General features: G+C 45.0%; 4 protein-coding genes, 1 non-coding gene and 1 pseudogene across 12 annotated transcripts; 3 read left to right on the forward strand and 3 right to left on the reverse strand.

The window, feature by feature from the left end:
- Positions 1 to 3,245: 3,245 nt before the first annotated feature.
- Positions 3,246 to 313,025, forward strand: MCC (MCC regulator of WNT signaling pathway). 8 transcript variants are annotated; one of them, XR_005986779.1, is made up of 19 exons: positions 3,246 to 3,780; positions 156,860 to 156,973; positions 176,690 to 176,832; positions 186,653 to 186,795; positions 209,879 to 210,042; positions 212,266 to 212,472; positions 231,738 to 231,884; positions 232,838 to 232,927; positions 234,026 to 234,174; positions 239,640 to 239,780; positions 243,462 to 243,565; positions 246,638 to 246,821; positions 264,969 to 265,203; positions 272,437 to 272,670; positions 277,369 to 277,469; positions 287,916 to 288,038; positions 289,589 to 289,888; positions 303,456 to 303,516; positions 311,128 to 313,025. XR_005986779.1 is itself a non-coding variant. In XM_041748456.1 (18 exons), the coding sequence occupies exons 4-18, from the start codon at positions 176,708 to 176,710 to the stop codon at positions 289,767 to 289,769; spliced, it is 2,328 nt and encodes a 775-aa protein (XP_041604390.1). In that variant the 5' UTR covers positions 3,246 to 3,780; positions 15,673 to 15,707; positions 156,860 to 156,973; positions 176,690 to 176,707; the 3' UTR covers positions 289,770 to 292,171. The 8 variants fall into 8 exon arrangements, 5 of the variants coding, with proteins under 5 accessions (XP_041604390.1, XP_041604391.1, XP_041604387.1 ...); XR_005986780.1 differs by lacking the exon at positions 311,128 to 313,025 and adding an exon at positions 310,250 to 310,988; XR_005986781.1 differs by lacking the exon at positions 311,128 to 313,025 and adding an exon at positions 307,488 to 307,551.
- On the forward strand, positions 14,058 to 14,185 carry LOC121488402 (annotated as a pseudogene).
- LOC121486951 (copper-transporting ATPase 2-like) lies at positions 193,719 to 198,664 on the forward strand. Its single transcript, XM_041748459.1, is given in 8 exon segments — positions 193,719 to 194,159; positions 194,161 to 194,257; positions 194,260 to 194,659; positions 194,662 to 194,787; positions 194,790 to 196,444; positions 196,446 to 196,689; positions 196,897 to 197,133; positions 197,136 to 198,664. Coding segments are annotated over 8 exon segments (4,236 nt in total). The 5' UTR covers positions 193,719 to 193,833; the 3' UTR covers positions 198,287 to 198,664.
- On the reverse strand, positions 296,263 to 344,795 carry DCP2 (decapping mRNA 2). The gene is made up of 11 exons (XM_041748458.1): positions 344,528 to 344,795; positions 330,653 to 330,804; positions 327,375 to 327,502; positions 326,834 to 326,932; positions 313,585 to 313,737; positions 313,352 to 313,464; positions 313,144 to 313,251; positions 311,071 to 311,206; positions 307,509 to 307,619; positions 305,399 to 305,450; positions 296,263 to 303,755 (listed from the first exon to the last, which is right to left on the reverse strand). Exons 1-11 carry the CDS (start codon positions 344,578 to 344,580, stop codon positions 303,592 to 303,594), a joined length of 1,269 nt encoding a protein of 422 aa, XP_041604392.1. The 5' UTR covers positions 344,581 to 344,795; the 3' UTR covers positions 296,263 to 303,591.
- LOC121488484 lies at positions 310,205 to 310,311 on the reverse strand. The gene has a single exon (XR_005987109.1). It is a non-coding gene; the product is annotated as a U6 spliceosomal RNA (small nuclear RNA).
- Positions 344,796 to 524,973: 180,178 nt separating the features above from the next.
- LOC121486998 (guanylate kinase-like) lies at positions 524,974 to 536,195 on the reverse strand. Its single transcript, XM_041748482.1, has 3 exons — positions 536,105 to 536,195; positions 535,665 to 535,868; positions 524,974 to 525,657 (listed from the first exon to the last, which is right to left on the reverse strand). The coding sequence occupies exons 1-3, from the start codon at positions 536,193 to 536,195 to the stop codon at positions 525,092 to 525,094; spliced, it is 861 nt and encodes a 286-aa protein (XP_041604416.1). The 3' UTR covers positions 524,974 to 525,091.
- Positions 536,196 to 574,524: the final 38,329 nt, after the last annotated feature.

Raw genomic sequence — 574,524 nt, forward strand, 5'->3', positions numbered from 1 at the left:
AGAGACACAGGCAGAGGGAGAAGCAGGCACCACGCAGGGAGCCCGATGTGGGACTCGAACCCGAGTCTCCAGGATCACGCCCTGGGCTGAAGGCGGCACTAAACCGCTGCACCACCGGGGCTGCCTGGCATTGCCCCAACTTAATTCAGGCCTTTGTAGCCTATTGCGGGACTACTGGCATAGTCCAATCGGCATGTTCAGTTACCACTTTCAATTACCACCTTACCACTGTTGCCAGACTTCCGTGGAGTTGCAGCTTCTGTGGTGGATAAGTATGAAAGTCATGGTTTAAGAAAATATTCCATATAGTCAACATTACTCTTGAAAATGCTTTATATTGTTCACAAAGTAAAATCTGCAGTTATGCTGCTTCTTAAAAAGTTCAACAGTGCCAGTTTTTTCCTCTAGTCTTGGAATAGGTCATTTTCTTTTGGTTGAACACCAGATGAAGTCATCTGCTTGGCTTTAGGGGCCATCTAGTATAAAAAAAAACAGTTTCTTTAAACACCAGAATCACACTCAACACTAGTCTATTTGAATTCATGTGAGTTACTCATGAGTGTGGTATGGATCCATTGGAATGTCTCAAAGCATAGCTCTGATCCTATTATTTCTGTGCTCAGAAACCTTTAGTGGCTCTTTATTGCCTATCAAAAGTCCCATTTATTTAGTCTGGTACTCAAAACTGTCCATGATCTGTCTTTAACTCATCCACGTTCCACTTTAAAACGGAACACCTGCCATTTTCCACACATGCCTGGCACATTCCTCCACCATCCATACTTTCTCTCACAGTGGTCCCCTTTATGGGGTACCTTCATCTAATTCCTCATTTTTGCTGGACTCATTTATTCTTCAGAAATCAACTCACATGCTGCCTCTCCTAAGATTCCTTCACAGTTCTCCTGCAGTTAAGTCCAGCCAAAATCCTGTTTCCTCCTCTGAACTGTAATACATCTTTACTTGTATTGCTTTCATGGGAAGTTCCATTTTCTACCTAGAACTGTCATTTTCTTTATGTTTTATGAGACTATAAACACTTTATGGGTAGGGTTAATGCTTGAGTCACACACACACACACACACACACACACATATATATTTTAAGATTTTATTTATTTATTCATGAGAGACACAGAGAGAGGCAGAGACACAGGCAGAGGGAGAAGTAGGCTTCCCGCAAGGAGCCTAATGTGGGACTCGATCTTGGATCCCAGGATCATGCCCTGAGCTGAAGGCAGATGCTCAACCGCTGAGCCACCCTGGTGTCCCTCCTTTATATTCACCACCATCTGTACGTTAAAGCACACACTCAGTTCTCAATATGTTTTTTAAATGATTTTAAAGATTAAAAAAAATTTTTTTTTAAGATCTATTTATTTGAGAAAGAGAGTGCATGGCCCTGGGCATGAGGGAGAGGAGAGGCAGAGGGAGAGGGAGAGAAAAATTCTCCAGCAGATTCCCCATTGAGCATGGAGCCTGACTCTGGGCTCCATCCCACGACCTGAAGACCACAACCTGAGCTGAAATCAAGAGTCAGACGCTCAACTGACTGAGCCACCCAGGTGCCCCTAAAAATTTTATTTTTAAGTAATCTCTACACCCAACATGGGGCTTGGACTCACAACCCTGAGATCAAGAGTTGCATGCTTCACCAACTGAGTCAGCCAGGCTCCCCAGTTCTCAATAGGTTTATTTTTTTACTTTAAAGATTTTAATTACTTATTCATGAGAGACACACACAGAGAGGCAGAGACATAAGCAGAGGGAGAAGCAGGCTCCTAAACACTCTTAGGGACTCTATCCCAGGACCCCAGGATCATGACCTGAGCGGAAAAGGCAGTCATTCAACTGCTGAGCCACCCAAGTGCCCCCTCAATAGATTTTAATGAGTAAATAAGAAAAAAAAAAAATGTGGCTTCCTAAGCCCTCCCCATGCAGAAGTGTTTCTCCCAGTGTGTTCTAGTCTGGCAATGCCCCAGAACTTTGGACCTTGTGCTCCCCCAAAGCAGCAAACTCTTCTTTATCTCAGTGCCTCTATCAGGCAATGAATGAACTCTCCAGGAAAGCAGCTGGGTAAGAAGATAAATGCAAATGATCAAGCTCTTTGCTCCTTCTTAAAGAGCAAAATAAACATCCTATTTGATTAAAAAAAAAATCTTGAAAATTAACAATACAATGGCTTTTTCATAGAAGGCTCTAGGAAATGCCAAATCTGTCACTGGGGATGGAGACATTTTGTTCCCATTGTGTAGAAAGACTGTTGAGGCCTCATAAGTAATCCCGCAGACCTACCGTTTTAAGGATCAGAACATTTTTTCAGTGTATTTCAAGTTCAGTGGGACTTTAAGCCTTATGGAGAGGAAAATTCTTCCCCTTCCCTGGACAGGGATGCTTTTACCTCAGGGAAACTCAAAGATGAAGGGAGCTCTGGTTCCAAGAGTTGACTGGATATAACAGGCTCTTGAAATCATTTCTGGGCCTCCTGGGTGGCTCAGTGGTTGAGCATCTCCCTTTGGCTCAGGGTGTGATCCTGGATCCATCCGGAATGGGATCCGGAATCGAGTCCCACGTCGGGCTCCCTGCATGGAGCCTGTCTCTCATGGATAAATAAATAAAATCTTAAAAAACCAAACAAAACAAAAAAGAGAAATCTTTTCCGATTCATACTCCAAATCCCAGAAATACAAACCTAACTCTGCTCAGGTAAGCAGTAAGATTTTTAAGGAAGAGTATGGGAAATGTAATATTTAAAAGGACTGCCTGGGGTTGAGGAGGATGAGAAATTGAAACCTATTTTCTATGTTTCAAGGGATGGGGCATCTTTATTATGGACGTGCAGAAAATGCAATCCGCCCCAGCGACAGAGAGGGAGTTTGACAATGAATTTACACCCTCGGTGTCGACTTTAGACCGATCAGGGAAGATGACCTCTCCCACTCTTGTAAAATCTTACTGTGCCATGAGAAGCGTACGGCGCTGCCTGATGTAGTGTTCAGATTTGTCTTGACCTTATTAAATCATGGAAAGTGGCTTCAAGGAGGAATCAAAAAAAATTTTTTTTTCCTGCACAATTACTTAGGTGGCTTTCCCTGTTCCTCCTCTTCCTCCTGGTCTTGGGTCCCGTAATCGCTCTCGCAGCGAGCTGGCAAGGTGCCTGCGCCCCCCCGCCCCCGCCCCGCCCCCCCCGCCCCCGCCCCGCCCCCTCTCCGGGCCCCGCCTCCGCCTCCGCCGCCGCCCGCCGAGCGCCGTGTTCCATCCGGAGCCGCTTACAACTCCGCACGGCGCAGAAGGGAAACTTGGCGGCGGAGCGCGCCCCGCGCCGGCCCTCTGGCTCTGTGTCCTCCCGGGGCCCGAGGGCGGATCCCCCGCGGCCCGCCGCCCTGCTCGACCTCGGGAGCTCGCCGGAGCCCTCCGGGGTGCCAGGTCCCGCCGGGAGGCGCCCTCCAGCCGGGCCATGAGGGGCGGCGGGGCCCCCTAGGGGCGGCGAGGCGGCGGGGGTGGCGGCGCCCGGATCCCCGCGGCTCGGCCGCTGCAGCCGCTGCCCCCCGCCCGGCCCCGCGGCCCTCGGGAGACCCCGCGTCCTTCCGGGGGCTTCCTCGCTGTCTTGGCTGAAGATGGCTGTGTAGACCGGACTGTGCCGGAGGGACCAGGCGGCGGGCGCCGAGCAGCTGAGGCCGGGAGGCGGCGAGGGCGGAGGAGCCCGGCGCCGGGGAGCGCAGTCATGAGTTCTGGGGTCGCCGCGAGGCACGGAGACGACCCCGCGGCCGAGCTGAGCGAGGTAAGGACGCCGAGGCCGGGAGCGCGCTGCTCGGGCATCCGCCCCCCACGCCCCCGCCGGGCCCTCCCCCGAGCTCTCAGGCGGGAGGTGGCGCAGTTCAGGATTCATAGGTTTGTTTGCATCTTGTTCTAACTTGTGCTGCTTCCGACCTGAGCGGGCCTGACACCGCGGCCCGAGACAGCGGCTCGGGGGAGACGGGCTCCCGCCGCGTCCAGGCGCCGCCCCGCCCCGGCTCCCCGGTCACGGGCGCTGCCCCTCCGTAGCCGTCGGGGACCCCGAACCGAGCCGAAGCCGCCCAGTGACTAACTCGGCGGAGCCGGGGAGCCCAGCGGACGGTCGAGTCTGCCGCTTGGCGCCCTAGTGCGGTGCGTTCGGGTCGGTCCGGGCGCGGCGGCCCGTCCCGGCCGAGGCCCCTCCCCCCCGAGGCCCCTCCCCCCGAGGCCCCCAGCCGAGGCTCCTCCCCCAGGCCCCCCCCGGCCGAGGCCCCTCCCCCCGAGGCCCCCAGCCGAGGCCCCTCCCCCCAGGCCCCCCCAGCCGAGGCCCCTCCCCCCAGGCCCCCCCAGCCGAGGCCCCTCCCGGCCGAGGCCCCTCCCCCTGAGGCCCCCAGCCGAGGCCCCTCCCCCGAGCCCCTCCCCCCGAGGCCCCCAGCGGCGGCCCCTCCCCCGAGCCCCCTCCCCCCGAGGCCCCCCAGCGGCGGCCCCTCCCCCCGAGGCCCCTCCCCCTCCCGGCCGAGGCCCCTCCCAGCGGCGGCCCCTCCCCCCGAAGCCCCCCCCCCGGCCGAACCCCCCCCCACCTCCGCCCCCCCCCCCCGGCCGAGGCCCCTCCCAGCGGGGACGGGAGACCCGCGCCGGGGACGGAGCGCACCGAAGCCGCCCGGAACTTCACTTCCTGCCCGGAACCGGACTCCTGAGTCTTTGAGGCAAGATAATGTGCGATTCCCGTTTCCCACGGTAACAGAACCACTCGAGTGTTGGAGACTAGCTCTGAAATTAAAGCTGCCTCAAACGGTAGGCAAATACGTGAGCGGGAAGATGCTCAAAGCCGCCTTCTTTGGTGACTTTAGGGATGCCTCGGGCACATCGCCCCTCCCCCGCCGTCCCCAGCTTTGAATACCTGAAAAGTGGCCGCGGAAAAACCTACAAAACTGGATGCCCAAAAGAGAGGAGGGAATCTGTGGGACTCGTGTCTACAGCAGGAGGGTCGGCGGCTGTGGGGTCTCCCCATAGCACCATCACTGAGCTATTTATGGGCAAAAGTAGAAATAGTCTGTGCTTCTTGAGCACGGCTGAAGAACGTAAAGGGGAGGAAAAGACCAGTGTAAAAACAGCCGGAAGGCAGATAGGGGTGATGTCAGATTACCAACGGTGAAGGGAAAATGAAAGGATAAAGCACCCGCTGGAAGGGAGAGGGCTGGAGGTGGGGAAGAGAGGGGGTGTAGATGGGAAACCCGAGCGGGCCTGCGGCTGGCATCCAGCAGTGGTGCCCTCGGCCCCAGCCTGGTGCTCTGTGTCTTGCTGCTGCGCTGTTCCTGCTCTGGGTTTGGAGTAGCATTTTGAAGTGTTGGTGAATGAGGTAGAGGCACTTCCTAATCCTGGTGGTTTCTGCAGTGATGCAGATGGTGGGGAGATCCTAAGCGAGGGAGGGCGTAGCCTGAAATCAGGGGAAGAGACAGGAAGACCTAAATGATTTTTGCCAGTTTTACAAGCAGGAAGAGGTTTCACATCTAAAATAGGACCTGGGACCCTGCTCCACTGTACACGCTATTTAAGGAGAATCCTGTGACTTACCTTGTAAGATCACTTAAAAATAAAAAATGGAAAGGTGTTTATCTTGCAGAGAATCTTCCCCTCGTCCTTCATGTTGTTTATTTCTATGTGGCAGCTTTAACTCCCCATGGCCTAAAGTGTGTTTAGTTGCCTTTGTTTTAAAAATGAATTCCAGGTTTGGGATGAAGGTTTCTAGAATGCTGACTAGGGAAGGAGATGGAGTCTGGGCTGACTTGCATGGTACTGGTGTAGTAGTGAGTACGTTAGATGAACCCAGGGTATCAATGAAAATTCAGGTAGGAGATTCTTTGCCTGGTTGTTTGTATCCATTCCTTGTGTACTCCTTAGAAGACTTGTGGTGGAAGTAAAGAATGGAGGGTGCTCCGTGGCCCCTGCATTAATTGGAGCAATCCTATTTGGGCATTGTAGGGCATAGTTTTTTGTCTCCGAGGAAGTAAGTTTCTGGCCAATCATGTCCTTTGACCAAATTTTCTTTACTTTTTCTCAGTGTCTGCTCATCATTTCTTACCTTCTTTCTGGCCTTCTTTCTGGGTTCAGTGATTTAATTGGCCCTCCTGTTCCACCCCCCCCATCCTAGTTTCCCTGCAGATGGGGGTAGTTGCAATAGTCTATAGGGTAGTTAATTATTTTTTGGACATACTTTCAATTAGGATATGTGCAAGAGAATTTGTAAGGCAAGGGGGTGGTGTGTGTGGTTCATACTTGTGGACCTTGAATCTCAGGTCAATCAATCATGGGTGATAGTTGTGGGACTGACCTTTTCTATATTATCCTCCAATCTGAATACAATTCATTTGTATTTCTCACAACAGGTCTTTAGTGTAAAAGAGTTTCTGTCACAGTCATTTTTCTCTTAAACACTGGTTTTGCTTTAAGGTCTTTTTTTTTTTTTTTTTTTTTTTTAAGAGAGAAAGAGGCAGGCAGAGACCCAGGCAGAGAGAGAAGCAGGCTCCATGCAGGGAGCCCGATGTGGGACTCGATTCCGGGTCTCCAGGTTCACGCCGCGGGCCGAAGGCGGCGCTAAACCGGGTGAACCACCTGAGCTGCCCTGCTTTAAGGTCTTTAAGGACAAAATTGCCATCCTCCTTTGATGGTTGGTTCATCCTCCTCACCTGGAGGGTGAGGCTAATAAAACCCGTCAGGGACCTCTTTAGTACCATATTTCTTACTGGCTGGGGCTGGGAGCCTGAACACTGTGCAGAGGTCACTGTGGGGTCAGATTCAGCCTCTTGTTCACCAGGCATTTCAGGGGCAGGAAAAGGCCCAGCATCATCCTGGATGTCAGAAACAAGAGACCTCTCTCCTTGGTGTGGGCTTAAGAGCTAACCCCAGCTACAGAGGCCCTCCAGTCATAGGAATTGTTGACTCTTTGGCAATAATATTGTCACTGATTCCATAACATCCTGCATAGCAGGGAGTGACTTGAATCAATTTCTAGTTGTAATCTTGCCCCACTGGGTGCTAGCCCAGACAGTCGTAGCTGCTGGGGTACTGCCTTCCGTCTATGGTGTTCCAGGAATGCTTGGAGGGATTTGGGTGTGAGGGCCGCATGATTAGTAGGAGAGCTAGAGCTGGGTGTTGAGCATGAGGTGTTTTGCGTGAGAACTTTTACGATAGAAAAACAGGAAATTCACGAATGTGTCCCGTTTGTTTCTTAAGTGGGAACAATAGCTGTTTAAGATCCTGTGAGATGATTATAGGAGAGTAAAATTGCCTCTACCTGTGGGCATTCAAAAGTTTTTGTTGATCCATGACCACAAATGGCTTATATCAAGTCTGAATGCTTTAACCCAGAGCAAACTAATCTTTAGCATTAACCACAGTAGTGCCAAAGAAAAATCTGAAGTGTGATTTGGCTATTCTCTTTTCTTGGCTATTAGCTGTCCCTATCAGAGAACCAAAGGATGTTTTTCTTTTTCTACTGTGCGCATAAGGAAGGACTTCAGCACCAGCCAAATTGAAAGTGCTCAGGAGATCAAGTACAGTTTCAGCAGCACTATATTTGAATTCTCCCAAACTTTGTCAAGAGCAGGCTCTTAATTCTTCTTTTCATTGCCATGGATTTTTAGTTAGCACTCTGTTCTGTTTGTCTTTGTCTTCGTAAAACTTGTGGGACCAGTATGTAGTTTACCTTGCTTCACCATCACAATCACATCTCTTAGGGATGCCGGGGTGGCTCAATGGTTGAGCGTCTGCCTTTGGCTCAGGTGGTGATCCCTAGGTCCTGGGATGAGTCCCACATCAGGCTTCTTGCAGGGAGCCTGCTTCTCCCTCTGCCTATGTCTCTGCCTCTCTCTCTCTCTGTCTCTCTCATGAATAAGTAAATAAAATCTAAAAAAAAAATAAAAAATAAAAAAGCCCAAAACAATAACATCTCTTAGTTCTTAGAGTAATTCAGATTGTGGGAGGAAGCTATCTTCAGGTATAGTGTTACCAAGGTATAACTTAAATTCACTAACCTTTACAGAAGAGCTGTCTACTGGATCTGTTTGTCTGGTGAGAAGCTACCTATTTATGCAGCAAAATAAGAATTGCTCTTCAAGAGTTCTTTCCTGGTGATCATGAAGACCTCTGGGGATAAACAAAAAAAATCTTTCCTTAAGAATAATTTGTCTGAAGAAGTCAACTTAGATTTTTTGCCTTTTAAATATTAAACAATGGGGGATCCCTGGGTGGCTCAGTGGTTTAGCGCCTGCCTTTGGGCCCGGGGCGAGATCCAGGATCGGTCAGCATCGGGCTCGGGGCATGGGGCCTGCTTCTCCCTCCTCCTGTGTCTCTGCCCCCCCCTCTCTCTCTCTCTCTCTCTCTCTATATATATATATATATATATATATATATATATATATATATATATCATAAATAAATAAATAAATCTTAAAAAAATTTAAACAATGAACAGGTAAAATTCTCCTATCATCATTTACTCTGAAACCTTAGTTGTCCCTGAAAGTCCTACTTCTTACTCTTTCCGTATCTCTTTATTCAAAGCAGCTTTCATGAGATGATTCCACTTCAGAATAGTAGGCTATAGAGGCAGTGTTGAGTGCTTTCACCATTACCTTGTGCAGTTTCTGTAGCTACTCAGCATTTTCATTAGGAAGTCACTTTATATAGGAGAAAATGGCCATCTCACGGATGTACGTAGGCTTTATCGTTAGGTTACAAAATACCAGGCCTGGGAGGGCCTGTGAGATCACCTAGTATTCTCACACTCTTTTATACTTTTTTTTTTTTTAAGATTTATTTATTTATTCATGAGAAACACACAGAAAGAGACACACACAAACACACAGAGACATAGGCAGAAGGAGAAGCAGGCTCCCAGTAGAGAGCCCGACGTGGGACTCGATCTCAGGACCTAGGGATCACGACCTGAGCTAAAAGAAGATGTTTAACCACTAAGCCACCCAGGTGTCCCGTGGTCACTCTTTTTTTTTTTTTTTTTAAAGGGAACTCTCTCTCTCTCTCTCTCTCTCTTTTTTTTTAAAAGATTTTATTTATGATAGACATAGAGGCAGAGACACAGGAGGAGGGAGAAGCAGGCTCCATGCTGGGAGCCCGATGTGGGACTCAATCCCGGGACTCCAGGATCACGCCCTGGGCCAAAGGCTGGCGCTAAATTGCTGAGCCACCCAGGGATCCCCCCATGATCACTCTTTTGAAGGGAATCCCTAAGTTACTTGGTACTTCCTTGTAATAAGTTGTGTAATGTCTGTCTCAGCTGTAGACCACTGGCACCAGAGGGGCAGTGTCAAGACCTATCACAGAGTATGGCATGTAGGTGTTCTACAAGTGTTTGGATGAATGAATGCCTTGCCTCTTCTCTCCCTTTTGCTTTATAAACATATAGAAATTCTATACACTTATAGAATTGCTTTAACTGTTTTGTCTGAGGCTTTTTTTTTTTTTTACTGTCTGGTTGTGCAACAAACTGCCCTCCAAATTTAGAGGCTTAAATCTTATTTGTGCCTGATTTTGCAGTGTTGGGCAGAGTTCAGGGGGGAAGACTTGTGTCTATGACTGGAGCTAGAAGGTCCTTTTACAAAATGGCTAAATCACACAGCTGGCAGACCAGTACTGGCTGTGGACTGGGAGATCACCTCGAGTCTCTTCCACACGGGCCTGTGCCTGCTTGGGTTTCCTCTCAACATGGCAGTTGGGTTCCAAGAAGGGAGAAGTAGAAGCTGGCAGTTCTTTTAAAATGTAAGATTGAAACTGGCAGAGTCACTTTTATGTGTCTGTTGGTCAAAAACAGTTTATATGCTTAGCCCAGCTTGAAGGTGGGGGGGATATAACAAAGAATTTACAACCATTTTAAATCTACTCCTGAGGCCATAAAATGACAGAACCTTGTCTAAAACCCTGGTCTCAGGGTGGCTAGGTGTCTCAGTCTGCCTTTGGCTCGGGTCATGATCTCTGGGTCCTGGGATCGAGCCCCACATTGGGCTCCCTGTTCATCAGGGAGTCTGCTTCTCTCTTTCTCCTCTGCTCCTCCCCACTGCTCATTCTCTCTCTCTCTCATAAATAAAAAAAAATCCTTAAAAATAAACAAAACCCTGGTCTCTTAATTCTTGGTGCCTGGCAGTAGTTTTTGTTATTTTGTGTCTATTTTGTTATTTTGTGTCATTATCCAAACCCCTATAGAGACATTTTGTTACCCTCATAATATAGGTGTGGAGATTGAGGCAGAATGAGGTGAAAACACTAACCAAGGTTTGCCAGACTGTTAGTGGTGGAATCAGGATCTGAACCCATGTGGTCTTTCCCCCAGGTCCTTCATTTGTACATGGCTTCCTTTCATCAGTTTCTCTTACTCTCTCAGCTTTTGATTGCATGTTCCTAGGAGCCTATTCTGTATAATAGGCCTGTTTAACTTGATTGGTATTGTTATCTCTATGCAATACCCAGATAAAGGTTATTGATAAAAATGAAATGGAGGGCAGCCCTGGTGGCTCAGCGGTTTAGCTTGCCTTCGGCCTGGGGTGTGATCCTGGAGACCTGGGATCGAGTTCTGCGTCGGGCTCCCTGCGTGGAGCCTGCTTCTCCCTCTGCCTGTGTCTCTGCGCCTCTCTCTCTCTCTCTGTGTCTCTCATGAATAAATAAATAAAAATCTTTTTAAAAAATGAAATTGATATGAAGGTGATGGCAGTGACCATATCCCTTTAAAGTGGCTGAGGAATTCTCGGCATCGTTCTTCCTAAAAGCACATCTGTCAATAAGGCATAGGGTGATCCTCATCCGGGAGAGCCTTCCCTTCTGTCCTTGTCCCTTGTTTATGGCTAGGGAGATAGGGGCACCGTGACTTCTGTCCCACTGCCTGTGTACTCGGGCATCTGAGGGGTTAGCGCCACTAGGTGTGAGGTGTCAGAATGAGCTTAAGGCTTCCTTTGTCGTAAGAATTTGCATTCTCCCACCCCTGCAGGTGGGGCGCTAGGCTCCTACCACCGCTGGCTACATCACTGTGGGGCTGCAGGGGGCTAAGGTTGGTGAAGAAAGCCAAGGAACCCAGTGATGTTGGTGGCCAGGGCTGTGTGGCAAGGCAGCTGAGGAAGCATAAGCTGAATGTGACTGTGGGGCCATGAGTCAGACCCAGCTGGCCAGGGCAAGTAGGTCAAATGAGGCTGGGACCAGGTGGATGTCAAAATAACAAGAAAAAGGAGAAATACATTTTGAGAGGAAGAGGTTATTAAAGACCAGGCAGGTGCTTGGGACTGAGGTGGCCACAGATGTGAAAACTGGGAGAGAACCTTGGTTCTGGGGTGGCTTTTGTCTAATTGAGAAGTCGTAAAATAAATTCTGAGACCTCTTCATATTAAAGAAGTACTTACAGGAATGTGGCTACCAGATTTGAGGTAGAGCTTTGAGTGAGTGGAGGCACCCATCTAGGATAGGAAATGTGATGGCAGCACTCAGGAAGTGAACTCAAGGGTGCTGCTTCCACAAGTAGGCACAGGCCCGTGTGGAAGCTAATTTGCCCAACGCAAGTCACATGAAACACTTCCTCCAAAATGAGACTGGAACTGGAAGATAAAAGCTGCATTTGTGGCAAAATTAAGAAGGCATTGATGAACAAAGACTTCAAATTTAGGTTTGATCCAAAGAATCAAATTTCAGAAAACCAAGATTATTTAAAATGTAATCTCTCGATTCTGGGAAAGAGGTTCGTATTGGCAGGATCACAGAATCAGACAAGCCAAAAAAAAAAAAAAAGACTCTGAAAGCTGATAATAGTTAGGATGTGCATTTTTACATCAGGGAATGTCAGGGTAGAGATGAATTATGTCCAGTAATTTTCTCACCCCCCCGACCCCCTACTGCACCCAAATTCCTAACATTGGTATCTTTCACTTTTGAGAGAAACAAGGAGAGAATAACCTGGATTGCACAGATAAACTGAAGTTCAAATTACAGAGTAAATATTTATAGGACAACAGAGCTATTTCTAGCAAATGTCCCTTTTTCCCCTTGCTGAACAGAAATAGCCAAAATTAGTTCTTGGGGAGAAAAAGGACCCCTTTTTAAAGGTTTGAATTACCATAAGGAGTAACTGAGGTTGTAAAGTGCCTTAGCTATACAAATCTTTCAAGATAGTTCTTAAACTCAGCAAAGAAGTTGAACCAAATCAAGTCTAGGAAAAACAAAAATCCTGAATTAGCAGCTGTTGATTCTACTTGCTGTATAAGAAGCTATAGGTTAGGGTTTGTTAACTTTGTAAATAAGCAATAAAAACCTGTTGGGCTGGGAAAAATTGTGTGCTAAAAGCTACTTGATGCTTTGGCGGGTGGGGTATTTTGAGGCAGATCCCCTTGTCATGATGCGACATATGGGGCGAGAGATGGAAATACATTTTAAGCCAAGGCTATAGTGTTTGATTACCTGAAAACAGAAAGTTTCACAAAACCTCCGTGGGTGTGCATGCATGTCAGTTAATGATTCCAGCTGGACTTGTAAAAAAAAATATTGAAACAGTTGTCAAGGGAAGAATGCCAACATGGAAAGAGATTGCCTGGCAATTAGAAAAGCAGTGGAGTTCTCTGGTTGGTTGCATGATAAGAGTGGGAGTAATTGCTTGTCCCTGTTTCCTATGGGCTGTGTGGACTTGTCCACAGAATATGTGGCACGCTAGCAATGACTTCTTGCTTTGTCAGGGCCCCTCCTGGCCTCCCACATTGGTGGTTCCTTCCCTCACCTGTGTTCAGAACACTTATTATAATTATCTATAGTCTCCATGGGAGACCCTCAGATCTTTGCAGGCAGGGACAGAGGAAAACCCATCAGTATTGCCAGCCCCTGGTCTCTATGTGACATGGTAAGGCATTAGTAAACTTTGAAGTTACTTGCTTGGCCCAAACTGCACTTGACATTATAGCATAACAAATGTGTTGGGTTAACCACTTCTAGTTTGTTTGAAGGGCACGTTTGGGAATTTAGTTTGGTCATATTACCATAACCTCCTCTCTATTCCCCATTTGTTTATTCATTCAACAAATACTGTATGCCTTCCATGTGCTAGGTGCTGTTCTTAGGTATGGGGATATAGAAATAAAACTGATACGGTCCTTGTTTGAATGGATCCTACATCCTAGAAGGAGGCAGACTAGACACATGACAGATGTATGTCCAGTAGTGACATGTGCTGAAAAGAGAAAATACACAGAGAGTAAAAGTGGAGGATGCTATTAGAGTGATCAGGGAAGACCTGTCTATGGGAATCTTTGGATTGACCCTGAATGAAATGAGGGATAGAGCCATGCAAAGATGGGAGATGATCTTTTCACGCAAGGGAAGAACAAAATTAAGGTTAAGCCTTTGACTCTTGATTTCAGCACTGGTCATGATTTCAGGGTTGTGAGATGAAGCCCTCCCTAAGTTGGGCTCTGTGCTATATGCACAGAGCCCACTTGAGACTCTCTCTCTCCCTCTTCCACTCATGCATGTGCTCTTTCTTTCTCTGATAATAAATAAAATCTTAAAAGAAGGAATGGTTTAAAGAACTGAGTGGCACAGATATTGGCCATGAATGATCTGAAAACTGCCCTCCCTGGATGGTTGGTTCAGTGTTGACAGATGCTGATATATAGAATACAGGTGGGTTCTGAATTAGGAAAACTGGATTCTACTTTCCACTGTCACTTGGACCATTCTCCTTCAACTATTTAGAATCATTGACCTTATTGTTATGAAACTTAGTATCAGTTTATTGATTAGTAGCAAACATAGCTCTAAGGGGCTTGGAATGCTGACACTTGTTTTCCTATTGAGTTATCTGGCAGTCAGATTATAACCAGAAAGTTGTCTGGTGAGCCTGGAACTGGACAAAGGGATGCTTCCATTAGGTAGTATCATTAAGCCATTCTTTGATGTAAGGCTTCTCTTCTGCAAATTATTTGTATGATTGATGAGGAAACTGAGGTCTGAATAAGGCTGGCCAGGGGTGGAGGGGGAAGTGTAGAACACAAAGTTGTTGTTGTTGTTTTAACTCCAGGGATAGCTTTTGCGCAGTGGCAGTATTGTAGCCAATTAGGTTTGTCTGAGGCACGATTATTGCTAATTGAAAACTTTAACTCCAGGGATAATTTTTCCTCTTCCTCACATTCTTCTATTTCTGTATCACAGGATTTGCTTTAAAGTCTGCGTCTTGGGCAGCCCCGGTGGCGCAGTGGTTTAGCGCCACCTGCAGCCCAGGGCGTGATCCTGGAGACCTAGGATGGAGTCCCACATCGGGCTCTCTGCATGGAGCCTGCTTCTCCCTCTCCCTGTGTCTCTGCCTCTCTCTCTCTGTCTCTATGAATAAATAAATAAAATCTTAAAAAAAAAAAATAAAGTCTGCGTCTTGGGGCACCTGGGTTGCTCAGTATGTTAAGTGTCCAACTCTTGATTTCAGCTCAGGTCTTGATCTCAGCGTCCTGAGATTTGAGCCCCAAGTCGGGCTCCTTGCTGAGGATGGAACCTACTTAAGATTCTCTCTCTCTCCCTCTGCCTCTACTCCGTAACTCCCTCAGATCATGTATTCTTTTTAAAAATAAAGTTTTTTTTTTTTAAAGTATGTGTCTTGTAATATTCTGTACTTCTCTTAGAGGAAGCCTAATTCTTTAGTAAACTTGTTTATACATGACATTAATACTAAATTGCACTATTAAAATAATTAGAAGGATTTATTTTTTGTTCTGATCTTTTGGGTATATTGTAGTAGTCCGCTCTAGGTGGGTTCCTATTGGCTGAGATAGTTGGGGCTTAACAAGTCTTAAAAATCCAAAGGAGCAGGGACGCCTGGGTGGCTCAGTGAGTGGTTGAGTGTCTGCCTTTGGCTCAGGGCATGGTCCCGGGGTCCTGGGATTGAGTCCCACATCGGGTCCTCACAGGGAGCCTGCTTCTCCGTCTGCTTATGTTTTTGCCTCTCTGTCTCTCATGAATAAATAAATTCTTAAAAAAAAAAAATCCAAAGGAGCAGTTGTGTTTTGTTTTTGGTGAAATAATGAGAGATGGGCTTACTGTTTAGATGGTTTGCCGGCTGCTCTGTGTTGATGGTTGCATGACTTGGTCAACCCTACTGTCCTTTTTGAAAAACTGCGGTAAGCTATACAGAAGACATAATCTCCCATTTTAACCAATTTTAAGTATGCAGAGCTGTGGCATTACTACATTCACATTGTGTGCATCCCTTATCATTCTCCATCTCCAGCACTTTCTCATCTGCCCCAACTAAAATTCCGTATCCATTAAACACTAACTCCCCATTTCTACCCCAGCCCCCTTCCTGGCAACCACTCTTTGACTCTCTCTATGAATCTGACTAATCTAGATCCCTCACCTAAGTGTAATCATGACATACTTGTGTTTTTGTGACTGGTTTATCTTCCTAGCTATGTCTTCAACGATCATTAATACTGTAGCATGTGTCAGAATTTTCTTCCTTTGTAAGGCTGATTTTTTTTTCCATTTTGTTTATACATTCATCCTATTTTTTTTTTTCATCCTATTTTGTTTTACATTCATCCATCAGTGGACACCTGGGTTGCCTCTCCCTTTTGGCTGTTGTGAATAATGCTGCGACGAACATGGATGTACAATTAATTACCTGAGTCCCTGCTTTTCTGTTTTTTAGGTATACACCCAGAAGTGGAATTGCTAGACCATCAGGTAATTCTGTGTTTAAATTTTTGAGGAATTGCCTTCACATTTTCCATAGTGGCCTCTGTGCTTTACATCATCCCCCCCAGCAGTGCACAAAGGTTCCAGTTTCTCCACATCCTTGCCGACACTTGTTCGTTTTGGTGCTGCTTTGCTTTTGACCCAATAGCCATCCTAATGGGTGAGGTGGTAGCTCATCCTGGGTTCCATTTGCATTTTCCTAATGATTCCTAAATATTTAGGATCATCTCTTGTGCTTATCAGCCATAGCGGTCTTTGGAGAAATGCCTATTTGAGCCCTTGCCTGTTTCTTTAATTGAGCTGTTTGGTTTTTTTGTTGTTGTTGTACCATAGTTCTTCCTGTAGTTGGGGTATCCATCCTCTACCCTTTTTATCCTTTGTACTGGTCTCTTGTTATGTTCATGGTTGGGGCTTTGCAGGCACTTTTGGTATTTCCAGATGGAGCGACAGCATAAAATGAGGCAGGAGAATAAAGCGCTTCCCCACGGAAAACAAACAGACTCCGCCCAAGCCAGGAGGCTCCTTCCTCCACTGTGTCCAGGAAGAAGTGGTTTCCGAATGCATTGTGGGGCCAGCTTGTGCTTCACAGGCACATGACCAGCAGCTTTTCCTATGGAGCTAGAGCTAGACACCCCCTAGCAACATTGGGCATGCACCAGAGTTTTCTATTCACGGCAGTTGAAGAGTTACTTTGCACATGCTGTGATTTCACAGTATTTTTTTTTTAAAGATTTTATTTATTTATTCATGAGAGAGGCAGAGACCTAGGCAGAGGGAGAAGCAGGCTCCCTGCAAGGAGCCTCATGTGGGACTTGATCCCCAGAACCTGAGATCAAGCCCTGAGCCAAAGGCAGATGCTCAACCGCTGAGCCACCCAGGCATCCCGTGATTTCACAGTATTTAAAGAGGAGTTTTAGGAGAGGGTTTTAGCAAGGGGGTGGGGAGGGCTGTGGAGAGTAGCCAAGAAGTCTGAGGCTGGCCTGTTAGATTAGATAACTGTTACTTTATTTCTTGGTGCTATGAATCTAATCCTGGTTAAACCAAATCTAATTTATTTTCATGCTTGATTGGGAGCACTTTTGATTAAGTGTTTGGATGACAGTAAGCCCTCATATAAGAGGGCTAGTGTTGAGGAATGAGCTAGTCCAGAGGCTGCGGTGCCCCAACTGATGATTAATAGAGTAATAATAGTGAGCAGTGGCAAAAATAGGTGAGCTGGACCCCGAGACACGAGGAGTTTTTACTTGTAGCTTAGAAGGGGTAGATTTAAACTCAAATGTGGGATCCTCTTTTCAGGATACCTTGGTACATGTGGGGAGAAAGTAGTCCACCTTCTGCTGTGACTAGTAGGGCCTTCCAAGACTGGGTTTTCACTTGGGGCTTCTGAGTTGCTTATGAAAATGCTGTCTGGACACAAGTGTGATTATTGGCAAAGGATGGGTCTGATGCTGAGAAAGCTGCCTTCAGACCCTTCAATTCTCAAAGTGTGAAAGACAGAGCATCTATCTTACCATCTTACATTCAAAATGGCCCCAGCTAGTGATGGTGACATACAGGGGTTGGGGAATATGTCAAATGATGAGGAAAGGCTCTGGTGTTTTGGCACCTTCTGTACTACTCTACTGAGTCAGGTTACCTCCGTTGTCTGTGTGTGAAACTATGCTGTGGTGAAGCTGTTCACTCTGAAATCCTAGCTCTGCCTCTTCCTAGCTGGATAGTCTGATAATTGCTTTTCTGGGCTATGTGTTCCCTATTATAAAATGGTGGTGTTAGAATAGTATCACCCACCTTAGACAAATGTTGTGAAGGCCAGGAGATAAGCCTTGGAGCGCTTATCAAAGTGTCTGGTAAATACTATTCGTTATCTTGTGCTGCTGCAGTGATAACCCAACTAACTTGTCATTGTTTTGCTCCGATGGTGCTTACTTGCTACAGTGATGGTGCCAGGGAGAACAGAAGCACTTTATAAACAGAACATTAGGAGCTGTGGTTGGAAGCACTGGAATAATGTAAAAGAAGTTCTTAAGTGTAGATAGATAAGTCATGAAGAAAATATCTAGGGATCCCGCGTCTTACAGCCCCCTGATGATTTTGTTCTCTGGATCTGAATGCCAAAAACTCACTAGGAGGGAAACTGTTGTTGTTGTTTCTTTTTTAAATAATAAATTTATTTTTTATTGGTGTTCAATTTGCCAACATACAGAAAATAACACCCAGTGCTCATCCCGTCAAGTGCCCACCTCAGTGCCCATCACCCAGTCACCCCTACCCCCCGCCCACCTCCCCTTCCACCACCCCTAGTTCCTTTCCCTTCCCAGAGTTAGGAGTTTTCATGTTCTGTCTCCCTTTCTGATATTTCCTACCCATTTCTTCTCCCTTCCCTTCTATTCCCTTTCACTATTATTTATATTCCCGAAATGAATGAGACTGTATAATGGAAACTGTTTTTTCTAAATATTGGCAAGCCTTCGAAAAGAAAGGTGGTTCATTTCTTTTCTTTTTTTTTGGGGGGGGGGTGATTCTTGGAGCAGAATGTTAATGAGCTAACAAATGGCACGCAACACTAATTGCTTTCTGTTACTCTTTTGGTATATTAATTGTTTTTATTTTTGTCTGGGCTGTAGCGTCTTCAGTCCCTGTTGTGCCCAGTAGAACCACACCTATTTGCTGATGGAAAGTGGGAGAGAGAAGGGGATCAGCACCCCCACCCCCCACCCCGGCCCAGGAGGAGGATGCACTGCCAAGAAACAGATGGTGTCCATGTATTGTGTGACTCCTTATTTCACAAAGATGAGACTTTATCAGGGATGCATACTTGTGGATTCCCTTACAAGTTTTGATCTGGTAACTGTGGGGAGATAGCGGTGCCATGGGAGCTTTGCTTGAGCCGGCAAGAGTGCTGGAGGAGCCCCATCTGCTGGAGGGGAGACGCAGGCCTGGGTAAATGGGTCTGAGAGAGCTGGAGTGTGCCCCACAGCCCTGAAGGCGTTGCTGGTGCTGCTTGTGGCTGACATTTTCATTTGAAAGAAGGTTTTTGCTTTTTCTTAAGTGTGTTGATTGAGGTTTTATCTAATCATCAGACAGGAGGAAGTGGTGGAATGACGTCTCTCCTGCTTGGAAGTTGTTAGGTTTGGTCCTTTGCTGAAGAGTATGTGCCTGAGGGCCACAGGAAGGAGATGGCCAGGGTTGGAGGCCTAAATGAGCCTCAGGCTCTAAGTTTCACTTTTCTGGTCGTGAAGTGAAGTTTTGGACGCCTGAGCTTCCACCTCGGTAGACACCTGCAGTGATGTTGCCCAGTCCCATGGCTGAAACTAGTCCCAGGACACCTGGGTGGCTCAGTGGTTGAGTGTCTGCCTTTGGCCCGCATAGGGCTCTGCATGGAGCCTGCTTCTCCCTCTGTCTGTGTCTCTGCCTCTCTCTCTCTGTCTCTCATGAATGGATAAATAAAATCTTCTAAAAAAGAAAAAAAAGTCTCTCATCAGCTAAGCTGTGGCCTCCCAAGTATGTGTCTGATGATGTGAATATCCAACGTGGAAAGCTGGAGCACAGGTCTTAGGTAAAACCAAACATCTTGCTCCCCCCTTCTGCCCTTGCAAACAGAATTGCACACTATTCTCTCTTCCTGCTTTTCCTTCCATGGGGACAGCGGCTCATCTTAGACCCTACAACATGACACCTCCTTCAGGAGGCCTGTCTCAGCTTCCAGTCAGTGCTTGCCAAGTACCCCATGCAGGCTGGCAGCATGACTCATTTTACTGACTTTCCCCCAGCACTCTATCATATGACGTATTTATGTATTTCTCTGTCTTAGAAGCTTACCTGGTGGGGGGTGGCCCATGGCCAGAAATTTTTTTTTTCTCAGCATACTTCTAGGGTGGCTGACAAGATACATGACAGTTAATAATCAAGAAAAGCAGTTAAAAAAAATATACCCAAAAACTAAGAGGTAGAAAAAATACACAAAGGGCAACTACTTATTTATGACCTAGTGTGTAAGCCCTGCTATCCACGCTCGGGTTCCCTGTCCCTGCAGATAGATCCTGGCTATACCTCCCTTCCATCTTGTCCTGAAGGCAAACACTGAGTTTACCTCAGTAAGCTTAACCCAGTACGACTGGGGTTGGAGAGAGATGTTTTCATCTGTGTCTTGGGAGTATCTGAGGCTGGCTGGTGATCTCTCTTAAGAAGAGAGAGCAGAGTGGAAGCTGATTGGAAGTAGGTTCCAGGCCTGGGATGGTAGGAGTAGCTCCAGGAGCTGGAATTAGATGATGTTATTATATTAGAAATGATAAATGTGGACGACAACAATACTAAGATTTCGTTGAAATATTTCAAGTGAAGCAATTACTTCTGTTTCATCTTGCAAGTATTTTTTCCTTTATGCATTTCAAAGTCTAAATCTATACTTTCTAACACATGTCACTTTCATACCAGAAAAGTCATGTTCAAACGCATCCCATTAGAAATTACTATTGTCCATTCATACTGTAACCTAAAGTAAAATCGTAGAACTTGCAAGAATGGTTAACCTAATGTCTCTAACCTTACCAAGATTTTTTTTTTCCAAATTAGAAATGAGTGTGTGGTATTTAAGGATGAAGATGTGGAGGATAATTCTATATATAATTTTGCACCACATGCAAAATGACATCCTTTTCTACAGAGGTAGGGAAATCCCTGCATTTAAGTGTCAGTATTCATTTGCAAGTGGCAGATATATGTTAATTGCTTTTCTGGGGTGAATGATTCTTAATCTGGTGGGAAGGATAAAGATTTCAATTCATTTCACTAATTTTAAAAATTCCAGTAGTCATAGGTTACTATATGGAGCTTATAAATCATTCCAGTGAGGTCTGGGTTATTGGGTGGATTTCCTTGAAAATGTGGCATTCCTCAGTGGTAGAATGAAGTCTTCATCACAGCAGTCAGCAGACGATGCTCTGGGTGACTCTGAGTGCCCTGAATTGCTGGTGCTGATGTGGGATGGATGGGAAGATGGGCATGTATTATGCCTTGAAATGATGAGGCTGATGCAATATCTTAGAAACACTTCTTAGCACAGCAGTTGGAATTGGAAAGTTAGTATGATCAGTTACATAGAGTTCTGAGGTTTATGATAAAAAATTTATCTTTTCATTGTTCTTCTGTCAAAGAGCCCAGGTAAAGACTGATGGTCTTTTCCCCACCTTTAATTCACCAAGTAAATGGAGGAAAGAATTTAAGTTGCCTTTTCCCCCCTAGTAATCTCTATGCCCAGCATGGAGCTCAAACCCATGACCCCAAGACCAAGAGTTGCATGCTCTGCTGATTGAGCCAGCCAGGCACCCGTAAATTGTGTTTTAAAAATACTCTAACAGCAGCTCTTTCTGCCCATGGGGTCCTGTCTCTGTGCTTTATTACCTTTTATGCACTGAAAAAAAAAAAAACTCTAACATTAATTATTAATAGGAAGAGGCCAGCTTAAGAAAAAAAGACATTAGTTTGTAAACTTGTGGATAACATAAACCAGACTATATAGTGGTAAAAAGGAAGGCAGTTACATACAGTATTAAGGAGTAGCGATCAAAAGTGTGAAGCACTTTGCATGCATTTTTTTATGTCCTTTCCCAGCTTAAAACTCTTCATTTCAGGGTACCCAATCCCTTAGCCCCTGGTGACCCCTGTAGCTCAATCTCTGGCTGCCTCTCACCCTTATGTTCTAGTTTCCAACTCAATTACTTTTAGTAACTTGGAGGTGCCTGACTATCCCTTGGTCTCAGAACTTCACATCTGCTCTTCCTACACTACCCATATCTTCAACTGTTGTGTATCTACCTTATGTTTGTTTCTCTCCTAGGATTTAAGTGTGTGTCCTTTCCAAAGTCTTTCCCGATATTCCTACTCTGGTCCAGATGCTGTGCTGTCTCCTCTGCTCTGATGGCATTAGCTATTTCTGTGTTCTAGCCCTTCATATACTGCACAGGCCTGTGGACTTGGTATTTCCTACCAAAGTGGCTGCTATTCACCACTGATAACTAGCACCTGCATAGAACCTAGCTCTCTGCATTCCCTTTAGAGTGAATGACCTTAATTTAAACTTTGCAACAGCTCCATGATAGGATAAGGGCCCTATCTTTAGGGGTGTTTGTTTGGTAGTGAGCTGTTGGAAGCTCAGACAGATTAAGGGTCTTGCCCAAGACCCTACATCCAATAGGTGGCTGGGCTAAGTTTAAACTGGAGTCTGATTCCAGAATTCCCTGCTGTGTGTGCACAGTGCTTACAGCCTTCTCAGACCATGTGGTCATGGCCTTAAGAATGGGCATCTTTGTAGGAACTCGGATTGGTGGGGGTTGATAGGTTGTAGGGAAGGAGGGGGATTGAGGATGATATCCAAGTTTCTGAGAGGATTATGCTGATAAGTGAGGTTGGGGTTTTGTGGAAAATCTTAATTTGTAGGGAATGATGAGTCTGGATTTGAGCATGCTGAATTCGAGATGGCTGTTGGTCTTCAAAGGGGAAATGTGCAGTAGGCTATGTGATAATAGGGCTCAAAAATTGGTCAGAATTTGGGAATATTTGGCCTTCATGGCTGTTTGCTCCCAGTGCAGAGGAGCTGATGAGCTCTGTTCCAGCCACTCCCAGTAGATGCCTGTACCTCACAGAACACATAAATAAGGAGTAGAATGAAGCAACCAGATAATGTGTGTATTCAAATGCAGCTCAGAGAACTGTAGTCTCTGCCTTCTAGCATTGGATGTATATGTAATATACACATTGATGCCGTTGGTTCAGAATCAGCATTATAATTGAAATAAGTTATGTTTTTTAAGTTTTGGTTCTTTAATTTTTTAAGATTTTATTTATTTATTCACGAGAGACTCAGAGAGAGGCAGAGACACAGGCAGAGGGAGAAGCAGGCTCCCTGCAGGGAGCCCAACATGGGACTTGATCCTGGGACTCCAGGATCACGCCCTGGGTTGAAGTCAGGCGCCAAACTGCTGAGCCACCCAGGGATCCCCATGGTTCTTTAATTTTTTTTAAAGAAAAATTTGATTAGCTCATCACACATGAGCATTTCTGCCTTTGATTGTTTCTTAAAGAGCAGGGTAAGGAGTAAGGGGCATGTGGTTATAATCGTAAAAGTAATGCATGTATATACCAAATTTGGAAAATAAAGGAATAAACAAAAAAGTCTTATACTATCAGGTAACATTTTGGTATGTTCTTTTAGTAAAATTTCTTTAAATTAAAAAAATTTAAGTTCTTTATATTTTCTTTAAAAACACATTTTAATATAACTCTAAAGTTTTTTATGGAATGTAACACGGACTATTATTGAATAAATAAGTTTTCATTGTTCATATAGGTAATGTATCAACACAATTTTGTTTTCTTATATCTTTAGAGCAGATGGAGGGAGGAGCAAGATTGAGAGGGAGAAAATGTGTGTAAATGAAGAAACTGAGCTGTATATTGTGCAGTGTTGCTGTCTGATGTTAAAGAAGAAAAAAACAAAGGTGCCTTGGGGTCCTGGGATGGTCTTTGTAAAGTAATCCAAAGACTAAGAAGATCAGTGTAAACACACACACACACACACACACACACACACCCACGGTCTGTAATAAATTGGGACCATCTGTTAGGTTCTACCTAGGCCTGCTTGCTTAGTTTTCTGCCCGTTCCTTATTTCAGAATGCCTTTCAAATGGTGGCAGAGTGCTGGGTGTCAGATGGCACCAGGGATAAAGTGCAGCAAGGCCAGCAAGGCTGGGCAGCAGATCTGCAGCCAGCCTGGGTTGCTTCACAGTTCCTTATTAACTTTTGGGACCAACCTAACTGTGGCCACTGTGGCCTTGACCATCTGATCCGTGGGGCTGTAGGATGGGGATTATGGGGGAAGGGGGGTTAGGGAGTGAACTCACTTTTTTTTTTTTTTAAACCACCATGTGTGAAGCCAATTTTAGAATGCTGTTTTTTTTTTCTTAATTTTTTTTAAAATTTTATTTATTTATGAGAGTCACATAGGGAGAGAGAGAGAGGCAGAGACACAAGCAGAGGGAGAAGCAGGCTCCATGCACTGGGAGCCCAACGTGGGATTCGATCCCGGTTCTCCAGGATCACACCCTGGGCCAAAGGCAGGCGCTAAACCGCTGCGCCACCCAGGGATCCCAGAATGCTGTTTTTAAAGAGAATATTTCATGTGCACATCTAAGAATGTATTGCTTCCTTCTTACGTGTGTTGGTATTAACCTGTTTCTGCACAGTCTGCTACTAACCTATTGTTGCAGAGTTTTCTGTGAACCCATCTATTTGTAGGAAGCTTAATTCCTGGGGTCCCATGGAGTCCCTTTTTTTTTTTTTTTTTAAGATTTTATTTATTAGACACACACACACACACACACACACAGGCAGGCTCCATGCAGGGAGCCCAATGTGGGACTCGATCCCGGGTCTCCAGGATCATGCCCTGGGCCAAAGGCAGTGCCAAACCACCAAGCCACCGGGGCTGCCCAGTCCTTTTTTTTTTTTTTTTTTTAAAGATTTTATTTATTTATTTATGGTAGACAGAGAGCGAGAGAGGCAGAGACACAGGCAGAGGGAGAAGCAGGCTCCATGCTGGGAGCCTGAAGTGGGACTCGATCCCGGGACTCCAGAATCGTGCCCTGGGCCAAAGGCAGGAGCCAAACCGCTGAGCCACCCATGGATTCCCCCTGCCCAGTCCTTTTTAATTATAGGGGCTACTGAAATTTATTTTTTGGCCAAAGAGTGTTACATTATGAATTGCTAACTAGTATTTCTCAGTTTTAATGCTAACTTTCTATAAATAACAACAAAATTATTACTTGAAAACCTACAGTTAAAGGCTTTATTTAATTTTTGTTTAAAGTGGGTATGGCCTGTTGTGCCCAAGATAGCGAATCTGAGAAACCGCCAAGGAGCCGACACTGATGCAAACACACGAGGGTTTATTTACAAGCTCGAGCCTGGGTCCAAGTATACTGGATGCAGCGGAGCAGGGACTTGGACCCCGAGACTAAGAGGCTTAGGAACTTTATAGGGGCCAGTGGCCAATGGGATACGCAGAAAGTTGCAGTCATGCTGGTCCCCTGAGCCGGAGTTCCGGTTAGGGTGTGTCCTGGTCTTTGACTAGGGCGGGGCAGTGCCCTAAGTAATAAGCAGGTCAGCACAAGGCGGGTACAGCCCAAAATAGAGTCAGTCCTGCTCTGCTTGTCCAGGGGTAGGGGATTTTGTTAAATTTCCAGGGTCCGACATGGCCAAAATGCTAATCTAGAACAACCTCCTGGTTTACAAACTATGCCAGGTAATCAATTTAGCTCTTGGAATCAGCGTAGCTATTTCTTTTTTCAGAGTAACTATTTCTGTTTTTGAAGGGAAGAGGGCCTGCTTTGTAGCATCAGATTTTGTTTTTTGGGAGTTTATGGTCATTGTTTTTCATTTAAGGAGTTTTTTTTTTTTTTTAAGATTTTATTTATTCATGAGAGAGAGAGACAGAGAGAGAGAGAGAGAGAGAGAGAGAGGTGCAGAGACACAGGCAGTGGGAGAAGCAGGCTCCATGCAGGGAACCCGATGTGGGACTCCCAGTCTCCAGGATCAAGCTGTGGGCTGAAGGCGGCGCTAAACCGCTGAGCCACCCGAGCTGCCCATTTAAGGAGTTCTTTAACCCTGTGGCCCTACCCTGGATGACCTGTCTGGAGGCTGTGGTTGCTAGGATGGTCTCAGGTCTTTGCTGCTTTCAGGAAGTAAAGGGAAGGCCGAAAGCTGAAAAAATTGTCTTTGCTTTCCTCTGAACCCTAATCCCTCCCTTCTCTGACATGTTGAAAGCTAACCTGGGAACATAGGGTACAAGGAAGTGTCAGAGCCTGGTTTCCTGCCGAGAAATGTCATTGAATACAAACGTATTTTCTCAAGCATAAGCTAGAGCATTCATTCATTCAGGAGTAAGCCTGAAAATAGAAAGAGTTGGTTGTGGGAATTTGGATGGTGAAAGCCTTCATACTTGGTGATTCCAATAGCCCAGGATTAGGTCCATCAAAGGATTGTAGTAGAAACTTGATGGAATGATTGGAAATGTTTTCGGAGTGCTAGTCTGGCTTCCATTTCATTAGCCCTCAAAGTATCCTTAGTCAAAGTGAAGTGATCCCAGCTTACTACAGATCCTTCTCTAATGGTTTCCCTCTTTCCTGGGAGGAAGCTGGTTTGTTAAGAATTACCATTCCTAGCAAGGCAGAGGAAGGAACTGATTAGTTTCTAATCCTAGAATCTGCTTTATGCTCGGCTCTAATTGCTACTACACATTAGAACAAGCATCCAGGCCATCAGAGGATGTAGGTGTTGTCTGATAGTGTGGCTGAAGTAAGTCCCTGTGTGGCACTAATCAGTGACTTCCTGGAAGTCCCCCACCCTGCTTCATATGGCTGGTGGGTGTACAATGTTCAGAAACTTGTGTGTGTTGGAGAAACTGTATTTCTCTATAGAGAGCTAAAACTCTGCTTTCCTCTGTGTGTCAGTGGTACAGATAAACCTGAGAGCAGTCCATAATTAGTGGAATTTAGGGGCACAACAAAATAGGCAGAATTGGGAGGATGAAGAAAGAAATTGGGAACAGCATATTTTGGGGCGGAAGATTTTATTAACCTATCTATTCTTTTGATATCACTGTGTTTCTTTCATCACCCTGTTTACTATGGAGGAGTTTCCTGATATTTATTACCTTGTCCATTTGCACAGTGTTATTTGCATTTCTTAATCTGAATTAATCATGAAAATGCCCTCATTTGGTCCAGCTGACTCAGCTTGGCACCACTACATGCCTACTCTCACCCCTTTTCTAAAAATTCTATTTCATTTTAATCTCTACATGCACATGTTAAGTGGTTTAAAGTGTGTGGCCTCATCCTAACATCTCATGCTGAAGTTTTTCGTGCCCTACAAGTGTGGAAGCACCTTCAGCGGCTTGGAATGTCTGGTATTTTATGTGTTCTGCTGGAATGCCTAACACAATATGAGAAGATCAAAGAAGACTCTTTTGAAAGACTGTATGTTGAAGGCATGACTCTGAATAGTGGACAGAATCCCTGACTCAGCTTTCTGTGAATTCCCCACGACCTCATTGCTCATCCACAGGGATTTCCCTGTAGGTGCTTTTGGAAATTCTTGAGCAATTGGGAAGCCTCTGCTCCCCTTGTAGAGTATCCTGGAGCTGGTAATGGAACTTTGCCAAAAAGGTGAAGGACACACAGTCATGGCATTCCTCCTGTTTGCTAGAGACTATACATTGGTTCAGTCATTGGTAATGAATCACTTTTCTGCTTTGGAGGAAATTCTGCTTTTATTTTAAACTCCAAAAGTTTGTCCAATGTCACTTTTAGCCTTCCAGGAATTGTTCTGATAAATACAAATACAATAGATTCTTTTCTTTCTATTATCACGGAACTAATGGTTCTCTCTTCTTAGTTCATTAACGTTTTCAGATTGATGAAATGGTAGTACTAACTTTATTGCTTGCCCTGTTTCTGTCCTTACTCTTGCTGGCAGGAATCCACGCCATCTTGTCAACATTAGTACGTTTTTTGTGATGCTGTGCTGCCTACCCACATGATAGTGGGTTTTTTTTTTAGCTTGATGGAAAATTCAAATAAATAAAGGACAACACAGTAAAAGAGACATAGTCTATGATAGGAGAATAATGTCCCTTAATTCACTCACTGAAGTGTTTCCTTGCACTCCGTGCATTATCGTATTCATTTTTAAAGAATAATTACTGTGTTTTGTTGAAAGAATGGGCTCATAAATTCTAAGAAACTAATTATATTTTGTTACTGGTGTTGCTAGAATTCTAATAAGCTTATTCCTATTTCTAGTTTAGCTGTTAGAGAAGGGAACGTATCCTAAAGTGGACAAATGTATTTGGTAATTAAAAGTTACTGAGAGAGAAATAATGATATTTCGTCATTGGAAGAGTTTTCTAACACGTGGTTATGATGAGAGCAGCATGGTAGAACCTGATTTTAAATTGAAGAAGGAAATAAAACTGCATCTTCATTCTTATGTAGCTCTGTCAGAGGAGGAATTAAGTGAGGGCATATTAACTTGATCATACTTGTAGATTCTTCTGAGACTTAAGAAAAAAATCCATAGTATTTATATGGATGATGGAAGATCTCAAAAAGTTACCAGCAGAACAAAGATGGCTATACCACTAGGCTTCCAGTGTTAGAGGTGATAATGCTGACTGACATTTGAGTGTTTACTATGTGCCTGGGAGGGTAAGGAACTTGAGACCAAGGTGAAATAACTTGCCTAAGGTCACAGAGTAAGTGGCGGGGCCCCAGATAACTAAAGCCATATTTAGTTCCCTTAGGTGAAACTGAAAGAAATCAAGAAAAGGATAAAATATACACAAGCTAAAGCTAGTCAAGCTCCAAATTTCAATGCAAAAAAACTGAGTTAGTTAGTATATTCAATTAATCAGTCATCTTTGATTATCCAAATATTCTTATTCACTTGAATTTCTGTTAAGGTAACCAACTGTGTCATTAAGAACCTTTTTTTCTTTTTGTTTTTTCTTTTTAAGCTTGGTCTTGTACCTGTGGGTTGTATCTGTCTTCTGTTTAAGATTCAACCCTGGAGGCATCCCTGTACACAATGCTTAGCACTTGCCTAATTTGTGAATCCAGCATTCTGGGTGGTTGGTGGAAGAGATAATGACTCTGCCATTGTTAGTGATGGGGAAACTGAGTCAAGGAAAAGCAAAAATATTTCTTGCCATAGGAATCCACAGCAGTCAAGTCAGTAGCATTATATCCTGTGAGTCTGTGCTTGGGAATGTAAACAAGGACCTCTTAGATAAAAATATTTCCTTCTGTTAAAGTAAACTTGCTTGATCATTTAAGGGTCCGATTCCAAATAGTACTGCTGCAATCACTGACTTAAATTGCTTAGTTAAGCTAGATTAGCTGATCGAAAATTTAATGAAGCAAATATATTTTTGTCTTTCAGCAAACTTAATTTTCTTCAAGGAGGGATTAAATTTTAAGCCCATACATGCCAGCATTTTACTTGTGGATTTCCTTAGTTTTTGCAGAAAAATTTAAAGAGGTAAAGTGAAATAGTTGTCTCTGTGTCCAAGGCTTTTCTTAACACCTATGTTGGTAGCATTTGGGCCCTTTATTTATTTATTTTTTTAAAAGATTTTTTAAATTTATTTATGAGAGACAGAGAGTCACAGACATAGGCAGAGGGAGAAGCAGGCTTCCTGTGGAGGGCCTGATGTGGGACTCGATCCTAGGACCCTCAGATCATGACCTGAGCCAAAAGGCAGATGCTCAACTACTAAGCCACTCAGGTGCCTCTAGGCCCTTTAATTGAAAGAGCAAAGACCTCCCAGGCTACTTGGAAGACCACCTGCATGGGAGTTAGTGGGGAGTGCAGGTCACCTGGGGTTCCATGTTGGGGTTTCCCTTTCTCTGCTTTGGGAGCAGAGACCTTGTTACCATTTTCTCTGCTTCGTCTAGTAAGCTGAAGAGTTAAAATAGGCCTGTGTCAGAAAATAGGCCTGTGTTTTTATATCACAATATGTGGGGTAAAGTGAGTCAGGGAGAGATGGGGGGGAGCACTGCGGGGATAAGGATGACACGGACATTTTGGGAGTCTAGGAGCCTGGAATTTTCATTCTGTAAGAGGTCAGCCCACGGGGACTAGACTGAGTGCTTTATTTTCTTTATCTTTTGTTTGTATAGTTCTTTTTCATGACACTAGAAATGAATTTGATGTGTCTCCCTAGTAAATTTTGGAATTCTATCAGTGAAAAAGGCTAAGTCCAGCCTCTCAAATCAACACACATGCACGGGCTTCCCCTGCTCCCTCATTCTGTTGCACTTAGCTGAAGTGAATGCCTCTGGGGCTTGGATATCCAGACACCCATGACCTAAAGGTGAATAGCTGTATTATCCATTACTGACTCTTAAATGATTACCTTTGTTACCACTTCCCGTATTTAGGAAGGGATACACTGAAATGGCTGAAGAAGGAATCTATTTTTATTATGTCTTAGGACATTAAGTCATAAGCAGATTTTTCTTTTTCTTTCCAGAAGTGATTAAAGCAATGTAGATCTAGCTCCTTTAGGTGCCTTTTCCTATTTAGCATCCTAAACTTTGTGGTAGGTAGAAGCAAATTTTGTTAAACTGCCCTGCTCTTCCCATCTCTCTTCCTCCGAAACACCTTTTTTTTTTTTTTAAAAAATTTTTATTTATTTATGATAGAGAGAGAGAGAGAGAGAGAGAGGCAGAGACATAGGCAGTGGGAGAAGCAGGCTCCATGCACCGGGAGCCTGATGTGGGACTAGATCCCGGGTCTCCAGGATCGCGCCCTGGGCCAAAGGCAGGCGCTAAACCGCTGTGCCACCCAGGGATCTCTCCGAAACACCTTCTTATGCTCTCTTTCCTCTGTAGATAAGTTTCGCATACCCTGTGTGCTTAAAAATTTCAAAAATGTAATTGTACTTTAGACAAAATATGTAGTTAGGCTTTGGTGCTGAGCTCTTTGTACTTCATGGCCTTATCTCTGAACTCAGTCTTGCCACTGCGAAAGAGAAACACAAGCAGTCTGTCAGTGGGGGTACTCTTGCTACCCTGCTAGTAATCATCTTTATTGCCATACGTTTCTCCTGATTGCTGCTCTGACATTTCCATGCAAATTACCAAGGGCAGCTGAACTAGATAAATTAGGCCCTTTCTGACCGAATAAAAAACCATTGACATTTTGGCATTGCTAAACTCATTAACAGTATTAGCCAGGAGTCCTGCTTTTAGCAGAGCTCCATTCTGGGCATGTGACTCTAGGTTGGGCAAGATAAAGACCTTATGGCTCCTAATTAGCAAGTGTAATAAATGACAAACAGTTTGTGGGAGTCTCCGTATAACATAAATCAGATTTAGAAAGGGAATACAACTTAATAATTTGTGTCAGTGTCAACGTAACAAAACAGCATCCGAAAAAGGTGAAGGAAAGGCTTTTGGATGCATTATCCATTACAGTAGTTCAGTTCCAGTTTAACCACCTAAGCATCCCTTATTGTGTGGGCCTTATTCGAAAAGGCTGATGGTGAGGAGTGCGCTGGCCTCTGGTTCCCTGAGGTAGAGCCTGTCTGAGTCAAGGAGCCCCATCTCCACCTGGAGAGAGATTTTACGGCTCTGACTCTGACACCAGGAGAAGAACTTGCCTGCTGGTGTTTCCTGGGGTTTTGTAAGGCCAGAATTATTATGCCTGACTGGTCTGACTTGTTTCTTCATCCCTGGCTTCTTTGTCAAACCTCCGCCGCCCTTGGGCCACCTTGATCTTTCCACTGCTACCTACCCTGTTGTAATTTTTGCTGCCATTTTTCTTTTGTCCCCTTGGTTCCTATTGCTTCTTCCCTGCATCCCTTTGAGAAGCGAGTCTGACGTTTGGAGATAATACCAGTTGGTGTTAATATTCCTGTCATTGTGTTCTCTCCTAACCAGTCAGGATGCTAGTGGGTAAAATCGTTAGTTTCTCCGAGCTGGTGTGGCTTAGCTGATGGTTTCTCTCCCCTCAAGCCCAATGCTGGGAACCACCCTAGAAGCTGGTTAAAACTAGTTCCCAGATAACCAAAGATGAATGATGATTTTTTTTAAAAAACATCTACTTCCCCAACTAAGAAGTTTTTCTGTTGCCAACGGTTTCTGGAGTGTTCTATTAGACAGCAAATGGGTAACTATTTCTTTCTTTTTTTTTTTTTTAATTTATTTTATTTATTTTTTTTTTTTGGGTAACTATTTCTAGGAGTGCGCGGTATACTTTAATGGCTGATAAATGTAGGGACACCGTATGTAACAGTATTCCATTTTTGGGCTGCTGGGTGGAAGGAGGACACAGGAGATGCAATGCTAACTGCCTGAGCTGCCTTTTGACCCTCACTGGGAGATAGAACACAAGTCCCTGTTCTTCTGTTGGGTCAGTTATCAAGTGAGTCTTAGAGATTAATGCTAGGTGTTGAGGGAAAGAGACATCATGGTCTGGAATGGTCAAGGGAAACTGATGAAGGTGGTACATCCTACAGGACCTCCAGTCAGCAGGAAAGGGGGATTTTTGGGGGTACTGATGCTGTGAGAGTGAGGCTGAGAGAGACTCAGGCAGAGCTGAGGGGGCAGGCGTGACTAGATGGGACTCCATATGGAGCGGGAAAGCTGGTGTTCAGCCAGGCTCCCGAGGAACTGTACTTGATACCAGCACCCATTGGTCACTTCAGGAGAACCCACTGCGGAGCTTTAGCAGGGGAGTGGGGCTAAAAAATGGGGCTTTGTGGAAGATGACTCCTGAACGTCTTTGTGTAGGATTATAGGACAGGGAGATGTGATGTGGCTGGGAGGCAGAAGACTCCAGGTGTTGTCTCAGTAACCCATGCTTGCAGAGAGACTGGGCCTAGAGGGAGATGAAGAATTGCTGGGTACAAGAGTGACAGGATTGACTGGAGATTGTGGGTGAAAGGAGCAGAGAAGGGTGGAAGATGGAGCTGGGGTGGTGGGGGTGGCGGTGGTTGTCCACTATTCATTTTACTTTCTTTTGCTCTAAGCCTGGTTCTATTTCAGCAGACATATCTTATTTACAAGATGTACAAGTGCAGAACTTATTTTTAGTAGCTTTATTAAGATCTTCATATACCATACAATATATCCATTTAAAGTGTATAATTCGGTGGCTTTTAGATCCACAGAATATGCAACCATCATCACAGTCTAATTTTATAACATTTTCATCATCCCTGAAAGAGGAACCCCATTAGCAGTCACTCTCTCTGCCTTCTCACTCCTAGGTAACTACTACTCTACTTCTGTCACTGTAGATTTGCCTGTTCTGAGAATCCTACATTACGTGGCTTCTCGTGACTGTCTTCTTTCACTTAGCACAATGTTTTCAAGGTTTCACTATGTTATAGCATGTCTATGTGCTGCTGGGTTCTGATATGGCTGTTAGGTGGAGAAATAGTGCCCCAAGAGAGAGGCTTGGAGATTGAGTGGCCTGTTAGATGGGAGTGATAATGCCAACTTCTTTCTAAAGTTATCATGAAGATCAGATAATGTATATGAACATGAAATAATTTTATATAAACGGAGAGGTTTTTATGACCTGTTTTGCCAATGAGGCAGTGAACGTGAGGGGTGATGGGATAAAATGTAGCCCTCTTTACGTTTGGGTTGATAGCAGGTAGTGTGTGAATTGCCAGCCTGGAGAGCCTCTTGGGAAGTCATGTGTGTTGAGTCAGTGGTTAAGTTCATGCAAGCTGATGAGCTTCTCTTGGAGCAGAGGTTAAAGGAGTGCAGAGGACTGAGATGGGGGAAAGGCCTGTTGTGGGAGGGTGGGAAGCAAAAGCTGCAGAGAGAGAGAGAGAGAGAGAGAGAGAGAGCGCCAGTCCTAGGATGCATGGCAGTGTTAAACCTGTTCTGCTAAAATGGTTTCATCATGCAATCATTGCTCAGTTCTCTTAATTAGCTAACTGTTGGCCAAGTCATGTCTGTGCAGGATTCTCTGACCCAATTTATTATTGGCCCAGGCCCACATGCTAACTGGTCAGTAACTTAGGCCCTTATTTTATTTTATTATTATTTTTTTTTAGGCCCTTATTTTAAAAACAGAATGAAATAAAACAATAGAGTACCCTGGGCTGGAAATGTGACTGGATCCCAGAGCCAAGATTCTACTATCTAGTGCGTTGGCTTGAACTTGACACCCAATCACTTTGAGCCTTAGGGTTTTATTTTTTGTCTGTACATGATCATTGGATCCCTTGCTGGGATATTGAAGATCATGTCACATGCAACAGGATGTGCAAACAGGCCTTGAAAGTGCTAAGATGTCTTGAAACCTGAGGGACTGGTGCTGTCCCAAATGCTGCCCTACCCCTTCTAAATAAACACAAATAAAGCCAGATGTAAGATAATGGGAATTTCCCAAGGACTGACTGGTTGCGTTTGTGAGAAGCCCTCTGTATAACTAACATACTTGCCAGTGGTGTAATTGATTGCTGCTGGGTAAATACGAGTCCCACTACGAGATGGAACATCCAGTCTGAATATTTTTCTTTTTTTTTCTGAATATTTTTCTTATGTGAGGTTTCCCCCACTGCACCCCCAAGGAGAGGTGGTGATTCTTTTGTAGTGGTTGGTGGTAGCGGGTGGTGTGTGTGCATGTGGAGGGAGGGTGAGTGTGGACAGCGTGGAGTGGGAGGGGGAAGCAAGCAAAAAAGAAATAATGTAGTTTGAAGATGGAGGTGATCGTCAGCTGAGCTGGAAACCAAAAAGTATAGATATTTTTCAAATTTCTGGGAGAAGGAATGAAACAAAGGGGAGCCATAAGAAAAGAACATCCATTTTTGGGGCATCTGGGTGGCGCATTTGGTTAAGCATCTGAATCTTGGTTGCAGCTCAGGTCATGATCTCAGGGTCCTGGGATCAAGCCGTGTGTCAGGTTCTGTACTGGGGGTGGAGCATGCTTGAGCCTCACACTCCCTCCGCCCCTCCCTGTAGTATTTGAGAGATATTTTCTCTTTCAAATAAATCTTAAAAAAAAAAAATCCATGTTTGCTGGAGTTTGGCATGGGACCTAGGGTTTTAATAAAAGTTGCCTGAGACTGCCCCATACCGTGAGAGTCTAATTAGACTTGGCCTGGGAAGGAAATTTCTTAAATGAATATAGCTTGTCTCCTCCTGTATATTGGTAGGCAAGGTAAATGCTTAAAGTGTAGTTTATCTAGGTCTCTCCTCATTTTCTTTTTTTTTTTTTTTTTAAGATTTTATTTATTTATTCATGATAGAGAGAGAGAGAGAGAGAGAGAGGCAGAGACACAGGAGGAGGGAGAAGCAGGCTCCATGCACCGGGAGCCCGACGCGGGATTGGATCCCGGGTCTCCAGGATCGCGCCCTGGGCCAAAGGCAGGCGCTAAACCGCTGCGCCACCCAGGGATCCCTCTCCTCATTTTCTAGGAACCACCCTGCACTCATTTATACTACTACACTGGGTCCTGTGCTCAACCCATCTCCTGGGCATTTGGAAGCAGGGTATAATTTCACTTCTAACTTGATTGTCTCTGGAACAGAGGAGATGCAAACTCTGGTGGCTAATGAACTGGAAAGGGAGGGGGCTTAGTCTGCAGTGAGGGAAGGATGAAGGAGATGTGCACAAAAGAGCAGAATCAAGAGATGTGCTCATGTTCCTGCATGGTGCCCGTGAGCTCCTGGGGATCCCTGTATACTTAATGACAAAGGAAAAGGGAGTTGGTCTGCTCTTTTGCCTAAATTATCTCAAGTGGTATTGGGAACTTGCTACCAAAGGAGCCCTAATGAATACAGTGGTTAAAAGCAGTCTGAAATTTTTATAGCTGCTTTAAGGACCTATTAGAAGGTGAAGAGGATGTAGGTAGGGGGCTGAGTTACTGAAAAAGCGGCCCCATAGAGAGAGCTGCTCTGTCCTTCTGAGTGCAGATGTTGAAGTTGGAGCACTCTGTAGTCTTGCTCTGAACCGAAAGGAGAAGCATTTATTAAAGATAGGTTGGGGAGAGACTGTCACTTCACTGTGCTGCTTTTCAATAGAATTGTCTGTCTCCAGCATTAATTTTCTAAGGGTCTCCAAATGCTCAGAGGCATTTAGGAATTGGGCCCAGAGCAAGGCAAACATTTGCTATAGAGGGCCAGATAGTAAGTTTTTAAATTTTTTTGTGGGTCGTAGGGTCTGTGTCGCAGCTCTTCAGTTCTGTCCTCATTGGGTGAAAGCGACCATGGGCAACATAGAAACAAACTGGTGTAGCTGTGTTCCAGTCCCAAGATTGCAATTTCATGTAATTTTTGCTTGTTAGGAGATACTGGTTTTGTTTTGTTTTGAGAACCATTTAAAAATGTAAAGGCCTTTCTTAGCTTGTAGGTCACACAAAAACACACGGTGAGGTGGATCTGGCCCATGGGTCTGGCTATAGTTTACAGACTCTTCCAGCATGATGTGGAAGCAAAGGGACCCTTCTGTTACAATAGCTCAGGCAAATGAGAACAGCTTTCATCAAGAGTGAGTCCTGACTGTTTTAACCTTTACATTAACCCCACCAGATCTCTGTAAGATTGCTGGCTAGTGTTGTAGCCAACCCTTGAGATTGAGGGAGGAGTTTAAGTTCAGTGAGCTAGTTTTAGAACCGGGAGCTAATGATTACTAGGCCAGTCGTTTAGGTGCTTGACCCATGACTGAGACTCACTGCATTGACCTGGAGCAGATGCAGTTTCTTCATGCAAACAGAGAAATCAAGGCTCCTAGAAGATTGTGTAATGCTTTAGGTGCAGCCCAAAGCAGAATTACAGAGTTTATAGCTTTCTACTCTGTAGTTTAGCTGCTGAAATTCATGCCTTCTCTTACTTAGTAGCTGAAAGATGTAAGTATGTTGTTTTTTTTCAAACTGTTGATGTATAATTGACAATGAATTACATTTAAGGTGTATAAGCTGAGAAGTTTTGATATTTGCATACACCCATGAAACCATGACTGCAATCAAGATACTGAACATAACCATCATCCCCCAAAATTTGCCTATCTCCATTCCCCTTCTCTTTTTTAGACAACTGCCAATCTGCTTTCTGTCACCATGAACTAGTTTGCATTTTACTGAATTTAATGTAAATGGAATCTTATGTACTTTTTTGTGTCTGGCTTCTTTCATTTGGTACAAAGATTTTAAGATTCATCTACATAGCACATATCAGTAATTCATTCCTTGTGGCTGAGTAGTATTCCATTATACGGAATTTATCTTTGCCTCTGTTGACAAACATATGAATTGTTCCTACTTTTTGGACATTTCAAATAAATTTTCTGCTAACATTTGCCAGTAGGTCTTTTTATGGTGTCCTTTCTTTGGGGTAAATTCCTAGGAATGGGATAGCTGGTCACATGGAAAGTATATGTTTAACTTTGAAGACACAGACTGTTTCCTGAAGAGTTGTGACACTTGACATTCCCAGCAGCATGTTAGAAGGGTTCTAGTTCCTCCGAATCCTTGTGAACTGTGCTCGACTTAGGAAGCAGTGTTAGGGGGCATTTACCTGATAGGCTCTCTTAAATATAGAAAATCACATCCTGTGGATCACTTAATTTTTGTTTCCAAAGAGCACTAACATACAGCCTCTCTTTTTCATTCACAGGACATTCCTGTAAAATGAGCAATTTAAAGGAGCAAATAGGATGTGTGACTGAGGCAAAGTCTGATTGTTTGGCTTCCAGTCTGACCAGGGTGCCGGTGGTTCTTCTTTCTCCTTCTTCTTAAATAAAAGCCCATTGGTATTTACTTTCCTTTTTTAATCCCTTTGGTTATGTTGCTTTTGCCATGTTGATGTGTGAAATTTGTGTCTTGATCTGTGTGGAATTGGCATTCTCAAGTCTAGCTGTTGTCAGCCGCACAGTGGACGTCTCAGGAAAATTAAGATGCTCCTGTCGATAGTCCCTTAGGTAATAGCTGTATTACAGCTTTTACTTTCAGAATGGCTTCCCTGCGATAAAATTATTGCCATCTTTTTGCCCTGTCCTTGACTTATGTTACTCTGAGAAATGGAATGTTGCTGAAAAAATGTGTGCATCGCAGTAGGTGAGTTTTAAACAATTGGAAAGAGCCGTGTTGTAACAATGCCAATTCCGTAGCTCGCGAGGTGGAAGTTTGTCATGTTGGACCTGTAGCTCTTCAGCTGTCCATGTGAACCAGGGGCACTATTGATTAATCCATAGTAACCCAGCTATGATTCTTTAGTAGAACAGCCAGTATCTGATCCAGAGTCAATGTACCGAGAAGACATCTCCTCTTGTACATTTCCATTTCCTTTGTCTTTGGCCTTTGGCTTCCATTCAAGGGTCCTCTTAGATTTGCAGCAGTTCCCCCTAGCTAGTCAGGCTGGAAGGCTGTCTGCCCTCTGTGACTCCAGCAGACGCTGCTAAACTGTTGTTTGGTCTAGAAGAGACATCAGCACTTTGGTTGTTAGGGCCACTCTCTTGGAAAGTCTTTTCTCTCTCCTTTGGGGAGACCTGGGTATTTTTAGTTTCTTACCATCTCGGGGTAGGGAGGCGGGAGTAGTGGTGGTGGTTCTGCAGACTCACTGCCATGAGGCAAATGGAAACCTGAAGTAGATTTTACTTGAAGGGCATTAATAGGGAATATTCTGAAAAATATACAAGTAGGAAAAAGCATTTTTCAAATTGAATTTTGAAAAATGTCAGAATTCCCGAGGTGCCTGGGTGGCTCAGTGGCTCTTAAGAGAGCCACTTTAAAAAAGTGACCTTTTTAAAAAAGGTTCTTGCAGGGGACACCTGGGTGGCTCAGGGGTTGAGTATCTGCCTTTGGCTCAGGTCGTGATCCTCGGGTCCTGGCATCGAGTCCCGCATCAGGCTCCCCTCAGGGAGATCTTTGCCTCTGTGTCTCTCATGAATGTATAAATAAAAACTTTAAAAAGAAAAGTTTTCTCTCTTAAGGTTTTTCTCTATTAGACAAAACAGCCACAAAACCAAACCCAAAACTTTTTCCTCAAGCAAAGGAGGTATCTTTTCCTTTAAAAGAATTTACAAATGAGCACTCATTAATACCAAATTTTTACACTGATGGGAAAGCCTGACCAATGTTATCATCTTCAAATTTAAAAACAAAAACACTGAGTTCAACATCACTGACAAGCAAAAAAGAACGGATTACTATTCTGTTGTCCTATTCCATGCCGTCCAACAAGAAAGAAATGAGGCCTTGACTTTTGGCACAGGAGGTAAAAAAGAAGCATGCATTTACTTAGATGTTTTTTTTCCCCCAAAGACTGTTCGTTTGTAATTTTGACAGAACAAATGGGTTTTGTCCAAAATCCAAGACCTTTCTGCTAATCACTTCCTTTTACTACAACATCAACACAATGCTATAGAATTCCCGAAAGCTATTTTGGAAACATGATATTTGACACCATTTAATGTTACTGAAGTATGCACAAAGCTACCAGGTGATTTAAAAAAATTTGAAGAATCCATGTATCCATCTATCTGCTAATAAAGAACTGGTAATAAAGATTGATTAACTAATCCCTCACCAGCTCAAAGCATTACTATTTTCATGTCTGTCTGAGATTTTTTCAAAATACAAGGTCCATGCAAAATTAAAGACCTGTTCTCCTAGGATTCCCAAAAACAAAGGCACCCTCTGGGACACCCTGTACTTCCAAACACCTTCAATATTTTAGCACATAACTATGAATTGAAGCTCAACAGATTTCCAGCAAAAGTAATGTCAGCTTCATGACTCTAGAATCAGATTACTACCTGTACTTCAACTATCACATTTGCCATCAGATAGAAAGGGAGAAAGTAAAAAATATATCTTGGCTTGAATTTTATGACAAAGGTTACCTTTTGGGGGGAGGGGTGGTCAGATCACTTATAAATCACCTCTTTTTGACTGCCAGATTCAGGGCTGAGCCCATGTTTTAGGCCTTTATCTTCTCATTACCTATCACAACACCTTTTAAAAGATGGTACCTAAAACAAACAAACAAACAAACAAAAAGATGGTACCTGCAATTACTGTTTACTGAGCATTTATGTACAAATATTATCTATGTATGTTATATATAGATATATATCATCTTAATAATCCCCACAGTGACAGTGAAAGATAGAAATGGTTATCCTTTTTTTTTTTTTTTTTTATAGAAGGAAATTGAAGGGAAAGTAATCCCCAGTTAGCTTTTAGTTAACTAAGATGCAACCTCAGGCTTGGCCCTTACACAAGTGGTTCTCAAACTATGGTGTACATCAGAATCACCTGGAGAGCTCATTTAAAGAAAGACCTGGGCCCGCCCCCTGATTTTCTGATTCTGTGTGCCTGGAGTGGGGCCTGATAATTTGCAATTCTGTCAAGCCCCTCCCCCTCTGCTAATGCTGCTTATCCAGAGACCACACACTTTGAGAACTATTTTTTTTTTTTCCTTCTAACCCACGTTAGCCAATGTGACCTTGCAGAGGGTTCAATGTGCAGGCAGAAAGCAAATAAAGGGTAACACAGCCACAAAGTTTATATGGAATAAAAAAGTGGGAATTCTGACTTTATTTTAGATATTATTTATTTATTCACAAGAGACACAGAAACAGAGGGAGATGCAGGCTCCCTGCGGGGAGTCGGATGCGGGACTTGATCCTAGGACCTCAGGATCATGAGCTGAGCCAAAGGCAGATACTCAACCCCTGAGCCACCCAGGTGTCCCCTGCAAGAACCTTTTTAAAAAAAGATTTTATTTATTTTAGAGAAAGAGCAAGCATGAGTGGGAGGGGGGCACTGAGGCAGGGAGAGGGACAAGGGGATTCTGTGCTCAATCCCATGACCCTGAGTTCACAGCTTGGGCCCAAACCAAGAGTCAGATGCCCAACTGACTGTGCCACCCAGGTGCCCCTGCCATTAATTTGTAAGAAAGTACCCTGACCAAATTGCATGCACTCATCGGTTGTATACATTATGTACAGCTTTTGCATGTCAATCCTATTTGTCCATCCAAGTGGTTAAAAAAGAAAAAAAGAAATTACTACTTGGTGGATTTTTAAGGACATATGAAAGGACATCCAGTTATCTGAAAAGGCCATTAAAATACTCCTCCATTTTCTCACTACTTAGCTGCATGAGGCCAGGTTTTCTTCATGAACTTGAACCTACACAACGTGTTGCAACAGAATGCATGCAGAAGCAGGCAGAAGTCTCTGTTTCGTTAGTCCAGACATTGCATCTTTGCAAATTTCTTCAACACCATGCCATTCTTCTCACTGAATCTTTTTTTGGCAGATTACTGCTCATTAAAACTATTTTATGTTAATATGCAATTTAAAGTATTTTTAAATGAATAAATATTTTAAAATTTCCCCAGTTAATCTTGTATATGGTAATTATGATAGTCATAGCCCACATGACCATGGTCTTCCAGGGCCTTAGTAATTTGAGCGTTTAAAGATTCCTGAGACTAAAATGTTTGAAATCTACTGGGTTAGATGAATTTTTATGTTGAGTTTTTTTCTCAAAGTTGGAAGTAATTGATTGCCTGTTTCTACTCATGAATTTGTAATGAATTCAGGCCACCCTGAAAGATAATCTTCATTAATCAGTTAAATTACTCATCTTTTCTGTTTGAGAGTCCTTTTGTAGTGAGTGAGAACTTATTTATACATCTTGTTAGTTGAAATTTCACTTTTCGTAGAATAAATTTTTACCTGAGTGAAATACTGCATTCTGTGATAGCCAGAACAGTGTCACACATATGAAATAGCTTTTATTCACTTTTATTGTGATGATTAATGTGTGCTCAGGGTTGGAACCCTCCTCGATGGAAGAGTAATAGCCATGCACCCCTCCCATCCCCCTCCAGGTTTAAGCTGATTCCTGGAGATAAAGAAACAAGTACTTCACAGCTCTCTTTTCAAACGACTTTTGAAGTGTACTAAGAGCAAGATGCTTTCCAATTAATTTTGTTTTCCTGTGGTAAATGATAATGAGACATTAAATGACTTGGAGGTGGGAGTAGAGTCCATTTCAGGGCAACTTCACTATTTCGAAGGCTGGCTGTCGTCTTACCTGTGAAGTAGACACATGAATTAGAAGTCTGGACTGAATGATTTTGAAGGACAGCCTTGTGCTCTGAATAGTATTTGCTATTTGGCTAAATGAAAATGTTCATTTTTTTGGGCTGTTTCAGTTGGAATTCATCTATAATAATGGAGCATCTCTCAGATTATTAAGGATGGAAAATAAATGCATTTCTCTATAATGGAGTCATTTTTATGGTTCCTTTGAGGGTGGAGGAGTACCTTTCTAAGATAATTTATTTGGCTTTAGTTATTAGAAACAAGAACGGGGTTCTGTGGGGTTTTTTTGTCTTGCTTTTTGCTATTGTAGTTCATAAAATGTGGGTGGTTTTAAAATAAAACCCCTTTTAGATTTTTTTACTCCCAACACATGATATATCTTACAAGCTAAATAGATCACTTAAAGATATTTTGATAGAAGAATTTTAATAGATACCAAAGAGCATAATTATGTGGTCAAACAGAGGAGTTCAGTCCCTTAATTTACTGTCAAATTACCTTAAAAGTTTTAATTAGCATAATTAAGTAGAATAAGTTATAAGATCTATTACTTTATGTATTTTTATGTGTTCCCTCCCTGAGTCACTGCATGTAACAGGAGACTTTCAATTTAATTACCTTTTCCAGGGCAGGCTAAGTGTGAGGCACAAATGGTTACAATGTGGATGAGTGCATGTCATAAACGCAATTGTTTACAACTGCACTGAGTCCCCAGTGTTCCTAAGACATTCCTTCTATTTCAGCTGGTCTGTTGGCTTCTCAGTATTTTGATTGCCACCCAAAGAAAGAACACTTTGATACCAGGATTCAATATACATATAAATGTATTATATTAATTTTATTATATATAATGATTGCTTTTACCCTATATAGTGTACTCTCATCTCTTAAAAATGCTTTTTTTAAAAAAATAGTGGTTTCAGGCTCCCTTGCAACCAGCCCACTGAAAAACACTGCCTTGGACAACTGTCTCTGTCACTCATTGCAATGGTAACTTGCTATCTTTTCTACACTCCTGTGTGATCACTTGGGTCAATTTCAGCAGATGCCCTCGCCTCCTGCTTTACACAGAGCCATTGAGTAGTGACTTTCATCAGCTTGTCACCAACCTGTACATTCTGTGGTGGTACCACTGAGCCACTCAGGCATCCCAACAGTAACCATTTGAAGGCAAGTATTGTCTTATAGTCTAGAATATCCACAACATCTGGCAGAGCATCTGATCTAGGGGATGCTTACTTAATATTGTTAAATAAGCAGTGCTAGGATGAGGATAAGCTTGATTCTATTAAAGTGGTGGTGTCAGCTGGCAGCCTCTTGCATGGAAATGGGAGAACCAGGAATAACTCTAAAGAGAATAGGGTTTGGCACTGCTAAACATCATGCTGGCTTCTTTTGAGTTAGAATATTCCATTTGGGGATGCCTGGGGGTTGAGCAATTTGCCTTTGGCCCAGGGCATGATCCTAGAGTTCTGGGATCGAGTCTCCCATTGGGCTCCCTGCATGGAGCCTGCTTCTCTTTCTGCCTGTGTATCTGCCTCTCTTTCTGTGTGTCTCATGAATAAATAAACAAAATCTTAAAAAAAAAAAAAAAAGCATCTTCCATTTGGATTTAGTTTATTTGGGGTGTGGTGAATTACCAGAACAATAGACACCCAGTTTAAAATATAAATTTGTTAAAAAAAAAAAACATTATTTTTTGGGACGCCTGGGTGGCTCATGAGTTGAGCACCTGCCTTCGGCCCAGGGTGTGATCCTGGAGACCTAGGATCGAGTCCCACATCGGGCTCCCTGCATGGAGCCTGCTTCTCTCCCTCTGTCTGGGTCTCTGCCTCTCTCTCGCTGTATCTCTCATGAATAAATAAATAAAATCTTTAAAAAAACAACAACATTATTTTGGCTTTTCTGAGCCATTGTTCAGTAAATAAAGGAGAGTTTACTGGTGAATGAAATGTTGATGTGACTGAATCCGACCAAACAAGCACTCTTGAATTTGAGAATTTGCTATGTTTTGAAATATTACTAGATTGGTCTAAATTACTCCCTTCACCATGCTTGCGTAACTTAATCCCATACTCTGGCCATATTTTATGTGTTTGTAAACTCTGCTCCATTTAGTGGGGCCCATGAGGACAAATATGGTGTCTTGTCAGCTTGATGTCCCATATTCAGCACAGGAATTAGTCTGTGGTTGGGGCCAAGTAAGTATTTAAATGAAAAGCTCTGTGGAACGCTACACAACATCCTATTCTTTTTAAGGCTGAAGGTAAAAGATAGGGTCTTTGTGACTCTTTGTCCTTTGGAGCAAAGTATAAAGAAAGAGGTTATGTATTAGATCTTTCTGGTTTGCAGATGACAGAAACCCGACTCAACCTAGGTTTCATTGAAAATGGAAAATGATTCCTTGTTTCAACAAGGAAAATGTCCCCCAACAACAGACCTGCAACATCTAATAGACAGGAGTTAGTCTTCTATGACAAGGAGCCCAAAGGAAGTCCATTGAAGGCCAATAGAGGCACTCTGGGTGAGTTCTTGACTTTGGAGGTCATTTTGGACTCTTAGACCTCATGCCCACCGTTCTTTTTTTTTTTTTTTTTTTAAGATTTTATTTATTTATTCATGAGCGACACAGAGACATAGGCAGAGGGAGAAGCAGACTCCCTGTGGGGAGCCTGATACAGAAGTTGATCTCAGGACCCTGGGATCACAACCTGAGCCAAAGGCAAATGCTCCATCACTGAGTCACCCAGGCGCCCTTATGCCCACCATTCTTAATGTGTGGTTTTCATCTCTAGAAGCAAAATGTTGGGAAAAACAGGGAAGGGAAAAGGATAAGGCTTTCTCTTTCCTAAGTCTTGGCCTTTTATCCTAAGGGAAGCCACCCCAAGGACCTTGGCTTTAACTGTGGTCACACTGCAAAGGAGGTTAAGAAATCAAGGATGGGAAATGGAGGTTTTCTCAGCTGACTATCAGTACCTTTCACGCTTATACAGGGAAAATCTAGGAGATGGTTTACTTTTTTTCTTGGTTAGAGCCAGAGACTCAAATACCTCTATTAAAGTGATGTCCAAATCGATAAAGATAGAAATCTGTGTTACTATGTGTAGGTCACTTAAAGGGAGATAGTCTGATTATCTAAGTCAGATTCTTTCTTGAGGTGTAGTCAGTTGCTCAGGATCATGGCATACTTTTGTTTGCTTCATATATGGAACAGGACAGTCTTGTGTAGCCCTGTTCTTCCTGGACCTTCTAATTGCCTGTCTTTCCATTAGCAGAAGTATCATGTGTTTTCTTTCTCTTGATGCTAGAATAATGTGTTCTCAATGATACAACTTTTTGGATATTTTTTCTTTAATTTACTGCTTTCTAAGACTTGCTTACACAGCTTTTGTCCTGAAATTTATTTTCCTTTTTTCTACTTTTTCTTGGAGTCTATAGCTTCCTCTTATACTCCAGCAGTATTAAAAATATGTCTACTTTGAAATAAGTTGTCAGAAAGAGCACATGGCAACCGTACTTTGAACTTATGCTTATCTGCTCTCATACTTAATTGGTAATTTGGCTGGGTATGAAATGCTAAGTTGAAAATAATTTTCCCTAGCATATGAAAGGAATTTCTTTCTAGCAGCCAATGTTACTGAGTCCCATGCCTTCATATGGACTTTTCTTTGGAAGCTTAGAATGTTTTTTTCTAGATATTATGAACTTCCATGAGAATCTTTTTTCATGTATTCTGCTCAGTACTTGTGGGCTCTTCCACTGGGAAGATTGTGTTCTTCAACTCTTGGAAATCTATTTCTTTCATTACTTCCTTTCCATGATTCTCCCCCTGGGGGTAAATTCAGTCAGTTGACGTTAGATCTCCTGGATTAACTCTTATATTACCTTATCAAACTTTGTCTCCCCCTCCAGGCCCCCAGTTTTCTGGGAATTTTGTTGCCCTTTTATTTGGCCCTTCTATCACATTTTTAACTTCAAAAATCAAGTTTTAATTCTGTATTCTTTTCCTTTTCATAATTTGTTTCATGTATGTATTATGTGTTTTCTGTTGTCTTTGACTACACTCAGATTCACAACCCCCACTCCCCTTCTCTCTACTTATGGATTACAGTCTCTTTTCTCTGGATCAGTTCTGTTTCACACTTGTCTTTCTCTTTTGTTCCTTTAGTGTTCCTCAAATCTGATGATCTTTGGTTACCTATTTGTATTTGCAAATGTACCTTGTGGTTACAGGTAGCTGACTTACTCTCTCTCTTTTTCCAAACATATACCCATGCTGACCTTTTACTTTGTTGGCAGGGCTGACTCTGTGTTCTGAAACTGAGGGCACAGTATGTCAGAGAGTAGGTTTCAGTTTAGGGTGTATCAAGGTGGAGTCAGCAGGACATGTTGAGTTTCCCTCAGTGCCAGAGAAGAGGTCCCCACTGAGGGATGCTTTCCCTCCTGGCAGATAATTTGCTTGTTTTGGGAGCAAATGTCTGACTTCAGGCCCAGGGGATAATGCTGTCCTGCCCTGCCTTCATAGGCTAAAGAAGGCTCAAGTGAGGCCCCCATTCTGCAGGTGTGCTTCAGACTCAGTTTCTACATTTCTTTTTTAAAGATTTTATTTATTTATTTGACAGAGAGTATGTGCCCAAGCAGGAGCAGCAGACAAAGGGAGAAGGAGAAGGCTCCCTACTGAGCAGAGAGCCTGACATGGGGCTCCATTCCAGGGCCCTGGGATTGTGACGTGAGCCAAAGGCAGATGCTTAACCAAGTCACCCATGCGCTCCAGTTTCTACACTTCTAATCTCAGTTCCTGCCAACTTCCAATTCTACTCTTGCTTTTATCTGCTTGTGTCCCAAGCTCTCTGCTGCTTCATTTCTCATTATACTCTCATATCACTTACTAAATTGTTAGTCCATGGATATGCCCGTGTGTGTTGGGAAATGCCCTGCTGCTTAATCTAGAAGCCCTGCACTACTACATTTTTAAAGACTTATTATATTTTTGAGAAAATGATACCTTTTTAAAAAAGACTTTGACAGAGAAATAGCACAAGTAAGCAGAACAGCAGTGAGAGGGAGAAGCAGGCTCCCCACTGAGAAGGGAGTCTGATTTAGGGCTCAATCCCAGGATCCTGGGATCATGACCCGAGCTTCAGGCAGACACCTAACTGACAGCCATCCAGGCATCCCGAGAGGGCGATACTCTGTGGTGAAAACAAAACTCAAAAAGTGGAAGGAGGTGCAGGGGCAGGTCGAACTCCCTCAAGCCCAGGCTTTCTGTTGGTCAGGTCCCTCTTCTGGGAGCAACTACTGTTAGCAGTTTTCTTTCTCTACTTCCAGAAGATTTATAATATGTGTACTAAAGAAAAAATCAGCACTTCGGGATCCCTGGGTGGCGCAGCGGTTTGGCGCCTGCGTTTGGCCCAGGGCGCGATCCTGGAGACCCGAGATCGAATCCCACGTCGGGCTCCCGGTGCATGGAGCCTGCTTCTCCCTCTGCCTGTGTCTCTGCCTCTCTCTCTCTCTCTCTCTGTGACTATCATAAGTAAATAAAAATTAAAAAAAAAAAAAAAAAGAAAAGAAAAAATCACTTTGGTAGCTTTATATAGAAGGAATCAAAGTTGGAGAGAGGCAGGAGAGGGAAGCGGGAGTCTGGGGGTGCCATATTAGCTTTAGTGGTCCAGGCAACGGGTAAGGTCTGCACCGAGGTCTGGGGCTGGGAATGAGGGGCGGGTGTTTGTTGGTGCTAGCCACTGGTTGGGTATTGGCAGGATGTCAGTAAATGGGGGCATAGAGAGTAACCAAGAGGAACAGGCCTCTTGGTTGACTTTTGTAGTGGCTGAAGAGTGGGGTTTTATGTGCATTAACCCAGTGACTTTACAGAGAATGGGAATGCTTTCATTGTCCCCAAATCTATGAAACTTTAATAATTTGCTGTCTCTGCTTATGTTCCTATTTCTTTTACACATTTCTTCAGGCCACTGGAGAGTTTCTGAGACTAACCTTCTAAAGGAATTTTAACAGTATCCTAGTCACTGAACATGTATTATTCCCCCTTTCCGTAGTACACTGGACGCTCTGCAACCAAGGCTAGCCTATGGGCATATTTGGCTGGGCACAGTGTTTCATTTTCAACTTGAGTTGACATTTACAAAAAATTGAGACCTCCCCAAACTTGGATTTGTGTCTTCTCTTGACAAAGAAGATCTGGTTACACTGCAGTGGTCTTCCTCCTGGTAGTAATGGGCTAAGTCTTCACAGAGGCTGCCCTGTAAGATGGGCCATAGCTTCTCCACTTGGCCAGAGCCCCTACCACTCTATCTGCTTGTGAACTTGAGCCTGTAATCTTGACTCAGTTACCCACCAAGCCCCTGTGGTCCTGCATTAGTCATTCTGGCTATAAAGATACAGCTGTAAAAGATTCCAAACTATCAGAGAAGCTGTCTGTAGCTTAAACTTTTTGTACACTTTCTTGCAGTATTTTTTTTTTTTCTCTAAGCACAAATGAATGGGATCATATGGAAACTTCAGTTCTAAAAGTTGAAATCTAACCTGGGGAATACCAGTGTTTTTGTTTAAAAAGAAAAGAGTAGACAGCACTGATTAAAAGTTACTAAAGGGAATACGTTCTAGCTGGGCCAGACTGACATAACTATTCCTGATGATGTGGTTAGCACTTCTGCCATTCACAAAGGCAGCGAGGTGACAACTGGAATTCTCCTTCTGAAGTTCATAGGCTAAGAGATGGGATAACTTTATTTCCCTCAGGACAATAGTGATGTATTAACGTGGAAGAAACTGGAGCTGAATAAAATGGTTTTGATTGTATTGCTGAAGCAGTACCCTAAGGAAGCCTTCTGGATAAAATCTCTGCCCCTTAAGTTAATAAGGAAAAAGGTATAAATCCTTTGTTGCAGCATAGTAGTTGGAAAGAACATTGTCACTTGAGATCGTTTATTGGAATGATGTGCCTTAAATTTACCTCTTTTGGGGGCCACATTTCCTTAAGACCATCCTAGGGCGTTTCCTTTGTGTGTGTAGGTCGACCTTGAACTCACCCCAAGATTTCCAGTCACCAGGACATAGGAAGTGGAGGGAGTAGTAGTATTACATATACTTGAAACCTAGCCTATTAGAAAAAGCCACATACATTTTCCGGTGTTGGCCGTCTTTGTCTTCGGTTTTGAGTCACTCACCGAATACTTGATCTTGAATTCCCTATACTGCTTATATAAACAGTTCCAGGCACTTCTCAGGAATTGTGTGACATAACTTTGGGATTGATGTTAAGATTCCAATAGCAAAGAACACATGGTTACAGGAAAGGTCTGGTAATCTAAGTACCTTTGATTAATTTATAAAGGTGTGTGTCTCAGCATGTAAGAGGACAGACACAGGCCGTGTACTGTGGTAGTGGAATAAATTGGGTTGATGACCCAAAGAACATGGGTTCCAGTTCCAGCTCTGTCTCTGTCTTGCTGTGTGACCTTTGAGCAATTTCCTCTGCATCTCCTTTTCCTTTTTTATAAACTGAGGTGATTGAACTGACTGATAGTCTTCCAAGCAGTGTTCACATCTCCAACATTTGAGCAGTCATTTACTCTCATTATCTTTGCTTGAGAGATTAAGAATCCTGGGGAAGATGCTCCTCAGGGACTATCTAATCAGAGACATTGTTGGCCTCTTCTTCCCTGGGGTAATGGCAGAATGTCCAGTGTAACTTCATGGTGCGTCTTCATGACCAGTTTTAATGCCTGCTGTATGCAGTGCATCTTGGAAACACCGTGGGGAGCAAGACTGGCTTTGTGGGGAGATCATCTTTTCTCTCTGGGTTTCAGAATGCCCGGGCAGTTCTGTTCTTTCTAAATGTTTCTCTACTGTTTGGTAGTGGTTTCTGAAATTTAGCAATATTACTTTCTTTAATCTTTTTCCTCCTTCTTGAAGATTGTTTTGCAGTTTGAAGAGGCAAGTTATATGGCAAGACTTAAATCGTAGAGGATTGGTTTAGCAGATGGCAACATTGGAGTGTTGGGAGGTAGATGGGGACACCAGAATAAGGGACGATGAGTCAGAGGCCCTTTGGCACACTGGCCCAGGCCTGGTCCTGGTGGAGCAAGTATGGAAGTGAGCTGAAGCCTGCTGTTCTGTATAGTTCCACTTTCTGCTCCTGATGTCCAAGAGTGGTAGATGTACTCTACTTGCCCTGAACACACAGACACAAACAGAAGCAGCCAAATCCCCACCCCCTACCCCAAGCATGTCTGTGGGGTAAGCCAGGAGAAAGGGAGAGAAGATACAAAGGAGAGGGGATAGGTAATAGAAACAGAGCTGGGTGGAGGCTGGAAAGGATGGGATTGCAACATAGAGTGTAAGGGTTTATCAAATGTGACAGGAAGCCTTGTTATAACAGAAAGCTATGAAAGAAGAGAAGAGGATATGGTTTGGCCACTGGGGAGATGGGGTCTTGAGAATTGTTTATCTACTGATTTGTCCTCAGTAAAGTGGGGAAGTCTTCCTGCCCTCATCGCTCTGCTGACCTCCTCATCTTTCTCTGTTTTATTTGGTTCTGAGTGGATCTTTATGCTGTTGGGATTGGCATTCGGAGGAGAATAGCTGTAAACAATAGGGACTTGGCTCTGCTTTACATCTGCTAAGCATTCCCTTTCTGCGTCTGCAGTGTGGTGTCCAATGGGGCATTAAAACAAGGGAGGGATTGCCTCATGAGCACTGAGAACCAGAGTATTGTTGCCTGGTGCAGAAAACCTATCCTATGCCTGGTGCAGAGAACCTTTCTATGTTGGAACCCTCCTGTTAACTATGGAATAGGAAGGTGGTGACAGCTTTACCTTTTGGAACCCTCCTCGCTAAATATGTTGGCTCAAGAAAGCTTGACTTCTGTCCCTTTTAACATTTAGAAAATCACCAGTTTCGATGCTAAGGAAATTCAGGAAGCAGCCAGATCATCTCTTACACACTGTCCTCCTATTTCTATTTCACTTACATATAAAATTGATTTTTATGTTTAGCCGGGCCCTGAGGAATGGTCACACGTAATGAAACTGGGTATTGTACTTGATCTGATGAATATTCTCCTGTGTGACTCTGATGTATTGCTACTTGTTGAAAGCAAGGAGATGACAGGCTGAGGGTAAGCCACTCCTGTGGGCTCCTGGCTTAATTGTAGATAAAGCAGAGCCCTTTGTTGAAAGGTAAAGAAGCCAAGAAAGGGAAGCTGGGTGTTTAGGAAAGCCTTGGCAGAGACATCCTATAACATAGAGCCTGAGAATCTCAGAATGTTAATGCTGAAAATGTTACATATCAGCAAAGTCTAGCCATATTTTTACAAGTGAGAACACTGAAGCTCAGTAGACATGCTTTTGTCCGAGGCTACATAGTACCTGGTGGAGAAGAGCAGTGACTAAGGTGCACTTGAGGCTTCAGACTTAATAGTTTAATTAAGCTAATAGTTTATTAGCTTATGTCCTTGGTCAAGTTCTAGAACTTCTCAGTGCTTCATTTTCCGCAATTAAAAAAAAAAAAGAAGGAACTAGTAGGGTTTACTTTGTTGGCCTATTTTGGAGGTTGAGTTCATGAACACAGGTAAAAAGCTTAGCACAGCACATGGTAGCCTTTCCTGCTCAGCGCCTTAGAGCTGGTGATATTGTCAGAGCCCATTTCCTGAATCATAGTGCACAGAGCCTCCTGTTATATCTCCCTGCCTTTCAGATTTTTCTGATTTTATTATTTCCTTATAGATTATCAATGTAGATTGTTCAAGTTCCCATATCTCCTTTTGGACCATTTTATTGCTTAACATCAGCTTTCTTAACTTTTTTTTTCTAATACACATGATCTTCTAGTCACCCCATCCAATCAATGTGTTTTATCTGTGTTCATTGAATTTGATTCCTTGAGCATTTAATTTGTGAAGCTCCTGCCTGGCTTTCTTTTATGTTCTGTCTTCATTCTTTTTTCTTTTTCCGCACTGTCTTCATTCTTAGCCTCCTCTTGAGACTTTTCCCTCTCTGGCCCCTTTCCTGACTGCCTCCTAACAATGGCCTGTACCCCAGGCTGAGCTCTGGAATGCCTTGGATAACTCCTTCATCCTCAGGGGTTGGCTATTACTTTTCTATGATTCCTGACACTTTACTTCCTGGTGTTTTTCCAGAGCTGTAGTTCTGCACGTGATCTCTGCCTTTGGGATTTGTCTACCCATGTGACCACACTCTACCCCTGCCACCACCTGTCGGGGTATCCCTGACATCCTTCTCTCTTGTCATGGAGACTCCCATACCTGTACGTGAAGATTTAAAGCTTCCTTTGATTCCTCCATCTTTTATCCTACGCCACATCCAGTTGATGGCTGTATCCCATTGGCCGTTCTCTGAATGTTCTTTCTTATACCTGTTCACCCTTCTCTTCACTGGGCCCAACCACCTAGCATTTGAACTGCTGGCCTGCTCATAGATTTCCCTGATGCCAATCTTCCTCAGTCTGCCTTCTCCTACATTTCCAGCGCTGTTCTCCTTAAAATGCTACCTTGTATGCATCAGTTTTATTTTTACTAAAACTTCTGTCTGTACCAGCAGAAATTTTTATTGGCTGGTAAGGAAAGTTGCTGTTCTTTAGCCTGTCATGGAGGACATTCTATAGCTTTCCTACTTTCTTCTCATCCCTATTCCCATTGTTCTCTGTTTTCTGAAATCTGTCAAGAGCCATTCCAAAGTGTTGGGATGGGACTGTGATGGGACTGTAAGCCCACCATCCATCCCCTCTGAGAGTGCTCTCTTGTGGCCCTTACATATGGTCTACCTTTCCCACCAAATGTCCCCCAATGTCACAAAGCCTTCTTTTGCCCCTGTCCTGCCCTTGGCAAAGGCTCCCTCCTCTGGATCCCTGTAGCATTTTTGCTAACCATATTATTACCTATGTTTTCATGTATATCCCTGGCTTCTTTAGTAGTTGTAAACTGCTCCAGGGCAGTGATTATGTCCTAAGAATGTAACCAGAGCCCAAGGTGCGGGGACACCTGGTTTGGCCACATGACCCTGACAAAACCTAAAGGCCGACCAGTGGTGCTGGAACAAGAGAGGAATTTATTTCAGTGAGACCAACGCCGGGAAGATAGTAGACTTATGTCAAATGCTGTCTCCGAAGTGCTGGAAATACATCTAAGTTTATATAGGGAAAATGTGGGGCAAAGGTCCGTGGGTATGTGCAAATGAGTAGTAAAGGCCAGGTTGATCATTATTTTATAGTCAGTCCTATGGTGGGGTCAACAGTGGGGTGTGTGTGTGGGGGTCTTGCTGGCCCAGGGCAGGCATTATCACCTGAGGGGGTAGTTTGGGTTCCCATCCAGGGGATGATTTGCCCACCAGGTCTTTTGCCTGAGTTAAGCAATGAGCAGGAAACAACTTCATCAATTAGAAAGTATAGCCTGCGGTCAAAATGGAGGAAAAACCCTCTTTCAAAACTACATCTCCAGTGTCCAATACCTTCCTTTTTAACAAATAATTAGAGGACAAAAGTAGAAAGAATAGGCTCCCTAATGGACTGAACAAGAACTGAGTGAGGAAAACTGCATTAGCATCTCACTTGTGCTTCTAAAAGTCACCGAGAACCTTACATGTCTCCTGAGCATTCTGGGGCTCCGTTTTTACATACTTCAATATGAAGGGAGCAGAGGTCACTTCTTAGCTCCTAAACCTAATGGTACGTGAGTGGCTCCAGTGATTGGATTTGGAAACAATATCTGCATTGCAGCCTTCCCATCCCTGTTAGAAGTAAGCAGGGGAGTAGAATGGTTTACAAAAGCACTAACTTAGTAAAGACAATAGAGGAAGTTCCAAAATACAGTGGAAGGATTTTTCCTTACAGTCATAGAAAGTGATGAGACAACTTTCAGAAAATAATGAAAAGCCTAAGTGGAGACAAAAGACAATATCCCCTCTTAGGACTCATTTACTTGGCTCTCAGCCTTTCAGTGTCCTAAATAGGATTAGCTGCCTCTTCTTTCCATTCCTCGGAATTCCTGGTTGAATTGGCAATAGCAGGCACTTACCAAACCATTAACTTGGCCTTCCTGTTCTAAAAATTAAATCCACCCCTTCTTCCCTGACCCATCCCTCAATCTGGAAGACATAATCTGAATTCCTTTTAGTTCCATGGTACATCACTGCTTTTCTTTCTACTTTTCTTTCCCCTTTATATCCTTTTTCCTTTTTTTTTTTTAATATCCTTTTTCCTTTAAGTGAAGAAGAAATTTTTCACAAGAAGTTGCTCTTAGAAGAACGGATTTCCCGTTTACTAATGTAAAAATGTTTCAATGGGTAGGGATCTCACTATACAAAATTTCTAATGAGGGGCAAGCAAGTAGAAATATTTTAAACTGTCTCTGGAACTCTCAAACTTTAGAATCTGAGTTGTTTGGCATAGTCTTGATATTCTGGCTCAGTGCTCTTTCCTACTATTGTTTATCAAATTTTCTTCTAATATAAACCATCTTTGATAACTGAATCCAGATGTTTCTCTTTTCTGCTAAAACTTCATTCTTTTTTGCTCCCCATCTTCCCTTTGGGGAATATGTTTGGTTAGGGCCTTATCCCAAAGCCTTTTTAATAAGATCTTTTCCTAAAACCTCTGAAGTAACACTGTTCTCCTTGGCCTTGGTGCTAATGTGAAGCCCTGGCTTCCAGACATTTTCTGATTCCAATAGATGTTGATTACGTTGTTGGCCTATACTCCTGGTGACTTTTTTTTCCCCTCTAAGTGGCAGTTGCTGTGATTGAATGAGTTTTAAATTGTCTCAGTGGGAGTTCTTTATGGCTTGGATCCTTTCAGGTTTTCCATCATTTCTCAAGCAGGGGGATGAAAATAAAAGTATGAGGCTTTGTCAGGCATGTGTTACTGAAACTGAGAAGCTGTACCCCTTAGGAAGTTTGCAGGGTGATAGCACAGCTTCAACATTAATCACTAGGAGTTTTGTTTCTTACACTGGATTCCAAACCAACTATTATCCTCGTGGTACATATCTTGTTGGCCGTGGTCCTTGGTTGCTCCAAAGATACTGTGTGGCAAGGACTGAATTTAACTCTGCTAACCCTTCTCTGGCTAGTTAGGTTGCTGATGACTTCACGTTTAACTTAATCAACTTAAAATGTTCAATTGGGTAAAAAAGATCAGACAATTTGGAGAACACAAAAGAAAGAATATGAGAGATTTCTTTAGTTTGTTCTTCAAGGGTCTTTGGGTTGAAACTCCATGGAGGAAAAAAATTATGTCCTTTCCAGAAGCAAGAGCTATTCAAGTGACTTAATTGAACAGGTTTGTGTGATTTTTAAATTTTTAACCCACATTAATTAATGGATACTAAATTTTGCATACTTGTGGACAACATTGCTAGTTGAACAACAATTGAAGATTTTATCTGGCAAATTTATTGTTAGAGTGGACCTACACTTCATATATATTGGGGGAGTTCTACTTATAAGAATTTGTAGATGTGGTGTTTGGAGTATAGAAGTAAGGTGAAACATTGTTTTCTGAATTAATGCTATCTTTGCGTCAGTCTCTAAGAGGAGAACTCTGTAAACTCAGTGACATCATTTCTTTTTTTAAAAAATAAATTTATTTTTTATTGGTGTTCAGTTTGTCAACATACAGAATAACACCCAGTGCTCATCCGTCAAGTGCTGCCATCAGTGCCCGCCACCCAGTCACCCCCACCCCCCGCCCTCCTCCCCTTCCACCACCCCTAGTTCTTTTCCCAGAGTTAGGAGTCTTTCATGTTCTGTCTCCCTTTCTGATATTTCCCACTCATTTTTTCTCCTTTCCCCTTTATTCCTTTTCACTATTTTTTATATTCCCCAAATGAATGAGACCATATAATGTTTGTCCTCCTCCAATTGACTTATTTCACTCAGCATAATATCCTCCAGTTCCATCTACATCGAAACAAATGGTGGGTATTTGTTGTTTCTAATGGCTGAGCAATATTCCATTGTATACATAAACAACATTTTCTTTATCCATTTATCTTTCGATGGACACCGAGGCTTCTTCCACAGTTTGGCTATTATGGACATTGCTGCTATAAACATTGGGGTGCAGGTGAGTGACATCATTTCTTCAGTGGGAGAGTGGGTGTGGATTTGCACTAATTTTGTTTCCTTCCTTTTGAAGTCTGACATTTCATCTTTCAGACTAAGTAAATTCTTAGTCACAAGAAATACTCCTAGTAGCCAAATGCATGTTATTTAAGTTTTTTTTTAAGCTGAGATGACTAAAGTTTCATAATGTATAGGCAAAACATCAGAGCAGATGTTAAACACATTCTCCCTCCAGTTCTAGAGATTGTATCAAGTATTATATAACATGGAGTATTTCTTCCATTTACTCAGAGCATAACTATTAGAAGATAAAAGTATATCATGGTTGTTCCTACTGGCTTTAATATTTGTCTGCTTACAGATTACCTCACTGTGGGTATTTATTTTGTGTATATACAGTTGAAATATAAATGATTGTTCCATGTGTTAAAAGTACATCCGTAACTGAGACCAGAATTACATTAGAGACCCGATTGGGGGTGGGGGTGACAAAAGCATGTTCCCATTTAGAAATCTGTTTATTAAATAAGCCAAATCTGTCATAATCAATTATTTAGATTTAGATAATTTTGATATTTCCATATATATTATATAAGGAAATACCTGAATCAGATTTTTTTGTGTATTTACAAGGCATTCATCCTGGCTTATTCAACACTTACTAATATTAATATTAGTTATTAATAATATATATATTAACAAGGCATTCATCCTGGCTTATTCAACACTTACTAATGTTAATATTATTACTTATCTATTAATTATAATATAATTATATATAATATAATATATAATAATATATAATATATTAATAATATTATAATATGATAATACTAATATTAATCAGATCCTGTTACCTGTATACTGTTGCTGAGCATTTGGCATTCTGATCCACTACACGGCATCATGTATAGCATTCAAACGTGGGTCAGGCTGAGTGTTGGATGGCTGGGAGAGCAGAGGATGATGGTAGTAGAGCCTGAAGCAAGGAGAGGAGATAGGGAAATGCTGGATATATTTAGAAATACCATAGTGTTAACTCTCTGTGACATGGGGCAAATGGAGGGCATCTCTGAGAGTTGAGCCAAAGAGCCATGAATCCCATTGCCAAGGCTTTGAATGCCAGGCTGGGCTGGTAACAGTCCAGGAGTCAAAGGGAGCCAGTGATAGTTTTTAAACACAAAGAAGGGTAAAACAGCAGATGTGGCCAATACTCTTGAATTATGTTCCAGAAACCAAGGTTTGGCTTTCGTGAATATTCTACATCTGTTAAAGCTTTGTTGGCATGTGAGTTAATATATTTTTAATAAGTCTTTTTTTTAAACTTCCCTTTTATATGTGTTGATGTTTCATTATTGGAGAAGGGTTGATGTAACTGCAATAAAATTCTAGACCATGCCATTACTTGATACATCCTATTTAAAAAAAAAAAAAAAAAAGGAAAGACATGGTTATAGATAGCCATTTCTAGACCTAGGCTTCTGGAATATATTGATTGCAAGATGTAGGATGCAGAAGGTGTGGTTATTAGTTCCAGGATTCAGTAGATTGCTTGACTCGATGTTTTGGCTTAAATTCTTCATATAATAGGTAATTCACTAGAAACAGAAGAATCTCTCTACATTGCACCTCACTGTGAACTGGGTTTGTTTGATAATCCTAGTCTGAATGGGGGGAGTGGAAGCTGTCGCTACCACCGATTCTTCTAACTTGGTGTTTGCTGGTGTTGGTCTCATCTGATCCTTATTGTGAAGTCACAGCTTCACTTTCTCAATTTCCACAACACCATTTGCTATTCCTTCTGGTGAGATTGGAGAGGATGACTTTCTGAGCAACCAAAGTGGGAAGTGTACAATTCTTCATCCTGCATAATCTTGAGCCATGTCAATCTGGTTACATTTTCTAGTCATGTTCTGCTCTGTTCACCTTCTTGATGTGTAATGCCTGTAAATTACCTGGGCTAGGTCCAGCTGTGCAGTGCTGGTCCACAAAGTATTGGTCTTTTGGGCGACTGTTTTGTAGAAGAGGCACTGAATGTGCAGGAATGTGTAGGAAACTCAGATTCTTGAGGTTATGTTTTTCTTGAAGATTTCTTAATAATTTACCTATATTTGTTCAAATCTTCCTCTATTTGTATAACTTTTTAAAAATATGAATACAAGACAGTTTTTGATCCAGTCAAGTTGGTCCTTATCCTGCCTGTCACTTCAAATTCTGTTTGGGTGGCATCTTGGTTCTGTCAGCATGTTTTGGCTGTCCCAACTAGAGCAGTCATCTAAAGTTTGAGAATCATAGTACTGACATAATTGCCAATAGCTTGAGTAAGTGTTGAATAAGCCAGGATGAATGCCTTGTAAATATACAAGAGGTCTCTCATCCCCCAATTTTCATCTTTCAGCCTGGCCATCTCTTGACACAAGGAACTCAGATGATCTCCTGGAAGAATTTGTTAATACCTTGCTGAAGCCCAGAATATTGTGAATGAATCCAGGCATACTAGGCATACTGGTCTCCTGCAAGAGATGGTTATGGTGGGGTATTTGGTTAGCACCAGTAAGGGAAGGAGTGTAAGGGGTCATGGAAAAAATTAAAGACCTTATGAAAGGGAGAACTCTCACTTTACACTATATTACAAGAATTGGTCTCTCATTTCTGTTGAGGGTAATTCCTCAAATGTATGGTGCTTTTGGTCATTGGCTTTTGTTTAAAAGAATATGAAAAAGCTGATTGGAAGCTCTATGAAAGTAGGGTGGTCTAGCTGATAGGTGGTTTTCAGCCAACTGTTTTACCAGTCTGAATATCCATACAATAACTGAAGGTCTTGTGTGAATTTTTCCAGAGAAGACTCCTAGTCTTCTTTACTTTAGGAGTATCTGTTTGGCGTTTGACATTTGGAGGAATAAAACTTTGGAGAAGGAAAGCAGCAGTTGAGTCCCATGGCTCAGAATGCATATTGCTATTTAATGCCCTTTCTTTCCCCCTGATTCCAAGCCTTACTTGAGTTGCACATAAGTGCCTGAGGTCTGCAATCCTCAACCTTGCATTGTATCGGGCTTTCTTGTTGAAGGAATTTCGTCAAGGTGAGAAGACACCACGCCTGTACCTAGGAAGTGTTAAAGCAGAGACCTGGGCATCCAGCCTCTTTCTAAATGAACTTTCAAACAATCTCTAAGTTTCTAGTGTTGTCTCACTGCTGTCCTCCATGGTACACAGTGTCTCCAAACCCGACCCTTTTTGGGTTTTTGCGATGGCAAATTATTCTCAATATCTTCTCTGCAGGTTCTTTAGGCTGTAGCAGAGTTGAGGAAGTTAGGTCAGGCCTTGCTCTGTTTTGTCTTCCCCAAATTTCTTGGAATTAGTCTTCAGCTCTTTTCCTTCCTATTCTCTTGCCTTCATCTATTTCTTTTATATATATATTGAATATAAATATATATTATGTACATAATAAATATATATTTTAAATATATAATACACATAACTAATATGTAAGTAACATGTAAGCATATAATATATAAATATATAAGTGATAAATATATATAAGCTAAAATATATGTATATTTTGCATATAAACTAAAATATATCTATATTTTGCTTTACCATTACATTGTTTAGGTGACTTTGGAAAGGAAAGATGAATAGTGAGTGGTTAATCTGCCACATTCAACCGGAGGCCTCTATTATTACCTAGATAAGACTGGAAGTTAGTAGAGGTTTTTTTTTTTTTATTTTTTTTATTTTTTTTAATTTTTATTTATTTATGATAGGCACACAGTGAGAGAGAGAGAGAGGCAGAGACACAGGCAGAGGGAGAAGCAGGCTCCATGCACCGGGAGCCCGACGTGGGATTCGATCCCGGGTCTCCAGGATCGCGCCCTGGGCCAAAGGCAGGCGCCAAACCGCTGCGCCACCCAGGGATCCCAGTAGAGGTTTTTATATAGTTATATCAATATGTCACATAACCCACCCTATTATTACTATGAAATTGAAGATATTTCTAAATGACCTACTGATGTTCCTCAGTTTCTGATTTAACTGATTGATTGGGCAACCAAAGAATATGGCAGTATGTTGGTGCTTGTGTTCTAGAGGCTACATGATATCCTGGAAAAGCAATGGTATGGGAGACTAGACAAGGGTATCCTCTCACTTAACTGTGTCTAAGTTGAATTACTCCCCCTGTAGGATCCAGTTCCTAAATAAAGGGTCTGTTCCTCAAGATGACTTTAAGGGTAAACAATCTGTGACTCTCTATGCAAATGGCTGAAGGAGAGGGCAGTTTGTGTGAAAGTTGTGTATCTCCTGTGGGGTCTCTAATCTGGATCCAGAGACTCAAACCCAGAGGAACTGAAATCCCTGTGGAATGTCATTGCCTCATCTGTAAAGCAGAGCACAGGGGCCCACTCTAGTTCCCAGCTCTTCTGGTTCTGAGGCTTCAGTTCCTGGAGCAGATTCTGGTTGGCTATACTATAAAGTCCCATCTGTTCTTCTGTGGCAGCTGGTGTGTTAAAACGGTGTAAATGAAATCACCCAATTTGCTCTCTGTGGAGTATAGGCTAGAGAGCTAGAAACTGTTATACTCAGCAGTATACTTTCTGAGGAAGGTCAGTGTGATAGCGCAATCTCCATTGAAACTATCCTATAAATAGTCCTGCTGATATATTAAACAAGCTATGATAGGGAGGAGAGATGGATTGAGTATCGTGAAGCTATATAAACGAGAGGGTGGAATTTGGGAATCATGTTATAGTCTCATATCCTGTTGAGTTGAAAGATCTGGGCAGATTTGCTCTTATAGCCTTATAAATATGCATCTAATTAAAGGCAGGGAAGTTCAGTATGGTCTAAATTCTATGTTTATCTCAGAAGTTTAGAAACCTTTTCCAAACTGCCTGAAAACAACAACAAACAAAATTAGCTTACAAAAGTTACAGGTGCAGGAGGGATTTTACTCTCAGCATCTATTCATTGTACTTATGCATATTGACCTCCGGGAAGACTCAACTCACTTGGATCCAGTTCCAACTCCAGGCCACTCACTGTACTGGGGAGAGGATATTATGACTGTCCTCTCTCAGGCAGCAGACCTCTGGCAACCACACAGAGGGAAGAGGAGCTTTCCCCCAAAGGACCAGGGTGGGTAATCACAGCCCCTACCACTCTGTTTCATATGTGGAAAATACAACCACTTATGAAGATTTAATTGGTGGAACAGGAAATCAAAAAGCAGGATTTAGATTTTTTAAAAGTAGTAAGGAGCTTTTGGGGGATACAAATGATATATGAATCCTCTGATGAGATTTGTGTCTTAAAATTGGATCTGAGCCCTGTGTGGAGAATCCATCACTAAACAGAGTTGGAAATTAGGAGAGCAGGTAAAGATCAGAAACTGGTAGAACCTGGCACAGAACCAGGACTCTGTCTTTTTCAGTGTTAGGATTAGACCCAGAGAAGAGCTGGCAGTACCTTGTGGGAAACCTGACAAATGAGAAATGTGTGTGTGTGTGACAAATGTGCATATCTAGCATGGTTGACTATGATAAGCATCTCAGATTTGGGCTCCCTCCACACAAGCCATTTCCAACTGGAGCATTTGCCACAAATGTGCTGCACTTTGATGGATCAGACCTTAAGTCCCCACTCCATCGGCACTTTATAACTGAAGGTCTTTTTAGTTGTGGCCGAATCCACCTTCTGCTCCCCAGAATTATGGTTCCAGAGATTCCATGTGTGAGTTTCAGCAGGTACATCAATCAGACCCCTGAAAACATATGAGGAGAAGGTCCATTCTACTTACCATATTATTAGGGTGTTACACTGAAGGAGCTGAAGAACCACTGCTTTCTGAGAGTCGCCCTGGAGAAACGAAGTAGCCCAGCTTCCTCACAGAGCTCCTATTCTGGGATTCCAAACTCCCATTACTAAGTTTGTTTCAGAGAGAGCCCACAGTGTAATGGGATGTTTCAGTGATGGGATTTATTCACACAGTAATGGGATTTATTCCTGGGGCTGTCTGGGTTAAAACACAGAACGTGTTTTTATAAAGAGGTCTTGTTATCAATAGGATAGCAAACATGAGGAATGCTGGTGTTACTGGATAAGCTAATGGTCTCCAAACCTCTCTGTTTAAAAGTGAGAAGTTAGAACTTTTACAGTTTGTATTGCCAATTTCTGTATATTTAGAAATTGCTTTTCCCACTGTATTAATGTTATGTATTTTATAAACTAGGCATTAAAGAAAAAAGTGAGAAATGAATATTTTCACACTCCAGTGAATTGTCACAATTACTTTATCTTGGAGGACTTTGGTTTGAACTATATGGATTAGATTTTGCAGAGTAAACTGGAGATCTGCCCCAACCCGTTTCTTGGACTATTTCCCTGGAAAATGTGTGCAGTTTTTTTTTTCAATTTTTTAATTGAAGTTTAATTAACATACAATGTTATTGGTTTCAGGTGTACAACATCTTGATTCGACAATTGTATGCATTATTCACATATATAATTATATAATAAGTAGTCACCATAATAAGTCACCATAATAAGTATAGTCACCATCTGTCATCATACAACATTATTACAATATTACTGACTATATTCCCTATGCTGTGTACTCTGCATCCCTGTGACTTATTTTATGACTGGAGGTTTGTACCTCTTAATCTGCTTCACCTATTTTGCCCACCCTCCCCACTACCAATTTGTTTCCTATATATAAGAATCTGTTTGCCTTTTTGTTTTTTGTTCATTTGTTTTAGTTTTTAGATTCCACATATAAATGATATAATATGGTATTTGTCTTTCTCTGACTTAGTTCACTTGACATAATACCCTGTAAGTCTCAAATTGTAAAGTCTCATTTTTTTTTTATGGCTAATCCTCTGTGTGTGTGCTTGTGTGTACACGTCGTATCTTTTTTTTTTTTTTTAAGATTTTTATTTATTTATTCATGAGAGACACAGAGAGAGAGGGAGAGGAGGGGCGGAGGCACAGGCAGAGGGAGAAGCAGGCTACAGGCAGAGGGAGAAGCAGGCTCCACGCAGAGAGCCCGATGTGGAACTCGATCCCAGGTCTCCAGGATCAGGCCCTGGGCTGAAGGCAGCGCTAAACCGCTGAGCCACCTGGGCTGCCCCATGTAGTATCTTCTTTATCCATTCATCTATTGATGGATTCTTAGGCTGCTTCCATATCTTGGCTATTATGAACAATGCTTCAATAGACAAAGGGGTACATACGTCTTTTCAAATTGTTTTTTTTGTTTTCTTTGAGTAAATATCCAGTGGTGGAATTGCTGGATCATACGGTAGTTCTGCTTTTAACTTTTTGAGGCTCCTCCATACTGTTTTCCACAGTGGTTATACCAATATATGTTCCTACTAAGAATGCAGGAGAGTTTGTTTTTTCTCCACATCCTTGCCAACACTTGTTTCTGATACTGGCCATTTTGACAGGAGTAGGGTGATATCTCATTGTGAATTTGATTTGCATTTCTCTGATGATGAGTGATGTTGAGCATCTTTTCGTGTGTCTTTTGGTGATCTGTCTTTGGAAAAATGTTCAAGTTCTCTGTTTTTATTTTATATATATATTTTAAAGATTTATTTAACAGAGTACACAAGCAGGGGGAGCAGCAGAGGGAGAGGGAGAAGCAGACTCCCCACTGAGCAGGGAGCCCGATGCAGGGCTTGATCCCAGGACCCTAGGATTATGACCTGAGTTGAAGACAGATGCTCAACCGACTGAGCCACCCAGGTGCCCCTTTCTGCCCATTTTTAATCAAATAATAATTGTTATTATTTTGGTATTGAGTTGCGTTTGTTCTTTATATATTTTGGATATTAACCACTTGATGGATATATCATTTGCAAATATCTTCTCCCATTCAATAGGTTGTCTTTTGGTTATATTGATGGTTTCCTTTACTGTGCAGAAGCTTTTTATTTTGATGTGGTCCCAGTAGTTTATTTTTACTTTTGTTTCCTTTGCCTCAGACATATTCATAAATATGTTGCTAAGGGTGATGTCCAAGGTATCATTGCTAAGGTTTGCTTTTAGGAAATTTATGGTAATAAGAGCTCACATTTAGGTCTTTAATCCATTTTGAGTTTATTTTTGTGTATGGTGTAAGAAAGTGGGTGCCTAGTTTTCCTAGCGCCATGTACTGAAATGATTGTCTTTCCCACATTGTACCTTCTTGCTTCCTTTATTATAGATTAACTGACTATATAGATGTGGGTTTATTTTGGGGCTCTTGGAAAATGTTTTAAATTCTAAACAACCATTTTAACAAAAATGGGAGCTATAACTTTGTTATATATTTAAGACCCCAAGTATTTTCTTGCTGCCACATTGTATCACCCTAAGACTCTGGGGCAAACGGTGCTAAGGATGGGATTGCGTCCTCACTGTATCCCACTGCGGTGTGGGAGCGCAAACACGAATCCCCTGCCTTCTTCAAGGTGCTTACAGTTTCTTCTAATCTCCTGGCTCTTTGTCAATGCTTTAAACTCTGAGATTTAACAGCCTTTGTTTTTGAAGTAAAAACAAACCACCACCACCACAAAATCTTAGAGCTGGGAGAAATCTGTGAGCAAAATTTATTTTAGCTGAAATTACTGGGTGGTTTTGTTTTAACAGCTTTAGTGAAGAGTTTTCTGAGAAGACAGAATAAAATGCAAGACTTGGTTTCTTGGTGTTACCATGTTTAACTGCCAAATAGAGAAAAAAAAAAAGACTAGAATGAAATCTACAAAATGCTAACAATTAGTCGTGGATCGTGAGATCATAGGTGGCTTTTTTCTTTTTCGTTTCCCAGTTTTCAGTGATAAAATTGCTTTGTTTATAAAACAGGATAAAAATTCCAAATATTAATGCCATTCTAAAGTGCCAAAAGGCATCATTTTAGGACGTGTGATTTTAGGACGTGTGCATCAACAGGTGATGATAGGCATGGTAATATAAGTTGATATTTTACTGCATTTTGTATTCTAAACTCCCCAGGTGCCCCCAACCCTGAAGCTTTGTCATTCTTGCAGTGCCTCCTTTCTGAATGGAAGTGACCATAACATTAAGTGTGTGTGTTGCTGTGACTGCTGCTTACGCCATGTGGGAAACTGAATAGGGCAACATTCTTGGTCTGTTTGAGAATAGGAATATCAGAGCTCTCCATTATTGTGGAAGGAGGGAAAATCCATAAGGCACACTTCCTTCCTTTTGGAATTCCTGCTTCAGTTTGGCCTTCCTTCTGCCCACCGTACTCAATTCATGGAAACTATTTTTCTGTTGTTGCTGAAAAATAATCGTTTTGATAATTTTTTTTTTTTGTTATTCACTGCTCTTGCTGTAGAAGAAATTAGGTCACCTGCAATATTTTGTATCCAGCCAACATGCATCAAAATTCCCGTCTGTGTTTTGCTTTGAGCCTTGGAAATTTCAGAATCAGTTAGAAATTATAGTGAAGCTGAGACTGATCAATGAGGAAGCCCAGTGTTACTGTTCAAAACACAGTCTCTTGTGGCCGTGTATGTGTACAGTGCTTTCTGTAAAATACAATTAGCTCTGATTCCCTTACTTTTTTTAGACCTGAAGCCTTTGTGTTTTCCCCTGTGGCTCTTTGTTGGACAGCTGTCATTTTAAAGTAAATGACTCTTCTGTAGATTTGAACTTTACTTGGATTTTCCTTGGCATAAATAAGATTAGGTAATTTTATGACCACCTAATCCTAGAGGCACCAGTTTTCCTAGTTTGCAATTTTATTATTGGGCTTCTCCAGAAAAATATTGTAAGAACATTAAGATAAATGAGCTGTAGAAGCAGTTGGCAGTTGCTTTCCATGGAGCATGCCCGTTTATTTCCCCATCACGTGGCACATGATGTCAGTGAAAATATCTAAATCATATTAAAATATCTTTGAGCTATGAAACTCAAATTTCTGACTTAAAATATAATGGCCAAAACCCATTAACAAATAGAAATAAAATGTATACATTACACCTCAGTGATCTCAGTCTATTTATACCAGTTAAATATTTAACCTAAAAATAAACTGTATTTTGTGGTTACTATCAAGAAGCAGGATGCTTTAGTGAACTGTATATGCCAAGATTTTTTCCCTGAAGGCATACACATTTCCAACTTTTCTTTGAACAGACAAGTTGAGTCAATTAGCAAGTATTTATTGAATATCTTGAAGTACATTAGAAGCCCCTTTTACCACTCTCTTTCCAAATTTTAAAAAAATGTCAGAGTGAATACAGCTTAACTTTACGGTCTAACTTCTTTCTCTCTCTCCTTTGCTATATTGTCTTGCATTGAAGTATAGTGAACACACCATGTTACATTAGCTTCAGGTGTACAACAGTGATTCGACAACTCTCTATGTTCTGCTTTGCTCACCACAAGTGTAGCTACCAACTGTCTGACAAGTCTGTCTGCCACCAGCATTTCTGGGATTTGTTGAAATTTGCATTCCAGATTATTAGTGTCCTTTTTGGCTTATGTGATGAAGGTACAAATGTTTCAAACCTGGAAGTCAAGTATACCTCACCTTCTAACTGCCATCTTGTGCCCTCTTGGGAGTACATGGCTTAGTTGTTTGCATCAGAGGAACTTGAACAGGGGATACTGAAGCCAGCATCTTGCCATATTACAGAATTGCCACCTTGGAGGCACTCAGGGGTCTGACCTGAACATGGGGAATTCAGCCTAAGTAAGTTTAGGAAACCAAGGACATGGTAGCAGGAGCATTTCCAATGCTACCTTGGTCTTTTGGACTCCCAAAAAGTGTGGCAGACCCTGACAGTCTCAGGAGGCAAATTAGGCAGAATGTTCAGATTCTAGTTATTTCTGTTTTTGCAAAGTTAGAGCTGCAAAGCTGGATGTAATGAAGGAAAAGGATATCCCCTCAAAATGGTTTTGTTTTCTGAAGAACTGGAAGTTCTGGAAGTTTGTTTTTGTTTTTTTTGTTTTGTTTTGTTTTGTTTTTAAATCAGAATAGTAACTCTACTCAAGTATCATGCCCAAAGAAACTTCCTTACTCCTGTAGTGAAGATGTGCTTCTACAAGTTCTAAATCTCATTGTGTAGTTCTGTGATGAAAGGGGTGTGGATCAGGAGAGTGTTTCCCAGGCACTTTGCCTTCAGGTGGTATGATAGTTAAATCCACATCCACCATTTTATTATAACCCACCCCCTTCTTTATAATTGGATCTTCTTAATTCTCAAATGCGAAATTCCATTTAAATATACTTTTTCTCTGTGGCTCATTTACTTTTCTCATACTAAGTGGGTTAAAGAAATTAATCTATTTGCACAGCTGAATCAGATTTAAATTTATTTGGGAATTTCTTTTGGGAAGGAGCATGTCATGTGTATGTTTGGGTATTGGAATCTTTTTTTTTTTTAAATAGATTTATTTTTTATTGGTGTTCAATTTACCAACATACAGAATAACACCCAGTGCTCATCCCGTCAAGTGCCCCCCTCAGTGCCCGTCACCCATTCCTCTCCACCCCCGCCCTCCTCCCCTTCCACCACCCCTAGTTCGTTTCCCAAGAGTTAGGAGTCTTTATGTTCTGTCTCCTTTTCTGATATTTTCCACACATTTCTTCTCCTTTCCCTTATATTCCCTTTCACTATTGGGTATTGGAATCTAATAAGGAAACTGGTGTTTTTATCTAGAGGAAAATTTTTCTTCGATTCATTTCACGTGTCTACTGAAATCATACTTTTGGAAGAACCCAAGCTGTGAAGTGAAAAGAAAGATGGGAGTTTTTTGTTGTTGCCTGTATTGGTATATTTTTAAGTCAAACCCATTTTTATTGTGGAACAATTTAGGGCTTATATGGTATCCTTCATCTTGGGCAGCTCCTTGAGCAGAGTCATCTCATCTCTAAAGTTAGAGAAAATCTGTCAGGCACAGCCTGGGAGAAGCAAAAGAAGTTCTAGGGAATATTTTAGGAGTATTGTGGGTAAAGCAGCTGGAAATTAGCCAGAGCTTTGAGGTTACCATTTAAATCTGTGGTGGGGAGCTCAAGAATCCTAATTGGATCAGGGGCCTGGTTTTATGTCCTCTTATTCAGATATTTATGTCTCTTTCATCTATCTTTGAGCTGAATCGCTAGAACCCACGAGCTGGTCATTCTGTAAGGAACCTGGAGCTGCTTTTAGCAGCTTGGGTTTTTATTTGGAGTCTGCATATCCGGGATCCATGAAGTATAGTATTATGTACAAGGCTGGGTGGGGCTGTGAGTTTCCTTGAGGAAATGGGCAGGAAGAAGAGTACTATTTTAACTGGTTGTTTTTTTTTTTTTTTTTTTTAAGATTTTATTTTTCACACACACATGCAGAGAGAGAGAGGCAGAGACACAGGCAGATGGAAGAGCAGGCTCCCTGCAGGAAGCCTGATGTGGGACTCGATCCCGGGTCTCCAGGATCACGCCCTAGGCTGAAGGTGGCGCTAAACCACTGAGCCACCCGGGCTGCCCAACTGGTTGTTTTCTGTTTATAATATTTATGCTCAGTGTTGCTTTCTGTTTTTCTATCTTTTTGAAGGAAAATTGAAAACGGTAGAGATAGCGACCTTTTCTTCAGGAATTTTTGGTTTTGTAGAAAGCCTGAATAGGAGCACCTGTCCTGGCATCCTAAAGCATAATACTGTCCCACAGTACATTTCTCTGATCTGATGCAGAATCACTGCTTCTAGTCACATTTCACAAAGGAAGAAGTTGGTAAGCTTACTTGCATGTACTCTTAAGTGTTGCTCTCAAGAGGCCTCCTCTTCTTGGCAAGTTTGTAACACTTGATTGATTTCTTTTCCTTCCTTCCTTCCTTCCTTCCTTCCTTCCTTCCTTCCTTCCTTCCTTCCTTCCTTCCTTCCTCTTGACACAGAGAAAGACATAGGTTGAGGGAGAAGCAGGCTTCATGCAGGGAAGCCTGATGTGGGACTCCATCCCAAGTCTCCAGGATCATGCCCTTGGCTGAAGGCGGCGCTAAACCGCTGAGCAACCCAGGCTACCCCGTAACACTTGATTTTATCCAAACATATATTTATGGGAGATTTCAGACTTGTTCTAGCAATGTGTGTCAATGCGAAGAATTCATCTCCTGTATGCTAAATGTTGAAAGTGACCATGGGTCAAAGTAGCAGCTTTATTTAAAAGTAATTTTCAGTATTAAGACAATATATCTGATGGTTTCTTTATGTGTTTAAATGTCTTTTCCTCATCAAAGCAATGATTAGGCAATTTCATTTTCATGAGCTATCAGAACATTCCTGAAAGTAGGTCAGCACCACTAAATTCAGTTAGTCAACAAATATTGAGTGCCAATTATTCTTTTCAGCGCTAGTAAGAATGGATCTTTCTATTTACAGTATATGGTAGGTTTACATTGTTATGCCACGTGGCTCAGAACATTTTTCCCACTCATAATGGTAGAATGCGGAAGAATTTATTCTCCAACATATACTCTTTAGTCTCTCTTTCCTTTTTCCCCCCAGGGTCTCCCCATCCTGTGAATTCTCTTCCGTTTGGGAGCAGGGGATGATCTGATGAGCAGAATTGGTTCTGACAATCAAGACCTTCTTGGGTCACCTGTTAGTGTGACTTATTTCATAGTAGTTATATTTGAATATTATTTGTAATCTAGGGATTTGGGCAGCTAAATATATCTTAGGGGACTTGGGATGGATTTGGATCTAAGTCTCAAAATGTTGATTTAATGGTAAATGTTTCAGCCTTTCTACCCCAAAGTGGCAGACTACATCTGGCTAGAGTTGGGGTAGGGGAGACCAGAGGGAGTGAGAGAGAATGCACACACATGCAAGTAAAGCACCACTTCAAAACTATAAACCACAGGGAAATGGGTGTTTGAGCCTATTCTAAATCACTGGATAGTCTCTTGGAGTAACAAAAGACTTGTCACACCTGGAATTTCAGACCTACAAGTGGAAGAGACTTGACTGCATTCATGTTTGTGTTTGGAGACAGTAGCATGATTACTTTCGTCACTTTTTCTTTTTTTTTTTTTTTTTGGTCACTTTTTCTTAAGTGTGCCCCTTGAGGTACTTCCTAGTCTGAGCCATTGAGGGGGACATTTGGGATCTAAGTTTAATGATTTAAGATACCTACAGGAAAACAAGCAAAAACCCTTTTGGTCACTGCTTCCCCCGCCATGGGTATTTTCAGCCTTTACAACTCCTGTGGTACCTTGTTGTGTAAATAAATATTCCACATAGCCTCCAAAGTATTTGTTTCAGAGGTGCCTGTTTCCTTTGCTTTAATAGTTTTAGATAAAGTGAATGGGCTTATGCCACCCATTTACTCTCTTATAAAATTTTGTTTCATTGACATTAGTTTTTTTTCAAGTTTACAAAGAATTGGCTGCGTGCTCAGTGATCGGTCTCCCTCATTTTAAGTAAACAGGTTAAGAGTAGCTCATTTGCAAAACCGAAAAAGCATGATCCTTCTTCTGAAGGATTTGTATCTTAAGATTGGTTTTTTAGGTTGGAGCAAATTTACTGGTGATGTGTAAGAATACAATACAAGCTGAGCTCCTAGGTAAAATTAGAGTTGGAAATGTGACAGAATTTCTTTTTCTTTTAAAAATTTTATTCATTTATTCATGAGAGACCCAGAGAGAGAGGCAGAGACACACACAGGCAGAGGGAGAAGCAGGCTCCCCACAGGGAGCCCGATGTGGGACTCGATCCCAGGATCACGCCCTTGAGCCAAAGGCAGATGCTCAACCCTTGAGCCACCGAGGCATCCCATGTGACAGAATTTCTAAAGCAGAGAAGCTCTTTTTTTATAAGGAAATGGAGAGTCTCATGAGAAGCACTGAAATAGGAAAATGTTCCTATGCCTTACTCCATTAAAAAAAAAAAAAAAGACTTAATCTCTGCCATTTTCACCAATGACTGAAGGCTAGGCTCTTGAAATTTTTTCACCCCAAGGAAACATTTCTGGAATTAGATAAGAGTTTTGGAGAAGAGGGTTTACTTTTCAGAATGAGGACTTGGAAAAAAATTTTTTTAAAAGATTCCATTTATTTATTCATGAGAGACACAGAGAGAGAGAGGCAGAGATACAGGCAGAGGGAGAAGCAGGCTCCCTGCAGGGAGCCCAATGTGGGGACTCGATCCTGGGACTCCAGAATCACACCCTGAGCAGAAGGCAGATGTTCAACTGCTGAGCCACCCAGGCATCCCGAGGACTTGAAAATTTTGATTGCAGTGTGTAAATTCTGCAACCCAAGGAATTTCTGTCGCTGGAAAAGTGTGTGTTGGGCTCATCTCTTCAGAATTGGGAAATTCCTTGAAAGGTATAGGAAGTACATGGGAAGTACATGGGAACAGGCTAATCAGAGGGGAGACAGTCTCCAGATTTATTTATTTATTTATTTATTTATTTATTTATGTATGTATGTATGTGTGTGTGTGTGTGTGTATGTATGTATGTTTTAAAAAGATTTTTAAAATTTGTTCATGAGAGACACAAAGAGAGGGGGGGCGGGTAGAGACACAGGCAGAGACACAGGGAGAGGGAGAAGCAGGCTCCATGTAGGGAGCCTGACGTGGGACTCAGTCCTGGGCCTCCAGGATCAATCCCTGGGCTGAAGGTGGTGGTAAACTGCTAAGCCACAGGGGCTGTGCATTCTCCAGTTTTTCCACACCTGTGAAACTCATCTACTGGAAGAGTCAGTGCAACTCTAGTTTTAGTTTAGAGAAATCACAGTCAAGAGATGCGGTCCTATGGCCACGTTCATGTAACTGAGTGGAATGGATACCAGCATTTTTCCCTAGTTACACCAAATACTAGTATTTTTCATCTGCAAGTTAGTGATTTATGGTATTATAGTAATTTATAGCTGCCAAAGAGGAAGAAGAGTAAACCTTTTTCCAAGTTAGGCTACATTAACATGTTCTGTTAATGTTCTTTCTGCTTTGGATGGACTAGTTATTTAATCCTTTGGATGAGAGGCATAACTTTGCCAAATTGAAAAATTACTGTGAATTATTTTCTCCTTTTTAAAGGAAGAAATGTCAGGTGACTATAGCTTTTTTCAGTTCACTGGCTGGAAGAATAGTGAGATGGGCAATGTCACATACAAGAATTTGATTAGGGACCTTTTAACATTTGTGTTAGCAGATTGATTTGTTTTTGAAAACACAGTGGTGGTGGTATTTATGAGATGTGAATTCTCTGGCTGTGTCATCTAAAATTGGACTACCTCAAAGTCATTTCTCAAGTACATGGGTCGGTTAGCTCTCCTAAGTATCTTCAAGTTGAATTTTTAATGTAGATATTTTTAAATTGTGAAAAGAGGTTTTAAAATCCATGACCAGTATTTTAAAAATCCTATTGCTACTTTAATTTAGTAGGAAAAAGGATTAGATAGTTGAAATATTTAATAGACATTTTTAGAATCTGCTATATAACTGCTGATAGGGATTGAGAATTATTGAGGTGGTGTGAACACTGCAATTTGCTTTCCTCTGACTATACATCAGAGAGAATTCTTGTAGAGCAGAAATGTAGCGTATATAGTAATTGCCAAAAAGTTCTCTAGTTCTGTGGGTTATCACTACGTAGCCCGGCCTGGGGTATTGTGTTCAAACCTATATAGAGAGCATTAGAAAAGGCAGAGTTGGACCTGTGGGCCTCAGAAGTATCTGTTCTGCTAACTTGAGAATTTTTCATCTTTTTAAAAAGCCAACTTGTTGGTGTGTAAGTTAAAATCACTAATATTTTATTGGGTGCTCAGAAAAATATATAATTGTAATTTCTGGTTGCGGTCAGTCATCATGTATATAATTACAGAATATTTAACTGGACATTCCCTAAAAGAATAAGCAATTCCTGGAATTTTAAATTAGCTTTTAGTTCACATGTAGTACTGTGGCCAGGATGCTGTGTACATAGATGGGGGACCTTGTCCTTCCTTTTGCTCGGGCCAAAAGTGTTGAGCTTGCCTTGAATCTTCGTCCTTATGCCTCCAAGTCATTTAGCCTCTACTTCTAAAAACTATCTGGAATCCAGGTAGTGTGCATAAGCACAGCCAGCTCACCATCACCTGTGTCATCTGTTGCATTTTTTGTTTTTGTAACTTGCCTCTCTCTATCCACTGTTGCCTTTCTATAGTCTGATCTCACCACAGCAATGGAATGCTTCTTTTAAAATATGTCAGTTCATGGTATTCCTCTTCTCCACACCCTCTTTCCATTCACTCAGTATAAAAGCTGAAAGTTGTAAAAGTGGGCTGTAAGACCCTGTATGGTCACCTGCTGCCACCATCTACAATTTTCCCCTTGTTCTCCTGCTCCAGACGCAGTGGGTGCCTTGCTATCCCTCTGGCATGCTGACAGCGTCTCTCTCAGGACCAGAATACCCCAGATCGCCACATGATTTGCTCCCTCACTTCCTGGAAACCCCTTCTCAAATGTCACCTTAATAGTGAGGCCTTTTGGATCATCCTATAAATATGGCAACATACTCCCTACCCTCTGCTCCTACATTCCCAGCACCACCTGATTTTTTTTCAGTATGTAATTTGTTCACATACCTGTTTTTGTTTATGTATGTTTATAATTTTATGTTAAATATATTTATGAATACAAACATTTATAATAGAAACCTACACACACACACACACTCACATATATATATGATTTAAAAAACATAAAATCTTTATCATCCCCTGACTAAAAGTATAAGCTTTATAGGAGCAGGAACTTGTTTTGCATCCTACTGTGTTCCTGGCAGCCAGTATAGCCCCGGGTACATCATACTTAAAGATAATTAACAGAATGAATGGAGTTTGGGTCCTTCACCCCCCACCCTCCCCACCGCCAAAGTTGCAAGAATATATTTTATATGATTTTTGATAGAGAAAATTACTGATAACTATTTTCCTGAATAATTTTAATTTCTTTTTACTAAAAAGCCCTAGCTGTTCATATTATAGTTTTATTGAAAAATGTTAAACCTTGAGAATAGTTTCAGGCATAGTATAATGAACATGGGTATACCTTTCACCGATTCTAACATTTTGCCATTTGGATTCAATCCCTCTATCTATACTTGGGTTTATAAGTTATTTTTTGAATTTGAATTAGTTGTAGACATCATGACCCTTCATAACTAAAACACTTCAGGGTCTCTCTTCTAAGGACAAGGATGTTCTCCTACATATCTGTAATGTAAGTATCATTCCCCCAAAATTTAACATTGATACAGTACTACCGCCTTATATAGGCCATATTTAAATTCCCCTTTTGTCTCCATAATGTTCATTGTAACTGTTTTTAAACACCCAGGATCTAATCAAGTTTCATCAATTGCATTAGTTTTTATGCCTCTTAATCTCCTTAGATCTAGAACTTAGTTCCCTAGATTTTATTTATTTAGTTTTTTAAAAGATTTTATTCATTTATTCATGAGAGAGACACAGAGGCAGAGACATATGCAGAGGAAGAAGCAGGCTCCCTGTGGGGAGCCTGATGCGAGACTTGATCCCAGGACCCTGGGATCACAACCTGAGCCAAAGGCAGATGCTCAACCACTGAGCCACCCAGGCGTCCTAGGTCCTTCATGATATAACATTCTTTTAGAATCTGGGCCAGATGTTTGATAGGATTGTCCTTCAATTTGGGTTTATCTGATTGTGTAATCTGAGTCCAGGCATGAGAATATTTTCAGCAGGAGAATAACCCAGGAGATGTGGGTGCTTCCCAGACCATCGTCAGTAGGACATGTCATGTCATTTTGTCTCATTATTGGTGATGCCATCAGAGATTGTTGGTTTAAGATGGTATCTGCTAATTTCTCTCTTATAAAGATCTCCTTTTTCCTTTTGTCATGAATGATCTCTGAAGTGATATTTTGAGACTATGTGGTTTCCCAACAACCTTTCAAGCAGTGGTATCAATTTCTACTGAAGATTCTTGCCTGAAACAATTACTGTAGTGGCTGTAAAATGGCAATTTTCTTTCTTCTAGGATTCCTTCTGCATTAGTTGGTATTCTTCTCTAGAAAGCTTTACCCACTGTATCTCCCTTGTTTTAAATTTTGTTCAGGGGATTCCTAGGTGGCTCAGTGGTTTAGCACCTGCCTTCAGCCCAGGGCGTGACCCTGGAGTCCCGGGATAGTGTCCCACATCAGGCTTCCTGCATGGAGCCTGCTTCTCCCTCTGCCTGTGTCTCTGCCTCTCTGTGTGTCTCTCATGAATGAATAAATAAAATCTTTAAAAAAAAGTCTTAAAAAAATAAATTAAAAAAATCTTGTTCAGTATCAGAATAGTGAATTATTTTCTATCCTGTGTGCTATAATCATTACTATTGTTTATTTTGATACTCAGAATTGTCCCAAATTTGCCTAGGTGGAGTTCTATATCCCACTTTTGAAGAAGAAACTAATTGAGGTACCTTTTTTTCAAGATAGTTAGATATTTGAAGAGTAAAGAAGTCTACTAAGAATTGGATAACTTTGGGATCCCTGGGTGGCGCAGCGGTTTAGCGCCTGTCTTTGGCCCAGGGCGCGATCCTGGAGACCCGGGATCGAATCCCACATCGGGCTCCCAGTGCATGGAGCCTGCTTCTCCCTCTGCCTGTGTCTCTGCCTCTCTCTCTCTCTCACTGTGTGCCTATCATAAATAAATAAAAATAAAAAAAAAAAAGAATTGGATAACCTTGAAGGGAACAGGTATATGGTAGATTCCCCATGGGGAAAGTGAAGGAGCCTGAGATGTCCCAGGGTGAACAGCCTTGTTCAGCTGGCTTTTTGCCAAGTACTCTGTACATCCGGTCTGGCTGAGGCAGGTCTGGAAGTGAGCTGCTTCTCTCCTGGAGCCGTCCTTACCCTGAGTAGGGCAACTTGGCAGAGTCTGGGAAGGCCAGGATCTCTCACTGCAGCAGTCGTTTCCAAATGTAGGTGATCAACTGGAGAGAGATTCTGGCTGTGTTTTCTTTTGTCTTGTTTTTTTAGTGCAACATCTAGACCCATAGTGTCTCTTTGTATTGGGCTCCATACCTACTCTGTACATTTACAGGTTTTCCTTTGGTGATCTTCATATCTTAGGTTTGGAAATAAGTTTTTTTTTTTTTTTTCCTTTAATAGGGACATGAGTAATCATATTCTGGTCTGTGGGTTTCATTGACCTCCCAGACTCATTAGGGCTAAAAGGCATAACCTGTGGATTGATTGCAAGTGGCCTGGCATCGGTTCTGTTGTACTTAATCCCTTCAACTGGTTTTGGTTAGTCTGGACTGGCCTTTACCCCAAAGGATGTGTTGGCTCAAGAGAGAACCATGAGGAGCATAGCTGATAAGCAGTCATCCTTACAGATTTTTTTCCTTAGGATTTTCATGACAGGTGCTAAAAAGTGGGGAGTAATGGAAAGTGATAGATTTAATTGGGGCAGAGGAGAGAAGATTCCTCACTCTTCACTTATATGAGCAGAACAGAATATGTTTGACATTTGTCTCTCCTACTTTACAGCTATTATAGTTGTAGAGAAGTAGTATATGCCCATGAAAAATTTATAAGCAATCCCAGTTGTTTCCACCAGACTTACTTAAGCTTTACTCTCTGCTAAAACATGCAATTTGACCTTTGTTTAAGGATAGAAAAAAATCAGTGGGGTAGTATAATCCATATTTACTTAAAGCACAAGATTAGTCCATGAGTGAACGAAGCACCCCAGCTACAGGATTGGAACTGAAGTCAAATTTGGGAACCATGTTCCTACCTGGAAGCACCATATTAGATAACTTGAGTTGCCATAAAGTATGGTTCAATTCAGGAAATAAAGCCTTGGAAAGTGGATGTCTTGAGTTATCTGAGATATGGTTACATACTATATGATACATGATATTTATTGGTGGGGTTTCCTATTCTGTTATCTCTAATGTTTTGATGTCTTTTATAGCACCTGACACACCAGACTATTTGACAAAACTGAGCATGCTTATATTTTCTGGTGTATTGGAGAAAAGTGAAATTTATAATTTAAAGATAGTTTTGGGGGATCCCTGGGTGGCGCAGCGGTTTAGCGCCCGTCTTTGGCCCAGGGCGCGATCCTGGAGACCCGGGATCGAATCCCACATCGGGCCCACGGTGCATGGAGCCTGCTTCTCCCTCTGCCTGTGTCTCTGCCTCTCTCTCTCTCTGTGTGACTATCATAAATAAATAAAAATTAAAAAAAAATAAAAGAGAATGTTTCCTTTAAAAAAAAAATAAAGATAGTTTTGGGACCCGGGAGAAACTGATTAACCTGGAGATAATGTCAGAGACAATTGCAAGAAGTTAAAATGTGCATTAGAGCATTATGGGCAATTTTTGTTAGCCATCCAAAGTTTTGTAATGCTCTGATGCTAACCCAAATTACTTAATTTGTTCCTTTTAGAAGTAGGTTGTCCTATCACTTTGGTTGAAAGGTAAAATGAAATTCAAAGCTTGGTTTTGGTGCTGCTGTTAAACATATCTGATCTAACTGCATTGCTTTATCCTTAGCAAGTAATAGTATACATCCTTAATTTTCACAATATACAAGACAGGTGCAATTATCCCCATTTTCAGATGCAACAAGCAATATTAAGATAAATCCAATTGAAGTCACTCAGCTGCCTAACAGCAGAGACAGACTTTGAACTCCATCTCTTTGAGGCCAGGACTATTCTAAAAGACTTTTCCACTGATGACAAATAGTATTTATCACAAAGAAAAACATCGTAGTTTTCATATAATTTCATATCCCAGCGATAAATGCTTTTAATATTTGAGGGCATATTCATTATTGGTTTTAGGAAGTGTTCAATTAGTTTACTTAAAGCTTGTGAAAAAGCATATGGAAATTATTGAAATTATAACATCTTTTCTCTAACGGGGTTTAATAACTTAGACCCTCTCATTAAATGGTTACTTGCAAATGGAGCATTTAGACACAAATATAACTTAATTTGAAAATAAAAGCTTCATTTGAAAGCCTGATTTGTTCCATGCACAGTCTTCTCCAAACTTTCCTGTCATGTTGCATCCTTATACTGAAGTGTTTGTGGATTTCTCCTTGCCTGCAAACATCTGAGCACATCTCATTTTTTCTCTCTTCTGGCTCTTGCCTTTTCAGTGACGTTAGTCCCTTTCCAGGGACTCATAGTCACTGTTTTTGGTGCTCCCTGACCCTTCTTAAGTATGTTAGTAAAACTTCCCTCTTTGTCCTAACCCCAGGAAGATTTCTTGCTCAGCACAGACCTTATGGCCTGCTAGCCCTCACCTTAAGCCCAGTTGCTTCATCTCTATAGTTAAGGCATTAGATGAAGTCATTTAATACCCCCTCTAGCTCTGGCACTGCATCATTCTCACTGCTTCTGGGGTGACCATGATCATAGTCTGTAACTCTCCAGCACATGCCAGTGACCCAAGAACAAGTTGGTGTCTGTAGAGTTTCCCTGGGTTGTGATTCTCAACCTTTTGTTATAATTATGTGAAAATATCAAGGAGGTAAAGGACTCAGTGGGGCATGCAGTGCTCATTGGAGTGGAGGGTGGAGAGGGTGCAAGTATGCATCAGAAGTGACTAGCAGGATTGAGCCAGATTACATGCTGTTCAGTGAATGCCTGGAAGTAACTCTTGAGGCCCAAAGAAAGTTCAATAGGAATAAGGTGGGACAAGTGGAAGGTTGACCAGAAAGAGAATCTTGGTGGTGAGTGAGCTCTTAGAGGTAGAGCAATTCTAAATGGTGCCTGGCCTAAGTTGTGATTCCCTGAGGTGGAGTGGACTGGAGATCTTTAGAATGGCAGCTGTCAGAACACCTCCATGGCAAGTTTTAGAAGGAAATTGATTGATAATGTTATTCAGTGGAACATAGGGGAAAGCATATCAGGTTTAGTGTTACAGCTGGGTTCAGGTCAGAAACTCAGATAGTGAGCAGCTTAGTGACATTGGCATCTTTGACTCTGTATGAATCTGTAAATACCCATTTCAGAGGTTATCACCAAATCAGGCAGTATACCGAAAGGCCTTAGGGAATCAATAATGCACTATGTAGATCCATCCATCAGTGGTTGTTTGGTCCTTGTGGATGTAGCCTCTTTCTGAAGCCCCTTCCTCTCAGTTCTGCAGACTGAGTATAAACTGGGAGTAGAAGCCACCACTTCTACATCACTTATATCCTACCAACTTCTTTTTTTTTTTTAATTTTTTATTTATTTATGATAGTCACACACACAGAGAGAGAGAGAGGCAGAGACACAGGCAGAGGGAGAAGCAGGCTCCATGCACCGGGAGCCTGACGTGGGATTAGATCCCAGGTCTCCAGGATCACGCCCTGGGCCAAAGGCAGGCGCCAAACCGCTGCGCCACCCAGGGATCCCATCCTACCAACTTCTTTTCACTTTTCAGCCTATCTATACTATGTAATTAATTGATTTCTGACAAAAAATGTTCCTAAGGAGCCACTTGATATTCCCTGGTTGATTTTTGTGTCTGTGAAAGGGAATGTGAATTTAGATTGACCTCATTGTCTTTGTAAGAGATTTGGAGTTAGTAGCAACTGTGTATCACCATTGTTTGAACTTCGGAAGCTCCTTTTTATGACCTTTCAGTTGAGGTGTTTACTGTCATTTGAAGAGCTGCTGTTTGGATTAGTGGTGGTACTTTTGGAATTTACACAGAAGAAAACATACTGTTTACTGAGTCTGGGAGTCTTAAAAGGCTTCTGTACTTCCCACAGCGATGTTAAAAAAAAAAATTCAGTGTTGTGCCACCATTAGAAAATTCTTAAAGATAAGAATATTCCCTCCAAGGAAAATAAACATTTTTAGTATTGGGCTGCTCTAAGTCAGGCTTGGAATAGTAAAAAGAGCTTGCATGCATTCAGTATATAAAAGCAGGCTTTTTTAAAAAAAGGCAGACTTTTTAAAAGAGGGTGGAAAGGAGAGGAAACCATTAAGGGCCCAAGTGAAAAGATATTACACAGATGTGCCCCACATAAGGACTATCCCATTATAAAAAACTTGTGAACTTGGGGATCCCTGGGTGGCGCAGCGGTTTGGCGCCTGCCTTTGGCCCAGGGCGCGATCCTGGAGACCCAGGATCGAATCCCACGTCGGGCTCCCAGTGCATGGAGCCTGCTTCTCCCTCTGCCTGTGTCTTTGCCCCTCTCTCTCTCTCTCTCTCTGTGACTATCATAAATAAATAAAAATTAAAAAAACAAAAACAAAAAACTTGTGAACTTGAAAAGGTAATGGAGGTAGAGGGGAATTCACCGATCTATGAAAACAGTCATTAGTAATATTTCCAAATCTTTTTTTAGATAATTAAATTATTTAAATTCACGCTGGTGATGGTACAGCTTGAAGCCTAAATGTTAGAAGTGAAGATTAATTGAAGATCAATCAAAAGTAGAGATTAGGGGCAGCCCCAGTGGCGCAGTGGTTTGGCGCTGCCTGCGGCCCAGGGTGTGATCCTGGAGACCCAGGATCGAGTCCCGCGTCGGGCTTCCTGCGTGGAGCCTGCTTCTCCCTCTGCCTCTCTCTTCACTCTCTCTGAATGAATAAATAAATCTTTAAAAAAAAAAAAAAGTAGAGATTAAACATGTATGATAACTTCTTGTTTGGAAAGGCACAAGAATTTGGCCTGGATGTACTGGTTTAGGACCTTATCCATAGAGCAGAAGTAACTTGGAGAAGAGAAGCCTACAGGAAGGTGGGAGGCAGCTTGGGGTTTTTGAAGAATGTTCACATGAGAATGGTACCAGGTCTGTCTCTTGGAATTCATGGAACACTTGATCAAACTTTTGCAGGATCTATAGCTGTAAATTAGAAGATGGTAACTTAGGTGGTCTAGCCATCCAGCATGCTTGCAGAGTGAGTAGGCCACCGTTGGGCCTCCAGCACCCCCAGGCTACTGTGGCACAGCCAGTGGTGTGATACAAGGGGAAGATTCCAGCCAACCAACTTGGTTTTATAGGAAGGAAGTTGAGATCTGTACTTGAAAACAATTCTCCAGAACAGGTGCCTAGGAAGAGGTAATAAATGTGGAGATGATCAGCACATTAGCCAATAGAGTTGCTTTACATTCTGAGTTTTCAGAGTCTCCCAATTACAAATGATTCAGGTATAGGATAAAAAGTAGTGAAGAAAATATGGTCTACCTAGAATCAGACTGTCTAGGTTCATCTTTATCATCTCTTGGCTGTGTGTCTTTGGGGAGGTTGCTTAACTTTTCTATTTCCTTACCTGCAAAATAAAGATATCAACAATACCTACTTCAAGAATTGTGTATTACTTGAGTTATTGTTTGTGAAAGACTTTAAAATAGTGCCTGGCACATAGTAAGCTCTCTGGAAGTGTTGCTGGTATAGCTTCAGAACAAGGATCTTGAAGTTTCACGTAGGCCATCAGGAGTCCTTGGCCTAGAGACCCGAAGAGAAAATGCTAGTACGTCAGGGCTTGGAAGGAGTGCCAGGTGTCAAGCTAGATATACTGCAAGTGAAATACATGTTTGGTGAAGTGTCAAATCTCTAGACCAGTAATAGAAACAAATCATCCCTTGTTGGTGACTTTGCCATTGTGTTATCTAGGTTAGGAACCTTGACTCCACTCCCATCTGAATCACCATTTAATCTTTGCTTTAAAAAATTCTCAAATAATCCACCCTCTCCTCTTAATTCCTGCTTCCACTCCCCTTGCTGCCTCTCCTACCCTGTCCCTGCAACCAGTCGTCCTGTGCCAGGCTGAGCACGGCCACCGGGGAGATTTTATCTAGCACCTGGCTCCACACATTGAAGTGTGTTGGAGGACCCAGGCTGGGTTAGGGACCTTGGTGGACCTTGTTCCACAAGAAACAACATGGCTTTTTGACTCAGGGGGTCATGGGCTCCATGTGGCTAGATCTTTTAAACAGAAGCCAAAAATCCAAATTTGTATATAAATCCCCAGAGTTTTAAACTTTGGTAATTAATTCAAATGATTCACAAATAGAATATGCTTATGGGCCAGCAGGTCTGCAGCCACTAGTTTGTGAGTTCTCTCAATGTCCAGGTCTAGGCATGCAAGGCCTTCTGTGACAGCCCTCCTGCTTGCTTGCCGGTCCCACCTCGTTGTACTCCCTGTATCACACTTGTAACTGCCCTTAGAGCTGGTGGTGCTTTAGCACCTCATTGTTATACCAGTGTCTCTGCCCCTATTCGCGAAATCCTGGCTGCCTGGAATGTGTGTTTTGACCTCCTCACACCTGGCATGGCACATCTTACCCCCTTACATTTTTGGGAAAATAGCTGAACCCTAGGCACTGTGGTACAGTGATGGGTGGGCTAGCCCTTGCCCTGAGTGCCTTTGCCATCCCTGGCTCAGGTGTCATGCCCTCAGGGGATCTTCCTTGAAGACCCCTTCTGCAACCTACCCCAGTAAGGTTCTGCAACCAGTTCTAATGTGTGTGCATTTTCCCATACCGTCTTCAGCTAAGTTCTGATATTACTTCCCTGGAGATAGCTTCAGATCCTACAAGTTAAGAGCTGAATCCCACGAGACTGCCCTCCACTTCAGATACCAAGTTCTTTTTTTTTTTTTTTTTTTTAAGATTTTATTTATTTATTTATTCATGAGAGACACAGAAGGAGAGAGAGGCAGAGACACTGGCAGAGGGAGAAGGAGACTCCATGCAAGGATTCCAACGTGGGACTTGATCCTGGGACTTCAGGATCAGGCCCTGGGCCAAAGGCAGGCGCTAAACCACTGAGCCACCCAGGGATCCCCAGATACCAAGTTCTAGTCTAGGTTATTACCTGTACTTCTGATTGATTGGCTATAAATCAGAGGTTTCCATGATCCCTCCTTGGGTATGATTAACTTGCTATGGTGGCTCATATTGTAGAACCTAAGAAACTAGTTTACTCATTAGATCATTGACTTATTACAAAGGATCTCAAAAGATACAGATCAACAGCCAGATGAAGAGATACATAGGCCAGGCTGTATGGGAGGAGCTGTGGAGTTTCCATGTCCTCTGACCCTGCTGTTCGCCTCTGAATTTCCACATATCCATCAACCCAGAACCACTACCTACCCATTAGAATAGCTAAAAGTAAAAAGACTGAATAGAAAACGATTGGCATGAACGTGGTACGTTTGTAAAATCATTCACCCATTTGAGAAACCAGTTGGACAATTTTTTTTTTAGATTTTATTAATTTATTCATGAAAGACATACACACACAGAGAGAGAGGCAGAGACATAGGCAGAGGGAGAAGCAGGCTCCATGCAGGGATCCCGACGTGGGACTTGATCCCGGGACACCAGGATCACAACCTGGGCTGAAGGCAGGCACCAAACCTCAGGGATCCCTCAGTTGGACAGTTTCTTAAAACTTAAACATACACCTACTGTATCACCTAGCCATTCCAAACACACACAAACGTTCATAACAGCATTGTTTACAGCAGCCAAAACCTGGGGAAAAACCCAGATATTCCCATCAGCAAGTGAATGGATAAACAGACTGTTATATCCATTCAACAAAGTGCTCCACAGGGGCACCTGGGTGGCTCAGCGGTTGAGCATCTGCCTTTGGCTCAGGTCATGATCCTGGGGTCCTGAGATTGAGTCCCGCATCAGGCTCCCTGTGAGGAGCCTGCTTCTCCCTCTGCCTATGTCTTTGCCTCTCTCTGTCTCTCTATGTCTCTCATGAATAAAATCTTTTAAAAAATTTTAAAAAATAAAGTACTCCATGATAAAAAGGACATTGATACATACCATAGCCAGCATGGATGCATCTCAAAATATGCTAAGTGAAACAAGATAGAAAAAGTACAGAGCGTATGACTGCATTTATATGAAACTATGAAACACAAAGTAATCTACAGTGACAGCAGATCAGTGGTTGCCTGTGGTTGGGGAAATGGGAAGGGGCTGAGGTACTTCCTGAGGGTCACTGTCTTCATTTTGGTGATGGTTTCATAGGTGTTTCATTGGCCAAACTTTTCTGTCTACTTGGAATGTGAAGTCGATTATATGACTGCTATACCTCAAAACTTAAATCAGAAAGACAGGACCTATATTTATTTGATCTTATCTATTGTCCTAGAATATATCCTTGCTTATAATAGGTGCTTGTTAGTTATGTCTTTAAGTGAATTTTTTTGTTTTTGGAAAAAGTTGGATGTGGGAGAAGGTTAGGGAAACATGTAAGGAATCACTACAGAGTCTACAGTTGAAGCTTCATTTATTCAAATGAAGGCTGGCTAGGACCATCTTTCCTTTTAAAGTATTTGAGCATTTCTTTGATAGACTTGTTTCTGGAAGAAAGACTAAAACAGAGCTGTGTTTGGGGCATCTGGGTGACACAGTCAGTTGAGCATCCAACTCTTGGTTTTGGCTAGGTTCATGGTGTGAGGGTCATGAGATTGAGCCCCAAGTCAGGCTCTGTGCTCAAGGGGGAGTCTGAGATTTTCTCTTTCCCTCTACCCTTCCTGCTCATGCGTGCTCTCTTTCTCTCTAAAATAAATACATCTTTTTAAAAAAATTAAAATAGAGCTGTGTTTTAGGTGTGACAGAGCCTTAGACTTGTGTGCCTTTATGCTCAGGGGGGTCTGATGTACAGGAAGGAAAATCCCGTCTTTTATAGGTGAGTAGACTGGGCCTGAATAGTTGTAGAACATGGGCTGATATCACAGTATGGCTTTTACTTAAAACAGTTTCACTTTCATTAGCTCTCCTGTTCATTAATGAGTCCTGTATGGTGGATGCTTTCTCCAAGTCACACTGCCATGCCAGTTTGTTTTCCTGCCTGATTCTGAGAGAGAAGGATGTTCATTCTTACTTTTAGGAAACCTGAGTAAACACTGAACACAAATTATCCAGAGTCTGAGTCTCCTAAATAATTTACATACCCTCAGAGTTTCTGCTGGAAATGACCTTAGTCACTTTATCCTTGGATCCTTATACTGATGTTTTTAGAAATTCCAAGTGAAATGAAATGGAGAGAAGAGTTTCTGTTCAGCTGGGTTGGCTTTATTTGGATGGTTCCCCGGGAGAGTGTGATGAACCAGTTACTTGAACCTGGCTGGTCACCTGGGTGTGGGGCTGAGAAGGCTGTGTGAAGGACAGTGGGAGCTAATCTGAAGGCCAGTTTGGGTGGCTGGAGCAGGATCAGTACCCTCATCACAGCTGATCCAGACCTTCTGGACCATGTTGGAGGGACATGAAGTTTACCTTTAACTTAACATGTGTGTAGTCTGCAGGGATTGGAGACAGATCTTTGTTATGGAAAATTCCAGCCATATGTAAAAGTTGGGAAAAATAAATAGAAGGGGGTTCATGATATCGTCCCCTAGAGTGGACTTCTTACACAGTGGTTTTATTTTAAAAATTAATGACTACCAATATACTATTAATATGAGAAATGATTTACTCTATGAGACATTAATGTTTTAACCTCACACGTCTTTAAATAGACTTTTTTGAAAATATAAACACCATGTTAAAACCATTTGTAGATAAATTTGTGGATAAATAGAACAGTTGATCACTGTTGTTTTTTAATTGCGGATTCTTAATGCTAATAACTTAATATTGGAAGTCACAGCGGAGTTGAGGGCCCCAAGGAAAGGCCTCTGGAGTGAATTCATTGCCAGTGGCTGTTTCCTCAAACCTCCCTGCACACAGACTGCCCGGCACCTTCCAAACAATAGTTTCCAAACTGACTTGGCAACTGACAGCTTTGTTCAAATGAGATCAGCACCCCAACATTGAAAACAACCACAGGTCTAAAAGGAACGAACAGGTTATGTCTCCAGGCATTGACAGCAGGAAGCTGTAAACACTTGCAGGAGCCAGAAGACATTTTAGAAACAGTGGTCTTAATACAGTTCTCCCTTACACAGAGATTTATCTTAGACTCTATCCCTACTCCTGTTAAACACACACACACACACACACACACACACACACACACACACACACACACATTACATATTGTCAATAATATGTCGAGGATTTCTATGGATAATCTTGGTTCTAGATTATTTCCAAAGCTGCTCTTATTATGTCACTCCTATTTAGGATGATGGTTGTTAATTAAAGTAGCTAAACATTTAAAAGTGAGGTTTCTTCGTGTTTGAGTATATCTTGAGTTGCACAAAATATATTGCCAAACACATTGTGTGCAAATCAAAGGTTTAATAATTTAAAATGCCTGAGAGGATGTTGACATTCTAAAAGAATTCTATAGTAAGTTCATTTGTTATGTGAAAAAATAGCTTCCTAACTTATCTGAGGGTAACTTACTTTTGACCTATGTGAATCAAAATGCACCCACACTTTGGTGGTATGAAGTTCATTTCTACCTCTAGGCATTTTCTCATTAGTTGCCTATGTGGGATTCGTAAGAAAGAGGGGAAAAACCCTAATGCACTTAACTGATTATCCTGACCTACCTTCCTAGCCTCCTGGTTGAGTGGATGGTAATGTCAGTAATAAGGAGAAAGCAGAGGCACTCAGCATATCACACAGTGCCCTTTGCCCTTGTCTGACATTCACTCTGTTCCTGAAACACTGTTCTGCCCAACCCCCAGCCTTTTAGCTTAGTGACAGAACTACCAGCTAATCACGAGATGCAAATGTTGGAGATGCAGAAGAATAAAATTAATAAAAGCCAGGGTATGGATCCACCTACCCAGCATACATTATACGGGTTATTTATTATAGATGAAGCATTTATAAGCCAGTCTCTTTCACTTAGGTTGGTGAGTAAGAGAAGCTGGATAGGGACCTTTCCCATCCTCTTCCCTGCCTATCTTCTTAGGAACCCAGATGCTCAGGAGTTGTGGCTCCTTTCTGAGCTAAACCATTTACAAAGTCTGGTCAATAGAGAATATAGATCAAGCTGCAGAAAATACAAATACTGAAGAATTAGGTTTTGCATGTTTACACTATACTTCCCTGGCCCCCCAAAATGTGTTGTGTTGGCACAAGAGCAGAATATTTTGGCATGATGTGCACACAATGCACATGTCCTTTTTGACCCCTCAGTGTTTCTCCTGTCTCCTGGGAAGAGATAGGATAATACTTCCATGGGTAATGCTCAGTGGGCTCTGCCTGAATTCTCTGGTTTCACTCCAGAAGATAAATGACAGCTCTCTGGCCATCCATCAGAGTCACGTGATGCAACCGGAGTGTCAATTTAGGAGTATAGGCAGAGGGCAGAGCTTTTCCCCTAATTAGCTTAAGACTCCACCTTTCCCCCTAATTCCCAGCCTCTCCCAAATGTCTTAATATACTGATGAAATATCTGTGTATTCCCCTTTTGGTGAATTTATTGGTATTATTCCCTCTTTTTGTTTTGACTTGCGCCAAAGTCAAAAGTCAAAGTCCCTGCGCCACCCAGGGATCCCCGTCTTGTACAGAACTTAAATATGTCTGCCCCAACCCCATAGAAATAATCTTTACTTTTTTTTAAAGATGAACTTTTACATATATTCATTAATTTGTAAAAAGTGTCTCAGTAATAATGAGAGGTTAAAAATCACTTACTCAAAATTGTCGTTTTGAAAACCAAAATATCTACTCTTAAAAATTTAGATCTTGAATTCTAAGGCATGTGTTATAGCTAAGAAAAGTAATGGTAAAGTCAGTCAGGGAAAGACCATTTATAGAACGTTTTGTTGGGATCCCTGGGTGGCGCAGTGGTTTAGCGCCTGCCTTTGGCCCAGGGCGCGATCCTGGAGACCCGGGATCGAATCCCACATCGGGCTCCCGGTGCATGGAGCCTGCTTCTCCCTCTGCCTGTGTCTCTGCCTCTCTCTCTCTCTCTCTGACTATCATAAATAAATAAAAAATTAAAAAAAAAACACGCTTTGTTGATTCCACTTAGTATCAGCACTAATGTTTTGTAACTGATGAAGCTTAATGGAGGAGAGGCAAAAGCTCTGCTCTTAGAGTCTGATGTCTTATTTTTACTGATATAAGATCCAGCCACTTGTTTTTATAATGTTAAATCTGAACCAACCACCTGAACCTGGGCTCTTGCCATGAAAAGTTGAAATGTGCTGCTCTAACACAGATAACGCTAATTACAGCCATGTTCATTGCCAGTGTACTTGGAGCCTTAAACTAGAGGAATTTGTCCATAAAAATAACAGCTCCTCTTTATTGAGCACTGAAATTGCTTGACAAGGTGTGATGGGCCTTTTATACATATTCTTGGTTTCACAACCACCTAGTATCTCATCATCTTCATTTTATAGATGAGACCACTGAGACCTGGAGAGTAGATACATTAAAATCATACAGCTAGAAAATGGCAAATACAGGCTTTTAACCCTTATCTTGAGGAGAAATCCCCTAGTCAGAGTTTCCACCTTGTCACCTGTGTTGTCTAGAAACAGGTCAAAAACTGGTAACACAAAATTGAACTATTGTGTTTTCACCAGTGACCTTTCACCAGTGGCTGAACATTTTTCACAGCCTCCAGATACATTTATTTTTGAAATACCTTGTAAACACTCATCTGCCTTGAGGATATTGTTTAAATGGCTACTGTGTGCCTGTGCTGTGCTGAATTATAGCTGTAACTCATGGGCCTTGTCCTTAAGGAGCCTAGTCTGTCTGGGGAAGACAAGCTCAGAGAACATTCCACTGCAGGTTTGTGATGGAGGGATGTTTGGGTGCCATGGGAGCCACGAGGGAGGGAGAATGTGTCAGGTGGGAAGACTGCCAGATCCTGGGGACACCACCTTTACACCTTCACTGGCAACAGAATAACAGAAGCCTGTGAAGGCACAATCACCAAGGTAGGTAGGAAACCCATAGGAACAGTTATCATAAGTAAAGCAAAGCTTGGCAAACTTTTTCTAGAAGGGCCATATAGAAAATGTTACATTTGACCTCTGTCACAACTACTTTGCCCTTCTAACCGCAAAAGCACACCGTTGCCATGTCCATGAATGGGGATGATGGCTGGGTTCCAGTGAAAGTTGATTTATAAAAACAGGCAGCAGGCCATGTTTAGTTTACAGGCCATAGCTTCCTGACCCCTGGAATAGACTTGTTACCCAACAAGGTATGACAGAAAAGGAACAGCTCTGACCGAACAACAAAGAAATTGGTGACTACTTTGAGAGATGAGTATGGTTATTGTAGCCTCACCTGGCATACATTAGGCATTTAGTAAGTATTTGTCAAATGACTGAACTCAGGCTTCGAGTTTGCTTGCAGGCTGTAGGCAATATGGTAGTGAAGGAAGAGGAGAATGTGATAGGGAGTCTGATTCAGATTCTAAGTGAATTATGTCCAATTCACTCTATGTCTAAATTACTTGATGTTGTATTCTGAAGAAAAAATTAACGTGTTTGAAAGCTTATTCTTTTTTCTTTTAAGATTTTATTTATTTATTTATGAGAGACATAGAGGCAGAGACACAGGCAGAGGGAGAAGCAGGCTCCCTGCAGAAAGCCTGATGCGGGATTTGATCCTGGACCCCGGGATTACGCCCTGAGCCAGCAGACATTCAACCACTGAGCCACCCAAGTGCCTCGCTTATTCTTTTAAATGGATTTATGATGTTGGCCACCTGTTTTGGGCCCTGTGGGCATTCTGTTGTTTTCGGTTTTGTTTTTTTTTGAGGAGAAGAGGAAGTGCTGGTGTTTAGTGTCCGAAAATACTCAGCTAATGGATGCTGAAGAAAGTTTTGATCCCTTGTTAAAAAAATCTTAGGATCTGTCTCATCCACTGGGGCACCGTCAAAATTCTTGGAAATGACCGGAGGTTTGATAAGGCTTAACTGTCAAGGTGCCCGTTTATTTGTCGCATAGGTGACTTTAGCAACCTCTCAGTGATGTCAGAGCATTTGAGCTTCATTTCATATTATTCTTACTTCTGAACATCTATGATGATGTAACAAACTAGCTTTGTTGTTCCAGTTACAATGACAATAGTCATTCACACTTCAGTTGTACAAAATTAGTCTTAGTAATTCAGTTTAGTGATCTTTCGGGTGTACCCAAATGAAGTGTTTTGTCCCATTTTGGGGAAGGTGGGGCCTGTCTCTGGCACTCATGATTGATGTGGGGGCACAAGGCTAATAGGATAGGCTTTGCATTTGTTTTTTTTTTCCCCTAAAGATTTATTAGAGAGATAGAGAGAACACAAGCACATAGAAGGAGAAGGAAGGAGAAGCAGGCTCCCTGCTGAGAAGGCAGCTTGATGCAGGGCTCCTTCCCAGAATCCCGGATCATGACCTGAGCAGAAGGTAGACCCTTAACTGACTGAGCCCCCCAGGTGCCCCTGCATTTGTTCTAATACGAGGATCTTCCTAGAGTGACAACCGCTGACACCATAGTCACAACTGGGCCTTCCCAAACCTCAGGTGAACCATTTTCTTTCCTTCAGGACTGAGATGATCTCTTCCTGTGTGAGGCCTTCCACCAAAGCCTCCAGAATTTGTCCATAGTCACTTGCTTCTGTTAGGTACTATGCTAAAGACAAAGATGCAAAGGTAAACGGGTCCTGGTTCCTATCCTGGGATTCCTTATCCATAATAGGTATCAAGAGAGTACTCTGCACAAGGTTCTGTTCTAGTTCCCTTAAGTTGTTTGACATCTGATAGAGGAAAGAGGTATGCTACTAGGCATTTGTGTTCAGTATAGGTTTTACGACAGTAGCTTAAAGGAGAGGCACAGAGGAAATATCCAACCCAAACTTAAAGGCATGGATGCAGCTAGCCAAGTAAAGTGTGGGGGTGGGAGGGAAGATAGGAATTGTGTTCTGGATCGGGTGGAGGGTTTGTGTGCCGAGTCCAGGGGCAGGGTTGAGCATGGTGATTTGGAGGTACTGTGTTTCAGTATCGCTAAACCAGGGCCAGGTAGCTCTGTGACCTGGACTTTATCCTGATGGTAACGAGGAACCACTGACTGATATTTTTAAGAGGGCCCTGTATTGAAGCAGAGGTCTGAAAGATGTGCCTGGTTGCCAAGTGGAGCATGGCTTAAAAGGGGGAATGAGAGTAGAGGCAGAAAAAACCATCAGCAGGCTGAACTGATCCAGGTGAGAGTGGCCGGTGAACTGAGTGTTGAGCAGGGAAGTAGAAATTATACAGAATTTAGGTGCTGGAGTTGACACGGGTAGTGGGATAGACAAAGTAGGAGGACTCAAGGCACAGAGCTGGCTTACTCCCTGATCTCAGGTGCATCTCTATTCTAGCACGTCACATTTTATTTTTAAGTGGTAATTTTTAGGTTATTGAGAAGCTTTTGAGCTTCTCAAGTTGGCCCAAAGCTATTCAGGGATGTTGCATGCATAGGGCAATGTGAGCATGCAAAGTAACTCGGTTAATGGCCATGGATTGACCAGAAAGTTCTGTGGACAGGGCCCACAAGAAGGGACCCCTGAGCACAGACCTTTGAGCACCAGGTGGTGTCTCCCCATCCTCCACTCTGGTGTCCTTTGTGGGCTTTGAGACCATGCCTGAGGGGATGAGCAGGGGGCATGTTTGGGCTTTGGCCACAACCCATGGCACTTGTCAGGGCTGCTTGGTGTGGCTTTGTGCTTTTGTGCACTCAAACCATGGTGCACAGCCTCGTGTTTAAAGTCTGGAATATGGAGACAGGGTGGGAGGAGGGACCCAGAGAGACAATACCTCTGCAAAAACTGCCAATCCAGCAAATTCTGACTTGGCTGCCTGGTTCCCTTGTGCTGTGTTTTGTGTGCGAAGGGGACTGGGGGGAATGAAAGATGTGTCCTGTGGGGGCGGGTGGGGGGAGCTTTGGCACTCAGCGGGCTGTGGGTATAAGCTGGTGTGTCCTCTTCTGAACAGAGTTGCCTCTGACGAGGGAGTTACACAACTGTGAGTGACCAAGGTAACAAAGGGAACTGGCAGGTCCACTGTGAGTGTGTGTGGAAGATAGCACGTGTCTGGAATTAGAAATTGATCTTCACTTTTTTCGTTGAGCAGTTTCAGAATGGGTGAGCCCAGTTATGGTGCTGTGCTGAATTATAGCTGTAATGTATACATGTAATGTATACAATGTAATGCTTCCCTCTGTGCCTTGGGAAGGACCCGCAGCCTGCTCCCTTGCTCTCTCTCGCTTGCTTGCTCTCGCTCACATGTGCTTGCTCTCTCACGCGTGCTCACTCTTGCACTCTCTCTCACATGCTCTCTCTCCCTCATTCGCTCCCCCTCTCTCGCTCTCTCCCCTCCCCCGCCCACTCTTTCTCAGCCTCTGGTGCCCCCTCTCTTGCCCAACTTGAGCCCCATCCAGACCACTGGCGGCCTGTTGGTCTAGCTAGCCTGTTGCCCTTAGTCAGGGGCCTGTGCATTCCTTGGGTGCCAGTATTCTCCCTGTGACTGAATCTTTTTATTGGGACACTGCCTGTCACCAACTGCCGGAGCGGTCATGGCAGTAACGAACATCCAGAATGCTGTGAGCATTTGCCCATGACGCTGTACACGTCACAGCGCTTCCATAATCAGCTTTAGCAGATTTTGTTCACTCTGCCTTCCAAGCACCCCTGTGCTGTGTAAGTCTTAGGGAGGGCAGTGTGCACATGCCGTGTCCTGTGTCAAAGCCCCGTGGCCTCCTGTCTTATCAGCTGGCCACCCTGAGCTCCCAAGGACTCTGATTTTTCTCATTTCTTCCCAGATCCGTGAGTTTGCTTCCTCACCGCCAGAAGATCCAGTAGGTGTGGGGTGCTCAGTAGGGAACAGAGACCCCAGGAAGAAGTGGCAAATTGGAACAGTGATGACCTGGCACATGAGAGCAGCAATTTCAGTTCCTGCAATCTTCTAGAAAAAAGTCTTGGTTAGGTTATTCTAAAACACAAGTCAAGGAACCTTTTCACTGAGAAGGAAGCCTCACAGAATAGGATTCTAAAATGCAGAAAAACCAGCACACTTCAGAAGGAAGGAGGAACATGGCAAACACAGAATATGTGTTTGGAAGGAATTAAAGATGAAAATGGTTAGCAACAATCAAAGGTAAAGACAAATCAGAATTGAGTGGGAAAGAGAAGCAGTAGCAGGAAGGAGGGTAAAGCTTGGAGCAAAATGGTTTTTTTTTAAGATTTTTTTTTTTTTAAAGCAACAGAGCAAACTGATGCCATAGAAATTATGCAACCTGCAAAGTACAAAAATGTGTCCCTCTGAGCTCCATGCACACGGGAACGGCATTCTGTCTAGTTTTGTGTTCTGTGCCTGGGATTCTGTACCTTGGCATTCAGTGTGTGTTGGTGCATGGTTAGTAGAAGGAACAGTTTATCGGAGTAACGGGCTGGGAGTTGGGAGAATGAAATTTCCAGTGGTGATAAATGGTCCCTGAACTGCTGGAGATTTTGTGTTTGAATAATGGCAAGCTACAAAAAAAAGATGGTTATATTTAGAGGCTTATATTTTTGTTGTATATGTATAACAACTGCATGCTAACATAGCAAAGCTGTCTGTAGGGTGGGATTCTTTTGGTTTTAAAAGCTTAGGCTACATGTAGCAGTTCAGTGCTTTCCAAGAATGGGATGAAGCCTTTTCTCTGGCCTTCCTGGGAGAGGACTCCGGTCATAGAGCTCTGCCTGATGGTGGCTGTCAGCAACAAATGCCCATGTTGAAAATATCTAAGGATTTAAGATTAGTGAGAAGGAAATGTGTACCATGCTGCTTGGTCAAGAAAGGGGTCTGGCTGGTCTTTCTTCCTTCCTTCCTTCCTTCCTTCCTTCCTTCCTTCCTTCCTTCCTTCCTTCCTTCTTTCTTTCTTTCTTTCTTTCTTTCTTTCTTTCTTTCTTTCTTTCTTTCTTTCTTTCTTTCTTTCTTCTCTTTCTTTCTCTCTCTCTCTTTCTCTCTTTCTTTCATTTTTTTTTAAATAAAGATTTTATTTATTCATGAGAGACACAGAGAGAGGCAGAGACCCAGGCATAGGGAGAAGCAGGCTCCCTGCCAGGATCCTGATGTCGAACTCAGTCCCAGGACCTCAGGATCACACCCTGAGCGGAAGGCAGACATTCAACCACTGAGCCACTCAGGTGTCCCAAGGTTCTGGCTTTTCTTGCCTTTTTGCATGTCTCTCTCTCTCTCTCTGAATTAATAAAGATAGATTATATATGTAATTTATGTACAAACATAATTTTATTTACTAATGTATTCTTATTGAGAGATCTAGTGAGGTGTTAGTTATCAAATACCCACCGGTTTTTAAATGCCAGACATTAGTAAACTGCACTTTACTAAGTAAGCTGTGATCATTTAGAATCTTCTAGCATCTTACAGACATTGTCTTAGAGAAAGTGTGTAGTAACTAAAGAATTGTAGATACTTTTTTTTTTCGTGTTCAGATTCTGATTTCAGTGAGAATCCATTGTAGTTTGCAGTTTCTACTTTTCAGGCATGTCATCCATAACTACTCCTGTTTTTCATGATTTTGAAAATTTGGTTTTTACAATACGTTTGTTTCTAATACAACCTCTTCATTCATGTGGAATGATTCAAGAGGATAGATGAGGGATAGAAGTTTCATTCCTTCATCCCAGTGTAAGCGCAGACTCCTACTAATCCTGCCACATATGCAGACACTTCATTGCCTAAGTAGGCATGAAACAGTCACCATGTCTGTCCTCTGAACTTACAGATGCCCTGACAATACTTTATGTGAAAAGTTACTATGGAGCAAATGTGACTTTTCTGGGAGCAGAATCCTGTGAACCTAGTTGTGATCCAATGGTGAGAAGCCTCCAAGCCAGTGGCCATATGCAGGATTGTTCTAGAACTGAGAGGTGGGCACACAGGGCAAGGCTGGGCTTATCAGATTCCCTGGTCTTGTTTGTCCTCAGGTGGAGTGGCTTCCCACACTTCCAGCGCATCCGCACAGCTCACACACCACTAATCTTACCAATGAGAAATCTTCCCTGACCTCTGCTGAAATATCCGTCAGCGTTGACAGAGAGGTGAAAAGCTGAAAGTAGCTGCCTCTGCAGTGATACCTTTTGATGAGCAACTTGGAATGCTAGCCTCACATTTCTGGAGTATGGGAGTGTGTATGCCTTGTTAGTGTGGGTCCTGGCCCTTAGGGCTAGATTGAAACTCTACTCCTTTGGTCGGTGCTAAACTGCTTTAAATTATTGTTCTTACAGCTCTTCCCTCGCTGGAAATTAATTTCATCATTCAGGGAGCTGTCCTAGTACCAGTCCACCTTGGTTTCTCCTCATTCCTGGTTCACTCAGGTCAGGTGTTTTCTTTTTGCTTGAATAGTTTTCGTGTTCATGTACCCCTAGACGTACAGTTCACTTTCACCTCAGCAAATTCCACCTTCAGATTCCTCACCACGCTTGTCTTCCTAATTCCTGATGCCTTCCTGAATCCCAGCCACATGAAGTTTGGAGACATAAATTCATCAGATACACTGGTGGACTCATATCAGTTTAGGTTTTATATGTATGTTGTGTGGGGTGTGTGTTAGTCTTATATTCCTTGTATTCCAGACTAAAATAGAAGTTTTATGATTAGGGCCTCCTATGCATTTTCTAAACTACTCCCATTTGGATTTAGTAGAGCACCAAACTCTAATAGGTGCTAGATGAATATTTAAGAGAGAGATTTGGGGAGGAGGAAGAGATGATACAGGCAAATTATGGGAAGGTATATATTTAGATGCTCTCTAATGCCTGGCCAGTGTTATTTGTCTGTGGGAAAAAATGTCTATTTTATTGTTGAGGGCTTAACACTTCACTCATTCTAGCTACAGCTTTGTCACCACATTCCCTGTCCTAATTTATCCCTCTTTTAATCCCAAAGTATGTGTTACAAGGGCCTACTGAATGTACTAGGTTGTGGTGGTGGCTGTAATAAAAAGAAAAAAAAAACAAGTACTTGACCATATGTCCTTTAAGTCAGGTGGAGGCTGTATCTTACAAATCTTTTTTTTTTAAGTTTTTAATTTTAATTCCAGTATAGTTAACATATAGTGTTATTTTAGCTTCAGGTGTATAAAATAGTGATTCAACAATTCTGTACATTACTCAGTGTTCATCATGTTACATGTACTCTTAATCCTCATCACCTATTTCAACCATTTCCCACCACCCCCCTCCCCTCTGGTAACCACAAATTTGTTCTCTATAGTTAAGAGTCTGTTTCTTGATTTGTCTCTTTCTCTTTTTTTCTTTTGCTCATTTGTTTTGTTTCTTAAATTCCTCATATGGGTGAAATCATATGGTATTTGTCTTATTTTGACATATTTCACTTAGCATTATACTCTCTAGATCTATCCATGCTGTTGCAAATGGCAAGATTTCCTTCTTTCTTTCTTTCTTTTTTTTTTTTACAATAGAGTATTTTTTTTTTTAGAGACTTTATTTATTTATGAGAGATACAGAAAGGGAGAGAGAGAAGGAATGGCAGAGACATAGGCAGAAGGAGAAGCAGGCTCCCTGCAGGGAGCCTGACATGGGACTCCATCCCGGGTCTCCAGGATCAGGCCCTGGGCTGAAGGCGGTGCTAAACCACTGAGCCATCTGGGCTGCCCTCATTCTTATTTTATGGCGAATACTCCATCATATATAAATACATACGTACACACACACACACACACACACATCTTCGTTATCCATTTATCTATCAATGGACACATGGGCTGATTATGTAATTTGGCTATTGTATATAATGCTGCTATAAACACAGGGGTGCATATATCCTTTTGATTTAGTGTTTTTGTATTATTTGGGTAAATACCCAGTAATGCAATTACTGGATTGTATGGTAATTCTATTTTTAATTTTTTGAGGAACCTCCATACTCTTTTTTCCACAGTGGCCGCACCATTGTACAAATTCTCACCAACAGCATACAAGGATTTCTTTTTCTCAACATCCTTGCTCACACCTGTGGTTTCTGTTTTTGGTTTTAGCCACACTGACTGGTGTAAGGTGATATCTCATTGTGGCTTTGATTTGTTTTTCCCTGACGATGAGTGGTGTTGAGCATCTTTTCATGTGTCTATTTGCCATCTATATATATTCTTTGGAGAAATGTCTGATCATGTCTTCTGCCTATTTTTTAATTGGATTATTTGTTTTCTGGGTGTTGAATCTTATAAGTTCTTTATCTATTTTAGATATTAGCCCTTTATCGGATATGTCATTTGCAAATATCTTCTCCCATTCAGTTAGTTGTTGTCTTTTAGCCTTGCTGATTGTTTCCTTTGCTGTGCAGAAGCTTTTAATTTTGATGTAGCCCCAGTAGTTTATTTTTGCTTTTATTTCCCTTGCCTCAGGAAACATATCTAAAAAAAATATTGCTATAGCCAATGTCAGAGAAAGTACTGCTTGTACTCTCTTCTAGGATTATTATTATTTCAGGTGTCACATTTAAGTCCTTAATCCATTTTGAGTTTATTTTTGTGTATGGTGTAAGAAAGTGGTTGGCTTCATCCTTCTGCATATAGCTGACCAGTTTTCCCAACACCGTTTATTGAAGAAACTGTCTTTTCCCATTGGTTATTCTTCCTGCTTTGTCGAAGATTAATTGACCATATAATTGAGGGTTTATTTCTTGGTTTTCTGTTGCATTGATCTTTGTGTCTGTTTTTATGCCAGAACCGTACTGTTTTGATCACTACAGCTTTGTAATATAACTTAAAGACTGGAATTGTTATGCCTCCAGTTTTATTTTTCTTTTTCAAGATTGCTTTTGGTGGGGATCCCTGGGTGGCTCAGTGGTTTAGCGCTGCCTTCAGCCCAGGTTGTGATCCTGGAGTCCCGGGATCGAGTCCCACGTCGGGCTCCTTGCATGGAGCCTGCTTCTCCCTCTGCCTGTGTCTCTGCCTCTCTCCTTCTGTGTGTCTCTCATGAATAAATAAGTAAAATCTTAAAAAAAAAAGATTGCTTTTGGCTATTTGGGGTCTTTTATGGTTCCATGTAAACTTTAGGATTGCTTGTTCTAGTTCTGTGATAAATGCTGTTGATCTTTTTTTTTTTTTAAGATAGTTTATTTATTTATTTATTTATTTATTTATTTATTTATTTATTTATTTATGAGAGAGACAGAGACACAGAGACCAGGGATCCCCAGGGATCCTCAATGCTGTTGATCTTATATCTTACAAATCTTATCACTGCTGACAGAGATGGCTTTAAGTATGGACACATATTTATAGCAAAAATGAAACAGTTTTTAGACACATTCATTTACAAATTTAACAAAAGCATCCACTACTCCCCACTTCTACTTTGTGTGTGTGCGTGTGTGTGTGTGCCAGCTAGACTTAGTGTTTATGTGCTCCCCCACCCCCGAAAGAATAGATAAGATGAATATGGAACCTAACCAAAATATGATATCCCAAGAAGTAGATGATTCTATATAGGAATAGCCGTGGAAAGAGCGTGTTAGTAGGATCAGGTGACACCAGGAGTTATAGTCTAATGTTTGAAAGCAGCTCCTTTTCTGTTCTGAGTGCAGTAGTGGCTTTGAATGAGAAAAACATATCTTGCTTTTTGCTTGACAATTTAATATAAAACTGTTTTCCCAGAAGAAATTTCTGTACTGAGCCTTTATATTAAAATTATTGAAGCCATAAAGGTAGGCATGTACCCAAAGCCTAAAGGAAATCAGGATAGGTCTAAAATAACTATAGACATTCTGTCATCTTTCTATTTCCTTTGTAATCTTTATGGGCTCTGTTTGGGGAAACCCAGTGGAATTGCCTTACCCACAGTCTGATGTTTTCTTGTGTTGCTTAGGCAGAGCATGGCTGATTGGGAGCCATTGATATATGGCGATCAGGAACAATAATATTTTGGGAATGAAAATAATTTTTGAAGCCTTACTTCCTCTACTTCTAAAGCATTTTTAATAGGTTTGTTCTTTATGACTTGAGGTAAACATGTCAGGTAATCCCTAAAATCTGAATGAATTCTGTATCCATGACTTAATGAATGTCTTAGACATCAGTCTTGAGATGTAAGAGCCTGTCAGGAAAACCCAGACCCTTGATACAGAAAATAATCTTGTTCTGTTAGATATACAGCTTCTGTAAAAACCCTGGTTATAAGAGGTGACGTTAGGGAAGGTATCTTAAGAGGCAGTCTGTATCAATCCACTTTTTAAAGTTTTTTAGGATCTGTCCCTGGATAAAATTAGATCACTATAGGATATGGATGTAGTACACTGCATCCCTTAACCCTCACAGAATGATTTCAGAATCTGACCTCGATTTTAAGCCTCTGAATTTTATAGTGAGTTATATTAAATAGGAGCATTAAGAAACACATGTCTGTATTTTCGTGGCCATGTTAGTGACATTGTGTTTGGGTAATACAGTTGGGATCTCTGTAATTCTTCAAGCAAGAGATGTATCTTTAAAGAGCTGAATCTTTTAAGAAATAGATGTTCTTACTTTTTAATGTGGTGCTCTTATTAGCTAAAATTTCTGTGACTTCCCCTTTGTCTCAGTTTCTAATAAACTTTAAAAGGAAGGTGTTCTCTTCTTCACAGCAGTTGTATTTGTCTGTTATGGTTAAGAAACTTGTGGGTCGTTTTTTCTCCATTCTTTTTCACCTCACATTTCAGATGAGAATGAAAATCTTATCCTATTTCAAAGAATCAAGTTGAAGAAAGTTGCAAAGGTCATTATCCAAAGGACCTGGTCCCTCATTTTTTTTTTTTTTTTTAATACAGGGCAGCAGCCTGAGACAGATGCGAACCATCTGGGAGGCAGATATAAATAGCTTCTGGGTGTTGCTGAAAGGTGATAGTTTTCCTTCTGCATAAGATTAAGGAACTTTGTGAAAAGGAGTTAATCTTGGCCATTGGGATAAAGGACTGATAGATGCCAACGTCCTTACTCATAAAGTTGGCATTGCAAAAGATTGATGTGAATTATCCAACTTAAGAGTTATCATACTTTGTGACTTTGTTTTGTCTTTAGTAGCACAACCTTTTAAAAAAATTCATAGGCTAGCCCTTTTTGGCCACATCTTCGTTTCATCCACATTAGCTCCTTTGGATACCAGGAGCAGGTGAATTGAAAGGTTTAAATGGAGACGAAGTTATAATCATATAATCATAGTACAAAGTGGAAACTGTGGGATTATTATCTACATTACCTTTGGTAAGCAAATATTGCCTATGAGTAAGCAAGGTAAATTCTCTCCTTCAAATGGAAGGTGAAGTTCAAACATGACTGAAGTCTCAAACATCTTAGGTTCCACCTCGCTTATGAGAGGCCCCCAGGCCCCACTAGCTCCCGCTGGATGCCTTTTTGTTGCACTTAGGGCCCCTGGCGAGCCATTGGCGGGGGTCCTCCAGACTTAAACCTACCAGAGCATCAGCTGGATCAAAGCGACTCTGAATATTGAGGCAAATGCTAGGATCCTCATTCAGCTGGCCATTCGAATGTGAAGCTCTGCAGGGGTGGGGGGGTGGGAGAAGCATTTTTTGTATAGCTAACAAAAATCATTGTGTTGAGGTTCTTTTTATAAGTGTATTGTCTCTTAAGCTGTTACCACTGGCTTGGATTAGAATAGACCACAGCTATGCCTCATTTTCACCCAGTAGGTATAATTCTGAACAGTTGTGAGCATAACTCTTATATATGAACTCATATTTTAAGTATTCTAGGGAAATCCTTTATTCGAGGGAGCCTTGCTGAGAATCATTTTGTAAAGCACTGTGCTCACAGTAAGCACTGGATAACTACATGGATGGACAGATGAAAAGAAGGATCCTTTTGTATGAACAACCCTTTGATCAGAGCCATTGTCTATGATTCAGTTTCTCTAGAAACTCTGTCTCCCAAACGGAGTATGGATGTCGCTGGGCCCTGCTCCAGTAATGACCTTTGTATGACTATCATCATACTGTGTTAATGTTGATTAAAACAGAGTATACTTTCTGAATGCTTACCCTGAACCAGGCCCTATACTAAACTCTTTCATCTATTAGCTACTTTGATCCTCCAGGCAAGTCCATGAGATGAGAAAACCAGAGTTTAAAGATGCTTGGCCATGGCTTGCCACATTCACGTACCTGGTAAATGTTCAAATGTGAGTCTGACCCCAAAGCTTCTAACCCCTGAAGACATGTCTTTGTTACCCGTGTGTGTGTCCACTAGTTGCTAGCCCTCTGCAAATCTGAGCTCTGTTCCACGCACCTTTGTCCCACTGTGCCTGGTATATAGTAGGCTCCTAATGTGGATGAATGGAGAAGGAAGGACCAAGATTGTGGTTGGAGGACTTGGGTCCAACTCTGGTTCTGGCACCAGATAAATCATTTAACCTCCAGAGCACCACGTAAATTAGGGAACTAATCCCTGCCCTCCCTGTATCATAGAGCTGTTGTGAAGGTCAGATGAGAAAGAGCTTATGGAAACCAGAAGGAGCTATTTAGGAAGGATTCATAGACTAATTACCTAATTTACCTATTTTATAAATTCAAAACAGTTCAAGGCTAGGGTTCCTCAGAGCACCTGAAAGATTTAAATATTTGGAAAATGATTAAGGAAAGTATAGGGGGACTAAGATTTTAATCAAGCAGGAGGAGAAAGTGCTTTAATATAATTCAAAGCCTCATAGTGTATATACACATATTGGCAAATGAACAAACAATATGAATCCTGTTAGGTGACAAAAAAGCATCCCAGGACACTGAGTGGGGAGTCTGGGGACCAGGGTGCTCAGTAGAGCTTGGATGCTACCTTTCCCAAGGAACTGCCTTCATTTTGCGGCCAGGCCTCAGTTTCCCTATCTGTAAAATGAGATATTTGGATCAAATGACTCCAGGCTACAGTGATCTGTCATTCTAAACTTGGGTGTCTGGGGCAATCCTGGAGGACTGAGTTAGTTGTTCAGTTGTGTGGTTGTTCATGCTAGATGCTAGCACAGTGTTTGCTACCAGCTTCTGGCCTTTCTCCAGGCTGGCAAAAGGGCTGGATAGACCTTCACAGGCTGAGACAACAGAGAGGACCATCCCTGTGGTATCCTTCAGGTATCCCATAGAATGGTGCTGGATTCCACAGCTAGTCTGTGTATCGCATCAAATTAGGTTCCTCATTAACACCTTTAGCTCTATGTCAGTGGTCTTATTTGGGAGAATGTTCTATTCCCCTTGATACCCCTAATCCATCAATTTGAAACTGTTCAATTTCCCTTATTTAAAGCAAGTACAGTTTTTTTCTTAGGGTACAATATAAAAATGTTCTTTAAGACTTTTCTTTCAACCTTAGAACTATTTATACTCCTTAAAAACTTCAAGCTTTCAAGACTGATAAGAATGTGCCCTGTGATAGCATCTTGGGTTTTGTCATATTTATTTTCAAGCACATTGTTTAAACCTTTGTGTTGACACTGGCAGGTACACAGAGCAGGAATGACAATCCACATTTTACAAATGGCCTAAAAGGGGAAGGAAAGCACAGGGCACAAGGGACAGGGTGAGCTGGGGCTCAGGCTTTGTCTCCTTTATCCTGTTTAGTCCACCTTCTGAATGATGCAAGGCCACATTCATGGACCTGACAATGCAGGCTGCAGGTCATGCTCTTGTGACAGCTGAGAATATGAAGCCTCAGATCTCAGACTCCTTGCATACAGGCCTGGGGCTGGTGGCTATTCTGCAAACCCCTTCTTCTGATTCTTAGGGCTGGTCTTCTCACTACCTCGTTGATTTTCATTCAGCACTTCCCGTAAAAGCTTCAGACAGCACCTTCATCTCACCAGCATAAAACACATCAGGTTTTAGGGACTCATTGAGGAAAATGCTAGTAAAGCAAGAATCAGGAGAAGGGAAAAGAAGAAAACAACCAGCACTTGGACGGCCTGTCTCCTTATCCAAGAGTGGTAAGCAACCCTTATGGTGGAAACGCCTTCTACTTTGTCTATAAAACCCTAAACCCACCCCAGTCTCTCTGCTTCAGCTTTGTCATGCATTTAGGGAAAAGTTAACAGACATTTCCAGTTTTCATGCTAAGGACTTGTATATTTTTTTCTATTGCGAATTTGCATTTATCAGTTGCTTATATGTAAGACTTCAAAATGGATTCAATTTAGTTTCCCAAATTAACCCACCTTGAATTCGAGATCTAATATCCAACCAAATGCAAAAGACATTATGATCAGAAAGTAGTTGAAATTAGCTTACCTTCTGGTAACAATTGTCAGATAGCAAGCAAGCACCTTTGGGATGATTCTCCCACTTAATTTCTCCTTAATTTCTTGATGGCCGTGCTCTCTGCTCCCATTTTCCTGTCAAGGAGGGCTGTCTCTGCAGAGACAGCCCACAGTTGCTCTCTCCCCCGCCTGGCATTTCTCCTCTGTGGGCTTCGCTGCGAACCCTCAGAACTGCCCAACTAGTTGGAACAGAGACTTGAATAAACTTCAAGTATTTCAGTGGTAAAAGTAAATCTTTATTTGGTGCATATTTTTTATTTCAGTGTATTTCTGAGGAAAAGAGGTTGGATTTTGGTTAGCTATCATCACAGTTTTAAAACTAAAAACCTTTGTGTTCAAGATCAGTAAGTAGAGCTTCTCTGAGGAAGAGAGCTCTGTGTGCACTGGGCTTCATCTGCTGAGCTGGCTTCATAACTTAACATTGAGTGCTGGAAAAATCCTTCATGACTACTTTATATATGGCCTAGCATTCCTATTCTTACACGTAATGCTGATTAAACTGTTCTTACAAAATCTCAGGACTGCCTCTCCAGGCACGTATGTTAGTGGTTCTCTGGGAATACCCAGTGATCTCTCTGATGGTTCATAGGCTCTGAGCTTATCCCCCTTATTTATCTTATCTGCTTAGAAAGGCTGTGGAAGAGAGACCAGTGTTCTCTGCCAGCCATCATATTTCAAAAACAGGATAAAAATTGCTGCAAAAGATGAGGAAGTAGAGAGGATAGGTCTGTAGTGTATTTGGTTCCCTGGCACTTTCTCTCAGGTTTAGTTTCATTTACCTCTGTTAAGGAGCAGTTTCAACTAGATTGACTAGGAACCGATATTTGTAATTATTTTAGTCCTCTTAACTGTACTATAGTTAGTCTAGATTATCTGAGAATAAAATGCCATGTTGCTTTGCCTTGGACCTACTGGCCAAGAAATCTAATAGCAAAACCCATACATCTGGTATTTTTTGAGCTCATCTTACCCTGGCATTTCATATGCAGCCTTTATTTGTAAGCTTTTGATTTGGTGGTAGTGGTGATATGTATAGCAATGATACTCTACCATCAAAAACCTAAGAACGATTTTTATCACTGCATCTGCGTAAAATCCAGCCGACTTTTCTCATCCCGGTGTGTGAATTTTCTCATCACCTGGTTGTGTGGTTGAATATTGGTTGCTGAGTTGCTTTGTTAAAGCCACAGACTTTGGAAGTGAAATCATAACACCCAAGTGATCCCGGCTTCTGTCAATTCTTCTGTAAATAGCATGTGCCTGGGGAGTATTGTCTGGCCCCTGGGGAAGGTCAGCAAAGTGGTTGTGAGACAGGGTAATCTGGTCTGGGTCATGCTGAAAGCTCTTATTGATATGGGGTTAGTCTCGGTGGATAGAACACACTGTCACATGGTCATCGCTGTGATTGAGAGGAGTGAGATGGGAGGCCACTGGGGGGAAGGGGATGCTGCTGAGTCACTGAGTTCATTAAAAGGCTACTGCATGGCCAGGCAGCAAGACCAATGCCTGGACTGTGCTGCCACCACACCCACACTTCTGGGTTGGTTAAGACTCCACTCCATGCCAGGCAAGGACAAGAGCACTTGACAAGGTAGGAACCCAAGAAGCTGATCTCTCTCACTGGGCCCATATATCTCTCACACAGCCCAGAGCCCCTGGACATATTCATGGGGGTGGAAGAGTGAGACCCCAGCTGGATTGCGGGACCTCAGCCTCTGGTTTTTCCTGAGGGCAGGCTTCTCTGTGCAGATGCAAACGAGGCTAGCACTAAAAGATTTCCTGCCTTGGTGGCTCAAAAGTTCTGAAAGGGAAAAGAGGAACTTGTGTATGTGTTACAAGTAGCAAGCAGTCAAAAATACTATTTCTCCAGATTGGGCATAATTTAAAGTCACATTTAAACTTGGCAGTGAGCACTTGTTGTTTGAGTGGGGGAAAAACATGGTTGAGAATGTTAAATCATTGTTCTGTCATGTGTGCCATACAGTTAGTCTGGAGCTTCTTCTATACTACTAGAAAAAGTACAAAAATGACCAACTTTTGTCTGCATCAGGGGAAGTGGAGTCTGTTTAGAGTGGGGGCAGTGAGGACAAGTCATAATCTAATAAATGTGTCTCACCTCTCTTAGAAAAAGAGGATAGTTTTCTGATCTTTGCCTTAAATTTTGTTTGCAGCCTTATTCCAGTATGTATGAGTGTGTGCCTTATGCTAGATGGACGTGGCGGGTATGTTTCTGTGACCCTACCACATACACTGTAGGTGTATCTGAACGACTGCTAATAAATGAACGTGTCTAGAAAAGGAACTATAAAGATGAGTCTAGAGACCAGTTGTATGTGTATGTTGTCAATAAACACTGAAAATTGGTGGTGGCTGGAGAATGCCTTTCAAAGTAAACTCTGAATGATGGAACTCCTCACTGTCCATTATGAATCCTGGAGAATTGATTTTGGCAAATCTTGATTAAAAAATGGCTGCTTGGACTAGGGGAGTCTTTTTTGTAAGAAGTCATTTCCCCCTGAAGGTCTCTGTGCATTCAGGTAGAAAATAGGAGTTGCTTTATTTTTTTCAATTTCTTTCTTCTTCATCCCTTCCCTTCTTTCCCTTTTGCAAAGTTGAACATTGAGTTCTTTTCATCTCAAGTTGTTAAGAGGTGTCTAAGGCAAGGAAGGCAGACAGCAGATGTTTGGTGGCTTTGGTGAATGGGGAATTAGTAACGGAGTCTAGATATAGGTTGTGCAGGGTCTGGGAAGAAAGAACGCTTGTTTTGGTGCAAGAAAAGTTTGCTGTTTAATTGGTTGTGTTGGCAGCCAGTAAGGATTGGGAAGGCAAGAGAGCAAAGATGAAGAGAACCGGGTGTGTGTGTGGGGGGAGTCATTCCTTGCTCCTGTCATCTCTTTCCTCTTTCCTGGCTTGAGTATAGCCTGTCTGGCGTGTTGCTTGGATGACCCATCAGGAAATCACTTCATTCCTGGCTCCCCTGGTCTCAATTAGCTTGAGTGTAAAAACTTACTTGATTTAATCTGTCCCTCCAGCAGAATAAGACTTTCCCTTTTTAGAGAGAAAGGAATGTGTGTCTTGGGCATTATGGACCTCTATTAAACTAACCTTCCTGCATAATTAAATTACTTACTTTGAAGTGAAGGAACACCTAAATATTAAGGGTTGAAGTGGGATCCAGAACATGGTTTAAATATTTCTTTCAAATTTTAATAGAAGTTTTAAAAAGGAGAATGTCGAAAGTATCAACTGGGGAGAAAAACAAAACGTAATTAGTTCTTGAGTTTTGTAAGTCACCAGCAAGGTGACCAAATGAGGCTTCATTTAACTTGGGGCCCTTGGTTTATGGAAGGTGGAATTCTAGATTGCAGTGGGCCATTCATTTCTAAGTCTAGATCTGAACATCTGTGATGGCAGATTAATTTTAGAGGGATAGATGTAATGGCTCAAAATAAGAGTTTAAAGATTTATTTATTTATTTGAGAGAGAGTGTGTGTACACAGACAAGTGAGTGGGGGGAGAGAGAGAGAGAGAATCCCAAGCAGACTCCCCACTGAGTATGGAGCCTAACATGGGGCTTGATCTCACAACCCTGAGATCGTGACCTGATCTGAAGCCAAGAACTGGAGGCTTAACCGATTGAGCCATGCAAAATAAGAATGTAAGTTTGATCTCAAACTGCCATACTCCAAATAATCTGCAGATTATCCATTACAGAAGATGAATTGCTTATGTACTGCATGGTTAAGTTCGTTTGTGCTGAAGAAATGCACACTGAAAGATTTAGCCTGACAAACGTCCACTCCCTCTCTTGGCTTTATGGAGGACAGCACTGGTTCCCCACCTGGTAAGGGGTCTTCAGATCTCATCCCTGGACATGGCCAGATAGCTGTGGGTAATATCTAGCTTCAAATGCCTTCATTCTTCTGTCTTTCGAATTCCTCTTTGTTTTTGTGAATTGACCCTCTTGCTTATGAGGTTGACTAGATTTCTTTTTTCTTTTTCTTTTTTTTTTTAAGGATTTTATTCTTTTGAGACCGAGAGAGCATACTTGAGAGAGAGCAAGAGAGAGAGAGAGAGAGTGAGAACACAAGTGGGGGACGACCAGAGAGAGAGGGAGAAGCAGACCCCCCCACTGAGCAGGGAGCCCGAAATAGGGCTTAACGCCAGGGCCCTGAGCACATAACGTGAACCGAAGGAAAATGCTTAACCAAGTGGCCACCCAGGTGCCCCCCTTTTTCATTTCTTAAGTTTTATCTAACATTACTATTATATTTGAAAAAAGTAAGCTTTCTACATCATCTCAGTTTGCTCTGTAGACCCAAGGTCTAGACTGAGCGGAGCTGAGAAGCTAAGGATGGGAGAACATTTCTCTCAGTTGAACCACTGGGTTTTGGTGTTGGAAGGAACCCTGTTAGCCCTTCCTTTGTAGTCTTCTCTGTTCTAGTGGGAAAGGGATCTGTGGAGACACATACGGTGATGCATTCTTAGAGCAACAGGTATTTCACTGTGAAGTTGTTATCTTGATGCGGGGCTGCTCTCCTGCACTTTCCCTGGATGGCTTTCTTCAAACGAGATACCCCTTCCCATTGCTCTGAACTGCTTCCACCAAGGCTGTGCTTGTAGGAGATCAGCTTTCCTTCCTGAGTTCAAGTTCATGGTAGTGATCGCCCACAGTCTATGCATTTGTGATGATATTCTAGCTCCCTTTTATTCTTTCCTATTGGGTTTAAAACCCTTCTGTTTATTTTATTTTATTTTTTAAAAAATATTTATTTATTCATGAGAGACACAGGGAGAGAGAGAAAGAGAGAGGCAGAGACATAGGCAGAGGGAGAAGCAGGCTCCACGCAGGGAGCCTGATGTGGAACTCGATCCCGGGACTCCAGGATCACGCCCTGGGCTGAAGGCAGGCGCCAAACCGCTGAGCCACCCAAGGATCCCCCCCTTCTGTTTATTTATTCCACTTCCACTCTAGCTAGGTTCTAAGTTTTACCTAAGTGTCTTTCTCTACTTCCCAAATTTCACATTAAAACTGTTCACCTTAAAACAAAACAAAACAAAACAGTTCATCATGTCAGTTTGTCGTTGCAAAATTTTTTTTCACCCAAGTTCGGGAGCTGCCCTTTCTCCCCTGTTAGGGGGTCCTTATTCCTAGTGCCTTATATACTGCCTCAAAAATAAAAATTGTGGGCAGCCCAGGTAGTTCAGTGGTAGTTCAGCCCAGGTAGTTCAGTGCCGCCTTCGGTCCAGGGCCTGCCTGATCCTGGAGACCCGGGATTGAGTCCCGCGTCGGGCTTCCTGCATGGAGCCTGCTTCTCCCTCTGCCAGTGTCTCTGCCTCTCTTTCTCTCTGTGTCTCTCATGAATAAATAAAAATCTTAAAAAATTTTTTAAAAATCGTGTTTTGCATTGTCACAAATGTTGTTGCAATCCGTGTCCACCTTATCCTTAAAAATCCATGACCTTCACCTGGAGGAAGGCAGGAAAAGACTCCCTCGGGCTTCAGGACTGCCCTCAGAATGTCCAGGAAGTTTTAATGGTTGTTCCTGTATAAAAAAGCAGATGAGGAGAGGAGAGAAGAGGGTAGGGTCAGTGTTGGCAAGCTCTCGCATCCTTCTCTGTACTATGGGTCATTTTCTTCAGGAAGTCTGCATCTTTGGGGAGTCATAATCTCATCTGCAGGGATCTCCAGCTCCCCACTCCTCGAATTCCCCTGGATCTGCCCTGAGACCCTCTTGTGGCTCTGGATGCAGTCCCTGCTCTGTAGGGCTGTAGCCTCACTTCCTTCACTCTTAGCCTGCTTGTGACTCATGTTAGATAATGAATCCCTTCAAGAACCTGAAAGCTGCAAACCTTCCTCCTAGAGGAAAATGCACATGTTCAATTTATGTCCAGTTTCAGGGGATTCAGCATATCCCACTCAAGGTGTGGGCACTCTGGGTGAAGGATCCAGTGCATGAGCCATACACATTGTTGCTTTGAAACTTGGCAATTTCTTTTTACTGCAGTCTGTATTACAGATTGTTCTGCATGCTTTGTGGTTTTTTTTTTAAATTTTTTTTTATTTATTTATGATAGTCACAGAGAGAGAGAGAGAGAGAGAGAGAGAGAGAGAGAGAGGCAGAGACACAGGCAGAGGGAGAAGCAGGCTCCCTGCACCGGGAGCCCGACGTGGGATTTGATCCCGGGTCTCCAGGATCGCGCCCGGGGCCAAAGGCAGGCGCCAAACTGCTGCGCCACACAGGGATCCCTGTGGTTTCATTTATAATGTACTTTTGGCCTTGGTGCATGCAGTTGGGTTAATCACAGTTCATATCACCCTCATTACTGGTCCACACAGGGCCTTCCTCTGTCACTTTTATTTTTGTATAACAACCAACCCTGTGAGCCTACCCCCAACTCAGAAGCAAGAGCTTGGCCATATTAACCTCACCTGAGCAGTCCCGCCTACTCTAGCTGGCATCGCCTGCCTAATCTTAAACCAATTATTGCCTGGCTTTTTTCAGAAATAATTTTGTCACATTTCTACATCTATTTTTTCTTTTTTTTTTAAAAGATTTTATTCATTTATTTATGAGAGACATAGAGAGGCAGAGATATAGGCAGAGGGAGAAGCACGCTCCCTGCAAGGAGCTTGATGCAGGACTCAATCCCAGGACCCCGGGATCACGACCTGAGCTGAAGGTAGATGCTCAACCACTGAGCCACCCAGGCGCCCCATATCTATACATTTCTAAAGGGCCAGCTGGATACAGTTTCAGTTCCTAACTCCTCTCAAGAAAACTGTAAGGTCTCTGAGGTTTTTAAATCTAATATGTTAAATATATTTTAATATTTAAAGGAATTAACATATTTTAATATAAAATATTTTAGTATTTAGTTTCAAATATCTGAGTGCCCACTAAGTGTTAGGTACTGAATGGCAGGGGAAGGTGGAAGTAAAATGACAGCCCTCATGTGTGTCACTCAGCTCGGGAAGAAGATGCTAGAACCCTTTAGGCTCAAATAATTACACCAACAGAGACATAAATCAAACCATCTCCTGTGGGTAATGCCATTTCTGTACATGGTAGGAGACCTGTTTTTAGTCAGATGTATACATATTATGAGCAAGAAAATCTGCAGTGCCCCCACTTCCCTTGGATTTGAATTCCTGTCGGCTCTCAGCGTGGCCAGCAAGCCCCTCCTTCCATCCTCACACCTGTGCTGTACCTCCAGCTCACATGGCATTTGGTGACATGCCTTCATCTTCTCCTCACATGACTTTCCTTCCCCTCTCTTTCCACTTAGGTTTATAGAAGATGACATAGTGTGGTACAAAAAGCACAGGCCTTGGTGTCGGTGAACTTGGATTCAAGTCCCAACTTCCTGACTCTGGACCTTGAGCAGATGACTTAATGCCTTCCCCTCTCCTTCTTGAGGGCAAAGTGATGATAGTAGTAACTCCCTCATAAGGTGTGCTATGAGGAGTGAATGAAATCAGTGCCCTGAAGTCAAAGAAAACACATAAGACACAATAAGTTTTCAATAGTTCAGGCTATTTCTAATTGTTTGGGGCTGCCATGGTACAAGAGATAGCAGAAGGTGAAAATGATGAGAGAGGTGGGCTTTGTCAGGTGCAGTGTGAGACATTAAACTTCTGCATGCTAGAAGGGGCCTAATAAGAGCTGTTTTTGATAAGAAAGAAGCCAGTCACAGTGACCTCCAGCCCAGGGCACCCTTCTTCAAAAAGTCTAAAGTCCTGTTTCCACAGTATCAACATGGGTTACCATTTCCTGTTCCTGTTACTACATGGATGTGTTATGTGTCCAGAACTAGGGCTCAAGTTTTCTGAAGGTAGAGACTGTGTCTTTTATTGTCAGTGTTCCACACAGGATGGCACCCTTCATAAATAGTTGCAAAGAAAATCAGTGGAGGTTCTAGACCACTGGCCCCAACCAAGACTGGAACCCATAGACATGCTTCTGTTTGCCCACAGATATTTTTTTAAGTTAGCATTGGTAAGTAGCCCTCTCATATCAAAATACTTCACTTAAAAATCCAGATTTTTGGATTTTCTTACAGAATTGTCTAGCAACATAACATCCACATTCCCATCTGGCTGTGAATGCTGATGTTGAGAAGCACATACCCAGTGGTAAGCAGGGCCTGCCTTCTCCAGTCTGTCAGGGACCTCACTGTTCCTTAATGTTCACCTGGCCTGCCTCCCTTATCTCTCATCTGTCTGACCTCCTGGGCACTGGAGTTTGTTACCCTATCTCCAGTGTATAACAGGGAGGAAGGTTAGACATCCATTTAGTACTGCTTCTAAGACCTGACACTGGGTCCTGGGGCAGGGCAAGGAAGATGGGCATGAAGAACAGGATGAGTTGATACATAGCTGTATCCACAGGAGGACAGGTGGTTCATGTGCAGGTGTGACTGCAGTGGGAGATGGCATGTGCCCAGTGAGTGGGAAAGGACAGAGTTGGACAGAGGGGTGTCTGCTTCTGGGGGTCTCAGGAATGAGACTTAGCTCTTTAAGGATGACACTTTGCTGTTTCGGGGGAGAAAATGCCCTTCTCTCTGGAGGGAGTGACATATGCAGGAAAAGACAGCTGTGTCTTGACCAGTTTGACCCACACATGGAGGAGCAGAGGGAGCTGGAAAGGGAGGAGGGATCAGACGAGTGACCTTGAAGGCCAGACAGTGGCATTTGGAAATAGGCACTAGGGAATCACTGTAGATTTTTGAGAATATTGTGATCAAAGGAGCTTGAGAAATGAACATTCTTTTCAGTTGTCAGCAAACAAATGTGACATGTGTCACTTCATGTGCTTGGGTTTTACAAAAGGAGCCCTCTGTATGCTGGTTAATTTTGCCCAAGTGCTATTTCTGTAGTTGGTGCTGCTGCCATCAGGTGACCAGTGGTACCTGCAAACATGAGGTAGGAGCGACAGGTAGGTCGCTGGTCTTCAGGTGTGGGTAATGGAGGAAAAGCAGGAATAGCCCACAAAACATGCTTTCGGGGAAAGATAAGAAATATTACCTAAGCTTTGGTTATTATTCTTAGAAAAGAATGATTAGAGGAGGAATTCTTAGGTGTATAAGTATTGATGGAAGCAAATCTCAATTAGTCTGTAGACCTCAGTGTACAAATTGGCCCCACAAACAGGTAGAAATGCACATGTATGTGTGACTAAAGAGCATAAACTCTGGGAAAGTGGATCCCAAGCTATTAAGTGGTTTCCTATGAACAACAGAATTTGCTCTTACTTTATGTATCTCTGTATAGTTTGAATTGGTAACAATGAGTAAAATACACACAGATACAGGATTTGACAACAGACATGTTTCCTTTATGGAAAGAATTTAGACAGACTAGGGAAAATACTTCCAACAAATATGTTACTATCCTCAGATACGGTAGAAACATCTGGTATGCTGAAGAATCCCTAGAATTTGTGAATGTTACCTTACAAGGGTAAAAGGGACTTGGCCTATATGTTTAAGAATCTTGAGATAGGGTCACCTGGATGGTTCAGTGGTTGAGCATCTGCCGTTGGCTCAGGGCATGATACTGGGTCCTGGGATCGAGTCCTACATCAGGCTCCCTGTGAGGAGCCTGCTTCTGCCTCTGCCTCTGCCTCTGCCTGTGTCTCTGCCTCTCTCTGTCTCTCATGAATAAATAAATTAAATCCTGAGATGGAAGTGTTATCCTGGATCACCTGATGGCCCTAATATAATGAAAAGGGTCTTTATAAGAGGGAGGCTGGAAGATGGAAGTGGAAAGAGAGAGATGTGATGAGGAAAGCAGAGGGCCAGAGTCCGAACAATCTGAAGAGTGAGGCTGGTGGCTTTGAAGATGGAAGAAGGGCCCCGAGCCAAGGAATGCCAGCAGCCAGCAGAAAGCAGGAGAGGAAGGGACTCTACCCTAGCCACTCTGGTTGGATCCCAGTCCTGCAGACACCTGGATTTTGGCCCAGTAAAACCATTTCAGATTCTTGACCCCCAGAACTATAACATAGTAAATGTGTGGTTAGAGCAGCGATGGGAAACTAAGAGTCTGAATGAATGAGAAACTCCCCTGCTGTCACTCAGCAAGTGCTTCTGTGTCCAGTCCATGTCATGTGTCATCTCTCCTGAGCCCTCACAAACCTGTGGGGAAGGTGGTATAATTCTTATTTGCAAGCAAGTGAAGTATAAGGTTTAAATTGTATGTCACACAGTTAGTGTCAGAGCTAGGATCCTCTCTAGTCCACATGACCCCACAGCCCATGCATATGTGTCTTTAAACTGTACCTCTTCAGAGTTACATGCAAAGGACATGCTAAATTGTAAGCAGTGGTTGGGGTACAAGTGATTTTTTCTGCTTCTAGGGTTTTATTTTTTTTTTAAGTTAAAAATTTTCTAAGGAGAATATATAATCTTCCAGAGGTGGGTGAAATACTGGTCCTTTGCCTCTTACAGTTTATCATCAGTGACAACAAAGCCTCCCAGAGAATGTTTTTCTTCTGGATTAGAAACCCTCTCTGAAGTGGGGTTCAAAGTGTGCTTTGATCTAATAGTGTCGCCTTATCAAAACATTGCCAGGTTTTGTCCTGGGTGACTCTCAGCTGTGGGGTTGTGTTCAGGGCCAGGTGAGTGGGTGCCATGGTGATGGTGGGGTGCAGATGGCAGGGCACGTGGCCCAGGGCCTAAGCTAATGGGGAATGTGCACCACCAGGGACTTGGCACCAGCAGGCTGCTCGGCTTAGTTGCTCTTCTGTAATCAGTTGTGTCACTTTACTGTCACATGCAACTAAAACTCAAAAAGAAAAAAGTCACCCCATCCTTAGCTTTGTGACTTTGCTTCCTTTCTGTTCTTCTTCATGTACGCAGAGGTGCAGCTCAAGCAAAAGTGCTGCTGATGATAGGGAGGTAATCTCTGCCTGCATCACTGTGAGATCAGAGTCCCCATGGTTGTTATCTCCACATCCCATGGGTCCCCTTTTCCCCCTGACTGCCAGCCTTCCTTTTTCCAGCTGAGGTGACAGCCTGTCTCTGGGGACACAAGGCCCAGCAGTAAGGCCTTCTGGGTGCTCTCCAGATGCTGTGACGTCATGCTCTGGGACCAGCCTGTTTCCCCACAGTGCAATCTAGAACAGGGTCTCACCAGGATCAGTGCTTCTGCAGGGGTCAGGGCCAGAAAGAGAGGGGTTTAAAAAAGGCAGAAGGAGAGGTTAGTGGCAGGAGCAGAGCCGACTGGGTATGGGCTGCAAGGTTTGGAAGCTGACTGGGAGGCTGAGTGGGTGGAGAATGCGGTGAGCACCTCAAGGAATTCTCGAAACCCGAGAGGTCAGGAGAACTAAGGTTAGGAAAATGTGTGACCATCTGTTGTGGAAGCTGATAGGGGCATGCCAGCCTTCGTAACCCTCTCTTCTCTGACATTTCTTATGTCTGGGTGGGAAGAAATCAGTAGCATGGACAGGTAAACAGCCTCTAGCTCCTGCTCAGACATCCAGAATCTGTATGCAGTGTGATGGGTGCTTCTAAAAGACAGTGATTGTAGTTTGTGCATTTGATGCTTTGTTTTATTTATTTATATATTTTTTAAAGATTTATTTCTTTTTGGGGGTGGGGAGAGTGAGCAAGAGCAGTAACACGAAGTGGGGGGAGGAGGAGAGGAAGAGGGAGAAAGAGAATCCTTCAGGCAGACTCTCTGCTGACCCCAGATATCAATATGGGGCTCGATCTCATGCCTCTGAGGTCACAACCCTGAGATCTTGACTTGAGCCTGACCCAAGAGCCAGCCATTCAACTAATGAGCCACCCAGGTGCCCCGATTTCTGTTGTTTTAAAACTGATCTTAAAAAAAACAACAAAAAACCAAAAACCATCTGATCTGCCTGCTGTCCTGGTCCTGCCTGCTGTGTGCAGTCATGCCCCCCTCAGACTCCCCGCCCTGCTCTGGCCTTCCCTCCATCGCCCTCTCTTACTTCAGGGTACTTCTCTTTGGCCCTATGCGCAGTTGTGGATGTGGTGAGGGGATTTGTTTTCATGGGGCATTTCCGTTTCTATTCTGAAACTTGAGGAGTGTTTATTGTTCTTCTTTGCCTCTCAGGATGAGGCAGGCCCCCAGGAAAAGGAAAGGCTCTGAGGGTGCTTTCTCACACGGCCCTCTGCCTCTGCTGTGGGGTCCCTTGGCACAGCCTTTCCATGTTTCCAGATGCTGTAGTTCTCAACCCCTGAGGGCTTTCTGCCTTATTGTGCAGCCCCTGGTGAATATCACTGTACCGGCTCCTGCTTTTACCCTACCACCGCCTAGGCGTTGTGGTGGTTTTGTCTGTCTGTCTAGTTTCATCCACAGAAGGGAGAGCTCATCCTGAGTAGCTCTGTACTCTTCAGCTGTGATGCATGGACAAGTTTCCTCCCTGCAGTGGGGTTTTTCTTGGTTTGGATTCAGAATCATGTCTTTACTGTGTTCCAAGGGCCTCCTTGTCCTGTGGAGTGCCTCCCTTGAAGTTTTTTTTTTTCTTTCTTTCTTTTTTCTCCTTCTTTCCTTCTTCCCTTCCATTTCTTTTTTCCCTTGCCTTCCCTTTAGGCTCTCAGGGGAAGGCAAGGGAAGGGAGTGAGGGGTGCAGCAGAGGGAGAGGGACAGAGAATCCTGAGCAGACTTCACACTGAGCACAGAGCCTGACTTGGGGCCTGATTGCTGGACCGCCAAGATTATGACCCAAGTGGAAACCAAGAGTCAGATGCTCAACTGATTGTACCACGAAGTTTTTCTGACCTTAGAGAATTCCGATAGCCTTCCTTTTCCACCAGATTTTGCCCTTGCCAGGAAGGCCAAACAGCAGGATCTGGGAAGACACAGCTCTCACTTATTGGTTCTCAGTCTCCTTCCCTGTAGCCCATTTAGCTGCATGTGGAAATGGAGACCAACTGCTTACCAGAGCCTTTGGGACTTGAAGCAGCCTTGCAAATGCAAGCAGAAGATGACTAGCCCTCTCATATCTTGTCACCTGATCTGAAGCTGTGGAGTTAGGTCACTTGACTACAGTTTGGTGGGCAGGAAGTAGGGGACATCCTAGGGACTTTCACACATGATTGGATGCTCATGGAAGACACCAAGTGGAAGAGTGCTGGGCTGCATGGTGGCAAGGCTGGGTACGACTGGCTGTGTAGGCCAGGGTCTCCGTAGGGTAATGCTGCTGTCTTGGTAACCAAGCAAAGGAGGAACCCCAGGGGCTCCTCCTGCAGGAATATTCTACAGCTGTTGTGGTAATTATAAGGCTGCTTCTTTATGTGTGACTGTCCAATTAAGATTGTGGCTAATGAACGGAAAATGGCTAGCCTTGTAAAATCAAATTTGGTAGTCCTGTCCGTGTCCTTGAACACAAAGTACTTCTCTTAAAGCTTAGCTAGGATTGTACCAGACTCTGATCACTGCTTTAGCAGTTGGAGACTCTGGTTTGCTCAGGGGGTTTGCACTCACTTTGATTTACTCTCTTGTGCAGCATGAAATAGAAGGATGTGTATACACTGTGGCATAGTGATAGTTGGGAGTCTTGGAGTTACCCCAGTCCTGGCTCTGCTTTAGCAAGTCAGTAATCCTGGAGGATCAGTTCAGTTAACTCCTAGACTCCATTTTACCACCTGTAAAATAGGCTTGCACCTAAAGGGCAAGCTTTTACTTTGAGACTTTTTTGATGATGATGAGATGATGATAGTTAAGCACTTGCTATGTGCTAGGCGTATTAGGTGCTTTAAGTACACTAGTACAGTATTTAACCATAATAGTGCCTCCGGGGAAGATTCTGTTTTTGTTTTGTTTTGTTTTTAAGATTTTATTTATTTATTCATGAGAGACACAGAGAGGTAGAGACACAGGCAGAGGGAGAAGCAGGCTCCATGCGGGACTTGACCCCAGGACTCCAGAATCACACCACCGGCTGAAGGCAGGCACCAAACCGCTGAGCCACCCAGGGATCCCCAGACACTGTTTTTTTACCCACCATTTTACATGCAAGGTAACCAAAGTTTAGTGAGGCCAAAGAACTTTACTAATATTGCATGAACAGATTGCAGAGACAAAATTCAAAAGCATGATTCTGACTCAAAGGCTCAAATTTTCTAATCACATTGAGATGTGAATAGAAGTAAATGTTAAAGGAAGGTTTCCACACCCACCCATTTATCAAAAATTAAACTTCAATCATATGATTTGTCGTGGGATGAGAAGCAATAGCCACTCTCATTGCAGTGCTCAGGAGTATAAGTTGCTACTACCATTTATAAAGCATTTGGGCAACTTTACAGAAAACTGAAAGTAGTCTAACAGTTCTACTTATAGATGTATCTGGGAGATGCTCCTTCAAGCACAAGGAGACAAGTAGAAGGCTTTCCATCACCATGCTATGTATAATAGGAAACAAATTAAGGGCAGCTGAAACTTCTAACAGTAAGTAAATTGATGAAACATGGAATTATATGATGGGATACCCTACAGCAGTGAAAACAAACACCTTCTTAAGTTAGCCAAGGAAAAGGAAGCAGTTAGAATGAATACTTTATTAATTTGTTATATCAGTGTAGATTATTTTACTATGGCAAGTGGGAGCATCATGTTGAAGGCTGTGGATAAGAGAACACTATACATAAAATTTAAAGGAAGATAAACAAGTTTAGACACTTATGGAAAGTTATGTTACATGAAAACCTGGTAGGGCAGGTTCACACCAGCTTTGATGGGGTAGCTGTCTTTGAGGAAGAGAATGGGATCAAGGATGGCCAAAGAGAGGCCTTCTTCAAGTGTTAGCTATAACTTATTTCATTTAAAAAAATCTGGAAGCAAATATGGCCAAAGATTGACATTTATTAAATTGAAGTAGTCAGTACATAGTATCATGCTCTACTGTTCTGTACATCCTAAATATTCCTTGCAAAGATTGTCATACGTTCTTGCTTTGAACTTTCCTTAGTAGCCACATACCTTCATCCTTTGAGGGTAATTGGATTTTTTTTTTTTTTTAATAAAGGGCAATTGTCATTGAAAATGAGTGAGGTAGATAATAAACCAGGAGAATGCTGTCTTTTAATGGAGGATTTGGTGTGGCTGTCAGGGAGAGAGAGTAAATATCTGAGTGACAGCAGCGTTGGGAAAGCAGAGACCTGTCCTCGCAAGCCGACTTCTCTGGACAGAGTACATCCATATAAATGTGTGAGTTGGTCCTGCTTGTTAATAGGTCACCCTTGTTACTGACCTGCCTCACAGCCAGATTGTTGTGTTTTCTGATAGACCCTCATGGTCTGTCTCTGTTCCTGCCACCTGGTCCTTCAGGCCATTCTTCTCAGTTTCAGTGTAAAATTACATTAGAACTTCAAAGTTTTTCTCTCCTGTCTTGTGAAATCAGGGGATGGCCTATGGTGAATCCCTCTATCAGAGCATAACTGAGCCTCACACTGCATGGGACAGTTGATCCTTGGTCACAGTATAGGATGCCAGCCTCATCCAGAAAGGATGTCAAGTTTAAGGGCTGTGGCTTTCAGTAGGGCTCTCTGGTTTTGGAAGCCTTTGGAAGCAGTGGGCAAGTCTGAGGTGTTAGGGATTCTGTTCAGGTGTATCTTCTAGATGTGTTCCAGTGCTCTGCTCAGTGATTGCTTTTTATGGGACTTGGCAGACAGCCTGCCTCTTCCAAGGTGAAACTGTCTCTGGGCTTTGCAGTCAGAAAGTCTGTTGTGCAAAGTTTCACCTTGTCCTGTGGGGGGAAAAGCATTTCTCTTCTCACATTTACTTTTCCTTGTGTAGTATCATCTTCTCATCCACATTGTCTAATGCTGGCTTTTAATATTCTTTGCTCTGTTTTAATAGTTCATTGAACTTGGAATTTAAGTAAAAGGCATGGCTTTAGGGTCGGGCATTTTGATTCTTGGCTCTGCCATTGACTGACTAGCTTTGTGATGTTGGGTGCATTATGCAGCCTCTGAGACTCTGTTAAGTCACACTTAGAAGAACAGCAATAGCACCTTCCCTGAAGGGCCATTGTGGTGATTAAATGACCCAATGTGTGTAGAGTACCTTTGCGCATGACATTCAGGTTAAATGTTGATTGCCCTCTTGCTACGATACCCCTCCAAAAAATGTGTATGACCCCAATCTGGATTTCCCTCTCTTCCTCTGTGCTGTTGAGTTGTTGGTGATACAGTTTTACTTGATGATCAGGTTAATCTAAGGCCTTCAGCCTCTTGATCAGATTTACTTACTAAATAATATAAACTTTGCAACCATTCACATGCAGTCTCTGGGACAGTCTTCTTGAGACTAAATTGGAACTGCCAGGTATGCAATGTCAGAACACATGAGTCTGTGTTTCTTACCTGTTAGATGAAGGTGCCAGAATAATTTGAAACTTTTTTTTTTTTACCTCTTTTTGGTAAACAAAGATGAATTTAGTTTGTCAGCTGGCTTTTATCTTTTCATGAAGCTTGACCACATCCAATCGTGGCTATGATGAATTTATAATGGAAAATGGGGCATCCAGAAACAACCACAGGCTTAAATGTAATATGAACAAGCTGGCTCTGCTATAAGCTATATCTGTTATTTCAATTCCCATCTGAGGTTTCTACCTCCTTAACTCTAAATAATGCATGACCCCTTTTACATCCTCTTTTCAAGACCCTGGGAGAGAGAGAAAGGCTTCTTTATGGTTTGGTTTACTTGTTCCTACTTTTCCACGTCCAGAATGATAATGGGATCATGCTCCAGCAGGCCTGTGCACTAAATTTGTTCATGCCCCTGTTGTTATATCTTTGTCCCTCAATTTGTTCTGAGTACATGATAGAACTGGAAGGAGCCTGGCTTACAATGTGGATTCTATCTAACGTGCTGTGGCTCACATTTGTGAGAACTTACCTCTTTGAGAAAAGTTGAGTTTTTCTTTGTCATGAGTGCACACATTCACTTTTGGTTCTGTTAGTGTGTTTTATTGCAACATTCTCTACTAGACTAAAGGATACTTGAAGGTTGTTTGGGAGCTTGCTAAGTGTTTGTTACCATACAGCCTGCACAGCCAGTGTACACTCTAAATGATGTAGTAGTGAAATGGTGTTTAAAGATGTGTCATTCGTCAACTACGAATACCTATTTCAGGAATTCTGTAACACAGGAGGGACATGTGGACATAATGGGTCAATGGTTAATCTATAATTTAGGATTAGATACTCTTGGTGTCTTGCTGGATCCTCAGAGAATTCCAGCTCTGGGGGAAGTTGGCACTGTTTCTAAGGGACATGGGGTGCTTCTTGGGCTAGTGCTCTCTCTCTCTGTGCATGTGGGATACCTATATAAAGCACAGTGTCCTGCTGTGGTATTAAGAAGTGGGACTACCCTGAAAATATCTCCAGAATGCTTGGTCTTAGCTCTGAAATGTCTTAGGATCCTCTGATTATTCCAATATCCTAGTCTGTTGAGGGTGCTCTTAGGCCATTTTCATTAGGAGGAGGAAGAGGAAGAGGAATCCACGTCCTGGTGTGCCTGGGTGCAGAGTCCATGCTTTTAACTACCCACATTTATATACGGTCTTGTTGCTCTTCAGCAGTGTGGTGAGAAATAAATGAGATCATGTAAATACAGATTGAACCACACGCAATAAAGGCTGTCAAGGTTTTCTTTTAAAAATAGGAGAACTCAGAAGAAAACAGTCTAATTTGGCAAGGAAACCTTGGGGTCAGCTTCTGGGAGGAGGTAATATGGAGGGTAACCTGGAAAAGTTGTAGGGATAGAAGAGTGTGGCATTAATACATGTAGGGCTGGTGTGGCCACATTGTGTGTGAAGGGTGGAAGGAAGACTGGTAGTGACAAGACAGTGTGAAACAGAGGAGGAACAAGAGATGGAAGTTTCGATGTGTTTGGAATGGTTGGTTGAGGGCAGATGTTGAGCCTCACAGTGTCCTAAATCCCAAAGGCCAGCATTTTGCAAGCATTCCCCTAAAGCAGAGGCTCTCAGGCTCAGCATTTTGGGGTGGGTAATTCTTTGTCATGAGGGTAGCCCTGAGCACGGAAGGCATTTCACAGCATCCTTGTCCTCTTACATACTATGTGCCAGTAGCACCCCTCTTTGTGCCCCACTCCCATTGTGAAAAACCACAAATATCTATAGACATTGCTTGGGAATGGAATTGCCTCTGGTTGAGAAACACTGCCCTAAAATAAGGCAAGCTTAGGAAATGCCCACCTGTCAGGAAGCTGTGCACAGCCAGTGCTGACCTTCAGAAGGGTTCATAGCTAGCTTGAACGTTCAACATCTCAGGACTAGTAGAGGTTTTCTCTGAAAAGTGCACATGTGCTTTACTTTGTTCTTTAATATATCCATGTCAGTCTTAAAAATACTTTAAGTGACTATTAAGTCAAGTGAAGTGTTGCTCTAGGGCAGGCTTCCACAAACCCAATGCCAGGCTGGGTAGGTTAAATCAATGAAGTGGGCTAGAAGGTTTCTTTGTTTTTGTCTAAAAGATGTTAGGGCTTCCAGTGCCTCAGTCAGTTAAGTGTCCAGATCAGAGTTGTGAGATCAAGCCTCAAGTTGGGCCCCACCCTTGGTACAGAGTCTACTTGAGATTGTCTATCTCTGCCCCTCCCTCTGTTCATGTTCTCTCTCTTTCAAATAGATAAAATCTTAAAAAAAAAAAAAAAAGATGGGAGCACCTGGGTGGCTTAGTCTGTTAAGTGTCTGCCTTCAGCTCAGGGTCCTCATGATCTCAGGGTCCTGGGATCGAACCCCATGTTGGGCTCCTTGCTCAGTGGGGAATCTGCTTCTCCCTCTGCCCCTCCCCACCCCCTGTGCGCGCTCTCTCTCTCTGTCTCAAATAAACAAAATCTTTTTTTTTTAAAGATTTATTTATTTATGATAGACATAGAGAGAGAGAGAGAGGCAGAGACACAGGAGGAGGGAGAAACAGGCTCCACGCTGGGAGCCCGACGTGGGACTCAATCCCGGGACCCCAGGATCGCGAAAATCTTTTTTTTTTTAAAAAAAAGATGATGTTAATCATGGAGGGCCATGGTTGTGAGGGGACGCTGCATTCACTTCTAGCCCACTGTCACAATGTCTGCTTCAAGCCTTGGGTTGCTAGAGTTCAGGATGTTTAAAGAAATCCACAAACATATTTTCTTTTCTTTTTTTTTTTTTTTAAAGATTTTATTTATTTATTCATGAGAGACACACACAGAGAGAGAGAGGCAGAGGCACAGGCAGAGGCAGAAGCAGGCTCCATCCAGGGAGCCCGATGTGGGACTGGATCCCCGGACTCCAGGATCATGCCCTGGGCCAAAGGCAGATGCTCAACCACTGAGCCACCCCAGGATCCCCACAAACGTATTTTCATGATAAATCCATTCATATTTAAAAGAGGCTCAAAGGAGACTGTGCAAACCAAACATGATGTATCTGAATGGTCAGTTTATAACCCCTTTCCCCTCAGAGCCACCTGTGTTGTCGCTTCAAGTGCCTACTGCCACACACTCTGTCACCCATGCTCTGGGTTCCCCCACTTTGAGGGAGAGGGCCTCTGAGCCATCTAGACCATGCTTGTCTGGTAGGAGGGATACCTAGTAACTTGAGAGCACTTGAGTGCAGCATGGGGGGGTGTCCTCTAGGAACCCCCGGGGGGATCCCTCCCCTGCTTAACCAGCAGCTCTGATCCATTTCTACTTCAAGCCTATTACGTGCTGGGTTTATGTATCACTCTTTCCCCCCAACACACATACACCCCATCTCTCCAGTAAAAAACCTCCACAAACTTTCTCCTTTTGCCCATTTGCAGATCTCAGGGACCTGGTGCCTAACATCTGAATGCGCATTTATTTGTTCTTCCTTCTCAAATCCAGGAGGCCAGAAGTGAGTTCATCTGACCAGTGTGGAGGTGGAAGGGATTAACTCCTCCTCCACATTCCCCACACAGACTCTGTTACTGTGTTTTAGGACACAGCAGAGTTCCTTGGCAGCCATGAGCATGCTTAATTCACCATGAACTTAGGGTGAACTAGAATTCCTAAATCTCTTTTATATATTCTGCTACCAAGCCATATTTCTCTCCTGCACTTGTAATAAATTATTTTAGCAATGCTTAGGGATGGTAATGACTTAAGAGCGCCTGAAGTTGGTAAAGCTGCTTGTTGTTCTCGGCAATCCTGGACTGCTGCTGAGTGTTCAAATATGTTTGCTTTTTAACATAATTGTCCTTACCTTCTTGTTGGCAGTTAGTTTTTTGTAGTTATCTGTGTGGCCGTCTCTGGTCCTCATTTGCTGCTTCTAATTTCCTAGGAGTTGGGAATTCATGTGTCTAGGAATTTCAGAATTCTGTCACCAGAATTTCTAGAATTTTGGGCAGGATAGATGGTCCCTGCATGTGGAACTTTAGTATGGATCCGACTATGTGAGCACAGGTTGGACAATAATGTCTCCTTTGCTGGTTAGAGGTATTTATTTTCTCTTCCAGTTTTCAGGTGTGTAGAGGAGTTGTTCCCTGTAGAACTTCTATCTTGTCAAGTAAGACTTGGCTGAGAAACTTCCCATTCAGGCAGCCACTCTTCCTCACCTCCTCATCTCCCCCAGCTGCATGAGGAACTGGGACCTCGTTATGGAGACCACCTAGATAGGACCCAGTCTTGGATGCATTGAACTCTTGATGTCCACTCTCTCCTCGTAAAGGAGAAGTTTAAACCATCGTGGAAAAGCCATTTACACATGGAATGGTTAACAGCCTTCTGTGGCCTAAGATTTAATCCATGGTTTTTGACCAATGTTACTGTAGTTGGCGTGGTGGTACGTAGTCATTAGATCCCCTGTGAGTTCCCCTGGAGGCCTTTGCCATCTTTCTCTCTCCTCCTCAATTAAGAAGTGGAGGAGATTTGTCGGAGATACTTATTTTTAAACCTTTGTTGGTTTACTGTCTCTGATTCTTGATTTCGGCTCAGGTTGTGATCTCGGGGTTATGGGATCAAGCCCTGCATTGGGCTCTGCACTCAGTGGGGAGTCTGCTTCCCCTTTCCCTCTGCCCCTTCCCATTCCTGTGCCCCCCCCCCCAAAATAAATAAATAAATCTTTAAAAAGTGGAGGAGATGAGATTTGGGTTTGGGCACAGAGGTTCTCAGAATAATTTTTTCTTTCACTATAGTGTATGTCTGTAAGTCCTTTAAAAAATTAAGATTGCTTATTTCAGAGTATAATTCTAGATTTGGAGATGTGAAATTGAAGCTAGTAGCTGTCTAGTATATCTCTATTAGTGGAACATAAAATTTTTACACAGAAGCTCTATCTTTGGACATACTCATTTGACTTATACCTATCCATTTCTTCTTTTGACATTATTAATAAAAGCAAGCCTGGTTGACCTCTGTTCCTATAGGATTATAAAAACTGAGCCACTATAGAGGAAAACCATGTGCTATTCCACAAATTAGCAAAATAAAGTTTTGCAAGTTGGTTTAATTTTTCTTTCAACATCTTTCTGATCAGCCCAAACAAATTAAGTTATGCCTATAAGTTAAGGAAAACTAATTGAGTTGGTGGGAGAGTGGGTGGCAGAGAATTAGAAGCTGATGTAGCTTTTTTTAGACTATCTAAAGTAGAAACAGAGTTTTGGGTTAAGGACCTGAATTATCCCATTATGTTCTGCCAAAGTATCAATACTTTGTATTGCCAAATTCATCTCAACAAATACATGGTGCTAACAAGTGGGAAAACAATATCATAAGAGCAAACTCTAATGTTAAGAGATGACAGTTCTTTGGAAGTTTGCTAAAAATCCCAGCTCTCTCCTCTAATGAAGAATCAGGTGGAGATGGGTTTTGGCATCAGACATTCATTCTACTCACCAGCTTTGTGACTTTGGATAGTTACTCTAACCTCCATGGATTTCCATTTGTATGAGTGAAAAATAGAATTGGGAATTGTGAAGATTGGGGAGGGGATGGAAGGGAGTAGAGTGGCAAGAGCTAGATAATGAAAGTCCTTTACCCTCTTCTCACATCTTGTGTCAGACAGAACATTAGAAAATTTGGGCAAGCATTCCTCACCAGTTAGGGTTTCCAGATAGGTCACACCCCTGGATGGTTTTCTTTGGGGGTCTTAAGATGGAGTTTTTACAACTACATAATTCTCTAGGTATCTGTCTAGCTCTGGGTCGATATTCCAGGATATTGTGCTGGATACAATATTCCTATTAATGCAGCTGAATTTGGATTGTCATTTGGGGCAGTTAATGCAGTGTTCTTCTCCATGCCTATTTGCAGCCAAAACCCTTGGGTGAGGCTTGGCCTTCTCCTCAGAAAAGCCATGTCTTGGGGGAAGAAGGTTGCTGAGTTAATGACCTGGATATTTTAATCAGGGCTGAAAACCAGTTGTATACTCTTATTTGTTTTCATTTAAGAAAGGAAAATAATTTTTTAAAATTTTATTTATTTGAGAGAGAGAGTGAGTGAAAGAGCACGAGCAGGGGGAGAGAGAGGGAGAAGCAGACTCCCTGCTGAGCAGGAAGCCTGATGCGGGACTCGACCCCAGGACCCTGAGATCATGACCTGAGCCAAAGGCAGACGCCTAACTGACCAGGTCACCCATGTGCCCTGAAAAGAATGTTTTTAAGAGTAGTTTTATAGGTTTTCTCCAACCTGGCACCTAAAGGAAAAAAAGATTTGAAAAAGGTTGTATATTGAAAACATTGAAGTTTAGCGATACTTATTTTTAAAAAATCTTCTCAGGGTACCTGGCTGGCTCAGTGGTTGAATGTCTGCTTTCAGCTCAGGTCGTGATCCTGGGGTCCTGGGATCGAGTCCCACATCGGGCTCCCCACAAGGAGCCTGCTTCTCCCTCTGCCTATGTCTCTGCCTCTCTCTATGTCTGTCGTGAATAAATAAAATCCTTAAAAAAAAATAAAATCTTCTCTTGGTCATGCACACATAGCTTAAACTTTTCAAACCTCCCTCCAATTTGTTTTTTTTTTTTTTATAAATTTTTATTTATTTATGATAGTCACACACACACACACACAGAGAGAGCGAGAGAAAGAGAGAGGCAGAGGGAGAAGCAGGCTCCATGCACTGGGAGCCCGACATGGGATTTGATCCCGGGTCTCCAGGATCACGCCCTGGGCCAAAGGCAGGTGCCAAACCGCTGCACCACCCAGGGATCCCCTTCCCTCCAATTTGAATCGGAGGCTATAAGGGACTGCATTTTGGCTGCTAGAGCAAGGAGGCTCTAACCTTTTTTTTTTTTTTTTTTTAAGATTTTATTTATTTTTAGAGAGAGCACAAGTAAGGGGAGGGGCAGAGGCAGAAGGAGAGAGAGAATCTCAAGCCAACTCTGTGCTGAGTGCAGAGCCCATATGGGGCTCCATCCCATGACCCTGGGATCATGTCTTGAGCCAAAATAAAGAGCTGAAGGCTTGACAGACTGAGCCACCCAGGTGTCCCTTGCCTTCTAAATCAGTAACAATACCGAGCAACTGGGCTTCTGATAGCCCCAGAGCCCCAGCTGTGTAAGGCCATCTTCTGGCAGCTACATACCCAATATAAATTAAAGGATGCTTTCACTTAAGCTGTTCTACCCACCTGGATACCTTCCGCCCAGAATGAGAATTCTTTATACCTGTTGAAATCCTACTCCCAGACTTAGCCCAGATGTTCACTCTCCAATAAAATCTTTCTAAGTCACCACTGGTGGGAACTTCAGGGAGTCTCCTGTGCTGTCTGGTGGCAAATTATTGAGATTTGCACTCTGGCCCTATCATGAACCTGCAGTGGCAGTATGGGCAACACAGTTGTTCGGTATACACCTTTCTGTTGTAGATGGTCAGGTCCTCACTGGCTAAATATGCAAGGAGTGTTGACTGTCTGCCAGGCTTTGTGCTAGGAGCTAGACATGGCTTAAGTTTAGGCACTCACCATCCCATATGGAGCTAGCATGTAAATACAAAACTCACTGTGATGTGAACGGTGTTATATGGTGAAAGGAGGTGACAAATGCTTTAATAGCTTCACATAAGTGTCTCTGTGTAACTTTTGAAGGTCTTAACTTTTGAAGTTGGGGACTGTCTTATTAATCTTTACTTCCATGTCTAACAGAATGCCTGGTGCCTAACAGGCACTTCAGAATATGCATATTAGATGAATCACCATTTAGTTAGCAAAAAGTATGTGTGCCCAATTAACCGCACTGTAACACCGGGTCTGGCTTGATGCTCTGATAGAAGAACAGACATGAAGAGTTCCTTTCACATAAGACATTTGGTAAATGCTAATGGAATGAAGACATTTTATGTGATACGTATAAGGCAGTTTAATCCCTTCTCTTTTATAAAAACTTCTTTAAAAGCATGTCAGTTATGAGGAGCTCCCCTGGTGGAGAAACTGACCTGACAGGCAAGAAGTGACCCTGGTGAAGAAGAGCACTGTGACTGTTACCTTATGAAAACATGAATGAGGACGCTTCCAACAGAGTCCAATGAGCTGACACGCAGCACCAGGCAGTTCTACCTGGTGAGAGCAGCTGGGCCTCTGGCTTCGTGGTTAGGGAAGAACAGATGATGCAGAAGCACAGCTGGCAGGGAGCTGGTCCTGGGGAGAGCAGTTAGTCTTAAACTTGGAGCTTAGAAGAATGCATATAGGTTTTTAGGGCACTGCTACATCAATATAATTTAATCAATTTGGCTAGTCGAAGCTATGGCTCTCAAAATTAGAAGAGGCTACTTAGGATTATTTCAGACTAAGTCGTAAACAGGGTTAATGACAGTTGGCAACATAGAGTGCTGAATGGGGATAGGTAAGACATCAGTGACTTCACATAATTATACATATTTTTTTTAATTAGAGAAATAATTTTACCCTTCATAAAATATAGGAAGTTGGAAGAATACTAAGTCAAAATTACTTAAAATTCTGCATCTAGATATATTTGCCATTTCCCTTTTATTATTTTATTTATTTATTTATTTATTTATTTTATTTTGTTTAGTTTTATTTTATTTTATTTTTTTATTTATTTTATTTTACTTTATACTTTATATTATATTTATATTATATACTTTATATTACTTTATTTTTTATTTATTTATTTTTGTTTTTATTTATTTTATTATTTATTTATTTTATTTTATTTTATTTATTTTATTTTATTTTATTTTATTTGATTTGATTTTATTTTATTTTATTTTATTTATTTTTTTTTTAAATTCATGAGAGACACAAAGGCAGAGACACAGGCAGAGGGGGAAGCAGGCTCCTTGCAGGGAGCCCGATGTGGGACTCGATCCCAGGACTCCAGGATCATGCCCCGAACTGAAGGCAGACACTCAACTGCGGAGCTAACCAGGTGCCCCCGTTTTAATATTTTTTGTTGTATAGAGAAAAAATTGAGATTGTCGAGATCCTAACATGTGCAAATGTGTATCTGTTTTGGATAAGAAGGGCTGACAGTGGAGTATAAGCATTCCTATGTCTGTAGTAGGAATTTTTGTGAAGCAGCTATTTAAGGGCCACTGGCCCACCCCCACCTCCCTGCCTGGAAGGTGAAGAAGAAAGAGCCCATGAGCTACAGTACTCTTCTCCGGTCTACTCTCCTCTCACCAATGTATCCTGGACAGGGTTGAAAGCAGGGGGGTGAAAATGGAGAAAGAGGAGGAAATCAGTAGTCCTTTTTTTTTTTTTAATTTAAAGATTTTATTTATTTATTAGAATGAGAGAGGGTGAGAGACACAGGCAGAGGGAGAAGCAGGCTCCATGCAGGGAGCCTGATGTGGAACTTGATCCTGGGTCTCCAGGATCAGGCCCCGGGCTGAAGGTGGCGCTAAACCACTAAGCCACCAGGGCTGCAGGTGGGTTCTTTCTGTGATGGAGTCCACAAATCTGATTCATAACATTGATTTTTCTTCATTAGGTTTCTGAAATTCTGGAAGCACCGTTCTGAAAACTTGAAACGTGTAAAGTTTTGAATTCAAAAACGGTGGAGGGCAGCCTGGGTGGCTCAGCGGTTTAGCGCCGCCTTCAGCCCAGAGCATGATCCTGGAGACCTAGGATCGAGTCCCACATAGGGCTCCCTCCATGGAGCCTGCTTCTCCCTCTGCCTATTTAACAAACAAACAAACAAACAAACAAACCGTGGAGATGGGTCAGTGGGGTCCAGAGTGGACAAAGAAATAGTGCTCTGGGAGGACAGCAATGATGAGCTTACCTCTGTGCTATCACTGGGGGAGGAGAGTGTCAGGCCAGCTCATTCTCTGTACAAGTCCTCTTCAGCTACACTCACAAAGTGAGAGTAGAAATACCTAGGAAATTATATACCAGCATGTGAAGCTACTTTTCAGGTAATTCAAAACCAAGACATAGGGATGCGTAACAGTAGCTTCAGTGAACACGCCCAAAGCCCTTGGTGAGGGATCATAGTGGGCTGAGTGTTAACTGTGCTAAATTGTTTGATACTTGCAGTACCCATTGCAGGTAGCTGATTAGGGAGGTAAAAAAAAAAAAAAAAAAAAAAAAAAGGTCTGTGTCTAAGGCTCTGGCTCTTGTCAACACTGGTAGGCTTTGGCTCTAATGGTCCCCAGTGTGAGTTGTAAATAGGTGGTATATCCTTGCACAATGCACACGGTTCCTAATTGAGTTGCTGAATTTTAGTGTAAAATCCTACTGAATTCAGCCACATCCTGTTGTCTTTCAGAGAACTTGCATACAATTAATTAGTAAATAAGGCAGTACACTAATTTCTTAAGAGGAATAATGGAAACCAATCCAGTTTATCTTTATTTAACAAAATCCTGCTATCTACTGGTTTTTTTTTCTTTAAGTCTTAAAACACGAAGCACAATGGTAACCCCCCAAAAAAGCCTTGAACCAGTTTTGGGAAGAATTTCCCTCGGATTTCCTCTGTAAGGAATGTAGAGCCAGTCACGAAGAGTGCTGGGCACTGGCCCTGAAGTAGCTCTTGTGTTCCTAACAGCCAGTGTACTTGGCTCTAACAGCATTTGAGAAGACAAATGTACCCGGTGCTAGGCTGCAAAGGGATGAAAGCAGTGTTGATCTTCATCTGTCAGAACAATTAACATGAGTAAAATACTTGCCCTACTTAAAGGAGATGGAGGGAAGGGAAGAGGAGGAGAGGGGGGGAGTGTGCTCTGTACTACTGTTCATAAGATTAATGTTGCTGTATGGGCAGAGAGAGCACTGGATTTATTTTCTGAACATTACATGGATTTACAGGGATGTCAGTTATTGCTGAAAGCACAGACTGTGTTCTTAAAGGGTCTCTGTAGGGTATTGAATGAGGCAGGCACAGAAGAAGCATGGGGGTGGGGAGTGGTGCCTGAAATATATAGCATTTTTAACAGTAAAGTATGACTTGTTGACCATTTTGTCTTAAGCTCTGCTAAATTCAAGGCTTAAAGGTAACTTAGATTCTTAAAGAATGTATAAATATTGTTATAAGATTTTTTTTGATAAAATAAATAGAATAGACAGACATAGGACTAAAGTGACTTGAGACCACAGCTCCGTGTTTGCAGGAGGACTTGAGATCCCCTTTGCCTTCCATTAGAGCTGGATCCATGCTACCAGGGTGGGAGGAAAAGAAAACAGTATATTAATTAAGAATGAGACATCTAGGAGGATTTTATTATTCTTTGACAGTGGAAGTGGAATGGGAAAATTGTTGAGGTTAGCAAAAGAATGATAGAAGATGACAGTTGTGTGAAAAATAATATTTACATGAGTGCTGAATCAAATTTTAATTATAAGGAAGCCTATTGAGGAAGGCATCAGGCTGTTGGCAGAAGTTCATGAAAATTGTTGAGGTTAGCAAAAGAATGATAGAAGATGACAGTTGTGTGAAAAATAATATTTACATGAGTGCTGAATCAAATTTTAATTATAAGGAAGCCTATTGAGGAAGGCATCAGGCTGTTGGCAGAAGTTCAGCTGTTGCTGCCAGGACACGACTTGGGGGCAAGGAGGGAATATAGTGGAGTGACCGACGGCTGTGGGCAGATTGGGTAGTGATTATATTATTCCTTTGGATATGCTCCCTACAATGTCCCTCATAAATGAATTTCCTGCCCCGTGAGCCACTTCTCCCTGTTTGTTCTTCTCTTCTAGTCTGCCAGTTAGGGGATAAAATTTAGAGTCCTCTGCTATCAGTCATGGCTTTCATGTTTCAGTTGAATACTTAGCCACCTTGTTAGAATAGCTGCTGGGTGCTGAGATGTCAAGATGGTCCATTCACCACTGGGATGTCCTCTTTCTGACCAGGGACAGCAGAAAGGTGGCATCCTAGTTAGTAGACTGAGAACCAAGAGTAGCTCTAGAATTGCTCTTCTCATATCTTTCTGGAACATATTCCACTTGCACCTTCTCTGTCTGAATTCCTGCTTCTCCTTCTCTGTCTGAGCAGCATCTCTTCATCACCACTCACAGAGTCAGGGTGCTATTTTAGCTGTTTTGAGTTAGGGATACTAAACCAAATAAGATATTCAAGACAAAAAAATTTCAAGACAAATAAGATATTCAAGACAAAAAAATTTCAAGACAAATAAGATATTCAGCCCTTGTTTTCATTCATTCAGCAACTATATGTGTGCTTGCACTGGACTAGCTGCTAGGAATAGAGTATGCGGAGGGAAAAACAGGCATGTGTTTATCCTCAAGGAATTTGTGTCTGGGTTAAGGAGAGCCACGACATAGAAAATTGCAATAGATAAAATGTCCGTGTTTTTTAGGTGACATTTCAGGCTTAAACATGACTTCACACTGACTTTGGAGTTGGGATGGGGATGGGGAGAGTGAAAGTTTAATGTTCTGGTTCATACCTTTTGAGACATCTCCATAGTAATTTTTACCTGAAGAATAAATAGCTAAAATATTTTTGAAAAACCAAGGGGATATTTTACATTAATGTAACATTAAACATTAAATAGTTAACTATTAGCTATTGCACACAGGGCACAGTTCCTATGCTCTTGCCACTGATGCTAGGCATCAATGGAATCCTTCAGAAACTAGCCTTATGCCAGCCTTACATCTTTATTATTGTAATCCCCTTACTTTTAATAAGGCATTTTAATATATAAGAAAAGGGAATTTGGGAATTATTTCTTAAGGAGAGATCCAAACGCGAAGCACTTACCTGTTATAACAGACACTTTGTTTGAGGTGGAGAAAATAGAATTATCTCTTTAATTTTCTAATGGATACTTGAACTTGACTTTTTATTTTTTTAAATTTATTTTTATTTATTTTTATTTTTTTATGATAGTCACACACACACAGAGAGAGAGAGACAGAGACATAGGCAGAGGGAGAAGCAGGCTCCATGCACCGGGAGCCCGACGTGGGATTCAATCCCGGGTCTCCAGGATCGCGCCCTGGGCCAAAGGCAGGCACCAAACTGCTGCGCCACCCAGGGATCCCTTTAATTTTTTTTTAATGGCAAAATCAACTCCTTGAGGACAGCCCAGGTGGCTCAGCGGTTTAGCACTGCCTTCAGCCCAGGGCCTGATCTTGGAGACCCAGGATCGAGTCCCACGTCGGGCTCCCTGCATGGAGCCTGCTTCTCCCTCTGCCTGTGTCTCTGCCTTTCTCTCTCTCTCTCTCTCTCTGATGAATAAATAAATAAAATCTTAAAAAAAAAAACAAAAACAAACAAAAATCAACTCCTTGAAAATCAGCACAGGAATGTAGCCAACAGACTTGAAACTGTTTCACTCCTGCTGGTTGGGAGTAGGGTTAGGGATGGGGGCGGGAAAAAAGGGAGTATTTAATGCAGTGGTTTTCAAACTTGTTTTTTATCTGGATCTATGCTGATCACAGCATATTAAATTTACTCTAGAATGATTCATGGGTCAAGACCCCCAGGTTGAAAATGTGATAAGTACTCCAGGGATAGCTTGGAACCCCACTTTCTCTTTCTTAGAGTTAACTGTATGTTAGAATATAAGGAATACCATGTGATCTTTAGTTTATTCCCCAGTTATTCCATAGCAAATTTGCAGTCTCATACAACCTCTCTAATGTTTTTCTGAGCAAGTTGAACGAGGCTTTCAAAAGTCAAATTATGATGGATATAATATCATCTATACTTATCTGTCACTGCTTCTGCAGTTTGACTGGCTAATTGAACCCCAACTCTAGTAATCTGATTTGCATTTTCCCTGTCAAATATGCCACTCTATGAATAGCTAAATTAACTGAGTCTTCCTGGAATATACCCAAATGTTGAGAACCATTTAGGACTTTTCAAAACCATTTGGTCTATTAGCTCTGTCTTGAGATAAGCAAAATAAATGAGTCCCTGACATCAAAGGGAAACTAATTGTAGTACCTCTTTCCAGCTTTGAGTCATCAAAGCTTGGCTGTCTCAAGTAAGTTCTAATAGGGTTCATTATTTTGTTTGTTCTACGTTTGATAATTCTGAGATAATTTTACATTTGCATTGTTAATATCCATTTTTCAAAATTTGTTGACATGTCTATTTATTTTCAAGAATAATAATTTATTAACCTTCCCTTTCAAGGCACAAAAGCTATGCGTTCTGTTGGAACAAGTCAAATACATATAAGTATCCCATGAAAAAGCCAACCTTTTCCTCCTATATTTCCATCTTCCTCCTTAATGCATGTTAACAAGTTGCTGTTTATTCTCATATAAAACATACAAATATGGCAAACATTTTTATAGAAATCAGACTACATACATCCTAATTTTAACTTCTTTAAAATTTCAACAATTTTAAATTTTTCTAAGATCATGGTTTTCTGAGATCTCCAGATCTTGTTCTTTTTCAAAGCTGCAAAATATGGATATGTCAGTTTATTCATTTGCTCCCCTGTAGATGAGCACTCTGTGTTTTGGTTTTATTCAGTTGTTGTCATCATTACATTGCTATAGTACTTTGTAAGTAGATCCTAAAATGAGTAAATTAGGTCAAAAGAGGTGCTCCCTGGATATCCTAAATAATACATTTGATCCTTACCAGTGGGCTGCGCACAATTCACATCACTCCTTCCAGCCTCTACCAGTAGGCTGATTTTTCTTAGTTGAGATCCTTTAGCAAGGCACTTAGTCAGCCCATCTGTTGGATCCAGGTTGCTTCTCTCTGAACCCACCCATGTCCTGGGCCAGGGGTCTTTGAAGGTCCTAAGTCTTTCTTAGCATTGGCCCTTTTCTTTCTTTCTTTCTTTCTTTCTTTCTTTCTTTCTTTCTTTCTTTCTTTCTTTCTTTCTTTCTTTCTTTCTTTCTCTCTTTTCTTCTTTCAATATTTTATTTATTTATTTATCAGAGGCAGAGACAAAGGCAGAGGGAGAAGCAGGCTTCCTGTGGGGAGCCCAATGTGGGACTTGATCCCAGTACCCTGGGATCACACCCACAGCTGAATGCAGACGCTCAACGGCTGAGCCACCAAGGTGTCACTCCTCTATGACTTTTTTTTTCTCTATGACTTTTTAAAAGTAATTTGCTGACCTCTACTACTCAGTGACGATACAAAAGGGACCCCATTCTAGTAAGGTTTCTGTGGTTCTCAAGCATATATTCCTACTTGGTTATTTTAGTCCATCTTATTATACCCCAAAGTTCCTCTTCTCTTTCTTTTGTGCTTTGTGTTGCTATTGCAGTAATTTAGGAAAGTTTCTATCTTTGAATTTGTTATGCCATTGGTCAGAGTGGGGTGCAGTGACCCGTAAGTCCCTGATACACCTCTGCTCGGTTTCCACACAACAAGTGCAGAGTCAGGGTGCTATTTTAGCTGTTTTGAGTTAGGGATACTAAACCAAATAAGATATTCAAGACAAAAAAATTTCAAGACAAATAAGATATTCAGCCCCTTGTTTTCATTCATTCAGCAACTATATGTGTGCTTGCACTGGACTAGCTGCTAGGAATAGAGTATGCGGAGGGAAAAACAGGCATGTGTTTATCCTCAAGGAATTTGTGTCTGGGTTAAGGAGAGCCACGACATAGAAAATTGCAATAGATAAAATGTCCGTGTTTTTTAGGTGACATTTCAGGCTTAAACATGACTTCACACTGACTTTGGAGTTGGGATGGGGATGGGGAGAGTGAAAGTTTAATGTTCTGGTTCATACCTTTTGAGACATCTCCATAGTAATTTTACCTGAAGAATAAATAGCTAAAATATTTTTGAAAAACAAAGGGGATATTTTACATTAATGTAACATTAAACATTAAATACTGTCATTTAAAATAGCATAAAAGAAAAAATAAAATAAAATAGCATAAAAGGATTTAGTTATTTCATAATGGCTACAATAAGAACAGTACAAAGTGTTTAGTTATTTAGTAGTACTAGGACAATTATTAAGTAAAACCAAATTTGGATTTGTAATTTATGTATACAATGAAATTCCATACGGGATAAAGTTTTTTAAAATGACCATATTTTTAAAAATTAAGAAAATTTAGTGATTAGAGTGGAGAAGAAATTTCTAAACAGAGGGAAATATCTGTAAAGGAGAAGATTTATGGAGATAACTTAATATAAAACATATGTGTAAAAAATGCTAAATATATAAGTTAAAAAGTGAACAGTCGGGGCATCTGGATGACTCAATGGTTGAGCATCTGCATTTGGCTCATGTCGGGATCCTGGAATGGTTCTGTATCGGGCTCCCTGTAGGGAGCCTGCTTCTCCCTTTGCCAATGTTTCAGCCTCTGTGTCTCTCATGAATAAATAAATAAATAAATAAATAAAAATCTTAAAAAAGTGAACAGTCAACTAGGAAAGAATTTTTTCATATACATACGGTGAAAGACAAATATCCATAATACACATCAAACTTTTAAGAAGTCAACATCCTGTCAAAATGGGCAAAGAACATGAAAATAGAAAAATAAAGCCACGGGGTGCCTGAGTGGCTCAGTTGATTAAGCATATGGCTTTGGCTCAGGTCATGAACTCGGGATCCTGGGATCGAGCCCCACATAGGGCTTCATGCTCAGTGGGAGGGTCTGTTTCTCCCTCTGTCTCCCCCCTGCTCAAGCTCATCTCTGTCTCTTTCTAAATATAGATAAAATCTTTTTTTTTTAAAGAAACCACATGTCTAATAAACTTATGAAAAAATCTTAGCCTCAAATAATCAAGGAAATGAAGACTAAAAGTCATTTTTGAACCATATTGGCAGAGTTTTTATGTGGTATATCTAGATTTGCTGGAAGTAAAGCAAAATGGGTACATCTGACAGAAGTATATATTGCAACAGCTTTTCCTCAGCTTTTGTGAAGGAAGCAATTTCACAGTCAGAGGCTTTGGGCAAATAATTCTATCTCCAGGAATTTGCCTAATGCTCTTCACTGCAGGGTTATACAAAAGGAGAACTGGTCTCACATCCAGTAACTGGTTGTTGGTTAGATTATGGTACATCTTGTACATAGGCGATTATATCAGGGTGGACAGATGGCCATGGGTGAGGTCTTCTTTCTTTTAGCCTGGTTTGTTCTGGGTTCTGTCAGTGTTTAAAAGGTGTGGAGAAAGAGCAAACTCTGGCATTTGCCACCCCTGGACCTTTATACTCAACAAGATTACTTAGAAGGGAAGATCTGTAAAGATTTCTCAGCTCTAACCCTATAGGAAGTATGTGACCACATACGAAATGAAAGGAAGATGAAGCATATTCTGTATCCAGGTGAATTGCTGAAGAAGCTGTAATAACCTCCAAAGCCTTACTTTGCCTATTAAATTGCCTTAAAGAAGTGATTTTGACACTTGAGATGTTTACTTGTGTTGTTTTGTGATCACACGGACAGAAGCTGTGCCAGCCAGCTCTGAATCTTGTCTAATTTTTTTTTTAAATTTTATTGATTTATTTTGGGGGGGTGGTGGGAGGGGCAGATGGAGAGGAAGAAGCAGGTTCCCAGCTGAGCAGGGAGCCTGACTTGGGGGCTTGATCCCAGGACCCTGCGATCATGACCCAAGTCGAAGGTAGACACTTCACTGACTGAGCCAGGGGCCCCTCTTGTTTCACTTTTAAGTGGAATGTGGTCATCAGTATTAAGGTTTGAGCTGAATTATGTTCATTTGGTGTGAACTGTCCGCTGGTATGTGTCTCTGTTGTCCTCCACTCACTGAGTGGAAAAAAGTATCCTATGTGTTTTCATATAGCATCCTTTCCCTAAATGATAATTCTTTTCTTCCTGAGGCTCCTACAGTGCCTGAAGTCAAGCAGTCACATTTGGATAGCTTTCCATTTTACTTTCTGTAGGCCAAAAAGTTCAGCTGATGGTAGATCGATCATGGAAGCAGGGAAGGGAGAACATTTCTTAGGTGGCACTTCCTACAGCAGTGCCAGTTACCACTGAGTTCCACGACTTCTCAGTTAACAACCTCTGAAATAGTGTGTGTGCCTTAAAACCTCAAAATTTCTGGAGAAATCCTTCCCAATAACTGCTGCTTTTCTTGGAGGCTGCCCAAGAACCACTATGAAATGACAGGGGACACAGAGCCACCAAATTACATTTTCTGGGTTAAGGGGGTTTCCACCTTCTGCTTGTCTGTGCATTTTTGCCCTTATTGGCTAACTGCGAGACAGAACCTTAATATGTTTTGGGGCAGGGATGCAGACTAATCAGTATCCAAGTGATTAAATAGCTCTATTTTCTGTGCTTCCTCCTTTAGTGTCCAGAGTTAAGAAAATGCCTCCCTGTCTGTTGGGTAATTATGTTGGACCATTGCTGTGGTCATGCCTTGCAGAATTTATCTTGGGAACTTCCTCGTGGATGCACAAAGTTGTGATAATTTGTTTCATGTGAAAGCAGATATCTGAGTGAACTTGCAGTAACTCACTTTCTGTGATTCATTGAGGTCATGGCCACATGCCCCAACAAAGCAGAAATGTTCCACTGGAGTACCTGACATATTTGCAGCCCAAGCTTTAGGGACAGTTGTCCCCAGTACTTCAGTGAGCTGTCTGTTCAAATGCAGAAATCCCAGGGTGGGAGCCAGGCACCCATCCTTTCTCTGTAGGGTCCCTTGGTGGGGGTGTGGGAGGGGTGGAGCATCAGAAGTGCTTGCTCATACTGTAACTACTGACTCCATTAGCAGAGAGACTCTTGTCCATAACATGACTTCTTTTCATACTTCATAAGCAGGCATCGTAAAGTATGCAAGAGAAGAATTTTAAAGACCCAGGTAAGAGGAGTTAAATATAAAAGTCAGTAAATACCCCCCTGAACTATATCATATAACATTTTATAGTGCTTGTAACTATAATATTTGTATAAACATTTTCCTTTCTCCCCAGTAGTATCAGAGGGAAGTAGATATGGTGAATATTAGCTTCCATAGGACAGATAAGAAGCACAGGAGTGGGTAAGGCTAGAGAGAGGTGGGGCCTTGAGGTACATTAGTTACAGATACACACACAAAAAAACAGTGAACTTCCCATCATTCATGTGGTTGTGTTTTATCAGAAATTTTCAGCAATATGGCTTCCTGCCTGAGAGGTGGGAAAATTGCATATTGTCCAATCCTACAAGAGAAGGATGTTTCTGCCATAGGGTAGAAATAAATAACATTGAAGAAAAGGGGGGAAAAAAAAGAGTGGGACCAGATATGTCCTGCAGCTCCATCTATCCTTGTTTAAAACAAGTAGTTGCTGGAAGGAAAAAGAAAAAAAACTAATGTGGATGCCACATTAATTATTTCTTTCCATGAAAACCAGCCTGTCCATGATCTTTCAAAAAAAATTTTGAGCATTTCATTACAATTCCTAATTTTACACTAGAGGTGAGGTCTGGGGTAGATCCATCTAATTCTATCGTGGTGGCTATAACCAATGTATCATACACTTGCCATCCCCAGAAGAAAGTGCATTCTTTAACCAAAGTGAAGTTGGACAATGTGTAAATGCTGGAGCAGAGTAGCAACATATCACTGTGCCTATCTCCCAAGCAGTGCACTTTGCTGGCTGGTCTCTGAATTGCTTCTTGCTGCCTGAATACCTACTATTAAAGAAACGAGGCATTTTGTTTTCTAGACAGTCCTCTGATTGTTCCCCACACTCACACAGGAGTGCCTGGCTGCAGAGCTTTCTATTTTTCTCCTAGGTCATCCCACAATAGTTCAAAAGGTGATCTGTCACGGGGAAGAGGGCAAATCAATGCATTTTAAGAAACCTGCCCTTGTTTCTCCACATGGCCAGAATGTGACCTGCACAGAAAATCTGAACCTGAGCATTAACCTCCTTGGCTCTGCACCTGAGCAGTTTGACCAGCTCTGAATGAGAGAATTCTTTGAGAACAACCTCAAGCTGTTTCTTAGTCCACAACTCAATTCCACCAGATTATCTAAGTATGAATACTCCTCCATGTGCTTGGCTGTGAGGGGGGGTGGGGATGCCATCATAGGAGATGATGCAAGGAGGAGGCTTCGACACATTTCGCTATGGGACCGATGCTGCGAGAGGTCTTTGAAACAGCATATTTTTTGAAAAAAAAATGGAGGTATAATTGACATACAACTTTATGTTAGTTTCAGGTGTATAACGTAATGATTCAGTATTTGTATATATTGCAAAATGATCATGACCATGTCTAGGTTAACATCCACGATCACACATAATTATAGGATTTTTTTTCCTATTATGAGAACTTTTAGGATCTCCTTTCTCAGCAATTTTCAAATGTGCAATACAATTTTGTTAACTATAGTCACCATGCTGTGCATTATATCCCCAAGGACTTAATTTATTTTATAACTGGAAGTTTATACATTTGACTCACTCTACTCGTCTCACCAATCTCCCCCTCCACCAGTCTGTTCTCTGCCTCTGTGAGCTTGGTTTTTGTTTTGTTTCACCCAAAGGGCCCATTTTGTTTTTTTAACCTATAATGCTAATTCTCATCATGATTTTTTCTTTATTTTCCTTTCTCCTTCTGGGTTTCTTGGCTTCCTTCCGAATTAATAGGTGCCTCCATGTGTATGGCATGTCCATTTTATTTCTTCTTTCCCCCATCCTTTGGATTGATTTCCTTCCCCTCTTCCCTCTTCCTTCTTATCCACAAAGCAGCAAAAGAATGTAAATCAATATCCTTCTTCCCTAGTTGGCATCTGGGACGGCGACAATTCGAAAGTTCTTATATAGGGAGGATTCAGGATGTTCTGGGACAGGGGGTTTTGGTGGTGGTGGGAGGGTAGAGGCACAGGGGCCTTGCCTTAAGCCAACAAAGTCTCTACCTGGAGTGATAGCTTCTATTAGATGCCTACAGGGGAGCTGGTGGATATTATGAAGGCTGAAGCCTGCCTGAATTATTCTTACTAGTCTGGCCCAAATTCAAGGGATCTTTGCTTTAAAGACTTTAAGGGGTAAAATGCAGTACATGGAATTAGCATTGCCAAGTCTTTTGTCCCTGCCTTGCTCTCCCCTCCCCACCTTCAGTCCCTTTGCCCTCTTCTTCCCCACCCTCATCCACTAAGAAGGCTTTAATAACCACAGACACAGCAGAGAAGCACAGGTTACCATGGCCTGCACCCTGTTCAAACTTGGAGATTTGGAATTCCATAAACTGCAGGAGTTTTTATACATATGGTATATTATGGAATTTGAACTCACCATAGGCGAGGTCTGCTTTATATTACCATCTTTCATAGCATAGATTTATCATTCTGTGTACTCTATTTCTGTGGAAATCAATTTATGGAGTATGGCTAATCTTTTTAAAAAGTTGTGGGTTGTTTTTTTAAGTACATGAAAAGCTGTGTTTTTGTCCTTAAAATGGACAAGAAATGCAAGTATGTTTTTTCACAAGGTTTCAAAGAACAAATCATGGAAAGCACTGGTCTTAGTGGATAAGAAGCTACTCTTAACATCTGGAATTTATTAAGAAAAAAGAACACATATTCAGCAAAATTATAACACTGCACATTTAAATTATCAATTCCTTAAGGCTCCCTCACTGCCATGTTGATGTGAGTGTGTACTACAGTCTGTAAGCTCCAGATCGGCTTGTTGGGGCATGTCTGAGGTTTTCATGCACACTGAGTATGTGAAATGACTAAAGAAAAGTTAGCTGCTTAGCCTTGTTGCTCTATAAAGACACTCTCTGGCTCTGTGTATCCGCAGGAAATGATATGTTCCCACTTTTTCTTCGTGAACATAAATCTATTGCCCAAAAGAATGTAAAATCTGGAATGAGGCAGGTTAACTTTGTAATTTAAAAACAAACAAGGGGTAATGGAAGGGGAGGTTGGGCAGGGGATGGGGTGACTGGGTAACAGGCACTGAGGGGGGCATTTGATGGGAGGAGCACTGGGTGTTATACTATATGTTGGCAAATTTAACTTCAATTTAAAAAATATACAAAAAAAATCCCGAGATGGTAGGCAAGTTTTGAATAATTTTAGTTTCTTTTAATATGCCAATTGAAAGCGCAAACTGATCCATACGTTAGGAGGGATTGTTTTAAAGATAGAAAGGGAGGTTAGATCTCTTCCATTGCAATTTAAAGGGGAAATTCTCTGTACCTTTTTCCCCCTGTTATTTTGGGAGAGGGGGAGCTCTTCCCTGATGTATCAATCATTTTAAATACCCAATTCCAAGGCAGCCATTGTGGGTAGCTCCTGCCTCTGTGGGTATGTAAATGCTCTAGTTCTCAGTCTGTGGGTTGTAGCGGGGAACCTAGTGCACAAATCCTGTGCTCCTGTAAATGCTGCTCCCTTAACATTACTGTCACTGAGATTTTTAAAAAAGCCTAGAAAACAAACAAACAAACAAACAAAAAAATGAGGTGCTGTTACTTTCCTGGAAATAAGCTCTGGTTTTCTTTGCCACAAGAAGAGAAATGTCCTCCATAGTCTGTGTGTTAACTCCCCCCGCCCCCCCTTTTTTTTTTGCCTCAGCTCATCTCTTGGTGTAAAAGGAGAGAATCATCAGACTGGAATGAATCTCAAGGGGCTGTAGAGGAAACTCCCAGGCAGCACTGCCCCCATAGCCTGGAGAGATGAGACTCGCCCCTGTCTTGAAAGGTTTTCTGGGAGTGGAATTCCAGAGCCATTGTGGTACCTTCTAAGATGTAACAAGCTTCAGGGTCAGGAAAGACTTTGGGAGCGAACCCAAATCCTCATACTGAAATATAAACTCATTATCTTGGGCTATATATGCTGGTGGCTCTCAGAATAAGAGCTCATTGTATGCCTGTCAGCTAGTGCTAATTGGCCTTCATCTTTCTTGCCTCAGAGCTAAATAATCCCATTTTACATTTGTGATATTTTTCTGGGAGCCCAGAACTAAGCTCAAAATTTTTGATAAACTGATGCCCTGGACTGAGATTGATGGGAAGATTATCTCACAGTGTCTTTTGATTTGTACTCCTGTTTATCCATCTCAGAATGGTGTTTGCATTTAAAGTATAATAACACCAGCACAGTTTTATAATAAGCATTTCAGAATTTTGCCTGCACAGGACAATGCACTCTAGCCTCTAAGGAGATTGCTTTGAAATATCTGGCACAATCTTGCTTCCTGTTTTATCCACCCTCCTACCCCGTGTTTAGTCCTAATGCCTAGTGATTGACAGCATCAACTTCTTTAGCAGTGAGGCTAAGCTTTTAATAGTTTGAGTAAATTTTAGGGTTTGTATTATTGAAACTGCAGTATTTCTGGTCGCTACTAGATTTTGGCTTCCCTTTGACATTTTTATTTAGGTTGCAAATGTTTCCTTCTTAAACAGCCTAGGAATCTTTAATACTTTTTCTGCTCATTGTTTTCTGCTCTCAGGAAACAAAATAAGGCAGCTTTAGAGAATTTTTATTGGCATTCTAGTGCTCTGTCTATAAGAAGCTAAGAGGGCAAGGTGTATTGGGGAGGGGGTAGATGTTGCAAGAAAGTCAAAGGTTAGGTATCCCCTGTTGGGGCATGGTGTGTTTGAACTAATAATCAGGCAAACTTCTTGGGTATGGGAAAATATGCACTTCCTCCCTTATGAGCAAAGGAGGAATTTGATCTGCAAGTGAACCTATGTGATGGGAAGAAAGCAATGCCCTACCCAAAATATGTGATGAAGAAACACCATAACATCTAGGAGGCCCTGTGCTAAAGCTCCCCACCTCCCGAGCAACCAGGTAGTTTGTCCACATCATTCAGCTAAATCAGGAAACATACTTGGTTTTGTTGTGAGGCGTGCCTTACATGTTGGGAGACGGTGTCGTGCACCTTCCTCACTGGGGGCTCCTTTCATTTGAAAAAGTCAGAGACCACTCAGACTGTCTGTGCCCAGAGGAACACTTCTTTCATCAGCTCTCCGGTGTGGCCTCCTCTTGATCTTTCTTGCTGCTTTGCTTCCAGGTTGTTGCGGAAGGCCCAGGACAGCAGAAGGGCAGAGATGAGCACTGCTGCAGGGGATCTCATATTGCCCCTAGCTCCCTGCCTGTGGCCAGTGAGTTCTGTCATGACCCCTGCTGCATTTCTTCATTTCAGAGTTAGTCTGTGAAACAGAGGGGTCAGGAAAGGGGAATAAACCCGTAAGAAAGAAAATCATTGAGACATGTGTGATGGAGTGTGTTCCTTGTAGGTAGAGGGGGATCAAGGGAGGCTTTGTTTATGAAAATAATGCTGATCTGTGATGTACCTGATCTAATTCCTATTGTGGTTTCCAGAGGCAAAGTAGGAGGGCAGGGTGCCTTTGAAGGACAAGGGCTTCTTATAGGAAAGGGACAGGAATGCTGTCAAGCTGGACTCAGACCACAGTGTTTGATCCTAGGCCTTGGCTCACTTGCTTGTGTCACAGCTTTTATCTGCAGTTCTGACATCTTTGTGATTTGGCAACGGATTGTGCAACACTCACCAGGCCCTGGCCAGGCAAGCGCTGGCAGATGGGGTGGAGGGCACACCTGTTTTGGTAGGTTATGGGCTCACCTGTATGCCTGGGGTCTTTATGGGTTTGTTTGGCCCTGCCCTTCACCCGTACTGTAGCTTCTTCCTCCCGGCACTGGGCATGGTCAAAGCAGGTACCAGGGAGCTCACTGAAACTCCCTCTGGTACCAGTGGCTTTTCCAGTTTGTGCAGTAGTGCTAGAAACTGTCTGGCGCTGGGCGCCATCCAACTCTGCAATCTTGACTCCTCAGGTTCTTTCCCTTGGCCCACATCACATCCTGGGATCTGAGAAAGTGCGACCCTCATTCCCATTGCTGGTGATGCCCGATAATGGTAAATGGAATTGGTCAGCTTGGGAGTTTGGGATTTCCAGTACTAGAAAAACTGTGCCCTGTTTTGTTATCTGCAAAATGAAGTAATAATAGCTCCTTTCTTGTCAGGTGAGAATTCAGTAGAACCCGTGTAAGGCAATTGGCATGGTCTCTGGCTCAAAGGAAGTGTGCTGGCCAGAATTCATCTGGAGTGCTGGTCCTGGGTCGTACTTATCAAAAGGAACATTGGCATGCTGGAGGGAGCACTGAGGAATAAGAATTGTTCTAGAGATTTGATGACTCGGAGAGGGGGGTGATGCTAACAATATAGGGAATTACCTCGAGAGTTTGAAGTATACAAGAGTACTATATTAAACATAGTGTTTTGCATAAGGTATGTTAAGTATATTTACATGTAGAAAAATGTCTGATATTCGCAAGTGACATGATCTCTAGGTGATAGGGTTAAGGATAATGTAAATTTTTTATCTGAATTTTTAAATTTTCTTGATGTATACATTTAATAAATATTGTCTGGGGTTCCATCATGCATGAGGCTTGATTCATCTTGTGTGTAGGCTGTATCTCTGGGGGCTTGACTTGTCTGCGTTCTGGGAATTCATAGTCTCATGAGGGAAATGGGTCAGCAAAAAGCTTGTATTTGTCAAGTAGTAGTAATAAATGGTATGAAAAATAAAGAGAAGTAAAAGGGTGGGTATGGGGGAGGGAAGAGGGAAAACTTGTTCCAAGGGGTTGGTGGGGACAGATGGAAAGTAATCTGAATGAACTGAGGGAATGAGAATATGTACATGCAATAATGATTGCCATGTTGATTTCTCTCTTTTGTTGACAGCATGGTGTATTATTATGCATATCGTGCAATTTATTCAACTAATCTTTTGTTTTGCCCTTGAATGAACAGATCTCTGGATGCAACCCTGTTCACAGTAACTTGTGTCTTTTTACTATTTCAAGTATATTTCCATGAAAATTCATTTTCGGGTCATTATATATGTCCCCCTTGGTTCTTGATCGTCTCTTTGTGATTTGAGGAGCCAGGATGTTGGGGAGCAAGGAACACACTGGGCTTGAGGCTAGTCTAGTTTCTAGGCTGTTAAGGACTCTCATGTTTGCATGCTCTCATGCAGGAGTGGCCACGAAGTGAGAGCCTTGGATTCAGTAGCACAAACTGGAAGACCAAGGGTACATGACTGTGATTACCGTGCTCTAAGCTTCAGTATGATGAGTCATTCTGATTGCTTAATCAGGGTTTTCAAAAACAAGAAGACACATAGTTACCATCACTATTTGCAAGGCGCAATTTTATCTTAACACTTTTTAGCAAGCTCAATGCATAGCATTGATGATCATGATAATTAAGATGATAATAGTCATTGTGGCTCACAGGCAGCACTGTGATTAAGTGATTTACCTGAAATGAAGTCTGTTCTATTAATCTTTACAGCTGTGTATGGTTGACTATGGTTCCCATTTTACAGGGTGAGTAAACGGAGGTTTGGAAAATTTTTAAAGTTTATACAAGGCTGAACCTGGTACTCAGGTCTGGAGGTTTGTTTTGTTTTTGTTTTGTGATAAATTCTAGGTCTTGAATTCCGAAATAGTTTTTTGCCTTTTTTTTTTTCTCTCTTCTCCCTTTCTTATTTTCTTCCTTTTCCGGGAACAAGGGAGTCCTGGTTGGGACTACTGTTGGCTGGGTTAGGGGACTGGAAAGGGCAGAAGATTCAGACCTTTTTTCTTTAACTGAATGCATCATTTTCTGATCAGCAGACCCCTGAAGGGAGAGGACATTTGAACAGATTTGAAATTTGTGTCTCCTGCTCTCCCCTGGTGCTTTGGATTAGAGATACCAATGAGTGTAAAATGGCCCATCAGTCATTGGCCCGGGGTGAGGAAGGAGAAGTCCTTGGCTTCTCCTACCTGTGCCTTCACTGACATGAGAACTTGTTTATGGCATCAAACATCTGCAAGGGATTTTCTTGAAATGTAGTGCATATTAACTTTAATAGTTGGGGAATGCATTTAAAAATGACCGCATTGGATAACTCAGTAGTCAACATCTTAGCTGTCTCCTGTGCTTTAATGAAATCTGAAAGCACATGCCTTGAGTTTTGTATACTGACAAATTTCACACGTTTTTATGTGTATCAATATGTTTCTGTATGTGTATCCACGCACACACTCAAATCTAAATCTTCAGTTGTTTTCCCAAAGAAAAATAAAGTCTCTGATCCAGTAAAAAATGAGGTCCTTCCAAAGCAATTCAACTATTGCTGTAAACATACCTTGTCCTTTGCTGATCTGCAGAGTTTATTGACTATCTCACCATTAAAGGTACTTGGTTTCCCTAGAATAGGGAATTCAATACCTGGTAAATTGGATCAATATAAAAATTTATGAACAATGCAGGCCTTATCAGGGAACTCTTTTACTCCTATTCATATAATTATCTGTGAGATTTTCTTTTTTTTAATAATAAATTTTTTATTGGTGTTCAATTTGCCGACATACAGAATAACACCCAGTGCTCATCCCGTTAAGTGCCCCCCTCAGTGCCCGCCACCCAGTCACCCCAACCCCCTGCCCACCTCCCCTTCCACCACCCCTAGTTCGTTTCCCAGAGTTAGGAGTCTTCATGTTCTGTCTCCCTTTCTGATATTTCTTACCCATTTCTTCTCCCTTCCCCTCTATTCCCTTTCACTATTATTTATATTCCCCAAATGAATGAGACCATATAATGTTTGTCCTCCGATTGACTTATTTCACTCAGCATAATACTCTCTAGGTCCATCCACGTTGAAGCAAATGGTGGGTATTTGTCATTTCTAATGGCTGAGTAATATTCCATTGTATGCATAGACCACATCTTCTTTATCCATTCATCTTTCGATGGACACCGAGGCTTCTTCCACAGTTTGGCTATTGTGGACATTGCTGCTAGAAACGTCGGGGTGCAGGTGTCTTGGCGTTTCACTGCATCTGTATCTTTGGGGTAAATCCACAGCAGTGCAATTGCTGGGTCGTAGGGCTCTGTGAGGTTTTCTGCCTCAGGGATCATATCAGTATTTAGTACATGCTGAAATATTCATGTACTCTGATTAGTGGGATTTAATTGTTACACCTTTATCTCCTTCGTGATGTGTCATTAGGATGCAACACACCTTGAAATTTAAGTGGGTGCTACCAGTTTATTGCAGTCTTTGTTTTGTCTGTATTTCTTTCTAAATATCCTTGTATATACATGTGATTTTGGTTTCCCTTGAAAAAATAACACTACAGAAAGGAAGAATTTGTTAGCAGAAAATACTCACTTTTATTGGCAACTATTGTACTATATTTGTACAGTAAATTAAAAAATAAAACTTTACAATTTTTTTGATTTATCATTTTTTTCCAACCAAAGGTCTCGCATGTTACTGAACTGTCCTACTAATATAGAAGTGCAGAAACAAATCATTTTTCCAATAAAACATGTCCAAATGCTCAAGTGGTAATGGTATTTACAGAGTGATGTGGTCTGAGCATGTGAGCTTGATAGAGCCATGACCATGTATACCCTCTCACAGGACCATGTGATTGTGATTTCTTGTAGACCTGGCTTGATTTTTCTCCAGTGTCTCCTCCTGGAGCTGTACCTGACTTTATCACCAGTTTTCGTCCAAATCCACTGGAGGATGGGTGATTCTGCTTTTGTTTCTTGGCCAGGAATCACTGTATCCTGCAAGTCGTGAGAAGACATGGCGAGGAACAGTCAACCAACCACGTGTGCCATGATAGTGGGGAAGAGGAGAAAACTTGATTTTATTTTTGAAGATCAGTTAAACTAACCTTTCCTCCTATATTCTGTTTATTTAGGTTTTCACCTATACTGCAGTATTTTCCTCTTTACCTTGTAAGGTGTGGAAATAGCTGGAGATTAATTTTTCTCTGATAACATCCTGGGTCTCATATCAGATGAATAGTCTTCTATTGGAAGAAGTTCTAGAAGTTTCTATAAAACTTGGAAGTTTTAAAGAATTAATGTCTTTTTCCCCATGCTAATTTTGCAATTCTACTCTCCTTTCTTAAAAAGATAACCCTCTGTCTGAGACCTTCTCTTCTCAATAGTCTCATGGAGATCTGGGAGGATCTCAGAAGTGCTATGATAGTCAATTGCAAAGCATGAGGCATGGTGGTTGTGAACCAGGCTCTGGAATTAGGCAGCCCTGGGCTTTCATTCTAGCTCTGCCACTTCCTAGTTTGACAGCATGCTGAGCTCCTAAGCCTCAATTCTGACCTCTATTTATTTTTAAAATCTTGACCTCTTTAAATTGGGGTTAACAACAATGTATATTTCATACGGCTATGTGAAGAATGATTGAGAAAGTGCATGCTATATGCTTAATATAGCAACTAGCACATAGTAAGTACCCACATGTTAGGTAATATTATTTCCAGTAAAAATTATGATGTGACTTATTTTTACAGGCGTATATGTTCATGGATGGGGTGGGATTGAGGATCTTCTTCAAAGCTGGGATGGCCAATCTTCAATACCTCCCCTACTTGAGCACCATCTCCCTGACTATTTGTTGAGGCAAAGAAAGAGTGGCTTTAGGTGTGGCTGCCCTCAGGTTTGTACCTGGGCTCTGCTTTGTGATTTGGCACCATAACCTATGTTCAAGCACTCTAGGATGGGATCAGTTTTTATATGGATAATATTCTTGTGCTACCATGTTGAAGAGGACTTAGATGCTGTTTCTTTTCTTTTTTAAAGATTTCATTTATTCATGAGAGACACAGAGAGAGGCAGAGACACAGTCAGAGGGAGAAGCAGGCTGCCTGACGTGGGACTCGATCCCAGGTCTCCAGAGTCAGGCCCTGAGCCAAAGGCAGGCTCTAAACTGCTGAGCCACCCAGGGATCCCCCTAGATGCTGTTTCAACAACTAATTTTTGATAGAGGTTTATTTGATTTTGATTTGATTTTGATTATTTTATTTATTTGAGAGAAAGAGTGAGTGAGTGCAAGCAGGGGAGGAGCAGAGGGAGAGGGAGAAGCAGATTACCCCCTGAGCAGGGAGCCCAATGTGGAGCTTGATCCTGGGACTCTGGGATCATGACCTGAGCCAAAGGCAGACACTTAACTTACTGAGTCACCCAGGTGACCCTCAACAGAGGTTTAAAAAAGTAACTTGGAAGAAATTTCTTAAATAAATTATCAGGTAAAGGGTACCTGGGTGGCTCAGTGGTTGAGGGTCTGCCTTTGGCCCAGGACGTGATCCTGGGGTCCTGTGATTGAGTCTCACATCAGGCTCCATGCTGGGAGTCTGCTTCTCCCTCTACCTGTGTCTCTGACTCTCTCTGGGTCTCTCATGAATAAATAACTTTTTTTTTTTAAGATTTATTTATTTATTAGGTAAAATAGAAGACAAAAAGTTGATGCTTTCTGAGTTGATATAGGACAGGAAAAAGTAATTTGCATGCAGTAAGCAATCTTGCAGATGATATTTCATGAGTTTTAAGTTTCCAGGCCATGAACAACCTTTCTTGAAGTTACTACACAGCAGGTGCCCCTAGCTGGAGTTCTAGCAGTAAATAAGAATGTTCCAGTCCTGGAAGCCACTGAACAGACTTAACTGTTTCCATTTAGATGGGAACATTACCCTTTTGCCAAGGATGTTGTTCTTTGTGCATCTGAATTAGAGCTTCCGGGATGTGGGGAGTCTTGGAGTAGAAGCTGAATGAGGCTGCTTTCCCATGTATAGATGTCTCCTGTTATTTCCAAGGACAGGACTGGGATATACACACTTATTCACTACTCGGGAGCTTCTGGATTGCTGAATGGGAGAGTGGGAAGTCTTAGGATGCAGAATGAGGAAATCTGGGTTTAATAAAGCCTTGCTTCTCTGGGTCCGTTTGATTTCTTTACAGTGAGGAAATTGGACGACATATTCTCAATTCCCCCACCAGCAGAAAGATTATGTGTGATTCTGAGTGCTCTTTCAGTTTCTAGGAGAATAATCTTTGCTGATCAATTCTACATATAGTGAAACTTCCTTATATGGTGAGCTTCAGCAGACACTTTCTGGGACTAGTGGGCAAATAAAGTACGCAAAGCCCCAGGTACAGAACTCAAGGTTGGACCTGGACAGGTGAATATACCAGGAATACATGCTTATAGGTTTAAAACTAGAAGAATCTTAGAGACCATCTGGTACAAACCATTTTAGAAACATTTAGACGAGATCGGGCGCGTTCAGGGTGGTATGGCCGTAGACTTTAGAAACATTTAGAAACATAGGAAGTTAAAGAGATTTCCCCCAAATTCACACAGAGCTGAGCTACCAGCCCCAAGTGTCATCACTGCTGCTAGATGGCTTCCCTGCGACCACCTCCCTGGTCCTCCCATCCGTGGAGATCCTAACCCTGCTTCTCCCCATGTCCCTGCATACATTTGACCTCTTCCCTCACATCCACCCACCCACATATATGCACATGCACAGACATCTGCATCCCACAAGTAAAGGGGAACAGTGGTATTATGAGTTGGAAGTGCCAGCAAGGCACATAGCAGAACTTAGAGCATTGAGTGTCTATGCATGAGCATCTCTTCTACATTTTATCAGTTTTCTGCCTCTGGCTGATTTCTTTCCCCACTCTATGGTTTATGAAATTCTTTTGCCTCAGCACCAGCTCCCATTAAACATTCAGCAGATGTTAATGCAGATGGTAATCTGTTAATAGCAGATGGTAGCTATTAATATTGTGACTTTGGTGATTACTATTGAGTTGTCTGGAGGTCTCAAAATATTCCTAGAGGTTGACATTGGGGTTTGGACACTTGCCTTTCTTCTGCAGGACTCTGCTGCTGATTCAATTTGGTAATATATAGACAACCATGCAAACCTGTCAAGAGTGTGTGTGTTCAGTAAAGTTTAGTTGTGCTTGTTTCTTGCTCTTTAGTGAAGAAAGCCGTTCACTCAGTGAAAGGAGTTGGCACGCACTATCTACCCATTGTCATCACTCAAACCTAAGCAGAAACTGAGTGTACCTTGAATTTGGAAGGCAGGTGGCTCAGTTAGGACAGAATGGAAATTCCTGTCATTACATGGTGAGAAGGAAATAGAGGTACCCTGACAGTGACTGACTTACAGGAACACCTTGAGTAGTCAGAGCTAGGAAGAAAGAATAAGCACAGTTTGCCCCGGATGAGCTTACCTCCCGCCAACATGGGGAAGGCCAGCTCTGCCGTCACATAATTAATGCCCCATGCTGCCTGTGACTGGATGGGGATTCTGGCAATGAATTCATTCCACTGTCTTAAGGGTGTCTGCAGAAGCCTTTGGCCCCTTTGAAGATAGTGCTATTATTAAACAGTAGACCAAAGTCCCAGAAAGATGAGTTAAAATGGTGGGTTTAGAATTTGGCAACTTGGATTCAGGCCCTAGATCCCCTTCACTATCTGTGGTCTTTGGGGAAAGTATTTGTCCCTCAGCAAACGAGGAATCATAGCTTACCTGTAGGCCACAGAGCTGGGGTGTGATGGTGGCAATCCATTGGGCAGATGCAGGGGAGAGTGCCATGTGGACTAGACAATGTGGGCATGTGTTTGTTGTTGCCAGTAGTAGCAAGATGGAGAAGCGCCTTGTAATAATAAATACCCAGTGATGCTCTGGGGGACTCATTTGAGTCACTGGGCTGCTGGCTTAAAAGGACATCTCAAGTGTGAAGCCCTTTGTCTCATGGCTAAATTGTACTGGGAGAAACATCTATCCATACAGCCCAGGAGCAACCACCAGGAGAGGCTGTCACAAAGGCACTGCTGGTTTCTCACTCAGGCCACTGGCAGCTGGACACCTTATCTGTCTGAGGCTAAGAGAGCCTGTTCTGACAGCCAGTTGAACAGTGAAATATTAGTAGTGTTTCATCCAAAAATAACAACCTTTTTGACAGTTACATAGCAGTTTTCCAGTTGGTTTAGTTTCATTTGGATATACACTGTAAAACAAATGTGAGGCAGGTCTTGAAGCAGCCTGGGGACTTGGTGCCTCATATCCCCAGAGTGATGAGGTAAGTATGGATTTATGTCCTTCGTGCACTATACTCACATTTATTTAGGAAGTGTCAAGGTCCCATCCTAACCTTGTTTAGGCCACGGGTAAAAATTTCACAGAGATTAAAGAGCCTTGTCAGCTCCTTAAGTTCAACCGTAGGACTTCAGCAGAATCCAACACAGCAGTGATGGTGCCTCACTTCTGTGCTGATACCCACCAGAAAGTAAGCTGCTCTGAGACATGACTGGCTTACTCACTCATCTGAATGTCCCACCCACTACCTTTGATGGGGCTCAGTCTAAGAAGGTTGTTGACTTGAAACTTGTTGACTTAAAACTTGGCTGTAGGGGTAGGAGTGGGAGCGGGGGTGGTGCCTGGGTGGCTCAGTGGTTGAGCATCTGCCTTCTGCTTAGGGCATGATCCCAGATCCTGGGATGGATCACAGGAAGCCTGTTTCTCCCTCTGCCTATGTCTCTGCCTCCCTCTCTGTGTGTCTCATGAATAAATAAATAAAATCTTAAAAAGAACTTGTCTGGGAAAGGGAATTAGTTGAATGTTTACCTGGATCCAGACAACATGCGAGTTATTTTATCAATGCTATCTCATTTGTCTCTGTGGCAGCTTTCTTTAAAAATGATTAAATAAGCTACCTAAAGATAGTTCACCTGAAAGTGGCATAAATAAGATTTGAACTCAGGCTTATCTAATTTTGCAAATTAGGATTAGATCAACTTCATTTACCAGAGTACAACACGATAGTGGCCTATACAGTAGTGTCTGCTTCATGCTATTCTGTTACAGAAATCTGGAGTCAGCAGTTCAAAGCTGGTAGGGTAGATAGCTCTACAAACTTGCGAGGGGCTCAGGCAACTTTCAGCTCTTTAGGGTGTAGACTACATGTTTATGAAGGAGGGTGGCTGCTTGAGCTCTATCCATCACATTAATGAATCAAGTAGCAAGGATGGAAGAAGAGAGTATGGTTGCTCACAAGGATTTTTTTTCTAGAACTCCCACATAATATTTCTACTTGGCTCATCAGCCAGAACGTTGTCACATGGCTACACCTAGATCCACCTTAAGGGAGGGAAGGAGAGCTAGGAACTGGGATGATTTAGCTGAGCAGCAATATGACTAGCTAAAAATTGGGGTCTTGTTGTGGAACACAAAGATAAGCACTAGTTGAAGAGGATGCTGGCACAAACTTGAAACATCATTATATACTTGTTCTCTTTGGTTAGTGAAACATCTTCTTTGAATGGTTCTTTATGGGTCATTGTCTGAAGCTCTGACTCCTTAGAGGCCATTTCTAAAGCCAGAAAATAAGAGTTCTCAAAAAATGCTATACATGTTATTTTCCTATTAATAGATATTTAATAATTTTGGTTGCTTCCATAAATCTGTCTTTCCAGGATTTAAGCTCACAGTTAATCGTTTTAAAAATTACTCCCAAAGACCTCTATGCTTCTTATTTTTTAATCCTTGCCTTGACAGGGCACAGGTTATGTCATAATACTTGTAGCATTGCTCTCAAACTCCCCAGCCTTTGAATTTGCAGGGAGACCAGCAGAATCGGGGATGCAGCAAGAACCCTTTACAGTTTTTATGTGACAGCCCTACATGTGCAGAAAATATAGTCACAACTAACTCTTTAATACAAAGCCTCTTTGAAACGAACTAGGGGTGGTGGAAGGGGAAGTGGGCAGGGGGTGGGGGTGACTGGGTGACGGGCACTGAGGTGGGCACTTGACGGGATGAGCACTGGGTGTTATTCTATATGTTGGCAAATTGAACACCAATAAGAAATAAATTTATAAAAAAAATACAAAGCCTCTTTAAAAAAAAAAAAACTTCAGGGACGCTTGGATGGCTCAGTGGCTAAGCGCCTGCCTTTGGCTCAGGATGTGACCCCAGAGTCTCAGGATCGAGTCCTGCATCAGGCTCCCCACATGGAACCTGCATCTTCCTCTGCTTGTGTCTCTGCCTCTCTCTCCCTGTCTCTCATGAATAAACAAATAAAATCTTTAGTACACTTACAAGTATTATTTTAAACAAAAAATATTAAAAATAACTTACCCCACACATCCCCCAAGAAGTTTGAAACCATCCAGAGGCCACCACTAAAATGTTAGAATTCTTTCTTTCTGGTTTAGTTTTCTGTTATGTTTTTCTTTTACAATCAGAGGGAAATATTTTAAGTAAAATTTTCATCCACATAAAAAATTGAGAATTACTGTCATATACAACATCATATAGTGAGGAAAGGGCACTGGTGGTCTTGGTGCTAGTGCTGAGCTACCCATGGGACCCTGAGTGAGCAAGTCAGTCTCTGGGTTTCAGGTTCTGATCTGCAAATGTGGAATGGGAGATGTCAAGTACCCAGGGCCCTTTCTCCACTCAACCATGATTATGACCCATAAGAGAGTCTACACAACTTATGTGGCATCTGTGGTTTCTTAATTTGGAGTTTGTGGAAAGATTCCAGAATGTGTTATCACCATAATTAGGTGAAATACATGCATAAACTCCAAAGCTCTACTCTTCTCTAGGAGAAGGGTTCATCACCTGCATGGATGCTTAAAGGATTTGTAATATAAAGAAAGTGAAGAAAAACTGGTCTATTCTTATTTTATGGATAAACATCTTCCATCCAGGAAAGCGAAAAGACCTGCCCCAAATGCACATCCTGTGGATCTTCCTGGCCATCTGGAAGGGCCAGTGGTATTCTCTGTTCCAAAATGGGTACTCTCCCTGGTAGGGCTACCCATCTTGGACTCTCTCTCAGCCATGTACTATGATGGAAATAACTACTCTATGTGTCTCCTCATCTAGCCCAGTTTTATGAAGTTAGTGTGACGTTTAGAACTTCCTCTGTCAGTTTTGTCTTCCTAATTCTCCCCCAGATCCTCCCCCAGCCCTCCAGAAGTAGGTGGAGATGTAGGAGAGAGGAAGCATATCTGGGCTCATACAGTTGGGATCATAGTTTCTACTCCTATATTTCTTAAAGAACATTTCAACCCTATATGTACTTTATCCTTTTTGCCAGAGGAGAGGTGGTGAAACCTCTCTCAGGACTTGACACAATGTGTAACATCACTGTGTATGATGCTGAAGGAAAATCCTCAGATGGACAGTTCAGAGGCGGGCCAACCCAGCTATCTAAGGAGGGAGTGAATTTGTGTCCTTCTCCACCATCCTGGAAAGCAGAACAGCCTCAAAAAGATTGTACAATGGAAACGCTGTGGTATTTGTGCTGAGAATTCATCATACATAACCTTGTATCTGAAACCCAAAGTGACCTTTTCTGAGCAACCCTACCCCGACATGAAAAGGCAAATACTGCCAGATTGCCTGACATTTCCTTTTTTAAATTTCAGGCATTCCTGATTTCAAATCAGCTATTGATCTGTTGGTTTGCAGCCCTGATGCAATTAGGCAAAGTCACATTCACTGCTGCTATAGTCTAACCTAAACAACTGCCAGACCCTGCCCTGTATCTCCTCCTGGCCTACCCAACCCTCACACCCCAACAAAACCTACTGGCCCACATGTAGTTGCAGAAAAGCATTTTCTAAACTTCAAATTAAAATCTTCAAAGTGGAACTATGTACTGTTGTACCATGTCCATCTTTAAAGATCACGTTTATTTGCTCGCTTCTTACTTCAAATCCCTCTTGGCAGAAGCTACTTAAAGCCTGTAAGGAGGGAGGGTTTGTTCTGATTCTCATCACTCACCCAAATGGGAGTGTGGAATCCGGCCAGGGAGTGGTCTGCACTGCCCCTGGAACTGGCAGTGAAGACGGATGAGTAGTGACTCAGAGGCCAAAGAAGGTTGAAGGGTGCTTCTCTGGGACCTGCGTGTTGAACACATCTTAAACAGAGCCCCACCTATGGGCCTGAAAAGCACAAAAAGGCACGTGCGGAGGCTGTTGATGCTTCTGAAGCTCAGTGTTTAGGGCTCGGATGTGGAATACATTGAGATCCTGGAAGTGCACGGTACCCCCTTGTTAATGTGTTGAAGAACATTCCTTGAAGCTCCAGTTAACCTGAGGGAGTTGGCTGGTGAAAGAGATCTGGAGGAATTCTTGGTGTGTCTTTTCCTAGCATCATTTATCAGAGTTCTGGTTCTGTCCTACGAGCAGGCCTGCGGGCCCAGAAACAGCATCTGATCAATCTCGTCCATCTGGGGGACAAGGAAAGATGAGCTGGCAAGGAAATAAAGGACCAACTTTAAGGGGAGAACATCTGAAAAAAATGAGCTCTCCCAGTTTTTCTTTTTCTTTTTTTTAAATATTTATTTATTTATGAGAGAGAGAGAGAGAGAGAGAGAGGCAGGCAGAGACACGGGAGGAGGGAGAAGTAGACTCCATGCTGGGAGCCCGACATGGGACTTAATCCCGAGACTCCAGGATTGCGCCCTGGGCCAAAGGCAGGCGCCAAACCGCTGAGCCACTCAGGGATCCCCCTCTCCCAGTTTTTCTTTCTCCTTGGTCCCAGGTTGTATCTGTACATGTGATAGAATTGCCCTATTCAACTTCCATATTTTCCAAAGGTAAAAGCTAATCTGATTCTCCCTTTTTCTTGCTGCTTGGGTGGACAATAAGGCAACCCCACACCAACAATTAATCTCATCCTTGCTGAGTAACTCAAGTGAGGAGCTTTGCTCTCTATCCTGATTTGACCACCAAAATTGGGTTTCACTGCCCACACATAAGATTTCTCCATTACAGGGGGATCCCTGGGTGGCTCAGCGGTTTGGCGCCTGCCTTTGGCCCAGGGCATGATCCTGGAGTCCCGGGATCGAGTCCCGCATCGGGCTCCCGGCATGGAGCCTGCTTCTCCCTCTGCCTGTGTCTCTGCCTCTCTCTCTCTCTCTCTGTGTCTGTCGTAAATAAATAAATCTTTAAAAAAAAAAAGATTTCTCCATTATATTTATGGTGACCATATAACCTGGCTTCTTGTAAGACACCTGATTTAATAGCACCCATTGGAGATGAGGCATTTTTAAAAAATATGATCATGCTAATTACTGGGAATGAAGGGAAGGAATGAATTTCTGCTAAATGATCTAACCTTGTGCTCCTTTCTTTCTGTTACCACAGCTCCACTTGGCAGCCCTGGCATCACTCAAGGGAGATATAGTGGAGCTTAATAAACGTCTGCAGCAAACAGAGCGGGAACGAGACCTCCTGGAAAAGAAATTAGCCAAGGCACAGGTAAGGGATCTAGAATTTTTTTTTAAACTTTTGTGTTCCTTAAGATAAAACATAGATATAGGAATTCCCACAAATCAGGTTATGGTGTAATGAGCAAGCATTCTCATAACCACTGTCCAGGGCAAGAAACAGAACTTGCCAGTCATCCCAGAAGTCCCTCCTTATGTCCTGTCTTGGTCACACTCTCCCTCCCACCAAGGTGACCACCATGACTTTTATAGTCCTATTGCCTGTTTCTTTACACTTTATCACTGACATTTATATGTTGCTAGACAGTGGAACTTAGTCTTGCCCATCTAAAAACTATGGGTTAAAAAATAATAATAATAAATAAATAAAATAAAAACTATGGGTTTCCTTTGAATCTCTTAATTTATAGGTTTTGCTTCCTTTCTTTGTTTGCTTTTCAATTAATCTGTTAGAAACCTGGCTATTTGACCTGTGGAATTCCCTACAGTCTGGATGTTGCTGATTACAGTCACTGTACAGTTCACCACATTCCTCCATCCCCTGTATTTCCTGCAAGATGGCAGATGGACCCAGAGCCTCAGTCAAATTCAGGTCTGGTCCATTTGGCAAGACTGTAGAGGGTATTTGTTTTTCCACTGGGAGGTACAAAATGTCTGGCTGTCTCATTTTTTGTGATGCTAATAGCTGTTGATACTCAGTACCTATATTCATTGATTTGTTAGGACTTTAAAAATCATGATATTTCAGTTCTACCATTTCTCATTAATTGGAATGCTTTTAGGATCCCTGGGTGGCGCAGAGGTTTGGCGCCTGCCTTTGGCCCAGGGCGCGATCCTGAAGACCCAGGATCGAATCCCACATCGGGCTCCCGGTGCATGGAGCCTGCTTCTCCCTCTGCCTATGTCTCTGCCTCTCTCTCTCTCTCTCTCTCTCTCTGTGACTATCATAAATAAATAAAAATTAAAAAAAAAAAGTGTTTAATTGGAATGCTTTTATAGAGACACCTCCCATGATCTATGATTTGTTGAAACAATGGTTCATAGAGGAAGCGCAGAATTCTCCATCTTTCATCTATTAACATTTTTCAAGAAAAAACCTAGTAGCCTCTGAAAGTGCCCAATAATTTTTAAAAATATTATGAAATTATATATTTAAACATATTTGGGTTTCATTCCACTATTAATTATTTCCCTTACAGAAACTCAAATTATATTATCTTTGGCCAGTATGAGCCTCTTCAGGTTGGCTCCTGAGTCTTTTGACAGGAGCCTAGTGATTATTTCAGATTCAACTGTACATTTTTTGCCCCAAGTCTAGTAGTAACCATTCTCTGAGTAGCTCTTATTTCTCTCAGTAAAAAAATGTATTTCAAGATCACAGTCTGGGTGCTGAGAATGCTTAATGCTCCTAGATTGGTCATTGTTTTCAGGCCTCTTTTATAGATGTAGCCAGGACATTCTTTACCTCCTTATTTATCTATATATATTATGTACATGTAACTATTAAGATAAAATACCTTAGGAGTTCCTACTAATAGCCCCAATTTAAATTCAGACTACAGGATACTTTTTACTTAGCTTCTTCTATATTTTATCTGTTTCTCCTTTCTTTCATACTAAGAGTCCTGGCTCTTGAGGTTACAGAGGAAGATTGGATTAGAATATTCTGTAATTACTTACTTGGATCATTCCATATTATGTACAGTTTTAGAATAATATTACTACTGCCAACAAATATAGTTCCTGAGAAGAATGTAATTTTTTGTGGTTGATGCATTATATTCCTCCAGTTTTTTTGCAGTTGTCCTGTATCCACCTGCCTGACCACATGGCCATTGAAACTCACTCTCTCCCTTTCTAGTCCTCATTTAGACTTCTATAAGGAACTATATATTTAGTGTTTCATGGTCCTTATCTCAATGTTCCTCCATTTGTTTGTTTATTGTCTGAAGTTATTTTCTAGTAGATTCTTCAAGGAGGACTCAGAATAATCTTCACTAAGTTCTTGCTCATTAATAACAGTGAGTCTGTTATTTGCACTTCATACGTGAAGGCCATTTTTGCTGGATAGAAAACCCTTGGCCCATCTTTTCTTGACTTGAATACGTTTCCTTAATCTCTTTTGGCATAGAATGTTGCTCTCAAAGTCTAATAATACAGCTTTCTTTGCCTCATAAGACACTTAACGATAGATGTCCATGGCATATTGTCTTTCTTTTTCCTTTCCTCTCCTCTCTCCTCTCCTCTCCTCTCCTCTCCTCTCCTCTCCTCTCCTTTTCTCTTTTCCTTTTTTCTTTTCTTTTCTCCTTTCTTTTTTCTTTCTCTTCTTTCTTTTTCTTTCTCTTCCTCACTGTCTCTTTCTTTCTTTCTTGTTCAGTAATTTTACCAGAGTAAATATTTAAAAAAGATTTTTTAAAGTAATTTCTACACCCAGTCTGGGGCTGAAACTCACAACTCCAAGATTAAGAGTCATGCACTCCACCAACTGAGCCGGTCAGGTGCCCCTAATAGAGTAACTCTAAATCTGTCAATCTGGTTTGATATTCTCAGGTTTGTTGTGTATTATTTTGATTATCTCTTTTAATCTTTTAATTTCAGGGAAGTTTTAAAAAAATTACGGTTTTTGAAAATATATATATTCTTTGAGAGAGAAAGAGCATGAACCAAGGGGATGGGCAAAGAGAAGAGAGGGAGAAGCAGACTCCCTGCTGAGCAGGGAGCCTGATGTGAGGCTTGATCCCAGGACCCCAGGATCATGACCTGAGCCAAAGGCAGTTGCTTAACTACCTAAGCCTCCCAGGCAACCTGCAAAATTATAGTGTTTATTTTTTTAATAATAAATTTATTTTTTATTGGTGTTCAATTTGCCAATATACAGAATAACACCCAGTGCTCATCCCGTTAAGTGCCCCGCTCAGTGCCTGCCACCCAGTCACCCCCACCCCCCGCCCTCCTCCCCTTCCACCACCCCTAGTTCATGTCCCAGAGTTAGGAGTCTCTCATGTTCTGTCTCCCTTTCTGATGTTTCCCACCCATTTCTTCTCCCTTCCCTTCTATTCCCTTTCTCATGTGGAAATCGAAACCACAATGTGATACCACCTCACACCAGTGAGAATGGGGAAAATTAACAAGGCAGGAAACCACAAATGTTGGAGAGGATGCGGAGAAAAGGGAACCTTCTTACACTGTTGGTGGGAATGTGAACTGGTGCAGCCACTCTGGAAAACTGTGTGGAGGTTCCTCAAAGAGTTAAAAACAGACCTGCCCTACAACCCAGCAATTGCACTGTTGGGGATTTCCCTGATGGCTAGTGATGCAGAGCATTTTCTCATGTGCGTGTTGGCCACGTCTATGTCTTCCTCTGTGAGATTTCTGTTCATGTCTTTTGCCCATTTCATGATTGGATTGTTTGTTTCTTTGGTATTGAGTTTAATAAGTTCTTTATAGATCTTGGAAACTAGCCCTTTATCTGATACGTCATTTGCAAATATCTTCTCCCATTCTGTAGGTTGTCTTTTAGTTTTGTTGACTGTATCCTTTGCTGTGCAAAAGCTTCTTATCTTGATGAAGTCCCAGTAGTTCATTTTTGCTTTTGTTTCGTTTGCCTTCGTGGATGTATCTTGCCAGAAGTTACTGTGGCCGAGTTCAAAAAGAGTGTTGCCTGTGTTCTCCTCTAGGATTTTGATGGAATCTTGTCTCACATTTAGATCTTTCATCCATTTTGAGTTTATCTTTGTGTATGGTGAAAGAGAGTGGTCCAGTTTCATTCTTCTGCATGTGGATGTCCAATTTTCCCAGCACCATTTATTGAAGAGACTGTCTTTCTTCCAGTGGATAGTCTTTCCTCCTTTATCAAATATTAGTTGACCATAAAGTTGAGAGTCCACTTGTGGATTCTCTATTCTGTTCCATTGATATGTGTGTCTGTTTTTGTGCCAGTACCACACTGTCTTGATGACCCCAGCTTTGTAGTACAACCTGAAATCTGGCATTGTGATGCCCCCAGCTATGGTTTTCTTTTTTAAAATTCCCCTGGCTATTATTCGGGGTCTTTTCTGATTCCACACAAATCTTAAAATAATTTGTTCTAACTCTCTGAAGAAAGTCCATGGTATTCTGATAAGGATTGCATTAAACGTGTAAATTGCCCGGGGTAACATTGACATTTTCACAATATTAATTCTTCCAATCCATAAGCATGGAATATTTTTCCATCTCTTTGTGTCTTCCTCAATTTCTTTCAGAAGTGTTCTATAGTTTTTAGGGTATAGATCCTTCACCTCTTTAGTTAGGTTTATTCCTAGGTATCTTATGCTTTTGGGTGCAATTGTAAATGGGATTGACTCCTTAATTTCTCTTTCTTCAGTCTCATTGTTAGTGTATAGAAATGCCACTGACTTCTGGGCATTGATTTTGTATCCTGCCACACTGCCGAATTGCTGTATGAGTTCTAGAAATCTTGGGGTGAAGTCTTTTGGGTTTTCTATGTAGAGTATCATGTCATCGGTGAAGAGGGAGAGTTTGACTTCTTTGCCAATTTGAATGCCTTTAATGTCTTTTTGTTGTCTGATTGCTGAGGCTAGGACTTCTGGTACTATGTTGAATAGCAGTGGTGAGAGTGGACATCCCTGTCTTGTTCCTGATCTTCGGGGAAAGGCTCCCAGTGCTTCCCCATTGAGAATTATATTTGCTGTGGGTTTTTCGTAGATGGCTTTTAAGATATTGAGGATGTTCCCTCTATCCCTACACTCTGAAGGGTTTTGATCAGGAATGGATGCTGTTTTTGTCAAATGCTTTCTCTGCATCTATTGAGAGGATCATATGGTTCTTGGTTTTTCTCTTGCTGATATGATGAATCACATTGATATTTTTACGAGTGTTGAACCAGCCTTGTGTCCCGGGAATAAATCCTACTTGGTCATGGTGAATAATTTTCTTAATGTACTGTTGGATCCTATTGGCTAGTATCTTGTTGATAATTTTTGCATCCATGTTCATGAGGGATATTGGTCTATAATTCTCCTTTTTGGTGGGGTCTTGTCTGGTTTTGGAATTAAGGTGATGCTGACCTCATAGAATGAATTTGGAAGTACTCCATCTCTTTCTATCTTTCCAAAGCTTTAGTAGAATAGGTTTGGTTTCTTCTTTAAACGTTTGACAGAATTCCCCAGGGAAGCCATCTGGTTCTGGACTTTTGTGTCTTGGGAGGTTTTTGATGACTGCTTCAATTTCCTCCCTGGTTATTGGCCTGTTCAGGTTTTCTATTTCTTCCTGATCCAGTTTTGGTAATTTGTGGCTTTCCAGAAATGCGTCCATTTCCTCTAGATTGCCTAACTTATTGGCGTATAGCTGTTCATAATATGTTTTTAAAATCGTTTGTATTTCCTTGGTGTTGGTAGTGATCTCTCCTTTCTCATTCATGATTTTATTGAGTCTTCTCTCTCTTCTTTTTAATAAGGCTGGCTAATGGTTTATCTATCTTATTAATTCTTTCAAAGAACCAACTCCTGGTTTGTTGATCTGTTCCACAGTTCTTCTGGTCTTGATTTCATTGAGTTCTGCTCAAATCTTTATTAACTGTTTTTTTCTGCTGGGTGTAGGATCTATTTGCTGTTTTTTCTCTAGGTCCTTTATGTGTAAGGTTAGCTTTTGTATTTGAGTTCTTTCCAGTTTTTGGATGGATGCTTGTATTGCGATGTATTTCTCCCTCAGGACTGCTTTTGCTGTATCCCAAAGATTTTGTACGGTTGTATCATCATTCTCATTAGTTTCCATGAATCTTTTTAATTCTTCCTTAATTTCCTGGTTGACCCTTTCTTCTTTTAGCAAGATGGTCCTTAACCTCCATGTGTTTGAAGTCCTTCCAAACTTCTTGTTGTGATTTAGTTCTAGTTTCAAGGCATTATGATCTGAGATTATGCAGTGGATGATCCCAAACTTTTGTTATCTGTTAAGACCTGATTTGTGACCCAGTATGTGGTCTATTCTGGAGAAAGTTCCATATGCACTTGAGAAGAATGTGTATTCAGTTGAATTTGGATGTAAAGTTCTGTAGATATCTGTGAAATCCATCTGGTCCAGTGTATCATTTAAAGCTCTCGTTTCTTTGGAGATATTGTGTTTAGAAGACCTATCGAGTGTAGAAAGTGCTAGATTGAAGTCACCAAGTATAAGTGTATTATTATCTAAGTATGTCTTAACTTTGGTTATTAATTGATTGCTATATTTGGCAGCTCCCACATTCGGGGCATATATATTGAGGATTGTTAAGTCCTCTTGTTGGATAGATCCTTTGAGTATGATATAGTGTCCCTCTTCATCTCTCACTATAGTCTTCGGGGTAAATTTTAGTTTATCTGATATAAGGATGGCTACCCCTGCTTTCTTTTGAGGACCATTTGAATGTAAATGGTTCTCCAACCTTTTATTTTCAGGCTGTAGGTGTTCTTCTGTCTAAAATGAGTCTCTTGTAGACAGCAAATAGATGGGTCCTGCTTTTTTTTATCCAGTCTGACACCCTGTGCCTTTTGATGGGGTCATTAAGCCCGTTCACGTTAAGAGTTACTATTGAAAGATATGAGTTTAGTGTCATTGTGATATCTATTCAGTCCTTGTTTTTGTGGATTGTTCCATTGGACTTCTTCTTAAAGGGGAATTTTTAGAATCCCCCTTAAAATTTCTTGCAGAGCTGGTTTGGAGGTCACATATTCTTTCAGTTCCTGCCTGTCTTGGAAGCTCTTTATCTCTCCTTCCATTCTGAATGAGAGCCTTGCTGTATAAAGTATTCTTGGTTGCATGTTTTTCTCATTTAGGACCCTGAATATATCCTGCCAGCCCTTTCTGGACTGTCAGGTCTCTGTGGAGAGGTCTGCTGTTACCCTAATATTTCTCCCCATAAAAGTCAGGGATTTCTTGTCTCTTGCTGCTTTAAGGATCTTCTCTTTATCTTTGGAATTTGCAAGCTTAACTATTAAATGTCGAGGTGTTGAACGGTTTTTATTGATTTTAGGGGGGGATCTCTCTATCTCCTGGATCTGAATGCCTGTTTCCCTTCCCAGATTAGGAAAGTTTTCAGCTATGATTTGTTCAAATATATATTCTGGCCCTCTGTCCCTTTCGGCGCCCTCGGGAACCCTAATTAAACGTAGGTTTTTCTTCCTCAGGCTGTCATTTATTTCCCTTAATCTATCCTCATGGTCTTTTAATTGTCTCTTTTTTCCTCAGTTTCCCTCTTTGCCATCAACTTGTCTTCTATGTCACTCGTTCTTCCACCTCGTTAACCCTCATCGTTAGGACTTCTAGTTTGGATTGCATCTCATTCAATTGATTTTTAATTTCTGCCTGATTAGCTCTAAATTCTGCAGTCATGAAGTCTCTTGAGTCCTTTATGCTTTTTTCTAGAGCCACCAGTAGCTTTATAATAGTGCTTCTGAATTGGCTTTCTGACACTGAATTGTAATCCAGATTTTGTAACTCTGTGGGAGAGAGGACTGTTTCTGATTCTTTCTTTTGAGGTGAGGTTTTCCTTCTAGTCATTTTGCTCAGTGCAGAGTGGCCAAAAACAAGTTGTATTGGGAAAAGGAGAAAAAGAGAGGAGAGAAAGAAAAAGGAAAAGAGAAAAAGAAAAATAAGAAAAAAAAGAGAAGAAAAAGAAAGAAAGGAAAGAAAAGGGTGGGGAAAGCTAACAGAAATCAAACAAACAAAAAAGAACAAAAAACAAAACCACGGGGGGGGGGGGAGTATCTTCTGTTTCTGTATACTTTAACTCCCTTGACTTCCCCTGCAACTTGTCCCAGTAGCTGGTCTTCTGGGGGAGGGGCTGTTGTGCTGATTATCAGGCGTTAGCACTTGGGGGAGCTGTTCTGCCCCTGCCTGGTGCAGGGCTCAGTGGGGGTTGTTTACCTCGTGAGGCCCCAGGAGGAACAACCACAGTGGCGGTGGCCAGCTCTGGAGCCCTGGAGTCAGCTCCCGCAGTAACTCCAGAGCTCTCCGTCTGCAGGGCCTGGAGGCTCTGGGGCGGGGCCGCTGATCTGCTCAGCTCGGGGCAGGACGTCCTTGCGGTCCTGGGCCCTCCCAGCCTCTGCCTGTCCCGGGGAGGCCGGATCCTGGGCTGTGTCCCGGCGCCCAGTGCCCCCGGGCCTGCGCTTTTGGATTCGCACTCCCGGTGGCGCACAGCCCCCTCCGCGGAGCCGCCGCCCGAGCCTCCCGAGCTGCTCCCAGACGCGCAGCCCCCTCCGCATGGAGCCTCTTCCTCTGCCCGAGCCCCTCCGAGCTGCTCCGGGTCCAGCCGTGCGCTGCAGCCCTTAGGAAGCTCGGCGCACTCTCCCCGGGGCGCAGTTCCTCTGTTACTGTCCCAGGGAGCCTGAGGGCATCCCCGCCTCCTGGGTCCTGCTCTAACTCCCTGCGAGCCCCTTTCCGCCTGGGAAGATTGGTTAAGCTCCTGCTTCTCCGGGACAGAGCTCTCCTGTCCTGGGGATACTCACCCCGGCCTTAGCCCGGCTCCTCGCGGGCCCCTCCCCCTTGGATGCCTTTTGTTTCTTTATTTCTTTTTCCCGCGTCTTCCTACCTTGATAGAAGCGCGAACTCTTCTCACTAGCATTCCAGCTGTTCTCTCTTTAAATCTCAGGCCGAATTCGTAGATTTTCAGGGTGATTTGAAGGTTATCTAGGTAATTTGGTGGGGACAGGGGACTTGGGGACCCTACTCTTCCACCGTCTTGCCCCTCCTCCAATTATAGTGTTTAATATTCTCTTGCTTTGATTTTTTTTTCTTCAAGGATGCTTATTATTTATTTATTTATTTATTTATTTAATTTTAATTTTTATTTATTTATGATAGTCACACAGAGAGAGAGAGAGGCAGAGACACAGGCAGAGGGAGAAGCAGGCTCCATGCACCGGGAGCCCGATGTGGGATTTGATCCCGGGTCTCCAGGATCGTGCCCTGGGCCAAAGGCAGGCGCCAAACCGCTGCGCCACCCAGGGATCCCATGCTTATTATTTATATATTACATCTTCTTTGCCTGTTTTCAATATCTCAATATTCACATCTGTCTCTCCCTTTTTACTTGGGTTTTCCTGTTGTCCATCTTCTGTTTCTTTTGGGGCATTATATGTTGTGTATATTACTCTTCATGTGCCTTCTAGTTGATTCTATTCCTGAAATGCATTTTTATTTTATTTCTAATTTTTTCCTATGTTCTGTTACTTTGTGAGTTTTCCTAAATCCTAATTATATTTTTTCATGTTTTAATTTTATTTCCTTAAAGTCTTTTAGCTCATTTTGAAACAGTAGGCTATTGTTTCGGCTTTTTTTGCAGAGAGATGTTCTGTTTTATGGTATGCTTTCATGGAATATAGGAATGTTATTCTGGTCTTTTTTTCTTCCTTCTTATAACTTCTTATGGAACTTGACCTCAGTACTTCCCCATTTTTCATTTTTATGTGAAAAAAATAGTCTCATTGAACTTTTAAGAGGCAGGATTTAAAATGGCTTTATAAGTTCATAACGTTTCATCTTCTGTTGTTTTCATTTCATCAAAAATATGGCAGCCTGCTTTCTGACACTTCCTGGCTCTGTTCCCCTCACCTACTTCTATCTGGATCTATTCCTTCCTTTGTCCCTGTTACCACCCCATCCTGTTCAGTCTTGATCCCACTGTTAGTAGTTTTTCTTCCTGGAAGCAAGTCCTGGGGCCAGTCTTGAAAGTTCTCAGGAACTAGCTCTTTAGCTTTTTCAGATCTTACTGTGGGCCCCTTCTTCATTTCCTTTCAGCTCAAGCAAAATCCCTCCTAGTGTTACCCACTCTTTTCCAATTGGACCTCCTCACTTACCTGTGTATATTGACGGCTTATGTTGGAGTTTTCTAGTCCTCAAGTCCACCAACCTTGCTGCTTCCCACTGCCTCTGCACACTCAGACACCTTTTTAGGCTTGTGGATGGTGTAAGTTTGTCCTTACTTGCTTATATTTTCTTGTTCAATGGAATACCTTGTCTCCAAGCATTTGGTTCTGCTGTGTAGGTGCTCTATTTTTATGCAGGAATTCAGAGAGAGCTAAAAACCAGGCTGTCAACAGTCCTCAGTCTAGATGACCTGTGGAAACTTTTGAAAACTCATGTCTCATAATTGTAGATTGTTTGAGTAAGGAAGAAAGACCCTTTATGCTTGAGATCGTCCACTCCCACATTTGTCAGACATCCCAGAGAGGTTAACTTGCTTACCCAAGATAAAATGAATGAAAAAAAAAAAAAGATAAAATGAATGAATAGCTTCGCACCAAAGCCAAGACAAGGTCCCCAGTGTTCTTTCCTCATATAGGATGTTATACAGATGAAAAGTTTCAGTTTTTATTTGGATGAAAACCTACAATATTTTCCTTCTAATTATAAAAGTAATAATGTGATAGGAAAAGCTGGAAAGACGGCAATATGATGTTTCAATAGTGGGCACCAGTCAATTAAAAACATTTTTTAATGTTTTTTTGTTTCATAAGATTTTTTTTGAGAAAGTTATTATTTTTGTATTAAAGAAGAATATAAAATAGCATTAAGTGACTGTGTTTTCTAATTTACAACCATCCAAAGTCAACCATTGTTTATAGTTCTTATCAGTGAAAATTTTAAGAGAAAATAAATTGTGAAAGTTCTTAACTAGAAGCTGGCATGTACTACAGTCGGATTTTTAAAAGATAACCAGGAGGGTATTTACTAAAATTTAAGCCTACAAAGAGCAACTTATACAGAGGGTGATAGAGGAGAATCTAAAACATTTTATGTGCTATGTCCAGGATTGAGTCAGCTCCCTTTTAACTTCCTTATGGTCAAGACATTCTTTTTTTTTATTTTAAAGATTTTATTTATTTACTCATGAGAGACAGAGACAGAGAGGCAGAGATATAGGCAGAGGGAGAAACAGTCTCCCCATGTGGAGCCCCATGTGGGCCCGATTCCAGGACCCCAGGATCATGACCTGAGCCAAAGGCAGATGCTCAACCACTGAGCCACCCAGGAGTCCCTGGTCAAGACATTCTTATGTAATAGTTTTTGGTGGCTCTTTACATCATAGTGCCATTAATTGACTCTATACTGTTTGCATTCTTATGCTATGTATACTTAAAAATTACTCTCTGTTCCTTTCATGGAGATGTCTTTCCAATTCAGATACTAGGACCCAAGAAAGAGAACATGAAAAAAAGGTCAGACTCGCCAGTCTCATACCTGTTATAAAGATGAGATTTGGGATGCCTGTGTGACTCAGTGGTTGAGCGCCTGCCTTTGGCCCAGGGCATGATCCTGGAGTCCTGGGATTGAGTCCCACACTGAGCTTCCTGCATGGAGCCTGCTTCTCTCTCTCTCTGTGTATCTCTGCCTCTCTCTCTCTCTGTCTCGAATGAATGAATAAACAAATAAATAAAATAAAGATGAGATTTATGCGAGAAAAGGACAATGAAATGGCAGTGCCATGCTTCCTGGGCCATATGCCTTGGTGAGTGATTCATGTTTGAGGCTTGACCAGATTGTGGAAGAGCAAGTTCAAGTGTAAATTTATGCTCGGTGGCTTTAGTTGGTTTTACCAGTTCTAAAAATTACGGAGCTATGATTAAAGTAAAATGTAAAAGATGGCTGTATTCATCAGAAATAATCAAAAAGTGCTTCAACAACTACTGAGTAATTATTGATGGTGACACTGGAACTAGTTGAATAAAAAAAGGTTCATTATACATGGTCATAAGGTCAACCTACCAGTAGAGTTTTAAGAATAGTCATGGGAGGGGGGTGGTGAGTGCCTGTATCACTCAGTTAAGCATCTGCCTTTGGCTCAGGTCATGATCCCAAGGTCCTGAGATCAAGTTCTGCATTGGGCTCTCTGCTCAGTGGGGAGCCTACTTCTCCCTCTCTGTCTGCCACTCCCCCCTGCTTGTATTCTCTCACTCACTTTCTCTCTCTCAAATAAATAAATAAATAAATAAAATCTTAAAAAAAAAAGAATAGTAATGGGAAGGGGAAAACTGAGTAAAGGAGCTGAAATCAGTGTGAAGGAGAAAGCAAAGGGTTTCTGTGTTCATTTTCTATTGTAGTGTGAGAAGTTACCACAGAATCACTGGCTTAAAACAATACACATTTATTAACTCAGCTTCTGTGCATCAGGAACTCCGATGTGGCTTAACTGGGTTTTCTGTATGTTTGCAATCAAGGTGTTGGCCAGAGCTCAATGTTCATCTGAAGGCTCAACTAGGGAAGAGTCCACTCACCCATGTCCTTGGCAGAATTTATTTCTTTGTGGTTGCAGGCTTCATGACAATTTGCTTTTTCAAAGCCATCAGTGCAGAGAAAGATTCTGGGATAAGTCTGCTGATAAGACAGAGTCTCACTTAATGTCATGGGGGTGATATCTCATCACCTTTTTCACATTGTATTAGTTAGAAGCCAGTCATAGGTCCCATCCAGGCTCATTGAGGGTCCCAAACAAAGGAGATACAGGGATCATTGGGGCATTTTGGAGGTTGTTCATTACAGCTTCCTGAGGGATTTGATTAACAGCAGCCCTGTTAGCTTATACCAGTGATAATCACCACACTTCTTTAGCTCTCTTTTGTGTGAGGCAGTGTGCCAAGCATTCTGTGTGCTGTATCTCAGGGAGTTCTCATATTGACCTCTGGTACAGGTACTGTTTACATTGATGTTTTACAAGAAGAAATAAAGGTTTAGGGAGTTTGAGTATCTAGCCTGAGATTATGTAGCTAGACAGTACCAAGAGTTAGAATTTGAATCCAGGTTTTGTGGGAATCCGTATCCGTACTAATCCTGTATGGTCTCTTAAGCTGCCCAGGCTGCCCTTAACATCCGGAGGGAATCTCAAAATGGGTGGAACATGACATACAGGTCCATTTCGTTTAAAAATCCCTACCATCCCTATCAAACAGGTGCACAGACACATGCATGCATTTGCACCAACATTTTTTTTAAAGATTTTATTTATTTATTCATGAGAGACAGAGAGAGGCAGAGACATAGGCAGAGGGAGAAGCAGGCTCCCTGTGGGGAGCCCAATGTGGGACTCAATCCTGGGTCTCTGGGATCATGACCTGAGCCAAAGGCAGATGCTCAACTGCTGAGCCACCCAGGCATCCCTTGCACCAACGTTAAATAGCCTTGTGGGGAATAGCCTTGTGGGAAACTGGCAAAGATTCTATACAGCACTGGTTCAGTGTTTTCACCATATTTTTTGTTTATTTAGTGCAAAAATTTTTTTTTTAATTTTTATTTATTTATGATAGTCACAGAGAGAGAGAGAGAGAGAGACAGAGAGAGAGACAGAGAGGCAGAGACATAGGCAGAGGGAGAAGCAGGCTCCATGCACTGGGAGCCTGATGTGGGATTCGATCCCGGGTCTCCAGGATAGTGCCCTGGGCCAAAGGCAGGGGCTAAACCACTGCGCCACCCAGGGATCCCTATTTAGTGCAAAAATTTTTAATTGCTACATTTTTTAAGAGCTATAGAATGATCTATCTCAAACTTGTGAATCCCTTTGAAATCAGTCAGTACTAATACAGAGCACTTTCTATTTCTAGAAAGTTTTTGTCTTTAGAAAGCAAGTCTTCTGAATTTTCTACCTCTTGCCTTTCAGGAGGAAAACATAAATAGTTTTTCATTAAAAATTATGGAGAGAGTGCTTTCTTGTTGCTTTCTGATAATATGAGATACTTAAAGGTGCAGCTAGGCTGTATTCTCTTTGTCAGAAACTCTTCCATTCCTTTCTTACTTGTTTATACTTTTCTTTGGTAAATTGCTCTGGCTGTTTTGCTCATCACGGGCATTTCCATTTGTGCTGGGACTCTTTGTGTAGTTGGCCTGGTTCCTCCCACCTTTCCAGTGGGAGAACCCCGGCAAAGATTAAGAATGAGGGTGGAAATACCCTGAGTAGTATTACTGAGACCAATCCAGTGTGACCCTGAGGAAGTAGCTTGCCTTCTTTGCATATTTTCAAAGGGAGTGGTGCTGACCCCTTTCACTAGGATGGTTGAGAGGGTTAACAGATTAATGATAGCATTGCATTTTTCAAGAATGGAGTTCATAATGCTCTTAGGTTTGACAGCTGAGACTAATGTGATGATTAAAGATCAGTGGCCTCTGTGGAGTTAAGATAAAACCCAGTGAAGAACATTAACAAAACCGTAAAGCTCCTTAGCATCAGTACATTGCACAGGGTTTTTCCAACAGGGGCTCAAGTTCTCAGACCAGTCTGTCTGAAGGCTGACTCATGGCTTTATCCCAAGATTGTACCGATACCAAAGATATTCTTGGTGGTTGGAATGATACTGCTTATTTTTATTAAACATTTTTGCATATAGGCAATTTCACCAATTTATGTGACTAGACACAGATATTTATATAGATTTTAAATTTGCTTCATCATTATGATAGGAGAGCTGAAACCCAGGGAAAATGTTCCATCTAAGTGCCAGATGAAGTTCAGGGGGAAAAAAATTGCATCATATCCAATCCCAATCTGTTTTTCTTGGCCTTTCAGATCACTTTTAGTTGCAGGAGAAATCCTAGTGATTCCGACCTCCAGAAATCTGTGGCAGGCAAAATACTACAACCACAGACTTGCTTTCTTTACTATATATAATGTAGGATCAGTCAAAAACTGAATACAGGCTGAGAAGGAGGGGAGAACCCTGGATGCAGTTCCCTGTTATCATAGTAAAGAAGTGGCAGCATGTTGTTTGAGACTGTTCCTTATTCTGTTCAACTGAAGTTGTATGGGGTGTTTCTTTACGGTGAGAAGAAAATCATCCCTCACTTGTAAGCTTTGCTGGAAAAAACTACTATGCCTCCCTGTTAAGAAAGTTGTTGCTGAATAATTGACTTTGGCAGCTGAAACTGGCTTGATGGGAACTGGAGGGACCTAGAATTCCCTCATAACCCCCTTGTGTCTGTTTTTCTATTTTGGTGCTCCAGGGGGTTGAGAGAGTTGTCTGGGTTTTCTACCTTTATTTGATTTTGGAAAGCATAATATTTGTGTTTCCTGGAGTTCACCAGGGTGGGTTAGGGAAGGCAAGGAAGATGACTCTGTTGCCCCTGGAGATCTTTAGGCTAATGGTATGGAGATAAGCCTGCAGGTCTAGGGGCTGGAAAGGAGTGGAGGGATGGAGATGGTGGCTATAACAGCTTCAGCCCTTTAATGATGCAAACAGGAATCAGATGGTTTTTCAGAGGGTTCAGTTACTTTACATCTAGTTTGTTTTCATCTGTAAAATGATTATGTCATCAGAATATGCAGTGATAAATAACCCCAAATTTTTAGTGGCTTAACCTATCAAAGGCTTATTTCTTATTTCTTAGTAGGAGCTGGCAGGACACTATCCCACATTGTCTTCAATCAGCCTCTTAAGCTGTGATGGTCTTCAACTGTCTGAACATTCCTAGCAGCCATGGCCAGGGAAGGGAATGTAAGAAATCATGAAGGAGCTCTTAAAGGCTTCTAGACACAAATGTTGTAAATTCACTCATACCTCATTGGCTGAAACAAGTCACTTGGCCATATGTAGCTTCAAAGGGGAGAAAAAGTATTATCCCGTCATGTGCATGGATGGAAGTGAACCAATCTTGATGAATACCCCTATTGGCTACCACAGGGGTGCTGATGCTTATGTGATCCACATGCCACATGGTGGTCCTGGCAGAGCCCTGTGTACAGACTGGAGAGAAAGGAACACCATTTGAAAAAGAGTTTTGTTCATGAATTATGAAAAAAGTGGACATCTGTCATTTTTTAATGTGTAAAGAAGTACTTAAACTTAGAAATCAAAAAATTTGTGCAAACATTAAGTAGTAATTATAGAAGTAATACTGCGTTTTCCTGTTTAGTTATCCTTGTTGTATTACCTTCTCAATTGAGGCTTTACTGGGGTACCTGCCCAAAGGTGACTCTTATATGGAGGTGTAGTATCAAACTCGACCTAGCCTGTGCCCCTATGAAACAGAATACCTGAAACCACATACCATCCCAGGTTAAAAAAGAAAAAATGCTCTCACAGGTCATGAAAACTTAAGGTGGTGAGAGGCATGGGTTAGTAACAATACTAGAGTGTGATCATAAAATAGGGTATGACTTAAACACACCAGTCCTGCTAGGAGCTTGCTAGCACAAGAAGGCACTGATCATGCACAGAATGGCTTTGTCTGTTCTGGGTGCCACCACTCATCTTCCACTTTTCCTGCCGTAAAGTGCCACTTTAACAAGGGTGTTCTGTTGGGTTCTTTTGTTTTGTTGTTGTTGTTGTTGTTGGGTTCTTTTGACTTCTGCAGGTGATGACTTGTTTTCTCCTGCCCTGTTGCCCTTATGGGCATTGCTCCACCTTGCCCTGCCCCACAGCTTGGAAAAGCTCAAGGGATTTTCACTAAGCTTGGAGATCGGTGCTTCAGCATATCTTTGTCTGGATATGGCGAGTGTACGCAGAATGGGTGAAGTGTGTTTACTGTGATACCTCAAGGGGATGAGCTTTGAGCAATGTCCTCTCAAGTCATTCATTTACCTGGAGGCTGGGAGTTTTGAAGATTAGTTTCCAATGTTCTCTTTTCACTGTATAAAGAATCCCAGGGTACCATTCTACCATCTCTCCTTCCCTCAACCCTCATTTCTGTCCACATTTCTTATTCTCCAGCAGAAAATTCCACCTGGAAGCTGTGACTGCAGCTCCCTTCAGAGTACATGTCATAGTGACCCTCACTATGGCATTAGGCATAGTATCTTAAATGCTATGGGAAATCAAGACATATCTGTTATTTTTAGGAAGAATTAAATTATGGAGGCTTTCCTCTATTAAAAAAAAAAACATACTTAAGGAAAAAATATAGGAACATAAACCAAATATCTTTGCCTTTAGCTAAGTGTTTTTCCCCCGATCTATTCCTGTTGCTACTCCCAAATGAACCCCTAGTTCCAAATATACATTATGAGTCTTTTGTCTCCTACGAGTGCTATTCTGTCTGAATCATCAGGCTTCCTGTTGTCTCTTGTTCATACTCATACCCTTCAGGCAGATTTCTCAGTTACAGGCAGGGGTGAAGATGGTACAGTACCAGATAGCATGCTCTTGTTATCTGGGCATCGGCCATCTGCTCTCCCAGCAACCTGGGCACCCCCCTGCTACGCTACCCGGATCTTACCTGTTAGGCAACTCACAACAGTCACCAGGGATGCACAGGGTTGTCTTGGTGGTTATTGATTGATCATGTTCCTTATTCTTGGATGGATATTTGCGCACCTTCATTTTTAGGTGAATTTTGCAGTTTCTGGGCTGCTTTGGTTTTGGTGGTGGGCAGTTGGTCTCTAAAGACTATGGAGGAGGAACAATAAATGGGGAATTTGAGTTTGTAAAGGGAAGCATTTCATCATGATTTGTAGCCCTAGGGCGCTGAGTATTGAAAACCAAAGAGGAGGAACCAGCAAGATGGCAGTGCAGTAGGAGTCATGGCATAAATGAGATCCAGATCAGACTGGTCATTATTTTGTAATTATTTTAAGATCTAAAACTGGTGATCTTCATAAGAGTGCCAGCTACACTGACACATGTACGTTGCTATATACACACACATTTGCCAATTTATATAATTTGAAGGTGGGAATAAAGAGTGATAACAGAAGCTCACAGATATTTTGCAGGGATAGAGAGAAAGAGTACTCTGCTGTGGGTATGTTCCAGAGAGGTATGAACCTTTTTCATTTATTGACAGATACTGTCTGTGACACACTGTCATTTTGTGGGCTTCTGTTGTTCCTTGTAAAATGTGATGGATCATGAATGAAAAGGCGTAACTTCATGGAAAGAATATTTTTGGCCTATTAGGGTTGTGATATGTTTAGGAAAGCTTCCCTGTAGATGTGACTTTCACTCACCCTTTATCCTTGCCTCAGTTTCTACATACTTCATGTGCATTTGACCTTGAGTGGAGGTTATTTGATGCTGCAGGCTGTCATTAAGAACAGAAGTTCACATCACGGTTTCTCCTAAAGTGGCTACCTCACAAAGGTCTGTGATGCAGCTTCCACAACCTTGTTCCCTCCAGTCTTGTTCCTGGAGCTCTGAGCAGCTTCCAGCAAGTTACTACGTTAATATTGATCGAGTTTGTTGGCAGATGTGGTCTCTGCCGTGATATATACCACCATATTTATCAGACTTATTTACTGCATTCTTCTGTTTCAGTATTGAGTTGGGCTTAGTGTGGTGTTCTGCTTATCTTTGAAGGCATTTGTCCCTGCCCAGTAGCTTCTGGGTTACACCAGGGGAAGCAACAGATTTAGGGAGGGAGGAGGACGTTGGATGTGGTGGTAAGAAGTCTTATCCTTGCTCGGCTGCCACCAGCCCTGAAAGTGCAAATCTGGCAAGTACATATGGCTCTTGGCATTAGGAAAACCTTGCTGAAATGAAATTAAAATTCCTCTGCTGGACAGGAAATTAATCAGGGCTGAATACAGTAGACAAGGACAGAAGCTAGAGTCCTTGTTCCATCACTGATGAGTGTTTTGTTATGCAAATGAGATTAAATGCACAGTGACTGGCAGGGCATTGAGGAGGGGCAGAGGACTGAGGGAGATGAACAGGTTCCTTAGGATTTAAACTCTAGCTACAAAAATGTTTTTATAGCATCTGCTGCGTCTTAGACATCAAATGCTGAGCGAGGGAAGCACCTCAGCTTCTGTCATTGTTTCTGCAGAGCAGTCTTGACAGTGTGATACATTGCAAATGATTCATTCCATAACACTACTAGATCGCCCACAGTGAAGCAAAGCTATATGCCAGGTGTCAGGGCTAAGTCATGAAGACACCTAGTCCTTGCCTTCCCAGAGTTCATAGTCTGGTAGAAAAGGATATTGGAAAGAATTAAGTCGGGGTGCCTGGGTAGCTCAGTGGTTGAGCTTCTGCCTTTGGCTCAGGATGTGATTCCAGGGTCTGAGATCAAGTCCCACATCAGGCTCCTTGCGGGGAGCCTGCTTCTCCCTCTGCCTATGTCTCTGCCTCTCTCTCTGTGTCTCTCATGAATATATGAATAAAACTTAAAAAAAAAAAGAATTAAGTCTACAGATAACCAGCCAGATAAAAAATCTTGTCCTACCACTTGGGACTTTGGTTGAAAAGTAGCTGAAGCCTATCCCAGTAATGTCAACAATAAAAAATGAATGAATTAAAAAATAATTAATTAATTAAAAAATAAATTATTTGAAAAAGATTGAATTGGTACAAGGAAAATTGAACAGCCAAAAGGAACATGGGGAGGGGAAACTCTGGGATCTAAGTATCAGAACAAAGGGACAGTCTGTTCAGGACTCTCCATCTAGTGAATCACCTCCATGCAATCTTAAGTGCATTCACTTAAGATTCACATTCCCAAAAGAAGGTATCTGCTGGATCCAGCTTGGGCCATTTGCACACTTCTTGGAGACACAAAAGCAGGAGACTCGGATAGTGCCACAAAGATTTTGAGCAATGGCAGAGGGACTTTCTCCCAAAGACAGAACGAGTGCCACAAAGGCAAGGACTTTGTCCATGGAGGCCAGGCAGGGAGGGAGGGAAGTGCATTATAAAATTTAGCTGCTGTTGTGGTTTCTGGGATTCCTGGCCAATGAGTGGGCATACATTTATTTGGAGCATGCTCAATGTTGAGGTTGTGGTAGTTTGAGACCATAAAATTTAGAATGAGTCAACTCATTGGCACTTCTGTCTTGTTCTCTTGATCCCAGTGTGAGCAGTCCCACCTCATGAGAGAACATGAGGATGTCCAGGAGCGGACAACGCTTCGGTATGAGGAGCGCATCACAGAACTCCACAGCATCATTGCTGAGCTCAATAAGAAGATAGACCGTTTGCAAGGCACCACCATCAGGTAGTGAGCTCCCGGCCGCGGCTTTCTCTCTGCCCCCTTGGCTCTAACCTGGCTCCTGGAATTGAAGTTGGCCCAATGAATAATAATGATGTGGTTTTTTTTTTTAATTATTTATTTATTTATTCTTAGAGACAGAGAGAGAGAGAGAGAGAGAGAGAGGGCAGAGACACAGGCAGAGGGAGAAGCAGGGAGCCCGACGTGGGACTCAATCCAGGGTCTCCAGGATCACGCCCTAGGCTGCAGGCGGTGCTAAACTGCTGTGCCACCGGGGCTGCCCAATAATGATGTTTTATTTGCAACAAAGACTTTTACAGTTGATAACTACTTTCTCTTTACATTGTTAACCATGCACTTTCCCCTCCACTCTTCTGTTCTTGTCTTGATCATCATGAGGGCTACCCTGGAAGGTAGACAGGGTGGGAGTTGTAATCCTCAGTTACTGATAAGGGTGTCAGATCAGAAGTTGATGAGACGCTTTATTAATGGGTTCTGAATGGAGGCCCTCTGTCTCCCTACTAGTATCCCTACCACCTCTTGAATCCACCAGGTCTGCTCTAGATGTGCAAACTGTGTGCCTCCCTTGAGAATATTGAGAGCTCAATGAATGTGGCTGGCTTATGACAAAGCAGTATGTGTGCTTTGAGATCATCTAACATTTTGAGCTCACCTGAAGTTGATTTACCTTTTATAATCTCCTAAGGTTGGGGGCAAGATTGGATATATCATTTTACTGGCGAAAAAAGTCTGGGGCTTAAATATTAAGAAATTACTTTGAAGTTATACTCAGCAGAGGATAGAGGTGGAGTTAGAACCCACAGCCTCTCTGCTTTTATTTAATATTCTTTTCGTGAAAGTGACTTTTGGGGGTCCTCCCTTCCTTATCAATCAGTTAACACCTAAGGCTCCTGCACACAACACTTAATTGGTGTGTTTGCCCTGCTGTTCAGAGGGTTTTGCTTTGAGTGATTTAGCCAAGGATGAGAACTTTTCTCTTCCTGCCTGTCCTCAGGGAACAGCCCCGGGGAAAGCAAATGGTTGGCACCTACCTTCATGGAAAAATAATGCTTTGTTCACAAGCCACTATTAGGGCAGTCGTAAAGGCAGCTGCTTTTAAACTCTCCTTCTAGAAGTTCCAGGTTAGAAGAAAATTTGGGTGCGTTTTGTTTCAGCTCTGTGAGTTAGAGTAATGACAGGGCTATTTGATGAGGGTACTGATGGGACTCTGGTTTTCTGGGCAAAATCATGGAAAATTTTGCACAGAACTGGAGCCACATGATAAATTCCATATTCCAATTTAGAACCCCAAGGCTTTTAAATTGTATCCTGGTCTTCAGCATGATTGTAGGTTAGAAACGCAAGAACAGAGAAGAATTTTCAGACCAAAGAAATGATTATAGGAGATTTAAAGAAGGCTGACATAGTACATTGGCAAATTTGTAACTTCCATTAAAACATGTTGCACTTTGAAACACTTGAGAAGGTGAGGGCAAATGGGCTCAGTGAGTTGTGGGGGGAAAAAAAGCATCACACATCACCTAGAAAACTCAGTTTCAGGATGTTTAAATTGAACATAATGGCCAAACTGCTTTGTCTTAAAATACAGTGAGCTTCTCTCTCTCTCTCTCTCTCTCTCTTTTTTTTTTTTTAAGATTTATTTATTTACTCATGAGAGACACACAGAGAGAGGGAAGCAGAGACACAGGCAGTGGGAGAAGCAGGCTCCCTGCAGGGAACCCGATGTGGGACTCTATCCGGATTCCATGATCACACCCTGAGCCAAAGGCAGGCATCCCAACAGTGAGCTTCTTGACCATAAACATTTACTGGTGCTTTTTGTTTAAAGGGAGATTGCATCTGTGCAGAAGTCACCTTAAATTCTGCCAGTTTTTGTGATGTAAATGAGCTGGCCCCTCCTTACAGGGACTCCCTGCAGGGCATGGAGACCCATGGGCCAGGAAGACAAGGCTCTTCTGGTCCTCTGATCTCCGTGGCTAAAGCATGTCTCCTGCCCCCAGCACTCCAGGAAATTGGTTTGCCCTCAAGTCCTGAGATACTATGCTATGCTGAGTGCAATGGCAGCCAGACACCTTGGAGAACTCCCACTGCTCTAGCATATCCAGAATGTAGAGAATTGATTGTCACGCTAGTCAGGTATAATGCTGGTAGCTTATAGACTTTTTTGTCACTTTAGTTTGGGCCTGAGTTAGGAATTTATTGGAAATACTGAAAAATAATAAGGGAATAGTTTATGTAAGCTATGGTATATCCATACATAAGCAATACTAAATTGCTTAAGTAAAAAAAAAAAGAAAAAGATAATCTTATAGTTTGAAACTTACATTTCCAGTCACCTTCTGTGGCCACCCTAGAAGATACTCTCCCATCTCCTGTAGCCATAGGGCTAACATAGCCAAGAATCAGACACTGCAGGTGGCTGAATTCCAATATAAGTTGAGCTTATAGCCACATCAGATCTCTGAAGTAAAGAGTAAGCATTGATAGGAAAGGATGAAATGGTGAGAATTTGAATGGAGACAGTGAGTAGATTTAAATGAATCAGAATACCTAGAGCCTACAGACTCCCTTCCTGCAGAAGCACTCCCCCTCCTTGTCTGATAAAGTGAGTCTTACTTTGCTTAGAGAATTTGTAGCAATCTGATCCCAGGTAGGGGGTGCCAGGTATATACACTTAAGGCTAGGTCCCTCAGGAATAAAGATTGCAAATTATTTTACTAGATAAAGATCTCTAACCAGCTAAGGTGCTGGCCAAACACAAAGGAAATAGGGATTTCCTAGTGGAAGAAGGAAGTCAGAAACATCAACCATAGCCTCATAGCCAGAAAGGATGGTTAGACTGTGCATATTTTTGTGCTTATTTGTGCATAGATTCAATTTCCTTTTTATCTTCTTAATTTCTCCTGTTATATTAGATGATCTGGTATTGGTGAAACTCATCTAGTGGTTAGGTTAGATGATATCTAGGTGGATTTGCCACTGAACTAGAAGAGAAGTGATTGCCTGACAATGGATACAATAACTGGTGGGACTTAGGGTCTGCCATTTCGGTGAGAAGGTGAGTCCATTCACATTCGAATGAGGGATAGTTACCGAAGCTTGGTGTCATTGCTATTGCAATTTGGAAATTTCAGTTTGTGTGAGAGGATGGGTATGGTTGTTGAGCAGCCAGAGAGGTGGCCTATGACATGTTATCTAGCACCCAGTACCATTCCCACCCCTTTATTCTCCCCAGAATTAAAGGGGCTGGACCCTTGGAACTACTTCCCAGATTAACAGTTGGGTGCTAGATATAGTTTTGGTTCTGCCAGTGAGGTGCCTTCGAATAGGTTTGGAAAGCAGAAGGAAGGTGGGAGCCATTGTTCCTCAGATCATGATGGCAGCTGATGTAGAAACTTTCATAGGTGTGAGGTCTAGCACTTCAGAGCAGGAGCTGTGGACAGGTGTGAAGGCAACGACAGTTTCCTGACCTTTGAGGGGTTCACAGCTGCAATGGCAAATCTGACAGCTCCTGGTGGCCTCTACCCACGCTTCTCTGGTCCTCCCAGTTATGCAAGCATGGAACTGCCTGACTTAAATCTCTTCTACTTGAAACATCCACTGTAGATTATGTTCCTAACTAAACCCTGCTTGATGCATCCTAAATCCCATCTCCTAGGAATAAATTCTGAACATTTTGTATATATGGCCTTCTAAAAAATTTTATTCATGAATATTTTAAATAAATTGGATCATACAAACAGTGTTTTGTAATATATGCTTTTTCACTTAACTGTATGTTATGGGTGGCTTTTTTTAAATGCTCCTCTAACATGGGAAGATTATATAATAGAATGGGGAGGATGGAAAAATACATCAGTAGCTCACTTTGGAACAGGGCCGGGGGTACTCTTGGATTTCTAAGCAAATTAAACATGAGTTCTTTGTTTCCCAAAGAGATTATTTTCTTTGCCCAAAAGCTACTCTCATAACATCACCCTTTCACTGCCGGCTCTCATGAGTAGTCATGTTTTCTCCTTCATTTCCCATTTGTTTGTTAGCCTACTGCTGTCTGGCTTCTGAGTGCAACAGTTTGCTGAAGCTCCTTTTACTAAAGACTGAGTTATGTCTTCAAATTCAAAATTCCTATGTTGGCGCCCTACCCCTGAATATGATAGCATCTCCAGTTGGGGCCTTTGGAAAGTAATTCTGTTTGGTTAAGTTTATGAGGGTGGGGACTGCATGGAAGGCGTAGTGAGCACCCTTATGGGAAGAGACACCAGAGGGCATGCTCGCAGCCCACGCTCTCTCCCTGCGTATGAGGATTCAGTGACAAGGCAGTCATCTGTAAGCCAGGAAGAAAGCCCTTACCAGTAACTGACTGTGCAGACCTTGATTTTGGTCTTGGAACAAAAGTCTAGAACTAAGAAAATAAAATCCTGTTGCTTAAGCTATCTAGTCTATGGTGACTTGTTATAGCAGCCTAAGCTGCTATACCTTTTTGAAAATCATTAATGACTTAACTGAAAAATCCAGTGACCTTCTCTTGTTTCTGGTCCTTTTCTGTAGGATTTGCCTGCAAATCTTCCTTCTGGTGTGTTTTTCTTGAACTTCTATGACCCTATAATGTTTCTTCTGTCCCCACGATTCACCTTCAGACTGGGCTCTGACTCTGGGCTCTCCCTCCCTTTTCACCTTGAATAGCTGCAGCCTTACAGCACTGACCTCTCCTGTCTGAGTTACCTCCTTCAGCATTGGCACTTTACCCTTCTGCTTCTTTGTCTGCAAAATGCTCATTTGGCAACAAAGATGATATGCAAAGTCTCTGTCTGCTCTAATGTAATCCGGTCTCTAAAATCTCATGCCTGCATCATGAGCCTGACCTTTCCATTTGCCCCCAAAAGATTCATAGCTTAGTCTGATCTTCCTTTGTGGTAGATGGAAAAATAAAGAGAGGTGGAATTGCAGGAAGAATCAGACTTATCACTGATTTCCTGCTTTAGATACTCTAAGAGAATTGAGAGAATACATTTCCTCAATGTATCTAAAAAAAAATCTTTGTTCTGTAAAAGATTTATAGCATTTCAGGGCAAGTCTTCTTTCATTTGTAAGGAAGAATTGTGGTTCAACTAAACTCCCACCAGATCAGGTAGGCTGGGTTAGCTAAACATAGGGTTCCAAGGCAGGCAGGCAGGTGTCCATCTGCGTCTTCCTCACAAATCAGTCCAGTGACAAGGCATGAGTGTGCATGCCAAATAAAATATACATAGGGATTGCTAAGGAAGTAATATTGGTACAAATATTTGTATCAATATTTTCTGTCAATAATTTCTATCAAATATTACTGATTCTATTGTGCTTCAGCTTGAGGTCTGGAAAGCAGGAAAAGAATTATCCTTTTATTGACTCTTCCCTTTTCGGATAAGATTATGTCACCCCTAGCCAGTAATGAGAAGGAATTTTTAGAAATCATTGTCAACAGGAGCACCCAGGTGGCTCAGTGGGTTAAGCATCTGCCTTTGACTCAGGTCCTGATCCCAGGGTCCTGGGAGTTCGCTTCTCCCTCTCCCCCTGCTTGTGTGTGGTCTCTCTCTCTCTCTCTCAAATAAAATCTTAAAAAAATAAAAATAAAAATAATTGCCAACAACAACAACCAGATTTTCTCCTTAGATCACCATATTTGACTTGTTTCATTAGTCCTAAATTTAGGAATGAGGCTGTACCACTTCCTAGTTGCAGAATCCTGGGTAAATCACTTAGCCTCTTTAAGCTTCACTTGTCTTATTTGTAAATTAAAGGTATTGATCCCTGCTTTGATAAACTCTAAGATCTCTGCCAGTCAGCCACTGCTAGTTACATAGGTGGTGGGTAGAATCTAATGCCTGCCTGTGTGCGAGCATTTTTCTTTTGTTTTGTCATTTAAGCTAGTAGCAAGCACTAATCATTGCCACAAGAGCAATTTGAAGCAGTTCACAAATGCATCTATGTGAATAAAATAAGGTACATTTAGAATCCTGTGAGATTATTCTTTATCCTCCAAAGAGAAACACCTGAGAACTTTGTAATTCCGTGATTATGAAACTATCACAATGGTGTATGATTACCAACAGTTATCAGTTTATCAAGTTTCTGGGGTTTTTTTTGGCTTACAATGATCACTTCTTGGATCTTTTCATGTTTTCTCCCTTCACATCAGCAGCATTAGCAACTGGTGTACTTTGGAGAAAGCTTTTTTCCTCCCAAAGAAGTAAGTTATCGTTTGCCAAGAGTTACTGTGTACACAAGAGAAAGTCATGCTGAGTTGCTGATGCTGTGTTGTTAGCTGGACATCTTTACCATGAAAGTGTTTTCACACCTCACGTTCTTGCTTTTGTGTAACCGCTGGGACTGGTAGAATGTTTTTGACTTCTCATTCCGTCGCTCTGGATGTAGGGAATACGCTGAGCACCGATTTTTATACGTGCATATACTGCGACCACAGATGGACCCATCAGCTTACAGAAGGCCCTGGCGAGAACTGGCTTTTGTTCTTTCTCAGTCCCAGATTCTAGCCTCTTTTCAGGGATTGTGCCAATTATGATGTTCAGGAGATGATAAGGATATGCAACTCTGAATTTTTTAACCAAAGTCAGTAGGAGAAACAGCAGGTTGCACGTACTTCAGTATTTCAGTTCAGTTTAACCATTTTTCTGCCTCATTCTCTGTGGTACAGAATCCTGCCTGATCTCTCAGGGTTGTTGTCTGCCTCTAATTACTGTTTACTCTGTTTATGTGAGTTGTTTGTACTCTGATATTCAGTGTAATTACCATAAGGAGGAATCTCAGCCAGAAATTGTGTATTCTCGGTTCAGCCCTTCCCTTTGGGGCCAGGAACAGAGACCTGCGCTCCCCCCACTTCCACAGCTGCTTGTTTTCCCTGTTTTTATATAAGAGCTTTGGCGACACTTACTTCTTCCCCTGAATTCCTAGACTTCATCATTTTATTTCCCATTCTTTTGTCTAACTCATGTTCGCTTCCTTTGACACAGTAAATTCTCCTTCTGATCAAAAAATGTCCACTCAGCAAGTGGCTCAAGTGCCCCTCTAGCCTCCAGCCTCGTGTTACATTGGGCACCCTATTTGGTTTCAGCTATACCTACCGCTTATTCCTCTCCATTCTTTCTCATTCGTGTTCAAAGGCTCCTCTGAGTCTTTGCTTGTGCCCTTCCACCCTCAAGACTTATCTAAACTCTAGTTGCCTGGGATGTCTCTGGAGTGCTGCTCCATCCAGAAAGTCTTCCTGGTTGCTGCTCACCTGCAGCCCCTGTGCCCTGTGTCCACACACAGCATGCTTCTTAGGTTAGAATTAGTTGTGAACATATTTGACTCCTGGAAGATAGCATTCATCTGGTCTTTGCTTTCCTGTTCTTATTTTGGTGCTCGAATACATTGACCAAGTATCCTTAGTTTGCATTTTATGACCCTGAAGGTCTTCCGCCCAACATAACGCTTCTAGTGTGGTGCAATTGTCCTGCAGATTGTATTCTGACCTCAGCAAGGAATGGCCCCTACAATCAAGTCTCTTATTCCTACCCTTCCCTATTCACTGCTATATAAAATTCATCCTAATAATCCCCAGAAGTAATTCCTTACGAAGCATGAGATTTGGCAGACCCTGTATGTTTTGGAAACTGTCAAGCCAGGAGGGTTTAAGGTGGCTATTAACAATTTTGCAAATGCCATTTATACCAGAGATACAGCAGCATTTATCTGGCTTTCTTGGCTGTGAAACAGTCTCAGCCAAGCTGAAGCTGATTACGTTGGCCCTGCAACAAAGGTAATTTATTCATCACAAAACCTCCCATTAACTACAATCAGATTTTTAACTGCTGATTGAAAGGAGAGCTGGTGTATCAGGGCACAATTACCCTCTAGACCAAAAAAGCTACTCTTAAGGTACTTTTTAATTGTTTTCATTCCTAAACCTAATTATTGTTGGCTTTGCAGGTGTCTAATAATTAACTTATTCATAGAAGATTAACCTATATATATTTTTTGCCTTCCACTCCCATTCTAATTCATATTTTGCATGTCTGGGGGCTTAATATCTACATAAGATCTCCCCCGATTTCTGGATGGCTTTTATTAAAAACACCTTATAAAGCAGTGGCTCAGCTGAATTCCTTCCCTGAGAGGATGTTGATTTCCTGAGAAAACTAAGAACTCTGGAGAGTTCTTCACATTCTTTAATTTATAGATGTGTTTGCCCAGCTTAAAATGGCAGTTGCCTCTTCCCCAAGTTCCAGTGGTCACATGTCACCATCTGGGTCTACCCCAAACCCAAAACTGTAGACTTTCTGCCCCATTGGTGTCAACAACTTTAAGTGAATGCCAATCTGAAGGATTTCTCTTCCTGGCTTTCTTCACAAACATTCATGGGCTTTCCACTCTCAGTTAAATCCCCTGACAGTTTTTTTTTTTTAAGATTTTATTTATTTATTCATGAGAGACACACAGAGAGAGGCAGAGACACAGGCAGAGGGAGAATCAGGCTCCCTGTGGGAGCCTGATGTGGGACTTGATCCCGGGATTCCGGGATCACGACCTGAGCCCAAGGCAGATGCTCAACCAACCACTGAGCCACCCAGGTGACCCCCCTGACAGTTTTCTCTTCTGGCTCATTTGTAAAATAAATGCTTCACAGGGGGCTTATTTTGCCCTCTCCATGTAGGTGTCCAGTGTGTGTGTAGTGATGATGGTGGTGTGAAGAAGAGGTATGCACACATTTTGAAAGACATACTGCAATATTAAATTTCCTTCACTTGGGCAGCCCCGGTGGCTCAGTGGTTTAGCACAGCCTTCAGTCCAGGGCGTGATCCTGGAGACCCAGGATCGAGTTCCACGTCGGACTCCCTGCCTGAAACCTGCTTCTCTCTCTGCCTGTCTCTGCCTCTCTCTCTCTCTCTCTCTCTCTCTCTCTCTGTCTGTGTGTGTCTTGAATAAATAAATAAAATCTTAAATAATAAATTTCCTTCACTTGCCCATAGCTAATTCAGGGACCAAAAGATCGAGGGACTGAGAAGGGCTGTGAAGGGATGAGAGTGTGTGTGTATGTGTGTGTGTGTGTGTGTGTGTGTGTGTGTGTAAACAACATGGCAGCATTTAAGTGTTGTCTTCCTGTTAGAAGTGCTGACTGATGGAAACAGACCACTGAGTGGGCTGCACTCACTCACTGTCCATTTTCTCTTTCCCCATCCACTTTTCCTCTCTCTTTACTCCACTGACTTGGTTGAGGGAAAGTAAGAGTAGTATTTACCAGACATACCTCTCAAAGTAGCCAGTTTGATCTGCACAGGTGAGGTGCCGGTTTTCTGGTAGCTCCAGCTCCAGCGCCTCCCTACATCCTCTTCCAAGGAGAAAGTCCACCATGGAGACTGTCCAGGTGATGGGATGTGACATTCCTATGCACCAGACTCCTGCTTATTTTGCTCACTGGAACTTTAGTACTCAGACCAGTTCTCAAGTCTTGGCTTCTTTTTCACACCATCATTTGAGGAGGCAAAGAAATCTAATTTCTTCAAGAACTCTTAAAAGTGAAAAAGTTTCTAGTAGACTGTTAAGTGGATCTTGTTCAGTGTATGAGTATGTATGTGGATACAGGAGCAACCTTTGACCATAGAGGTGACTGACTTCATTTGGTCTGAAAAGAGTCCTAGTTGATACGCTGAGGAAGGTAGGGGAAACAGATCTGTTTCTTTTCTGAATTCTTTCTTGTCCTAGAAGTCATATTCTCTGGGAATTCGTCATCTGTCTCTGTCAGTGGTGACTGACTCTTCTTTGTCCTCAGGGAGGAAGATGAGTACTCAGAACTGCGGTCAGAACTCAGCCAGAGCCAACATGAGGTCAACGAAGACTCTCGAAGCATGGACCAAGACCAGACCTCTGTCTCCATCCCCGAAAACCAATCCACCATGGTCACTGCTGACATGGGTGAGTCTGCCTGCCATTGTACGAAGCCAGAGTTTGGTTTCCAGATTGTAATGGGAATTTTAGAAATATGAGGCAGCCTGAATTAAAATTTAGTCAAGTCAAATTTAGTCAATAAGATTTAACCCTTTTCATTATAGCCTCATACTGTTAGTGATGATTGTTCTTAAGCAAGGATTCTGTTGATAAGCATTTTGTATCCTTGATGGTACTCACAAGTCAAGGAGTTGGATGAGTAGATGAAAGCACATCCATCTGAGTCCCTTACATGTTACTTTGTTGGAACTAAAGAGGTGAATTAGCTTTTTGCCTTGATGTTTGAGATTCAAATGTTCATCACCTCTATTTGAAAATTCTGGAGATGGGGAACCAGCTGATGAGGCTATTTTAGTGTTCTAAGTTACAGTGAAATCTGAGCTGTAATGGCAGGAATGGGAAGGATGGAATGGGTGGTGATACGTTGTGGTGGGGGAGCCAATAGGTTTTAGCAACTTTTGGGTAAGAAGGAATCCAAAATGACTCTAACATGTTGGTTCTGAGTGACTAAGAGAATGATCATATTTCTTAGTAAGGATGTTTCGTGAGAAATGAGTTGGGAAATAAATATATTATGTTTGAGGTTGTAGAGAAATGTCCATCCAGGAATACTTGGCATGGTGTATTTTAAACTGCAGGTCATGACCTATTAGTGGGTCTTGGGATTCAATGAAAAATATTTTCTAAGTGAAATCGACTAGGAAAAAAAAAATGGCAGTACTACTTCATGAAAATTATTTGTTGAGAGAGAGAGAGTGTGTGTGTGTAATAAGTTGCTTCTGCTGTGGGCTGCAGTCAACCCACGAAATGTTGCAAAACCACAGGTCCACTTGGAGATGCTTAACTGCTTAACTCACCTAAGCTTAACTGCTTAACTCACCTAATCTTTGGTGAGATTAGGGTTGAGGATAAAGACTTTGAAGTTATGAGGTAAGGAGATCTCTGTGGTCAAAAGGCTGTGGAGTCAGAAGATGGAGGAGTACCGTATCTTAGGAAATGTAGGGAAGTGATAGAGGAAGAACTAGAAGGAGACGTAAACATAGTGTAACTTTCTTAGAACCTAAAATTGTGTTGGAAAGAGACTTTAATGTAGTACACGTTTATATTAATTATGAAAGTGCTATAACATTAAGGAACAGAGTACCACAAGAGTTTCCTTTTTAACTTTCCTTTTTTTAACTTTGATTCAGTTTAAGATTCTAGAAGAGCTTCCTCAAGGAAGTGCCATTTGAACTGAGAGCTGGAGGGTAAATAGGAATTTACCAGATAAAGGAGGAGATGCATTCAGGGGAGGGTGGGGGAAGTAGATGCATTCAAGGAGATAACAAGAGATCATCATGTATGGAGGGCCCAGAGGTGTGAGATGGAGGATGGAGAGGTAGACAGGAGCCATAGCATGCAAGATCTCATGGACCATGTTAGAGAATTTAACCTTTAGTCAAACATGCACAAGAAGCCACTAAAAGGGGCAGCCCTGGTGGCGCAGCGGTTTAGCACCGCCTGCAGCCCAGGGTGTGATCCTGGAGACCCTGGATCAAGTCCCACATTGGGCTCCCTGCATGGAGCCTGCTTCTCTCTCTGCCTGTGTCTCTGCCTCTCTCTCTATATATATCTCTCATGAATAAATAAATAAATAAAAATCTTAAAAAAAAAAAAAAAGAAGCCGCTAAAAGATTTTAGTAGTTAAGGATGGGGATGAAAGGATCAGGTTTGCATTTTGAATCATCATTCTGTAATAAAGAGAATCAGTGGATCAAGAATGATTGGGGGAGGCCAGCTAGGAAACCATTGCCAAAATCTTGGTGGACTAGGATCAGGGTGGCAGTGGTTAAGATCTAGAAAGATGGAAAATTGGCAAGATCTGCTGAAAGATTAGAAACAGAGGGGAAGGGGATCCCTGGGTGGCGTAGCGGTTTGGCGCCTGCCTTTGGCCCAGGGCGCGATCCTGGAGACCCAGGATCGAATCCCACGTCGGGCTCCCGGTGCATGGAGCCTGCTTCTCCTCTGCCTGTGTCTCTGCCTCTCTCTCTCTCTCTCTCTCTTTCTCTCTCTCTCTCTCTGTGTGACTATCATAAATAAATAAAAATTAAAAAAAAAAAAAAAAGAAACAGAGGGGAAAAGAAGTATGTGTGGAAATGTTCCCTAAAGTGTCTGGATCAGTGCTGCCGAGTGCCAACACAAGAGCACAGGAAAAAAAGGTGGTTTTGCTTGAGTTTTGTTTTGTTTTGAGGGAGTGGGAGTGCAGGATGTAGCTCCTGTGTTTTGTTTGGACATAAGTTTGTGGTGTCTTGAGGTATCTGGGTGGAGATGCTTCAGAAGGCAGCAGGTAGACATAAGAAGCCAAGAGGGAAAGGTCTAGGCTGAAGAAAAGCAGTTAGGAGACACAGGGTTATGTGCAGACAGTCACCGAAGCAGTTGGAGGCCATGATAGAGTGAGGAGTGCAGAGAACTGGGGCCTGAGCCTTGGGGGCCACCAGCCAAAGAGAGACCTGGCAGAGCTCCTGCAAAGGGTATGCTTCTCATTGTAGTCTCCGTTTAAATGCACATCCTTTGAAAGCATCTCATGAATGCCAGTCTGTACCAGTTCCTGTGTTGACTCTGTCACTGCCCCATTTGTCTCCTTGCATCAAATTGAAAATTTTTTTTAAAGATTATTTATTTATTAGAGACAGAGAGAGAGAGAGAGAGAGAGAGAGAGAGGGAGAAGCAGGCTCCATGCAGGGAGCCTGATGTGGGACTCCATCCCAGGTCTCCAGGATTACGCCCTGGGCCAAAGGCAGCACTAAACCGCTGAGCCACCGGGGGCTGCCCTCAAATTTAAATTTTAAATGATGTATTTCTAGTTATTTGCTTGACTGATTATCCCACTATACTCCACTGGGCAGAAGTATGTATATCTACTAGCAGATCCCCAGAGCCCAGAGCCCACCACTGGGCCTGGCACATACTGTATGTTCAGAGATGTTTGCTGCGATGAACAAGTGAAGCCGTCAGCAAGTCCATCCAGCAGTGAGCCAGCCAGAGCTGTAGCGAGGAAACAAGGAGAGCCATGTCTGAGAAGTCAGTGGGGCAGAGAAAGCTCTAAAAAGGAAGGGGTCAGCAGGATGGATTGGTGCTAAAGCCAGCAAAGTCATTGAGAGCTGTATACTGATACCTATATGATCCCAACAGAAATGGAGTGAGGATTGGAGACACCTCCTTGGTCCTCAGGCTCTTGGCTTCAGGCTGAAACGGCCTCTCTGAAAATCACCTGAACCTGTGTATCTCGGGCCCTAAGTTAGAACACACGCAACTTCCTAGGACTATCCCAGCTGTGGGCTCAGGTTCCACATGCTGCCATACCAGCGTCGCAGTCTCTAACCCTGGTGGCCCCAGGCTTCTGGACTTTGCCTTCCAGCCTCGGGAGTGAAAAGGTACAGACAGCCAAGAAGTTCCAAAAGCAAAGAGATACACCCACACTGATCCCTCCATTCATGTCTCTGAAAGTGTACTTTATGAAATATCTGCCCCACACACCAATAAATTTTCTCAATCAAGTGAGGCTGGGGAGTAGAGGGATAAACCTACTTAAATGGGCAGGGCATCTTTACTGTGGGACTGCCTGGGGCTCCTAACAGAGCACTCAGTAACCCAGGCCATCTACTGGGGGCTGGTGTCTGCCTGTCTGTGTTAGGAGCTGGCTTCATTTTCCCAAATTATGAATCTCAAATCCTTTCTGTCCATCCTTTTCCTCATTATAAATATATGTTCGTTATAGCCAGTGATAGTATCTCTGCCAATGAGACGGAGCTCTTGGAGGGAAGGGACCCCATCTGTCCAATGTCTGTACGTGTTCTCTGCCTACATAGTGGCCTTGATTCATTTATTCAACAACTCACTGGGTGCTATGCAAGGGACTGGGGGCGGGAGACACAGGCTCTGCCCATGGATCGCTATACACTCCCACTCCCATGTATCACACTGAGAGTGACATCCCGACTCCTGACTGTGGACTGTAGGCCCCCACAGAACTGGCATCCCCCATCTTGGGCCGCACCGTCCCCACCACCCTCCCATCCCTGTCTTACTCCCAGCTCTGGCCACACTGGCCTCCACGCTGCCCCTCACACCCAATTGACTTGTCTTGTCTCACTGCTCCTCCTTCCTGAAGTGCTCCTTCCCTGAGCCCATCCGAGGTTTCCTCTGGCCCTGGTTGAGCACTATGGCCTTTCCTCACTGCCAGGCACTATCCTGCCTTTCTGGCTTCATTTCTTCTCTCGACACTTAGCACTTCCTGGGTACGTTGTGTGTGCGTTTATTTTATCGTATATACTCATTGTAGCTGGTCCCTCCCACTAGAATCTAGGATGCAGGCCCCGTGCAGGCAGGGATTAGAGCTATCCTGTTTGCCAGTTGTAATGGCATCTGCACAGAGGAGGCACCAAATGCCGAGTAGAAGTGAATGCCGTCTTGGAGCTCACAGTTCTCTGGAGGATGCAGACAGGCAAACAGGGAGTGATGACCATGGTGGGGTAAGGACCACACCAAGAGGTGGACAGGGGCTTCTAGCAGCACCCTGGGTGGAGGGGAGGATGGCAGGAACATTGGTGAATCCATCCCTGAGGTTGTATCTCGCAGAAAGCTGGGGGATGGGTGGAAGTGATGCAGGGAAAGAGCAGGGGCAGGAGGAGAGCCCAGGAGGCAGAGGGCCTGCACCTGCCAGGTCCCCAGGGAGGGTTCTCAAGGAGGGCAGGCACAGGACGGCCAGGAGGGAGGGGTACATCAATGCTGCTGTGGAGTGCAGCGCCCCCCTCCAAGTCGTGTGTGTGCTCATCAAAACTGTGTGTCTTCCTCTTCTTACTCCTTTGCCATTTTCCAATTAAACTGCTTCAATAGGGCAAAAAGCTTCCATATATAACACCACTATAGGAAATCGTTAAAAAGCAACCATTTCATTATGGTTGCTATATTTGCAAACTTGCATTATCCACCCAAAGGTTTTTCTTGAGTTGGATTTTGCTTGAGTTTGCTTGCATTATATTTGCTGATCTTCAGTTAAGATAGCTGGAGTTAGTCCAATCTATTCCGTTCATCAGAAAGCACTTGTCAATTGTTTTCAAACCCCACGCATCAGAGTCTGGCTGCCCCTTCAGTAAGCTGGCTCCTGGGCACTGTCCTCAGGCCTTGAAGGAGTAAACCAGCAATTTAGAAAGTGCTTTGACTCACCTAACCAGTCCTAGGAAGGAGAAGGATCAGGGCAGTGTCACATTGCATCTTAGAAGAAGTTGCTCTGTTCAAACCTGGTCACAGTTTGGGAGGAAAAGGTAAATAAATGACAAAGACAAGGTAGGAAGGAATCGTGGCTTGGAACTTTTTTCCCCTCAATTTGGCAAAGAGCTCTAGTTAAGAGAGGCCAGCAATGATAGGTAACATATTTTCCTTATTTACTTTGTGTCAAGTATTTACATGCATTCCTCCTGTTTAATTCTCAGCCTTGAAAAGAGGCCCAGTAAAGCTCCCCATCCATAAAATTGGGATAACAGGGTTCAGAGGGGTCAAGTCACTTGTCCAAGGCCACACAGCTAATCAATTGTTGCTGTGGTTGGTGCCTATGTCTCTGGAGGGCTTTGCTCTTACATGCCTCTGCCTAAATAGTGAAACATGCCTATGGTTAGTGTGCTCTGCTTCCTGCAGTCCTTCGAAGTCTCTAGTGCTGATGGGAGAATTTAGGGAGCAGCTGTACCATCACAGCATCTGGCTTAATAGCAGAGTGTTTGTTGTTCATTGAGATTTTGCAGACCTCCATCTTAGAAAACAACACTCTGAGGCCAAATGATTCTGGGTGTCGCCATAGAGCAGAACACAGATGTGTGTACATGGGCTTATGGCAGTGCGCATGTTAGTGCATGTGTGGTGTGTCTCTAGCAGGCTGCTTTCCCAATTCTCTTAATGGAACAGCAGAACTCATCTGGAGTAGTTGTTCATAAAGCAAAACCCTTGATCCAATGGGCCTTTGCACAGCCTGTGTTGGGTTCTGCTCCTTATTTTGAGATCTCTTCTGGTTTCAGGTGAGAAATTCTTATTTTTCTGGAATCTAGCAATGCTAAACTACTATCCCCTTAGGAATGAAAGGAAACATATGATACCTTGTTTGCTGGTAGGATCATTTAGATAGAGATTTCCTCCTTATGGGTAGTTTTTGGAGGACGACCAAGGAAGAATTTACACATGAAACCTGGCTCTTTGGCACAGCTGTGACTATGAAATATGTTTAACATTAAAGCCAGATTTTCCTGGTTTCCTGGCTGATGAGGCTTAATGGCTTCAGGAAAAATGTTCCAAAGTGTCAAGCAGCCACTCCCAGTGAAGAGAAGGGGGTTCCGGGCAGGGAAAGGCAGCCCTACCTCCTCAAAAAAAAAAAAAAAAAAAGATTGCAGGGTTGGAGAGAAATGTTTACAAAGGGAAAAGGAGCCTATCTGGAGAAAATTTGCATTTTGTTAGGAATGCAGGGACCAGATAGCCAGTCATTCTCCAGCAAAGAATTTTTAAAAGACAGATTATTTGTAACCTGATTCTGAAACTTGGAGAAACCAGGGCCTACCTTGGAAAGGTTAGATGGGGCTGAAGACAGCGCCTTGGGTAGTCTTGGTAGATGGAATGGGCTAAGCCCTTTGTGGCCTTCCCCCCACCCCCTCCTGAATTGAATTCCGCAGCTTAATTTCTCCCAAGAGGTTCACGGTGTTGGTCATCCCTGAGAACCAAGCCCAGAGGAGACTTGATGTTTTGCACATTGACTCACCAGAGGACTCTCTGAGGTGGCTGTGTGCTTTCTTCTTGGAATCTGAGCCAGCCTGGTCAGACAAGACCAGTCTGTGAGAAGAATAAAACTAGGGTTCCTGGGAGCGCGCTGGGCTCCAGAGGCGGAGGTGCTTACGTGTGGGCTCCGGCACTCGCCGGCCGGGCTGGGGGCCGCTGAGGGCACGCGTGGGGCCGTGTGCAGAGGTCCTCGGTGCCAAATGCAGTGTGATGAGCGAGAGGGTGCCCATTGGCTGGAAGCATATCCCGTCTAAACTTTCTTTCCCCACTCGTGCCTGGGAACCAGTGATGAAGCAGAGCTTCACCTTTGACAATGTTGGCTACGAAGGTGGCCTGGACAGTGTGTGCCCTCCTCAGATGGCCACCAGCACCATCAGCATTCTGGGTATGACCTGCCAGTCATGTGTAAGGTCCATCGAGGGCAGGATCTCCAGTTTGAAAGGCATCGTGAACATTAAGATTTCCCTGGAACAAGGCAATGCGACTGTGAAGTATGTGCCGTCCATTCTGAGCCTGCCGCAGGTTTGCCGTCGCATTGGGCTTCAAGGCCAGCGTTGCAGAAGGAAAGGTTGCCTCCTGGCCCTCGAGGTCCTCGCCTGGCCTCGAGGCTGTGGTCAGACTTTGGGTGGAGGGCACCCAGGCCCTGACAGGACCTGCCAGTCCTGTGTCAGCTCCATCGAAGGCAAGCTCGGAAAGCTGCAAGGGGTAGCAAGAGTCCGGGTCTCCCTCAGCACCCAGGAGGCAGTCATCACTTACCAGCCTTATCTTATTCAACCCCAGGACCTCAGGGACCATGTAAACGACATGGGGTTTGAAGCTGTCATCAAGAACAGAGTGGCGCCTGTAAGCCTGGGACCCATTGATATTGGGCAGTTACAGAGGGCCAACCCAAAGATGCCTTTGACTTCTGATAACCAGAATCTCAATAACTCTGAGACCTTGGGCCACCAAGGGAGCTATGTGGTTACCCTGCAGCTGAGAGTCGACGGAATACACTGTCAGTCTTGTGTCCTGAACATTGAAGAGAATATAGGCCAACTCCCGGGGTTCAGAATGTACAAGTGTCCTTGGAGAACAGAACGGCCCAAGTACAGTACGACCCTTCTCGTGTCACCGCAGGGGCCCAGCAGAGGGCCATTGAAGCTCTCCCACCAGGGAACTTTAAGTTTCTCTTCCTGCAGCAGCAGCAGGAAGTGAGACAGGTAACAGGTTTTCGGCATGTGCCGCCCCCGCCCCCACCCTGAGAACCCCGGCACCGGGCAGGTGCAATACTGTGATGCTCGCCATTGCGGGCATGACCTGTGCGTCCTGCGTCCAGTCCATCGAAGGCCTGATCTCCCAGAGGGAAGGGGTGCAGCAAATATCTGTCTCTCTGGCTGAAGGGACCGCAGTGGTGCTCTGTGATCCCTCTATAATTGGCCCGGAAGAACTCCAAGCTGCCGTCGAGGAGGTGGGATTTGAGACTTCAGTCCTCTCTGAAAACGGTCAGAGCAATCATGTTGGAAACCACAGTGTGGGGAATTCCTCGGTGCACACCACAGCCGGTGTACCTGTGTCTGTGCAGGAAGGGGCTCCCCACGCTGAGGGGCTCCCTGGAAACCACAGCCCTGGCCGCCTGTCCAGGTCCCCACCAGCCTCTACCCCTGTGGCAGCACAGAAGTGTTTTTTACAGATCACAGGCATGACCTGTGCATCCTGTGTGTCCAACATAGAGAGAAAGCTGCAGAAAGAAGTAGGTGTCGACTCGGTGCTGGTTGCCCTGATGGCTGGAAAGGCAGAGGTGAAGTATCACCCAGACGTCATCCAGCCACTGGAGATCGCTCAGTTCATCCAGGACCTAGGCTTTGAGGCGATGGTGCTGGAAGACTACGCGGGCTCTGATGGCAACCTGGAGCTGATCATCACGGGGATGACCTGTGCATCCTGTGTTCACAACATAGAGTCCAAACTCATGAGGATGGCCGGCATCACCTATACCTCTGTGGCCCTTGCCACCAGCAAAGCCCACGTGAAGTTCGATCCTGAAATCATCGGTCCACGAGATATTGTCAGAGTTATCGAGGAAATCGGCTTTCATGCTTCCCCGGCCCAGAGAAACCCCAACACGCATCACTTGGACCACAAGGTGGAAACAAAGCAGTAGAAGTCTTTTCTGTGCAGGCTGGTGTTCGGCATCCCTGTGATGGGTCTGATGATCTACATGTTGGTGCCCAGCAGCATGCCCCACGAGTCCATGGTCCGGGACCACAACGTCATTCCAGGACTGTCCATTCTGAATCTCATCTTCTTCATCCTGTGTACCTTTGTCCAGCTCCTTGGCGGGTGGTACTTCTACGTCCAGGCCTACAGGTCTCTGAGGCACAGGGCGGCCAACATGGAAGTGCTCATCGTGCTGGCCACAAGCATCGCCTACACCTACTCGCTCATCATCCTGGTGGTGGCCATGGCTGAGAGGGCGGAGAGGAGCCCTGTGACCTTCTTCGACAGCCCCCCCACCATGCTCTTTGTTTTCATTGCCCTGGGGCAGTGGCTGGACCGCATAGCAAAGAGCAAAACCTCAGAAGCCCTTGCCAAACTCCTGTCTCTCCAAGTCACAGAAGCCACCGTCGTGACCCTTGGCGAGGACAACTCGATCCTCAGAGAGGAGCAGGTACCCATGGAGCTGGTGCAGCGGGGCGATGTCATCAAGGTGGTCCCCGCGGGAAAGTTCCCGGTGGATGGGAAAGTCCTGGAGGGCAATACCATGGCCAACGAGTCCCTCATCACAGGAGAAGCCATGCCTGTCACAAAGAAACCCAGGAGCACGGTGATTGCCGGATCCCATGAATGCACATGGCTCTGTGCTCGTTACCGCCACCCACGTGGGCAACGATACCACGTTGGCTCAGATTGTGAAGTTGGTAGAAGAGGCTTAGATGTCAAAGACCCCCAACAAGCATATCTCCGAGGCGGAGGTGATCATCCGGTTTGCATTCCAGACGTCCATCACAGTGCTGTGCATTGCCTGCCCCTGCTCCCTGGGCTTGGCCATGCCCACAGCGGTCATGGTGGGCACCAGGGTGGCCGTCCAGAATGGCATTCTCTTTTTTTTTTTAATTTTTATTTATTTATGTATTATAGTCACAGAGAGAGAGAGAGAGAGAGGCAGAGACACAGGCAGAGGGAGAAGCAGGCTCCATGCACTGGGAGCCCGATGTGGGATTCGATCCAGGGTCTCCAGGATCGCGCCCTGGGCCAGAGGCAGGCGCTAAACCGCTGCGCCACCCAGGGATCCTCAGAATGGCATTCTCATCGAAGGAGGCAAGCCTCTGGAGATGGCCCACAAGATAAAGACCGTGATGTTTGACAAAACTGGCACCATTACGCACGGGGTCCCCAAAGTCATGAGGGTCCTCCTGCTGGTGGATGTGGCCACGCTGCCCCTCAGGAAGGTCCTCGCCATGGTGGGGACCGCGGAGGCCAGCAGCGAGCACCCCTTGGGCGTGGCCATCACCAAGTACTGTAAAGAGGAACTGGAACGGAGACCTTGGGATACTGCACGGACTTCCAGGCAGTGCCAGGCTGCAGAATTGGCTGCAAAGTCAGTAGCATGGAGGGCATCCTGGCCCCCGACAAGTGCCAGCAGAGCAAACAGGCTGCTCCCCCGGGCATGGTTGGCGGCGTTCCCGAGGAAACAGATGAGATGCCCCAGACCTTCTCCGTGCTGATTGGGAACCGTGAATGGATGAGGCGCAACGGCCTGACCATATCCAGCGACATCAGTGACGCGATGGCGGACCATAAGATGAAAGGCCAGACGGCCATCCTGGTGGCCATCGACGGTGTGCTGTGCGGGATGATCGCCATCGCCGACGCCGTCAAGCAGGAGGCAGCCCTGGCTCTGCACATGCTCAAGAGCATGGGTGTGGATGTGGTCCTGATCACAGGAGACAACCGCAGGACGGCCAGAGCCATTGCCACCCAGGTTGGCATCAACAAGGTCTTTGCAGAGGTGCTCCCGTCTCACAAGGTGGCCAAGGTCCAGGAGCTCCAGAACGAAGGAAAGAAAGTCGCCATGGTGGGAGACGGGGTTAATGACTCTCCAGCCCTGGCCCGGGCCGACGTGGGCATTGCCATCGGGACGGGCACAGATGTTGCCATCGAGGCTGCTGACGTCGTCCTCATCAGAAACGATCTGCTGGACGTGGTGGCCAGCATTCACCTCTCCAAGAGGACCCTGTGGAGGATACGCCTCAACCTGGTGCTGGCACTGATCTATAACCTGGTCGGGATACCCATTGCGGCAGGGGTCTTCATGCCCATCAGCGTCGTGCTGCATATGTGGATGGGCTCGGCGGCTATGGCGGCCTCCTCCGTGTCTGTGGTGTCCTCATCGCTGCAGCTCAAGTGCTATAAGAAGCCCGACCTGGAGAGGTACGAGGCCCAGGCGCAGGGCCGCATGAAGCTCCTGATGGCGTCCCAGGTCAGCGTGCACGTTGGCATGGATGACCGGCGGTGGGACTCCCCACGGGCCATGCCCTGGGACCAGGTCAGCCGTATCAGCCAGGTGTCTCTGTCCTCCCTGAAGTCCGACAAGCTGTCCCGACACAGCGCTGCGGCCGAAGACGGCGGGGACACATGGTCTCTGCTGCTGAACGACCGTGACGAGGAGCAGTGCATCTGAGTGCTGCAGGCGGGTGCGACCCGCTCTGGCTCTCCGGCTCTCCGGCTCCTCAGCTCCTCGGAGGAGCGGCCCAGCTGTCTGCAGTGAGGAGGCGGGGCTCCTGGCCTAGCCCCATGTCCCGCCGGGTCTCGCCCGGTCCCGCCCGGTCCCCAGCCTGGCCACCCACGCTGTGGGCGTGGGCCTGCCCCCAAGCACTGGACCCATGGGGCCAGGACGGCCTGCCCCCCGCTTTAGCACTTGCAGTGACCACTTGTGAGATGATCTCATCAGGACCAAAAACCTCGCTGGGCCTTGCCTTAGGACCCCCAGGAGCCTCACGTTGGGTTCTTCCTGACGCCATAATTTACCTCAAATACACCCACTGATCTCTGCGGGCAAAAAAAAAAAAAAAAAAAGAATGAAACTAGACCATTCTCTTACACCATACACAAAGATAAACTCAAAATGGATGAAAGATCTAAATGTGAGACAAGATTCCATCAAAATCCTAGAGGAGAACACAGGCAACACCCTTTTTGAACTCGGCCCCAGTAACTTCTTGCAAGATACATCCACAAAGGCAAAAGAAACAGAAGCAAAAATGAACTATTGGGACTTCATCAAGATAAGAAGCTTCTGCACAGCAAAGGATACAGTCAACAAAACTAAAAGACAACCTACAGAATGGGAGAAGATATATCATATCATATCAGATAAAGGGCTAGTATCCAAGATCTATAAAGAACTTATTAAACTCAACAGCAAAGAAACAAACAATCCAATCATGAAATGGGCAAAAGACATGAACAGAAATCTCACAGAGGAAGACATGGACATGGCCAACACGCACATGAGAAAATTCTCTGCATCACTTGCCATCAGGGAAATACAAATCAAAACCACAATGAGATACAACCTCACACCAGTGAGAATGGGGAAAATTAATAAGACAGGAAACCACAAATGTTGGAGAGGATGCGGAGAAAGGGGAACCCTCCTGCACTGTTGGTGGGAATGTGAACTGGTGCAGCCACCCTGGAAAACTGTGTGGAGGTTCCTCAAAGAGTTAAAGATAGATCTGCTCTATGAACCAGCAATTGCCCTTCTGGGGATTCACCCCAAAAATACAGATGCAGTGAAACACCGGGACACCTGCACCCCGATGTTTATGCAGCAATGTCCACAATAGCCAAACTGTGGAAGGAGCCTCGGTTTCCATTGAAAGATGAATGGATAAAGAAGATGTGGTTTATGTGTACAATGGAATATTCCTCAGCCATTAGAAATGACAAATACCCACCATTTGCTTCGATGTGGATGGACCTAGAGGGTATTATGCTGAGTGAAATAAGTCAATCGGAGAAGGACAAACATTATATGGTCTCATTCATTTGGGGAATATAAAAAATAGTGAAAGGGAATAAAAGGGAAAGGAGGAAAAATGAGTGGGAAATATCAGAAAGGGAGACAGAACATGAGAGATTCCTTACTCTGGGAAACGAACAAGGGGTGGTGGAGAGGGAGTATTGTGCCCAAGATTGCGAATCCGAGAAACCACCAAGGAGCCAACACTGATGGAAGCGCACGAGGGTTTATTTGCAAGCTCAAGCTTGCCGTGGCCAGTGGGATTGTAACACACATAGAAAGTTGCACAGTCATGTCGGTCCACACGCAGGTGGCCAACTGAATCACGATTCACCCTATAGTGACCATTTGAACTGGCCTATCACTCTGGTCAGAACTGGCACGCAGTTGTGGTGGGCACAGGGCGGGGTTACATTTTTATGAGCCGATTTCCGATTAGGGTGTGCCCAGCGGCTTGACTAGAGTGGGGCAACGCCTTAAGCAAGGTCATGTGGGGGTCATACAGGAGGTGGCACGTGCAGCACAAAATGGAGTTAGTCCTGTTCTGCTTGTCTAGGGGTAGGGGATTTTTGTTAAATTTCCTGGGTCCCACAGGAGGTGGGCGGGTGTGGGGGTGACTGGGTGACGGGCACTGAGGCGGCGCACTTGATGGGATGAGCCCTGGGTGTTATGCTATACGTTGGCAAATTGAACTCCAATAAAAAAAAAAAAAAGGAATGATATTCTTGTCTGCATTTAGATGTGCCATTGATGGCCTGAAAATTCAGGGGGCTTTGAGACTAAAGAGCAATGTCAAAAGTTAAATCAAAGGAGATCCCCAAAGCCAATAATGAATGTGTGCTCATTATAAAATCTATGTCAAGACTTTGTTTAGCTGTTGCATAGAGAGCAAATGAACAGAATGACAGTCTTACATCCTTATGATGAATAAGATCATGATTGCTGGGAAAAAAAAAAAAACGGTGTGCGAACATCAGCAAGACAAGAGTGACAGAGAAGTCCACCTGAAAACATTCTGGAACCTTCCACACAGTGATCAATCTTGAAGGCAGGAAAGGTCACAGCCCCACTTCAGTTTGTGTTACTTTGGAATATTTCCTTCCAGTTGTACTCAGTAATTGTTCAGTTCCCCCAAAGACACTTGGGGTATAAGATACAAATGGCAAGGCACTGATCAACCACGTGTGTTCAAAAATGAGTTCCTGTACATGTTGGAATTCAGGAGCTCCTTTTATAATACAAGGATACAAGTTAATTTTCTAAGCAGACCATGTCTCTTCAGGTTAGATTGGGGTTTTTTTTTGGTTATTTGAAACTCATGACATGTTTTTTTCCTTAAAACCAGCATTATAAAGGAGTATTTGTTTCCAAGACCAGCCTATGAAAAAGCCTGTTTTCTTCTGTAATGGGAATGCAATATGGGACCTCACTAGTGTTACTACTACCCCAACCAGCACTGTGACCATTGTTCCTGGGGAAAAGGATTATGTTGATCACATTTGGATGTCAGAGGCACATCTTCCTCCTTCTCCTGGAAGCTTTGGAAATTCTCTGTTCCTGCTACCATGAGAGCCCCAGGGTCTGGAACTGGTACTGCCTATACTCCACTAGGGCTATTGCTATTTGCTCTCTAGGGCTTGAGACAAGGGCCTGTCTGAAAGGGCTCTTGAGCTGAGATGGGAGATCCAGGCACTCCTTGAAGACCAGAGGTTAGTGAGCTTGAGGGACAGAAGTCAGGGGTGATGTTGTAGTGAAACAAAATGCATTAAAATTGCAAAGTGACCATAGCAAAAATGAAAACAAATTCAGGCTAAGATTTGGCTGAACTAGAAGTCCTGAAAATACATCTTTGTTTCCTTTGGGAAAAGAAACCGATCCCTCTGAGTGAAGTTAGGACCTAGCCAGGGTGATGGCTGGTGGTTCCCACTCTGGCTCATGCCTGTCGTTGGGGGTGGGGGTAGGGGGTGTAATTTGGGTGTGGCAGTGACAGTCTCAGGAGAGCATTCCTGTTCCCACGGCTGCACTGAGAAATGGATCATCATAGGGCACCCTACTACATCTAGACTCTGGTAACCCACACTCTGTCAGACCTTCTGGCATTGAATGGTAAGGTATTTATTTCCCCCTCAACTTTTTATTTTGAAAAACTTCAGACTTACAAAAATGGTAAAACAAATCCCGCTAAACCCTTTGCCTAGATTCACTAGTCATTAACGTTATACCACATTTGATTTTGTGCATATGCAGAATTTTTTTTTCGGAGCTATTTGAAAGTAAGTTGCAGACATCATGATGCTTCACCCTAAATATATCAGCACAAACCTTTTAAGAGCAGGGAACATCTCTTTTTTAACCACAGCACTTTTATCATACCCGAGAATTCTAACCCAGATGGAACGTTATATATAGTCCATATTCAAATTTCCCCCAAGTTTACCATTAATATCTTTTGTTGCTTTTGTTGAATCCAGGATCCAGTCAAGGCTCACACATTATATTTAGTTACCATGTCTCTTCGTGCTCCTTTAATCTAGAACAGATCTCCCACCTTTCCTGTCTTTCATGACCTTGACCTTTCTGAAGAAACCAGGTCTGTAGTATCCTAGAAAGTCCCTCAGCCTGGACAGTCTGATTGTTTTCTTAGTGTTAGATTTGAGGTTAGCATTTTTCACAAGAATATACTTCATTGATGATGTGCCCTCACTACTGTATTGCCACAGGAAGTTCATGTTTGCCCATTAATAACAATGTACCAGTTTTTAGGCCATAACAAAACCATTCCTCTGCATCCTCTTGTCTTCAGGAGACGCAGGCTCTGGGTATTTTATGCAGGGTGCAACTTACGTGGATACTCCTTTCTCATAGACTTTTCTGTCTTCTCCATTTCTTCATTTTCTGTGTGGCTTTGTTCTGGTTCTGCTTCTTCCTTGCTGTGTGCTGCCTGGAGGGAACTGCTTATACAGGAAAGCCACTGCCCTCCTGGGTCAGCCTCAGAGCCACAACATGGGCTGGACTGTCATATCTCCAGGCCATCGCATCTGGCCCCTAAGCAGAACGTCTGGGTTGATGCTGACAGAATCTGTAGCTCCTTCCTCTACTTGACTTGCCTTACAAGGCACGACGTGTGCCCAGTCAGAACAGAGGTAAGGGGACGTGGCCTTGGAAGGCTGTGGGGATTATGGTTATGCTCTGAGCTGCTGTACTGCACAGGTAAGGCCTTTCGACTGTTCCCAGCAAGGCTACAGCTACTTCTGTTTTCAGACCAGCTCAGATTCACTGTACCTTGCACCTGCTACTTGAGTAGACACATCCACCCAACTGAATGCTTTATGCCTTTTTAGCAGAGTTTGGTATTCCACAAGATTGGTCTTGGATTTGATGATTTTTTACCGGTGGGCAGACTAACAAAAACTGGATGCTTTTAAAAGCTGATGTGTGAAAAGCCCCTCATTTCTTTTACACATTCAACTCAGATAGTCTTTACCAAGCAGTATCCCATGCCCTCTGTTGTGAGCATCTGGGAACACAAAAGGACTAATAAACAGTCATTGGTCCCCAGGGTTGGGCTTAGTAGGGTCAATTTGTCAGTTAATAATTACAGGGAACGTGATGCCTCAAAGAAAGAAGTAAATACAAGACTATGGATAGGCAAAATGTGTGAAGGGGAGAAGGCAATGCAGGCTTCCAGTTATGGGATGAATGAGTCACAGGGATGAAAGGCACAGCATAGGGAATATAGTCAATGATACTATAATAGCGCTGTGGGGTGACAGTAGCTACACTTGTGAGCATAGTATATAGACTTGTCCCATTGCCATGTTGTACACCTGAAACTAATATAACATTATGTGTCAACTATACTATAATCAGAAAAATATTAAGGAATTTTTTTTAAAGACGTATAGGCAATCAGGAAAGGTTCCTAGAAAAAGGTATTTCAAGGTGAAGCTCGAAAAAGAGCCCTTAAGAAGAGGAGAATGAGAGGCTTCCAGAGACACATGGCCATTGACTTTGGAATGGAAGCCCTGGAATTGTGTACTCTTGAGACAGAGACTGTGTTTTGGAGCAGGTCCATTCTGGTGCAGGTGCACAGCTCAGAATTTGGTGGATGAAGGGAGTGTTTCCAATGTCTAATGTTTTAATCAGGATTAGGGTTTTTACAGGGGGTCCAAAAAAAAAAAAAAAGAACAAAGAGCCTCTGACACCTGGTTCAAAATGAACCATGTCTAGCATAGTTTCTTGTATGGAATGCAAGGGGTAGGTTGAGTTGGTCCTCTGGGAGAAAGAAGAAAACTAGTGTATGTGTCTAACCAAGCAAGAATACTGGTTAAGCTTAATTGTCATAGCCATGAATGCCCTCTGACTCTCTTTCCAGATTCTCCTAGTACTTAGGTTTCCCTCAGACAACAACATAAAAACGCAAGCCTCTGGGGTCTTATGAGAAAAATTAACCTGAGCTCTTTTGTCTTGGGCTCCTCAGAAATCTAGCTGGGAGAAGTCATATTAAGAACTGACAGCCAAGGCAGGGCTGCAGACAGACACCGGTGAGTGGCTGTGAGGGAGGCTGAGGACCACTGTGGCCATGTTGAGTCCAAAGAGGCCAGCTGCTGGCCGCTCCACAGATGGCTGTGGAGGAGCCAGGGCCAGTATTGCCAGACCTGATTTGACAAGAAATAGCCTTAAATTCTAATGACTTTCAAATGTTGACAATTAGTTCAAAACTCTTAAAAAACAAAAAATGAAAAGCAAAAATACTGTGCCAGATATCAACTCTTGCCATCCAAATAACATGCATACTGGGCTGCATGTGGCTAGTCTGTATCCTCTGGTCAAAGGGAGATGCTCATTCCATTTATTCATCTGTGTTCTCTGTTTCATCTTTTTTGTTTTTGAAAGACTTTTTTAAAAATTTATTTATGAGACACACAAAGAGAGGCAGAGATACAGGGAAAGGGAGAAGCAGGCTCCCCACGGGGACCCCAGTGTGGGACTCAGTCTCAGGACCCTGGGATCACGACCTGAGCCAAAGGCAGACGCCCAACCACTGAGCCACCCAGGCACCCCCTGTATCTCATCTTTACAGCAAATCAGACCCCTGGAAGGCACAGTGCCAAAATGGTGTGAACTTTTACTCTTTCCCAGAATTCCCTTCCCATTTTACTTCAGTGGCCCACAGCTTAATTTTAATTGAAGGTTAGCGTAAGAAGAAAGCATATGAAATCTGCCTCTGTGTGAAACTGGATCTGGATCTGAGGATCCTGGCAATCACATTGCTTTACAGCACATATGAAGTCCCATATCCCTAAATTCTTTTAGCATCAGTTGCTAAAAACACATTGTTTCTCTTGTGAAACTGGAATGCTTCCTCTTTGACAGGAGAGATTTCATTTTTGCTCTTGCTGCCAGGAAGCTCAGGGCTAAGTGGGAGAGTCTCCCCCAGCAGCTCTGTGAGCCTCCGTTTGCATCCTTGGCCTTTCCTTGGGTCCATCACTGTGTTTGCCCCTTATGTGTGGGTGTTAGCTACATTTACTTCAAATTTTTCTTTGGAAAGATAAAAATAACCTCTGTTAAAAGAATGTGTATTCTATGCGAAGGGCCTCCTCTTTGTCCTCTGCATGTGGGACTAAGCCATCACCTTTCTTAAATCACAATACAGCCTGAGATGCTGCAGTGGGTTGGCCTCCATGTGGCCCTTGTGCTGGTGTGGAGCACACCACATGGTGTGGAACTCCACACGTGACAGGTGTGGAGTTCAGTGGCAGTAACTACATTCAGAGTTGTGCAACCCTCACCACCATCCATTTCCAGGACTCTTTCATCCTCCCAAACAGAAACCCTGTTAAGCAGTACTGCCTTATTCCTCCATCCCCTGGTAAGCTCTACTTTATGTCTCTAGATACCTCATCTAGGGAGAATCATATAACATTTGTCCTTTTGTAACTGACTTATTTCACTTGCTATAATGTTCTCAAGGTTCATCCATATTGTAGCATGTGTCCAAATTTCCTTCATCTTGAAGGCTGAATAACATTCCATTGTGTATATTTGCCACATTTTGTTTATCCATTCATTGGTCAATGGACACTTGGGTTGCTTCCACCTTTGACTGTTCTGAATAAGGTGTCTAAGAACATGGGTGTGCAAGTATCTATTTGAGCCCTACTTTCAATTCTTTTGAAATTGGATTGAGAAGTGGGATTGCTGGATGGGAGGGAGGTTCTATTTCCAATTTTTCAGGAGCTGCCATACTGTTTTTCACAACAATTGCACCATTTTACATTCCCCCCCAGTAGGGCACAGGGATGCTAAGTTTCTCTCCGTGTCCTTGCCAACACATTATTCTCTGTTGTTGTAAATAGTAGCCATCCTAATGAGTGTGAGGTGATATCTCATTGTGGCTTTGATTTGTAAATGAGGCACCTTTTGCATAGTCTGAAATACTTGGTGCCTGTCTCAGTTTATCCTGCTCTTCTGGTCTCTTAATCTCTCTTGCCTTTTGTAGAGACACCCACTGCCTCAGCCTAGGGTGTTGAAGCTCTTGTTTGTGGCAGGGGCCAGATGATGCAGAGCACTGTGGGTCAGGAGAAGGAATTTAGAATTGATGCCAAGTCAATATCTAGAGGAATATGCCACAGACTCTGAAAGCTAAGTCCACCCTGTATGGAGTGGCACTGATGCTCAGAGTGAATGGTGGTGAGTGATTGGTGCTGTGCGGTGGCACTCCAACGGGGAACCCAGAAGAGCTGCTTCTGCCAGCCTAGCCACCTTGTCCTCCTAAACTGAAGAATGATAAAAGACAGCCACATGTCACCTGATCACTAGGGTCTTGTGTAGAACCACAGTGCAGACCTCTGTGGATAACAGGCCAGAGTATGTGGGGCTCACCATCCAACCTGTGCCTTATTTATACATTTGGCTTCCTAAGACTGAAGAAAGCATTAATGGTGCTCTTTGGGGCAAAGGGAAGAGGCTCAATTGTTTTCAGTCTGTGTATTAATTTACATAACCTTTTCATCTCCTGATTCTCTATCCTGTACTAGTGCCACGTTCTCTGTGGTTACTCTCCCCAGGGTGGTAGTAGACAGCTAAGAGAAGGGACTATGGCATTTCCTCGTACATCTGTGAGCCTCTCAGGGTTGAGGAGAGTCTCCTATTCATTTTTGTACCCTGCTTCTACCTGAGGTCAGTACTCAGCACCTGTTTAGTTAAGTGATGAGAAAGAAGTACTGACCAGGGGCACCTGGCTGGCTCAGTGGTTGAGCCTCTGCCTTCAGCTCAGGGCATGATCACAGGGAGCCTGCCTCTCCCTCTGCCTATTTCTCTGCCTGTCTCCATGTGTCTCTCATGAATAAATAAATAAAATTAAATTTAAAAGTACTGGCCAGACTTATTCACCCTCCCTCCTGTTTCCTATAGCCCAACATCATCATACAGCCTAGTTCATGTCCTGCCAACAGAGCCCATCAGCAGCTATACCCAGTGTGATCACTGTATTAGGTGGAGCTGTACTAGGGAACTCCAGATGGAATGGCTGAACACAGGCATCTTTCTTCCTCATCCCTCTCATAAACACTTAATAATGCAAATAATTCAGGAGTGTATGTTAACTCCAGCTCAGTGTACCAGGAATCTTGCACCTCAAGGTAAATGACCATTTGGAGAAATTTCTCTGATTATTACTTAGAATTAATGTGCTTGAGAGACAGTTCAGCTGCATGCCCTGGACCTTGCCTTGAGTTTTTAGTGGGTACCTGTACTCCATCTCTAGAGGGCCTTCTGCAGCAAGGAATGTCTACCACTTGTTAGCAGCTCAGGGAATGGTCTGCAATGATGAAAAAAACATAAGGTTGATGTAAAACATGCTGCTACTGGCAGTCTGTGTTTCCAGTCTGTCTGTCTCTTAAATACATGATACGAGCTTCATATTTGCCCACTTAAAAATAAGTCTTAATTGCTTACATTATTCTATGATGGAGATAGAGTGGTGAGGAGGATCAAAGTTTCTTCTTAGTTGGAGCTCATATTTCAGCAGAGAACAGATAATAAACACATAAGTCAGATCAGATAGCGGTAATTGCTATGAGGATGATAGGATAATGGGGTAGAGCCTGAGCAGGGAGAGAGCTGGAAACCCCATGCCTTAGAGAGGGAAGAGTATGATGAGGAGGTGGCATCTGAGCGGATACTTGAGTAAATGGAGACTTGGGTGGAAATCAGTCTTGGCAGAGGAAACAGCAAAGGAAAAAGAAGCCCTGGGGCAGACAGAAGATTATTAGTATGCTTCAAGGATGGAGGGGTCAGACGCGTGAATGCAGTAGGGTGAATGAGGAGGTGGTGGGCAAATGAGGCATCCGTTGTTCTCACCCTAACTGCATAGGAGAGTGATCTGAAGAACTTTAAAATTTTTCTCAGTGCTCCAGCCCCACCCCCAGAGGCTGTGATTTAATTGGTCTGGGCTGTGGCTTGGACATGGGTTATTTATAAAAGCTCCATAGTAAATTCCACAGTACAGCCTGGGTTGAGAACATCATCAGTCTTGAGCATGCAGAGTCTTACAGACTCTGGTGAGGAGTTTGGACCCAAGCTGAATGACAGAGGGAAGCCATTAGGTGATTTGGGCTAGGGGAGTAACATCTGACTTATGTCCTTGAGAGGCTCACTTTGGCTGCATTGTGGGGAATGGAGGCTGGAGGTTGTTCAGGTGATTCAGTGAAGAAATGATGGTAGCCTGAACTGTGGTGGTATCGGTAGAGATAGAAAGAAGAGGTGCCTTTGGGGATACATTTTGGAGGTTGCACTCCCAAGATGGATTGGGTTTAGGATGTGAAGCCAAAGGAAATGAAGCTTGCCTGACAGGTAACCTGAGTAACTGAGCGGATGGTAGTGTCATTCACAGAGATGGGAAGGAACAGATGTGAGAGAAGGGGAATAATTGTGTCCATTGGTTGGTGTGAAAGCCTCTGGCTGTCGTCTCTCTAGATTCAGGTTAACTTGGAGATCCAGGCAGTCAAATAAGGTTGACCGATATTTTCTGTTTCTGTGGTACTGAGTTTTTTGACATCTTCCAAAGATAAGCACTGAAAGCAATGGACTGTTTTAGTGCATGGAACCTATGACAAGAAGGGAGAAGGAACAAAGAGAAATTGAAGAGACTGAGCTTCTTTCATGTGGGACAGACTGGAGGTAGGGGAGGAATGCACTTTTAGAGATGGCTTATAAGTTACATCTTCTTGCTGTAATCCAAAATAGCAGGTTGTGTTTGACCTAAAGGGGATTTTTTTTTCCCAACAAAATTATCTTCTAAAATACTTGTAGCTCATACTAAAATTATAATTAATTTTTCTTCCCAGATCAGGTCCTAGATATCCAGCAATTAAAAGTAACCCAGGGTTTGCACCTGAGTGGCTTAGTCAGTTAAGCATCCAACTCTTGATTTTGGCTCAGGTCATGATCTCAGGGTTGTGAGATTGAGTTCCAGGTCATGGAACCTGCTTAAGATTCTCTCTCTCCCTCTCCTTCTGCACCCTGCCCCCCGCCTCTTGCATGCACTCTCTCTCATTTAAAAAAGTAACCCAGATTTTTAAGTCAGAATCAAATATTAGAATGGTTTACAGGACTTTTACCTGGAGAACAATATGAACTTTATTAGAATAATTTACTTTTCCCCTGATGGAAAAGTGGGTTAAATTGCAATGGTATAACACATTGATTGGTCATATCAGAAAATAGTCCTGATTATAAGCTCAGTGGAGGCAAAAATTATCTCTTATAGTTTTTATTTTTTTAAAAATGCCTAGTGTCTCGGTTCACTCTGGGCCTTTTTGTTTTGTTTGTTTAGTAGAGTTCTGAGATTTTTGCTAAAAGTCTTTCTGGAGTCTATACTTATCTGAATGGTTAAGGAGGAGGGTTGACCAGAAGGTTTCTGAAGTCCAAGCAGCTCCCTTCTGAGACCTTTCCTTGTTTGTACCAAAGAATTTGAGACACAGCTGCCTTCCAGTGAAAGACTAGAGCATTTAGAGTGGCGTGGCTATGGTCTGAAACTCCTTAATAATGGCTTTACCTTGGCTCTAAGGCTCAGAGACAGTGCCAGTAGCCTATGACATGAGGCCACATAGCATTAAAGCCAAGAATATCAAGCTCTATTGCCATTCTGTCTTACCCGACTGGGTTCCTCTGTTTCTGAGTGAAACAGAGAGCATTCCTAACCCACCTGCCTGCTTAACTCATCGTTTCCACATTCACTCACAGATAATTGCAGTGACCTGAACTCAGAGCTGCAGAGAGTGCTGACAGGCCTGGAGAATGTTGTCTGCTGCAGGAAGAAGAGCAGCTGCAGCCTTTCCGTGGCCGAAGTGGACAGGCGCATTGAGCAGCTCACCACGGCCAGTGAGCACTGTGACTTGGCCATCAAGGTATATACTTCCCACCCTTGGTCTGGCTCTCTGAGAGCATATGAGGGAAATGATCAGATCTCTCTTCTTTGAAGCATGGTTTTCTCAAATACCTGTTAGGAATGAATGTTTCTAAGAAAACCATACTGTACATTGGACCACTAGGGAGAAGTAGGAGCCCTATAAATTTGTGTTGGGCTGAGTCATGTTTAAAAAAAAAAAAAATCAGGATCCCTGGGTGGCTTAGCGGTTTAGCACCTGCCTCTGGCCTGGGATGTGGTCCTGGGTTTCTGGGATCAAGTCCCACATTGGGCTCCCTGCATGGAGCCTGCTTCTCCCTCTGCTTGTGTCTCTGCCTCTCTCTCTCTGTGTCCCTCATGAATGAATAAATAAGTAAAATCTTAAAAAAAAAAAAGTCATGTCAGCAGTCAAGATCATCACTGGCTTTGCATCAGAAATGAGGATTTCCTTGAAAATTCTTAGACTACCTGTATTGTACCATATCATTTTAGGGTGGCCCATCATGCAGCACTTGTGAGTTGTAGGATTAACTGGGACATTTTATTTAAGCTTTAAGACCTCTAGACTGTTAGTTCAGAAGTTACCAATTCATGGTGCTAACAAGAGGGAAGTTGAGGTACTGAATGAGTCGTGTGTCCTGAGCACACGGGACTAGCCTCAGCCACACCTTGCATAGCCATCCATCTTAGTGCTTAGCGAGCACAGATGAGGAATGTGCTGCATCTGCACTGACTCCTCCTGAGCAATAGGAACACCAAGGCCTATTGATATCAGGGCCTCTGCTATCTGTATATAACTTCACCACAGCTGAGGAGCCTAGGCATAGCAATTCCTCTGTGAGGAGCCTACATAAAGGGAAAACATGACATGTTATTGAAAAATGTCTTTGACACTAGGTCCAAGTTTCTGTCCACAGGAATCCTGGATTTCACAAAAGAGCTGTGGTATCTCAAGGTAAACCATAATTCACAGTGATAACCCAGCTGGTTTTCCATCTTATTCATCTCAATTATAAATAAAAAGTTGTTGTGGTTTGGGGCGGCAGCCACTGGTGTTTCTTTGGCTGGAGTCTCCCAGGCCTTGTATTCAGTTGTAATGTCCGCTTAGGTGCTAGCCCCAGCCTCGACACTGAGAGAGCAGGAGGGGCTCAAGGGTTTCTGCCAGCCAGCAAAGAACGGAGTGGACCTGAATCGACTGATAGGGGCTAAGAGTCTCAGGTCTAAGGAAAGGATGAAGCCCCATGTGTGGAAAGTCGTGGCAAGATTTGGGTAACTTCATCATGGAACCAATGTGGGAGTCCAAGGGTGTAATCCCCTCACATTCTTGCATTTTTGAGACTACCTGTTTCTCCTCACATCCCCTCACATCTGTCTTCTACCCTACATGGTAATCATCCATCTTTTCCCTATCAGTTGGCTTCTGCTTCCTATGCCAAAGGGCAATGGATGTGAATGAATAGTTTCTGAAAGCAAGCAGAATTACTTCTTTTTTTTTCCCCTAACTTTATGCATCTCTCCTCTCCATTAATAATGTGTTTCAAATGAATTTGTAAAAAAAACAGTCTCCAAGTACTATTAAGATTCTGATCTTTTTAGCTCATAGCTGTCTTATTAATTAATTAAATCCCTGCTGCCTCAGAAGCATCCAAAATGAGCTTCATCTTTTCTGTGTCACCGAGGTTTATTTTTGTCTTTCACATCTTGGGACTGAACCCCTGAATTCTGAAGTGTGACACTAAAAGCTGGAAATGGTAATGTGACTTCTGGTCTCCTGGAGTTGCAACATGGGAGGCCTGTTATTCGAGAAACCTCAATTTAGCTCTTGCATGCTGTTTGCCACTTCACATTTGCACTATGAAAAGGCCACTAAGGTGCTTGCTGTGTGGTTATATGTATTTTCCAACTCCAGAACATGCATCGGAGGACCTCAGCACTTGTGTAGATGAGGCCGTGAAAGCCAAAGGTAGACAAATGTACCATGAAGGGACCATGTTGTTCTTATTCTGGGGACTGTTTGGAAACACAGACTGTGACCCAGGCGAATGACGGAGCCATTATCTGAAAATGGGGAAAGGGTAATTGGGGGGAGGGGTGGGTAGTCATGATTACCATTGGCAGTGAAAGTGCCTTAGAACCCGCTCCTCTGTCGTCACACGCTCCCATACTGCCCATTTTTTCCCTCTTCTCCCAGGGAACCCACTGGGCTTGTCTTTATGTTTTTCAGACAGTTGAGGAGATTGAGGGGGTACTTGGCCGGGACCTGTATCCCAACCTGGCTGAAGAGCGGTCTCGTTGGGAGAAGGAGCTGGCCGGGCTGAGGGAAGAGAATGAGAGCCTTACCGCCATGCTGTGCAGTAAAGAAGAGGAGCTGAATAGAACCAAGGCCACCATGAATGCCATCCGGGAGGAGCGGGACCGGCTCCGGAGGAGGGTGAGCACGCCAGGTCCCACACAGCCGAGTCTTTCCCCCAGGTTGCGGGGCCGGGATGCAAACAAGCATACAGAGCCAAGGGCAGCCCCGAGAGTTTTGTGGCATCTCTAGTCTTGGGAATCTCCATCCCTTTCCAATCATGAAGTCATTCTCAAAAGGGGAGTAGTTTGAAGTGCTGAGGTGTGCAGGTAAGATTTTAAGAGAACACTGTTCTCAGAAACACAAATCTAAGTGGATGGTAAAATTATATCAGTGCAATGATTCTCATACCATTCTCCAGGACATGCACATCTTCCCCAAGCTCAATTAAAATGTTCTTTTAAGATAGGCTAGTAATATTTTATAATTGGCAGAAATATATAGAATTTTCCCCTTTGCAGCTTCTTCTATAAAATTTTCTTTAAATCTGTAGTATCTGCTCTCACTTATCTAGATGATTCTAATGTAAAATGTCCTCACCTCTACTGCATTTATTACGGTTATGATGATCATATGTGTGTATATGTGTATATGTATTTATGAGTATGTCATTCCCAGCATTCATCCCAACATACCAAATGGTTCTGTGGCCTAGAGCAGCTTTGAGAACAACTTGCTTAGGAAATACATGCATTGCTAAAGGAGCTCATGTTTCAGTGGAGTCATGTTTGGCAAAATGGTTAAAGCACTCAGTTGTCCAAAGACAGAGTTTCTTTCTCAGGAACCCACAAGTACTTCTTTGTTTGGCTGTGAATTTGATCTGTGATTGATCTGGGGTAGAGCAATGAATTCTTCAATCAGAAACATTCCCTCTGAATTTCACTTTGAATTACTAGACCAACTATACTCTCTTTCTCAATCCTGGCAATATTAGCAGCTTGCTTTCTAGCTGTGCTCTGACTGACAATTCTGCACACAGCTAAAGTTGACTTAGGGGGGAAAGTACATCATCCTTCACAATTGCTTTCTCCCTTACTTTTAAAGAACACCTTGGCAATAACCTGTCTTCAGGAAGATCAGCATGTGTACATCATTCTGTTCTAAACACACACACAAGTTCTCTTGGTTGCCATGATTTATGAATATGAAAGAAATTACTACTTTTGAACATTATCAACTCCTGTTCTCATTTGTGGCTAGTGTCATAATTGAAAGGCCAGCATTCCTACCTCTCATATCGGAGCATGATTTTGTCTGCACTCACATGCCTAAGCTTATTTTCCATCCCCAGCTGTATGGGCTACCATTCTCCACACTTGCATCAGCAGGCATAAATCATCCCAGTCAGCAAAGACTTTATCAGGACAAGCTGATGAAATGTACTTAGTGCTGAGGCCGACACCACCTGGAATTTCCTGGGTTACACTCCCTTGTTGTTATGAGTAATGCCCTAATTAGGTGTGCTTGCTCTTAGCGTGCACATTCTGGTGGTACAAGTTTTGTGAGGGAAATGTTGGTCTTAGGTATAATTACATATTGTAGTTTAGAATAAATTTCCTCCTCTAAACTTGAGTTACTAATGTGCAAGACAGCCCTGGATTGAGACAAGCAGAGGATGAAAAGCCAGTCCCCCTTCATGCAAGTATTTTCTCCCACTCTGGAGGTTAGTGTTAAGAATAGCATAATGGAGAGTGCCTGGTTGGCTCAGTGGTTGGGCATCTTCCTTTAGCTCAGGTCATGATTCTGGAATCCTGGGACTGAGTCCTCTATCAGGCTCCCTTTAGGGAGCCTGCTTCTCCCTCTGCCTATGTCTCTGCCTCTCTCTGTGTGTCTCTCATGAATAAATACATAAATCTTTAAAAACAAAAACAAAGAGATGCCTGGGTGCCACAGTGATTGAATGTCTGCCTTCAGCTCAGGGTGTGATCCCCCGGTCCCGGGATCGATTCCCACATCCGGCTCCCTACATGGAGCCTGCTTTTCCCTCTGCCTTGTCTTTGTCTCTCTCTCTCTGTCTGTGTCTTTCATGAATAAATAAATAAAATCTTTTTTTAAAAAATCCAAAAAACAAACAAACAAAAACAGCATAATGGGGCAATACTATTAGAGCTATCTGGGGTCACAGCTTGACATACCAAGTCACCATGAACCTTTTAGCAAGTTTACTAACCTCTCTGTGCCTCAGATGACTCTACCATGAGGCAGGAATAAGAATAGTATCTAATGCAGGAAAGTTAATTAATACTCATAAAGCACTTAGACAGCCTTTTTTCTGATCACACTTATTACCTTTCAAGTTTTCAGGTTTTACATGATCTATATTTCCATTATATCTAAGTAATAAAATGTTGAGGAACTCATGTCTCTTCCTCAACTGGAAATGTCCTCAGGAATCTGTACACCTACCCATGACTAATTTCTCTGTATTTCAAAGTAATTGTGCATCTGGTAGAATTTGCTAAGCTGCCTCTGAATGCCCATTCAGTAGACTTTAAATGTTGGATCACTTCCACCCAGCTCTCCCCAATATATTTCATTTCCTTGAGGAGGAATCTGTCTTTTGTGGTTCATTTTCTCCTGTTCCTCATGATGCATAGCTCTTTGGAAGGACTGAGGTACCATTTCATTTCCATTCTCTGATACCACATGATACATGGCTTGTTTGTCTTTGCTGTCTTCAGAGCAGGTCTGGATTCACAGCTCATCAGACTTGCCTAAAAAGCAGTAGAGGCTGTGTTTTTGTTTTTGTTTTTCATTGCCCACATTCATTGTAAAGAATTTGAACTGACCAGATGAATAAGATTGGTGGTGCTTGCCCTCTGCCGGTAATTAAACAGAGTGCTCTCGCTAGGTTTTCTAAGACTTGTTCAATATTTAATTAAATTAGATCTTTAATATCAGTTAACAGATTGGGCTACTTGGTAGAGCAGTAGCTAAGGAACAACAGGCAAACAATTTTTATTATTGGTCCCAGCTCATTAAATGAGATAATCATTTATATCTGCATGCTCTGTAATATAACCACTCATTTCCTCACATGTCAAGAAGTGGGCTTAATTTAGGCAAGGTAGAATTAATTACTCTAGAAGGGAACACTCTACTCTTCATTCATTCATTGATTCACTTCATGAACACGATTGGTCATCTCCTCTGTGTTGGGCAGAGAGGTTGCAGCAATAAACAGGACACAGACGTTGGCTGGAAGGATGTTAGGGAGACTTGCAGGTCAACAGGTTATTATAATAGCAGGTTGTTACAATGTTGTAGGGAGTAGAACACAGAGTACAGTGGGGAGCCCTGGCAGTCCACAAGAGAGACATTTGATGATAAGTTCAGCTTCTCCACACTATTTTCATCTTTTACCTAATTGTTTAGGTCAACTGCCATTTAGCAAAAATGATCGGTGCCTTCCTCAGATACTTTGGTAAGCCATAGTTTTGTAAAATTTTTGGTAAAACTATGACCACAGGCTCATGAATCTGTGTACCATTGTATCATAGACTTGAATCAAATCATACAGGTTCCTTCTGAGATTTTATAAAAATTCTTCTGAAAATTATGCAAATTCATGGCCTGAGGTGGTAGCAGGAGTTTTTCCTGCATACCCCATGTCCAATTTGGGTATTTTCAGCATGTCTGTAAATGAATTTCATAAGCCTCTCCTGGACTTACTTCATCCATGGAATCTGATTTCTGCTTTGAGTCTCTGGTCATCACCACAATAAATTCAAGAGACTAGAAGACACATTATCTTGAACTAAATAAAAGTCATGTTTATCTCAAATTTCTACTTCTCTACTTCGTCTGCTTTCCCTCCAAATGTCTTAAAGCCCTTAGTGGGTCAGTTAATTGACTTGGCTGGGGCAGGGGAAAGGAACAGTATTTCGACTAGTGATAAGAAGGTACAAGTGTCTGTCTTTTCCTAACCAATTACTCTTGATCCCTAAATGTGGTGTTACATTTATGAAGAGATTTCATTGTTCTGTGTTCATAGGACCCATGTAATACAAATGGAATCACCCAGTTCAGCTAAAGTCTTTTAAAATATAAATGAGGACCCAACTCCAGATTTTTTAAATGGCTGCCATTTGGCTCCTTGGCCAGGAAAAAGGATGAGTAAATATCTAGAATGCTGCAGTGCCCATTTCCTCTGCCTTCACCTCGTCCTACTAAACAGGGAAGTCGCCCCAAATTCCTGATAATGTAGCCTTAGGGGAGGAGGGGAAGGGAAGCTGGGAAAGGAACATTACAGGTAAAAGGAGTTCCTTCATACATTGTGCTCTCTGAGGACTATTAACTCTGAAGCTTTTCAAAGTAAAAATCCTGTCATATGTTCCTTTTGGTCACTTTTTTTAAAACTTAAGATTAGAGTTTTATTACAGCAAAAAATCAGAACCTGCCAAAATAAAGGTGCACAGATCTGGATGGTGTCCGAATGCAGTTCTTGTTGTCTTCTCCAGGTAGAATCGTGGATGGTGTTACCTCCTTTACAGGCAACACTCAAGAGTATTGCCAACCAGGGAAGTTCACCCAAACTTCAGTATCCAAAGTTTTTATTGGGCTTTCATCATATAGGCATGATTGGTTGAATTCTTGGCCATATGGTTGAACTCAGTTTCCAGCCCCCTTCTGCTTCAGGGAGATGAGGCTGGTATCCTTTAGGCTACCTTTAAGTTTGTGCTAATGACAGGGGTCATGGAGCTGCACTGTTTCTGCCACTGTCATTGTCCTAGAGATCCAGGAGGATGTGAGGGTCCAGGGCTGTTCCACTCAGCCAGGTGTGCAACACACAGCTCAAGCATGTCTCATGCATTCACCAACTGGGGCTTTATAAAGAGCATCCTCTTCTATATCCCTCAGTGTCCTCCCCTGGAGCCAGGAGTTCTAAATTCCACTGGTGCCAGTTTCTAAATACTGATTTGGTTCTAAACACCAATCCCATCTTCAGTATTCATCTTGTGTCATCTCTAAGGACACTTATCCCATCAGTGGTCACGTTTATGAGTTGGAAAGAAGAATCCAAATTAAGCCAAAGGGCCTGTTAAAAAGAGTAATTACCTTGTAAGTTGACTGTGTATTTTATTATGTACTTTTTTCTACTCACTCATTCATTTGTTGTATCTATTTACTAGTAGGCTACCCACCCCTACCAGGAAATGAGATTTGTAGTGTTATACTGATGTGTCCAGAGCATGGTCTCTCTCTGAATCAGTCATTTGCTTTGTCTGAATTGTCTCCTGTTATATGCTAAGTCAGTATCTCTTTGATATTTTTAACTAAAAATCAGTCACAGTGGAGATATTTCTGGAAGTGAAATTGTTGTGACCTTATGTAGGTTAAATAAAGATTCATCTCTGATTTGCCTTACTTGGCTTTGAGTCCCATCTGAGTGCCTTCTGCTCTGCCTCCCCCTCCATGATGCTTTTCTTGACCACAGTGTCTGGATATGGAAAATGCAGAGCTGCAAAATGGTACTTTGTATTTACTATGAATTTATATGTGTATACATTTACACTGGCTATATGTGCATGTATTTAAAATAGACTAGAACAATATAAACAAATGGTATTGGTTATGGTGGGGAGAAGAAGCAAGTACCTGAGTATAGGTCAAGGGGTACTCCCAGTTTCTCTACAGTGTTCTAATTTTATTCTTTAAATGAATGTATTTTTTTTTGTATAACTTTTAATAGGAATATATACATAGAAGTAGAAGGAAAGCTAATATGCTAAAATATCAATAGAGGCTAAGACCAGGCAGTGAAATGTTAGGCATATTTCTCTTCTTTATACTTTTCTTTAATTTTCAAATTAAACAAAAAGTGGATTACAGTCAGTGATCTGCATCTCCCAGCTTCAACAACTTGATAGTCATACAGAAATAGTTTTCTGTTTTGTCCTTGCTGGAATTTTGTTCATATCTCATTTGTCCCATTTCTTCTTAGTGTTGGACCCTGGCTCACGGGTGCCAACGTGTCCTAGTGGACGCCCCAGAGACTCAGACCCCAGACAGGCAGATGCAATTAGCAAGAGGGTTTATTGGACGTTTGTGCAAATGGGCTCTCCACCTCCGAGGAGGAAGAGAGCCCCGATTAGCAATTACAGGCATCTTTTAAAGGCAAAAAGACCGCTTAAAGGCAAAGAAACCGGAGGAGTAGCATAGCATCCAGGTTATTGATTTCTCAACATGAACCTGTTCAGGGACATTTCAGTCAGGGCATGGGGGGAATGGTTTTCTTATCTCGGACAACCAGAATATTTTTTGTTGCTTAAATTCCAGGAAGGCGCAGGGATGGGCTGCCTCTGGATTAGGCCTCGTCCTACTCACAGGGCGGGGTTTCTTCATTAGGAGTTTTTTTTTTATATATATATATATGAAAAAGACACTGTTGGTATTAATTAAGTTTAAATTCACAGACAGAGAGAGAGAAAGAGAGAAAGATCACCTGTTTTAATACTCTCAACCCTAATCTGGCCATGAAAAAGGGAGTTGAAAGGAGTGAGATCTGGCTCCAGTGCTGTCCTTCCAACCTATATATTTTTGGGGGGACGGGGTGGGTCTCACTCAAGTGGCTCTTCTTTTGTGTTGCTGATATATTTGTCAGGATAAGGATAGGTTATACAGCAGTTACAAATTAACTCCCCAAAATTCAGTGGCATGGCACATGAAAAGAGCATAATTCTTGCTTGCACTTGCACTGCATGTCCAGCACAGATTTGGGGGTATGAGCACATAGCAGAGTACATAGCTCTGCTCCATGCAGTCATTCAAGGAGTCAGGCTGATGGCACACATCATCTAAAACATCCCTTGAAGGGACCTACCCCATACTTACATGTTTCTACTCATTGCCAGTTGGACAGAACCGGACAGATGTTCCGCTTAACCATAGGGACTGAGGAATGTGAAGGAGCACATGGATATTTGTTGAGCAGTAAATGTTCCTAGCTCAGCTGATTTGTTTGCTTTGAGCATTATACCAGATAGACTTGGACTGAATCAGAATGCCAGAGAAACAGACTATTGACCCTCCATCTTGCGGTGGCTCTCAGTGTGCATGTCAGAATTGTTGGAAGCTTGAAGGATATGTGCCAAGGCCCTTTCATGAACCACTGAATCAATGGATGGGGTGCAGGACCTTGGCATACTTCCTCATCTTGATCCCAACAAGTACCCAGGGACAGGAAGGCGAAGGGGGTGTCCTTCAGTCACCCCCTGGACGTGGGCCAATAGCCCCTCCAAGCATCTTTACCTTTCTTCCTGCAAGGTGAATGAGAGAACTTCAGCTTTTCTGGCACCATCTCCTCACACAGTGTGGCAGTGATGAGCCTGGTGCCTGAGGGGAAAGCCACTTGGTGTAAAGAGCCTACCCTGCTCTGTCCACTAATGAGGGTGAGCTAGAGGAGGGAGGTCAGAGAAGGATGTGATTGTCCTGGAATCCAGCAAGACATGGGCACCCTAGGGCTCTGAAGGCAAGGAGGCATTATCCCGCACAGTGTACATCTTCCCATGCTCATCCAGGAAAGGAAAACAGATAGTTTTACAAGGTGCTACTTATCAATGCAATCTTTTTTTCAATGCAATCTTGATAGCTTATTGTTAAAAACCTGTTAATATTCATAGTATTAACATTCTCTGAACATTTTCAGAGTAAATATACTCCTCTCAGACTGAAAAGAGATACCTCTGAAGGCAAAGCAGGATTTAAAGCCTAAATTCAAATGTTGAACATGCTTTGAGCATTTCCTTGTGATGAGCACTGATTCATACACACCTTGTTTAATCTGTATCAGAATTCTACAAGATAGCTACCAGTACTAAACCCTTCTTAGAAATGAGAAAACTGAGCCCTACAGAAGTTCGATAATCTTGTCCTAGTCTACACTATTGCCAAAACTTGGGCCCTGGTAGGCTTATTGTGGGATACAGTTTTCATTGTCCTGTTGTCCAGATGCTTTTCCTGGGTCCTCTTCCCCCTCTTTCTCATTCTATCACCTCCTTCCACACAGACTAGAAGTTAGTAAATCATCCTCTGTGACAGTAACATGGGCACCAGATTCCTTAGGCTTCTACAGACCAATCCTGTTAGCATGGCAAGACAGCACTAAGCGAAGGCAAAATGAGTTTGTTTCATAGAGAAGTTCCTTGTATGTATATTTATCTTGATTTGAGCCCAACTCAGAGCATCATTGGTAAAACCTGTCGCCCTTCCTCTCTGTAGTTTGAGGAAGTGTGAAGTGTGGGATCCAAGGCAGAGAACTCTCAGAACTATGATTCTTTTCATGTCTTCTGTGGAAACAGTTCTAGTTACTCTAAAAGGGTTTCATGCACATTTGTGCCATGGAAATTGGGAGGTGTGAGGTAACTCTTTTGGTTGTGGGCACTGGTGTTTGCTTACCCATCCCCAGCCTCTCTCCTCAAAATCCTGCTCCTAAATCCCAGATCACGCTGTTTAAAGGCGAACTCTTGGCTATAAAGCAAGTAGCTGACTCCCTTTGTTGGAAAGCTGGTAAGAAATTAGGATGGCAGCCAGAACCCTGACCTTCTCCCTGATGCAGCCATCTTGATAATCTGGTCCAGGTTCTCCAGCAGTCTGCAGAACAAAAGAGGAAATGATGCACCTATCAAATCTTCAGAGAATGGAAATGCTGTTGGGTTTGTTTCCCTTCTCTTCTGTGGTCCTCCTCATCTTCTGTTTCAGCTTACACAAAGTTGCCATAACCAATAAAATACAACTTTCCTGAAACACTGTGTAAATGAGATTCATAGGAACAAATGTATCTTTTCTGTAAATACATTCGAATTCCTCATTTGTCTGAAGTTTCCAAGAAAAGTCTTATAAAATCTCCAGTCCAAGAGCGGTTCTCTGCAAAATACCCACATTTCTGGACTTGAGGAGGCTGGTCTTCAAGAAGCAGAAGGGACCAACTGCCCGAAGCTCATCAGAAACCGCTCTTGTGGCCCTTCTGCAGGGCAGAAATCCCCTCATCACAACCAGCTCCATTACACAGTGAAATTACGAATTACAACCTAATTGCCTGAAATTACAGCCACCCAGTGAACACTGCTGCGCATTGTAAGTGGAACAGACTCCTCCTTCTCTGGCTGGTGACAGTGTTTCTAATCCTGCTCAGGACTCCTAGGCCACCTTTCATTCCTGCATGTCACTCGCCTGTGAACCACATGCACAGATGACTTTATCAACAAGCATAGTTGTCTTGTCTGCATTCCTCCAGCTGTCCTGGGAGATGGAAGTGTCCAGGAGCTGACCTGTCTTACACTTGTCCTAGCCTAACTTCTCCCCCACTTTGGAAGCCCTGCTCTGTGCCCGCACCGCTGGATGTTTGTCTTTGCCAGCTCCAGTACCAGGTTCTTCGTCACCAGCATCTCGCTGTCTGGCTACCATAATCTCTTAGGCTCCTGATCTCTCATCTTTGTATTTACTTTTTTCATTTGTTGGCTTTTATTTAGCCTGCAAGGGCAGAGAGATAAGCTAATTATGTTCCTCTACTAAAAGCACACTCACTGATCCGTAAAAGGTCTTTTGCTTAATTTATTTATTCCTTTTATATCCCCTTCCCTTTTCCTATTTTGTATATGTCTTCATACATAGTGTTTTATGCCTTGTTTTTAATTTACATAAATGTTGTGCTGTAGACTCCTTTCTCCCCCTCGGCACTCTGGGTCTCTCCATCTTTTTTTTTCTTTTTTTTTTTTTTGTATATATTTTTATTGGAATTTGATTTGCCAACATATAGCATAACACCCAGTGCTCATCCCATCAAGTGCCCCCCTCAGTGCCTGTCACCCAGTCACCCCAACCCCCTGCCCACTTCCCCTTCCACCACCCCTTGTTCGTTTCCCAGAGTTAGGTGTCTCATGTTCTGTCACCCTCACTGATATTTCCCAATCATTTTCTCTCCTTTCCTCTTTATTCCCTTTCACTATTTTTTATATTCCCCAAATGAATGAGGCCATATAATGTTTGTCCTCCTCTGATTCAGGGTCTGTCCATCTTGTTTTGTATCCCATCCCACTGACATGCCAGCGGCTGTCTTGTATTCTGTACGGTTGCCTGCCCTGTGGACTGTGCTAGCAACAAGACTTCCCACTACCACGGACAGCGGTGCAGCACACATACCCTTGCACATGCCCCTCGCACCTGGGTGGGACTCTCTCTGCAATACTTGTCCGGCAGTAAGGTTGCAGCATCCTGGGTCTGCGTATTCCTACTCAGACAAGCCTTACCAGGCAGTTTTGCAGAACGGCTTGCCAGTCCCCGCATTCACAGGCAGCATGGTAAGGTTCCTTCTGCCCCTACTTCCATGCCAGTTTTTGTGCTTACCTCCATCTCTTTCATAGGGTTCTTTTTCTGGGTTGAATTCCCTTGTTACTGAAAGCATATATCCTGCCTGTTTTTGTCTCCTGATTTCTTATTTTTTAAGTCCTTCCAATAAAGGTCTACATAGGACAAATTCTTAATCTTTGAGAACATCTTTGTTTTTGTTCATGCCCTTGATGATGACTGCATAGCTTTCTATTGCTGCTGTAACAATTTACCATAAATTGTGCCATAAATTGCTTCAGATAACACGGATTTAGTACTTTACAGTCCTGAAGACTAGAAGTCTGAAATGCATCTGACTCATTGACCTCAGAGTTTTGTCAAGGCTGCATTCCTTCCCGGGGCTCTGGAGGGTAATCAACTTCCTGCCTCTTGCAGCTTCCAGAGGCAGCCAGCATTCCTTGACTCGTGTCCCTTCCTTCAGCTTCCAAGCCCGCAGCAGAGCACCTTCAGACTTCTCTAACTTTGGCACCCCTGCTTCTTTCTTTAAAGGATACTTCCAGTTGCTTGGTCCACCAGATAATCAGGGGTAATCTTCTCATCTCAAGATTCTTAATCATTCTAGCAAATTCCCTTTTGCCATGGAAAGTCACATACTCCCAGCTTTCTAAGGCTATGATGTAGACCTCTTTGGAGACCGTTCTTTGGCCTACCACAGTAGTCTAGCTACATATTATATTTTCAGGTGATAGTTTTTAGTTCTTTGAGGGTTTTTTTCTTTTATAATATTCAGATGGTAATGAGTCTCACACTGTGTCAGAGATGGTTCAAAGTGCTGGCAACCCAGTAGTGAATGAAACAGACCAACACTCTTGCCCTCAGAACCTAACATGGCTGTGCCTCCCACCAGCTTTAAAGATTCTCTCTTTATCCCTTTTTCCCCTTACGTTTGACTTTTGCTACATATGCAATTATGTTTTTTCCCCCCATTTTCCAAGTAGCTTTAGCTGCATAACAAACCATCCTAAACTTGAAAGACCTATAACAATGATTTGTCACTGTCTGCATAGTTCTGAGGAACCACGCAGTTCAGTTGGCAGTCCTTGCTTAGGCTCAGATGTGGTTATAGTCAGATGGTGGCCAGGGCCAGCGTCATCTTGAAGTCTTCCTTACTCGTATGTCTGGGGCCTAAGCAGGGACTATTGGTCAGAATACCTGCAAGCATCCTCTCCAAGTGGACCAGGCTTCCTCACAGTGGAGTGGCTGGCTTATAAGAGCCAGCATCCCTAAAGGGAGCGGGCAAAACTAATTGTCCCCTTTTAATCTAGCCTCAGAAATTCTTTGGTATTGCTTCTACTACATTCTGTTCATTAGAAGCAGTTCCTCGGGCCAGGTGCAGGCAAGGGGAGGGGACTCAGACTCTACCATTCAATGGAGGGAATATCAAAGAATTTGCAGGCGTGTTTAGAGACTGGCACACCTGGTTAGAACCCAGTGTTAGAACTCAGGTGTGCCTCCACAGCTGGAAAACACATTTATTTTCTTTTCAGACACTGTTTCTCTGTCATTTCTTGTGCCCTCTGCCTCTGGAACTACTTTAAAAGTATGTTGGGGCCTTGGTGGGTCATTTGTGAGCCCAGGGACACATGGCTGTTTTGTATCTCTTCAGTTCCCTGTGCTGCATTCTGAATTAATTTCTCTGTATTATGTTCCAGTCACTAATACTGTTTTCAATTTTATCCACTTGAGAGTTTAACCGGTACATTGATTTTGCTTCATTGGCTACATTTTCTACTGGCTTTTTTCATCTATCTATTCTTGTTTGATACCTGCCTGTTTTTGTTTCCTGATTTTTTTTATATTTTATAGAAATTACTCCTTTTTTAGGAACACCTCACTGGCTCAGTTGGAAGAGCATGCAACTCTTGATCTAGCGGCCATGCGTTTAGGCCCCACAGGGGGTGTAGGGATGACTGAAGTAAATAAAAAACTTTAAAAAGAGAAATTAATCTTTTTATCTTTCAAAGGACCCTAAACAGGGGATCCCTGGGTGGCGCAGCGGTTTGGCGCCTGCCTTTGGCCCAGGGCGCGATCCTGGAGATCTGGGATCGAATCCTACATCAGGCTCCTGGTGCATGGAGCCTGCTTCTCCCTCTGCCTATCTCTCTCTCTCTCTGTGACTATCATAAATAAATAAAAATTTAAAAAAAAAAAAACAAAGGACCCTAAACAGATTGGTTGTGACCTTGTTCAGTGTTTGCTTTATTTTCATTTCTTCTCGCATGTCTTCCTCTTATGCTTTAGATCGCTGCCTCTCCTGTGTCATCAGTCCTTCTCCACAATCATCCCTCCATGTCCAGCAGCTTCCAGACATGAAAGCCTTAGTCTCCTCTTCCCCCAGTGATCCTGGGTGGTTTACAAATTAAGTCTCTGAGGCAGTGACCAGCTGGCAAAATCCAGACCAATTTTCACTCCTAATTTCTTTTCTTTTCTTTTCTTTTCTTTTCTTTTCTTTTCTTTTCTTTTCTTTTCTTTTCTTTTTTTTTCTTTTCTTTTCTTTTCTCTTTTCTTTTCTTTCTTTTTTTTTTTTTTTTTTTTAAGATTTTATTTATTGGGATGCCTGGGTGGCTCAGCAGTTGAGCGTCTGCCTTTGGCTCAGGGCATGAACCCAGAGTCCCGGGATCAAGTTCCACGGTAGGGTCCTTGCAGGGAGTCTGCTTCTCCCTCTGCCTCTCTCTGTGTCTCTAATGAATGAATAAATAAAATCTTTAAAAAATAAAAAAAGAAAGAAGCAGAGACATAGGCAGAGGGAAAAGGAGGTTGCTGTGGAGAGCCCAATGTGGGGTTCAATTCTAGGACCCAGGGTCATGCTCTGAGCCAAGGGCTCAACCACTGAGCCACCCAGGCACCCCTCACCCTTAATTTCTAAGATTGGGGACCTGCAATACACAGATTACTATAGATTTGGACTCAGCCAGTACCCAAATGTGTCCTGGGTGTGGGATTTTGGCTTCTGATTGTTGACCTCAAGGCATAGTTCTAGGGCTTCTTTCCGGTTTCTCCAGCAGCACACTTAGTGCTAGTGCACTTGTCATAGAGGGCGGGACAGTAAGGTTCAGGCTTATAGAGGAGGATCAGTGCAGATAGCCTGACTCGCAGGGCCCCCTTTCTGCCCCAGCTGGCCCCACACACTATGCCCTGCTCTCAATTCCCAGGGCTGCTGCAGCACCACCTCCCTCCTAACCTTGGCTTCATTTTCCACTTTGTTTCTGGCACCTGGAGATTTCACTGCCTTTCTTTTAACCTTGGCGGTGAATTTCTTTCTCATTGTTCCTCTTTCATGCAACATTTCTATGCGTTCTTAGAAGGTGGAGTACCTGTTTACTTTAGCAGAGGCTGTCATATGCTGGGAATTGTCATTTGTTCTGTATACAGACAGTTATTTCTCCTGTTTTCAGCCTGCTTCTCATTCTTGTCCTTCGTATACCTGCCAGAGCTGAATTGAAGCCCTGCCAGCCTTCTCTGGAGTTGACAGGCTGCCTCCCCTTGTGTATTTGATAAAATTTGTCTTTTCCATTCTGTTCCTTCCATCAGTACTCTTCCTTCCACTTTGCATTTACAGAACGTGCCCGAATCTTTCTGCTAATGCCCGAAGCATGTACTTTTCATGTTAGCTTTTAATCCGTTTTTTAGTCTTTAGTGTCATTTTCATGAGGTCTCCAGAGTTTGAAGAAAACAATGCATTTACTCAACCTACTGTCCTGAATGAAAGAGCTCAGCTGAGTTCTCAGTGCTGCTGTGTAAGCTTTTTTTTTTTTCTTCCTTTTTGGTTCTCATTCAGCTTCCTTCCTCATCTCTGACATCAGCTATTTCCTCCCTCACTCCTAGCAGAGGACCTTAGCTCTTTGCTCAGAGAGAAACCATCAGATGGGAGTCATTCTGTTACCCAACCTCCCTTTCCCATCTGCAAACTCACCTTTCTTGTTGCCTATCTTCACCTCTTTCTCCTTCTCTCCTGGAGCAAAATCTCGTTTGTCCTGTTTATCTTTCAATTTGCCTCACTCTGTATGGGCTCTGCTGTCATCCCCACTGCCCTGCCTCTTCCCTGGGCAGCCTTATTCACATGCAAAATTCCTAAACTTCATGCCCAGTTCTGATCTCCTTCTCTTAGGTTATATTTCTAACTGTTGACTGAATATCCTCACTCACCTGCCCCATGGTTTTCTCAAATTCAGCATGTCCGAAGCTAACATCTCTATTTCTGTATGGAAAATCTTCTTCCGTTTTCTCCATTGTGCTGAGTAGTGACCTGATTCATTGAATTACCCAGCCATGAGTTTGAGTTGTTTTAACTTCCTTGAATAGTTCTAGAACTGCACTGACCAATACAGTAGCTACTGACCACACATAATTTATATTTGGCTTATATTCTATTTTTACTTATGTCCTATTTATATGTGAATTCAATGGGCTAAAACAGAATACAATTAAAAATTCAGTTCCTTGGGTCTAGTAGGCACCTTGCAAATTCTCGGTAGACATATGTGGCTAGTGCAGCTGTAGAACATCATCATCATTACCGGAAGTTGGGCAACGCTCCTTTAGGGTGTGTTTTGCTGTTTTTGCTCCCATTTCTCTGTGTTTGAGCCTCATCTTTCTTTTGAACAGCGCTTGACTCGCCCCCTTCTTCTTGCTCATTTCAGTTCATTCTCTTTTCTCCCTTTGAGAGCCATTAAGGTATAAACGAGACATGCAGCGTTCTGGCATTTTAGGCTCATTTCCTTACTTGGACCTTTCAGAGTTCTCCCTGCCTGGTTCCACCCTGCCTATGTTGTCTCTTCCTTTTTATTTGCTTGGTGAACTTGACCTCCTAGATTGAATCCCAGTGTTTCCTACTATGGCGAGGCAGAGGCAGTGTTTCTTTTATACTTTGAAGCTCCTATTGCTAATCCTTTTCAGAGTCCATTCATGTTGTAATGTTTGGCTAGACTTCAAGCCCCTAAAAAAATAAATCTTACCTTCATACTCTCATGTTTCCAATATATGCAACAGATTGACTCCTTTTCTCTTGAGTGAGAGAGAGAGAGAGAGAGCGTGCGTGCTGGCATGAGCCTGTGTAAATAAATGAGTGGGGGTGGGAGGGACAGAGGGAGAGGGAGAGAATCTTAAGTAGGCTCCAGGTTCAGTGTGGAGGCCAACGTGGGACTCAGTTTCACAACCCTGAGGTCACAACAGCTGAAATCAAGAGTTGGACACTTAACCGACTGAGCCACCCAGGAGCCTCTATAATAGATTGCCTTCTTTTCTGGGCATCTAGATGAGTACTGACTATGTACTCACTTTAGGAGAAATTAGAAAATGGCCACTCAAATCATGTTCTGTGTTCTATTGCTGAACTCCAATTGAGAAAGCCTGGAAAGGATAATGAATGACTTTCTTATAAGTATTGATTCCTAGTTTAGGGTAGCGGTGATTTCCAGCTACCCCATGACTCCAAACCACATGTTTTGTAGAGATAAACATATTTTCTTTAATAAAATATTTCCAGTGAAGGATGGGCATATTATTTAACTACCCCAAACTCAGTGGCTTAAAACAACAGAGATTTTTCTCTCATAGTTCTGGAGTCCACGCAACCAAGGTGTTGGAGGGCTGTGCTTCCTCCAAGGGCTCTTGACTTTCCAGGTTCTGGTAGGTCCTGGAGTTCTTTGACTTGAGGCCAATCTCAGCCTCCATCTTTACTTGGCCTTCTTCTCTGTGTCTCTGTATCTCCCCCCATACCCCAAGTAATCTCTGCGCCCAACGTGGGGTCCAAACTCAGAACCCCAAGAGTCACACACTCCACCAACCGAGCCAGCCAAGCACCCCGTGTACCTCTGTGTCTTAAATTTCCCTCTCCTTTTTCTTTTAAGGATACCAGTCATTAGATTTAGGACACACCCTAGATCCAGGATGATCTCATCCTGAGATTCTTTTTTTTTTTTTTTTTTTAAAGATTTATTTATTTATTCATGAGAGACACACAGAGAAAGGCAGAGACAGGCAGAGGGAGAAGCAGGCTCCATGCAGGGAGCCTGATATGGGACTCAATCCTGGGTCTCCAGGATCATACCCTGGGCCAAAGGCGACACTAAACCACTGAACCACCTGGGCTGCCGAACATCCTGAGATTCTTAATTATATCTACAAGGATCATATTCCAAAATGAGGTCACATTCATAGATACTGCAAGCTTAAAAATTGAACCTATCTTTGGTGGGAGCAGGGGAGGGGCATGACACAACCTATAAGAGCAGGTAAGGATGGGACTGAGGACAACCATAGCTGTGTCTCTCCCTTCTCAGGAGAAGCTGTGACTCTCAGCTTCGCCTAAGCTGAGTCAGCAAATTGGTTTTAGCCTTCATTTCTGTGCGTTTATTCATTTAAATTCATTAAGACCCCAACCTCCAAATCAAGACAAGTGAGAAAGCTATTTAATCCAGTTGGCTGTCTATCTTTATGACAGACTCACTCCACTCCCTTCAGCTGGATTTTTTTTTTTCACTGCCTAACAATTATCATTAAATGATAAAGCGCAGACCAACAATAAACATGTTTATCATTCCTTAGTTTTCAAAGACATTCTCTAGGTCTAACACTTTTTATTTATTTATTTATTTATTTATTTATTTATTTATTTATTTATTTATTTTTAATTTATTTATGATAGTCACACAGCGAGAGAGAGAGAGAGGCAGAGACACAGACAGAGGGAGAAGCAGGCTCCATGCACCAGGAACCCGACGTGGGATTCGATCCCAGGTCTCCAGGATCGCGCCCTGGGCCAAAGGCAGGCGCTAAACCGCTGCGCTACCCAGGGATCCCCAGTCTAACACTTTTTAAATGAAAATGCATACTTAGATTTAGAAATTGTTTTAGGCACACACGCCTCTGTGTAAACAAGCCATGGAAACATAGAAAGAAAGAATATTAGATACCTTTTCTGTTTCTATTTTTTCAGTGCCATCTTAATTTTCCACAGTGGACATGTTTTACTTGAGTGATTCGAAGAAGAAACTTTTTTTCAGTAACATGGGTAATTTTAAGACAATTTTTATAAATTGCTCAGGACAGTTTATATATATATTTTAAAGTAAGGTGAGTGGGCCAGTTGGTATTCTAGGAACAGACCATGGATTGTTTTGTGAAGGTTTTAGATGCTCTTTAGATTTTGGAGCAGTGTTAACGGTAATTATTCAGGACCTCATCAGACTTTCCCAGCGGTGGCAATGGAAATCCATGGTCTCCGTCCAGGAGGTTTCCCACGTGCCAGGAAGCTGGCTGGATGAAAAGCAGGCCCCTGCTTTGCCATGTGGCCTAACAAGGCACCCGCATTGTGCCTCTTCCTGATTTGTTGGGGACCAGTCCAGAATAAGCCCTGTCATCTCTCACCACAATACCATTTAGCTTCAACAAGCATGTGTTTTTCTAGTCTTTAAACTCTTTTGAGGTCTGCCTTTTGTCTGGTGTGCTCTGAGGACGACCCGCATTTCCATCAGCCCCCATTACTGGAAGCCATAGCCTAGAGTGAGGCACTTTGTAGCTGTTACACTATTGAATACAATTCGCTCCAAGGGAAATTTTCCTCTTTTGGCTTCTAATATGTTGACGAATATTCAGTATTTTTGAAATTTCAATTACTTATGGTTCCCAATTTAGCAGGTTAGAGACATCCAAGATACTTAATATGAGAAACTTTCCAGTCGCTTTTAGAGAAGGGTTTGTTGTCAAAGATGCAGCTCCCTTCCTCCTGTCTCTGAGACTGAAGTGCTGTGTGGTCCTAAGAGTCCCTTAAGACTCAAGGTGTAAGCCCCCACCTGGGAGCATCTGCAGATCCTGGGAGCCTATTACATATACAGATTCCACCTACTAAATCAGAATCCCTAGGGGTGGGGCCCTGGGCTCTGTGTTTTTTACAAGCCTCCTGGGCATTCTGGTGCACTGACAAGTTTGGAAAGCCTTGACTTAGAGGTCCTGGTGCTAATTCTTCCCAGCAGAACCAAGTGCCTATTTGTAAGGACCCTTGGGTGCTGTAATCAGTTTACCCTTCAAGGTACACATTGTTCCTGATGCTAAAACTGCAATCCAGGTCATCAGACCAATTTCTAACAATTATTTTCACTTGCTTGGAGCACTTCTCACTTTGGAAATCACTGAGCCATAACCACAAAGAAGAGAATTTGGATATTTAAATTATGTGCAGGGAATTGTGTGTTCTAAATGTAATTCAAAGGACCCTGTATTTCTCTTCTATATGGAAAGACTGTTTAGATGTTCCTTCCCACTGTCCCCCAGATAATCCCTTCTTGAAGTCTCTTGGGGGAGAAAACCACAGGTGCATCTATGTCTTCTCCTTAGCTCCCCTCCTTGCCAGTGCATGTGGCTCTTCTATACCATGCAGTTCTTCAAGTACAGCATGTCACCCTGATGCCTGTGCTCTTGTGCAAGCTGTTCTCCACCCCAACTTACTCCTACCCCCATCAGAGCCGGCCCCTACTCATCTCATCTACTGTTACCTGGCCACTTGCAAGACTATTCAAGCACCATCACCTCCTTCCCTGTCAACTTTTGATGAAGGCACATTTTTCCCCCTTGTCTGCTTCCTACAATACCCTAGGCAGATATTTACAGCACTAATGTGCACTTGCATTGAAATTATTTGTTCTCTTTTCCTCTGAGCTTTGAGTTCCAGGAGAGTGGCAATTTTAATCCCAGGTTCTCCATCTGCATTGCCCAAGACATTCAAGCCCATGAGTTAGAATGAATAAACATTTCTTAAAGATGGTCCTGCCATCTCTGCTGGAAGCTTTCAAAGCCTTAGAAAACATTTTTAGATCATATTTGCAAAGAACAGTTGATGGCCAGCCGGTGGTAGGTCAAACTTCTCTGTGGACTCAACCAAGTGAGCTTTTCAGTGAAGCTGATCTTTTAGTGGAAATGAAAACCCAGCCATCCAGCCATCTGTTATTTTGCCCTTTGGCCAGGGAAGCCACCACCTCTGTCTAAAGGCATTATTATTTCAGGTTCGAGAGCTTCAAACACGACTACAGAGCGTGCAGGCCACAGGGCCCTCTAGCCCTGGCCGCCTCACTTCCGCCAACCGCCCAGTTAACCCCAGTACCGGGGAGCTGAGCACGAGCAGCAGCAGCAATGACATTCCCATTGCCAAGGTGAGCTCCAGGGGCGGGCGGGAACCCTGCTCTTTATCTGGAATCAGCACCAGCTTCTACCATGCATTGCTGCTGTACAGTCATGTGAAGAGCTCATAGGGCCCCAAGGGGCATCCCTTGTACTCCAAAGGCCTCCTATGCTGGGGCTGCAGGGAGGAATAAACCACTGGTAGTTTTAAGTCTCTCTCAGCTGTGACCTGGATGCCAACTCTCATTAATCAGCCAGGAGGAGCAGGTCATAGCTGACAAGTCATTATGGAAAATGCAATATTTTGTGAGGTTCTACAATAGTAAGGGGTGGATGGATAGTTGCTCCTGAGGGCCTAGTTTCAGCCCAGAAAGGGACCCTGAGTAAATGAATCAGTGATCTCCCTTCTCATAGCACCAATAGCCCTGCTTGCAGAAAAATAGATTCTGGTGGGTAGGCCGTGGCAGTTAGAGAAGCAGCCCCATCGCTGCTCATAGGTTGAGTCTAATACAGAAGGAGTATTCAAATGACACATGTGCTTTTCCCTGGTAGTCTACCAGTCTCCACAAGAAGATTTGTTCTCAACCATCAAGTTGAATAAATGAGGTCAAACCCTTGCTTCTCAACCAGAAATGATCCTGTCCCCCCGAGGGATATTTAGCAATGTCTGGAGACATTTCTGATGGTCACAACTAGAGTGCTATTGGCATCTTGTGGCTAGGAGCCTGGGATGCCACTAGCCATCCTACAGTGCACAGAATAGCCCTCTACAACGGAGATTATCCAACCCAAGATGTCACTAGTGCTGAGGTTGGGAAACCATGGGTTAAGCAGATGGTGGAAAAATTGGACAAGTGAGTTATTTTTAGGAAAATGATTAATCAGTTTAGTTGCCATGGCTAAACAGTAGCCCTGTATAAGTGCAGTCTTGACAGTTTATCTGGAAAGTGATATGTCATTTTTTGATAATTTTTTGTTTTTCAAGATTGCTGAGAGGGTGAAGCTATCGAAGACCAGGTCTGAGTCTTCATCATCGGATCGGCCGGTCCTAGGATCAGAAATCAGTAGTATAGGGGTGAGTGTTCACAAGAAACAAGGCAAGAAAGTAAGTGCCCAGTAGAGCTACATAGACAGCAGCTTGTAGATGACCGAACTTCCCAAGTTCACCTCCTGTAAACCAGTTAATTATAAAATAAATTATACCCCATTTCCTTCCAGAGGATCAGATTAAAGAGTACCATGGTTTCTTCATCAGGGAATTACTTATTCAGCTATGAAGGAGTTTCTCTTTTTCTCTACCTGGAAACTTTCAGAAAGAAATGACTTATGTCTAGTTGCTGGTAATACAGATAAAAGTCTTAAAGTACCTGCTTATATCACCCTGCTATCCCAGAGACTGAGTGGGTCAAGGAGCTCTGAAAGAATTTGACTTTTTGCATATGCCTCTTAAAAGGGAATGTGCTCTCCACTGAGGATGAATGCTGCCTTTGAAGTGTAGCCCAATGCTGAGAAATACCAGAACCTTCTCACTTAGTACCAGGGTTTTCATCTGAAGAGCCTAAAAACCCCTTGGGGCCATAAGAGCTGATGAATGGTAGGAAGGGAATTGTTTTAGTTCCCTAAGGAATATTTTTTTAGGATTGGGGCTGAGGCTGAGAGTCAGCTATTTGATCCTCAGGGGTGGGGAAAGCCTGAATAGTATTTTTGAAGCCCTAATTTAGAATTTTGCACTGAGAAAAATTGCATGGATCCAGATTCAATGCCAAAGCCAAACTGTGAAAATAAAGGAGCTGGCTGCACTCTTTGGCTGCAGCAAACAGAGAGGCAAGGGCATGGAGGGGCAGGGGGTCAGGAAGGGGAAGGGAGGACAGACTCTGCTCAATATCCCCAAATCTAGGAACTCTAAAGAGGCATGTTCCCCAGGCTGGCTGCCCAGAAACACATGCCTAGAGGATACAGCCGTATTTTGATTCTGTTTATGTGCTATTTTCACAGTAGTTAGCTTTTTATCATAGAATCATACTACACAGACTGAGAAGGATCAGGGTAACCATTTCCTGGTGCCTGGTTGTCAAGGAATATCGGCTGTAAATTCTTTTGCATGCAAAACATGCCTGAGGACTGGTCCCTAAAGCGACACTGACTAGAGGGGGATTCATGCTTACCTGTGCAGGTATCCAGCAGTGTGGCGGAACACCTGGCCCACTCTCTTCAGGACTGCTCCAACATCCAGGAAATCTTCCAGACACTCTACTCACATGGATCTGCCATCTCCGAAAGCAAAATTAGAGAGTTTGAGGTGGAAACAGAACGATTGAATAGGTAAGGAGAAATTCTGTAACTTTGAGCGATGGTGTTATGGGGGTGGGGAGCTGCCCTCGTTTCTCTTTCAAAGATCAGTTCAAGTTGGCTTATGAATTGTGAGGCTGTCAGGCTGGTGGGCGGGGAGTTCCCACCTTCTTGTTCATCAGAGGAGCGTTTATGGCAGTCAGGGCTGGCTTCGTGGGCCTTGTGTGACCTGTGTATTCAAACTCACAAGCCTCATGTTTGGAAACATCCACACTTGGCTTTCCTGTTCTACTGTCACCATTTTAAATTCTTGGGGCGGGCAGCCCTGATAGCGCAGCGGTTTAGCACCTACAGCCCAGGGCGTGATCCTGGAGACCCGGGATCAAGTCCCACATCAGGCTCCCTACATGGAGCCTGCTTCTCCCTCTGCCTATGTCTCTGCCTCTCTCTCTCTAGCTGTGTCTCTATGAATAAATAAATAAAATCTTTAAAAAATAAAAAATAAATAAATAAATTCTTGGAGCACCTGAGTGTCTCAGCTGGTTAAGTGCTTGCCTTATGCTCCGGTCATGATCCTAGGGTCCTGGGATCGAGCCCTGTGTTAGGCTCCCCACTACTGGGGAGCCTACTTCTCCCTTCTCCTCTGCAGCTCTCCCTGCTTGTGCTCTCTGTCTCTCTCTCTCTCTCAAATAAATGGATAGAACCTTTTAAAAAATAAAAATAAATTCTTAATTTATGAAGCAGAGTTCCACCTTTTTATTTCGTACTGGCCTTTGCAGATTAGGTGCCAAGTCCTGGGAACAGTTTGTATTGAATAACAAGTAGGTCAGAAAGACAAGCTGGCCTCCAAGCATGCCTGCCTGTGCTGCCAGGAACCACAGAGAGAATCTCCGGAATATTGAGTCCGCATCCTCCGGGCGCCTGGAACTATCAGGAACCAGCAAAGGCAGTCTTATTGAGACATTCTGGGGTTGACCAAATATGCTGGTCTAGCCCTCCCTGCTCCCCCAGAGGCTGCCTCATTTCATTTATGCTGTTTGCAAATGTACGTAATCCTCAGTCCCTACATTCTATCCTACTTAGTCCTACTTAGAATAACTTTCTAAGTAGGTCTAACTGTCCTGCTTAGAAAGTTTTCCCAGTTTTATGGATTCTTCCCAAATCTCACAACAGAGGTAGTTAAAGTTTATACTTATGCCTCTTGGCAAAGGCTGGTTTATAGGTCATCCCAGAAATGAGGGTTGCTGACAAAGCAAACAAGGACCAGGGCCAAATCCTGGTAAACCACGGACTCAGAATGGGTCCTGCAGGGGCAGAGCGCACTGCTGAATCACATCCAAGTGTGGCGTGGCTGCCTTGACCTACCAGTCTTCAGTGGGAGAGCACAGTGAGAATTTGAAAGGCTTATGAACTAACCAGGAAGAAATGTGGATGCCAGCCCCCCTCTACCGTTGCTTAATACCGTTCCTCTTGTGTCTGGCAAGCCTGAATAGATTGAATTGTAATGTTACTCCTCCCTGATTTGAAGCTGTTTAATACAGTGCTTAAGGACTAAGGAAATGCAGCAGTCTAGGTCATTTCAAATCTGGAAATTAAGTGGTTTCCTTATTAAATCCGAAATACTTATGAGTGACAATCCTGATGATTATCTTATAGCAGTAAAACAGCCCTGTCAGTACATGGCCAGGGAGTGCTTAAAATCTGAATCAGATATGCCCTTTGCAGTTTAATGAAGTTAGATGCCTTCAGGGGCCCTCCATGAGTGAGGAACTCCTCTCTACAGATTCTAGGATTTCGCAAGTCTGCTTTGTGGTTGAACTTGGGGGAGGTTCATTTCTCAGTTCTACGCACTGAACTGAGACACCAGAGAAAAGGGAAGAATTTGGTCCTTGTAGCTCACATTATCATGGTGTCTTGGTTTGCCAAGGGTTCTCACAAACAACCACTTAATCTTCAACATGGGAGGGTACAGTAGTCCCATTTTGCAAATGAGAAAACAAAGGCTTTGATGTTAAGCGACTTGCCTTGAGTCCAGCGCTGTTCAATAGCCCAGCTGAAATTCTACCCCTGCCCTTGGACTTCCCCTCCAGTATCTTCTCTCTGAAGAGACAGCTGAAGAGATAGCTACAACTAGAATGTGGGAATAATCTTAGAAATAGCCTACCAGTATGTCCTCATGTCTGCCATTGAACTGTTCATCTGAAAGTTGGAGGCCCTATTTCACCCCCAAAATGAGAGCCTTTAGCTTTGTGATTGTGTGTGGAATGGGGGTTATATCTCCTCAGAAGTGATTCCTTATGTAACAAATCTGTTTTAAGCACCTACTCTGTACTAAGTTATTTGTCATGCAAAGGAAAGAAAAACAGACAAGGTCCCTGCTCTCATGGAACTTATATTCTGTTAGGGGAGTTATACAAGAAGCAAACAAATGAGATCTTAAGAGAACTCACAGTAAACAAGGCACTGTGATAGAGGAGGGGTGAAAGTGTTGCTTTTTCGGTAGGCTACAGGCCGAGTCTGGAGCCCAACATGGGGCTCAAACTCAAAACCATGATATCAAGCCCTGAGCTGAGATCAAGAGTCAGATGCTTAATGGATGCTCAGCCAAGGGAAACACCCAGGTGTCCCCAGGGGGTGTTAATTTTAGATAGGTAGCCAGGGAAAGCATCTCTGAAGAGGGGGCTTTATTTTTATTTTTTTTTAAATTTTTTTTAAATTTTTTATTTATTTATGATAGTCACAGAGAGAGAGAGAGAGGCAGAGACACAGGCGGAGGGAGAAGCAGGCTCCATGCACCGGGAGCCTGATGTGGGATTCGATCCCGGGTCTCCAGGATCGCACCCTGGGCCAAAGGCAGGTGCCAAACCGCTGCGCCACCCAGGGATCCCTGAAGAGGGGGCTTTAAGTTGAAATTTTATTTTTGTTAAGATTTAAAAAATTTATTTATTCATGAGAGACAGAGAGGCGGGGGGCAGAGGGAGAAGCAGGCTCCATGCAGGGAGCCTGATGCCAGACTTGATCCCCGGATTCCGGGATCACACGTGGGCCGAAGGCAGGTGCTAAACCTCTGAGGCACCCAGGGATCCCTAAGTTGAGATTTTTAAAGGAAGCAGCCATATGACAAACTAAGAGTCTTATGGACCAAATTACAACCTTAAGATCGAAAAGGAGGTTGATGTGAAGTAAGAACTGTCCAAAGGCCAGTGGAACTGAAATGGAGTGAATGAAAGAAGTCATATACAGTAAAGGTAGCAGAGTTGGCAGGGCTCAGTGGGATATGGATTTTTTTTTTTAAGATTTTATTTATTCATGAAAGACAGAGAGAGAGAGGCAGAGACATAGAAGTAGGCTACATGCAATGAGCCCGATGTGGGACTCGATCCCGGGTCTCCAGGATAAGGCCCTGGGATGAAGGCAGTGCTAAACCGCTGAGCCACTCGGGCTGCCCGGGATATGGATTTTGAGGCCGTGGACCAAGTTTGTTCTTTATTCTAAGTGTCATTGGAAGTCGTTAAAGGATTTTATGTGAATCTGATTAAAATTTTGGAAGATGACTCAGGTGTAAAGAATGGAAAGAGGGGCAAGAGCGGATGCAGAACAATGACTGCAGAGGCCCAATGTGGCCAAAGTGGAGGTGATGTGAAGAGGGTGGGGGTCAGTGTTTTTGGTGATAAATTCAGTGGAAACTGCAGTTACAATTAGATCTGGATGTAAGAGAAAGGGATGGTCTCAAGATTCTCACGTGTCTCACCTGTATTGTTGGGTGGATGGTGGTAGCATTTACTGAGATGTAGATTACTGAGATAGGGGAGGACAAGATTTGAGGAAAATCAAGAGTCTTAAATTTGAGGTGCCAGTATGACATCCAAATGGAAATATCAGGAAACATCTGGAGATGTGAGAATGGCACTCAGAAGAGAGATCTGAACTAAAGAAATTTGTGATCCATAGGAATATAAATGCCTGATGAAGTCATAGGACTGAATAAAATCACCCTGAAGGGAGGAGTGTTGATAGAGGAGGGCAGCCAGGGCTGTGTCCCAAGGGAATGCCAACCCCCACAGATTTCATAGAAAATAAGGAATGAACAAAGGAGACAGAAGGAATGATCTATAAGGCAGGAAGAGAACCAGTAAAGACCTATTATGATCCAAATGAGAGAGAACATTTTCAGAAGGAAGGAGTAGCCGTTTAGTGGGGTGTTGCCTGAGAAGGCCCGTTAAATGGGATTGGCCACGTGGAAGTCTGTGAGCTCGCTAAAGAGTTCCACCTACTTAGTGAGGACCGAATGTACACTGGAGCAAGTTGGAGTAAATGAGAGTGGGGACTGTTTCAAGAAATCTTAATGTCAACAAGAACAAAACAGTATGTTCTTGTAATGCCTTACATTGAATTAAGCTTGGAGTTGCCAAAACCTCACAGTGGTCTTCGTTATACACCCACGAGACATCTCTCATGTTGGTGTCTCCATATTCTGCTCTAAGATATGTGGTCCGATGATTGGTCCTCAAGGCAAATGGCTTCCAAGACCCTTACCATTTCAAGAGTCACTTGCATTTTATATGTGTGAAACCCTGTGTGTCTTTAAGACTTGGTGGTCAGAGTACTATCAATGGATGTGTCCATGGGAAATGAATCATTACATCCAGAGCCTCTGTCTCAGGACAGAAAACAGAGAAGCGGAAGGCTTATGTTTTGCTGACTTTGCCAAAAACTCATTTGCTCTGAATTTGTAGTTCTGATTTCTATAAAGCATGAAGTGGGTCCAGTCCCACTGCTTGTCCTACCAGTAGTCAGCAGTTGTGGCACTGTACAACCTGGAAGGAGTTTTGAACACAATCCACAGTTGCTGGTCTGTTGCCCATTCAAAGGGCCCTTAGGGACAGTTTCTTACTCCCTGATTCATCTTCTGCTCTGTAGTAAGTGGTTAAGAGAAGAGGATCTGAGGTCAAACTGCCTAGTTCAAATCCCAGGGCAAGGCACTTAACCTTTCGTTGCCTCTGTTTGCTCCTCTGAGAATGGGGATGATAATACTTAATTCAAAGGGTGATGGCAGGTTATTGAGCAAGGGTTTAACACATAGTAGCTATTACTATGGTACTGCCTTTTTTTTTTTTTTTTTTTTTTTTGTCCCTGTGGAGGGTGGTTTATTGAAGTGCACCTGTCATGCCTCTCATAAGAGCCTGAGGAAACGTGATTGACTTCTTTCCCTGGTGGATCCTCAGCACCTCACACGTAACTGGCACATGGTGTGTTGCTGGCTGGGTGGGAAGTAACAGGGGGCTTGTGTGTATTTCTAATTCACACAGAATTTAGTGATTCTTGTACTTAAAGTTGCTTCCTTTATTACTCACATCAGTTACATTTGCTAAAACCTCTGACAAGCTCACCTCCTAACATGCGTGTCTAGCCTGGATCTAGATTAGACCACTCAAATATTGGCAAATGAATTGTAATCCTAATGTGAAATCATAAAAGGGATTTTTCTTTCTTTGTAGCCGCATCGAACATCTCAAATCCCAAAATGACCTCCTGACCATAACCCTGGAAGAATGCAAAAGCAATGCCGAAAGGATGAGCATGCTGGTAGGAAAGTATGAATCCAATGCCACAGCACTGAGGCTGGCCCTGCAGTACAGGTAGGGAAATGCAGGCTGCGTGTGTATATGCGTGTGCGTGTGGGATGGGGAGCATTTTAATTTAGAAATGCATCCACAGTAACCTGCATAAAGTAGAAACCAGTCTTTTAGAACACATACAGAAAGTTGGACCAGCAAATACTAATGTGATACATACTGAAAAATCTATTAGCACCTTGTGATGATTAAGAAAATAAGAGCAATGAGTATGGTGTTGGAAAACTGGTATGTTTCTACTGGCATGTTCAACCTAAGTATTATTCCATTTAAGTAATATCATTCAATATATTTATTTTCATATTTATATATTCATTTGTTGCTCTTATAAGTCTTTATTTATTTTCATATATGTTTTACATTATTATAAGTATAGGATATTCTATTTCCTCAATTTATGGAAGTTCTGTAATGTTTCTTAATTGTCTGCATGCATTTTGAATGGCTGTATCCCCTGCATCTAGTTTATATATCCTTATTTTATTTACTCATTTCTCTAAAAGATATTTAGATTTTTGTGGACTTTGAATATAAAAAACAATTTTATGGGGAATAATTAATACAGATAATACTGTCATTCTTTTGGATATTTTCTGTGGGATAAAATCCCCAAAGCAGGAATTATCGATCAAAAGATATGAATATTTTTGTGGCTTCTCTGGTATGCTTCCAATTTTTTTCCCATAAAAACAAGCCAGTTTAAATGACTGCAGTTCAGGACTCCTGGGTGGCTCAGTGGTTGAGTGTCTGCCTCTGGCTCAGGGTGTGATCCCAAGGTCCTTGGATCCAGTCCTGCATCGGGCTCCCCACAGGGAGCCTGCTTCTCCCTCTACCTATGTCTCCGCCTTTCTCTGTGTGTGTCTCAATAATAAATAAATAAAATCTTTTAAAAAAATAATGAATGACTGCAGTTCATTCATCAATGAGCAAATAGTGTATGAATGTACCACTTCTTTTCAGCCTCATCAGCTTTGCAACTTATCTGTTTTTAAGTTACTATTTGTTTAATAGCTATAAAGCTGTGCATTATTGTTTTCAGGGGTTTATTTTATTAGTGGCACTACTTAGGCATATTTCCAAGATTCCAGAGTAGGGGCGGTACCTTACTCTTAGTATCCTCTGAAAAGATCAGTATGTTTTAAGAAACTTTTTTTTCTTCAAAAAACAAAATCAAACCCCAAAACCTATGAGACCAAGGGAGCCTGGGTGGCTCAGTTAAGCCTCCGACTCTTGATGTCATCTCATGTCTTGACCTCAGAGTCGTGAGTTCAAGCCCCAGGTTAGGCTCTACACTGGGTGTGGAGCCTACTTAAAAAAAGCAAAATCTATGAGACCAAAGCTAGAGCACATCATGCTAGTTTACAGACACACCAAAGCAGACAGGTAATCTACCTGTGATAAATCCTGGAAACAGGCTGTTCTGCAGCAACAGTCTGCCTTTGATCTGTGTGGATGAAGCAGTGTTGCAGCATCTCTAACCTGAAAGATGAACTACCCTTGAAAGGAGGAGCTGCCAGCACCCAGAGCTAATGAATGGGTGATCCTCCTTATCTTTTAGTGGAAGAAGATAGAAGTGAGATGATTGAAAAACGGATGGTCTGTTGACTAAATGTTGAGTAAAGCAACATTTCCTCAGCTTAGCTTAGAGAAACTAATCAGTTATTTGCTTAGCAGGGAAGTTTCTGCGCTGCAGGCGTCTTGTCCAGGAGTACTCGGGCATGGTGCACATGCTCCACTTCCTGTGCAGACATGGATCTGTGTGAGTCATGTATGGCCGTTAGGAAGGGGTCTGTCTCCGGTCCTGGACCTGGTGTGCCCAGTGATGACAGGCACGAAGAGAGAGGCAGAGAGACTAATTTCTTCCTCCTAGAAATCTAAATTTGTCAGAGATTTCGTAAATGTTTCAAGGGGCAATTTTATAAGCATCTAATAGAACTTTCTGTGATGATGGACCTGTTATCTGTGATATATGGTAACTGCTAGCCACGTGTGGCTCTTAAACATAGGATATATGGCTGTGGCAACAAAGGAACTGAATTTTTCTTTTTACTTAACTTAAATTCTTATTTTTTAAAGATTTTTTTAAAGATTTTATTTATTTATTTATTTATGAGAGACACAGAGAGAGAGAGAGAAGCAGAGACAGGCAGAGTGAGAAGCAGGCTCCCTGCGGGGATCCCAATGTGGGACTCCATCCCGGGATTCCAATATTATGCCCTGGGCCAAAGGCAGGTGCTAAGCCACTAGCCACCCAAGGCTAAAGAGGCACCCAAGCCACTAGATCCCCAAAGATTTTATTTATTTGAGAGAGAGCAAGAGAGAAGGGGTGGGGGAGAGGCAGAGGGAGAGTAAGAAGCAGACTCCCTGCTGAGCAGAGAGCCTGATGTGAGCTCGATCCCGGGACCCTGGGATCATGACCTGTGCCAAAGGCAGACACTTAACCAACCGAGCCACCCAGGCGCCCCGTAACTTAAATTCTTTTTAATTTAAATAGCCATATGTGGCTAGCTGGTTACTGAAGATCTAGGTCAAAATTGTGTGCCTCTTCTCTCTCTCTCTCTCTCTCTCTCTCTCTCTCTCTCTCTCTTCCTTCCTTCCTTCCTACGTACCTACCTACCTTCCCATTACTGTGTAACTATTTCTTGTGCCTCAGTTTCTAGGGTCAGGAAGTGGGGAGAGTGATTTAGCTCAGTAGTGTTCTAGCTCAGAGTCTCTTAGGAGGTCCTGCTCAAGCTGTCAGCCAGGACTGTGTCATCTGAAACCTTAACTGGAGCTGGCAGATCTGTTTCTTAGAAGGCTCATTCACATAGCCTGTTTGGTGGAGTTCCTCAGTTCTTCACTCACCAGGCTGGAAGCCTAGTTCCTTACCACATGGGTCTCTCCATGGGGCTGCCCAAGAGGCTTCAAGACATGACCACTGGCTTTCTCTAGTGAGAATAATCCAAGACAGAAAGTGAAGGGAGAGAGAGTGACCAAGATGGAAGTCACCATGCTTTTTTATAACCTAATCTTGAAAATGACATCCCATATCCTCTTAGTCACATAGACCAACTCTGGTGTAGTGCAGGAGATAACACAAGGGTGTGGATACCAGCATATGGGATCAGTGGGGGCCATCTTGGAGGCTGGCTACCATAAGCATATTACATTTCCTTTTTAGCCGATCGTTAAAGAAGCATTAAAATTAATTCTCCCACTTTTATTGCTTCTCTGGTATTTTTCTAGATCCTAGTTTATTTATTTTTAGAGAGTGAGAGGCATGCATACGCATCAGTGGGGGTGACAAGTGGTGGGGGGTGGGGGGGGGAGAGAGAGAGAGAGAGAGAGAATGAGAATCCCAAGCAGACTCCACATAGGGCTTGATCTCACCACCCTGAGATCACCACCTGAGCTGAAATCAAGAGTTGGACACTTGACTAGGACTGAGCCACCCAGGCACCCCAAAATCTTAGTTGAAAGTAAAAGTTTAAATTAAGTGAATTGCGGGGCGGCGGGGTGGGGGGGTCAGCATAGCAGGGCAAGCCCTGGGCTTTGTGCGGGAATATTTGTGGGCATTTCCTCCTTACATGGACAGCACGGCTGAGAAGCAGGTCTGGAGCTGCTTCCCCCTCAGGGGACAGTGCTGCACTGAAGAGGCCTACTGTCCCCTCCCAGAGTCGAGGATGCTGTGTGCTTCTGTTTCAGTGAGCAGTGCATAGAAGCCTACGAACTGCTGCTGGCCCTGGCGGAGAGTGAGCAGAGCCTCATCCTGGGGCAGTTCCGGGCAGCTGGCGTGGGGTCCTCCACTGGTAAGTGTGGCCTGGGGCCTGCCCTTCCTCTTCCTTCTCGCCCCCTGCCTCCTTTGCTCCACAGTGCCCCTATTTCACTGCTGGCATCAGAACACCTCCCAGCAACATGAAATTTGCTTGTCAAGTGTGTTTCCCGTTTTTTCCTCATGACCAAGTGAGTAAATTGTTAATATTGAATACAGCAGAACTGGAGTGGAAACAGAATTACAGACCCGTTAAAACAAACAAGCCCTCTCAGGAAACATATTCTCCCCAGCCAACAGTAGGACCAGATAGAGCAGGAGGCCCACAGTTGGTGATGAAAGAGACCTACTTTCCCACATCCTCTCTCTGTGATGCTAAATGTTGAGGGTCCCTTTGCTGTGTCTTGCCTCTTCTCTTTTGCCCCACATCTGTCCTTTTGGGTAGTTTGGAAGCATGGGTTGCATTTCCCTCGTCTCCAGGTGCCTTGTGGACACAGAGGAAATGGTTTCACGCCCCATTGTCCCCTTCAGAGGGCTGCCCCCAGAGCCTAGAGCTCTGCCCTGCCCTGTTGGGGATCAGAAGTGTCAGCAGACCCACTCGCCTCCCCGGCCCCAGGGCCATGTATCACGTTGGCCTGTCTGCACCTCCAGATCTGTATGGCCTCCTACAACCACCCCTCCATTTGGAGTAACTGGAAGAGGTGTGTCGTTGAAAAAGACACAAGTGTGTCATCCTGGTTTAGCAACATTTGCTATAATTTGGCCTGTGATGGTGGCTCTGGGCCTTACAGTGATGTGAAAAGGACACAGTAGAAAAAGTAGAGAGGGAAGAAACACCAAGGGAGACAGGTTGTCATGCCTCAGTGCCAAGGCCTGGATGCTACCTCGGCCTCAGCTTTCTAGCAGCAGCTTCCTTACAGAAGCAACGTCAGGTAAATAGAAAACTGTTTAACTTCAGAGCCAAACGTGGGTGGTGTGGGCAAACCAGGAGTCCTCGGCCACAGGAACCAGGCCATATGTCAGGGACAGGCTTCTCAGCGAGGGCTGGTAGCCTCCACTCTGGCTGCTCTTCCAGGACACACCTTCGCAAGGAAGGTCATGTCAGGGCCCCCCCAGGGTGCGTCCCCACCCTCACCCCGGTGTTCTCATCAGCTCCTCCCCCTCACCTGGGGTCTAGCTTGTGCACTGAACACTTACATGCTTCTCCTCCTTCAGTTTTGACCTGTACAGGAATCTGAAGCAAATCTGAAGGAAAGGAAGTATCCTGGACACTAATTTCCTACTTCATATCCAAGTTATGAGGCAAGGGAGCAGACCTTCATTTGTATGGGTGACCACCCTCTTCTCTCTTCCTTTTTCTTTCTTTCTTTTTTTTTTCTAATAGCATTAACATCCCAGCCCAGAAGTAGAAACTCTGCCAGCATTTCCATTAGAAATCTCATTTTTCAGGGTCTTTTCACTAAACCATAAAACTTTATACCTCATATTAAACAGATCCTAAAATGATCTTGGCCTGCTGTCAATTTTTTTTTTTTTAATATGTGTATTAAGAAAAACGATCAATTAAAGGGAAGAAAAATCAATCCTCTTATTTCCAGTTTGTATCATCAGATGTCTTTAAACCATTCTGTCCTGGAAAAGTACCTTTTATTAGGCTTGTCTCTGCGTGGCACAGTTACTTGGTAGGAGCTGGAAGGGCTTACATAAATCTGCATTTAAAATGCTTAAAATCAATAATGAAATGCTTTGTATTAACATAATCCTGGGTAGCTCATGACATATTTATAAAATGAGCCAGTCAGTAATGTTATGCCTACTTCAGAACAGAATTCAAAGAGCAGTCAGTTAGTGAGATATATGTAAAATACCTCATTTGTGGAAAGAAGAAACACATGAAAGTTGTCAGGGAAATGGCCAAGAAGGGGGTGTCCAAGGAAGCCTACAGGACATATGCACCCATAGCTCTTCCTCACTCTGTAAAGCTGTGAGCTGGCTTACCTTGAGCAGTTCTCTATTAAATTGCCCTTCCACTCTGCTGACAGCAGCAGTTGACTTGCCATTCTGCTCCAATGGGCCATATAGTTGCACAGCAGACCAAGTACTAGCTCAGGACACTCACCCACAGTACCAGCCATGGTGCTTTTTTCTGTCTCTTGTTGACTACATAGGCACTCATTACATTCATTCTAGATGATTTGAAAAATCTCTCCCCAGGCCACCTCTGCCCTGAGACCAGTGGTTTTGAAACTGTGCCCTGGAAAGCTGGAGGAATGTCTTTGAATTGGGCCCCAGCCATGGGCTTGGAGGATGGTGGGGAAACTGAACTGTGTGACCCCTCACCCCACCCCTGTTCATTTCAACTGGTTCTGCATTTACCACTTTTGTATCTTATGCTTTGGCATATAGTTTCATTTGAAAATACTTGAAAGGCTAGGGATTAGGTGGAAGAGGTTGCAGACTGGTGATTTATTTGGCCACCACAAGAATGAGAACGTTTTAGGCAGGGAATTCACTCTCTGTCCCACCACTCCTCAGGTCTTGCCCCAGCCCAGTGACCTGACTCCTGGGCACATTTGGGCTTGCCAGTGCCTGAGCAGAGAGAGAAGTCGGGGGTTAGTACTGTACAGAGAATACACTGCCAATCGAAAGTTCTCATTTTAGCTATTAGGTTTGTTTCTCTTGCCTACAGAAAGCTCTAAGAAAAGCCCTGGTCGTATGGAGGCATAGTTTGAGCCTCATTCACCAGGACATGCCAACACAGGAAGAAAATGGCCCTGTGGTAGATGGCAACTGAGTGGGAGAAGTAAGGAACCTGGATAATGAGAAAATCATAGTGTGTTAGAGCTAGAGACAGACCTCAGAGATTATGTTAGCCAATCCTTCATTGATGAGGACAGTGAGCTTAGAGCAGACGGGCCTTGCTAAGTACAGTTTCTATGTGAGGGCGCCCAGCCCAGCACTGTATCTCTTTGTTGGCCACCCACCAGTAGTTTCTCTCCCCCAGGCCACCTCTGCCCTGAGCAACTAGGAACCGACGAGCCAAACTCGCTGTCACACTTGTCCCATGTAGGTTTGTGTGTATTCATCCTTTGGTTTCTTTGCAATGTAGGAGACCAGTCAGGGGATGAAAACATCACTCAGATGCTCAAGTGTGCACACGACTGTCGGAAGACCGCTGAGAATGCTGCCAAGGCCCTGCTCACAAAGCTGGATGGCAGCTGTGGGGGCGCCTTTGCCGTGGCTGGCTGCAGCGTGCAGCCCTGGGAAAGCCTCTCCTCCAACAGCCACACCAGGTAATTCTCGGCCCTTCTGCTGTGAGGTGGTCGTGCGTCCATGTGTGATCTGCTCACTAGGCTCGGCGTGTGGTGACCCAGCTGTCAGAGACTGTGAGGCTTGGATGAGGACCGAGCTCCCCCTGTGCTTGCAGCTTGCTCCAAGGAGTCAGGGAATTGGCCTGGGAGAGTTGGACAGGGCCTTCTGTGGCCAGGGCGGGAACCACAGTCCAGAGAAGGGGAGATTTGCTCAAGAAAGTGGAACCTGAAGGTGGAACCCAAACCTACCTTTCTGTCTGATGCTCTCTCCCATTTTATTTTATTCTCCATTTCTACATAGTCCTTGATTTCCAAGAGTATTTGGGGGAGCTTAAGGCCCATTTCCTGCCAACGATCCCTATGTACCCATGACCCACGCTGCATCCTGTTCCCAGGCTCCGTTGTCTCCCCTCTCCTTTTCCAGCCTCTGTCCTTTGTAAGCTGTGCTTGGACAATACCCTCTTCTTTTCCTGCCTCTTGTGCTTTGCAGAGTGATACCAAATTCATAGCAGGTACTTAGCAGACACTCAGTGATGAACCGGAGTTCAAGTTCTGTGTCTGTGAATCTGAAGTGGGTACATGAAAAACATGGGGAAGAAAGTAGTGAAGATCTTGCTAAGCATAATTTGCTGAAGCTGTTGGATTCTTTCAGAAGGGAGTAGGGGTTCAGAATGAAGCCTTTCCTAGTGACCTTCCTATTTCTTACCATCGAAGCCCTAAAACCATGAATACCTTCCCTTCATATATCAATTCTCAGTCTAGAAAGTACTTTGTTAAAGATTCTCCTGTGGTAGCCCAATCATAAAAGACAGGAAGGGTGACTTACCCCATTTGCACGGGGGAGAAAGCATTGGCTCAGAAGTCTGTAAGTGGCTTGGCTAGTAAGGTCTCTTGGCTAATACAGGGAAATCAGGACTGAGACTTGGGACTTTGGCACCGAGCACATTACTCTCTCTACTATACCAAGTTGGATATCTTGATGTTAAAAAACAGTTGTCTACTTGCAGATCAAGTGGCAAGACCCACATAAGGCCGGATTAAATCTTAAGAGCCAATGGGGAAATACTGATGTTTCCTTGGTGCCTGAAGGCACATAATGTTCCCATCTCTCTTCCCGCTGGCAGGACCCAGCCATCTGCCTAAATGCATCCATTTACCTGTCCTGGACCTGGGGCCTCAGGAGAGGGGCCATTCCCAATAACATAGTTGGCCAGGTGCTCACAAACTCAAGGGAGTTATTTCCTTTTGACTCCCATGCACCAATCGTCCTCTTCAGTGAAACACTGATCATAATTTATTTTCTTTTTAAAACCACATTCTTCTGCTTAACCACAGAAAGCAGAGGCTCTTCTTAATGACTTTTCCAGATGTGTATGATCTATAATTTCCTTGTTCATTTAGAGTAGAAACGCAGTCCTCGTGCTATCAGAGATACTGTTCTGTTGAACTGGTTAACATGAGAAGCAAGTTGACAGGGAATATATGCTGTTTCAGTAGCTTATAAGGAGCGTGTTATGGATCTTTTGCTCATACCTCCCCATCCCCAAAATAATTTTGTTTTAATCCAAATCAGAGACAAGTTTAGAGTCTGTCAAAAATAAGAACTCTCACGATCCATTTAGTGGAGATTCTGGTCTTGAACATTTGTTAGAAATACTTTAACATATAGATGAGCCTTGATTCTGAGACCATTTTCTTAGAGGAATTTAATTTTTGGTGATATATTAATACAGCTTGAGATCAATTTAAGACATGGTCTTAATTTTCAAGGATGACCTCATGAAAGAATGGCCCCCCCCTTGAATTAATGTCAATCTCAAATATGTCTTCCAATCCAAGTACAGAGGACTTTTGCTCACATTTCACTCAGTTGTCCTTAAAAATTCACTTTCACACTTCCACCCAAGTCAGAGCAGCCAGGGTGGGCACAAAAGAACCACACACAGGCCATTCGTGTGGCACTCCACATTTTTTGGTCCTGACACAACCAGACTACTTTATGTGACATGTGAGCTCTGAAAAAAAGTCCCAAACCACTAACCCTTTTAACGATTATAATGACTAATTTTGTATGGAAATCTTGCCATTCCAGCTTAGATATTCCCCCATGTCAAGTTTATGGGAGAGAGAAATGGAGTTTTCTGTGTTGGAGCTTTACAGGGCTCCATTCCTCCCACCGTCACCAACTGGCACAGAGAATTCCAATCAGGTGACAGTCAGCTATTCCTCAAGGTCTCAGGAAAGGAATGCTGAATGTCCGGTTTCCAGATGCCTTCCTGGCAGCAGATGGACAGCTCCTGATGACAGGAGGGTCGTGGTTTGGGGAAAGGAGCAGCAGAAGAGCAGTTACCAGCAAGGAGAATAAAAATGGTAGGGGATCCCTGGGTGGTGCAGCAGTTTAGCGCCTGCCTTTGGCCCAGGGCACGATCCTGGAGACCCGGGATCGAATCCCACGTTGGGCTCCCAGTGCATGGAGCCTGCTTCTCCCTCTGCCTGTGTCTCTGCCTCTCTCTCTCTGTGACTATCATAAATAAATAAAAATTAAAAAAAAAATGGTAGCCAGCCTATCAGCTGACTGTTGACAGGAGCCCAGAGACACTGATGTTTCTCTTTTGAAAAACACAGCCACAGCCTCCTCAGGGGTTATAAGTGTCTTAATGGACAGAGTAACTAGGTAATGTTGATGGCTTGGATAGCTTTATTAGCATCTCACAACAGAGGAGCCCATGGACTAAATTGCTGAGGTGCGAATAGGGAATCCTTAATCAAGCCCACCCTTCCTGTCAAGCGTCACAATTTCAGTTCATTCCATGGAAGCACTATCATTGATCTAAATCTACGAAAGGACACGTGGCCAAAGACAAGATAAGCCTCAGCAGGACTATCCTGTTGGGGACTAGAGCCCGTGCCTTTGCCCTGCTGTTGGATGGGGATCACGGTGAGCTGTGGGAGTCTGGTGATTGCAGCCTAGCAGGTGAGCTGCTGGGCACTTTCCAGGAGTCAGGGTTCTACCTGGCTGACCCCCAAACTGGATTAAGGGCAATGGCACTCATGATGCTCACTTTGCACCTTCTAGGCTGGTGACTAAGTCTTCTTAGATGGAGTCTCACTGGAGCAGAAGGGAGGGCTGATGACAGTGGAAGGATGGATGGGATTAGAATGGCCGTCCTATTCTAATAGGACCACCATCAGCAAGCTTCTGGGAGTGAGAGACCAGATGTGGCTGTTGTAACCGTAATCTTCATATCTTCATGTCCCTCTGAAGAAGGGAGTTGCTTTCTCATCCCAAGTATCAGGAGAGTCCATCCAAGGCCCTTGGGACTAATGCTTATAGAAGCACTAATAAATTCTAAAGTCCAACTCAGATGCATTCTCCAACATGACAGCATGGTGCTCAGGCCTGCTGCTCAAAGGTCCTTGTCATTTATCTTTTAGGCTCTATGAAAACTAGGTAGAGACCTGAAAGGCTTTTTTTTTTTTTTTTAAGACTTCTTGATTTCAAAAGAATTACATGATCATTGTAAAACTAAATAATGAAAATCTAAGCATTATATCAAATTCTCCATGCTAGGATCCTCACTGGAAAGAACACTGCAAACAGATCAGGGTATATTTCCACAGATTTACCTGCCCATTTTTGCCTTTGTTAAGATCCTTGGCTGGAAATGACAGAATGATACTCTAATAGCTTAAACAGAAAAGGGCTGTGCTGGAAGGATATTCCACACACAGGAGCTGGATACCCAGCTGGAGGCAGAGAGCTACAGGAAGCCCGAGCAGTCTTGGAAGCAGGCACCTGAGCATAGCCAGGCCAGGCCACATCCAGCCTGCGCACTCCCCACATGTGGCTTTCATCTCCCTGCTGCGGGCAAGCTCCCCAGATGACAGAAAGCCAGCATAACACCTGCATTTGTACCCAAGGCTGACTGGTTTCACTGGTGTCAAGTAAAAAAAAAATTCAAATAAGGGACATCTTGCCAGCTAGGTTCAAGCCCTACCCCTGTCATCTGTGGCCATGACAGCCCCCACAGGAGCCACACAGATGGAGAGGAGAGGGGTTAGGTCCCAGAAGAAGATGGAAGGTGTGAATCTGGCAGGCCAATGGCAGGCATCTTTAAAAACATGATTATATCTAATTTTTAGTCTCCTGAGAATCCTACTATGTGGACTCCTAAAACCTCCTTTTCCCCTTAGCATTACATTTTTTTTTCCATGCAGTATTCGTATGTGTCAGTAGCTGCCCACTTATATTGGAAGACAGTCCATCATGTATTTTATTTTATTTTTTCCATCATGTATTTTAAACAGCTTCCTCTTTTTGGACATTTCTACCCAGTTTTTCCACTATTAACCATTAGAGCCACTGTCCTTTTTTTTTTTTAATAATAAATTTATTTTTTATTGGTGTTCAATTTGCCAACATACAGAGTAACACCCAGTGTTCATCCTGTCAAGTGCCCCCCTCAGTGAGAGCCACTGTCCTTGACCTCACACCAGTGTGTCTTGAAAAATTTCTGTGGGACCAATTCAAAGAAACAATTTGCTGCTCAAAAATGATTGTTTCCGTTGTCAAATAGCCCTCCATACATGATCGAATTATCATCCTCTTCCTCCACACCCTTGCTAAAACTGGGTAGTGTCAGTTTTTTCAATTTGGCTGATCTCTGGGCAAAAAATACCCTATTTAATACTTTCTGCCTCCTAATTATTAGTGATATTGAAAATCATTATGATGTTTGATTTTTCTAATGCCTGAGAAATTGTTAGCCACAGTATAGCTGTTAGGCTTAGAGAGTGTCTGTCTTGGTGTGTTACTGGTGACTGAATGAGGAAAAGGTTAACATTGGGTTTGGAGATGTCTCATTTTCAACACTGTTATCAGGAGACCTTTAAAAATGGCTGTAGAAATAGCATCTGTTTCTCATTTTGACTTCCACTTTCAACTAAGTTCTTGGGACCTTTCTTGAACCAGACAGGTTTTGAGGACTTCAGTTATCTGGCACTGGATTTTCCCATACCTATATTTTGTTAGATAATTTTTCTTCACTTAACCTAGAGAATTCTGAGAGCCATCTGAGAGAATATAGGCATAAAAGGTTAGGATTGTGTTTAGGGGTTTTTAGTCCTTTGTGATGAAGAGTTGTCAGAGAGGGTGGGGAGGTACATTGCTACACAGCACTACAAGATGTAGGCAGTTGACAAGGCGCATCTTCTCAGAGGAATGCAGGCACTTAGGAGTGGCTGACCCCCTCCTTCAAATAAATTTAAAATGCTTAGCAAAAACAGAAAGCCAGCCTAATGGCATTTCCCTTCTGAAAATGAGCTGCCCCTTGGTGGAAATGAGATCTTAATGGGGACCAGGTAAGACATTGATAAAAATGTAGGGAAAAATCCATTTCTGGTTTTTGTGGCAAAGAAATGAAATGCCATTCTAGCTTTTTGCCATGGCAAGATGAGGAGGCTGAAGAAAAACGGGTTCTTCTTCTAAAAAGCAGGATGGGGAGTTGTCTGGAGGATGAGGCTGGGACATGAAGAAAGGGGAAAGGAGACTGGATATTTGAAATCCAAAGCTGCTTAACTAAACCTGATTCCATGTCCCATTGTGGCCAGGGCAGGTGGAAGGGTAGGGTGTCCTAGGCTGCTAGCACTCACACTCCCCTGGCTGTAGGCCACCCCACATGCAGTATGCCAGAAGATTGCTGGCAAACTCATAGATGTGGAGCAAAGCCAGCAGGACAGGGCTCCAGCAGAGCATCCCAGAAAGGAGAAATCCATGTGACCTGGCCCTGCTTATTGGAAAAACAGAGCAGAATGCACAAATGTGCTGTTCTGCTATTCTGAGGTGAGCTAGGGCTTTCTACCTTCAGCCCTCCCTGAAACACCTCCCAGAGAACAGGCCTCCCAGCCTGGAGATGAGGAGTAACCTGGTCTTGGTGGACAGTGATTCATTCCCCCTTGACAGCCAGAACCATCCAGCATTCCAAGCTGGGAGAGCTAATGGATGACCTAACCCGGGCCCAGAAGCCAGTGGCATGCCCTCAGAAGACTCTCAGTGCTTTTGTCTGCAGGAGGCAGGGGAGAGGCTAGCAGCTTCCCTGCCTTTCACACTGTCACACAATCATATTCCACAGTGGAACATTATAGCACAAAGCAGAATTATTAATTTTCCCACTCGCCTCCCGGAAGGGAGGAAGCAAAGCCAGAGGGGCTATGTCGATGCAGTGCATATCTAGAAATCAAACTTCCTAGAGCATTTTAGAGGGCTTCAGCTTCCCACAAGGGTACATCAAGGGCAGGAGATCCTTTTCCTTTTCTTCTTTTTTGAAAACTAAACCTATGGTAGAGATGGTGAAAATTTAGGCCTTCCCCACCTGGCCAGGAATCAGGCCCTAAACCCTTGGGGATCCAGAACACCCCAAAGCCTGTCAGCCTCTGCCCATCTGTCTTGGTACTTCCTAGACCACTCTAGGTGGTTTCTCAGGTCTCATGGAATACTTGGTGTATTGCTTCTCCCTCAGCCCCAGGGTATTCTGCATGACCTGCTGGGTGGCTGTCATCCCTAAAAAAAGTCCCTGAGTCTGTGCAAGGAGGTGCAGGATGTGGCCATGGCTGTTTCTCCAACTCCCCTAGAATGAGTACTACTGTACTGTCTGGACCTGCCTGCTTCAGGACCCATCATGTCCCTTCCAACAGCCTGATGATATGGGAACTGTCCATACTCTCACTTTACCGCAGCCTGGGAAGGTTGGATCATTTGCTTGGGACCATAAAGCTAGGCAGTGGCAGAGGAAGAACATTTACTCAGGTCTATCTGATGTCAGAGATCTGCTCATAATCACTGGCACCCACCAGATCAGCCCAAGAGTGTATGGATTCTCCCTAGAGAATTTGGGTGGAATCATGTCCCGTTACCCCACAGGCTACCGTGCAAATGCCCACCTGACTTAAGGGGTAGATCAGTTATTCTCAAACGTGGCTATGCCTCAGAATGATAGAGAGGGTACATTAAAATGTAGATTGCTGGGCTCCATTGCCAGAGTTCCCCTTTCTAGGGGTCTTGGGGGTGGGCCTAAGAGTGTGCATTCCTAACAAGTCCCAGGTGATGCTGCTATGGCTAGCCCAGCAACTACTCTTTGACAGCCACTGGGGTACACCAGTCCCGCTAACTGGAAAATCTGCCCAAATAGAATCGTTTTAGTGCATGCAGAATAATTACAGAGCTCTAGCTTCTAGTGCTCTTTGAATTTAGAAATTTCTTTTTTAAGTAAAAGAGAACAAAGGATTCCTCAAGTGTAAGTGTTCTATTTCTTAAAAAAAAAAAAAAAAAGTAGTCCAAAGAAAATAAGACCAAAGACTCATCTGGGTGGTAGGTCATAGGAATTAGTTAATCTCAGTGTTTTTCTCTATGTTTAAAGTTTTTCAAAATAATTTTTAACATAAGGAAGGACAAGGGTTGTAAAGTGAACCTCTGGTCCAGAGTCCCAGCTTCACAGGAAACGATTTCATACCTGAAGCCTCCTCCCAGCTTACTGGGAGAGAAGTATTGATGTTTCCCAGCACCATGCTGTCCAAACATGCCACCCCTGTGAGCACAGCTCCACACTCAGCCCTGTGGAATGTTGTGAGAACAATGCCACCACTTCAGTTTGCTTTCATTTTGTTCCTCATTTGTCTGTGGGACATTTAGATGTCTGTCCCTCTGTATCTGTGTTGACGATCCATGAAGGTGAGTGCTGAGTCCTACTTGAATGATTTTGTCCAAGGCATGCCTAGCACCAGGCTGGGGGCAGATAGGTCTTTACTGCAGAGTGTAGAGATTCTGAGGGAGAAACTCAGTTTCCTCCCTGGGAGAAATCCCTCCCATTCAGAAGTCCCCCTGGCTTCCCCAGCGCCCTCTGCTGGGGCTACTGTTAGCTCATTTGCTTCTCTCCAGTTGCTTAATTTCTTTATGAAATTGGCACCTGCAGTGTTCCAGCCAGAGGGTGTTGCTGCTTCTCCCTTCTTGTCTTTTTTAAAATGCAACTTAAGGAAACACAGTGATGGTGATTGACAGTAATAATTTTATCCTCATTCCTGCCCTTCCAGCTTCTACTGTCTCTTCCCGAGATTGTTGCAACAGCCCAGAATTGGTCTCCTTGCCTCTGCCCTTGCCTCCCTTCATCTCTCCTCAGTCTAGTGGCCAGAGGGATGTAAGATGTAAGATGTAAGGCAGATCACATCACTCCTCTGTTACAAACCCTCTAGTGGCTTCCATTCTAATTCTAGAGAAAAAGACACAGCCCTTATAAACCTGACATGACTTGGCACCGTGCCCCCCTCTCCCACACACACACCTTCCTCTCTGACCAGCTCTCCTCTTCCCTCTCCCTGAACTGCCTCCAGCTCAGCCACAATCTCATATATGCTGGCCACACTCACTGCCCCAGGGCCTTTGCATTCACTGTGTCCTCTGCCTGGATCACTCTTCCTCCAAATATCCACACAGCTCCGTTTCTCATGTTCTTTAGGTCTACTTTATCCTTAGGTCTACTTTATGTAACTTTATCATGCAGGCCCTCCCTACAACTCTGTTGCAAAGAATAATCCCATCTTCTCTTTGTGCTCCCCATAACTTCGTTTTTCTCCATGGTACTTCTCACTGTCTGAGGTTTGGTGTATCTTACTTGTTTGTCTCCCATATTAGAATATGAGTTCCATGAGAGAAGAGATTTTTCTAGTTCCTAGAAGAGTACCCCATAGTGGTACTCTAAGATTACTTACATGAATGATAGCTACATTGATTGAGTGCTTACTATATGCTATTCACTGTTCTAAACACTTTACATTTTACAGATAAGGAAATGGGCACAGGGGGATTGAGTCATGCTACCTGTAAATCTACAAAGTGGAGGGCAGCCCAGGTGGCTCAGTGATTTAGCGCTGCCTTTGGCCCAGGGCCTGATGCTGGGGACCTGGGATCCAGTCCCACGTCGGGCTCCATGCACGGAGCCTGCTTCTCCCTCTGCCTGTGTCTCTGCCTCTCTCTCTCTCTCTCTCTCTCTCTCTGTGTGTGTCTCTCATGAATAAATAATAAAATTAAATCTTTTTTAAAAAATCTACAAAGTGAAGAAGATGTTTGGGTTACAGGTAAAGGTAGCACCTCTATGTTAGGGTTCTTCAGAGAAACAGGACCAATAAGGTTATTATATGTATATGAAAAGAGAGATGGATTAATTTTAAGAAATTGGCTCATATGATTATGGGGACTGGCAAGTCCTAAATCTACAAGTCAGGCACACTGGCTGGAGACCCAAGGAAGACTTGATGTAGCAGTGTTGAATCTGAAGGCTGTCTGGAGGCAGGATTACTTTCTTGGGGGACCTCAGTCTTTTCTCTTAAGGCTGATTGGATGAGACCCATCTACATCATGGAAGGTAGTCTGCTTTACTCAGTCTGTTTTAAATGTAATCAAATCTAGGGGTGCCTAGATGGCTCAGTTGGTTGAGCATCCAGGTCATGATCTGATCTCTGGGTCATGGAATCAAGCCCAATTTGGGCTCTGTGCTCAGCAAGGAGTCTGCTCAAGATTCTCTCTCCCTCTTCCTCTGCCTATCCCACCGCACTCACTCTCTTTCTTTCAAATCAATTTAAAAAATATAAATAAATGTTAATGACATCTTTAAAAAAAATACCTTCACAGTGACATCTAGATGGGTGTTTGGCCATGCACCTGGACACTATAGCCCAGCCCAGTGGCCACATGAAATGAACCATCAGCACCTGTAAGGAGGTATATGTTGGTCAGGCTGATCTTGCACCCTTCCCCTGTAAGATACATCCTACCTCTCCTGATGGCGTAAAGAAGGTGAGGGGTGAGAGAGCAACCCCAAAGAGTCTGTAGTACTCGGGAGCTTCCAGTCCTAGCAGACGTTCTCTGACTTTTTTTTTTTTTTAATTAACTTTTATTGGTGTTCAATTTACCAACATACAGAAAAACACCCAGTGCTCATCCCGTCAAGTATCCACCTCAGTGCCCGTCACCCATTCCCCTCCAACACCCGCCCTCCTCCCCTTCCACCACCCCTAGTTCGTTTCCCCGAGTTAGGAGTCTTTATGTTCTGTCTCCCTTCCTGATATTTCCCAACATTTCTTTTCCCTTCCTTTATATTCCCTTTCACTATTATTCATATTCCCCAAATGAATGAGAACATACACTGTTTGTCCTTCTCCGATTGACTTATTTCACTCAGCATAATACCCTCCAGTTCCATCCACGTTGAAGCAAATGGTGGGTATTTGTCGTTTCTTTTTAATTTTTTTTTTTTTTTTATGATAGTCACAGAGAGAGAGAGAGAGAGAGAGGCAGAGACACAGGCAGAGGGAGAAGCAGGCTCCATGCACGGGGAGCCCTATGTGGGATTCGATCCCGGGTCTCCAGGATCGCGCCCTGGGCCAAAGACAGGCGCCAAACTGCTACGCCACCCAGGGATCCCGGTATTTGTCGTTTCTAATTGCTGAGTAATATTCCATTGTATACATAAACCACATCTTCTTTATCCATTCATCTTTCGATGGACACCGAGGCTCCTTCCACAGTTTGGCTATTGTGGCCATTGCTGCTATAAACATCGGGGTGCAGGTGTCCCGACGTTTCATTGCATCTGAATCTTTGGGGTAAATCCCCAACAGTGCAATTGCTGGGTCGTAGGGCAGGTCTATTTTTAACTCTTTGAGGAACCTCCACACAGTTTTCCACAGTGGCTGCACCAGTTCACATTCCCACCAACAGTGTAAGAGGGTTCCCTTTTCTCCGCATCCTCTCCAACATTTGTTGTTTCCTGCCTTGTTAATGTTCCCCATTCTCACTGGTGTGAGGTGGTATCTCATTGTGGTTTTGATTTGTATTTCCCTGATGGCAAGTGATGCAGAGCATTTTCTCATGTGCTTGTTGGCCATGTCCATGTCTTCCTCTGTGGGATTTCTCTTCATGTCTTTTGCCCATTTCATGATTGGATTGTTTGTTTCTTTGGTGTTGAGTTTAATAAGTTCTTTATAGATTTTGGAAACTAGCCCTTTATCTGATATGTCATTTGCAAATATCTTCTCCCATTCTGTAGGTTGTCTTTTAGTTTTGTTGACTGTATCCTTTGCTGTGCAAAAGCTTCTTATCTTGATGAAGTCCCAATAGTTCATTTTTGCTTTTGTTTCTTTTGCCTTTGTGGATGTATCTTGCAAGAAGTTACTGTGGCCAAGTTCAAAAAGGGTGTTGCCTGTGTTCTCCTCTAGGATTTTGATGGAATCTTGTCTCACATTTAGATCTCTCATCCATTTTGAGTTTATCTTTGTGTATGGTGAAAGAGAGTGGTCCAGTTTCATTCTTCTGCATGTGGATGTCCAATTTTCCCAGCACCATTTATTGAAGAGACTGTCTTTCTTCCAATGGATAGTCTTTTCTCCTTTATCGAATATTAGATGACCGTACATTTCAGGGTCCCCTTCTGGGTTCTCTATTCTGTTCCATTGATCTATGTGTCTGTTTTTGTGCCAGTACCACACTGTCTTGATGACCACAGCTTTGTAGTACAACCTGAAATCTGGCATTGTGATGCCCCCAGCTATGGTTTTCTTTTTTAAAATTCCCCTGGCTATTCGGGGTCTTTTCTGATTCCACACAAATCTTAAAATAATTTGTTCTAACTCTCTGAAGAAAGTCCATGGTATTTTGATAGGGATTGCATTAAATGTATAAATTGCCCTGGGTAACATTGACATTTTTACAATATTAATTCTGCCAATCCATGAGCATGGAATATTTTTCCATCTCTTTGTGTCTTCCTCAATTTCTTTCAGAAGTGTTCTATAGTTTTTAGGGTATAGATCTTTTACCTCTTTGGTTAGGTTTATTCCTAGGTATCTTATGCTTTTGGGTGCAATTGTAAATGGGATTGACTCCTTAATTTCTCTTTCTTCAGTCTCATTGTTAGTGTATAGAAATGCCATTGATTTCTGGGCATTGATTTTGTATCCTGCCACGCTACCAAATTGCTGTATGAGTTCTAGCAATCTTGGGGTGGAGGCTTTTGGGTTTTCTATGTAGAGTATCATGTCATCGGCGAAGAGGGAGAGTTTGACTTCTTCTTTGCCAATTTGAATGCCTTTAATGTCTTTTTGTTGTCTGATTGCTGAGGCGAGGACTTCCAGAACTATGTTGAACAGCAGTGGTGAGAGTGGACATCCCTGTCTTGTTCCTGATCTTAGGGGAAAGGCTCCCAGTGCTTCCCCATTGAGAATGATATTTGCTGTGGGCTTTTCGTAAATGGCTTTTAAGATGTCGAGGAAAGTTCCCTCTATCCCAACACTCTGAAGGGTTTTGATCAGGAATGGATGCTGTATTTTGTCAAATGCTTTCTCTGCATCTAATGAGAGGATCATATGGTTCTTGGTTTTTCTCTTGCTGATATGATGAATCACATTGATGGTTTTACGAATGTTGAACCAGCCTTGTGTCCCAGGGATAAATCCTACTTGGTCATGGTGAATAATTTTCTTAATGTGTTGTTGGATCCTATTGGCTAGTATCTTGTTGAGAATTTTTGCATCCATATTGGTCTGTAATTCTCCTTTTTGGTGGGGTCTTTGTCTGGTTTCGGAATTAAGGTGATGCTGGCCTCATAGAACGAATTTGGAAGTACTCCATCTCTTTCTATCTTTCCAAAAAGCTTTAGTAGAATAGGTATGATTTCTTCTTTAAACGTTTGATAGAATTCCCCTGGGAAGCCATCTGGCCCTGGACTCTTGTGTCTTGGGAGGTTTTTGATGACTGCTTCAATTTCCTCCCTGGTTATTGGCCTGTTCAGGTTTTCTATTTCTTCCTGCTCCAGTTTTGGTAGTTTGTGGCTTTCCAGGAATGCGTCCATTTCTTCTAGATTTCCTAATTTATTGGCGTACAGCTGTTCATAATATGTTTTTAAAATCGTTTGTATTTCCTTGGTGTTGGTAGTGATGTCCCCTTTCTCATTCATGATTTTATTAATTTGAGTCTTCTCTCTCTTCTTTTTAATAAGGTTGGCTAATAGTTTATCTATCTTATTAATTATTTCAAAGAACCAACTCCTGGTTCTGTTGATCTGTTCCACAGTTCTTTTGGTCTCGATTTCATTGAGTTCTGCTCGAATTTTAATTAACTGTCTTCTTCTGCTGGGGGTGGGGTCTATTTGTTGCTTTTTCTCTAGTTCCTTTATGTGTAAGGTGAGCTTTTGAATTTGAGATCTTTCCAGTTTTTGAATGGATGCTTGTATTGCGATGTATTTCCCCCTCAGGACTGCTTTTGCTGCATCCCAAAGATTTTGAACGGTTGTATCTTCATTCTCATTAGTTTCCATGAATCTTTTTAATTCTTCCTGAATTTCCTGGTTGACCTTTTCATCTTTTAGCAGGATGGTCCTTAACCTCCACGTGTTTGTGGTCCTTCCATACTTCTTGTTGTGATTAAGTTCTAATTTCATGGCATTATGGTCTGAGAATATACAGGGGACTATCCCGATCTTTTGGTATCGGTTCAGACCCGATTTGTGACCCAGTATGTGGTCTATTCTGGAGAAAGTTCCATGTGCACTTGAGAAGAATGTGTATTCAGTTGAGTTTGGATGTAAAGTTCTGTAGATATCTGTGAAATCCATCTGGTCTAGTGTATCATTTAAAGCTCTCGTTTCTTTGGATATGTTGTGCTTAGAAGACCTATCTAGTATAGAAAGAGCTAGATTGAAGTCACCAAGTATAAGTGTATTATTATCAAGGTATTTCTTGAGTTTGGTTATTAATTGGTTTAAATATTTGGCAGCTCCCACATTCGGGGCATATATATTGAGGATTGTTAAGTCCTCTTGTTGGATAGATCCTTTGAGTATGAGATAGTGTCCCTCTTCATCTCTCACTATAGTCTTTGGGGTAAATTTTAATTTATCTGATATAAGGATGGCAACCCCTGCTTTCTTTTGAGGACCATTTGAATGGTAAATGGTTCTCCAACCTTTTATTTTCAGGTTGTAGGTGTCCTTCTGTCTAAAATGAGTCTCTTGTAGACAGCAAATAGATGGGTCCTGCTTTTTTATCCAGTCTGAAACCCTGCGCCTTTTGATGGGGTCATTAAGCCTGTTCACGTTCAGAGTTACTATTGATAGATATGAGTTTAGTGTCATCATATCTATTCAGTCCTTGTTTTTGTGGATTGTTCCACTGAACTTCTTAAAGGGGAATTTTAAGAGTCCCCCTTAAAATTTCTTGCAGAGCTGGTTTGGAGGTTACATATTCTTTCAGTTCCTGCCTGTCTTGGAAGCTCTTTATCTCTCCTTCCATTTTGAATGAAAGCCTTGCTGGGTAAAGTATTCTTGGTTGCATGTTCTTTTCATTTAGGACCCTGAATATATCCTGCCAGCCCTTTCTGGCCTGCCAGGTCTCTGTGGAGAGGTCTGCTGTTACCCTAATATTCCTCCCCATAAAAGTCAGGGACTTTTTTTCTCTTGCTGCTTTAAGGATCTTCTCCTTATCTTTGGAATTTGCAAGCTTCACTATTAAATGTCGAGGTGTTGAACGGTTTTTGTTGATTTTAGGGGGGGATCTCTCTATTTCCTGGATCTGAATGCCTGTTTCCCTTCCCAGATTAGGAAAGTTTTCAGCTAGGATTAGTTCAAATACATATTCTGGCCCTGTGTCCCTTTCGGCGCCCTCAGGAACCCCAATTAAACGTAGGTTTTTCTTCCTCAGGCTGTCATTTATTTCCCTTAATCTATCCTCATGATCTTTTAATTGCTTGTCTCTTTTTTCCTCAGTTTCCCTTTTTGCCATCAACTTGTCTTCTATGTCACTCACTCGTTCTTCCACCTCGTTAACCCTCGTCGTTAGGACTTCTAGCTTGGATTGCATCTCATTTAATTGATTTTTAATTTCTGCCTGATTGGATCTAAATTCTGCAGTCATGAAGTCTCTTGAGTCCTTTATGGTTTTTTCTAGAGCCACCAGTAGCTGTAAAATAGTGCTTCTGAATTGGCTTTCTGACATTGAATTGTAATCCATATTTTGTAACTCTGTGGGAGAGTGGGCTGTTTCTGATTCTTTTTTTTGAGGTGAGGTTTTCCTTCTAGTCATTTTGCTCAGTGCAGAGTGGCCAAAAACAATTTGTATTGGGAAAAGGAGAAAAAGAGAGAGAAGGAAAGAAAAGAGAAAAAGAAAAAAGAGAAAGAAGAAAAAAAAGGGGGAAAAGAGAAGAAAAAGAAAGAAAAAGAAAGAAAGGAGAAAAAAGAAAAAAATAAGGGGGGGGGGAAGCAATCAGAAATCAAGAAGAAAGAGAGAAAAAAAAGCACAAAAAAAAACAAAAACAAAAAAAACACAGGGGAGTATCTTCCGATTCTGTGTGCTTTAAGTCCCTTGACTTCCCTTGGAACTGGTCCGTCTCCTTGGTCTTCTGGGGGAGGGGCCTGCTGTGCTGATTCTCAGGTGTTAGCACTTGGGGGAGCTGCTCTGCCCCTGCCTGGTTCAGGGCTCAGTGGGGGTGTTCACCCCGTGAGGCCCCGGGAGGAAGCCACAGTGGCGGGGGCAGCTCTGGGACCCTGGAGTCAGCTCCCGCAGTAGCTCCGGGGCTCTCCGTCTGCAGGGCCTGGGGGCTCCCGGGCGGGGCCGCTGATCTGCTCAGCTCGGGGCAGGAGCGTCCTTGCTGTCCTGGGCCCTCCCGGCCTCTGCCTGTCCCTGGGGGAGGCTGGATCCTGGGCTGTGTCCCGGCGCCCTGTGCTCCGGGGCCTGCGCTGTTGGATTCGCGCTCCCGCCCGCAGCCCCCTCCGCGGAGCCGCCGCCCGAGCCCCTCCGAGCTGTTCCCGGAGCCGCGCCGCCCCCTCCGCTGAGCTTCTTCCTCCGCCCGAGCCGCCGCCACCGAGCTGTTCCCGGAGCCGCGCAGCCCCCTCCGCGGAGCTGCCACCCGAGCCCCTCCGAGCTGTTCCCGGAGCCGCGCAGCCCCCTCCGCGGAGCCGCCGCCCGAGCCGCCGCCGCCGAGCTGTTCCCGGAGCCGCGCAGCCCCCTCTGCGGAGCCGCCGCCCGAGCCCCTCCGAGCTGCTCCGGGTCCCGCCGAGCGCTGCAGCCCTTAGGGAGCTCGGCGCATCTCCCGGGGCGCAGTTCCTCTGTTACTGTCCCAGGGAGCCCGAGGGCATCCCCGCCCTCCTGGGTCCTGCTCCACCTCCCTGCAGGCCCCTTTCCGCGGGGAAGGTCGGTGCAGCTCCTGCTCCTCCGGGACGGGGCTCTCCTGTCCTGGGGACACTCGCCCCGGCCTCAGCCCGGCTCCTCGCGGGGCCCCTCCCCCTTGGAGGCCTTTTGTTTCTTCATTTCTTTTTCCCCGTCTTCCTACCTTGATAGAAGCCGAACTCTTCTCACTGTAGCGTTCCAGCTGGTCTCTCTTTAAATCTCAGGCCGAATTCGTAGATTTTCAGGATGATTGGATGGTTTTCTAGGTAATTTGTTGAGGACAGGGGACTTGGAGACCCTGCTCCTCCGCCATCTTGCCCCTCCCCCTCCGACGTTCTCTGACTTAACGATCACCCAGGTCCTAGGATATTGTCTTCCTTCCTTCTGTGCACAGCCAGCTAAGTGGTAGAGCTCCAGCTCATCACGTCTCCTCACCCTTGTCTCCACAAAAACCCTTATCTTCTAGATAATGCATCACACACATAAGAGTGGAATGGTCCTTGGTCACACCTAGGTGATGGGGCAATTGCATCTACTGAATTGGAGTCCCAGGACTGTTACCCCTTCCAGGATGAGGGAAGGAGGGAAGGCCTGGGCCTCTGGCAGCCAGCAGCCAATGGAGACCACTCCTTGCTCCTGGCATAGCTTCTAGCAATGAGAATCTTGGAAGGGTGGGGCTGAGGAATGAGAAGACCATGGCCCAAGTCCAGGTGTACCAGTGTCCAGCCTCATGACCAGGCAAGCTACCTAACGTCTCTGAGCCTCAGTTGCCAAATCTGTAATGACAGTATTGATAATGCCAACCTGGCCTGTTTTGATGAGAGTTAAATGAGCCCCTGCTTGTTTTTCTCCCATCTTTCAAGGCCAGAGCCCCGAGGGCTACATCAAGTATAGGCCGGTCTGGTATAGGTCCACAAAAACTGTAGACCCACACTGGTTTCAGATGCATGAGGACTGATTGGGTGTAGTGCCTCATTCCAAGCCAGTGGGAGCAGGCTGCCCATTGCCGGAAAAAGCCAGAGCCCTCTTAAGAGCCAGAGCCTTGGTTTTCCTGTGGTGTCCCCCTGGCATGATGGCCTGGGTCCCACAGAAACTTTCATGGGCTGCCATGTTCTCAGGGTTCATGCTAGGTACTCCTCAGATCTAGCAGCTATCACCATTCAGCACGGGCCTCTAAGGGCCCCTTGGGTGAGCCTCAGTCCCTTTGGTGGATGTTACATTCAGCCGTGACACAGGAGGAATGGCATGGAGGTGGGGGAGTCCTGCTTTCTAAGTTGTCACAGTAGCAGTACACACAGGTGGGGTTTGTTTCACAGTACACCTCTTCCCACTGCACCTTCCAGCTCCTGCCCCAGTCCTAGACCCTCCTGGTGTGTACCAGTGGGTAGATGTACACACACACATCTATAGATCACACCATAGGTATTGTGTTATTCAACTTTGTTCCCTAATGTATTCTCTTTTTTAAGTCTGTCTACATGTACACCTATTTTTTAATCAGATACTACTTTTATCCTATTTCTCCACTTTAAATACTTCCACCATGTCATAATTATTACTGTAATATCCATATACTGTCCCTTTTTTTTGGAATGTACCATAATTAACTAAATCCTCCATGCCATGAAACATTTTGTATCTTGGGTGCTTCTATGGAATTATTTCCTTAGAATTCATTTTTAGAGTCCATGTGTTGTGTTGAAGGAGGGTCCAAGCATTTCTGTTGTTCTTCAGACTTATTTCTCTCCTAAAATGTGGTATCAGTGTACCATGCCATGAAGAATGCCCTTTTTTTGGAGGTGCGGGGATGGGGGGATTACCATCAAACACTATTGGGGAGATAGACTATGGAGAAGAGTCAGGAAGAAGACATGTTTGCTGTGGCTGGGAAACGTGATAGATTATTTTCTTCTGTCTCCTCAGCACAACTAGCTCCACAGCCAGTAGCTGTGACACCGAGTTTACTAAAGAAGATGAGCAGAGGCTGAAGGATTACATCCAGCAGCTCAAGAACGACAGGGCGGCGGTCAAGCTGACCATGCTGGAGCTAGAGAGTATCCACATCGATCCCCTCAGCTACGACGTTAAGCCCCGGGGGGACAGCCAGCGTCTGGACCTGGAAAATGCTGTGCTGATGCAAGAGCTGATGGCCATGAAGGTACCATGGCGGGGCGGGGGGACAGTGGAGCCCTGAGTGCATGTGCTGTGATGTCATCAGGAGGAGATAGGGAAGGGACCCTCAAAAGCAGGTCGGCAAAGATGACAAATCAACCTGGTCCGGGTTCAGTCACTTCCCCCTGGAGGACAGCCAGAGCTGCATTTGTAGACAGGATGCCTTTCAGTGTATCTGGGGTCCCCTGGACTGGACACAACCCCAGAGGGGGTCAGTTGCACTCTGGAGAATGCCTCAGGGTGTCTCAGCTCAACTTTGGGACACCACACTCTCAGATCAGATCCCTACAGGCTGGAGCAGCCTCTGTTCCTGTAAAAGGACCTCTAATCTCCAGCAGCTGATGGTGCTTCTTGGGTTAATGCTGACATTCACGTGGAGTAGGGGAGGACAGGACGAGGGCAGGTGCAGAACTTGGAGCAGAGTCCCGGTTTACTGACACCCTTGTCCTTCCGTGCCTCATGGAGCCCGCCTGGATCATGACACCCTCCGGTGAGGGATGCCAGTGCTGTTCACATCGGTGCTTCCTCACAAGACCCTGGGCTGTTCACCCAGCCTGCTCAGTTCTCTGTTGGCATCTGTAAAGCAGGGGGAGCTTTGGGAAAGCTGGTGCCCATCCCTTCAGTAAGACACACCTTGCATGTTTCTGGCCAGGGGTTGCCGAGCCCTCGGCCCTACTCTGCTGAGTGCCTGCTTAGAAGACAGCTGTGGTGTGATGAAGAATATATCTGGTAGTGTTCCCCACTTCTGCTGAGAGCTTCCAAAACCCTTGTCATTTCCTGAGTGAAAGCAGTGTCTTTATTGTGCTAATGAGGCCACACCTGGTGGGACCCCTGAAAGGGGCAGCATAAGAGTTGTCACTGGAAGGATCCAGTGTGTGATTATAGGATTGGACTTTGAGCACCTTGACCTCCAGGGAGGGGAGGAACGCTTCAGATTGAGTTCCTCTGTGTGGCCAGTGATTTAACCAGCTGTGGCCAGTCATGAAAGTAAAAGCCCTGGACACCAAGGCTCATAAAAGATCTGCTTTCAGCATTCTTCCAGGCACCCCTGTGCGCATGCCCCGTGGTAAAACTGTCATCTTTGTTACATGCTTTCCTGAGTCTAGCAAGCTTTTGGTCTTGAGTAAGTTGTGCAAGCCCCTGAGTTGGGTGAGAAGTGCAAGTGGCCTGGGGACCCCCCCACTACTCGTGGCTGGTGGGTGAAGTAAAGTGAAGGCAGTGTCAGAGGACCATCCTTAACCTGTGGCGTCTGCAAGAACTCCAGGAAGTTGAGATCCGAGTGTACTGTATTGTGTACCCAGGTGAAGTGGAAACAGAATAACTACTCGCCAAGAGCATGGTCCTGTAGGGCTGCGAGCAGCTCTCAGCAGGACTGTGGCAGAGGTGGGCACTTGGAAGGGCTGCTCCTGCAGCCCGGCCTGCTAGCTTGGGGAGGGAGAGCTGGGAGCCGTGTTCTGGGAGCTCTCCAAACCCCACTCTCCTGTGCACAAAGGCCTGATTTGCTCAGTCTTGGATTGTGCAGTGTCTCTGGCTGCCAGGTGTTGAGACATGAGGGAGGAGCTCTCAGGGACAGAACCCAGCTGAGGAGACCAGAGGCAGGTCTGTTGGGCCAGGTGGTCAAGGAAGTGCTGAATTAATAGCTGGTAACTGGTGTCTCCTGTTGGAACCAGCACTGTCTCTGGGAGAGACTGGCACCCCCTCTCTGGTTAACCCACATCTGGAGAGGAAAGAGGAGCCACAGCAGTGGTCAACCCAACGCACTTGGGTCACTTGCTCGATATGTTCCTGTCCCTGGTGGCTGCTCAGTGTTGAGTCTGGCTGAGTCCTAGAAAGACTTCAGATGATGGCAGCAGATTAGGAATCAGCCTTTTGCTTCTGAGCTGGCTTACCATGTCCCACCCACTCAGCTCAGACCCTGACTTCTGTTCCCTCTGTGGAATCCTTATGCCACCTTGGCTGATTTCTCCTCTCATTGCCCATGAGCTGGGCACTGGGTCCATCATCACAGTGCCTTTTTCCCCAATAAGGAGCCCTGTTTGTGGTCCTTTGCACACTGCGGCCTGAGCTGTAAAGCTGCCCTCTTGTTTTGTGTTCCAATCATCATGTTTCATTTGGCTAAAGACTAAAGGATTTCCTTTTTATATTCAAGCCAACGTGTGTGATAAATTCCAGTTACTGTGGCCAGGAAAGACGTTCTTGGTGGAATAAAATAATCCCTTTGCTATTTGAAAATAAAATGTGTATACCTCATGGAAATAGTCTAAAAGAGCAGAAATGGGGTACCTGGGTGACTCAGTTGATTAAGCTTCCAACTCTTTTTTTTTTTTAAGATTTTATTTATTTATTTATTAGAGGACACGCAGAGAGAGAGAGAGAGAGAGAGAGAGAGAGAGAGAGGCAGAGACATGGGCAGAGGGAGAAGGAGGCTCCCTGCAGGGAGTCCAATCTAGGACTCTAGGATCATACCAGGAGCCAAAGGCAGACGCTCAACCACTGAGCTACCCGGGGATCCCAGCTTCTGACTCTTGATTTTGACGCAGGTCATGATCTCAGGGTCATGAGATCGAGCCCTGCTTTGAGCTCTGCACTGTGTGGAGCTTGCTTTAAGTATCTCTCCTTTCTCTCCCCTTTTTCTTCTCTCTCTCACTCTCACTGTATCTCTCAAATTAATTCAAATTTAAAAAATAGAAGAGCAGTAATAAAAAGCTGGGAGAGAAATAACCTATAATATGATCCAGAGGCAACCAGTGCTGATTTTCTGGCTTCTTTACCTTCCTCTGAGGTTTTTTTTAAAGGATACACATCAGAGTTCCCTCCCTTTCCTATGCGTTATGCTCAAGGGGATGTGCGCACCCATTCCAAAACCACTAGCAGCAGATTATGTTGGGTTTCACCATTTCATTCTAGGATATGGTTGCTGAGAAACTCAGGTTTTCTGGGTTTTTCACTTCTTGTGCATGATCTTTAGTAAACACCTTTTCATTCCTAGATGACCTACTTGATTCCTTTTCAAATCTACTCTTCTTTTTGGAATATCCTATCTTTCCATGGTGACCCTCCTTCCTCTCTTTGTTTTAGATATTTATTTTCTAGTGTTCCATCTGTTTTCTCTGATTCTCGCAAATGCTGATTCTATCTCACATGATTTGTTTCCATTTTCTCTTTGTGTGGTTTGGGGGCAGGGTATGTACCAGCCCATCTTCAGTGGAGATTGTGTCTTCTACGGGGTCTCACGGGTCCAGGGTTTTAGATATGCCTATAGAGTGCTTCTGTACATGGATCTGTTGGGACCCATGGGTTTCAGAGTTTTAGGACCAGTTACATTCTTTACATTCTTGGCTGAAGATTCCTGTTTCACATCTACATAGGACAGCTTTGTGGCTCTGATTCCTTAAAAAAGGCTCTTCTCCCTTTTCCCACCCAGACCATGAGGGCTAAGTTTCCTCACCACATCTCCAAAAAGGAAGTCTTCTAGCCTTTTACTCTACGCAGTACTTTGAGAGTCCTGGTTAATGTAGGGGGTCTCTGTTCAAGCTCTCTGCCCTGCCCTTAACACAGGTGCTCAAAGCACAGGCCCTCAGGCCTCCATAGTGATCTGAAACTCTATTGGCCTGTATTGTGGCCACCTTGCTTTTCCTCTTGGGCAGAGTTCCTTCTTCATTTCTGGCACCCATGGATTCATTTTACCTTCTTTCAAGCTTGCATTTATATGTTCTGTGTGTGACGTTCCCATTAGCTCAGTATGCAGTGTTGCCAGAACCTTCAGAATCCTGCTTCTGATGGCAAAAGATGAGAAGGCCTCAGTATATGAAAACACCTTTCATTCTAGTTTTATATTTCATCTTTAGGGAAGTTCTGGGTGCTGCTTTTGAGTAGTCACTGAGCACATTGCCTTCTACATGTCCAGTGCCACCACCTCTCTGTCCCGTGGCCCTGATCTGAATATTACAAGTCATAGTGGGTGCCCTCTAGGTATTTCCCTACACGGGAGAGTGAGAACATCTACACTCCAGGCCTAGCTTATCCAGAAGAACATACCAGGCCTGTGGCTTACTACCTCAAAAGGGTCAGCTCAGAGTTAACTAGAATCTGTGACCTTGGTGAATTCTTCTCAAGGCAGTGAATCAGAAAGAATTCTTTTTAAATATTTTATTTATTTATTCATGAGAGACACAGAGAGAGAGAGAGGCCGAGACACAGGCAGAAGCAGGCTCCATGCAGGGAGCCCAACGCGGGACTCGATCCCAGAACCCTGGGATCATGACCTGAGCCAAAGGTAGACGCTCAACTGCTGAGCCACCCAGGTGCCCCTAAGAGATCATCTTTCTCAGTAAGATCACAGAGGTAGCTGGGAAGACTGATCTGGTCATGTAGTGGTAGAATCACATGACCAGAGTCATGCATGGGCTCACCTTGAGGGAGGGACTATAATAGCTTAGTGGTTAAGAGCCAGATAGCCTGGCTTACAATTTATGCAGTAATTGTGGGCAGGTGGATTTCCCTCTGCGTGCCTCAGTTTCCTGTCCGTGTATAGAGATGTTCGTAATGCCTCCCTCAAATGGAAAAATATTCCATGCTCATGGATTGGAAGAATTAGTATTGTGAAAATGTCAATGTTACCCAGGGCAATTTACACGTTTAATGAAATCCCTATCAAAATACCACGGACTTTCTTCAGAGAGATGGAACAAATAATCTTAAGATTGTGTGGAATCAGAAAAGACCCCGAATAGCCAGGGGAATATTAAAAAAGAAAACCATTGCTGGGGGCATCACAATACCAGATTTCAGGTTGTACTACAAAGCTGTGGTCATCAAGACAGTGTGGCACTGACCCAAAACAGACACATAGATCAATGGAACAGAATAGAGAATCCACAAGTGGACCCTCAACTTTATGGTCAACTAGTATTCGACAAAGGAGGAAAGACTATCCACTAGAAAAAAGACAGTCTCTTCAATAAATGGTGCTGGGAAAATTGGACAGCCACATGCAGAAGAATGAAACTAGACCATTCTCTTGTACTATACACAAAGAGAAACTCAAAATGGATGAAAGATCTAAATGTGAGACAAGATTCCATCAAAATCCTAGAGGAGAACACAGGCAACACCCTTTTTGAACTCTGCCACAGTAACTTCTTGCAAGATACATCCACGAAGGCAAGAGAAACAAAAGCAAAAATGAACTATTGGGACTTCATCAAGATAAGAAGCTTTTGCACAGCAAAGGATACAGTCAACAAAACTAAAAGACAACCTACAGAATGGGAGAAGATATTTGCAAATGACGTATCAGATAAAGGGCTAGTTTCCAAGATCTATAAAGAACTTATTAAACTCAACCCCAAAGAAACAAACAATCCAATTATAAAATGGGCAAAAGACATGAACAGAAATCTCACAGAGGAAGACGTAGACATGGCCAACAAGCACGTGAGAAAATGCTTCGCATCAGTGGCCATCAGGGAAATACAAATCAAAACCACAATGAGATACCACCTCACACCAGTGAGAATGGGGAAAATTAATAAGACAGGAAACAACAAATGTTGGAGAGGATGTGGAGCAAGGGGAACCTTCTTGCACTGTTGGTGGGAATGTGAAGTGGTGCAGCCACTCTGGAAAACTGTGTGGAGGTTCCTCAAAGAGTTAAAGATAGATCTGCCCTACGACCCAGCAATTGCACTGCTGGGGATTTACCCCAAAGATACAGATGCAGTGAAATGCCGGGACACCTGTACCCCGATGTTTATAGCAGCAATGTCCATGATATCCAAACTGTGGAAGGAGCCTCGGTGTCCATCGAAAGATGAATGGAGGGGATCCCTGGGTGGCTTAGCGGTTTTGTGCCTACCTTTGGCCCAGGGTGTGATCCTGGAGTGCTGGGATCAAGTCCCCCATCAGGCTTCCTGCATGGAGCTTGCTTCTCCTTCTGCCTGTGTCTCTGCCTCTCTCTCTCTGTGTCTCTCATGAATAAATAAATAAAATATTAAAAAAAAAGATGAATGGATAAAGAAGATGTGCTCTATGTATACAATGGAATATTCCTCAGCCATTAGAAATGACAAATACCCACCATTTGCTTCGATGTGGATGGAACTGGAGGGTATTATGCTGAGTGAAATAAGTCAATCGGAGAAGGACAAACATTATATGGTCTTCTTCATTTGGGGAATATAAAACATAGTGAAAGGGAATAAAGGGGAAAGGAGAAAAAATGAGTGGGAAATATCAGAAAGGGAGACAGAACATGAGAGACTCCTAACTCTGGGAAACGAACTAGGGGTGGTGGAAGGGGGTGGGGGTGACTGGGTGATGGGCACTGAGGGGGGCACTTGATGGGATGAGCATTGGGTGTTACTCTATATGTTGGCAAATTGAACTCCAATAAAAAAAAATGCCTCCCTCAAGTTGGAATAATTAAATGATGTAAGCATCTAATACAGTGTTACATGCTCAGTAAATGCTGATGGCTATTGTTATCTGGCTCCTGGTCCCAAGCCAGCATTTTCCAGTTTTGGTGTTACTTCTTACTCACTTGCCCCCAGAAAACTCTAGTTGGAGTTCTCTAAGACCCTTTGGGGAGTTGATCTGATGAGCAGTCACCTGTGAAGGACTCTGTTTCCATTGATGTCATTTGGGCCTCCTGAAGTAGATTAAAAAGCTGAGATGATACCCTTGCTATGGGTGCACCCCATTCACCTGGCTCAGCCGCGGGGTGCCAAGGGGCCACTGGGGAGGGTTGAGTATGTGGATTGAGCCCATGGAAAAGGGAAAAGGAAATGGGAATCAAAAGGGAGCTGGTCAGACACAGCTTTGTGTGGACCATCCCCCTTCCCAACCTCTTTGACTAATAGAGCATGGCCTACACATGCCGGGAAACCAGTTTCCAACAGACAGGTCTGCCCATTGAGGGTGGCAAGGAGTGGTGGGGGAGGTGTGTTCTGGTTGTTGTAACAGTTTCTCTTACAGTGAACCAAGCCTGCTTGCCTGTAGCTCCCCTTTATCTCCGTTCTGGTCCAAAGAGTGACAGAGCACAGGCCTTTGTCCACACATCAGTCCTTTAGATGGCAGAGACAGCTGGCTTATCTCCTTCCTCCCCAGCATCTTGTCCCACCTGCGAAGTGGTAACCCCACTGCAGGTGTGTGTGTCACAGTCTCAGACCCCTCACCATGTGCCTGCTTTTCCATGTGTGGTTCTGCTCTCACTGCACAGGGACCTCATAGCATCTGTGCTCCGCAGGAGGAGATGGCCGAGCTGAAGGCTCAGCTCTACCTACTGGAGAAGGAGAAGAAGGCCCTGGAGCTGAAGCTGAGCACGCGGGAGGCCCAGGAGCAGGCCTACCTGGTACATATTGAGCACTTGAAGTCTGAAGTGGAGGAACAGAAGGAGCAGCGCACACGCTCACTGAGCTCCACCAGCAGTGGGGGCAAAGACAAGCCTGGCAAGGTAGGAGCAGGGACGCGGGGAACCTCCAGCCTCTGCCCTTACCTCCCACCTGGTCACCACCACCACCCTTATTTCCTTATTTGCATGGGAACTGCCCCACAGCCTCAATTTCCTTATTCGCATGGGAACTGCAAGCCTTTCTAGGTATCTTTTTTTTTTTTTTTAAGGTTTTATTTATTTATTCATAAGAGACACGCAGAGAGAAGCAGAGACACAGGCAGGGGAGAAGCAGGCTCCCTGCAGGGACACTGATACGGGACTTGATCCCAGGATCCTGGGATCATGTCCTGAGCCAAAGCAGACGCTTAACCACTGAGCCACCCAGGTTTTCCCCTTTCTAGATATCTTAAAGAAGGTAACATTTGAGTGCAAAGAAACCAAACCCACTTTAAAAAAATCCCACTTTAGAAACGAGTTAAAGCATTTTCGTGTGCCACAGTCTGATCCAGGGAGTCACCTGTGTTGTCGCCCAGTGACCTGACGTCGGCCTGCCTTCTTGGCCCCCCTGCCTGGCATGGCAACCATCGCCTGTGGCCTGCTGGTCACATCTGTGCTGATGATTGCGTTTGTTGGCCTCCTATAAATCTCAGCTCTAAGGAGGAGGTGTCCCCATTTATGCGAGGGAGATAAGGCCTACAAGAGACGAGGGGTCTTGCTGCTAATAAATGGCAGAATCGGGATTTAACCCAGTTTGGCTAACCGCCGTCCTTGTCTCATTCATGCTGGCACCTCAGCTTCTGTTGGCATTTCAAACGTCTGGCATGGGGGAAGGAGGAAGCCTCCGAGGCAGATGAGGAGGAAGGCAGGCCCTGGATCAGACACAGTGTGTCCCAGAGCGTGGGCTGACAGGTGATGTCATCTTGCCGTCTCACACTCCCATGAGCCCAGAAGTCTTTTTCTGAAGTATTCAGGACCCAGAAGAATTACATCCCTTGTCCCAGGGTACTGACATTCTGTACTCTGCATCATACTTCCTGTTCCTAATAAATGCTAGCTTCTCCTGACCCCAGTTTGTTTCCAGCCTAGGATCCAGGGCACACGCTGACTTGCCTATCTCAGGAGTGGCTTCTTACAGCCCAAAGGCAGGGAGTCTCTGGGAGAGTTTCATACCTGTAAAGAATGCGACTTGCTGATTGGTGTGGCAGTGAGTAGTCACTCCCCAAACAGCTGAGAACTGCCGAATGTGCTTCTCAAAGGGCCACAGCTATACTCTACCTCGCACTAGCAGAGGAATTAAGGGAGTTCACAGTCATGGCACCCAACTGGGCCATCTCTCCCAAGACCTGGCTACTCATTCATCATCCATTCATGTAATAGGTGGGAGCTGGTCCTGATGAGGTGCTAGAGGCAGCTCCAGGAGTTTCTGTTCCAGAGAGAGGAACACTGATGGGGAAACAGAGGATTTGTCAAACAGTGACCTAAGACCAAGGATCAATTCCTAGCACGATGGGAGGCCACGGGCCCAAGACAGAGCCCAGATGTGGAGATCTGGGATAGGTTTCCTGGACTCAGAGCCAGTAGAGTGTGGCAGCCAGCCTGACGAAGAGGGTTGAGGCAGAGAAGTCAGTTCCCTGTAAGCCAATAGAATGCCAAGAGCAAAGACCCAGGGGGAAGAGGAATTGGTACTTGGCTAAAGAGGTCAGGTGGCTGTGTTGTCCTGAGGACAATGAGAAATCACTGAAGGCTCTGCAGCAGGGCATGATGTGCCCCAGTCTGGGCTTAGGAGAGGTCACTGTGAGAGTGAAACCATGAAACCATCTGCCCCCAGCCAGAGGAGCCCAGGTGGGCAGCAGTCTATGAAGAGTTTCATGTGGTAATATCTGGGGCTCAAGATAATGGGGTTTCCCCTTCCATGCCAACACCTTAAAAGTCTTTGTATAGCCATTTGAGTCTGCTAGCAGTCTCTCTGGGACAGAGCTCCAGTGTGTTCTTAGGGTGTGGTAGAAATGGACTCACTGAGCTCTTGCCAGAAGGCCCACAAGCTGAGCATTTTCTCCTAGTTCTTGGTGTTTATTTTGACTGGGGGAAACACTGTGTTTTGTGGAATGACTTCAAAGTACAGAAATATATTTTTTTAAGATTTTATTTATTTATTCATGAGAGACAGAGAGAGAGAGGCAGACACACAGGCAGAGGGAGGAGCAGGCTCCATGCAGGGAGCCCAATGTGGGACTCGATCCCGGGTCTCCAGGATCACACCCTGGGCTGAAGGCGGTGCTAAAACCACTGAGCCACCTGGGCTGCCCCAAAGTACAGAAATCTAATGGAAAAAGCCAGATGGTTTTATTTCCTTTTTTTTTTTTTTTTTTTACATTCAAGTAAGAAGCTTTCTAAGAGTACGTTGTGGTGTTTAAGTAATGAAATTATTGTAAGCTGATTATCCTGTCTTTCAAATATCAGGTCCATCTACTAGTTCAATGAAATCTCCCTTCTGGGCTATTCATTTCGCCTTGTCTGTCAGTAAATGAGGCAGGCAGTCTGTATGTAGGAGGGGTTGCCAAACTGTGAAGAGCCAGAAGCCATTATCTTACAGCTTTCGGGTCACACAGACTCCTCTGCAAGTACATAACTTTGCTGTTCTAGACCTGCAGCGTGAACACATAGTGTAGACACAAAGAGGTGTGGGCTGTGTTCTAACAACACTTAATTTATGGACACTGAAATTTCATAGCATTTGTACTCATCACAAAATACTCTTTTTTTCATGATTTTTTAAAATAGAAAAACAATACTTAGCCTTTAGGCCTTATGGAAACAGGTAGCAGGCAAGGTTTGGATGTAGGACATCCACTGTGGCTCTACAGGGTGGATGTTGTGCTGCCTTTAAAACTTCCCTCCAGCCAACAAGCTGGGTCCCAAGTCTTACCCAGGCTGCTTTCAGCTTTTGCAGTTCTTGTCTCTATGCAGTGGATCCTACCAGACATGTTCAGTGAGAGGCACCAGGTGATACAAAGCTGCCCTTTAAGGACTCTTATGAAATGTTAACATCATATGGGAGCTGATGCATAAAGAAAAGAGAGAGGGCATTAGGGTCAAAACAGATGCCAGGGACCTGTGGAAGAGGCTTGGGTCTGCAGGACCAAGACAGAGAAGGGTGGGGAGTGTAGACAGAGGACACAGCAGAGAGAGGTGTGCAGAGGCTGGCAGTGCTGCTGCATAGAGCCCTGGGTGTAGTCCTCCTGTACCAGAGTGGGCTGAGGGAGACCCTGTGACCTCCTGTCATCTGGCCTTCTGGCACTCACTTTATACTTCCTTGTGGTTCTAATCCCATCGAGATACAACTTTCTGTTTATATTCCATCTTCTGCGATGGACCACAAGCTTTTTATTCTCAAGCCTGGGTTGTTGAAGATCTCAGCACATGTTTGCTGGGCAAGTGGTCAGATGAGCACCCTTTGGGCCACTGGATTATGCAGCACAGCCATTGCCCTCTGTCTGCACAGACGGGGAAAGTAGAGTGCTCCAATGGTGATGATGGTTGCTTTATGAGTAGTCCGGATTCAGTTTAGGATTTAAGAGTTCTGGGATGCCTGGATGGCTCAGCGGTTTAGTGCCTGCCTTTGGCCCAAGGTGTGATCCTGAAGCCCCGGGATCGAGTTCCATGTCGGGCTCCCTGCATGGAGCCTGCTTCTCCCTCTGCCTATGTCTCTGCCTCTCTCTCTCTCTCTCTCTCTCTCTCTTTCTCGCGCGCGCGCTGTCTTTCATGAATAAACAAATAAAATCTTTTAAAAAAATCTCCTTGTTTAAAAAAAAAAGGATTTAAGAGTTCTGGCTCTGACACTTCCTCATCTATAAAATGAAATGATTGGGTTTAGATGACATCAAAATTCCTGTCCAAGGTTAGATGTGAGTGGGATCACAACTGAAATGAATGTAACTTGTCAAGTTACAAGTATAATTACTTCAATTAAAAAAAAAAAATGGAGTCTTCTGAGACTCAGTTAAAGCCTCTAACTCTTGCTTTGGGCTCAGGTCATGATCTCAGGGTCATGAGATGGAGCTCTGTTTGAAGCCCTGCATCAGGCTCCACATGGGGTGTAGAGCCTGCTTGAGATTCTCTCTCTCCCTCCCCCCTGCCCCTCCTCCTCCTCCCTCTGCCCCACTACCCCACCCACCCCACCCTCCCCAGTCTCTCTTTCTCTTCTCTCTCTTTTAAAAAATCCACACACAGAGGGTGCACATCTGTTTTCTTCCCTTTTTCCTGGGTTTTCTAGAAGATTACACTGAACCCACTAAAGCTCCTAAATCTAGAAAAGATTGATCTTCTCCCAAGAAGTGGGTGGGGGGAAGGGACAAAGACACTCAGGTGTATTTCCTACTTGTCTTTTATGAATCACAAGCTTAACCCAGTGGTGAAGAGCACAGATCTGTAGCCCTCTGAGTTGGGTTTGAATCCTGGTTCCACCATGTCCTAGCTGATGACTTGGGGCAACATAACTACTCTGTGCCTTAGTTTTCTCCTTAGTAAATGGGGATAATGATAGTATTTGCCTCAAAGGGTCACCATGATGATCAAGTCAGGGAGGACATGTGTGGAGTGCTCAGAGCATACTGGGAGTCCCTATTACCCACCAGCAGCCTACAAAAGGCTACAGCACGCCTACAAAAGTCCTGATAAGTGGAGCAGAGCTGTCTTACGCTTCCAAGGTGCACTCAGGCTTGGCTCCAGGGCTAACCAGAATGTGTCTGCTGTCCACAGGAATGTGCTGATGCTGCCTCTCCAGCTCTGTCATTGGCTGAACTGAGGACAACGTGTAGCGACAGCGAGCTGCCTGCAGAGTTCGCCAGCGCCATCCGTAGGTAAGCACCAGTCCCGCGGCCCTGGTGAGCAATGCATTCCCACTTCTCTTGGCTGCCCATGTCAGCTCTTTGTGGGTCATCACAGGGAAGGAGCAGGGGTTGATATGCTCTACTTTTCCCCAGGCCTGGGAGGATCAACATGAAGAAGAGGCCCTGCTGGTGCCAGGCTTGTTGAAAGGGAGTGACGGGGAGAGCATATAGGCAGTCGTTTCACCTGCAAGTAGAAGATGTCTCACTCTTTGCTTTTCTGTCATGCTCTTGCATTGACTAGAACTTCAGGACAGTGTTAAATGGTGATGATCCAACAGTCATCTCTGTCTCATACCCAACTTGGTGGCAACACTTCCTTTCAACATCACTGGCTCTTCCCAATCAGAAGGCCTATGTGTGTATTTATTGAGTCCTGGACATTTTTCCTCTAGTGTCAGTGTTTCTTCCCCTCCCTTCTTCCTTTCCTTCTGCAAGGAGAAACACACTGACCCACCCGGATCTGTCTCCCCCATCATAATTTGCATCATCCCACCATCCTTTTGTAATGCTGTCCAGTAGGCACAGAATGTAAGCCACCTGGGAGATTTCACATTCTCTAGTGGTCAAATTCAAAAAGTAAAAGGAAGGTGACTGGGTGGCTCAGTCAGTTAAGCGTCTGACTCTTCATCTCAGCTCAGGTCTTGATCTCTAGGTTGTGAGTTCAGGGCCCTGTGTTGGGCTCCATGCTAGTAATGGAGCCTACTTAAAAAAAAAAAAAAAAAAGTAAAAAGAAAGTGGTAAATCCACTCTAATTTATTTTATTTACCCAGTGTATCCAAAATACCATTTCAATATATAATCAGTATTTTTTTAAAAAATACTGTATTTTAAACAGTATCTTATACTTATGTATCTATCTAACAGTATCTTATACTGATGTATAAGATCGTTTTTCTTCCTTCTCATTTTTCTTCTTCCAAGTCTTCAAATCTGGTATGTATTTTACACTTACAACACATCTCAGATTAAACCAGTTAACGTTTCAAATGTATAGGAGCTCACGTAGCTATTCTGGAAAGGTTCTTTGTCTCATCTTTCCAGCCCACGAATTCATTCCCAGCTATACCCATTGTGGTGTGTACCTTCTATGTTGAGTTTTTTCATTTTGGTGATGAAATCTATCCCTCTTTTTTTAACAAGATGAGGCTATCTGAGGATATTTATTACATACATTCTAAAAATGTTCTTCTGTTTGCTGTATTAACTCTGTTTTCTCACATGTGAGTTCTTTTTAGAGTTAAGTTTTGTGACTTTTGGTTTGGGGTCATAAGCCCAACTTTTGGGCTTCCTGTCCTGCTGGCTGATGACAACTTCTCTATGCATATGGGCCCAAGTGTCTGGTCCCCTCCTGCTTGCATGGCTGGCACCTTTGGTTGGATCACCTCTGAATCCCCTTCCTCCTTTCATAGCAGCTTTCTTCTCTGTGCATCTTGAGTTGTGGTTTCCCTTTTCAAGAAGAATAAAAATCTGCCTTTTATTTTTTATGATTGCTCATGGTTTCGGGTATACAAAGAACACTCCTTGCTTTCCTGACATGCTTGAGGATATTTAAAAATGGGTTTCCCATTATTTCTGGGGATTTGGGGTAGGAGAAGCCAGCTACAGTAGCTACTCAGTCTGCTGTCCTGATGCAGCTGGGCAGTTTGTTACAGTGTGGCCTCTAAGCTGGGGATGGATGGAAGGCTGCCTTGTGGGGGGAACTTCACTGCCTTCCTGATTTACTCACTGTCCCTTTGTGTCTTTCCTTCCAAGTTGTAATAACTCTGTTTTTACATTGCCAGCACCTCTGGCCATGAGGTTAAGTTGTAATTGCTTGGTTTGAGGCGGGAAGAGAAAAGTAGCCCAGGGAAAATACCTCAACAAACCCTAATGACTGTGCCAGAAACCTGGATGCAAATCTACTCCCCACGTCCAACTGGGAGCTGTTTGGACATTGTATCAGTAAATTAAGCCCCTCAATTTTTCAAATTCCCCAAACCCCCAAGGCCTTTGCTGGTACAAGTAGGATGCAGGATTCCACCGATGAAACAGAGAGACCACATTAGTTCGGGCTTCCAGTAAGTTGGTGATTGTGGATTTCTGATCCAGTCCCAGAGAGATGGAGCCCAGAAAGAACCCACAGGGCTACAGGAGAAAGAAAAATAACATCATTATACTGTAAATATAGCTGAGGAACTAGAATAATCATTTCATGAGGGCACATAATTCAGACACCTGAGAGCTGAGTGTTTTTATGTTTAAAAATCAAGTGGAAACTAACGTCTTGGAAGGTCTTAAATCACTACCAAACTGGTTGGAGTCCGTTGAGGAATCTGCCCTGTATTTTCAGAAATAGTTCCTCCCTTAGAAAAAGATGGTTGCAAACACCAAAGTTGTAGGCCCAGGCATCCAGGCTTCAAAGAGCAGGAGTGGAGAGGGGTTTTGGGAACAGGCTCAGCAGTGGCCTTTTCTGGAGAAGAAACTCCTCTGGAAGGTGCCTTGTGGCATCCTGGTGGCTGGTTCTAGGTCATGGTCCTGTCCCAGGCAAGCCTCCCCGCTGGCTACTTTGCCGGACTTCAGCTTCCACCAGTCCTTTGCAGCCCAGCAACGCCCTCCCTTCTGCTTGGAACCAAACCAGGACTCCAGACAATCACACATTTACTGCGTGCCTCCCATCTGGTCTGATTCCATTCCCTCCACTTGCATGAACATTATTGCACTTTACTGGCTCCAGTGTTACCATCAAACCCATCTGGATGACCAGGTTTCCAGGCTTGCACAGGACAGGTTTTCTTACTGAGGCACCTGATCTTTGCTGTGTTCTGCACAAGATGCATGCCACAAAACCCTTCTTCATCTCAAATCCCTCTCTTGCTCTTAGTCTACTGTTTCCATGAATGACCTTTCCAGCAGGGAAGTGAACTGTAAAGATGCAGTTGAGAGTGTATTTTCAGAAATGAGTCGTCTTTGTAGTGACATGGTGTTTGTGTAGCCGGCCTTCGGGACCTAGCACAGCTGAGAGGAGAGGCTGTTTTATCTCCATCATATTCTGGGGAGGCAGTGAGGAGCAGGTGTTGTTCTCTGTATGATGAGGGTGGCATGGGAACAGGGCACAGCAAGGCTGAGTAGTCACATAGGGAAGCAGTGGGGACATTGCTTGCCTTCACCTTCTCTGCTGGACCCCCGCATGCTAGCACAGGTGCTTACAGATGGTTATGAGCTGAGCCTGCTCATGTGGGCTCACCTGAACACTCAGTCCACTGTAGTGTGCTTGGTGTGGGCAGATGGGAACCTTTGCACCCCTAGTACATGACCACTCATCTGTCTACCAGATGCCGAGGGGAAGTGAACTGCCAGGGGTCAGGAGGCAAACTTCCTCTAAACACACAGCCCCCGGGTCATACTGGTTAAAAGGTAGGGATGCTGGACTCTTCAGTGCTAGAGGACAAGAAAGAGTTGGGAAGGGGGCTGGTGGGACGCTTGGGTGGCTCAGTGGTTGAGCGTCTGCCTTTGGCTCAGGGCATGATCCCAGGTCTTGGGATTGAGTCCCACAGACTCTGCTTACGCCTCTGCCTCTCTCTTTGTGTCTATCATGAATAAGTAAAATCTTAAAAAAAAAAAAAAAAAAAAAAGGAAGGGGGCTGGTGATATGGTGACCACCTGAGATGATTCCACATCCATGTGGCAGGATCCCACTTGGTAGGAGATCAGGCCCTGGCTCCAGCTCCACCATGGCCACCTGTACCGACCAGCCACCCTGCTGCTGCAGGCGGCTTGGGGCATTCAGTCCCAGGCCCACCAGGATCATTCTGTAAAATGCTGCCTTTACACATGAAAGTGGCCACTCTGTCCAGGGACCAAATGTGCCCGACTTGTCAGGCAAAGGATTGCAGAGACATCTTTTTCTCTCTTTGATGAGTAACAAGCCACTGCTGTTTGGAGAGAGGCCGTGTGTCTTATCCCTGCGAGGAGACATCTGGGGCAAGTGGGCCTCACCTGACTGGTGTGGTCATGAGACACCAGCTCTGGGGGACCCAGATGTGCCCTATTGGGAGGGGAGCTGGCCCACACAGGAACAGGCAAGTGCAGGAGGAAGGGTCTCAGAGTTCAGAGACAGAATGGGAAGCCTCCCGTTCCCCCTTCCCTGGCCCACAGACCTGCACCAGCATGCAAGTCACTCATGAGGCAGAGACCTCGATGACAGATCTTGACACATCTACCAGCAGGAAGAACACAAGAGTCAAGAAGAGATGTTTCACAGCAGGGTGACCAGTCACTCAAACTGGAGTTGGTTGAGAACAGGCAAGCTAGCCAGAGAAGATTGCTGTGTAGGGACCTGGTTTGAGGCAGGAGACTCCCAAGCACATCTGTGTGCTCCTGAGAAGGCCTCAGTAATAGGGGAAGTCCTGCAGCCACACCAAGTGACTTTGTAAGGTATAAATCTGATGGTTACCCTGGATTAGTGTTCTGTTGCTGTGTAACAAATCACCACAAGCTTAGTGGCTTAAAACAACACCCATTTAGTAGCTTACAGTGTCCTGTGACTGTGGGTTAGAAGCTGGGCACCGCATGACTGGCTTCTCTGCTTAGGGCCATGTTCTCATCTGAAGCTCTACTTGCTGGTTGTTGACCCGTGGGAACTTGGCCCCACGAGGTCTCTGACATGCCTTTCTCACCACCCCTCCCATCCTGAGAGTCAGCAAGGAGAACTTCCCACTCATCAGATCCCCTGCCAGCTTTAAATCTCTTCTCAGTAGAGCCCAGCGCCTTTTAAGGGCTCACCTAACTAGGTCAGGTCTACCCAGAATAATCTCCTTATTTTAAAATCAGCTGTTTGGGGCCTTAATTGCATCTGCAAAATGCTAGTAGTACTGCCCTCCAGGGGTTGTTGAGGGCAGGTGGAGGACCAGGAAAGGGAGGAGACGGGTTTACTCAACACTAGTGTGGGTAGCTGGGTAGCAGTGTTGCTGTCGCTGACGGGAGGAAGGATGGTCTGGAAGGTCCTGCTTCAGGCAGGTTAAGTATAAGATGCCTGTTAAGTTGAGATGTCAAATAGACAAGTCCAGAGATCCAAGGGAAGGCCTGGACATAATGAGTTGGAAGCTTCCAGCACATAGAGTTTTTAGGAGCATAAATGGGAATGGAGAGAGGCAAGTAAAGAAAGGATAGGACACAAATTACGATCCCCGCCTGCATCCTCAGTACTTGGGGTTTCGAGGCGGCAGCCAGGGAGGATCCGTGCAGAAGACAGGGGGATGCTGGTGCAGCTGGAATGCAGGCAGCAGGGAGTGAAGGCCTGCAGGCAGGGAAGTGAGGTCCAGACAGACCCGCACCCCAGATCCCAAGGTCCCAGGCGACCTCATGAGCTGTGGCAGTGGAGACCAGCCTATAGGGCTAAATGTGGGAGGCGAGGGACAGAGGAGTCACCTGTGCCCACAGCTCCCTCCATGAGTAATTGTATCTAATGAGCAATTGCGGGCCTTGTGGCTGTGTGGCCGTGTCCCCCGTGGCTTGGCCTGATGATGGCCCCACGGGAGGCGCCCTTGAGCCCCCGACCCCTTGCTCCTGCACTGCCTACCGTGCTCGGGCTTGCCATTACTGGCCAGCCCTGGCCTTTTCATCTTGGTAATAGCATACGCCTCCCTGGGGGCCAGAGAGCCCTGCCTTGCACCTCCTGGGCCCCGTGGCCGAACCCCACCCAGGCAGTACCCTACCCGCCGCTGTCTTTGAAAAGAAAAACCACCCGCTGGCAATGTGGTCAGAGAGAGGTTGGCAGGACCCTTGGGCCCCTGGAAGAACCATCACTTTGGGTGGAGCCGGAGACGCCACTCCAGGCGCAGGCAGGTGCCAGGGGACCTTGCAGTGTGACCCCACAGTGACTTTCCACCTGCCACTGCAGGCGTGTTTCTGAGTCAGAGGACAAGGAGGGAGGATGGGATTATGCTGTCCTGGGCACTCCAGAAAACAGTGGAGGGGCAAATGGAACACATAGGGTAAGCTTTACTCTCTTATCTGTGTGGAGCCCAGGAAAGTGCTTGAGTTAGCCTTATTTACCTTACCTGGACAAACTATACTTCTTCTCGGCTGAAGGCCAAGAAGATCACAACTAGAAACCAGAAGGAACAGGACATAAATGGTTGAGGTTCCAAAGGGACCTGGATTTTCATTCCCGTCTAACTTCAAGCTGAGGAAAACGGTAGGCTTCCAGAAAGTGTGCCCCTGCGTGTTGGTTCATGTTTAAGTCCAGAGCCTCCTGAGACTGAATGGAGGTCATCCACGGCACCAGGTGAAGAACACTTTGCCAGAACCAGTTTCCCAGGTCTGCTTGGTAGATAGAATCACCTGGGTGCTTTTTAAAATGTGGTTCTGGGCCTCACCCCAAACCTGCTGAGGCAGAATCCAGGGCCCTTGGTGCTGTGCTGCACCCATGCACTGGCTCCGGAGCAGCGCTGCCCACTGGTGGTAGGACACCAGACACAAATGCAAGCCACATGGGTAATTTTAAATGGTGGTCTAGTAGCAACATTTGAAACTTAAAAATAAAAATGTTTTGCCCAGTATATCCAAAATATCATTTCAACCTGTAATCAATATTTCATTCTTTTTGTTCATATCCAACCCTTTAAATTCTGCGGTGTATTTACACTTCTGGCACACATCTGAGTTCAGGCCAGCCACATCCTGGGTGCTCGGCCACCATGACTCGACTGCCTTCCAGGAGGTGTGGATCTGGAGCTCTGACCAGGACCCAGAAGTGCTCCTGGGCCCCCAAACAGGCCAGGTTCTACCACTTGCACTGAGAAAATCCAAAGAGAGACAAGTGGTGAAACAGGAAAGGAATTTACTTCAGTGAGGCCAACACTAGGAAGGCAGCGGACTAACATCATAAATGCTGCCTCTGAAGTGCTGAAAATACTCCGAGGTCTAGATAAGAAACAGGTGGGACAGAAGTCTGTGGGGATGGATGTGCAACTGTGCACTAAAGATCTGATCCATCATGGTCTTGGGGTCTTGTTGGCTCATGGGGGCCGTCGTTGCTTTTGAGGGATAGTTTCAGGTCCTCAGGGGATGCTTTGCGTGTTGATCTTTTGTCTGAGTTAAGTAACGAGCTGGAAAGAAAAACTTTTTTTTTTTTTTTTTAAGATTTTATTTATTCATGAGAGACACAGAAAGAGAAAAGAGAGAGACACATAGGCAGGAGGAGAAGCAGGCTCCATGTAGGGAGCCCGACGTGGGACTCGATCCCGGGTCTCCAGGATCAGGCCCTGGGCTGAAGGCGGCGCTAAACCGCTGAGCCACCCGGGCTGCCCTGGAAAGAAAACCTTAATTAAAAAGTACAAAGATCAAAATGGAGGTAAAATCCCCTTTCACTGTTCCTTCAAAGTGGCTTAGTTTCAGTCCATGAACAACACTTGGGAGGGAAGACTCATACTCTAGGTGTTTGCCTCACTCGAATGAAAACAGGTCAAGTAACCCACATTTTAGGTTTAGGTTTGAGGTTTGGCCTCATCTTCATATTCTTAAATAAATAAGCATCCTGGAGATGCCTGGGTCGCTCAGTGGTTGAGCCTTTGGCGCAGGTTGTGATCCTGGGGTCCTGGGATCCAGTGCCACATCAGGCTCCCTGCAGGGAGCCTGCCTCATTCTGTGTGTCTCTCATGAATGAATAAATAAAATCTTCAAAAAAATAAATCAGCACCCTAGTTCTGTCCTGGACACTGTACAAACAAGTGTGCTTCCATCTCCTTTCTGAGGCCCAGGGAGTTCTGGGGGGCAGTTCTCAGCTCCCAGGGTGTCTGCCCCCTCCCCTGAGGGGGGGTTTGGGTTGGGCAGGGTCTTTGAGGGCCTCTCCTACTTTCCCAGGTTGGGTCCCCCGTTAGAGCCTGCCAGGTCCAGAAAGTTCCCTCTGATCCTCCAGGGGCCTGGGTACTGGGCAAAGGAACCCTTTGTTTTGTGGTGAGGCTGGGATTTCTGTGCTCTCATCAGGTGGGGCAGCAGTGTGGATGTAACTGGGGGAGTGGGAAAGGGTGTTCTGGGCAGTTTGTGCTCTGAATTTGAGTTCATGGTGATACTTTAAATTCCCTTCACATTTTTTTTCCCTTTACATCATTAAATCCACTTTTGAATGAAAGAAAAGAATCGAAACAGTAACAAAACGTAGAACCCAAACCCCTTCCCCATTCTTTATAGCCAGAGAGAAGCTGGAGAAGTCTTCCTGTTTTCCTGGCCTTCCCTCAGCAACAGAGGGCTGTCTGTAGGGCACCACTCTCCCAAGACCCTTCTCCCTTCTGCTAGAAAACAGTCCCTCTCTGGATTTCAGCAGGAAATGCAGCCAGATCTGAGATTTCCTGGTGGCTGCTCGGGCCCAGGAGAGACACATTCCTCAGGAATTCCTCTGCAGCTGCTCTGGCTCTGGCTTCCTTAGAGTGGGTGGGAGGATATGCTAGGAATCAGGAGTCCTGACTCAGAGCTGGTTGTTAGGTTTCATTTAAACACAACCCGGCCCCCCATCCTCACAAAAGCAAGGCTAGATTTTTGTGTTGCAGTTCTTTAACGAGCTTGAAAAGCTTGACTTGAGCTTATAGTAGCTGGAGGCAGAAATGTAAGAGATTTGAGAAGCCTGGAAGGGCGAAACCATTTGAACCCCTGAGAGCCTTCCACCTGGAGGCCACCCCCCCCCCCCAACCCTCCTACAGGAAGTGTTACCATCCAGACTGGCTCTCACACTTTTCAAGCAATGCAGAAGTGAGGAAAGTAGAAAAGGAAAGCCTTCATTCACCCCTTTCCAGGAGTCACCCATTGTTGAATAGTGGGTAGCTTTCTGGTGTATTGTTAGAGTATCTCAGCCATTCACATTCAGATTTTTAGTTGTTTTTGCAAAACTGGCCTCCTTGACTTGTTTACCAAATGCTCTTCCATGCCAGTGTATGTTGATCTGAGCTTTTTAAAAATGACTGCAGGTATTTCAATAGAACCATTATATCTTGCGGAATTTAACCAGTCCCCCAATTGATTCCCATTCTCAGCTGTTGTAACCAATACTGAAGTAAACCCACGTAATCTCATGTGTCTTTACACACCTACACACCCTGTAAGAAAAACTAGAAATCAGATTGCCTCGTCAAGGGGTATGTTCATTTTTTATTTTGCTAGATACTCCTAGATTGCCTTTCATGAATCATTTTTAGAGTTATTTCTTCCATCAATCTGGTTTCTCATGATGCTCCAAGGAATCAGATACCTTCAGGGAGTTGTGCTGGAGCTGCTTTAACAACTCTTGTCACTGAGCTGCTGTCACCCAGGCGTGGTGCTCAGCACTGGGGATACGTTTGGGTAAGAGACTACATGCCAGTTTGGGAGCCTGCTGAGCTTAAATAAAACAGATGAGATTGTGCTGCATGCGAGCAGATCTGCACAGGGCCCTGTGACTATGCAGGGATACTGTGCCTGGGACAGGGGGACCTCTTTAGGGAGGGTGCTTGTTACTGTTTCCCTGCCCAGGTCTTATGCTCGAGGGAATCAGAGGAAGGCAGTAAGCCCATTGGTCACTACAAACCTCCTGTAACAGAGCCCGAAGCCCCTTACTTGGGGATATTCCAGGAGTAAAAAGAGCCCATGGAACTTGAAGCCTTGGGGGAGGGAGGCTGTCAAAGTGCAAATCTAATTTAAGTACTTTATTTTTTAAAAAATGTATTTAACAGAGAGTGCACAGGGATAGCAAGAGGGGGAGGGAGAAGCAGGTTCCCCACTGAGCAAGGAGCCCTATGCAGGACTCCATCCCAGGACCCCAGGATCATGACCTGAGCCAAATGCTGACGCTTAGCCGACTGAGCCACCCAGGCACCCTTAATTTAGTACTTTAAAGGGGAACCAAGGACCTTTAAAAGGAGAGTATCAATTTCTGCTCTATCACTATTGTTTTTTGTTTTTGCAAAGTTAGGATCATGTTGATTTCACTGACTAGGCACTTGTCCAAGGTAGGCCGCCCAGACCAGAGGCTCCTCTTCTCAAATCAGTGATTTAAGAGATGCTTACTGGCAACTTGGCAAAGAGGGGTGTGGAACCCAGATGAGGTTTTGTGTCAAGCTGCACTTGTTGCTGAGCATTTGGTATTCCCACGGCAGAAAGGAACTTCTAGATTGGCTCAGATTCCACATTCTACAACTTTCTGTCTCTTGTTCCTTTGTGACATATACTGAGATCTGAGCTCTGTAAAGGGCCCTTACCGTTAAAGAACGTGTGCTCAAATCAGCCTTCAGGAATGCAGTGCTGAGATGTTCTGGTTCTGGGGGGACCTCGAGGTACCTCTAGTACCTTTTTAGTACCTGCCTTTTGACTTGGCAAGCTGAACCTTCCTCCTCTCTGCCACCACTCCAAAGGGAATAGCCCCGATCTTGTTGGGTTACTCAAAGCATGCCACGTCTCTCCTCAATACAGAGAAAAGAAGTTGAAGGCCAGAGTTCAAGAGTTGGTGAGCGCCTTGGAAAGACTCACCAAGAGCAGTGAAATCCGGCACCAGCAATCAGCGGAGTTCGTTAATGACCTAAAGCGGGCCAACAGGTAAACTCTCCATTTGAGGATTCTCAGTGGAGGCCCAGGGAGGGTATTTCCTTAATTGCTGAGAGCCATCCCTAGGGAATGGAAAGTCCTCACCAGTCTGCCACCCTCCCGCAAGCCTGGCCTTCCCTAATACATCATTTCCCAAAGTGTTTCATAGAAAACTAAGAAATGTTCAGTAAAGGCTTGTCCTTGGGGCCTCAGATGTGTTTGGGAAATGCAGCATACTATAATCCCCTTAACAATTTATACAATAAAAGTTCTGAGAAGTCATACAATTAAAATAAAAAATTGTGCTTTAAGCCAATATTTTCCAAACAAAACTAGCTCAACTTTTATATGAGCAACATTTATTTTTTAATTTATTTTTAAGTAAATTCTGCCCCCATCGTGGGGCTCAAACCCATGACCCTGAGATCAAGAGGTACTCTACCAGCTGGGCCAGCCAGATGCCCCTGTGTGAGGAATGTTAAGTATCCCATGGAACACTACGGAGCACTGCTGTGAGACAAGCTCAAGTTTTTTGGGCTCTGGATCTCTTTACGGAAGCTCATGAAAACCTGAGGACCTCAAAGAACTATGTTCCCAGAAATCTGTTGATGAAAAACTGAGACAAATTTTTCTGAATTTTTACTCATTTACAAAATAAATAAATAAATAAATTCATTACATGTAACACACTGGCATTCATTAAAAAAAAAAAAAAAAGACCTATTTTCCAAAAAGATAATTAGAAAAGTGGCACTGTTTTTACAATTTGCAAATTTCTTTAATGTCTGGTTTAACAGAAGGCAGCTAGATTACCACCTCCACTTCACAGGCAATGTACTATTCTGAAATCAAGGGAACACCGAGCTTCATGTGGACCTGAGGGGGGTCTGAGGCCTCTCCCTGAGAGGGTCTTGGGAATCCCTGGGAGTTGGTCCTCAGACCACACCGGGAGGACCTGACTACATGGAAGGGACTGGGGTGCTAGTTTGGACCAGAATAGGTTTAGGACTTACCCAGCCTTGGACTTACCTCTTGCTCTCTTACTGCCAGGCTCTTGGGAAGACAGTTCAGACACTTTGTATTCTGTATTTGGTGAGCACCGTAGTTTATGGCCCTATGCTCTGAATCCCATCACCCCAAAGTGTAAAGAGAAGGCATCAGAGTCTCTCCGCACTCCTCCTAGGTGAGGTCACTTAGACTGCAGGGCTTAAGGAACATACCTGCTAACTTACACTTGACGCATGAACAACAGACTCATTACTTCTATTTAAATGACAGAATTCTGGAATTCAGCTGCCTTCATCCAGTTTGGGATGTGGCTAGTCTGAGTTGTTGGTTAACACCCTTCCTAATGAGGGACTAGCCTCTAGCATGGAAACTAACTGTAGTTAAACCAGCAGGTGAATGGCCACAAGTGTGGAATACTCGATTTCAGATTCTTACTTTAGAGGCCGAATGACCTCTCTGGACCTGGTTACCCAGCAGACAGAGCAGCGAGTGTCTCAACACTAGTCAGATGACTCTTCCTTCTCTCCACTCTCCCCCCCACCCCCACCCCACAGCAACCTGGTGGCTGCCTATGAAAAAGCAAAGAAGAAGCATCAAAACAAACTGAAGAAGTTGGAGTCTCAGATGATGGCCATGGTGGAGAGACACGAGACCCAAGTGAGGATGCTCAAGCAAAGAATAGCTCTGCTGGAGGAGGAGAACTCAAGGCCACACACCAATGAGACTTCACTTTAATTGGCAGTTGGGCACAAAGCTCTGCCTGTGGAAGCCAAACTCTAGCAGGTCACCGGGGAGAGAAGGGCCCTGGGAGACAGAGCACCTGGTGGGAGAGTGACAAAAGGGAAGGCTAGCAGGTAGGTCAGCACCTGCATAACAGAGTACCATGGACTCAGCTCTGGGGATGAGTGGCCTGGTGATGCCATGTACTCTCCCCAGAGGATCTTGTGCCTCCCCTTCTGGGACCATGGACAGTGTGTAAATACCTGCTCTGTGTGCCATGCTCAGTAGGCCTTGCTTTTGCTTTCAGCACTGGCAGTCACTCTCCTACCCGTTCTGAAGGTTGTGCATCAGTGGTACCCTTGGCATTTGTTTTATAAGATGGTCCATTCTTTTCTTCTCTTTTGGTAGTGATCTGGTCTTTCACATCCCCAGTTTCTCCTTTCTTTCTTCAGGGATAAACACAGACACACATGTGGGAGTGGGAGAAGGTGTCTTTGGCCTCTGGAACTGCTGATTTGCTTACTGTGCAACCAGGATTTGGCTTTCAAGACCCACATACCAGCTCTGAGAGACAGGCTGTCACTCAGACGTGCTTCGAGAAGGAGATTACAGGGGGATGGTACATAGGGGTTACAGTCCCAGATACATTTAAAGTTACAGGTCAGGCAACCCCAGGGCTATGGCTGAACGATTCTGTTTGGGAGAATGAGCACTTCTTTCACCTCTCACTGTGGAGGTAGGGCTGGGAAGGACACTTTCTTTTGACTGTCGGATTTTCCCTCCCAGTGCAGCCTTATTAAAGCCAAGACTTAGAGCTGAGATAGTCCTATTGATACAGATGGTGGAACTAAAATTCTATCAGGAGTTTCCTCAAGAGCAGAGGAGCATTGTTAGTACTTTTGCCCACCCCAGGGCACCACATAATTGCTATTCTGCAGGAATCAAAATTCATCCATATGAGTACACATGTAGCTCTGGACTTGCCTCTCTTTCTCTAAGGGCAAGACACAGGACACCAAGTGTTTTGCAGGTGATCCTACTTATTTAAAGACTGCTACTGAACTTTGCTTCCAAAAGAGCAGGGGGTGAAGGAATGGTTGTTGAGGCCTCCTTTTATCCATCCCCCACCCTGAAGTGGTGGTTAGTATACGGTACTTGAACAGATTAAATTTCAAGCAAACTGCTGGCAGGGCTGGGCCAGGACCAAAGTACCTGAATTCTTTTTCCTGAAATTCTTTCTCCATCTTAAATTCATTAGTCCACCTCATCTTTCAATTCTTCTGTAGTTACCCTACATGGATACATTTTAAAGGACCACTTGCCTTTCATTCTGAGTTGAAGAGCTACCCAAGGTCCCCTGAGAATTATATCCCAATGCCAGAAATGACAGTTTTGTTTATGACCAGGTCACCACATTAGAGTCCCAATGTCCATGAGCTGAAGATCTGATTTCAGACAACCTGATACAAGTTTACCAGCCTTCTTTGCTATAGTGAAGGCCACTCCAGCCACCACCTAGGAGGGCAGAGCAGTTTGAGCAATTCTATCCCAAAAGCAACCACCCTTCTTTCTTAGGCCAGCAGTAGGCTGTCCATCTTACAAAAAAAAAAAAAAAAAATCACCCCAAACCAAAAAAAGTTACCAGTCTGAAAGGACCAGCTTTTGGCTGCTTTGATCACTGTGAAAGTGCCCCCAGGCTCCTGTTTCTGTTATGAATCTACCATTTAGTCAAAGTTCTTTTGATTTTTTTAAATCAATTTTTATATACTTCAGATAAAATTTCATTTTGTCATAAGGAAAATGTGGCTGAAAAAGTTATGTGCAAAAAAAAAAAAAAAAAGGTTCAGAAGACAAAATGTTGGTTTTCCCCATTTTTCCAGTTTGCCAAGGGGAGATAGCGCTCTGTCCAAGGTGGGGAACATTCGTGGCTTTCCCTTTTGTGACTGGACAGGCATCGAAACAGATGGCTTTTCTTTTCACGAACACTGTAAAGTGTGGCTGACACAAGGATACAATCCTGCCTGCTGACTTCCATCTACCATTCTTGGTCCAAGTTAAAAGAGAACTCCTCCTTTTAGGGTCAGGTAACTAACTCTTCCAGACCCAGGAGGTCTCAGCTCCTCCATTATAAGCCCCAATATGACTGACCCTACCTGGCCTCCTTTCGAATTTATACTTCAATGTAATACTTTTAAATATGTGGTGATTGGGTAAAAACATATCCCCAGAAAGAATGTTACTTTTATAAACGTGTGGAATTTTAAAAAGCAATTAAATAGCTACTCCTTTCCTTGTATTTTTCAAATACTCCCTAAGACAAGATCCTTGTTGAAGCTGAACCAACAGGCATTTGTTTATGCTACTTGTGGGGCCCAGTAAAGCCACATTGATTAAATAAATAATTGCAGGTACCCGAATACTTTTTAAGCTGAGTTTTTCTTTCTAAATAGAAGTTTATATTAACCTCTCCATCATAGGTAAACAGTGTATGGATTTAATTTGTCTGAGGTTAAAAGTCTTCAAACTTCCATGTTTTTATTTCTACTTCCCTCAATGATTACCCCTTTTAGGAATTTACCTTCTCTGTTCCATCTTTGGCTCTTAGAGAAACAAGCATGGGAAGAAAGGATCCATTTTACAGTTCCCTTGGAATCTATGTCCCACTGCTAAGTTAAGGAAAAAATCATAAGCAAGAGAGACTTCTGCCTGTGGCTGAAGTGGCATCAGTGTGTGGGCCAACCAGTGGATCTGATGTTCTGCTAAACACCACCTGCACCAGCTGCAAACTGCTATGGACTTGCAGGTGGTAAGATCCCTGTTTGAGACTTAGAGCAGAAGTTATTTATGATTCAGTATCTTAAGTGATCAGACAGTTGAGATTTACCACGCCCCTCCTCCCTCTCTTGCTCTAGCCCCAGAGGTACACTAGATATTTCATCATTGCCAATGCAGGTAATTAACTGTTTCAGATTCACTCTTATTTGCAAGCATGTCAGCTTTCTGAAGTTAATATCCATGCTGCCTGAAACTGGAATGTTAATAAAAAATTAAGTACCAGTTAAACATAATTGCTTAATTCTCCTTTGAGATGCTTGCACTTGTTGCTAACTCTTCCTCTGAGCCTGTAGCAATACTTTAACAGGGATCTCAGAGAACTTTAAATTAGAGCCTTGACTACTCCAGAAAGGCAGTCAAATTAGAGCCTATGCAATTTCTTTTTGAAAACTGTTAAAGTAGTAAAGTCCTTACTATGGCCTCATCCTAAGAACTCGAAACTATGTGAAAATCTCCCAGTCCCTACCTACATATTGATCACATTATTTTAAAATGGAGAGAGAGAAAAAAAAAAAAACCCATAGTTTTACCTCTTCTGGCCTGGACTATGCCACTGGCATGAATTAAAAATCTCTGTAGCTGCCTGTTCCCTTCTAAAGGTGTTCTTAAGGACCACAAAAGTTATCCTGCAATTTTTTTTTTTTTTACTTCTATCAATTATCTTAAAACCCTCAAGAGTCTGGGATATCACGCTCATGTTTTAGGTAGTGAGAAAGACATCAGGACTACTGAAAACACCCAAAACTTTGGATTAATGACATATGAAACTCCTAAAGATCCCTAAAACTTCTAAACCATTTACAAACACCTAACTGGGAGTTATGTCTCAGCCATGAAACTATGTAAAGCGCAACGATCATCCTAAGTTTACAGCTGTACCAAATTTCTAGATATAACAAGACATACAGTTAGAAAGTTTGTAGAGGGATGCCTGGGTGGCTCAGCAGTTTAGCGCCTGCCTTCCACCCAGGGCATGATCCTGGAGTCCTAGGATCGAGTCCCACATCAGGCTCCCTGTATGGAGCCTGCTTCTCCCTCTACCTGTGTCTCTGCCTCTCTATCTCTCATGAATAAATAAAATCTTTAAAAAGTCTGTAGAGGCCAAAAGGTAGAGAATTCTGATGAGTGAAATTTCTGCATTGAATTTAATTAGGCTGTAGTCATAGGATTGCCAAGGTTTTTTGAGAGGGAAGGGAGCATAAGTAACATTTTTAAGTTTTTTTTTCTGCCATAAGTGACAGCTTTGTAGAATAGCATTTTTTTTTTAAACTCCAAAATAAATCCTATAGCAAATATTTTTCTATTTATCTACATGGAATGGCCAGTTTGGCAAGAAATGATACAGACTCTACTTGCCAAACACCTATTTCTCACTGAAGTTTATCCAAATCCTATTCTGGTTCATTGAAACTTTGTGTTTATATTGGCCAGGTTGAAGATAGCTCAATCTGTGGCCTTCTGAAATTCCCTGTTTCACACACTTGAACTTTCTAACAATAGATACATGTCTTAGGCCGCCAAACATTGACTTTTTAGAATTGGAACCAGGACTATCAATGCAATGCTGGCTGCTGCCTCCGTATCATCCCTGAGCACTAGATGGCTGTTAAAATATAAAAATGGAAAAGAATACAAGCTGAAATGCAGCTGTACATGCATTCTTGCTTTACCAATTCCTGTACAGAGGAAGACCATTTCACATCCAATGGCTGCATTTTTTTAATTGAGTTATATTAGATAAATTCTTTATCAACCATCTTGCATCTGAGTGAGCTCTTGCATGTGACCAAGACAAGAAATCATTCTGGCTCATAACAGCAACTGCTATTGAATAACTAGATCCTTGACTAGTAGTGCTTGATTTTTCCATAGTCAAGGTGGCTACAAATCACTCATCCACTGATTAGCAGAATGAAGCAAGCCACCAACAAAAATTCCTCCACGTTCACACCAATGACCTGCTATTAGTTAGCTCTTGCTGTGCCATTCATTCTTGCACTTTCTGCAAATCAAATCCATGTGGGAAGTGTTCTACTTGTAGAACTCACAGAATTTACTGAGTGCTCATGTCAGGACTGCCAAGTAAATGAGGGACCCGAATAATCTGCTTTCCTTTGAATGTAATGCAAAGATGACACATGTTCATTTTTCTATGCCTAATCAGTTTCTAGACATAGCATCAAGATTTATTTACTTTGCATGAGATTTAAGTTTCCTATTATTTGAAAATGTGCTCCTTTTAAACCACCTGAATAAGAAAAACTTGCTGGAATGTACTGTCAGTTATTAAAGCACATTTGACTAAGTTTGCATTTGTCAGTATTGTTCTGTTTGTACTGAAAGTCTCATTTTAAAGTTGCCCCTTAACATTGTACTATACCTTGTAATTTTTTAGATTCTTCACTTGTATGCTTTAAATGTTTCCAGATGCCTTTAGTTTTTAGCAGCTGTAAAATAGCTACTTTGTGTTATTTGATATAGGATTGTTTTTTAAAAAACTCCATTTATTTATACAGAGACATTTATAATATTTTACATTCTTATATTCTGAATAAATATTTCTAATTCCATGTACTTTAACTGTGTTCATTAAATGGTAATAAGGCTGTCCTTCTGCAATCCAGTTGAACATATATAAATGTCAAACCTGTGCTACTTCACATTAAATTGAAAGTCCTAGTCAAAGCTGGGGACTACAAGACACTGTATTAGGTCAAAACAGTCAAAGAACCTCGTTTATCGTCAATTTCTATTTGGCTGCCTTTGAAAATTTGGTATGAATGGGAAGTTATTTATTAAAGTCAACCTGACGACAAGAAAGATGGCAAGGAGCGTTGCAACATTTCTATTCAAAGACTATTTTCCTGAAATGTGGTCAGCTCTCAGTATGAAAGCAAAGTGTAATACCTTGGTCCCCTCTTAAAATTTTCTTTTTTTAAGATTTTATTTATTTATTCATGAGAATACACAGAGAGGAGAGAGAGAGAGAGAGGCAGAGACACAGGCAGAGGGAGAAGCAGACTCCATGCGGGGAGCCCGACGTGGGACTCAATCCCAGGTCTCCAGGATCACGCCCTGGGCAGTAGGCAGCGCTAAACCGCTGAGCCACCGGGGCTGCCCCCCTCTTAAAATTTTAAATAAAATGTATTATATAGTGGAGGTCTCTAGTGGAAAAGACTTTTTCCCATGATCCAAGGACCTTCAAGCATTCTATCTGGAAAACCTGGCTCAAGAAAAAATATAAGAATTATTGGATTTTATGTATCTAATCCATTTTGGTTTAAAGCAATAACCAAACTATTAAGGGTTTGAGGTGGAGAATACATACCAGTTCTTTATTTTCACTTTCACACATTTTTTTTTGTTTTTTTTAAGATTTTACTTATTCAGGAGAGAGAGAGAGAGAGAGAGAGGCAGAGACACAGGCAGAGGAAGAAGCAGGCCCCATGTAGGAAGCCTGACGTGGGACTCGATCCCAGGTCTCCAGGATCACTCCCTGGGCCCAAGGCAGGCACCAAACCGCTGAGCCATCCAGGGATCCCTCGCACACTCTTTTAATAGTTCTGCCCATCATATAAGTATGCCTTTATCTCATACCTACCATTTTTTATTGGTCCAAAGAGAGACAAAATATGAATAAGTTGGAACTTATGATAAGTGACAGTAGCAGAAATCAGGTTATGGTAGTAATTAAAACTGCCCAAGCAGCAAAATTTATTGATATTGCACTACAGTCTAAATTTAACACGATAGTATTTTTACAGAAAGCCAATATTTGAACAATCAACTGTAAAAAATGTTTTAAAATACAAAAGGAAACCTTCATTCATTTAAATTGTATTCTGTAAGATAAAAGGTTTTTAATTTCTAAACTGGTGTTATTTACATCAAAAAGCTTTCAGAAAAAAAATAACTGTCAGAAAAAAATGTTAAGACACAGGACTTTGTTCATTTTCTCAGTGGAGAGTACAGCTGGCATTACTAGTCGACTGTGGAAGTACAATAATCCCAGAAATATTTTAAACTCACTGGAAATTCTTAGTTTACGATAGTCACACTCAATATAAGTGAAAATCAATCCTCATCTTTTGATTAACACTGAGGGAAAGAGACGCTACTGTTTAGCCAGAATGTAATAAATCCAGAAACACAATAAATTCAACTGAGAGGTATCAATTTGTATTAACAAAAAGGTAAACCCCAAGGTATTGTGGGGTTCCTTTTATGCTCTGCTTGACAATTAACCAAAACAAGCACCAGGAACTTCATTACTACCACAGATAGAATTACTCCAATGATTTACTTATATTCTTTTTCCAAACATTAAAATGCCCCTAGAAGGTAAAGTCCTAAAATTCTGTGATAATTAAGGCAAAAATTAAATGTTAAATCATTTCACATAAGACAAAAATGATTACTGGAGAGTTTATAAATCTAGTTATCACATTTACTCTAAAGTCCAGTTTTTTCAACATCATATTTAGTGAAACCATTTCAATTTTTTTCTACCAGCTCTTGTAGGTCCCACATAAAATTTAACATGGCACAGCACAAATATCTTCACCTTCTTCAGACTAAAACCTTCCCCAAGAAAACCGTTTTAAGACTACACATCTTCCTTGAATATTAACCTAGTCTTGGCAGTGTAAAAGACACTTCAAACCCTTGTTTTGGAAGTAGCAAGGTTAAAAAAAAAATCAATTCTTAGTCCCTTTCCCATCCAAACTAAATGCATGAAAGACAATCTTATATAAGAGGACTTCACTTGTTAATACATGAACTATAATTCCATTTGATTAATCATTTTATTCTGAAATAACATTGTTTTTTCATTAAAGCCAACAGGTAAAACTTTAAATCTGAATTGTGTCAATTAACAAAGGTGATTTTTATAAGATATTAAGCTAATAAACTTCAAAAACAATCATAAGAAAATATATATGTGTATGTATATATATAATATGTGTGTTATATACACAAATATATATATATACAAAATAGTTCATGGTTTTATTTTCCTTCCCTATTACTAAAGGAAACATCTGTAAGAAAATGTAAAGTCGGTTAGCTGTCTCCTAACTTTGAAGTGAAATACGAGCAAAAAAGTAAAATTAAAGACAAGTTCTCTGGACACTTCAATTTGAAATTAAAAGGTACTTGTACAGCATCCAAATACAAACTTAAAATGAACAACAATGACAGCAGTGGCCTAGGACAGTAGTGAAATGCACAAACTCTTGTAGATAGGTCTTTTGTGCTTTTCTATCAGTGCACATTATATACACAGGACAGGAAGAATCCAAGTCCGCTGCTATTCATTCACTGCAAAAAGTATTAACATCTAACCAAACTGCTGAGGAACAGTAACTATGTTACTAAACTGCATTCAACTGAGAACCTCTGCTTTCATTTGCTGCCATCCGTAGTTGACTCCAAAATATCCCAAATAATAATAGAAGCCAAGATATTTTACAAAGAAGTAGTGAATTTCTTAAAGCTTGAGAAATGACTAATGTAGATTTGTGCCCAAAATGTTTCACACCATAGTTTGTAGCTAGAGATTGTTTCAGAACCTCAGTCAACGAATTAAAAGATTACATTAAAATGTTACATTCTACTTCAGAATGTCCACAACCTAAGACTGTTAACTAAGACTTCTTCAGGACTAAGGCCTGGCAGAACACTGCCCACTTCACCCTAGAACCACAGTTTTCTTTGTTCCCAAACCAATCTGACAGCTACATGCACTGAGACCCAAAACAGTACTCGTTTCCATAGCCTTCCTCTCCACCATGGCCCAAGGGTCAGTGAGATCATCCCTGAAGGGCAAGATATGATCACTGCATATAAATTCCCACAGTGGCAGATTTACCATAAGGATGCAGCACAAACTATTCTTCTACAGAAGGAACAAGATACAAAGGGCAGTTGGGGTAGGGGTGGGGGATTCCATGGCCTCTTCCTGGTCAGTCACACCAAGAAAAAGAATTAAGAAACAACATATCTTCAAATGGCATTCAACAGACAGAAGCTGATAACCAAAACAATATCCAAACCCCTGCAATAGCTCTCCCACCAAAAAAGCAGCACATAGAGATGTTTAGGCCCTTATTCTTCCATTGAACTAAATAAAGGACTAAAGTCTACTAAAGAGGAGGGTCCATGTGGGACAAAGTTACAAATCAAGGCAACTGATTTCTGCATCCAATCCTTTTCCCAAAAGCCCCCTTAGCCAATACTACACAGAGCTAAATGCAAGCACTTTGTCATGGTTGATTCTTCACAATCTGAAGATTGTGCTTTCAAGCTGCAACCACGGCTAGACCATTCCCTCTGCTAACCAAAGAAGAAACAAGACAAACGAAATCTCTTTACTAGTGATTTCATTAATCTGGGAATTCAGATTAAAGATTCAATTATAAAAATCTCTCAAAATAAAACATCCATACTTTACCATAGTTTTTTATTTACATTTCTTTGTACATTAAAGTCTGAGCAACTAAGCTGGTGGAAGCCAGCCCCTTCAAGTCCATTCCCATGCGTGAGAGGTAGCTTTATTTTTCCCCCTAGCTTTATATTACTGTTTGAATAGTAAATGCTGTTTGTCACGAGAACTAGATGGAAAGGAATGGATCACCATTCAGGATGGACGAATGTATAGCTACCACATTAAGTGGCTATGTCACACACCTGACCATGGCTGGCTGTGCTCTGAGCTACATTCCAGTAAGAAAGCAGAGCACCTCAGTGTGGCTGGAATTATAAATTATAAATTTATCAGCACAGGAAGGACCAGACTCCCAAACATCAATCTTTAAAGTGAGAAAAATTACTTTAGATTTACTGGATTGCTTGGCAACCATAAAAAAAAACAATAACTTTATCCAGAGCTAGAAAATGCCTGGTAATGGCCATATATATTAGACACTGCTTGGTCTAGACAATGATCACGTTTCTAGCCTAATATTACAAACACTCAAGAACTGGTTTGCCTTCTAAAATTTCTTCCTTATACTCTCTCTGCCCAGTAACTATAGCTATCTCCTCCCTCCAGGGCACTTTTGTTCTATAATAATAACCTATCCTATATATGAAACTGAAATCCAGAACTTTATTTTGAAAGCATGGGACAGAGCCTTTAATGCCTATTTGCAATCTGCCATCTTTAGGACACAGAAATATAAACTTCAAGAGCAACAACTCTAGGCAGAAAAAAGAGGCTGAGAAAGCTCATCACAATCTCATTTTTAGAGTTTTCAGCAACTATACAAATGCACTTTAAAGTCTTAGGACAGAATATAAAGTGAGTAGCTAGGCTTTACCAAGCAGTCAGAAACAAGGTTTAACAAAACTGCTGTTTTACTAACACCTGTTTACCCAGAGACAGATACTTAAAGGTACAGGATATATTGATACCTTAGGGCAAAATAAGACTTGTTTTATCATTAATATAAAATCACAACAATACACGTGAGCCCTTCCTTGGGCCAGAATATAATCTGAATCAAAATCACTTAAGTGACACTAAGTGACATTTTTCTTCAATCATAAAAATGTTAACGAATCTGACCTTGTAACTATGATTAATATGCAAAGAAAACACTGCTCGGGGAATAGAGAGACACAATAGATGTCAATCAAAACAAAATCTCTGAGCAGGCAGAGGGAGGTACTACTACAAAAATAAAAAGCCAAGAGATATTATCATAGTAAGAAAAGTAACTTGGCAAATGGTCTAATTTTTATACTGACTTTGCTCTTCACTGTTCAAACTAACTGATGGGGGGTGGGGAGAATTAGGTAATGAAATGTTTTTAATGCATACATGTACTCAGACCTGAACTTTTCTAAAGACCACCATAATATGTTGAGCTTTATAATAAAATTTAAATTTAATCCCTGTGGAAGGATGTCATTCACTTAGATTTGCATTTTTTATTTGATATTATATGCAAACTACTAAAGCCTTAAAAGACAAAGTACCAGCCCAATCTTACAGCATAAAGTTATTTTTGCTATATTCTGTTGTACATCTTCATTATCTGCACTAATTGATATTTAATAGAAAAATAAGGATATCCAAAGCTCAAAGCAGCAAGCAGTGACCACAAATCCCTTGACAGCATCGATTTGCTTGTATATATTAACATGAAAATTCAACTTAAGTTTCAAATTTCTTCAAATTTCACCCATGCTAAGGGTTCTATTCGGTTTACATCTCAGGAAGAGTGTCATCACTGGTTGAAATCCGAAAACCGTTCATTTGCTATTTCTTAACAAAAACTTTGTGAAAGCATGTAAACTATACACCTATCTTTTGGATAACAATCGTTAAGTACAAAAACATTCATTTAACATCTTACAAATCATTACAGTTATACATAAAAGCACCTACAAAATTCAAAAAAGTAAAAGATTCACAGTGAACCTTGGAACATAACATTTAAAAAGTGGATTCAAAGACCTATTTTTCTCTCAAAGACATAAAACACACAATGAAGCCAACACAACTACTCTTCTCATCTAGCTTCTTAAAATGCAGCACACAGAAGTAAATTATTGCATATTCAGCACACTCCTTTATCACTCAATTTCTTCACACCATGCTAAAATTTCTCAAAGGAGAAATCCAGTTCTGTGCTAAGCATGGCCTTTCTCAAGGTAACCTGAACACTGAGAAACTATTACACAGGTTCAAGGGAATAAGTATAGCAGATGTACATAAAACTGGTACATCCAACTGATACATTTTCTGCATAGTTAAGTCACATCACACGCACAAACTTTAACTCACGTCTTTATCTCAAATTGTGAAGAGAGCTAAAAGCCTCAAGTTACCAAAATCCCATTCCAACAATACCCTCATTTTGTTCCACAGTGCGTTAAATGAAGCAGCACAACAGCAATAACATTTAACCATAGTTAAACTGCTGTAATTGAAAAGGTAAAATTTGTTGGTTCTTGAAAAGGCTCAACACCTTTAGAGGACATACTTCTGGTAACTAAATTCTAATCTCTTTTGCTTTTGTATTAAGAGCTGAAAAACCCAACTCTAGGCACCAGAAAGACTGACCAAAATACTCAAAAAAACAAAAACAAAACACACACACACACACACACACACACACAAAATCACCAAAAATTATATGGTTTCCAGATGGCAGTAAACGAGTGAAAATGATTTACCTGCTAGGCAAACTAAGTTTTCACTCCCTTAACAATTTAATAAAAATCTGGAATGCTGGGACCAACTATAAATATGGCTCAAGGAGACCCAAGCAAAGCAGCTGTATTTCTGGAAAGAACAGTTAAAAGCTTCCAAAAGCAATCAGATAATGCATTTTTAAAAAGGTCACAGAAGGATTCACAAGTTTGTCACATTAAAAGATGCAGGATTATGAATAACCTAATTTTAAACATACTGCTATAATCGTGAATTCTCCTGCTTAGCACCAAGAAGGTGACACTTATTAATAAATAGAATTTTTCCTTTAAAATCAAGCCATTTAAAAGCTAAAGCAAAGAAATACAAGTGAATTCCTTACAATAGTACTTCTTCTCAAAGTCCCACTGGGTTAAATAGAACCCCTATTAAATAGCCTATCTATACAGAATAAAGATTTCTACAATAAAATTTACAAGCAGAAATATATTTTGTGGATACCACATGTAAAAAAAGATTTTTAAAACCCACATGGCCGATGCACACGCACACATATGCTCACACATCACCCCCCAAAAGAAATACCTTCAATGAGGTCAGAAGCAGCCTGAACACGAAAGCCCCCTTAGAGCCCTGGTGATTGTCCTCAAGTAGAGCAAATGGGCACTGCCATCTTTACCTAGATTTAAGAATCCTGAAGAAGCAAAATACAGTCCTAGAAGTGAGTTATGTATGTTACCTTCATGTTCTGATCATCTCCTAGTGAAATGCTTTATTTGTACCTGGGTGAAGTGTACACCCCATCCCTTCTCACTCCATCATCCTGGGGCTTCAGTATGCTCATAAAAGCATGTCAGCTTCTGCTACTATTGCAAACTGGAACCTAATACAACATTAGTTTCCAGAGATCAACAGCGAGATGCAATGTAAAGCCTAATAATGTCAGTATTCCATTCATATTTACACATCAATAATAGAGAATGAATCTTCACAGGAACAAAGCCATCGTATAATACTAAAGGGCTGGCAGCAGGATGGTGAAGACCAGACCAAAGCAGTTGCCCGGTCCCTGCCTGCATACTCCATGCTCCCCACTCCCAAGCAGTCTCACAGAGTTGCTGACTGCACAAGGCTCTCAACTCCACATCAGAGCATCCACTTCTCACCCAACCAACTCAGTCCTTCTACAGGCTGAGGATTTTGTCCTTCAATGAAGTGCTGTGTTCATTTTCAACATGAACATTACACAGTAGATGCTGGCTTTAACTAAAACCTTTCAACAAATCTCCCAGCAGAGGAGGAATAGGGAACCTAAGTGGTTAGCAGAGAAATGTGCAAAGATGCCACCAAAGCAGATGACCTGCAATTTTGACTTCTGTGACATTTTTAGCTCTTGCATTCATTTAATATTTGTGAATTTTAAGTTTCTTTTAAAAATGTCAATATAAGGAAACTCTTATTGCAATCACTGTCATGGATAGATGGAGCATTCCCATTAACTTGGTTACTTGATGATGACTCAAACACTATTTTCTTGATCAGAACATAAAATAAAAACCACAATCACACAGAAAAAAAAAATGCTCTCATAAAAAGCAACTTAAATTCGTTAGCCAAAGACTGAAAAGATATATCTGTATAAAAGGTTATAACTGCATTTACAGTGCAAACTCATGTTTCTTTTTACTCTCTCTTCTGCACAGAGAACATTTATCTTGAGAAACATCGTTGCCTCCCTGCATTTCTTTAAAACACCTGAGAAAGGTAAGGCTCAAAGAGACACCTACTCAAATGCAACAGGTCTCTGATCGTGGGACTTCCACAATACATCTGCTGCTATCAAAGATCCAAGATTTTCATTATAGCATTATGGTCAAACTTAAAACTCAAAAAGGCTCTGGATGAAAAGGGGAACTTGCAATGACCATTACATGCCACAGACTGTCCCTCGGCATGTTCTAGCAACTGGTCTTCACCGGAGCAAGGCAAGTCATATACAGCATCTGTTTAAATAAATAAACAAACTCAGTAACTTAATGGGAACTCAAATGCTGCCCTTCTCACCTTTTGTTATAAAGGAATTCACATACCATACATATTTTTCCTCACCACACTCTAAATCTAACTTAAGTAGAACCACCAAGATACTTTCCTTTCCCTAAATTGGGGCTTAACTGACTTTCTAATCTATGATTATTGATTTCCACACATTCATTCCAAATCTTAATCTCTGCCTTTAAACCCTTAGTATTCACATGCTTTAAAAAATGGCCATACTTTTGTCTACATCTCATTTTTGTTTTCTACCATCATACAGAACTTAACACAAGGATCAAAATGTAAGCACTGTAAAGATTACAACTGTAATCTAAGATTTATAAAGAGTGCAAGTCTAGAAAAATAAAGGTGGAGCTGGCCAAATCATCGGGGAATATATTTACCTAAAGAAAAATCCAAATTTTAAAACTCATGGTCCAACAAAACTCTGAATTTATCAGGATTTTGTTTTGTTTTGTTTTAAAGGTAGAGCAGAGACCTGACCAGGGAAGTAGATTGGGAATAGACATCAGGAGGCTGAGGCACAAAGAAAATCTCCAATCAGGTTTCCCGGGACAAAAATTCTTTTACATTTCTTTTATAAGACAAATTGTGTATGTGCATATCATGCCCATTTAAGCTGGGTATATTAAGTTAGAGTATACTTTCTTTTAGTACCTTCTTCCTGGACACATGGCTTTTAAAGATTTTGTAAAATAACTGATTTCTGAGCTTACATTAATTAACCTATCAGGCTATCATGTCCCCATCAGCCAACGTGGTCAGAAAAATCTTATTAAGGGGACTCCTCCCACATACTTTATGTATACCAAACTACATGACTTCATAATTAACCTTAATTTTCCAAAATAGAATAAAAGCATCTTTTAAAATAGGGTTTTTCCTGCTTAAATCATAAACAGTACTGAAAGAAAATATGATAATTCTTCTTATTTCTTAGACTTTTCTATATAAAAGCCTTACATTTAAATGGTGAATAAATGCATTATCTACTGCACAGGGATTTCACACAATTCCAAACAACATGTAATAAAAAAGTCTACTGTAGTTTCAAATGATGTCTATTAAATCAGTATTACCAAAGAACTTTCTACATTCATCACCATTACTTTCCAAATTAGCCCACATACCTACTCTTTATAACTGAGGATAGGAAAGCTCCAGATGTCATCCATAGTACCTCCTTAAAAAGTTGCTCATTACCTCCTAAAAGTAAGAAATGTTGCCCTTCTGAAGTCAATGCTCCTCTTACATATATGTGAGAATGAGGTCTCCTCATGTTTATGCTATTTGGTTCTACTCCCCTCACTAATACCTATTAACTTACAATGTTCACGCACAGCACCCAGGTTTGACATTCAACCGCAAAAATAGCACACTGAAAGGGAATATCATTTCATCCTGATGATTTAAGTTCATTTTAGCGAGTTTCATATTTAGAGAATGTGATCACATATATGAACTCTCTACAAAACATGTGCAACTCTTTCTGCTTATCTATCACAATCCGTTACACTCTCAACTAAAATCAAGGTTAGGCCAAAACCAAATCAAATCCCCCAAAGATTTTAAAAAGAAAATGACTTGCCTGTTTCAAAATTATCCTGAAGTTTTCGTGGATGAAGTTTTTTTTCACATTTCTATTAAAAGAACACAAACACACACACACACACACACACACACACACACAATACACCATCTGTAGTTATTCTACATAAATGAGGAGATATGTTATCAAATTTCTCAGGAAGAAAATTAAACCAGGAATATAATCACCATCCCAGTCTTACACTGTTTTTTTTTTTTTATTTTACGCCTAAAACCTTAAGTTCTTGATTACATGTACAATAATAGAAACACCAGAAAAAAAAAATTACTCATTAAATTTTTCAACCCAGAGATAATTATTAACATTTTAGTGCATCTCTCTAGCTTTTTCTTTATGAAGATACTGTGAATTTTCATACAATTACTAAAAATTTAGTGGAATTATTAGGTATATAGGACTATTCTATAACTTACTTTTTTTTCCCCCCTAAGGATGTATTATTTATTTTAGAGGGAGAAGGCATAAACATGGGTGAGCAGGGGGAGGGACAGTGGGAGGGGAAGAAAAGAGAAACTCCAGCAGACTCCCCACTGAGTGTGAGCCCAAAATGGGGCCAGATCACACGGGGGCTCAATCCCACGATCCGGAGAGCATGGCCTGAGCTGAAATCAAGAGTTGGATGCCTTAAATGAATGAGCCACCCAGGCGCCCCAAACTACTTTTTAAATGTAATATACTGTGAATATATTATTTTCAATAAATATAAATCTACACCATCATTTTTAATGACTACACGGTAGCCCACTGCATATATGATACAGCATTTGAAATTATACTCTTGGATATGCAGATTGTTTCCATGTTTTCATTATTCAAAAGAGTAGTGGGATGAACATTCTTGAAAATTTTCTTCTAGGGAAACAGTTTAAGAAACTTTTCAGGCTTTCCATATAGTCAAGCTACTCTCTAAAAGGTACTACCAATTAGTTATTTTTAAGTATTGTCAATACACTCAATAATATACAAGTGGAGGATCCCTGGGTGGCGCATCGGTTTAGCGCCTGCCTTTGGCCCAGGGTGCAATCCTGGAGACCCGGGATTGAATCCCACGTCAGGCTCCCGGTGCATGGAGCCTGCTTCTCCCTCTGCCTGTGTCTCTGCCTCTCCCCCTCTCTCTCTATGTGACTATCATAAATAAATAAAAATTTAAAAAATATATATATACAAGTGGCTCTCTTTATCTGTGGCAATCTGACAAGAAAAAAGTTTAACTAAAAGGCAAGTAATCTAAGAGTAAATTGATCTTTAACATGTGTTTTAAAAAAAAAACAAACGTGTTTGCCCTTGGAATCAATACACCCAAGTAAACAGCAAATAGAAACTCAGGTAAAAATTTTTGATAAAACTTTGAAAACTACTATTATCACCCATTGTTAAAAAAAGAAAACTAGGACTTCCAGAAAAGACAAACAAGGAGACCCATTAATTATGAACTGCAACTTTCTGGACCACAGACTAAGCGTGAAAGTAAATGTCCTAAAATGCTCACAGTTATCTATCTGCAGGCCCAGTCTAAGGGCTATGGCACTGACTTTTTTTTAATTTTCTAAATTCTATCACCTTTCTTTTATAATTATTTTATTCTATCATTTTGGAACATTGACCTCTGCCAAATTTTTTCATATGCCTGTTATTGTCTGAAACCTACTGCCATCTCTACAGTCCCCAGATCTCTAAAACTCTTTATATTTACCTCTTGTTTATAAATTCTATCAAGTTGAAGAGAAAAAAAATACACTTGTGATGTTCTCCCCAACTTTAGCTTTATTATAACAATACAGACTCTATTTAGAAAAACAAAGAAAAATAGCCAAGGACTTGCTCTTTCTAGAAAACAGGGTTGACTACACACTGTTTTCATAGTACTAAAAAATATTTAAATACCGACATAAAATAGCAAAAAATCAGATGTGTAATTCAATGTGACAAACCTGTAACAGGGCAGCCAGAGATTTTAAGTAAGCAAATAATGCACAGTTTCACTGCATAAATATCAATATATCAATTCAATGTGCTTTTTGGACAATGCCCTTGCCCCACTCCTAAAACGGATAAACTACGTTCTTAGTTTTATAGATGTAAGTCTTACCATTAAGGGATTCTGCTGCTTGGCTGGCTGACTGTGGATCCCATTTGTTCTTTTCTTCTGATTAGGTGAGTCCTGATACTGTTTTCTGCCATTTCCCCTCATACTTTGATTCTGTTTTTCCAAAGAGAAGAAATAAAATATTAGCCTACAGTATAATTTAACAGGACCAAAGAATATACTGCCAAGAATATGTTTAACTGGTTGAATGAGAGTTTAGCAAAGTCCCTCCCAAAATTTTCCTAGAATATTGGAGAACCACATGGAACACCTGAGTGGCTCAGTGGCTGAGGATCTGTATTCAACTCAGGGCGTGATCCTGGAGTCCTGGGATCGAGTCCCAAATTGGACTCCCCGCAGGGAGCCTGCTCCTCTTTCTACCTATGTATCTGCCTCTCTCTCTCTCATCAATAAATAACATCTTAAAAAAAAAAAAATTGGGGAACCACATATCAGTATTTTCTTACAGAAGACAGTGCTTCACAAAGCAAGATTCCTCTAAAGGTACACAACAGTAAATACAGTGGTCCCTAGGAATCTTGCCTTATCCCATTTCTGCTTACAGACTTTGTTTACAATGCACAAGTTAAAAAAAATGGGAGAAGGAGAGAGAAACAAGTTTGAAAACCTTATGCAACCATCATAAACAACCCTCTGAGGTGGAATGCGAAGGCACACTGGCCATTTTTTAAAACAAGAAATATGTAGCAGATAGTGATCAACTATTATCCTAAAATCTGCTTTAAATTTATAATAAACAAGTGAGTATTTTTAAATTAATAACCTTTTATACAAAATAAAGATTGGTATTTAAAAACCTTAGGCCATTATCCCTAAAGTTAGATCTAAAGCCTAAACATGCAGTAGTTGACATTTTGTAATTGTATGATTTAACATAAGTTAATTTTCTTATCATTCCCCCCAAAATCTAGGTTTAACTTAAAAAATAAAGTTTTTAAACATTACTTTGTCCCTAACAGTCTTAAAGGGACAGCTAGTTAAGAGGACTAAAACAACATAAATAATTATTATTTTGTACTTTTTTAAGAATATCAAAATGCATTTGTTTATACTCTATCTACTACAGAAAAAGCTAAGCAGTTCCTAAAATAGGGCAGCCAGAGTGGCTCAGTGGTTTAGTGCCACCTTCAGTCCAGAGCGTGATTCTGGAGACCCGGGATCGAGTCCCACGTCAGGCTCCCTGCATGAAGCCTGCTTCTCCCTCTGCCTGTGTCTCTGCCTTTCTCTCTCTGTCTCTCATGAATAAATAAAATCTTAAAACAAAACAAAACAAAAAAACTGTCCTGGTGTCTATTCACCTTTAAAAAAAAAAAAAAAAGCAGTTCCTAAAATAGCCTGAAAACGAAACACTTTTTTTTTTTAAGTTTTTATTTCAATGTGGGGCTTGGACTCAAGTCCAGAGATCAGGAGTTGCACTCTTCTAACTGAGCCTGCCAGGTGCCCCAACAATAAGCTAACTTAAATAATTGGTTAGGAACAGAAAACAAACTGATGGTTGCCAGAGGGCGAAATGGGCAAAATGAATGAAGGAGAGTGGGAGATAGAGGCTTCTAGTTATGGAATAAGTAAGTCACAAGAATAAAAGGCACAGCCGTAGGGAATAGTCAATCACATTGTAATAGCGTTATATGGTGGTTGTATGGTGGCATAAGAGTGGAACAAGTGGAACTACACTTGTGGTGAGCACAGCATAACATATAGAGATGGTGAATCACTATGATGTACACCTGAAACTAATGTAACATTGTAAAATAGACTCCAATAAAAAAAATTTAAATAATAAAGAAATAGGTTTACAGAAATGCATGTTATCACATACTTCTAATTCAGTTTCATTCATTCTGCTCTTCCTGGTATTTTTTTAGTATGGTACAATAAATATAGTTTACCATCATAACTTTTAAACATACAAGTCAGTGGCAGTAAGTATAGTCACAATGTTGTACAGCCACCACCAGTATCCATCTCCAGAATGTTTTTCATCAAACCAAACAGGAACTTTATGCCCATTAAATAACTCTGTATTCCCTGTCCCTCAACTTTAGTAATCTCAAGTTAATTTGTCTCTAAATTTGTCTATTAGGTACCAAATATAATTTGTCCATCATGTGTGACTTATTTTACATAGCATGTGTCCAAGGTTCAAAGACCATATAACAGCATGTGTGTATCACAATTTCATTCCTTTTTATGACTAATAAAACTCTGTATGTATATTTTGTTCATCCACTAATCTGTTGACAGACATATAGGCTGTTTCCACCTTTTGGCTATTGTGAATAATGCCACGATGAACACTGGTATACAAGTTATCGGGTTGAGTCCTTATTTTCAATTTTGTGAGGTATATAACCTAGGAAATAAAACTGCCAGATCATATGATAATTCTGAATTTAACTTTTTTAGGAAACACCAACCTATTTTCCATGGCAGCTGTACCATTTACATGCCCATCAAAAACGCATAGGGATTCTAATTTCTCCACATTATTGTCAACACCTGAGACTTTCCTTTTTTCTTTTTAATTACAGCTTTCCTAGTGGATATGAAGCAGTATCTCAGTGTGGTTTTGATTTGTATTTCTCTAATGACTAAAGATGTTGAGATTTCTTGTGTGTTTATTGGCCACTGAATATCTTCTTTGGGGAAATGTCTATTCGAGTTGTTTGTTCATTTTTTTAATTGGGTTTTTGTTCACAAATTTGCTTGTCATTCTTTTGCAGGGGCCATGCTAATCTTCTCTATATCATTCGAATTTTAGTCTACGTGCTGCTGAAAAAAGGACTAATTGCGGTTTTTTGTTGAATTAGAGGAATTCTGGATATTAATCTCACATTTGATATGTGATTTCCAAATATATTCTCTCATTCTATGGGTTATCCTCTCACTCTTTAAGAATGCTCTCTGATGCACAAAAGTTTGTAATTTTGATGAAACCAGTATATTTTTTAAAAGAATGAAAACAAGAGTGGCACCCAAATGGATGGCTAAAATGATAAAGACAAATAATGCCAAGAATTAGTAAGGATGTGGAATAACTGGAGCTCTCGTATTTTTTGTTGGGGATAACTTGAGAACATTGTTTGCAGCATATACTGAAGAACACAGCATATCCACTGATCCAAAAAAATCCTATACACAAAACAATGGTGTATGCTCATCAAAATACATACAGAAATATCCATAGGAGAACTGTTTGTAAAAAGCTCAAAACTGGAAACAATTGAAATGTCCATTAAAAGTAGAATGGATGAAGTGTGGCATAATCACACACTAGATTACAACACAATAATAAACCTTTCACTGATGGCATATATACCAAAGTCAGATGCTAATTTTTATTTCTTACTACACTGGATTTATACCAAAACTGTGAAGGTTAAGAAGTCTTAATTAACCACGCTTCAAATCACAAATTTGGAACACAGAAATCTTTGATCAACAATTCAGAGCTCTGTAACTGTTAATCTGCAATTCCTCAATTCAGATACATTTCTAAGTCAAATCTAAAGTTATGAAAATCTTTAAATGTATTATCACTCACCTTTGCTTTTAAAATGTCAGACGTTTCAGAATGATTATTATATGGCTTTTGTTGCAGTGGCTGCCTGTACTTTACCCACTGGTCACCAGGAGAACCTTCAGGAAATAACTGCTGACTGTGGCGGAATTTGGTTCGACTATACCAAGATTTAAAAAATAAAAATCAGATCACAAAATTTTCACTTAAACTTCTTCTAACACTTTGATAGTTTATCTTATAGATCACAAACTTTACTTTCTTATTTAATCTCTATCTCTCCGCAGTGGACTACAAGTTCCATAAGAGTTGGGATTCTTACCTGCTTTATCCCCAGCACCCAGAAGAGTGCCTGGTGTTCACTATTTCTTGAATGGATTAAGTGTTATTTTAAACCCCAAACTTTTCTAAGTTATCCATATTACCCCCTCCCTATTAGTAATTATACCTTTAAAAATCAAAAGGAAATAATTCTAAATTGAGTTGAAACAAACACACGTGGCTATTCCTTCTTACTAGGAGAGACAATGCATTCTCGCCAAGATGTTTAAAATACGGAATTTAATCCTGCACACGTTGGTTATGGATCCCTTCCATTCTAGAGGAAGATCTGAAAATTTAAGCTATATTCTAAGGCAAAAAATTAAAGGGCCCAAGAAAATAGACGAGCAAATTTTAAAAAGTCTGGTCTCAAATTCTCATGTGAAAGATTTTGATTGTAAATGGTTGTACTCACATAGTACAATAAAGTTTGTAATAAAGAACATTTTATAGTACTACTTACATTTATAATACAGTCCAGAGTCATTGATCCAAAGAACTGTACTACAGTGATTATTTCAGAGTTCTCCTTTCCCATTTAAAAATTATAATAAAATTGCAGCATGCCTATTTTCTTGAGACAAAATTCAGGTATTTCCTCCAACATATCACAGACATTAGTCTATATGCTAAAAACACCATCCTGCCTAAGAAACCTGAAATTTGGTTAAAATTGCTTCATTACATCCTAACTCCTCTCTCCAGGACTACAAAGCCTAGGACTAAAAGATATGGACATCATATAGCACACTATGGTGGACAAAGCCTCCCAAACATGAAAAGTCAAGACAATTTTTTTTCCCTAAACACTATCACTATTTCATAATGTTTTAGTAGTTACGGTTCTTTTTAATCTTAGCTACACTCCTATTTACTTTTCCTATACTGTTTCATTTATGTCTAGTAGTGTATAATTTGATGATTATAATTACAGGTTCCGAAAGGTGGAAATAACCCTCGAGGCATTTAGTCCAAGCTCCTGTCCTCATAAAACCCAATTAGGATGGAATATTCCCGATGTATTTTAAAAAAATACTGATTGTAGATATTATTTGTTCCCGTTTAATTTTTGAAGCCCTCAGATATAATCAGAACATCTATATTAAAGTAAAGGTAAAATGCAACTCCCTCTGAGCCTAACATATACAAAGTTCTACCAAGCTTATTACAAATATATATGCTTATAAACAAAATTACTCAGCCTACTCTATAATTGTGATTTGGATATAATTAAGTTCCAACCAAGAAAATGTTCTTTGTGGTTACTGTCCATGTAACAGTCATTTTTTTACAATACAACCAACAAGTCTTTGTTAGGGAAAGAAAAGAAGCAAGCCCAAGTCTTCATTGTTCTATCTTTCTGAACAAATTATACATCAGCATTCCTCATCTACCCTACACAAAAACAGACCTCAATATATCCTCCACTCAAGGATCTTCGGAGACTCAACTGTCCCTAAAACAGGATATGAGAACAGAACAGTAGCAACATGCACAGAGGCAGATTTTTTTTTTCCTCATGTTCTATCAACTCATCTAAAAAGTTGGTACCCTCTTGTGTATACTATTTTAAAAATGTGCCTGAAGCTCCTTTCCAGTTTCAATTAACCTTTTCATCTCATCAAAAACCCTTAAAAAAAAATTCTATTATCTTAAGACCAGTAACAAAATAATTCCAAAAAGGAATCTAATGCCCCTCTAAACTTTAGAAGCAAAATGCTTCTACTGCATTAAAAACTATCAGAAAGTAGGAATCCTATGAATATATTTCTTTACCTCAATTTTTCCACAGTGGGTTTAGCTGGTGTACTACCAACTGAGGAAAATCCATTGTCACTGTCTGAGGAATCTCCAAATCTCCGCGAAAGCCAGTCCCTTAAAGGCCTATGGAAACATTAAGAATTCGCTCTTAAAACTTGGCTACATAAAAAAAACTATAAGAATTACGAAGGTTAGTTTTGTATTTTAAGAAATAGGATCATACCTGATAAAGGGAATGGCCATAAAAAATTTGTTAGGTGCCAAACCAAGTTTGGATTTTGGGGTCATATCATTTCTATGACAGGGCAATTTCTCAATGGAGAACCACTCAATGTTCTGAGACACAAGAAAATAATTCATTTAGTTAATTATCATCAAGGAGTTTCTAAAAGCAATCTCCTACTTCACTCAATTGGGATATTATCCAGCAACCTGAAAATACTTTCAATTACATACCCGAATTTCTCTTCTGGTTTTCGGGTTAAATTTTGTGTCTTTTGGAATTCCTGGAATGATGTACAAACGAGCAAGCTGGTCATTGATTCGAAGTTCAATGTAATCATCCTTACAAATATAATCTTTGATATCAAAACCAGTTTCTTCAAAGACCTGGAAATTTGACACATTTGGATGATGATTTTCATTTGTTGCTGTTAGCTCTCCAGTACATTAAATTTATTTCAAAGCAAAAACTCAGAAATATCCAGGCAATTAAAGGCATGAAAACATTGGGCAAGAAATCAGAATATTCTAGGACCTAGTTCTAGCTCTGAACTGTTCAACTATAGATAAACCCTTTTATGTATCTAAGCCTAAGTTCTCCACCTATTCAATGAAGGAAGATGTGAGACACTGTGATTTTCAAAAAGAATACATATTATTTAATTTTCATCCCCTTTCTGGTACAAAGCTCCTAAAACCCTTGGAATTTCCTAATGGATGAAAGCAACCAAGGTATTCTTTTGTTGTATTACTGAGGTGACTTTTGGACCCCACCTAAATATGGGTGGCTGACTGCCAGGACAACCAACCAAGGGAATAGAAGATTAGAACTTTCAGTCCACCCTACCCTGCCCTCCCATCTTCCACAAAGGGGGGAAAGGCTGGAGATTGAGCTCAGTGGTCAACACCCAATGATTCAACCAACCCTGCCTAACATAAAGCAGCAGCCTCCATAAAAACCCAAGGGCAGGGGACAGACACACAATGTCCAGGTGGGTGAATGCAGAAATTGTGGAAGAGTAGTACACTAGGAGACAACAAAGAAGTTTCACACCCTTTCCCCATATCATGCCCTCTGCAGTTTTTCCAACTGGGTGTTCCTGAGTTATAGATCCCCTTTTTTTATTATTATTATTTTTAAGATTTTATTATTTATTCATGACAGACACAGAGAGAGAGAGAGGCAGAGACACAGGCAGAGGGAGAAGCAGGCTTCACGCAGAGAACCTGACGTGGGATTTGATCCCGGGTGTCCAGGATCACGCCCTGGGCTGAAGGCAGTGCTAAACTGCTGAGCCACCCGGGCTGCCCCATAGATCCTTTTAAATACACCTGCGATCAAGTATGTAAAATGTTTCTCTCAGTTCTGAGAACCACTCTAGTGAATTAATCAAACCCATAAAGAAGAGGTCTTTGGAATCTAGGTTAGAAGCACAGATGACAACCTGGACTTGCAACGTCATCTGAAATAAATGGCAGTCTTGTAGGTCTGAGAGCCCTTAACCTGTGGAATCTGATGCCATTTCCAGGTAGAGTCAGAATTTAGTTGAATTATAGGACACCCATCCAATGTCTGACAATTGCTTGCTGGTCTGAGGAATGCCACTCCCCTTCCAACACACACATACACTGTAATTGATTCTGGAACTCTTACAATGTTAGAATACAGCAGCAGTTCCCAGTCTGTGCAAAGGACACCACTGGGACCACATATGGATATTATTCACGGCCATCTACAAATCTACGTGTAAACCAAGCTACACACTAAAGATTGTCTTATGCAAATAAAACTGTTTCTCAAACATGAAAACTGACTGTGATTAATGCTAACATTTAAAAGGACAGATTCCAAAAGTACAGATACAACCCCCTGGGTCGCAGGGAGGTGAATGAAAAAGAACTGAAAACTAGTAAAACAGACTCATGGGTTCTAAAATGGCCTTCCCTCAGCAGTGCCCCAGGGTCAGAGGAGGAACTGGGAGAACATAAATTCCAAGAACTGATGTTACATCTCATCTTTACCTCTTCCCTCAACCAGAGAAACCACTCTGATTAACATACTGGGCTTCTGTATAAAAAGCCCAGGCTTTTTATAGGCTGTATAAAGGCTTCTGTATAAAATAAAAAACCACTGGTCTCTTCTGGCCTTAAAGTTCTCCCTCAAATAACATTTGTATTATTCTGATAAAGCTCTTCTCCACTTCTTCCCCACTTCATCCCCACCAATCAAAAAGGCTTTGAATGCTCAGTAGCTAGAAACCACTGTGGATCTTTTACCCTGCAGTTGCTCTCCTTTCCTCTGGTTTCAGCACCTCCTTACCAACCACTGGGACAGAAGATGTTAAAACACACGGACAGGCCTGAATCTCTTGATATAGGTGTGAAGGAACTATTTCTACTCATTTGTCTCTTCCCTCTTTGTCAGCTCATTATATCTCTTTCCACATTCCTCAAAAAAGGCACAGCTATCCTTCTCTCAGACATGTATAGTCTAGGACTTTCAACTTAAGCTCCTCCTCCACAACACCCAACTCATTTCTGTCACCATTTCTGTAAATTCCTAAGTATGCTAAACCTCCTGTTCCTCATTAAAATAACAACAATAACAAAAACTAGGTGAATATACTCACTTGAAAAATGTTCTTGGTATATAGAAAAGGAGAAACATTAGTTGTATTTCCTCCTTCTGGAAATGTCAGACTGGGTACCTAAGTACATATGTGATACTGATAAAAGGAGTTCTCTAGTTCTGTTTCTTTATATCTAACATCTGGTATTGTAGGAAAACACAGAAACAATCTATTAAATGTGATCAATGACATTCAAACACAGCAAAACTGTGTATCTTTCCCAGAATAATATTCTGAAGCTCAGTGACAGATGTCATGGTTTCACATCTCTCCAAATCTTAATATTTATATACACAAGACAATATAATTAAAATCACCAATCATGTGGATTTATTTCACAATGCATATATGCTATCTGATGTTCCCATTAAAGCAAAATCCAGATGCTTCAGTTTTCCTTTTACTTAAAACAAAGGTCAAAAAAAAAAAAAACAAAAACACAAAGGTCTACTCTACTGCTTGAGACAGAGCTTAAAAATATTTTTGATTAAAAATCAATTTTGATGGATATTAGACTTATAGGTATAACAATTAAGACGGGGGCACTTAAAAAAAAAAAAGACTGGAAAACCAAATGTTTGCACATCAATGATACGTGAAACTGGTGGTCTTTTTTTTTTTTGAAACTTGTCTTCTTCATCAAAGGGAAGACTTCAACCAGAAGTCAGAAGTCAGAAGTCTTCAACCAGAAGTCACAATACAATCTAAAATATATGAGGGGATCCCTGGGTGGCGCAGCGGTTTGGCGCCTGCCTTTGGCCCAGGGCGCGATCCTGGAGACCCGGGATCGAATCCCACGTCGGGCTCCCAGTGCATGGAGCCTGCTTCTCCCTCTGCCTGTGTCTCTGCCTCTCTCTCTCTCTCTCTCTCTCTGTGACTATCATAAGTAAATAAAAATTAAAAATAAAATAAAATAAAATAAACTTTAAAAAAAAATAAAAAAATAAAATAAAATATATGAGAAAGTCCTACGTATCAACAAGTAACCAGGGCAGCCGGGTGACTTAGTTGTTCCAGCATCTTTCAGCTCAGGTCATGATCCTGGAGCCCCACATCAGACTACCTGCCCAACAGGATGTCTGCTTCTCCCTCTGCCCTCACCCCATTCGTGCTTGCGCACGTTCTCTCTCTCAAATGAATAAAAATCTTTATAAAAATAAAATAAGTAACCCAACTTTTAAAAAGCAGATAACATATAAGTGGGTACTTAATAGAGAAGACATTTAAATGGCCAATAAGAACAGGACAATGTGCTCAACATCATTAAGCTTCAGGAAAATGAAAAATACAATGATAAAGCATTACAATCCCAGCAAAATGTCTAAATTTTTTAAAGCGAGATATAATTAATGAATAACAGTTTCAAACTTACGATACAATGATTTGATATTTGTATATACTGTCAAATGACATAAGATTTTTTTGTACATTGGGATGTCTGGGTGGCTCAGCAGTTTAGCACCTGCCGTGAGCTCAGGGCGTGATGCTGGAGACCTGGGATGAAGTTCCACATCGGACTCCCTGCATAGAGCCTGTTTCTCCCTCTGCCTGTGTCTCTACTTCTCTCTTTCTGTGTCTCTCATAAATAAATAAATAAAATCTTTTTTTTTTAAAAATTGTACATTTATGGAGATATAATTGACATATACTACTGCATAAGCTTAAAGCATACAGCAGAATGGTTCGACTTACATATATTGTTAAATGATTACCACCTTTAGTTAGCAATTATTGCCTCATATAGATACAAGAAAAAGAAAAAGCAGAAGAACATTTTTTTCCTTGTGATGAGAACTCTTAAGGTCTACTCTCGCTTAGCAAACATATATATCATACAGCAGTGGTTACCTGGAGTCATCATGCTGTATATTACATCCCTAGTACTTAACTGTAACGGAAAGTACAAACTTCCGTTTTGTACTTTGTAGCTGAGCTACAAAGTTTGTACCTTTTGACAGTGTTTCTCCAATTCTCCCTATCCCCATCCCCTCACTTCTGGGAATAACAAATCTGATCTCTTTTTCTGGGACTGCTTTATTTTTTCTTTTCAAATTCCACATATAACTGAGATCATACAGTATTTGTCTTTCTCTGACTTATTTCACTTAACACAATGCCCTCAAGGTCCACGTATGTTGCACAAATGGCAGGATTTCCTTATTTAATGGCTGAATAATATCCATTTTTGTGCAGGTGTCTATATATATACACACATACCCTACAACTTCTTTATCCATTTACCTGTCAACGGACACTTAGGTTGTTTCCATTTCTTAGCTACTATGATCATGGAGTACAGTATTCTTTCAAATTAGTTTTAGTTTCCTTTGAATACATTGCCAGAAGTGGAATGCTAGATCACACAGTAGTTCTATTTTTTGAGAAACATCCATACTGTTTTCCATAGTGAGTATATCAGTTTGCAATCAATCTCACCACCAGCACAAAAGGGTTCCCTTTTCTCCACATCCTCGCACACTGGTCCTTTCTTATCTTTTTGATAATGGCCATTCTAACAGGTGTGAGGTGATAGCTTATTGGGTTTTTTTTTCCCTCTCACTGTGGTTTTGATTTGCAATTTCCCTAATGACTAGTGATGTTGAATATCTTTTCATGTACTTGCTGGTCATTTGTGTATCTTCTTTGGGAAAATGTCTATTCTGGTCTTTTGTTCATTTTTAACTGGATTATTAGGAATATTGATATACATATATGTGTATATGTATATATACACATATATGTATATCAATGACATATTATAGATATATATAATAAAAATATAAAATATATATATTTATTGGAGTACAACACCCAGTGCTCATCCCGTCAAGTGCCCTCTTCAGTGCCTGTCACCCAGCACTGTCTAGAAGTTCCTTATATATTTTGGGCATTAACCCCTTATCATGTATATATTTATATATATATATATTTATATTTATATATATATATAGTTTGCAAATATTTTTTTCCATTCTGTAGGCTTTTTATGTTGTTGATGCTTTCTTTTGCTCTAGCTTTTCAGTCTGATGTAGTCTCACTTGTTTATTTTATTGCTTGTGCTTTTGGCATCACATGCAAAAAATTATTGCTAAGACACATGTCCACGAGCTTCTTCCTTTGTCTTCTTCTAGAAGTTTTGTGGTTTTAGGTCTTACATTTATTACATTTAAGTCTTTCATCCATTTCAAGTTAATTTTTATGAGTGGTATAAGAAAGAGGTCTAATTTCATTTTTTTGGTCAATGTCTGATTTTCCCAGCACCATTTACTGAAGAGACCATCTTTCTTGTATTTTCTGGTCTCTTTGTCAATTATTAGTTGACCTTACATGCTTGGGTTTATTTCTGGGCTCTCAATTCTGTTTCACTGATCCATTCTTCTGTTTTTAAGTCAGTACCATACTGTTTTGATGACCAAAGTCTTATAGTATAGCTTGAAATCATAAGTGTGATGACTCCCCTCTCTGTTCTTCCAGGATTGTGTTGGTTATTCAGGATCTTTTATGGTTCTGAACTGTAGGACTGTTTTTTCCTGTTTCTATAAAAAAAAAAGCCACTGGAATCTTGATACAGATTGCACAGAATTTATAGATGGCTTTTACTAGTATTAACATTTTAACAATATTAATTCTAATCCATAAACATGGGATAAAACTATTTCTCATGGAGGCCTGGATAACTAGAACTCTCATATGTAGGTAGTTAGGAATGTACATTGGTACAACCCTCCAGAAAACCACTAGCAATAGCAGGTGCTGACAATATTCTTGATCTGGGTGGTGGTTTCACAGATATATACATATATAAAAATTATTAAATTGTTCAGATTAGTTTCCTTCCTTGAATAGTATTTATAATCAGAAATAAGTATACATACCTAGTCGTGTAAGTCTGTATGTGAGAAACTATGCTGAAAGTAAACGGTATAATCTAAGTTCCTTGTGAGAAAATCCTGTTAACTTTGTGTTACAAATAGTATCTAATTAAAAACATGCTTAATAAATTAAGTATTAATGAAAGACTGAGGAACATTCTCAAATTAAAGGAGACTAAAGATATGTAGTAATTAAATGTAAACACAATGCATGACCCTGGAATAGAATCCTGGATGGGGAAGGGGGCTGGAATTGTTGAGAAGGACCATAATGGGGCGCTTAGTAAATCTGAACATTAATTGCCCATTAGATAATACCTATCGATATTAAAATCCTGAATTTGATAATCACACTGTGATTACGTAAGAGAACTTACTAGAGCTCTTAAAATTTACATGCAAAAGCATTTAGGGCTTAAGATGCATTATGTCTACAATTTACTCCTAAATTATTCAGCGATAATAATAAAAACCAAATGATGCCTCAGTGGTAGAGTTGGTTAAGCGTGTGACTCTTGGTTTTGGCTCTGGTTGTGATCTCAGGATAGTGAGATCAAATCCTGTGTGAGGTTCCACGCACAGCTCAGAGTCTGTTTAAGATGCTCTCTCCCTCTGCTTCCCTTCATGTGCTCACTTGTGCACACGCAGGTGTGCACTCTCCCACTCTCTCTCTCTCTAAATATATAAATAAATCTTTAGGGGTGCCTGGGTAGCTCATTCAGTCAAGCATCTGACTCTTGATTTTTTGGCTCAGGTCATGATCTCAGGGTTGTCATATAGAGCCCTGCAACAGGCTCCACATTTGGCAGGGAGTCTGCCTGGGATTCTCTCTTTCTCCCTCTGCCCTCCCCCTGTTCCCGTGCTCTCCCTCTCTCTCTCTCTCTCTCTTCTAAAATAAATAATCTTTTTAAAATAATAAAATAAAAACTGGGCCACCTTGGGTGGCTCAGTCGGTCAAGCATCTGCCTTGGCTCAGGTCATTATCTCAGGATCCTGAGATCAAGCCCCACATCAGGCTCCCTGCTCAGTGGGGATTCTGGTTCTCTCTCCCTCTGCCCCCCGCACCCCCCACCATCTGTACCCTCTGCTGTCTCTCATGTTCCTCTCAAATAAGTAAAATGTTTTAATAATTGATTTGCCTCTAAAGTTAAGAATCCATTCTCATACTTACTAGGGAAAGTTTTTAGTAGCTCACTTACATATAAAGATACCAAAGACAAAAATGTTAATACCATCTTCTGTGAATCAAATCCATTCTTGTATTATAATACTTCATTTTCCTGGCACACAGAATAGCATTAACTTCTCAAATGGTATCAGATAAAAGTCCCTAAGTTAAGATTAAACACTGTGCTACCCAAAAAGCACCAGCACAGATAGTGAAATTTTCTGCCTATTATCTTATGTTCTTTATAAACCTATAGGAAGAGATACAAGAAATCTACCAAGTTCTGCCATACAAATCCTATCAAGGTTAAATCACATAAATGCATATTTAAAGTCAGTTTCATTACAATAAAATATACTGTTTTGCTAAATAATAAGCAACAAAATGAAATCCTAAAAATGCAAATGAACTGCCAAGTATCATTTGCTTATGCAACAACTGGTGCTTCACAACAATAAAAATATATTGAGGTTATCCTAATACAACCTTTCAACAATATCCAGAAAACATTGTTCACATCTTTGTCCTAAAGCTACTACTTTACTGAATAAAAGTAATCAGACCCCAATTAACAAAGGTGAACCAAAAGGTCAAAGATTGGAAACTACTAATTAAGATGGTGCTAAGCTTTCTATTGACAATTATCCATACCTTGTCCCTGAGAAGGCTATTTGCCACTGCTTCTTTCAGTTCAGCCCACATATATAGCCCTTTTAAGATAGGTCAGATTCTGCTACAACAAAACACCCCTGGATGGCCATATATAATGAAATAATAACATTAACCTAATTATAACAAACCAAATTAATATGTTACTAGCAACTTAAAAAGAAGGGTAATGATAGAACTGCATAATTTAGAAGTCCAAGAAAAAGTGTTGAAGGCATCATCCTAAGTCTAACTAACATCAGCTAGAAAAATTAGGACAGGACTCCTCCTTCTAGGTTAATACAAGTGAAAATGAGAAGGAACACTGGGAAATTAACATGGACTTCTCCAAAAAACAACAATCTGATTTTAAACTAAAACTTCACATAGATGGTACCTCCCACCCCTACCCACCGCCAGACAGCACTACTTCTGTTATATTGTAGTACCACCCAGTGGCAGAAGGACACACTACAAGTCTAGGACTACTAGTTGAATACTTTCATTATTCAAAATGGCAACTGCTATGAACTTAAACTTTGTGTCACCAAAATTCATGCCAAAGGCCTAACTTTCAGTGTGACTAAATTTGGAGCTAGGGCCTGTGAGGAAGTCATAAAGGTAAAATGAGGTCATAAGGTTGGGAACCTAATGCGACAGTGCTAATCTAACAAGGGGAAGAGACATGGCACACACTCTGCACTCACAAAGGCACCCAGGAAAGACCACATAAGCACACAAGGAGAAAGCAGCTACCTGCAAGCCAGGATGAGAACCCTCACCAGGAACCTTATCAGCAGGCACCTTGATCTTGGACTTCCCAGCCTCTAGAACTGTGAGAGATAAATTTCTGTTCCTTAAGCCACTCTGTCAGTGGTATTTCGTTATGGCCTGACTGGACTAATATAGCAATGCTTAACCTTAATCCCGAAACTTTTCTCTCTTTGTAAAGAGGTAATCATTTAAAAATCAGATATTAAGAGTCAAATTCTAATCTCAAAATTCACAAAAATTAAAGACGAGTTTTTTTCTGACAAGTTCCATTATCAGCCACAGGATGTTTCTTAAATCAGAAAGGTTAGAAGGCTTAATTCTTATTATCAAAAGAAAAAAGTTTTTCCCTGAAATTAAGGGACTATGGTTTCTAAGAATACTTGTGGCCTTCCTCAGAGCAAGACAAAAACTCTAAAACAGAAAAAAAAAAAAAAATCAATGATTCAAATCAGAAAGGTAAGTGTTATTAGAAAATACATAGACCTAAAAATCACAAATTCCTTCCATTTTCATCTGTGCTTACAAATGCCCATTTACAAATATTCCTTGACTGTCTATTGTAGTAGTCAGGAGCATGGACCCCAGGACCAACCACCACGGTTTTGCATACCTATTCTGCTGCTCACTGTGAGAATCTGGTATATTACTAAACTGCAGTTTCAGTTCCTCTCCTGTAAAGTAGAGATCATCATCTCCCATAATGGCTGTATCCATCCCTACAAGGGGATGCAGGGGATGCTATCCCCCCAGAGATGCTACATCTCTGTAGCATCCTATCATCTACACTCCATTCTTCCACTCCTCAAGCCCTAATAAAATTTATTTTCTTATAAACTATGTGATCTATAATCATTACTGAAATTAGCAGCACATGAGTAGGACAATCTTCTATCTGAGTATCCCAGAACAGAAAACAAATACAGGTTAACTGCCTCTGCCTCTCTCCTCCCCACCACCCCACTACCCCAGTATCTTATTTCTGCATCATCCTGACTCTTTACAGTATAGTATACAAAACTGGTCAGAAGAAAGGTTCTAGTGGTACATGGAGATGATCCCTTGGGTACTTCTCTTCAGTTTTGCAAGTTTAAATATCTGATTTCCTCAGAGTTCCTGCAAAAAGATCCTGTTACTGAGACAGCTGATCTCAGCAAATTGAGTCCAAATTTAGCCTGTTTTCTAGTTAATGCTGTGTTTTTTCTGGACCCAGGCAATTACCTTACTGCTATTGAACTAATCTGACTCCACATACAGAACTACACATCAATTGTTCTAAGTAGGATGGTATGATTCCTATTTTGTCCTTCCTTTTGAGCAAGAGGACCACAAAGTTTGAGGACATAAAAGGGAGACTCTACAACTGCTCCATTTTGTCTCCTACCATCTATAGAAAGGAAAGGGAAAGCTATTAGGTTATGTGTCAATTTCTTACCTACTACCTAAACAGCTTTCAATTTTAAGAAGTGTGCATAAACCTTCACTTACCTGTATACAATGGCTTTGTCTATATAAGCTGCTGCAAACGCTTACTTAGATTAGCTAAATTTAAAATGCAGCATTTTTATTCATCTTTTAAATCCTACTCCAAAGTAAAGAACCACTAATGGTTTTCCTATGTTAAATAACTACTACTGGTTTTTAAGAACCTTAATTACTGGGCAGCCAAGGTGGCTCAGCGGTTTAGCGCCACCTTCAGCCCAGGGCATGATCCTGGAGTCCCGGGATCAAGTCCCATGTGGGGCTCCCTGCATGGAGCTGCTTCTCCCTCTGCCTGTGTCTCTGCCTCTGCCTCTCTCTCTCTCTCTCTCTCTGTCTCATGAATAAATAAAAAATAAAAATCAATAAAATCAATAAAATCTAAAAAAAAAAATCTTAATTACTATCACTAATAATTACATCCAAACTTAAATCAAGCGGTGAACACTGTTGCAGGAAAACACTGAGTCAAAAGAAAAGAAAACAAAAGAAAAAAATCCAAATGAGATATGCCACAAAATCCATATTGCCATCTCAAAATATCTCAAAGTTAACCATTATCACTTTGGATTTTAAAGATATTTACTTCTAGTTATGAAGCCCTTAAGTAACTTTTTTTTTTTTTTTAAAGATTTACTTATTTATTCATGAGAGACAGAGACAGAGCGGGGGGGGGGGGGGGGGGGGGGCAGAGACATAGGCAGATGGAGAAGTTGGCTCTTCACAGGAGCCCTATGCGGGACTCGATCCTGGATCTTGGGATCACAACCTGAGCTGAAGGCAGCTGCCCAACCACTAAGCCACTCAGGCTCCCTTAAGTAACTCTTCTTAATAAATGTGTATCCTACAGAGAAATTAAGTGGGACAGGCTTAGGCTAGTGGGACAGGGTTAGGCTATTGACTAACATACGAGAACTATACTGGAACAAAAATCTTTCAACTCCTAGACTAGATTTCTTCCCATTATATCATGCTTTTTATAGCTCAATGTCTAAATTTCAAGGGTAAGATGGAATGTGATAAATGACAAGGAACTGTTAAATAAGAATATAGTACACAATGTATCACAGGTACTATATAATTAATGCCAAGTAAATCTCTAGATGATAGCTGTTGTTAAAGTTCAGACACTACTGTAGGGTAGAGTTCACTGGCTAAATTTTTAAATAAATAGAATTTTAATTAAGAATGAACTTTAGGGATCCCTGGGTGGCGCAGCGGTTTGGCGCCTACCTTTGACCCAGGGCGCGATCCTGGAGACCCAGGATCGAATCCCACGTCAGGCTCCCGGTGCATTGAGCCTGTTTCTCCCTCTGCCTGTGTCTCTGCCTCTCTCTCTCTCTCTCTGTGACTATCATAAATAAATAAAAAAAATTAAAAAAAAAAAAAAAAAAAGAATGAACTTTAGAAATTATCCACTCTACAGAATGGCTAGATTCAAAACGACAAGAAATAACAAGTGCTGGTGAACATGCGGAGAAAAAGAAACCCCCATGCACTGTTGGTGGGATACAAACGGGTGCCACCATTGTGGATAACAGTGTTGGAGGTCCCTCAAAACATTAAAAATAAAAATACCACATGATCCAGTAATTCCACTACTATGTATTTACCCAAAGAATATGAAAACACTAATTGAAAAAGGTATATGCACTATGTTTATTACAGCATTATTTATAATAGCCAAGACATGGAAGCAACCTAGTGTCCACTAAGAGATGACTGAATAAAGATCTGATGTGTACACACACACACCAGAGGACTATCCACCATAAAAAAGAATGAGATTTTGTCATCTGCAACAACATGGATGGGAACTAGAGAGTATTACATTAGGTGAAATAAATTAGAGAAAGACATTACCATATGATTTCACTTATGTGTAATCTAAAAAACAAAACAAACCAAAAGCAGAAACAGACCCATAAATAGAGAATTGACAGTTGCCACAGGGGAGCATTTGGGGAATGGCAAAATGAATGAAGAGGAGTGGGATACACAGAATTCCAATTATGGAATGAGTAAGACACAGGGATGAAAGGTACCATGTAGGGAATACAGCCAATGGTATTTTAAGAACTTTGATGGTGACAAATGATAGCTACACTTGTGATGAGCATAATATAATGTTTAGAACTGCTGAATTCCTAGATTGTACATCTGAAACTAATGTAACAGTTTGTAAACTATACTTCAATTAAAAAAAAAAAATCACTCTAAACCTCGTTTTACAAATAAGAAATTCAGGTCCTGTATATAGAGCTAGCTGGTGGCAATCCTTCAGGGAAAAAGGATAATTTGAGCTGGGTCTAGATAGGACTTGAATAGGCAGGGAAGAAGAAAGAACCTTCCGGTTATGGCAATATATTAGCAAAGTTTAGAGGCTGAAACAAAGCAGTCGAATGCAAAGAGAATAAATTCTTTTGACTGAGAATAAAGGCAAATAAATTTAGGAATAGCTAAATTTTATGTTGGGGATTAGAGGGAGTTTCAATACTGAAAAGAATCACAGGCAATAGGAAACTAGAGAGGGTTTTAAGTAACAAATGTAAATTTCTTAGGAAAGCCCAAATTGTGTACTTGTCTGGAAACTAAGACTATAAAACATAAAACAAGCATTGTAATTGCCAAAATGTTTTACCAATTGCAAATCCAATTCTTAAAAAAAGGTAGACACTATATCATCAAAATAGGAAGGAATTAGTGATAATTAAAAATGGGCAAAAAAGAAAATAGAAATAAGGGAAGAATAAATGACAGAGATATGGACAAAAGAATCATTATAAAAGATAAGTTACTTCATGCAGTCAAGTTCTAGAAACATTAGATGGTCCAAACAGTAAGTCATCATGGCTTAAAAAGCACACTCAAAGCATGATTAGCAAATGTTACTGTTTCAAACTGCAGTAACTCACCTCTCTAGCAGCACAATCATGAGGAGCTTCTTCTTTGTTTACTTTTCCTTTTGGAAATCCCCAGCCTGATTTTGCTAGATACCCCTGAACCAGTAGTACCTATAAAAATGAGCAGAGGTAAAAATAAAACTTGCCCTCCTTTCTCACACTCCTTTCTAAAAGTCAAAGGTAAAAAAAAAAAAAAAAAAAAGCCAAAGGTATCTTTTTCCTTACTTCAAGTAACTGTTATCACCAATAATTTTATACAGTTCTTGGTTTTGATATCTTCCAATAGTCTGACTATACTACTAGTGTGAAGAAAGGCATTCTGCTCATTTTAAGGTATTTCTTCAACAATTAAATGACATTTCTTTGCAATAAGTCATACTACAATTATAAAATATTAAGACCCAGAATGTAGACAAAATATGCAATATTTGGCCTTTCAGCACTAAAAGTCTATTTTAAAACCTCACTTTACAGCATTATATAAATAACATATATTTTACAAATAAGATGAAAAGAGCTGATGGTTGCACTAAAAATCTTTTATTACACTCACATTTTCAAGCGTCTCATCAAGAATAATTGCACCATAGGTTGGTACTCCCATTTTATATTCCTTCCATTCATCCAAAATTTTTTCCACATCTTCACCTTGAGGCAGCAAAAACGGACAATGACTGAAGAGTATACATAGTGTTAAGGAAGCTCCTTTCTCTCTAAATACAGCTTAAGTACTTATTATATACAGATAGAAATCTACTTAAAACAACTATGAATATTATATGAAATTACTCAAATCCTCACCTAAATTTCTCCTCCTTGCTTTTTTCCCCACATTGGTTTTCTCCTGAACAAGTCACTGCTAACTTCTGCATTTAGCCTAGACACAGATCAGGTAAGCTTTGCATAATCAAAGTCTTAGATTTCCAAGTTAACATGAATAAATTCAGGACCATGTGAACAACTCAAATACTGAGTCAAATTCACCACATCAGGAGTCAATACTTAGTCTCACTCAGGAGTCTCTTAGTCATACTAAATGAGAGCAAGAAACAAAAGTACAGTATACATATACAATAGTGAAAAGTAAAAACCATCAAAACAAGTAAAAAGTGGTTAACACTAGGGATGAAGTATACCACCACTCTACTGTTGAATGTCTTTACCAAGTACATGAATTAATTGCTTATATAATTAAAACATTTTTAAGGGGAGCCTGGGTGGCTCAGCTGGTTAAGTGTCTGCCCTCGGCTCAGGTCAGGATCCCAAGTTACTGGGCCATTCATTCATTCATTTATTTATTTAGATTTTTTATTTTTATTTTTTTTTTTGAGAGACACAGAGAGTGGCAGAGACGTAAGCAGAGGAATAAGCAGGCCCTGTGGAGAGCCTGATGTGGAACTTGATCCCAGGACCCTGGGATCACGCCCTGAGCTGAAAGCAGACGCTCAACCTCTGAGCCACCCAGGTACCCCAAGTTACTGGGCCTTTACACAGTATAGGTGACGCTTGAACAACACAGGTCTGAAATGCATGGGTCCACTTATATGCAGATTTTTTTTCCAGTAAGTACAGTACAAAACTGTAAATGTATCTCCTCTTCGTTATGGTTTTAATGACATTTTCTTTTCTCTAGCTTAGTTTACTTTGAGAATACAGTATATAATACATATCACATGCAAAATAGGAATTAATCAACTATTTTATCAGTAAGGCTTCTGGTCAATAGTAGGCTATTAGCAGTTAAGTTTTGGGGAGTCAAAAATTATACACACATTTTACTACACAGAATGTCAGGATCCCAATGCCCATATTGTTCAAGGGTCAATTGTAGTTCTAAAATTTAGGTTACACTGACTAAAGAAAGTAAGAATTTGAAGCACATGTCCACTTGTATTATATGCATTAAGAAAAAAAATCCAGTTTTTTTACTTTTCCTTTTTATACTGACATTTTTTGCATAAACATGAAAAATCTGCTCTAGATATATTTTAGACAGTAATCTCCCTCCAAAATCCTACCATGATCTTAGATGATAACCTTTTTGATTCCTCATTTACTTCTTCCTATTTAATCAAACAGCTTGATCATTTCGGAACTAAAATGTCTCTTCAGTCTTTTCTTTGTAGTCCCTCTACTATGGTTTAGGACCTTACTGCTATGATCTCAAGTTATTTGACAGCCCATTCTATGGTTTAACCTATCCTACCAAATAATGCTTTTTGAATACCATTTTGAGCATAATATTCCTTAGCCTTGTTCAAAAATGTTTTATGGGTAACAGTCATTAGAACAAAGTGTTTCATTCATTTTCTACAATGACCTGGACGAGGGAGGGCTTATTTCATGGAGCTCAAAGAAAATTATAGGGGGCTAATAAGTACAATGGCTATTTTCATTCTTACTCCAATTCTAGCACAATACAGTGAATTTGTGGGTAAAGAAAAAGAATAGGAAATAGAAACTTTATTTTTTAAAAAGATTTTATTTATATATTCATGAGAGACACAGGGAGAGAGAGAGGCAGAGACCTAGGCAGACCGAGAAGCAGGCTCCCTACAGGAGTGTGACACAGGACCCAACCCCAGGACCCCGGGATCATAACCTGAGCCAAAGGCAGATGTAATCACTAAGCCACCCAACCACTGAGCGACCCAGGTGTCCCAATAAATAAATCTTTAAAAATAATTATAATAATCTTGAATTTTCGGGATCCCTGGGTGGCACAGCGGTTTGGCGCCTGCCTTTGGCTCAGGGCGCAATCCTGGAGACCCGGGATCGAATCCCACGTCGGGCTCCCGGTGCATGGAGCCTGCTTCTCCCTCTGCCTGTGTCTCTGCCTCTCTTCCTCTCTCTGTGTGACTATCATAAATAAATAAAAATTTATAAAAAAAAAATCTTGAATTTTCAAGTCTTATCTTTTATAACAAACAAGCTTCTATCTTATTTGTAAATAGGAGAAAAAGACCTTTGAAAACAAAGACTTCTTTGTATTAGCCACAAAACTAAAAACATTGCTTTTAACATATTAAGTATTCAATAATTATTTAAGAATCTCTATCCCGAAAGGTAGCAATCTGATTAAAGATCATCTGACTGGGGCACCTAGGTGGCTCAGTTTGTTAATAAGCATCTACCTTCAGCTCAAGTCATGATCCCAGAGTCTTGGGATCAAGCCCCACCTCGGCTCTCTGCTCAGTGAGGAGTCTGCTTCTCCCTCTCCCACCCCTTCCCCTACTCATGCTCTCTTTCTCTCAAATAAATAAATAAATAAATAAATAAATAAATAAATAAATAAATAAATATTTTTAAAAATAAAGATCATCTAGGGTAGCCCGGGTGGCTCAGCGGTTTAGCACCGCCTTCATTCAGCTCAGGGCATGATCCTGGAGACCCAGGATCAAGTCCCACATTGGGCTCCCTGCATAGAGCCTGTTTCTCCCTCTGCCTGCATCTCTACCTCTCTCTGTGTGTCTCTCGTGAATAAATAAAATCTTTTAAAAATATTAAAAAATAAAAATAAAGATCATCTGATTAAATGGAACAGCAAGAAGTAAAAAATAGATCAGTTCTAGAAATAGGTTGGTTATTTCTGAAAGAGAAAATCAAATTTCATTCTAATCACCATATACATTTCAAGGAATCCTCAACATCAAAATTAAAATACTATTAAAATACTATTAAATTCTGTCTACTATTTATATTTGACAAATTTTAGAAATCAAGTATGTTTACCTAATAAGTTTTAAATCTCAAAGACAATCAAAAGGAAATCTGTGTTAAAATATTTTATTAGCAATAATGAAGACAGTCATTATAGTAATAAAAGGATATCAGCTTTAGCAAAGTCTCTTATCCCACACTGAGGTAATCCTGGTGTGTTCTGCATGTAGAAATCCAAGTAAAACCAATGGGCAAGTTCAATCTGAAAACACACTCGGATAGCATTGTCTCTTTCCTCACTGGGAATATGCAAAATAAATCGGCTGTCAAAAAACAAAAAACATTTAAATTACATTTACAAACGGTAATGATTTTAATCTATTTAACTACTTCATCCCTGACCCACCAACATAAAAAAGAAACCAAGAGCAGGGCTGATCAAGGAGGCAAAATTGGGGGGAAATTACTACAGGAAGAGGAGTCTGGAAGGCAGCTATGTTCACCCCTATACCAATGCTGCACAGGGAAGAAGAGTCTGGGGGAAAAAAAAGTTTATCACAGTTATCTCACTCAGAATTTAAGAAGCCATTTACCCTTTGTTAACAAGTACAAAGATAATATTAAGAACTCATATAAAGGGGAACAAGAAAACAACTTTCAGTAGGATTTCCTCTCATGATTGCTAACATTTTCTAATATATACAAATATATTCATTCATTCAAACAGGAATGATGTCAGCTGCCTCATCTTTGAAGTATTACATTTTTTTAAAAGATTTTATTTATTCATAAGAGACACAGAGAGAGAAGCAGAGAGACACAGGCAGAGGGAGAAGCAGGCTCCCCGCAGGAAGCCCGATGTGGGACTCGATCTCAGGACCCTGGGATCACTCCCTGAGCCAAAGGCAGGCGTTCAACCACTGATTTACAGCTAATTTTTCAGCAAAAACTATGCAGGCCAAAAACGAGTGGCCTGACATATTTAGAATGCTGAAAGGAAAAAAATCTACAACCAAGAACAATCTACCTGGCAAAATTATCATTCAGAATTGAAGAAAAGATAAACAGTTACTGACACAAAAGTGAAAGGAGTTCAACAGCATTAAACCAGCCTTAAAGAATACTAGAGACTTCTCTAAGTATAAAAGAAAAAGCCATAATTAGAAAAAAAAATTATGAAAGGAAAAAAAATTTCATGAGTAAAAGCAAACATACACTAAAAGTAACAGAGCAATCACTTATAAAGCTAACATGAAGATTGAAAGACAAAAGTAGTCAAATCAATTGTATCTAAAAAAATTAGTTAAGGAGACTCACAAAACAAAAAGATGTAAAATATGACAACATATACATAAAGCATGAGGAATGGTAAAAATGAAATTCTTTTAGAATGTGTTCAAACTGAAGTGATCAACTGAAGCATGCTATACATTTAGGAGGTTATATATGAATCTCAGGGTAACTACAAACCAAAAACCTGTAATAGGCACAGTAAAGTAAGAAAGAAAGCCAAATTTAACACCAAAGAAAGTCCTCAGCACAAGGAAAGAGCAAGAAGACCGAACAGAGAGCAACTGCATAACAACTGGAAAGCAATTAACAAAATGCAAGTACACACCTACCAATAATTAATTTTCAGCTTTTTAAAATTCAACTAATTAACATATAGTATTAATTTCAGAGGTAGAGTTCAGTGATTCAGTCTTATATAATACCAAGTGCTCATTATATCACATGCCCCCCCTAATGTCCATCACCCAGTTACCCCATCCCCCATCCCACCCCTCCAGCAACCCTGTTTGTTTCCTATGATTAAGAGTCTCTTACGGTTTGTCTCCCTCTCTGATTTCATCTTGTTTATTTTTCCTTCCCTTCCCCTATGCTCCTGTTTTGTTTCTTAAATTCCATATGAATGAGATCATATAATTGTCTTTAACTGATTCACTTTTTTTTTTTAAGATTTTATTTCTTTATTCATGAGAGACACAGAGAAAGAGGCAGAGATGTAGGCAGGCAGAGGGAGAAGCAGACTCCCCATGGGGTGCCCAATGTGGGACTCAATCCCAGAATCCTGGGATCCGGATCTGAGCCAAAAGCAGACTCTCAACCACCAAGCCACCCAGGTGCCTCTCTGATTGACTTATTTCACTCAGCACAATACCCTCTAGTTCCATCCACGTTGTTGAAAATGGCAAGCTTTTTTTTTTTTTTGATGGCTGAGTAGTATAGTCCATTGAGAATTACTATTATTATTTTTTATATATATTGGAGAATACTTTAAATGTAAATGGTCTAAAGGCTCCAAACGAATGAATGACATAGGGTGACAGAATAAACAACAACAAAAGAAGACTCAGCTATACACTGCTTACAAAAGACTTACTTCATACCTAAAGATACCTAATGACTAAAAGTGATGAGATAGAAAAAAGATAGTCTATGCAAATGAAAGTGGGGCAGGGGAGACCAGGAATACTTATATATATATATATATATAAGACAAAACAGACCTCAAAACAAATACTGTAACAAGAAACAAAGAAGGGCATTACCTAATGGTAAAAGTATCAATAAAAAAAAAAAAAAGATATAACAAATGTAAATATATGTACCCAACACGGAAGCACCTAAATAAAGCAAGTATTAACAGACATAGGAGAAACTGACAGTAATACAACAGGGAATGTGAACACCCCACACATATACTGATTGATAGATCATGCAGGCAAAAAAAAAAAAAAAATTCAGTAAGGAAATAGTGTCTTTGAATGTCACAACAGACCAAATGGACTTAACATATACATACAGAATATTCCATCCCATAATAGAGAACACATTCTTTTCCTTTTTTTTTTTTTTTTTTAAACACATTCTTATCAAGTACCCATGAAACATTTCCCAGGATGGATCACACATTAGGCTACAAAACAAGTCTCCGTAAATTTAAGGCTGAAATCATATCATGCATCTTTTCCAACCACAACAGTATAAAACTACAACTCAATTATAAGAAAAAAAACTACAAGGGCACCTGAGTGGTTCAGTCAGTTAAGTGTCTGACTTCAGCACAGGTTAAGATTCAGTCCTGGGATCAAGCCCGGTGTCAGCTCTCCCTCTCCTTTTGCCCCTCCCCCAGCTCTTGCACACATGTTCTCAAATAAATAAAGTCTTTAATAAAAAATTTAAAAATAAAAGAAAAAAAATAAAAACCAGGAAAAACACAAACCATGGAGACTAAACAACATGCTACTAAACAACCAATAGGTCAAAGAAGAAATTAAAGAGGAAATTTAAAAATACATGGCAACCAGTAACACTGAAAACAGAACAGTCCAAATCTTTAGGATGTAGCAAAAACAGCTGTAAGAGGGAAATTTATAGCAATACAGGCCTGCTCATAAAACAAGAAGAATCTCTAACAATCTAACATTAATTACATCTAGAGGAATTAAAAAAGGAACAAACCCAAAGTTAGCAGAAAAAAAGGGAATAATAAAGATCAGAGCACAAATAAATGATAAACTAAAAAAGAAAGATCAATGAAACCAAGATCTTGTTCCTCGTAAATACAAACAGAAATGATAAACCTTTAGACCCATCAAGAGAAAAAGAGAAAAGACCCAAATAAATAAAATCAGAAAATAAGAACTGACACCACAGAAAAACAAATGACTGTTAAGAGGCTACTATGAAAAATTATATTCCAACAAACTGGACAACTTAGAAGAAACAGATAAATTCTTAGAAACCTATAATCTTCCAAAAATGAATTCGGAAGAAACAGAAAATCTGAACAGACTGATTCTTAGTAACAAAATTGAATCAGTAATCCAAAAAGTCCCAAAAAACAAAGTCCAGGACTAGACTGATTGACAAATTAATTCCACCAAACATTTAAAGAGTTAATACCTAATTGTCTTCAAACTATTCCAAAAAATACAAGTAGGAAAATTTCCAAATACTTTCTACAAGGCATTACCCTGATACCAAAACACTACAAAAGAAAACTACAGGCCAATATCCCTGATAAATAGACACAAAAATCCTCAACAAAATATTAGCAAACTACATATAACAATATATAAAAAGAATCTTTGCCACTATCAAGTGAGATTTACTCCTGGGATGCAATGACAGTTCAATATTCACAAATCAACCAACATGATACACCACATTAACAAAATGAAGGATAAAAATCATATGATCATCTCGAAAGATGTAGAAAAGGCATTTGGCAAAATTCAACATTTACTCATGATAAAAACTCAAAAAACAGTGGATTTAGAGAAAGGATACCACAACATATAAAGGCCATATATAACAAATCCACAGCTTATATCATACTCAGTGGTGAAAAACTAAGCTTTTTCTCTAAGATTGGGCACATGAGATAAGGATGCCCACTTCTGTCACTTATTCAACACAGTATTCAAAGGCTTAGTTGAAGCAAACAAGAAAAAGAAATAAAAGGCATCAAAACTGGTTAAGGCAGAAATAACTGTCAATGTATGTAGATATACTATACACAGAAAACTATAGAGTCTACCAAAAAAAAAAAAAAAAAACCCTTAGAAGTAAATGAATTCAGTAAAGTTACAGGATACAAAGTTAATATATAGAAATCTGTTGCATTTCATGCACTGATAATGAAGGAGAATAAGAAAACAGGGGCACCTGGGTGGCTTTTGGCTCAGGTCGTGATCCTGGGGTCCTGGGATCAAGTCCCATATCAAGCTCCCTACAGGGAGTCTGCTTCTCCCTTTGCCTAAGTCTCTGCCTCTTTGTGTGTGTGTCTCTCATGAATAAATAAAACCTTTAAAAAGAAAAAAAGAAAGAAAATCTCATTTACAACTCCACCAAAAAAAATAAAATACCTAGTAATAAATTTAACCAAGGAGGTTAAAGATCTATATCCTAAAAACTATAAAACACTGATGAAACAAATTAAAGCCAACACAAATGGAAAGACATTCCATGCTCATGGATTGAAGAATTAATATTTTTAAAACACCCAGACTACCTAAAGCAATCTATAGATTCAATGCAATTCCTATATCAAAATACCAATAGCATTTTTCAGAGGTAGAATAATCCTAACATTTGTAATGGAACCACAGAAGATCCTCAACAGTCAGTCTTCTTGAGAAAGAACAAGAAAGATGGAGATATCACAATCTCAGATTTCAACATATAGCAAGCTGGGATGTGTCAAGCTCCCTGCTTAGCAGGGCGTTTGCTTCTCCCCTCTCCCTCTGCTCAGGCTTATTCTCTCTCTTTTTTAAATAAATAAATAAATAAATAAATAAATAAATAAATAAATAAATAAATAAAGGGGCACCTTGTGGCTCAGTTGGCTAAGCAAGTTGGTTGCTCTCTTGGTTTTGGCTCAGTTCATGATCTTGCAGTTGTGGGATCAAGCCCGACATCAGGCTCTGCGCTGAGCGCAGAGTCTGCTTTAAAATCTCTCCCTCTCCCTTATGCTCATTTACTCTCTCTAATAAATAAATAAAATCTTAAAAAAAAAAAAAGATATACCACCAAGCTATAATCATCAAAATAGTATGGTACTAGCACAAAAACAGACACATACATCAATGGAACAGAGAACCCAGAAATAAGCCCACATTTATAAGGTCTATTAATCTATGACAAAGGATCCAAGAATATATATGGGAAAAGATAGTCTCTTCAATAAATGGTGCTAGGAAAACTGGACATCTACATACAAGAGAATGAAACTGGGCTCTTTTGTAACACCATACACAAAAATAAACTCAAAATGGAGTAAATATCTAAATGTAAAACATGAAACTGTAAAACTCCTGGAAGAAAACATAGGCAGTAATTTCTTTGGTATCGAACTTAGCAACATTTTTCTGGGTATGTCTCCTCAGACAAGAAAACAGAAGCAGAAAATAAACCACTGGGACTACATCAAAATAAAAAGTTTCTGCACAGCAAAGGAAACCATCAACAACACAACAAAACAATCTACTGAATGTAAGATATTCTGATAAAGGGTTAATGCCCAAAAATATATAAAGGACTTACACAACCATCAAAAAAGAATCTGATTAAAAATAGCAGAGGACACGAGTAGACATTTTTCCAAAGACACAGAGATGCCAAAGAGACACATGAAAAGATATTCAACATCATCATCATCAGGGAAATGCAAATCAAAACTATAATGAAATATCATCTTATACCTGTTCAGAATGACCAAAATGAAAAGGACAAGAAATAATAAGTGCTGGCAAGCATGTGGAGAAAAAGAAACCCTCTTGCATGGTTGGTAGGAATTTAAACTAGTGCAGCCACTGTTGAAAATAGTTGAAGGTTGCTCAAAAAATTAAAAAAATAGAAATACCAGTAATTCCATAATTTCTTAGGGTATTTACCCTAAGAAAACAAAAACACCAATTCAAGAAGATATACACACCCCTATATTTATTGTAGCATTATTTACAATAGTCAAGATATAGAAGCAAACCAAGTGCCCATCAATATACAATGAGGATATATATGTGCATATGTACATACATATTTACAATGGAACATCACTCAGCAATAAAAAAGAAGAACTCGCCATTTGCAAGAACATGGAGGGACTTAAAGAGTATTATGCCAAGTGAAACAACTCAGAAAAATGCTGTATTATTTCACTTATGTCTGGAATCTAAACAAAACAAATGAATAAACAAAACAGAAATGGACCCATAAATACAGAGACAATATGGCTGCCACAGAGGAAGGAATTAGGGGGATGGGCAAAATGGGTAAAGGAAAGCGGGAGATACAGGCTTCCAATTTGGAATGAGCAAGTCACAGAGATGAAAGGTACGATATAAGGAATATAGTCAATGGTATTTTAATAGCATTTGTACAGTAGATAGATGACAGCTATACTTACGGTGAGCATAACAGAGTCGAATCACTTGCTATATGCCTCAAACTAATGTAATACTGTGTCAGCTATACTTTCATTTTTAAAAAGGGAGAGGGGAAGCGAAAGGTCCACTTATGTAACAGAAGATGGTCTACTCTTCTTTCACTCCTTTGAGTCAGAAGTTTCTCCCATAAGATGGGGGAAGGAAGAACAACTCCTGAGGTTCTTTTCTAACTTTAGCTGATAGGTTTGGGTGTTGGTACCCCAAAGCAAAACCGGTTTTCAAGGACTCCCAAGTGTAAGAGCTAACACCCTATCTACTCACATAAAAGAGAAGCCTATCAATAAATAAGCCCCTTATAGTCTCATCTTAAATATGAAACAGTAACAAAAAATCATCCAACATCAAAGGAAAATCTAAGGCATGACACAGAAAAATTTACATTAAAAAACTGGCCCTGGAACACCCAGGTGGCTCAGTGGTTGAGTGTCTGCCTTCGACTCAGGTCATGATCCTGGGGTCCTGGGATGGAGTCCTGCATCAGGCTCCCCACAGGGAGCCTGCTTCTCCCTCTGCCTATGTCTGCTTCTCTCTGTGTGTCTCTCATGAATAAATAAATCTTAAAAAGAAATAAAAATTAATAAAAATTAAAAACTGGCCCTGAAGATAGTGTTGAGGTTATCTCCTAGAATCCTGGACCACCTGAGAGCATAAGTGTGAGAAGAGAAACAGGCATTTTAGTCATATAAGGACTCAGAAGTTTACTTCCTAGTAACACCCTCAAAGGAAATCACTCTAGAATGTGCACTGGCAAAACAAGAATGAAAACCGAGAAAACCTAAAAGATGAGATTTAAGAGATAAAAGATACAACCTGGGAGAGCCATGAAAGGGAATTCTAGTAGGCCAGTTGTTTGGCAAGTCCAGGGAACCAGCAGTCTTGACTGAGCCGGTAGGGAGGTCTCCAAGACAGCATGCTCCCGGAAAAAAGAATTCTAAGGACATAATAAAGGAGCAGACGGGTGGAGGGGAGAAAGTATTTTGAATGTGTTGGGGAAGAGAGGTAAATGTACAAGAGAATCATAATCCAAATATTAAGCAAAAGCCAAACTCAGAACAACAACAAAAAAATATATCAAAAGAAAAAAGTAAAAAAAGAAAAAAAGAAAAGAAAAAAGTAGCCAGAAAGAGGGGCTCCTGGCTGGCTCAGCCAGTGGAGCATGTAACTCCTGATCTTGGGGTTGAGGTAGAGCCCTAAGCTGGGTATAGAGATTACTTAAAATCTTAAAAATAAATAAATAAACAAAAAAGAATGAGGGGGACACCTGGGTGGCTCAGCAGTTGAGCGTCTGCCTTCGGCTCAGGGGGTGATCCCAGGTCCTGGGATCCAGTCCCACAATGGGCTCCTTGCTCAGCAGACAGCCTGCTTCTCTTTCTGCCTGCAGCTCCCCCTGCTTGTTGCATCCTCTCTCTGACAAATAAAATATTAAAAAACAACAACAACAAAAAAAAAACAGAATAGCAATATAACTGTATCAGAAGTAGGGCAAAGGCAACAGTAGCTGTGGTTAACTAAACTCTCACCTAATATCTACCAAGGTTAATTAAATTCTCAATCTAACACCTGAAGTTGATAAAAAGAAACTTGTCCAACTATATTTTAAAATACTGAATTATCTACCAGAAAAATTCAACACTAAACAGGTAAAAGTCTGGAGAGCAGAACTGAGATAAAAAGGGATAGGGAAGAAGACGGCTGCTTTTCTTTTATAACTTCACTTGTACTCTTTGATTTTTAACCTTACATGAGTACATCTTTTTAACAGCTAAAAGCTCTTTAAAAATATTTTTATTGAGGTTCGATTTGCCAACATATACTATGACACCCAGTACTCATCCCGTCAAATGCCCTCCTCAGTGCCCATCACCCAGAGAAGCTGGTTTTATTTTTTTAATAAATTTATTTTTTATTGGTGTTCAATTTGCCAACATACAGAATAACACCCAGTGCTTATCCCGTCAAGTGCCCCCCCTCAGTGCCCTCCTCCCCTTCCACCTAGTTCGTTTCCCAGAGTTAGGAGTCTTCCATGTTCTGTCTCCCTTTCTGATATTTCCTACCCATTTCTTCTCCCTTCCCCTCTATTCCCTTTCACTATTATTTATATTCCCCAAATGAATGAGATCGTATAATGTTTGTCCTTCTCCGATTGACTTATTTCACTCAGCATAATAACCCTCCAGTTCCATCCACGTCGAAGCAAATGGTGGGTATTTGTCATTTCTAATGGCTGAGTAATATTCCATTGTATACATAGACCACATCTTCTTTATCCATTCATAAAAGCTGGCTTTTTAAAGATACTTTATAAGAAAAAAGAGGCTTCCTGGGTGGCTCATTTAAGTGACAGACTCTTGATTTCAGCTCAGATCATGATCTCAGGGTCATGAGACCGAGCCCTACAGTGGGCTGTGTATGGAGCTTAAGATTCTCTCTCTTCCTCTCCCTCTGTCCCCACCCTACATCATTCCACTGTGAGCACACACACCCATGCATTTTTTTCTCTAAAAAAAAAAAAAAAAGGAACAAAGAAAATCAAAATTTTAACACATGAAAATTACACTTTTATGCTTTCATTCCGTGAATATTTTTGTTCTGTTTTAAAGATTTAAAAGTGTGTGCCAGGATGTCTGGCTGGTTCTGTTGGAGGAGCATGTGACTCTATCTCAGGGTCATGAGTTCAAGCCCCACATTGGGTGTAGAGATTACTAAAAATAAAAAAATTAAAATAGGGGCACCTGGGTGGCTCAGTCAGTTAGGTCTGCCTTCAGCTCAGGTCATTACCCTGGAGTCCCAGGATAAAGTCCCACATTGCGCCCCAGATCGCGCTCCCTGGTCAATGAGGAGTCTACTCACTTCTCCCTCTGCCCCTCACCCCACTCATGCACATGTGCCCTCGCTAATAAATAAAATCTTAAAAAATAAAAATACGTATGTACATATATGCTTTTCACTGTTATGTTATGGGAAAAATTTCTCCACTTCACAAAATGTCATTGTTTCAATTTTCCTACAGATAAAAACATCAGCAGAACTATGATTAGTACAAAAATGCTGCAGAATTGAACACTAAAATGGCAATCAGAAGATGGGCACAAATTATTTGATTACTTACACAATCACCAAAACAGCAGCAACATTACTTGCCAGTAAATACCTTTCTTCTTTTAACACTAGAGTGGACTCACCATTAAATTCTTTTTTTTTTTTAAGGGTCTATTTATTCATGAGAGACAGAGAGAGAGAAAGAGAGAGGCACAGACACAGGCAGAGGGAGAAGCAGGCTCCATGCAGGGAGCCCAAAGTCGGACTCGATCCTGGGCCTCCAGGATCGCGCCCTGGGCTGAGGGTGGCGCTAAACCGTTGAGCTACCCGGGCTGCCCTCACCATTTAATTCTTAAAGGGGTTTTTAAAGAACTCCAAGCACGTCTTTAAGAGAGAAACAACTGGGCAGCTGGGGTGGCTCAGCGGTTTAGCGCTGCCTTTGGCCCAGGGTATGATCCTGGAGACCTGGGATCGAGTCCCACCTCAGGCCCCCTGCATGGGGCCTGCTTCTCCCTCTGCCTGTGTCTCTGCCTCTTTCTGTGTGTGTCTCATGAATAAATAAAATCTTCAAAAAGATAAAAATATAAATAAAAGAAACCACTTAAGTTGTAGTTATCAATTTTAACTTTAAAAATATGCTTTTCAAGTATTTAATAGTCTAATTTAAATAATGAAAAAAATCTTTCACTCTTAACGTCAAAAATCATGGTGCAAGAGGCAAATATCACCATAAAATGGAGATTTACATTTTACACACAAGTTTACTAGAATGTTCACTAGAACAGTATAGACAACAGTCTTTCCTTCCTCTCCTCTAATTTATTCTATCCAGAAATAACTAGTGTTTTTCAGTTTGATATATATTCTCACTCTCCTTGTACATACACACACACACACACACACACACACACACACACAAACATTTAAAAGCTTGTTTTAACCAAAGGCATCAAGGCAGCGCCGCCTTCAGCCCTGGGCGTGATCCTGGGAGACGTGGGATCAAATCTGGTTCTGGACTTCTCCCTCTGCCTGTGTGTGTGTGTCTCTCGTGAATAAATAAATAAGATCTTAAAAAAAAAAAAAAAAGCATCAAATGATTACTATGCTCAATAATAGTATACTGTACACATTTCAAGACAAAAATATCTTCCCTAGTTTACTGTTTGCTAACTGCCTTAGGAATTTCTAATGGCTGCAGGGTATCCAAGTAAACGAAATGTTACATATGAAACCATCTGAAAAATAACATTCCACCTCTTAGGTTATAAGCAGTCTAATGGTTACAAAGTCACATCTTAAAAACATGGTCTCCCACTCTAATTCTTCACATCAAAATCATTGTCAATTTTACATTTCTCCAAAAATTACTACTATATGATCAATGAAGTAGACAAGATTAGCAAGAATATGTAATTTATCAAAAATTATTAAAAACAAAAAACCTCTTTAATATGCTAATAATAAACAGAATTGGTGAAAATATAAAAACAAGAGTCAAGACCAAACTCATAAATCAAGAGGTACTTAAAAGAACAAGAGTGCAGAAAAATTAACCTTTTCCCACTTAAGCTTCATTTTTATAGAAATTAAACATAAATTGTAAGTAAATTTATTTCTAAAAAACCCACAATCAAAAAAGCCTGAATTGTTTACATTAAAAATCTTTAATCAACAAAATATTATAATACAAACTTTTAAATAGCATTATTTTTAAAACTTGAAGTTTTAAGAAATGATTATTTGGTTTATTAGTTGAATAGCTAGCCCTGATTTTTAAACATATAATCCTTATTTATATAGCCAAAAAATAATTGCAAAAATGTTACTCTCCTTTCTTAAAGGAAAAAAATGTTACCCTATTCCAAAAGATTTGTATAAAATTGCTTAAATACACTCACTGGAAAATGGAAAACCAAGTAAGAATCATTAACACTCAACAGATGTTTAACGTATTGTTTACATAACACAATTATTTTGTGAGTAAACAGATTCTACATAAAAATCAATCACCTTCATAATGGTTGCTAGGACTTCTTTAAAAGATGTAATCCTGCATAGTATACAAAATAAGCCCACACTAGTAGGAGGATTATGTTAGATGCCTGTAAAAGTATAAAATTACCTATCTTTTTGTTTAATCTGTATCCGTATTAATCCATACATACTATTACTCACCTTTTCAAACACAGTCATCTTTATTTTTCTCCTAACTATAAAATACACACCCCTTTAAAAAATCTTGGAAATCTTGAAAAATAAAAATTGTAACCCCACTTCTCATACATATTTGTCCAGTCATTTACCCACACAGATATACATACATCAAATCTCTTCTTATGAAATTTGGGATCTAGAAAAATAAGTGCATTTTAAATGGTTGAATTGAGACACCTGGGTGGCTCAGGGGTTCAGGGTCTGTCTTTGGCTCAGGGCATGATCCCGGAGTCCCGGAATCAAGTCCCACGTCGGGCTCCCTGCATGGAGCCTGCTTCTCCTCTGCCTGTGTCTCTGCCTCTCTCTCTCTCTGTCTCTCGTGAATGAATAAATATTTTTTTTTAAAAAAGGTTGAATTGATCAAATCCCAAAAAATCATAATCATGCCATCACCAAAGCACAGTAACATTCTTATTAGTTCTAAAAATTAGTCTATTTACTTATCTACATGTACTTTTGTAAGGTTTAAAAATGTTAGACTTGACTTTCAGTACCACCTACCTGGGGTAGGAGAGAAAAAGCACAGGCACTGAGAGAAAAAGGCCTAGGTTTCAAATCTTGAGTTTCTAAATTACCAAAAATATGACCTCGAGTAAAGTACAAAACGAGTCTGTTTATCAGATGAAAATGAAAATAACTGCACCTACCAAATAGAGGTTGTTCAGAGGATTAAATAAAACGTTATGTGTGAAGGGAGCACCCAATGCCTGGCATATAACAATACCTCCACAATATTAGTTCTTTCCTTCTCCTCAAAAAGAAAAAAAAAAAAACGGAGGCGTGAATGCAAAACAACAATTAAAAGATGTCTACACATAAATACTGTAAATGTACTTGAAAAGATGTTATTTTGCCAGAGCTTTTTACTCAATTGTAATTTATTTCACAATGCACTTAGCCAGCGACAACACAGGGTATTACTGCACCAAAAATTTTACTTCGGGAAAAAAAAAAATATTTTAAGTGCATTTCTCCTAAGTTTGGCTATCTGAAATCATCGCTCACAAGAGGGAAGAATGCAAAAAACTCCTCTTGTATTAGTGTATAGAGTTAAAACCCTGACGACTGAGAATTTCCTTTAAGGAAAATTAAAGGATGAAAAGAAAACTCTCGATTTTCCCCCCTCCCAGTGATAAGTTTGGGAATGAACAAGACAATAATTTCTTTTTTTATTATTTTTTATTACAAATTTATTTTTTATTGGTGTTCAATTTGCCAACATCTAGCATAACCCCCAGGGCTCATCCCGTCCCCCAGTCACCCCCACCCCCACCCCCCTCCCCTTCCCCCACCCCTAGTTCGTTTCCCAGAGTTAGGAGTCTCTCATGTTCAAGACGATAATTTCTAACAATTTAGGAAATGCCACGGACGTAAGAACACATGGGCGAAAAGGTAAGTTTGAATCTGCTCCCTGCGTAGGTCCGGGAGCGTAGGAATAAGACTTAAAACCCTGAGGTCTTTGGACAAAACTGAGGGATGAGACAGAGGGAGAAGGGGAAGACGGTCTATAAAAGTCAGAGGCAGAAAAAAACAATGGGAGGGAGAGGGAGCAGACGAGAAACGCTCCAGAGCCTGGCTCGGGTGCAGCGGCTGCACTCGCAGGAAAGCCAGAGTTGGGGAACTGAGAAAATGAGGAAATCCCGGTGCCCTGCGAGTGAGGACCCCGGGGGGCTGCGGCGGAAGGACAGGGGCGCGCGGGGAGAGCGTGCAGCCGCGGGGCCACAGAGCCAGGACAAGGCGGTGCGCAGGGTGCGGAGACGCAGAGGCCCCCGCGGTCGGCCAACGTGGGGGGAAACGAGGAGGGTCGGCGGGGCCAGGGCAGCCCGCGGCGACGCGGTACCTGCAGAGATCGTCCAGGACGCTGCCGGGAATCTCCACCCGTTTGGTCTCCATGATGAGGACCCACAGCAGGAGCAGGGCATCCCGGCTCCGCGCGGCCGGGACCGAGGGTGCGGCACGGAGACTCCGGCTCTCCCGAGAGCGGGCAGCGGCGGCGGCGGCGGCGGCGGCGGCGGCGTCTCCGGCGACGACGAGCGGAGGGAAGAGGCGGGACCCGCTCGCTTCCGTCCGGCGACCTCAGCCGGACCCGGAGGCGGGGCCAGAGCGCGGGGCGGAGCCCCGGGAGTCACGCCCCCGCTCGGCTTGAAAGGCCCAATAGGTAGCTGGAGAGCCGGAGCCCGAGCACGCTAAGCCAATGAAATGTCTGTTTATTGGTCTGTCGTCTCCAATCCGTCTTCAAGCCGCTCGGTTGCTGCTCAGAAAACCAGCTTCCCGCCGCCTTGGAGCCCGGGTGGCCCCGCGCACGCGCACTGAGCCGCCTTTGCGCTACTGGGAAGTCCGGGAGGCTCGGGTCTTCCCGGTGGACTCCGAGGCTCCTCGCGCGCGGTGCTAGCGTCTGCCTGGGTCTGGGCCGCCCGTCGGTGACGAGGCAGGCCCTGGCGGTTCTCCAGGGCCAACCCCCGGGACGCTCCTGCGCAGGCGCGCGTGTACAGTTACTGTCGCCGAGTATCCCGCACAGGTATCCGTCGTCGCCCCATTCCTTTCAGGCCACGCCAAGGGCTGTACCTCCTTTGACTACAAACACCTGAAGGGGGTTATCTTTTTTTCTGGTGACTTACCTCTGCCTCTCCTCAGGCGACCCAGACAGAACTTTATCCCGGTATCTGACACCTCGTGAGATCTGAGGAAATACCGGTTGAACCTGAACTCGGGAATCTGCGTCTACCTCTTAGGCCACTCCAACCTGCTGGTCCTCGATGATTCCTCATGTTGCTTAATGGAGTCCAGTCCATTTAGGATCTTGAGGAAAAAGCTAGGTCTAGTCAGTTTTTTATCTGTTTACTTAGATTTCATTTATTTATTCATGAGAGACATAGCCAAAGGGAGAAGCAGACTCCTTGCTGGGGGGCTGATGCGGAACTTGATCCCAGAACCCCTCGGTCGTGACCTAAGCTGGAAGCACAGCTCGACCACTGAGCCACCCAGGTGCCCCCTGTTTGGTCTTTAACCTCCTTTTATATCAGCTCCACAGCAACCCACACACACACCTGCTCAGTCACGACTTTAGTTCATTCTACCATTTAATCTTTCATCTTTTTCTTAATAAATGACCTTTGTCATTACAACAGGCTCTCATTTCTCCTCATTAGTGCAAGAACTGCATAACCAGTACCTCTGCCTCCATTCTCGGCCTGTACAGCTGCCCAAGTTTTATTTTCTTTTGTTCAGATGTGAGCAGGTTCCTATTATTTACCTTCTGCTAACTCCCCTACATCAGCTTCTGATGTGTGCTCAAACCCAAACTTGGTATAAGAATCCTGTTAGCATCTATTTTGCTGTCCTGTTTTTCATCTGTTTTCCATCTTTTTGCACCTTATTGGAGAACTCTTCAAATCTATCTTCCAGCCATATTCTGTTTTTACTTTTCTGGAGTTTTCTCTTGTTTTTCAAATGTTTCTTCATTGTGGTGTCATAGCCTTGCTTCATAGATTTCTTGTCCCTATGAAGATATTAACAATACATTTTTAGTGGGCACCTGGGTGACTCAGTTAAGCGACCGACTCTTGATTTCAGCTCAGGTCATGATCTCAGGGTCATGAGATCGAGCCCTGTTTTAGGCTGTGTGCTGAGCATGGAGCCTGCATAAGATTCCCTCTCTGCCCCTCTCTTCCTCTTTAAAAACAAAACAAAAACCAATATATTTCTGAAGTTTTCTTCTTCCTGAATAGCCTTTTCTTCCTCTCAGCTGCTTTTTGCTATTTATTTGGTCTCCATCTATCATATTGGAAGTTTTCTGGTGGTCCTCAACTATTCCCTCATACTTAAGAGTATATAACTAGGGGCACCTGGGTAGCTCAGTTGGTTAAGCATCTGCCTTCAGTTCAGGTCATGATCTCAGGGTCCTGTGATTGAGCCCCATGCTCAGCAGGAAAACTGCTTTCCCTCTCCCTCTGCTTCTCCCCCCACTTGTGTGCATGCTTTCTTTCTCTCTCTGTCTCTCCAATAGATAATAAAAATAAAATCTTTAGAAAAAAAAGAGTATGGGACACCTGGGTGGCTCAATGGTTTGGTGCCTGCCTTCAGCTCAGGGAGTGATCCTGGGGTCCTGGGATCCAGTCCCGCGTCGGGCTCCCTGCATAGAGCCTGCTTCTCCCTCTGCCTGTGTCTCTGCCTCTGTGTGTATGTGTGTGTGTGTGTGTGTGTGTGTGTGTGTGTGTGTGTGTGATGAGTGAATAAAATCTAAAAAAAAAAAAAAGTACATAACTAAAAAAACTGGAGTTAAGTGCTATAAAAGCTGGTTGGAGGGATGCCTGGGTGGCTCAGTGGTTGAGCGTCTGCTTTCAGCTCAGGGCGTGATCCCGGGGTCTGGGGATCGAGTCCCATATTGGGTTCCTTGCATGGAGCCTGCTTCTCCTGTCTCTGCCTGTCTCTGTGTCTCTCATGAATAAGTAAATAAAATATTTTTTTAAAAAGTTGATTGGAAGTTTCCAGCATGTAGGTCGAACTTGTTTCCTGATGGCTTCACTGTAGGGCAGTCTCTCCAGTGGGAACACATGGCATCAATATCCATAGGTCTTTCTTTCCAGCTGGTCAAATTCTCTAAAGAGAAAATCCTTTCAGACCAAACTGTAAGTGATCTGGGAGCCAAGTAGGGTAGCACAGGCAGGAGTCTTCTATTTGCTTTATTCAATCTCCTTGGCACACTACAAGTGTTAGTTTGGTTTCCTAGGAAGTGGACCCTGAGAAAAGGATTTGAGTCCAAGTAGTTTATGCAGAAGGTGATCCAGGAAAGAATGATAGCAGAGCAGGTGGTGAGTCAGAAAGGAAAGAAAGCCAAAAAATGGTTTATTAGGGAAATTAGCACTGTGGGTAACAGGAGCTGACCCAGCTGGAGGATTCTGGAGACCAGGGTAAAACACACACTATAGAATTATTTTGCTGAAGGGGAGAGGAAGATGGGTTATTTATATACTAACTTCTGTCAGTCCTTGGTTTCAGTATGCTCCTGGAGCCTCCACCCCAGGCTGCCACACGAGGAGCAAAGCAGGCTCTAGTGGACAGAAACGCCCTCAGACAAAAAGATGCAGCTGCTAGCAGTTGGAAGTCCAAGCAGCATGGTGTAATAAATCAGTAAGAATGAAGGGGAGCCCCCTTAATGTTTCTATTTTGCTGGATGTGCATTCCACCTGTCCTAACTATGATACGGGACAGGTTGGTTCTTATCTCACTGAGTTAAAGAATAAATCTTGGGATGCCTGGGTGGCTCAGCAGTTGAGGGCCTACCCCTGGCTCAGGGCGTGCGTGATCCATGGTCTCAGGATTGAGTCCCACATTGGACTCCCTGCCTGGAGCCTGCTTCTCCCTCTGCCTTTCTCTCTGTGTGCCTTTCATGAATAAATAAAATCTTAAAAAAAAAAAAAAAAAACGAATCTTGCAGACATAAAAGATTGAGTAAAGGGATAGAAGTTTATTAAGTAAAGATACAGAGAAGGTGCTCAGAAGTGAGGGGTCCGGACAGGGTTGCCATTGAGGGCTTGTAGGGTTGGTCTTTTACTGAAAGCCTAATCAGGGAACCTAAATTCTTTTAACATATCCATTGTTATCACCATTGAGTAAGGACTAGTGATAACATCTTTAACAGCTTACTTCCTTTTTAGAGTCTGATGATTTTTTTTTATTGGTTACAAGTAGCTGTTAAAACAAGACACCCTCCCTACCCACACCATAGGGCAGGGTGGTCTGGCTTGTTCCCTTATCTCTGGTTTCCCTATACCTTAGCATTTTGGGGATTTTTGTGAGCCTACTTCTGTTGACCCCCTACCTAGGCCTGCCTAGCCCCATTTGCCCTAACTCAACTTCTTTTCTCTGGCTGGGGGTATCTTAGCAGCTATTTTTCTTAGTTGTCCACTTGAAGCTCAGGTCTGGCATTTAGAGTACTCTAAAAGATGGCAGTGAAACAATAATGGAAGCCTAGGTGGTGTTTATTCCCCAGGGGCCAACGTGAAAGAGGCAACTGGGCACTTGCCAAAGAACCTGGAAAAAGTCTTCCTGCTCCCTTATCTCTTTGAAGTCTCAGGTCCGGGATAAGCTATGCAACCCTTTTTTAGCTCTAAGGGGCCTGCAAATCTCCAGACTTCCACACAGTGCTACACCAATCCCTCCACTGAGAATTCCACGGGGACCTGGGGCCAAGCATCTTCCAGGCTACTTTCCTGCCCATTCACCATCCCACCCCTGCCTCCTCACACGTCTAGGAGCTGGAGACGTGCACAATAGAGCAGCTCTTATGGCAGCCCCTTGAGCTGTGACTTCCAGAGAATTCAGGGCCTCATTCAAACCCAACTGCCCATGGGCCACAGCAGCCCATGGCTTGATAAAGGTAAATAAGTCACAGTTTGAAATTATGGGAAAAGGCGATGCTGGGGTTCTTTTTTTTTAAAATAAATTTATTTTTTATTGGTGTTCAATTTGCCAACATAGAGAATAACACCCAGTGCTCATCCTGTCAAGTGCCCACCTCAGTGCCCACCTCAGTGCCCGTCACCCAGTCACCCCCACACCCTGCCCACCTCCCCTTCCACCACCCTTAGTTCATTTCCCAGAGTTAGGAGTCTCTCATGTTCTGTCTCCCTTTCTGATATTCGAGGCTGGGGTTCTTATATTATAATACAAAGACAATTTTTAAATAATTGGGTTGATCAAAACCTTTACCATTTATGGGGCAGCCCTATTGGCTCAGCGCTTTAGCGCCACCTTCAGTCTGGGGCATGATCCTGGAGACCCGGGATGGAGTCCCCCGGTGGGGCTCCCTGTATGGAGTCTGCTTCTCCCTCTGCCCTCTGCCTGTGTCTCTGCCTCTGTGTGTGTGTGTCTCATGAATAAATAAATAAAATCTTTAAAAAAAAAAAAAAAACCTTTACCACTTAATATACGCTATCTCATTTAGTCTTTTTAAATATACAGGATAGGCAAAGATTAATGAGGCTTATCAAGATTAAATGATTAAATGACAGTATGAAATGGAGCCAGGACTAGAATTCAGTTCTGAGTTCACAGCAGGAATTCTGCTTTAGGGAGAATGATGCAGTAACAATTATTATTAATGTCTGTACAGCATGGTATTCTTTCAAATACAATAATCCTGACAACAAAATAAGTTGTCATCACGGTCTTAAAAAAACACAATATGCTTATTGGCCTTCTTTTAAATTGAGTGAGATTAAGTCTGTTAAAGCCTTTTCACATCCCTTCTAAGTTCTTTTTTATTTATTTTCCAGGTTTATTGAGGTGTGATTGACAAATAAAAATTGTACATATTCAAGGTGTTGTCCTAGTCCATTCCAGCTACTATGACAAAAATGTCATCAATTGCGTGGCTTATAAATAACAAACATTTATTTCTCACAATTCTGGGGGCTGGAAAGTTCAAGTTCATGGCACTAGCTGATTTAGTGTCTGATGAGAACTCATTTTTTAGTAGACTATGCCTTCTGATGGAACCTTGTGATGGAAGAGGCAAGCTAGCTCTCTGGGCTCTCTTTTACAAGGGCACTAATCCCATTTATAGGGGCTCTACCTTCATCGTTTAAGCACTTCACAAAGCCTCCTAATACTATCACATTTGAACACATGAATTTGGAGGCGGGGGCAAGGGGGAGGCTGTGTGCAGAAGCATTCAGACCAGAGCAGATGTACAGCATGCTCTTTTGGTATATATTGTGTAATGATTACCAGGATCAGGCTAATTAGCATATCTATCACCTCCAACAGTTACCTTTTGTATGTGTTTGAAAGGAATGCTTAAGAACTACCCTGAGCAAATTTCAAGAGATCAATACAATATTATTAGCTATAGTCACCATGTGTACAGTAGTTCTCTAGAACTCATCTTATGACAAAGATCTTATAATTCAAATCAACATTTACAGAACAACGCATATTTGCTCTTTGTCAGCCCCACTGCTACTGGATCATCTCCTATAGCATATAGAATGCTTTAGTAACATCTAACAAAAACAAAAACCTCCATTGATCCCTGTAATAATCTTACTAGATGTTGAGCAACCCTATTTGCTCTTCTTTTTGGGTTCAACCGGGTAACTGAGGTCTATCCAATGGAATGAGGATAGAAGTGACACACCCAACGTCTATGCACAACCTCTGCCATATCCCATGTAACTTTTACATTCTCTTCTTTCCTTCTCTTCCCACCTGAAAGCAAAAGACCCTTGATACTGTGGAAGAAGCACAGATCCCTAAGTTTATGATCTGGAAAAGAGTTACCCCAGAGCATTTGCTCCAGATTCTGCCTAAAAGAAATAAACTTTTGCTCTCTCTATAAAACATCTTGATGTTTACACACAAACTATTCTCCATAATCAATCTTTCTCATTTCAGTAAATGTGGCTTGTACTGGACATTCTTGTTTGCCTACCCAGCACTCATTTCCTAAGGCCTACTTCATGGTGTGTGTGTGTGTGAGACCTGTGCACACAAGGTCCTGTACTCAGAAAAGCCCCATGCTCAGTTTAATATTCTGTCATCATCTTAAAATTCTTAACAATTTCATTTCTGAAGTTGTGTTTTGTGAGTGAAGTTGAATGGGACAAGAAAGTGTGCACTCGAGCAGAAAAGATACGTGTAATGTATGTGTTTACCCACGTCTTGCTGCACCGTTTGCAATAGCCCCATTTGAAATATCCAATGAGAACAGAACTTCATCGAGCCCATCGTGCATGGAAGTTCAACAAGATTTAAAGTGAGAACAAGGTAATCATGATAAACTGAGTGAGTGGGGTCACTGTCAACCTTATGATCCTCCTGTAAATCAGAACTTGCTGGGTGGCTTAATTAGTTGAGTGCCTGCCTTTGGCTCAGGCCATGATCCCAGAGTCCTAGGATCAAGCCCCAAGTCAGGCTCCCTGCTCAGTGGGGAGCCTGCTTCTCCCTTTCCCTTTTCCTCTCTCCACCTCCAACTCATGCACACATTCTGTCTCTCACTTGCTCTCTCTCTCACTCACTCAATCTCAAATACAATTAAATTAAAAAACAACAAATGCAAAAAGAAGACAGCAGCGTAAGAAACACAAAGAACCAAAGAAACCTATCATGTTATTTTCCTCTTGCTTCCCTGGATGAACCAACCACTTACGCTGAAAATGATGACATCGAAGGAAAGTGAAAGTGCAGCAGCCCTAGTTCTGTCCCCGCTCCCACCCAGTCTTTCACCTCCTTCATCAGAAGCCAACTGGAGAGAGTGTGATAGGATGTGTGCACATCAAGAAGTGACACAAAAACAGATGTGCAATGTTTCCACCGTTCTTATAAAAACAGAATACATAATGTATGTACCAGCTATGAAATGTGAATTGTGTCATTTTCATGATTCTACATGAGTTAAATGTTCTTATATTTGCATTTCAAGTTTCAAGGCCTGCAAATCACACATGGATCTCTAACCAGGAGCCAGACTCCTCAATAACTGCTGAAGTAAACCCTAAGACCTGTACTTCTCAACTTAAATGCACCCATATGTGTCTTTGGGTTTCAGCCAAAACTTTATTTTATTTTAGCCCAAATCCTTTGTTATTTTATTTTATTTATTTATTTGAGAGAGACAAACAGAGATAGGGAGAGCACAAGCAGGGAGGAGAGAGAGAAGTAGGCCTCCCACTGAGCAGGGAGCCCAATGAGGGGCCGAATCCCAGGATCCCGGGACATGACCTGTGCCGAAGGCAGATGCTCACGTGACTGAGCCCATAGCCCAAATCCTTTCAATGGATTTGTTCCAGTAGGCATCCAGAGGCTCAAACCTATGAGTAAATTTTACTATGAGTCTATGAGTAAATTTTAGTTCCTGGTCTTTCCCACACAGGCACACATTCAACCCACTGCTGAGCCCTGGCCAGTCTACCTCCAAGATCCATCTCTTCTCTACCGCAACTTTCCCCATATCCATCCAAGCCTCCTCAACCTCACCTGGACTGCTTCCAGAGGCTCCCAAATGTCTCCTGTCTCCATTGCTTTTCAACCTCTACAAAGCATCCAGAGTGATCATCTCAAAACATTAGGTTGAAAACAAACAAAACAAACAAACAAACAAAAACATTAGGTTGATCACCTTGTGCTTGAAAATCTTCATGACCTCAAAGTAAAATCCAATTTGTGTGCCATAGCTTGAGGGACTTTATGTGATGGGCCCCTGGCTGTCATTCACTCTCTCTTCCCCTCATGTCCCATCTTCATCTCTCACTACACTCTAACCACAGTAATTTCCTTGCAAGTCATCACATACTACAAGCTCTTCCTCCACACCATTCGTTCCTCCTGGAAGGCTGCCTAACCCTACACATTTCCCGCCTTTTAATTTGGGTACAGCTTAGACATCAATTCTACAGAAATTCTTCCCAGACCACTCTATTTTTTAACTTTTTTTTTATTGAACTTCGATTTGCCAACTAAGAGTATAACACCCAGTGCTCATCCCATCAAGTGCCCCCCTCAGTGCCTGTCATCCAGTCACCCCATCCCCCCCCTCCCCTTCCACCACCCCTAGTTGGTTGCCCAGAGTTAGGAGTCTCTCATGTTCTGTCACCCTCTCTGATTTTTGCCACTCATTTTCTCTCCCTTCCCCTTTAATCCCTTTCACTATTACTTACATTCCCCAAACGAGTGAAACCATATGATGATTGTCCTTCTCCAAATGACTTACTTCACTCAGTGTAATACCCTCCAGTTCCATCCACATCGAAGTAAATGGTGGGTATTCGTCCTTTCTAATGGCTGAGTATATTCCATTGTACATATAGGCCACACCTTCTTTTTTAATATAAATTTATTTTTTATTGGTGTTCAATTTGCCAACATATAGAATAACACCCAGTGCTCATCCCGTCAAGTGCCCACCTCAGTGCCCATTACCCAGTCACCCCCACCCCCCCGCCCACCTCCCCTTCCACCACCCCTAGTTCGTTTCCCAGAGTTAGGAGTCTTTCATGTTCTGTCCCTCTTTCTGGTATTTCCTATTCATTTTTTCTTCTTTCCCCTTTATTCCCTTTCACTATTTTTTATATTCCCCAAATGAATGAAACCATATAATGTTTGTCCTCCGATTGACTTACTTCACTCAGCATAATACCCTCCAGTTCCATCCACATCGAAGCAAATGGTGGGTATTTGTCGTCTCTAATGGCTGAGTAATATTCCATTGTATACATAGACCACATCTTCTTTTTCTTTTTTTTATTTTATTTTTTTTTATTTTTTTTTTTATTTATTTATGATAGTCACAGAGAGAGAGAGAGAGGCAGAGACACAGGCGGAGGGAGAAGCAGGCTCCATGCACCGGGAGCCCGACGTGGGACCCGACCCCAGGTCTCCAGGATCGCGCCCTGGGCCAAAGGCAGGCGCCAAACCGCTGCGCCACCCAGGGATCCCCTTTTTCTTTTTTTTAAATAATAAATTTATTGTTTATTGGTGTTCAATTTGCTAACATACAGAATAACACCCAATGCTCATCCCATCAAGTGCCCCCCCTCTCAGTGCCGGTCACCCATTCACCCCCACCCCCCGCCCACCTCCCCTTCCACCACCCCTAGTTCATTTCCCAGAGTTAGGAATCTTCATGTTCTGTCTCCCTTTCTGATATTTCCTACCCATTTCTTCTCCCTTCCCTTCTATTTCCTTTCACTATTATTTATATTCCCCAAATGAATGAGACTGTATAATGTTTGTCCTTCTCCAATTGACTTATTTCACTCAGCATAATACCCTCCAGTTCTATCCACATCGAAGCAAATGGTGGGTATTTGTCATTTCTAATGGCTGAGGAATATTCCATTGTATACATAAACCACATCTTCTTTATCCAATCATCTTTCGATGGACACAGAGGCTCCTTCCACAGTTTGGCTATTGTGGACATTGCTGCTATAAACATCGGGGTGCAGGTATCCCAGCATTTCCTCCTCCTTTTTGTGGGGTCTTTGTTTGGGTTTGGAATCAAGGTGATGCTGGCCTCATAGAACAAGTTTGGAAGTATTCCATCTCTTTCTATGTTTCCGAACAGCTTTAGTAGAATAGGTATGGTTTCTTCTTTAAACGTTTGATGGAATTCCGCTAGGAAGCCATCTGGCCCTAGACTTTTGTGTCTTGGGAGGCTTTTGATGAGTGTTTCAATTTCTCACTGGTTATTGGCCTGCTCAGGTTTCCTTTCTTTTTTTTTTTTTTTTTTAAGATTTTTAAATTTATTTATTTATTTTTGACAGAGAGAGAGAGAGAGGGGCAGAGACACAAGCAGAAGGAGAAGCAGGCCCCATGCAGGAAGTCCCGATCCCGGGACTCCAGGATCACACCCTGGGCCGAAGGCAGGTACTAAACCACTGAGCCACCAAGGCATCCCTAGATTCTTCCTTCTGAGGCTATCATTTATTTCCCTTAAGCTTTTCTTATGGTTTCTTGTTTTTCTCTTTTTTTCCTCAGCTTCCTTCCTTTCCATCAACTTGACTTCTATGTCACTCACTCTTTCTTCCACCTCATTAACTCTAGTCATTAGGACATCCAGTTTGGATTGCATCTCATTTAATTGATTTTTAATTTCGTCCTGATTAGATCTAAATTCTGCAGTAACAAAGTCTCTAGAGTCCTTTGTGCTTTTTTTCCAGAGCCACCAGTAGCTTTGTAATTGTACTTCTGAATTGACTTTCTGACATTGAATTGTAATCCATATTCTGTAACTCTGTGGCAGAGAGTACTGTTTCTGCTTCTTTCTTTTGTGGTGAATTCTTCCTTCTAGTCATTTTGCTCAGTACAGAGTGGCTGTATGAGCAGGCTGAGTCAATAATATCAATCACAACCTAAGTAAATTTCACCCTAGATGATTCTGTTAGGGTCAGAGACCAGAAAATGAAAACAAAGATCAGAACAAAATTAAACAAAAGGACAACTAAAGTGAAAAACAAATTTTAAAACAAAGTAGTAAAAAATAAAAGGCCAAAGATCCCATAGAAGAAGAAAAAAAAGAAAAGGAAAAAAACTAAAGGAAAGAGTGGAAAGCAAAAAAGGGGGAAAAGAGAAGAAAAAAGGTAGGGGGACTGGGAGATGGTGGTGGTGAAGAAGTTATAGTGGAGGGAGAATGTAGTCTACCTGAGAGGTACTAGAGGGCAATCCTCTGGGTTCTGAGTGTACTAAGTTCTGTTGTTAGAAGATGCTCAATCCCAAATTTATATAAACCAGCAATACTTGTAGAAATCCCCACCATTGACCACCAAAACATAAACGAGATAAAAGAGGGGGGCAGAAGGGGAATGAAGAGAGAATATAATCTCACAGAATCAACCAGCACCATTGGTTCTGGGTGCATGCTGGTCATGTTTTAGAAGGTATTAACTTCCACCATTGTAGAACAAAATGAGGCAGAGAAAACAAAAAATAAAAACCCATATCTCGTATATATCTCAAAGTTAAATTAAGTATGTTGAAGGGTATCTACAAGTGGAAAATATACCTAAGACATGCAATTGTAGAAATATGAAAGTCAAAAAGGAAGAAACTTGAAAATAAAGAGGTGGTAAAATGTAGTTGAGGTGGGAAAAGAGAAAAAATATTTGAAATTCTTAGTCTGATATAAAAATGAGTTGTAATGGAAAAAGGGGGGGAGGGGGGGATCATCTAGTTCTCTATGCTATAAATCCCTCGATATCCCCTGTTACTTTCCCACACTGCTTTGTCAAGAAGTTTCTCTTCCTCTGTTCTTCCAGCTGGTCGTCTGGGGGAGGGGCCTGCTGTGTTGATTCTCAGGTGTGTGTACCTGGGGGAGATGCCCCACCCCCTGCTGGGTGCTGGGCTCAGTGGGAGCTGTTTACCCCGTGAGGCCTCTGTTCTCTGGCAGTCCTGCCTCTCCCAAGCACAAGGTGACACAAGGAGGAACAATACTGGCAGCAGCCAGGTCTCCAGCTCTGGAGTCAGCTCCCTGCAGTAACTACCACAGTCTCCCAGTCCGCACTGGCCTAGGTGCTCCTGGGGCAGCAGGGGACGCTGATCTGCACAGCTTGGGGGCGCCCGGCGTCGGCAGGAGAGTCCTTGTTGTCCTGTGCCCTCCTCGTCTTCATCTGTCCCAAGAGGAATGCAGGCTCATGGGCTGTGTCTACTAGGGCGCCCTGGGATCCGGGGCCTGTGCTGCTAGAATTGCGCTCCCAGGGCCGTGGTTCCCAACGCAGCAGGGCACACACTCCTCCTTCCGGAGCCCCCACCTGACCCACCAGCTTCTCCCCGAGGCCCCACGGGCTGCGCTCCAGCCCTTTACCGAGATCGGCCCGCAGTGTGTGGTGTGCTCTCCCCCAGGAGCACTTCCTCTATAAGTAACCTCGGGAAACTGGAGGCTTCACTGCCCCTTCTGCTGTTCTGTCCGATTTCCCTGCTGAGCACTTTTCTGTCCAAGAAAAATCCAGTGCGGAATTTTAAAGTCCCACTTCTCCAGGGCTGGGCTTTCCTATCCTGGAGGCTTTTGCTGCCCCACTTTTAGCCCGGCTCCTCACGGTGCCCCACCCCTTGATTATTTTTTATTTAATTTTTTTTCTATATTCCTACCTTGCTAGAAGCAAAAACCCTTCTCTCTGTAGCATTCTGGCTATTTTCTCTTTAAATCTCAGGTCGAGGGGATCCCTGGGTGGCTCAGTCATTTGGCGCCTGCCTTTGACCCACTACGTGATCCTGGGGTCCCAGGATTGAGTCCCACATCAAGCTCCCTGCATGGAGCCTTCTTCTTCCCCTGCTTGTGTCTCTGCCTCTCTCTCTCTGTGTATCTCTCATGAATAAATAAATAAAATCATTTAAAAAATAAAAAAATAAATCTCAGGTCGAATTTGTAGCTCTTCAGGATGTTTTGAAAATTATCTAGGTAAGTTGGTGGGACCAGGTGAGTTGAGGATCCCTACTCTTCCACCATTTTGCCCCACCGCCTAGTTCTAGCAATTCATACTTTAGTTTCATGATCTCAGGGTAACCAGAGACCAGTATTTGTCAAAAAGTCCTTTTCGTGAATCTTCTGGAAGCTGGACCATATTTTTGCAAGAGCATCAGAACAACACCTGAAAGGGAGACAGAACATGGAAAACTCCTTACTCTGGGAAATGAACTAGGTCTGGTGGAAGGGGAGGAGGGCGGGGGGGTGGGGGTGACTGGTTGGCGGGCACTGAGGGGGGCACTTGACGGTATGAGCACTGGGTGTTATTCTGTGTGTCGGCAAATTGAACACCAATAAAAAATAAATTTATTATTAAAAAAAAAGAACAACACCTGAAAACGACAGGGCTGTCAACAATAGACATGGTTAAAGACCCAATGAGAGTTCATTATAATGCAGTCAAGAAGAAAATTTGATTTTTTTGGTAACACAGCATTTTAACAATCTGAATGTCGAGTGATGGCAGTGTATCAGGACATGTTTTAACTTTAGGAATCTCCTTTCGTTTTTGAAACACCAACAGCATTCACGTACCCAATTTAATCTAAGAGCGCTTATTATTATTTGGTTGACAATGCTTCTTATGTGACTTCACATGGCAGGTAAACTACATATTTTAGCCAAGAGACTCTATTTAGGGTTTGACTTTCTGGGAATCTGTTGAAAATCGATGAATGAATGCCCAAACAAGCAAAGAGCCAGCCAGCCCACCAAACCAACCAACCAACCAAGCAACCAACATCTCAGGTTTCAAGGCATGGGCCTACAAAGGATCACGGATCCTTACAACACTGAAAATGTCAGTATCTGCTTTCCCAAGGTGACCCTAGGAGATTCTACAGGATGTTATAGAGTTGTCACCAAAATGTAGCTCCTTTACTATTGAGAAGTTTTCACTCTTACATAGGTAAAGACTGGATAGAGCCTGGGTGGCTCAGTGGTTGAGTGTCTGCCTTTGGCTCAGAGTGTGATCCCAGGATCCAGGATCGAGTCCCTCATCGAGATCCCTGTGGGGAGCCTGCTTTTCCCTCTGCCTGTGTCTCTGCCTCTCTCTCTCTTTCTCTCTGTGTATACCTCATGAATAAATAAAGAAATCTTTAAAAAAATAAAAAAAGACCAGATGAAAACGAATATAAAAACCTTGCTGTTTTGTGCAGGTAAAGAAAAAAATTCCTTTTCTCCTCTGTTCACAATCTCTTCTCAAGAGTAGATGACCAATGCAAGGGGATCCCTGGGTGCCGCAGCGGTTTGGCGCCTGCCTGTGGCCCAGGGCGCGATCCTGGAGACCCGGGATGGAATCCCACGTTGGGCTCCCGGTGCATGGAGCCTGCTTCTCCCTCTGCCTGTGTCTCTGCCTCTCTCTCTCTCTCTCTCTCTCTCTGTGACTATCATAAAAAAAAAAAAAAAAAAAAAAAAAAAAAAAAGATGACCAATACAAGAAAAACTTGGCATTTTAACAGAGAGGAGAGCTAAATCTCAATGTTATATCAGTGTACTTGTAAAACTTACTTCTTCCAATCTCAGTCCGTCCAGACCATGCATACAGTTCCTTTTCAAAAAGTCTCCTTCAAAAACCCTTTTACAATGTCCTTTTTCATTCGGACTCAGTCTTAAGTTTTCTTTCTCTAAATGGCCAGGCTCTGGGATGCCTGGATGGCTCAGCAGTTGAGCATCTGCCTTTGGCTCCGGGCATGATCCTGGAGTTCAGGGATCGAGTCCCACATCAGGTTCCCTGCTTAAATAAGCCTGCTCCTCCCTCTACCTATATCTCTGCCTTCTCTCTATGTCTCTCATGAATAAATAAAATAAAATAAAATAAAATAAAATAAAATAAAATAAAATAAAATAAAATAAAATAAAATAGCCAGGCTCATTTAAGGACAGGATTATTTTCTTTTCCCTCAACCAAAAATGTATTCTCATCCCTTGTACCTCTTCTACACATCTCCTACCTTCTCACACACAGAGTTGTTTTCCTTATCGTTTCATTTTCCAGCAGTCTGGATTCTATGTGGCAGACTTTTTTTTAAATTGTATTTATTTACATTCTTTAGAGAGAGAGCACTTGTGTGAAGGGGGGGAGGGAGAGAGGGAGGGAGAGAGAGGGAGACAGAGAGAGAGAATTTTTTAAAAGATTTTGTTTATTTATTCATGAGTGACAGAGAGAGAGAAAGAGGCAGAGACATTGGCAGAAGCAAGCTCCCCACAAGAAGCCGGATGCGGGACTCAATCCTGGACCTTGTGATCATGCCCTGAGCCAAAGGCAGATGCTTAACCGCTGAGCCACCAGGCGTCCCCCACATGGCAGACTTTTATGTCCTAGAAACCTCAGTCTTTATTGAAAAGTCAGCAGGATCCAATGGCACACTCTTGTACCAGAATTCTTTTGATTGGCAAACGTATGAATACATGTCATAGTTTTTAGAAACGCAGTGTGTGTGTGTGTGTGTGTGTGTGTGTGTGTGTGTGTTTATAATACAATTTTTAAGAAAGCATGAAACATGTTTACTAACACACCCAAGTATCTGCAGTTTTCCTGAATAAGACAAAAGATAAAAAAAAAGGGGGGTAGGGGAAGAAATGGGGGGGAGGAAGGAAAACACAAGAAAACAAAACAAAAACCACCTTGGGTGTCTTAGTGACTCATACTTTAGTATTTTACCTTCTATTGAAAAGACGTAGGTATGTGATGAATTCAACCCAATTTATCAATTAACCTAGCACAACTTCAAATTTTCAGGTTACCAAGGATTTTGGAGGCTATTTTAAGTGTTTACCTATAAACATTTTTTCTTTTAACTATTTGCTCTTAACAATGAAAAGTATATGAGACAGACAAAATCGACCATTTAAAGTAGTTTATGTGGACAAATCACAACAGGTGCAATTTAACTAATCCATTGAGTTAACAGCAAAGTTGAGTAGGGCCCTCCCTTGGGCCTGGACCCTCCAGTGTCCCAGTCCTCTGAGAGGAACAAGGACATAAGTAGTTCTCATTTTCTTTTTTGTGCTTGTTGTATAACAAGACAGAAAACATGGTTTCTTTATATAAAGTTGACGGAGGGGTCTATTTCGATCAACACCATTCAGGCTCACAAACTGAGACAGGAGTGCAGCACAACCCACCGCCTGCCCTAACGGCTTGTAAGTCAGATGGAACTAAAAATCAAGCAATTTTACAACTCCAGGGGGCTGGGAGGTGAGAGAGAAAGCCGGTTATCTGCTTGATGTGTAACATTGATTGCTCCAAGGACACACCTTTTTCAAATAAAACAACCTTGAATTGGCTCGAAAGCCATATATGTCGTCTCTGTGTCCACTAAAAAGCCAACTGATTTGTTCCCCACTCCCACTGTCAGGCTCTCGTGGGAAAGTCTGAGTGGGCCGTTTCAGTCCAGGGGAACCCTCGGGCCCCTTCCTGCCTGCTGATTTGGGAGGTACTGGAGGTACTCCAATGTGAACCTCAGAAGGAGGTGGCCCAATGGTTTGGGGTGATTTTTGCTCCTTGCTGTGGGTGGGGAGGTTGGGGGCCATGGCACTGGAGGCACTGGGATGGCAGAGGAGTTGACTACTCCAGCCACAGGAGTGCGGCAGAAACAGGGGGAGAGGGAGGGGGAGACAGGGGAGGGAGAGGCAGAGGTGGGGGCTGAGGCAGATGTAAAGTTTTTTGGGTTTTTTCTTTTTAAAGATTTCTTTATTATTCATGAAAGACACAGAGAGAGAGGCACAGGCACAGGCAGAGGGAGAAGCAGCCTTCCCGTGGGAAGCCCCATGCAGGACTCAATCCCAGGGCCCTCAGCCTCATGCCCTGAGTGGAAGGCAGACATTCAACCACTGGGCCATCCAAGCGTCCCTCTTTCCCTTTTCTTATCCATCACCTTCCACCCTTCCACCTCCACCTGTTCCTCCATCTCGGTCCCCTGTCTTTTCCTCCTGCAATACAGGCTTTGTCTGTGGTGCCTTTCAGCCTCTGAAAGAGGTGGAGGAGCAGACAGTGGGTTGGGCATCGGTTGTGCTTGTGCTTGGGGAGGAGAAGTGGATTTCCGATTTCTGGCATCTGCCTGGCCTGGTTTCCCCTCTTCTTCATGATTCTGACTATTGAGAAGTAGGGGTTCAGGTCAGGTGTGTAAACTTTTGGTCTATCCTTATCTCTGTAGACCACCTCTTGGTCCCATCCTTGGAGGCATCTTTCTGATGGGGTGACCTAGAAGTCTGAATGTAAGGAATTTCTTTCTTTCTTTCTTTCTTTCTTTCTTTCTTTCTTTCTTTCTTTCTTTCTTTCTTTCCTTCTTTCTTTCTTTCTTTCTTTCTTTCTTTCTTTCTTTCTTTCTTTCTTGATTTTACTTATTTATTTATGAGAGAGAGAGAGAGAGAGGCAGAGACCTAGGCAGAGGGAGAAGCAGGCTCCATGCAAGGAGCTTGATGTGGGACTCGGTTTCAGATCCTGGGCTCACATGCTCAACTGCTGAGCACCCAGGCGTCCCAAATGTAGGGAATTTCATCCCAGATCATGGGAACTTGTAAAACATTGGGACTCATCTTTAACTTTCTGAGCTGTATGGTGCCCGATTTTTTAAATAATAAATTTATTTTTTATTGGTGTTCAATTTGCCAACATACAGAATAACCCCCAGTGCTCATCCCGTCAAGTGCCCCCCTCAGTGCCCTACTCCCCTTCTACCACCCCTAGTTCATTTCCCAGAGTTAGGAGTCTTTATGTTCTGTCTCTCTTTCTGATATTTCCCACACATTTCCTCTCCCTTCCACAGTTTGGCTATTGTGGACATTGCTGCTAGAAACATCAGGGTGCAGGTGTCCCGGCGTTTCATTGCATCTGTATCTTTGGGGTAAATCCCCAACAGCGCAATTGCTGGGTCATAGGGCAGGTCTATTTTTAACTCTTTGAGGAACCTCCACACCATTTTCCAGAGTGGCTGCACCAGTTCACATTCCCACCAACAGTGTAAGAGGGTTCCCTTTTCTCCACATCCTCTCCAACATTTGTGGTTTCCTGCCTTGTTAATTTTCCCCATTCTCACTGGTGTGAGGTGACATCTCATTGTGGATTTGATTTGTATTTCCCTGATCGGTGCCCGATTTTTACCCGCGTCTGCCTTTCAACTCATGAGCTAGAGTTCCTTTACAAACGGATGCTAGCAATAATAGCATCTGGAGGCAGAGGAAACCTCTCCTACGTAGAATACATAGGGACACATAGACACAAACAAGATGCCAAAGAACTCTAGCCTTTGTCTCACTCCTATTGGTGGAGAGGTCATGAAAGATTGATGTTCCAATCTCCCTGTTTCATGAAAACAACTCTAGTTGCCAGGTAGCATAACCACATCTGGATCCCATCCATCCGTTGTTTTCACTTTACAATCAGAATAGGGCCACTTTTGTGCTAAGATACCAAAAGCTGCAGCAACAAACCAACAAAATGAAGACCAGAATATCTCCCCCAAGGGAGCCTAGCATTGGTTCCTCCCCAAAAGTTGGGGCATTCCTGATGGAACCATATGTGAGAAGCTAGTTGAAAGCTGCATTCAAGGAATGCTTGTTTCTGAGAGTTAAGGATATTTAATTTCCTTTTTTTTTTTTTTTTAAGATAATAGGTCTTTTTTTTTTTTTAGATTTTATTTACTTATGAGAGAGAGAGAGAGAGAGAGAGAGAGAGAGAGAGAGAGAGAGAGGCAAAGACACAGGCAGAGGGAGAAGCAGGCTTCATGTAGGGAGCCTGACATGGGACTCGATCCTGGGTCTCCAGGATCACACCTGGGTTGAAGGTGGCACTAAACTGCTGAGCCCCCCAAGGCCACCCTAAGTACATTGAATTTCCATTGTGTTGCCACCCTACTGTTCAGATAGTTTCTTAACCAGTATGTGACAGGCTAGTGGAAATCGCATACATGGAAGGGGTCATTCTTAGAGGTAAGACAGGGCCTTTCCATTGCACCTCTGGTTGACGTAGTTTCTAACTCCCTTATGTGAGAAGCTAGTTGAAAGCTGCATTCAGAGAATGCTTCTTTCTCAGATTAAGTACAGCTCACTTCTAGTGCGCCTCAGTCACCTACTGTTGAGATAGAGTCAAGCTTCCTTTTCTTAGAGGCAACTTGACAGCTGCCTTTGAGTAATGCAGCCTTCGAGTAATTATTTCTTGGAGTTATGTACACTGCATTTCCACTGAGCCTCCACACCTACTGTGTGTGTGCTTCTAACTCCCTTATGTTAGAGGCTTCTCAGAAGCTGCCTGCAAGAAATGCTTGTTTCTCAGAGTTAAGTATATCACATTTCCTTTGAGCCTCCACACTTATTTTTGATGTATGTTCTAATGCCTTTCTGTGAGAGGGTAGTGAAGAGCTGCCTTCAAGGAACACTTGTTTCTTGGAGTTATGTACACATTTCCATTGGGCCCCCACACCTACTGTTGACATAGGTTCTAACTCCCTTATGTTAGAGGCTTGTCAGAAGCTGCCCCAAAGGAACACGTTTCTCAGAGTTCAGTAGGCCGCATTTCCCTCAAGCCTCCACAGGTTCTTTTGATATAGGTTCTAATGCTGGAGGAGAGAGGGGAGTAGAAAACTGCACTCAAGGAACACTGGTTTCTCACAGTTAACTACATAATATTTCCATGGCTCCTCCACTCCGGTGGAGATAGCTTCCACCTCTCTTAGGTGAAAGGCTAAGTGGAAGGCTGCAGAGCAGGAATGTCTGTGTCTCAGAGTTCAGTACAGTGCCTTTCCATGGCACCTCCTCACCTACTGTGGAAGTAGGTTGTAACTCCCATAGGTGAGAGGCTAGCTGAAAGCTGTGTTCAAGGAATGCTTCTTTCTGAGTGTTGAGCACAGGGCCTTTCCATTGGTCCTCCACACCTACTGTGGACATAGGTTCTAACTTCCTTATGTTAGAGGCTGGTCAGAAGCTGCGTTCAAGGACCACTTGTTTGTCAGAGTTAAGTCTGTCGTGTTTCACTGGAGCCTCCATACTTACTTTTGATAAATGTTATAACGCCTTTATGTGTGAGGTAGTGTAAAGCTACACTCAAGGAATGCGTGTTTCTAACCTTTGATTATATAGCATGTTCATTGCAACTCCACTCCTTTTGTTTTTTTAAAGATTTTATTTATTTATTTATTCATGAGAGATACACACAGACAGAGACAGAGGCAGAGACACAGGGATAAGCAGGCTCGATGGAGGAAGCCCAATGTGGAACTTGATCCCAGGACTCCGAGATCACACCCTGAGCTGAAGGCAGATGCCACCCAGGCATCCCCTGCACCTCCACTCCTACGTGGAAATCACTTCTACCTCCCTTATATGAGAGGCTGGTTGAAAGCTGCAGGGCAGGAATGCCTATTTCTCAGAGTTAAGAACAGCCAATTTCCATGGCACCTCCTCACCTACAGTTGAGCTAGGTTCTGACTCCCATAGGTGAAGGCTAGTTGAAAGCTGCATTCAAGGGAAGCTTGTTTTTCACATTTAAATATATGGCATATCCCTTGTACCTCTAGACCTATTGTTGAGCTAGGTTATAGGCCTTATGTGAGATGCTAGTTGAAAGGTGCATTCAAAGATCACTTGTTTCTCAGAGTTAAGTATATCACAATTCCATTGCACCTCCACACCTACTGTTGAGACAGGTTCTCACTCTGCCATGTGAGAAGGTGTTTAGAAACTGCATTCTAAGAAAGCCTGTTTCTCAGAGTAAGGTAAAGCACATATACAATGTGCCTCCACACTTATTGTAGAGATTGATTTCTAATCTCTTCTGTGGGAGGCTGGTTGTAAGCTGCATTCAAGGTAACCCTTTTCTGAGAGTTAAGTATAACACATTTCCATTGTGCCTCCACACCTTGTGTTGATATAGGATCTAAGTCCCTTTTGTGAAAGGCTTGTTGAAAGCTGCATTCAAGGAAAGCTTGTTTCTCAGAGTGAAGTATATTGTATACCCATTGCACTTCACACCTATTGAGATAGCATTGAAATCTCTCATGTGAGAGCGTATTTGAAAGCTTCATTCAAGGAAAGCTTGTTTCACAGTAAACTATATTGCATTTCCATTGCCAGCCCACACTGACTGTTGAGATAAGTTCTAAAAGCCTCTTGTGAGAGGCTAGTTGAAAGCTGCATTCAAGGAAAGCTTGTTTCTCAGAGTTAAGTACATCTCATATCCATTAGCCCTGCCCATCTAGTGTTGAGATAGGTTCTAACTACCTTATGTGAGAGAGTACTTGAATGCTTCATTCAAGGAAAGCTTGTGTCTAACATATAAGAACAATGCATTTCCATAGTGCCTACATACCTTCTTATGAGAGATATTCTTACTCTCTTAAGTGAGAAGTTAGTTGAAAGCTCATTCAAGGAAAACTTTTTTTTCTCAGGAGTACATATATCACACACCCCTTGTACCACAACCCCTAATGTTCAGATAAGTTCTCATACCTTATGTGAGAGGATCATTGAAACGTACATTCAAAGAAAGGTTATGACTCACAGATAAGTATAGCACAATTCTAATGTGCCTCCATACCCACTTTTTAGAGATGTTTTAACTTCCTTATGTGAGAGGCTAGTTGGAAGCTGCATTCAAGTCAGAGAGAGAGAAAATTGATTGAGGACATTTCAAATTGAAGAGGCTATTTAGATAGAGTGGTCTGTCCTAAGGCTGTTCTTAAGGATAGAAAGGGATGGAATACTTCCAAATTCTTTTTATGAGGCCAGCATCATTTTGATTCCAAACCCAGACAAAGACCCCACAAAAAGGAGGATTATAGACCAATATCCCCGATGAACACAGATGCAAAAATTCTCACCAAGATACTAGCCAAAAGGATCCAACAGTACATTAAGAAGATAATTCACCATGACCAAGTGGGATTTACCCCCAGGATGCAAGGGTGGTTCAACACTTGTAAAACAATCAACGTGATAGATCACATCAACAAGAGAAAAAACAAGAACCATATGATCCTCTCAATAGATGCAGTGAAAGCATCTATCACTTTCATTTGACAAAATACAGCATACGTTCCTGATCAAAACTTTTCAGAGTGTAGGGATAGAGGGAACATTCCTCAGCATCTTAAAAGCCATCTATGAAAAGCCCACAGTAAATATTCTCACGGGGAAAAACTGAGAGCCTTTCCCCTAAGATCAGGAACACGACAGGGATGTCCACTCTCACCACTGTTATTCAACATAGTCCTAGAGGTCCTAGCCTCAGCAATCAGGCAACAAAAAGAAATAAAAGGCATTCAAATTGGCAAAGAAGAAGTCAAACTCTCCCTCTTCGCAGATGACATGATACTGTACATAGAAAACCCAAAAGACTCCACCCCAAGATTGTTAGAACTCATACAGCAATTCGGCAGTGTGGCAGGATACAAAATCAATGCCCAGAAGTCAGTGGCATTTCCACACACTAACAATGAGACTGAAGAAAGAGAAATTAAGGAGTCAATCCCATTTACAATTGCACCCAAAACCATAAGGTACCTAGGAATAAACATAACCAAAGAAGTAAAGGATCTATACCCTAAAAACTACAGAACATTTCTGAAAGAAATTGAGGAAGACACAAAGAGATGGAAAAATATTCCATGCTCATGGATTGGAAGAATTAATATTGTGAAAATGTTTATGCTACCCAGGGCAGTTTACACGTTCAATGCAATCCCTATCAAAATCCCACGGACTTTCTTCAGAGAGTTGGAACAAATCATCTTAATATTTGTGTGGAATCAGAAAAGACCCTGAATAGCCAGGGGAATATTGAAAAAGAAAACCAAAGCCAGGGGCACCACAATGCCAGATTTCAAGTTGTACTGCAAAGCTATGATTATCAAGACAGTGTGGTACTGGCACAAAAATAGACACACAGATCAATGGAACGAATAGAGAACCCAGAAATGGGCCCTCAACTCTATGGTCAACTAGTATTCGACAAAGCAGGAAAGACTATCCACTGGAAAAAGGACAGTCTCTTCAATAAATGGTGCTGGGAAAATTGGACATCCACATGCAGAAGAATGAAACTAGACCACTCTCTTTCACCATACACAAAGATAAACTCAAAATGGATGAAAGATCTAAATGTGACACAAGAGTCCATCAAAATCCTAGAGGAGAACACAGGCAACACCCTTTTTGAACTCGGCCACAGTAACTTCTTGCAAGATACATCCACGAAGGCAAGAGAAATAAAAGCAAAAATGAACTATTGGGACTTCATCAAAATAAGAAGCTTCTGCACAGCAAAAGAAACAGTCAACAAAACTAAAAGACAACCTACAGAATGGGAGACGATATTTGCAAATGACGTATCAGATAAAGGGCTAGTATCCAAGATCTGTAAAGAACTTATTAAACTCAACACCCAAGAAACAAACAATCCAATCATGAAATGGGCAGAAGACATGAATAGAAATTTCACCAAAGAAGACATAGACATGGCCAACATGCACATGAGAAAATGCTCTGCATCACTTGCCATCAGGGAAATACAAATCAAAACCACAATGAGATCCCACCTCACACCAGTGAGAATGGGGAAAATTAACAAGGCAGGAAACAACAAATGTTGGAGAGGATGTGGAGAAAGGGGAACCCTCTTGCACTGTTGGTGAGAGTGTGAAGTGGTGCAGCCACTCTGGAAAACTGTGTGGAGGTTCCTCAAAGAGTTAAAAATAGATCTGCCCTATGACCCAGCAATTGCACTACTGCATATCTACCCCAAAGATACAGATGCAATGAAAGACCGAGACACTTGCACCCCAATGTTTATAGCAGCAATGTTTACAATAGCCAAACTGTGGAAGGAGCCTCAGTGTCCATCAAAAGATGAATGGATAAAGAAGAGGTGGTCTATGTATACAATGGAATATTCCTCAGCCATTAGAAAGGACGAATACCCACCATTTGTTTCGACGTGGATGGAACTGGAGGGTATTATGCTGAGTGAAGTAAGTCAATCTGAGAAGGACAATCATCATATGGTTTCACTTGTTTGGGGAATGTAAGAAATAGTGAAAGGGATTAAAGGGAAAAAGAGAGAAAATGAGTGGGAAAAATCAGAGAGGGCGACAGAACATGAGAGACTCCTAGCTCTGGGAAATGAACAAGGGGTAGTGGAAGGAGAGATGGGTGGGGGGTTGGGGTGACTGGATGACGGGCACTGAGGGGGCCACTTGACGGGATGAGCACTGAGTGTTATACTATATGTTGGCCAATCAAATACCAATAAAAATATACTTAAAAAAAGGAAATAAGTTGCCCTGAGTTCTGAGGCTTAGCCTTCTTAGAAGGCTAACCTCTTGATGAGGGGAGTTCAAACCTGTCTCCCCACTAGGTGGGGAGGGACTGTCCCAAGTGCTGGAGGGCCTTTGTGACACCACAGTTCATTCAGTGCAGGTCTGCATTGGCCTTTCCCTGAGGAAAGTGGAAGGTTTCTGCCCAGCAGACCAAGGAGCCTGGGCAGTGGCAAGGCTGTGGGCTTCAATGCGAGAACCAGGCACTCCTGGAGGGAACCTTTCAACATCCCAGCCTATACAGCTGAAGGAGGTTAGCAGCTAGCTCTACTCTCAGTGGGTGAGGAGCAAGGGCAGAGGCCAGGTACTTTTCACTGAGAAAGCAGATTTCTTGACATGTAGCTGATCAGGAGTCTGTCACAGGGGTGAGTTAGCACAACCTCTCCACAGTTTTTGTTGAGGTAAAAAAAACCCTGCAACCTTCTAAAAGCTGAGGAACTAGCCTTCCTTGAGGGAAACTTTCAACTAGCCCCCACTAGGGAGGTGGCCCTGGCCCCACATTAGGCCGCAGACCCAATGGAACTTGCTGTCCTGTGCCCTGGGCCCAAGAGGCCAGTGAGGGCAGCTTTCCACTGGCCTCTCCAGGAAGGGCTTGAGAAACCAGCTCCTCAGGAGGTTCCCAGGGGCCCTGAAAGATGCTGTCTACCTATAGGGCCCTATGCCTTCCTGGAGTGCCCCCTGGCAGCTCACTTGTCACCTCAGGGAGTGGAAACAGGTGTCTCAACAGTGGTGGCAGCACCAAGGGAAATCAGTTAATACTCATAGTGAGAGGCTAGTTGAAAGCTGCATTTAAGAAATCCTTTCTGAGAGTTGAGCACAGGGCCTCTCCTTTGGGCCTCCACACCTACTGTGGACATAGATTCTACCTTCCCTTTGTTAGAGGCTTGTCAGAAGCTGCCTGCAAGGAAGGCATGTTTCTCAGAGTTCAGTAGGCCGCATTTCCCTCCGCCTCCAAACGTCCTTTTGATATAGGTTCTAATGCCAGTTGGTGAGAGGATAGTGGAAAGCTTCTCTCCAGGGACGCTGGTTGCTCACAATTCACTACATAGCATTTCCACGGGCCTCCACTCCTGTGGAGCTAGCTTGTACCTCCCGTGGGTGAGAGGCTAGTGGCAAGCTGCAGGCATGGAATGCTTGTGTCCTAGAGTTCAGTACAGCACCTTTCCATGGCACCTCCTCACCTAGAGTGGAGCTAGCTTCTAACTCCCATAGGTGAGGGGCTATTTGAAAGCTGTGTTCAGTTCTCAGAGGAACTGGATTTGAGTTGTTGTGTTAGAACTAAGTACAAAAACTTCTGATATAATTTTTAAGATTTTATTTATTTATTCATAAGAGACACACAGAGAGGGAGAAAGGCACAGGCATAGGCAGAGGGAGAATCAGGCTCCATTGAGGGAGCCCTACGTGGGACTCGATCCCAAGGTCTCCAGAATCATGCCCTGGGCTGAAGGCAGTGCTAAACCTCTGAGCCACCTGAGCCACCCAACTTCTGATATTTTTGTTTTCATAGTAAAATCAGTGCTTATCATGTTTAATCTTGGCAATTGTGGGAAATAGTCCAAAAATTGTAACCCTCATTGGATAGGCTCTTGTAATTACAGATCATGATGAAGGTATTGACCAAATTTAAGTAGCTGTTGCACTTACATAGCTGTCTTCCTCAATCTTCCCATAATGTAAACTACTTGGGATTGTGCTTCTGATGACTTTGGCTTTGGAGATTTTTAGATATCTTGAAAATAGTGTATAACATAGAAATTAATCATAGTAAACATAAATACTAAATTCAAATTAAGCATACCTAAATGACCATTCAGTTATTTGGCAAAGTTTACTGACCCAGCAGACTTACTCTCCCATTGGAAAAAGAATGTCTTGATTCTTTTGGCCTTATACTGGCTGTAAAACAGAATGATAAAATGTTTTGTTTAACTGGTAGTTGATTATAGAACCTAGATATTATAGATCACTTTTCTCTTTTTGGAATGTTTTGTATTTGAGACGTAATAAAATTTAACCTGCAAAAAAAAAAAAAAAAAAAAAGCTGTGTTCAAGGAATGCTTCTTTCTGAGAGGTGAGTACAGGGTCTTTCCATTGGGCCTCCACACCTACTGTTGACATAGGTTCTAACCCCCTTATATTAGAGGCTTGTCAGAAGCTGCCTTCAAGGAACGCTTATTTCTCAGAGTTCAGTAGGCTGCATTTCCCTCACGTGTCCACATGTGCTTTTGATATAGGTTCTAATGCCAGTTGGTGAGAGGATAGTGGAAATCTGCACCAAAGAACACTGGTTGCTCACAGTTCACTACATAGCATTTCCATGGCCCCTCCATTCCTGTGGAGCTAGCTTGTACCTCCCTTATGTGAGAGGTTAGTGGAAAGCTTCAGGGCACAAATGCTTGTGTCTCAGAGTTCAGTACACCGCATATCATTGCACCTCTTCACCTACACTGGAACTAGGTTCTAATTCCCATAGGTGAGGCTAGTTGAAAGCTGCATTCAAGGAATGGTTCTTTCAGAGAGTTGAGCACAGGGCCTTTCCATTGGGCCCCCACACCTACTGTTGACATAGGTTCTAACTCCCTTATGTTAGACTAGGCTTGTCAGAAGCTGCCTTCAAGGAACACTTTCTTCTCAGAGTTCAGTAGGCCGCATTTCCCTTGAGCTTCCAGAGATGCTTTTGAACTAGGTTCTAATGCCAGTAGGTGAGAAGGTTAGTTGAAAGCTGCTCTCCAGGAATGCTGGTTGTTCACAGTTCACTACACAGAATTTCCATAGGCCCTCCACTCCTGTGGAGCTAGCTTGTACCTCCTGTGGGTGAGAGGCTAGTGGCAAGCTGCAGGCCCAGAATGCTTGTGTCTCAGATTTCAGTACAGTGCATTTCCATGGTAGCTCCTCACCTACAGTGAGGCTACTTTCTAGCTCCCATAGGTAAGAGTCTAGTTGAAAGCTGTGTTCATGGGCAGCCCTGGTGGCTCAGTGATTTAGTGGCACCTTCAGCCCAGGGTGTGATCCTGGAGATCCAGGATTGAGTCCCACGTCAGGCTTCCTGCATAGAGCCTGCTTCTCCCTCTGCCTGTGTCTCTGCCCCTCTCTCTGTGTCTTTTTTTTTTTTTTTTTTTAAATAAGAAAGCTGTGTTTAAGGAATGCTTCTTTCTGAGTGTTGAACACAGTTTCCATTGGGCCTCTGCACCTACTGTGGACATAGGTTCTAACTTCCATATGTTAGAGGCTTGTCAGATGCTGCCTGCAAGTAACGCTTGTTTCTCGGAGTTCAGTAGGCTGCATTTCCCTCGAGCCTCCAGAGGTGTTTTTAATATAGGTTCTAATGCAGGTAAGTGAGAAGGTAGTGGAAAGCTGCGCTCAAGGAATGGTGGGGTCTCACTATTCACTACGTAGCATTTCCATTGGCCCTCCACTCCTGTAGGTAAGAGGCTAGTTGAAAGCTGCAGAGCAGGAATGCTTGTGTCTCAGAGTTTAGTAGACTGCATTTCCCTAGAGCCTCCACAGGTTCTTTTGATGCCTTTAGGTGAGAAGGTAGTTGAAAGCTGCACTCAAGGATAGCTTGTTGCTCACAGGCAACTAGATAGCATTTCCATTTCACAAGGTTCAGGACAGTGAGTTTCTTTGGGTTACCAGCCTCATGTAGGGCCAGGGCCTACCTCCTACCTGGGAGGGGATAGCTGAAAGTTTCCCTCAAGGAATGCTAGTTCCTCAGCATTCAGGAGGTCGCAGGGTCAGTTCACCTCAACAACCACTGTGGAGAGGTTGTGCTAAATCACCCCAGTGTCAGATTCATGGTCAACTACAGGCCAGGAAAGCTGCTTTCTCAGTGAAAAGTACCTGGACTCTGCCCCTGCCCCTCGCCCACCGAAGGTGGAGCTAGCTGCAAACCTCCCTCAGATGTGAGGATGAGCATGTTGAAAGGTTCCCTCTAGGAGTGCCTGGTTCTCACACTGAAGCTCAATGTCTTGCCACTGTCCAGGCTCCTCTGTCGGCTGGGCTGAGAGGTTCGATTTTCCACATGGAAGCAGCCAGTGGAGAGCTGTACTCAAGGAACTGTGGTGTGCCAGAGGCCCTCCAGCGCTTTGGTACTGACCTCCACACCTTGTGGGGTGACATATTTGAATTCCCTTCTTCAAAAGCTTACTTCTAGCAAGGTCTGAGCCTCAGAACACAGGCCAGCTCGTTTCCATTGTGCCCCACAACTGCTAGGGAGGCACTGTCTCACAGGCCTCCAGGAGAGGCCTACAGGTGAGCTTAGTCAGGGAGAGCTTTGTCCTCACAGGAAAGTAGCCCGCTTTCCCTTAGTGCCACCACCGCTGCCGAGAAACTTATTCCCACACCCTGAGATGAGAAGCTAGTCTCCAGTGAGCACTCCAGGAAGGCCTACGGCCGCTAGAGGTGGACAGCACATTCCAGGGCCCCTCCAAACTTCCTGAGGAGCTGGCTTCTCAAGCCTTTCCTGGAAAAGCCAGTGGAAAGCTGTTCTCACTGGCCCCTTGGGCTCAGGGTTCAGGACAGTGAGTTCCATTCAGTCTGCAGCCTAAGGTGGGGCCAGAGCTATCTCCCTCCTAGGAGGGGCTAGCTTAATGTTTCCCTCAAGGAAGCATAGTTCCTCAGCGTTCAGGAGGTTGCAGGGCCATTTCACCTCCACAACCACAGTGGAGAGGTTGTGGTAACTGACGCCGGTGACAGATTCCTGGTCAGGTACAGGCCAGGAAAGCTGATTTCTCATTGAAATGTATCTGGCCTCTGCCCTTGCCCCTCGCCCCCCGAGGGTGGACCTAGCTGCTAACCTCCCTCAACTGTGAGGGGAGCATGTGGAAAGGTTCCCTCTGGAAGGGCCTGTTTCTCACACTGAAGCCCACAGCCTTGCCACTGCCCAGGCTCCTCAGTTTGCTGGGCTGAGAGGTTTGACTTTCCTCATGGAAGGGGCCAGTGAAAAGCTGCAGTCTAGGAACTGTGGTGTCCCAGAGGCCCTCCAGCGCTTGGGACAGTCCCTTCACACCTTGTGAGGAGATAGGTTTGAACTCACTTTATCGAGAATCTAACCTTCTAGGAAGGCCTGAGCTTTAGAACATGGGCCAGCTCATTTCCAAGGCACTCTTACACCTCCTTGGAAGGCGGGGTCTCAAGGCCTCCAGGAGAGGCCTACAGGTGAGGCCTCCAGGTAAGCTTAGTCAGGGAGAGATTTGTCCTCACAGGAAGTAGCCCGCTTTCCTTTTGCACTGCCACCACTGCTTAGACACCTGTTTCCACTACCTGAGGTGCGACGCTAGTCTCACGGTGTACTCCAGGAATGCCTATGTCACCTACAGGTGAACAGGGCTTTCCAGGCCCCTCCAAATTTCTTGAGCTGCTTATTCTTCTCCTTCTCCTTCTCCTTCTCTTCCTCCTCCTCCTCCTCCTCCTTCTTTTTCTTCTTCTTCTTCTTTTTAGGAGCTGGTTTCTCAAGCCCTTCCTGGAGAGGCCTGGAAAGCTGCCCTCACATGATCCTTGGGCACAGAGTTCAGGACGGGGGTGCCATTGGGTCTCTGTCCTAACGTGGAGCCAGGGCATACCTCCCAACCACATAGGGGCTATCTGAAAGTTTCATTCAAGGAACGCTAATTCCTCAGCGTTCAGTAGGTACAATGGTTTTTCACCTCCACATCAACTGTGGAGATGGTGTGCTAACTCACTCCAGTGACAGACTTGTAAGCTGCAGACCAGGAAAGCTGCTTTCTCACTGAAAAGTACCTGGCCTCTCCACTTCCCCTCCACCACTAAGGCTAGAGCTACCTGCTAACCTCCCTCAGGTGTGAGGGCTCATTGAAAGGTTCTATCAGGGATGGCTTGGTCCTTAGACTGAAGGCCACAGCCTTGCACTGCCCAGTCTCCCCTCCTGGGGTGAGAGGTTCGACTTACCTAAAGGAAGGTGCCAGTGAAGAGCTGCACTCAAGGAATTGTGGTGTCCCAGAGGCCCTCCAGTGCTTTTGGACCATCCCTCCAAACATTCTGGTGAGAAAGGTTTAAACTCCCTTCATTGAGAAACTATCATTCTGGGAAGGCCTGAGCCTCAGAACTCAGGCCAGCTCATTTCCATTTGCACCCCCACAGCTCCTGGGTAGTCAGGGTCTTACAGATCTCTGAGACAGGCCTACTATGAGCTTATTCTGGGAAAGCTGGTTTAAGGAAGGGGGTTAAAATAGCTGTTCACTACATAAATCCAGTTCAAGAACATCTGTACAACCCCCCTCTCCCGTGTGTGGGGGCGCTGGAAAAGAGGTAATTATTGATCATGATTGTCCAGGATATTAAGGGGAAAATGAAAACAATGAGCAGAACTTCCTTTGGCATGTTCAAAACTTTTTTTTTCTTTCTTTTTCCTTTTTTTTTTGGTTTTCTTTTTGGTTTGTTTTGTTTGGTTTATTTTTCTAGTTGGTTTGTTTTTCTACCTGGCTGGCCCTGTGTGACTCTTGATTGGAGGGGGTTTGTTTTTTATTTGTTTTGTTTGGTTTGTTTTTATAGTTGGTTTGTTTTTCTACCTGGCTGGCTCCATATGACTCTTGATTGGAGGGGGTCGTGAGTTCCAGCCAGCACCACGTCTGTTGGATGGATGTAGAGATCACTTGAAATTAAAAAGCTTTTGGGCACCTTGGTGGCTTGGTGGTTAAGGTTCTCCCTTTGGCTCCAGGTGTAATTCCGGAGTCCCACATCAAGCTCCCTGTAATGAGCCTGCTTCTCCCTCTGCCTTTCTCTCTCTGTGTTTCTCATGAATAAGGGAATTTAAAAAAATCTTAAAAATCAATCAATCAATCAATCAATCACAATAAAATCTTCAAAAAACAAACAAACAAAAGGGACCAAAGAGGACAAGGAGAAGCAAGAACTATCAAAGATAGACACCTGCGAGCATTATGCAATCATAGGAAAACATGAACAGTGGTGACAGAGGATAGGACTCCGGAGGTGACAAAGCAGCATCCTGTCTAGGTGCTAAGGCACTTAAACGCTTTCTGGGACCGTAGGTACATTTCTAAAACTTCACACTCTGATCCAGACAGGAGAGAGCACAAGCCCCCCAGCAAGAATTCCTCTAATGAAAGGGAACTCTTTAAAAATAGACCTGCCCTACGACCCAGCAATTGCACTGTTGGGGATTTACCCCAAAGATACAGATGCAATGAAACGCCGGGACACCTGCACCCCAATGTTTCTAGCAGCAATGTCCACAATAGCCAAACTGTGGAAGGAGCCTCGGTGTCCATCGAAAGATGAATGGATAAAGAAGATGTGGTCTATGTATACAATGGAATATTACTCAGCCATTAGAAACGACAAATACCCACCATTTGCTTCAACGTGGATGGAACTGGAGGGTATTATGCTGAGTGAAGTAAGTCAATCGGAAAAGGACAAACATTATATGTTCTCATTCATTTGGGGAATATAAATAATAGTGAAAGGGAATATAAGGGAAGGGAGAAGAAATGTGTGGGAAATATCAGAAAGGGAGACAGAACATAAAGACTCCTAACTCTGGGAAATGAACTAGGGGTGGTGGAAGGGGAGGAGGGCGGGGGGTGGGGGTGAATGGGTGACAGGCACTGAGGGGGACACTTGACGGGATGAGCACTGGGGGTTATTCTGTATGTTGGCAAATTGAACACCAATAAAAAATAAATTTATTATTAAAAAAAATGAAAGGGAACTCTTATCACGTTAGCATCACCAATTGACAGTGGACTTTTAAGGGTTTAATTTCCAAGCCTCTCTCTCAGCCTTCTTCTCACCTGTATAAATCCGTGATCGCACTTAACAGTGTCCACCCACCCGGGGTTGAAAACTGTTCTGTGTACATCCTACATCCTGAGCACTATGAAAACTACAGATGAGATGCCAAGAGAGGAATCAAGCAAGTCAGGTGGCTCGGAAGGCTGGACAGACGTCTAGTAGGTGGAAAGCATTGACTAAACGTCAGACACCTGAAAAGAAGGGTTTTATTTCAAGGGAATCCTTCCTGAGCCATTAGAAATGACAAATACTCACCATTTGCTTCGACGTGGATGGAACTAGAGTGTATTATGCTGAGTGAAATAAGTCAATCGGAGAAGGACAAACATTATATGGTGTCATTCATTTGGGGAATATAAAAAATAGTGAAAGGTAATAAAGGGGGAAGGAGAGAAAATGAGTGGGAAATATCAGCGAGGGTGACAGAACCTGAGAGACTCCTAACTCTGGGAAACCAACAGGGGTGGTGGAAGGGGAGGAGGGCGGGGGGTGGTGTGTGTGACTGGATGACAGGCACTGAGGGGGGCACTTGACAGGATGAATACTGGGTGTTATGCTATATGTTGGCAAATCAAACTCCAATTAAAAAATATACAACAAAATAAAAAATAAATCCTTCCTGAGTTGGCTAAACTACATGCATTCCTGGTACTTCTTCCCCTCGGAGGGCAGCTGAGCAGAAGACCACTCAGCAGAAGAGAGGTCACGGGTGAAGACCTTACGATGGTTTTTCTTTTTCTTTTTCTTTTTTTTTATAAATTTATTTTTTATTGGTGTTCAATTTGCCAGCATATAGAATAACACCCAGTGCTCATCCTGTCAAGTGCCCCCCCTCAGTGCCCTCCTCCCCTTCCACCACCCCTAGTTCGTTTCCCAGAGTTAGGAGTCTCTCATGTTCTGTCTCCTTTCTGATATTTCCCACTTATTTCTTCTCCGTTCCCCTTTATCACGTTGGTTTTTCAAGGACACGTATTTCAGGGCACCTGGTTGTGTCTCAGTGGGAGAAGCCTGCACCTCCGGGGAGCATCAGCCAGTGTCCCGAGGGCCAGCATGGTGTCAGATGGGTGTACACATGACCTCGACAAACTAGACAGGCAGAGGATTCAGAGACGAGCTGGCACTCCGCTATGCCTCCTCTGGGTCCCCCGGGACTGATCTGTGGGAGTGGGATTGCGGGGTCCTCCAGTAAGAGCTTGTGCCGCTCACAAAGTCATCACCCCTCTCTGGGACCTTACCGGAGGTGGGGAGGTGGCGACTGAGGGCCGGTGGGGCAGCACCAGAAGGGAGGGAGCATGACCACCAAGGAGGATTGAACCAGAGACACTGGAAAGGACGGCATCCCCAGGGCACCACCGTAACCTCCACCCTCTCAGTGTCTGGGGCCCCCAACCCCTAGGACCACCTTGACGTCAGACCAAAAAGGAGCGGAGGAGTTTGTGCCCAACAAGCTTCACGTGGCAGAGCCCTCCCGAGCAAAGACCTCGAGGAGTGGCAAACTCTACATGCTTGTCTATTGGGTGAACTAGGAGAAGAGATTGTGGGAGAGGAACTCAATTATGTGGGGAGGCTAAAAGAACATAGGATTTAAAACAACAACAACAACAACAAGATCTGTTTGTCCAGAATTCTCATGCTCAACTCCCTGTCCTTGAGGATAAGAATGTCAATCATCCCTCCTGGCACCTCCTCCAAGGCACCTTCCAGAGGCATGGGAGGGGATGTGCTTCTCTGGAGGAAAAGGAGAGGAGTCAGCGCAATCTCCTTCCACTTGCTGGGGGGCGAGGGGGGGTGTGTGTTTCTTTCCTGCTGCGGCTACTTCTTTTTTTTTTAATAATACATTTATTTTTTATTGGTGTTCAATTTGCCAACATACAGAATAACCCCCAGTGCTCATCCCGTCAAGTGGCCCTCCCCTCAGTGCCTGTCACCCAATCACCCCCACCCCCGCCCTCCTCCCCTTCCACCACCCCTAGTTCATTTCCCAGAGTTAGGAGTCTTCCATGTTCTGTCTCCCTTCCTGATATTTCCCACACACTTCTTCTCCCTTCCCTTCTATTCCCTTTCACTATTTATATTCCCCAAATGAATGAGACCATATAATGATTGTCCTTCTCCGGTTGACTTATTTCACTCAGCATAATACCCTCCAGGTACATCCAAGCAAATGGTGGGTATTTGTCATTTCTAATGGCTGAGGAATATTCCATGGTATACATAAACCACATCTTCTTTATCCATTCATCTTTCTTTTTTTTTTTCCATTCATCTTTCGATGGACACCCTGCACCCCGATGTTTCTAGCAGCAATGTCCACAATAGCCAAACTGTGGAAGGAGCCTCGGTGTCCATCGAAAGATGCAGCTACTTCTTAAAAGTGGCTATAGTTCCGCCTGGGTGGCTCATCTGCCTTCCGCTCAGGACATGATCCCTCATGGGGCTCCCTGCATGAAACCTGCTTCTCCCTCTGCCTATGTCTCTGTCTCTCTCTCTGAGTGTGTGTGTTTGTCTCATGAATAAATAAAATCTTTAGTAAATAAATAAAAGTGTCTAGAGTTCAAAACAGTATTCCGGTTTTCTTTCTTTCTTTTTTTCTTTCTTTCTTTCTTTCTTTCTTTCTTTCTTTCTTTCTTTCTTTCTTTCTTTCTTTCTTTCTTTCTTTCTTCATATGAACTTAGCTTCTAAGTCCCTTACGTAGATGCATTTTAGAAGCTGTGAGAGAGAAGTGGCAAACTGCAGTACCCAAAGGTTTGTGCCTCTGCCTTAAATACAGCCCTTTTCATGGAACCTTCTCACCTAGAAAGTATGCCTATGTTTCTTTCTTTCTTCTTTCTTTCTTTCTTTCTTTCTTTCTTTCTTTCTTTCTTTCTTTCTTTCTTCTTCCTTTTTTGTTTCTGTATATTTTTTTTTATTGGAGTTTGATTTGCTAACATATAGCATAACACCCAGTGCTCATCCCATCAAATGCCCCCTCAGTGCCCATCACCCAGTCACCCCAGCCCCCCACCCACCTCCCCTTCCACTACCCTTTGTTTGTTTCCCAGAGTTAGGAGTCTCTCATGTTCTGTCACCCTCTCTGATTTTTCCCACTCATTTTCTCTCCTCCCCCACCTCTTTTTTAAAAAAGATTTTGTTTATTCATGAAAGACACAGAGTGAGAGACAGAAGCAGACATAGGCAAAGGGAGAGGCAGGCTCCATGCAGGCAGTCCGATGTACTCAATGGACTCATTGATCCGGATACCGGGATCATGACCTGAACTGAAGCCCAACTGCTGAGCCACCCAGGCATCCCTCTCCTTTCCCCTTTAATCCCTTTCACTATTTTTTATATTCCCTGAATGAATGAGACCATATAATGTTTGTCCTTCTCCGATTGACTTACTTTTCCGGTTTCCCTTATATCCAAGTCTTATCTCAGATTTGACTTTTGACAGGAGGAGGGAGGGCTGGCCACATTTTCTTCTGCCATTGTGGAGAAGGATAAAGATGGGTGCAGACCTGTGCATATTCTTCTCTGTCTGTCGTGGGGGTGAGCAGAGGAATCGGATTCGGCTCTCACCGGATGGGGTCTAATTTCTCCGTGGACAATTGGGCAGAATGTCAGGCGAACAGAGGACGAGTAATGGTCAGAAGACCAAGGACAACAAGATAAGCTATAGATGCTGGAGTTTCCAGAGTCATGATTTCATCAAAGGCGTGTGAATATCAAAGACTTTTGGAGACCATGTTTATGGATGCTTTGGCATATAGGTCCTTTCAAATTGACAGTGCTACCATCTGGTCACTTTAGCATATTGTCTCCAGCTCACGTGAGCAGTGTGGTCATGCAATTATAAAATGGGCCTAATGGAAGATGGAATTGGCCTGCAAGCTGCAGGCCAGGAAGGCTTGTGACTCCGAGTTCAATACAGCCCTTTCCATGGCACCTCCTCACCTAGAATGGAGCTAATTCTAACTCCCATAGGATAGAGATTAGTTGAAAGCTGTGTTCAAGGAATACTTGTTTCTGAGAGTTGAGCACAGGGGCTGTCCCTCATGGCTCCACACTGCCTGTGGACTTAGGTTCTAACTCCTTTCTGTTAGATGCTTGTCAGAAGCTGCGTGAGAGGCAAGTGGCCAGCTACAGGCCCGGAAGGTTTTTGCCTCCGAGTTCCATATAGAGTTTCCATGAAACCTCCTCACCTACAATGGAGCTAGGTTCTATCTCCTATAGGAGTGAGGTTAGTTGAATTCTGGGTTCAAGGCATACTCTTTTCTGAGAGTTGAGCACAGGGGCTGTCCCTCTGGGCTCCATAATGCCTCTGGACTTAGCATCTAGCTCCCTATGTTAGATGCTTATCAGAAGCTACCTGCAAGGAATTCTTGTTTCTCAGAGTGCAGTAGGCCTCATTTCCTGCCAGCCACCACATGTGCTTTGGTTTGGGTTCTGTGGCCAGTAGGTGAAAGGGTCGTGCAAAATTTCTCCCCAGGAAAGCTGTGTGCTCACTCTTCAGTATTTAGTGTTTCCATGGTCCCTTACCCCTGTACAACCAGCTTGTTCCTCCAGTGGGTGACAGGCAAATGACAAGCTGCAGCCTAGATGGCTTGCATCTCCAAGTCAATACAACAGTTTCCATGGCACCTCCTCATCTAGAGTGGAGCTAGCTTCTAAATCTTATAGGAGAGGGGCTAGTTGAAAGCTAGGTTCAAGACATATTTATTTCTGAGAGTTGATCACAGTGGACGTCCTTCGAGGCTCCATGTTGCCTGTGGTGTCATCTTCTAACTCCCTTATTAGAAGCATGTCTGAAACTGTGTGAGAGGCAAGTGGCAAGCTGCAGGCCAGAAAGATTTAGGTCTCCGAGTTCAATACAGCGCTATCCATGGAATCTCCTCACTTAGAGTGAGCAAGCTTCCAACTTCCATAGGAGAGTGGCTAGTTGAAAGCTGGCTTCAAGGCATATTTATTTCTGAGGTGAGTAAAGGGCCTGTTCCCAGCGGCTCCACACTTCATATGAACTTAGCTTCTAAGTCCCTTACGTAGATGCATTTTAGAAGCTGTGAGAGAGAAGTGGCAAACTGCAGTACCCAAAGGTTTGTGCCTCTGCCTTAAATACAGCCCTTTTCATGGAACCTTCTCACCTAGAAAGTAACTAGCTTCTGACTCCCATAGGAGTGAGGCTAGCTGAATGCGGGCTTCAAAGCATAATAATTTCTGGAAGATGAGCACAGGTGGTTTTCCTCACGGCTCCACACTGCCTGTGGAGTTTGCTTCTAACTCCCTTATGTTAGATGCATGTCAGAAGCTGTGTGAGACACAAGTGGCAAGCTGTTGTCCTGGAAGTCTTGTGTCTCTGAGTTCAATACAGCGCTTTCCAAGGAACCTCCTCACCTAGAGTGGAGCTAGCTTCCATATCCCATAGGAGTGAGGCTAGTTGAAAGCTGGGTTCAAGGCGTACCTATTTCTGAGTGTTGAGCAAAAGGCCTGTCCCTCATGGTTCTACAGTGCCTGTGAACTTAGCTTATAACCCCCTTATTTTAGATGCTTGTCAGAAGCTGTGTAAGAGGCAAATGGCAAGCTGCAGGCCCAGAAGACTTGTGTCTCCGAATTCAATACAGCACTTTCTATGGAACCTCCTAACCTAGAATGGACCTCAGTTCTAACTCCCATATGAGTGAGGCTAGTTGTAGCTGGGTTCAAGGCATAATTATTTCTGAGAGTTGAGAACAAGTGCTGTCACTCATGGCTCCACACTGACTTTGAACTTAGCTTCTAATTCCCTTATGTTAGATGCTTATTAGAAGTGTGTGAGAGGCAAGTGGCAAGCTGCAGGCCAGTTAGGATTGTGTCTCTGAGTTCAATACAGTGCTTTCCATGGACTCTTCTCACCTAGAAGACTTAGCTTCTAACATTCATCGGAGGGAGGCTAGTTGAAATCTGGCCTCAAGGCATACTTCTTTCTGAGAGTTGAAAAGATTCTATACTCCTCGGCTCCATTCTGCTTGTGGACTTAGCTTCTAACTCACTTATGTTCAATGCCTGACAGAAGCAGTGTGAAAGGCAATTGGAAAGCTCCAGACTAGGAAGGATTGTGTCTCCGAGTTCAATACAGGGCTTTCCATGGAAGCTCCTCACCTAGAGTGGAGCTAGCTTTTAATTCTTCTAGGAGAGACTCTAGTTAAAGCTCGGTTTATGGCATACTTATTTCTGAGAGTTGAGCAAAGGGCCTGTCTCCACGGTTCCACACTGCCTGTGGACTAAGCTTCTAACATCCTTATGTTAGATGCCTCAAAAGTTGTGTGAGAGACAATTGGCAAGCTGCAAGCCTGAAAGTCTTGTGTTTCCCATTTTAATATAGTGCTTTCCATGGAACTTCTCCCCTAGAATGGAGCTACCTTCCAACCCACATAGGAGGAAACCTAGTTGAAAGTAGGCTTCAAGGCACACTTATTTTTGAGAGTTGAGCACAGTTGTTGTTCTTCACGTTTCCACACTGCCTGTGGACTTAGTTTGTAAATCCCTTATATTAGATGCTATCAGAAGCTGTGTTTTAGGCAAATGGAAAGTTACTGGTCCAGAAATTTGTGTCTTTGAATTCAATACAGCGCTTTCCATGGAACCTCCTCACCTGGAATAGAGCTAGCTTCTAACTCCCATAGGAGTAAGGCTAGTTGAAAGGTGGCTTCAAAGTATACTTATTTCGGAGAGTTGAGCAAAGGGCCTGTCTCTCACGGCTCCATACTGCTTGTGGACTTAGCTTCTACCTCCCTTAGATTTGATGCTTGTCAGAAGAGTGTGAGAGGCAAGGGGCAAGCTGCACACCCAGAAGGCTTGTGTTCTGAGTTTAATACAGTGCTTTCCATGGAACCTACTCACCTAGAATGGAGCTAGGTTCTAACTCCCATAGGAGTGATGCTTGTTGAAAGCTGGCATACTTATTTCTGCATTTTGAGCACAGGTGCTATCCCTCACGGTTGCACAGTGCCTGTGAACTTACTTCTAACTCCCTGTGTTAGAAGATTCTCAGAAGCTGTGTGAGATGCAAGTGGCAAGATGAAGGCCTAGAAGGTGTGTGTCTCCAAGTTTAATACAGTGTTTTCCATGCAAGCTAGACCTCTAGAATATAGCTAGCTTCTTACTCCAATAGGAGCGAGGCAGGTTGAAGGCTAAATTCAGGCATATTTATTTTGGAAAGTTGAGCAAAGAGCCTGTATTTCGGGTCCACACTGCCTTAGCTTCCAAGTCACTTATGTTAGATGCCTGACAGAAGTAGTGTGAGTGGCAACTGGGAAGCTGCAGACCAGGAAGGATTGTGTCTCCAAATTCAATACATTGGTTTCCATGGAACCTCCTTACCTAGAGTGGAGCTAGTTTCCAATTCTTATAGGAGAGGTGCTAGTTAAAAGCTGGGTTTAAGGCATACTTATTTCTGAGAGTTGAGCAAAGGGCCTGTCCCCATGGTTCCACACTGCCTGTGAACTTAGCTTCTAATACCCTATGTTAGATGCCTCAGAAGTTGTGTGAGAGACAAGTGGTAAGCTGCAGGCCCGGAAGGATTGTGTCATCCAGTTCAATACACCACTCTTCATGAAACTCCTGACTCAGAATGGAGCTAGCTTCTAACTCCCATTGGAACGAGCCTAGTTAAAAGTAGGGTTCAAGGCATATGTATTTCTGAGAATTGAGCACAGTTGCTGTCCCTCGTGGTTCCACACTGCCTGTGGACTTTGCTTGTAAATACCCTATGTTAGATGCGGTCAGAAGCTGTGTTTTAGGCAAGTGGAAAGTTGCTGGCTCAGAAGGCTTGTGTCTCCACGTTCAGTAAAGTGCTTTTCATGGAAACTCCTCACCTGGAATAGAGCTAGCTTCTAACTCCCATAGGAGCCAGATTAGCTGAAAGCTGGCTTCAAGGTGTGCTTATTTCTTGTTTTTTTTTTTTAATAAATTTATTTTTTATTGGTGTTCAATTTGCCAACATACAGAATAACACCCAGTGCTCATCCCATCAAGTGCCCCCTTCAGTGCCTGTCACCCATTCACCCCCACCCCCCGCCCACCTCCCCTTCCACCACCCCTAGTTCATTTCCCAGAGTTAGGAGTCTTTATGTTCAGTCTCCCTTTTTGACATTTCCCACACATTTCCTCTCCCTTCCCTTATATTCCCTTTCACTATTCTATTCTATTCTATTCTATTCTATTCTATTCTATTTATATTATATTATATTTATATTCCCCAAATGAATGAGACCATACAATGTTTGTCCTTCTCCGATTGACTTATTTCACTCAGCATAATACCCTCCAGTTCCATCCACGTTGAAGCAAATGGTGGGTATTTGTCATTTCTAATGGCTGAGGAATATTCCATTCTATACATAGACCACCTCTTCTTTATCCATCATCTGTCTATGGACACCGAGGCTCCTTCCACAGTTTGGCTGTTGTGGACATTGCTGCTAGAAACATCGGGGTGTAGGTGTCCCGGAGTTTCATTGCATCTGTATCTTTGGGGTAAATCCCAACAGTGCAATTGCTGGGTCATAGGGCAGATCTATTTTTAACTCTTTGAGAAACCTCCACACAGTTTTCCAGAGTGGCTGCACCAGTTCACACTCTCACCAACAGTGCAAGAGGGTTCCCCTTTCTCCCCATCCTCTCCAACATGTGTTGTTTCCTATCTTGTTAATTTTCCCCATTCTCACTGGTGTGAGGTGGGATCTCATTGTGGTTTTGATTTGTATTTCCCTGATGGCAAGTGATGCAGAGCATTTTCTCATGTGCATGTTGGCCATGTCTATGTCTTCCTCTGTGAGATTTCTCTTCATGTCTTTTGCCCATTTTATGATTGGATTGTTTGTTTCTTTGCTGTTGAGTTTAATAAGTTCTTTACAGATCTTGGAAACTAGCCCTTTATCTGATACATCATTTGCAAATGTCTTCTCCCATTCTGTAGGTTGTCTTTTAGTTTTGTTGACTGTATCCTTTGCTGTGCAAAAGCTTCTTATCTTGATGAAGTCCCAATAGTTCATTTTTGCTTTTGTTTCTTTTGCCTTCGTGGATGTATCTTGCAAGAAGTTACTATGGCCGAGTTCAAAAAGGGTGTTGCCTGTGTTCTCCTCTAGGATTTTGATGGACTCTTGTGTCACATTTAGATCTTTCATCCATTTTGAGTTTATCTTTGTGTATGGTGAAAGAGAGTGGTCTAGTTTCATTCTTCTGCATGTGGATGTCCAATTTTCCCAGCACCATTTATTGAAGAGACTGTCTTTCTTCCAGTGGATAGTCTTTCCTCCTTTGTCGAATGTTAGTTGACCATAAAGTTCAGGGTCCACTTCTCGGTTCTCTATTCTGTTCCATTGATCTATGTGTCTGTTCTTGTGCCAGTACCACACTGTCTTGATGACCACATCTTTGTAGTACAACCTGAAATCTGGCATTGTGATGCCCCCAGATATGGTTTTCTTTTTAATTTTTTTAATTTTTATTTATTTATGATAGTCACATACACACACATACACAGAGAGAGAGAGAGAGAGAGAGAGAGAGAGGCAGAGACATAGGCAGAGGGAGAAGCAGGCTCCATGCACCGGGAGCCCGACATGGGATTCGATCCTGGGTCTCCAGGATCGCACCCTGGGCCAAAGGCAGGCGCTAAACCGCTGTGCCATCCAGGGATCCTGGCTTTCTTTTTTAAAATTCCCCTGGCTATTCGGGGTCTTTTCTGATTCCACACAAATCTTAAAATAATTTGTTCTAACTCTCTGAAGAAAGCCCAAGGTATTTTGATAGGGATTGCATTAAACGTGTAAATTGAAAAAAAATAAAAAATAAAAAAATAAACGTGTAAATTGCCCTGGGTAACATTGACATTTTCACAATATTAATTCTGCCAATCCATGAGCATGGAATGTTTTTCCATCTCTTTGTGTCTTCCTCAATTTCTTTCAGAAGTGTTCTATAGTTTTTAGGGTATAGATCCTTTACCTCTTTGGTTAGGTTTATTTCTAGGTGTCTTATGCTTTTGGGTGCAATTGTAAATGGGATTGACTCCTTAATTTCTCTTTCTTCAGTCTCATTGTTAGTGTATAGAAATGCCACTGATTTCTGAGCATTGATTTTGTATCCTGCCACGCTACCAAATTGTTGTATGAGTTCTAGCAATCTTGGGGTGGAGGCCTTTGGGTTTTCTATGTAGAGTATCATGTCATCAGCCTAGAGGGAGAGTTTGACTTCTTTGCCAATTTGAATGCCTTTAATGTCTTTTTGTTGTCTGATCGCTGAAGCTAGGACTTCCAGTACTATGCTGAATAGCAGTGGTGAGAGTGGACATCCCTGTCTTGTTCCTGATCTTAGGGGAAAGGCTCCCAGTGTTTCCCCATGGAGAACGATATTTGCTGTGGGCTTTTCGTAGATGGCTTTTAAGATGTTGAGGAATGTTCCCTCTATCTCTACACTCTGAAGAGTTTTGATCAGGAATGGATGCTGTATTTTGTCAAATGCTTTCTCTGCATCTAATGAGAGGATCATATGGTTCTTGTTTTTTCTCTTGCTGATATGATGAATCACATTGATTGCTTTACGAGTGTTGAACCAGCCTTGCATCCCAGGGATAAATCCCACTTGGTCATGGTGAATAATTTTCTTAATGTACTGTTGGATCCTATTGGCTAGTATCTTGTTGAGAATTTTTGCATCCATGTTCATGAGGGATATTGGTCTGTAATTCTCCTTTTTGGTGGGGTCTTTTTCTGGTTTTGGAATTAAAGTGATGCTGGCCTCATAGAACGAATTTGGAAGTACTCCATCTCTTTCTATGAGTGGGAAATATCAGGGAGGGAGACAGAACATGAGAGACTCCTAACTCTGGGAAATGAACTAGGGGTTGTGGAAGGGGAGGTGGGCGTGGGGGGGTGGGGGTGACTGGGTGACAAGCACTGAGGGGGGCACTTGATGGGATGAGCACTGGGTGTTATTCTATATGTTGGCAAATTGAACACCAATAAAAAATAAATTTATTAAAAAAAAAAAAGAAACCTGGGTTCAAGGCATACTTATTTCTGAGAGTTGAGCACAGTTGCTGTCCCTCACAGTCCACACTGCCTGTGGACTTAGTTTGTAAATCCCTTATGTTAGATGCTGTCAGAAGCTATGTGATAGGGAAATGGAAAAATGCTGGCCCAGAAGGCTTGTGTCTCTGAGTTCAATACATCACTTTCCATGGAACCTCCTCGCCTGGAATAGAGCTAGTTTCTAACTCCCTAGGAGCAAGGCTAGTTGAAAGCTGGCTTCCAGGCATACTTATTTCAGAGCATTGAGCAAAGCTTGTGCTTTGTGGCTCCACACGGCGTGTGGACTTTGCTTCTCAATCTTTTATGTTAGATGTGTGACAGAGGCTGAGTGTGATGCAAGTGGCAAGCTTCAGACGAGGAAGCATTGTGTCTCTGAGTTCAATACAGCACTTTCCATAGGCCTCCTCACCTAGGGTTGAGTAGCTTCTAATTCTTATAGAGAGAGGCTAATTGAAATCTGCGTCCAAGGCATACTTTTATTGAGTGTTGAGAAAAAGCCTGTCCCTTGAGGCTTGAGACAGAACATGAGAGACTCCTAACTCTGGGAAACGAACTAGGGGTGGTGGAAAGGAAGGTGGGTGCGGGGGGGTGGGGGTGACCGGGTGACAGGCACTGAGGGGGGCACTTGATGGGATGAGCACTGGGTGTTATTCTATATGTTGGCAAATTGAACACCAATAAAAAATAAATTTATATTAAAAAAAAGAAACCTGGGTTCAACCTGGGACTTAGCTTCTAAATCCCTTATGTTAGATGCTTGACAGAAGCTGTGTGAGAGGAAATTGGCAAGCTGCAGGTATGGAAGGCTTTTGTGTCCAAGTTAAATACAGCACTTTCCATGGCACCTCCTCCCCTAGAATAGAGCTAGTTTCTAATTCTTATAGGAGAGAGGCCAGTTGAAAGATGGTTCAAGACATACTTATTCATGAGGTTGAGCATAGGGCCTGTCCCTCCCACTCCACACTGCCTGTGGAGTTAGCTTCTAAATCCCTTAGGTTAATGCTTCAGAGGCTTTGTGATAGGCAAGTGGCAAGCTTAGGCCCAGAAGGTTTCTGTGTCTGAGTTCAATACAGTGAACTCACCTATGGTACCTTCTCACCTAGAATGGAGCTAGCTTCTAACTGCCATAGGACCGAGGCTAGATGAAAGCTGGCTTCAAGGCATACTTATTTTCTGAGACTTGAGCAAAGGGCCTGTCCCTCATGGCTCCTACACTGCCTATGGATTTAGCTTCTCAATTCCTTTTGTTAGATGCTATCAGAAGCTGTGGTAGAGCCGAGTGGCAAGTTGCAGACCAAGAAGGCTTGTGTCTCCTAGTTAAATACAGCCCTTCCATGGAACCTCCTCACCCAGAATGAGCTAGCTTCTAACTCCCATAGGACAGAGGCTAGTTGAAAGCTGGTTTCAAGGCATACTCTTTTCCTAGATTGAACACAAGGGACTTTCCCTCTTGGCTCCACAATGCCTGTGGACTTAGCATCTAGCTCCCTTTGTTAGATGCTTGTCAGAAGCTACCTGCAAGGAACTCTTGTTTCTCAGAGTGCAATAGGCCGCATTTCTTGCCAGCCATCTACATGTCCTTTGGTTTGGGTTCTGTGGCCAGTAGGTAAGAAGGTTGTGCAAAGTTCCTCCCCAGGAAAGCTGTGTGCTCACTCTTCAGTACATAGTGTTTCCATGGTCCCTCACCCCTGTACAACCAGCTTGTTCCTCCCGTGGGTGACAGGCAAATGGCAAGCTGTAGCCTGGACAGTCAATACAGCAGTTTCCATGGCACCACCTCAGCTAGAGTTGAGCTAGCTTCTAATTCCCATAGGAGAGAGACTATTGAAAGCTGTGTTTAAGGTATACTTATTTGTGAGAGTTGAGTACAGGGCCTATCCATCGTGGCTCCACACTGCCTGGTGCCTTAGCTTCTAACTCCCTTTATGTTAGGTGCTTGTCAGAAGCTGTGGGAGAGGCAAGTGGCAAGCTGTAGACCATGAAGGCTTGTGTCTCCAAGTTCAATACAGCACTTTCCATGGATCCTCCTCACCTTGAGTGTACTAGCTTCTAATTCCCACTAGAGCTAGGCTAATTGAATGCTGGGTTCAAAATATACTTATTTCGGATAGTTGAGCAAAGGGCGTGTTCAATATAGCTCTTTCCATAGAACCTCCTTGCCTAGAATGAAACTAACTTCTAAGCTTCACAGGAGTGAAGCTAGTTGAAAGGTGGCACACTTATTTTGGAAACTTAAGCAAATGGCCTGTTGCTTGTGGCTCCACAATGCCTGTGGATTTAGCTTCTAACTCCTTTATGTTAGAGGCTTCTCAGAAGCTACCTGCAAGGAACACTTGATCCCAAACCCCGGGATCACAACCTGAGCTGAAATCAGCCACCGAATTGCTGAGCCTCATAGTCATCCCCAGGGTTGTTTTTCTAAGAGGCAAGTTGACAGCTGCCTTCAAGGAACCCTTGTTTCTTGGAGTTCTGTGCAGTGCATTTCCCTTGGCCTCTGCACCAACTCTTGTCATAGATTCTAAGTCCCTTATGTTAGAGGCATGTCAGAAACTGCATGCAAGGAACACTTGTTTCTTAAGAGTGCAGTAAGCCGCATTTCCACGAGCCTCCACAGGTCCAGTGATCTAGATTCTAAGGCCAGGATGTGAGAGCATAGTAGAAAGCTGCTTCCCAGGAATGATGGTTGCTGGCAGTTCAATAATTAGCATCTCCATGGGCCATCCACAACTGTGGAGCTACCTTTATCTTCATGTGGGGAGAGACTAGTGGCAAGTTGCAGTCCTGGGACTGCCTGTGTCTCTGAGTTCAGTACAGCACCTCTCCATGGCACCCCTTCCTTTAGAGAGGAGCTCCTCTAAGTCCTATAGGAGAGAGGCTAGCTGAAAGCTCGGTTCAAGGAATGCTTATTTCTGGGAGTTGGACAGAGGGACTGTCCCTTGAGCCTTGACAACTACTATGGACATAGCTTCTAACTCCATTATGTTAGAGCTTGCCACTTGCTGTCACACAGCATCTGTCACAGAGCTTCTAACACACATCTGACATAAGAGAGTTAGAAGCTAATTCCACAGGCAATGTGGAATCGTGTGGGACTGGCCCTGTGCTCAACTCTCAGAAAGAAGCACTCTTTTGAACCCAGCTTTCAACTAGCCCCATTCATATGGGAGTTAGAAGGTAGCTCCACTCTAGGTGAGGAGGTGCCACGGAAAGGTGCTGAATTGAATCTGAGACACAAGCCGCCTAGACCTGCAACTTGCCACTAACCTCTTCCCACATGAGGATAAAGGTAGCTCCACAGTTTTGGTATGGCCCATGGAAATGCTATGTAGTGACCTGTCAGCAACCATCGTTTCTGGAAAGCAGCTTTCCAGTACCCTCTTGCCTTCTGGCCTTAGACTCTAGATCAATGTACCTGTGGAGGCTCGCGGTAATGCGGCCTACTGCACTCTGAGAAATAAGTATTCCTTGCATGCAGCTTCTGACAAGTCTCTAACATAAGGGAGTTAGAATCTATGTCAACAGTTGGTGTGGAGGACAAGGAAATGCACTGCACATAACTCTAAGAAACAAGCGTTCCTTGAAGGCAGCTGTCAACTTGCCTCTAAGAAAAAGAAGCCTGGGGATGCCTGGGTGGCTCAGTGGTTGGGTGGCTGATTTCAGCTCAGGTTGTGATCCCGGGATCTGGGATTGAGTCCCACATCCGGCTCCTGTGCAAAGCCTGCTTCTCCCTTGCATACGTCTCTGCCTCTCTTTCTCTCTCTGTGTCTTTCATGAATATAAAAATAAATCTTAAAAAAGTATTAAAAAAACCCCAAGTATAAAAAAAACCCAAGAAAATAAATAGAGGCCTGATTCTATCTTGACAGTAGGAAGCACAGGAGCACTAGAAGTGAGCTGTATTTAAGTCTAAGAAAGAAGCATTCTCTGAATGCAGCTTTTTAAAAAAATTTTTGTATATTTTTTTTTTTATTGGAGTTCGATTTGCCAACATATAGCATAACACCCAGTGCTCATCTCGTTAAGTGCCCCCCCCCTCAGTTGAATGCAGCTTTCAACTAGCTTTTCACATAAGGGAATTAGGAGGTATCTTAACAAGGGGAGCAATGGAAGGACTCTGCTTTAACTCGGAGAATCGGTCGTTCTTGTAGGCAATTTCCCCTAGACTCACACATACTGCTTAAGAGCCTTTCTGAACATTAGTTGTGGTGACACAATGGAAAGGCACTGTGCTTACCACTTAGAAGGAGCATTCCATGAAAGCAGCTATCAACTAGCTTCTTACCTATGCGAGTTATGTTACCTCCACTCTAGGTGAGGGGGTGCCATGGGAAGGTGCTATACTGAATTCTGAGACACAAGCCTTCTGGGCCAGCAGCTTGCCACTAGCCTCTCACCCACGGAGGGTACAAGCTGGCTCCACAGGAGTGGAGGCCCCATGGAAATGCTATGTAGTGAACTGTGAGCAACCAGTGTTCCTGAAGAGCAGCTTTGCACTACCCTCTCACTTACCGGCCTTAGAACCTAGTTCAAAAGCATGCATGGAGGCTCACGGGAAATTGGCCTACTGTACTCTGAGAATCAAGCGTGTCTTGCAGGCAGCTTTTCACAAGCCTGTAACATAAGGGAGTTTGAAGCTATGTCCACAGTAGGTGTGGAGCCCTGAGGGACAGGCCCTGTGCTCCACTCTCAGAAAGAAGCATTCCTTGAATGCAGCTTTCAACTAGCCTCGCCTAGGAATGGGAGTTAGAAGCTAGCTTCACTCTAGGTGAGGAGGTACGGTGGAAAGGCACTGGGCTGAACTCTGTGACACAAGCATTCTGGGCCTGCAGCTTGCCACTAGCCTCTCACCCATGGCAGATACAAGCTAGCTACCCTCTCACCTCTCAGCCAGAGAAACTAGATCAATTGTACCCGTGGAGGCTCACAGGAAATGCTGCCTCCTGCACTCTGAGAAACAAGCTTTCCTTGCAGGCAGGCTATAACATAAGGGAGTTAGAATCTATGTCAACAGTTGGCGTGGAGGCCCATATAAATGCACTGTACATACCTCCAAATAACAGGGCTCCTTGAAGGCAGCTGTCAACTTGCCTCTATTTAAAAGGAGCCTGACTCTCTCTTGACAGTAGGTGGCGCAGGTGCAGTAGAAGTGAGCTGTACTTAAGCCTGAGAAAGCAGTTTTTTCTGAATGGAGCTTTCTTTTATTTTCTTTTATTTTTTTATTTTTTAAGATTGTTTATTTTAATAAACAGAGGGGCACCTGGATGGATTAGTGCGTCAAGGATCTGACTTTGGTTTAAGTCATGATCCCAGGGTCCTGGGATCACGTCCTGCATCAGGCTCTCTCTGTTCAGTGGGGATTCTGCTTCTCCCTCTCCTTGTGCCACTTCCCCTACTTGTGTTCTCTCTATCAAATAAAATGTTTTATTTTATTTGTTTTTTTGAAAATCCATAATTTTATTTATTTATTTATTTATTTATTTTTTATTGGTGTTCAATTTGCCAACATATAGAATAACGCCCAGTGCTCATCCCATCAAGTGCCCCCCTCAGTGCCCCTCACCCAGTCAACCCCACCCCCCGCCCACCTCACCGTCTACCATCCCTAGTTCGTTTCCCAGAGTTAGGAGTGACAGAACATGAGAGACTCCTGAATGGAGCTTTCAACTAGGTTCTCTCATAAGGGAGCTAAGAAGTATCTTACCAGGGGATCCCTGGGTGGCTCAGCGGTTTGGCGCCTGCCTTTAGCCCGGGGCGCGATCCTGGATTCCCGGGGATCGACTCCCGCGTTGGGCTCCCGGCATGGAGCCTGCTTCTCCCTCCTCCTGTGTCTCTGCCTCTCTCTCTCTCTCTCTGTCTATCATAAATAAATCTTTAAAAAAAGAAAAAAAAAAGAAGTATCTTACCAGGAGGTACAAAGGAAAGGCTCTGTCTTACCTCTGAGAATGGGTCCTTCCTTGTGTGGGACTTCCACTAGCCAGTCACATACTCATTAAGAACCTCTCTGAACAGTAGGTGTGGGGACACAATGGAAATGCACCGTGCTTAACTCTCAGATGCAAGCATCCCTTGAATACAGGTTTCAACTGGCCTCTGACATGGTTCCCTCACGAATGTCCTGACTTTTGGGGAGGAACCAATGCTCAGTTCCCTTGGGGAGATACTCTTCGTTTGGTTGGTTTGTTGCTGCAGCTTTTGGTATCTTTGCAGAAAACCGGCCCTGTTCTGATTTGAAGTTGAAAACAATGGATAGATGGGATCTAGATGTGGTCATGCTACCTGACATCTGGAGTTGTTTTCATAAAAGAGGATATTGGAACATCAGGTCTTTCATGACCTCTCCAAAAACAGGAGTGATACAATGGATAGAGTTCCTTGGCACCTTGTTTGTGTCTATGTGTCCGTACGTGTTCTCTGTGAGGAGGCAGGTTTCCTCTGCCTCCAGATGCTATTGCTAAAATCAGTTTGTAAAGCAACTATCTGGCTCATGAGTTGAAAGGCAGGCGTGAGTAAAAATCAGGCAATGTACAACTCAGAAAGTTAAAGATGAGCCCCAATGCTTTATAAGTTCCCATGATCTGGGATGAAATTCCCTACATTCAGAACACCTGTGTGGCTCAGTGGTTGAGTGTCTGCCTTTAGCTCAGGGTGTGATCCCGGGATCTAGGATCAAGTCCCACATCAGGCTCCTTGCATGGAGCCTGCTTCTCCCTCTGCCTAGGTCTCTGCCTCTCTCTCTCTTTCTCTCTGTCTCTCATGAATAAACAAATTCAAAAAAATCTAAAAAAAAAAAAAAAAAGAAATTCCCTCCATTTGGACTTCTAGGTGACCCCATTAGAAAGATGCGTCCCAGGACGGGACCCAAGAGGTGGTCCAGAGACATGAGGATAGACCAAAATTTTACACACCTCACCCGACTACCACTTCCCAATCAATAGTCAAAATCATGAAGAAGGGGGGAAAGCAGGCCAGGCAGATGCCAGAAATCCAAACTCCACTCCTCCTCCCCAAGCCCAAGCAGCAGAACTGATGCTCAACCCACTGTCTGCTCCTCTACCAGTTTCAGAGGGCTGAAAGGCAACCCCAGATGAAGCCTCTATTGCAGGAGGAAAAGATAGGAGACAGCAATGAAAGAACAGGTGGAGGTGGAGGTGGAAGGGTGGAACGTGATGGATAAGAAAACGGGAAAGAGGGGCACCTGGGTGGCTCAGTAGCTGAGCATCTGCCTTCCACACAGGGCATGATGCCGGGGTCCTGGGTTCAAGTCCCAATTCAGGCTCCCCGTTGGGAACCTGCTTCTCCCTGCTTCTCCCTCTCCCTGTGTCTTTGCCTCTCTCTGTGTCTCTCATGAATAAATAAATAAATCTTTTTTAAAAATCAAAAATTTTAAATCTGTCTCAGTCCCAACCTCTGTCCCTCTCCCCCCTCTTCCCCTGCCTCCCCTTCCCCCTGTTTCTGCACCACTCCCCTGGCTGGAGTGGTCAACCTCTCTGCTATCCCATGTGCCTCCAGCACCATCTCCTTCCCACTTCCCCACCCCCAGCAAGGAGCAAAAATCACCCTAAGTCATTGGGCCACCTCCTTCTGAGGTTCACATTGGAATACCTCCCAAATCAGCAGGCAGGAAGGGGCCCGAGGGCTCCCCTGGACTTAAATCACCCACTTCAGACTTTCCCACCAGAGCCTGACAGTAGGAGTGGGGAACAAATCAGTTGGCTTTTTAGTGGACACAGGGGTGACATATACTGCTTTCAAATCAATTCAAGGTTGTTGGCTTATTTTAAAAAGACATGTCTTTTGGGGATCCCTGGGAGGCTTAGCAGTTTAGTGCCTGCCTTTGGCTCAGGGTGTGATCCTGTTGTCCCAGGATCAAGTCCGCATCAGGCTCCTTGTATGGAGCCGGCTTTTCCCCTCTGCCTGTGTCTCTGCCTCTCTCTCTGTATCTCAATGTGTCTCTCATGAATAAATAAATAAAATCTTTAAAAAGAAAAAAAAAGATGTGTCTTTGGAGCTATCAATGTCACACATCATACAGATAACCAGCTTTATCTCCCACCCTCCCCCCACCCCCGTTGTAAAATCGCTTGATTTTCAGTTCTCTCTGCCTTACAAGCCCTTGGGGTGGGTGGTGGGATGTGCTGCACTCCTGTCAGTTTGTGAGCCTGGAATGGTGGTAATTGAAACAGACCCTTCCATCGCCAGCAAACCACATTTTCTGTCTTGTTATACAACAGTCACAAAAAAGAAAATGAGAACTACTTATGCCTTTGTTCCTCTCGTACCAACCAGGACGCTGGAGGGGTCAGGCCTCAGGGAGGGCCCTAGTCAAATTTGCTGTTAACTCAATGGATTCCTTAAGTTGTACCCGTTGTGATTTGTCCACAGAAACTACTCAAAACGTTCAATATTGTCTGTCTCCTATACTTTATATTGTTAAGAGCAAATAGGTGAAATAAAAGAAAAAAGTTTATAGGTAAACCTTTACAATAGCTTCCAAAAACTTTGGTGACCTGAAACTTTGAAGTTGTGCTAGGTTGATTGATGAACTGGGTTGAATTCATTGGATATCTATATCTTTTCAACATAAGGTAAAATACTAAAGCATGAATCACTAAGACACTCAAGGTGGTTTTTTGTTTTGTTTCGTTGTTTTCCTTCCCCCCTTTTTTCTTTCTATCTTTTGTCTTATTCAGGAAAACTGCAGATACTTGGGTGTGGTAGTAAACATGTTTCATGCTGTCTTAAAAATTGTATTATAAACACACTCACACACACACTGTGTTTCTAAAAACTATGACATATATTCATACATTTGCCTATCTAAAGAATTCTGGTACAATAGACAGTACACCATTGGTTCCTACTGACTTTTCACCAGAGACTGAGGTTCCTAGGAGTTTAAAGTCTGCCACACTTGAGTTCTTTCCAGTTTTTGAATGGATGATTGTATTGCGATGTATTTCCCCCTCAGGACTGCTTTTGCTGCATCCCAAAGATTTTGAATGGTTGTATCTTCATTCTCATTAGTTTCCATGAATCTTTTTAATTCTTCCCTAATTTCCTGGTTGACCCTTTCATCTTTTGGCAGGAAGGTCCTTAACCTCCACATGTTTGAAATCATTCCAAACTTCTTCTTGTGATTTAGTTCTAGTTTCAAAGCATTATGGTCTGAAAATATGCAGGGGACGTTCCAATCTTTTGGTTTTGGTTAAGACATGATTTGTGACCCAGTATGTGGTCTATTCTGGAGAAAGTTCCATGTACACTTAAAGGAGCTGGATAAAAAACAGCAAATAGATCCTACAGCCAGCAGAAGAAGAGAATTAATAAAGATTCAAGCAAAACTCAATGAAATAGAGACCAGAAGAACTGTGGAACAGATTAACAAAACCAGGAGTTGGTTCTTTGAAAGAATTAATAAGATAGATAAACCATTAGCCAGCCTTATTAAAAAGAAGAGAGAAAAGACTCAAATTAATAATCATGAGTGAGAAAGGAGAGATCACTACCAACACCAAGGAAATACAAACGATTTTAAAAACTTATAATGAGCAGCTATATGCCAATAAATTAGGCAATCTAGGGGAAATGGACGCATTCCTGGAAAGCCACAAATTACCAAAACTGGATAAGGAAGAAATAGAAAACCTGAGCAGGCCAATAACCAGGGGAAATTGAAGCAGTCATCAAAAACCACCCAAGACACAAAAGTCCAGAACCAGATGGCTTCCCAGGGGAATTCTATCAAACGTTTAAAGAAGAAACCATACCTATTCTCCTAAAGCTGTTTGAAAAGATAGAAAGAGATGGAGTACTTCCAAATTCATTCTATGAGGCCAGCATCACCTTAATTCCAAAATCAGACAAAGACCCAACCAAAAAGGAGAATTACAGACCAATATCCCTCATGAACATGGATGCAAAAATTCTCAACAAGATACTAGCCAATAGGATCCAACAGTACATTAAGAAAATTATTCACCATGACCAAGTGGGATTTATCCCTGGGATGCAAGGCTGGTTCAACACTCGTAAAGCAATCAATGTGATTCATCATATCAGCAAGAGAAAAAACAAGAACCATGTGATCCTCTCATTAGATGCAGAGAAAGCATTTGACAAAATACAGCATCCATTCCTGATCAAAACTCTTCAGAGTGTAGGGATAGAGGGAACATTCCTCAACGTCTTAAAAGCCATCTACGAAAAGCCCACAGCAAATATCATTCTCCATGGGGAAACACTGGGAGCCTTTCCCCTAAGATTAGGAACAAGACAGGGATGTCCACTCTCACCACTGCTATTCAACATAGTACTGGAAGTCCTAGCCTCAGCAATGAGAAAAGAAAAAGACATTAAAGGCATTCGAATTGGCAAAGAAGTAGTCAAACTCTCCCTCTTCGCAGATGACATGATACTCTACATAGAAAACCCAAAGACAAAATAAAAAAAAAAAAAGGGATCCCTGGGTGGCGCAGCAGTTTGGCGCCTGCCTTTGGCCCAGGGCGCGATCCTGGAGACTCAGGATCGAATCCCACGTCAGGCTCCCGGTGCATGGAGCCTGCTTCTCCCTCTGCCTTGTGTCTCTGCCTCTCTCTCTCTCACTGTGTGCCTATCATAAATAAATAAAATAAAATAAAAATTAAAAAAAAAAGAAAACCCAAAGACTCCACCCCAAGATTGCTCGAAATCATACAGCAATTCAGCAGTGTAACAGAATACAAAATCAATGCCCAGAAATCAGTGGCATTTCCACACACTAACAATGAGACTGAAGAAAGAGAAATTAAGGAGTCAATCCCATTTACAATTGCACCCAAAAGCGTAAGACACCTAGGAATAAACCTAACCAAAAGAGGCAAAGAATCTATACCCTAAAAACTACAGAACACTTTTGAAAGAAACTGAGGAAGACAAAAAGAGATGGAAAAATATTCCATGCTCATGGTTTGGAAGAATTAATGTTGTGAAAATGTCAATGTTACTCAGGGCAATTTACATGTTTAATGCAATCCCTATCAAAATACCATGGACTTTCTTCAGAGAGTTAGAACAAATTATTTTAAGATTTGTGTGGAATCAGAAAAGACCCCGAATACCAGGGAAATTTTAAAAAAGAAAACCATAGCTGGGGGCATCACAATGCCAGATTTCAGGTTGTACTACAAAGCTGTGGTCATCAAGACAGTGTGGTCCTGGCACAAAAACAGACACATAGATCAATGGAACAGAATAGAGAACCCAGAAGTGGACCCTGAACTTTATGGTCAACTAATATTCGACAAAGGAGGAAAGACTATCCACTGGAAGAATGACAGTCTCTTCAATAAATGGTGCTGGGAAAATTGGACATCCACATGCAGAAGAATGAAACTAGACCACTCTCTTTTACCATACACAAAGATAAACTCAAAATGGATGAAAGATCTAAATGTGAGACAGAAATTCATCAAAATCCTAGAGGAGAACACAGGCAACACTCTTTATGAGTTTGGCCACAGTAACCTCTTGCAAGATACATCCATGAAGGCAAGGGGAACAAAAGCAAAAATGAATTATTGAGACTTCATCAAGAGAAGAAGCTTTTGCACAGCAAAAGAAACAGTCAACAAAACTAAAAGACAACCTACAGAATGGGAGAAGACGTTTGCAAATGACGTATCAGATAAAGGGCTATCAGATCCAAGATCTATAAAGAACTTAAAAACTCAACAGCAAAGAAACAGTCCAATCATGAATTGGGCAAAAGACATGAAGAGAAATCTCACAGAGGAAGACATAGACATGGCCAACAAGCACATGAGTAAATGCTCAGGCCATCAGTGGCCATCAGGGAAATACAAATCAAAACCAGAATGAGATACCACCTCACACCAGTGAGAATGGGGAAAATTAACAAAACAGGAAACTACAAATGTTGGAGAGGATGCGGAGAAAAGGGAACCCTCTTACACTGTTGGTGGGAATGTGAACTGGTGCAGCCACTCTGGAAAACTGTGTGGAGGTTCCTCAAAGAGTTAAAAATAGACCAGCCTTACGACCCAGCAATTGCACTGCTGGGGATTTACCCCAAAGATACAGATGCAATGAAATGCCGGGACACCTGCACCCTGATGTTTATAGCAGCAATGTCCACAATAGCCAAACTGTGGAAGGAGCCTTGGTGTCCATCGAAAGATGAATGGATATAGAAGAGGTGGTTTATGTATACAATGGAATATTCCTCAGCCATTAGAAACGACAAATACCCACTATTTGCTTCGACATGGAGGGACCTGGAGGGTGTTGCTGAGTGTAAGGACAAACATTATATGGTCTCATTCATTTGCGGAATATAAAAATTAGTGAAAGGGAAAGGAGAGAAAATGAGTGAAAATAGAGAGGGTGACAAAACATGAGAGACACCTAACTCTGGGAAATAAACAAGGGGTAGTGGAAGGGGAAGTGAGCAGGGGGTTGGGGTGACTGGGTGATGGGCACTGAGGGGGGCACTTGATGGGATGAGCACTGAGTGTTATCCTGTATGTTGGCAAATTGAACTCCAGTAAGAAAAATTAAAAAAAAAAAAGTCTGCCTCATGGGGGATGCCTGGGTGGCTCAGCAGAGTGTCTGCCTTTGGCTCAGGGTGTGATCAGGAGGTCTGGGATCTAGTACTGCATCCAGCTCCTTGCAGGGAGCCTGCTTCTGCCTATGTCTCTGGCTCTTTCTCTCTCTGTGTTCCCTGTCTTCCCCCTTCCCCCTTCACTCTAGTGCTCTCTCCCTAAAAAATGTAAATAATAGTGAAAGGGAATATAAAGGAAGGGAGAAGAAATGTGTGGGAAATATCAGGAAGGAAGACAGAACATAAAGACTCCTAACTCTGGGAAACGAACTAGGGGTGGTGGAAGGGGAGGTGGGCGGGGGGTGGGTGTCACTGGGTGACGGGCACTGAGGGGGGACACTTGACGGGATGAGCACTGGGTGTTATTCTGTATGTTGGTAAATTGAACACCAATAAAAATTAATTTATTTAAAAAAATGTAAATAAGTACAATTTAAAAAAAAGTCTGTCACATGGAATTGAGACTGCTGGAAAACAACTCTGTGTGAGAAGGTAGGAGAAGTGTGGCAGAGGTGTCCTGAAATGAGCCTGGCTATTTTTTTTTTTTTTTAAGATTTTATTTACTTATTCATGAGAGGCACAGAGAGAGGCAGAGGCCTAGGCGGGAGAAGCAGGCTCCTTACAGGAGCCCCATGTGGAACTCAATTCCAGAGCCCGGGATCATGACCCGAGCCCAGTAGAGCTGAAGGCAGCCGCCCAACTGCTAAGCCACCCAGGCATCCCTTGAAGGAGACTCTTTGAAAAGGAAATGTATGCATGGTCAGGACTGACTGAGATTAGAAGTGAGTTTTCCAAGTACCATGGTAATAACATGGAGATTTGCCTCTTCTCTGTTAAAACGCCAACGTTTTCTTTCATTGTTAGTCTACTCTTGATAAGAGATTGTGAACAGAGAAGAAAAGACATTTTTTTTTCTTTACTTGTCCTGAACAACAAGATTTTTATATTCATTTTTATCTGTTCTTTACCTAGTAAGAGAGTGGAAACTTCTCAATATTAAAGGAACTACAATTTGGTGACAACTCTATAAGCTCCCGTAGAATCTCCTAGGGCCATCTTGGCGAAACAGATACTGAAGTTTTCGGTTTTGTAAGGATCCATGATCCTTTGTAGGCACATGCCTTGAAACCTTCTGAGATGTTGGTTGGTTGGTTGGTTGGTTGGTTGGTTGGTTGCTTGGTTTGGTGGGCTGGCTGGCTGGCTGGCCAGCTGGCTGGCTGTTCACTTGTTCATTCATTGGTTCATTGATTTTCAACAGATTCCCAGAAAGTGAAACCCTAAATAGAGTCTCTTGACTAATTAATGTAGTTTACCTGCTATGTGAAGTCACAAGAGAAGCAATGTCAAACAAATAATGATAAGCCCTCTTAGATTATATTAGATGCATGAATGCCGTTGCTGTTCCAAAAATGAAATGAAATTCCTAAAGTTGTAACATGTCCTGGTACAGTGCCAGCACTGGACATTCGAATTGTTAAAATGCTGTGTGGAAAAAAAAAAAATGCTGTGTGTTACAAAAAAATAATCAAAGTTTCTTATCGACTGCATTATAATGAACTCTCATTGGGTCTTTAATCATGTCCATTGTTAATCGCCCTGTCATTTACAAGTGTTGTTCTATTGGTATTGCAAAAATATGGTCCATCTTCAAGAAGATTCATGAAAAGGGCTTTTGACAAATACCGGTCTCTGGTCACCCTGAGATCGTAAAACTAAAGTATGAATTGTCAGAACTAATGAAAAAGCTGCATTTAAACAAAACAAAAAGAAAAAACATGGAACTGAATGAGTTAAGGACAATGATGACTGTTTTTAATGACTCTTGTCCAAAACATTGTTTTTCTTTCTTTTTTTAAGATTTCATTTATTTATTCATGAGAGACAAAGAGAGAGGCAGAGACACAGGCAGAGGGAGAAGCAGCTCCATGCAGGGAGCCTGATGTGGGACTCGATCCGAGGACTCCAGGATCACACGATGGGCCAAAGTCAGGCCTTAAACTGCTAAGCCACCCAGGGATCCCTGTTCAAAACATTGTTGATTCCCCTCACGTTTGCTCCTCCAGATTGAAGGAAACTTGTCTCTAGAGATATCTATAATTTACAGAAATTTTATGAAAATGTTTTGTAAACAAATTAAAATATTTATCTTTTCTCCCTACCTGTAACCCTCCAGAGTTCAGAAACTCTCAGTGAGTGTTCTTTCTTTTATGGCAATTGTAAATCATCTGCGTAGGTTGGGTGGGAATCTGTTCTCTTTGTAACCAGATACTGTTGGAAGGATTGGTTATATTACCAAGGCCTTGACTAGAATGGCATCTGTTTTCTTTTTCTTCCTCCCATGCCCGCCCCCGCCCCCCCCCCCCCCCAGTTTTATTTTTTAAAGTAATCTCTACTCCCAACATAGGGCTCAAATTCACAACTGTGAGGTCAAGAGTCGTGCTCTCTACTGTCGTAGCAGGCCAGGTGCCCCTGGAATCTCATCCTTAGACTCATACAGAGACTCAGATAGGATTAGACAGCTTTAAGGAACTCCGACTGACTCTCTGGAGCCAATCAAGCCCCTTGGAAAACGTAGGCCTGATACCTTCCTTCCAGAGTTCTCCACAGCCTGACCAGGTGAGTCAAGAGTGCCACCTCCCGGCAGACGAAACCAAGAGTCAGATGCTGAGCCGACCAAGCCTCCCAAGTGCCCCTAAGAGGTGCTTTGAAACGCTGGAGTTCTTCCTTCTTGCCTTGCCTTTACAGGGATGACGTCAATGGCCATGTCTGTCTCCCTGGAGAGGAAGAAAATATTCCAGATTGCTGAACCCTGGTTTTCCACACTGCGGATGACAGGACCCCCTCCAACTTGACCCAGGAGCTCCCTTACTCTGAGCCAAGGAAAGGGGGTCTTGTTTTGTTTTTAAGTTGTGGCTAAAAATAGACAGCACTGGGCAGCCCTGGTGGCTCAGCCGTTTAGCGCCGCCTACAGCCTAGGGCGTGATCCTGGAGACCCAGGATCAAGCCCCACGTCGGGCTCCCTGCGTGGAGCCTGTTTCTCCCTCTGCCTGTCTCTGCCTGTTTCTCTGTGTGTGTCTCTTATGAATAAATAAATAAATAAATAAATAAATAAATAAATAAATAAATAAATAAAATCTTTTAAAAAATTAATAAGCTAGCTGAAGATTAATCATTAAAAAATAGACATCACCTACAATGGAGCATTTTAGCCATTTCTAAGCCTAGAGTTCAGCAGTAGTAGGTACATTCACATCCTCCTCGCTACATTATCTTTCCATTCTATTTTTAAATTTTTGATTTTTATATTATTTAAAAATTTTATTTCTTTATTCATGAGAGACACAGAGAGAGAGAGAGGCAGAGACACAGGCGGAGGGAGAAGCAGTCTTCCTGCAGGGAACCCGAGGCAGGACTCAATCCCAAGACGCTGGGATGACGCTGGAGAGCAGAAGACAGATGCTCAACCGCTGAGACACCCAGGAGCCCCATACATACTTAATTTTTTAAAAGTTCGTTCATTAATTTTTCATTATCTTTAGGCCCAACATAGGGCTCAAACTCACGACCCTGACTGAGGTCAAGAGTTGAGTGCTCTTCTGACTGAGCTTTCCAGGTGCTCCTTGCATTTCATTTTTTCAATAACTCTGGGATCATGGTTCAGAGTCACCATTTGTCTGGTGAGGACTCCCCACCCCACACATCTCTATGTGGAGGTGACATCTGTCAGGCTGGTTCATGTTTGTCCTCCATTTAGTAGACAGAAGGTGTCTTGTGAAACAGCCAGTGACTATGTCGAATGAGACTGAGGATTTCCCTTGGGAAGTGGGTACAAGAGGGAGGACAGGTCGATGGAAACCAGTAAACTGTTGGTGTTGCTTTAGAGTAAAGACTGTGTTGCTGGGTCCTCACCCAGGGTGGATGAGTTAGAACTGTCCCCAGCCAGGCCTCCCTTTGTTGTGCCCAAGATTGCTAATCCGAGAAACCACCAAGGAGCCAACACCGATGCAAACACACACGAGGGTTTATTTACAAGCTTGAGCTTGGGTCCAAGTGTACCTGACACAGCGACACAACGGAGCAGGGACTTGGACCCTGAGGTGGGTTCCAGCTGAGTTTTATGGGCTGGTCTAGGGGGCCTCCAGAAGGGGTTGAGGAATTTCTTGAGTTCTGTTTACATTCTGATATAGGGCTTTCAAGGGCATTGAGCTCTGTTCTTATTCTAATATGGGGCTTCCTGCCACTGGCTTGGGCTCTGTTCTCCTTCTAATATGGGACGTTAAGCTGTAAGCTATTTTCTTCCTGTAACTGAAGTAATGTAAAGTTCAGCTCTTATTCACAGGGGCCTGGGATGGCTGTACCTGTGCTAACGCTGAACTTAAAATGGAATGGCCTTAATTTTCTCTGCTTCCACAATCCCCCCCCAACCCTGAGTCCTCCAGTGGATTTGGGAAAGGAAGGCCAGAAATTATGTGTGTGTGTGTGTGTGTGTGTGTGTGTGTGTGTGTGTGTTTATATGTATGCATATGTTGAGGGTGGTGGGGCAAGCTCAAGCTGGCTGCTGTTAATAAGAGCTGAACTTTACAGGAAAAACTGCAGAATGTCCTCCACAGGGAATCCCATATCAGAAAGACAACAGAGCTCAGAATGCCCTCTGCAGAGAATCCCATACCAGATCTTAAGAAATTCCCACACCCTTTCCCCCATATTGGAATGGAAAAAAATTCCTCCACCCCTTCTGAAAATCCCCTAGACCAGCTCATAAAAAACCAAGCTGTCACCCACTTTGGGGTCCAAGCCCCTGCTCTGCTGTGTGGAGTATACTTGGACCAAAGCTCAAGCTTGTAAATAAACCCTCATGTGTTGCATCGGTGTGTTGGCTCCTTGGTGGTTTCTCGGCTACATAATCTTGGGCACAACAAATATGCTAAAGTGACTGGATGGTAGCACTGTCAAATTGAAAAGACCTATATGCCAAGGCATCCATAAACATGGTCCCCAGAACTCTGATATTCACATGCCTCTGGTGAAATCATGGCTCTGGAAACTCCAGCATCTATAGCTTATCTTGTCCTTGTTCTTCTAACCTTTACTCGCCCTCTGTTCACCTGATATTTTGCCTTATTGTTCACGGAGAAATTAGATCCCATCCCACAAAAGCTGAATCCGAATCCTCTGCTCACCCCGATGACAAAGAAGAATATGCACAGGTCTGCACCCATCTTTATCCTTCTCCACAATGGCAGAAGAAAATGTGGCCAGCCCTCCTCCTCCTGTCAAAAGTCAAATCTAAGATATGACTTGGATATAAAGGAAACCGGAAAAGTAAGTCAATCGAAGAAGGACAAACATTGTATGGTTTCATTTATTCGGGGAATATAAAAAATAGTGAAAGGGACCATGGCAGAAGAAAATGTGACCTGCCTTCCCTCCTCCTGTCAAAAGTCAAATCTGAGATAAGACTTGTATATAAAGGAAACCAGAATACTTTTTTGAACGATAGACACTTTTAAAAAGTCGCCTCAGCAGCAAAGTAACACACACAAAACACACCCCCTTGCCCAGCAGGTGTAAGAAGTGTGTGCTGACTCCCCTCCTTTTCCTCCTGAGAAGCACACCCCCTCCCATGCCCCTGGAAGGTGACTTGGAGGGGAGTGCCAGGAGGGGAGTGAATGACATTCTTATCATCAAGGATAGGAAGTTGAGCATGAGAATTCTAGACAAACCGATCTTGCCATAAAAAGAAAGAAAGAAAGAAAGAAAGAAAGAAAGAAAGAAAGAAAGAAAGAAAGAAAACATTATATGGTCTCATTCATTTCGGGAATATAAAAAATAGTGAAAGGGAATAAAGGGGAACGGAGAAAAAAATAAGTGGGAAATATCAGAAAGGAGACAGAACATGAGAGACTCCTAACTCTGGGAAATGAACTAGGGGTGGTGGAAGGGGAGGTGGGCAGGGGGTGGGGGTGACTGGGTGATGGGCACTGAGGGGGGCACTTGACGGGATGAGCACTGGGTGTTATTCTATATGCTGGCAAATTGAACACCAATAAAAAAAAAAAAGAAAATCATTATGTTCTTTTAGCCTCCCCACATAGTTGAGTTACTCTTCCACAATCTCTTCTCTTTGTTTAACCCAATAGACAAACGTATAGGGTTTGGCACTCCTTGGGGTCTTTGCTCAGGAGAGCTCTGCCATGTGAATCTTGTCAGGGAAAACTCGTCTACTCCCCCCCCCCATAGGAATCATGTCAAGGTCATTGTCAGGGTCAGGGTCAGGCCCCAGACACTGAGAGGGTAGAGGTCAAGGTGGTGCCTCTGGGAACCGTCCTTTCCAGCATCTTTGGATTCGACCTCCTTTGTGGCTTTCCTCACTCCCTTCAGGGTGCCGCCCTGCTCTCAGCTCCCATCTCATCTCAAGAAATGTCCTGGAGAGGGGCAATGCCTTTGCGAGCTGCACAGGCTCTTACTGGAGGATCCAGCCATCCCACCCTCTGGGATCAGTCTGGGAGGACCCAGAGGAGGCAAAAGCAGAGGGCCATAGTGTCCCTAATCCTTTGCCTGTCTAGCTTGTCGAGATCATCTCTACACCCATCTGATGTGGTGCTGGCACTTGGGAGGCATGCCGATCATGTGTGCAGAAACATGCTCCTCCGACCCACGGAGCCACAGCCAGGTGCCCTGAAATACGTGTCCTTGAAAAACAAACGTGAAGTCTTGATTTCTCCCTTGTGGGCCTCTCATCAGTAGCTTTCATAGTGCTCAGGATGTAGGATTTACAGGGAACTGTTTTCATCCCAGGGTGGGTGGACGATGTGAAGTGGGATCAGGGATTCATACAGGTGAGAAGAAGGCAGAGAGAGAGGCTCAGAAATGAATCCCCTAAAAGCCCATGGCCAATTGCTGACGCTACCATGATAAAGAGCTACAGCTCTCCACTGGCCCCTTCTGTGAGGAAAGTCGAACCTCTCAGCCCAACAGACAGAGGAGCCTGGGCGGTGGCAAGGCTGTTGGCTTCAGTGTGAGAACCAGACCCTTATGGAGGGACCCTTTCAACATGCCAGCCCTCAAAGCTGAGAGAGGTTAGCAGCTTGGGCCAACTTCAGTGGGGGAGGGGCAAGGGCAGGGGCCAGGTACTTTTCAATGAGAAAGCAGCTTTCCTGGCCTGTAGCTGAGCACAAGTCTGCCAGCGGGGTGAGTTAGCATAACTTCTCCTCAGTGTTTGTGGAGGTGCATACTCCTTGCGACCTCCTGCACGCTAAGGAACTCGTGTTCCTTGAGTGGAACTTTCAGTTAGCCCTTCCCAGGTGGCTGGTAGGCTCTAGTCCCACATTAGCCTTGAGACACAATGGAACTGGCTGTCTTGGACCCTAAGCAGAAGATTACCTTAATGTCAGCTATCCACTGGCCTCTCAATGAGTGGTTTTTGAACCTAGCTCCTTAATAAGTTTGGAGGGACCATGTGAGATGCTGTCCACCTCTAGGGGATATAGGCCTTCCTGGAATGCCCCTCTGACAAGCCTTTCACATCAAGGAGTTTAAATTATATGTCTCAATGGTGGTGCTGGTGTAAAGGGAAAGCAGTCTACTTATCTCTGAGAATAAATCTTTCTCTGAGGGAAGTTCTGCACTAGGCCTCTCACATAGGTGAAATAGACTCTACCCCCACAGCAGCTGTGAAGGATCAGTGGCAATGAGCTAGTCATAATTAGAAACTCAGGCCTTCCTAGCTGGCTAACCTCTACATCAAGGCAGTTCAAAACTATCTCAACAGCAGATTTGGAGGTGTGGTACACATGCGCTGGGGTGCCTTTGGGACACCACAGTTCCTTGAATGCAGTTTTTTACTAGCATCTTCAAAAAGAAGGTAGAGCCCTCTCCATGGGGTTGCATATGGGCAGTGGAAGGTTGTCTGCTTCACTTTGAGAGCCAAGTCCTTAAAAAAAAAAAAAAAAAGAAAGAAAAGAAAAAGAAAGCCAAGCCTTCCCAGAGGTATCCTTCAATGAGCACTCACCCTGAGGGAGCTTAACAGCTAACCCCACACATTTGTGTATTGGCACAGTGGAAAAGCCAGGTACTTAACACTTAGAAAAAGCTTTTCTGGCCTACAGCTTGCAACTAGTCTAACACCGGAGTGAGTTAGAACCTCTCTCAAATGTTGGTGTGGAGGTGCACGTACAAGGAGATATAGGAACTCTGTGACACAGCATCCTACGAAGGAAATTTCATGTAGCCTTTGTCTTTAGGGAGGTAGGCCTTGGCCCAACAATGGACTGGAGGCCCAATGAAACTTGCTGTCCAGTACCCTGGGCGTGAGCATCACTTGAAGGTAGCTTTCCACTTGCCACTCAATTAAGGGGTTAGCAGCTACACAGTGTGTTTAGAGGGGAACTAAGATGCACTGGAAAACACACTTGGAGACAAGCCTTTCTAGAATGCACCTTCCAACTAGCTCCTCACATCAGGGAGTTGAAACCTAGTGTCCTCAGCTGTGTTGGAAGTGCAAAGGGAAAGCAGTCTACTTATATCTGAGGACAAAGCTTTCCCTGAGGGAAGTTTGGCATTAGACCTTTCTTATAGGTGATTTGGACCTTACCTTCCCAGCAGCTGTGGAGGTGCATTGGAAATGACCTGGCATTAATTCTGTGACTCAGGCATTCCTAGTCGGCTATCTTCTCGATCAAGGAAGTTTAAACCTTTATCTACAGCAGTTTTGGGGGCCTGGTAAATATGGGCCAGAGGGTCACTGGGAAGCCACAGATAGTTGAATGTAGGTTTCCACTAGCCTCTTCAAAAAGAAGGTAGACCCCTCTTCAAGGGTTGCTTACTGGCAGTGGAAAGGTGGTCTGCTTCACTTTGAAACCAGCCTTTTAAGATGTACCCTTCAACAAGCACTCACACCTGAGGGATGTTAGAACCTAGCCCCACACTTTGGTGTGTTGGCTCAGTGGAAAGGCCAGGTGTTTAACACTGAAAGAATATTTCCTGGCCTGCAGCTTGCAACTAGCCTATCACCAGAATGGTTAGAACCTTTCTAAAATTTTCATGTGGAGATGCAATGATAAACCGATACTGTTAACTCTTAAACACTAGTGTTCTAGAGTTAGGGTCAGGGTCAGGGTTAGCGGTTAAGGTTAGGGGTTACGGTTAAGGTGTAGGGTCAGGGTGGGGGTTAAGGGTTAATATTAGGGTCAGGGTCATGGTTAGGGTTAGGTATTGGTCAGGGTCAGGGTCAGGGTTAGGATTTGGTTTATGGTTAAGGTCAGGGGTCATGGTCGGGGTTAGGGTTAGGATAAAGGGTTAGGGTTAGGGTTAGAGTTGGCATTTGGTCATATTTTGTATGTCTTAGGAGCTTGTGGTTTGTGTTTGGTTTTCTGTTAGTGATACATCTAGTATTATGGTTAATTAAGGTTAGGATTAAGTTTAGAGTTGATTATTATTTGTGTAGAGTGTAAGTTTGTGTCTTGGCATGTGCCTGGCATCTGGGACTCCCAGTATCTTCAGCGGGTTAGTTTTAAGTGCTATATTCTGGTTGTTGTTTTGAGGATGGCCTGGCTCCACCAATTCAGGGGCCTCTCCAGAGAATCCCACTCCAGGCCTCTGCAAGGGCGAGAATAGACATGGCAGGCATCTCCTGAGCTGAGATAAGGAGGGGATTGTGGCTCTAAGTACTCTTTATATGGATATTCAATTTACTTTCTTTTTTATCTGTATGTGTGCACCTTTGTCATCAATACAAACACTTGTTATTTTTAAAGTTCTATTTAAATTCCTGCTTGTTAACACAGTATAATATTAGTTTCAGTTGTACAACATAGTGATTCAACACTTGGATACAATGCCTGGTACTCATCACAGATGTCCTCCTTCATGCCCATCTCTGTTTTTCCCATCACCCCTCACCTTCCTCAGGTTTTTATTAGTTTATTCTCTATAGTTAAGAGTGTGTTTCTTGGTTTGCTTCTCTCATTCCCCCTACCATTTGCCAGTTTGTTTGGTTTCTTAAAATCCACATATGAATGCAATTGTATGATATTTGTCTTTCTCTGACTGACTTATTTAAGTTAGCATAGTTCCTTTTAGGTTGTAAATGGCATCGTTTCATCCTTTCCGGATGAAATTGAGTGATATTCCAGTATGTATATTTACCACATCTCCTGTATCCATTCATCTGTTGATGGATATCTTGGCTGTTTCCATAGTTTGGCTATTGTTGATAATGCTGCTATAAACATTGGGGTGTATGTACCCCTTCGAATCTGCACTTTTGTATCCTCTGGGTAAATACCAGTTGTGCAATTCCTGAATCATAGGGTAGTTCTATTATTAACTTCTTGAGGAGCCTCCATACTGTTTTCCACAGTGGCTGCACCTGTTTGCATTCCCACCAGCAGTGTAAGAGGGTTCTCCTTTCTTCCCATCCTCACCAATACTTGCTGTTTCTTGTGTTGTTCATTTTAGCCATTATGACAGGTGTCAGGTGATATCTCATTGTGGTTTTGATTTGCATTTCCCTGATGATGGGTGATGTTCAGTGTCTTTCCATGTGTCTGGTGGCCATCTGGATGTCTTGTTAGAGACAATGTCCAGTCATGTCTTCTGCTCATTTTCAATAGGTTAATTTGCGTTTTGGATGTTGAGATTTATATTTTGGATACTGACTCTTTATTGGATTTCTCATTTACAAATATCTTCTCTCATTTTGTATGTTGCCTTTTAGCTTTGGTTGTTTGCTTCATTGTGCAGAACCTTTTTATCTTGATGAAGTCCCGATAGTTTATTTTTGCTTTTGTTTCCCTTGCCTCAGAGGCATATCTAGAAAAAAGATCCTATGGCCAAGTCAAAGACATTACTGCCTATCTTTTCTTTCTTTCTTTTTTTTTTTTTATGGTTTCAGGTCTTACATTCAGGTCTTTTTTTTTTTTTAATAATAAATTTATTTTTTATTGGTGTTCAATTTGCCAACAAACAGAATAACACCCAGTGCTCATCCCGTCAAGTGCCCCCCTCAGTGCCCGTCACCCATTCACCCCCACCCCCCACCCTCCTCCCTTTCCATCACCTCTAGTTCGTTTCCCAGAGTTAGGAGTCTTTATGTTCTGTCTCCCTTTCTGATATTTCCACCCATTTCTTCTCCCTTCCCTTCTATGCCCTTTCACTATTATCTATATTCCCCAAATGAATGAGACCATATAATGTTTGTCCTTCTCCAATTGACTTATTTCACTCAGCATAATACCCTCCAGTTCCATCCACGTTGAAGCAAATGGTGGGTATTTGTCATTTCTAATGGCTGAGTAATATTCCATTGTATACATAAACCACATCTTCTTTATCCATTCAAGTCTTTAATCCATTTTTGGGTTTCTTTTTGTATATTTTTTATTGGAGTTTGATTTGCCAATATATAGTATAACACCCAGTGCTCATCCTGTTATCTGTAATCCATTTTGAATTTATTTTTTATATATGGTGTAAGAAAGTGGTCCAATTTCATTCTTCTGCATGTGGCTAGTTTTCCCAACACCATTTGCTGAAGAGACTGTCTTATAACCATTGGATAGACTTTCCTGTTTTGTTGAGGAGTAACTGAACATAGAGTTATCGGTTCATATCTCATTTCGGTTTTCCATTCTGTTCTATTGATCTACATGTCTACTTCTTGTGCCTGCACCATACTCTTCTGGTCACTAGAGTTCTGTGATATAACTTGAAGTCTGAAATTGTGATGCCCCTAGTTTTGGTTCTCTTTTTCAACACTGCTTGACTATTTTCAGTCTTTTGTGGTTCCATACAAATTTTAGGATTATTTGTTCCAGCTCTGTGAAAAATGCTATTGCTATGTTGATAGGCACTGCATTAAATGTGTAGATCGCTTTGAGTAGTATAGCCATTTAAAAAAAAAAAACAATATTTGGTCTAATCCATGAGCATGAAATGTCTTTCCATTTAGTTTGTGTCATCTTCAATTTCTTTCATCAATATTCTTTTTTCTTTTTTTAAGATTTTATTTATTTATTCATGAGAGACACACAGAGAGAGGCAGAGACAGGTAGAGGGAGAAGCAGGCTCCCTGCAGGGACCTCAATGCAGGCCTCGATCCCAGGACCCTGGGATCACAACCTGAGCCAAGGCAGATGCTCAACTACTGAGCCACCCAGATGTCCCTCTCATGACTCTTAATATAATGATAATAAGGATTTTCCAAGAGCAGTTTCTCATACATAGCATTTCTTCAACATCATCAGTCAACGAACTCTTATTCATCATGAACTTAACGCCCATTGATGTCATTCTGAAGGGCAATTTAGGGAACCCAGTGGCCTTACCCCAGGCCCTAAGCTTCCCTGTATGGCTTGTGGTTTGGCTCTGAAGTCTTTCCCCTAATTTTTTTCCACCAACTAACATCCTAACTGGTATTTTCACCCAATTTCAAGTCCTTTCCCAGACTTAACGAATCTGTTTCTTTGAGACCATCCTTTTTATGTTAACTTTAGCTATGTAATAAACCACCTCAAAATATAATGCCTTTATTTATTTTTTAAATTTATTTTTTATTGGTGTTCAATTTGCCAACAGATAGAATAACACCCAATGCTCATCCCATCAAGTGACCCCCTCAGTGCCCATCACCCAGTCACCCCCACCCCCTGCCCACCTCCCTTTCCACCACCCATAGTTCGTTTCAGAGAGTTAGGAGTCTCTCATGTTCTGTCTCCCTTTCTGATATTTCCCACTCCTTTTTCTTCTTTCCCCTTTATTCCCATTCACGATTTTTTATATTCCCCAAATGAATGAGACCATATAATGTTTCTCCTTCTCCGATTGACTTATTTCACTCAGCATAATACCCTCCAGTTCCATCCATGTCGAAACAAATGGTGGGTATTTGTTGTTTCTAATGGCTGAGTAATATTCCATTGTATACATAAACGACATCTTCTTTATCCATTCATCTTTCGATGGACACCGAGGCACCTTCCACAGTTCGGCGATTGTGGACATTGCTGCTATAAACATCGGGATGCAGGTGTCCCGGCATTTCATTGCATCTGTATGTTTGGGGTAAATCCCCAGCAGTGCAATTGCTGGGTCGTAGGGCAGGTCTATTTTTAACTCTTTGAGGAACCTCCACACAGTTTTCCAGAGTGGCTGCACCAGTTCACATTCCCACCAACAGTGCAGGAGGGTTCCCCTTTCTCCGCATCCTCTCCACCATTTGTGGTTTCCTGCCTTGTTAATTTTCCCCATTCTCACTGGTGTGAGGTGGTATCTCATTGTGGTTTTGAATGTATTTCCCTGATGGCAAGTGACGCGGAACGTTTCCTCATGTGCATGTTGGCCATGTCCATGTCTTCCTCTGTGAGATTTCTGTTCATGTCTTTTGCCCATTTCATGATTGAATTGTTTGCTTCTTTGGTGTTGAATTTAATAAGTTCTTTATAGATCTTGGAAACTAGCCCTTTATCTGATACGTCATTTGCAAATATCTTCTCCCATTCTGTAGGTTGTCTTTTAGTTTTGTTGACTGTATCCTTTGCTGTGCAAAAGCTTCTTATCTTGATGAAGTCCCAATAGTTCATTTTTGCTTTTGTGTCTTTTGCCTTCGTGGATGTAAGAAGTTACTGTGGCCGAGTTCAAAAAGGGTGTTGCCTGTGTTCTCCTCTAGGATTTTGATGGAATCTAGTCTCATATTTAGATCTCTCATCCATTTTGAGTTTATCTTTGTGTATGGTGAAAGAGAGTGGTCTAGTTTCATTCTTCTGCATGTGGATGTCCAATTTTCCCAACACCATTTATTGAAGAGACTGTCTTTCTTCCAGTGGATAGTCTTTCCTCCTTTGTCGAATATTAGTTGACCATAAAGTTCAGGGTCCACTTCTGGGTTCTCTATTCTGTTCCATTGATCTATGTGTCTGTTTTTGTGCCAGTACCACACTGTCTTGATGACCACATCTTTGTAGTACAACCTGAAATCTGGCATGGTGATGCCCCCAGCTATGGTTTTCTTTTTAAAAAATTCCCCTGGCTATTCGGGGTCTTTTCTGATTCCACACAAATCTTAAAATAATTTGTTCTAACTCTCTGAAGAAAGTCCATGGTATTCTGATAGGGATTGTATTAAACATGTAAATTGCCCTGGGTAACATTGACATTTTTACAATATTAATTCTGCCAATCCATGAGCATGGAATATTTTTCCATCTCTTTGTGTCTTCCTCAATTTCTTTCAGAAGTGTTCTGTAGTTTTTAGGGTATAGATTCTTTACCTCTTTTGATTAGGTTTATTCCTAGGTATCTTATGCTTTTGGGTGCAATTGTAAATGGGATTGACTCCTTAATTTCTCTTTTTTCAGTCTCATTGTTAGTGTATAGAATGCCACTGACTTCTGGGCATTGATTTTGTATCCTGCCACGCTACCAAATTGCTGTATGAGTTCTAGCAATCTTGGGGTGGAGAGTTTTGGGTTTTCTATGTAGAGTATCATGTCATCAGCCTAGAGGGAGAGTTTGACTTTTTCTTTGCCAATTTGAATGCCTTTAATATATTTTTGTGGTCTGATTGCTGAGGCGAGGACTTCCAGTACTATGTTGAATAGCAGTGGTGAGAGTGGACATCCCTGTCTTGTTCCTGATCTTAGGGGAAAGGCTCCCAGTGCTTCCCCATTGAGAATGATATTTGCTGTGGGCTTTTCGTAGATGGCTTTTAAGATGTTGAGGAATGTTCCCTCTATCCCTACACTCTGAAGACTTTTGATCAGGAATGGATGCTGTATTTTGTCAAATGCTTTCTCTGCATCTAATGAGAGTATCATATGGTTCTTGTTTTTTCTCTTGCTGATATGATGAATCACATTGATATTTTTACGAGTGTTGAACCAGCCTTGTGTCCCGGGAATAAATCCTACTTGGTCATGGTGAATAATTTTCTTAATGTGTTGTTGGATCCTATTGGCTAGTATCTTGTTGAGAATTTTTGCATCCATGTTCATCAGGGATATTGGTCTATAATTCTCCTTTTTGGTGGGGTCTTGTCTGGTTTTGGAATTAGGGTGATGCTGACCTCATAGAACGAATTTGGAAGTACTCCATCTCTTTCTATCTTTCCAAACAGCTTTAGTAGAATAGGTATGGTTTCTTCTTTAAACGTTTGATAGAATTCTCCCAGGGAAGCCATCTGGTTCTGGACATTTGTGTCTTGGGAGTTTTTTGATGACTGCTTCAATTTCCTCCCTCGTTATTGGCCTGTTCAGGTTTTCTATTTCTTCCTTATCCAGTTTTGGTAATTTGTGGCTTTCCAGAAATGCGTCCATTTCCTTGAGATTGCCTAATTTACTGGCGTATAGCTGTTCATCACATATTTTTAAAATCGTTTGTATTGGGGGGCAGGGGCAAGATGGCGGAAGAGCAGGGTCTCCAGGTCACCTGGTCCTCAACAAATTACCTAGAAAACCATCCAATCATCCTGAAAATCTACGAATTCGGCCTGAGATTTAAAGAGAGACCAGCTGGAATGCTACAGTGAGAAGAGTTTGCGCTTCTATCAAGGTAGGAAGACGGGAAAAAGAAATAAAGAAACAAAAGGCCTCCAAGGGGGAGGGGCCCCGCGAGGAGCCGGGCTGAGGCCGGGGCGAGTGTCCCCAGGACAGGAGAGCCCCGTCCCGGAGGAGCAGGAGCTGCACCGACCTTCCCCGCGGAAAGGCCTCCCGTGGAATTGGAGCAGGATCCCCAGAAAGGCGGGGACGCCCTCGGGCTCCCTGGGACAGTGACAGAGGAACTGCGCCCCGGAGATGCGCCGAGCTCCCTAAGGGCTGCAGCGCTCGGCGGGACCCGGAGCAGCTCGGAGGGGCTCGGGCGGCGGCTCCGCGGAGGGGGCTGCGCGGCTCCGGGAACAGCTCAGCGGCGGCGGCTCGGGCGGAGGAAGAAGCTCCGCGCGGAGGGGGCTGCGCGGCTCCGGGAGCAGCTCGGAGGGGCTCGGGCGGCGGCTCCGCCGAGGGGGCGGCGCGGCTCCGGGAACAGCTCGGAGGGGCTCGGGCTGCGGCTCCGCGGAGGGGGCTGCGCGGCTCCGGGAGCAGCTCGGCGGCGGCGGCTCGGGCCGAGGAAGAAGCTCCGCGGAGGGGGAGGCGCGACTCCGGGAACAGCTCGGAGGGGCTCGGGCGGCGGCTCCGCGGAGGGGGCTGCGGGGCGGGAGCGCGAATCCAACAGCGCAGGCCCCGGAGCACAGGGCGCCGGGACACAGCCCAGGATCCGGCCTCCCCCGGGACAGGCAGAAGCCGGGAGGGCCCAGGACAGCAAGGACGCTCCTGCCGGGAGCTGAGCAGATCAGCGGCCCCGCCCCGGAGCCCCCAGGCCTTGCAGACGGAGAGCCCCGGAGCTACTGCGGGGGCCGAATCCAGGCTCCCAGAGCTGCCGCCCCGCCACTGGGGCTTCCTCCCGGGGCCTCACGGGGTGAACAACCCCGACTGAGCCCTGCACCAGGCAGGGGCAGAGCAGTTCCCCCAAGTGCTCACACCTGAAAATCAGCACAGCAGGCCCCTCCCCCAGAAGACCAGCTGGACGGACCAGTTCCAGGGGAAGTCAAGGGACTTAAAGTATACAGAATCGGAAGATACTCCCCCGTGTTTTTTTTGTTTTCGTTTTTTTTGTTTTTGTTTTTGTTTTGTGCTTTTTTTTCTTTCTTTCTTCTTGATTTCTGATTGCTTCCCCCACCCCACCCCCTTTTTTTTCTCCTTTCTTTTTCTTTCTCTTTCCCCCCTTTTTTTTCTTCTTTCTCTTTTTTCTTTTTCTCTTTTCTTTCCTTCTTTCTCTTTTTCTCCTTTTCCCAATACAACTTGTTTTTGGCCACTCTGCACTGAGCAAAATGACTAGAAGGAAAACCTCACCTCAAAAAAAAGAATCAGAAACAGCCCTCTCTCCCACAGAGTTACAAAATCTGGATTACAATTCAATGTCAGAAAGCCAATTCAGAAGCACTATTATACAGCTACTAGTGGCTCTAGAAAAAACCATAAAGGACTCAAGAGACTTCATGACTGCAAAATTTAGATCCAATCAGGCAGAAATTAAAAATCAATTAAATGAGATGCAATCCAAGCTAGAAACCCTAACGATGAGGCTTAACGAGGTGGAAGAACGAGTGAGTGACATAGAAGACAAGTTGATGGCAAAGAGGGAAACTGAGGAAAAAAGAGACAGGCAATTAAAAGACCATGAGGATAGATTAAGGGAAATAAATGACAGCCTGAGGAAGAAAAACCTACGTTCCCGAGGGCGCCAAAAGGGACAGAGAGCCAGAATATGTATTTGAACAAATCCTATCTGAAAACTTTCCTAATCTGGGAAGGGAAACAGGCATTCAGATCCAGGAAATAGAGAGATTCCCCCCCTGAAATCAACAAAAACCGTTGAACACCTCGATATTTAATAGTGAAGCTTGAAAATTCCAAAGATAAGGAGAAGATCCTTAAAGCAGCAAGAGAAAAAAAGTCCCTGACTTTTATGGGGAGGAATATTAGGGTAACAGCAGACCTCTCCACAGAGACCTGGCAGGCCAGAAAGGGCTGGCAGGATATATTCAGGGTCCTAAATGAGAAGAACATGCAACCAAGAATACTTTATCCAGCAAGACTCTCATTCAAAATGGAAGGAGAGATAAAGAGCTTCCAAGACAGGCAGGAACTGAAAGAATATGTAACCTCCAACCCAGCTCTGCAAGAAATTTTAAGGGGGACTCTTAAAATTCCCCTTTAAGAAGAAGTTCAGTGGAACAATCCACAAAAACAAGGACTGAATAGATATGATGACACTAAACTCATATCTATCAATAGTAACTCTGAAGGTGAATGGGCTTCATGACCCCATCAAAAGGCGCAGGGTTTCAGCCTGGATAAAAAAGCAGGACCCATCTATTTGCTGTCTACAAGAGACTCATTTTAGACAGAAGGACACCTACAGCCTGAAAATAAAAGGTTGGAGAACCATTTACCATTCAAATGGTCCTCAAAAGAAAGCAGGGGTAGCCATCCTTATATCAGATAAACTAAAATTTACCCCGAAGACTATAGTGAGAGATGAAGAGGGACACTATCTCATACTCAAAGGATCTATCCAACAAGAGGACTTAACAATCCTCAATATATATGCCCCGAATGTGGGAGCTGCCAAATATTTAAACCAATTAATAACCAAACTGAAGAAATACTTAGATAATAATACACTTATACTTGGTGACTTCAATCTAGCTCTTTCTATACTAGATAGGTCTTCTAAGCACAACATATCCAAAGAAATGAGAGCTTTAAATGATACACTGGACCAGATGGATTTCACAGATATCTACAGAACTTTACATCCAAACTCAACTGAATACACATTCTTCTCAAGTGCACATGGAACTTTCTCCATAATAGACCACATACTGGGTCACAAATCGGGTCTGAACGGATACCAAAAGATCGGGATAGTCCCCTGCATATTCTCAGACCATAATGCCTTGAAATTAGAACTTAATCACAACAAGAAGTTTGGAAGGACCACAAACACATGGAGGTTAAGGACCATCCTGCTAAAAGATGAAAAGGTCAACCAGGAAATTCAGGAAGAATTAAAAAGATTCATGGAAACTAATGAGAATGAAGATACAACCGTTCAAAATCTTTGGGATGCAGCAAAAGCAGTCCTGAGGGGGAAATACATCGCAATACAAGCATCCATTCAAAAACTGGAAAGATCTCAAATTCAAAAGCTCACCTTACACATAAAGGAACTAGAGAAAAAGCAACAAATGGACCCCACCCCCAGCAGAAGAAGACAGTTAATTAAAATTCGAGCAGAACTCAATGAAATTGAGACCAAAAGAACTGTGGAACAGATCAACAGAACCAGGAGTTGGTTCTTTGAAAGAATTAATAAGATAGATAAACCATTAGCCAACCTTATTAAAAAGAAGAGAGAGAAGACTCAAATTAATAAAATCATGAATGAGAAAGGAGAGATCACTACCAACACCAAGGAAATACAAACGATTTTAAAAACATATTATGAACAGCTGTACGCCAATACATTAGGAAATCTAGAAGAAATGGACGCATTCCTGGAAAGCCACAAACTACCAAACTGGAGCAGGAAGAAATAGAAAACCTGAACAGGCCAATAACCAGGGAGGAAATTGAAGCAGTCATCAAAAACCTCCCAAGACACAAGAGTCCAGGGCCAGATGGCTTCCCAGGAGAATTCTATCAAACATTTAAAGAAGAAATCATACCTATTCTACTAAAGCTGTTTGGAAAGATAGAAAGAGATGGAGTACTTCCAAATTCGTTCTATGAGGCCAGCATCACCTTAATTCCGAAACCAGACAAAGACCCCACCAAAAAGGAGAATTACAGACCAATATGGATGCAAAAATTCTCTACAAGATACTAGCCAATAGGATCCAACAACACATTAAGAAAATTATTCACCATGACCAAGTAGGATTTATCCCCGGGACACAAGGCTGGTTCAACACTCGTAAAACCATCAATGTGATTCATCATATCAGCAAGAGAAAAACCAAGAACCATATGATCCTCTCATTAGATGCAGAGAAAGCATTTGACAAAATACAGCATCCATTCCTGATCAAAACACTTCAGAGTGTTGGGATAGAGGGAACTTTCCTTGACATCTTAAAAGCCATTTACGAAAAGCCCACAGCAAATATCATTCTCAATGGGGAAGCACTGGGAGCCTTTCCCCTAAGATCAGGAACAAGACAGGGATGTCCACTCTCACCACTGCTGTTCAACATAGTTCTGGAAGTCCTTGCCTCAGCAATCAGACAACAAAAATATATTAAAGGCATTCAAATTGGCAAAGAAGAAGTCAAACTCTCCCTCTTTGCTGATGACATGATACTCTACGTAGAAAACCCAAAAGCCTCCACCCCAAGATTGCTAGAACTCATACAGCAATTTGGTAGCGTGGCAGGATACAAAATCAATGCCCAGAAATCAATGGCATTTCTATACACTAACAATGAGACTGAAAAAAGAGAAATTAAGGAGTCAATCCCATTTACAATTGCACCCAAAAGCATAAGATACCTAGGAATAAACCTAACCAAAGAGGTAAAAGATCTATACCCTAAAAACTATAGAACACTTCTGAAAGAAATTGAGGAAGACACAAAGAGATGGAAAAATATTCCATGCTCATGGATTGGCAGAATTAATATTGTAAAAATGTCAATGTTACCCAGGGCAATTTACACGTTTAATCCAATCCCTATCAGAATACCATGGACTTTCTTCAGAGAGTTAGAACAAATTATTTTAAGATTTGTGTGGAATCAGAAAAGACCCCAAATAGCCCGGGGAATTTTTTAAAAAGAAAACCCTAGCTGGGGGCATCACAATGGCAGATTTCAGGTTGTACTACAAAGCTGTGGTCATCAAGACAGTGTGGTACTGGCACAAAAACAGACACATAGATCAATGGAACAGAATAGAGAACCCAGAAGTGGACCCTGAACTTTATGGTCAACTAATATTCGACAAAGGAGGAAGGACTATCCACTGGAAGAAACACAGTCTCTTAAATAAATGGTGTTGGGAAAATTGGACATCCACATGCAGAAGAATGAAACTAGACCACTCTCTTTCACCATACACAAAGATAAACTCAAAATGGATGAGAGATCTAAATGTGAGACTAGATTCCATCAAAGTCCTAGAGGAGAACACAGGCAACACCCTTTTTGAACTCGGCCACAGTAACTTCTTACATCCATGAAGGCAAAAGACACAAAAGCAAAAATGAACTATTGGGACTTCATCAAGATAAGAAACTTTTGCACAGCAAAGGATATATTCAACAAAACTAAAAGACAACCTACAGAATGGGAGAAGATATTTGCAAATGACATATCAGATAAAGGGCTAGTTTCCAAAATCTATAAAGAACTTGTTAAACTCAACACCAAAGAAACAAACAATCCAATCATGAAATGGGCAAAAGACATGAAGAGAAATCTCACAGAGGAAGACATGGACATGGCCAACACGCACATGAGAAAATGCTCTGCATCACTTGCCATCAGGGAAATACAAATCAAAACCACAATGAGATACCACCTTACACCAGTGAGAATGGGGAAAATTAACAAGGCAGGAAACAACAAATGTTGGAGAGGATGCGGAGAAAAGGGAACCCTCTTACACTGTTGGTGGGAATGTAAACTGGTGCAGCCACTCTGGAAAACTGTGTGGAGGTTCCTCAAAGAGTTAAAAATAGACCTGCCCTACGACCCAGCAATTGCACTGTTGGGGATTTACCCCAAAGATTCAGATGCAATGAAACGTCAGGACACCTGCACCCCGATGTTTCTAGCAGCAATGTCCACAATAGCCAAACTGTGGAAGGAGCCTCGGTGTCCATCGAAAGATGAATGGATAAAGAAGATGTGGTTTATGTATACAATGGAATATTACTCAGCAATTAGAAACGACAAATACCCACCATTTGCTTCAACGTGGATGGAACTGGAGGGTATTATGCTGCGTGCAGTAAGTCAATCGGAGAAGGACAAACAGTGTATGTTCTCATTCATTTGGGGAATATAAATAATAGTGAAAGGGAATATAAAGGAAGGGAAAAGAAATGTTGGGAAATATCAGGAAGGGAGACAGAACATAAAGACTCCTAACTCTCTGAAACGAACTAGGGGTGGTGGAAGGGGAGGAGGGCGGGTGTTGGAGGAGAATGGGTGACGGGCACTGAGGCGGGCACTTGACGGGATGAGCACTGGGTGTTTTTCTGTATGTTGGTAAATTGAACACCAATAAAAATTAATTTTAAAAAATCGTTTGTATTTCCTTGGTGTTGGTAGTAATCTCTCCTTTCTCATTCATGATTTTATTAATTTGAGTCTTCTCTCTCTTCTTTTTTTATTATTCTTTATTATTTTTTTTATATGATAGTCACAGAGAGAGAGAGAGAGAGAGAGAGAGGCAGAGACATATGCAGAGGGAGAAGCAGGCTCCATGTACCGGGAGCCCGATGTGGGATTCGATCCCGGGTCTCCAGGATTGCACCCTGGGCCAAAGGCAGGCGCTAAACTGCTGCGCCACCCAGGGATCCCCTCTCTCTTCTTTTTAATAAGGCTGGCTAATTGTTTATCTATCTTATTAATTCTTTCTAAGAACCAACTCCTGGTTTGTTGATCTGTTCTACAGTTCTTCTGGTCTCAATTTCGTTAAGTTCTTTCAAATCGTTATTAAATCTCTTCTTCTGCTGAGTGTAGGATCTATTTGCTGTTTTTTCTCTAGCTTCTTTAGGTGTAAGGTTAGCTTTTGTATTTGAGTTCTTTCCAATTTTTGAGTGGATGCTTGTATTGCAATGTATTTCCCCCTCAGGACTGCTTTTGCTGCATCCCAAAGATTTTGAACAGTTGTATCTTCATTTTCATTAGTTTCCATGAATCTTTTTAATTCTTCCTGAATTTCCTGGTTGACCCTTTCATCTTTTAGCAAGATGGTCCTTAACCTCCACGTATTTGAGGTCCTTTCAAACTTCTTCTTGTGATTTAGTTCTAATTTCAAGGCATTATGGTTTGAGAATATGCAGGGGACGATCCAAATCTTTTGGAATCAGTTCAGACCCGATTTGTGACCCAGTATATGGTCTATTATGGAGAAAGTTCCATGTGCACTTGAGAAGAATGTGTATTCAGTTGAGTTTGGATGTAAAGTTCTGTAGATATCTGTGAAATCCATCTGGTCCAGTGTATCATTTAAAGCTCTCGTTTCTTTGGAGATGTTGTGTTTCGAAGACCTATCGAGTATAGAAAGCGCTAGATTGAAGTCACCAAGTATAAGTGTATTATTATCTAAGTATATTTTAATTTTGGTTATTAATTGATTGATATACTTGGCAGCTCCCACATTCGGGGCATATATATTGAGGATTGTTAAGTCCTCTTGTTGGATAGATCCTTTAAGTATGATATAGTGTCCCTCTTCATCTCTCACTACAGTCTTCGGGGTAAATTTTAGTTTATCTGATATAAGGATGGCTACCCCTGCTTTCTTTTGAGGACCATTTGAATGGTAAATGGTTCTCCAACCTTTTATTTTCAGGCTGTAGGTGTCCTTCTGTCTAAAATGAGTCTCTTGTAGACAGCAAATAGATGGGTCCTGCTTTTTTATCCAGGCTGAAACCCTGCGCCTTTGATGGGGTCATTAAGCCCATTCACCTTCAGAGTTACTATTGAAAGGCATGAGTTTAGTGTCATCATGATATCTATTCAGTCCCTGTGTTTGTGGATTGTTCCACTTAACTTCTTCTTAAAGGGGAATTTTAAGAGTCCCCCTTAAAATTTCTTGCAGAGCTGGTTTGGAGGTCACATATTCTTTCAGTTCCTGCCTGTCTTGGAAGCTCTTTATCTCTCCTTCCATTTTGAATGAGAGTCTTGCTGGATAAAGTATTCTTGGTTGCATGTTCTTCTCATTTAGGACCCTGAATATATCCTGCCAGCCCTTTCTGGCCTGCCAGGTCTCTGTGGAGAGGTCTGCTGTTACCCTGATACTCTTCCTCATAAAACTCAGGGATTTCTTGTCTCTTGCTGCTTTAAGGATCTTCTCTTTATCTTTGGAAATTGCAAGCTTAACTATTAAATGTTGAGGTGTTGAACTGTTTTTATTGATTTTAGGGGGGAGATCTCTCTATTTCCTGGATCTGAATGCCTGCTTCCCTTCCCAGATTAGGAAAGTTTTCAGCTATGATTTGTTCAAATACATATTCTGGCCCTCTGTCTCTTTTGGCACCCTCGGGAACCCCAGTAAAACATAGGTTTTTCTTCCTCAGGCTGTTGTATATTTCCCTTAATCTATCTTCATGGTCTTTTAATTGTTTGTCTCTTTTCCCCCCAGTTTTCCTCTTTGCCATCAACTTGTCTTCTATGTCACTCACTCGTTCTTCCACCTCGTTAACCCTCATCATTAGGACTTCTAGTTTGGATTGCATCTCATTCAATTGATTTTTAATTTCTGCCTGATTAGATCCAAATTCTGCAGTCATCAAGTCTCTTGAGTTCTTTATGCTTTTTTCTAGAGCCACCAGTAGCTGTATAATAGTGCTTCTGAATTGGCTTCCAGATTTTGTAACTCTGTGGGAGAGAGGACTGTTTCTGATTCTTTCTTTTGAGGTGAGGTTTTCCTTCTAGTCATTTTGCTCAGTGCAGAGTGGCCAAAAAGAAGTTGTATTGGGAAAAGGAGAAAAAGAGAGGAGAGAAAGAAGGAAAGAAAAGAGAAAAAGAAAAAAGAAAAAAAAAGAGAGAAGAAAAAGAGAAAGAAAATGAAAGAAAGGAAAAAAGGGGTGGGGGAAGCAAACAAAAATCAAAAAGGAAAACAAACAAACAAAAAAACAAAACAAAACAAAACCAAAAAACCATGGGAGAATATTTCTGATTCTGTATGCTGTAAGTCCCTTGACTTCCCCTGGAACTTTCCAGTGCTGCTTGGTCAAAATTTGTTTTTCCTCTGTCCGTCTAGCTGGTCTGGGGGAGCAGCCACTTGTGGTGATTTTCAGGTGTTAGCTCTTGGGGGAGCTGCTCTGCCCCCTGCCTGGTGCAGGGCTCAGTGAGTAATGTTTATCCTGTTTATCCAGTGAGGCCACTGTGAGGCTCAGTGGGGGTTGTTTACCCTGTGAGGCCCCTGGAGGAACAACCACAGGGGCGGCAGCCAGCTCTGGAGCCCTGGAGTCAGCTCCCACAGTAACTACGGAGCTCTCAGTCTGCAGGGGCCTGGATGCCCCAGGGCGGGGCCGCTGATCTCAGCTCGGGGCAGGAGCGTCCTTGCTGTCCTGGGCCCTCCTGGCCTCTGCCTGTCCCGGGGGGAGGCCGGATCCTGGGCTGTGTCCCGGCGCCCTGTGCTTCCCGGCCTGCGCTGTTGGATTTGCGCTCCCGGCCACGCAGCCCCCTCTGCGGGGAGCCTCTGCCCGAGCCCCTCCGAGCTGTTCCCGGGTCCCGCCGTGTGCGCTGCAGCCCTTTAGGGAGCTCGGCCCGGGGTGTGGCGCGCTCTCCCCGGGGCACAGGTGTCTCTTTTGTCCCACGGAGCCTGAGGGCATCCCCGCCCTCCTGGGATCCTGCTCTAACTCCCTGCGAGCGCTTTTCCGCCAGGGAAGATTGGTGAAGCTCCTGCTTCTCTGGGATGGGCCTTTCCTGTCTTGGGGGCACTCGCCCCGGCCTTAGCCCAGCTCCTCGCGGGGCCCCTCCCCCTTGGATGCCTTTTGTTTCTTTAATCCCCGCCCCCCCCCCAGTCTTCCTACCTTGATAGAAGTGAGAACTCTTCTCACTGTAGTATTCCAGCTGTTCTCTCTTTAAATCTCAGGCCAAATTCGTAGATTTCCAGGATGACTTGAAGGTTATCTACATAATTTGGTGGGGACAGGTGACTTGGGGACCCTACTCTTCTGCCATCTTGCCCCTCCTCCAAATAGCTGCGTTCTTATTGGAATGAGAACCTTGCACCATTCTAAGTGAGGAGGTTCCCTGAATACTGCTCTACTGCACCTGGAGACACAAGCCTTCCAAGCCAGCAGTTTTCCACTTGTGTCGCACGACGTTCTGACAAACATCTCTAGTGAGGATGCTAAAAATGGAATCTGCAGGTAGTGTGGGACTGTGAGGGACTGCGAGTGAGCTCACCTCTCAGAAGCATGTTCCCCTTGGACACTGCGTTCAACTAGCTTCTCATGTATGGCAGTTAGTATGTAGCGCCAATCTAAGACAGGAATTCCTCGGAAATCGCTGGATTCAGCTTGGAGACACTAGTCTTCTGTGCCAGCACCTTCCACTTACCTCTCACAGCACTTCTGTCATGCATCGAACCTAGGCCTATTAGAAGTGAAGTGTACATGCAATAAGCTCAACTCTCAGAAGTGTGTATACCTTGGAGGCAGATGTCTTCAAGCCCCTCATTTATGGGAGTCAGAACCTAGCAACAGTCTAATTGAACAAGGCCGTTGGCAATTGCTGTGTTGAACTAAGATACACGGGAGTACAAGCCTAACACTTCCACATCCTTTTCACACAACCCCTTCCAGCGTGTAACATAAGGATGTTAGGAGCTATGTCTGCAGGAGGTCAGGATGCAGGAGGGTCCTGCCCTGAGTTCAGCCCTCACAAGGAAGCATACTTAAAAGCCAGCTTTCAACTAGCTGTGTTCAATAGGAGTGAGAACGTAGCAGCATTCTAAGTGAGGAGGTTCCATGAATACCGGTCTACTGCACCTGGAGACACCTTCCAAGCCTGAATTTTTCCACTTGCGTCCCACGAGCTTCTGACAAACATCTCTGGTGAGGATGTTCGAAACTCAATCTGCACATAGTGTAGAACTGTGAGGGACTGCGTGTGAGCTCAACTCTCAGAAGCAAGTTCCCTTTGGACACTGCGTTCAACTAGCTTCTCATGTATGGAAGTTAGTATGTAGCACCAATCTAAGACAGAAATTCCTCGGAAATCGCTCAATTGAACTTGGAGACACTAGTCCTGTGGGCCTGCACCTTCCACTTACCTCTCACACCACTTTTGTCACGCATCGAACCTAGGCCTGTTAGGAGCGAAGTGTACCTGCAGGCAGGATGTGGGAGGTACAGGCCATAAGCTCAACTCTCAGATGTGTATGCTTTGCAGGCAGATGTCTGCTAGACATTATTGATGGGAGTTAGAACCTAGCACGACTCTAATTGAACAAGGCTGTTGGAAATCACTGTATTGAACTCAGATACACGTAAGTACTGGCCTGACACTTCCACATGCTTTTCACACAACGTCTTCCAGCACCTAACAGAAGGATGTTGAGAGCTACGTCTACAGGCAGTCAGGATGTGGGAGGGTCCTGCCCTGAGCTCAGCTCTCACAAAGAAGCATACCTAAAAGCCAGCTTTCAACTAGCTGCGTTCTTATTGGAGTGAGAAGGTGGCAGCATTCTAAGTGAGATGGTTCCATGAATACCGCTCTACTGCACCTGGAGACACAACATTGCAAGGCTGCAGTTTTCCACTGGCGATCCACGAGGTTCTGTCAAACATCTCCAGTGAGGATGTTTGAAACTCAAACTCCAGGCAGTGTAGAACTGTGAGGGTCTGCGTTTGAGCTCACCTCTCAGTAGCAAGTTCCCCTTGGACACTGTGTTCAGCAAGCTTCACATGTATGTTAGTTAGAATGTAGCGCCAATCTAAGAGAGGAATTCATCGGATATCGCGGGATTGAGCTTGGAGACACTAGTCGTCTGGGCCTGCACCTTCCACTTACCTCTCACACCACTTCTCTCAGGCATTGAACCTAGGCCTCTTAGAAGTGAAGTGTATATGCAGTCAGGATGTGGGAGGTACAGGCCATTAGCTCAACTCTCAGAAGTGTGGTTGCCTTGGGGGCAGATGTCTGCTAGCCACTCATTTATGGGAGGTAGACCCTAGCTACACTCTAATTGAACAAGGCCGTTGGCTATTGCTGTATTGACCTCAGATAACGCGGGTGCAGGTCTCACACTTCCACATGCTTTTAACACAACCTCTTCCAGCATGTAACATAAGGTAGCTGCGTTTTTATGGCAGTGAGAATGTAGCAGCATTCTAAGTCGGGAGGTTCCATGAATACTACTCTACTGCACCTAGAGACACCTTCCAAGCCTGCATTTTTCCCTTTGCATCCCACGAGCTTCTGACAGACATCTCAGGTGAGGATGTTCGACACTCAATCTGCAGGCAGTGTGGAACTGTGAGGTACTGCGTGTGAGCTCAACTCTCAGAAGCAAGTTCCCTTTGGACACTGCGTTCAGCTAGCTTCTCATGTATTGAACTTAGTATGTAGCACCAATGTAAGAGAGCAATTCCTCAGATATCCGTGGATTGAGCTTGGAGACACTAGTCTTTTGGGCCTGCACCTTCCACGCCTGCTTTGGGCAGGCCCAGGTGTCTGCCTCCTGTATCCCGGGGGGAGGGGCAGGGGGGTCCAGTCCCTTCAGCAGGGGATCCCGTGGGTGAGGGGCTCTGGGGCCGGGGCGTGCTCTCCTTTGGGGGATGGCCTGGTCTGGGGTGAGTGGCAGGGGTGCTCTCACCCACACCCCCCAGCCAGGGCTCCCACAGTCCCAAAGGCTTCTGCGGGGCTGCAGGTAGATGTCGGAGACCAGGCCAGGGCAGGGAGGGAGGGGGGGCCGCAGAGGGAGAGCCTGACCAGGCAGGAGGAGGGAAGAGGAGGAGGGGGCTGCCCTGGGTGGGAATGAGGGAGGGGACAGCCCAGTGGCCTAGGTCGCAGTGGACGAGGCTGATGGGTCAACAGCCCCATGAGAACCTGATGGAGGCTGGAGACCCCAGCCCTGGGGCCCCCTCAGCCCTGCTCACAGCCCAGTGGCTGCTGGGATGGCTTAGGGGTGGGTCATGCCCAGGGGCTCCGACAGGACAGGAGGTGAAATGGGCCAGGGTGGCAGAGGTGACAGCAGAGAGGGGAGTCAGGGGACAGCAGGGGGACGACCAGGGGGCATGGCGAGGCCGGCAGGACGCTGGGCAGTTAGGCCCTGGGGAGGCGGGGGGACCTCAGCGGGACGGTCACGGGGCACCCGGGCCACGCTGACAGCTCTCGGGCTGGTCCATCGAGGAGGGGGCAGGTCACCTCCTGGGGGCACCGAGGGGTCCCAGCCCACCCCACCACCGGCAAACACCCTTCTCACACCCCCCCAGAATGCTGCCCCTGCCTGCCCTCAGGCTGCTGGCAGCCCCTGCCCTCCCTGGAGGAGCCCTGCCCTTCCCAGGCCCCTGGGTGCAGACGGGGGGGGGGGGGGTGGCTGTGGGGCCGGGGCCTCAGGGCTCTGTGTCTTTTGCCTTCCAGGGACAAGGAACTGCCCGGCTCCAGCCCCCACGAGGCCAAGGTGAGAGCCCATCCTGGGCCCCGGGCAGGACGTGGGGGGGGCGGGCTGGGGCCAGCTGTCTGCACCCTGTCCCCCAGGACATCCCCGGGTGTCTCCCCAGTCCCCCGTCCCAGCGCTGCACGGGCTGCCAGGAATGCACCCCAGACCTGGAGCCGCAGTCCGCGGGGGGGCCCTCTGCCTTCCTGGCTCTTCTGGGTCCCGCGGGGGACTGGACGTGGCCCGAGCGCCCACCTCCTGCGGCTGGAGCCTCATCTGCGGCCCCCGCTTGGCCTCTTCCAGAAACTCCGCCAGGAGACCCGGTGTGCCAACAAATGGATAAAAATGCTCAAGCGATGGGACCACTACCTCCCCAGCGAGAAGGTGGGGCGCTGGGTGCCCCCGAGGACTCTCCATCCTGACAGAGCTGGGCGGCCGCCCTCAGTGTCCTCCTGCCCCGTCCTTGGGGGAGCCCCTGTCTGGGGAGAGTCTGCTGGGAGCCCGAGCCTCCCCAGACCCCGGGACGGCGGTGGGGGAGCGTCAGGTCGGGGCCACGGTCCCTGCTCCTCTTGGGGAATGGGGCCCAGCTCCAGGGAGACCCAGCCTCTCTGCAGACACCGTGGAGCCGAAGCCGGAATCTTCTGGATGCCTCGCACTCCCTGGGCTCCAAGGGGCGGCCCTGGGCCCCTCTCACCAGCACTGCCTTCCTCCCTGCAGCTGCGGCGCTGGGTCTACAAGGTGGTCCCGCCCGAGGTGCGGGGACAGGTGTGGCTGCAATTGCTGAACGTCCAGGTTAAGGCCAGGAATGCCAGGAAATACCAGGTGGGGCCCTTCCACTCCCTGTGGACCCTCAGTCCCCTCCCCACCAGGGCTGACCCCCTGTCCCCTCCCCACCAGGGCTGACCCCCCATGTCCCCTCCCCACCCGGGCTGACCCTCAGTCCCCTCCCCGCACAGACAGCTGGGCATAGGCCCTCACGCAGGCCCCGCGGGCACGGTGGGCACTCCCGCCATCCCCGGCCTCCCAGGGGAAGGAAGGAGGTTCCTGCAGGACACACTCCCATGGTGGCCCCAGGGCTCCCTGCCCAGGATGGCAGCTGCTGACAGGTGGGGGTCTGTGTCCCTGACGCCGGCTCCTACTCCCGGGGTCTCCCCGCAGGAAATGAAGGAGGTGGCCCTGGTCTCCCGGGGCATCATGCAGATCGACCTGGACGTCAACCGGACATTCCGCAGTCACACCATGTTCTGGGACCGCTACAGGGTCGGGTGAGGCTGCTAGGCCAGCGGGGTTTGGGGGCCCGGGAGAGGCCCAGGGGCTTCTGTGCAGGGGACACGGGGTCTCTGAGGCCGGGGGGAGCGACGGCAACAAACAACACACTGCCACATGGTAGGGTGCTGGGGATGACCCCCGTGCCCCCACCCCCGGGGTCTCTAGGATGGGGAGGCCACCAGGACGGGGCCTCCAGGGGTCACCGTCTGAGCTGAACCCCAAGGGGGTGAGGGGCGGCCCCGTGAAGAGCAGGGGGCTGAGGTGAGGGCGTGGGGGGCAGTAAGGGGACCCGAGTGCCAGGCGGCCAGGCCGCAGCTGGACCAGGACACATGGACCCGATGAGGGTCGCACAGGTCAGGGTGACACCCACCCTCAGTGCTTTATGTACTTCTGAATTCTGGGCATTTTATTTTAGACAATTTGCAGTTGGTGAGCACACATAGTTTGACGACCCCCAGATACCGCCCCGGAAGAGGCAGGCCCTGCGCTGAGCACACGGGGCCCCAGGGGCAGGGGTCACAGCAAACCTGACTGGGGTCGCCTTTATCTGTAGACGTCTCCATGTGCGCCTTAGAGAAGGGGTGCCCAGTGTCCGCAGCCCCCCACTCCATCCCCCTCAACCACCGCCCCCATGCCATCCCCCTACACCACCCCCCACACCATCCCCCACACCCCCACACACCCCACCCCTACACTATCGGTCCCGCCCCCTCCCACAAGGATGCGGTGCAGCTGCCCCCTGTGGGACATGCTCAGCCTCCCCGGCCACCTTGGGGTTCTCTGGATGGCCTGCTCCTGTCAGAAGCTCAGGTGTCCTGTAGAGTCCCCAGGGGCCGCGGGGAGGGGGGAAGGCAAGGAGCCCCCGACAGGGGGGGTGCAGGTGGGTGGAGCAGAGGGTGCAGCTCCCTCTGTGTGCAGTGGGTGGGATGTATGGGAGCCCGGGACCCCAGGGGTGACCTGCAGGGGCTCCAGGGGCAGGGCTGAAGAGCCGCCAGGCAAGGGTGGCTGGGCTTCCCGGGGGGGCCGCTCGGACCGTCTCCCCAGGAGAGCTCGGTGCTCCTCCCTGCAGGGAACCTGCTGCCCCCCAGGGCCCCCGCAGCCCTCAGAGCGCGGCCCGGTCAAGCTGACCTGTGACCCCCGGCCCAGGGGGAGCCGACTTCCAGCAGCCCGGGCCCGGGGGCCGCAGAGCCGGGGTGCAGACTCAGGCCACTGTGCGGGGGGCATCAGGCGGCTCCTGGCAGCACTGAGGGGGCCGCACCCCGTACCCCCCCCCGCGGGCTCAGATAGTGACCCCAGGGGTTTGCAACCTGTATCGGGGTCACACCTGTACCACGCTCCCTGCTCTCCTCATGGTGGCTCAGACCTGGAGCCCCGAGATGCTCTGGGATGGGCGGGTCCAGGGTGCCCCCCACAGAGTCCAGTCCAGGGACACCTTGGAAGGCCTGGGGGTGCGCTCAGGGCCATGGACGCCCCGGCTGCGTGGGCTCGGGACAGGGGCCACATGGGGCTGGTGGTGTTCCCGGGACACGGGGCCAGGCCAGGGCAGGGGAGGAGAGGCATCAGGGGCTGCGGGGACCGGGGCAGGGGGAGCGCTGACTCCCAGGGGGCGTGCAGGGGTGCCGCTCCAGGGCTGGAGGGGGCGCTGGCGGTGCTGTGGAAGCCCGGAGCTGCACACCCCACAGCGGGAGCCGCATGGAGGCGTCAGACACCCCAGGGTGCACATAACCCCTGGCCCGCTGCACGTGTAAGGTCGCTGCCTGTCCCTGTGCGCAGACCTGACCCCAGAGATCGGCCCCCGCGGAGGGGCCCTGAGGGCCGTGGGGCCTGCGGGGCAGGTGTCTGCACCTCGGTGGCCTCGCTGGGCAGGGGCTGACTGAGCAGAGCCCCCCGCTGTCCTCCCTCCTAGGCAGTGAGCCCTGTTCCACGTGCTGGTGGCCTACTCGGTGTACGACACCATGAGTGTCCCTGCCCCCGCCTCCTGCCCTGCGGGTGGCCTTGTCCTGAGTGCTGGTGACCAGCAGGACTCACAGTTAGGGCCCCCGAGATGCCGGGGAGGGTCTCTCTCCTCCAGGATGGGCAGGGGGCTGGGTGCAGACCTCCCAGGGGAGGCAGGGCCTGCGTGCCCGAGGGCCAGGGTTGCCTGGGGCCCCCGCGTGCACCGCTGCCGTCCTAGAACTTGGGTCTGGACCCTGACAGATGGGACTACTGATGAGAACCCGGGTGGGGAAGGTTCCCACTCCCCTGAAGGGCACGAGGCCGAGGGGCCCAGGAGGCCGCCCCCTTCCATGGCGCATCCAGAAGGGTCCCCGAGGACACCAGCTCACACGCTTCCCGGCCCCATGGGGTGTCCTGGCCCAGCTCCCCTCGTGGGACCTCCCAGGGGCCACAGTCAGGGCCCCCCCCGCCCTGACCTGCCCTCCAGGGGGTCTCCAGACCTGGCGGGTCCCCTGCAGCCTGGCACAGCTCACAGAGGCCCCTCCTGCTGGTCTGAGGACGGGGGCCCTGGCACGGCGGCCGCAGGGCTCGGTAGCGGAGCCCGGGGTGCTGGTGCCCGAGCTGGTCCGGGTGGCCCTCACCTGCCCCCCTGCCCTCTGGGAGCCCCCTCTGGGAGCCCGGGCTGTGAGGGAGCTGGGGGAGCCTGACGCCTGCGGGGAGGGCTCAGAGGCGCACGCCCTCTGTGGGGCTTTGGCTTTTGCAGGAGGTGGGCTACTGCCAGGGCATGAGCGAGATCGCGGCCATCCTCCTCATGTTCCTGCCTGAGAAGGACGCCTTCTGGGCGCTGGCCCAGCTGATGACCGACAACAGGCACGCCATGCACAGTAGGGGCCCGCCGGGCCGCTGGGCAGGAGGGGAGCTCAGGAGGGCCTCCCTCCAGGCTGCTGCACCAGGGGGCAGGCGGGGACCCCCAGCCCGCCCCCCCACTGGCAAGGGCCCCGCCTCCCCGGTGGCCTCGGGGTCCCAGAGCCACGGCCACCCGCCCCACTGTCTGCAGGCCAGGCTCGCACTCCCGCTGCTCCCCCAGCCTCCCGCCCAGCTGCCTGCTTGCCCCCCAGGCCCCCCTGCCAGCCCACGGCCACACGGGGCCCAGAGGGCAGCGTCTCCCCCTCCCAGGGGCCCCCAGCCTCACTCCCAAGCCCCACAGAGGGCTGTGCACACCCATCATCCTCCCCGTGGCCTGCACCCACTGCCCCTTGGGGCTAGGGACCCGCCTGTCCCTGCGGCGACCCCTGCAGGAGAGAGGGTGCTGGGTCAGCCAGGCCTGGTCCTTAGCCTCCAGCCCACTCCCCGTGGGGTCTCTGTGAGGACGAGGGTCCCCGGGCCCCGCACCCCCGGCCTGGGAGGCAGCCCTGCCCTCTGGGAAGAGCAGGTCCAGTCAGGGCTCAGAGGGCGGTGGGCACACGGGGGTCAGGGCATGGGGGGTGGCTGGGGTCGGAACCCGGAGCGGCCAGGAGCCCTGATCTCCCTGGGAGGAGGGCACGCACAGGGGGGCTGTGGTGCCTCATCGGAGGCAGCCGGGGGGTGGCAGGGGCTGTGGGCAGATGGGAGGCCTAGCCTAGCCCCAGCCGAGCCCCCCAGGGACCCTGCTCAGGCTGCTCCTCCCACCCACTGTCCCCTAGATCCCCTTCTCGCTCACCCTGAAGCTGTGGGATGTATATACTGGATGGGGAGTGGTGCTCACGGCCATGGCCTACACCATCCTCAAGGTGCACAAGAGTAAGTGAGCCCTTGGGAGCCCAGGTGTGCCGGGGTGGGGGCAGGGGCGGTGACCCTGTGCTCTGAGCAGCACCCAGACCTGGGGCGGAGGGACGGCGGGGCAGGCGGGAACAGTGGGGCTCCCTGAGAGGAGCAGCAGGCAGGGGCCACCCGGCCAGCGCACTCCCACGGCACTCCTGGGCACAGCGGGACCCCAGCCACTGCCCTGGGGGCACCGGGGGCCCCAGGGCGGGGCCCTCTGGGTCTGACTCTCACCCACCGCCCAGAACACCTCCTGAAGCTGCCCCTGGAAGGGCTCCGGGAGTTCCTCCAGGACTCTCTGGCCCAGCCCTGGGCCCTGGAGGACGAGGCAGTGCTCAGACACCTTCGGGCCTCCATGACCCAGCTCCAGAGGATGCGGTGCAACCTGCCCCCCCCCCCCAGCTGGGCTCAGGGCCCCGGCCCCTCCCGACTCGGCCTGCTGGGGCTGCCCTCAGGGGACAGAGCCCCCGGGGCCCCTGTCCTCATCTCTGGGGCTCTCCTCTCCTGCTCTAGCCTCGGGGACCCCAGGCCAAGGCTGGGCGTGCGGGCACCCATTGCAGGGTCCGGGCACCAGTGTGGGGGGCTGAGCACAGGGTCAGGCCGGGGGGCCACACGGGAGCCCTGAGGACCCCCAGGGTCCCCAGCGGGGGACACACATCCTGCTGGAGACGCTGACCCGGCCTCTTTCCAGTGGGACCTGAGGAGTTCCCCACGAGGCCCCTGGGCCTGGAGCGAGTGTCCCTGGTGCCCGGGCCTCTCCTCCCTTCTCCGGCCTCTGAGACACTGCCCAGGGTGGAGGAGCAGGCCTCCCCGGGCCCAGCCACCCAGCCTGAACTGTCTGGACCCCCTCCCTGCCAGGCCATCATCCAACTTCTCCCCCAGCGATGGAACTCCCTCCCCATCCTCCCAGTGCAACAAGACGGTGCAGGCAGGCGGCCCCCAGACATGGTGGGCTTGAAGACAAAAAACGGGGTCCCCTTCCCTTCGGCACCTGCCTGGGCCACCCCAGAGGCCCCGCAACGAACCAGGCCTTGGAGCACTCCTGGGACTCCCATCACGGGGTCCCCTCAATCCCCTAGGGACAACACTGTCGGGCCCAGGACACCCTTCCTGCCCCGCGGCCACTGCAGCTCGTGCCCCTCACTGGGCAGTGACGGGCAGAGCCAGGGCAGAGCCAGGGCGGCGCTGAGCCCGCTGCCCTGAGGCCCCGCACAGGCCCGGGACCCTCTTCCCTCCGCATCCACGGGGCAGCTCGATGCTCGCGGGCCTTGGGGGCAGGATGTGGCGGTGAGTGTGGGGGCCTGGAGACTCTGGACCGCTGTCACTGTGCCCTGCCTCGTCTTGCTGTCCCTCCTGGAGGGCGGCACCCCCCGCACAGGACACCAGCCCCTGACCCAGAGGGACCTAGGCTGGCCTGGCCCCGGGCTCTGTGGGGGCAGGGGCGACTCGAGGCCCCCCCAGGCCCAGCACAAAGACTAATGGGATCCAGCCCCCTGGGGCCCTGGCCAGGCCTGGGTTTTGGCCCTGGGCTGAGCGAGCCCTCTCACAGCTGGATGTGGCCTCCTGGGCCCTGGCTGTGCCCCACAGATCCAGGTCGCTGACCTAGGGCAGCCCTGGGGATCCCGGGACACCCCAGGGCAGGGCAGCAGGGGCAGGCCCGTGGGCCCCACCTGCACCCACACCAGGAGGCAGGCTCCTCCACGTGCTGGGCCTCCAGCAGTCAGTCACCCGGCCCCAGGGGGCCTGAGGCCGGGGTCCAGCTGCCCTGCGGGGACCCAGCGCAGGAGCCCATGGGCCGCAGGTCCAGGTCAGCCCTGCTGTCCTCAGAACCGCCTCTCAACGCCCCAACCTCAGGACACGCGCCCCCACCCGGAGTCCGCACAAGCTCTCGGGTGGGGGACTCCAGCACCCGCACCCCTGTGGGATTCCCGCTTTCCTCTAAGGACAGGAAGGTCTCCCAGGGGAAGGCACGCACCCTCGGCTCTGAGCCCCTGTTTGCTGTTGCGAGCTCAATAAAGTGTTGTGTGAAAATGCACGGCCGGCTTGTTTCTGCGTCTCCTGGAGCTCTGTGCACGGGGTGCGGAGAGACCCCCAGAGAGGAGGAGGGGGCACCGCCCAGGCCCCGACCAGCCCCTGCAGGGGTGCCGCCAGGCACACACAGCTGACGTTCCCACGTGCCTTCCAGGGGCGGCCAGATGCCAGGGTCAGGACCCCACAGACACTACTGTGACTCAGCCTGTGCCTGGGGCCAGGACGGGCCTGGGACAGAGTGACAGCCGGGGAGCCTCAGGTCACCAGGGTCTGTGCAAAGCGCCCTGGGAGGTCTGTGCCCCCTGTGTTCAGGGGGCCTGGGCTGCCCGGGCTCCGGGGTGCTTCCTCCCGTCCCTGCCCCATGCCTGTGCGCCTGGGGCACAGAGGGCCCGCAGGGCGGTCAGCGTGGCCCCGGAGGGGACGTCAGGACAGCAGGCCCTTGCAGCTCACACACCTGGGCCACCCTAACTGGGCGGGCTCAGCATGCACACCTAGTGCTGCTGGATCTCTTGCACCAGAGTGTGGAGGGCACCCTGCACGCCCTAGAGAGTAGGGGCTGGGTGAGCGTGGGGCTCGGCCTGAGGGCAGGCAGCGCAGGGGATCGAGGGACCCCAGCCCAATCTCCACCCCGACTCCCACACACAGGCAGCCCCAGGGCTCCCCCCATGGGCAGCCGGCTCCTCAGGAGCTCCCCCCAGGGCGGCCCTGAGGTCTGGCTCCCCGCTGGAGAGGCATCGGGGAGAAGAGAAGCAGCTGGCGCTCGGCGGGGACCCACTGCCACCCACGGGAATGTGGCCGAGCTGGACCTTCCAGCTCAGCTGACCCTTCGGCGGGACGGCACGGCATGAGGGAGCCCGGGTTGGCCAGGAGAACCCAGCTAGCTGCCCAGCGCCAGCACCAGAAATGATAGTGTTTCAACCATTTCGGCGTCAGGATGACGCGGCCCGAGGATCAGATCGTGGCATGGCGACAGACACACACACACCCCTAACCCAACAAACATCGGAACCCCCCGAATGTTGTCAAACAGCAGCCGGAAGGTTACAGACACGATGCTGGGGTCCCCGGTAGGACACATGGAGAATGCTACAGACCACGGCTGCAGAGGCGCTGGAGGCCCAAGGATGTGCCTGCGGGTGCTGACAGGGAGCGCAGGGCGGCGGGAAGCACCCTACAGAGGGGGGGCCCCTCCTGGGAAAGGACGCCGGGTCCCCTCGAAGGCTCCAGATGCTGACATCTGTCCTCCTCTCCTTCAGCTTCTGGTTTCCCCCCTGTTTTGTTCTTCCTGATTCTCCTTCAGCCTCCACCCTGCATCCGAGCCACTGACCACACGGGCTTCTTTACGATGTTGGGTCCCAAAAGGAGGCTGAGCTCTGGCTCCCGGGATCAGGAAGGATCATCGCCGAGGTTTATGCTGATTCCCCGAGCTTGTGCCTTCACGGCTCTTCTGTCCTGTAGAACGAGGGGAAGCACAGGTCTTACAGGGAAGGAAGCCCACTCCCACTCGGGCGGGACCATCCCTCGTGGAGGACGTCATCTGGGCCCAGGAGTGCAAGCGGGGTGATCAAGAACAGGTTGCAGGTTAGACATAGTCCGCTTTGAGGTTTGTCCTGAAGCAAGCACGATGTCATGCTTTATTAGTTCATCCATTTATTATTTGTTAAAGATTTTATTTTTATGTCCTCTCTACACCCAACATGGAGTTCAAACTCACAATCCTGAGATCAAGGTCCCCCGATCAGGCCGGCCAGGCACCCCAGGGCCATGTTTCTCATCTCTTTGCTGGCTCGCCTATCTCTGCATCCAATTGGGACATTGAGTCCATGACGGGGGAGCTTTAGCTACCTCCGAACCTAGAACATTCTCGCTGTATCCCCATCCTAGAACGACCTTCGCCATTGAATAGCAATTTAAATAAATCGGCAGTCAAATAACTCCTGGTGAAGGAAATGGCCAACTTGTCACGTGTGTGGGCCCCGCTCCCTGGGTTCCCGGGGAAGCTCTGCTTTCTTTAACATCGATCAAGGTCCCAATGACTCCACCGCACCTTGACGCGAGGGCTCAGTTTCTGCCCTGACACAGGCAGCACATCGGCTTCAATTAATACCTATCAATCAATCAAAAGGAGCCTGGCCGCTCGGTGTGGCTTGTAAGAACACGCGACTCTTGTTCTTGGGGTGGAGAGTTCAAGCCCCATGTGGGTGTAGAGATGACAGAAAAATAAAATCTTAAAAAGAAAATCAATCAGTCGGTCTGGGAGAGACACAGCCCCAGATCCCACAGGGGCAGGGAGCCAGCTGACGGGTCTACGCACAGTATTAGAAGCAGCAGAGCACAAAGTCAGAACTTTCATAAGTCTGCTAGAGTGGGGGACATGCCAGCCTTGACGGTGCTCGGGAGGCGAAGTGGGGGGTGGCCCCTGGAGCAACAGGGTGGGCTCAGGGTCCCCGGGGTCCCAAGGATGGTGGTGCCAACGGTTCCCAGGCCTAGGAACGGGGACCCCAGCCGAGAGCCGCAGGACTAGGGCCAGCTGTCTGCCCTGTGTGGCCATAAACTGCAAACCCCATGTGCAGTCACGGGCCGTGTCCCTGGGCCGGGCCAGCAAAGGCCAGAAGTGGGAGGAGACCCTCCGGGCAGGAGGAGCACGGGTCTCCCCCAGGGCAGCCCCTAAAACTTGGAGGTTTGAAACTCAGTCACTTGTCGGAGATCAAAAAACAAACAGAAGCTGGGAGGCAGGCAGGGTGAACGCAGCGTCTGTAGAAGCGGCGGAGGCCGGGGCCCGGGGGCTCCTCTGCGGAGGCCCCTGCAGACCGGGGGGCGGGATGCTCAGCCACAGGCCCAGGGGACCCGGGGCCCCCGCCGGCATCCCGCCCTCAGAGCCGAGGCTCCGGGCAGCACAGCGCCGCCCGCGGGAGGCCAGACCCTGCCTCTGACCCGAGGCAGGTGTGCACCTGACGTCAGCGCCGTGGCACCGCCCCAAGACCCCGCCCCGACCCCTGGCTGCCGCCAGGTGGAAGGACGGCAGAGGCTGCAGAGCTCCGCAGGGAGAGCGGGGTTGAGCTTCCTCTGTACTTTGTGCTTGCTTTATTTTCATTTCTTTTCTTCGATTATTTTTTATTAATTGCTTGATTTTAATTTTTATGTATATACCTTATATATTACTTATTTTTGTTTACTTTCATTGTACTTTGATTTTCTTTCTTATTTTGGAATTTAGATCCTTTTAACAAGCAGGCCAAAACACACACAGGATCTAGTGGGGTTTTTTTTGGGGGGGGGCGGTTGCTGTTGTTGTTATTGTTGTTTTTCTTGTTTTTTTCTTTTTCTTCCTTCTTTTTGGATAAAATAATGAGATGGAGAAATTCACCTCCAAAAAAACCTCCTGGTACTCACAGCTAGGAAGTTCATCAATACACATATATGATGTCTGACTAGAGTTTAAAACAATGATTATAAAGATAGCAGCTGGGCTGGGAAAAGAGCACAGAAGAAAACTCGAGAAAACCTTACTGTAGAAATAAAAGAACTAAAATCTAGTCAGGCCAACGTTAAAAATGCTATAACTGAGATGTAGTCCCAAGTGGAAGCCTTAAAAACAAGAAAGGTTATGGACCACAGAGGCAGATGTAGGGAACTCAGCCACTTATTAAAACAATAACATTCATATCATAGGAGACTCAGAAGATGAAGAGAGAGAAAAAGGGGCAGAAGTTTTATTTGAACAAATTATGTAAACTTCTCTAACCTGAGGAAGGACACAGACACTGAAAACGAGAGCACAGAGAACTCCCACTAAATTCAACAGAAGCCGACCATCGCCAAGGCACATTGTAGTCAAATTCACAAAATACACAGACAAGGAAAGAATCCAGAAAGCGGCAGAGGCGGGGTTGGGGCAGGGGGAGTCCTTAACCTACAAGGGAAGATGAATCCAGTTTGCAGCAGATCTGTCCACACACTTGGCAGCCCAGAAAGGAGTGGAAGGAAATATTCAATATACTGAATGGGAAAAGTATGCAGCCAAGAATTCTTTCTTCAGCAAGGCTGTCATTCAGGATGGAAGGAGAGATAAAGAGTTTCCCAGACAGGCAAAAAATAAAGGAGTTCATGACCCCTAAACCAGTCTGGCAAGGAATTTTAAGGGGGGCTCTTCTAATGGGGGAAAAAAAGAGACCAAAACCAACAAAGACTAGAAAGGACCAGAGAACATCGACAGAAACACCAACTCTACCAGTAACACAAAGGCACTAAATTAATATCTTTCGATAATCACTCTGAACGCAGATGGAATAAATGCTCCAATCAAAAGATATAGGATATCAGAGTGGATTAAAAAAACAAGATCCAGGATGCCTGGGTGGCTCAGGGGTTGAGCCTCTGCCTGTGGCTCAGGGTGTGATCCTGGAGTCTGGGATAGAATCCCACATTGGGCTCCTGGTGGGGAGCCTGCTTCTCTCTCTGCCTAGGTTTCTGCCTCTCTCTCTCTCTTTCATGAATAAATACAATCTTAAAAAAAAAAACACACCAAGATCCATGTATATGCTGCCTACAGACGCTCACCTTAGACCTATAGACACCAGCAGATTGAAAGTCAGGGGATAGAAAATCATCTATCATGCTAATGGACATAAAAAGAAAGCTGGAGGACCCATACTTATATCAAACTAGATGTGAAACCAAACACTGGGGACACCTGGTGGCTCAGTGGTTGAGCATATGCCTTCGGCTCAGGGTGTGATTCCGGGGTCCCAGGATCGAGTCCCACATCGGCCTTCTCTTGGGGAGCCTGCCTCTCCCTCTGCCTATGTTTCTGCCTCTGCTTCTCTCTGTATATCTCTCATGAATAAATAAATAAAATCTTTAAGTTAAAAAAAGAAAGAACAGATACTGTAAGAAGAGATGAAGAAGGGCATTATTTCATAATTAAGAAGACTCTATCAATCTCTATCTGATTATCAGATCAAACAACTGTAATTATGTATGCCATCGACATGGGAGTACCTAAATATAGAAACCAATTAACAACAAACATACAGAAACTCACTGATAATAATACAACGACAGGGGATTTTAACACCCACTTACGATCATCTACTCAAAAATCAACAGAGGAACAATGGCCTTGACTCTCTGGACCAGAGGGACTCAACAGATAGAGTCAGAACATTTCATCTTAAAGCAGCAGAATACACATTTCTTTCAAGTGCACATGGGACACTCTCCAGAACAGATCACATCATGGGCCACAAATCAGCCCTCAACAGGTACAAGAAGATTGAGATCATACCATGTACATTTTCAGACCACGACACTATGAAACTCAAAGTCAAGAGCAAGAAAAAATTTAGACAGACCAAAAATACGTGGAGATTATGAACATCCTCCAATGAATGGAGCAACCAGGAAATTAAAGAGGAAATTTAGAAAATATATAGAAACAAATGAAAATGAAAACACGTTTCTCCAAACCTCTGGGATGCAGCAAAGGCATTCCTAAGAGGGAAGTACATAGCGATACAGGCCTACCTCAAGAAACAAGAAGTCTCCAATACGCAACCTAACCCTACACCTAAGGGAGCTGGAAAAGGACAGCAACAAAGCCTAAAGCCTGTAGCAGAAGGGAAATAATAAAGATGAGAGCAGAAATAGACAATACAGAAACAACAAAACAGTAGAATGGAATAGTGAAACTAAGAGCCGGTTCTTCAAAATAATTAATAAAATGGATCAAGCCCTAGCCAGCCTCATCAACAAGAAAAGAGAAAGGACCTTCTCTAAATAAAAATCACAAATGAGAGAGGAGAGATCACAATCAACACCAGAAAAATAAGACAATTATAAGGGAATACTATGAAAGATTATATGCTAACAAACTGGGAGACCTGGAAGAAATGGACAAATCCCTAGAAATGTGCAAACGAGCAAAACTGAAATAGGAAGAAATACAAAATGTGAACAGACCCGTAACTAGCAAAGGTATTGAATCAGCAAGGCACCTGGGTGCCTTGGTGGTTGAGCATCTGCTTTGGCTCCAGTCAGGATCCCGGGGTCCTGGGGGATTGAGTCCCACATCAGGCTCCCTGCATGGAGCCTGATTTTCTCTCTGCCTGTGTCTCCGCCTCTCTCTCTCTGTGTCTTTCATGAATAAATAAATAAAATATTTTTTTTTAAAAAGAAAGATGAGACAGGACTCAAATAAAATCACAAATGAGAGAAGAGAAATAACAAACACCACAGAAATACCAACGATTATAAGAGAACATTATGAAAAATTATATGCCAGCAACTTAGAACCTGGAAGAAATAGATCAATTCCTAGAAATGAATAACATAGCAGAAATGAAAAAGGAAGAAATAAGAAACTGGAACAGACAGATAACCAGCAAAGAAATTGAATCAGCAATCAAAAATCTCCCAAAAAACAAAGTCCAGGACCAGATGGCCTTTCCGAGGCAATTCCACTGGACATCTAAGGAAGAGTTAATATCCATTCTTCTCAAATTATGCTCAAAGCAGTCTACACATTTAATGCGATCCTCATCAACATAGCAATGGTATTTTTCACAGAACTGGAACAAATGATCCTAAAATTTGTATAGAACCATGGAATATGGGCTGCCCGGGGAGCTCAGCAGTTTAGCACGGCCTTCAGCCCAGGGCGTGATCCTGGAGACCCGGGATCAAGTCCCATGTCGGGCTCCCTGCGTGGATCCTGCTTCTCCCTCTACCTGTGTCTCTGCCTCTCTCTCTCTCCCTTCTCTGTGTATTCTCATGAGTAAATAAATAAAATCTTTAACAAAACAACAACAAACCATGGAAGATTGAAAATAGCCAAAGCAGTGTTGAAAAAAAAAAAACAAAAAACCAAAGCTGGGGTTTCAGATTTCAAGTTATATTACAGATCTCTAGTGATCCAAAGAGTATGGTGCGGGCACAAGAAGGAGAGCCTTAGATCAATAGAACAGAATGGAAAACTGGAACAAGACACACACCTGTAACTCTATGATCAATTAATCTTCAACAAAGCAGGAAAGAATATCCAACGGCAAAAAGACAGTCTCTTCAACAAATGGTGTTAGGAAAACTAGGCAGCTACATGCAGAAGAATGAAACAGGACCACTTTCTTACACCATGTATGTAAAAAATAAATTCAAAATGGATTAAAGACCTAAATGTGAGACCTAAAACCATAAAAAGAAGAAAAGATAGGCAGCAATGTCTTTGACATTGGCCATTAGATCTTCTTTCTAGATATGCCTCTGGGGCGAGGGAAACAAAAGCAAAAATAAACTATTGGGACTTCATCAAGTTGAAAAGGTTCCGCACAGTGGAGGAAACAACCATAGCTAAAAGGCAACGTACAAAATGAGAGATGTTTGTAAACGATACATCCGATAAAGAGTTAGTGTCCAAAATATATAAAGCAAATATAAATCTCAGCATCCTAAACACAAATTACCAACTGAAAATGGGCAGAAAACATGAATGGACATTGTCTCTGACAGGACATCCAGATGGCCACCAAACACACGGAAAGTCACTCAGCATCACCCATCATCAGGGAAATGCAGACCCAAACCACAATGAGATGTCACCTGACAGCCGTCAGAATGGCTAAAATTAACAACACGAGAAACAACAGGTGTTGGTGAGTCTGGGGAGAAGGAGGAGTCCCCTTATACTCCTGGTGGGAATGCAAACAGGTGCAACCACTGTGGAGAACGGTGTGGAGGGGCCTCAAGAAGTTAAAAGTAGAGCTACCCTACGATTCCGGAATTGCACAGCGAGGTACTTGCCCCAAGGATACAGAAGTACAGATTTGAAGGGGGACATGCAGCCCAATGTTTGTAGCAGCGTCATCAACAGCAGCCAAACTGTGGACACAGCCCAGGTGTCCATCGACAGATGAATGGGCAGAGACGATGGGGTAAATATACAGACTGCGACGTCACTCGGTCATCAGAATGGATGAAATGAAGCCATTTACAACAACGTGGGAGAAGAGAGGACTGATGGTAAATGAACTAAGTCAGTCAGAGAAAGACAATTACCATACGATTGCGTTCACATGTGGATTTTAAGAAACCAAACAAACTGGCAAAGGGGCGTGGGGGGGGGGTAATGAGAAAAGGAAACCAAGAAACATAGTCTTAACCATAGAGAATAAACCAATAAATACCAGAGGAAAGTGGGGGGGAATGGGGAATCGGGGGATGGGGATGATGGAGGGCACCTGTGACAAGTACCAGGCGTTGTAGCCAATGGTTGAATCACTATGTGGACACCTGAAATTATATTATACTGGGAATATATACTGGGAATATTATACTGGGAATACATATATATTATACTGGGAATTCCCAACAAATGGGAATTCAAGTAAAACTTTAAAATAACAATTGTTAGTATTGATAGAACGGATGCGCACAAGAGATAAAAACAGAAAGGAAACTGAAAATCCAAATAGAGTATTTAGAGCCACAAATCCCCTCCTTATCTCAGCTCAGGACATGCCTGCTATGTCTATTCTCACCTCAGCAGAGGCCTGGAGTTAGATTCTCTGGAGAGGCCCCTGAATGGATGGATGCCAGGCACATACCCTAACCCAAAACATAACTATAACACTTAAAACTAACCCATTGAATATACTGGGAGTCCCAGTGCCAGGCACATGAGCAGATCCGATCTCTACTTGTATACAGACAATAACCCTAACCTTAATCTTAAACTTAACCTTAATCTAGCCTAACACTAGACCTATCAATAACTGAAAACCAAACGCTAACCCCTAGTCCCTAATCCATATACCTAACCCTGATGCCAACTATAACCCTAACCCTACCCTAACCCCTAACCCTAACTCTAACCCTAACCCTAAACCTACCCATTTAATAGCTGTCTCGATGAATTCCTGGGACAAAATGTAACTAATGGCTCCACTCTTCTGCCATCTTGGACTCTTTTGGAGGCTAAATAACTTATCCCAAATCAAAGAGCTTATCAGTGCTAGAGCCGGGATTTGAACCAGGCTGAAGTCCTCCCAAGCTGTTGCTCTTATCCAAATAATTTGTTTCTGCCATTAGAGCAATTAGCCCCAAATAAGTAGAGCATAAGGATCAGCTACTCTCAATATTTTGTAAAGCAGCTGTGTGTTGACTTTGTATCCCGCATCTTTACTGAATTCATGTATGAGTTCCAACACATTTTTTCTTTGTGGAAGCTTTAGTGTTTTTTACATATCAGATCATGTCATCCACAAACGCATTACTGTACCTTTTTTTTTTTTTTTTATACAGATGCTCTGCATTTCTTTTTCTTGCCTGGTTGCTCTGGCTAGTACTTTTTAGTGCTATGTTGAATAGAAGTGGCAAGAGTGGACATCCTTGTTTTGTTCCTGATCTTGCAGTAAAAGCTTTCAGTCTTTCACCATTGAGCATGATGTTCACTGTGGGCTTTTTGTATCTGGCCTTTAATATGTTGAGGTAGCTTTCCTCTATTCCAAGTTTTTTTCAGTGTTTTTATCATAAATAGGTCTTGAATTTTGTCAAATGCTTTTATTGCATCGAGAAAATTATGTGTTTTATTCTTCATTAATGTGATATATTACATTATTTTTATTTTTTATTTTTAAAGATTTTATTTTTAAAATTTTTATTTATTTGTGATAGTCACACAGAGAGAGAGAGGCAGAGACACAGGCAGAGGGAGAAGCAGGCTCCATGCACCAGGAGCCTGACGTGGGATTCGATCTCGGGTCTCCAGGATCACGCCCTGGGCCAAAGGCAGGCGCCAAACCGCTGCACCACCCAAGGATCCCCGGATCATGTGATTTTTATTCATTCTGCCTACCTCTATTTTTTGACTGGAGAGTTTAATCTCTTTACATTTCAAGTAATTACTGATAAGGAGGGACTTACATCTGTCATTTTTCCATTTAAAACAACAATTTGCTATTTGCCTTATATTATTACTATTCCTTCATTTTTGATTCTTTTGTAGTAAAGTGTTTTAAGTTATTTTCTCATTTCTTTTTGTATATATTCAGTAGCTATTTCCTCTGTGGTTACCATGGGGATTACATTTAACATCCTAAAATTATAACACTCTAATTTGAATTTATATCAGCTTAACTTCAGTAGCTGCATATAACAACTCTGCTTCTCTACAGCTCTGTCTTCACCCCTTTTGGTTATTTTCTTTTAAGATTTTATTTATTTATTCATGAGAGACACACACAGAGAGAGGAAAAGACACAGTCAGAGGGAGAAGCGGGCTCTCTGCAGGGAGTCCAATGTGGGATATGATCCCAGGACCCCAGGATCATGACCTGAGCCAAAAGCAGATGCTCTACCACTGAGCCCCACCATTTTGGTTATTGATGTCATGAAATAACATCTTTCTACATTGTGTGCCCCAAATATAAGCTAATAATTCTTTAAGCACATTAGTGTTTTAAATTGTCTAGAAACAAAAGTTATGATAATAGTAACTCATAGACATTTAGGGTTTTCTGATGTATTTCTTTTTAAAAATCATGTACAAAATAAAAAGTAGAATTACAAACCATTGTTGCAATAGTACTAGCTCTTATAATTACCCATGTATTTACCTTTATTGAGATGTCTATTTTTTTTAAAGATTTTATTTATTTATTCATGAGAGACACAGAGGCAGAGGGAGAAGCAGGCTCCCTGCGGGAAGCCCGATGTGGGACTCGATCCCAGGACTCCAGGATCACACCCTGAGCCAAAGGCAGATGTTCAACCACTGAACCACCCAGGAGTCCCTAGATCTTTATTTTTTCATATGGCTTCAGGTTAGTCTTCATTATACCCTGCAGGAGTCATTCAAGCATTTCTTGTAGGGTAAGACTAGTGGTTATATACATCCTCAATTCCTGTTTATCTGGGAATGTCTTAAATTATCCCTCACATTTGAAGGACAGTTTTGCCAGATATAGAACTCTTAATTGACAGGTTTTTTCTTTTAGCACCTTGAATATATCAACCCGCTGCTTTCTGGCCTTCAAAATTTCTGATGAGAAATCTGCCAAAAATATTTTTGAGGAAAGCCCAGGTGGCTCAGTGGTTTAGTGCCACCTTCAACCCAGGGCATGATCCTGGAGACCTGGGATTGAGTCCCATGTTGGGCTCCCTGCATGGAGCCTGCTTCTCCCTCTTCCTGTGTCTCTGCCTCTCTCTCTCTGTTTCTCTCATGAATAAATAAATAAAATCTTTTAAAAAATCTTTTTGAATATCCCTTGTATGTGATAATTCTCTCCTTCCTTGCTGCTTTCAAGATTCTTTTGTTGTCTTTTGAAAGTTTTCTTATAGTGATTCTCAGTGTCAATCTCTTTGAGTTTATCTTACTCAAAGTTCACGGAGTTTCTTAAATGTTTATATTCATGTCCTACATCATATTTGGGAAGGTTTCAATCATTATTTCTTCAACTATCCCCTCTATCCTTTTCTCTCTCCTCCACCCGGGACTCCCACAATATGTATGTTGGTCTACTTGACGGTGCCCAATGAGTCCCTCAGGTTCTGTTCACACTTCTTTAATTGTTTTTCTTTATGTTCCTCAGATCTAGTAATTTCTATTGTTTTACATTCAAGTTCAGATTCTTTCTTCCACCTACTCAAATCTATGACTCTCTCTAGATAATTTTTCATTTCAGTTATTGAATTTTCAGCTCCAGAATTTCTTTTCAGGTTCTTCATAGGTTTCCTGTCTCTTTGCCTATTTACATTTTGTTCACACAGTTTCTAGACTGTATACATATCTTCCTTTAGCTCTTTGAGCATCTTTTTTTTTTCTTTGAGCATCTTTAAGATAGCTTTGTCTAGTATACCTTCCACCAGGTCTAGTGCACCTAACACTGTTTTTTTTTCTGTTGTTGTTATTTTGTCTGTTTGTTTGAAGTAGGCTCCATGCCCAGCATAGAGTCCAATTTGGAGCTTCAACTTATGACCCTGAGATCACGAGTTGGAAGCTTCACCAACTGAGACAACCAGGTGCCCTGACACGGTTTTATTTATTTATTTTTCTGTTGATTTTTTCCCCCTCTGAATGTGCCATAGTTTCTTGTTTCTTTTTGTGCACCTTACAACACTGGACACTGATCTAACAATGTGGTATTCTGGAAATCAGATTCTCCTGTTCCCCCTAGAATTTGCTGAGTTTTGTTGCTATTTTTCTTTTTTGGCTCTTATAGGTTTTCTCTGTGGCAAGGGTCAACCTGAGGTGTAGATTTAAAGTCTTCTCAGGTCTTTTCTTAACCTTTCCTTGGGAAGGTATGGTCACTTTCTAATATTAACCCCATATACTCTGGCTTTTTAAAAAATTTTTATAAAGTCCATTTAGTTTACATATTTTAGTTTAAGGGATAGAATTTATATATTCATCAGTTGCATATAATACCCAATGCTCATTACATTAAGTGCCCTCTTTAATGCCCATCACCCATTACCCATTGCCCCCACCCAGTGCCCACCAGCAACATTTAGTTTCTTTCATAGAGTTCAGAATCTCATATGCTTTTCTATCTTTATTTTATTTTATTTTTCCATCCCTCTCCCTATGTTCATGTGTTTTATTTCTTATATTCCATATATGTGTGAAATCATAAAGTATTTGTTTTTCTCTGCTGACTTATTTCACTTAGAACAATAAAATCTAGTTCCAAACATATCATTGAAAATGACAAGATTTCATTCTTTTTGATGGCTGAGTAACATTGCATTATATATATATATATATATATATATATATATATATATATATATAATGGAATATATTATATATATATATGAATGGAATGGAATGGAATATATTATATATATATATTCATAAAATATATCTCCATTCATCTGTTGATGGAAATCTGGGCTCTTTTCATGTTTTGACTATTGTGAACATTGCTGCGATAAATACTGGGGTGCAGATGACCCTTTGAATCACTATATTTCCATCCTCTAAGCTCTTGAGCTCTAACCCTAACCCTAGATTGGGTTCAGACACGACCCAGCCCCAGAGCCTGGCTCCAAATCCTGAGGGACTGATGAAACCTGAGCAATACCAGAAAGCTTGGGACACTGCCCAGGAGGAAAAAGTGCCATTTATATGCAGGGCAGATAGCAGGAGCTCGAGAAATCAGAAGGGCTTCCTGAGCCCAGTCCGAAGTTCAGTGACCCCTACACACCATCCATGCATCTGAGCCTCATGCTAACCCTAGCCCTCACTTCAGCCCTGTGGGGAGGTCTCCCCCATGATGGCAGATGGGACCCTCCAAAATCCTGGACCCCTAACCTCTAACCCTAAGCTTAAACTCATCTCTCCATTGAGGTGTTCTCACTGCTGGCAGATGGGTTCCTCCAAATTCTTGGGCTCTAATCCTAAACCTAGCTTTGCATCCAGATTTTGTACCATGTCATTTTTTTCCAATCAACTAGTCTTATTATTTCAAAATTTCCTTCTTTTACCTTCAACAAAAATGCATTTCCACTCCTTATATCTTTGGAACATATCTCCTAGTTTTCTACATGCAAATTTTTCCCTCATTCCTATCAGTCTATATACATTTAGCAGAATTTTAACTTTTAGCAACCTTAGTCTCCCTTGAAAACAAAGTAGTAAGCAAATGTCAACCCTTTATATGAGAGTTCTTTAGACAAATTTACGAATCAACAAAGCACTAACTGTGTTTACCAACAGACTTAAAAATCCTTAGTTTCTTTGCAATAAGAAACAAACAAACAAACAAAATCTATGTTTTGTAAGCAATGCTTTAGTCCTGAACCCGAACTGTAAGCCCAACCCCTAACACTAACTCTAACCCTAATGCTAACCCTGACTGGGCCCTAACCCTAACCCTAATTTGGGTTCTGTCCCAACCATGCTCCAAGGCCTGGCTCTAAACTTCAAAGGATGGGGGGACTAGTGAGCGACATCATAGAGGGCGGCCAACCACCCAGGGACAGAAGTGCCATTTGTATGAGGGGCCAATAGGAGGAGCCCAAGATAGACGAAGGGCTCCCTGAGCCCAGGCAAACATACAGCACTCCCCTGCACATCAGCTCCAAGCCTGAGCCTCACACTGATCCTTGCCCTCAACTCAGGCCTCCTGGGAGGTCTCCACCATGCAGGCAGATAGGATAGTCTGAGCTCCTGTTCCAAAACCTTAACCTTAATTTGGGTTCTGCCCCCAACCGTGCCCCAAGACCAGGGTCTGAATTTCAAGGATGGAGGACTAGTGAGCGACACCATAAAGGTTGCCAACCCCCCAAGTGGTAGAAGTGCCATTTGTATGAGGGGCAGATAGGAGGAGCCTGAGATAGACAAAGGGCTCCCTGAGCCCAGGCAAAGGTTCAGCGTCCCCTGCACATTAGCTGTGAGCCTGAGCCTCACGTTGATCCTCGCACTCAACTCATCCCTCTGGTGAAGTTTCCACCATGGAGGCGGATAGGGCCTTCCAAGCTCCAGGGCCTTAACCCTAACACTAGTTTGGGTTCTGACCTGAACCAACCCCAGAGCCTGGTTCTAAATCCCAAGAGATGGAGGACACGTGAGCAACACCAGAAAGCTTGGCCACCCATCCAGATTGATATGGTGCCATTTGGGAAAGTGACAGAGACAGTGCTCGAACAATCTGAAGGGCCCAATGAGACCAGTCCCAAGTTCAGCGCCAGCCTGTACCCGAGCTATGCACCTGACCCTCACGCTAAGCCGTGGCCTCAACTCAGCCCTGCCGGGATGTCTGCCCAATGCCGGCAGATTTGAGCATCTGAGCTCCTGGTCCCTAACCCTAATCCTAGAATGAGTTCTGTCCTGACACAGGCCCCAAGTCTGCCTCCGAATTCCAAGACATTGAGGACACGTGAGTGACACCAGAAAGCTGGCCACCCACCCAGATTGATATGGTGCCATTTGGGAAAGTGACACAGAGTTAGAACCTATCTCAACAGCAAGTGTGGAGGTGGAATGGAAATGCGATACTAACTCTGAGAAAAAAAGCGTTCCTTGACTGCAGCTTTCAACTAGCCTCTAACATAAGATGAGTTAGAACCCATCTCAAGAGGACGTGTGGAGGTGCAATGGAAATGCCGTATCCTTAACTCTGAGAAACAAGTGGTGTTTCAGTGCAGCATTCGTCTAGCCTCCCACTAGAGGGAGTTAGAAGCTAACTCAACAGTAGGTTTGGAGGGGGCTATAAGAATGTCCTGTACATATATATCTCTGAGAAACAAAAGTTCCTTGAATGAAGCTTTCAACTCCCTCGACATAAGGGAGTTAGAACCCATCTCAACAGTAGGTATGGAGGCAGAATGGAAATGCGATAGACTTAACTCAGAAAAAAGTGCTCCTTGAATGCAGCTTTCAGGTAGCCTTTCACATAAGGATGATGTTAGAGCCTCTCTCAACAGTAGATGTGGAGGTTTCAAATTCAAATGTGATATACTTGACTCTGTGAAACAAGGATTCCTTGAATGAAGCTTCCAACTAGCTCTCTCTTAAGGGAGTCAGAACTTACCTCAACAGTAGGTGTGGAGGCACAATAAAAATGCCCTGTACATGTCTCTGGAAAACAAGCATTCCTTGAATGCAGCTTTATTCTCAATAGATTTATGTATACTTTCATAAGCTCCTAGGTCGGAAAATTTAAGGGTCATTTTAGCATTCCAAGCCCCTGGGATACTCACATCTGTTAGTTAGCATCATTTCAAATACTATTTAAAAATCTCTGTTCTTCTCTCTCTTCATAGTGATTTCATCAGTAAAAATGCTCTTCCATTCCTATAAATGCTCCCGCCCTCATATCACCATGATAACCAGCTCTGCTTTCCTTCTTCCCCTACTGTAACCAGCAGGGTGTTATAAACTTCAGTGTTGAGTCTGGCTTTCCCTTTGTTTCTCTTGGTAAGGGAGGCTACTTCTGGACATGATACCATATTATTGACTCTCCAAAAATCTTCATTTCATGTGCATTCTTTTAGAATAAAGTTCAGCTAAAAATCAATAACAAAAAGAACATTAGATATTCTATCCTAGACAAAATGGCATAGATCTGCTTCTCCTTGCTCTTTCCCACTAGGGACAAAAATAAATCCTGAAAATAATGAACAAAAGGAGAATTTCAACACATGGAAGGGGAAGGCAAACTGTTTAGGAGCCCCACGGTAGGAGGGGCACCCCCCCCATACAAAAGAAGAAGGAAATCCTGGCTTAGTATCTCTCAGCAGGCAGAGTAGAGCAGAAGGCAACCCAATAGGCTTGTCTCCAAATGGGGATCCCTCCAGGCACTACACCAGGCAAGTCCTGCTAACAAGTATTCTTCTTCCCTACTGGCCCCAAGATTCTCCTTCTCCAAGAGCTTCCAGAAAGCCTGGCAGCCATAGCAGAGAGATGCCACAACCACACGCTCCCAACTCTGGAAGCCTCTTCATCCACTCAGGCACAAGATTCTTCTCTCCCAGTGAGAGGCACTGGGGTAGAAGGTGGCACCAGCAAGAGGATCCTGTCATAGTAAGCATCGAAATGGGAAGTCCTCTCCATCTACCATGGGTAAGAGAGATGTCTCCAAAATGCAGTCCAGAGATTTCCTCTACCCATAGAGTGGCACCAGGTTACCAAGTCTGGGTAAATTTCTTCTCCCCCCCCCTTCAGGTAGTACCAGCAGAAAACAGTGGGAGCCTCAGAAAAAATTAGATAAACTAAGTAAATCAAAATCCTACCACAAAAACCTTGAAAATTATATCACCATTGGAACCACAAATGACAAAGTAGGCCAGGCCTTTGGGCTAAACATAAACAGGGACCCTGCCTGCTAAAACAAAATATTTAAGTAGAATTTAAGAGTATTAGGGTCGTCAAAACATTCAGGGTATGCTCTAAATCATCTAAGATAGTGAGAACCTGGAAAATCACAACCTGTATGACAAAGACAAATGACCCTGACATTGAGAAGAATTAATTGTTGGAATTATCTAACAAGTATTTCAAAGAAACCAGCATAAAAATGCTTCCATAATCAATTATGAAATTTCTTGAAATAAGTGGTATAGCAGAATATCTCAGCAAACTAACAGGACTTATTTAAAGGAACGAAATAAACATTATGGAATTGAAAAATACAGTCACAGAAATTAAAAAAGTAAAAAACTTTCTAGATGAACTCAGTAGTAGAGTGGTAATGATAGAAGGTAGAATCAATGAACTTGAGGACAGTTTAATAGAATTTACTCAATCTGACAACAGATAAAAAAAAAAGAAAGAAGAAAGAAAGAAAGAAAGAAAGAAAGAAAGAAAGAAAGAAAGAAAGAAAGAAGAAAGAAAAAAAACCCAGAGTTTCAGAGACCCATTGGACACTAATGAAAGATCCAATATTCTTATTACTAAATATTCAGAAGAAACAATTGGGCCAAAGGTCTTTGAAGAAATATTGGTTTGAAAGTTTTTCAAAGTTAGCACAGCTTTATAAAAGCTGAGCAAACTCAAAACAAGATGAACCCCAAGAAATCTGTACTGAGGCATATCATAATTGCTTTTGAAAATTAAGCGGAAAATCTTGAATCAGGCAGAAAGAAACAATAAATTTCTATAGACACCACCAATTTGATTTAAATCAGGATTCTCATCTGGAACCCTGGAAGCCAGAAGAAAGCGTCACAGCATTTTTCGGGTGTGGAAACAAAAGAGGTCCATTGTGAATTCCATATCCAGCAAAATTCCTTCAGGAATGAAGGAAAAACAAAGATATTTTCTTTTTTTTTCTTTTAAAGATTTTACTTATTTATTCAGGAAAGACACACAGAGAGAGGCAGAGACACACACAGGCAGAGGAAGAAGCAGGCTCCATGCAGGAAGCCTGATGTGGGACTTGATCGCAGAATCCTAGGATCATGCCCTGAGCCAAAGGCAGACACTCAACTGCTGAGCCCCCAGGTGCCCCCAAAACAAAGAGTTTTTCATACAAAGAAAAACATAAATGAGTTTGTCATCAGCAGACTTGATTTAAAAGAAATGCTGAAGGAAATTTTGTAACAGAATGTAAATGACAAAGAAAGGAACGTTGTAGTATCAGGAAGATAGAACAACAGAAAAAGTAACATAGGTACATACTATGGACTGTCGTTCTCATGAGTTTTACAAATGATATTTGATTATTGAAATAAAAACTACAACACCAGCTGACACTCAGGACAGTGCAATTTAAGAGAAAGAGCCTGAGCAAGACGGGAGGGGGCCTAAGTGGCTCACCACGGAGCAACGCCTGCGTCTCTGCCCTGAGTCGGTGACCTGGTCAGCAACCCCAGACAGCCCAGGGTGGACCCTCGCTCTCTGCTGCACACATACAGCTGTATACCCAGGACAGAGTGAGGGTAAGAATGAAAAACTAAAATGAGAATAGAAATAAGAAAGCACACATTTAAATCCTTGTATTAGTTTGTTTTGCGGATTTTTTTTTTGTAACTGATTCTTTTAATACAACTGATCAACTTGTAATCATAAGATTTTGTAAGTTTTTTTTAATTTTAAGATTTCTTAAAGAATTTAAGCTTTTCTAAAGAAAATCTGTCACACGAGACTTCCGATTTTTATTGAATTATAAAAAGTGCTTACATTTGCTGTATTTAAATGTTTAGGGTAATTTAATTTGTAAGCCTATACCATACCATACCATATACATGTGGTATGAACTAAATACTTAGAAGGATGTTTATTTAATATTCAAAGCAAACCTAATTGTATGATATAGCCACACGGTAAATAAATTGGAGATTATCAAAGTACAAATTGTAGGAATATTATTTTCCATGCATTCCATGCATAAAGCTTCTCAAATATTTAATGATTTATCAATAAAGAGAAACCAAACCATCATAATTCTCATCACTTTTATTCCCCTAATATGTGTTGAGCACCTCTTTTTGTGCATTTAGGGAGGGACAAGAGCAATAATTCCCTCCTAGGAGAAAGCTGGTCACCACTAATAACTTTTCAGCAAGGGTTGCTCCAGCACGAAGTCTTTAACTCTGCCACTGGGCTTCTCAGGGTCTTAGTTTTATCATCAGTAAAATGGAAATTAATATGAGATAAAATAATATGATAGGATACATGTGGCTTGGGCAGCCCAAGGCTCAGTGATTTAGTGCCGCCTTCAGCCCAGGGCCTGATCCTGGAGACCCGGGACTGAGTCCCATGTCGGGCTCCCTGCGTGGAGCCTGCTTCTCCCTCTGCCTGTGTCTCTGCCTCTCTCTGTGTCTCTCATGAATATATAAATAAAATCTTAAAAAAATAAAAAAAAGGATACATGTGGCTCTGGGGTTCCAGGAATGACAGATAGTTAATACCTGTTAAATACTTATACTAATGACTATCCCATGGTTAGTACTCAAAGTGAGTTAGTTATTATTATTATTATTATTCATGATTATTATTATTAACAATCCTTGAAAATCTAGGAAGGCTTCTCAAAAGAGGTGACACAGAGGTTGGATTGTGGGGGGAATAACAAGGTTTTCAGTGCTTTTTAAGATTGGGGAGGGCATCGGGGCAGAACGAGCAGCCTGGGTGCAGATCCAGAGACGGAAGACAACCGGGGCCTTCACAGACCGGCGGGGTTCGCATCGTGTGCATGGACCAGGCACGGAAGACAAGAGGCCAAGGCTAAACGGAGGCCAGAGCGGAGACCCCATTAGCTTCCCAGATGGCATCTTAGGGGAGCATAGTCCATAAGTATTTAGTAACTGTGGCTTTGTGTCTCTAACTTCTAAAAGCCTCTTTTATGATAGTTTGTATCTGGCAGACATTTTGGCTGATTCAGATTTTCCTTTCCTGAATTGGGGTCCTGACCAGGATGATTTCAACTAAGATGCTCGGTCACCCAGAAACTCTGAATCCAAGTCTTACAGGGACTTTCTTCCCTCCCTCCGCCTCCCTCCTCTCGCTCCCTCTCCGCGCACTCACCCGCTGCTGCGACCAGGCCACGCGGTGCTGTGTCAGCCCCAGGGCCCGGCCCGCGAGGTCGTACATATAGACAACACATACATGGTACATCACATGATATATGTGCTTCTCTTCTTTATTTTCAGGCGGACAGCACACCTTACAAGCTTCAGAAGCACCGCGGTGGGCGCTGAATGTGCGCGGGCAGGGCCAGCTCTGCAGGCGTGGGGGCCGTGGAGCCTCTGGACCCTGCACGGAGACGGGCTCGGTGCACACTTTAGCGCTCACGTGTCAGTGACCTCTGACTGTCACTGAAGCTCTCCGGGGCTCCATTCTCCATCTGTATGATGGGTAAACCGTGGAATAAGGAATTGGTGCCACCCTGGGTCCTTTGGAGAACACTGTGCAGATTCCTGCTCAAGATTTGGAGAAATCGGGGTCCCAGTGATGCAGAGTCCTGGACAACGGGGCCCCCGGACTCAGGCCATTCTCACCCGCTAGCCTCTGGCTCCGGGGAGGGAGAGTGCCCAGGCTGTCTGCAGCAAGGATCACACACACGCACTGTCCCCGAGGACCCCGTCGGGGTGGGCTTCTGCTACCTCCCGAGCAGGCATCTGGGAAGTGTGAGGGGCCTCTGGGCCCCTGGCTGGATGCCTTGGGCATGTGACCAAGCTTCTCTGGACCTTATTTTCCACACTGGCCTCGCAGGGCTGTCGTGCGGATAAAGTGTGTGCCTGGCACATGGCACAAGCTTGCTAACAGTGGCCCTTTGTGCTATTCTTTTCTGTGGGAGGCCTTTCCCTACAAGCTCACTGCCCTCTGCAGATCCTGCAAGGTTTCTAGGCTGGCCCCTGCTGGTACTTGGCTCTTGTTGCCAAGGGAGGGCGGCCAGGGGAGGACTGGGTACCCAGGTTCACGAGTGTGGGTGGCAGGGAAAAGACAGCAAGACATGGATGGTGCCTGGCCCCCATCCTCCCCAGAGGGACAGGAGAGAGACCACACATCTGCTGTCAGATTTGGTAAGGACTGTAGATCCCTCTCACAGAGGGGACAACAGAGGGCAGGGCTGTGTGCTTGTTGCAGGACTCAGCAGGTCCCGGGTCTCATTTCCTAGTGCTGGGCCCTTCCAGCTGTTCCAGAATCCTGTGTTTGCATTCATCCGTGCCATTTCTTGGTCCTCACTGTACTCTTTTCACTGAAGTCAAGGATACTGGAAAGTGCTTGGCCAGCCCTGCTGAGGCCCTGCCCTTGGACCACAAACATCACAACCCAGAAATCCTGCTGACCAGAGGAGAAACATGGTTCTCCTTAGCTTGGGTAAAAATTGCATTTGTATTTTCTCTTTCTCTCCTTTCTTTTTTCGGCCAGGAATAAAAGAAATATGTTAACACAACTTTTTTTTTTCTTTTTTAAAGAAATCACTGAGTTATTATCCTAAGCTTCAGCAGTGTGGGGGTAGGAAAGGCTGTTGTGTTACTGAAACTTTGATTACAGAGTAAACTTTGCTCTGCAATGTGGTAAGTTGTTTCTGGAACCCTAGCACCTCATGGGAGGATTGCTTTAGGAGTCATGTTCTCTGCTTGGAGGTTCTCCTGGGGAGGGAATGTCAGTGGGGCTAGGAGTCCTGGACACACCCAGGAGCCCATAAGCATGCAGCTCCAGGCCACCAGGGGCATTAAGCCACAATTCCTGAGAGACTGTGGTGGAACGAGCAAGGCAAGAACAGGAGGGGAGGGGTCCCGTATGGACAAGATGCCTACAGGTAAATCCATAAACCACCCTTGCAGATTCCGTCATCCTCAAATCAGCCTCCACAATCTTCTCCATTTACCAGAAGGACAAAGGTGTCATTCACTGGCCACAGACACTGTTAAAAGATGAGCAACGGGGGAGAGCCCCCCAGAGCTTGACTTCATGAAGGGAAGCCCACTGGTTGGTGTGGGAGAGAAAAACAAGTTGACAAAATTTGTTTCTTTGCTTTTGTTATTGTTTTTCAGGACATAGGAGGAGGGCAAAGCAAGTATGGTAAGGGGGTTAGGAGCACTACAGGTGTAGGCCAAGCCTTTCTCAGTCTTGCAGGAGGGCTCAGGTGTGGGAGGTAGGAGAAAAGGACAGGAGAGGTGATGGAGAAGGGAGAGGCATCAGAGCCCCTGTTCTGGCCACCCCAGCCAACCCCCTGGATGGCTCAGCAGGGTCCAGCTGAGATGAGCCGTCAGATTCTAGGAGGACCTGAGATGACTGTGGGGGACCATGGCTCGGTGCCCTACCAGACCCTAGGTCCCCAGCTGAAAGGGTAGGAGACTCTGGAACCATGGGGGGGCGGGGGGGACACGGTTCCCACAGGGTCCACAGGAACTTCCAGAAGCTGCCCCAAGTGGCGCTTGCTATGACCCCGTGGACTCCTGGGCTTGCTTCCGGGCTGCCCGAGGGACATCAGAAAAGGGCTGATTCCATTCTGAGGTCCAGTCTCTCAGACTCATTCAGATCTTAGATGCTGGTTTATAAGCCAATCCTGTAACTGTTCCCACAGAGACTGTCCGGGGGCAGCACTGCCAGACTAAGCTGGGGCCCATCGTGAGGCTAAACAGGCACACATGATATATGTGCTTGCTCTCTATGCTCTCCACCATGGCCTACATCTTTCTCTTCTGGGATCCCAAAAATGTCTTTTGAGTTTCCTTGTGATTGGTTCCCAGGAAGAGGTCCTGGTTCCAAGGTTATGAGAGTCATGGAAATCACAGGAGTAAGGTGCCAAGAGCTTAGCAAGTGCAGACAGTGTACGTCGATGGCCAGAAACTAAGGAGTCTAGATGGACCGAGGGTAAGGTCGGCTCCGGCCTCTGCCTAGATTAGGGGGGGTTTGGTTGGCTCTTTTGGGGAATCCAGAGGTCAGGTTGTCAGACAATTCATCTCACTGCCTCATGGTTTTCATAAAAATGCATGAACTGAGGGCCAAACCATCTCTCTGGGCAGGTAAGTGAGGCCACAGGACAGAACCCCAGGCCCTGGATGAGAGTAGTGAAGAAACATATCGCACAGACAGGTCCATTTCGGGTCTTTTCTTTACATCTGTCAGAGCCCTGAGCCACGGGGCAAGGTGAGAGGTCTGGAATGTTCAGTGGCTTCAGAAGCCAGTTAACTACAGAGAACCAGGTGCAAAGACTCAGCAGCTGGGGGACTCTGTGTCCACCCTGGGAGCGAAGGGAAGGGTGAAGCAATGTCACTGCCAGGCCCTCCCAGCCCCCTTGCAGCCAAACCCACAGAAGGTGCGGTGTTGAGGCTTGCAGATGACCTGCCAGGCCTGATGCCTGATGAGTGATAACGAGACAGAGGCAGCCCAGCCTGGCCTGGCATTCAGGCTCCAGGCGGAAAACCAAACACAGCCAGAGTGGGTTAGGTTTCTCCCAGGGCCACTCTCTCCTGCAGTCAGGAGAAAGAGCAAGTTCTTGTGAATTCAGGCAGGAACTGGGGGTCATTGGTACTTGTTTTCTCCGAGTCTGCAATAAGGACTTAAGAAAAAAGGCCTCAGCTGGACAATCAGGCCCAGCTCTGGATATTTCTACGAGGACAACAGGACTGGGCATGAGAGTGCCAGCTCTGAGAGGGCTCGGACATTCCTCAGCAGGTCATCTGAAGGTGCCCAGGGTCTCTAGGCTGGAGGAGAGCAAATGCAGCGGCAAGTCTGAAGCAGAGGAGAGAACACACTTGCTCCTTCCAACACCTAGAAGTCAGGTTAGGGCCAAGTGCAAGTTCCGGGGAGCCTGAATGCCATGGGATTGAAGTGTGTCATCAGTGTTCACCTAGAGAAACAGAACCAGTAAGAGATACATGCTTTGTCTGGTATAGGGGACAGGGTCAGGTCCTGACCCTGTGAAGGGAGGTGGTGGTGCTAGGCGGTCTCTGCCAGGCTGCTGTGCCCAAGATGCAGTCCGGGCAGCAGGTGTCAGCAAGGGAAGGACACCACGGAGAGGCACAGCGAGCAGGCCAGAGCCTACTAGTGGGAGCTTGGCCTGAATCTGGGCCCATCGTGTGTGTCCTGGGACCTGGTGACAAGGGTGTCCTGGGCCCTCCATTGTGGGGCTGGGCACACACACCTGGCCCAGGAGTCAGGAGCGGCCTGGGCTGTGTCTTCACACCCTCAGGATGAATCTGTCCTCAGCAACAACAGTGGGTCTCTGCACCACTTCCCACCCTCCCACAAATCGTCTCGGGACGCACCCTATCCAGAAACACGGCTGAAAACAAGCTCTGGGAAAGGTGGCTCAGCGCCGCCGAGCTGACGCGCTCTGGAGCATCACAGCAAGGAAGACCCATCTTGCGGGTAGAGCTGCCTGTAGAGCGGCCGCTCTGGAGCACCTGCTCAGAACCCACTGCTTCGGATGGGCCCACGGTGGCCCGAACCCGCTCTCATAAGCCATCCCTGAAGGGGCCTCTGATGGTAGGAGGGAGCAGGGTCCTCCTGGAGTGAGAGGCAGGCAGAGAGCAGGGCCCCACCAGCCCCTGCCCAGCATCTGGTGGTACGGAGGGCGCAGCCCCATCTCAGCCTCGAGCGGGTGTGGCGGCCGCTCTGGGCCCCCAGGATGGCAGCCGGGACGGGGACCACCAGCTTTCCTACCTTGAACGCTCCCGGTGGGACACCGATTGGGACCTAGGCTGGCTCTGCCCCGACGCCCACGGTACCGCCTGACCCTGAGCCCGGCAGGCCCAGCCCCGGCCCGTCCCCGAGCCAGAGTCCAGGGTGGGACGGTGCTGAGGAAACGTTCCCGCTGCAGGCAGGAGCCCCTGGAAGGGGCTCTCCTGGGGAGGCGAATGGTTGTTTATTGATTCAAGGAAAACTGTTGGAACTAATTTCCCCAAACTCAGATACAGCACTTGGCTACCTCCACGCACAATAAAGAGGCGTCAGCCAGGCTGGCCCCATCCATCTTCCTCTTTGCAGTCGGAGCTGATGGGCACCTCCAAACCTCAGTGTCCAGGCCTGCCAACGCGGAGAATGAGCTGATGGTCCGTGCCCCGTGCACAGCGCTGGCTGCATAGTCTGTAGGACTCAGTGCAAAATGAAAGTGCAGGACCCCCTTGTACAAAAGTCATGAGGATTGGGACGCCTGGGTGGCTCCGCGGTTGGCGTCTGCCTTCACTCCCGGGATCGAGCCCGCCTCGGGGTCCCCGCGGGGAGCCTGCTTCTCCTCTGCCTGGGTCTCTCTCTGTGTCTCTCATGGATAAAGAAATAAAATCTTAAAAAAGCAAAACCAAAAGTGGCACATGCTGTCGCAGCCCTGCGGGGCCAGAGCCGACTCACCTGCCGCAGGGCCACCTCCCTGGCTGTGGGGAGGACTCACTGGTAGAAGGGCCCACAGCTGCCCGGGGCCACCGCCTCGAAAGCGTTGGAGAATCCAGTGACTGCCGCATGCATCCTGCCCGATGCACAGGCTCTGCTCCCGGGACCCACCCACTTCCTCACCTCTAGGCAGGCGGGACTGGCATCTCAAGGCACAGATGACACCAGGGACGTGGCCCTGGGGCCGTGCAAGGCTCTGGGACTGGGACTTGAACACGGGGTTTGCGCTCCCACGGCCGCCTCCTCTCTTGGATCCTGGGCCCGGCCAGAGGAGGCCCAGCCCTTCAGAGCCAGGGCAGACCCCAAGGGAAGGGGGCCACCAGCGTGGGGGGGCTGGGGGTGAGAGGATGTGGTGCATTTGAAAGCTGACACACTTCATTTGCGGACGCCTCCGCGGACGCTCCAGGTGCAGGAGGTGGCTGCCGCGCCCGTCACCGAGAGCCCCCTGGTGAATGATCGACACTGAAGCAGGAGGAGAAGCAGGTCACGGGCAGGGACTCTGCCTGCTGAGCAGGGGCCCTAAGATGCCAGCAACCCCCCCACCCCGAGCTGCTCTATACACCTGTCAGACGACTTTCTCCTCGTGCTCCCGAGCCACGAGAGACTGGGCCGGCCATGGAGCAGAGCCCAGCCCGGACGTGGCTGCTGTGAACCCGGCACCTCTGCTTACGCCTCGTGACAGCGTGCGTTTCTAACAATACCCAACAGACAGTATTCCGTGTTTACTTCTCAAGCAGCAAGGGTCCCGCGCGGGCCTGGTCCTCTGTGCCCAGGATGCCAGCCCTCAGCCCTCCTCCCTGAGGCTGCAGCACGTCAGGACCCAATTCACCACCTCTGTCCCCAAATCAGCAGACTTGGGGGGTCTGTGCTGGGTCTTCAGTGTCCAGAGCAAGAAAACCCTATCCTCACTGGGGTCGGGCCCCCACCTCAGGGTGGCACATTGTGGGACAGGAAGTCCAGAGCTGCTGCTGCTTGGCTGGATGGCCCAGCAGAGGTCAGGCCACAACCTCGCTGACCTCAGTTTCTGCATCTGCCAAGCAGGGACAGCTGCCTCCCTGTGGGATTGCTAAGAGGCTGCTCTGGAGGCAGAAGGGGAAGTGGAAACCCGGGTGGTCAGTGGCCCACAGAGGAAGGAGGCAGAGAACAGGAGGCCAGCTGAGAAATGGGAGAACAAGCTGTGGCAGTCAGAGGTAAGGGGTCTTCCCTGTAGGAGGCGGGGGGACAGGTGGGAGACAGCCCCTGCTGGAGAAGGGGCTTCCTAAGGTCAGTAGAGGGCACCACCATCCATGAACAGGTGTGTCAGAGACCCCCAGACCCTTGGCAGCATGCTCTCCCAAGTCCCATGCTCAACCCATCCCAGGGCCAGTGTGTCTCACCCACTTCCCTCCGTGGCCCGCCCTCCCTCCTAGCCCCAATCCATCCCCCTGTCCGAGGCCCACAGGCCTTTTCCATGTAGCAGCCACACCTCACTCTAAGTGGGCTACTCCTTTCTCAGCCCCTTCTGGGGTTCTTATTGCTTGTGGGGTGGAGACAAGGCCCTGCCCCTGGCCAGAGTCTATTTGTGGACTGGCCCGGCCTCCTCCCTGGCCTCCTCCCTTACTGTTTCCCTCCCAAGCCTTTTCTCTCCTGAGTCATCACCACACTCCCACCTGCCCCAGGGCCTTACATATGCTGTGTCCTCACTCCATTCTTCTTCCTCCTCCTCTTCACATGGTTTTCTATCTCATTCTTCAGATACTTTGTCTCCCTGATGACGAAGCAGTCCTAAAGTGTGTTAGTGCACATGTACACGACAGGCATGCTCTGTTAGGGCGTTTCCCACAACTGTACTTTTTTTATTTGGGGGGGAGGTCCTCTTTGATTTAATTTAATATCTGCCTCCCTTTCCCACTAGGAGGTGATCTTCATCAGGACAGGAGCCCCTGTACCCCAAGGCCCCATGCCGAACACGGGAGGCCATGCTGAATGCTGAACGTCAGGCTCATGGGGTCTTGTCTAAGTCCTCAGATTCTACAGCTTTGACCATCTCAGAGGAGTGCCTGACATGTGCTCTGAAATGGCGTGTACAGGAAGTCAGGCCCCCTCTGCTCCGGATACACCTCTGGGAGTCCAGAGAAGATGTGAGAATTCCTGGTTCATGTCAGAAACAGAAACAGGAGCAGAGAGCTGCTGCGGGAGGCCTTCCCTGTCGGGGTTCCCGAGGGCACACATTCGGGCTGCGGTTGGGGTCACACACTTACCACAGGAACCTGTGCACACATTTGTGAAGGTGTGAATCACAACCACTGAGTTATGCCTGGTTTCCCCCTGAAGTAGGGTCTGAACTGTAACCTAAAGCTCAGATATCAAACCCATAGTGTGATGGGCCAAGCCTGCCCTCGGGGCCTCCGGCCCCTTTCAGCCCAGTGAGTAGGGAGGAGGCTCCATCTGGAGAGCAGGGAAACTCAGGCCCTCATGGATGATGTTGGAGCTTTGTCTTCAAGCAGGAAAGACAGGCTCTGGGGAGACCCAGGGGAGCATTTGGAAAGGGGGTTCAGGCAAAGGCGTGGAGGTGTAGGGGACAGATGTGGCATGTTCAGGGCATCTAATCATGGTCTGGGAAGGAAGTGCTGGGAGAAGGGTCTTAGCCGTGCGGTAGCAGCACAGAATGAGCCACCAAAGGATCTAAAACAAGCCCTGCTCTAGGAACTGTGACTTGGCAGCTGAGGGGAATGCTCCTAGAGGGTACAGGGGTGGCCGTGGCCATGCTCCAGAGGGACAGGGGAGGCCTGGGTGAAGGAGGGTAGCAGGGACAGAAGGGCAGGACAGAGCCCAGCACCCCACTGCCATCGGCTGCAGGGGTGACAGAGACCAGCGTCCATTCAGGACCAAGCTAACCTAATAGCAGAGCCTAAAGTGGTCACAAGCGGCTTCTGGTTTCATGTACTGGCCTCACTCGGTAGGTAGCAGCAGGCGGGTCGGGGTGAGGGGTGACTAATAAACAGATACTGATAAATAGACTTACAAGCTGTGATAAGTGTAGGGAAAGAACCGAATATACAGGCCCTTGAGAGGAAGAGATGGGGTAGGGGGAGGATTATGAGTCAGAAAAGGGCTCTCTAAGCAGGTGGCTTTTAAGCCAAATCCTGAGAGACAGTAGGAGTTGGTAGGTAGAGTGAGGGAAAGCCTTCCAGCAAGACCCTGAGCAGGTGAACCAATGTGCTTGGAGGGGACACTGAATGGTAGCTGCAGCACAGTGTCTGAGGGGCAGCAAGAGGGAAAGCTGAAGGGGCAGCAAGGCCATAATGGCCTTGGAGAGGCCTGGGGTGGCCTGAGGAGGCCTACTGTGGTCCTGATCAGGTCCTGGTGAGGCCTGGTGAGGCCTAGTGAGGTCCTGGTGAGGCCTAGTGAGGTCCTGGTGAGATCTGATAAGGTCCTGGTGAGGCCTGGTGAGGTCTTGGTGAGGTCCTGGTGAGGCCTAGTGAGGTCCTGGTGAGGCCTAGTGAGGTCTTGGTGAGGTCCTGGTGAGATCTGATGAGGTCCTGGTGAAGCCTGGCAAGGTTCTGATGAGGCCTCATGAGGTCCTGGCGAGGCCTGGTGAAGCCTAGTAAGGTCTTGTTGAAGCTTGGTAAAGCCTGATGAGATCCTGTTCAGGCCTGGAAGGCTTGGTTAGGCCTCATGAGGTCCTGGTGGAGTCCTGGGAAGACCTGATGAGGTTCTGGTGAGGCCTCACTAGGCCCTGATGAGGTCTTTTTGAGGCCTGGTAAAGCCTGGTGAGATCCTGTTGAGGCCTGGTAAGGCCTGCTAAGGCCTAGTGAGGTCCTGGTGAGGTCCCGGTGAGGCCTAGTAAAGTCCTGATAGGTCCTGGTAAGGTCCTAGGAGATCCTGGTTAAGTTCTACAGTGAGTCCTGGGGAGGCCTCACTGAGTCGGTCCCTCAGAATAGGAGGCTAGGTCTGCGGCCTCTGTTGTCCTTGAGTCCTGCCCAGGGCCTGACACAGAGCAGGTGTGTGGTGATAACCATCCACGCATGGGAATAAATGATCTCTTGGCCCCAGCATGGTGGGCCCTGACAACCCCCCTTGCGGGCTGGCATGGTGGACTTTGGGAGGTCTGGGCCCAGCCTAAACTCCTAGGGGCCATGCCCTGCTCAGTCTGGCCCCCCTGAAGGACGAGGACCCCTGGTAGGCAGCACAGGCCCTTTTTCTTTGCTAATTACTACCTGACATTTTAATGTTCATGTTTAATTACACTCTCCACCACTTGGTGCAAAAAAAAAAATAAAAATACACGAAGCCTTGGAGACCTATAAACCAAATAAGAGAACTTTTGTAAAGCCCTTTGAAGTCCCTACTGGAGCCTAAAACTCTTTGAATGTGCCAATTGTGTGGTGGGGATTTTGAAATGAGGACAGGTTCTGGGATCTAGGGCAGAGTCACACTAAAGCACACACATACGCACACACACAGGGGTTGGAGACGCCCATAAACCCACCGCCACCACCCCCTCCCCCCGCCCCCTGAGCTCGGGAGGCGCTGCTCCTTTCCAGAAACAGCACCAGTTATCCAAAAGAGTGTTCCTCAGGAGTTGAGGGCTCAAGTTCACAGTCGAGGTCTCCCATCCCTCACGTGTGAACCGGGCAAGTGACAAGGTCTCTGTTACCTTGTCAAATGGGCAGGGGTGATGTCTGTGAAGGAGGCCTTTCGTCCAGGCGAGTGACACACTCTCCTCCACCCTGGGTTTGGTAAGGTGACCCGTCAGTGTACAACAAATTTCAAGTTCAGCTGATAACCATCTAATCTTTGAAAAGATTTGCCACCAGAATGAATTTGCCTTTCAGAGCAGGGTCCTCCCTTGGACAAGGTTGTGCCTTGAGCTTCCAGAATATAACCTGGCCAGCCACGAGGTTCCTCCCCAGCATCAAGGGCGGCTTTGGGGCGGTCAGGCCAAGAAGCATGCTCTGAGCTGCCTTCACACAACTGTTTTTCTGGGTGATGGTTTTGCCGGCAGGATGCTCTGAAACCTCCTAGCAAGGTCCTTTTGAGGTTGGCCCTCTGCTCAGAGGAGCCAGGGTCACTGACGACCACTTCACATTCTCTTCCAGTCACTCTGGCAGCAGGGCAGGGTGAGCTATCGTGGCAGAGTGCAGTTTCCAAGGATCGCACTGGCAGCACCGTTGGGATCTAGTGAAGGCTCAGGCTGACCTCCTGATGAGAGCAGCCCAAGGAGCCTGGGAAAGCCAGCCAAGCATCTGGAAACGACTTTTCCTTCCTGAATGCCCAAAGTAGAGGGGAGCTGAAAACACGTTCGGCCACCCTCTTCCTACGTCCTTCTGGGTACATTGTCTCAGCCACAAGAGCAAGTACACAGAATGATGCTTGTGAACAGCATGGCCACCCACCATCATAGCAGTGACTCCAGACTGGGAGGACAGAGGACCCCTTCTACTCCAGATGGCAGACAGACACCCAGGAGGGAGCATTAGCTGGTGTCTCAGCCTCCTCTGCACGACCTCAAGTGATATAGTTGAGGCAGGCAGATGGACCTAGGGTCAACTCTCTGCCGCACCATTTTTTGTTGGATAATTCTGGTCAAGTGAACTTTGTCAAGTTTCAACTGTAAGGAGGGAGGCAAAGCACCCATTCTGCACAGTTGTTGGGACAGTTAAATGAGAGAATGTGTGTTAAGGGCTTGACATACTGTAGGTGAGAAAGGCATACAGTTACCCTCTTCTTATGCACTTCCTTTGTTATAAACCCAGAGACTCGGATTCCAAAATCTTTATGGTGGATATTTACTCTTTGGATATCATAGCCGTCCTGGAGCTCCCAGAATATACATGAACATTCCTTCCTATCTATGCTATGTATTGGGGAGGCAAAGGTCACATTGTTGCCTGGAAGGAGGCCTGGGCTAAGAAGAGAAATGCACTCAGCCAAGGGGAATGGCACGAGCAGACACTGTGTACAGTTGGAGGTCGGAAGAGTAAATGGATGACAGTGGAGAGGAAGTAGGAGAAGGAGCCAGGGGTGGACCATGGCCAGTGCTCAAGGTCGCCCTAAAGGTATCAGTGCATGTCTGTAGCTGCCAGAGAGCATGAAGGATGGACCATAAGCTGGACAGAGACTATGGGTCCATTTCTTTCTCTCTCAACTTTTTCAGTCTGCTCTTAATTCTTAAAATGTTGGTTGATGGACAATCAATCAAGATGGACAGTAAAAGACTGTATGCTAGATTTTTCTGTTCCGTTCCTACAGCTCTTTCTGATGAAAAACACAGGGCAACTCACATGTGTCTGGCATATAGGATGTGTCGATGAGTATTTGTTAAAATGAACAAAATGTACTTTTAATAAGAGTTGAAATCAAGTCAAGCCCTTTGGGACAACTTCGGAACATGAATGAAAATATCATTCTAGATGTTTAATGAAAAATATTTACTCTCAAAGAACTTTAGGTGAGCTGCACATTAGTCACATTTTGTTCAGTAACCTGGGGCTATTTGTCTGGCTCCTGATCAAAGGCCAGACCGTGGGGCTAGTCCACGATGACCCTGTGGTGCTTCCCCTCCTCCCCCAGCCTGGACATCCTCTCCACGAGAGGATACTTTCCTGTTTGTACAGCAGCTGGAAGCTCACATGTGAAACCTTTCTCTGCTGTAAGCAGCCCAAGCATCTGACGGCCATTCTCCACTCACAACTGGGAGCAAGTGTGTGCAATTAGCAGAGAGCTGGAGGTTTGCTAACAGGGGGCTAATCGCTCGGTTGCAATTAAATCCAGTGGGTTAAAAGCTTCTGAATGCATTACCCTCTTCAAAACAGGGCACTTTTAAAGAGTGCTTCCACAGTGAACAATATTCATCACCAGTGTTATATATGGCTGCCTTTCACCCTCAAATAATGCTTTCTTTGCTTGGAAGGAAAATCAACTTTCCCATCATCATAATTGAATCCAAACATCTGTCACCCACAAAGGCATGGTTTCAGACGTCAGCTAATGGATATCTGGCTTACACAGCACCCAGAACCACACTCATTCGCGGCAAATTTGTACCCACACCCACACCCACATGCACACACCCCAAATGCGTCGCTCCAGAAAACATGATCCGTTGTCATTTCTTTGAATAAAATTAAGACATGAGTGAAGAAAGCTGTAGCTGGAGCAGTGAAAGGAGCAAAGGCTTGGGTCGGGAGACCTTGGTTCTGATCGTGGCCACCCTCACAAGCTGCAAAACCTTTGACAAGCAGCCTAACCTCTCTTGCTCTCCACTTCCACACCCATGAACACTGTGGACAACAAAGCCACCTCCACCACTGAACCCTCATAACCCCACCCACCGCCCGACAGGGCCATGCCTTTGTGCCTTTGCGTGAAGGTCCCTCTGCCAGAGCCTGGCCATCCTTCCAGACCCAGCATATATGATGCTGCTTCCCCAAGGAAGCCCTCTGCTTCTCCCAGGGAGAGTTATCAGCTCATTTTCAGTTGTCCCAGAAACCTTGCACTAGTTCCACAATAGCTTTTATTGCTTTATACAGCAACCGCTTAACCTATGTGCCAATCTCCCCACCCAAACTATTAACCCACGGAGAACAGGCCAGGTGTTATTTTTCTCCATTCCCTGAGTGGCAAGCATGGATTAGCACAATGTAGGTGCTAGAAGGTTGAGGGGAACAAAAAACAAGGCAACTCGAACTGCTTGATTGACACGATCCCCTCGTGCAGCAGCCCATAAGGAAGTCTGTCTGCTGGCCCCAATGTCTCTCTTCCCCAAGTGCCGCCAGAGGGGTGGGGAAGCTCTTGGCCATCACCTTCAGGGGACAGTCCAGATGGCTCATCAGGGCAACCCATCTTTTTATGACCAAGTTACCACCTCCATTCACTTCTCTGCTCCCCTCCCCTCCACCTGCTATGTTCTGGGAAACACAGACAAGTTGCCTGGCACACCATGTTCTCAATCCCTCTGAGTCCATCCCCTGCCCTGTGGCCCTACCTGCCTTCCCCACCTGGCTGATCCCTGCCTGTCTCCATGGCTTAGCTAAGGTGACTCTTGCTCTAGGAATCTTTCCTGTGTCACCTAAGCCCCCTAGGCTCTGACAAGGCCAGAATGCCATCCTCCACCCTAAGAAGTTTGTCTGTTTGAGGTTCTGTGAGCTCCTGGAGGGCAGATGAGGGGCCCTGACTATGCCCGGGCCTCCGGTACCTGCCACAGCACCTGCCACATATGGGTGGACAGATGAGTGGCGTTAACCCGATCAGTGAAGAGTCAGATTTGGAGGCCAACCCCAAAGCTTTGGAAGTATTGTGATCACAGCCTACCTCCAGGTTGCAGACTTGTCTCCTTGACCTTGGAAGAAGGTCTTTATTTGACCTTGACCGGTTTCCGAGAAAAGTTTCTTAAAATCCCCCACTATAGCCATTAGTTTTTCAGTTACATATTATAATTCATTGTGTGTGTGGGTATATATATCTCATGTATTTCTCTATCATATATATGATGTATGTACCTAATTGACATATATTGACACAATATTTTAGGTACCTATAAGCTCGTGGTGACCTTAATTCCTTGATGGAGTATTACCCTGGATTCTCTCATTTTACCCTCACTCCCATCCCTCCCCACTCACACTTTTATCTGCAACCTTTCTAGGTTGTTTAGCTTAAGGCAAATCTTTTGTAAGCAGCTTATGTTATAATTTGAAAAATCCTATTTAATTTTCTGTATTTTCTAGTGGGAGAGTTTAATTCATTTATATGCATTATTATTCCTATTTTTAAAAATTATTTCTGTCATTTAATGCTGTGTTCCACTTACTATGTTTTTTTTGCTACATTTTTTTTCTTTTCCTGCTTAATAATGCTTTCTTACTTGTTCTCACTTAGTTGCTTTGAAAGTTATATGTCCTGTTACCACTGAGGGAGTTTTCACCTTGCAAAATCTCATTTATATTTTTCTAGCAGTGTCTAAAATTATTCAATATCTCTATCTGCATCCCAGACATACTGCTTCCAGTGCCCACAGCACACTTCCACCCTGCATCCTTGTCTTCCGTAAGTTTAGATCCATGTTTTAGATCACGGATCTTTCTATCAAGAGTTAATTCTGGGACACCTGGGTGGCTCAGTGGTTGAGTGTCTGTCTTCGGCTCATGACCCTGGGGTCCCGGGATTGAGTCCCGTGTCGGGCTCCCTGCATGGAGCCTGCTTCTCCCCCTGCCTGTGTCTCTGCCTTTCTATGTGTGTGTCTCTCATAAATAAATAAAATCTGTAAAAAAAAAAAGAGTTAATTGTATCTATCAACATAGTTTCCCAACTATCTCGATCACCATTTCTTCCTGTATCCCACTGCTCTTGGGATTTGTTTTCTTTCTTGCTCAAACTCATTATTTAGCAGTTTTTCAGTGAAGGTAAGTAAGTGGTAAACTACCCCTTAGTCTTATATGTTGGAAAATGCCTTTATTTCAAATACTCTGGAATAGGTGTTAACTGGGTGCAGAATTCTAGGCTGACAGCTATTTTAAAGATTATCCTCCGTGTCCTCTTGCTGTGTGGCTGGTCGGAAGGGGCTGATATGATTCCTTCGTGGACAATGTCTTAGGTAAACTTGAAGATTTCAGCTTTATCTCTGAAGTTTCATTTACTGGTTACAATGTGTATTCAGATGTAGGTTTGTTCTGATCTTAGTATGTGCTTTCAACCTGAACGTCCTGTCCTTTGTTAACCCTTGAAAATTCTCACCTGTTATCACTTCAAACCTTGCCCCACCTCTTTTCCCTCTACCTCTGGAATTTGGATTAGATGAATGTCGAGATTCTCAATGCCCCTCCCTGTATCTTGACTTCCCTTCCATGTATCCATGCTCCCTTTCTCCTTTCTAATTTTTCTCTTTTTATGGGGCTCAGCAGAGGGTCAAGGTAATCGCACAACTCACTTCATGCTACTCGGCCCACACAAGGTCCCTCTCTGGTTTTATTCATGCAGTTATTCTGTTTCACGTGACCGCCCCCCCCACACACTCCCACAAGAGAGACCAGCCCAGTCTATTTCATCTGTAGCATTTTGTCCACATGTGATATTGAAAACATATATTGTTTTCTGAACACGAATTTTTTTTTAATTTTTTTTTAAATTTTTATTTATTTATGATAGTCACACACACACACACACACACACACACACAGAGAGAGAGAGGCAGAGACACAGGCAGAGGGAGAAGCAGGCTCCATGCACCGGGAGCCCGACGTGGGATTCGATCCCGGGTCTCCAGGATCACGCCCTGGGCCAAAGGCAGGCGCCAAACCGCTGCGCCACCCAGGGGTCCCTGAACACGAATTTTTAATGTGTGGAAAAATATTGTGTTACTTAGATCATTCTTGCCGAGACCTGTATTTTGTAAGAGCCATCCATGCTGTGTGTTCATCAAGCTCATCACTTCTAATTGCTGCAGAATAATGTTATCCGTGCCTAGACAGTGTGTTACCAGTTTGCTTTATCTATGCATCTATATCCTTTACCTTCCTCCAGGAACATGCCTAATTTAATTAGTGCAAGACTGCCTTTTCTAACAGTTCCAATACAGCATGTGTTTCCATGAGCTGTGTGTGACACACCTGTATCTCTAATAATCTCTGATGTTCCCTCCCAACATTTGGCTTTACCCAACTACTCAATTTTTATTAGCCGTTTTGACCGCTGTATATTTCTGTGTGGCATTCTGCATAAATTTTATAGCAGTATCTTCCATTTTATTAAACTTGTGCCATTTAGTTTTTACCCCATCTATTAAGATTTAAGTTTTGTTTTATTTTAAAGATGATGTTTTTCACTTCATGAATGCCTAATTATTTTTCTTGTATACATTTGTTTTTGATTCATAGTCACCTATTTTATTTTATTTTGTAAACGCCTGTTGTTTTGATTGATAGCACTTCTTTTTTATTAAAAAAAATATTTTTTTTATTCATGAGAGACAGACAGAGAGAGAGAGAGAGAGAGAGGCAGAGACACAAGCAGAGGGAGAAGCAGGCTCCATGCAGGGAACCTGATGTGGGATTCGATCCCGGGACCCCAGGATCACGCCCTGGGCTGAAGGCAGGTGCTAAACCACTGAGTCACCCAGGGATCCCCGATGGATAGTACTTCTTTCATGATCTCTTAGAAAATATTAAATATCTTTATTTTCAAGTCAAATTTAAGTTGTAACTTACTGTCCTTCAGCCTCACCTGATCCACCATATTTTGTTCTGCTTTTTTTTTCTTTTTTTTTCTGTAGCACTCATCAACTAACATACTATATAAATTGCTTTGTCTGTCTTCTCCCTTACAGACAGGTTTTTTTTTTTTTTTAAGATTTTATTTATTTATTCATGAGAGACAGAGAGAGGCAGAGACACAGGCAGAGGGAGAAGCAGGCTCCATGTAGGGAACCTGATGCGGGACTCGATCCCAGGACCCCGGGGTCACGCCCTGGGCCGAAGGCAGACACTCAACCACTGAGCCCCCAAGCGACCCCCTTTAAAAATATTTATAAAAATACTTTTTATTTATTTATTTATTTATTTATGATAGTCACAGAGAGAGAGAGGCAGAGACACAGGCAGAGGGAGAAGCAGGCTCCATGCACCGGGAGTCTGACATGGGATTCGATCCCGGGTCTCCAGGATCGCGCCCTGGGCCAAAGGCAGGTGCCAAACCGCTGCGCCACCCAGGGATCCCTAAAAATACTTTTTTATTACCCTATTGTCACTCCCGTGAATTCATGAATCAATTTTGTGATTCAAAAGCCAAGGACTAAAAAAAAAAAAAGCCAAGGACTGACTAATTTCCCTTTTTTTTTTTTTTCATGAATTTTAGGTTCATGGCCATTCTCTAAGCCCATAAAGACTGAAACCAAAGGTGAAAGCATCTCTAAGGGTAGCCCTTGTGGCTCAGCAGTTTGGCGCCACCTTCAGCCCAGGGCCTGATCCTAGAGCCCCAGGATCGAGTTCCATGTCGGGCTCCCTGCATGGAGCCTGCTTCTCCCTCTGCCTGGGTCTCTGCCTCTCTCTCTCTCTCTTTGTCTCTGTCTCTCTCTCTGTCTATCATGGATAAATAAATAAAATCTTTAAAAACAAAAAAGAAAAGAAAACCTCTCTAAACATCTGGGAATATTATTCCCTACAAATCCCGTTGCCTGTCATGTCTTTTTCTCCTATTTTTTCACTGGGCATCTTGGGCATCATCTCCTTCGGACAAGCAGGTCGGATTCTCAGCTTAGCCTGCTGGGTGGCCACAATAGGATGCAACAGACTGGGTGCCTTGAACAAGAGAAACTGTTCTTCTGCACTTCTGGGGGCCAAAAATCCAAGACCAAGGTACGGGCCGGGCTGGTTTCTCCTGGTTTCTCCTGAGGCCTCTCTCCTTGGCTTGCAGAAGGCTATCTTCTGGCTGTGTCCTCAGGGGGCCTTCCCTCAGAGCAGCACACAGAGAGAGGGAGCGCTCTGGTGTCTCTTCTTGTAAGGACACGGGTCGAACGGGATTAGGGCCCCACCCTCATGACTTTACTTAACCTTATCCCCTTCTTAAAGGCCCTATGGCACAGTTACCTTGGGGATTAGGGCTTCAACATATGACATTGGGTGGGGGAGGGAGACCCAGCTCAATCCATAGCATTCCGACTAGAACCTGTATGTATGAGAACCAGAGACAGCGTGGTAAGCGGAGACTCGTGCGTTCGGTGCTTCTCTTCTTTGGGTCACTGGTCAACAGCAAGGATAAAGTGACACCTTTTGTGATGCTAAGGTCACACCTAATGTTCCATCAGGGCCTATCTTGTCATCCTCACAGGTCTCCATCACATGTGAGAGTAAACGGAGGGCCCAGTGAGGTGAAGCTATACTAGTGAGACCACTGCAGGTTACGAGCAGAGACATTCCATTACGTTGGAGCATACTGTCTTTATTCTCTTGGTTTAATGACCTTCAAGACCCTCTTTGGGTAACTGGGGGTAAGCAGATAAGCGCCTATGCCGCATATTCACCATTTTGCATTGAGAAGGTTATTCTTCCCAATATTACTCATGGGAAGGTGTCAAGATGCCAAGTCTTTTCTCTTCGAGGCTTGATGTCAGGGAGTGGATTGCAGGACCCCGGGTCCCTGATGGGAAATTTGAGCCACTGAGAGGCAGCGTGGAGGGATTGGTTATCTGGGTCCCACACAGGCCACAGGTGGCTTGAAAGGATGTGGCTAAGTTGAAAAAGGCAAAAAAAAAAAAAAAAAAAAAAAAAAAAAAGGATGTGGCTAAGCCTGGACATCCCTTCTGTCCCGTCTTGTTGGGTAGGCCTTGGGAACATGCGTGGTTGTGGGTGTGTCTGTGTGCACATGTGTGGGTGTGGGTGTGTCCGTGTGTGCACACCTGTGGGTAAGCGGAAGCAGCTGTCTGCCTGAGGAATTGAACACAGGGAGTCCGGCCCACCAAATCTCTGCTGAGCTTGTAGGAGGGCCCCGGCAGCCGTCCCTGGCCTCCTGTCCCCACCTAGCGCCGCCATGCACCCATATCCCCAGCCCTGGCACTCTTTAAGGATTGCAGAAATGGGGTGAGGCAGCAAGAACCACACTCAGAGGAGAGCAGCACCGGGGCAGATGGGGGAAGGTAGTCAGCCTGACGTGAGGCTGCACCAGCCTCAGTGGGTCTTTAAGGGCTGATGATCTGGTCTCAGGGGGCAGGATACACCTTAGAAACGGTGAGAGGTGGGTACACATGTGCTATTTTGTAAGGTGAACATTAGAAGCAACAAGACTTCACTTTGTATATCAAGCTCATGAATTGCTCTCTACAATTCTGAAGTCAACAAAACCGAGGCAAAAATATGTATTTTTGGATTGAACACATGCTTATTTATCACCAGTTTATCAGAGAGAACCAGCACACGCCTGCCTGTAAGGAGTGTGCAGTCTGGCAGGGAAGCACCTCCACCACCTGTGCCAATGCCACGTGACGCATGCAGTGCAATAAAGTCTGGAGAGCCAGGAAGGGGCGCTTCCTGGAGGAGGTGTTCCCTGGGAAGTGCCTTGAGGAGTGAATAAGAGCTTGCCAGAAGACAGTGAGGAGAGGAGCAAAAGGCCCCCTCTGGGAAGGAGGAGCCAGGTGTCTTTATTCCACTTCTTTGGAAGTAAGAGTCCCCCACCCCATGGGTGGGGCTGATTGGGTCCTGGACTGCAGATGCTCCCAGGGAGGAGCTGGGTGACCCGCACTAACCGATGTGCGATCTGCACTCAAGGGCGTTGAGTGTTTGTGCAGTGAGCTCCAGCATCAGAACTCTCCGTCCTGCACTCGACATGCTCCCCCCACGCGGGAACATTTCCCATGAATCTGGCCAAACTGGAGCTGGTGCAGGAGACACAGAGACCTCCCCAGTCTGGCGGCCCCTCTGCCCAGGATGGGATGCTCTCCAGGAGGAGCCCCATCACCGACTCCTGCCTTCATCTGCTTTTCATCGCCCTTTCTCCCAGGCACATTCCCCGCTTGCTCACAAAGCGTTTTCACAATTGCCCGCTGCTTGCTGCTGGGCCAGGAGGCTCGCCATGAAAGAGGCTTGCAGGGGAAAGCTCCTGGAGTGGGCACCCCACGGGCCAGTACTTCTCTGGGTTTGGGGGTGCCATCCTGGTGCTGGGAGCCCTGCACGGAGTTTCGGATTTCCAGAGCAATCTGGTCCGTGTCAGCAGAGCCCTCCCTGGGCCCCAGCTGGCTGCAGGACTCTCTCTGGCAGAAGTCTGGGTTATAATGAGGCTCCATTTGTCCACAGATCACATTTTGGTACCCATGAGGGAGGCTGCTAACAGCATCAGGGAGCATCCGGGATCCTTCATCCCACAGTTTCTTAAGTTGCTGTCAGAGGACTTTGGCTAAATCTGTTCCTCATCTCTCCAAATAAGTTACAGAAAAAGCAGCTTTCTATGCCATCACACACGTCAGCAATCAAGTGACAGGCCCCGGGGGCTTTCACGCCCCTGGCCGAGGGTGTTGCTGGTGAGTTGATGTTGTTTGAAGCCAGGATCTCAAAAGCATTAGGATGTGTGTGGGGGAGAAGTTGTGACACCATCTCCTTGCTGTAGAGCTAGTACGCCCCCGGGGGCTCCCAGGAGGCAGGGGCACTGGTGCAGAAGCGCCCCGGATGGCTGGGCCGTCCCCGCTTGCAGAGGCTCGGGCTCCGGGGGAGCTGGGAGAGGACAACCAGCCATGCCGTTGGTGTGTTGTGGACATTTCTTATGCTGAATCCCAGCCCCCAGGCCCTCACCGCAGAGAGGAGGGGGTTTTCGATGTTTGAACATGCTCCCGGCAGAGAGACAGGCAGACAATGGGCTCAGCAGGATGGGCTGCGGCCTGTGCTCTTTAACAGGGGTTGTGGCCTCAGGAAACGCACCGAAGTCGTGTACCACAGGCACAGGTTTACAGGGACATCGCCGAGGGGGGCACCGAGAGGACCTGCAGCTCAGCTCCATCCATCAGAGCCCTTCAGGGTTAGAGTCCTAGGAGTACCCAGCAGGGCCGTGAGCACTCAGGACGGGCTGGGCAGGGCGAGAACAGTGGAACACTGAGCCTGCGTCACAGACCCCACTAACATCCATCTCTGCAGCCATCAAGAGGCTGGTTGAGGACCAGGGACATGCTTCCTCCATGACCAGAGGGGTAGGAAGACGGGGAGAGAGTTTTTAAAATGGTACACAATCCTTATAAAGATGACATCAGTTGGTGCCCTCTCAGATCGGGGTCCCTGGCTGTGGGCCTTCTTGGAGCCCCGACACGCAGAGAGGACAGCAGAAGCAGCAGCCGGGAGAGAGCCCTCCGGGGCCCGTGAGAGTCTGCAGCCTGGCCAACACCTCAGCAAGATGGGGACCTTGCAAGAGGAGTCCTCCAGCACATAAAGGAGCATGAAAATCTGAAAGGGAGAGGAGATTTAACTGCATCGAGCTAGAAATGATAAATGCTAAGTGCCGAGAAGAGGTACCAGTGGCAGGTAAGGGGCAGAGGGGTCCAGAGCCCCAGAGCGATGCCAGTGAATGGCGGGGTGGCGGCTGTTTTTGTCAAGGTCCCTTCCTGTGGTGGGCTCCAGTGTGGCCACAGAGCTTACACTAACTGCCCTGGAAGCCCCGCTGGCCTTGGGACCTGCTCGGGGCAATGGGAGAGTCGCAGATGTGACCTATGCAGAGATTTGCTTGCCCAATAGGGCTTCCCCTCTTGCTGCTCTTGAACCTCTCTTGCCACGTGACTAAGTGTGAGAACCTTCTGGATAATGAGAACCATGGAGCCCACTCCTCTTCCACTCCCCACCCTTCCTCCACTTCCTCCTTCTTCCTCACCTTTAAAATACAATTTAACATCCCATTCTCCAAAGAACCTTTTCTAACCCACCAGGATGAATTAGGAACCTCCTCTGGGCTTTGGTAGAATAGAAATTACCACCCCATGTAGTAATTTGGGGTTTATCTGTTCCCCCCACTAGAATACATGGAATATGCTCATTTGGCTTTGTAGCTCATGCCTCCAGCATGAAGCGGATACATAGAAAGCCCTGAATACGCATTTGCTGAAGTAAGGAAGAGGGTGGGAAAGGAGAGAGGGAGGAAGGAAAGAAGGAAGGAGGGTACCACACCCACCCGGATTGCATGCAGCACCTTCGATAGTAGCTAAAATAGTGTTGATAGGACCTACCTCTCCAATTTAACACAAATCATAAACTCTCACAATAAGACAGGACTTTGATATTATTAGTGACTGTTTCTCAGTCGAGTCTCACAATACTGTGAAGCAGGCATATGAGATGATCTTCATTCCTATGTTAAGATACAGCTTAGTCTGAAATCTATCTTTTTTAAAATTTTTATTTATTTATTTATTTTGGGGGCTTTTTACATATTTTTTATAAATTTATTTTTTATTGGTGTTCAATTTGCCAACATATAGAATAACACCCAGTGCTCATCCCGTCAAGCACCCACCTCAGTGCCCACCACCCAGTCACCCCCACCCCCCCAGCCCTCCTCCCCTTCCACCACCCCTAGATCGTTTCCCAGAGTTAGGAGTCTCTCATGTTCTGTCTCCCTTTCTGATATTTCCCACTCATTTTTTCTCCTTTCCCCTCTATTCCCTTTCACTATTTTTTATATTCCCCAAATGAATGAGACCATATAATGTTACGCCGGGGCACCCCGATGTTTACAGCAGCAATGTCCACAATAGCCAAACTGTGGAAGGAGCCTCAGTGTCCATCGAAAGATGATGGATAAAGAAGCTGTGGTCTATGTATACAGTGGGATATTCCTCAGCCATTAGGAACAACAAATACCCACATTTGCTTTGACGTGGATGGAACTGGAGGGTATTATGCTGAGTGAAATAAGTCAATCGGTGAAATCTATCTTAAATCTCACTCCCACCTTAGAGGATTTCGATGGCTTGCCCAGCATTGTGATCTATTCAGTGTTGATGGCAGGACAGAAGCCAGGATTTCTGGCTTCGGATGCCCCACATCACCCTCTCGAGGGGTGCTTCTCATGCTCAGTCACACAAGTGATGCTTTAGAAAGTTTTGCTCTATCTATGCACCACTTGTCATCAATATTTCACTTATTTTTTTAATTGACTCATTTTAACTTTAGTATATTTACTAGTTTTTAATATATATTTTTTTAATTTGAGATAATTGCAGATCACGTGTGCCTGTGAGTGATCTCTATATCCTTCAGTTTCCCCCAATGGTAACATCTTGAAAAACTGAACAAAATCACAGCAGAATATTGACACTGATGCAGCCAAGACACAGAGTATTTTCGTCACCATGAGGGTCCCTCATGTTGCCTCATCATCATCATACCTATTCCCTGCCTGCCTCATCCTCACCTTGATCCTTGACCACCGCTAATCTGTTTTCCTTTTCTGTAATTCAGTCATAATTTGGAGTGTCACACAAAGGGAATTGTTTGGTATGCCATCTTTTAAAATTGGCTTTATTGATTCATCATTACTCTCTGGAGATTCATACAGACTGATACGTGTTATGAGCAAAAGTTAGAGGTATTCCTTGATATTCCATCACCAAACCATCACTGCTAAAGGACAGCTGGATTGTTTCCAGTTTTTACTATTAAGAATAAAGTAGCTGCAAAAAAAAAAAAAAAAGAATAAAGTAGCTGCAGATATCCATGTACAGGTTTTCGTGTAAAGGTAAGTTTTCATTTCCTGCAACAAGCGCCCAGGACAGTAGTGACTAGATTGCGTGGTAGGTACATGTTTAGTTTTGGAAGAAACTGACATGTACCTCTGCAGCGTGGCCGCATTATTCTCTATGCCCATCAGCCGGGTATCAGTGACCCAGTTTCTCCATATGCTTATCAGCTTTTTTTTTTTTTATTTTAGACATTCCGATAGGTATGTAGTGATAAAGCATCATGATTTTAATGCGTATTTCCTAAAGGCTAATGGTGTAGAACATTTTTTCATGTGCTAGTTTGTATCTGTATATCCTCCTCAGTGAAATGTCTCTTTGTGTCTTTTGTCCATTTACTAATTGGGTTGTTTGATCTTTTATTTCTCAGTTTCGAGAGTTCTTTGTATATTCTAGATACTAGTCCTCTGTTGGATCTGCAGTTGGCAAGTATTTTCTTTCAGCTTATCTTTAAATCCTCTTAACAGGGTCATTTGTGGGACAAATATTTTTATATTTGTGAAATCTAATTTATCAATTTTTAAATTTATGGTTAATGTTTTTTGTGCCAAGTCTAAGAACTCTTTATCTAGCCCTAGCTCCTGGAGATTTTCTTACGATTTTTTTTTTTTTAAGTTTTGTGGTTTCAATGTTTTACACTTAAGTTTATTATTATTATTATTTTTTGCCTATGAGTGTCTAATTTCTCCACCACCATTTGTTTGAAAGGCTATCCTTTGTTGAATAGCTTTGCCCTTTGTCAAAAAATCACACAGGAATGGGCATGGATCTATTTCTTAGTTCTTTATCCCATTCCATTGATCTATGTATGTGTCTGTCTCTCTACTGACACCACACAACCTTGACCACTGTAGGTATGTATTAAGTCTTAAAATTAGATAGACTGATCCTTCCCACTTTATTATTCCTTTTAAAAATTGTTCCAGCTATTCAAGTTCCTTTGTCTTTCCATATACATTCTAGAATAATTTTGCTGTATCTACATAAAAAAATCTTCCCAAGGATTTGGTAAAATGGCATTAAACTGTATTTCAACTCGGGGTTAACTGACATCATTACTATGTTGAGTCCCTAATCCATGATATGTCTCTCCATTTAGTTATTCATTTATTTCTTACATCAATGTTTTCTAGTTTTCAGGATTCAAGCCCTGTACGTATTTTCCTAGATGTGCACCAAAGTATTTCATTTTTTGATTATTCATAAGTGGTACTATATTTAGTATATTTATTGTAAAATGAAACTTTGCTACTCCATAAATGAAAAACAGGTATCCCACTTGCCATATGCAGAGAATAACCACAAAAATATATACAATTTAACTGAAAATACAGAATTTGTTTTAAAACATTGGTCTGTGTACTTTGTAAAATCAGTTCCAATACCACTGATCATGTGTGCACCACACTTTGGAATGCAATCCAATCTTCAATGACTCATGGCTCACCCAGAAGATATTTCTAAAACATAGCCATCAGGGCTTTCTGTAAAAATGCTCAGGGTTGGGAACCTCACCATCTCCCGAGATAGCTAATTCTAGAGTCAAATAGTTCCAATTGTTGAAAACTTTCTTTGGCAAAGCTGAAGTCTATAGTTCTCTCTCATCCCAGTTCCAAGTCCTGGAGCCTCTTCCCAGGGCCAGGGTTTCCATAGTCCCTTTGTCCCACCATTGTCACACAGGTCTGGCATGTCCATCTTGGCAGCCCAGTTACTCTCCTCAGGACAAGACGGGAAATAAAATAATCACGTTTATCCTATTTAAATAAGGATAGTTTCCTATTCATTCCACCCGCCCTTGACTGAGCAGGAATTCTTCTAGAGTCTGGGGCAGATGGAGGAATAAAATGTCCTCCGGGGGCTCAGAAACATGCATAGATGACAAATGTGCAAACACGAATCATCGGGGCCGTGATGGGCGTCTGTGCAGAGAGCTATGTGGATCCAGCAGCCAGGAGGTTTTCCTGGGGAGCAGTGGACATCAGGTGCTGCTTAATCTATGTAAGGACCCCCAAAAGGTAGAGATGTTTACCCCCGTTCTACAGTTGAGAGAATTGAGACTTTTACATAGGTTTTCAAAGATTCCAAAGTCAGTAAATGACAGAACTGGTTTGGGCTTTATGCCAAATCCTTAGGTTTTTTTTTTTTTTTTTCATTGAGCAAACGGAAGGCTCTCAGCATTTACTGAATGAATGTAGAAAGGTAGAAATAAATTCTATGAGTCTGCCAAGAAGAGAAAGAGCAATCGCTCCCCTGGCCATTCCCAGAAAAGGGAGGCCCATGCTCCGGCCCGGAGTCTGTGCGGCCCACCCCAGGAGCACCGCACCACTGCTCCCTGCAGCCTAGGGAAGGAGTCCCTGCCTCCCCTCCCCAGGAAGGCCTGTAGGGCTCCTCTCCCACTCCTGGGATGTGTGTTTGCTCAGGTTCATTCACCCAGCAAATGACTTTGACCAAGAAGCCTCATCTGCAGCTGGCTGGAGGGCCAGGACCGGTGGTGAGCACGTAAGGATGTGTGGGCAGCAGAGAGCAGCCCCGGAGCTCTTAGGGTGAATCTGTCACCCAAGGAATGAAGGAATTTGTCTGAGGATCCACGTTCACCAGGTGAGAGCCAGGATCTGGACTCCGAGTTTGCCTGAGCCCTTCCCACATGGCCCTGGGCCTCTCTGGAAATGCAGAGGAACGGCTGGGGCAGCCACCAAGGCTGAACGGGCATGTGACCCAGGAGAGAAGGAAGGGGCTGCCTTGGAGCTCCCGGGCCACGGGGAGGCCACGAGTCTCTGCTCAGCCCCCACGGTGCCCTGCCAGGGTCCACTCTGCCTGCACCCTCCACCTCAACTTCCTCCCAGGCGCGGCCCAGCTCACAGCAACAGCTCTGCACAGCTCCCAGCGAACCCCGAGTGAACTCTTGGGGGCTTTATTTTCATTTCTTCTTGGCAGGACGTAACTTCCTGCTTCTAAGAAAAACATCTTTAAGCGGAGCCATGAACTAGTTCCAGGGTGTTCTGCACATCCCCCAGCTCCAGCAGAACAACGTGATGAGCCTGATTAGAAGCACATGGAGCCTGTTTCCTTTCAAAATCCCCAAGAGTCTCGGGCTTGGAGGAGAGAGGTGTTTGATAAATCATGTTGGAGCTTTTATCAGGTCCAGTGTGAGAGCAAAAGCCAGGAGAGGGAGGAGGAGCCAACACAGCCCCCAAAATCCACACGGGGAAGACTGAGGAGCAAGAGTTGCTTGGGCCAAATCAGGACTGAACAACAGGAAGGAACTGGTGTTCACTGAGCACCTACTACGCTCCAGGCGCTGGGCTAAGAGAGAAGTAAGAAGAGCACCTGTGCTGACTCCTGCTGTAAGGCCTCAGAACTCTAGTTCCAAGGCACAAAGAGGAAAGGCGTGGGGAATACTGACTGTGAGCAAATGTCCATGTGGGCCCGTGGAGCTAAGCGGGTCCTGGTGCTCTGTCCTCATGTCGCCTCTGAGGGTCATGGGGAGATGAATTTGTGCAAGGTGCAGCGTCCTGAGTCGGCTCCCCTTGCCCCCCATCGGTGTACAGGCGGACCTGTGCCTGGCCGAGTCATAGGGAACTCCACGTGAGAACATGGATGCTTAGGGCTGAGCAGAGGAGAGCAGGGAGGGGCTGGAGGAAGGACCTAGCGAGAGCCTGAAGGGCCAGCAGGGTCCCGTTGCCTGACGGAAGTCCACTCCCCCGTGCCCAGTGCAGGGTGTGGGGCTCCTCTTCGGGCCTCAGCAGGACGGGCAGCGCTGGGCACACAAGGCCTGGCCCAGGTGACGGCCTCACTAACAAGCATGGCTGGACCTGGGTCACACATAGCACTTACTAGGCTTGTCACTTGGCTTTAGTGTCTCGTAAACAAATATCCCCTACAGTGTGTTCACTGTGTTAATAATTTCCTCAAGTCCCTGGGAAACAGCATGTCTGACAAGAAAGGGCATGGAGACCAATGGACTTTAAAATTAGACCTTCTTGGCTGACTCAGTCTCCAGTCATTAGTATTCTTATCTGTGAAATGGGAACATAAGGAATACCTTATGGGTTTGGAGTGGGGGTTATTTTAGTTATTCATGTATCCCTTTTGTTGTAAGAAGTGTAGAGTGACTTATAAGGATACAAAAGATAGATTAAAATGGTATAAAAATAAAAGAGGAAAGAGACGCAAAGGAAAGAACAGTGAATCCGGGAATAAGGCTGAAAACCATGCACCGTAATGATATTTCACTCAGTAAGGGTGAAGAACAGTTTGATCTCTAAGAATTCTTGCCACCAATATGAGAATGAGACCTGGTGTGTTCCACAGTTCATGGGGGTCACACAGTGGAGCAGAATAAGTCCCACCCGAATCTCAACAGTTCCTGGTATCGAGATAGGATAGGAATTAAGCCTGTTAGTGTTTTTGAAGAGAATGTAGTGTGGAATAATGATTGATGTCCGAAGAAAATTTTATCAGTTCTTACATAAGGCAACTCTCAGGCTGGCTAAGTGGCATCACGTAGCAAAGCAATTCAGTAAAAGTGATTGTGCCCGACTCGTCGCTAAGCCAGTTGATAGAGATGTAGATTTCACAGCACTGGGAGGAATGACCGTTCAAGAAATGATCCCTCTCACATGTCGACAAATTGAAGACTGTCCTCTCCAATAGCTACAGGACAGGCAGCGGCTCTCGGTTGCTGATTAAATGCAGACCCCATAAGTTTTGGCAAGAAGTTGAGTACAGGAAGTGTTGGCCTCCTCCTGGGAAAATGGTGATGCCCAGCAATGAGTCAGGAGTGTGTGTGCATAGGTCTGTGTGTTCCATAATCCTGCGTGGAAAATTATTTTGAATCTACTAGAAAATACAGACTTTAACGTGGGATTGAGGCCCTAATATCACACTTTATCAAATGGTCACAATAGTCTTAGTCTTAAGAATGTTCAGAGCCGGCGAAATCAGTGAGCCACCCCAATCAATCTCCATAAATTCTAGCACTCCAAAATGGGTTCGAACGGTGCTCCACTCCAGGGTAGTAAACAGATCTTTAGGGAAACGAATGATTTATTTATTTATTTATTATTTATTTTTTTTTACGAATGATTTATTTAAAGAGATATTTGTTTATAAGCCACCTAGGTAGAGAGGATTGTCTACAAAAAACTATACCTGGAAATTTTGAGCAGTAGGTTCTACTTTCAAGCAATGCATGGCTATAATACCTAGCTGTTTGGACCACGTGAGACACCGCGTCTGTCACGTACACGGAGGAGAATGCCTGTGCTTATATTCCTGGCATTCCCTGTATCGGGCAATTACGTGCCCACCTCCCCGAAGATACTATAAGGTAATTAACAAACGAGTTTGGCTGTTATTTTTCAGTGACAGGATATCTTTTTCTAATGCTTTGATTTTATTCCAGCGAGATACTTAGTGGTAAAAGAGCCAAATGATGCTCCAAGTATAGAATAAATCTTTCCCCACCTTCCCTCCTGATCCTGTTCTCCAAGAGTAATCACTTTTCAAAAATGTCCGATTCTGCTTTTCCTGGTAGTGACCCCCATAGCTCTAAATAATATGTCCAGAGCTCTTCTTGACCTGCCACCTCTCAACAGCACCTCCCCATTAAAAAAAAAAAGTAAATCTAAATTACTTACATCACATTTTACTCCACCTACACTTCATCCCTGTATACAAGTAAGTCAGTTCTTCAGTTCTCTAAGCTTATCCTTATGATTTTAGTATACGCTCAAAGCTATTTCTTGATCTCTATTTACAGAACACCTTGCGTGATTCCACCTTGCAAGTAGAAGGATTCAAAACCATTCCTTTCCCTGCGCTTCACCTCCCTTCTCCATCACAGCCACTGCCACTTCTATTCTTCTTTCAAACCTTCTATTTTTCCTTATTTTTCCTCTGTCAATAGATCATGCTTTATCGACTCGAACATGTCATGAATTCTAGGACACACCATTGTTTTATGCTCCAGTAAGTAAAAGTAAATAAATACATAAATGCTGCTAATGATTGCCCATTATAGACATCCCAACTTTAGGGAGGCTAAAATGCGGGAAAAAAATGTGTCTTAGAATCTATGAAAGCTAGTAATTAGTCTCTGGTGCTTTGCCTTTGAGATTAATTCTAAAAATAGGAATAAACCACATTTATATTATTGCTGTGCAACATTCCAGTAAGTGATTAGGACTATAGGGAAGGAATACAAGCTTGTACCACTAAACCAGTGTTTCCCAAATGAAATTTTTCCGTGTCAAAGAGATTCTCTTTTCTTATAGTCTATAATTTGCCCCAAATCATGCAACATTTTGTTGCTCTTCATATGGTTTTCTAATACCTTTCCTGGAGTGTCTATTACATATATTTTTCTTGTTACATGAAAAAAAAAATACTTTGCCTTCACTTTAGCACTAAAATGGTCTGGCCCCGGGATCCCTGGGTGGTGCAGCGGTTTGGCACCTGCCTTTGGCCCAGGGCGCGATCCTGGAGACCCCGGGATCGAATCCCACGTCGGGCTCCCGGTGCATGGAGCCTGCTTCTCCCTCTGCCTATGTCTCTGCCTCTCTCTCTCTCTATCTCTGTGACTATCATAAATAAATAAATAAAAATTAAAAAAAAAATGGTCTGGCCCCAAAAGCCTATTCTCTGTTGTAAAATCCACTTTTTTCTTGAAAATATTCTTCTTGGGACCTTTTGGTTTGAGCAGTTTCTTTCTAGCCCTGCCACATAGCTGCCATCCTTAGATTTCCCAGCACTGAGTACTGATTTATAGCTTCATTTTCCTGAAAGCAATACATGTTCTTGTCTTCATTAGGTCCCTTTTCATTATTCTGTAGGACATCCTCGTGTAATGTTTTTTCATAAGAGGAATAAGAAAATGTGCTTCCAATTATGCATATTCACTTGTGTCTGCTCCCTTACCAAATCCCTCTGAAATGACAATAACGTGATTTCTTAAAGTACACTTTTTAAGAGACGAGAGAACAGTTAATTCCAACAAATACTGTAAAAAAAAAAAAAAGTGGAGCATTAAATGCTAACTGGCTGAGCAGCATCCCAAACCTCCAGTGGTAAACGACTGAGCATCCCACTCCCTCTGCAGGCTGGGAACAGGCGGTGCCAAATGCCACAGGAAGTGAGGGTAAGGAGAGGCCGGACATAGGAGTTTTGCTGGCAGCATACCTACATTTGTTAATGATTTCCCTCAAGAATCAGATGACCTTCAGTTGTTTCTTCTTCTTTGTGATCAAATTAGGATGATGACAGAGCCAGGCACAACCCTTTTTAGTTGCCTGGTATATACTCTTCCTATTCTCACTGTTGTTGTGAACATTTTCCCTCTGTGTTCTTTATCATCTTTTCATTAGCAATTTGGGGAATATCATAGATAGAAGATGATAGATAGATAGATAGATAGATAGATAGATAGATAGATAGATAAATAATAGATAAATAGTAGAGAGTCAACTATTTTAAACTAGAATAACTGCTGAAAAAATTAAGTTTCTGCCAAGAGATGATTCCTCTTTCATGGTGCAAGTCTTGCAAGCTTGGCCCATGGTTCGAAAGCAAAATTCTTTGTTGACCTTATGTGACTTTGTCCATAACCAAGTTACATCAATAAATTAAAGGTCATTAAAGGTCAGTGAAATCCACCAATGAGGCACCATGATTATGCTGTCCCTGAATGACAAGCAGTTGCACATTAGGCTATGTGTAAAGTCCCGTGGTTACATCTGGAAAACATTGGCTTGGAAAGCACTGACCTGCAGTGTGTCAACTAAGAAACAGAACAACATTTGGATAAAGTGGCTGTTAATCAAATTTTCAGGGAGTAAAGTCCTTTTAAGGACAGGATTCCCTTTCTCCCACAACACGGGACCATGGCTAGAGCTAACACAGGTGAGTAGGAGTTTCAGGGGCAGAGCCCATCCCGCTATTCTGAAAGCTTTGAATGGCTTCAATTTCTAGTCCGCTCCTCAAGCTGAAGGACCAACGTCCAGGTGAACCGCCCCTGTGCCCATCTGCTCAGGCTACTACAACAAACACCATAGCCTGAGTGCTTTGAGCAATAGAAATGTATTTTCTTACGGTTCTAGAAGTCGGAAAGTCCGGGATGAGTGCGCAGGCATGGTTGGGTTCTGGTGAGGACTCTCCCTGGCTTGCAGATGGCTCTCGTGGTAGAAGATGAGGGAGAGAGGGAGGAGGGAGGGGGAAGGGAGAGAGATCTGCTGTTTCTTCCTCTTTTTTTTTTTTTTTTTTTCAAGTCATGACATTTTTAATTAGGAAACTATATCAAGACAAAAAAAATGAGACTAATAGGAGTGAGTAATCAATAAGCAGCAATTTTGGAATGTAGTTATTTTAAATGTAAAGAAAAAAGTACAATTTTACATAACATATGCAATCTAATGGCTTGAGAATATTTTTAGTATATGTATATATATTTTTTTAACTTTTATTGGTGTTTAATTTACCAACATACAGAAAAACACCCAGTGCTCATCCCGTCAAGTGTCCACCTCAGTGCCCGTCACCCATTCCCCTCCAACACCCGCCCTCCTCCCCTTCCACCACCCCTAGTTCGTTTCCCCGAGTTAGGAGTCTTTATGTTCTGTCTCCCTTCCTGATATTTCCCAACATTTCTTTTCCCTTCCTTTATATTCCCTTTCACTATTATTCATATTCCCCAAATGAATGAGAACAGACACTGTTTGTCCTTCTCCGATTGACTTATTTCACTCAGCATAATACCCTCCAGTTCCATCCACGTTGAAGCAAATGGTGGGTATTTGTCGTTTCTAATTGCTGAGTAATATTCCATTGTATACATAAACCACATCTTCTTTATCCATTCATCTTTCGATGGACACCGAGGCTCCTTCCACAGTTTGGCTATTGTGGCCATTGCTGATAGAAACATCGGGGTGCAGGTGTCCCGACGTTTCATTGCATCTGAATCTTTGGGGTAAATCCCCAACAGTGCAATTGCTGGGTCGTAGGGCAGGTCTATTTTTAACTCTTTGAGGAACCTCCACACAGTTTTCCAGAGTGGCTGCACTAGTTCACATTCCCACCAACAGTGTAAGAGGGTTCCCTTTTCTCCGCATCCTCTCCAACATTTGTTGTTTCCTGCCTTGTTAATTTTCCCCATTCTCACTGGTGTGAGGTGGTATCTCATTGTGGTTTTGATTTGTATTTCCCTGATGGCAAGTGATGCAGAGCATTTTCTCATGTGCATGTTGGCCATGTCCATGTCTTCCTCTGTGAGATTTCTCTTCATGTCTTTTGCCCATTTCATGATTGGATTGTTTGTTTCTTTGGTGTTGAGTTTAATAAGTTCTTTATAGATTTTGGAAACTAGCCCTTTATCTGATATGTCATTTGCAAATATCTTCTCCCATTCTGTAGGTTGTCTTTTAGTTTTGTTGACTGTATCCTTTGCTGTGCAAAAGCTTCTTATCTTGATGAAGTCCCAATAGTTCATTTTTGCTTTTGTTTCTTTTGCCTTCGTGGATGTATCTTGCAAGAAGTTACTGTGGCCGAGTTCAAAAAGGGTGTTGCCTGTGTTCTCCTCTAGGATTTTGATGGAATCTTGTCTCACATTTAGATCTCTGATCCATTTTGAGTTTATCTTTGTGTATGGTGAAAGAGAGTGGTCCAGTTTCATTCTTCTGCATGTGGATGTCCAATTTTCCCAGCACCATTTATTGAAGAGACTGTCTTTCTTCCAATGGATAGTCTTTCCTCCTTTATCGAATATTAGATGGCCGTACATTTCAGGGTCCACTTTGTTTCTTCCTCTTTTATGCAGACACCAATTCTGATTAGGGCTCCCCCACTTATGATCTCATGTAACCTCTCTCACCTCCTCAAAGGCCCTATCTCCAAATGCAGTCGCATGAAGACTTGGAGATTCAACCTAAGAATGAGGGGGACCCAATCTGTCTCTAGCAGCAGTGCCTCAGGAGCCACGTGTACAGGGACCATGGCCATTGTTTGTGGGAAAGAGCAGAAAAATATCCTGCAAGTGTCTACAGTGACCCGGGACTCTCTCACCTCACTTGGTATACAAAGAGCCTGTTTTGGAGCATAACAGCCTGTTCCAAATCCTTTTCCACAAAAAAACTATAGGGCACCCAACTTCTGTCCATTTGAAAGAGAACAGTGGCCACCCCTGGTTTCTATTAGTTCCCCATGTTGGACTAGCGTTGTGTGGCCCTAAGGCCATGGCGGTCAGTCCTGAGCAAGGCTCTCCCATTCACTAGTGTGCGAGCAGGGCAAGTCATCTAACTTCTCCAAGACTTCCTTCCCCCATCTGGAACATGGGGAGCACAGCACCAATGTCAAGGCCGTGAGGAGGGCTAAGGAGATGATGTGTGTCAGGCGTGCAGTGCTACTCGTGCCAAAGGGGGCAGCCCACAGACAGTCACTCCTTGCTCCTTCCTTGCCCTTCGCACCAAGGACACTCTGTGGCCCCCTTCTCATTGGAGATCCTGCAAAATACAAACTCCATTCATGGCTGTTCAGCGACCCTTTCCCTGGAAATACTCAGGCACAGCTGGAGGGCCGGAGGCTGCATTTCCCAGGATGGAGGTCACACCTGACCCGGGTGTCCGTGTGCACCGGCAGTCTGTGCATCTTTTCGTTTCCTCTTTCTCCTTCCAAGGCAGCTCTGCCTGGGGCCCCCAGGCCCCTCTGATGCTACTCTCCTGAGAGTGTGCTCCGGAGCAGTACTTCTCCCTGTGTACCCCCAACCAGCATCAACATCCAGGTAGGGCCCCCGAAATCAGTGTTGTCTCAAGCCCTGCATGAGAATTGCTGTTTCGACCCGTGGTGGGTAGACAGGTAGGGACCCTCTGCCCCTGGAGAGGACAGGAAGTTCTCGGTACGGCACCTGACAAGTCACACACACAGGGACCAGTTACTGCGGTGTCTTTTCTGTGCTTCCCTTGGAGTTGGCTCTAACCCCAAACCCTTCCCTTGGTTGGTTTAGTTCTATTCACTGCTCCTTCCCTGCTGCTGGGGGCGGCAGCTGTCAGAGAGCACGTGCTGAAGGGACAGCAGTGGAGTGAAAGTCACACAAGGTCCTGACATGACTCACCTTCACTGGGGGGCCTGCGAGCTGCGGGCGGGACGTGACCTCATCAGGTGTGCGCTTTGAAAATCAAGCTAGTGGCACCCCTCCACAAGGAAAGCCTCTTGGGAAGCCAGGCGGAACGTGTGAAGGCAGGGCTTTCCCAAGGGTCACACACACCCTCCTCAAGACACACTGCCATTAGAGCCCTGGGGCCTGGAATGGTCCCCTCCCTGTCCCAGGGGTAAGAGCAGCACGGTTGTGACGCCGCAGCACGGACACACACTGGGCGCTGCCCAGCTGCCCCGGCAGTGGCTGGTGACAACTCGATGAGGCCGGGTGTTCGTGTCCTTCAAGATCTGACCCATCCTAGTGATGGCGCTCGCAAGGGCCCAAGTCCATTGCCTGGATTCAAATCTCTGCTTTAACTGTTTAGTCTTAAGCAGCTGATGCCTCAGTTTCCCTGACTGTGAAGTGTCCCCTACATGCTTGCACACACACGCACACACGCACACACCCTGACAGTGACATTGCGCTACTTGGGATCTGAGTCTTCACCTCTGAATCATTGGTCCCAGCCCAGTGGAAAGTCACTACATGATGTAGGAGAAAGCACCTTGCCAATTTGTTCTTTTTTATAAATAAAATTATTTTAAAGTGGGGATGGTCATAGGGGAGGAAGAAGCAAAGACACAAGCAGACTCCACACCGAGGACAGAGCCCAATGGAGGGCTCCATCCCACCACCGAGATCATGATCTGAGCCGAAATCGAGGGTCAGATGCTCAACCGACTGAGCCCCCAGGAGACCCCAGGGCTCAATTTCTATACACATAGGGTGCTGCCAAATACGCAGCCGTGGCCCTGCCTTGGAGCGCCTTCTAGCTGTGCTGTTTTTATTCTGATGACAAAATCTCCCGAGTGATGGGACCGAGTGGCCACCTGAGCGGGACCAGTAGGAAGGGGCCTCACGGCCGGGAGAGCCTGTGCCCAGGTCCTCGGCGCCTCTCCATCCCTCGTCCCACTGCTCTGCCGTGACAAGGCCCCGGAAGAGGCAACCGTCCGCCCGATAGCTGCACTGGAGGGAGGGGCCGCGAGGCCCACTCAGCGTCATTGTCCAGGCCGAGGTGGCGTGTGACGGGCGCAGCCCCAGTACCAGGACGGTATCTGTTTGATTTTCCTACGGTCAATTAGCCTTTATTCTTAGATACCCCCGGGTCACAGCGCCTGGATCAAACAGCCCTCCAAGGCCTGCCGCCCTCTGGAAGACAATGCCCAGCGTGATGAAGATTGATGGCCCACTGAGGGCCCCAGGGCCGTCCCTGGTGGGGGGGCTATGAGCTGGGGCAGCAGGTGCATGGGGCCACCGCGCGGCTGCCCCTCACGCAGACACTGCCCGTGGGCCAGGCGGGCTTCACTGCGGGCCTCAGGCAGCGGGGTAGACACGAACCCCGAGGAAGCCATCTCCCGACCCAGCCTGTTTCCACACCCCCTAAAGAGGCTCTGATACGCGAACGCGGCCCCTGGGTCTGGCCCTCACTGAGATACCTTCTCCGACTCCACTCCGACCAAAGCGCAGCTGCCCCGGCTTCCTCTTGTCCTCCCCGTTGCTGGCCTCCCCTCCCCGGGCCTCCCCGCAGTCGGGGACCAACGGTCCTGTGTCTGCGGGTGTGCAGGTGGCCTGAGCAGCCCCCCCTCACCCTCCTTCCCTAGGCCTCTCCCGACCCCAGCACTTCAGCCCCTCACTCCACTGCCATGCGGTGCATCTGTCCTTCCTGTCTGGTCTGGTCTTGTGTCTTCCGTTGTCCTTTTGTTAGACCTTTAATCTTAATTACTAAAGGGCTACGTGTTTATTATAAAACAGAAAGGACGGGAACCCACACGTTTAAGAGCAGCCACACCCTGCGGGGAGGCAGAGATGCAAACACGAGTCACTAGGACACACCGTGCAGCATGGCTGGGTCACCCCCTGTCCTCTGGGGGCCCCGCCTGGCTCTAGTCAATGGTGCAGAGCCAACAGAGAGTGGATGGGATGGCCCACAGCCTTCTGGTCCTCAGTCCCAGACCCGCGGTCCCTATGCTCCCTCCCTACCGTAGGCCCAACAAGGGAGCTCAAGGCAATGTCAGGACAGTGGGTGCAGCCTGCGGGCGGTGAGGGTCCAGCCAGGGGACACAGAGAAAGAGCTCCAATGCTCGACCCACGGGCTCGGGGAGGGAAGTCCCCCAGGCCTCCGACCCAGGATCGAGGGCAGCAGAGCGGAGCTGCTCCTGGGGCGCTGCACCCCGCAGAGAGCAGCGTGGGGTACGGGAGCCACTGGTTCTCCCGACGCTGCAAGACTGGGCCAAGCTCGACTCCCAGGCCAGTCGGATGCCGCAACTCTGCTCTGCCCCGGCCTGCACGCACCCCCTCCCCCCGCCCCCAGCACCGGCCCATCCTGAGGGGACCTAGCGCCTGGAGCCGGGCTCTGACGTGTGGACAGATCAGCTCAGGTGACTGTGGCTCGAGCAGGGGCCTCGGTGCGGGGCTGTCGGGGCTGCGGTGGGTCGGTGAGGGCCTCAGAGTCAGAGCTCGTCCTCACCGTGCTTTCTACACACTGTGCGATCCCTCTGGCCTGCTCTAGCCCAGATGGCCTCAACTTTGAACTTACGGGATCTGGTCTTGGCTGGATGTCGAGAGCCGACTCGATCTCCAAGTCTCATTTGAGGTCTTCAAAATAGAATTCACTTAGTCAATGGGGCTTTGTTTTAAAAGTAAACAGGTGGAAAGTAACAGATCAGGCTTTCAAACATCAGCCGAGTAATAGCCCCTGACAGCACGACCTGTGTGTTAGGCCGCTCGGAAACCGGCCGCATGGTTCCAATCACCCTCCGTGCTCTGGCCACTCCGGGATGTGAATAGTTTCCAAATGATGTGCACACTCATTTGTGAGACCAGCAGCCAGCTCAGAAGGAAAGCTGCCTGGATCACTGAGGAAGAAGACAACAGAACCTGTTTACAGACACAGATTTCGAGAAACCCTGGAGCTTTGTCCCAAACCCCTGGGATCATCCACACGGATTTTTAATCCCCAGGCTCACGGCCCACCTCCCTGAGGACCTTCTCCCTACCTGCTTGTGACTTCTCCCATCCCTCATTTCCTTTCCCCCTTAACAGGTCCCACTGGGAGGAAAATGAGAGCCAGGGGAAGTCGGCCAAAGGATCTCCTGCCTGGGGAGCATTCCCTGATGCTTCAAGTGCTCAGAAATCTGTGACTCCCCAGTGGACCATGCCAAGCTCTTTCCCCTTCGTTCCAGAGGCCCACGGCACACTTTAAAGAAAAGCCACTCCATGTGTTTCTGATCCATCTCCGTGCAGCTCGTCCAAATGCTGGATGTGAAGAGTGCGTAGATACACACGATGCTGTTGGGGTCTGCTTTACAAGCCTTCCACGCTTTCATTTCTGTGGAGAGAGGAAGCCGAGCCTTGCCAAGAGTAAACGAGTTGGCGTCTCAGAAGGTTCACGCTGGGTCTGTAATGCTGAAGCCATAAGGCTGGAGCGGAAGCCCAGCTCAGAGAAAGTGCCCTCATCCTACGCAGACGCAGAGCTGTGCTTAGAGGGGCTGAGGCCGGTACACTCAGCCTGTGTGCATTTCATGCTCACTCACTGCAGCTCCCCTCGGGCCTTCACCACCTTAAGGCAAAATCTGACACTGCCAAGGGGCTCTCACCCACTGTGGGTGATCTCTGGAGGCCGTGGCAGAGGACTGGCGACCTTGCCTTCTGGTTTCGAGGCATCGGGAAGAGCGACACGACGGTCTCCAGAGCTGAGAGCTTGGAGCAGTCCCCACACCGTCAACACGTCACGTCCATAGCTATTTTGGTTCAGTGCAGAGGAACATGACTGGGGCTTGGAATTCTGACTCCCAAATCAGTTAGTGTCAGGAAGAAGAACGGAAGGAAACGCGGTCCTTCTGGAGGGAGAGCCATGAACTGGGGAAGGAAAGGAGGAGGGAGATCAAATCCACATCTTTCCAGCAGAACGTTGCAGGAAGAGCATGGAACGTGCTGCTCCGGCTCTGGCCAGGTCCCCTCCTTGGTGGTGCAGCTGACAGCCAGTGTTTACACACAGAAGGCAGCACGTGCATCGCCAAGCCAAATGCATGTGCTGGGAACTGCTGTCGCCTCTGCCCAGGCCTTGGGGCCTGCAGGACAGGGTACAGTACTCAACTGGGGGTCTTGGAGCCAGACAGATCTGCATGTGCATCCTGCACCTGCCACCTACTAGCCATGCCACCTTGGGCAAACACGTTCACCTCGGCTTCTTCCTCTGTAAAATGGGTACAGCAACATCAATCTCTTCAGGGTGATTGGGAGAATATACGCCAAGTGCTTAATTAACAATAATACATGGAGATGGCGGTGGGGCTGCCATCGGTGGGCGAGTAGAGCTCTGTAGCCCTGTGAGCTGGCTGGCTGAGGTCTCAAGGGCTCTTCTCTGCCATGTGTTTGAAAGGAGTAAAGGCAGAGGTCTCCCCAGCTCACAAAGCAGAGCCATGCGGAGCCATCTAAGGCATTGAGGCCTAGGTTTGCGTCTTGTCTTTGCGTCCTGGGACAAGTGACTGAACCTCTCTGGGCCTCTGCTTCTTTATCTAGAGAAAGGGGGCTTATGGTCCTGAAGACCCGGGACTGTCCTAAGCATCTCATGAGAGAAAGGATATGGGATGGGTAGAGCTCTCCAAAGGGCTACAAAGCCAGAGCCCACGGGCCAGGTGGGCTTACAGGTGCAGGAGTGAGGGGCAGCCTGTGGGGGGAAGGCATGGTGGGAAGGGAGCTGGGGCCTGCATGCAGACTGAGGGCACTCACCTTCCCTGATGCAAAGGGCCCCACTGCTACCAGCAGGAACCGCACCCCCGGTGTGAGCCAGACGGCCAGGGTGTGACCTCTGTGCCCACACCTCACATCACTATGCAGTCTCATAGTGAGGTGTGGAAATCTCTGCTGGCTGCCAATAAGTCGGACGGGCTAGAAACCACCAGAAGAAACCATTTATGAGGTGCGCCCAGGTGGCTCAGTCGGTTAAGTGTCTTGACCAGGTCAGGTCATGATCCCAGGGTCTTGGGATTGAGCCCCAAGTTGGGCCCCCTGCTCAGCCGGGAGCCCGCTTCTCCTCTTCCTCTGCTTCTGCCCCTGCCCCTGCTCATGTGCTCTTTCTTGCAAATAAATACTTAAAATCTTAGAAAAGAAAAAAGAAACCATTTATGAGAGGGTGCACACTCGTGGTCACACCATTGTCTTTGGTAAGTTGCTTCATTCCTAAGCCCGACTTTCCCGTTCGCGGAATGGGGTGTCAGTGAACACGAAGGAGATGCCGCCTGCAGACCCTGCAGAATCCCATTCTCAGTAACCGTTTCTGCCTTTTCCTTCCCACGACATCACAATTCAAACTGCCCCGAGGTCTCCATGCAGGTTAGTGCAGGCTTTCTAGCACTGTGGCCCAGGTCCCAGGGCGCGGGCAGGCCGTGGGAGGAGGCCGGAGAAGACTCCCGTCTGGTCTGGGGCAGCCCAACTGCTCTATCAGGAAGACAGAGAAGCACAGGAAGGCAAGGGCTTCTCCGTGTCACTGCGGCCCCTATGGGCCTAGCGCTTGGCCTGGAGGCGCCGCCAGCCGCCGTGACAAGGAGCCCGGGCCCAGGCTCGCAGCAACGCGCTTACAAAGACTCATTTTCTTAAGGACAGATTTTTAAAAATCCCGTTTCCTTCCCTGTTGCCCAACCCCACGTCCTTGTGACTGGACCAGAAAGATCTGCAGCCAAGCTTTCCTTGGATGGCGTGAGTCAAGATCAATAAAGGTCTGTGCCCACAGGAGGGGCCATGGTGGGGCTCTGGAAGGAGGGGGGGCCCGCAGCCTGGCACCCGCTCCCCAGGCCCAGCCGACACGGGGGCCCCTCGGGGAAGGACAGGCCTCCGGGGGCCGCGGTCTCAGGGCTGGAGGAGAGCGGCTCCGTGGGGCTAGAGTTTCCCAGAGCAAGCATTTAGGCTGTGTTCTCCGCAGCTTGGGCTCAGGTGGTTCATGGGATGTTACAGATGCAGTTCCACCCGTGAGTCCCAGGGCACCAGCACCTTTCCTCACTCCCTACCCCTGACCTTTGACACGCCGTGGTGGGTGCCCACCGGTGTTGACGCCCACTGCTCGCCGGGCACCCGCGCCTGCCGTCCCGCTGTGGGCCTCCGTGGAGCCCGAGGCTGCAGTGGGCCACCTCCCTCCGTCACCCTGCTGGGCCTCCCCGCTTCCTGACCCCGTAACAGGGAGGCGCAAGGGCTCTGGCACCTAGTGATGCTCCCCCCCTGGGAAATCCCATTCGGGCCTGTGGCTGCAGACGTCATCGAGGCAGGTATCCTTCCTCCGTGGAGCATTTCTGCCCCAACCTCCTCACGTCAGCATCGTTCAAATCATTGTCTGGGCACCTCTTTGGAAATATGCGTCCAGAACGCGACATGCCCCGAACAGAATTTTGACCTATGACACCTCCCCTGCCGCAAAACACACCCCACCTCAGATTTCCACGACCGCCTCTGTTCTGTTTCTTTGCTTTATTTTCCTCTTACAATGAGATGTTTTTCATCTATTTACTTGTTCCTTGTCTGTCTTCCCTGCTAGGTTATGAGCCCCATGGAGAAAAAACCTTTATCTTATATTTAATGCTATGTCCTTAGTCCCAAGGACCATCCACTCAGGCACCCAATAAATATCTAATAAATGCGTGAATAAAGTGACAGTGAATTTTGTAATGTGAATGTTACTCTCTTTCCAGTTCTCTTTGGATCCATAAAAGTCTGTCTGCAACACGGCTCTGACACATACTAATTTCCCTTTGTAATAAATATAGAACAGTTTCTGTCTGAAAAACTTGGCGATCTAGTATCTTCCCAGAATTTAATAAACTTATTTTATTTTCATTGTCTTTCTAATACACTTTTCTTCTATTTATGGCAAGTGTCAATATTAATATTTACACTTATGGTATAAAGTTTCTTTCTGAATTTTATTTATTTAGGCAATATACGTGAATCAGTTTAAAGAACCAACTGAGTTAATAATAGAAGATTAGACATTGGTGTTGGCTGTTAAGGCAGAAACTGGTGCCGACAGTCAGAGGCACAGCGTCTCTGGGCTCTAGGGCCCAAGGAAAGGCAGCGAGGTGGGTGTTTCCTCACAGGACAAGGCAGAGGCTCCATGGGGGACCAACCCCCAAGGTCAGGCTTTCCCCCCTGGAGACTCTGGATAATGGCTGTGTCATTTTAATTGCTGCTGGGGCATCTGGAACCCCATCTTCCTTTCGGGTTACAATGGAGAGGAAGTAGCCAGAGTCGAAAAGACCTAAAGAAATTTCCAGGAAGGAAGAAAAGAAGGGGAAGGAGAAAGAAGATGGGAGGTGGGGAAGGAAGTGGGAAACATACTAAGATTTGTTGTTAGTCACACTTTACGAATTATCTCAACTTTAAATGTCGGGCATCGTAGAGACACAAAGGAGCACCCATCTAATGGTTTCACTTTCTGCCTGGGGACCAGAGCGACCTTGGGCGATGAGGCCAGACAGACATCGTCCCTGTCCGTGTGCTCCGTGCAGACTTCCCTCTGAGGCCGGGAGCTACCAGAGGGCAGCCTCGCAGTGGCGGGCCAGGACCTCACAAATACTCAGCTGATCAAAAGTCCTTGCTGAATAAATGCAATAGGACAAAACATGAAAGGGGAAAAAGCCCTCCGAAGATACCAAATCCCCACGGATGACTTAAGACAAGATGATACAGGAGCGATTCAATAAATGTAGGGCAAGTGAATGAATGAACTGACCTCAAAGGACATGCCGTGGGGTGGAGGTGAAGCAGGGATGCCCCATAGTGTGGTGTGGGTTTCTTGGCTCTTCCGGGAAGACACTCAGAATAGCCCTTGAGGAGGGTTTCTCACTTCTCCAGTGGTTGGAGGAATATGGCACAGAAATTCCACAGCAGAGATGTCCAGAGAGATGCCGAAGGTCCCATGGCCCAGAAGAGCTCTGGCCATCTCCTGATGCCCCAGGCGTGTGTGTGTATGTGACTGGGCCAGGGTAGCATCGCCAGGGTGGAGGGCATGGCAAGGTGGCCAGTGCTGGTGCCCTGTGTGGGCAGGACACACCTGGTGGGTGAGGCTGGCAGCCATCCCACAAGGCTGAAGGCTCCCTGATGCCCATTCACTTCTAGTGAGGGTGTTCTTGATGGCCAGGAATGTTCCTCATCAAAGACAGATTATTCTGATACTTGTTAAATAGGGCAGGAGGACCTCACTCAAGATTACTGCCATAAGGGGCAGACGCGAACTCAACTGCAAAGGCAAACAGGGATAAGTGGGAGTTTATAGCCATCAGGCAGGGTGAGGGAGAGGATAGAAAACTGCTAAGAAGAACTTGGCTGGACATTGGGGTGGGGGTGGGGGCGCAGGAATTCTTGATAAACTGATTGAGCAAGAATCTTTGCTCTGAGCAGCCTGAGGATGAGACCAAGTCCAGATGGAGGCACACAGGAACTCAACTACAGCTTGGTTTGGTCAAGGAAGGGTGTCTTTTCACCCCTAAGAAGAGAAAGGCTTGCCTGGGTCATGGGTTAGGTTTGGTACCTAACGGGAGAAGCCACCTGTACATCTCTCAGGCCCCCAAGGATATAAGCTAGGTCCATGGGTTACAGAAAGGTGGCGAGAACAAGCTAGACCCCAGGGATCCTGCCATATAGCTCAAGCAAGGTGTTTTGCATGAGTATGGAGACGATCCCTCCCATACTCCAGCCCATAAGACCCCAGAGAGAGGCAGGCATTACTCCTGGGACAGACAAGCAATGACTGGGACCCATTTCTGGGAGTCTAGAAAGGGAATATTGGCTCTGGGGATGCAGGGGACATGGGGTCCATAGGGCGGAAGACGAGGGCTATGGTAGGCCCTAGGGGCTGGCGGATGCAATGGGTGTTTGGAGGGGATGGTGGTGGGACCCTCAGGAATGTCACGGCCCAGGCCGCAGCCAGAGCTGGGCTGAAGTTTGGGGCCTCGATCCTTGGTCAGACCCCCCAGGCTGGCTTGGCCTTGTGGGGCTTGGCTCACACCACTGTGGTCCTGGAGAGTTAACCCACAGACAGGGTGATGGCCAAGGCCTGACTCCATTTTCCTCGTTAAGGAAAGAGCGTGCTACTTTCACTGGACTGGCCAGCCTGTGGCATCAGGGTGGATGAATGCTTTACTTTAAAAATGAATGTTTAAAAAAGGTAAGGTTTCATGACATTTATGCCCAGGTATTTCATTTCTGGGAACTCAGCCAAAGTAAATAATATTAAACAGAAAACAAGCTTTATGCACAAAGATGTTTATTGCAGTGGTACTTATGCTGGTGTAAAACTGCAAACAATCGAAATGTCCCAGCCCAGGGGGTGATGATTAAGTCAGTTCTTTCATCATCCACTGTGAAATATTTATCCGGTCATTATAAACGATGCTTACAAATCTGTAACAACAGAAAGAAACGTTTAAAATGAGTGAAAAACTGGGAAACAGAATTCTTCCATAATGTTTACATCTGCGTGCAAGAAAAAATGAAATCCCTTCAGAATTGTAATACGTTTTGATATTCTTCTATTAACCAAAGCATCTAGCTGTCCAGGATGCTCTAACCCCAGGTAACCCCCTCAAGGCGGCGCTGCTGCATGGTTCAGGTCATTGTGCCCAGTCATCACGTGGGTGGCAGGGGGAATGGCTGTGCCACGCGGCCCTGACAGGCTCCATCAGTCAGTATGAGGGAAGCCTTGCTTCAGTGACAACCAGCCATTGCACCTCATGGCTTCCAACGACACAGCTTGATTCTTCATTCAAGTCACACATCCACAGCGAGGTGACAAGGGACTCTGCTCCTCACTGTCCTCGCCTGGAATGCAGGCTGATGGCCTCTACCGCCTGGAGGGCCGTGGAGAGGGCTGGGAACTGCCAGCTGCTCTGCACGACTAAATGCTCCATCCTCGAGCCAACACGCAGCTTTTCCACCCACACCGTGGGGCGTAGAACTAGTCAGGTGGCCCTGTCTCCCCCTGGAAGGTCAGCCTTCCCTATGCTGGCAAGCAGAAGAGGGTCTGCTGCCTCCGTGCAGCACCTGGGCCTCCACCAGGGCCTCCTAGGAACCCAAGAGTCACCAGGAAATCTTGGTGCTGATGGTCCAGTGTCACCCTCACTGCTTTGACCATCACCTGAGAAAGGCAATATCAGACACCTCGTTCCAGAAACCATAGGAAATGATTTCCCTCCCCTCTCCTTTTGGTTTTCTTTCTTTTTCTTTTTCTTTTTTTTTTTTAATATTTATTTATTTATGATAGACATAGAGAGAGAGAGAGGCAGAGACACAGGAGGAGGGAGAAGCAGGCTCCCTGCAGGGAGCCCGATGCGGGACTCGATCCCGGGACCCCGGGGTCACGCCCTGGGCCAAAGGCAGGCGTCAAACCGCTGAACCACCCTGGGATCCCCTTCCGTTTGGTTTTCAACTGCAGAATGGAGATATTTACCATCTATAAGATTGTTCATCCTTGGGCAGTTTACAGAGTGTGCACCCTTTTCTACCTCCACAGCCTGAGGCCGCGACCAGCATGGGGCTGCATAGGGTCCAGGCCCACATGGGCTCTCTCTCCAGAATAACCCGGTCTGCAGGGAAGCTCCATGTTCCAGACAAAAAGTTCTAATCAGAGGCTGTGAAGATCAATTCGCTGAGTTTTGCTTTATTCTTGGCACTATTAGCAAATACCGTTTAAAAATAAATGAATTTTTTTCTCTTTTTAAATTTAAATCCAATTAATTAACATATATGTATTATTAGTTTCAGGGGTAGATGTCAGTGATTCATCAGGTGCATGTAACACTCAGTGCTCATGACATCACGTGCCGCCCTTGAGGCCCATCCCCCAGTGACCCCGTCCCCCCACTCCCCTGCCCTCCAGAGACCCTCAGTTTGCTTCCTAGAGTTGAGTCTCCTACGGTTTGCCTCTCTCTTTGTCTTTATCTTATTTTATTTTTCCTTCCCTTCCCCCATCATGTTCATCTCTTTTGTTCTTAAATTCCACAAATAAGTGAAATTATATGGTGTTTGTCTTTCTCCGACTGCCTTATTTCACTTAGCATCACACCCTCTAGTTCCATCCGCATCGTTGTAAAAATGGCAAGATTTCGTTCTTTTGGATGATTAATATTCCATTGTGTGGATAGACCCACATCTTCTTTATCCATTCACCTGTTGACGGACATCTGGGCTCCTTCCATATTTTGGTTATTGAGGACAAAAATAAATGAATAAGTGAAAAAGAAGCAAGATGACGATGCGTGCTGTAGCAAAAGCACAATGCCTGGGAAAGCTGCGGGAGCCTCTCTCTCTCCTTCTCTCTCTCTCCCTCTCCCGCCTCTCTCATTACTCCCACCTCCATCCCATAACCATAACTATATGCTGTAGACGTAAGGGTGCGTAAGCTGGGGTATACTGAGGCAGCACTGAGGTGCCGGCCTTAGCTCAGCCTTACTTCATAGGCGTGGAGAGATTTCTCGGTAGAAGCCCGTGAGAGGGAACCCCAGGTTTGGACTGCTGCCTACTTACCCCAGCTTAGGGGCTTAAAGCAGCACTGATGTCTCCCAGCTTCCTGGGGTCAAGGGTCTGGGCACAGGTTGTAGGGTTCCTCCGCCCAGGGTCTCACCAGGCTGAAATCAGGGTGTTGGCCATCTGCATCTTGTCTGGGGCTCATTTGGAACCCTCTGGTGCAGGCGTCGAGGTCCCCACATCCCCGGGGCTGTGAACCAGAGGCTACTCACAGCCCCTAGCGATCGCCTAATCCTCGCCGTGGGCCCCTCCACGGTCTCGCGGGCCGGGGAGAGGCCTGCTGCTGCCTGTCTTCCTTCCTAAGGCTCACCTGGTGCGGTCAGGCCCGCCCGGGATGATCCCCGTTCTTATTCCATCAAAGGCAGCCTATTAGGGACCTTAATCCTACCTGTACAGTCCGTCCTGCCATATAACGTGACCTACGCACTGGAGCCATATGGCATCACGTTCACGGTCCTGCCCACATTCAATGAAATTATAATATGAATTCTAGAAGGCGGGAGGGCAGGGACAGGACCGTGGAGGCCATCCTCACTCCCACAGTGGGGGCTGCCTCAGGGGGCGGGAGGGAGCCAACGGGACAGGAAGAGCCGCATTTGCCAGGAGGGTTCATCACGTGCCAGGCCCACGGTCAGAGGGAAGATGTCCCTGAGCACCCCTTCCTTCTCCGTGCAGTTTCCTGAGGAAGCACAAGGGGACCAGGGCAGCCCTGTGGCAGCGAAGGCCCACAGAGGAGGACCACCCCGCACGGAGGGCCACCCGCCCTCGGACCCCGGCGGCTCTCACACTAATGTTTTCTTCTCACTGGTCAGGGGGGCCGAGGGGTGGGGAAGCGACAGCAGACATATGTGGGGCCAGTTGATGACAGGAGGGTGTCAGAGAACTTCCTCCACACCCTGCTCTTTGAAAACAGACTCTCTGATCTCTATCCAGAAGTTTCCATGGGCCATTGCTCAGGGATGTTGGCCCACCCTCTTCCCTGGCCTCTGGGAACCCCTGTGGGAACCTGAAAGGTGACTTTGAGTCCCAGGGACTGCGCTGGTTGGAGCTGGGGGTCTTGGGTTCCAGTTTTGACTTCTGGCTAGCTATTGGTCTGGGCAAGTCTGAGGCTCAGTTTCCAGTTTTTTTTTTTTTTTTTAGATTTTATTTATTTATTCATGAGAGACACACAGAGAGAGGCAGAGACACAGGGAGAGGGAGAAGCAGGCTCCATGCTGGGGGCCCGATGCAGGACGTGATCCCGGGACCCCGGGGTCACAGCCTGAGCCAAAAGCAGATGCTGCACCGCTGAGCCACCCAGGCGTCCCGCAGGTTCCAGTTCCACAGAAGGTGGCAGCTGGATGGAGTGAGGTCCCTTCAAGAAGTTAGCTTTCTAGATCTTCACACATTGCCAAGGTGCTCCCCTCACCTTTTGTTCCCGGTCACCCCGCTGCAGATCCGTGCCTGTGGTCGCTCAGCTTTGCTCGGGGAACAGGAAGCAGCATCCAGGGAGACTTGAGAGGATGCCCCTCCTCTTCCCCTCCTGTCTCACCCACACAGTCACGACAGCCTTTGCCAGATTGCCGAGGCAAAGGTGGCCCCGTTAGCAGCAGGCCACATGGCCGCACCAAAGACAGAGCCTGAGCCACGGCTGAGGTCCGATGAATCAGGGCTGTACTTAAAGCCTCAGTTTCCCCATCTCAAATGGAGGAGATTGGACTGGTCCTAAAATAACCACTGTGCTGCCTGAGGTCTAGGGCTGAGCCTCCCTGATTCTGGGGCAGCCTGCTGTGCTTTAGCATCTTTTAAAAACTAAAGGAGCCGGCACCTGGCAGACCTCAGAGGCCTACCTCGTGAAACCAGATGGAGCAGGGAATCTCTGGGGAAGGCCGCCGAGCTGAGACATCTGTGGCTCCAGCAGGAGTAGACATCACCGCCCCCCTCCAGCGGGGGCCTCAGCCTCACTGCCCCCGGGGCAAGATGCCCAGAGCCTTCACCTCCTTCGCTGCCGGGGCTCTGTGCTAAGCTGAAGCCAGCCTCCCTGGCATTCTGTGCGGCAGCCTTTGTGGGGTCTGCGGAGTCCGCGTGGCTCCTGGCTCATGCCAGCCCGGGGCCGCGGGGTGGACACGGCTGTGCTGAGATGCAAAACCCACGGGTGAAATTCTACCCCCTGGCCCAGCACGTGTCCTGCCGGCCGTGGGAGCTGGGGCTGCCGCCTGCCTTTCCACATCCTCTGCAAAGTGGAACCACAGCCCCCGTCGGTCCTGGGCCGGGTGAAAATGAACTGATCTGGGATGTTACAGGATGTTATGGTCACAAGACGTCAACCCTCCACCCCAAATCCCTACGTTGAAGCCCTCACTAACCCCTCCTACCTCAGAATGAGGCTACATTTGGAGGCGATTACCCTAAAATGAGGTCATTCAGGTGGGGTGGGCCTAATCCAACCTGACTGGTGTCTATGCAAGAAGAGGAGATTAGGACGCAGATGCACACGGAGGGGAGACCAGGCCAAGACACAGGGAGAAGGTGGCCATCTACAAGCCAGGGGGAGACACCTCGGGGGAAACCGCCCTGTCTTGGCCTTGAACCTCTAGCTCCGGAACCCTCGGACAGTAAATCCCCACCGTGGAAGCCCGCGGTCCACTGCATTTGCTTCCGGCAGCCCCAGGCCACCAGGTGTGGGCAAACCTTGTTTTGCACGAGGCAGAGGGGGCGGGGGAAGGGGCCGAGGTCCACCCTCGCAGGCCTGAGGGGTCCCGGCGCTATCCCCCCAGGCCTGCCCTGTAGCCAGGGTGCAGCCCAGGCCTCAGGCGGGGTTAGGGATGCCGACAGCTCGCTGCCCCAAGCTTGTTTTGATTGCAGGCGGCTCTGCGGAGAGGCTGCGAACCCCGCCAACTCGTCTAACGTGATTCCGCGAGAAATGTTGACTCTAAATTACAAGGACTTAATTTTTCCAACCACAGCTAGGCAGTAAATGACTCTCTGAAATGACAGATGGAAAGTTCAGTTAATATGTTTATCTTCTGGCTCTCAGTGGGCTCGCCTCCCCCAGTGCTGCTTGGCCAGCCAGTGGCCCGCCCTGGGAGGGGAGGGCACTCGCGGGGCCCACCCCCTGCCCCTGCAGCTCCCCAGACCCACCCAGCCCCCAGCCCTGCAGCCCCCCCAGGCCCACCCCTGGCCCGTCCTCCATCCTGCAGCCCCCCAGACCTCTCCCCAGGCACCACTCAGCTCTGCAGCCCCCCAGGCCCACCCAGCCCCCAGCCCTGCAGCCGCCCCCCCACCGCCGTGCCCAGAGCAGGCAGGCTGCCCGCTGGTGCTAGGCTCCGGGCCCTGAGAAGTCAGCTGAGGGACCCCGAGGCAAGGGTGACTTGGCTTGGTCCCAGGCTGGCAGGTCACATGGCTTCTCTGGTCCCTCACCCACAGAGTGGTAATCAGAACTGTCCGGCAGCTGTGCGTGGCGTGCCAGGAGCTCAGCGGTCAGGACACCGGGAGGGGCTGCATGCAGGTTCCTGTGGGGTTCCCGGGGCGCAGCAGCTGTGATGACTATTATCTGCACTCTGTGGTTGAGACTGAGGCACAGAGAGGTCAAGCAACTTGCTTGATGGAGCTGGAGCCTGTGTCCCTGCTGTGAGGCCTGGCTCCACGACTCACGCCCTCAGGCCCCTGTGCTATCTCCATGGAGGTTCACGGAAGGAGGCGGGGTGGGGGCCGGGTGGGCTACCTGGCAAGGCAGTGGGCGCAGCTTCGGCTCCCCGGGCTCCCTGTAGGCGGCGGCTCCGGCTGGGACCGGCCTGGGCAGGGTGCACCTCACCATCCCTTCCATCCCCGTCAGCCCCCAGCCTGGTCCACACCTGGCCCAGAGCTCTGCTCACGGCCCGTGCGACGTCCTTCCCAGAGGGGGCGGCCTCATTGCCAGAGCGGAAAGGGGCCCCTCGGAGACCTCTGCTTCCAGGCGACACTCTAGGTCATGGCCCAAGGCCCGCCTTGCCCACAGCCCCTCACGAAGCCTCCTGGGTGGCCTGCGGGATGTGGGCTGCACCTGCCACCAGGAGCTGGAGTCACAGGGGAGAAGAGGGGTGCTTCCCCCCCGGTGGGGAGACAAGACCTGGTCCTCAGCGTCCTCAGCAGGGTGGGCCCAGACGAGTCAGAGTCCAGGGTGGGGAGCACCCCACGGCCGGCTGAGGACAGGGCGAGTCCTCCAGAAGTTAGGAAAGGGGGGCTTCCAGAGAATTCCAGGCAGAGGAACAACCTGAACAATAAAAAGAAGCAGAAATAGTGTGGGGTGTACGTGTGTGTAAGGAAGCCTGAGGCAATGGAGCTCCCAGTGTAATGGGGTGTGGGTGAGCCCGGCAGGACTGACAGACAGACGGACAGACGGGCGGGTGATGGCGATGAGGGTCGGGGGGCCTGACTGCAAAGGTCGCGAGCGCCAGGTGCTGCCGGCGAGGCCTGCTCTCTTAGGGGAGGCATGCGGGGGAAGGACACGGCAAGCCTTACCATTTTCACCACTTGTAGCTGCCCGGTTCAACGGCAGCCACGTCCGCTCATCCCCAGATCCCTCCTGGCATCCCAAGCGCAGCTCCACGCCCTTTCAACAACGGCCCCCACACCGGCCTCCCCACTGGCCCCGGGTGCCGCCCTCCAGGAAGGGGCCTTAGTCTCAGCCTGCGAAGTGACTGACGCATGGCCTGGCAGGTGCTGGCTGGGAAGAGAAGCCTGGAGGGGGGTCTCCCCAGGGGCCATCACAGGAGTCCCAGGGAGGGACAAGGCTGCTGGTTCCGAGGCCCCGGGCCGCAGGCAGGTGCCCAGCCCGAGGTGGACGTGGCTTCCAAGTCTGGCGCCCGCCTCCGCCTGGCAGGCCAGCTGCGGGGTGCAGGTGACAGGCCTGGGATGGGTCCCCGCGGCCACATGATGGGAGCAGGCCCTGCTCACCGCCCGCACCGTGTCCCTGTCTCCGTCCCTGTCCCCGTCTCCTGCCGGCCTCAGCCTCCAGCACGAGCCACTGAGGCAGCACGGGCCCTGAGGGTCGGGTGGGGCCCAGGATCCCCGCCCCCCGCCTGACGGTGCCCCGGGACATGGGCTTGCTCGCCATCCCTCTGCGAATGGAAACCCACAGCTCGGCTGGGTTTCTCACGCGGAAGCAGGGGTCGGCCCTTTGCAGGACGAGTGTCAGGCCTGGGCGCCCGGAGGTCGAAGCGGAGGAGCCGAGGCCGCCGTTGGAGAGGCTGCTCCAGGCTCCACTGGGCTGTGGGAGGCGGACCCACGGGTGCCCAGGGCCGGAGTGTCAGGGAGGCCCCCACCAAGGTCCCCGGGAAGTGACAGCTGGAGACCATGTGGTGCACCCAGGGGCCTGCCCAGGAGTTGCTGGCATGTCACGCTCCCAGCAGATCAGAAAACGGACTGCAGCGTGGGCTGTGCTCCCCTGGCACAGGCTCCGTGGGGCAAAGCAGGGCACGTCCCTCTGCTCTTGCCCTTCTGCACCCCCCGCCCCCGCCGAGCATCACCTCCGTGGCCTACTACCCTGCCCCTGGGAGCCCAAGGCCACCACTTGCTTCCTGCGAGCTCCCTGTCCCCGTGTACGCTGGGCGCCAACCAGAGAAAGGCCAGTTCTGGGCCCAGCCCGAGGCTTCCCTGACTCAGGGCCAGTAGCAGCCCGCGCCTCCCCTGCCCCCTCTGCGTGCTGCTGCCGACCAAGTCCTGCTCACAAGCAGCGCAACGTCTCGGCCTTCAAGGCCTCCTGGGGTTCCCCGCGTGAGGTTGGCGCCTGCTGCTCCCTCGCCCCAAGCCCTGAGCTCCCCTGGCATCTGGCGGGTTCCACCTGCAGGGCTGCCCCTCCACACCTGTCCACGTGTCTGGTCCCTATCATGGTCTCCACGGCCACGGTGTCCGCGCCCCGCCCCCCCCCCCCCCCCCCCCCCCCCCGGGGACCGGCGCCAGGGCGTTCAGGGCTTGCTGTGGGGCCGGATGAAGCAGGCGCTCTGGGTGTCTTTGCCGGGTAACAAACTGTCACAGACGCAGCAGCGGAGGACAAACACTGGATCACGCCCGCGGATGCTGTGGGTCTGGGAGCCGGTCCCCAGGCAGCACAAAGGCTTGTCCCCTCCTTGGGGGGTCACCGACCTCTGCTGGGAAGCCTCCGCCACGTGGGGGTGACCTGACGGCAGGAGGCGGGAGGCACCGATGGCCTCACTTGGCCCGCGAGCGGCCTCCCCATGAGCCCTGGGCTCCCCGCACAATGGCAGCTGCACGCTGGGCAGACTCAGAACACGTGGCTGGGATCTCCCAGCGCCCACGTCCCAGTGGAAAGCAAGGACGCTGCACTGCCTTCTGGTTTCCTTTTTTCTATTTGTTTCAGAAGTCCACCTTACTCCAGAGGAGGGGGCACGGACCCTGCCTGCCCCCGGGAGGGTGACAAAGTCACAGTGCAGAGGCCATTCGGGGCAGCGGAGATCGTCACACCTGTCTCCAGGAGCCCTATCTGCCACAAAGTGCACAGAAGAGAAATTCAAACGTGTACACTCAACCGAAGGTTTCTTCTCTTTCCCTCTGGAGAATGAACCCCCACCTCCCACCCTCCATCTCCAAAATCAGGTTTTCAGCACAAGAAAGAAGGCAGGCACCAGTCGATTTATGTAGCTGAGCTCATTTATGGCTCCAAAAATATGTTAAAACGAAATTCTTTTGCCAGCACATATCCCTGCGCATATTTAAAATATGACATCCCAGACCCTGTGACAAAGAAATTATTTCTTCCATCTTTTCTACGGGGTAGTTTCCAGAATTAGACTGTTTCTTGATCTCAAGTTTGAAAACCGAAAGAAGAACATTAGGTCCTAATCTCCATCAACAAATCCCTTCCAGCCAAGAACTCCCAGGTTCCACTTTGTTCATTTCTGTAGGAATTTGGACAAGCTAAAAGAGACACTGTTTTTCAACTCGGGATCTCCATCCCATCCAGTTGGAATGAATGTCAGATTGGAAAGCTGGTGGCGGGGGCGGGGAAGTGGAGATAATTTCCTTAAAGGCATATAATATGAAGGGAGGAACAGAGAATATCTCAGAATAAACAGAATGCTGCATGTTGACATTTTGCTTGTTTATTGAACACGTTTAAAGAAATTGAAAATGCCACTGGTCCTAACTCTTTAATGAGAGAGGAGGCCACAAGGCTGGGGATGTTGAGGCCAGCTAAAAACAGAGCCACAATGACCCCAGTCTAAACAGAGGGAAAATTAGTGTGAGCACCAAAAAAAGCAGTTGATTATTTTTCTTTAAATGTAAATAATATTTTTGGCCAGTAGAGAGTTGAGGACAAGCTAAAACTGCCTTTGCTGCTTTCAGCAAATAAAACCTTGTTCAAGACACGGTGTAGCTTTGCCGCCAATTTAGACTCTATTCAAAGTCGCACGACTTGCTCGAGCCTCCCATGCCATTTAAACTGGCCTGGGACCTTTGGGTAACATCTGGAAGGAATGTATATCAACAAATGCCAAAAATAACTTTTAAATATCAATCCTCTAGAATAAGCCACGGGGAGGGAGGCATTCTTGAGAAACGATGGAAAGATCAAACTCATTTTATTGGTTTGGAGAGCAGCCTAACCCCTAATGCATCCTGTGCCGCTGATGTAATGTGATCGGGGTACGCGGCTCTCCTTCCCTCCGCGGCTGTCTGCAGATGAGGCCGCGAACACATGAGAGGGTCTCTGGCTTATGGGAGAGCTCGTGTCATTAAGCAGGCCTTGGCTTTTCTGGGTTTTCTCAAGGGACGGTGCTGCCCTTTAACTTAGCCAGTGGAGTGCAGGAGAGAGTTCAGAGATGGGACTGGCGTGCAGCGTGGGAAGCTGATGGAGCATCCATGGGCCAGCTCTTGGTAGACCTTCTAAAGCAATGCTTCACCTGGGCCTTCAGCCTGTGCTTGGATACTTGCTGAGAGAGGGAATTCACTGTCTCTGAAAATCTATTCCATTAGGACTCTTTGTCGGGCAGCTCTTTCTAATACTGAACTAGAATAACAGCCCCTTCCGGTTAGTTGTGGGACAAAATGAAAGAAAGAACCACCAAGCTGACATCATTCTTACTTGTGCCCATGGGTCATGCTGAGTTCCCTGGACCTCTACAGAAGGAGTCCAAGGCCAGAACACAGAAGGACTAGCACAGCCTGTGGGTCATTCTCCATACTGGTGGTCCTTCTGGGGGGCACCAGAGCTCACAAGACCACCACACAGGGGTGGCGTACTCCAAGAGATGCACAAGGCAAGGCATACAGTGATGTGAGGAAGGGACGTGAGGCCTGGAGCAGGGTAGGGGGCACCAAGCTTAGTCAATATGGAACAGCTGTGCCTCAGGGGTGTGAATCCCACAGGACTTGGGAAGGTTTTCCCTCTATGATGCTGTTTTGCTGAAGAACAGTAAAGTGGATACTTGGGGGAAATTAGAAGTAGAATTCAATTGCTTTTTATGTTGAAGGGATGCTTTTACTATTCAGATCACTCATGGCTTGGGAGGCCTCTGGATGGATGTCACTCTTACTTAGTAGAAATGGAGGCCATTGCAGAGCCTTGGCAGCACGACGACCTGGATTACAGCGTGAGAGCATTGCTCTGTGTGCTACTTAGTATGCAGTGCATGCCTGAAACACCACTACCCCGAGAGACATATCTTTATTCATCTACTTAATGTATTCATTCACTCCACAAATTTTTATGGAAGACATGCACTGCATTGGGTTATTATTTGTCCTCAGAGTTGGGGATAGGGCAGGGAATGTCCTCATCATCTCGAGGCTTAACATTTACCTTGGGAGAGCAAAAATGAACAATGGTGATATGTTCTATAAAGGAAAACAGAGCAGGCTTAGGCTAAGCAAAGGATGAAGAAGGGGGAGGTCCTTTTTAGAGAGGGTGGGCAGCTACAGAAACAATGAGAGAAGAGCATTTCCCTTCAGAGGGATGGCAAATATGAAATTCCTGTGGCCTGGATGTGCTTAGCTGTTAAAGACCAGCAGTTTAAAAAAAAATAAAAAACAAAAACAAAACAGTTGTTCTGGATACAAGTGAGCAAGAAGGAAAATGATGGGCAAGAAGGTAGGCGAGATGGTGAGAGCCTTTGGAGGCCACTCTATAGGGGTTGCTTTTACTTTGTTGGATGGAGGCCATCGGATAGTCTTGGCAGAAGAGTGATGTGACCCAGATCGCATTGTGAGAGTATTAATCTGTACATTGTGAGAAAAATTGAGGTTGGGAGCAAGGAGGAAACATATGTCTACCATAATCATCCAAGCAGGAGATAATGGTGGCCCAGACCAGGCCAGGCTGGGCCATCCTCAGCTGCAAGCGTCTGTGATGGTCAATATATCTACTGAGCACACTGCCGCCTGGAGGCAACCAGAGTTCTCATAAGGAGGAAGGCGAGAAGGAATCCAGGAGAGTAGCTGCAGAGCCTGCCATAGCTCCCGTGTGCCCCGGGGTTCAGACTTGGGTCTTCAATACTATGTACCACCAAAAGGAGTCAGGACTCTTATTCTCAAATCCAGGAGTAAGATAAGTATTAATAAGTAGGCAAGATGTTTTTAATGCCAATAAATAAGTTTGCTTTCAAAAAGTGACAGTAAGTTTGCTATAAAATGGACCAGAGAGCAGTTTGAAGAAAGCCCATCAACCAAGCTGATTAAGAAGAAGAAAATAATCATGAAGATTGCCTGAAACTAATTGATTTTGTGGAGGACCATGAAATCATAATAGTATTCAAAAGAAGACAGTTAATATAGTGTGTGCAAAAGAAGAATGCATGTATGAAGATGTTTAATTGTATTACTTTTAATAAGTAGGAGAGTGTATTGTATTTATTCTATGAGGCATACATCTATTTGCAAAGTAGAGAGTTCTATTTCTCACCATTTCCATTAATAAGAATAAACAGGGAGCTATAAATAAACTGAAATAATCCCTCAACCATGGGTACTGTGTCATTGAATAAGCAGGTGGAAGAAAAATTAAGAAATTGATTGCTTTTGTGGTCTTACGCAGAAATTAATGAAACAGAGAATCCCACAGAGTACGCTTAAATGATTAATTAGCTGAACATTGTACATACTTCATCTTTCAACTCCCAGTACATGGAACCTCAAGATGACCCTACTAATTATAATGCAATATTGATAAGGCATACATAAGTTTCCAGTTAATATTAATAGAGTCGGCCAATTTATCATAATGACAGGACAATAGGTTAGGTTTTGCTAACCATAAGAAACTTTTAGAAATACATCATTTCTGGGAAGGACACCAAGTTTCAAAAAACGAAATCTTTGAATTTAGATTTTGAGAAAACAGTGGCTTTAAAGTACGGACATAACAAAAAGAACTTCATTATCCAGAGGAACTCAGGCAGTAATTTTGTTTGGGTCACTCTGGACTAGACAAACTTGTCCTAGATCAGAATCTGTGACCTCTTCTATTCTGAAATGGTATGTGTGCACTTACTTTGGGGTCTGCTAAACTTACTTAGTATCTGATAGAATTACTGAAGTCCCATGTGAGTGTGAAAGATGAAACTTTTGGAATATTACAAGTACAGATAAACACTATGTCAATGTAGGGAATTTGAAATTGTGCCACCAGTTTTACAAATGAATTACTATCTCTTTGGTAACGTTTATGTCTTAAAATGACTACTAGTCGGGATAGCCCAGGTTACGCAAAATAATCTTAAAATCCCAATGATTTACTCTTTCTCATGCTTCATATTAATCTTAGTTCAGCAAAGGGCCCTCTGCTCCACCAAGTCACTCAGGGAGCCAGGCTAAAAGAGAGGCTCCACAGCATGTAGTTACATCATCTGCAACATGCAGCCTCTTCCATCACTGAGTGTGGTGCTTTCAAAATGTGACCACAAATTCTTTTATACTTTCCCTTCAAAAAGTGGACACTAATTTCCCTCTTGTAAGTGTGGAATACACTGGGTAACTGGCTTTTAATGAATATGATGTTGCAGGGGTAATGACATGCAGTTTCTGAGACTAGATCATAAAAGGCATTGTGACTTCCTCCTTATTCTTTCGTGGATTGTTCATTCTGAAGAAAGCCAGTTACCATGTGGTGAGGACCTTCAAGTGGTCCTATAGAAAGGCCCAAAAGGCTAGAAACTAAGGCCTTCTTCCAACGGTCATCATGAAATTGAGGTCTCATGCCAACAATCACGTAAGTGAATCACTCTAGGAGCAGATCCTTCAGCCTAAGTCGAGCCTTCAGGTGACCGCAGCCCTGTCAGCCACCTTGGCCATCACTTCAGGAGAGGCCCTGAGCCTGAATCATCTGGCTAAGCTATTTCTGAATTCCTGAGCCACAGAAACTCCAAGGTAATAAATGTTTGCTGTATTAAGCCACTAAATGTTGGGGGTGATTTGTTATGTTGTAATAGATAACTAATACATTGAGATTGGGCAAACGGATATTGAGGGGTCTTCTTTTGGAAAGTTAGTATTTTTGGCCCAAAAGAGACACATTTAATTTCTGTTCTCATCTCATTAGCCAGAATCAGCCAAAATTTCATGCCATACTGCAGAGGTCAGGAAATCCTCCCTTACATGCAGGAAAAGAGAGGACTCAGATATGGGCGACTACTTATAAGCCTCTACCACAAAGCATTTAAGACATTGAAGAGAATCTTATATATTGGACCTGTACTTTTAGTTGAATATTTGGAAAGTTTGGTTAAATACATGTATACATATTAGGAAATGTTTCATATTTTAATCACTTTTGTAATTATGAAAGATTATTTTAGAAAAGTACAGTTAGAGAAAATGTTGATTGTTAAAATATATAATATATTGTTTGTTACAATACCATATTATTGTTAAAATACTAAGATTAATAATCTTTTTTATTAAATCTAAGATCTAAAAGTGTAAGTACACTTCTCCTTGCACAAGAACCCCCTTAAAGTTTAGAGTCTATTAAAGCTAAGTGAAGAAGTGGGTGGATAAATGATGCTCACGATAAAGAAAATAATAGGTTCTGAAAGATAGGACACTGCTTCTTAGGAAGTTTCTAAGTGAAGCCATTAAATAAAAGAAAGTGAAGCACCTGGGAAAGAAGGTGAGCCAACGTAGCTCACTAAGAACAAATCATGACAAACCAACTTTATTTCCTCTCAGGGTGGACTTTTCTATTGATTAACTTTTATCAGAACATATGCAAAGACTATTTTCCCCCTTGCATTACATGCCATGGAATCCATGGCTAAAATGACACTCAAGGAGTATTAACCTAGCTAGAAACATTAAGATGTGTGTCTTATTTCTCTATAACTGTCCTTTTCCTGCTAAATAACTTGGATAACACAGAAGCAAATAATGCAAAGTCCAGGGAGGGAGTTACTCTGGTGAATCATCAAATCATGATCCAAAATGATTTTATTAAATAGAGGAATGGTCTGAAGTCAAGATGAAATCAAGTGTATTAACGGAGAGCCTTTATTAGACAAGGTCACTTTGTCTCTTTCACCCATTTTTAAAAAATTTATCTATTTATTAGAAACAGAGAGAGAGAGAGAGAGAGAGGCAGAGACACAGGCAGATGGAGAAGCAGGCTCCATGTGGGGAGCCTGACGTGGGACTCGATCCGGGTCTCCAGGATCACGCCCTGGGGTGAAGGCGGCACTAAACTGCTAAGCCATCGGGGCCGCCCATCTTTTACCCATTTTTTTAAAAAAGCCTGCTCCATGGCCAAAAGAAGATCCAAAAATCTCTCTTCTTTCTCACCTCATAGATGGTCAGGGCCCAGGACTTGTCTCCTGTAACCACACTTTGGCATCTTGCTTGTGTGTGTGTGTGTGTGTGTGTGTGTGTGTGTACACCCATGTGTGTTCTAGCTTCTTCACCCTCAAATGAATGAGTTAAGTCAGCCTTACACTATTTCCCAGTTGTCTTCAGTATAGGATGGAAAGGACTGAGGTCACCTTTAGCATTGGCAAATCAAAATGAATTCTCTATTCCAGTTTCAGTCAAAGACGCCTGCCTTTTGTCAATTTTGGGATGCATGCCCAACCACTAATAAAGATTGTTCACTTTTGTTTTCATCTGTTTTTGTCTATACACCATTACAGAATCCTGGAAAAAGGAGTAAGTCTTAAGCCTCGATTCCAAGTAAGTCCAAATGGAATATAAGCCCAGAGTGTGACATGGCTGTTGAGAAAACTGATGTTATCTTAGGTGATATTTCTAGAATCATGTAGAGACCAGAAAGGAGCAGTAATAACCTTTATTTGGCAGTGGTCAGACTATAGGGAAATGGTGCTTGCTTCTGAGCTTCACATGAAAAGCAGGTGATACACAGAGTGGTGATCAGGACAGTGTAAGATTGGAGGTCATGTAAGGGTGGTTGAGGAAAATGAAACTATGTACCCAGATTGGAGGGAGATATGTTGATGACCTCAGGCATTTGAAGGGTCTTGGGGGGTTTGTAGACAGAACCAGCTCCTTGTAAAGATAGAAAACTAATCCTGGGGACTGGTAGTACCAGAAAAAAAGATGCAGAGCAAGGAAGAAACTTCCAATGAGTTGTCTCAACATATAATTTTCCAGTTCATGAGATGGGGAGAATTCATTTGATGGTCATTAGGATTGATCCCAAGGATCCTGACTTAGGATGAATAGGACTAGCAGCCTTCAAGTTTGTTCCTTGCCAACACTCCATAATCCTGAATCTGGTTAACCCAAAGATAGATAGATGCTTAGCAATTAGCCAGACGAGTTTTTTTTTTTTTTTTTTTCAGACGAGTTCTTAATCTAATGAAGAGAGCTTGGTCTATATGGTCAATACAGCTAATGTTCATAAATATCTAGTTCTCCTCTACTTTCACTTTTGCAGAGGAGTATAAGTCCTATTTATTGAAGTGATGATGACCATACCATTAGTTCTTACCAAAGAAATGTGAATTAAAATGATGTGTCACTCTGGCCCAAAGCAATTAACTACAGATGCTTGACCTTCTGACTCTTCCATCATCTGCAACAGATGGGTGTTGAGATAGAGAGGCTGAAAGAAAGAAATCATCTGAATTGCTAAGTGTGGAGAGAGCCCAGGAGAGTCCCCCAGATCTGAAATGAAATTATAGTCTTCTAGAGTTGCCACCTTGGTTCCGTGCAAAGACCAAAGACATCTCCTTTGTGAGAAAAGCCAGCACCATCAGCACCATTGTGTCTGCAAACAAAGCAAATCTGATTCTACACAGAATCTTCTGATTTTACAAACTAGTTCTTTTTTTTTTTAAGATTTTATTTAATTATTCATGAGAGATACAGTGAGAGAGACACAGGCAGATGGAGAAGCAGGCTCCCTGCTGGGAGCCCAATGCAGGACCCGATCCTGGATCCCGGGATCAGACCCCGAACCGAAGTCAGATGCTCAACCGCTGAGCCACCTAGGCGTCCCTAAACTAGTTCTTTTCAGAGAATCCAAACTACTCTTATTTTGTAGATGTAGACACCGAGATCTCACAGGTTCCAGTGAGTTTGAAACTGGGTCCTGAGCTTTTTGAGCTTTTGTCTTCTCACCAGGCCATGCTATGGTGATTGCACAATGAACATATCTCTTCAAAGAAGAATCAAACAACACTCCCCAGGCACCATGTCGACAGCCCTGGGCTGGTGAGGAAAGACAGCACTCCTCACAGAAGCTCCGTTTACAGGAGGGCTCACACTTTGCCCCAAGACAGCTTTGATCACCGTGAAGTTTCCACAAACACAGAATGAATGAGGAAGAAGATGGTTACATTTTTAACCTCATCTACACTGATGAGAAATGAGGCATTTACAGTCTTCAGCACAAAGATTTCCTTAACTCCCTTGCTTCAAACATCTGTCATCTTTCCTTTTTTTTTAATCTTTTTTTTTTAAGTTTTATTTATGATAGTCACACATAGAGAGAGAGAGAGAGGCAGAGACACAGGCAGAGGGAGAAGCAGGCTCCATGCACCGGGAGCCCGACGTGGGATTCAATCCCGGGTCTCCAGGATCGCGCCCTGGGCCAAAGGCAGGCGCTAAACCGCTGCGCCACCCAGGGATCCCCTGTCATCTTTCCTTTTAAAGTGTTAGGCCTCAAATAGTTGCATGGTTTTTTTTTATTATTATTATCCCTTCTCATCATATAATTAAGATTTGACGATGAAAGTCACTTGTGGCTTACCGATCCAGTTCAGTAGAGTGCAAGCTCAGATGCAGGCTGCCTGCCTTCAAATCCCAGTTCCCTGCTTCTCTCTCTGGCTGTGTGGCTTTGGGCAAGTTGCTTAACCACCGTACGCTTTAATTTCCTCATCAGTTAAGTGAGTATCATAATAGTATCTATCTCACAAGGCAGTGGTGGGATAAAATGTGTTAATATACGTTAAGCATTTGGGAAAATGCTTGGCATATGGTAAGTATTGAAGAAGTAGTATTTATGTTTTACTAAGTTCTTGACTGGCAGCCAACCAAATTCCAAGAACTGTGAACAGTCTGTGTGCTCAAGTCTAGGGGGGTTTAAAATAAGGTAATTCATGGGCCTCCCCTAAATGCCCCAAAAGTCCACCTGAAAAAAATCCCACAAAACTAGACTAAGGAACAATCCAAGGATTATTAGTAAGAAAGAAGCTAAGAATGGACAACAGACAAGAAGCTGACAGCATCTGCCATAGCTGTGATGTCACATGATCACCTCTAGCTATTGGGATGCTGGGAAAAGCATGTTTTCAAAGGCCAATGAGATGAAAGCTGATGTCTGCAGGGGCTTTCTGGCAAGTTTTGCTTCTGCTCTGTGCTGCATCTTCTTCCTTGTCTCGTCTTCTTCCTCCCTCTCAGAAAATAACATTGTCTGTTTCCAATTAGGAAAGGCCACAAGATTTCAGACACCATGGTCCTGTCAGTCCCAAGCCACTGAATCAGGGTCTGGCACATGAGGGAAAAAACAAAACTGAAATATGCTTATGCTGGTCTTGAGGGGGTTTTGTTATTTGTGGCAAAATGCAGACCCTAACTAATACAGTAATCTTGGCTTCTCTGAAAACAGATGTTACAATAGCAAAAGAAAGTAGAAACGGGATCATGGGAACTATAAAGTGGGCACTGATCCACCAATTTCTCTCTTCCACCATGCTTTCAGAAACTATCTGCTTAGTATGGAACCTGCAGATAGTTCAGGACCCACCAGACATGCAAGACATGGACAAGCTAGCATCAAGTAATAGCATTGATATATCAACCTGCTTCTTCTGAAATCAAAATAATTTAAAATTTTAAGTACAAATAAATAGATAAAGATTAAAATGAAAAAACTTGTTAAGAAGCAACAAAAATTGAAAAAATAACATATACCTAAAGCAAGAAGAGGGTATCATGAAAGGAGAATAATAAACAGTAAAGACTTCTGAGAGATTACAGAAATATTTGTCAACATAACAAGTTCATTAGGCATTCTTGAAAATAAAGGGGGAGAAATCTTTCAGAATATAAAGCAAAAGGAAATATATATATATATATATATATATACATATATATATATACATACATCCCAAATTGGAAAATTAAAATTTCAAAATAGGTCAGTGGAGAACACAAAAATATACATTTTGTAAGGAAACAAATAAGTCAGAACAGAAATAAACAGTTATGGGATTTTTTTTTTTTTTGCACCTTCATGTCTAAAATCAAACAGGTGGTGATAAAGCTGATATAAATAGTCTAAAACAAACTTATTAATTCGTTTGAAAGTCACTTGACATTAAAAACCACAAGAAAAATCATTTCCTTTAACCCAGAAATTTCATGTGCAGAGAACTGTGTCTGAAAGAAATAATGCCCAAAGAGGAAAACTTACATACGCAAAGTGCTCTCTCTAATACTACTAATAATAACAGAAAATTAAAAACAACTTCAAGATGTTTAATAATAAAGGAATCGGAAAGAAACTCAAGAAAAAAATGCAAGTGATCAACAAAGAGACCCTGTTATCAAAAAATTTAAATTATTATAGCAATGAGGTATCAGATCTGTCCATCAGACTGAGAACATTTTATTTATTTATTTTTAAAGATTTTATTTCTTTATTCATGAGAGACACAGAGAGAGAGAGAGGCAGAAACACAGGCAGAGGAGAAGCAGGCTCCCTGCAGGGAGCCCGATGTGGGACGAGATCTGGGGAATCCGGGATCTCACCCTGGGCTGAAGGCGGTGCTAAACCGGTGAGCCACCCAGGCGTCCCAAACTGAGAACCTTTTAAAAGAATAACATGCAATGTGATCTACGATGTGAGTAAACACAATTTTATGCTCTATCAGTGAAAGCAAGGATGGGCCCAGGATTTCCAAAGGATATTTTTAAAAAATCTTTAGGATAAAATGCACTCATTTTGACAAGGCAGTTCTACTTCTAGTTGTTTCACATTGAGATACAACCCAGTAGTTATACAAATATGTACATCTGGAATTTTATTAAATGGTATTTATAGTAGCAAAAAACTAGAAATGAGGTATGTCCTTCAGCAAAGAGCTGGAGCACTGGGGCAAGCCACATCCTACAGCGGTATCCTTCGGCTCCAGCATGTTCAGTAGCTCTGGGTGGGATCATGGCCGTGCTTTATTAAATTCAAAATTCAAGTGATAAAAACAGTGTGTCTTACCTGATCTCATTTGACTGAATATAAATATCACATACAAAATGTATATATGTATATCGATGGTGTTTGGCATTACATATACCTTAATTGTAATACATTTTTTTCTTTTTAACTTTCAGAATTGTTAGACATCTGCTTCACAATACCTTACCATTTTAATCAGAAAAAAAAATACCAAAAAAACAACCAAAAAAAAAAAACCCACAACCATTTTGGGGGACGAGGAAGGAAATGAAGAATGCCTCCCTAGCATCCACCTCTCAGAATTAATGGTCCAACTGAGTCTCTTGGAACGGGCATGCTCTTTTGGAAGCCAGGAGGTCAGAGAGCTAACCAGACATCTCATTAGTGTCAGATCAAGATCAGCCATTGGAAGCTCAAGTCATCACTTTTGGAAGGTTTCCTCTCACATTTAAGTGTGTTTGGATAATGACCCTGAGTAGGTTCAACTCATTCATTTAGTTAGAGGCACTTTTTATAACTGGTTTATCTTGGAGTGTTCAACAGGAAGTCACATAACTTAAAGTGAGACATCCTTTGCTAAGCTTTACTAAAGCTTTTATGACTAACATGAGCATTAGGTAAGACCTATTTTAGATTTTCCAGCCTAGAATTACTGCTATAACATAAAAGTCTTGGGCCTTGAACACACTCTGTCTATTGATAAGGTCTCAATTTATATCTTCATTAAGTCTCCAAATATTCTTTTAGGTTGCTTTTGTGCCTGCCACTGTTAGGAACTGGAGATACAATGGTGTTATGGGTTGAATTGTGTCCCCCAAAATGTATATGTTGTTGTTGTTATTTATTTATATTATTAAATATATGTTATTTGGGTAGGGACTTTACAGAGGTCATCCAGTTAAGGTAAAGTCAATAGAATGGGCCCTAATCCAATGTGACTGGTGTCCTTAGAAAGAGGGGATATTTAGAGACAGATATGTATATGGGCAAAGAGTCATGTGAACATGAACATGAAGATGGCCGCTTGCAAGCCAAAGAAGGAGACCTGGAAGCAACTTTTCCTGTACAACGATCTTGGACTGTTGGCCTCCAGGACTGAGGAATGATGCATTTCTGTTATTTAAGCCACTCAGTTTGGGTTTACAGCCCAGGACCAGACGAAGTAAACTGAAGACAACCAGGAAAATTCCTATTTGCTGGCCCTGTGAGGACATTGGTAAAAGACCTGTCCCCTGCCCTGAACAGTGAGTGCTCAATGTGCGGTCACAGGGGCAGGAGTCCCAAGTCTTGGCAGCTTAAGCTGAAATACATCTCCTGGGCAGTTGTCATGGATTATACTGAGGATACTGTAAATCATGTCACATGATCATGTTTTCCTCTTCTTATGGGCTGCTTGGAACCTCATAAACACCTCTGAGTTCCTAAATGTATGGGACCTTGCAATGGACAGTCCATGATTCATCTTATTATTTCAACCCTCTGAACCCACACTGACTTTCATTTTATTTATTATTTTTATTTTTTAATAATAAATTTCTTATTGGTGTTCAATTTGCCAACATACAGAACAACACCCAGTGCTCATCCTGTCAAGTGCCCCCCTCAGTGCCCGTCACCCATTCACCCCCACCCCCACCCGTCCCCCTCCCCTTCCACCACCCCTGGTTTGTTTCCCAGAGTTAGGAGTCTTCATGTTCTGTCTCCTTGTCTGATATTTCCCGCCCATTTCTTCTCCTTTCCCTTCTATTCCCTTTCACTATTATTTATATTCCCCAAATGAATGAGACCATATAATGTTTGTCCTTCTCCGATTGACTTATTTCACTCAGCATAATACCCTCCAGTTCCATCCATGTGACTTTCATTTTAATCCATATTTATGGATTTATGAACACCTCTAATAACTGTTTATGTGCAAATGGGCACGGACATTTATTTATGTGAAGGGGGCATGGATGTTTATGGTCTATATGAAGAGGGACATGGATATTTTAAATTAAATAGACAATCTGACTCTGGTAACCACTCAAAAATATTTTGTTCAGCTATTAAAAATGATATAATACTATGGATATTTATATTTAATTATATTTAACACTTTGTTCATTGTTCATTGTATTTAATGTTAAGAAAAGGAAACCCAGGAAGGACATCTCTTTCCAGCAATCATTGTCTTTTGATGTGAAACAAATTGGGAGCAGTTCCAGGAGCCCCCGAGAACAACCCTCAGCTGTTCCAGGGAGTGGAACCAGTCTGCAGTCAGGGGCATTCCCAAGCCCAGAGCAGGGGCCTCTGGCAAAATGTCCTCATTCCTACCCCCAAAAGTCTCCTCTCATTACGGAATCAGGCCTTTCAAAAGCCAGGGTCTTATTGTCAAATCAAGCCCAGCGACCTGCAAACTAAAAAGACAAGTTGGTTGCTCCCATCCCCACCCCAAGACACAAGGATGAGACAAAGCAGGATAACTCGATAGACCCTTCCACCCAGAAGAGGATGAAGCAGAGGCACGTCACAGAGATGAACATCCAGCTGGGCTCTTGTGGCCTGTCTGGGTTGCAGGATCATTTCCTGATGAAGGACTAGCTCTTTTCCTTGGAAGTGACTTTTAATTCACTGTTCTCCCAAGCTCGGGAACCCACCTTCTGAGGTCCTCCCTTTTCTATAAGAAATGGCTATTTTTGCAGCTGAATAGCTTTCTCAGCCTGATCCCAGCCTGGAGATATTTAGGGACCCAGAAGCCTCTCTGGGGCTTTCACAATCTTAGTCCCTGCTAGAGCAGGGTGTGGTCATATCTATCCCTTGAATGAATCTCATCATGGAAACAGATAAAAAATAGGTATAAGAAACATCTTGTCAAATGTAGTGCTGAGCTATCACAGAAGTTAGAATCTACAGAATGATTTAGAAATACCAGAGATCAGGGACTCCTGGGTGGCTCAGTGGTTGAGCATCTGCCTTTGGTTCAGGTCGTGATCCCGGGGCCCCGGGATCGAGTCCCACATCAGGGGTACTAGGGAGTCTGCTTCTCCCTCTGCATCTGCCTGCTACTCCCCTTGCTTGTACTCTCTCTCTCTCTCTCTCTATCAAGCTCTCTCTGTGTCAATAAATAAATAAAATATTTTTAAAAAGATGGGATAAGATAAAATGAATTAGGGAAAGAAGAAACTGAGAGGAAAATTCTAAACTTAAGTACTACTAATAGCAACTGCAAATATGTATATAAAATAAGAATTGCCAGAACAAGGAAAAACTGATAGACCTACCTTATTAAAGGAATATTTTAACACAGCATCTCCAAGTATTTGAAACAAGGAATAGCTATCACACCTTACAAATGGAAAATATACACTTTTCTCACATAGGAAACATTTATAAAATCTAACCTCATATGGTCATAAAGCTACCCTCAAAAAACTTCTATCATACAGACCATATACTCTGACCACAACATAAGTTAGAAATAAGTAGCAAAACAGATAAGGTAAAATATTTTTTAAATTATATAAAGACACGTTTCTAAATATTCATGGGAAGAAAATAAAAATAAAAGTGAGAAAATATTCATAAATGAATATAATAAAAATATTTACAGCAGAGAAAGCACAAAATTAAGCATCCAAAATATGAAATTAGATACATAACAGCAAAGAATATAAACAGAAGAAAACAAATACAAGGACAGAAATTAATGACATAAAAACAAATATAAAGAGGATAGGCAAAATTTAAATAAATTATTTGAAAATGTCAATGAAGTACTCTGGGCAATATTAATCAAGGAAAAGAGGTAAAGTACATTAAAATTGGTGGGAAAGAACTAAATATTGCAGAAATTAAATGAAAAGAAATGTCGTAAGTACTTTCATGGCAAAAATGAGGAAATGATATATATTTACAAAAATACAAGTTATTCAAAAATTCTTCAAGGTGAAAATGGGAAACCTTACTAGATACCAGAATTTCTCCACCAAGGAAACAATAGACCCAAATGGCCTTGGATTGCCTTCTACCGACCATCAAAGATCAGATCATTGTACCTCATTCCAGAGAATTGAAAAGGTGAAAGCACGTACGAGCTTATTTTGTGAGGCCCCCTGATATTTGATACTAAGACTGACAAGAAATGGGAAGAGCATAAAGCTACAGCTCATTTCCTTTATAAATAGAAATGGAAAATTCTAAACAGAATGCTATAGAGAATGTAAAATAGTTTAAAGCAAAATGGGTAAAGAGTCGCACATCACGATCACTTTGAGATAATCCCAAGAATGCAGAATTGGTTCAGTTTTCCAACAGTTAATGTAATTCGCCGTATCAGCAGATGAAAGACTCAAGGTCACACATGAAAAGCCATGAAGAGGAAAAATCAAATACTCATGTTTATAGAAGCAAACATCTCTTTCATACAATTTGACATCCATTCACGATTTACAAACAAGACAAAATGAAACAAAACTTGTAAGGAACAACGAAGGAGAGGAACAAGAATTCTTGACCTGCTAATGAGCACCTAACAAAACCTACAACAAATTATATGTAAAGGTGTTTAAGGCATTCTTTTTAAGGTCAGAAAAAATGACAAGAATGCCTGCTATTCAGTGATCTAGCAAAGGCCTTATCCGCTTCAATAAGAGAAAAAGAAATAAAAGTTGAAGGTACTAGAAAGCAGCTATCACAGCTGTCTTTATTTATAAGATGTCTATTTATAAGACTATCTGCAAAATGCAAAAATTTTAAATTTAATAATATTAAATTTTAAAAATTTAAAGTTAATAAAAGAAGTTATTGTGCTTGTTGGATTAAATAAATCCATGCACAAGAGTCAGCTGCATGTCTAAACACCAGCAATATGCAATTATAATATGGAATTTTTATTATTTTTAAGATGGAATTTTTTTTTAACCCAGCAATTTTTTGTTGGAGGCCATCCCAGCTCCCAGGAGATGGGGAGAGGCCAGGGTCCACCAGCCGTGGCAGCCTGAGCAGGAGAGGCGGGCAGCACCCCCACCAGGGAGGACACCACCGGCATTTCTTCTCAGGAGCATCTGGTCCTCTGAGCCTTCTTGATTTCCTCTGATAGCGCCTCCTCCAGGGCCCAATAAGCCTTCTCCAGATTGTCGTTGATGATGACCAGGTCAAACAGGCCCTGCTCCTTGCTGCTCTCCATGTCCACCTGGGCGGCAGCCAGCCGCTTGGCCAGGCTCTCCTCTGTCTCTGTGTTGCACTGGCGCAGCCGCTGCTCCAGGACATCCAGTGAGGGTGGCTGCACGAAGATGTAGATGGGCCGCAGGTCAGTCTTCTCAATGTTACACACGCCTTGCAGGTCCACGTCTAGCACGCATATGTGGTTCATGGCCTGCACGGCCCGCACGGCTGCTTTGCTGGTCCCATACAGGTTCCCCGAGAACTCGGCGTGCTCGATGAAGTCGCCTGCAGCGATGTCCCGCTGCATCACCTCCCTGGTGACGAAGTAGTAATCTTTGCCATTCTCTTCTCCAGGCCACGGGTCCCTTGTGGTGTGGGACACGCTGAAGCCAAAGATGCTGCCGTGCTCCTGCAGCAGTCTCTTGAGCAGGGTGTTATCAGATGTTATCCTGAAAACTATACAGAAGAGTGAAATATGGTTCAGACAATATTCAGGATGACCATTGCTGGGAGGAAGTAGGTGAAGTGTGTCTGGGGAGGGGCACACGGGGGTTCTAATGCATCTGTTTCTGAAGCTGAGGGGTAGATTTTATTTTTCTTGTTTCAACTGCACAGTTATTCTTTTTGCATATTTTTAAAGGTATGATTTGTTTTTGCAATTATTATTTAAAAAGTAGTTTATACTCTTTTATGTAGGATATTGCTTGCAATTATTTTTTGTTATAAACAACTGCAGAGAACCATCCACCTGGCATTATTACAATCATGTTAGGCACATATGCCTATGCATGTGGTAGTAGTGGTGGGGACTGCAAATGGCAAGTGAGAACGCTGTAAATATTTAAATTGGAGGAAGACATCAAAAGGTCTTGCATCTCAAATGCCATGCTAAAGAATTTTTACCCTGTTCCAAAGGAATAACTGTACATTCTATCAAAAAACAGTGTCTATATAAGCAAATGATTGAATTATCTCTCTGCCTTAGCCAGCCCCCACTATAGGTGAGTTTGACTTTCTTTAGGATGCTCTCGTGCCACGTATCCCCGACTTATCTTTTAATCCCGGCATCTGTCCAGGCTCTGTCCCTTTTGGGCACCAGGTGTGTGTTGGGATTGGGTGGTATCCTCTCTGCCATTCATTCGCTTTTTGAATGAGAGCGGATCTGGTTCATTTTGACCCTTGATTTGGTTTATTTTTTTGACCCTGTCTCAGACGTATTCTCAATCAACTTCTATCCTGACTTTGCCTTGTCATTCTCCTTTCTGGATGAAGCCCAAATCCCTAGGTTCCCAGCCCGGGCCATAGACATAACCAACATTCCCTGGCCAGGTCTGCTCAAAACCACTCAGGATCTCAGCTCCCTTGTTATTAAGATAAGGGCTTTGGCTCTGATCAGTGTTTGCATATCTCCTTAGATCAGTGTTGAAATAAATCCTTACAGTGTTTGGCCTTGACCACAGTTTGAAACACTGTGGATTGCAGCCATTAGTGGGTTGTGGAATCATTTTGGTGGGTCTTAAGTAGCATTTTTTTAATAGAATAAAATCCTATTTTTAAACAGAATAGGATAGCAAATATTAAATTGCTTCACATACAGTAAGTGTAAGTGTGGTTTCTTATAAAACACATTTCATACAAAACTTATCTTGGTGTACTGAATTTTGACATCGTTATGGACTAAATTGTGTCCTCTCAAAATCCAGATGTTGAAGCCCAACAGCTAGTGCTTCAGAATGCGACTGTATTTTGGAGATAAAAGGGGTGAGTAAGTCAAATGTGGCCATCAGGGTGGGCCTTCACCCAACCTGACTAGTGTCTTTGTAAAAGGAGAAAATTTGGAAGCACAGAAAGGCACCAGGAGCACACAGAGAGAAGACCGTGTGAGGACATGGGTGAAGGCAGCCATCTGGAAGCCAAAGAAAGACGCCTCAGAGAAACCAAACCTGTTGACACTGTGATCTCTTACACTCGCCTCCAGAACTGTAAGACATAAATTTCTGTAGCTAAAGCTCACAGTCTGGTATTTTGTAACAGAAGCCCTAGCAAACTTATACAGACAAATAATGTAATTCTCATTGTGGGTTCAGCTGAAAAAGTTAGACGGTCACTGGCTTAGGTTGTCTCTAAGGCCCTTCGAATGTTAAAACTCATTGGAGGTTGAAAAGATTAAAGGTCTGCTCTTCAGTTTACAAGGAAGCCTCCCTAGGGGTCTTCAGAAGCCCTCAGCACCTCCCACGAGAGTACCCCAATGCGATGAGAGCAGGGTAGAGACAAGGTGGGCAGCGGCCTCTGAGTAGGTTTAAAGACTGCAGCTACGGCCGTGATCAGGAAGATGGAAAAACACAAGGCACATGGGAACTAGCCAAAGGAGTCCAGGGGCCAGACAGCACTTTGCAGCAAAGGACGGAAAAAGAACTGGACTTCTGAAACATCAGGGTCAGGTGCTCAGTCTCCTGACACTGGGTCCCTTGTGCGATGAGATAACATGAGTGGGGCAGGGAGGTGTTTCTGGATCCTGCCCCATTTCCTTCCATTAGTCCACCCCTGAGCACCACCCCAACGTAAATGAGGGTGCGTCCTGTCCTAACAGAGCAGGCTCCATGCTGGCTGGAGTGACGGCACGCTAGCCGTGGCATGTTCCAAAGGTGAGTCTGTGAACGCGGTCCCCAGGGTGCCATCTGATGACGGCCTCCCCTTGGCAGGTCTGCTTGGACCATCCAAGAGTCTCACTCTCATAGTTACTGTGTGAACCTCCAATGCCTGCTGCTAAAGGGTTTTCTGTCTCCAAAAATAATCCCTAAATGATGGCTAGCATGGCCCCAACATAATTCATCCTCTCCAATAAGTGAAAGGGAGCTAATGCCCAACTCCTGGCACAGCCACAGAGCAGGCCTTGGAAGAGGAGGTGGCCATGACTTCAGTCTTTGGCAGAGGGCTGTGGACGGCCTTGGAGCCTGGCCAGCGCTGGGATGCCTGGCATGGGCACTTCCTTCTGGCTTGGGCTGGAAATAGTTTGAAGCTCCTGTACACTCCTCCCTGGACCCTGGGAATCTGTCACCTGAGGTTGTCACCAGGATCTCACTTTCCCAAGAACTTCCCGATAGTTATTTGAGCACCAGGCAGTGGGTGCTTGGTTGTTGGACCTAATCTGCTTGTACGAAGGGCACTTCTCCCCTTCCTGACTCTCTGCCGACCCGAGGGAGAGACCAAAGGCCCTTGCACATTGTTCTACCCTAGACACAGTTGCACTCAAGGCTGATTCTCAGGACTAGGCACATTACGTAGTGCCCAGAGAGGGATGCTGGGCCAGCTTTCGTCCACACCCTCTGTCCCCCATGCATGCAGGACGCTGACTGATCTGGAAAATTTTAGGGTTGGGAGGAGGTGGGGATAGCAGCTGTAGTGAAACAGGAGGCAGCACTCAGCATCATCAGCGTTTGATTAAACTTTCCAGCAGTCCTGGGAGAGACAGGTTAATGTACCCACTTTGCAGATGAGGAGATCAGGTTCTGGAAGTAAAATAAATTGCCCCAAGCCAGTAGCCCGTGAAGAGGATTCAAAGACAGTTTATTTGTTGATTGGGATCCATGATCTTTCCACTGTTCCCTATCCAGAAGCATAAAAAGAAATTGTAATTGGATGAAATGGAGAGGGGGGCCCAAGGAGGACCATGAAGATGATGAGAAGTCTTCGGGGGCTCCTGCACAGCAGTGGGGGTAAGCTCAAAGGCAGGCCCTGAAGATGTCCATGGCCAACCACAGCTTCGTGGGGTCAGTTCCAAACTTTGAAGTAACCTTCCTTCTTTAGGTTTGGGAGACACTGGCCTCCACCCCCCACCACAGGAGGCAAATTCATGTAAAGGAAAGGGGGTCAGAGTTGGCGGGCAGGTCCAAAAGTCCAAAATCACAGCTACTCGCTGAGTGACTCTGGGCAAGTCACTGGACCACTTGGTGCCTGTTTCCTTGATCTGAAAGCAAAAATGACCCTCTGTCTCTCACCATGCATGAGAGGACTCGGCCCTCACCCCACATGTGTAGACAGCATGTGTTCACGTGGTTCTCACTACTCATGGCATTTGGAGGTGTTGGTCTCAAATGGAAAATGTATGCTTCCTCCACAGAGCTTTCCTTGTTTGAATGAACTGAATCTTTTCTTTTACAAGCAAAGAGGTTTTCATTAATTTGTGCCAGACCATTTAATATATTCTTGGGTTTCTACGGTGCTCTTGTTTCACTTAATTTTCTAGATTTCCCAGAAAGTTTCAGGATTTGGTTTGGTGAATGACCTTGAAGGGGCTAAGAGAAATAAGAAAGACGAGAAGCAATTTGCTTGCAACAAGTCTCAGTCTAAGGATTTCACTGAGAAAGAAGTACCCCTGGATGTATGTAGGGGTTTTCCTTAAAGGTCTTGAGCTTGGCTCCCTTTAGACAAGGGTTACCTTCTTGCCAAGGTAAGATTGGCAAGAAATCAAGCCAGAGATCCAATGACATAATGAACACAGTTTTGTGTGTCTTAATTAGGATCATTCATAAATAATTAAAGCCCTAGATGGGGGGGCAAAGACTCTCTGGAAGAAGCATTCGCTGTAACCCACTATAACCCATCTGGGAATCCCATGACCCCAGGGGGAAAGATTTTTTCCACTGAAAGCCAAGCTCCTGAGTCTGGATTGTTCTTGCTTTGGAGGTGAGAACTCTGAAGTACAGGGAGTTCTAGTGACTTGCCTGAGGTCCTGGAGCAAGTGAGGGACTCTAACAGAATTAGAAGATTCTAGAAGCCATCTTTGCAGCTTGCAGAGTTAGTGGCAGGGGGGGCGGGGGCGGGAGGGGTGAGGGGAGATGGAGGAGAGAGAGGGAAAGTCTAGGAAACAAGGAAAGTTTCAATCACAGGAGTTGGAGGAGCGTGTGGGAGAGAGGGCCACCGTTGTCTGGACAGTTGCCCTCCACCGCCCTGGGCAGGGTGCCCTGGGAGCTCTCAGGGCCCTTGCTGGAAATCCCCCCTCTCAGCCTGGGCCTCTCACCTTCTCCTTCAGGTAGTGTTGCCAGATAAATGTAAAGGATGCCTAGTTAAATTTGATTACCGGTAAGTAGTAATTTTTTTTTTTTTTAGTATACATGTGGCCCATGCAATATTTGGGATGTACTTGTACGGAGGGTTTGAAGCTTGCCTAAAACCCAAATGTAACCAGATACCCTTCTTATTTGCCAAATATAGAAATCTTACCTTCAAGGAGAATTGCTTTTCCGGTATGAAAATAATATGTGCCTGATGTATAATCTAGGAAATACAAAAGCACAGGGAAAAGAAAGTAGCAATTCCCGCGTGACGCTGCCAGCTGATGTTTGAAGGACTTCGATACTGGAAAAGTGTGGCCTGTTTCCTTGCCTGTTACACAGTTGAGATGACACTTTTGCCATTTTCTGTCTGGATCTTCTGCTTCTCTGGCTTGACATTAGGCATAACCTCCCCGTGTCCAAGTTTCTGCTCCACTGTATAACCTCCGCCTTCTTGCTGGAGAAGCCAGTGGTTCCCGATGGGCATGTCTGGGCCTAATACTCTGTCCACACGTCTTCAGATGATCTCTCAAGTGGCTTTTAAAAGTATTCCAAGTTATGTATGTACACAACCATGGCAATTTGAAAGTGATGACATTTAATATCTCACGGCGACTTTTTTCTAAAGCTCTCATGGGTGCCATCCGAGCCTCCCTCCAAGCCCAGCTGAGTGACCCTGCAGACATCCCGCCTGCTTTCACAGGCCGAGGTTCAAGAGAAGAGAAGCCAGCGCTCAGCCTTTGTTCCTCCCTGAGCTACCAGCACTCACTTCTACAGAAGACCATTGAAAAAAAAAAAAAGAAAAAAAGAAAAAAAGAAAAGAAGACCATTGATTTGAAAAACACAAACATAAAATGAGCAGGATGGTACCTTGCTTTCCAGGTGGAAAGAACGGATCTGGAAGAGCATTTTCACCTAATAGACTGGGACATGCCCAGAGAGAGCTCACTTCTCCCTTTAGACATCCCTTGGACTAGTGGTTCTCAACCCCAGCTACGCACCTAAATCCCCAGATGAGGCTTGAAAACGGGCAAACCCCCCAGTCCCACCCCAGCCTCGGGGGGAGGGGTCCCAGGATTAGCATCTTTTCTTAGAGGTCCCTGGGTGACTTCCGTGGGTAGCCAGGGTTGAGGACACCGGGTTAGGAGACTTTGAGGCTATTGTTTGCTAGAGTCAAAGCAGAGGAGGCTGGAGACGACGGAGAATGTCAGGGACCTACGGGAAGCCAGGGCTTCCAGGTCATCGAGTCCAGGTCCCTTCGAGTCCAGTCTGCGGGGAGCCTGTCTGTTGGTCTCGGCAGACACGGCTTCTCTGCAGGGCTTCGGCCAGCATCTTTGCTGAGTCCAGGAAGGGGCCTGGTCCTCCTGGGGTCCAGCTCATGTCCTTGCTTCCCCCTGATTGCCCCTGCCTCACGGTGACACATGGCCCCTGGCTCTCTGCCCAGGGTCGGGGGTCAGGTGCGAGGCCCCTGAGGCTACTCCCCTCCCATCCCTCGCACAGCTCCAGGCTAGCCCACTGAGCTGGAGCCAAGGCTGCTTCTTTTGTATCACTTGGTGGGCCTGTCGCCCCTCCACGGGAAGCGATGGTTTTGAGGGCCTGCAGCTTCCCCCATGGACGGAGGAGTCTTTCCCTTGCATTGCAGACTTCTCACTCCAAGGCGAACATTTGCTAAGCCAGAGCCATTCCTCCGGTCACTCAGTGTCCTTTCCAGGCAGGGACACTGTCACCACCAGGCAGGGACACCAATCCCTCATAGGAAGGTGACCACATGGGGCAGGAGAGAAACATCCCAAGTAGAGTCAGGCACTAGGCCCAGGGAGGCCAGGGACATATAGCAGGTGCCAGAGGCTCTTAGCTCGGGCTGCTTTAACAAAATACCACAGGCCAGGTGGCTTAAACAAGAGACATTTATTTCTCACAGTTGTGGAGACTGGGAAGTCTGAAATGAGGGTGCTGGCATGGCCGGGTTCTGATGAGAGCTCTTGTCCTGGCTCACAAACATCCTCCTTCTTGCGGAGTCCTCAGATGGTGGAGAGAGACTTGAGGGGGAGGGGGACTCTGGTCTCTTTGTCTCCTTATGTCAACACTACTCCCACAATAGGGACTGTACCCCGGTGACCTCATCGAAACCCAGTCATCTCCCGAAGGCCCTACTCCAAGTAGTATCACAGTGGGGTCAGCACTTCAAAATACAGATTCTGGGGACACACATTCAGCCCACAGCAGGTGACATAAGAGGAATTAGCAGGGGAAGAACCAAAATATCTCAGGAGAGTGGCCACATGTTTGGGGAAAGCTCAAGACATGTGGATGGCCTATCAGCATGAAGCATCATGGGGGTGAGCATGCTGTGCTGATGGGAGCTGGGCCTGAGGCAGAGCTTGCCCCGGGGACTTCTCATCTAGGCCCTCCCGAGGTATATGAAGAGATGAGAGAGGACTGAGGAAGAAAGGTGCTGCGAAAACCTGCTGGGTTCCTTGGGGATGTCTTCCAGGTTGGCCCAACGCTCACCTGTCTGTGCAGCACCGACGTCAGTCAGCAGATATCTGGTAAGTGGCAGGGACGCTCCAGGGCCCCACAGCAAGCAGGACAAGGGCACAGTCCCTTCCTCAACGAGCTCCCATGCAGCTGAGGTAAGACAGGCAGTCGTCACACAGTCACACAGACACACAAGGCCCACGGGTGAGGTGTGCAGACCTGAGTCCCTGCAGTATCTGTAGCCTACGCTGGGTTCACCCATGGGTGCACCCAGGGAGACCAAAGGGTGGAAGGAGGTGGGAAGGGGGCCCGCTGCAGGCCCAAGCTGGTCACACAGAAGGCTCTGCCTGCAGGGGGCATCTGGGTTCTGAGAACCGCTCTTGCCCTGCTTCTGTGGGTAGAGAGATAGGGATCCCCACCCAGTAATTTAGCCCCATTGCCTCAGGGGACCACCCCACCCCTGAAGGCCTCCCCTAACCCCGGCCTACACCTTGTAGTCAGTCCCTTCATTGAACCCTCATCAAATTACCCCATTTAAATATACCATCTGTTTCCTGCTGGGACCCCAACTGACCCAGTGACCTAGACTGGGAGGTCAAGGAAGCTTTCAGAAAAAAGGATGTTTCAACTGTGCTCTGGAGGATGAAATTCCAATTGTTCTTAACGGGCAGATCCAACATGTGTGTTTGGTCAGAAGGGGAGTCCTGGTGAGGCTGAGGCTATAGTGAAGGAGGTGGAGGGTAGAGGAGGACCCACGAAGCACTCCCTCTTCTAGCCGGACCTGGGCAAGGCGTCACTGGGCCTGAGCTCAGCTAGAAGAAGGAATACGAGGCAACTCCCATTCCCTTCAGCCTGCAGGGGCCACGTGTCTGCGGCGCCCAGGCAGGTAGATTCCCCGAAGGCTGAGCAAGCAACAAGAGGGCCAGAACTCGACTCTGGAGGGCTCTGTGGAAAGATCTGACCCCCACACATGGACTATGACTTACATGCCTGAGCCGGTACCCCAGGAAAATGTGGGTCAGAATTTGGACTAGTCATCTAGACATGGACTCCAAATTCCACGTCAGAATCCTAAAGTTGCATTTTCTCAGTACATGAGTTCCCCGTGGCTGCTGTAACACTTTCCCAATACCTGGTGGCCTAACACAACAGATATTTATTCTCTCATAGTTCTGGAAGCTAGAAGTCCAAAAGCAAGGTGTCACCAGACCTTCTAGAAGCTCGAGGCGAATATTTGTTCTTTGCTGCTGGCACTCCTTGGTTTGTGGCCACACCACTCCAATCTTCAAGGCCAGCATCTCCAGTTATCTTTCTGCCCAGCCTTCATGTCATCTTCTCTCTCTCTGTAAAAATCTCTCCTTGTCTCCCTCTAGCAGACACTTGTGTCTGAATTTAGAGCCCATGGGGATAATCCAGGATCATCTCTTCAACTCAAGATCCTTAACCTGAACACATCCAGAAAGACCTCGTTTTTTGCATATAAATGACCATTCGTAAGTTGCAGGAAGTAGGCTGTGGGTACGTTCTGGGGCCCACATCTCAGCCACCATATGAAGCCATGAGACCTCATCTTTCTGAGTAACCAGCATGGAATGACAGCTTGACTCAGGATTCCTGATGTGCTGCTGTCACTGAGTCCTGGTCCTGGGCAAGTCACTGGATCTCTTAGGTATTTGCTTTCTGTTTCTTAAATGAGCTGGTGGAAGTAAATCAGTTTCCATGAACACCTGGAGTCTCTAGATGGACCTCAAGGCATCTGTAAGCCCCTTGCAAAGCGGGTCTGGCGCACATGTGGATGTTTCTTAGAGCAGCCTCTGGTTCTCCTGATGGTCTGAGGCCAAAGAAGGCTCATAAAGGACCAACTGGATGACCCTCAATCCTGGACAGAAAGCCCTGGAACTTCTCAAAAAGTAGCCAAGCCTCAGGCCAATTCAGTCACAACCTGTGAGGATGGGCCGGACATTGACAGGTTGCTTCATCCTTCCAGGTAATTCTAATATCGGACGGGGTGGGGATGAAGCTTTGAAGTCCTTTCTTTTCCTGGTGTCCTTTCCAGGTAAGGCGTTTGACAAATCATTAGAGACAGAGCTGTGGTCTCCGCTCTGGCTTCACATCTGGCTCCATCCCGGGTGGATTTAGGTGATCTGGGCAACATGGGCAGGAGGATCCAAAGCTTCCCCGGTGATTTCCGTACCCAACCCGGATCAGGAGCCCCGTGACGGCGTGAAAGGCAGCCTTCCATTGCAGCTGTTATTCCATAGGGCAGCAGTCAGCTCTCGGGAGGCCCCGACTCGGATGTCTAGACCATAGAATGGCTCTTTCTATGGGACACAGCAGAAGTCATTTCTCTGGAAATCTTGACCCAATGGTGAAGTTTCTAGCCATGAAGACGTAGCCATGGGGATGCCTCGGGGGCTCCGTGGTTGATCCTCTGCCTTGGGCTCCAGGCGTGACCCTGGGGCCCTGGGATCGAGTCCTGCATCAGGGAAACTGCTTCTTCCTCGGCCTGGGTCTCTGCCTCTCTCTATCTCTCGTGAATAAATAAATAAAATCTTAAAAAAAAAAAAAAAGACCTAGCCATGGCTCTGCTGCCAGAGGGTTGAGGTGTGGATTCGGTAACTTTACAAAATCTCTGACAATTCCTTGAATTTATAGAAACTGCTATCAAGCCTGCCCTTGATAGATCATGCTGCATTTAGAGAAGGAATGTATAAAGAATAAAAATAACCCAGTGAATTCAGGATGGTGGAAAATGCCATTACTGGTAACGAAAATTACAGGAAGCCTTACTGACTCTTGCTACCTCCCCAAGACTAATATGAGAACATGTTTTTTCTTCTGATGCAATAATTCAGTTTGCCCAAGAAAACGTTTCTCTGTGCGGGCCTCAGGGCAGGGCTCGATGGGGCCTTTAACTGATAATGTGATCACCTTGGCTTCCTGCCTCCTCAGGGCAGATGGGCTTCCCGGGTGGACTGGCCGGGCAGGCCTGCACCCGGGGCAGGGTTGGGGGTGCTCCAGAGAAGCCACTGGGGGGCCCTGAAGCCCAGAAAGACCTCCTGCATGAGAAGATGGAAGTGGTCCGGGGGGCCTTCCGCCGCTGCCACAGTTCTCCACTCAGAGCCGAGATGCCACCTGGAAAGGGCAGCTCAAAGTCAGCGTCCTCAGATCCCGCAGGGGTGGGGACCCCCCCCCCCAAGACCGGCGAGGGCCCCTGAGGCGCCGCAGAGGTGGGCCGGCCGTGGAGCACCTGCTAAGGCACAAACTGAACCATGTGCTTTTGCAAAAGACACAAATGAGCAAGAAGGGAGGGTGCGGCCTCACCAGCTACCAATGAAATAAAAAGCCAGGCCCTCTCCAGGGACGGTCACTCTCCTCTGAGAAATACTCGGAGGGTGAGTAGTGCTGCAGGCCGGGGTGTCCTTGCCTGGAGCAGGAGTGTGGCACCCGCGTCAGCTCCATGTGTGCAGCTCCACTCCCTGCTCCCACTGGCGGGAATGTAAGAAACACTTATCCTAATAGAGGCTTCATGCTCCAGGGTCTCTGCGTGGAGGTGTGAGTTATAAGAGCTGTGACCAGAAGCTGAACGCTCCTCCTACGGCCCCGGACACATGCCCTTAAGCCCCCAGATTGGCACACACATCATGGAAGATTATGAGACCATTAAAGTGGAATCTGGGATCAAAGACCCTAAGGATATAAAAGTGAAACACGCAAAATAGAGCCGTTAATCTCAGCAGCAACTACGTAAGAATAAAAGGTTGCATAAAAAAAAAAAAAAAAGGGAAAGAAATACTCTTTTAATGTTAGAGTTGTGGTACTAACAAGAACTATTTTTAAATGTCCTGTGTTTTCTAAATTGTCTATAATGAGTATTATTTACAATTAAAAAAAAGGCGGGGGGACTCGTTTTGTCTCTTCTAAGAAAAGGGTAATGCCACTTCGGTTGCTAAGTGGAAGGGACGGTTGCTACCTGCGTCCCTGCTGATCCAGCGATGCACCTTCTCTCCTCCAAGAAATCTAATGTGCTTCTCTGTGCCAATGGCTCTCAAACTGTAGTGTGCACTCAGATTGCCAGGAAGACTTATTAGGACACAGAATGCTGAGCCCTCCTCTGAGTATCTGGTCCAGTAGGGTTGGGGTGGGTTGAGAAACTACATTAATAACAAGGTCTCAGGCAGACTGCTGCTGCTGGCGGCTGCGGAATACCCCCATGCGAATCACAGAACCAGGTGCACACTTTTCTACAGGTAGCTCCACATCTCTCCACCTGATGAAAAGCCAGGGTCAGTGCAAGGAAGGACGGCAGGCTTTCTGAAGTTGAGGATAATAAGAGACTATCCAAAGATTGTCCATGTTGCTGAACTTCAGGGAGAGGCCTAACTTAGGGCCAGGTGTAAGACAACAGCCAAGTCTATGGCTTTTGCCATTAGGGCTTTGAGAAAGACACCACCATGGTGGGAGTCTGAAGGAACCCAACTAGGGAATTATGATGAGGTTGGGAGGAATAGGGGGGAAAAAGCATTTGTGATGGACCCAAAGCAGCATAGAAAGTATGGTAAGAAAAACTGGGCCATGGGCAATATTGTGGATTGAACTGTGTCCTCTAAAAAGATATGTTGAAGTCCTAACTCTTAGACACTGTGAATGTGAGCTTTGTTGGAGTTTGTTGAGTCTTAGCAAATGTAATTAAAATAGGAGTTAAGACGAAGCTATACTGGAGGAAGGTGGGCCCTGAATCCCACACGACCGGTGTCCCTCTAAGAGGAGAAGCACACAGAGACAGACACACAGAGCGAAGGGCAGACACAGAAAGATGAAAACCATACCGTGTGACAACGGAGGCAGAGATAGGAGTTACACAGGTCATTGCAAGCTGGGCAACACCAAGGACTGCTGGGACCCACCAGAAGCCAGGAGAGAGAGCACAGCCCTGCGGGAGCTTTGGTTTTGGACTGCTGGTCTCCAGAACCGTGAAAGGATAAATTTCCGTTGTTTTAACCATCACGACCACCAGTTTGTGGAACTGTGTTATGCCCGTCCTAGAAAACCAAAATAGACAAGGAATATTGGTTTCCTTCTTTCAGACGCTGAGAGGGAGCTTAAAGGTCAACAGCCCCACATGCTTACCTTTGTGATGGGCCGGCGGAGCCCAAGAGGAGTCCAGGTGAACCCAGGATGCTTGCCTCGAGGGCAGTGCGCTGATTTGGCTGGTCCTACCACGTCGGCCAGTTCACATAGCATCTTGCCTTGTTTTTTAGTTTTTGGCTCCAATGCATAGGTGAGGCCCCTGCCTCTACAAAATGTCAAGTTCTGAGTGGGCTAGGTGCTCGCCACAGCAATGAGAATGGTGGTCAGTTGGTTCTATGAAAAGAGATTGGGACTCTGGCTTTCTCGAAGGGAGTCCGTGCTATAAGGTTGGGAAAGACCTGATTCTGAGCCCTCACGCTCAGCCCTGAGCCATCAAAGACCCTTTGGACCTGATGATGCCTACAGGCCAGTTTGCTCCCCGTCGAGCATTTAGACTGCAACTCTGCCCTCATAATCCCAAAGCTGTTCATATTTGGACCGATTGTACTTATATCTTTTTGTTTCCCTTTCTTAAATGCAATAAATCCCACTATATGATAGTGCTTCACACTCTCTGAGATGTCTAGAATCAAAAAGACAAAAGAGAACGAGTGTTAGTCTGTAGAGAAGTTGGACTCTTACTTTGCTGGCGGGAATGTACAAAGGTGCAGCCATCTTGGAAAACAGACTGGCAGTAAACTCAAAAAGTTAAACATAGAATCACCACCTGAGCCAGCAAATTCTACTTCTAGGTATATACTCAATGAAATGAAAACATATGTCGACCCAAATACTCGCATATGAATGATCACAATAGTATTATTCAAAACAGCTAGAAAGTGGAAGCAACCCAAGTATGTGTTAATGACTGGATGGATAAACAACATGTGGTCTGTCAATACGACGGAATATGATTCAACCATAAAAAGAGAATGATGTAGTGATACATGTTACAACATGGGTGAACCCTGGAAACATACAAAGTGAAAGAAGCCGGTCACAGAAAGCCATGTGTTGATTCCACTTCTAGGAAATTTCCAGAATAGGCAAGTCCACAGAGACAGAAAGTACATTAGTGATTGGCCTTGGCTAGGGGGATGGGAGAATAGAAAGTAACTACCAATGGATATGGGATTTGAGGGGAGGTGTGATGAAAATATTCTGGAATTAGGTAGGAGTAATGGTTATACAACTTTGTGAATATACTAAGAACCTCCAAATTGTAAGCTTTAAAATGAGTTAGTTTTGTGCTTATATGAATTGTATTCCATATATGGATGAGAAAGTGAAGCTAAGAGCAGCATCTGATGACAAATATCCTGGCAACCACATGTTCCATGGATTGAGAAGGCAGATGAGAGGCAAGGGACAAGGAAAGCAATTGAAGAGAAAATGCCACAAAAGATGAAGAGCCAAGGATCAATACGAAGTTTTATGGAAACGAGTAGCAGGACACATGGAAACAGGAACAGAGTTGTCTGAGGAGCATTTCAGGATATAGAGAGAAGGGGTTGACCAAGGAGTCTGCCCAGACAATGGTTCCAGAACCTTCAGGATTCCAGAAGTCCCACCTGTCAGTCAGAGGTAGTAAATCAGGTGACACCCTCATTGGCCGTAAGAAGGAATAAAAATTTCCCAATATTCCATATCCTACTCCCTCTCTTTCTACCCATGACAGCTGGTCTCCAAAGACACCCCAGTAAATCAGGCATCTCAATACAGCATCATCGGATCCACTCCCTTGTGGAATCTGGGCTAGCCCAATGTAAGCAGTGAAATACAATAGAGGGGACAGTGTGAGTCCCCACCCTCGGTGATGAGCAGCCTCCAGGCTCCGGCCCCGGTCTCTTGGAGTGCATGCTATGGGGAGGAACCTGGCACACGGAAGAAGCCCAACTATGAAGCCACCGTGACATGAGGACGCCGTGCCAGCCCCACGAAGGGACCATGTACAGGGAAAGATCCCAGTCGACTCCAAGGGGCCCCAGCCATCCCAGCCTGGCACCAGGCCCAAGGGTGGAAGCACCATCGTGGACGTCCAGCTCAGGATAGTCTTCATTTGACTCCAGCCCCAATGACATCCGTGAATAAAAGAGACACCCATCCTGCTGAGCCCAGTCAACTCACAGAATCATGAGAGAGCTGACAAAATGGTTTTTTTCTAAGTTTTGGAGTGGTTTATTATACGGAAATAGTTGACTGGAACATCAGCCTAAGGAGCCACGGGAGGACCCTCTTTCTGCAGACACTCAGACCACTGCCACGGATCAGGGTAAGGGGAGCTGTCACCCCTGCCCCCCAGTAGCTTTAAAATATTCCCCAGATGTGGAGCACCATAGATACCAGCACTTCCCACATTTGCCTCTTGACCTGAGAGAGCCTAAGAGCTCACAGTCCCTCTGGGCTTGCAGCTTCCGGCTGCAGCTTCCCTGTCTGCACACTACGACGTGAGCAACAGCTGGGACCCTGCCATCTGCCACCTGGCTGAGTCTCCAATTCCTCACTCTGGAGCTGGGACATGCCCTGCTGCTGCCCGTCCCAGGCACAGAGAGACGTCACTGAGGAAATCTGGTCATCAGCGGGCAAGGAAGGAGGCTATAGGGATTGGTGCCCGACAGAATCCTCCAGGCCAGTCTGGAACACACCGCAGCCCTGGCTCTCCCCGTCTGTCGATCTGGTCTTTGTATAATTTTATATTTTATTGCTGCCGGCACTGGGCCAAGGCTGCACCTCGGCATTGATGCTGGCAACTGGGGGGTAGCATTTCCTGGGCTGTGTCTTTGGGGAGGAAAGTCATATTTCAGAGATTCATTCTCTGTATGCGGTCCATTTTCTCCTCCTCATTCTGTGGCCGGTAAAAATGTCTACCCCATGCCTGGCCCTTTTGGAAGACACACTAACGTATTCCACGGATGAAGCACCTCCTGCCCCCCAGCTCACCATGAGTATGGGCACGGTGTGGTCCCTCATGGGTGGGAGCATCACGTTCTCTGGAGTTTCAAGGCCAGAGTCCCAGAAAGTACTAGTAGTGTGTGACATTGAGGAGTCAGCCATCAATACTGCGGGCCTTTGGGCTCATGATTTCCAGACTGGCTGTCACATTCAGTGACTGCCAGCCAGTGTCACTGATGGCCCTCACCTGTGTTTACTGCACAATTAGCCAAGGCCAACCCCAGATGGTTAAGACCTGGAGGGAACAGGGTGGGGACATGAGCAGGAATGATCATCAAACAGTCTATCAGTCTGTTTTAAAATATCAACCAACTCATTAAACACGCACACGCACACGCACACATACACACACACATGCCTAAATGATTTAAGTGCATCTTGGCACTGTTATTTTTCACACGTCAACTGTCTAAAGACTGGCGCAGTTTGTAGGCTCCACATGCAACAGAACATTCAGAGCTTGCCCTGGGCTGGCATCTGATCGGCAGCTAGCCCTTGATCTGGGCTCCCTTTGGGCCAGCAGCATAGAAAGGAGCAACTCAGCGATGGCCAGGAAGGGGCCAGTGGGGCCAGCTGGAAAGGGCGGCCTTGCCTGCCCCCTTGGCAATTCCCAGAGCCCACTGTGCACCACCCGGGGAGGCTTTGCTCTCTGTGACTCCTCCCCTTGCTTTCCAGTCCTAACTCCAGTTTCTCACTAAGGATGGAAAAGCTGAGCCGTAAGGAAGTAAAGCCAGCTCGCCGGGCGTTCAATCAGGAGCCAGCGAGCCAGGTCAGAATGGAGGAGTGGTCCTGCTGCCCAGGAGGCACGGAAAGAAGCCACCGGGCTTGACAGCACTGGAAAGGCTGGGGCAAGAGGACCCTTAACCCAGTGAGGGCATCTCCTGCCAGGATGAGTAGGCTTTGAGCTTCTTCAATGTGGATAGATCCAAGACTACGGTGCTTCTTACTAACCTCTTGCGTACTCTTTGGCAAACCACACTGATGCGAGAAATGCTTTGTACAGTGCATACGTGAAGTATCGTCACCATTATCTCTGTGGCCAACAGCAACACTAGACAGGACCTGGAGAAACCCCTCATACCCACCTTCCATGTCCTACCTGGAGGTCCAGGAGCCGATGGATTCCAGCTGTCACCATCTTGCCCTTACCTCCCTGTGGGCACATGCTACTCCCCACGTCTACAGCTGGCCTCAGACTCACCTGAGCAGAGGTAATACTCAAGGGCTTCAGAAGCTATGCCAGCTCCCAGCTGGGCCACTGGGAACACTTGCTTTGGGGATGCCCTCTTAGCTACTCACTTCGATGCCACGTGGAGAGGCCACATGTAGGTGTGACAATCCCAGCTGAGCTCCCAGCCCACGACAACAGCTGGCCAAGTTAGCGAGTCATCCTGGATGTCCAGCCTAGCTGAGCCCTCAGACACTCCTGCATAGCCACCCTCTGACTGCAAGGCATGAGACACCCCAAAGAAGAACCACCCAGCTGAGCCCAGTCAACCCGGAGCAGAAATCGAAGAGATAGTAAATCGTTGTGGAAGCCACCAAGCTTTAAATTTTTTTTTTTTTTTAATTTTTATTTATTTATGATAGTCACAGAGAGAGAGAGAGAGGCAGAGACACAGGCAGAGGGAGAAGCAGGCCCCATGCACCGGGAGCCCGACGTGGGATTCGATCCCGGGTCTCCAGGATCGCGCCCTGGGCCAAAGGCAGGCGCCAAACCGCTGCGCCACCCAGGGATCCCGCCACCAAGCTTTAATGTGGAATATCTCATCGAAACAGCTCTTCATAGACCTGCAGGCATCTGAGCTCTCTGGTTCCTCCGCCCAAGCCCTAGAGTCTGAACTGCTTTATCATTTTCCTATTGTGGTTTGTCCTCGCTGTTCCTTGCCATCACTCCCCACTTTTCTGAAAGCCCCCCGGGGTCTCTCTCTGTTTAAGTGTCTTTCTACAGTTTAAGTGTCTTTCTATAGTACATGCCACCCCTAGCCTGAGGTGGTGACTTCCTCTTTAGATTATAATCAAGAGAAGCTCCTGAAGACTTGTAAGCAAACTCTGGGCTCCTGCTGACGTTCACCCCCAAGCCCCTGCCCCAGGAGCATCTTGGAGCAGAGAAGAATGAGGATGCCCGTGTGTGGCTCCGTGGTCTGGTTCTGCACATCATCCTCCAACCAGGAGTCGGTGGTACTATCACCTCCTCTTGCCTCCTCAGCTTTGACCTTCACTCTCCAGGAGCCAGGAGTGTGGCCAAGGCAATGGCTTTCAGAAGAAATGACTCCACCGACCCAGCTTTTTGGCTCTGATGTCTGCCCTAAGGACTAATTACCCACCAGGCCTATCAAACACCCCAGGCAGTGAGCTTGGCTCTGGGCTGAAAGGTGAGCTGTTTGTTTAAGGCAGGTGGGTGGTCTCTAGCAGGACTTTCAGATTAACCTAAGCCCTCTGAAAATAGAAAATGTAAAGCTGGGCAGCCTGGGTGCCAGTCAGGATCAGTGCAAGCCGGTGGGAGGTCCTCTTTGATTTCAGGATCCTCCAGGAGGAAGGAGGAGGAGGGAAGGGCATGGACACAGAGTTCTTTCTGGCTGCAGCCAGGGACAGAGGGCAGGCTGTCTGGGAGCGGGGAAGATACAGAGCCCTCCTGCACCGCGCGTGGCATTTCTCCGGAGGAAGTTGCTAAAGTGCTTGCATTCTGGAGTGACCCTGTAGGTTCTCAATACCTTCCTATTTCTGGGACCAGCAGGACGATTTGGCCCCAATGCCCTGGCTCAGAGTCATCTTCCTGGGCTTCTCACAGGATCCGCACCAGCTCCTACACTGGGCTCCCGTCTTCTGAGGAAGGAGGTTGTGGTCTCCATGGGACCCCTGGGACACACTGCAAAGGTTTGTACACACGAATCTTCCCAGAGGTCTCAGGACAGATGAAAAACAACACAACCCTAAGTGTTGGGGTCCTTCTCTTACACATCCATTGGGAGATAAGCATGTGAGTCACACCAAAGTTTGCCCAAACATCACCTCTGTTCCTGGAGATTGGAGACGATGACCTTAGTTGTGTAGTAAAATGGACCTGCCCCTAGACGCTTCTCCCCCAATCCCGTGTGGCACAGAACATGGAGTCTGAGGACAGTCTGAGCCCCAGGAGAAGGGTGGGCCCAGGGTGTCATTGGGGGGGTTTCCTCTCCACAGAAACAGGGAGTCAAGGAAGAGAAAATCCTCCCCACCAGCAAATGAAACAGCCCAGGAAAGCTGGGAGTTCCCAGGGAACGTAGATCCATCTTCTTAGTAGGATTTGAATGTCTCCCCATCCCCCTAGAATGACAACATGCATTAGTGAAAAGAACATGACCTTGGGGACCACAGGTGGCTCAGATGGCCTCTTTGAGCCCTGCTTTCTTGTCAGCAATGTGAAATGACAGGTTTGGGCCAGGCAGGGTTGCTGGGGGAGTGATGGCTCCTGGGTGGTCCCAGCTTCAGAGTCCCAGGACACCGGTCCATCCCCGGCAAACTGGGATGGCTGGTCACCTCTCCAAAACACAGCGGGTGCTCAGGAATTATTTCCTGCCCTCCCTGCTCACACTTGTAATTTGAGAGTGAAAGTTGGAGAAATTCCTCAAGCAAAGAGCCCAGGTAGCCCCTCACTCTCTCGGGATCCTGGAGGCCCCCCTGGGGCAGGGCGGGACAGGGGACAGGACCCGGGCAGGCATTAAACTTGGAACACTCTCTGGAGGCTGGAATAAACAGACTTGCATTTCAGAGGGATATTTTTGTGGCATCACCCCGAGAAAGGTTAAGTGGACCCACCCCCTGGCACACAGCTAAGTACAAGTTGTTGAGAAAATGTTTGCAGCAAGGGGACATATGATCTGGTTCTTCAGCAGCATCACCGTCCCAACCATTGGTCCCTCGTGCCCCAGAGCCCACCTCCTGGCCCTTCGCAGCCAAGTTCAGCGTCAGGATCCCCTGCCTGCTTCTGTGTGGGTGTCCACGGAGCTGTCATGTCTCTGGAAAATGGGATCCATACGCAGTCATTGCCTGGAAGCCAAACAGCCTTCCTGATGGGTATCCCCCACGGGATAACGTCCCCAATCCAGTGACAAAGTTTCGACAGAACTGAGCGGCCGTCTGGGTGTGTTCCAGGGACGGGCCTGTCCCTCTGCAGCAGTTAGAGGCCTCGGCGTCCATGGAGGCAATGCCTCTGGGGGGGCCAAGGAGGCCTATCGCTGTGTTCGAGGTTGGAAAGTTCTAGAAGCCCCTATGTAAGCAGCACACAAGAAGAGCATCGCCAAGCTCTACTGTGGAAACCTCGGGTTTCTGGAGCAACTGGTGGGCTCTGTGTGACCCTGAGGATTACGTAACCAAGAAAGTTCTCATCTGCGCCGGAGCTCAGAGTGAAACCCGAGGCCCAGTTAGAGCTCCTGAGTCAGTCCTCTCAGGTCGGTTGATAAATGCGTGTGATTAGTGAGTCTTGCTTCTCTGCCCCTACTTCCATTTCCCTAGGCCTGCCTTGTTATTTCTGTGGTATCATAACGTTATTGTACGTACCTTGGTTAGAAGCTACCTGGCGTTGGGGGACAGGGTGCAGCTGGCACGGGGGAGGGACTAAGGCTGTACCTCCTCATTCCTCTCGAACGCTCCATGGTGGCTGCGTCCACAGGAAACAAGCTCGCCCTCGAAGACTCACCCTCTAGAGACTCGGTCATACCAGCCTCCCGGATACGAGTCCGTAGATCCACAACCTCTTGAGGTCACGTAAAGGCAGCGAATAGCAGCCCAGACTCTGGGTTAAATAATCAGAGCTCCAAAGCTGGCCTTGCCTCTTGCTAACTGTGGGATTCGGGGCAAATGATACCTACCTCTTCCTTGGCTTGCCCCACCTGTCAAATGGGTATCGTGATACCTCGGGCTCCGTCATAGGGTCCAAGGTGAGCCTGCTGCCCACCGGGAATAATCCACGGCTTCCTCGTGACTTTACACACGAGGCTCAGATATTTTAGTGAAGGGTCATCTGTTGTGTGGCACAGGATACTCTACGTGGCCCTGGGAGACAAATGCCCCCCTCCAGCTGGACCCTGGGGGCCGGGGCTCGGAGGACCATCTATGCGGCTGGAGTGTGAATCCAGGTCCTGACTCCTCCAAGCCCACATTCTGGATTGCAGGGCCCTAATTCCTCCCCTTGCACCTGGAGGACAGTGAGTGCTCCTGTCACCATCCACAGGGGCCTGTGGCCCTCCATGAGGTTCTGCGGCCCTTGCTGCCTCTCCCGCTTGAGGCCAGCCCGGCCGCCTGACCCTGCAACAAGCCACTGGAGCTGCTGCCGCTGCCTCCGCAGCCCGGGTGGCCCAGCACGTCCACCTCCCTGGAAGGCAGGCCCCTGCCGCCTTGGGCCGGGCCAGGATGTGGGGGCGCCGGGGGCGCAAGCAGCAGACGGCCCACGTCCTCCCCGCGGCCCGCGCCCGAGGCTGCAAGGAGCAGGTGCAGGGAGGGGGCCGGAACCGGGGGAGCCACTGGGGACGCAAGAAAGTGTTGCGGGGAGCAGGCGACGCTCAGACGCCTGCATCCTTGCCGTCCTTGCCGGCCTCGGGGACTGGGCAGGGTGGCCGCATCCTCCGGGGTCTGTCGCCTCCCCTCCCGCCCGGAGTGCCCTGCCCAGGCCCCCCCGTCGCGGACACACCAAGGCCAGGCTGGGGTCCCACAGCCCAGCTGCGGCTGCTGAGCGGCCCCTCAGAGGCCCAGGCACCCCACCGGGGTTGTGGGGCCATGCCATGCCTCTCGGGACCGTCGTGGGTCCTCCTGGCACTGCAGCGGTGGGGGAGGGTGGGACCGATGAGGCCCCAGCCAAGAGGCTTGGAAATCTACAGACCAACAGTGACTCTGCAGACCAGAGCGCCGCCCTCCTGCTCTTCCCAGCGTCTCAGCATCGTAATAGTTGGTAGGACTGCGGCTCCAGGGGGAGCTGGTGTCCCCAGCCTCCTTAGGGAGGGGGGAGCACTCCCCATTTTCAGAGGAGGAGTCTGAGGGAGGCTCCAGGCCGCAGGACCTTGCACATGTGCATGAGGGCGTCTGTGCGAGGACCCGGTGCCCCACGCGGATTCAGCCTCTCTGCCGGCGATGCCCCTGCCGCGTGTTGTGGGTCGGCTTTCCACACTGAGTGGCGGTGCTCCCTCTACCCCCTCGTTTCCATGCGTAAGGCTGTGGTCCTGGGAACTGCCCAGGACAAATGAAACAGGCCAGATGGGGAGCTGGGCACGGCTTCCTGCACGCAGGCCCACGGCCCTGAGGATGCCCCTCCATGTGCTGCGGACATGTCTCATCTAGGGGGGCACGGCCTGGATTGACTTTTGGCCCCTGAGTGACTCACCACGGAGCCTTAGACACACGGTATAGATGTGTCTGTGTGTGTGCTGGGTCCAAATCCTGGCCGCTGTCCTCGGCCCCGGGAGGCCTTTGGAGAACCACCTTGTCTTGTGGCCTGTGGCGTCACCTATAAAAGGGGATCCCAGAGGTGCTGTGGGACTCCACAGGCTGCTAGGGGTGACTGCACCTCACCTGTGCAAGGCACCAGCTCAGGCAGACGTGGGGTTCTGTGTCCTCCGGGAAGGGGCCTTAGCTCCTGCCACACAGGGAGGGGCCGACGGCTAGACTGTCACACGCCATGTTGCCATGTTCCCAGCCTCCTCGGGACCCAGGAGGGCACTTCAATGCACAGCACGTTGAAGTGGGCGCTCGGACCGGAGAGGTCTGGCTGCAGCCGGTGCGCGGAATTGCGTGGGGAGAAGCCAGGCAGGCTGACGTGATGCTGACGTGGCCCAGCGTCCGCCGGGCCCAGGAGCTGGAGTAGAGCCTCTGAGTGGGCCCAGTGGGCACCACCTGGGCCAGCAGAGCGGCAAGGCGAGAAAGCAGCCCGGCCACCCGCCAACAGCAGCGGGCAGGAGCGAGGCCTCCCTGAAGTGGGCCTGGCAGTAGGTCTCAGAGCCCCCGCGGCGGCCCGGTAACTGCAGGCAGGACCCAGAGTGCGGATCCCGTCCCAGAGCCCGGGGCCCAGGTGCTGGGCACACAGGGGGGCTGAGGGGCAGCTGGGATCTGGACTCAAGGTGAGTGACAGGTGTCCAGTCGGAAGGGGGAAAGGCCACCTACCAGGGACCAGTGTGCACAGGGCGAAGAGGCCTTGGGGCTGTGGCCGGGGGATCTTCTGGCGCCTGGAGCCCGCCTTCCATGGCGCTGGCAGGAGCCTCATCCTTCAGGCTGCTCAAGTCGCCGTGGGCTGTCGCAAGCTCACTTCTCCATCGCCGTCATCCCTGCTCGGAGCGTGGGCTCAGAGCGCGCTGGCCCCACAGCGAGGCTCTGGTTTCCTGCGAACAGCCTGGGCCTTGTGTGCAGGGCCCGGGGGTGCTGGTGACGGAGGCAGGGCTGGCGACAGGGCCAGGTGCCAGCCAAGCCCCAACCACCCTGTTAATGTGCAGCAGGAGGGACCACTGTTTTTGGCCCCGGGAGGCGGCTCAGGAGCCAAAGTGGACTCTGGTCATGCAGAGCCATGTGCTGAGCTCTGCGGCCCCGCTGGGGTGGCTGCCGGCCCTGAGGCCAGAGTGAGGAGGGCCAGGGAGGAGGCCACACCGGGGGCTCCGTCCTTCCCTGGAGTTTAGGGGTGCCTCCAGGCCTTGGGGGAGATCCCTCCTCATCTGTCCCCCAGGTCACTAGCAGGCCCAGGCGGGGCCCCAAGCAGAGGATGGGAACCTTCAAGCCTGTGACCCCCCGCCTCCAGCACCGCCAGGCATCTGCGCTGCTACTGTTTTCCCCTTTAATATGATTCCCCTTGGTAGCCTGCAAAGCTGGGCTAGATTTATGTTCAAACAAGAATCTCTTCTGTTTTCGGAGCACAAGCTTCCACCCTGTCAGAAAAACATACAGGGCTCCTTCCGTCAAACTCCTTTTGGAAACCAAGCCTCGACTGGGAGGCCCAGCATCTGAAGAAACCGAGTTCTGGAAGTCCCCTCGGCTTTGCCCTCGGCTGCCCCGCAGCCCCTGTGCTCCGCTGTGCGAGAGGACCTGCCAGGCCCTGTCAAGGTCCGCATGGGGGTTCGGGCCCCGGCTGGGCTGGGACCCTGGCACCGGACAGGCTGCCCGGCGGCTCCCATGCTGCTGCCCCACTGGCTGCACGGTGTCAAGGTCTCACTAGAATTTTGCTCTTCAGAGGGTCCCCCCTCCCCGGACCCAGAGGCCAAGTGTTCAGGGCGCTCCCGGCAGAGGCAGCAGCCCCCCACCTGGCCTGGGGGGGGACGCCCAGCGTGCTGGGGGACGTGCACCTGCACCCGCAGCCACCCAGGCCTGAGAGTGCAGGAGGGAGGGGACCCCAAGGGCAGGTGCCAGGGAAATGGGGAAGGAGCTGACCAGGAGCACAGAGAGACCTGGCAGGAGCAGAGCATCCTGGTGAAAATGGCAGAAAAGGCAGCGGACGGAGGGTGCCCTGGGGTGCGCTCGGCAGGGTGCTCGCTCCCCTCGCAGGGCTACGGCCGGCACCCCAGCAGGGGTGGAAGCCACGAGCAGAGGAGGCATGTGAGTGCAAGGCCAGGAAACAAGGAATTTGGTCAGAAAAGGGAGAAAGAGTGGACACAGCAATGGGAGATGGGTGGATGGGGTGGGGGGAGGAACTGGGTGTAAGGAGGTAGGGTGGAGCAGAAACCAGAAAGGAAGGATCAATAGAGGGAATGGCAAGAGCGGGACGGCCGCCCAGAGGGAAGCCCCAGAAGGCGTGGGCACCGGGGGTGCACGGGAGGGGCCGGTGGGGCCAGGCCAGAGCAGTGGTTGGCCCTGAGGGCCGCGAGTGCAGCCTGAGCAGCTGAGAAGCTTCCCTGAGGGGAAGGAAGGACGCTATGGGGAGAGCAGAGCCTCTGGTTCTGGGTGATAAGCCAAGGGCAAGCGCAGGGGCAGTCATACTGCTGCCCGGTGAGGAGCTGGAGTCCAGCGGGGGGACCATCACCCCAACGGTGCTGCCTCGGTAGTGACTCAGCTCAGTGTGGACCCCCCAGCGTCCTGCCCCTGAGGACCCCTGAGGACTCACTCCCAGGACAGCTCTGCTGCTGCCACCCAGCCGCGTGGGTGTGCAGAGATTCGAGAACCAGCCTCCGTCACTGGGAGACACCCCGCAGTCTGATGCAAGGCACTGTGGTCTCTGGGGGATGCTGCGGGGTCCCTGCCTTCCCAGGGCAAGGGCCATCTCGGGGCAGCCCCGGTCACCCCACTAGCCCAGCAATAGGGAAGATGCCACCAGCGCACCCGCGGTGAATGTGAGACGAGATACGATGCAGCTTTGGAGAAACAGCACAGGCAGGTGAAGCTCCCCTGAAAGGATAGATTCTCATCATTCTTTTCCTGCTTAAAGGCTGATAATTTCTGTCCCCTAAACTAGAACTGCCCCCATCAGATCCCACTGACTGTGCTGCAGGGGTATTACGTACCTTGTCTAGTCTAATTTGCATGACAGCTTGGACTTGAAAAAAATGTGAAGTGTCAGGGCACGTGGAGGCCCCGTGGGTTTAAGCGTCTGACTCTTGGTGTCGGCTCAGGTCATGATCCCGGGGTCTTGGGATCGAGCCCTGAGTGGCGCTCTGTGCTGAGTGTGCAGCCTGCTTGGGGTTCTCTCCCTCCCCGTCCCCTGCCCTACCCCCCGAAGTCTGTGTGCACACACACACTTTCTCAAAAACAAGTACAAAACTGTGAGGTGGCTTACATGTACTTTTATTTGGACATTTATGTTTACCCAAATAAAAAAATACATAAGAACTCTAGTAGAGAAATTAGTTTGCAAGCTCTCTTTCTTTTTTCTTTTTTTTTAAAGATTTTATTTATTTATTCATGAGAGACACAGAGAGAGAGGCAGAGACACAGGCAGAGGGAGAAGCAGGCTCCATGCAGGGAGCCCGACGCAGAACTTGAACTCGGGACCCCAGGATCATTTCCTGGGCCACAGGCGGCGCTAAACCGCTGAGCCACTGGGGCTGCCCCAAACTCTCTTTCTCATTCAGACACCCACTTGAGTGGAACATCCTGATAACCACATGCAAAAGGATGAATTTGGACCCAGACTTAAATCATGTACAAAAACTAATTAAAAATCAATAAATGGGCTGACTCTAAGAACTAAAGCTTATTTACATTCTTAGAAAATAACATAGGGAAAAATCACCAAACTCTTAGATTTGGCAAAGGATTCTTTGAAATGGCATCAAAAGCATAAGCCAAGGGCAGCCCAGGTGGCTCAGCGGTTTAGCGCCCCCTGCAGCCCAGGGCGTGATCCTGGAGACCCGGGATCGAGTCCCACATCGGGCTCCCTGCGTGGAGCCTGCTTCTCCCTCCACCTATGTCTCTGCCTCTCTCTCTCTCTCTCTCTCTCTCTCTCTCTCTGTGTATCTCTCATTAATAAATAAATAAAAATCTTTAAAAAAAAGCATAAGCCAAAAAATTGGGTTAATTGGACTTCATTAAAACTTTAAAACTTTTCTGTATCAAGGGACATAAATCAAGAATGTGAAAGGACAACCTATGGAAGAAAATATTCACAAAGTATTTATCTGAAAAAGGTCTAGTATGGAAATATACAAAGAACTCGTACAATGAAATAATTTTAAAAATGACAAATACCCACCATTTGCTTCGACGTGGATGGAACTGGAGGGTATTATGCTGAGTGAAGTAAGTCAATCAGAGAAGGACAAACATTATATGGTCTCATTCATTTGGGGAATATAAATAATAGTGAAAGGGAATATAAGGGAAGGGAGAAGAAGTGTGTGGGAAATATCAGAAAGGGAGACAGAATATGAAGACTCCTAACTCTGGGAAATGAACCAGGGGTGGTGGAAGGGGAGGAGGGCGGGGGGTGGGGTGACTGGGTGACGGGCACTGAGGGGGACACTTGACGGGATGAGCACTGGGTGTTATTCTGTAAGTTGGCAAATTGAACACCAATAAAAAATAAATTTATTATAAATAAATAAATAAATAAATAAATAAATAAATAAATAAATAAAATAATAACAATTTAAAAACAGACAAAGGAGCTGAGTAGACATTCTTCTGAGGTGGATATGCGAGCGGCCAATAATACATGGAAGGTATTTGACATCGCTAGTCATTAGGGAAATGCAAATCAGAGCCACAATGAGACCCCACTTCACACCCGCTGGGTTGACTATAATCAAAAAGTCAGATGATCACGAGCGTTGGCAAGGATGTGGCGAGCTGGAACACCCATCGCGGCCGAGGGGGTGTTACATGGTGCAGCTGCTTCGGGGAACTCTGTGGCAGTGCCTCAAGGAGCGGAATGAGGGAATTACCATACAGCCCAGCAGTTCCACTCTCAGGCTCATCCTCAAGACAAACGGGAACATGTGTCCACACAGAACCTTGCACATGAAGGTTTGAAGCACCGTCATTCACAACAGCCGGACGGTGGGAACCACCTACACGCTATAAACGGATAAAGTGAACAAATTATGGTTTATGCAGACCCTAGAATAGTACTCAGCCATAAAAAAGAAACGAAGCACCGATCCGCGGTACAATGGGGGTAAACCCCGTAGACAACTTGCCGAGTGAAGGAAACCAGACACAGAAGGTCACATGTCGTGCATTTCCGTTGTTATGATCCATCCAGAGCAGGGGATCTGCAGGGACGGAGAACGGATCAGACATTGCCAGGGGCCAGGAGGAGGGCGCGTGGAGAGCCATTACCAGTGAATATGGGGTGTTTTATGGGGTAATGAAAGACCTTCGAAGCTAGAGAAAACAGATGGTCGTGGAGCATCAGAGCCACACAGAGCACTGCTGAACTGTATGCCTTGTTCATTGTGCAACACGACTTGAGTGTCACCTGTCAGCTGTGTGGACAGGAGCTACGTGGACGCGGAGAGGGCCAGGTGTGAACGGGGCCTTGTGATGCACACCCCCACCTGCTCGCTGCTTTCGTGGCTGGAGACAGGTGGCCTCGGGCTGCGGGGGAAGGTCAAGGCAGGTCCTGGCCCCTGTGTCCAAGGCAGGTTCTGGCCCCTGTGTTGGGGCTCCCTGCCCCACGTCGAGGAGGGCGTTCTTACCCTCCCTTACATTAACCCTTTGTTGCCTCCTTCCCAAGATTAAACATGTTCTCTTAATTAACGTCCAGTTCCCTAGTGGCCATCCTCTGGCCCCCCTGAAATTTTAGATCAGAACGTGGCTCTGAGATCACCTCATCATCCCAGCAGTGAGGAAATGAGGCCTAGAAGGAGAAAGGAGTCAGTAACAAAAGCACGATTAGAACCATGTGTTTTGCCATCCGGGTCATTTCATATTCATGGACACACAAGCCGTGGCTTTGAGGTAAAAAGTAAAAGGAAGTAAAAGTGCTGGAAGGAAGGAACGAGATTTCAGGACGATGTGGTGATAGGGAAGAGCGATGTTGGGGAAATATTTAAATCGGGAGGAGGGGGGGATGATGGCACACACAGGCACGCCCCATGTACCCCATCCCTGCTCATCAGGCTTGAGGGGAGGGAGGAAGGGGGCACAGTGAGGGACCCCGAACCCCTGACTGCGAGCCCTAGGTGTGCAAGCTGGTACAGGCCTCGTAGCGGACAAGCTGCTCACACATTCCAGCGCCTCGACTCCCCTGGAAGGGGTGAGCCCGCGGCCAGGGCCACGGCCGCTTGGACGGCGACCTCGAGCTCTGAGCCGGCCTCACCTGCTTGGTCCCGGGGCCGGAAGCCACACCGTGTCCTCAGGGAGAGGCAGACGAGCCTCGCTGTGGTCTTTTCCTGCCCCCAGTCCCCCTCTGGCACCCCCGAGGGCATGAAGCGTGAAGCCACCCCACAGAGCCCGTACCTCCCTGTCCGGCCCAGAGCAGCCAGCTGGCCACCAAGGTGTCCCCGCATGCAGCCGGGGCCGGCGTTATTTGGAGATCCGGCTCCGTGAGGGGCTGCTGTGACAGCTTTGTCCTCTCAGACCCCTTTGATTTGTGACTCTCCCTTTGTGGCTCGTGGGGGACACTCCGGCCCTGCTGTTTCTGGGCTCCGGCATCCCCCGGGCTGGCCAGGCCGGGCCAGCCACAGAGCAGGAGGCCGGCGGAGGCGGGAGCGGCCCCGTGAGCGGAGGGGCCGGGGGCCTGGGCTGGCGGGCTCTGCTTCCAGGCAGCGGGGCCGACTGGGTGGTCGGGGAAGGATGCCCGGGGCCCGCTCACGGCGGCCGTGAATGGGCAGATCGCAAACGGCGGGCAGGACAAGGGCTGCCCTGCTGGGCCTGGGCCCCGGCCCAGAGCTCCAATGTCTGCAGGGGCGGGGCGGGGGGGTCCAGGCTGCCCGGGACTCGCGGGGCCGCCAGCCCCTGGGAAAGAGGCTGGGCCTGGGGGCCCTGCCAACCAGAGAGACTCCAAGCCTGTCGGATCAGGGCCGTGGGCTGCTTGTGGCGCTTCGCTTCGGGCCGGCAGTGTTACTAGACAGGAAGAGCATCAGGGCCAAGGACGCCTGGGTTCAAATCCCAGTTCCACTCCCAGCCGGGCTCTTCACCCCCACTCTCCCTGTGCGAGGGGCTGGGAGACCTACCTGGATGTGCTCAGCATTGTGTGCTTTGCCAGTGTGTGCACACACGCCTGCACACACACATGCATGCATGCATGCACACGGCATGCGTGCCCCAGCTGCCTGCTTCCTCCCACCTGTAGGGTAGGGATGGCTGGTTCTCAGGTGTTCCCTGGCCAGGTGAGCACCACCCTCTCGGTTCCGTGAATCCTTCCTGACATTGATGTGTTCCCAGGTCAACGAGGGCAGGTTTCCAGCCCCCGACACAGCTCACGCCTCACCCCCTCTGCTCACTGCTGACTCAGCTCCAGCTCAGCAGACACTTGAGTCAACGGGGCCTTGCTTGGCTGCTGAAAACACGTGGTTACAGGTGTTCCTTGTCGCTAGACCCCCGTGGCCGCCTGCAGAAGAGGGGAGAGCAAGCCTGGACGAAGGCTTGCCCAAGGGAAGACGGCCGGGTGCTGAGCAGCTCGCAGACCCCGCTGGACGCAGCACGCCCCGGGGGGCAGGGCTTGGCCCTCGCACTTGTACCTGGGGAGGGACAGCACGAGCACCAGCTCTCCCGACGCAGATGTCTGGGGGGCGGGAGGTGGCTGCACGTCCGCCTGTGGGGCCATGTACTGACATGTGCACGCGGCGAGCTGAGGATAGGCCCCCATCCCGCTCCGGGCAGTTCGGGGTGTCTCCAAGGCCTTGCCCCACAGAGCCTCCGCAGTTGCATCTTGTTCTACTGTCTGGGCCACACGGCAGCACGACGCACGCCGACACCCCGCGGCTTCCATGAGTCTTGTCATCCCCAGAAACCCCCACAAAGCAGCGGCCCACCTTTCCTCCCAGCGAATCCCTGTTCCCTTCTGCTATCGCTTGCAAAGGACAAATGTACCAGCTTCGAGCTGGAGGAGGAGGGAGCTGCTGCTGCAAGCCTTGCCCTAGGCCACCGCTCCAAGGACCCCCTTAAAGGCTCCAGTCCCCTTCCCCCAGGGCCGGGGCGCTCTCTGGGAGCCCTTACGCCCCACCCCCCACCCCGCTCTGGCAGCTTTGATCTTGTGACTCTCAGCTTTTCCATCGAAATTCAGAGGGCAATAATAGTAAGCGTGTGCTTGTAAAGCGCTGGGAGCTCAGAGGAGAAAAGGTGTCAGACGAGTGTGAAATGTTATTACTGGCGCAGGCCGGAGATGGAAATGGAAAATCACCAGCAGATAGTGGGAACTCAGAGGAAGCCATTTGTCAGCTCCCCCCCGCCCCGAGAAATGGAGCCTCCCCTCCGCAGCCAGGCTCTCCCCGGTCAGCCGGTCAGCCGGAGCGGACGGAGGGCGGATAGGTGAGCCCAGGGGCCACTTGCCGCTTCCTGACCTCAACGCGACTGAACTCACGTGGCTCAGCCATGGCTTAGCCTGAACACCTACTCTACCGCTTGTGGGGCGGGGGGAGACCGCCACCGGTCCCAGGCCCCGGAGCAGCCGCTTCAATCAGAGAAGAAGCCTCCCGGAGGAAGGGCCACTCACCTACGTCGGATGAACCATCCAGTCTTTAAACAGGCAGACGACACAAGTCAGCAACACGAGGGCCATAAGGGCAGACAGGCAGATGGTACAATAGGCTTGGTGGCCATGCAGATACTTCGGTGAACAAAACAAACTTTTAAAAATCCTCATTAGCACCCTCACAAATTCAGGAAGACGGTACAGCCATAATGTGGTCTGGAAACAAGACATCTTCTTGGGCACTTTAAATGTGTGCCAGCGTGCCCCATCCCGTCATCAGCAGATGAACCCAAGGATAAATTCAAGGAAAACTGGAAGAACAGACAAGCAGGACAAGGAACCCCATATTAGAATGGCCATATATCCTATTAGGGTGAATGGAAAAAGGGGCACCCGGTGGCTCAGTGGTTGAGTGTTTGCCTTGGGCTCAGGTCATGACCCCGGGTCCTGGGGTGGAGCCCCCGCCGGGCTCCCTGCTCAGCGGAGAGCCTGCTTCTCCCTCTGCCTCTCTCTCTCTGCTCTTGCTCGTGTGCTCTCTCTCTTGCTCACTCTCTCAGATAGATAAATAAAATATATTTTTAAAGATGAATAAAAAAACGCCATATAACATTTTAAAAACATGAAGGATAAAGAGAAAATCACGAGCACGGAGAGAGAAAACAGAAACGCCTATAAATGACTAAAAATCCGGGCAGCCCGGGTGGCTCAGCGGTTTAGCCCAGGGTGTGATCCTGGAGACCCGGGATCGAGTCCCACATCAGGCTCCCTGCATGGAGCCTGCTTCTCCCTCTGCCTGGGTCTCTGCCTCTCTCTCTCTCTGTGTCTCTATGAATAAATAAATAAAATATTTTTTAAAAAATGACTAAAAATCCAACTGGCGTCTCATTAGCAGAGATTGTTGGAAACGCGGCAGATTTTCACACACACCATGTTCCTGGGTGGGAAGACGTAATAAGGTACCGATCCTCCCCCAGTCAACCCAAATGTTGGACTGTTGTCCCTGACTCCTGGCGGTTGACGTGTGTGAATGGACAACTGAGGACTCCTGCCGTCAACGCCGAATCGGACACCAGTACAGCCCAGAATCCGGGGCAGTTGGGGACTCCTTGCAGCGGCGGAGGCGGTGGTGACAGGTACTGGGAGTAGTGGGCGCGACCGTGCGGGAGCGGCGGAGAGCGAGGTGGTGGAAAGTGGTAACGGGGGCCTGGCAGCACCAAGGCCCCGGGCCAAGTGCAGGCGATGGGAGCAGAACCAAGGAACAGCCCGTTGGCGGCCGGCCTCCTGGAGCAAGGGCACGAGGGCCCCAGACGGTCCCCACAGTACCCCATTGCCCCCCAGTCCCATTTTGCCATGTTCTTGGTTCCCTGGCCTCCCTCTAATCTGACTTCTTTTTCCCAACACTTGTTTTCAAACCCCCCATCCTTTCACTAAGATGCCTGGTATCCTTCTAGTGAATGTCTTTGCTGCTTAAGTTAGAGAAAGTTGGTTTCTCTTGGTCGCAACCAAGAACATAGACTTGGTTTTCTAATCTTGAGTCAAAGACAGGCTTGTGTAAGCAAGACATGAAACCAGAAATATTATTTTGAAAATAAAGGACTAACTAAAAAGTGCACAAAAATCTAAAACAATCCAATAGACAAAGGAAGGGACACGTTGTTAAGTGCACATCATAGAGGAGGGAAGGCTGATAAACATGTAAGAGGATCAATTTCCTTAATAACCAAATAACTGCAGATTAAAACAACAAAATATGGTTTTTGCCCTTCAGTTTAGCAAAGAATATAAATGGCACATAATATTGAAGGTGTAATAGTTGGGAAGTCAGGCTCCCTTGCAGGGCATTGGGGAAAACCAAGTATGGCTTTTTTTTTGTTTGTTTACAAGTATGGCTTTGATTGGAAAGTGAGTGGCATCTCTCAGGACTTGAAGTGGGAATGTCCTCTACTCAGAAATGTTAATTCTAAGTATTTATCCTATAGAAATGCTTGAACAAAACACAGAGATGTTAATAGCTGGATTATGGACAAGAGTCAAAAACTGTAGACAACCTAAATAGCCCCAAGAGGGGCATGGTTAGACAAAATATGGAAAACACAGAAGGAATTCAAATGCGTTAATAATATATACTGATCTAGAACTTTCCTTGGTTTATTCAGTGAAAAAAAAAAAAAGAAAAAGCAATTGCAAAACATTCCATACAGTATGTATATACTCTACACAATAAGACTCAATTTCTCGTCAAAACAAGAATCATATTTTACTCCTACGCCTTCGTAACAAGTAATATTATAAGATGAGCATGTTTTACTTTTTGCAGATTTCCAACAATCTCTGTTAATGAAACACCAGTCGGATTTTTAGTCATTTATAGGTGTTTCTGTTTTCTCTCTCCGTGCTCGTGATTTTCTCTTTATCCTTCATGTTTTAAAATATTATACAGTGTTTTTTTATTCATCTTTTAAAAAAAAAAGATTTTATCTACCTGAGAGAGAGAGTGAGCAGAAAGTAACGGAAGTCGTCAGGAATATCCTCTTAGGGGTGAATCATCAGGAGGGCATCAACATTGTCCTGCGTCAAGGGGAACCTGCCGGCTGCTAGGCAGGCACGGGTCAGACCTTCCGCTGTGTCCCAGGCCTTCATGCCGGGGAATGTGGAAGCCGCTGATGGGGTGCCTGGTTTTATCCTATGGCCTCAGAAAAATTGCTTTTTTTAAAAAAAAAAAAATTCCTTTTGAGTCTAGGTCAAGCTAATGGGGAAAACCCTGAAAAGAGTAATGGTTACCTCGTTAAGAACCGCCCCAGCCCCGAATGTGCGTCAGAGGAGTGAAACTAACTGGAAAGAGGGCCCCTGTGCAGTGGACAGAACCATGGACAGCTGAGATGTGTGCTTGACCCCGTAGCACAATATGCGGCGCCCGCAGCACATCCTGATGGAACGTCACTGGGGGGCTGCCTTTATTTTGCAACCTGACGTCTCCTTGATTTACGAAGCCAAAGTAAATGACAGGCGGGGCCAATAAAAATTCTTCAGAGCTTTAGCCTCGCTTACCATTCCATTTTGCAGAGATGAAAAGACGTGCACGCCCGTAACAGGACCAAGTGGATGAAGCTCATGAACCGCGCACGATTGGGGCATCCGTGCACCCGCGTCGCAGCACTGCTGCCGTCGGAAGGGGACGTCCACCCCAGGCATGTCCTGAGGCAGGAGCACAGCTCCATCTGGGGGAGGCCCGAATGGGATGAACATTTTGTCCGGGTGGCTGGTGGAACTGGCTTGTGCAGGGGCTGGCTTCCTGAAAAGGGGCCGACAGCTCCTGTTCCCAGTGGGTAGCTTTGCCTCTCAGAAGAATCTGCAGAAGGCAGTGTCATGAAGCAATGGTCTAGCTCTTCCCTGATTTCCCCGGGGACGCTCACACAAAGCCGGAGAGGAAATAACCCTCGAGTCGATGCAGTGGGTTTGGGTGTGACATGGGTGTGGGTTCAAATCCCACCTCTGAGGATCTTCAGGTAAGTCACTTCTCTGAGCCTTGTTTTCCTCTTCTACCAAGTGGGTGCGTTACCATCTTTTCCACGGGACTGGGGTAGCCCCTAAATGGCACGGGTATTCAGCTTGCAGGGCCACAAACTGGGGGCTCGACGAACAGAAACTCATTGCTTTGGCTTCCCCAGAGGAGGCCTGAGCCAGACAGAGGCCCTTGGCTTGACCTCAGGAGACTAGAACGTCAAGATCAAGGAGGCAGCAGGTTGGGCTCCTTCTGAAGGAATGACATGTGACGTACCTGTCCTGTGGCTTTTGGTGCGTTGTTCTCCGTCTTTGACAGCGTCGGCTTGCAGACAACCCCACTCCTCAGTTTCATTTTCCTTTAGGGTTTTCTCTCTCTGTGTGTATCTGTCTCCAGACTTCTCTCTTATGAGAACAGCATATCGGATTAGTGGCCCAAAGCTTCCTCTGAACTAATTACATCTGATATTTCCAGATGGATAAGGTCACATTCTTTGCTCCTAAGGGTTAGGACGTCAATATATGAATTTTTGAGGGACACAATTCAACTCATAACGAGGGATAGATGCAAAACGACCGGCCTATCGTATTTCCTCTTGCTCTCATCTGCGAGTAAAGGGGCGATAAACTCAGGAAAGAGGCCGTCGTGTGAGGTGGCGTCTCCAGCCGGGGTGATACCCACTCCGCTCTGCTCCTGTCCTGTGTGTGTCCCCCTCAGTGAAGCCGTCCTGGTGGCTCCTTGGCAGGCAGTGCCTCCAACCCCAGCCCCAGGGGCTCCTGTCCGCTATCATCTGCTGGTAGACCAAGGCCTTGCTGACACAGCTTGTTTAGGAACCTGTGTCCCTGTGGCCTCATCATGTCCCCATCCTGCGGTGCCGAAAGTCAAGATCTGCCATAGCAGCCAGGGTCTGGCAGGTTTGAGTGAGGGTTTGAAGGATACGCGAATGGTCCAGCAGTTTCCATAACCAGTGAAAGCTGTTCAAATGGCTGCTGCCTTGGGGTCCCTCCCCAGAACCCCCTTCCGTCACAGGCAAAGACAGCCTGTCCTTCTGGGCACCGGCTCAGGAGCCCACTGGCCAAGCCACCAAGCACACGGCACAGATGATGATCCAAAGTTAAAGCTCTCCGCTGCTCACAAAGGACATAAAGACAAGAGTGCACAGAATGGGGTCCGCAGGTAACCCCGGTTTCCCTGGGCAATAGCAATGGGCCATCAGCAGCCTTCACAGGCAGTCGTGGGAGAGAACCTACACTCAAAGGCCAGCGGTTAAGCTCGGGCTCCCCGTCCACTGCCGGTGCGTCTCCAAACCAAAGAGCCTCCGGGTCTGAGCTGTACCCATTGGGTTGGGGAGACGACCTTTGCTGTAAGGACTGAGCAGGAAAAAGGTAAAGGGTGGTGAAGAGCGGGGCTTGAGGCAAGTCTTCACTTTGCAGGGGCATTTCTGCATCAGGCAGGCCTCACGGCTCATGCTCGGCCTTTGCCCGCCAGGACTGGGAGGAACATGCATGAGGCCGCCCGCTGCGTGGCCTGTGGCTCGGCATCTACCTCCATCGGGTGGCCTGGGCCGCAAATGAAGCCACGGCCTCGAGCAACAGCACTGGCTCCTGCACAAACCCTGTCTACGGCTTCGTCCACGGGCCGAGGACACCGTCCGCGACAGCACTTTCCCGTGTGTGGGGTGGAGGCAAGGATGCCACGCTGCAGGGGCCCGGGGAGGCGGCACGCAGGACGCCCGGGAGAAAGCCCATTAGTGGGACGGAAAAGCGGGCTGTTGGGCCGCAGGGCTGCAGGGGGCGGGGGTGGGGGGGCTCCAAGCAATGCGCGAGCCTAGGGCAACCCCAGAGAAAGCCCTTGGCAGGGTTCTCTGTGAAGGCTTGGAGTTTTGAGGGGAAGTTTTGGTTTGACTTAATCTGCTTGTATTTCTTTAAAACTTGGAATTTGTTCCCGATAAGTAGAGGATGGTGCCCCTGGGCACTGCTGCAGTGAGCTATCAGGGAGTCAGGGCTGTGGGACACTCTCCTCCCCCCGTGAGGGCCCTTGCCCCCTGGTCACGGGGCGCATGCAGCTCTGGAAGCTCCACGCCAAGGCCCGGGCCCAGAGACAGTCTGCAAAACACAACCAAGAAGAAATGAGCCGAGATACATCGAGGAGCTTGTCGTGTTTTCTCTGGGCTTCGCTGCCAGGCCGCACACAGCAAGGGCTGGGAGTGTGAGCTGGATCTAAGAGTGGGCTGGGCTGCGGCCCCATGACCCCCCACGGCCCTATGGCCCCCGACAGCCCCACAAGCCCCCCATGGCCCCCCACGTGGCCCCCCATGGCCCCCGATGGCCCTACAGGCCCCCCTATGGCCCCCACGCGGTCCCCCACAGCCCCACATGGCCCCACAGGCCCCCTCACGGCCTCACTCAGCCCCACGGCCCCATGCAGCCCCATGCGGCCTCACACGGCCCCCCCACAGCCCCATGCAGCCCCACACGGCCCCCACGGCCCCACATGGCCCCCCACGGGCCCACGCAGCCCCACAGGCCCCCCACGGCCCCATGCGGCCCCCCATGGTCCCCCACGGCCCCCCATGGCCGCACAGCCCCCCACGGCCCCACAGCCCCACATAGCAATGGTGTCTGCAGACCTGCGTGCCCAGAGCAGGGGTGCCAGCAGCTCCTGAAAGGGCCGGCTCATCTGAGAGCTCCTCAGCTGTCCACACCATACTGTCAGAGGGAATTGCCACGCGGAGCTTGTCCCTAGGAGGGTAGACAGGTAGGAACCAAGCCTTGTGGAAACGGGGAGGAATGCAGGTCCATTGAAAAGAGTCGACGAGTGATGGAGTCACAGCAGTGAAGAAAGTTCTAGCCTCACTCTGCTGGTTCCTCTGGCTGGGCCGGTGGCCAGCAGGTGACCCTGGGACGCATGTGATGCCCCTCCATGAGGGAGGACGTGTTGGTCCGTTATGCCTTCCTTACTCCTAGGTACATGAAAGGGGCAGACCAGCGCCCGGTGCAGCAAGCGGCTCAGCGAGGCCGTAGGCTCTGTCCCTGGAGACACCGGAGTGGCTGCCGTGAGCCCAGAACGCTCTGTGCTGTTCCGTGAGGGCCCCCAACGCCCGGTTCAGAGGCGCACACACTCCTGAAGGGAGCCGGGCTGTCCCCGTGGTGCCCAGAGGGCCCAGCCACCACCTGCTTCTGGGATCCTAAGGGCTGGGCCCAGCGCCACCTCCCCGTGCGCATTTGCGGAGTTAAGAAGTTGCTTTGCAAACTTCTTCTCTCCTGAAAAATGCATCTTCCTTTGTAAAATTCGCTCTACGCGTCCCTTCCCAGGCCCCAGTGACCTCGGGGTCCTGACCGTGCCCCTCAGGCCGCTGGAAGCTCCCAGACCAGACTCCCCTCCTTCCTGAGCCCAAACACAAAGGAAAATGAAAGCCAAGAGTGGAAAATGCAGGGCCTGGTGTGGATGGGGAGGCTGAGGCCATCGGAAGGGGACTTTCCAGGCGGGGCCAGCCACTGTGCTGGCCTGGGTGTGGCCGTGGCCGGCCCTGCCTGGACCTGGGCCAGACCAGCCCGAGGGACGGGCTTCTGTTGGGGGGGACACGTGTGTTCCATGTTTGCAAATTGCACTTGCCTTCGGGGAATGGGAAAGATGAGTCAGACATAAGCCTTTGAACCTGGGACCCCTGGCTTGAACGTTGAAGAGACAGGAAGGCACCCGGGTTAGTCGCTCGGTTACTGTGGGGCCACGCAGGGAGGCAGTGCCTGTCACGTGTGTCGGCACTCCAGGCCTTTCCACGGCGCGTCCCGGACGGCAGGAGCAGTCATCCAACACTCCCCAAATACAGCCCAGGCCCTTCGAGGCTTCTGAAGACCACGGCTTCCCAGGGGTGTGGACAATGGGGGAGAACGGAGGGAATGGGGAAAGGCAGAGGGCCGGAGGGGCTTGGGGAGCACTTCCCGGTCAGACTCGGGCTGCTTGGCTGGCCCTGGACAGAGGGACAAGAGTTTAAGGAACAGAGGACTGTCCTCATCCCACCTGTCCACACAGGTGGGATCCTAAGGTTGACCTTTCCCACGGTGGACGAAGAACCCAGAGGTGTTCACGCTGTGACGTCACAGCCCCACCCTGGGAGCTGACTCTAGAGAATCGATCCCAGGTTTAAAAATTAAAATACCCAAAGATGGTCACCGCACTATTATTTACAACAGCCAAAGCTGCAAATGGGTTAGTTAACCAACATGTTCTCAGCCACTAGTTAAAATATTTAGGGAACATTTGTTGAAAGAAAGAAAGAAAGAAAGAAAGAAAGAAAGAAAGAAAGAAAGAAAGAAAGAAAGAAAGAAAAAAGGAAAGAGAAAGAAAGAAGAAAGAAAGAAAGAAAGAAAGAAAGAAAGAAAGAAAGAAAAAAAAGAAAGGGAAAGAAAGAAAGAAAGAAAGAAAGAAAGAAAGAAAGAAAAAAAAAGAAAGGGAAAGAAAGAAAGAAAGAAAGAAAGAAAGAAAGAAAGAAAGAAAAAGAAAGAAAGAAAGAAAGAAAGAAAGAAAGAAAGAAAGAAAGAAAGAAAAAGAAAGGGAAAGAGAGAAAGAGAGAAAGAAAGAAAGGAAAGAAAAAATAAAGAAAGAAAGAAAGAAAGAAGAAAGAAAGAAAGAAAGAAAGGGAAAGAGAGAAAGAGAGAAAGAAAGAAAGGAAAGAAAGAAAGAAAGAAAGAAAGAAAGAAAGAAGACAGAAAGAAAGAAAGAGAGAAAGAAAGAAAGAAAGAAAGAAAGAAAGAAAGGGAAAGAAAGGGAAAGAGAGAAAGAAAGAAAGGAAAGAAAGAAAGGGAAAGAAAGAAAGAGAAAGAAAGAGAGAAAGAGAAAGAAAGAAAGAAAGAAAGAAGAAAGAAAGAAAGAAAGAAAGAAAGAAAGAAAGAAAGAAAGAAAGAAAGAAAGAAAAGGCCATAATGTTATGAACGTGTACAATTGCATAATTGTAGCCGTATAAAAGGACAAAAACACAAACAGGAAAAGTCGAGGGTGGAATGCTATCAAACTCTGTAATAGGAAAGATAATTATTATTTTTTTCTTTCTGGTATTTTCCAAAGTGCCTCCAACGGGTGGATGTGTCTGATAGTTATGTTGATGTTTTGCAGAGAAAGTCCAGGCTTAAAGCAAATGAGCAGCCCTGCCAGGCCTTTGCCCCATGAGCCGTAACAGAGAAGCTTCCACTCTGATGGGGTTTGATGGAACCTGAAGACTCGTAAACCACAGGAAGTCTCCTGAGGACAAAAGTACTAGTCCACTCTGATGGGGTTTGATGGAACCTGAAGACTCGTAAACCACAGGAAGTCTCCTGAGGACAAAAGTACTAGTCCCGCAGTGTGGCTGTTGGCCAGAGCGCCCCCAGCCCCCCCCCCCCCCCCCCCCCCCCCCCCCCCCCCCGTCAGGAGTCTCCACAAGGCCCCAGAGGAGCCCGACCATCCTTAGGGGGAGGCTCAGCCCCCGTGTGGCGGCAGGTGGGGGGCCGGCTACCGACCCGGGGGACTGTGGACACAGCCCCTGCTGGGTGGACCCAGGTGGTAGGCTTAGGGGTGCCCTCACCCCCAACCCCACATCCGTCCCCTCGTGCTGGTGGTCACGGAGGGAACGATCTCCTCGCTCTTCCCGCGGGTGTGGCCCAGGCCAGAGAGACCCACTGCCAGGTACGTCCCAGAGCCCCCGAATGCTGTGTTGGGGCAGTGACACCGTGACTGGTGCACGGCGGGACTTGGCTCGCTCCTTTGGTTCCTTCACCACCGCTGTTATCTTCCTGTTGTCCCCACTAAAGGAGGATGTTTTTGTCCTTCCCTTGGGTGTGTTTCTGGACCCGCAGGCTTGTGCAAGAATAATATCGCCGTCCCCAAAGAGCGTCCGTCTGTCTCTTAAGGGATTGGGAGCCATCAGCACAGTGATTAGCTATAAAACCCCCTGCTGATCACCTCCCCCCCGCCCCTCTCCCCCCCCCCCCCCCAGGCCTCATTTCCAAGGAGGACAGTTGGAGATTTGGCAGAGGGATGCGCCCCACAGGCCACAGATCTCTGGAGCCACAGTCTGGCGGCAGCTTCATGCTGCACCCTGGCTTCCCTCACAGGGGGACGCTGGAGCTTGGGGCGAGGCGGGTCCAAGATGCACCCTCCCGTCGGCACCCTGGGAGCCGAGGGCCAACGTCCCCGTGAATGGGATCAAGCAGAAAGACGACCCAGGGAGCAGCCCTGGAGCTCCTATGTCACCTGTGGATGGTGAAGTCCTTCTAGAACCACCGGGCTCTGCGGAGCTCAGAGAGCCCCACTCCCGCCCTGTAAGTTCTGTCATGGGCTGCCAGCCAGGGGACCGCCTACTCCTTCCTTCCCTCCACGTAAAGGGGGCTCCTGGGGGGGCTCAGCTGTTGAGCACCTGCCTTCAGCCCAGGGCGTGACCCCGAGGTCCCGAGATCGAGTCCCGTATCCGGCTCCCTGCATGGAGCCTGCTGCTCCCTCTGCCTGTGTCTCTGCCTCTCTCTCTGGGTCTCTCATGAATAAATAAATACAATCTTTAAAAAAAAAGACACATAAAGGAAGGACACCCATTCCTCCTTCCTGCTCCGCGATCTCAGACCCATGGGTCCCATGTAGAAACAAGCCCACCTGCTGCCTGAAACCTCCCGAGGGCCCCAGAGTTCAGGTGGTGGGTCTGGGACCCGACTCTGCCCCGAGTAAGGGGGTAGATGACTGGGAGGGACACCGCAGGTGCAGCCGCTCGGGGGGGGGGGGGGGGCACGGATCACGGTGCGGGGACAGCTGTCCCTGGTGGTGCTGAGAGTCTGGAGTGCGAGTCCCCTCTGCTAGGGAAGGAGCCTCGAGGGAGCACCCACCATCCTGCTGCCGGGGGAAGGGGCAGCGTTACCATTGCCTTCTCACCACTGGGAGCTGAGGCTCTGAAAGGGAGGGACCTGGTCAGGCGACGCAGGCAGCGTGAGGTAGGGTCAGACCCGAACCCAGACCCGAACCCAGACCCCAACCCAGACCCCAACCCAGACCCGAACCGGGAGGCCTGGCCTTCAGTCCCATCCTGCCTTCCCGCCTCTGCCTCCAGAGCTGACCTGGCTGCGGTGCCATCGCCCCCATGTTGGGGAGAAAACTGCGAGCTGTTGGCGTCAGTCGTAGGGGGAGGCCAAGGCCACCAGAATTCCAGTCACTCCCCACTTACTCAGGGGCAGGACCCCTGCTTGTCCTGAGACCCCGGGGGTGGGACCCCTGCTTGTCCTGAGGCCCTGGGGCCCTGGGGGGCTGGAGCAACCTGGCTGGATGGCTTGTGGCCCTGCAGCCCCCCAGCCCCAGGCTCCCAGGACCCTGCCCTCTGCCTGCCCAAGGGATGCGGCAAATGAATTCCTGCAAGCTACCTCCGAGACTAAGGCTGCTCTGCAGCACAGGCCTGACTGACTTTAAATAAAAAGAAAAACAGAAGCCCCCCCACCCTTGGGGGGGGCTCTTGTACCTTCTTGTACCTTCTCTTGTACCTTCCCCACCTCCACCTGGCTCAGTGCAGGCCTTTCAGGAGCAAATGGAAGCCAGTGCCTCGGCAGGGCCAGTGCCCCCGTTCCCTGTTCCCCAGCTCGAGGGGGGGGGGTGCTTCCGGGGCCAGGAGGTAAGCGATGCACAGGAGGTCGAAGCTGAGGCCGGGGGTGAGTGGAGCCGAGAAGGGAGAGCAGTCAGCCGGACCGGGAAGGCCTGAGCGGGGGTCGCACTCAGGTGGGCTGGCCCCAGAAGTGAGCTGCGCACGGGGACCCCGGGCAGCCAGGGGGCCGACAGGGCGCAGGTGTCCCTGGGACTCTAACGTGCAAGGGGTTCCAGCACCGGCCTCCACCCACAGCACCGCCTGCCTGGGCCAGGACAGACGCCCTCACCGCAGGGCCTGCGCTGGCTCCACAGGCAGGCTTGGAGGTTGGGGGCTCGCCATTAGGGTCAGGAACAGGAGGGTTACAGAGCTCATCTCTGGCCATAGGGGGTTCTGGCGGGGCAGGAGCTTGCTCACGCCCTGGAACCTGACCAATCAAAGGCGGGAAGCGGGACTAGAAGAAGGGCCACGGGGAAAGGAGGAAACGTCGAGAAGAAATCAGGGAGGACCCAGGAGACCGATGTTCTGAGTCCATCTGGACAAGAGAGCGCCGACCGGGAGAAACGTCCTCCAGCCCAACGTGCACTTGCAAAGGTGCGAGCAGCCAGGGGGCCGACGAACCCCTACGTAGGCAAACATAGCTAATGGGACTCGGCCAGTAAAACACATCTGGATTCTTTAAGTCATGCCATAGCCACAACCAAGCCTGGTCCCCCACGGGCTGACTGGTGTCCGGGACACAGGAGGTATGGGACGGCCATGACCTTCCGCGTCTCCACTGCATTTTCCATACTTTCATGCAAGACATGGCTCCACCACCCGGTCGCAGCCAGGTAACTCCACCTGCAGGTCTCTCAAGATTGCTCCCAGGTTGGCCACGAGCCCCGTCTGAGTCCTCCACCACGATTCTCCAGTGGGGCTGCTCGGGAGCCATGGCTTTCCTCACCGGCCACAAGCTGTGGAGGAGACCGCGGCCCTCCCACCCACCCCCACTATTCCGACGGGACAGAATGAGCGGCTATGTGAAAACGTCCGCGCCGGGCGCTGGCAAACTACAGCCCACGGGCCAGATCCGGGCCATCATTTATTTATACAAATAAAGTTTTATTGGCACACGGCCCTGCTCATTCATTTATATATTGTCCGTCACGCTCTCACGGGCAGAGCACATCACGTGGCCCACAAAGCCTAAAATGTTTACCACCTGGAGCCTTATGGAGAAAACAATGTGCCTACCTGTGTGCAGGTGGTAACCAGAATGTTAGCAGGGTCACCTTACACGGAGTTCTCGTTTTTTTTTGTTTTGTTTTGTTTTGTTTTTTTAAATAGCCAAATAGTAATTGTATAACCAGTTAACATTAAGGCTGTTTTTATTTTAGATCGGAAGGAATGAAGGATGGGAGGATGGGAGGATGGGAGGGAGGGAGGGAGGGGGGTGCTAGCAACATGGGCGTCTGGGGCTTTTTCCCAAAACCTGGCCGCACTGTTCTGCGCTGTCTGGTTATCTGAGCCGTCAACCCCTCCTTCCCAGCTGTGCTAGCTTGACTCTGGTTCCCGTCAGTTCCCAGGAAGCAGGACGAGCAACCCTTCTAGAACCAGAGGAAACCACCCACATGCGGAGCTGATAAACTCCCTCCCTTACTCTTCCTCCTTCCTGCCTACCGCTCAGGGGCTCAGAGGAGAGGCAAGGAGCTGTGAGTGACTGTAGAAGTCACCCCAGGCCTCTGGGTCCCCCTCCCCTCCCGCAGCCCCGCAGCAAAGAGCACCTCCGTAGGACAGGCTCTCAGCACCGCTGTCTCCCCAGGAGCCCCCAGGGTACGCAGTCAGGCCAGGTGCAGGAGGCTTATGGGGCAAGCCCCATTCTGAAGGTCAAGAAGGGGCCTGAGAGGCTCGGGGGGACTCAGGAGGGCTTCAGGGGCGACGTGGAACTTGACCCTGGACGTCGAAGGTGGGAGAAGATTGCACAGGCAGGTCTGGAATACGGGGACGTGTTAGGCCAAGGGAAGTCTTGCTCGGGAGAGTGGAGGGTATAAGACGAGTGAGAAGAAAACCAGGGGGCCTAGAGGGCGTGGAGGATAGTTGGGGGGACTAGCCTGACAGGGCCTCTTACGCCAGGGGCGAGGGGAGCAAGTAAGGTTTCATAAACAGGAGAGTCACGGGGTCAACTCTGACACGAGGAGGAGGGGAGTGGGAAGGGTAAGGCCAGAGGGGACCCTGAGATCATGCCTGGAGCCAAAGAGCAAGAGTCAGAGGCTCGAGGAGCCCCAGGCGCCCCAGGCCCTCGCCTTCTTGGAAAGGGCTTTCGCCTGATTAAGGCAGGCCCACTCGGGGTGATCTCCCCCCCTCAGTGATCTCAGCGTCAAGTGATTTAGGGCCCTGGCTCCCTACAGAAATCCCTTTAGCTGTGCCATATAGGGAAGCCAACCACGGGAATTGCGTGCACCACCCTGAGAGCCTAGGGTGCCTCAAGGGGTGAGGTTATGAAAGGCAAGCCCACATGCGGTGCCGTGGTCCCCGCCGGGTGCTGGCTTCGGTCAGGGGTAGGACAGGGCGTGGGGCCCGAGCCGGCCAGCCACGGAGCCACACAGGTGGCAGGTCGCTCCACCTGGCGAGACGTGTTTCACGGGCGGAAGGGGCGTCTCTTCCTGCAGAGCCGAGGCCGGGCGACCCCGTTAGTCGACTTCACGAGTGTGACCCGAGGTGACAGCATTCTGTGCAGCCACCCAGGGCCCAGGACGAACTGGCCTCCAGGGCAGCAGGCTCGTGGGGTGCCGGGAGCCCTGGGGAACGGGGCGTGACGTGCGCAGCAGGTCCCCGGGGGGCAGGGGCCGTAGCATTCGGGGTCCTGGGGGCCCTGACGCCGCCCCAGCAGCCCCTGTGCCCTGCTCCCTGCCAGGCCCCCTCCCTGGGAGCCGCTCCCAGGATCTTGCTTGGTCTCGGGTCCCGGGAGACCTCAAAAGAGGGAGGTCCAAAGGGTATGAAGGTGACCGGGGCTCAGGACCCCTGATGCTCCTCCTTCTCCTCCCCTGTTACACATTCTAGATCCTTCTCTGCTCAGCTGGCACCTCTGCTGGGCTCCCCCGTGGAGACCACCGTGCCCATGTCATGCTGTGAGCCCTGCCTGCCGTTGGAGCTGGGCAGGGAGCCCCGGGAGCTGGGCACCCAGCACAGCCTCTGTGCCCTGAGACAGCACAGGACCATCTGTGAAGGGTGGTGCCCTTCCCAGTCCGTCCCCACGGGTCCCCAGGAGGGACTGGGAAGGGAAGGGAAGCCTGCGATGCGGCCCTGTGGAGAAGCACCCCCCCACCCCCCCTCCCCTGGAAGGGGTTTGTGTCCTTGTCCACCTCTGTGCGGTCCTGTGGGGACCGGTCTCGGGAAGCATTGTCCTTCATGTTCACCCGGCTGATACTGACCTTTGCCCTTCCTTTTGGGGCATGATACTGATTTTGATTTTTTTAATCTGGCCAGAGCAGGAGTGAGGGCATGAGCTCAAGCCTCCACCTGCCGTCCCCACCACCGGGTCCTTTGCCCACAGATTAAGAAACCAGCGTGGAGATTGTGGCAGCCCCCAGGGATGCTCAGCGCAACCGCAGCTCGAGGTTTGGGTGGGCGGCTGCTGCACGCGACTGTGGGCCCAGTGAGCTGGGCTGGGCCAGGCCCTGTCAGACTCATCATTCACCATGGCGATTTGTCACTGGTATGTCATTGAGCGCACGCCCTTCACATCCAAGAGCCAACCGGCGAGCATGTGAGCCCATCTAGCGGGGCCCTTGCCGGGTGTAAGTCCTGTAGCACGGGACAGTGCTTCTGTACTGAAAGGCACTCCCCTATCCAACCTACATCCCCCTCCTTGGTGCAGCGCCCTCCAGGACCCGGTCCCAAGCATGTTCTGCTGCTGCATGGTGACCCTGTCCTAAAACACTGCAGTCTACAGTACCTTTCCCTGTTGGTGGTCACAGCCCTCCACTGGCTGAGCTTCATGGTGACTTGACCCCAGTATTCACCCAGCAGCCAGGAAGGGACGTATGGGGAGGTTGCAAAAGGGGCACCTGTTATATCTGCATCTTCCTCAAGCAAGTGTGGGCCCAGAGCATGCAAGCAGGTATAGAGTTTTAAGGGTTTCCAGTGCATTGGCCAAGACGCCCCAGTCCCAGTCTCAGGGTCCCACTTCTTCCCAACCAGGACCCTGACTTTGGCATGACAGACTTGCTGGGATTGAAAATCCAACCATCACTTGAGTCTGCTACCTTCATGTTTAAGTCCTGAGCTGGATCCTCAACGGCACCAGCTACAAGGGGTTCTTTACATGCTGCCGGGAAGGCTCTCTGATTTACACTTACACTCTCTCTCTTTACACTCTCTGATTTTGGCTTAAATGAGCGATTGATCGCCCTGGACAGTCCGTGATCTATCTCCCCTGAATCCGCTTCACACAGCAGGGGCCAACCATTTCCATTGTCTTTACGATGATAACTTTCCCTGAACCCTCAATATCTGAGCTATTGACCCTCAAGGGTTCAGCGCTCCGCACGCCAAGGGCCATCTGGACTCTAGCTACCCCCGTCGGTGGGGGGGGGTCCTCAGGCCACGGGGAAGTGGACGACTCAGCCCGGGAGGCCACTTTCGAGCCCGCGGTTTCACATCTCTCCTGCACGAGCCATCACAGGCCCTGGGTCTCAGGAAGCAGAACCCACGACCACAATGTGTATGCAGACGTTTACGGGAACGTACTCATGGAAACCGGGATTCATCGGACGGGGAAGATGAACGTGGTGCGGCCGTGATGGGGCCCCCGGAAGAGCCCATGGCAGGTCCTGGAGCCAAGGAGCCTTTAGAGCTGTCCTGCTCTGGCGCTAGCTCAGGTCTTCAGTCCTCCAGGGCCCAGTGGCTGCATGAGACCGTCCTGAGGGGGCACAGCGTGGGTGAGGTGGCTCCTGGGGGCGTTCTCAGCCGCGAGCCTGCAGCAGGCCGCCACCCTGGCAGCTGGGGAATGAGCGCTGGGTCGCGCGGGGGTGCTGGGTGCTGGGTGCTGGGGCACCGCATGACTGCAGGGAAGCGCTACCAGAAGAGGCTGGCAGTTGTATTGGGAGAATGCGGGTCCTTCTGAATCCAGAGCACAAGAGAACCGGTGGGGACAGAGACTGGAGAGGTCCAGGGGGACGGAGCAGGGGCAGTCGTCCGGGCCACAGGCTCGGACACCAGGACAGGATGGAAGGCTCTGTCCCTCCTGCACAGGCTCTAAGAAGGCCAGTTTGGGGTTGTAAGCAACAGGCAGCCCCGAAGGGCTCCTAAGGAGCGAGTGTCTCTGGCTGGTGCCCTGCGGAGTCTCCTAACCGCCTAGCTCTGGCCAAGGCACCACAGCCCCCTCCCCCGGGCGGCCCCGCAGGCCAGCACTCCCCACAGGGCCGCATTCATGCGTCAGTTCTAAATAGTCCCACTGTTCAGCCCTGACGAGAAGGAGCACCAATTCCCATGTTTGCTCAGAGAGCACCATATTTCATCAGACTGGAGCCCAGGCCGGCTCAGATTACTGACCGAGACAATGTTCTGTAATCCTGGTTTATTCACATGTCACGGGTATTTTAGCAAAACAGAAATGAATGGCCCTAGCCACCCTAGGAAGTCACGGGAGGGTTGGGTTCCCGCCCGGGAAGCCGAGCTTTCTCCTGCCACAGCTCTCGGAGGGGCTGACTTTGATGCTCCGAGCTTTCCCCAACTTTGAGAAAGAGAATATGGGCCGAGGAGGAGTCGCAAAGTGGGTAGTTATTTCCCTATAAAAGGTTAGCTCCGCGGATGGATTTTGCCAGAGCAAAAATAAAATCTGTCATTGATTATAAAGTCCTTTGTGCTTGTTATTTCGCAGATTTATTACGCTCGGGCCCGGCGGCCTGGGGAGGCCCCGGGGATTCTTGTCTCGAGCGCCCCTGCAAACCCTTCAGCTGCTTTTTCACAGCTCATACCCCAAATGGGAACGGGGACCCGCTCACAGCTCTTTTGTCCTTGAGGGCCAGGAGTTTTGGAAGTCTGGGTGAAGGGCTGCCCGTCATCCCCCCGGGTCTGCGGACAGGGACCCAGAGACGCCACCGGTAGAGGTCTAGGACTTCTTAACTGTGGAAATATTCTCTATTCTCCTTCCTTTCCTTTTCTCCTTAGCTCTTGGCTCTGTGCACCGAGAAATGCATTTCCTCCGCAGAGCAAGGTGGGCCGGAACCTCCCACCCAAATCTCCCCAAGTCTGGGTCCACTTTATACAGGCTGCGATCTCTTGGGAACACACAGGAAGCCAAAAGAGTAGTAACGAGGATCAGGGCGACTTACTACCACCTCACGCTAAACCCATACTAATGCCCTTCGGAGCATCGTTCTCCTGTCCCCATTTTAGAGTCGAAGAAACTGAGGCCCAGGGAGCTCAAGCAGCTCGATGAGGGCCGCAGAGCTATGTAGTGGTGAAAATGGGCACACAGACCCAGTCCCAGGGGACTGCAAAGGGTCCCACAGACTCTCACTTCCAAGCACTGGACTGGAAGCAGGGCTTAGGAGTCAGCTTCTCGTGCAAACGCAAGGGCTGCTAGGGCTCTGAAGAGGCGACGGGGCAGGCGGCAGACCTAGTGCGCGCGAAATCGGACTCTCGCCCCAGCTCACTGGGCGATACCGTGGAACAGTGGCTCAGAGCATTTTCACTGGGTGTTTATTTGGGGGGAGGTTCGGAGGAGACCCAACGAGCTTGCTTCCCGCACCGTCCGAGTGTGGGGCTTCCTGCCTCCCGAGCTTCTGCACTTCTTCCTCAGGGTTTTCCGAGCATGAGGATACCAGAGGGCACGGCAGGGAGACCCGGAGGACAAAGGGCCCCCACACAACCTCTCACCTCCATGGAGGGGGCTGTCTCATCCCAGCTGGCAAGCCCAAGACCCCAGTGCTCCTGATAAGAATAGTGTACGCGACTCCCAGGGCCCCGATCCTTCTAGGAGGAAACGGTCGGAAATCCCAGCTCTCGGGACTTGAATCCACAGTCCGCCATCCCAACTCTTACTCTGAGCTGCAGCCTGAGCTATTAAAAACAAAACATTCTCATTGGCAAGCTCTACAATTAGCCTCGTTTCCACGCTAGAAACACTGTTCTGCATGAGCTGAATTGCACAGCAATTGTTTCTTGTCTCGGCGATGCCGTTTGCAGGCCGTGCTGAGAGCCAGCGAGGATGTGACCCGGTGGTAATCTGAATTGCTTCACCAAACACATTTTTATCCCATCATCTCGGCTACATGAAAGGGGGCCATAGTGTTCCAGTGTTCAAGACTTTACAGTCCCGCTGTTCAGCAATAAAATGAGGCAAGAAATATTAGCCGTCCCTGGCTGATGCCTTAATTCTTTCCCAACAATTCAGGGAATCTGTACCCTACAGGTTTTAGGGCTGGCTAAAGCCTGACCCTCAGGCTGGCTTGAATGGAGGGGGAATGAGTTAAGGAGAGCAAGAAGGCTTTAATGGACACAGATCCCGAATAGCCCAGCTTGTCCCGGCCTCCTGCAGACTAACCCTCCTTTTCACAGGCCTCGATTGTGTATGGCCCCAGCAGAGACAAAACTACCCATGAGCAGAGGTTACCCCCAGCCGGTACAGGTCAGAGGCATTCTGGGGGAGAAGGGGAGAGGAGGGAAG

The sequence above is a fragment of the Vulpes lagopus genome, chromosome 3 (assembly GCF_018345385.1).
Source record: "Vulpes lagopus strain Blue_001 chromosome 3, ASM1834538v1, whole genome shotgun sequence".
Lineage (NCBI taxonomy): Eukaryota > Metazoa > Chordata > Mammalia > Carnivora > Canidae > Vulpes > Vulpes lagopus.

Excerpts from the sequence above, each read along its gene's own strand:
- MCC (XM_041748453.1), top strand. The coding sequence starts at position 3,724 with ATGAGTTCTGGGGTCGCCGCGAGGCACGGAGACGACCCCGCGGCCGAG. Across the intron at positions 272,671-277,368 it reads GCAAAGACAAGCCTGGCAAG|GAATGTGCTGATGCTGCCTC; the intron begins GTAGGAGCAGGG and ends TGCTGTCCACAG. Across the intron at positions 277,470-287,915 it reads TTCGCCAGCGCCATCCGTAG|AGAAAAGAAGTTGAAGGCCA; the intron begins GTAAGCACCAGT and ends TCCTCAATACAG.
- LOC121486998 (XM_041748482.1), bottom strand. The coding sequence starts at position 536,195 with ATGGAGCTGACGCGGGTGCCACACTCCTGCTCCAGGCAAGGACACCCC. Across the intron at positions 535,869-536,104 it reads CGAGTATTTCTCAGAGGAGA|GTGGCATCTCGGCTCTGAGT; the intron begins GTGACCGTCCCT and ends TGCCCTTTCCAG. Across the intron at positions 525,658-535,664 it reads TGAGGAGGCAGGAAGCCAAG|TTTTCAGGATAACATCTGAT; the intron begins GTGATCACATTA and ends TCTTCTGTATAG.
- DCP2 (XM_041748458.1), bottom strand. The coding sequence starts at position 344,580 with ATGGAGACCAAACGGGTGGAGATTCCCGGCAGCGTCCTGGACGATCTC. Across the intron at positions 313,465-313,584 it reads AAACCAGAAGAGAAATTCGG|AACATTGAGTGGTTCTCCAT; the intron begins GTATGTAATTGA and ends CTTGTGTCTCAG. Across the intron at positions 313,252-313,351 it reads ATGGCCATTCCCTTTATCAG|GCCTTTAAGGGACTGGCTTT; the intron begins GTATGATCCTAT and ends ATGTTTCCATAG.